This window comes from Salminus brasiliensis, chromosome 19 (assembly GCF_030463535.1).
Source record: "Salminus brasiliensis chromosome 19, fSalBra1.hap2, whole genome shotgun sequence".
Taxonomy (NCBI): Eukaryota; Metazoa; Chordata; class Actinopteri; order Characiformes; family Bryconidae; genus Salminus; species Salminus brasiliensis.
This window is the reverse complement of record NC_132896.1, coordinates 21601358-22137986: the sequence shown is the minus strand read 5'-3', so window position 1 is coordinate 22137986 and position 536629 is coordinate 21601358. Positions and strand designations below refer to the sequence as shown.

At 39.9% G+C, this 536629-nt stretch overlaps 5 protein-coding genes across 15 annotated transcripts; 3 read left to right on the top strand and 2 right to left on the bottom strand.

Moving 5' to 3' along the window:
• Positions 1–11522: 11522 nt before the first annotated feature.
• On the bottom strand, positions 11523–15324 carry uqcrq (ubiquinol-cytochrome c reductase, complex III subunit VII). Its single transcript, XM_072663343.1, has 3 exons — positions 15243–15324; positions 13140–13306; positions 11523–11687 (listed from the first exon to the last, which is right to left on the bottom strand). The coding sequence occupies exons 2-3, from the start codon at positions 13291–13293 to the stop codon at positions 11593–11595; spliced, it is 249 nt and encodes an 82-aa protein (XP_072519444.1). The 5' UTR covers positions 13294–13306; positions 15243–15324; the 3' UTR covers positions 11523–11592.
• Positions 15325–37200: 21876 nt separating this feature from the next.
• Positions 37201–57844, top strand: gsr (glutathione reductase). Of its 3 annotated transcripts, XM_072664110.1 has the most exons (14): positions 37250–37333; positions 37461–37555; positions 38252–38278; positions 38783–38871; positions 39863–39932; positions 40158–40305; positions 45276–45330; positions 45497–45596; positions 45689–45775; positions 46101–46268; positions 47335–47446; positions 51327–51458; positions 56664–56797; positions 56874–57844. In XM_072664110.1, the coding sequence occupies exons 4-14, from the start codon at positions 38786–38788 to the stop codon at positions 57021–57023; spliced, it is 1242 nt and encodes a 413-aa protein (XP_072520211.1). In that variant the 5' UTR covers positions 37250–37333; positions 37461–37555; positions 38252–38278; positions 38783–38785; the 3' UTR covers positions 57024–57844. The 3 variants fall into 3 exon arrangements, with proteins under 3 accessions (XP_072520209.1, XP_072520211.1, XP_072520210.1); XM_072664108.1 differs by having other exon boundaries at positions 37201–37555; XM_072664109.1 differs by lacking the exon at positions 37250–37333 and having other exon boundaries at positions 37471–37547.
• A 7560-nt stretch (positions 57845–65404) lies between these two features.
• LOC140540537 (heterogeneous nuclear ribonucleoprotein A0-like) lies at positions 65405–68312 on the bottom strand. Its single transcript, XM_072662871.1, has one exon. The coding sequence runs from the start codon at positions 68260–68262 to the stop codon at positions 67339–67341; it is 924 nt and encodes a 307-aa protein (XP_072518972.1). The 5' UTR covers positions 68263–68312; the 3' UTR covers positions 65405–67338.
• Positions 68313–72755: 4443 nt separating this feature from the next.
• spdl1 (spindle apparatus coiled-coil protein 1) lies at positions 72756–98739 on the top strand. 2 transcript variants are annotated; one of them, XM_072662869.1, is made up of 12 exons: positions 72756–72810; positions 73335–73499; positions 78199–78375; positions 79334–79528; positions 81206–81355; positions 83794–83892; positions 83986–84096; positions 84178–84318; positions 84410–84510; positions 88327–88514; positions 91754–92000; positions 95724–98739. In XM_072662869.1, the coding sequence occupies exons 2-12, from the start codon at positions 73335–73337 to the stop codon at positions 95872–95874; spliced, it is 1725 nt and encodes a 574-aa protein (XP_072518970.1). In that variant the 5' UTR covers positions 72756–72810; the 3' UTR covers positions 95875–98739. The 2 variants fall into 2 exon arrangements, with proteins under 2 accessions (XP_072518970.1, XP_072518971.1); XM_072662870.1 differs by lacking the exons at positions 91754–92000; positions 95724–98739 and adding an exon at positions 89496–90029.
• Positions 98740–114968: 16229 nt separating this feature from the next.
• diaph2 (diaphanous-related formin 2) lies at positions 114969–510928 on the top strand. Of its 8 annotated transcripts, XM_072664155.1 has the most exons (32): positions 114969–115053; positions 115672–115803; positions 115923–116025; positions 122930–122962; positions 123825–124001; positions 128661–128765; positions 132198–132218; positions 203777–203916; positions 217522–217596; positions 217690–217759; positions 218395–218531; positions 220648–220756; positions 223649–223759; positions 224883–224995; positions 228563–228679; positions 233318–233436; positions 234355–234419; positions 235064–235168; positions 241225–241287; positions 246052–246414; positions 250505–250619; positions 310738–310836; positions 315327–315421; positions 328547–328648; positions 331484–331723; positions 350271–350400; positions 389180–389304; positions 420347–420511; positions 426948–427083; positions 440370–440462; positions 441990–442040; positions 477296–477441. In XM_072664155.1, the coding sequence occupies exons 3-32, from the start codon at positions 115939–115941 to the stop codon at positions 477358–477360; spliced, it is 3426 nt and encodes a 1141-aa protein (XP_072520256.1). In that variant the 5' UTR covers positions 114969–115053; positions 115672–115803; positions 115923–115938; the 3' UTR covers positions 477361–477441. The 8 variants fall into 8 exon arrangements, with proteins under 8 accessions (XP_072520256.1, XP_072520257.1, XP_072520254.1 ...); XM_072664156.1 differs by having other exon boundaries at positions 115672–116025; positions 441990–442028; XM_072664153.1 differs by having other exon boundaries at positions 115672–116025.
• The last annotated feature ends 25701 nt before the right edge of the window (positions 510929–536629 follow it).

Sequence of the window (536629 nt, the reverse complement as noted above, 5' to 3'; positions counted from 1 at the left end):
TATGTGGTTCACCTGGCTTTCTAACCAGTCCTTCATTCAAGTCTACATACACGGCTGCAAACTGATTGCCATAGTACACATAAAATAATGATATTAAATTAATTACATTATTTCCGCTGGTTGACACTTTTCTGATGTGCACTCCCTTGCAAAATGACCTGATTTCCCACAATTAAAACAAACACGTTCTCTCCTACCTTCAATCCCACCTCTTTTTGTGCATCAAATTTCCCTGCCTTAGCTCCAGTCTAGTGTCTCCAGTCTCCCCTCTGTGTCTGTTTCTGTGCCTGTCTTCCCCAGTGAAACTTACTCCCCCAATTGACTTGACTCAGTGTCAGACAGCCCAATTCCGCTAGGCACTGCTCCAAACTCAATCTCTTAAGTTCCTGGCTCAGCTTGATGACTTTGTCAGTCAGAAGAAGCTGGAATTCGAATCTGGCCCCCCTTCTGCTTCTTCGACCAGTTCAGGTGAAGAATCTGGCTGAGGCGCTCTATGAACACTGGGGTGTACTACTGGAGCTGCAGTGGGTGGACCAGGACGCACAGTCAGAAAACTCACACAAAAATCGTTATTCTGTTCGTAGTTTAAATACAACCCTTTTTCTTCCATCCCAACACAGCCTTCTCTAACCTCCTTTAGGCTTCCTCAGAAGCCTTGTCTGAGGGTGCAGGGATCAATGCCAAACTTCCTCAGCCATCTGAGGTTGATGTCTGTTGAAGACTGTTGTGTCTTCTTTACCACCAATCTGGTGTGGTCTATCCATGTAATTAACCTCCTCTCTGTAAGTGGCCTTGTCCTTGGTGGAGATCAGTTTGTTTTTGGTTTAACATATACAAGGAATACACTGTAAAAAAAATTACACAAATGAGAAAATGTGTTAATAATTCATATTTACAGGCTTCCAGAGCCCTATTCTGAATTATTCAAATAATTTAGTTCTTTTGTCACAGACTTAATAGTGTGCAGTGAAAAAGTAATAATAGCATTAACATTAATTAATTTTTAATTTAAAAAAGACAGATGATCCATTAATGAAGGTATTTACATCTATTTCAGATTCTGTCAGCATTACCCAATGTAACAGGGCCTAGACATTACTGTAATTGTACTCTAGATTCAGAAAGGCGCTTTTCAACTCACTTTCACTGCTGAACTAGAGAAAATTATCTCTACAACTTGCACACTCAATGCAATTCCTTTAAAACGTCTAAAAGAAGTATGGCCTGTTATAGTTAAACCTCTTTTACTAGTAGTAAACTCATCCTTTGGCCTGGGGCATGTACCCAAAGCTATTCAATTAGCAGTTAATAAACCTTTGATCAACAAAATCAAATCTTGATCCTAGTGTACTGTCTAATTACAGACCTATTTCTACCCTACCCTATATCCAAGATCAAGATGAAAAGTTCCAATCTGGAATCAGACATCATTAACGGCAGTTGTAAAAAGCACAATACAAATACATTAGATTTGATTTTGATCTTATTCTGGCCTCTGATCAAGGCTGTGTATGCTTGTTAGTACTACTCAACCTCAGTGCAGCTTTTGATGCAATAGACCACACTCCTAGAAAGATTAGAGAACAAGGTTGGAATCACTAGCAGCCCTATCATGGTTCACATCTAATTTAACTGAACTTTTTGTAAAGGTAAATGATGTATCTTCAAATTAAACAAAAGTGATATGGAGATATGGACTGTGTTGTTGCTATTGTATTCATGATGGTATTTATGGTGTTGCTAAATGGTTGCTAAAAGGTGCTATAGTGTTGAAAGGTGATTGATATCATATTTTAGGTGGCTGATATGGTGTTGCCAAGTGGTTGCTGTGGTAACCCATGTTGTTAATTGGGTGTTATCATTGAGATATTTGAGACATACAGTGAGAAGGCTGTGCAACCATTGTCCGACTAGAAACGTTTATATATAAAGTTTGAGTTATGGAGTCTTTAACAAAGCAAATATGAGAAAAGTAGCACCCAGCCCTGGGATCTGGGTCTGAACAGCTGTCTGTGCATCATCTTCCTGATGGGCTAATGGCAGGTAGTAAGGATGGGCTGTATCATATCCTCCTCACTGACCCTCAAGCCCCCCAGGGCTGTGTGCTCAGCCCACTCCTGTACTTACTGTAGATCTATGACTGCACAGCCAGACACAGCTCCAATTCCATCATAAAAATCGCTGATGACACAGCAATTGTGGGCCGGATCTCCACCAAGGACAAGGCCACTTACAGAGAGGAGGTTAATTACATGGATAGACCACACCAGATTGGTGGTAAAGAAGACACAACAGTCTTCAACAGACATCAACCTCAGATGGCTGAGGAAGTTTGGCATTGATCCCTGCACCCTCAGTACATTCTATACCTACACTGTAGAGAGTATTCTGAGGGGCTGTATCACCACCTGGTACGGCAGAAAACTCTGCAGAGGGTGGAGCACAGCCCACCACATCGTTGGTGTGGCGCAACAGATAACACCACTACCTGCCACTGAGCTACCACACCATGTGGGAGACTGGGGTTTGATTCCCAGTCGGGGTGACTATGCTGCGCTACACCAATAAGAGTCCTTGGGCAAGATTCCTAACACTACGTTGGCCCACCTCTGTAATACGAGTAACCTTGTAAGTCGCTCTGGATAAGAGCGTCAGCTAAATGCCCTAAAATGTAAAATGTAAATGTCATCAGGGTTCAGCCTCCAAACCTTCCAGACTTATATACCAGCTGCTGTCTGAGAAAGTCCAAAAGGATTATTAAGGACCCAAGCCACTGCCTATTTTCACAGCTGGAGGTACAGCAGCATAAAGACCATACCCAGTCAGCTCAAGACAGCTTCTTTCCCCAAGCAAGTAGGCTGCTGAATGGCCAGTAGAACGGTGTATCAGTCCAGTCCATCACAAAGCAATTTTACTGGTGTTATCACACTAGATATCTCATCACACCTCCACTCCAGTTATAGTGTAAGATAATGTGTATATATGCTACATTTCAATTGTGTTGTTACTGCCATAAGGGACTTTCTACTTTTTCAGGTAGGTTTTCACTCACCTGTGTAATGTGATGTGTCAATAAATGTGATTTGATTTGTTTGAGTAATTGACTAAAACTAAAATGAGATCAATCTTCCTACCAAAATGAATGAACACTGGAAAACATGTGTCTCTGAAGTTTATTTCAGTCTTCAAGCAGTTCTAGTAGAGTTTTTTTTTACAAATGTGTAAGAAAATGCACACATTTCAATACTTTACATTGGGTAGAGCTAATATAACCTAATGGCAAATATGTCTGTCAAGTGAGGACAATGTTTCTACCAAATTTTGTGATCAATGGACAAAGATTGTGGCAAACACAGTGATAACTTTAGGAGGTGCTATAGAGTCCACCCACGGCAAGTGACCAAAGAATTGTAAACCATTACCAAATATTAATGCTTGGGTCAAATTGGCTAAGATATCGAACATTCTAAGGGGTCAAATTTGCATTTAAATCATAGGTGGTGCAATAGAGCCACCTAGACATCTCTATTCTGAATTGTGATGTCAAAGGATGTCCTAGAAGACATGTGTGTGTAAAGGTGAGACGGTGATGAGTGGAGTCTTCATCACCCTGTCAGGCCATTATGAACATTTAAGTTCTACCTTTTGGGTTAATGAATGCGCTGGTTGTTTTCCAGTGCTTCGTCAACAAGGTCCTGAGAAAGGCACTTGGCCACTACATGTTGTTCTACCTGGATGACTTCCTCATTTACAGCAGAAAAAAACCTAGTTGAACACATCCGGCGTGTGGACGAAAGGCTGCCAGAAAACATTTTGAACACCAGTTATTTTTTCTGTGGGAGGTAGTAACTTTTGGGAGAAACCCATCCTCCTAGGGTTGACACCAGATAATAACAATAATAAGCAAAACAGGAACAAAAATGAAACAAAACTGAATTAAGAAAGAAATGGCAAATGTGCCATCAAGCCATACAAGATGAAAATGTGAGTGAGATGATAAAGTCCATGCAGATAAATAGTTAGAAGCATATTTATGCAGTGAGGTGAGGATGAATCAATGCAAAGCCCCAGAGCAGCACAGTGGGTAGAAGGGTAGTGGAGAGCCAGGTCAGGCTCTGGGCTTCTAAATACATGTGAAAGAGATTGTGGGACAGGATCCAATGGATAGGCAAGGGCAGTCGACCACAAAGGCCTTCATCAGCAAGCAGCAAGGGGAGAGAAAAGAAATGAAATAAGTAAAAAAGTGTTTAGAAGTTTGAATTGACTGATGTATGGCCAGTAAAGGAAGTATATTAGAGATATTGAAGTATAGTAAATATGTGTTAGTATTTATATAAGCTACATCAGCAAGGATAACAGTACATGCATTGATAGATTATATGAAAGCTTGAGCCAAAAGGTAGTTTTTTAATCTACATTTAAACACAGAGAGTGTGTCTGAGTCCCAAACACCAATAGGAAGTTTATTCCAGATTTGAGAATTTTCATAAGAGAAAGCTCTTCCCCCAGCGTTGATTCTTCTAAAATGAGGAACTGACAGAAGGCCAGCGCCCTGCGAACAAAGTGTACGTAATGGGTTGTATGGTTTAAGAAGTTCCTCAAGATATTGTGGGGCCAAACCATTTAGTGATTTATAAGTCAAAGGGCATATTTAATAATCAATGCGTAATTTAACTGGTAACCAGTGCAGGGACAAGAGAATAGGACTAATATGGTCACATTTTTCAGGTCTGGTGAGCACTCTAGCAGCTGCATTTTGAACTAGTTGGCACTTTTTTAATGATTTACATGAACTTTCAACCAGTAATCCAATCCTGAAGTTATGAATGCATGCACCAGCTTCTCTGCATTATATAAGTGTACATCAAACAAGCAGATAGAGTCAAAAGCAACTCCTTGTTTTTTTTTACAGTGCTACTGGGTATGACTGAAAATCCATCTAGATTTTCAGCAATATTTTTGGATTTATCCATATTTGGATCAATGTTTTTTTCTGGATTAAGCAAAAGAAAGTTGTGACTCATCCAGTTATTTATGTCTTTAAGACTGTTTGTTATTTTAGACAAATGTCATCATTTGGTTTGGCAGACATGTAAAGCTGGGTGTCATCAGCATAGCAATGAAAGTCAATGCCATGCTTCTGGATTATTTTGCCCAGCGGCAGCATAAACAGAATAAATAGTCACAGACCCTGGAGTTGATCCTTGAGGAACACCACACTTACTTTTGAGTAGTAAGAATATTCATTGTTTAAGTAAACAGGTGGTGATCTGTTAGATATGATCTAAAACCAAGTGAGGGCAGATCCTTTAATTCCTACAGTATTTTCAAGCCTGTCAAGCAAAATGGCATGATCTATGGTGTCACAAGCAGCCTAAGGTCAAGCAGCACCAGAATAATAATGCAGCCCCTATCAAATGAAACAAGTAGGTCATTTGTGACTCTTAGTAGAGCTGTTTCAGTGCTGTGGTTGGGTCTAAATCCAGACTGAAAGAAAATGCTACTGTTGTGTAGGTAGGTGCACAGTTGCTGAAACATTACTAGGACCTTGGCAATGAAGGGGAGATTTAATATTGGTCTATAATTTCCAAGCTCATTGGGGTCAAGGTTAGGTTTTTTGAGAATAGGCTTGACAATTTCTGATTTAAGCGATTTAGGTATGTAACCAACGCTGAGGGAAGATTTATCTATGGCCAGTACTGAGCTAATAATGCTAACCTTTTCAGTAACCAGATGGAAATACTCCAAGTGTGCATTAAAGCTGGTGCACCATTCATCAACATTAACTGCAGTGGTTAGGGACTGGCTATGAATTTTTCAAATGTTTTACATTTTAGCGTAAAAAAGGTAATGAGTTAGTTTGTTTGGTCGCAGTATTAAAAAGGGATCTGAGATTGTTTTTGTTGCCAATTAGTGATGTGATATATAATAATTTTGCTTTAATCAAGGTTTTTTTTGTATTCTGCATGACTATGATGCCATTCAAGCTGCAGAGATTTAGATTTTAACATTGTCAACATTAGAGCAGACCACAGACAGTACATCATCTGTTAAATGTTAAATGCTCAAGATCTATGATGAATACACTTATTATGATGCCATCCAATACACTTATTAATGAATACACTAGCTGTTAAGGTTGTTATGGTACGTTTGTTCATAAAGCGAGGCGGCAGGTGGATATCCTGGTTTAAGACTACGTTAAACATGATTAGGTAGTGGTCAGAGATGGAGTCAGGCTGAGAAATGCTGACTAAATTCTCTGTAACATTTTGAATTCCAGGGCATCTAAGATTTATTTTAACCCAGTTTTAAGTGGGCCCTGAGTCTTCTCAAAGTGAATTTTTAAATCTCCAACAACCAAAGCTTTATGAGTAGATATAGCTACTTCTGATAAGAAACACAAATCTATATCAGGTCCAGGAGAATGATAGACTGTATAAGCAGAAAAGAGTGTTGCTTTTTACAATCAAAACCATTGATTAAAATTCAAAACTTATTCTATCAACAAAATCTGCAATCCTCCCATTAAATATGAATAAAATTAATGCTGAAATGAAATCATCTTCTATCCTCCTGAACACTAACTTCATCACATATCTAGGCATAAGAACTTCCCCCAGCTGTCAGAGTTGGTAAAAATTATTTTCAATTCACTTATCAAAAGAATAAACAATGAGCCTAAACCGCATGGCAAACCTACCTCTCTCCCTTTTTGGTAGAATAGTTGCAATTAAAATTACAATACTGCCAAAAATAAACAATTTATATTCAATGATTTCCATGCAATCTCCAACTAACTGGTACAAATCCTTAGACACTATCATAACTGGATTTTACAGGAAAAATAAACCACTCAATAACCATCAAGAATCAAACTCATAACTTAAGTCCTATGGCTGTCTAGAAGCCCCATGCAGCTATCGCTGCTTAGTAAAAAGAAGATGCCTTCACGCCTGATGTTTGCAAAAGAGCACATTGACACTCCAAAATGTTTTGTGAACAGATGAAACGAAGATTGAACTACTAGGAAAGAACATGCAGCGCAACATCTGACCAAAAAAGCCTTCAATGCAGACTTTAATGGAAGAACACCTTGTTTTCTTAGGAGAGGAGTTCCATAACGGTTCACACTATCAACCAATACTCTGGTTGTTTTGCTTTCAAGTAGCTCCAAAGCTTTTTTATCCTGCTGTGATCTAATTGCTGCCAGTTGCCACAATCTCACCACATTTTTGAACAACTCTTCAGCAGGAAAACCGACTTTGGTGAACAAACATTGAGTAAAGCTTTGGATAAAATTACAACAGGGCCTTAAAGTGTCCATGCAAGACATGTTTTTACTGCAGCAGGTGCTCCAGCAGGTCATCATGACATCAGAGGTAGATCTTGTAAGTACTTGTACCTCTTCTGCAAGGTTGCTATTGAATATGAATATGCCATATGTTCTGCAGTAAAGCCATTATGAATGGTATAACAAGTCTCAGGTTGGTTTACTGGAGACAGCATTAAGTTAACGGAGGCTCCATGGAGGGTTTGTACCTCTTGTTGTACAGTTCTCAAAGTCAGGTCATCTGGTAAACCTTGCAGATGTTTGCGTTGTGTTACCTGTTGACAAGCAAAAAAACTGTTATACAGCCAAAGGTTGTCTGATTGTTACGAAAATCCTCATAGCAGTGCTCCAACATCTAGCAGAAAGCCTTCCCTGGACAGTAGACATAGTTACTCCAACAAAAGCATGTGTAGTTTGTGTACATGCAGCGTTTATGTGTACATTTAGTTAGTATGTCCGTACCGTGTGTGTGTGTGTGTGTGTGTGTGTACATTCCCACTGATCCATAAGCATGTGTGCATGCATATGTTTGTGTGTGTGTATCAAAATGATTAGGTCCAAAATGAAATGCCTGTGCATTTAAAACATTAACATGGTAAGTTTGAGCACCTGGGCCTTTATGTGCTCCTCATGTGTACACTCTTAAATAGAGACTAATTTGACTTAAATGCCAGTGAAGTGTTTGTACCCATGTCTGTACTCTACCCATGTCTGTCTGTGTGAATGACTGTGAGTGTGCACATCTGATCTTGTGTGTGTGTGGGTATTAGTGGAAAATGTTGAGTTTTTTTAATGTCACCACACCATTAGAAAGATTGTATTAGAACTATAGAAATGACACATTATACACATACATATGTTGTAATTTCTATTGCATATTGCTGTTTGAGGAGGGCTGTTCCTGCAAGAGAAACAGCTGATACTGACTGTGGTTTGAATTGATTGGTTGACAGAGATGTTGTATAATGTGTTAGCCTGACTCATGACTGTGTTCACTCTAATTGTGACATTGGTTATAGGCTTGTGCTCAGGTGTGTGTGCATTACTTTTGTATGTGTGTCACAGTGGAAACATTCTGTTTTTCTGTTTGTGTATGTGTGCATTTATGCTTTTCTCTGTGTGTATATGTTTATTGTGGTGTCCACCTACAGAATCCCCCTCCCAACATTTCTGCTGCCAAGTCCCCTGCAGTGGCTATGCTGGGACACTTAGCAATGGTAATATTCATGGTATAAATGAAGATGTGGGATTGTGTGAACATTTTTGGGAAATAGATAGAAATAGAAAACCTTGACAATCATCTACGGTCTCACTAGGGTATATGTCTGTAAAGTTTTGGAACAATCGGTTAAAGCGTTACTGAATTAAAGCTGTATATGCATGGTTTGTGTAATATGAGCTCCACTCATGTTTCTGGGTGGGGCCTGGATGCAACACAGAGTAGAAATTCCAATGTTTTTTGACTAAATATTAAAGTTGTAGTTCATGCTCATAAAATTTGTATTATGCTATGTATACCCCAAATCTAAACAGGCAGAGCTATATGATTTTTGAGGCTTTTTTGAGGACATGAAACAAATAATCAGGAGAAAAACATATTTTGTCTTTACATCATACAGGGTAAGAGTTATGGACCTCAAAGTTGTTAATATGTTAATAATTAGTAAATGACTTGCATATGCAAGAAAATGCAAGGCCTGTGATTCTATAAAAGGTAGCTAATTGTGCGCTGTAGAGCCTCCCGGTGGCCAATCTGGCTCAAGCTTGGCATCATACTGTCATTACATACATGTTTGTAAATTTGTGCTGATTAAGCACCCCTAAAGATAAAAAAATAAAATAAAATAATAAAAAAACATGGTGGGTATATGGTTGAACCAATCATTTTAACAACGAAAATCCAGCAGCCCCCTCCCCTTGCGTTGCAAAATGGTATGATCCAGCTTTTCTTCCTCTCAGTGAGCATCACGCACACACGGTGTGTCAGTGCATTATTTGCCTGGGGTCTAGTAAGTTTTGCAAAGGAGTATTTTTGTACTTTATCACTCTGAACCAACACATTGCAGTCACTATCAGCAGTCCATATTTCTGATGCACTCTTTATTCTGTTATTGTTAGCTAGGAGTGACTAGCTGACGTTTTTTTTATTTATATTCGATTTTCCCAAAAAAAGAGGCAGTTTCAGGCGAGAGTAAGGCCAACATGATCTTAATCATATGCTCAGAATCTGTTGATAATCGTAATAATATTGATAAATGATTAGAAGTGGTGTGTCTGATCTAAAGTACACACTCACCCAAAGAATTTCTCTCATCTAGTCACCCCATCCCACAGAAGCTCAAAATTCAATGACTCATTGTTTGTTGCATTTGACAATTGGAGGGAGGAATGAGAATAAGGGGGCAGGATAGAGAGCAAGAACCAGGTGAGTAAGCATTTGTTTTCTACTGCACTGACTGCAGTAGAGACCACAAAGAATTGAATACCTGTTTTCAAATGTGGATTATCACCATACCTTTCTGTCCAACACCTGGCTGAGGAGGACCACAGGGCAAAGCAAGAGATGCTAAAGAGAGTTGAACAACAGAAAGTCATTGACAGATTTGCCACCTTCAAGGTGAGGCGACACAGATTAATTACACTCTTAATTTCTCACAAGTTGCCTCTCTTAATGTTACTCTTTATTTAGAGTAACATTTTAGGTAGAAGTACAGTTGCCTCCCTTTATTTTTCTTTAAAAAAATCCCTCACAGGACCACCACAGAGCAAGTATTATTTGAATGGTGGATCATTCTCAGCACTGCAAAACTAAATTTTTAAAAATATTTGTTGGTGTTCTTCCAGTTTTTCCCCAACAATCATTTCAGATGGTCTAAAATGACTTTTTAAAATATAGTTTGTTTTTATGAGCTGTTGTCATTTTGGTGCTTAGCACCCCAAATTCGCTAAGCCTATGAGTCTGGTAATGCTAGTAAGCATCCTAGGGAAGATGTTACAAGCTGCTCCTCAGCTTCAGAAGCTAACACTGAAGAACAAATTTCCAAGAATGGATGCCTCCTCCGCATCCTCTTGCTTCGAGTCTGAAGAAGAGACTGTTTATTCCACAAAAACAATAGCATGACGAGGCATCCTACAGCATTTGTCAGTCATAACAAGGTCTAATACAATTTTGGGTTTCTGTACAGAGAAGAAAAAAATCCTGAAGGTTCCATGGGCTTCTTCTATTAACTCTAGTTCCTTCTATAGATTTTAAGTTGGATTCAGGCCAGGTGATTGGGCCATTCTAGCAGCTTTATTTTCTTGCTCTGAAACCTATAGATGTTCCTTAACTGTGGGTTTGGGATCATCGACTTGCTGAAATGCCCACCCTCACCTTTGATCTCCAAACATGGCATCCAAAGTGTTAACTCTGGTCTCATCTGACCAGGCTATATTCTCCCAGTATTTTACAGGACTGTCTTAAAGTTAGTTGAGCAAACATTAAGTGTGCTTAATGTGTGTGCCCCCCCCCCATCAATGGAGTATTGCATGATGAGCGTGCATACAGGCCATGGCTGCTGAGTGCATTACTTATCAGTTACCAGGTCTTTTTGTAGCTCTCCACAGGTGGTCCTTGGCTGTCAGACAACTTTCAAGAGTTCGATAGTATCAAATTCCAGTTTGTAACATCAGGTTTTATAAATATGATTGACTTAATATTATTAAATAAATAAACAGATAATATAGACACTTAGGTTTTTCAATCAAGTTGTCTTTATAGATTCAATTAGTCTGTTAAATTGACGCTTCACTCAGATTTTCAGCTCAATGTAAATACTGTTATTTAGCATTTACAACACCCACCTTTTGATATACCTGCATGACAATTGATTCAGCTACCTCAAAATAGAGTCATAAAGACATCTTTGAAGTATCAATTTTTACTTTTTTCAGATTTTTCCTTTTAGGTTGATTAGCATACGGCAGTCATATTGCATACAATTTTTTTTTTTGCAAAAGTAGATTTCACACATTATGCAAATGAGCAAAACACTGAAGTAAAAATCTCAACACACTGCATGCTTCAATCTTGATGAACACACCAAATACAACAGGGCCCAAATAAACACACCAAAACCTATAGTGCTTTGAACACACCTGTTACATTATAAAAAAAATGAAACCTCTTAAAATTAAGAAAACACAACAATTTCTTGAATATTTTCTTTATTGATAATTTAAATCACACATGATGTGTGGACAGAGGACACCAACTGGCTTTACTTTTCATTCTCAAAGTCTGCAATGTTTTTTCTCTTGCTCTGCTCATGAATATGATTGCCCCATGTGTAGGTGAGGTACATCAAAACCATAGCTGTGAAAGAGAAAAGGAGTAATTACTCACTAAAATATACCATTACAGTTTCTTTTACATTCACAAGTAACAAAATCATTTTAGACATCAAGCAGTTTAGGCTCTATGTAGATGTTAAGGGAAAACAAACAGATTTATTATATTTACATATTTTTATATATATATATATATATATATATATATATATATATATATATATATTATTTTTTTTTTTTTTTTTTAAATAAATGGTTTTAGCTTAATAATGAGAGAGCAAGAAATGGGGTTCTTTTTTTGTCCTAGGGTTTTTGTCCATCTCACTTTTGTGATTTATCTGGTAAAACACTTTAACACTAATTAACAGATGAGTTTAGTAGTTTAACAGTTTTTAAATCATACGTTCAAGTAGGGCTGGGCGATATATAGATATTTAAAATATTTTGGGATATAAACAGCGAAATATGGAGTGAGGCAATTTCATTTATATCGATTTGATTGGTCCAAATGAAGTCTAAATCTTGTACAGCGCCTTATTATGTTCCCTCATTATGGGTCTGTGCTCTGCTCAGCTTGTCTGCTTCGCTCTGCTCACAGCCCCGCCCCGCACGCTCACACACAGTGAAGAGGAGTTAGTGCTAGCCTGTAAAAAGTGGTTTGTTATATGGAAATGGTTCGGATGTTTGAGGCGCAGAAACGTATTAGCAGCAGGAAATGCCGAAAGGAGGTAGTATCTAAACGCGGGAGAACTACCAACCTATTTCACCGCTTACAAAAGCAGCGCACAGAGAGCTGTACAGAGAGCTGCTGCTACTGTTCTGAAGTATTCATGTCCCAGCACCCTTAAATCAGATCAGACAGCGTTGCAAGCCTCCTTTGCTAACGCTGTGCCTTCCAAAAAGAAAAGGATGAGGTGCAACATAGCAAAGGGTATGTTCCCCGTCTCAACAGTACAGCAAGAGGCTTCAAAAGGCTGATAAACTCTTGACCCATGACACCAATTGCCCAGTCACTATTTCTTTGCACTTTTTCTTTTTTCTTTCTTTTAATTACTTTTCCTTATTTACATTGCTGGAAATGTTCTATGTAAGAAGACACTGCCTTTGTCTATTTCAAAGCTCTGAAAATATGCACAATAATAAACTTTTCACACCACTCTGTCAGCCTTGTGATTGGTAAGGGTTAGCTTTAACTTTTTAGTGTCCAGTGTGTATTTACAAGGTACAGTTTGTATATTGTGTCCACATTAGAATAATCAAATCAATTAAAAAACAGATTTAGGTTCAACTATGACTTTAAGGAGATTGCAGGCACATGCAGACATATCTATTTTCTCCATCAATTTTTGTTTGTATGTTTGCAGCATATTTCATCGGACATTTTCCCTTACACAGAATTGGAACTTCGGTCAGTAACATTACATTTTTTGTTTATTCTGTATGCAAATTTGATTGTTATAATTGAAAAAGGACTTACGGGGTGCAACCCTGAAGACGGATGCTGTAAATCGTCTCCAAACATTGGGAATTCCTTTAGAAAAGTAGTTGGGGAAAGCCCTCTGCTCAAAGGGGGAGATGCTGTAAGTGATTATGTGTCTTATCTTGGCCAAATCCCCAAAGTGGCGACCCATTGTGTCACAAGACCTGATTTAGGAAAGGACAGATAAATTAGCTTTAAAAAAATATATACACACGTGGGCAAAATTGTTGGTACCCCTCGGTTAATGAAAGAAAAACCCACAATGGTCACAGAAATAACTTGAAACTGCAAAAGTAATAAATAAAAATTCTATGAAAATTGATTTTGAACTATGCTTCAAAATAATTAGTTTTAAAAATAAACTCATTAAACAGGCCTGGACAAAAATGATGGTACCCCTGATGGTAAAATAATGTGACCAAAGGGACAGGTTAAATCAAGGTGTGTCCATTAATTAGCATCACAGGTGTCAACAATCTTGTAATCAGTCAGTGGTCCTATATATTGGGCTACAGGTGGTCACTGTGCTGTTTGGTGACATGGTGTGTACCACACTCAACATGGACCAGAGGAAGCGAAGGAAAGAGTTGTCTCAAGAGATTAGAAAGAAAATTATAGAGAAGCATGTTAAAGGTAAAGCTTATAAGACCATCTCCAAGCAGCTTGATGTTCCTGTGACTACAGTTGCACATATTATTCAGAAATGTAAGATCCATGGGACTGTAGCCAACCTCCCTGGACGTGGCCGCAGGAGGAAAATTGATGACAAATCAAAAAGACTGATAATACAAATGGTATAAAAAAAGAGCCCAGAAAAACTTCGAGAGAATAAAGGTGAACTTCAAGCTCAAGGAACATCAGTGTCAGATAGAGAGGAAGACTGGTGAACATATTGATTTTGGAGCATTTCTATTGGTCAATTTAGCCATGTAGCCTATGCCAATAATATGCCTACCATCTTATTACTGCATTAACCATAAGAAATATTGTTGAAAATAAAAATATATCATTAAATAAAAAATTTAAAAGTATAAACTCGAGGAAGTAAATGGTATTTTGTTTTTTGTTTTTATTATTTATTTTTGAGAGGCTTTAAGTTTACATTTCAGTTCTGTGAAGCACTTTAAGCAACAACACTTTTTTTAAGTAAGTTACCTGTCTTGTAGAATTGTGCTTCAAATAAAGAACTTTACTTTGACCAGATTGTTAGTTTACAAGTCAATATTGCCTATATGGCCAGCGTTAAAAAAAAAAAAAAGAGAGAGAACCTGTAAAACTGTGTTGTTAAATGCGATGCAGTTGAAAAGGTGCTTCTAATAAAAAACGTGTGCAACCAATACAAAATGTTAGTCTAGAGCACCAGGGACACAATTTGAACTGTGGCGTTTGCTAGCTAATCTAAGCTAAACTAAAATGAGATGACCGGCAACAGGCTTAATTCTGTCGGTCACTGGATGTCAACACTTACGTCAGGAGCACAGCAGTTAGTCAGAAAAAAAGCAAAGTCAGTACAAATTTAATTGTCTTGAAAGGATTGATTGATTAGCTACGGCTACGGCCTACCTCCTGGAAGGTCACAGCTATTTCAAGAGGACTACACAAGACTGTGTAGAACCGACAACAATCTAACGGAATGTTCATGAAACGATATGATAATACAAGCAGGAGGCTACACAGTTACTGGAGAAAACAGTGCAAATTATTTACAATAAAATAATTCGTATACATCATGCAGGTAAACAGGACCTACATCCAGATACCGTTCTGCCTGGATGAAACACATTAGAAAACATGTTCCGTTCATATTATTACTATAAACCTCAAATAATTAATGTGAAAACCCGTGTTTAAGTTAGCTAGCAATCGCAGGTCATACATACGACACTGGCGCTTGCTAAACTGGATTAGCGCTAGCTAGCAAGCTAAATAGTCACTAGTCGAAGACCTTGCTTGACATTGGTTGGGTTCTTTTAATCAGTAAAAAAAAAACAGTAGTCTTGTCATATCACGGACCCCCTCCCTTCCAAACCCCGGTATATCCTGGCTAAATGATTAAAAGAACACGAAATAGGACACGTAACCAATATGTTATACACTTACCTCACTGCTAAACAACACCCTTTCTCACACGTTGCGATGTCTGTGTGAAGAATTGAGTATAGCCAGTAAGCTACCGGATGTAGCTATATTTTTCAAAATAAAAGCTTTCAGCGCTAATTGTTGTTATTGTTATTATTAATTTTATTATTATTTTATTATGATTATTATTATTAGCAGTAGTAATAGTTGTAATAACAATAACAATTCTGACAAACTGGTGTGAAACAGAGGCGCTTCTATGAATTGTTGTGTACGCACAACGAACATTTTATATACATTAATATTCTACTAATAATACGCTAAACTATTAATATACAATATACCATCAAGATACATGTATATATATTTTTTCCCATAAGCTATATTGTCAAGTAAGCATTAACAATGTCAAATAAATAGGACCTGTTTCTTAGCTTATTTACTAAATGTAATGGTCTTTATTAATGCCATGTGCTTTAAACAAGCCACTAAACCTTGAGTTTAAATTATTTTAAATGGCAATAATGTAACATACCATACTTTATACTGACATAATATCAATTAATTAGCCGGGTTGTTCTAGATTAAACAAATACATTAACATCATTTAAAAACAATTAAAAACATTAAAAAACTACTACTACTAAACTAAAACTATTTGATCTTACCTGACCCTCTTGTCAGTCGTCCTAAAACGAATGAACATACAACTATAGTGTTACAAAAAAGGTTGGGTATAATATTACTAGCTGCTATTATGTGGCTATATCAAGACAGAAGTAGTGCACTGAAGAAATAGCACTGTCTCATTAATATGATGTGAAATGTAAATGGCAGACACATTATATAGCCTATATAAAATTAATTGGTCGTCCTAAAATTCCATATCAGACTTGCTCTTGAGTCTTGTTTCTGAAATAAGAGCCTGGCCACTTCCTATTTCCCCGTTTAGTAAAAGAAAAATGGCTTCAAAACACCAGAGAGAGCCTGCGAGACGACTGCTCAATGGAGCTTAACGGCTAAAAACCACTTGTCCTGGATCGTCCTTTAATTTTAGAAACATACGTCACAAATATACACAAAGTAAGTATGTCTCATGCATGTCTTAATGTAGGAGCAATATACTAATTCATGCAGTAATTAAGGTACCGGTATCATCAAGTGATATTCATGATGTTCAAATAGGTCTTCATGGTAGTCATCAGGTAAACACTGACTGACCTGCCAACACCTCATATAACAAGAATGTTTAGCATTAATAAATCATTACTTCTTCAAGAATTCATATTGTTGTGGCCTTCAAAGTAAAGCAGTGAAACATTTAGCATTACTTCTTAAAGAGTTAATATTGTTGTGGCCCTCAAAGAAAAATGGTAAAATATCCCTTCTTTAATACTGTTGTGTTGATGATGATGACAGAGAAAGAAACAATAAAGTATGAAAAATGTCTTTATTACTCTGAATCTGTGTACTTGGAGGAACTGTTTCAGAATAAAACAAAAACTTTCAGAATGATAAAAGACAAATTCACAAGCCAGAGCACAGTTACATTACTTGTAATAGTAATATAAAATGAAAACTTAAACAAGAGAAGTAAGACCTCTTTAATCATTAGACAAAATTGGGCAATTTGATGACATTTGACTTTGAATGCCAACCATTATTATGTTATTATTCTTTAGGACGTGGTTGTGTGAGTGTGCATCCTATTGTAAGATCACCCATGTCTGTACCGTGTGTGTGTATGTGTGACTGTGTGTGGGGGTGGGGGGGTGGTATTAATGGAAAATGTTAATACCATGATAGCCTTTTGATGTTAACACACCATTAAAATTTTATTTTAGATATAGCTATTTAACTATAGAACCGATAAACATGCTGCAATTCCTGGTTGTTACAGATTTTGTATAATGTGTAGCTTGACTCATGACTATTTACTCTAACTGTGCTCAGATGTGTGTATTACTTGACTTGTGCATGTGTGTCACAGTGAAGACATTCTCTGTTCTTCTCTGTCTATATGTGTGCATTTATGCTTTTGTATTGAGGTTTCCACTGCAGAAATGTTAGACAACGGGTTCTGTAGCTGGCTATGCTGAAACACTGATATTCACTGTATAAATGCAAATGTAAGATTTTTGAGAAATAGATGTCCTGGAAATGCCATATGTTTGTTTTTAAATGGTAAACCACCATTAGGTGAACAACCTAATTTATGTATCTATTCTAACTGTAACACCTTCCAGAGGTGTATTTACACCAAAATTGGCGCCGTTTCATATACAAATGCAAGATTTGGTCCCAGTTGGATAAAGTATGGCTGAAGAAATGTCGAAGCTCCGCCCAGAAGGATTAATTGTTGTAGATACCCTGTGTCAACATTTTTGGGATAACTGTTTACCTAGATACTACATAAGATGTAAATGTACATTTACATTTACATTTAAGGTCATTTAGCAGATGCTCTTATCCAGAGCTTGGTGAGCTTATCCAGAGCTTATCCAGAGCTTGGTGATCTGCACCGCTAAGATAAGCACACACTCGCACACAACAAGACCTTGATGGCACCTCAACAAATTACTACTCAAAGACACAGACTTTGACAACAAAATCACCAGTATAAGCTGGACATAATCATTAATGAGAAAAAAAGGTCTTAGTCTTACTCTCATGGCTTAGGCATAATTTGATTTGTTTTGAATAATAAATATGGAAAATACCTTGCTAATTAATTCAAAAGAAATAAAGAAAAAAATAACATAGCTACAGTTCAGGAAGCATCAGGAAATATCACTTAAGATTCTAAATCAATAAATGAGACTTTTAAAATGTATTATAACAATCTATACTCTAATACCAAAAATGTAAAACAAGAAGAGATGCCTTCTTAAATAACCTATCACTACCCAAATTAAATAACCGCCAGAGAGCAGACATAGACATTCCATTAATAACTGAAGGAATAGAGAAAGCTTTTAGGAAAATGGCAAATAATAAAGCTCTGGGCCCAGATGGATACCTGAGTTCTACAAACACCAGGCAAGGATGTTCACACTCCATTATTATTTGCATTATTTATTGAACCATTAGGTGCTGCCATAAGACAGAATGACTCAATCATTGGTATCAGATCTAGTAGCACTATCCACAAAATAAGTCTATACACAGATAATATATTGCTTTTTCTTCAAAGATTTTCCCACAAAATTAATCAAAGTAGTCACTACCGTCATCAACACATACTCCCACATATCCGATAAATACATATCTGGCATAAATAAATTATTTTACCAATATGCAGAACAAAAATGCTGCTCTCCAAAACCTCTCCCTTTCATGTACTACAAATCACATTACATACCTTGGAACACACTAGGATATCTGATTTATTTCAGCTCAATTTCACTCCACTGTTAAAGTCACTAGAAGATTACTTAAATCGACGGATTAACTCAATTTTAGGGCACATTACAACAATCAAACTGACATGTTCTACCAAAGATCAACTACCTATTCTCTATGATTCCAATTGAACCAACCAAAAAGTGATTTGACACACTGAACACATTAATAACTTGGTTCTACTGGAAAAACAAAAAAAACTAAAATAAAACAACATTACAAAATAATAAAGCTCAAAAGCTCATAAAGTGGCCTTGATGCTCTGGACTTCCTTCAATACTACTTTGCAAACCAACCTTATTATTTAATTAAATGGAGAAAAGAAGACTACTATAACAATCAATGGCTAGACATAGAACAAACCTATTGCACTGACATACCACTGCATACACCAATATGAAATAACCCAGACTTATATAAACAAATCACCTTTTATCTTTAATAAATGCAAAGAATAAGGTATTAGACATCTACACCATCTTTTAAATAATATAACATTTATGAGTTTTAATGAACTATGCCTAAAATATAACATTGAAGCAAATCAATATTTTAAATATCACCAATTAAAGAGCTAAAATCAGTATTATCAATAACCCTATTAAACCACTCCCTCTTATAGAAAGTATAAACAAATTTACAAAAACTATATGCACTTCCCAGAGGAACACTAGCTATAGGGGGCTCAGAAGTACGAGGAAAACGCATAGACGCACATTATGCAAATCGTGATTTCATAATCAATAACGCTGACCATGCTGAATGTCGCCCCAGCCCTAGCATAGAACCGTCAGGAACTGGCATAATGCAACAAGTGGTTGAAGGTTTGCTAACATGCTTGCTTTACGTATTAGACCAAATTGTAAAAGTTAGGGATGCACCAAATATTCAGCAATTGTTCTGATGCAAACAGCAAAAATATGTGTGTTCGGCCAAATACATGAAAATGTAGAATAATTTATATAGAAGAATGACGCACACCCAGCCATAGACGTGAACCAGAGCAGATGTTTTACTCCTTAGCTCCGAAGGCTAAAACTAACTGCTCTAGTGTAATACACACATTAACACATTATTTTTACACAGTGGGTCTCACCGGAGCAGCCATAATTAACCAGATATTATTCAGCTTCAAGCATTTGAGCCAAACGTAACTAAAGAGTAAAGAAAACAGAAAAGAGCCGCAGTGTTAACAGTCATTACTTTATGCGCTATATCTTTCTCACTCTTTCCAAGTGCCTCATCCTTCTTAAAGAACCGCAAACCCCAATTTTACTACAACACGTTTGTGGTATCCTAATGTTTCAAGTATTCATATTGATTGCAATTCATATTGATTTAGCACTAAATGAAGCCACCCCCGCAGGTTATAAATTACACTAAATAAAATACAGGTTATAAGTAAGACACAGATTTCTGCAAGGCTCTATTCTAGGACAACTATTATTTACATTTTACATGTTATCACTGGGCTTAGTTATAAGCAGACATGGCGTTAAATTCCATTGGTATGCAGATGAGACATAGTTCTGTATATCGTCAGCCAAATCTGATGATAAATTTAGATTAAAGAAAATGGAACAATGTGTAAAGGATATAAAACTCTGGATGTCACACAACTTCCTTCTTCACAACTTCCTTCTTCACACAACTTCCTTCTGAGATGCTGGAGCTATGGTATCGCTGCTTGCACGCGATCACTCAGGTTTGTGGACGGGAAAGCAGATGGACGCTAGTGTTTCAGGGTGCTCCCATGTCTGTGTTACCTTCTGGCTCTCTCCTTTTAATTAGGCTGTTATAGTCTGACCTGCTGGAGTCATCAAACACACTCTGATACTGCACAACATTCTCTGCTCTCCATAAATCCTCTCAGTACTAACTCTCTCTCTTTACCTTGCAACAACGTAAAAATGGAGGGAAAATGCAGAGGGGAGAATAGAAAAAGAATGCTACCATTGCAGAGGGAAGAATAGAAAAAGAGTGCTACTGTTGCCACTGGAAGTATTACAGTACAGAAAAGTGTAAATTAAAAAAAATCAAGTGTTATTCCTGTGGGAAGGTAGGACACATTGCCAAGGCATAGAGAAATAAAAAATAAAGAGTGTACTAGTGTCCCAGTGAACCAAAAGCACATAGAGCAAAGCGGAATTGCGGATGCCTACGGCCACACAGGTCTCACAATGTGCAGAGACAAGATGATGATGACTGATCAGGTGGAGGAAACATTCACACTTGCATGCATGAAAACAGAAGTTTCAATACAGAGAGTTAAACCACTAAAAGTAAAAAATGGAAGTGAATAGTGAGAATATAACTTACACAGGATGCAGTGTAAGAATTATGAATGAAAAACAAAGGTAAGGGAAAGTTATGGAAGGGAAATAAATGGGATAGAAAATCTAAATAGTGGAAGTAGTTAAAGTAGAGGTGAACTATGAACAGCAAATAAAGACATTGCGGCAAGTGGTGGTGAAAGGCACTGGCTCTAGCTAGTTAGGATGGCTAGAGGCTTTAAAGCTGAAGTGGGATGAAATAAAACATGTCAGAACAGAGGCACAAGGATTACAGGACGTACTCTCATTCAAGCATCAGCTGAAGCTCACCCAAAGTTCTGTAGGCCCCGCTCAGTTCCGTATGCCATTAGGGCGAAGGTTGAGGAGGAGCTAGAGAGGCTCCTGAAACAGGGCATTATATCACCTGTCAAGTAAGCTGAGTGGGCGGCGCCTATTGTTCCTGTGTTGAAGCTGGATGGCTCCATCAGGATATGCGGACATTATAAACTAACAGAAAACTTTAATACACTTGCAGGAGGGACTCAAAAGCAGATATGGGGTTTGCAGGGAGCTTGGCTACTTTGTAGTGGCTTTGCACGGACTGGTCAGAGAGCAATGGAGGCGGGTAGGCGAACTGACACTCAAAAGGGGGCATTCCCAGAGAGTGTTGTGGACATCCTCAGCCCACAACAAGTGATCTTCCCAGGTGGCAGGGCTGGTGGACGCCAGACACCAGAAAAAAAACGTTCAAGGTCCCCAAAGAGGTACAGAAGGCCTTTTAGAAGCAATTAAAAAATTGAGGGCCCATATCCAAGATCAGGTCTAAAGGGATTAGACCGAGGCCTGTTGGAGTGTCTCAAAGGCTGTGGTCATCAAAGGCAAAGGGTAGCAATCCTTGACTGTGATTTTGTTGAGGCCTTTGATGTTGATGCATGGTCGTAGGTCCCCATCTTCACAATCAGAAATACTTTATTGATCCCAGGAGGGAAATTGCAGTTACAACCGTTTATGGAATACACACTATAAAATAAATACTCTATAAAATATTATAATTAATAATTAAATGATGAAATAATGAACATGATTGCACCCAAGTTATTGCAAATAAATTGAATTACAATAATATTATTATTGCACAGATAACCCAAAGTGTTATAGATTTTGAGGGCCACAAATAGGAATGACCTCCTGTGGTGCTCTGTGGTGCATTTCGATGGCATTCCTAGCCCCTCCTGTTCATTAGTGTTCCCACCTGTACCTCCTCTGTAGCCACTGATGGAAAGATTTACGTATGACAGTTATTTGCTTTTCATTGACTACGGAGCTGGATTTATTAATGCATCATTTTTTATGCATCTTTTTCTTTTTAATTTTCTGATTGGACAAACTAGAGATGAAAAATACCAACATTAATGGTGGCTCATTAGAGCACTATTAATTATAAAATATTAATTAATTGGGGCTAAAGCTTGTCTGATTAAGATGATTTGATTCTTATTAACCTGTCTGTGTAAGAAGGATAGTTTTAAACTGACAAACATCCTGTATGCTGTTCTGCACAATGAATACCTTTTTTATAAGCAATCTCTGCTTTTAAACTGTTGTGTGTTGAAATAACTGTTTTCAGCGAGCATAAGAAAAGATTCCATAGTTGTAATAGCAGAGTTTGAGGGAAGAATGTGGATTAGCAAGACCAGAATTTATTGCAGCACAGAAAGTGCCTGCGCAGCACTGAATATGTATGAGAGGGACTGACTGACCATCTAGGCCAGCATGGTCTATGTCTACTCACAACAGACAGAACTATGGTCATTTATCAACTATCAATGGTATACTCCAGTCATATGTTATATCCTAGATGAAAGGGATTTATTATACAAAATTTGGAGAGAAAATTGATGAAATCCATGGTTGGGTAAGGATTAGAATACAGCCTGTCATTACATGCCCATACATTAATTAAATAATAATGGGAAATTAATTGTTACATATGCCCTGTTTTAGCAGGATTTTGTCTCCAGTGATCCACAGGGAAGATAAAGACGAAACACCTAAGGAGAAAACTAAGGAGGGGACAAGAAAGAGACTCCTCCCATGGGCGGTGAATATTTAAGATCCTCAATTTACATCCACTGATCTCTCTGAACACTCACACTCAGTTGAAGTATATTGCTAATCTAGTACAACTCCTTTAAAGCATACTTTCATATATTTTTTTAAACATTTTCATACATGAACAAAACTTGTGATCTATTTTTATTGATAGTCATACTATCTGTACAAGCACACACACCAATGATGGGCAAAGTTTTTAAAAATGAAAATGGGAATTAAACCTCTTTACACTTGGTAGCTGCTACAGGGATAGCTTCAGAAGTGGTTTTAAAAAGATTAATTTGTAAATGGAACAAACTTACTAAAAACTACCTGCAGCAGTGGCCTGTAAAAAAATGCATTTGATGAAGAGCTGTGTCACTTGAAGCTGAAACACTAGTAGTTCCTGATTTACACACATTGCTCTCCAACATTTCACCTGACACCAAGTACAACACTGTAATAGAGCTATGCTCAGCGTTCTTTAGTGTACCACTGCATGAACGATCCAGGTATCAATTTGCATTCACGTCTGGAGGTAAACAAATGCTGTATAGTTACATACCGCAGTGAATCTCTTTCCGTGTTTAATAGGAAACTAGCTATTGATTTGAGCGACATCAAGTCAGAAGTACAATTTTGCGGTATTTTACTCTTATCCTTTAACAAGGAACAGTGTGAGGCAGACACAATAACTGTATTGACAGCTTTGGCAGAGAAAGGACATAAGGTAAACAAAAACAAACTGTAATTTTGCCAGGAAAAGGTAGAATACCTAAGCAGGAAGATAAAAGGGGGTTGAAAATCCATTACCACAGCTCACATTACGGCAGTAAAGAATGCACCTAGACCAACAACAGTATCTGAAATGTTAACTTTCCTAGATATGGCAGGATACAACAGACAGTGGCTATGCGATTTTGCAGGGAAAACATCTCCTTTGCAAAGGTTAATTTGTGGAGCAGGTCAGCAAAATTTAAAGGGAAAATTAGACTGGGACAAGGAAGATCTGTGTACAGCTCCAGTGTAAGAAAACTCCAACATTTCCAACGTTTTCCAACCAAAAATAAATATGCAAATGCCATTTTGACACAGGCATCTAATTGGGTATATCAACCAATTGCTAATTTTAGTTCCCAACTTGACAAAATCGAGCAGGGAATGCTACTATATTATAAAGGCTTGGCTGCAGCAGCCTTTGCATTTGAAAAAGCCACATCCATCACTATGGGTCACAAGGTAGATCTATAATGCACACATTGCTAACCTCTAACTCATATGTTTTAACCAATGCTAAACAGACAGGGTATCATATAATACTGTCAGCACTTGAAGTGACAATTTCTAAGTGTAACAGGGTAAATCCAGTCACAAAGAGTGCACTGTCAAAATCAATGGGATAGCCATAGTTACACACGTAGACACAATTGTTGGTCCCCCTCGGTTAAGGAAAAAAAAACCCCACAATGGTCACAGAAATAACTTGAATCTGACAAAAGTAAAATAAAATAAAAATGCTATGAAACTTAACCAATGAAAATCATGCTTCAACAGAATTATTTTAAAAAATAAACTTATGAAACAGGCCTGGACAAAAATTATGGTACCCTTAACTTACTATTTTGTTGCACAACCTTTTGAGGCAATCACTGCAATCAAACAATTCCTGTAACTGTCAATGAGACTTCTGCACCTCTCAGCAGATATTTTGGCCCACTCCTCATGAGCAAACTGCTCCAGTTGTCTCAGGTTTAAAGGGTGCCTTTTGCAGACCGCATGCTTCAGCTCCTTTCAAAGATGCTCAATATGATTAAGGTCAGAGCTCATAGACTGCCACTTCAGAATAGTCCAATGTTTTCCTCTTAGCCATTCTTGGGTGTTTTTAGTTGTGTGTTTTGGGTCATTAACCTGTTGCAAGACCCATGACCTGCAAATGAGATCAAGCTTTCTGACACTGGGCAGCAAATTTCTCTCTAAAATCCCTTGATAGTCTTGAGATTTCATTGTACCCTGCACAGATTCAAGACTCAGCAAAGCAGCCCCAGAACATAACAGAGCCTCCTTCATGTTTCACAGTAGGGACAGTGTTCTTTTCTTGATTTGCTTCATTTTGTGAATATAGAGCTGATGTGCCTTGGCAAAACATTACATTTTTGTCTCATCTGTCCATAGGACTGTGAGCAGGCAGCATGTACCGCCTGCCGCCAGCAGGGGGCCCGGCCAGCAAAGTAGGAAAGCTGGTGGGGTTGACCAGACCCACCTGTGTGGCACGGTATAAATACACCCAGCCAAACACACTTCCCCGTTGCACCTTTGTAGAGGGGCGAACGGTAACAGTGGGTTTAAGTTGCGAACAGAAAAGAGAAAAGTTGTGAACAGAAAAGTGAAAAGTTGTGAACAGAAAAGCGAAAAGTTGTGAACAGAAAAGAGAAACGTTTAAGTTGTGAACAGAAAAGAGAAAAGTTTAAGTTGTGAACAAAAAAGAGAAAAGCATTTGAGTTGCTGTCTTTAGTTTGAGTAAACATCACTCCTGGTTTTTCCCTTGTTTGTTTTCACGTCATTTTCTGTGTTGCTTATGATTAGTGTTTATACTGCCACCCCTCACAGCCATGGTGGCATTACTAGGGTTGGGAGTTCAAGCCCAACAGTCACCAAGCACACACCACAAGAGGAGTAGTTTCATTTACTCATAATAAAACTGCACTTGAGTCCAAACCCCACACCACACCGTAACAGAAAGGTGAGTTGGCGTCAATTAAGGAAGCTTTACAACATCAAGGCACGGCCATCGGCCGCCATGAGCAACTGCTATTGGCGATCACAGAGCAGATGAACCAGCTGGTTACAATTCAGGCTGAGGCCACACAGGCCCGCCCTGAGACTGCCGCACAGCCGGTCCAACCCCCTCCTCCTGAGGTAGCCACGGTTGGACATTTTTTTTTTTTTTTTTAAAGGTGCACGTATGACATGAGGCCCACTTGGTTACACCTGAACGTTACACTGGGGAATCAGACAAATGCAAAGGATTCCTGCAGCAATGCAGTCTCGCATTTGAGCAGCAACCTTCCCGGTTCCCCACAGAGCACTCCAAAGTGGCCTACATGGTGTCACTGCTCACGGACCGAGCTCTAGCGTGGGCTATGGCCCTGTGGGAGCATAACTTTCCTGACTGCCTTACTGCTCAGGTGTTCACTAAGGCGTTATGTCAGACATTTTACCAGCCATTAGAGGGCAGAGACGCTGTCCCACGGCTGCTAGACCTCAGGGTGCACGCTCTGTAGCAGAATATGCTATAGACTTTCGCACTCTGGCAGCGGAGAGTGCTTGGGGTGAAGAGGCCTTGAGGCCGATCTTTCTGCGAAGTCTTAATGGCAAGATGAAGGACGAGCTGGCCACTCGTGACCTACCCTCTACACTCTGCGATCTCTATGATGTGTGCATCCGCCTGGACAACCGCATACGTCAGAGGGCCAGAGAAAGAGCACGTAACCCTCGTGCTACAGGTTTTTGGCACCAGCAGCCAGTCAATCCCACTTGGGAACCCCCACCACGGGAGGCTCCTGAGCCTCATGACAGCCTTTGTGGATTCTGGGGCTGCAGGCAATTTTGTGAACAGCTCACTGGCTTCTAGTTTCGGCCTTCCCGTGGACCCCCTGGAACGCCCACTACCCGTCCATGCCATAGATGGGAGGATTGTGGGATCTGGTCCCATGACCCATCGCACCCAACCGATAACACTGCGGATTGGGGCGCACACTGAGCAGGTGGAATTGTACCTGACTCAGGCACCTCATCTGCAGTTGATGCTGGGCTACCCCTGGTTGGAACTCCACAACCCACGAATAGATTGGACAACCCACTCAGTCTATGCTTGGGGGCCACATTGTCTGGGGGCCTGTCTGGGTCACAAGGAAGGACCCCCTCAGAGAGACCCTAAGCCAGAGTCAGTCATTCCTCATCTGGACAGGGTTCCTGAGGTGTACTGGGATCTCTGTGCTGTGTTCCGTCAGGAGAAATGGCAAATCCTGCCCCCTCACAGGCCTTATGACTGTGCCATAGATCTCCTACCGGGGACTATTCCCCCGCGGGGGCGCCTGTTTGCAATTTCTCCTCCAGAACGTGCTGCCATGGACTCCTACATTAAGGAGGCATTGGAGTCCGGTTTCATACGTTTCTTCTTTGTGGGGAAGAAAGATGGCGAACTCCGCCCATGCATAGATTATCGAGGCCTAAACGTGATCACTGTAAAGGACCGCTATCCCCTTCCCCTCATGTCGACTGCTTTTGAAGCACTGCAGCAGGCATCAGTCTTTACCAAACTGGACCTACACAGTGCCTACAACCTGGTCTGCATACAACAGAGGGATGAGTGGAAAACCGCTTTCAACACACTTTGGCACTCGTCTCCCTTCGAGTGCCAATTTGGGTACTCTCCTCCCTTGTTCGAAGAACAAGAGATGGAGGTGGGGGTTCCCTCTGCTGTGCAGGCTGTCCGTCGATGTCGTAGGACCGAAGGCTCGGGCCACCCTACTGGCGACCTCGAGGGCCAGAAAGCGGATTGCGGATCGCAAGAGGCGTTGTGCTCCGTCTTTCCGTGTGAGTCAAAGGGTGTGGCTGTCCACCCGAGACCTCCCGCTGCAAGGTGTCTCGCACAAACTGTCCCCTAGGTACGTGGGGCCCTTCAAGATACTTCGGCGAGTGAACCCGGTCTCCTTCCAGCTGCAACCGCCCGCAAATATGAAGGTACATCCCACCTTACATGTGTCCCGCCTGCGTCCCTTTGTATGTGGGGCCCCTGCGCCTCAGGCCCAGCCCCCTCCCCCTCGCATGGTGGGGGGTGCCCTGCCTACACTGTCCGGCGTTTGCTGGACGGCCAGCAAAGTAGGAGAAAAGAACTCCAAGCCCCAGAATTCCCAGCGGTAATGTACTGCGGACCCACCTGTGTGGCACGGTATAAATACACCCAGCCAAACACACTTCCCCGTCGCACCTTTGTAGAGGGGCGAACGGTAACAGTGGGTTTAAGTTGCGAACAGAAAAGAGAAAAGAGAAAAGTTGTGAACAGAAAAGTGAAAAGTTGTGAACAGAAAAGCGAAAAGTTGTGAACAGAAAAGAGAAAAGTTTAAGTTGTGAACAAAAAAGAGAAAAGCATTTGAGTTGCTGTCTTTAGTTTGAGTAAACATCACTCCTGGTTTTTCCTTTGTTTGTTTTCCCGCCATTTTCTGTGTTGCTTATGATCAGTGTTTATACTGCCACCCCTCACAGCCGTGGTGGCACAGTGGAAATACACTGGGCTTCATTTTATCATAATAAAACTGCACTTGAGTCCAAACCCCACACCACACTGTAACAAGGACATTCTCCCAGAAGCTTTGGGGCTTGTCAACATGTAGTTTGGCAAATTCCAATCTGGCTTTTTTATGTTTTGTTTTCAACAATGGTGTCCTCCTTGGTCAAACCTTTACCTTTAACATGCTTGTCTATAATTTTCTTTCTAATCTCCTGAGACAACTCTTTCCTTCCTCTGGTCCATGCTGAGTGTGGTACACACCATGTCACCAAACAGCACAGTGACTACCTGTAGCCCTATATATAGGCCCACTGACTGATTACAAGATTGTAGACACCTGTGATGCTAACACACCTTGATTTAACATGTCCCTTTGGTCACATTATTTTCAGGGGTACCATTATTTTGTCCAGGCCTGTTTAATGAGTTTACTTTTTTAAATAATTCTGTTGAAGCATGGTTTAAAAGTCAATGTCGGATTTTCGTTTGTTCATTTTCATAATGATTTTTATTTATTATTACTTTTGTCAGATTCAAGTTATTTCTGTGACCATTGTAGGTTTTTCTTTCATTAATCGAGGGGTACCAACAATTTTGTCCATATGTGTAAATGTGCAGGTCATAAGACCATATGACTGTAGTCACCAGAGGGCACAACTATAAAGAACAACGAGTTAAGAAAGCAGCTTCATCTATCCTACCAGTGCCCCGTAAGTCCAATAGGAAAAGAGTATAGTATTCCTGATGACCAGCAAACTTATATAATATATAATAATAATATAATAACTAATATATTTTATAATAAAATAAAATATGTTTTAGAATACATAAAATCATGCAGACCTCACAATTCTGAAAGAAACACAGAAAAGTGCCAGTATATTGGTAAAGAATGCCTGGCAAAAAAGGGGGCCATGTGAATTCATTTGTTGCCTCATGCAAATTACTCACTATGCTACTTTCAGATGCCCATAAATAGAGAAAAGACATTTTGAAAGAAACTAAAAGGAACTGGTGGTCACCTTATTTAGTCTCCACAGTTGACCATTTTTATCCAATTGTGCATCATTTACTGACTCTTAAGGGCATATTCATAATCCGGATGGTCCATTTAGACCCCCAATGATAGATTATGTGGATATGGGATCAGAAATCAGAAATTGTAGGTATGTAATCAGGATCATTTTATAGCTGACATGATGAGGCAACCGCAACTCGACAGGTCTCATCTGCAGCCTGTGTCTATCATCCTCAGAGTCAAGGCCTTGGAGAGAAAAACAAAGAGGACAAGACAGCTGAAATCATCATGAATAGTGGAGAAACATTCTGACCAGCTAACCGGGTTATTGTTTGGGTTTGGTTGATGAGTTGGCTTATTCTATGAGTATGGAGTGCCTAGGGGAATATTATTTCCCTTTTTTCATTTTGTTTGTTTTCAAGAACATAACCTTTTATTAATCTTTTTATTTGTAGGGTTTTGTCAGCCAAGCTAAGAAATACCTTATCTCTACATGATGCAAAAAATTTTGTACATCCTTTTTAACCTCAAGGCGAGAATATTGCAACACACTCTTGTCAGGTTGTTCCACCTTACTAAACTTCCAGTAACATTTAGTAACTAGTTCAAAATGCTGCAGTCAGGGTCCTTACTAAAACTACAAAATTGGAACTTCAGTCTAGTTCTGCATTGGCTTCCAGTTAAATTCTGAATTGATTATAAAATTCTACTATTGACATACAAATCCCTACATCAACTCAGGAGGTTTTATTGTCATTTCAACTATATATGGAGTACACAGTGAAATAAAACAATGGTCCTCAAGGACCATGGTGCAACACATAACACAATGCAGACAGAAACAAATGCAACACAGAACAAGTGCATACAAACAGTACAACACAATGCAGACAGTACAGTTCAATACAGAGTGCAGACAAAAAGTGGCAGGATACAATAAATAAATCAGAAAGAGATTGTAGTGGGAAGTGGGTCAGGTTGTTAGAGCACCTATTTTTAAATAAATAATTAATTCTGCAATACTACAAAAAATACTATGTGCAATATATGTGCAAAAGAGTTCAGTGATGCACTGAGGTAGTTTTTAGTTCAGAATGCTTTCACATTGTCTGGGATTCACATCTTGGGTGAATGTGTGTGTGTGTGTATATGGAGGAGTCCATCTATTCAGCCTCTGGAGTTGAGAAGTCAGATGCGGGCAGTGTAAATGTTCATGATGGATGGGAGAGAGGCTCTGATGATCCTTTTGGCTGTCCTCACTATTCACTGGAGAGTATTGCGGTCAGGGACGTACCAAACCAGGCAGTGATGCAGCTGCTCAGGATTCTCTCTAAGGTGCCTCTGTAGAAGGTAGTGAGAATAGGTGGAGGGAGACAAGCATTTCTCAGCTTCCAGAAGAAGTAGAGACACTGCAGGGCTTTCTTGGCTGTAGAGCTGGTGTTCAGGGTCCAGCTGAGGTTCTCCACTAAATGGACACTAAGGAACTTCGTGCTCTTAACAATCTTCACAGAGGTTGATGTTCAGCGGAGAGTGGCTGTGTCATGCTCTCCTGATGTCAACAACTATTTCCTTGGTCTTGTCTGCATTCAGGTGAAGGTTGTTGACTTTACACCAGTCAGACACAGCACTGTTATATCATTGGCAAACCTTATGATGTGTTTAGAGCTGTGTTTTGCTATACAGTCATGAGTCAGCAGGGTGAACAGCAGCGGACTCAGAACACTGCCCTGGGGTGCCCCAGTGTTTAGTGTGATGGTGCTGGAGATGCTATTCCCAACCTGGACTGACTGGGGCCTCCCAGTAAAGAAGTCCAAGACCCAGTTACAAAGAGAGGTGCTGAGGCCAGTTACAAAGATTTGTGTCTTGATGTTCCTCATGTCTATCCTTTTAAAGCACTTAATGATGATGGGAGTTGATGATGATTGTTATGCAGATGACACACAGTTCTATATATCAGTCAAACCTGATGATAAATCTAGATTAAAGAAAATTGAGCACTGTGTAAAGGATATACAACTCTGGATGTCACATAGCTTCCTTCTTCTTAACAGTAACAAAACAGAGGTTCTCCTTTTAGGTCTAAAAGACACTAGAAAAAACTTAATGACCTGATGTTAGACTAGATTTTTCCATTATTCCTGGTCCAGCAGCTAAAAATCTTGGCGTCATTTTCGATTCAGATCTATAATTTGAGCAATATATAGCTAATATTACTAGAACATTGCCAACAAATTAACTAAGACATTTATTATCTCTACAGGATGCAGAAAAGCTAGTACACACTTTTATTACCTCAAGGCTAGATTACTGTAATGCACTATTGTTGGGGTGTTCCAGCAGGAACATCAATACTTCAACTAGTTCAAAATGCTGCAGCCAGGTTCCTTACTAAATAAATTGACCATATCAGTCCAGTTCTATCAGCACTGCATTGGCTCCCAGTTAAATTCATTATTGACTAAAAAATTCTTCTGTTAACATACAAAGCCCTAGATGGCCTCGCCCCTAAGTACCTGCGAGATCCTATTACATATTATGAACCATCAACATTACTTAGATCACAGGGCGCTAGCATCTTATTCCCAAATTCAGAATGCCTAAGCCCTAACTCTGGAATAACCTTCCAGATAATGTTGGGACAATCTTCAAATCTAGGCAAAAAACTCTGTTTAGTTTAGTAAAGGTTGTAGATTCAGGGGCTAATGGACACAGGGAATTGTAGTATACTGAGATGCTGGAGCTGTCATCTCACTGTATGCACACAATCACTCAGGTTTGTGGCTGGTGTAGCAGATGGATGACAGTGTTTCAGGGTGCTCCTGTGTCTGTGTTACCTTCTGGCTCTCTCCATTTAATTTGGCTGTTATAGTCAGAACTGCCGGAGTTGTCAGCCACACTCTGTTGTTGATACTGTTCAACATTCTCTGCTCTCTTTAAACTGATACTGCTCAACATTCTCTGCTCTCTATAAACCCATTCAGAACTAACTATATATCTTTGCTTTCTCTGAGTAAACAGTCGCCCACTCCTCCAGCCCGACCTGCTGGAGGACTGACTACTGAGGTCCCCTCTACCTGTGTCAGACCAGCTGCCACCCACCAGTCCTACCACCAGCCTCCCCCACTATCCATGCTAGACCAGCTGCACACCCTCCTACCACTGCTCTCTGCCTAATGACCATGTTATAACCTAAATGGTCTCTTAACTATCTAACCACTATTAATATTACCACTATTAACTATCATTAACAACAACAGTTGTAAAAAGCGCTATACAAATACATTTGATTTGATTGCCATACAAGCAGATGCATTCAAAGACTGCCTTAGGGCTTGCATTGTCCAAAACATAGCCTCACGAGCACTGTCTAGGGCTGAGCAGAATTATGCTGACATTGAAAAAAAGCTTCTGGTAATTGACTTTGATCTCTAAAAAAAAATTCCCCCAATGTGTGTGTAAGGCACCACTGTCAAGATACGGTCTGATCACAAGCTAACTAAGGCTATTATAGCCAAACCTGCAGCAGAGTGGTTTGCAAAGTGTTCAAACTTAAGTCAAAATTCTTTCAGTGAAGAAATAACAGCATAAGATGTTACAGGTATTGCTCTGGCAAAAACCTAGTGTTAGACAGTAATTAGTGATAGTATTTTTGAGCAATATCTGTATTGTGTCCCATTTGCTCTGTTGTCTTACATTACTTAAACAGTGGTATCAGTTTCTATCATCTAATTACTAATATTTGCAGAATCAACCATAAGATTGGAAGCAGGGCTGGTAGAGAAAAAAATCTCCTTTTCAGTCTCTCATTGCTGAATCTCTAAAACAGTCCAGTAATCTACTTTGTGACAGCAAAACTGTAATGTATGCCTAAACATGGATAACTGCTTCAATAAAATTGCACTTAGAAAATCACTCATTTACTAAATAGGACATGTGTGTAATTTAGTTTGTTTAATTTTAGTATATATTTTAGTATACTACAATTATAATTGACTATAATTGTGAAATTTGTGGTTGGTGTGGCACAACAGATAACACAGATAACAGATAACAGATAACCACTACCTGCCAGTGAGCTACCATGTGGGAGTTTGATTCCTGGCCTGGGTGACTATGCTGTGGTACACCAATAAGAATCTTTGGGCAAGACTTCTTAACACAACATTGGCCCACTTCTGCAATACCTTGTAAAAAACCTTGTAAATTGTTCTCGATTAAGAGTATTAGCTTAATAGTGTCAGCTAAATACCATAAAGTTAAACACTTACACTTACACTACACAGTTTCAGTCACTCACTCGCCTCAAAACTAAAAAAAGAAACAAAACAAAAAAGAAGGAACTCTGCTAAAGTGTCTCTTTGTTGGTCCCAGGCCCGGATAAAGGAGGAGGGTTAAATTAAGAGTAGTAGTTCCACCCCACACAACAGTCTTTTGATTAAATTTTATATGCTATCAATTAACAACACAGGACAAAATTCATTTATGTAAAGCATTAAACTCAAGTTATTTTGAGAAGTCCAAAAAAAGACCAAAAAAAAAAAGAATAAACTGTTCATTTATTCAGCGTTTATTTGTAGTTCTAACATATTTAGGGTTTTTAAACCACTTTTTTCTCTCCCACAACGTTAAGCAATTGGACGATAATGCAAATTAGGCAGTGACGTAATTTAGCGAATTCTAACGCCTTTTAGGACAGCCAATAGCTACTTTCCTTACTGAGGAGTTACCAACACTGACTGCCACACCCCGGGCTGATTTTCATGCATTGATATCTCTGAAGCTCTGGAGAAGAGGTAAATGTAGTTTGTTTCTAAACATGACAAAAATAGTAGCTGCAATCTTCTAGTGCCAGTGTAATACTTTATGTCCATAACAGTGTGTATGTAAATCATTGTTTTGAGTTGTTATTGTAGAAGTAAATGTACTTGTAATATGATTCCTAGTATTTACTAATCTCACATTTGTTTTGATTGGGAAACTTTTGATGTAACTTATTGTTACAGTGGAAATGAAGGGGAGAAGAGACTGAGAGTGGTTAAAACTGTAGGTCCTTTATCACTGATCATACAATTACACCTGATTATCATTAACCAATTACGACTGGAGGAATATTTTACACAGAGAAAGTATCATATGTTAGGTCTAATTTAATGTTGCACAAACACACCGATATTACAACATGACATACAGAGTGATCTAGAAGACGAAGCAGTAGGATACACTTGTTGCTTTGTAATAATAATTATACCCTCCTTCCATAGGGAAAAAGGTCTTTATAGTTACTTATTACAATTTATCAAGCATGAGCACAGTTCTGAATTCCAAACATAAGAGAATCTAAATAAAAAACTAAAATAAAAGGTGTTATATACAACCCCAGTTGTACACCATCATCACTTACCCTACACAGGCGGATCGGGGAGCCAATTCGATCCTGGCAAGAGATCAACTCCTACCGGGAAAAATACCGGGCAGTGTGCACTTATTCCACGGTTGAGCTCCTGCCAGGAAGAGGAGACCTCTACTCCTTATAAATTAGGTATTGCTGAATATAGTATGTGCATGTGGGTACTGGATGGCCAGTGCACACGTGTCATCACAGGAACAGATGATCAGGAAGAAAAGGATCGTCCAGATGAGAAATATGTTCCTTGTCTTTGTATACAGAATGTTATTCTGTAAGATCTGATTCTTACAGCTTCTGCTTCATGACTGGCTGGGGAATGTCCAGACTAGGGTCGCTTCACCCTGATGTCCCCAGAAGGTTTGGCCTGCTTCTACCTGTTCTGGCACCAAACACACAGGAACTTAAGCAAACCCAGGTCAAGAAAGGTGTTGGTAGGTGGAAAACACTTGTTTATGTTTCTCTTGGGCTAAATAAAATGCACACTTAAGGCTTGACCGTATGCTGCACAGCTGTTAACTGTCCTTTCTTTTCTACATCACACTATGCTATCAAAGTCCAAAGTTTAAATACACTAAGATTACTATGCAATTAAACAATTTGGGACAGCCCATAAGATGATGTCATGTCACAAAATAGATGGCATCATGAGGAAAGAACATTAAGGATATCCAAAACGTGAAGGATATCCAAAACGTGACCCAAGTCATACAGTTTAATGTAATTTAATTTAAACTTTTGACTTTGAAGAAGTCATAAAAAGTAAAAAGTCAGAAGTAATAAAAATTGCTTTTAAAATTCCCTCTCTCATTATTCTGGCATTTAGCAAATAGGTTTTTTATTTTGGTAATCCTAATTTACCTAAAACAGGAAAAATGTATTCTGATTTCATATAAAACATGTCACGACAGTATGATTACCATGGTCTTACTTTCTGTGTATGTAAACATTATAAGCCCTTATTACTCTGTAAATAGGAAATTCATAAGTGAAATAAGTGTTTTTTCATCTTGTGTTTTTCATCAATTCATTAGTCACCCTGATTGATTAATATATTTTAAAGTAACAATTGTTACATTATTGTACATTTGATAATTTTACTTTATTTTGACAACAATGTTAAATGTAAATCAGGGTACGTGCAATCTGGAAACCTTCTGTATTACAATAACTACATTAAATGGAGGTAGCTGGGTGAGGTTTCTAATGAAAACTCAAGATACTTGAAGCCATGATGATGTACCTGCAGCCAGAAGGTTTGTCGAGCTCTGTAAAATAGTAACTCCATTTTCAGGGTGTATTTTAGGAGCAGTGGGCTTTTGTTTTCAAAATAACAGGCTTGACTCTGGCTAACTCCGGCAGCGGGGCATCTAGCTAGCTAACATTTGACAGAGTTAAAATCCACACTAGATGGTTTATAATGTGCAAACAATAAACATTTTAAATGGATGCATCTGCTGATCATCTTACAGAGTATGACTGGTTGTCGTTGTAAAAGTTATTGAACTCGTATTGTGCTCAGTTCTGAGGTTCTCTGTCTTTAACCTGGCAACCCACTTGAGCTGCGGGTCTCCAGTGTTTTTAAATTGGACTACGATAGACATTTTAATCGTTTGGCGTCTTTTAGTATGTATTGCCCCTTTAATGAAGTCAACAAACTATTTCTTTGTTTTCTATATTAATTGCAACACCAACACAATGCAAATGCATTATCTGATATGTTACAGTGCTACAGAAAATAAGACTTGCCTTTTTTTACTTGACAGTCAGGATGACTGATAAATTTATTTAATTCTATTTATTCTATAATAATAATAATAATAATAATACCGTTACTCTATTAGGAAACATGCTAAATAACAATATTTCTTATAATAATAATTTATAAAAAAATAAAAATATATATTATTGTGTTATTTAGCACGTTTCCTAATAGAGTAAGGGTATTATTTGTTGAATTTGAAACAGTCAATTGAATTAGACAATTGAATAACTCATATTTATCAAGGTGACCTACCAATTACCAACACACAACTATTAGCAAACGTTGCTTCAACTTGTTCACAACCAGCTGACATCGTTACAAAGTTACGTTGCCGCAACGAATCGGGGACTTTCACTTTTCCGGTTGTCACAACGTATGTGGTTACGTCGCAACAACTAAACTTTAGTCATCAGGTTACGTTGCATGCACGTAACTACCACGTATTAGCTAGGTGACAAGCCAATCATTATAGAGCTTTACGATATGACTGCTTTATGTGTTTTTGTAAAGGAATTTTGCATATATAACGTTACATGTAGTTATGCTAAACTATGCTAAGGCCATTTTACCTGCAAGGAGATTTTTTAATTTTGTAATTTCTGTTACATAGATACATTTTGTCATTAAGTTGTATATGTTAAAGCATAAAAATTGGAACGTTTACTAGACGTTTATTTATGTGACGTATTTCGCATCTCGCGCCTCACAGTGGAGGGCGGTGTTACCTATACTGTAAATGTTTCTGGGATGTGCAGACCATTGTCGCAAATCACAATGACTAAGCGCTGGCTTTTATATCAGTCATGGGAAAGTCCCACCCTTACCAAAACTGCGTCCGGCGTTGTGCGGACTTCCTGGTCATGGAGGTACTGTTAAATCTAAGTCGCAGGCAGACGTGTTTTCTAACACTTTGTCTATCGATCTCACCCTTCAGAGTTCTGCGCCGAGGCATGGCGGCTGATTCTGTCACCCGTTTCGATTTTCTGGTAATAGGAGGTGGATCCGGGGGGTTAGCTGGTGCACGAAGGGCTGCCGAGCTTGGTGCCACCTCTGCTGTGATCGAAAGTTACAAACTTGGAGGTACCTGCGTGAGTAAAGATAATATTGGTTATGGAAAAGCTTACTCAAACAGCGGATTGTTCAGTTTCACTATAGTTTAGGCCTTAGAGCTTTGTGTCTTCTGTTTTTGTATTTTGTCTGCACATTGGTGAACGGTCACATGAACATTGCGAGGCCTCCAGATTCTACTTATTATGTTTAGTGTTTTGTGCGCTGTGCTAGGGCGTGTTTGTGGAAAAAAGCTTCGGTCTAGTGCTTGTGTTGTTTTTATAAAGGATATTTCTCTAAATATCTGTTTGACGATAAAAAATGGCTGGGCAGATATGTTTAGTGTGTAGGCTGTACCTGTTTGGTGATTGAACACAATACATTTCGTTAAGGGGTAATAGTAACACCACTTATTTAATCCGAAATATAGATGTGTCGTGGAGCATAATCGTTTATGAATGTGCGCGTAACATGTAAATTCGATTGTAGTACATTGTAGCCTGTCAGGTAAGCAATCTCTCATGAATTATGATTCCTGTCTGCTCTTATTCCCATTAGCTAATGTAATAATTACACGTCCAGTCCATTATTAGTCTCAACTAGTCCTAAATGCAGACAAATTAAATTAATCTTCTAACAAATCAGTAATTATGGCCTAGATGATGTTATTTCTGACCCAACAGTGACACACACACACACACACACACACAATGGACTTATTTACTTTTTTATTACAGGTAAATGTTGGCTGTGTTCCAAAGAAGGTAATTTTGTTTTGTATTGAAATTTCAAGTAATAATTTAATCTATTTTAGTTTTCATGCAGTGAACAAAGTTGTCATACCATCAGTGTATGCAGTGTGTGTACTGGTATACAGGCCTGTTGTTTTACTGGGCTAGAAATCACATCTAATGCTAATGTTTTCAGTGCATAATTACCTCTGTTTGTGTGTATACTCGACCAACTGACTTTTTTCAAACATTAAAAAATTAAAAAATCTTTTTTCTGATTATTTTGATTAGTTATTGCTATGCATATCAAACTTTCAGATCAAAACAGGCCACATAGATATATGAATTCATAACAAAATCATGAATTGTTCTCTTATGTTTTATGTTTACTTAGGAATTTGCATTATTACTTAATGTGTGGCTTGTCTTGCCTTCCAGTTGTTTGTCATGAATTGTGGTGGTCTGGTTGAAAAAATTGTTATGCCAATGGGGATAACGTATCTACTGAAAAAAGTAATTTTACTTGTTTGGTGGCAGGTTATGTGGAATGCATCAACCCATGCTGAATATCTTCATGATCATGCGGACTATGGCTTTGAGGGAGCACAAGTACACGTTAGCTGGGAGTGAGTAAAATGGTGCTCCAGATAGACAGGAGCACACAGAAAAACATATATTATATACTTTTATTTTCCGTCTTTATTCTTCCTGTCATAAGTGGTCATTCTACCTTTATAAGGTCCAAGGTCTGTATACCAAAACAAAATGTTTATTTAACAATCAAAAGTCAGCCAGAAAAAACACAGAGCTAGCTAGATAGGTGTTTAAATGTACTTACATTATAGCAAAGGTTAATACACTAAATAAAGGGGTTTATCATTAAATTGTGGGAAATACTTTTTAACATGCATTTTAAAGTTCTGTTACTGAAGGAAGATTTGCTTGGAAGCGGAAAGTTGCTAGCTATGTATATGTGTAGCTACTTTTTTTTCTGTGTTTGCTTAGATCACAGTGTAATCAAAAACACTATTTGCATTTTTATGTTGGTCACTTACTTTACTTGACTTTACCAGCTATTCCGGCAACCTGTTTAAATGCCTGCATTTGAATCAATTGGGCCATGTTTGCTAATTGCTGTGCTGTGCACAGTGCTGAACAAAGTGCTGTTTTGTTTTGTAAGTATACACAATATGTCCATTCAGTGCTGTTAGAACACAGGAAAAGCCATGCTTGTGAATCTTTAACTAGCAGTTCTTAACTCAGGAAGGGCCGCTATGCAAGGTTATTAATCAGATTCTAGTAACACCTGCTATGAGCCAAGTAGACTAATATGCAGATTATACCCAGCCAAAATGGTGGTACTAGACTTTCAGTGTCATTGTTAAAAAAAAAAAAAAAAAAACGTTTTTGTTCATGTGTTATATAGTGGCAGTTTAATCAGGTCAAATGCTTTTTTTTTCTCAATGGTGCTCCCAAATAAAAATTCTGCCATGGTTTAAAAACAGAGCAGAATCAACTGTAAACTTGTAATTGTAAAATAAAAATAATGCCAGAAACTTCTTGAGTAAAGTGGTATTCACAAAAATAACTCTCATGACTTTTTATCTATGCTTTCAGACTGATTAAAAACAAAAGGGATGCTTATGTTGGCCGTCTAAATGAGATTTACCGGAACAATCTTGACAAGGTAGGCATTTCTTTAAAGAGACTTTCTAAAAAAAAAATATATATTTTTACTTGTTGATGCATTTATGCTGAAGGCCAAATATGATTTTCTTTCTAACAGCGTTTAATACTGTGAACACCATGACTTTTCAATGATTAGTCTGTGGTAATTGGATATGTTTGTAATTGATAAATAATGCAGACAGCTCTTTTGGTTGATGGTATTGTTTTTCTTTAATGTACACAGGCCAAAATTCAGATCATTCAAGGCCATGCACGCTTCACTGATGACACAGAGCCTACTGTTGAAGTCAGTGGGAAGAAATACTCAGCACCACATATCCTTATTGCCACTGGTGGACATCCATCTACAGTTAGTGACGAGGATGTGCCAGGTGAGCTGAAATCTATATTTAGGTCATAGAAATTAAGCAAGAAGGCACAGCTCTTGTTGTTTACACATTGGCACAGCAGGTAGTAGCATTGTGCAGCCCCAAGGCCGGGGTTGTAGGTTTGGTCTTGTCTGTGAGGAGTTGGGTGTGTTCTTCGTGTCTGTGTGTGTATCCTCTGGGTACTTCACATTCTGTTAAGGCTTTGGACTCATCATGACCTTGATCAAGAGGATGTGGATAAGATGATAAATAATAAGTTATTCTCACTTATTCTACACTTTTAATTTTAGTCTTGGGCATTTCAAGTGTTTTTTTCACAAAGCTCTATGGCCTATACTATAGTGAAACTGAACAGTCTGCTGTTTGAGTTACTTGAATTTGCATTCTAATGCATAAAGTCACCCAACAGCAATGTGAAAGAGGAAAGCCTGCCAAGACATGAAAGCTGTAATTGGCTGCCAAGGTTATTTTATCATAGTGATTTTTTTTTAGTGCTCTCAAAGTTAAAATTTTAGTACTGTGTTTAATTTTGAGGAAGAACTTCTTTGCGTTATAATTATTATAATAATTTTAGCAGTTGTCATTTACACAAATAAATGCTCTATATAGCAATATTTTTATATGGAGTTTAGGGTCCATGGTTTATGAAATGTAATGGCAAATGTTATTTTCCCTAAACACATTACCTATAAATAGTAAAACTAGAAAAACAGATAATGTAGGGTGGTTTCTCAATTTTCTTCAGAGCTGTAAATACACATACTAAAAATATTTACTTCACATACTATAAATAAAACTTGTTTTAAGTTTTATTAATTCTGTTTTGTCATGTTAGACCTGCAGTTATGAATAGTGCGGATTCAATTATGTAAATGTACGGGGTGGGCCATTTATATGGATACACCTAAATAAAATGGGAATGGTTGGTGATATTAACTTCCTGTTTGTGGCACATTAGTATTAGTCGACATTAGTTAGCTTTAGTCTAATATTAGTTAGCATTAGTCGACCATTTTGGATCCAACTTTATTTTTTTCAATGGGAAGAGGGTCATGTGACACGTCACTTTATTCTTTCATGAGTTATTTACAAGTTTCTGACCACTTTTAAAATGTGTTCAAAGTGCTGCCCATTGTGTTGGATTGTCAATGCAACCCTTTTCTCCCCCTCTTCACACACTGATAGCAACACCACAGAAGAACCATTCACATAAAAGTTTGCCTCATCACTGAACAAAATGTAGCACAGCCACTGATGTTTCTTCATTAGTGACCGTTTTCATGCGTCCACATTTTGGCAAATCCAACACTGACCCAGTTTCACAAAACTTGGCAAGCAGTTTGCTAACTGTAGCATGGGAGATGGGTGGCCTCATAGGGTGTCTTGCATTGAAATCTGCTGCAATGACCCGGGTACTGCGTTCACCAGACATCAACACAATTTCTATTCGCTCCTGGACTTACAATACAGATCCTTTATTTGTAATTTTTGAAGAAGCACCGTTCATCTGGGCTGCCCGGCCACGTACACCCACCGGAGAAATGAGGCAGGAGCCCCAGAGTCCTCGTCAGATTGATGTTGCACTCTGTCAAACTGGCCACCATTGTCCCTGTTTCAAAGACAGCCAGCATGACTGGTTGCTCTAACCCCTATCTTAAGTAAGTGCTTTGAGAGACTGGTTAGAGACCTTAATTGCTCCTCACTACCTGCCACCCTGAACCCATTGCAGCTTGCACACAGGTGGAACAGATCCACTGATGATGGTATTGCCATGAGTCTGCATGCTGCGCTCTCCCACCTGGACAAGAACATGAATATGTAAATGCTGTTTGTGGACTACAGTTCAACATTTAACACAATTATTCCCTCAAGTCTTGACCTCAAGCTCCAGAATCTGGGTCTGAACAGCTCACTGTGCTACAGGATCCTGTTTGGTATGAATTTCTGCATCCTCAGGACATTTTGCACCTGCACTGTGGGGAGTATTCTGACTGGCTATATTGCTACCCATCACAAGCTCTCTTATCTCTGGACCCTCATCAGTTTACCTACCTTGCTAACAGATCTACTGATGTGGCCTCACTGGCAAGGCACACTGCACTCAACCACCTGGAGGGAATAAACACCTATCCTATATTGGCAAAAGGATTCATTCGCCTGCTTTCACACGCATATGAACTTGAGTGACCTCCCATTCGGAAGAATTGTGTTCATGGGAATTTTTGACCATTATTTCAGAAGTGCATTTGTGAGGTCAGACACTGATGTTGGACGAGAAGGCCTGGTTTGCAGTCTCTGCTCTAATTCATCCCAAAAGGTGTTAGGTTGAGGTCTGGACTTCTACACCAAACCCGCTCATCCTTTATGGACCTTGCTTATGCAATGGTACACAGTCCAGTTTGAACAGGAAGGGGCCATCCTGCCAACTGTTTCTGTAAAGTTGAGCTGATACTTCCAGTTCACTCATCATACCCACACTGAGCTCTGATAGGAAGTAAGGGTGGGTAAAAGGTATTTCCCCCCACTCTTCCTCAGCTAGAACTGTTATGTTATGTATGCTCAACACATAGGCGTGATGAGCATACCTATATGTAAAACAAGCCATCATTGTTTATGAAGCTGACCATGTTTCAAAGTGTGTCATTTGCAAACTTCAGAATCTTTGCAAATGGGTCTTTTGAAAAGGCTGTCATTTGTAAAGACTGAGGGTGAGGGCACACAACCCTGTAATACTCCAGTACTGATGGCCGGTTGTCAGAGTGTTCAAAAACCACACAGGTAAGGGCAACCGGCCTGTAGTAATTTAGTCAGGTAGTGATTTATTTATTTTTTTTGAGCTCTTGAATCATGTGGAAACAGAACAAAGTTTGTTAATTGCTGCCAGTTGATCACAACTGGGTTGTGGGTGGATGGTAAGAGAAAATCTAAGTCTGAAGTCATGTAACCTCCTGCTTTTTTATTGTAAGATGAGCAGGGGGTAGAGGTAAGAGAGCCAGGGGGAGGGAGAGTCGCCATCATTATTAGCATAGTGTTTCTAGAATTTGCTTGTATTTAATCCATTATTTGCCTCAAAACTTGAAATGTTCCCTGTGCCTATGGCAAACTGCGTAAAGGCCAAAAGTACGATTAATCTGCCTTCATTAAAGAGGTGTTCTTTTCATGAACTTCTGCACCCTTTTTTCTCCAAGCACACCTTTTGCTTATTTTGCGCAGTTGAACAGTGCCTCAACACTCCAGAGGGTGCGAAGTCTTTTGCAGCCAACCAGGGTTTTGATGTGGTTTTCTAGCAAAAGTGTTTTTCTCAAAGGTGACCACCTTTCACATTTCACATTTTTAATCATCACATTTGTGTAGCTGCACAACTCTTACCAGCTTCAGCCAGCATCTTCATAAGATCTTTTGCTTTTGTTTTTGGGTTGATATGCATGTTTCGGACCATCTCGGGGACCCAGAACCTGTCTCCTTCCCGAGCGGTATGATGACAGGCCATTCCTATCTTGTTTGCACCTTCAGGCATCTGGAAATTGCACCCTACCTGTGGCAGTATACATACACTATACAAGGACATTTCTATACAGTGTGCTTTACAATGTTTTTCACAGAATAGCAGTATGCAACAATATACAGCTGGGAGAGTTTGGAGGATAGAATGACTAGGACAATGGTATTGCACACCGGGCTGAAGTCAAGAAACAGAATTCTTGCATATGTCCCTGGGCAGTCAAGATATTGCATGACGTAATGCAGACCCATGTTTGCGTTCACTGACCTGTTTGCCCGATAGGCAAACTGCAGGTGTCCTGTGACCTCTATCAGGTGGGACGTTCAAGGGACTTCATGACCACAGACGTCAGAGTGACAGGCCGGTCATTCAGTCCTGTCATGGAGAATTTTTGGGGGACTGGGATGATAGTGGAGCGTTTGAAGCAGGAAGGAACTTCACACAGCTCCAGTGATCTGTTAAAAATGTTTGTGAAGATTGGAGCCAATTGGTCAGCACGACTGTTAAGGAGGGATGGTCAAACACTGTCTGGGTCTGGTGCTTTCCTGGTCTTTTGTCTCTGGAAGAGCTGGCTCACATCAGCTTCACATTAATTTAATCACCTAAATTGCAGCTTAAGTGTTAGGGGGAGGGTTGTTGATAGAGGTGCGATAACTAGAGAGCTCTGTGCCGAGTCTGCCACCAGTGGTGTCATCTTGATGATTGATTTTTGCCTCCATCCTTGCAATAGGGCAACTGCCACTGGCAACATTGATAGATATAGCTCCATGCTTCACAATTTGCAAGGATTAATTGAATAAAATGCAGTACCTTTTTCAACAGACTGCTTTGCTGATTGTGGCCAAAGAATTCTATTTTGCCCTCCCCAGCACTTCTAGAACTTTCCAGAACTTATCTGGCTTGTCTGTAGAGACTTCAGAAATATCTCTTCATTAATTATTTACATGTACTTTAAGGTCTGACATTTGCATGTACTGTAGAATATAGAATCTTATATATGAATGTTAATTATATGCATTTTGTCACAACAACTTGCAGTCAAAACGCTGTACATGGACTAAAAGCTTAAACTGACCTGCATGACTGACGTACAGATGTACGCACTTGTATTGTGTTGCACTTTTTGTTTTGTATGCATTGTCTATGTTGCACCATGGTCCTGGAGGAACGTTGTTTCGTTTCACTGCGTACTCTGTATGTAGTTGAAATGACAATAAAACCCAATTGACTTGATTTGAACCTTACCTTGATTAGCACAAAATGGGCATTTACTTTTTCTAAAAATGACCTTGTTACAGAATACAAAACATATGCTTTAAAAGTTCCCATTCAATTTACTTTCTAGAATAAACATTACATGTCCCACTTTAACTATTTTGCAGCAAGATGAAACTAACCTAAATGGAATAACCATGATGAAGTCCATCGCATTTTGTGTTTTTAATTCTGCAATCATTTTATGTTCTTGCAGGAGCTAGTCTTGGCATTACCAGCGATGGGTTTTTTGAACTTGAATCATGTCCCAAGTAAGTTGTACTGACCTAACAGTTTTACTGAATATTAACTTAAACATTAAATACATAGTAATTTATTATTGCCTGACATTAAATGTTGGCTATATTGCAAAAATGATCAAATACTTCACATCAAACAGTTTTGGTATTTATTTGAGGTCTTTTTCTTTTTCTATAGACGTAGTGTTATTGTGGGCGCAGGATATATTGCTGTGGAAATGGCAGGAATTCTCTCATCTTTAGGGTCCAAAACATCTCTCATCATTCGTCAGGGTGGTGTAAGAGGCCTGTTTCCTAAAACAGATAATTATGTGTCCAATAAACTGCACAAAATCACTTCGTAAAGTATTTTTAAATGTTTTTTCCCAAGGTACTGAGGAATTTTGATGCCTTGATAAGCACAAATTGTACCAAAGAATTGCAAAACAGTGGGATTGATTTGTGGAAAAACTCTCAGGTAAAGTTAAAAGCATAGTTTAATTTCACTTTAACTTGAAGTGAACTGTCTAGTGTGCAGGCTAACACAACTAATGGAGATGAATTTATAGAGATGAATTTGAATTAAAAGAGATGAATTTATATTAAATCTATGAAAATATCGAAAAATATATATATATTGTCTCTAACTCATTTACATATTTTTCTGCACAAAAACACCAACAAAACCTTTTTTGTTTAGTTTCTTTACATGGTTATTAAGTTTTATAACTTGTACAAGCCAAATGCTAAATATATTTATACCAATCCTTTATCACAGCACATATGAAACTGTGTCTTCATAGATAAGGTCGGTTCAGAAAACAGAAAAGGGTCTCAAAATCATTCTGGTGACAAAGGACCCAGAAGGCAAGGGCACAGAAGAGAAGACAGGCAGCATTCCGGAGGTGGATTGTCTGTTGTGGGCCATTGGGAGAGAGCCCAACACAGCTGGCCTCAACCTTGGTCAGATGGTAATGACTGCATGTTTACAATTCATAATTCAAGTCATGCAATTTAAGGCCCTAAAATTTTAGTTTTTCATAAAACTTTCTTTTTTTGGAAGGAAGTGCTATTAATGTTGTAATTGCTTTTAAATTGTCTTCTCGCCACAAACCAACAAAAAACTAAATGAAATGAATATCTACGAAAGAGTGGACATTTGGATCAGTTCACTTTACTTTGCCAATTCTTATGAAGGGCAGTGCATTTTAATCTTTCATAGGACTGCCCATGAAAACCTTGTCATATAGGCTTTTAATCTTTATATTAACAACATGAGAGATGTAATCAATGAAACTGAGAGGAAACGTATTAATAAAATGTCATAAATGCAATTAGGAAACCCCAATATTTATTCCTACTGAATGCCCAAAAATAGAATAGAATCCAGTTTGTAGCTGCTTTGCAGCCGCAAGGCCTAGCAAATGCTTCACTATGGGTGTGTGCTTAAGGAAGAAACTGAAGCTGTAGTTGAGGTTGATCATGCTTCATCACAATGACCCAAAATATTCTAGTAATTTTACCTAAGAATGACTTGAAAGAAAGGTAGAGTTCAAGGCCTGGATCCTAGTCATACTGAAGTGCTGTTGTGTAAAATTTTGAAATGGGCTGTGCATGCAAGAAACACCCTAAACATCAGACAACTGAAAGACTTTCTTTCAGATAATGTCAGAGAGTTACCAGCGAGTAGGCAGTTATATGAAAACATAGGATACTTATTGGGATTATTTCAGCCAAAAGTGGCTAAAATGCCAGCTATTTGGCATAGCATTTTAGGAATTGGCATCTTTGTTGTCATTTATTTAACAAAAGAAAAAGTCAAATGTTCATTGTTTTTACCCAAAGTGATGCGTTTACATTACTTTCATTTATAACCTTACCTTATTTCTAAAAGAACATCAAACATTATGTCAATATTTCTTGTGGTGTATGTGTATGTGTATATATATATATATATATATATATATATATATATATATATATATATATTCTGTGTTTCTGTGTTACTTACTTTGGCCTTTTTTTTTTATCTTGCAGGGTGTAGAACTTGATCCGAAGGGACACATTGTGGTTGATGAATTCCAAAACACTACTCGCAAGGGCATATATGCAGTTGGGGACGTTTGTGGGAAGGCTCTCCTGACTCCAGGTAGCATTTTAGTCTTTAAAATTCTCTGAAATTCCATAATGTAATTCCATTTTGCTGTTGAAATGCCACATACAGCCATGGCCAAAAATAGTGCCCCCCCCCGAACTTAGATCTGACATCTTAACTTATTGGCAACCTCAAAAATCAAACAAATATTTTGCATCACACCCTTTGGAAACAATAATCAATCGCTTTCTGTAATGAGTTTCTAACACCTCACTACAGGAACTCTTATGAAAGGCTGTTCAGGTCTTGAGAATTGAAGGAGGCCTTCTGGCAACTGCTGTTTTGAGATCTCTCCATAGGCATTCTGTAGCATTTATAGCCATCCACTAGACTCTGTGTGGTCCGTTTTTAGAACAGTTCAGCACTTTGATTTGACTTTGGCAGTTTTTCTGTGCTTTATGAAGTATGCTTTGGGTCATTGTCCTGCTGGAAGACTCATGACCTTTGACTAGGCCCTACACTGTGCTCCAAAATTCTTTGATAGTCTTCAGATTGCATTCCATGCACACAGTCAAGGCATCCTGTGCCAGAGGCAGCAAAGCATTTTTGAACCTCCAGCATGTTTCACCGTAGGGACTGTGTTCTTTACTTTAAAGGCCTCATTTCACTTTCTGTCAATGGAACAATGATGTGCTTTGCCAAAAGGTTCTGTTTTTGTTTCATATGTGAACATGACATTCTCTTAGGATTGTGGCTTCTCTAGTCTGTTGTTTTTTTTTTATTATTATTATTTTTTTTTTATTGGGTTCTCCTACCACAACATCCCATTTTATTTATATGAGAACTAATAGTGCGAGCTGACAACTGTACGTTGTATGTCTACAGGTCAGCTTTAATTTGTATACTTGATATTTTAATCAATCATTTCTTCAATTTCTGGACATGACAGAAAGAGGATGCAATTACTGGGTGCCACCAGAGTTCTGGGGAAGATGGTGGTCAGTTTTACCATGCCACCATGCTTAATGCCAGGCATGGGCTAGAAAAGTATAAAGCCCCCCTCATTGAGCTGTAGAACTGTGTTTTCTGGATATTTGTCTATCCAATGTTTTTGAGATGAGCTGGGGTGGTGATCATTAAACATCCCGACCTTACTAATGCTCGCCACTGAATGCAGTCAACACCACACAGCACTGCCCTAAAATTTAGCAGAGAGTTGGGACGGTAGATACAGATCCTTTAACGATAGCAAGATAAAATATTTTTAAATACCCCTAACTTCAAAAGAAACAATGAATGAGTACTTTAATCCATATAGTGTATCTTATATTTACAGCACCAATACATTCAAATCACACTGTCAGTGTCCGTTCACAACTCAAATGCTTTTCTCTTATAACTTCAGCTTTTCCTCACTGTTCACAACTTGAACTGTTTTCTGTTTTAACTTCAGCTTTTCTTCACTGTTCAAAACTTGAACTGTTTTCTCTTTTCAACTTCAGCTTTAGCTTTTCTTCACTGTTCACAACTTAAACCCACTGTTACCGTTCGCCTCTCTACAAAGGTGCGACGGGGAATTGTGTTTGGCTGGGTGTATTTATACCATGCCACACAGGTGGGTCTGGTCAGCGTTGATTACCACTGGGGATTCTGGGGCTTGGAGTTCTTTGCTCCAACTCCACCAACTTTCATACTTTGCTGACTGGGCCCCCAGCTGGTGGTTGACAGTAGATGCAGTCCGCTCACAGTAAACAACTTTTCAACAGAAAAGTTACCATGTCGCCTTTGGTGGTGAGAGGAGCAGCCAACACGTGGGGCCCCTCCGTAGCAAGAAAGTCTAATATTATTGGGCCTGGAACGGCCTTTCAAATCAGAGACTTTGTCTTGCAGCACTCGCTGGTTATCAAGCAGTTGAGTGAGAGCCTCCTTAATCCTCCTCCATCTCTCCCACGTGTGCCCCCATGCTTTTCATCTGGCCTGTGATGTCTTGTATATTCCCATGTAGTTCCGATTTGAATTTGTCTATCTGTTTTTTAATGTCCTCATGGAAAGGAAATCCGCAAGATCTCTTTTTAATTCGTCACGAAGCGCTTCTATCCCCGTGGTCAGAACCTAACTTACCACCCCTCTAATTGAGTCTAAGGTTTCGTTTTCTCCAGTGCCTCCATCTTGTCTTGTGGGAGTCATGCCATCCGAAGTTTTTTTCTCAGTGTCCCGTTCAGGATTGTGTTACAACCCATATCCCGTACCCGTATAACTATCAATGAGGCCCAGTCAGTATACCGGTAGGAGATATGTACCTTAAAGTTTTATGCTTCGCTATAGCACCACCATCAGGCCAGTTCGACCTTTCCTCTCCAGAGAAGCCACACGTGTTCAGTCTCTTGTCACTTCAGAACTTGATTATTGCAACTCCTTTCTGGCTGGTCTCCCTTTGCCCGCCATCAAGCCCCTGCAACTAATCCAGAATGTAGCGGCACAGGTTGTTTTCAACGTTTCTATGTTCAGCCATGTAACTCCACTGCTGCGTTTTCTTCTGGCTTCTTGTAGCTGCTTGCATCAGATTCAAAACCCTGTTGTTGGCCTACAAAGATTCTTATAAAGAATTTTTGAAAATTCAGCAGACCCAAACAGACCAAATGCTGTGTTGATGTGAAATAACATGGAATAAGCAGAGTGTTAGCTGGAAACCGAGGTTTTGAAGAAACTCTTATGTTGGGGAGATACTATCAGGCCAATTGAGGTTCCTCTACTTGTCTGCACTCAAACTACACCTACTCTGCAGTCACACTAATAAGAAGAATAATATATGTCTGATAATATAGTAGTGCTTTCTGAATAAAAACAAAATGGATGTTTTGGTGATTCACAGATTATTTGCTGTTGTACCAAAGTGTATTGAATCCATACTGATTTAATCTAACCCTGTATGGAATTAATTAACCTTTTAATCCGTATATGTGTAAAATTAGCCTTTTTAAACCTTTACAGAATGAACTAACTTGTAAAACCTGTCACAGAGGTGAAAACATAACCAAGAAAAACAAATCAGTAACAAGCAAGTCAAACTGAGTATAAATACTAAGTAGGCAACAGAAGGCCGGCAATATTTAGATTTAAATATAAAGATTTAAACATTGTGTGTGTGTGTGTGTCGTTTCAGTAGAGAACGCTCAGAAAATGCTGCAGTCTGCAACCATGGACCCTTTTTTCTTTTATAAAGAATGAGTAAATACTTCAGATAGGTTGCATACCATCACACATTTTTGTAGACACAAGATCTTTTATTTATCTTTCTTTCTTTTTTTTTTTTTTGAATGCCAGGGTTAACTACCCAACATCTGTGCCCAGCCTCACCACCAGTGGGGTTAAATAGAAGTGGATTCCTGGAGTCATGTTACATAAATGTAATATGAAGCACTGTAATGATTCACTGTATTTATGATCAATTCTGAATATATTTAGCATTTTAGGTTTTACGCAACATACAGCTGTATATAAAAACAGGACATTCTTTTGAAAACCTTTTGAAGGTCTTTTTAACAATTAAACATATTACCTGCTCAAATGACTGACACTCAGTTGCTCTAACCTCATTATTATAAGTACTGGTTAGAGAGGTTAGGTTGGTTGGTTAGGTTTTCCTCACTACCTGCCACCCTGAGTCCACTGCAGTTTGTATACAGACAGAAGAGATCTACTGATGATGCAGTAGCCCTGATTCTACAATGCCTCTCCCTTCGGGACAAGAAGGACATGTGTTTGCACATGTGTGTGAGAACATTTGCTAAAATCCAACTTGCTATATAGACAAAAGCCTTGCACACACACACACGGGCAGGAGTCCAGGAGAGGTGCAGTCAATCAGAGTATGGTGATTTCTTTGCTCAAAAACATTGATTTGACTTGTCTCTTTCTCTGTTTGTCTGAGAAGTTGCTATTGCTGCTGGCCGGAAACTTGCACATCGCCTGTTTGAGGGCAAAGCAGAATCTAAAGTCGACTATAGCAACATTCCTACTGTTGTCTTCAGTCACCCACCTATTGGCACTGTAGGACTAACTGAAGGTAAGTATTATGAGCACATCAGGTAAGGCATAAAGGATGACTAATAAAAGGGAAAGGAAACATAATGAAAAGGCCACAGTGTAAAAAATAGTTATTGAGTTCACATAACATATTTATTGTCAAGGAAGCAAAGATTGGTGACCAAAAAAATGGTATGTGTACACTTGTCTTGCACTGGAACAAGAAGGTGGCTCCACCTTTTTATTTATTTATTTATTTATTTATTTATTTATTTTTGCAGGATTTGTAGAAAGAATCTGAATGCAAATGTGTTGGTGATAGATACCACAAGACCCCTTTAGAGGTCTTGTAGTAGAGTAAGCTGTTTATTACACAAAGGTTGTACAATATCTATATTCATACAAAAAACTGTCCAATGAAATAGGGTGCTCTGTAGTAGCTGTAGTTGAACTCTGTGTGAATAGAGAGGGCTGTGTGAAAGTGGAATTGTGCTCTTAGTTAATGTAGTCTTACTGCAAAGTTGGCTTTTGATCACTAGGCAAAAATGCATCTATGCGTCTATGGTGCTAATTAGCATTAATATAACTTTGACTTGTTGTCAAACAGAATAGTATTTTGTTGATCAAAGACTACAGAGGAATACTGAACTATAAAACATCTGCAAATACAAATAATCTAATGGTAAGTCTGTTGGCTTGCAGATTTTGTGGTTATCCTGTTGTATTAAGAAGCATAGACCCTCCTGATGCCACAATCAGTGGCATTATACAAATGTTTAGCTGGAGCTTGAATTCTGGACTTAGTGTCACACCTACCAGGGATTACAGTCAGTTACACTAACTGTTCCCTTAACATCCAGTGACAACAAAATCCAGGACTGGGAACTGGATTCAAGATATGAAGACCTCTATTCTAGAGAATTGTTTTCTTTCAACATTGTAGTAACAGTTTTGCACTCTTTCCTATTTCAGCAGGCAGTATTCCAGAAATGGTTGCAGAGATCAATGAATCAACCTTTTTTTAAAGGAGCAATTTAAAAGCCTTTAGGTACTTTTTGTAAACTGTGATCTGTAAAAGTACTTTTTGTAAAGTTTTAGTGGTTTGCATATTGCTCTGTAGCCTCTGGATTTCTGTTCTTTAAGTGTTTTGCCAATATTAGTCTCTGGCAAATACACACCTGCCTCCTCAAAACCTGGCTGTTTTTGATCTGTTGAATCTGTTGATTCTTCTACCATCAGCTGTGGCCTACTAGTCCAACTGCCACAGATGTACAGTATCAAGTATTCAGTCAAATATTAGCTCACAGAATTGGAAATGTACCTTTACCTTAAATATATATTACACACACACACACACACAATGGGGCAAAAAAAAGTATTTAGTCAGCCACTGATTGTGCAAGTTCTCCTACTTAGAAAGATGAGAAAGATCTGTAATTTTTCATAATAGGTACACTTCAACTATGAGAGACAAAATGAGAAAAAAGGAAATCACATTGTAGGAGTTTTAAAGAATTTATTTGTAAGTTATGGTGGAAAAAAGTATATGGTCACCAACAAACAAGCAAGATTTATGGCTCTCACAGACCCGTAACTTCTTTTAAGAAGCTCTTCTGTCTTCTACTTGTTACCTGTATTAATGGTACCTGTTTGACCTTGTTACCTGTATAAAAGACACCTGTCCACAGCCTCAAACAGTCAGACTCCAAACTTAAACATGGCCAAGACCAAAGAGCTATCGAAGGACACCAGGAAGAAAATTGTACACCTGCACCAGGCTGGGAAGAGTGAATCTACAATAGGCAAGCTGGTTGGTGTGAATAAATCAACTGTGGAAGCAATTGTAAGAAAATGGAAGACATACAAGACCATTGATAATCTCCCTCGATCTGGGGCCCCACACAAGATCTCATTCCGTGGGGTCAAAATGATCATGAGAACGGTGAACAAAAATCCCAGAACTACACAGAGGGACCTGATGAATACCCTGCAGAGAGCTGGGACCAAAGTAACAAAGGCTACCATCAGTAACGCGCACCGCAGAGAGGGACTTAGATCCTGCATTGCAAGGTGTGTCCCCCTGCTTAAGCCAGTACATGTCCAGGCCCGTCTTAAGTTTGCCAGCGAGCATATGGGTGATCCAGGGGATTGGGAGAATATCATGTGGTCCGACTTTTTGGTAAAAACTGTTCGTGTTTGGAGGAAGAAGAATGCTGAGTTGCATCCCAAGAACACCATACTTACTGTGAAGCATGGGAGTGGAAACATCATGCTTTGGGGCTGTTTTTCTGCAAAGGGGATAAGATGACTGATCCGTGTTAAGGGAAGAATGAATGGGGCCATGTATCGTGAGATTTTAAGCCAAAACCTCCCATCAGTGAGAGCATTGAACACTTCAACGAAGGAGTGGCTCTGTAAAAAGCATTTCAAGGTCCTGGAGTGGCCTAGCCAGTCTCGAGACCTCAACCCCATAACAAAATTTGTGAAGGGGGTTGAAAGTCCTTGTTGCCCAGCGACAGCCCCAAATCATCACTGCTCTAGAGGAGATCTGCATGGAGAAATGGGCCAAAATACCAGCTATAAAGTGTGCAAACCTGATGAAGACTTGCAGGAAACGTTTGACCTCTGCCAACAAAGGTTCTGTTACAAAGTATTGAGTTGAACTTTTGTTATTGACCAAATACTTATTTTCCACCATATTTTACAAATAAATTCTTTAAAAATCCTTCAATGTGATTTCCTGGATTTTTCCCCTCATTTTGTCTCATAGTTGAAGTGTACCTATGATGAAAATTACAGACCTCTCTCATCTTTCTAAGTAGGACAATGTGCACAATCAGTGGCTGACTAAATACTTTTTTTGCCCCACTGTATTTAGCTTTACTTTTTTCCATTATGTGGAAAGATGTAGCATTCTTTATATGTGATGGATTTCAATAAAGGTCTACTGGCACTGAAATGTATAATAGATGTCCCTAACTGTAGATTTGTCACTCCTAGGTGTAGATTTTTTAAATTGCCATCAAACTATGGGACTTTTTACCACAATCTCTCAAAACACTTTTCACTTTTCTGTGGTTTTATTTTAAAGTCCAAATAATTTTAATTTAAATATTTTTTGGTTAATTTTATTTATTGGATGAAAAGTTCAAAAATCACCAACTGGCCCCGTGTGAGAAAAAGTAATTACCCCATTACTTAACTAATGCATTTAGTTGATTTAAAGTAAACAAGACCCATCCAACTTTGATTATGGTCAGTCCTGTTCAATCTAAACATTGCTTAAAAAGAACTTTTCCAGAAATGTGAAATGGGCTGAAAGATCTAAACAGGCAACTTTCAATAAATAAATTATTCATATAGCAATTGTTGCATGTTTTTCATGTTCTTTTTCTCGTATTATGGATTGTTCATAATAATCATTCAAATAGGCCAGGCGATTTATAAATACTTAAACTTAGTCCTAACACTCCACAGCCATCTTTAATCTTTAGGGCTTCTTAAAGCAGCTGCCCAGTAATAAAATGAAAATAATTTATGCTAACAAGTCAGGAGAAAGCTACAATAAGTAGCAGAAACAGAAACCAACGTGTGAATAATGGGAGTACCTGCATTTTTTTCATACATGTTTAAAAGTTTGTAGAAATCAAACCAGAAGAACTATGTAGCACTCAGATGTGTGGCACCAGAAAACATGAGCAGTGCACAGGGGGTTGGGAATGCATAAATGTGTAGCTGTTAAGAGGTTCATCATCATCATGTTTTCACAATATTATTAATTATTAATATTTTTTAATGTACATTTCCATTAGCACTGGAGTTCAGCTCAATTCATCTTTCATACAAACCAAAGGTTTATTTGAAAAACTACCTTACTCCAGAATTGTTTAGTTGGAATGCATGAAAATAAGTGTACAGATAAGTATCTAATGAACATTGTGTACAGATATCTGATTCATAGAATGTTTTAAACATTTCAAATATTGTCATTTATTATGACAAGTTACTATCAGTAAACTCTGAAAAGCTGTAAATGTATTTATTTTATTTTTTTTTAATAATCCTGGCTGCCCCTTTTTTATTTTTTCCCGCCTACCCCATCAACCCCATCCGCTTTTCCCATTCCGCATTCTCCATCTTCTCTTTCGTTCAAAGCATATCTCTGGACCTTTTTTTCTATGCCGATTTTCAACCCCAAGGACATTCCTATCTCATGGACGTGGCTCCATTCATAGTCATCGATGGCTACTACAGCGGCCGCTAGTTTGCTTCCCACTCTCGCCTTTGGCGACTCCATAGCCCTATGCAAGCTCAAGGTTCAAGTTTCAAGTTTATTTGTCATCTGCACAACATGTCAGGACATATATGCATTGAAATGCTTGTGGTGAGGCTCAGGTTTATGCTCTACAGGAGGACAAACTGTATACATACTAAACATATTAAAAACTAAAGTTATATAAAAAAAAAAGTATATTAAATAAATACAAAATATACACAAAATACAGAATATACAAAGACAGATCTACTGGAAGTTTCGTAGCTGGGGAGGTGTTGTTTGCCTCAAAACGAGCATAATGTGCATTTAGCTCATCTGCAAGCAAGGAGGACAACCCCATATCACCGATCCCACCACCTTTGTAGTCAGTGATAGCGCGGAGACCATTCCACATGCGTCTAAGATCAGACCCACGGTAGTTAGACTCCACTCTGTCCCTGTAGTTCCTTTTGGCCAGCCTGATGGTCCTCTGAAGGTCATATCTGGCCCAAGCTCTATCCCATTGTAATTATTCTCCCAAAAGAATGGCAAAAAAAAAACACACAATGTTTTCTTTTGTTTGTTTTTGTTTTGTTTAACAATGCTATAAGCAAAGCTATGTTATATGCTATAAAGCAACCAGCAGAGCTAATCATTTTCTCACAATCCCACCATAAAAGTAATTACTGTGTTTCTTTCTGAGACATAATATATGGGTAATAAATGCATCTTATGGTACCTTTTAATTTATTTGATAACATTCTCCATTCTCAAGCAGTTGAACAGTTTTTGAACAATTATTATAATCCATGAAGTTGCTCAATCCTATTCCAAATACAAAGAATGTTTATCTGGTGCACCATCCAGATAAATTGAAATGTGGCTTTCCATTATGTCTCCTTAAATTTACTCAGAATTCTAATAATGGCACATTTAAAGGTTTAAAATGAAGAGCAGAAAAAAGGTACATTGTATATATGTGTTTTTCAGATGAGGCAATCAAGAGTTGGGGAAAAGCAAGCGTGAAGACTTATGCAACTTCCTTTACTCCTATGTACCATGCCATTACAACACGAAAGACATTATGCATTATGAAGCTGGTTTGTGTAGGAAAAGAAGAAAAGGTTAGTTTAGACAATTTATAAATTTTTGTCTCTGTATTTCTTCTGAAATTTTACATGCTCTTTCTATATCCTCTAGGTCGTTGGGCTCCATATGCAGGGTCTTGGGTGTGACGAGATGCTTCAAGGTTTTGCTGTGGCCATCAAGATGGGTGCCACCAAAGCAGACTTTGACAAAACTATTGCCATTCACCCTACATCTTCAGAAGAGCTAGTGACAATGCGCTGACCAAAAATGTCTCTTTTATAGATATCTTGGAGGAAATGTAATGTGTAGAACTGCCTGCTAGATGAACAGACAGTCGGACATAGTTTGTATACTTTACAAAAATACATTGGTATGCTTGTAGTGCTTATGCTTTGTTGTTTAGAACTGGAAAATATTAAAGAAATAACTTAATTGGGTAAAATAAAAAAAATATAAAAAAAAAATTTAAAAAACCCACCCTCGTTTAAGATATATATGGGATGTCCCGGTGTGTGCGTGTGTGCATTTCTCTTCAGCAGTTGCACACACTGTGCATGGTGACGGTGTGCTTTTCAGAGTGAGAGACAGTAACTAGATTAAATTAAGGTTTGTTAATTTCCCATCACATTTTCAAATGTTTTTTTTTAAAGCTTAAGCAAGATATGTGTGCACTTGTCAACATGCATACCAGTTTTTCATTGACTTGTTCTTGCTGTACTCCCCCCATTTGAAATCGCTTGCACAAAGAATTCTGCTCCTACACTATGCCAAAACAATGGTCTGTTTGCAAAATGACTTTCCTGTCACCATTGGTTTTTGGTCAAGTTAAAAAAAACAAAAAAAAAAACACAAGACTTTCTGCAAAACTGTTGGCACCACAGGAAAAGACTAACTGCTGTTATCCAACCATATTCAATGAAGCCAGGGCTTAGAAACATTAAATTCTTCTCCTGACCCTGCTCCACTTTCAATGAGCCTAAACTGACTCTTACAGACGATCTTGATCAGTGTGGGCCCTCAATGAAGAGAAAAAAAATCGTCTTTAACACACTATGTGGTAAATAAATATGTTCAGAACCCTATACATTGTGTTCTGTGTACACTGTTCTCTTGTACATCACTGAATTATCTGAATTACAAGGTTGTTAAAGAGTCAAAATATGAATATTGCTATATGTAAGCTAGTGCTACTGTGCACTGAATTGGGGTGAGTGTGTCATCACAGAACAATTAGAATAAGTTAGATCAGACATGCTAAGTCTAATAATCAGTTATAAATATTATTACGATTATCAACAGGTTCTGAGCATATTATCAAGATCATGTTGGCTTACTCTTGGCTTACTCTTACTCTCTCGCATGAACCTGCTTTTTTCTGAAAAAAGAATCAAATATCCATGGCAGACTGGCTGACCACACACACACACAGTTATGTCATAGTATCATCTCTTTATCGTATCATTCTGTAACATTAATTAGCTAATACACATACAGACAGCACTACTCCAGCAAATTGGCTTTAATATCACCAACGGCACAGCAGCTATAGCCTCTCTCACTCCTTTTTAAACAGTAAACAGACCACCTGCACCATTGGCCTGCTAAAAAAAACGTCAGCTAGTCACTCCTAGCTAACAATAACAGAATGAAAAGTACATCAGATATATTGACTGCTGATAATGACTGCAATGTTTTGGTAATAAAGTATAAAAATACTCCTTTGCAAAACTTACTAGACACATGACAGCAGGCAAATAAAGCACTGACAAAACCGTGTGTGTCCGTGATGCTGCACTGAGAGAAAGATAAAATAATCCTTTATTATTCCCACAGTGGGGAAATTCTCTGTGTCACAGCAGAAAGGGATAGCAAGACGCTCAGTTACAAAAACGTAGATAAATTGCGCTATATACACAAAATAAATAAAATAAGTAAAAAAGCAATAACGATATTATTTACAGGTTATTTACAGGTAATTGCTAATGACTCTTAATTGCACATGTAGGGGGGTATTGCACATTGTAAAGAGAAGCTGTTTCATACCATTTTGCAAGGCAAGGGGGAGGGGTTGCTATATTTTCGTTGTTAAAATAATTGGTTTAGCCAATATATATACTTTATACTAAAATAAAATCTGTGGTTTTAACATTTCCAGCTTTTTAACGTTAATTAACGTTTTTTATACTATAACCTTTAGAGGGGCAGGGACTCAATTTAGGGGTTTTCAACTTAAGCACACACAACAAAGCCACGGGAGACAGAATTGTGACCAAATTACATTTACAAAGAAACAAAGATTTGTCAACGTAGGTTGGAGTCAGGGTGACGGTTTTCCAGCCGTTGCTATTGACTCTTTAGATGTTCATGTCTTTTGATTACATGCACCTTAAAATAAAATTCACGAGGGTGAACTATACAAAATATATTAAGTACATACGCAGTTATATATTAACAAAAGTTTGCCTAAATCTAATCTGAGTTGCAAATGGAATTCTGTAGCACTCAGGTTATAAACCAAACTTCAAATACGTGCCACAATTTAACAGCTTAGTATAATGAGCATTGCTAAAAACAATTTTAACTGTTACTTTTACTTTTTTCAAAATAGCCTGACAGCTTTTTTTATGTGTTAATGAGTCATTGCTGTTTACACTATAAGTAATTTATGTTGCCCATGTTAGTTTGTCTTTTTGGTTTCTGCTGCTTTGCAATATGTATCAGTCTCCGTAATAGAGCTGTTTTTAGGGCAAACTTGCATACCCACTGTCTATTATACTCTGCCACTCATACAATTGTTGGATCATGATAGATCTTAATGTCACTCAGTCCCTACCGCCCTTTCACAATATTATTAGTTTAATGATTTTTGAGTTTTGAGTCTTGGTTCTTCTCAAGGTGCCTTCCTCTTGATCTGTGGGAGTTTTTTCTTGTCACTGTCTCCATGACTTGCTCAAAAGAGGCTCGAACCAGATCTCTGTAAAGCTGCTTTGTTACAACATTAATTGTGAAAAGAGCTATATAAATAAATTTGATTTTGAATTAGTCCTACAGCAACCAGATGTGGCACAAGGAATTTTAATCACTTACTGCCAACTATACACACCACAAACCCATAGCCAAATGAAATCATCCGACCCTCCTCTATCAGAAAACAGACAAAAAACAAACAAAAAAACCCAGATACACTAGAAAATGCACTGAATTCAAATTAGATCCTCGTCTGCAATACAACTTCAATTGCATTGACCCCAAACCCTGTCTAAATAAATAACATAATTTGTTTATTTTCTGATTCTGCCTTGTAGACAATGAAATGATTTTTTAACCACACACTAAAATTTCTGTTTATTTTCAAAATCGAGGGTGTGGCTAGTTTTCAACATTTCAACAGTTTCTCTGTTATTTATGTTCCCTTTATTTCTTGAGCTTTTTTTTACTATCCTATTGCTGAACTGAAGGTCTCTAATGCCACATCTTTGAAGAAACCTGTGACGAAATTGCCTGCTCTGACTATTCTGTTAAGCGTATCATTCACTGTTTTGGTAGTATATATTCTATTTATTTGATAAGAAATGAAAATGTGAAACATTTATTTCTTTGTGTTAAAATTATTTTTTCACTCATATGTGTTTTTACTTATTCTTCAGTGTAGTATAGTTTTCCATTATAGAATAATCTGGAACCAGCTGGCGTTACAAAGCAAACGTGGCCTCGGTCAGCTGTAACTTATTAGACTTCATGAAGGACATTTAAATGATGAGTCATAACAGGTCATTGTATATACAGTCATGGCCGAAAGTGTTGACACATGCATTATACATATGTTTATTTTCTTTGTGTGTATTGGAACAACACAAAAAAAAACAGAAAAAAAAATGCAATGTTTACATAATTTCCCACAAAACTCCAAAATGGCCGGACAAAATTATTAGCACCTTCTTAAAATTGTGGGTGAAAAACTTTTAAAGCATGTAATGCTCATTAATGCTCACCAGTGGCAAATAACAGGTGTGGGCAATATAAAAATCACACTGGAAACCGGAAAAAAAGGAAAGAAGTTGACTCATTCTTTGCATTATGTCTGTGTGTGCCACACTAAGCATATACAACAGAATAGACCTGTCTGAGGACTTGAGAACCAAAATTGTGGAAAAATATTTATAATCTCAAGGTTACAAGTACGCAACATAATCAAGAAGTTTACAACCCATGGCACTGTAGCTAATCTCCTGTTGATGAAGAAAGATAAGAGAAATACGATAGCACTTTATTAATCTCTAAGGAAATTGTAGTGTCACAGTACTGTACATATTGCACACAGGAACAGATATACATAAAAATATTAAGCACAACATAAAGTTACAGAAGAGCTATTAACAACAAACAATAAATAAAAGTAAGCAGGGCAGATGTGGATACATGAAGTATGTACAAGAGAAGCATATGTATTACTGCACTATAGAGATATGAGGTAGGAAGACTATAGATAAAATGTAATTACCAGGAGCCACAGTGACAGAAGAGTGAAACTGTAGCAACAGCAGCAGGTCAGGTAGAAATCAAAGTGCAATGAGTGCATTAGGAAATAATAATAATAATAATAATAATAACAAAGATAATAATAAACTGACATGTAGTAGTAGGTTTAAATCAGCACAGTTCAAACAGTAGGAGATCAGTAGCGTCCCAGGAAATAGCGTCCAAAGAAATTTAAGCTATCCTGCAGGCTCAGGGTGCATCAGTGTCAGTGCAAACTATCCGTGGACATTTATATGAAATGAAATGCTATGGCAGGAGACCCAGGAGGAACCCACTGCTGACACAGAGATATAAAAAAGCTAGACTGCAGTTTGCCTACATTTACTTGAGTAAGCCATAATCCTTTTAGGAAAACGTCTTGTGGACAGATGAGACCAAGATAGAGATTTCTGGTAAAGCACATCATTCTATTGTTTACCGAAAATGGAATGAGGCCTACAAAGAAATGAACACAGTTCTTACAGTCAAATATGGTTGAGGTTTAAAGATGTTTTGGGGTTGTTTGGTTGCCTCTGGCACTGGGTGCCTTGACTGTGTGCAAGGCATCATGAAATCTGATTTTGGGCCGCAATGTAGGGCCCAGTGTCAGAAAGCTGGCTTTGCGTCCTATGTCACGGGTCTTCCAGCAGGAATGACCCTAAACATACTTCAAAAAGCACCCAGAAATGGATGAAAGTGCTGAAAAATTCTGAAGTGGCCAGCAATGAGTCTGGATCTAAATTCTATTGAACACCTGTGGAGAGATCGTAAAATTGCTTTTTGGAGAAAGCACCCTTCAATTATGTAGAGGCCTAGAGCAGTTCGCAAAAGAACAGTGGCCGGTTAGAGGGAGTGATTCATTTCATTTTTTTCCCTAAGGGTGTGCAACCAAATATTAAGCTGACGGTGCTAATAATTTTGTCTGGCCCATTTTTTGAATTTTGCATGGAATTATATAAATTTTAGCTTTTTTTCTCTGTTTTGTTGTTCTAGTACACTAAGAAATCCTGCAGGGGGGCAACACCTTCCGCAATGACTGTAATTGGACCTCAAGGGAAGAATTAAGAAAACTGTATGATATGGGGACCTTTAACATAAAGTATTGATTAGCCTGAATTGGTGTTGAATATTAACCACAGGTCATACATTCTGAGAGAGATTTGGAAATGGTTTTAGGTAGTTTTATTTACAGATACGTGAAACTAAGGCAAGACAGGATACAAAGAAACAAGAACAAGGGGACTTCTAAAACACTAACTAGACAAACCCAAGAACATAAACCAAACAAGGCAAGGACCAGACTGAGATTAGTAAAAACCCAAGGACATAAACAAACAAAGTGACAACTGGACTAACTAGGAAGAACTCAAGGACCTAAACCAAGTGAGGTAACACAGAGATGCTGACTAGACAAACAAACATAAACTGAGCGAGGTAACAGTGAGGCAATTATGACTAGATAAACAGACAAACTGAGCGAGGTAACAATTGAAACAACCAGACAATGACAAGATACACTTAGGAACATGAATGAACAAACCACTGACTGACAAGAACCCGTCAAGAACAAGGAAAACAAACACATGCACCATGTGCAAGGACAAACAAAGGCAAGCATGAAACACAGGGGTATATATACACAAGAAAGGACGAGAAACACCTGGAGGGAACGAGAGGGCGTAGCAAGGAATGGGGTACAGGTGTGAGCACAGGAGGGACTAGAACTGAGGAGATACAAAACAAAGCCATGTGAAGAAAGCACATGGCAGGGCCAAACAAGGGCATACTAGAACTAAACTACTAGAAATAAAACAGGCATGGTAAAATCAGAACATAAGAGACAAAAACGTCAAAACTAGGACAGGCGTGACAATATATAATAAAATATTCACATTTTATATTTTTACTGTACTAGCAGGGTTTTGCAGAGGTGCTACACTTAGTAGGAATGTACAAGTTAATAGGAATCTATCAACATAATTATTATTTACATTTAGGCAATGATTTGTCGTTTTAATATTACATAAAGTTAATCAAATGTTATAATCATGTTACATGTGTTAAGTTTGCTAAAGTGTCCCAGTGAGCAAACCTCTAATGTTTAATTATGCTAAACATGTCACTCCCTCACTGCTGACCCACCTGACACATCGTTTTCTGTGGGTGAGGCTGTGGTTGATTTCTTTTTAAAAATGTTCTCATATTCATAGTTAGCTACCTTAGCTAGCTACCCAACTTGAACAGGTGTTCCTGTCGAGTTGTGCCCATCGAACTGTCCTACCTCGCGACTGTGCGCATGCAAAATATTTTAATGTTTTTATATTCGTTTTTATATGATAATTATTTTTTTCTCGTGTGCTTCATACAATCTGATCTTACTGTTAACATTTGCTTGAGTGTTTCAAAAGTGTTTAAAAAATTGAAAAAACATTTGGGGCTTTTGGCCAATCCTCCGAGGCTTGAGCCCCATAAGCCCCCCCCTCCCCCCCTCCCACTCCGCCACTTTCCTCTTTATTTCTGTAATATTCAAAGTAACATTAGATGTGGTGGTCATGTGGTCCTGACCATGAAAATACAGGACAACAAATTATGCAGAAAAAAAAGATGGACTACAGTCTGTAATTGTAGAACTAAAAAGTGCTCCTATATGGTATGTGGGGCTGATAAAAAAAAAAACATAGGGACCCATAGGAGCGAAGGATGCTCATAGTGTTATGAAGTGAGGCAAGAACTGAGCTGCAAGGTGATAAGCCGACTATTTTGTGCTGTCATGAAATGGCCCCTTGCGAAAAAATATTGGACTAAGCATCATATCATTAGATGAGAAGTCTTTAAAATGTGCATGTGAATGATCCACACTATAGTCGCATGTGCTTATGTTGAATCCACTACAGATTCATCTTAAACAAATTCCCTGTTATTCTGCCCAATCTTGCTTGTGTTTTTTATGATTTAGGACTGGACTGTCTGGGGATTTGTACACAACGAAACCAGGAATCCGCTTGGTGACCTCAGGGACCACTGCAGCCTCTGGCCTTCACCAGGGGAACCCAAAACCTGTAGGCCAAGCAACGATCCCAGACGAGTGAGGCCTCTGAGCCCGGGCAAGTATAGCCCCAGGAAGGTGGGAGGACACTGCCCATTAATAGGGTCTGAGTGTTGGGCTGCACGAGAGATCACTGTACAAGCAACACAACAACAAGGTATGTGCATAGGGACCCACAGGGGTGAAGGATGCTCATAGTATTAGAGAAGAACTGAGTCGCAAGGTGATGAGCTGACGGACTACTTTGTGCAGTCCGCCTCTTACGAAAAACTAGAGGAGTAAGCATACATATAATTAAATAAGTATGTATATCTTATGTCAAAAAGAGCTCTTAAAAATATGCACGACATTTGATAATGTTCTGCGGTATAGTCGTTATTAAATAATGAAATGTATATACTTGTTTGGTCAACCTCATAGTGTAGATGTAAAATTATTAACTGCTAAACTGATATCATCCTTATTGTGTAAGGTTATGAATGAACTTTTTTGTGGGCAGGGGGGCGATACAATGAACCTTGCAGTTAGAAGGTAGTAAGCTACATTGAATATAAACTATTACCAATAACTGTGCAACTAAGATCAACATAGACCGCAGTGCACTATGGGTCAGGGAGGTAGTGATCCGTCCGCGGCTGAGCATCCAGTATGTTCTATTATTATAATTCTGAAGCAGTACAGGTCTATGGGAAACCTATGTGACAACAGCCTTAGTGCACAGTAAAATAGGTGTGGAAACGGTAAAATGTGGGCCTAGGATATTAGAGGTATCCTACAATTTTAGGAGAAGTCGCTCAAATACATTTCAATACTGAACTAATATGAACTCACTACTCTGAGTGTGTGTGATTATATATATATACATATATATATATATATATATATATATATATATATATATATATATATATATATATATATATATAGCATGCATATAAATGTCTCTTCAGAGTCTTGGGGGGGGGGGGGGTTGCTCTTAAAAATCCTGGTTATGAGGTCTCTTAAAACATACACACTCACACAGGCACAGGCTGTTTTCTCTTACTTCTTTGTTTAGCCTAATTCACACTGAAATGAATTTTATAAAGGCAGCACAGTAGCTTTAATTATTTTTTAACAAAATGTGATACTCTCTGCTTTGGGAATAATAGTGGAAACTGATCGTCTTAAAACATTGTAATGACATACACGAATGACAATATACAACTTGAAGACAATGTAGTGCCTGGCAATAAAAAAAAACAAAAAAAAAACACCACCATCTATCACTTTTGTGTCAGGCTATGACACAGGTGAGAGAATAGAGGCAATGGGAAAACTGGTGCTTTAGAAGATAAAAGACAAAAATGACACAAATTCGGGGGGGGGGAGAGATCCACGAACAAGTCAGCAACTGGCCTGCAAAGGGAAAAAAATGCAAAGGGGAAAATCTTGCCTATTAGAATTTTACTCTTGCTCTCCAAAAGATAACTTTTATAGTTTTTTGTTCAACTTTCTAGGGTGAGGTTCCCAAATGTCACCACTGGCCCCCAATGCCAAGCCAAAACTTTGTCAAATATGGAGAAGTAATCATGGTGATATTTAGAATGTACTTGGTGAAATACAACAGCAGACCAATTTAATTAAAATTCAGAATGTCAGTAAAAGTCTGCGAGAGACCCAGCGAATAACCACTATTAACATGAGGCTATACAATTAAATGAAGTATAAATACAGTTACAGCAACAGATTCAATCCATAACCATTACAGACTGCAAATTATGTCAATAACACCATTGAACAGACATTGATCATATTCGTGGCTCAATTCATTCAGAGCCATCAGCACTGTTAAGAATTAAGACTATTAAGGAGTCTTTCAAAGTTGACTGTACAGTTGAAGTTTGTACTGGAACACGTGACCCAGTCAGTTCTCAGACGTTGAGAATGAGGCAACACTGAAAACATAACCTTAGGCATGCAGTCCAAGTTAATTCAACAGACTTTACATTTACCCAAAACCATTAAACAAGTTTATTAAAAATGGAATCCATTTAAAAGGAGGGAAAGTATTTAAAACCTTATTTAAGAGGGTGTGTTATGAAACACTGAAAAGCTAAACAATATTGCATATTGATGTTTAAAGACTACTTGCTTAGCACATCTCACAAAAAAAGCAAAACATTTTATATTAAGCGTATAAGGTGCAACTTACTCAAGGTTTAACGAGTCATGTCCCCATTAAACCTTTTATTTTTGTAAGTTTGCTGTAAGCAGTTTAGCACTCTCAGTTACAAAACACCATGCTATCTACTATCTAATGTCCATCAGCATCAAGTTAAAATATAAAAAGTATAAAAGTTGAGAATTTTGCTAACTTAAGAGCAAATTATGGAAAGTGTACACGACATTGTTGTGAGCCAATAAAGTCTACACATCTAGAAACGTGGTCTAAATAAGCTGTTAAAGGTTTTATTTAAAAAAAAAAAATCAAACAAAAACACATTTATCAGCATTTTACAACGCATGTTCTGCAAACATTTACACAATTAAAATAAAGCAAGAAATGGCATCAAAGTGTAAACGAACTAAAGTGATGTAAAAATCTAAATGAAAATGCTTTTACAGAAACGCGGGGGGGGGGGGGGGGGGGGGGGGGGTTGGGGCACTAAAACGCCATGTAGCTAAACGTTGAAGCAGTGAAAAGTAAAACCCAAAGCATGGACCGCGGGTATACGAACAGCACGTAGTGTCCGAGCTTAAAAGTGGAGAGGAAGGGGGGCTATGCTGGAATTGTGCCTTTCAGCTTGAAACGTGCCTAGGCTAGAACTTGTTCAACAACAAAAGCTGGTCAAACAAGTCTTGGTTTCTTGTAGGCATTATTCCTACCTGTAAAGAATTGAGGTCCTTCAGGTAAAGTTTCACAGTGTCTGACATTTCTTAACGGTGAGACCGGAAAAATTACGCATTCTGTCCAATAACACATAAGCAAAATATGCGGACAGCGTGCCGAGTGCCTCATTCAAAAACTGGTTAATACGCGCCTCCGTACCCGCCCCTTCCATAGCCAGCTGAACCACCGCGAGGATAAGGGGCACCGCTCCGACCAGCGTAGGCGTTTCCGCCTTTCATCGGCCCGTAACCAGACGACTGTTGACCGTACCCACTGCCAAAGTCACTGTAGCCATTCCCGCCACCATAGCCCCCCATTTGGTCACTGTAGCCTCCTCCGTAGCCACCCCCATAACCGCCGCCATAGCCACCTCCATAACCGCCGCCATAGCCACTTTCGTTACCGCCATATCCTCCACTGTAGCCACCCCCGTAGCTGTTGTAGCCACCTCTTCCCCCACCGAAGCCATTTTGATTTCTTCCCATTCCTCTACCTCCTCTTCCTCTGCCACCCCGGGTTCCACCAGCAGCCTGTATCTCTTGTCTTGTAAGTGCCTTCTTCACCTCTACTTTGTGTCCTCTTATCGTGTGGAACTTAAGCACAACTGCCTTATCTGCAGAGTCATTGTCCTCAAAGTGAACAAAACCGAAGCCACGCTTCTTGCCAGTGTCTTTATCGGTAATGACTTCGGCTTTCTCGATTACACCAAACTGAGCAAAATACTCATTTAAGTCTTTTTCTTCAATGTCTTCTTTGAGGCCTCCAACAAATATTTTCTTTACTTTGGCAAGAGCCTCGGGCTTGCCGGCGTCTTCACGAGCCACTGCTCTTTTCAGCTCCACGTTTTTCCCGTCCACAACATGTGGCCTAGCGGCCATTGCTGCATCCGCCTCTTCAGCGCTTGAATATGTAACAAAGCCGAAGCAACGAGACCGCTGAAGTTGGTCATTTTGAACAACAACACAGTCAGTTAATTTTCCATACTGTTCAAAATGAGCACGAAGTCCTTCGTTTGTGGTTTGGACATTCAGTCCACCCACAAACAGTTTGCAAAGCTGGTCCATAACTGTGCCAACAACGTCTTCTTCAACTCCTCGGAAGTCTGCCTATTAAGTCAGAGAGAGGGGGGGGCGGGTAGCGTCCTTTAAACTGTTGACGTAATGGCGTCACTGACGTCCAGACGTTCACATGAACGCTCCCGGAAACAAGGAGCTCTGTGGCTCGAAAAAAAAAATATTTTACGTGTTGAATTGAGCTGGCTGTAACAACAAAGTTGTTCAAGCTTATAGCTAAATTATTTAATTAATTGAATTTGTAATAATACAACTTTTAGTAGTGTTGTTTCAGCTCAACAAAGGTAGATGATACGAGCCATTCATTTCAGCCAAATACCTATGAACTCATTTTAGAAATGCAGTTTTGTGGATCGTATGGCTGATATACCCTTTGTTAAGTATTTTTGTAAAAACACTCTAGATACAACTATTTGTCCATTTCATCAGCTCTGCTTATCATATAGGAGAACTTAGTCAGGTCTGTCTATAACTGACTATCACAGCCTAATTTAAAGGAGAGAGCCAGAAGGTAACACAGACACGGGAGCAGATGGAGGCTAGCAAAGGTAAAGAGACAGAGTTAGGTCTCAATGGATTTATAGAGAGCAGAGAATGTTGAGTAGTATCAGAGTCTGTCTGACGACTCCGACAGGTCTGACTATAACAGCCTATTTTAAAGGAGAGAGCCAGAAGGTAACACAGACACTGGAGCACCCTGAAATGCTAGCGTCCATTTGCTCCACTATCCACAAACCTGAGTGATACGACAGCACCAGCATCTCAGTATATTACAATTCCCTGTGTCAGTGAATCCCTGGACTTCCAACCTTTTATCTAAGGGGACTTCCAACCTTTATTAATTACCAAAAGCTAAACTAAACAGGTGAGTTTTCAGCCTAGATTTAAAGATTGAGACTGTGTTTGAGTCCCGAACATTATCTGGAAGGTTATTCCAGAATTGGGGGGCTTTATAAGAAAATGCTCTACCCCTTGCTGAGGTTTTCCGAATTTTAGGAACTACTAAGAAGCCAGCACCCTGAGATTGAAGTATTATTGATGGTTCATTATATTTAATAAGATCTCGCAGGTACTCAGGAGCAAGACCATGTAGTGCTTTGTATGTTAATAGAATAATTTTGTAGTCAATACAGAATTTAACTGGGAGCCAGTGCAGTGCTGATAGAACTGGACTGATATGGTCAAATATTCTAGTTTTAGTAAGGTTGAAATTTTCCAGATTGAAATTTCTCATACATTTCATTTTACTCAGGTATAAGCAAAGTTGTTGGGTCACTTTTTCTAATATCTTGGATATAAATGTTAAATTCTAGATGGGTCTGTAACTAGACAATACAGTAGGATCAAGATTTTGATCAAGGACTTTCACAAAAATGGGAACCTCTTCTCTGTGCACTACACAAAGATGCAGATGTATCTGATTTAAATAGTTACAGGCCAATCTCAAATATTATCTACTAGTCTGGTTTAAATTATTATATTACTTGCTTTTGACAGAAAGAAGCAGATGTGCTCTTTTTATTGAATTAATAAAATTTTGATCATCCACTACTAACATATGACACAACATTGGCTCTGACCACAATGCTAAGAAATGGTTTCAGAACTATCTGATGCCAGCGTGTTGCCCTGGATGCATTTTAACTATAAACACATACATATTCACATAATTAAATAAATAAATATTAAATAAATATTCACACAACATGCACAGTTGGATAGCATTGTACTTTCATGTATGCATGTATGAAGGTCTGTACATGTGACGTATAAGTTGGGCAAGTCACGCAAAACAGGTAGAGACATTCCCAGAGCCGGTATATTGAGATCCTAGACACTTTCTATTTCGCCTGTTGTATCAAAAAATACCAGAGGGAACCCACGAGCGAATCCTCAATGAATGGGGGTGAATTTAGCCAAACAGCAAAAAAACCCAGTTAAAATAGTGTGTAATCGTTTGTGCAGAATTTTTGGAAAGTAGAATTATTTATTTCAGTAGAAAGCAAAGAGCACATACCTGTACATTTCCATTTTTGGGTTTTGGGCAATAGACAGTGCTGTCTGGTTGTCAAATTGATGCTGGAGTTGTCAAGCTTAAAAAATATGTCTGTGGTGCTGAAACATTTGATGCTGTTCTGTTTCGAGTGCATTTTTTAAATATGAGAATGATCACTTGTCCCAAAGGATTATGAGAATGAACACTTGTCCCAAAGGATTATTTGGGATCTCACTGGGGACTCGGTAGCGCCTTCAAGTGTCTGACAAAATGTTTTTCATTTTCTTCTCTGACATGCCTTCTAAACAGGCCTGCAGCTTTTCCCTTTTAAAGTGTGCCACTGGAAGTTAACTGGTGAGGCATGAGAGAACCATGGATAAAAGCAACCACACCTCACTTCCTTGTCGTTTGAATGACCATGCCCCTTTTTGGGTGAAAACAAACCCCACAGTGTTGTAGCCTCCAAAATGGAAATAGTAATGTCATCATGCAATATACCCTCGTTCCCTCGACCCTAGTTTTTCGACCCTAATTTTTCTTTACTTCCCCAAAAAGCGAAGGATGGCAAAAGGAGAGATCTGTGGCTTTCGGCCATCCACAGAAAGCCAAGGAAATCCCAGTTTAACGTTAGCCTGTAACAAACAGTTTAATACAGCCATCTGGATATCCACTGATTTGTTGCAACATAGGTTTTAAAACTGTTCTGTCTGTCTGTTCCCTGAAGTGATTTGATCCAGTTCAATAATGTCTTCATAGCTTAAAATATGTTTTTCCACAACAATGCAAAAGATAAAACTGTGACCCAAAATACTGTGACCCAAACATACTGTGTATGTTTGAAAAAGCTCCTTATAGTCCAAAAGTACAGAGCCAATTTGCCTCAGTGCTGCGTAGAATGCTTTGACAGGCTAATGCTGCATTGAAATGCTCGGGATAATAGTAAATGCGAGTTCCCGACTTGGTAGTTGCATGTGAACACCCCTCAAGTCATAATTTCAAGGGTAAAACTCTGAGATCATTTTGATACTCAAATTCTTGAGTTGAGGTGACCTTATACCTGAGAGGGGGTTCAGTCCCTAATCGGCATCAGGCACCAGGAAATGGCATCTGCCACTGATGCACTAGCCACTAACTTTTCACTATTCACTATTTAGGGATTTCTACACATACAGTTTTCTATTATATAATGATTTTTAAAATCAATATTAATTTCCCCAACAATACAACACAAATCTTTGTGTTTTAATAGCCGATTACAAAGTATGATGAACCGCTAGATATCATAGCTGAGTAGCCAGTGTGCAAAGCCTCACAGGAGTTGTTGGAAAGTATATTTCCTAAGCAAACATGTATAATGTACTAGAGACCCACGCTTAAAAAGTAAAAGTACAAATGCTCTTTCAAAAAAGTGACTAAAGTAGAAGTGTTCTTTAAGCACCATACATAAGTGGAAGTACTAAAGTATTCAACATTTTTGTATTTAAGTGTTGCAAGTACTTGCCACTTACTACTTAAGTACTGAAAGTAAAAGTACAAGAATTGTGTTACATGGTTATTAAAGAAAGCAGTCAAAAGTTTAAATATCATTGTTTATATTAGTTCAAACCCTGGCTGTAGTACAAGGACAGGAATGTACAAGACAAAGAACATATACATGGAGTCTTCAATTATCTTTCTAAACAAACTTGCCTAAAAGAAAGGCTAAGCAGACTTGACAGCAACATCCCACATACAAGTGTTTCGTATGTAAAAACAAGTGAGGAGAGCACCTTAAAACACTGCGCTGAACTCTTTGTAAACAAAACTACAACTAAAAGATCTCAGGCCATTAGGCCACATACAACTATTTGAAGATTGTAAAAATTGTGTTTCTTCTGGTGGTTCTTCCATCTTGAAATAAACTAATAAAGCTCTAGCATTAGTGTTCCCAATGCAGCAGTGGACTAAAAGGAAGAACGGCAGCATTAGCGGTCCCAGCCTGATCGTTTGTTCTGCTCAATGTTGAGGCGGCTTCATCAAATCTGGTGACAGTGCCATCTACCGCTCTGACGGTGATAATGTGGGTTTGAAATTATTAGTACTATTTTTATATTTGTAACGAGTAACGATTCAGCTTATAGAAAAATAGCGGAGTATTAAGTATTAAACTCATACGAAATATGTAGTAAAGTAAAAGTGGAAGTAGAGTACAAATACAGCATTTTAGTACTTAAGTACAGTAGTGAAGTCGTTCTACTTCGTTACTCTAGCTACATCTCTGAAGGTGGAACGGAAAAATCGTAAAAGACGTTCACTAAATGCGACTAAGCTAACGCACAGTTAATAAAACAACAGACATGGTTAGCTAGTTTGGGTAGTTTAGCAGTTTTTGCAACCGGATGATATTAGGGTGGGGTACGCGGCACGCTTTGAAAGGCTTTCTACTTCCCAAAAGAGGGCGCTAACGCAAAACACTGATGCGACGTGCCTAAAAGCCGTAGAAGAATAACAAGAATTCAAACTGATTTCGCTCCAAACAGACAGCTTACAGATTGTAAGAAAAGGTAAGAAAACAGCTCACGTTATTTATATATTTGCTGCCTGCTAAATTAATTTGCAGCTACCTCGTAAAAACACCACACATTTATGTCGTTTTAGATATGTTTGTTTTTGCTCGGTAGCGCTGAACTGAGTTCGGTACGAACATTAAGAAAATTCAGCGCTTTTCAAATCTTGTTGGTTAGCTAGGTTAGCTAGCAACTTAGCGAATTTAGTGCTACGTTAGCTAGCTTACTCCTAGCCTAAGGGATTTCATGTGGCAAAATTTTCTTTTACATACACTAAACAAACTAAAGTAAACTCTTAAAAAGCTTTACTGACAGAATAACATAGCTAGCTATATCGAATAAAGGCTAAAAGACGTGTAGTGATTCAGGGCACTCATTAAGACTCACCAAGCGTGCTGCTTCTGTTGAATTTGATTTGTATACTTGATTGTATGGTGTAAGTGTAGTGTTTGACTGTACTCTCTGCTATCCAAATGACAGTTACTTAGTATGTATTAATTATTCTAAAACACTCTGCACAGATGTCACTTACAGATAGTGAGATTCAAACATTAAGACAGAAGGTGGAGGAGTCAGAACATGCTCTTCAGAAAGCAGCGCAGTATGGTCTTCAGCTCTTGGATGACAAAATGGATCTACAGAATAAGTTGGAAGAGCAACGAATAGAAATGACTGCTGTAATAGAGGTCAGTTGTAAGATTCAAAACGCATTTATATTGCATGCACTGTTTGTGTAAATATTTCTTGACTGCATTATTTTAAGTCTGTTAATAGATTGAACTTATTCAATCATGCATTTTAAATGTTACATAGGAGTACAGTATTCCACTCAGGCTGTTATGATGGTTAAGCTACAGAATAGCTGCCCAGCAATCAAAATGCATTTTGTTTTGGGTATTTTAGATCAATAGTTTTAAAGGATGCCGAAAATAAAACTATGCACAGTCTATTCGGATTTGGAATGTATTTTGAACACCTGCTCCCAGACCATTTCTAACCTACTGCGGGTGGTCATGTAGAAAGAAAAAAAGAATGACATTGATGACAAATCGGGTACCACAGCATAACTAAGATAAATCTATGTGAAAACGTCCAGTCCTAATGAATGACTGTTAAAATTTCAAAATGTGAAAAGATGAAAACGAGACAAAGTTTCATACAAGTTTTAATATGTAAATGTTAAAACTATGTTTCAGAGACATAAGAATAAGCAAACGTTAGAAGATAAAATAAGATAGAACAGTATTTATATACAGTATTTCAATAGGTCAACACATTCATGAGAGAGAGAGAGAAAGAAAGAAAGAAAGAAAAAGGACGGTAAGGGTGTGTGATCAGTCTTGGGCAACCTTATTCCTAATCAACACAAACTTTGTCAAAGTGTTTATACATTGATGTAAATCAATTCATTATCAAATACATGACTTCATGTTAAAATAAAAGATTTCTATGAATAGTCATTAAAATCTTAACTTAATGCTAATGATTAAACAAAAAAATATTGGATAGCATTTATCAATATAACCATGTCAGCGGTGTCCAATTAACATGTTGCTCAGCTCTGAAAACCATGATGATCTGAATGTTTTAATTTTGTTATTGGATTTTAAGGCTATTACAACTATTTTGACATATAATTGATTATTATGATTATGAATTTAAATAGAAATTATATTTAGCTAGATGTTGCCAAATAATTAGTGATGTCTGTGGATGTTGTAAAATAGACCTGGTTCAGTCTACTTACAGCTTTGACATGTAATTAGATGTTTGTTTGGGTACTTCATACTGTAATAATTTTGATTGTCATAATTAATAACTCGTTACCAGTATATTGCTCGATAGATAACTTTATTCATTCTCAGAATCAACATTAATAGCAACCAGGTATGTTTGCATACAATAAATAAAATACAATAAGAAGTGCTTGTGCAGTGCTTTCATCTGAATCTTCCTAAGGCAAACACTTTTAAATTAAAATTTTCTGAATTAAAAGTGGATGTGTAACACCTGTGCTGGAATATGCTCAATACTGTCGTTTTGTGACAGTATATCGTCTTTTATGCCAGGATCAGATCTCATTTTTGTCCTTTGAAATGCTTGCTATATAAGATTATACAGTTATTAGTATAAATTCTTGGTCTGTCTTGGAATACTGACAACACTATATATGTAACAGTGATCAATCCTTGTTCATATCCTTGTGTGTATTGGAAGGTTCTCTTGGAGAAGGGTCATGAGTGTTCCTTTTCCTGTGCCCAGCTGTGCCCCACATTTCCTGCACTGCAACTTTGAACCAACAATAATTGCAATAATTGAACCTACTTGTTAAATGAGTCACAGGCCAAGGTCTTGGGCCCTTCACATCTTAAAAGTGAATACCTTAAATATATTAATTGCATCTTAAGGCTCTGATGGCCAGGTTTAAGACCTTTTACCAGAGCGGCACATGAAACAAAATACGTCACATGTTATGCTACAGCGCCTTTTCCAAAATAAAGAGCATGTATTTTGGTTGCAAGCTCCTCAGTATTGAAATGCCATGCAGCCAGTGGAGTTATATATAAAGTGTGTGTGTGTGTGTGTGTGTGTGTGTGTGTGTGTGTAAAATCACACATCACAAGCTACTTTTTGTAAAACACTACACACTTTGTTGGTCCTACGCATAATAAAGTCTGCTGTTTAAAAAAGTGGAAATTATTTAAAATGTTTTTCCTTAGCTGCAGTTCCTAGTAATTACTTTAAAGTTTGCTCATAATTGGGTTTTTAGTAAAGTAGGGTAATGACACTAAGCATATGTAGCAAAGTTAATGGCTTTTGGCAAAACGCTTCTGCTCACTGCAGACAACACCGCTAGTTGTGTGGATGTTTTTTTGTTTGTTTGTTTTCCTCCTCTCTTTCTTTTCTTCTTTTTTTACACTGTGATTGTGTGCATGTGCTTTTACTCAAAACAAGATCTTGTTTGTTTTCCAAAGATTTTCTATAGGGCTTAGGTCTGGAGACTGGCTAGGCCACTCCAGAACCTTGATATGCTTCTTACCGAGCCACTCCATGGTTATGCTGGCTGTGTGCTTTGGGTCATTGTCATGTTGAAAGACCCAGCCACAACCCATCTTCAGTGCTCTAACTGAGGGAAGGAGATTGTTCCCCAAAATCTCGCAATACATGGCCCCTGTCATCCTCTCCTTAATACAGTGCAGTTGTCCTGTCCCATGTGCAGAAAAACACCCCCAAAGCATGATGCTTCCACCCCCATGCTTCACAGTAGGGATGGTGTTTTTGGGATGGTACTCATCATTCTTCTATATAGAAAAAGTTCTATTTTGGTCTCATTTGACCACAGAACTTTCTCCCATGACTCCTCTGGATCATCCAAATGGTCATGGGCAAACTTAAGACGGGCCTGGAAGTGTGCGGATTTAAGCAGGGGAACCTTCCGTGCCATGCATGACTTTAAACTATGACCGTCTTAGTGTATTACCCACAGTAACCTTGGAAACAGTGGTGCCAGCTCTATTCAGGTCATTGACCAGCTCCTCCCGTGTAGTTCTGGGCTGATTCCTCACCTTTCTTAGGATCATTGATACGCCACAAGGTGAGATCTTGCATGGAGCCCCAGTCTGAGGGAGATTGACAGTCATGTTTAGCTTCTTCCATTTTCTAATAATTGTTCCAACAGTTTATCTTTTTTCACCAAGCTGCTTGGAAATTGCCCCGTAGCCCTTTCCAGCCTTGTGGTGGTCTACAATTTTGTCTCTGGTGTCTTTGGACAGCTCTTTGGTCTTAGCCATGTTAGTAGTTGGAGTCTTACTGATTGTGTGGGGTGGACAGGTGTCTGTATGCAGCTAACGACCTCAAACAGGTGCTTCTAATTTAGAATAATAAGTCGAGTGGAGGTGGACTTTTTAGAGGGGGACTAACAGGTCTTTGAGGGCCAGATTTTTTGCGGATTGGCAGGTGTTCAAATACTCATTTGCAGCAGTAACACACAAATAAATTATTAAAAAATCATACATTGTGATTTCTGGATTTTATTTTTTTTTAGATTATGTCTCTCACAGTGGACATGCACCTAAGATGAAACTTTCAAACCCCTCCATGATTTCTAAGTGGGAGAACTTGACGCAGGGTGTTCAAATACTTATTTTCCTCACTGTATCTGAATCATAAATTGTAGCTACACTGACTTTGCAACAAGTTGTTTTTGTTTTTTTTGCATTAAGGAAATGTGATTTAATTGTCTGCTTTTGATAATTATATTTTTAGGATTGATAAGATTGTATATTTAACGGTTCTAGTTTAGTATGAGAGCTGTTAAATGTCTAAAAACCTGATTTAGTGTTGAGTATAGTTGGAAGGCTTGATTGGCTTTGTATCCGCTATTTTCAACCCAAATAGATCAGGGCAATTATTCAGCCAATCTGCAGAGCTGATCAGGTCATATGATTCAAATGTTGCCAAACTCAGTTTGTAAAACTAACTAATGACACTCTAATCTCCATAGTGCCATAGGGATGGCCTAATTAAGTTTTTTACCTGATTAAAACCAATCTTTGTGTTTTTATAAATAATAATGATGTGTTGCTGATTAATTTGGAAGTAATTTTTTACTTTTAGTAATAGTTTATATAGTGAGGTATTCTGGACTTATTTAGTTTAGTAGTGACATTTCGTTTAATTACTGTTTAATACCTTATTATGCAGTTTTACTGACTTGACCATTGTGTGTGTGTGTGTGTGTGTGTGTGTGGGGTGACACACTGATGTTAAATAACTTTTTATAGTGAGGTGAATGCATTATGATGTTTTTCATATAGGATGTGTGTATTAGCTTTTGCGTTAGCCTCCTCCTGGTTTTTCTCTGCTGATATGAACTTCGGATGCACCGATCCGATATAGATTTGGATATCGGCCCTGATGTTAACAAAATTAGCTGGATCAAATGTCGGATAATTAGGGCGGTCCATGGAACAGATCCTTTCACTTTAATTTGTTGGTGTGAGACTGCATACACTGATGCATGGCAAATTAGTACATTTATGTGTTAATTTGTTACATTATATAAAGTAATGATTAAGTGTGAATCATTAAGCATTTACCTGTCCACCATCCAAACTACTTAAAAGGAACAGAAAGGTTTTAAGATGATTTAGGTTTAAATGATGGCTGCACTACTGACATTTGTCATGTGGACCCTTTAATACTTATTGCAGAATGAATTGCAAGACCAAGTTTTGGATGCAAGTTGCAAAAGGGAATCTGTTATGAAATAAAATACTAAAAGTAAAACACTGTATACAAAGTACCTTGCAGGACAAAAAGAACCTTATATTAAAAAGAACTTTCTCTGCTTTGCCCAATAAAATGTATTTGTCTGTTTTACAGGCCCTCGAGCAAGGCAAATACTCCCTGCAGAAAGAAGTGGAGCTAAAGGCTAGAATGCTGGACAGCCTTCATTCCGAATTTGATTTTGTAAAAAACCAACAGAATCGCATGTTAGAAGAGCAGCAAACAGTGTTGGAGAGGAACCATGCAGGAGAACTCGCTGATGTTAAGAACAAGGTCATACCATTTAACTGTTTTTATTTTTCCATACCTTACAGGGCCCATATCTTATGTCTTGTTTGTTTTGTCTGTCTGAGGTCAACTTATTTCGGATTTATGTATCAACAACAGTCAACTTTTTATATTACCAATTTTCAACCTGTCTGTATCTTTTAGAATTAAACAGGTTAGTCTTTTTATTGTGCTATTATGGCTGATCTGTACAGTAACCTCTAATGTCTGATACAGATAAATTTTTCCTGGGTCAGTCTAAACCACAGTGTAAAATGAATTAAACCAATTGGATGTGATTAAAGCATACGTCCCAAGCTTAAATTTGCATAGATATTGGTTTCAGCTGATTACAACACTTTTACAGTACCCCTCATTTAAGGGCGTTGTAATGTTCTGGACCTAACAATGATGGGTACCTTTTAAAGCAGTCCTGCCCTCACCAGGTGCTGAGTGTCTATGATGATGCTTTGTCAAGCTTTCTAATGCAACAATCTTTAGCTCTTGCTTGTTTTGGGGCCTTGTTCCCTTATGTTTTCTTTTGAGTGTTTGGAATGTATGCTCAATTACGTCGGATGATGAGCCATCAATATGCAAACGGTTTCTTAGAGCATTCATGATGGAAAGAGGAAACAGTCCCTTTGTTTTCACAGATTTTTGCTGTGAGGTTGCTAGGTGGTTATGGTTTTCCAAGTGCCACTTTAATGTTAGTGTAGTTCCACCTTCAAATTGAGTGTCAGTGTAAACTCAGCACTACCTTAAAAGAAGTTCCAGCTCAAACCAGTCTGGCCATTCTCCGTTGACCTCTTTCATCAACAAAGCATTTCCGCCTGCCGAGCTGTTTTATTACTCAGCCCTGCATAAAATTAGGTTTACAGATATCATAAAGTAGCACTGCTATTACCTTCCTCGTTGACTGCTTACAATAAATTCAGTTTACTGTAAGCAGTCAATTATTCTTTAGGTGGAGAAAATGAAAGCTGACTTGGATGAAGCTCGACTCCTTGAGAAACAGATGAGGCACAAATTGGAGCTGCAATCTCAAACCCTTAGCAGCAAAACTGAAGAGCTCCGTAAACTGATGGAATGTTCCCATGAAATAACATCCTCCGAGGTCTTAGAGCTGCAAACAAAGAAGATGGACCTGGAATCCTCAATGGTAAGAGCTATTTGTATTAATTGTGTGTATATACAGCTTTCATTTTTAAGCTTTCAATTTTAACCTGTTTGTCTTGGGTAACATCTTCCTATCTACAGTCTTATGGAAAAGGTGATGTTGCTTGGCTTCTTTGACCAATTAACACCCCTAGTTATTATGCAAATTTGTCTCTGACAGTAAAATTTTTAAGTCATCAACCGTTATAAATGGAATACTGTAATATAAATAACATTTTATTGAACAAACCTTCCAATGATAACAGTATTTTGTACATAAAATACATAGTGAAACAAAACAATGTTCCTCCAGGACAGTGGTGCAACACAACACAGTGCAGACGGAAACACAAGTGCAACACAACAAGTGCATACAGACAGTACAATGCAGGCAGACAAGAGACAGAGTGCAAATGAGTGCAACGGGTAGGTTACAATAAATAAATCAGACAGACTGAGCATTGACTAAGATTTTAGTGGGGTAGTGCAAATAGAATGTGCATTCTATCAAACAGGCCAAGTTACATGTTAATATAGGACCACTTCTTTGATTTCACCTTCACAATTCTTGCGTCCACTGAGGTTTTGGAGAATTTCTGCTTGAAGTTCTATGCAGAATGTCAGCATAGCCTCCAAGAGCTGCTGTTTTCTCTTGCATGTTAGATTTCTATGCACCTTATACTCACTACCTACCTATTAAATATATGTATGCACCTTGTCAATACCGCTATTGAAAAATGAGTATTTATTGTATCTAAGCACGTCTTGAAGATCTGAAAACAAAAGTAATTGATATGCCGCACTTTTGCATTTGCCTTTGCCTTGTGGATGCTGTTAAATTATACAAAGAAAATTTTAAGCACTTGCTGGTATGACCTGATTTCATGTCATCTTCATGTGTCTTTAATTTAATAAGATGCAGTAAAATGTCTTTTTAATGGGCAAAGCACTTATAAACCTATATGGCCAATCTTCTCTTCTTAATTAAAACACCAAATTAGCTCTTGTTGAAGTTAGCTGTTTACCTGCTTGTTCTAGCATGGACTGTCGACATTTTAATGTGCTTAATCAAATATATGAACAGTACACCTTTGTGTGTAGATGGTGATTGTCCATAATTGTCACAATCAGACCACAGTTTTTTATATAATTAGTATTATTACTTGTAAAGAAGGCAGAAATTACAGTAATTCTAGAGGATTCACTTACTGTAGGTCACCGAACAGTAAGTCAGATGAGTTTTGGAAGCAAGTGCTGGGCACTGAAATATAACTCTGCTGATTGTGGCTGAACAGTTTTGTTTTAACAAAAAAGAAATCACATGTTATAGAAATGCCATCTTGTCATCTGTGATGCAATGAACTACTCATTTTATAAGGATTTTATTAAAACTCTAATGTTCAGAGTCTGGATTCTTCTGAACTACTTCTCTTAGAAGGTTCATTTTGGGATCATATATTACTATGTGGGAACAAAAGCAAAGTAGAAACTAAAAAAGACTATGTATAAGCTAGAAAGCAAATTATAGGCTAAACATAGAGACATTATACATCTGCTGACTCTACACCAGGTACTGGAGGACACTAAGCAAGAGCACTGAGCGTCTATCACGTCGGACGCTGTGGGGTGCCAAGACTTGGTCTTTTGGAGAAATAGTTTAATTGTCTTTCCCCTCCCCCAGGCTGCCTTAGAACAGGAGCTTCAAGAGTCACACTACAAAGAACAGCAGTTACAACTGACTAATACCATCATCCAAAGGCAACTAAAGGCACTTGCAGGTGCTAAAGAGGAAAAAGAGCAAGAGGTGGTGTCTCTTTACAATGCATTGGAGGTAAGCCTTGAAGTAAATGTTTAAATTTTCTAAATGCTACTATAGACCAGGCACTCTTCATCTTGCATCTTGTTGTCCTTATTGTCCTAACTTATTTGTCCTTGTAGTTTCACCTAAGTTACTTAGGTGACATTATTATTATTATTATTATTATTTTAGGGCTTATTTTTTTCCAATTTGGGGGTTGCTTTGAAACCACAGCCTGGCAGATTACAGACTGCTTCTGTAAATGCACTAATGACACTGTTTCAAAAATCACAGCAAATTCATTCCAATGTCAGGCAGTGCTCTCAAAAAGCTACAACTCTACGACTCTAAAGGCTACAGTTAGCATGTTAAATGTTTAACTTAACGCTACAATTAGAAAAAGACTGAACAGGTATAGCTTGTTTGGAATTGTTGCAAGGAGAAAGCTTCCACTTTCTAAAAAGAACATGGCAGCATGGTTAAGGTTGCATCTATACCAACCAAAATAATTCTGGAACAAGCCTGCAACTTCAGGCCAAAAGGCCAGTGGGGGGTGGGGGTGGGGGGGGGGAAAGCCTATGTTTCAGTATGTTAAATTTTTTTCTCTTGATTCCTAAGAGCACTAAATATAAATAGAATTTATTGCAATTATGCATTTAAAAAAAAGTAAATAAATTGAAAGCTCAATATTGTCATGACATCCATGTCAATAATGAATGTATATAAACGTATAGCCATAGCTGTAAACCTGTTATCCAAAGATCTTGTGCAGATTCCTTATAAAATGCCTAGATTTGTTTTTTTGGTCTTATTTAAATGCCTAATCTTTGCAAAAGTAGATCAGCTGGAATCTAGTAGCGCTGTACATTGTCATTAAAACAAATGTCTTAAGAGATTTTATTAACCGTTTTGGTTTTAGATTATTTTATGGTCATTTTATCTAGTTATCTATTTAATTCTACTTCATTATTATTATTATTATTTAGAATTATGATGATGATGATAATAATAAGAGCTACTATTTCATTTACCCTATTTAAAGCCCCTGGCAATTTCAATATATAATGAGGCATGTGGTGTTTGTTTGTTTGTTTGCTTTTGTTTGGTTTTTGGTAATACTTAATTTGAGTGTTTTGTGAAGCTTTCAGCTAAGTTTAAATAGAAAACACAAATAAAATCATAAAACAGTCCTCAAAAGCCCTTATCAGACATTTTTTTACCATCTCTGATTGTGTTGTCAAGTCAAATCACTTTAGACATACACTGATACATGTACGGCAGCAATTGTGCAACATTTATTTGGTAGTTGTTTAACTTGAGTCAATTGATTGTTTCTCAAGCCATCTAATACTTTCAGTACATTTGGTTTATTATTACTATTATTTATGATAGATACTATGTCATCTCAAACATCTTTGTTGTTTTTTTTCTTTCCCTTTTTAGGTTCAACTCTGATTGTGATCTTTGTGGTTTAATATTAGTAATGAAGTTACCAGTCTATATATAGAAACATAACATAATGGCTTGGACTTGACCTCACACTGTTGTAACATATTGGAACTACAGGAACTTTCCTTTTTTACAGGAGCTTCTACTCCTAATTTTACACAACTTGACCTCAGTAAAATGTTTACTACATAAGCTAGTTGTGTTGTAGATGGCGCCGCTGTGTCTATGACGCAACAAAAAAATCATCCAGTTTTTATGTGATGATGCGTTAAAGAATCCACTTCACTGTTTGATGGACATTCAGGGAATTCACACACATGGAATGCTGGCAAAACTGGGTGAATGATCCTCAGCACTACTGCAGATGTCAATTAAACTAGATTTCCCCTAATGGTCTGAGCTGGTAAAGCATGCAGTTTGTTAGCAATTTGGCTTATCAGTAACTAGTAATTATAATAAACAAAAACTCTACTGCCCTCTGCTGATTAAGATTGATGTAAAATGCTAATTATTGACCCTTCTGGCTTAGCTCAGCAATGGGTAAAATAGGTTAAATTGGGAGCTTTAAAGCTGATGTGCAGCCTAAGAAATATAAAGGCAAGGAAAATGTATGTAGGTATGTAAAATGCAACATTCAGGAGCACCCTTTTTTCTTTCTTTATGTAATTGTTTATACTTACCCTTTGGGGCTCCCATAGAAAATATACAGGATGATACAAAATTGATCTTTTTTTTCTTCTTTTCTCCAATAAATAGCTAAAAGTTCATGTTCTATGAGCGGAGGTAAAACATTGGTTAATAATGTATATCAAACTGCACTTTTTTAAAATTATTTTTGAATATGAATCATGCTCAAATTTAAGATCACTGCTTTCATTTAAGCTTGTTTTTGTAGTATATATAGTGTATATATATATATATAGCAGCAAAAAGTTAATGGTGTAGGTTTAGGTTTGGACCTTAATCTTATGATTATTTTACAAGCAGTGTGCATTACACATTGATCTCCTATTGCGCCCTAGAAATCCAGGGAAGTCAACAAAGACCTTCAGTTTCAATTGGAACAGGCATTGCAGCATGCACAGGATCCGGACAGCAAAGGCAATTCGTTATTCTCTGAGGTAAAAGGTGTTGTGTTTGTGTTTTTTTTTTTTTTTTTTTTTTTTTAAGTGTATTATGTAATGATTGGTGATTAAAAATGCATTTTTTATTAGGTAGAGGACAGGCGTGTAGAAATGGAGAGACATTTGATCAGCATTAAAGTGCAGTATCAATCTCTGCAAAAGCAACATACTTTCATGAAACAACAAATGCTTCGCATGAAGGTAATGGGACAAGCAAAACAAAATTACTTTCATTAAAGAGTTATAATCTTTTTCAAAATATATTTTACTTTCCTGCCACAGGTGCAAATATCTAATCTTATGCAGCTCCAGGGTGCTAGAGCTGACCCAGCCCAACTTGAGCGCCTACAGTTTATGTTGTCAGAGAAAAACAGTGAGATAGAAACCTTGATGAGAAAAGTGCAAAAACTAGAAAAGGTTGAGGTAAAGTTGTGTTTTAAGTACACTAAATTTTGATGTGCAGTATGTGAATATGTGGGGAATGAAACGGAAACTTGAGCTTGTTTATCAACAGACACTGGAAGACCAGTCTTCCACTGGCCTTTCCAAGCGAACTGAGTTTGTGGATGAGACCTACTACACAGACCTATTGAAAATGCAGCTCTCCAATTCAAAGTAAGTATTCACAAAATTGTTGACTGAATGCTCTATAGAATAAGGATGCAACAAAGAACTATTTTGATAGTATTTTGTTTCTCTTATTACTCAATGATTCTAAGGTTGACTTAAAGACTGGTCTTTTTTATACTCTGCCCTTGTCCATGTGAGACTCCCACGCCTAACACAAATGTACCTCTGTTCTCCACCAACACACCAGAGGGATGTTGCTGCAGATGTTTGGTCAGAAATTTTAGATGATTGGTCATTGCATCCCTACTATACAAACCTTTTGTGTAAAGTTATTCGTGACTGCCATTTTGCTTATGTGAAAATTCTATTGAATTTATCTGATTTTACCAGCCATTTGAACTTGTCTATGTTCCAGTCCAGGGTTATCTGTGTACGTTTTTTAGTATGTTGTAAAGAAGCTTTATGCCATAAAGAAGCTTTATGTGACTTGAAAAATGCTGTATTAGTTTAATAAATGAAAACAGATACTGCTTCCCTTAATATAAATTAAGAATAAATTTGGTATGTTAATGGAGACTAATGTTTGCGGCAATCAGTGTCACTCACAGTCTGAGGCACTGTCAAAGGCGCGGTCACTATGATCAGAGGATCGCTGGTTCGAGGCCCTGAGATAGCACAATTGGCCTTGCTCTCTCCAGGGTGGGTAGATGGCGCTTTCCCCCATTTTGTGTCTACAGGCTGGTGCGTTGGAGCTGGGTGTGCGGGGCTTCCCTCCAGGCTCGTTGGTTGCCTGGCAATGTTGCATTGCAGGTTCAAAAAATTAGCAGCTTGCTGCATGAGTCGAAGGTGGCATGTGCAAGTCTGCCCTTACTGGTGTCGGGACGTCTCGTGCGATGTGGGGGGAGGTTATTTACCAGTTTGGTAATTGGCGGTCCAAATTGGGGGGAAAACGGGTGTGATTTTATGTTGTCTTCTAAAGTGACGTTAAAGTGACGTTAAAGTTTTGCCCATGTGTTGTTTTGGATTAGCCATGCTAGTAAACGGACACCCAGGCAGGGTAGCAGACACTGGTTAATCTTTGTTTCAGGATTACTGACATCACAAATCAGCTTTACAGAAATCTGGGTCTTGTGCCCCAAATTGAGCAGGCACACATGGGGACAGTGGCAAGAAAAAACTCCCTTTGAGTGAGAAGAAACAACTTTGAAAGGAACCCAAACTGAAAAGGGGAGCCCATTATCTCGGTTAACTAGAAATCTCTGTCCATGAACCCCTAGATCTAATTACCAAAAGCTAAACATTGAAGTGTTTTAGCCTACACTTGAAGATTGTGTAGTCTTGACCAATGACCTGAAAACTATTCCAAAGATGGAGGTATTTGTACAAAAAAGGTCTTCCACCTGCTGTAGCTTTCATAATACTAAAGAGAGGCCAGACCCTTGTAACGTTTTTTTTTTGTTTGTTTGTTTTAAATTATTTTTATTTAATTAAAGTTGGCTCAAGGACACGTTATACTTAAGTAAAATTACAAATACTTCTATGTACATACAATGCAAAAACTTAAGAACTGCACTAACGGAGCAGTCGCATCTGGGTTCTTTTTAATCAAACAAAAGCTATAAGTATAAACACAAGAACCCAAGCTTTTATAAACTGAGATTAACTAACAGTAGCACATGCTAATAGCTGCCTGATTGGAAACTGTGGTGGAAATGTAGTAAGTAGGAGTGACAGAAATACTCAAGTAAGATACTTTTTAGAAAAAACACTCATAAAACTCATAAAAATGAAGGGAACACAAAAATAACACATTCTACATATCAATGAATTAAATATTCCTGTTGAAAATCTTTTTCTTTACTTAGTGGAATGCGTTGAGAACAAAACTGACACGAGGCCTAGCATTGTCATGCATCAGAGGATCTGAGGATCTCATACCTGTACCTAATGGCAGTCAGGGTACATCTGGCTAGCACATGGAGGGCTGTGCGTGAAGAGCACAGGGGGCCAATGGCGAATCTACCTATCTTCTGCCAAGTGTTCTCTGGCAAATCCCAGCACAGTGTTTGGCTGTAAGCCAAGCCCCACTTGTGGATGTCGGGCCCTCATGCCACCCTCATGGAGTCTGTTTCTGCCGGTTTAGCCGAAACATGGATATTAGTGGCCTGCTGTAGGTCATTTTGTATGTCTCTGGCACTGCTCCTTCTGTTCCTCCTTGCACATAGGAGGTAGCAGTCTTGCTGCTGGGTTGTTGCCCTCCTATGGCCCCTTCCACGTCTCCTGGTGTACTGGCCTGTCTCCTGGTATCTGCTCCATGCTCTGGATACTGTGCTGACCGACACAGCAAACCTTCTTGCCACAGCTCACATTGACTACCTGAGTCTGCTTGCCACCTGTGAAACCCACACTTCCCGTTTCATTGCCTTTTGCTATTTAACACCTTTTGCCAATTCACTCTGGGAAGTCATTAACACAGTCATGGGGAAAATGTACACCAGCTGATGTCTGTGGTTTTATGAACAAACCATACTGACAATATTGACAACATTCTGACAATGTTTTTTGGATAGACAAGACTAGTGGGGATGTTTGGCCATAATGCACAGTTCCACAGTGAGCACAAATACCTTATACCAACTGTTTAGTGGTAAATGATTTTGATTGGTGTGTTTTGCAGCTATGGGGCCTGGGCACCTTCCAGTCATTAAGTCAACCATGAACAACTCTGTATACAAAAGTAGTTTAGTCAAATGTAAGGCCATCCATCAACAGCCAAAACTTGGCCCAATGATCCCAAGCACACCAGCAAATCAGAATGACTGAAAAAAGAAAATCAAAGTGTTGCAGTGGCCCAATCAAAGTACTGTGCGTTAACAAATTCCCACATACCTCAATAAACAGAAACAATGCTGTACAGACGTTTGGGCAGAAATTCTTCCAGAATGATGTAAGAGACTGCTAAAGTCATACATAAAATGATTTCTTTTCCCCACACTTTTTTTTTTTTTTTTTTTTTTTCATTTTGGCCTAGTTTTTCTTAAATAATGACACTTTGGTGTGTTGTTTATCTGAGGTTACATTTAATTACCTGCTAAGGACCAGAGACCATACCAAAACCATAGATTTCAAACAGGGTCTACTTTCTTTTTCCCATGACTCTAGGTTGACCTTATTTTTCTAGACTGCATGTCTGTATGTACTCATTGTGATTAAAAAAAAAACTGAACAATACTGGTGTTTATTAGTTCAGTTAGTTTGTGTATGTTTGTAGTTGTTATATAAGAGTCAGAGTACTTGAAATTACAGTGAAATATAGGTAATTTCAAATAGCTTTTATAACTTTGCATACCAAGAGACAATAATGCATGTATTCACTGAAACAGTTTTGTAGTACTTAATGAATGAAATAATGTCAGTCTTAAGTTTAGTTATCAAAAAACTGTGGCTACTATCAGTCCCTTAGTGTTTCCCTAAACACTGTTCTACTGATATCACTGTTACACATTCCACAAAGGAACGTCAACAACAGGTCTTGGCTCTAGGTTTTATAGTTTGTTTGAGAAGAGCCAATTAGGAAGAACTACTCTAGTAGTGGGTGTTATTGCCTCATTTGTATTGTATAATTTTTTCAGTATATTTGTTATTAAAATTACTGTCTAGATTCTATTTGAGTTTGCAGAGGCCCATTTGACTTATTTTTATATGGTGGATTTGCAGTTCTGTTTATTAAATCGGATCAATAAATGAAATAGTCTTGAATAATATTTTCACTACATTTTAAATATATACTAAATTTAATTATTTAGGTAATTAGTGTTTGCTGGTTTAAAAGTGTGTTTTTTTTTGTGTTTTTTTTGATAGGAAAGTTGCAGAGACATTGAAGGACGAGTTGTCTATGGCAAGAATGAAAGCTCTTTCTGAGAGTCAAAGAGTTCTAGAGTTAGAGAGGAAACTCTTTGGAGCAGAAAATGCTTTGAAGCAAGGCCAAAGTGACCATATCAAGCTTCAGGTGAAACTTGAAGAACTCCGGATGAAGTATGAGCCTGATGGTAAGTGTATACATGAACAAACACATTCTAAAGCTCTTTCATTTTTTATTAGTACTTTGAATTACATATTTTTATTTGTATTATTACCATTAGTCTGTGGATGAAGTCATGTTTATTCACATAGTGCTGTTTTCAATGTTCATTGTCTGAAGGGACCATTCAAAAACAGACCTGCAGACAGTTGTTTAGACTTTTCTGGTATATCTTTGAAATTGTTGATAAATGATAAAATCACATTTGACCTGGTTTCCTGAAATAAAATTTGATGTTTAACCACAGTGAATCCGCTCTGGGCACCCATTAAAATCTTAAAAGGTCTTACATAAGCAGCATATGTCAATCAAGGTAGTATGTCAGTTTTAAGTACACTTATTTTGCTTTATCATGTTAATTAAAGGCACATAGTTTGCCTGAAAAAGATTGGGATTGAGTTCTGAAGCTATCCAAAATGGGGAGCTATTTTTACTGAAGTTATTTATGGCATATTAATAAGAAAAGCTAAAGACTTTGAGAGAGACCTGTTCCACAATTATTGGCATCCCTAACAAGTTCTAAAAAATAAATGTAATTTAAGCATTTCTGTTATTTCTACTGTAGTTTATGAAGTTGATGAGAGTATCTAGGAGCCTTTCATTAGTAATTCATCACTTCCTTTTTTCCTGGGGTATAAATGACCTGACACTGAGGCCTATTTCTCTTATCCACTCTTCAACACGGGAAAGACAAAAGAGAACACACTATTCAAATAAGTCAGATGTGTGTCGACCTTCATAAGTTATGCAATGGATACAAGAAAATAGCCCCTCGCCTGCACATGTCCATATCTACAGTCAGAGGAATCAAGAAGTTTAAAACAACTGGAACAGGGGCAAACAAAGGTCTGGCTTAACAAAAAAGATGAGTATGCAGAAAAGCACCTCATGCCCACTGTGAAGTATTGGGGAGGATCAGTAATGCTGTGGGTCTGTTTCTCTTCCAAAGGCCACAGGAACCTTGTTAGGGTACATGGCATCATGAACTCCAGGACATTTTTAATCAAAAGCTGAAGATGGATTTTCACTGGGTCTTTCGGCAAGATAATAACCCTAAACATGTGGACAAAGCTACACACAAATGGTTCACCAGACACAAAATCAAGTTTCTCGCATGGTCATTTCAGTCCCCAGACCTCAGCCCAATTAAAAACCTGTGGGGTGATCTGAAGAGGAAAGTGCACAGGAGAGGACCCAGGACAATTTAGAGATTGTGGAAAGAGTAATGGTTGAGATCCCTCTCTCTGTATTCTCCCTTTGTGAAACGTTTCTATGCCAGATCACATTCTTGTGAAATGATATAGAAAATTAAGTCTTGTTTGCAAAAGTGTTGTACAAAGTATTATCGGGGTGCCAATAATTGTGGCCCACATTTCATGTAAAATAAGTATTTTTTAATGTGGGATTTTTTCCCCCACTAAATAGATGCACTTGAATTATTGTTGTTACAATTATTGTATTATTGAATGTTTTCTTTTTTTGCATTGTCCTATATTATTTGATGTGAAATTAATTTGTTAGAAGCCTAAGAACACACTTTTAAACTGTTAAAATAATGCAAAGTAAATTTTGCATTTGCATTAAAATTTTATAAATATAATGCAAATAAATTTAAACAGTACTAATATTTGAATTTTTGAGAACATTCAAAAATCACTATGGTGAAATAACCATGACTGCCAATCATAGCTTTCGTGTCTTGGCAGGCTCTCCACTAGTCTTTCACATTGCTGTTGGGTGACTTAATGCCATTCATAGTATGCAAATTCCGGTAACTCAGCTTTGTTTGATAAAAGGCTTGGAATAAAATGGTACAGGTGGTGATACAGGTCACGGACCGCTGTCAGGCCGAGAAAGCTGTCCCATTGAGCTTTGTTATTCCTTGTGTTTGAGGACTGAGACATCCAATCAAAGATGACTGGGAACAAGATGTTTGTGTTCACCTTAGAAACCTCACTTAAGAGACGACTAGTAAAATTTGAGGAAATGGAATGCTTTCAGATGGCTGCAATGTTTGATTCAAGATTTAAACTATACTGGTGTATTGGTGAAGAACACCTCATGATCAAAAATCTCCTCACTACAAAAGTTGTCTCTGTCCGAAAGTCAATGCCATGTACTAATACATTAGTACTTAGGAAAAGCCCCTGACTTGTTTCCTACATGGAGACTTGAACAACTGCTGTCCCAATTGACACAGCCTCGCATGAGCTCCCAGTTTACTTGAGCACACCATGTTTCCCAAACCTAGCTGTACTTGCATGTAAATATCTGGCCATACCTGCTTCCTCTGCACCTGTTGAGAGGATATTTAGTGTTGCAGGCAAGATATTCAGACCAAAACGATGCTGCCTCAATGACAAAACATTTAAGAAACTGTTGACCATTAGCTGCAACATTACCCTGTAAACTACTTTAATAAATGATCATTGGACTCATTTGATTACTTAAGAAATGAAGAAATGGCTCATTCAGCATGAATAGATACATCATCTAAACATGCCAAAGAATTGAATACTAAATGAGATTTCAAGGGGAAAAAGGCAGACCTGGAACTCCCTGAGCATGCCCTAATCCATGATTCAATAAGGTGGGGGATCAACTTTTTAAATCATCTCCAGGTAACTGAAGCAACAACAGACAATCTGCACAGTACTGGCTAAAAACAGGAGTGTTTGACATCTCATGCTAAAAGACAGTGACATGGCCACCTCTGAGAAAAGGGTCACACTTATCTGATTTATTAAAAAAGAAAGGGCACCACCTATGGCAGGAAGCGCGTACCGATTCAGCACCATGGACAACAGGCACAGGTCATTTTAACAGGATGCATGTTCCCAGCTGAGGAAAAGCATTGCCATACCCTAAAGCTTAATTTTTCTCTTATCTGGCATACTACAAATCCTTTTCCCCACATTTAAGCGGTCACTCCTAATGTAGTTTCTTTACTAATAGCTTCATTCTAGCTACCCTTTCAAACATTAAAGTGTGCAGAGCTCTTGATTGTTTATTTTTGACTGATGGAATGAAAAGTATAAGCAATGGAAAATATGGCAACCTCCTAAAGCCCTTTGCAGATTGTATTAGTCATACTTTAGGCTGTTTTATAATAATAGTTTTACAAAATTAATCTACATCTAAAGTATAAATTAATCTAAAGTATCATTAATGCATGTATCAATAAAATTTGATACATTTCATTCTCAGAGGTGAACAAGGCACGGGCTCAGAAGCGCAAGCGAGAGAAATTTCCATTGAACTTTCCTGAGGAAGGACCTCCAGCCATGAAGAGTGAATCAAAAAAGACCTCAGACTTGATTGAAGAAAACACCCCTTTTTCAGCTAATTCACCAGAGATGGCACAAGCTCCATCCTGTCGCTCTGTCTTGCTTGAAGACAGCAAATGTGTTCGCATCTGTAAGGATGCCCCTATCTTTGTGCCTGATCCCCCACAGTGAGTACCTTGTCCTTTGTGCAAAGTCTTGTTTCTGCTATGCTAGTTTTATGCTATACTTTGTACTTATTTTGTGTTTGTGCAACATTTACAATCTGGACATTGATAGCTTGTTTTATTTATTTTAATATGTGGTCTCTTACTGTAATGTTGTCTGATAGTAAGATGATGTTTATTTAAAATAACACTAGGCATAGACCCCTTTCTCTAAGGGGAAAGCATGTGGCCCTAGACCATGCAAGCAAAATGCCTTCCCAAAGCATAACAGCTACTGGTCAAGCATTTAAGCTCGTATTGTTCCCTTGGTGTATACCAATATGTACTTTTTAACTTCCAAAAAAAACTTGCTGACTTGGATAACTAATAAGAATATAAGTTACACCAGTTTTGGTAATCTGAGGGTATTAATGTAACTTAATTATGCATTTTTATACCGTTTTAATATAACCACTCGTTTGCTTATTCGGTACTCCACCTGGGCTCCACCTGCCCTCTGCCTATGGCGTAACACTCAGGCACACAGCAGCAAAAATGGCAGAGAGAAGTGAGAACTTGTTTCCCATGTTCAATCCACATGGTAAGCACCAGCAAAATCGCTGGAAATCTTGTGAAATGCGTGTTGTGCCGGATGCACATGTCCCTGTTAAGGCCCTTTCACATCGACTTGGATTTTCAGTGTGAAAGATGCCATTAATTTATGTGCGTTCATTTTCAACATTTTTAAAATTCATCTGTTAAAATCAGGCTGGGTTTGAACCTTTTTATAAGAGTCTTTCCTTCTTACCTTAAAAGAAAATATATTTATATCCCATTATAATTGATTATATATAAATATAATTGATTTATTATTATTCTCTTATTATTCTCTGCTAAATGCCTTAAATGTCTGGGCCAGCAGATATGTGGGATGTTGACGCGCTTAAAGAATCTGCTTAAAGAATTAGCTTGTCTGGAAGCGCAGCACTGGTGTTTACCATGAAGCGAGAGCTCCACTTAAAGTTCGTGATAATGTTTAACATCTGCCACAAGCTTTGAACTGTGCTTAACTTTGGCTCTGTTTGGGTGCTTTTATGGTCTTACAGAAAGGATAGCTGGCTTTTTTTGATACTCCTCTGTATTCTCAGATCTAAAAGCATGGCCTCTGATTGGGGTAAACGCAAATTGTCTTTGCGGGCACATAATTTATACATGTCCATCTGGAGCTCTGATGAATGATGAAACTCCATGATGAAGTTCATTTCAATCTGCTCTTAAACAAAAACTGTCCAGTTGAGCCATCATAAAAAGAAACTACTAGATCCTCGATGCGTGCCAGCACTGAACAACTTTGATCACTGCTCAGTTTCTCAGAGGCATCACAGTGCTCCACTCAGTTATGTTAAATTAAAGTTTAGACCAAAGTAAATCATAGTACATGACATATGGCTGAAATTTGCACAGATTTAAACAGGCTAATGTTATTGCTCTGTTACCTCAACTAACTTTAGCTTTATTTCATGTTAAACACTGTAAGCTTCAAAAAGGTAATAACCTCATATCAAATGTGAGAAGTGTTGGCTTGAACCTGGTGTTTACTGGCACGCTAACTACATCATCAGCTTCTATATTTTCTATGTTATATGACATGATTGTGCAATGTGTTTGCTATCTGGTGTACAGTGGCTTTATTGGAGAAAGTATAGTTGAGCTGTTCAGCACGTTGATTGTAGACCCTTCATCATGAAAAACGATTACATAGTAATGCCTTTGATTAATACACCTAAAGTGAATTAAAACATGAAATTTAGATGTAAAGCATGAATTAGACTATACAGTTTGCAAGTTAGGTTTTAATCCCAGTCTAACAAGCACGCTCTTCCAAGTGAGTAGAATTTTAAATAGCTTAAACAAATGTACAAGTAGCTTATGATAATTGAGTGAGTAACAATGCTTTAAGATCGTCCAGTGTTTTCAATCCAGTGTAACAATGGGTGTAAACTGCACTCCAGGGTAAACTGTAGGCTTTCATTGCAGATTAAAAAGTATAGGAAAGTGAAAGTAAAAATACTGTGTGAGGACCCTTAATTTGTGTAGAATTATTTGCTGCAAGCCAATTTATGCAAAAGTGTTTAAAGCAATATTGTGGTCCCTCTCAAGGCAGAAATGATCAGTTATTGTGACGAGTTGCTGACTTTCCAATTCCTTTGTCTTTCATTCTAGTTTAGAAATGCATCTGTTTTTTTAAGCTTGATAAACCTGGAGGAGCAGGCTATGCATTTGGTATCTTCTCATAATATGTGGGTTGACATTGATGAGTGTTGATTTCCAAAAGAAAGTAAATTTTATTTCCGCGTTGTTCGGTTCTGAGAATTAACAGAATGGCAAGGCTCTAGTCACCTGCTTCATTCATAAATCCTGAAAGTTCTGTGGCTATTTTAGATGGTATGAGTGATTTTAGAATTTTACTTTTGTCTAAAACTGGATCCATCACACAGTTGTGTCTAAACCAAATATCATCCTAGTTATGGCAGTAGACATTGACATCACAGGAGTGTATCAAGTATAATCCAGATATTACAATGTTATGGCCTTGAAGGTCTTCTGACATTAGAAGCTGGGAACTGTACATCGTTATGTATCACTAGGGCAGTTCCTCTTGGTTTCCTGTCAAATTAGAGTGGAAAAACGGAATTACCCACTGTTTCTTTAATTAGCATTGTTGTGTTTCCTGGGGGACAGCTACATCTTACATACTTTTAAAGATGATTACAGTGTTTTCACATTCGTCTTGAATACACAAGTCTGCATCCAGGGCAGACTCTAGGCTTATTTGAGGAAGGGGGGGGGGGCATTCTCTTGTTTGCTTTCACACAGAAACATTTATTTTTTGTAAGATAGACGTTCAGATGATGAGTCCTTTTACATTACAATATTGTTACAAAGTTGTGCTCATACGTTTACATACCCTGGCAAACTTAGTTTTTTTTAAAATAATTTTTTTTTTTTCAGTGAATAGTAATGACAAGTTTTCTTTTATTCATGGTTTGTAGTGGGGTCAAGCCATTTATTATAAAACAATTGTTTTTGCCCTTTTTTAAATCATAATGACGACAGAAACTACCCATATGACCCTAATCAAATGTTTGCATACCCTAGTCCTTAATGCCATGTATTGCCTCCTTTAACATCAATGATGGCTTGAAGTCTTTTGTGGTGGTAGTTTTTCTTTCTTTTTCTTTTTTTTTCTCATTGTAAAGCTGCTAATTTTTTTGGCAAAATGCCTCCAGTTCCTGCAAATTCTTGGGCTGTCTTACATGAACTGGACATTTGAGATCTCCCTAAAATTATATTGAGGCCATGAGACTGGGATGACCACTCCAAAACCTTTTTTTTTTTTTTCTGCTGTAGCCAATGACTGTCTGACTTGGCCTTGTGTTGATTGTCATTATTGACATCCAAGTGCGTCCCATGCACAGCTTCCGGGCAGATGAGTGCAGTTTGTTTTCTGATAAAATGCTGTATTAATCCTGCCACCAGTTTTGACCAGGTTTCCTGTGTAGTTCACACATACTCAACATCAGTGATCCACCTCAGTTTACCTTCTTTAAAGTTACAGTTTACCTTCTCTAAAGTTAATGTGACCTTGCGACGTTGCATGCCACATTTAATGTATTTGGTGTTTTTGGTGGTACAAAGAAAATACCACATTGCGAATCACTGTTTGACCTGTTTATTTGCCTATAGGTCTTCAGTGGCAGACTGCAGTGGCATGGCTGAGAACCAAAATCCTAAATGTGATGGGGAGAATTGGAGAGCAGCTGAGCAAGAGAAGAACCATGTGCCTGTTCATGTTGATCCAGAGAATACCATGGAACGACAGTGTGCTCAGCAGTAGTATTAAATTCATCTTTATTTTGAAAAATATGATTTATAATGTCTGAATTTCGCATGTGTAATCTGCATATCTGCATAATAAATTATACATTTTATAATTACTGATAACCAAAGTAATATTTAGATAATCCAGACATAATTTGTGATTGTTTCACATTTGTAAATATAAAATGTTAATGTTAAATAATGTGTGTGTATTTAGTCCCCTTTTGATATTTGACAGTTATTTCAGCTCAAGATCTTTTTACAAGCAGTAACTGTAACTTGTAACAACAGTAACTTGTTTCTGTAAAGGCATGCCCAGAACCTCTCTCCCAGGTACTCATAAAGATCAAACAGACTTGTCAGTATTGTTTAGGGCACAGTCAATACTTGATGAATGCTTAATGAATACTTAATTTGGTGTTCTGATGAATTTTTTTTGTTTGTTTAAATGGCTTATTACAAACAGGAGGTTGATAATTGTGAGTGCAATTGTTTATGTAATAGGAATTCTTTACCCAGAACCTATGGGGGGAAAATAATGTTTCACAGTGACAATTAGTTTTTCCCTATATAACATTTATTCGTTTTGCAGCAAATCCAATTTTTTTGTATAGCTCTTTTTACAACTGGTGTTGTCACAAAGCAGACATGAAAACTTAAGACCCCCGGTGAGCAAGTTTATGGTTGAGCTGTTCCCTAAACATGTGCGTATGTGGTCTGCTAAAAGCTGAGTGCTGGTTGTGATGTCTGATGGCAGCAGGATGAGCTGTTCTCTAGTATGGATGCCAGCTTGGCTGTCATCCTCCTGTCTCCCACCACCTGCACTGGGTCTAAGAAGCTTCCTAGGACAGATCCGTACCTTTGAGTTTGATTAGGAAGATACTCTCAGCATTCTGGAGATGAGGAGGACAGTGTTATGGGTTTATGAAGTAGAAGCATGTGAATGCAACTAGGTTTAATTGCAGATACAGCTAAAGAAATAATACAAATAAATTTGACTATGCAGTTATTCAAATTTAAGCATTGTCAAATTAGCAACTACTTCATTATTACTAAAATGCCAGCCTATTAAAGTGATCCTGGTCTCCAAATTTATGTGTGCAAGGAATACATTAACATTCACTATTCACATTGACAACCTACAATGTTTTAGAAAAAATACATTTATGTTAAATTGGCCAATAAGAGTGTTCTCAATGTTTTTCTTCTACTGTAAATTTAGCTTGAATATACAAAGTAGTCTGTAATCATGTCATGCAGAGAACACAGAATTAAATGCACAGCTAAACATTAAAATGTTAAATGTACATTTACATTCGTTAGTAAAAATAGGTAAAGAAATGCTGGAGTGGGTCAGCAGCTTCAAGTTCCTTGATGTTCACATTACAGAGGAACTTACATGGACAGAACATCCCACACAGGTGGCAAAGAAAGCACATCAGTGCCTCTAAAACCTCAGACAGCTAAGGAGGTTTGGTATGAACACATTCTCAGGACATTGTACTCCTGCACTGTGGAGAGCCTCTTGAGCGGCTATCTCACCTATATCATTACACTTCCTCCCCATACAAACACTCACATGGCACATTACACACTATTGAGACCACATCCCCTGCATTCACTGTTCCTTCCTCCATTACATGTACAAAATATGTCCTCCTGATTTCTAGAAACCTGACACCACTAGCTTGTGGGGAAAATACCTTTATTTGATTTTATGTTAATAATCAATAATGACTTAATAAGTAGTAATTCTTGGTTACATAAACCCGTTGAGGCAAAAATGTAGGTAGCTACCCTATGCTAGCCTTGGTAACCTAACCTCTTGCTAACCTGCTGCTAGTAAAATTAAATTGCTTATTATTAACTTACCAGGTAGCAAGCAGATTTGAGATTCCACCATAATAGTTGCTTAAATGTTTAAATGCTATTACTGTCAATAAAAATATGAACCTAATTAAAACGTACCTGACTTTAGTTAGTCCTTTGGTCCAAATGTGTTTTTAGGAGTGGTGAGTGATCATATCTAATTATTTTAACCGAGATTATGGTAATAATTGGTTCCCAAAATTCCCATGGAAAGTTACCGGTAGTTTACTAGAAATTTTCACCCCTTTGCAACCCTACACTGCACCCACAAACACTTCTCCCCATCCAGTGTCCTTTGTAAATAAACATTTTAAACAGATTATATCAAACCTGTACATTTAAACTGCTTGCGTAGTGTGTGTATAATGTGTGCAGTATAAGTTAATGTGTAAATATTCAGTATTTGTATTTTGTAAATGTGTTCTTTTTTGTACTACTGTGAGGAACGATGCCATTTTTTATTCACCTTTACACCTGCGTATTGTGATGTGACACGTTAGCACATGTGTAATTGCGTAAAACATTACTGATAATGTAATGAAATGTGATGAACATGAGTTTACAACGGGGAAAAGCAGGCCAAAAAGCCCAAACAAGACTAACCCTGAATGCTTTTCATTTATTCAGAACAGAGACATGCAATTTACGGTTTGTTCAACCTAGTTTTGAATACTTCCTCCGTAGGTAGCTGCAAGTTAGCTAGTATGTTCGTTGTGTTTCCAAATGCCCCCATTTACGGTGGCCGAAAACGCGCTGCAAATACAAAAACGAACAACAACACTTTCATCAAAACGACAACATGGGCACTACATTTAACAAATGTGCCGCAGTTCACAAAACAAAATCACGTTCACGTGCAAAACCGCAACACAACGGAAGGATACTTAAAGGACGCGGGACCATATGCGGCGACGCCATATGTAAGCAGAACCTTGCCGAGCCGCAGCAACATTTCTAATAAGGAAATTTGGTTATATTTGCAAATTATAATTATCATCATTCACATTTATTATCAAGGCTATATATATATATATATATATATATATATATATATATATATATATATATATATATATAGAGAGAGAGAGAGAGAGAGAGAGAGATTTTCCTATAGGAATTGTTTAGCTAATGTTTCTAGGCTACACAAGCTTGCAGGCAAACTGTAGAACTCAGGTTATATCACAGTAGCTATATTTAGAGTATTTTGAAGTATATACATTACTAACATAATGTGTTACTGTAAAATTTGGAAGCGGTTGGCTAGTGTGCTGCATCTGACCTGATGACAGTAAATTTTTTATTACCTAACAATTATTGATTATACACTTTGTGCTTAAAAATCAACAACATAAGAAGATATAGTCAAAGGCGATAATAAAATGGCCATCAAGTACGTTATGCAGGTGTTTATGAGATATTTCAGAAGAGATGGATATAAGATAATCCAGGGCTCCTAACAATCGTGCAAGACCTGACAGACCATCAGAACAGTCACCAGTAGAGAAACAGCAATGTCACCAAGATGAGGATTTCTTCTTTGAGAGTAAACCAAGCCCTACTCTTGCTTCAGATCTGAAAGAAAACCTTAGGTGTTTCTGTCTATCCTTACTTTTTGAGAAGACAACTCGACATTATGGGTCTGAAAGGACATCAAACAAAGAAACTGCTGGTGCTCTCAGAACTGTCTATATGTCAACATAATTTAATATGGTTGGGACTGCTTGGATTGTGAAAAGCAGAGAATGCAACTGATTTGTAAGATTAAACTTTGGATGTGTGGAAAATCTCCCTGTATATTTCTTTCACCTTAAAATGTCAAAAGCTATAAAAGAGAGTGAATATATAAAATACTAAAGCTCTGATGTTATTTTCAGTGTTGAGGCTGTTCTTAATCCAAGTTTTCTGCATGTTTTATGAAGCTGAAAAAATTATATTTTGTACTCAATGGTCATTTTTACTGGAACACACAAAAGAGAATGTAGAAGGCAAAAAGTAATAAAGAAAATATTAATCAATAAAACAATAGTCATGCGTTAAGAATGAATGCAATAATAATCTGAGCTTTGGTTGCTTCACATGTATCTCATGAATGAGTTAAATGCCTTTTGCTTTGGGTTATCATGAAATAAATAAGCTGTGCACCTCAGCTTGTAATATTCACAACTGAATACGACTACATTATTCATTATACTTTTGAAACAATTACCTCAGCTTAAAAAAATATGATATTCAAGAGAAAACGTAGCAATGATCCACTGTAACTTAAAACTTTGTCCTCAAAATGGACAAAACATAACCTGGACATAAGAGATAAAGGGAAGCAGGGTAAATGATAGGAGTTATCAGAGTTAACTATAGCACTCTGAAGAGCTCTGGAGATTGACATCCTTACATCTGTTTATAAGCACAAAGTGTATATTCAATAATTGTTATCTTTAGGTAATAGAAAAATAAATAACTGTCTAGCCAATCGTTTCCAAATTTTACAGTAACACATTATGTTAGTAATGTATATACTTTAAAATACTCTAAATATAGCTACTGTGATATAACCTGAGTTCTACAGTTTGCCTGCAAGCTTGTGTAGCCTAGAAACATTAGCTAACATTAGCTAAACAAACAAATAAACAAAAGGAAAATCTTTATATTTTCTTTCTTAATCCTTGTTTTGTTTTACTGTAAAATTTGGAAACGATTGGCTAGTGTGCTGCATCTGACCTGATGGCTAGACAGTTAATTTTTTATTACCTAAAGATAACAATTATTGATTATACACTTTGTGCTTATAAACAGATGGAAGGATGTCAATCTCCAGAGCTCTTCAGGGTGCTATAGTTAACTCTGATAGTCAAGATTTGCCATATTAATAACTCCTATCATTTACCCTGCTTCCCTTTATCTCTTATATAGACAACTGTTAACACAGTAGTAGTATGTTTTGGATGATGTGTTGAAGATGAAGTTGATTCATCTGAAGTTTAGCAACGCTCTACACGCAAGTTGGTCCAAAAAGCATACTACTCAATGGGACCAAACTATATCTGGCACGTTGATGGCTATGACAAACTGAAACTATATGGCATGGCTATCAGTGGCTGTATTGACAGCTTTTCAAAAAGAGTAATGTGAAATGTGGAAGCTTTAACAATGATCCAGGAATCATTGCTCAAAATGATATGCAGTGTGTATCAGAGTTGGTAAAGGCATACTTCCAGTGTGCCTCAGACAATGGAGTAATGGCGCCAAGTCACTGCGCATTAAGGTCTGATCAAGTGGATGAATTTGCTGGATACCAAAGTCACATGTACGACACCTCGACTTCAAACCAACACATTGAAAGCTGGTGGTCCTATTTTAGAAAACAAAAGTAGCTTAAAAAAAAGTTACAATATTCAGTTCAGCAGACTTCACTTCATAGTGGATATTTGCCCATAACTCACAGTGCATTGTCATTCTTTGATCCTGACTGATAGTATGTTAATAATGTTCTGTGTAGGGTTTTCTCCAAGGCACTTTTTTCACTAAAAAATACAAAAAATAACATTATTTTTATTAGCTAATTTAATCAGATTACTGTTCAATACCCTTGTGCCAGCAAGGAATAAATAATGTATAATAAAAGTGCCAAGTGAATAAAAGTGCCAAGAAAAAGATATATAAGTAGGATAGTAAATATATATATGTATATTACTATGTATGTATATAAGTTTGGGTCTAAGTCAGTAAGAGTGATCTAAACACAAAATCTTCTGTGTAATCAACACAAAAGCTGTGTGTTGAAAAAAAAAGCTAAGGGGAAAGAGAAAACGACTGACAGACTTTCAAACCAATTAAAACACAGTAATGGTGGGTCAGTATCGGCCTGACTCCAACCCAATTGCTCGGTTTTACAGCAGGAGCGCTGTTCAGTGTTCGAAGGTGGTTTATGTCGTTATGAGCTTACTCCCATTAGTAACATTCACTGTTCGTATATTATTATTTACCAACCAAATTATTCATCTGCCTGCCCAACTAACCATGCTCTCAGCTAATACAAAGCAGAAAGAACTTTCAGTGTGAAAAAATATTCTGCAAGAAACATCAAATGAGAGCCCATTCGCCTAAATGGTACAGTAGTCTAAACTAGCCTGTCTAGACTAACCTGTCCATAGCTGTCTTATATTGATTGCTAATGCATTGACATACCCTAAATGTACAAATGTTTGTGGACACCCCTTCTAATGAATGCAGTGAGCTACTTTATGTTGCACTCATTGCTGACACGTACAGATGCAAACACACAGCTTGTTTAGTCCCTATAGAGAAGAATTGTGAATAGAAAAGGACTCTCTGGAGCAGATAAATATGAACATGTTGGCACCATGCATAATGCCAGTTGTTGGCATAGGGAGGTATAAAGCCCCCCAACATTGAGCTGTGGAACAGTGAAACTGTGTTTTCTAGAATGATGGTGCTCCATCCAGTGCTTTTGGAATGAGTTGGGGATGTTTACTGGTTTTTATTCAACATCCTGACCTCTTGTCATTAAAAGCAATCATATTCTCAAAGCAATGCTCCAAAATATCCTTGATATTGAAAAAAAAAACTTTTTTTGTGGCCACCTTTTTATATTTATTAGCTCCATAGGTAATGTTGATCCCTGGATGAATCAAATACAGGCTTGTAAAATTTGTAAAATGCCAGAAAGTCTAAGGAATAACCTGAATTGTTTTACAGCCACTGTCTCTAGTATTTTAACATGTGTGCATTATGTTAAAATACTTCCAAATACTCCCATTAAACAAAGACAAATCCTTTGCTCACATGCTCACAGGTCTGTATTTTTGGTTACACAATATTGGACACAGTTATTCAGCAGTAGTACACTGTGTTTAAACAGGTACAGTTATTGCTCTGCATCAGATTTTTACTATTTCCTGGAATGAGCAGAGCAGAACAATTGAGGTGATCAAGAAAGTGGCCAAAACGGAGGAGCTGTCACTGGAATATAATGTATGTATAACAATTATGCACTTTGTCTTTTTGCAAATTTCCTGTCTGTGTAAGAATTATGTAGTTTGTATTGAAAACAGCAATGAAAAGCTGACAGAATTTTTTTGTATTTTGTCACAGTGCAGTTTTATATCTCTCTGTTCCTTAGCCTGTAGATGAATATAAAAAATATTTAAATGAGACAAGCTCAGAAGGTCAGTCAGGTGATAAGAGTTTACCATTATAAAACAAAATGTTTGAAGTAAGCCAGTCAGGTATCAGTCTAGTATGTTTATTGGAATAAGCTTGTATGACCTGCAGCCTGTATAAAAGAACAAGTGAGCAAGTCATATTAGTCATATTATTAAGTCATATTAGATTTGAGCCTCATAAGAACTTGCACAGGTACATATACTGTGTGCTTCACCAAACTTTACCATAACCATAACATAGCTATATATATATATATATATATATATATATATATATATATATATATATATATAGATTTCACAGTCAATTACCAATATCACTGAAATTCTTCTTAATATCAATTTCAATACCAGGACAAAAATTAAAAACAATGAAGACATATAGATTTTATCATGAACTATTTTATTTGGGAAAACTTTTGCTTATTTCAGCAACAAGACTGGGATGTTTGATTTTATAGACCTGTGGCACTGAATGAAACACCTGAATAGTAAAGTCAAGTCAAGTCAGATTTATTTGTATAGCGCTTTTTACAACTGTTCATCACAAAGCAGCTTTACATAATTAGTAATTAATAGAAGACAGAGACAAAGAAGAAAGAAGAAAGAAGAAATAACGTAAGACATGATGGATCAAAGACCGCCAGTGAGCAAGCCAACAGCGACATTGGCAAGAAAAAACTCCCTCAGAGCTGGAGGAAGAAACCTTTGGAAGAACCAAGACTCACAAAGGGGACCCATCCTCCTCTGGTCAGAACTATTTAAACATTAATGATAAACATAAACATAAATTATCAAACCAGATACAACAGATTAATAATGGTGATATTAATAGTGGCAGATAGTTACAAGTCCATAGTACAAGTCAATTTTTTTTTAGGTTTTAACTTGGTAATTAAACAGGTAGCAGTGGTAGGTGGGTGAGCTGCTGGTCTGCTATGGGTGGTGGTGGGTGGGGGGCCTGCTGGTTGGACCGGTAGGTGGCATCTGGTTTGACGCAGGTAGAGGGGACTTCAGCGGGCAATCTTCCAGCAGGTCGGGCTGGGTGGCCATTTACTCGGAGAAGGTAAAAAGAGAGAGTTAGGTCTGAGAGGAATTTTATGGAGAGAATGTTGGGCAGTGTCAGAATGTGTCTGACGATAACAGCCTAATTAAAAGGAGAGAGCCGGAAGGTAACACAGACACGGGAGCACCCTGAAAACGGCAGCATCTATCTGCTCCACCGTCAACAAACCTGAGTGATTGCGTGTAAGCAGCGAGACGACAGCTCCAGCATCTCGCTATGTCTGCTTATAACTGAGCCCAGTGGTAACATGTATAATGTAAATAATAGTGGTCCTAAAACTGAGCCTTGCGGAACTCCATATCTTACTTCTGTGTAATTTGAAGATAAATCTTTTATCTTTACGAACTGATAGCGTCCCGTTAGATTTGATTTGAACCATAATAGGGCTGTGATAGGCCTGTGATTCCAACCATTTTCTCTAATCTTTCTAGTAATATAGTATGATCTATTGTATCAAAGGCTGCACTAAGGTCTAGTAGGGCTAATAAAGATAAATGGCCTTGATCAGAGGCAAGAAGGAGATCATTTGTAATCTTCACTAGGGCTGTCTCTGTCCTTTAATTGGGTCTAAATCCAGATTGCAATTTCTCATACATGTCATTCTTACTCGGGTATAAGCAGAGTTGTAGGGCCACAGCTTTTTCTAATATCTTAGTACGACGAATGTTAAGTTGGAGATGGGTCTGTAATTAGACAATACACTGGGGTCAAGATTTGGTTTCTTGATTAAAAGTTTTATGACTGCTAATTCAAGGTTTTGGGGTACATGCCCAAGGCTAAGGGATGAATTTACAATTGTTAAAAGAGGTCTGATTATAATTGGGAGTATTTCTTTTAGCAATTAAGAGGGAATTGGGTCGAGTGGACATGTTGTACAATTTGCTGTGGAAATAATTTTTTCTAGTTCTGGCTGTGGAAGTGGGTAGAAGGCTTCCAATTCTTGTTCTACACCAGGTGACGACCATTGTTGATTTAATAAGCAGGGTTGGATTTATCGTCATATATTTTCTATTTTATTATTAAAATAGTTCATAAAAACATGACTGGTTAAAGATGTTGATGATCTGGGGTTGAGTATCTGCCTGTCTTTTACTGATCGGAGGGTATTTTCTAGATCGTTTGTTAATTTAACTAGCTCCGTTTGGTCTGACGGAGTGTAAGCTAAGGTCGATAGGGGTGGGAGGTTTTTAGTAAAATGTACAGCTGTCATTACGGTTATTGTGCGCTTTAGACAGTGTTGGGGGGAGGAATTAACATTTTGCCTAAGATGTAGCTCAAAGGAGATTAGATAATGGTCTGATATTACTGAGCTTTGAAGTACAATATTTAGCTTATCAATGCTAACACCCAGGGTCAGGACTAAATCTAGGGTATGGTTACAGTAATGTGTGGGTCCAGTTATGTTTTTTTGTGATGCCGACAGAATCTAAAATTGATACAAACGCCTTTGTTAATGGATCGTCTGTTTTTTTCAAAATGAATATTAAAGTCTCCTACTATTATATCTTTGTCGCTGCACACTGCCAAGTCTGCAGCAAAATCACTAAATTTTTTTAAAAATTCAGAATAGGGCACTGGAGGCCTATAGATATTAATTAGTGTAAATGCATTTTTGTTTGTGGCTGGATTTGATATATTAATGTAGAGAATCTCAAAAGAAGTGAAGGTGTTACAGTGTTTTTAAATAATATCTAGTGTATTCTGGTAGATTATGCATACTCCACCTCCTCTGCCTGATAATCTAAGGCTATGTACATATTTATAACCTGCGGGGGTGGCTTCATTTAGTGCTATATATTGATCAGGTCTAATCCAGGTTTCAGTGAGGCAGAAAACATCTAGTTTCTGATCACATATAATTTCATTTACTATCACTGCTTTCGAGGTTAATGATCTAATATTAAGTAGACCGAGCTTTAGGTCTGAGGTGGTGATGTTATCGTTTGATTGCGAGAATTTAACACTGATTAAATTATTAAAACAAGCTGATCTAGATGTTCTATGTTTGGGTTTAATTCGGGGTACAGACACAGTCTCAATACGGTGAAACCTGGGTGATGCCTCAAAGCAACTCGCAGACAGTCGGTTTAGCCTGTCTGTCTGCGGCCTGGTCTCGGCAGCCTTTTACACTACTCTGCCGACTAACTAGCAGACTATACATGACAAATGTACTGGGACACACCTCATAATCAACGAATTAAGGTGTTTTAATCCATCCCTTTACCACAGGTGTATAAAATCAAACACCTAGCCATGCAGTCTGCAAATATTTGTATTTCTATCAAATACATTAAACTAATGTGCTATATGCTTTTTATTAGATGTTGTCATGCCTGGTTAGGCATGGCAGTGAACAACCAGAAAACACTGGCAGGGAATGGACGATGCAAGACTTTAATATACACAAGCAGGGTAACACAAGATGGGGATTTACAAAAAAGAGGGGAGAACTCAAGGCAGCAGCAACTAAGGGACAAAAGTAACTGTCAGGTCTGTGTCATCACGCCTGCCCCTGCAGGCTCCCTTAAGGACTTTTGTTTCTGTTGAAGTTTGATTCCCTGTATCGGTTCAGTGTTTTGTTCATACTCATGTGTTTGGTTCAGTTTGTTTGTGTTCACACGTGTTCCAAGTTTTTTAATAGCTTATCAAGCTTTGTTTCCCTTAATGTGTTTCACCTGAGGCTGGGGGTACTTAAGGAGCTGGGCTACTGAGCTCCTCGCCGAGAATTGTAAGTTTAGAGCCTCGAGGTAGCCCGAGAGGTTCAACACACGGATCACAGATTTGTTTAGGCCAGCTTTGGTTATTACTTCAGGTCCTCAAGCGGACCTTGCTTCGATCTTGGGGTTTAGTGAGGTGCTTTCGCTCGCTCCCTGCTTATATCCTCGACTCTCGCTCCAGCTAGGTGACCCTCTTCTACATTGCGTCTTCAAGTTTGGTCGGCCTAGCCGTTTATGGTTCAGCGGCTGTTTTCCCAGCTCTCTTCCCCCAGTTTTAAGTAGTCTCTGCGCGGTTCACGCGTGTCCTTAGTTTTCCCCTTAGTCTCCCCAGGCACTGCCTTGAAGGTTTGTTTGTATTTTCCCTATCCTGCCCACCCAGCTCAGCTCCCAGAGCCCCCCTGGTCTCAGGTGTCCTTTGTGTTCACCTGTTTGGTTGTCAAGTTTACGTTGCTTTCCTGTTTAAGCCCTTTAGTTGCTGCTTTACTTGCTTTCGTTTGTACTGTGTATTTCTCCCCTTTTATGTTATTATGATATATGAGATATGCTCTCTACACACTGTTCTTGAGCTAATCTGAAGGCCACAGTCTGAGCTAATCTGAAGGAGGTCTGTAGCAACTGACTCTGCAGAAAGTTGGCGACCTCTATGCACAATGCCACTTTGTGTCTGAGTTGCTGTCGTTCCCAAACGCTTCCATTTTGTTATAATATCACTGACAGTTGTTTAAAACAATATTATACTGTCACTGATATATCAAAGATATATCAAACCAGTTGTTCTTAGTTCTAAACGGTAGCACCGGATGATAATTCAGCCTCTTGGGTTTGTTAGAGCAGGACTGGGATACTATATTAGCAGTCTTAACGTGAAAAAGCTGAAAATGGCACAGCACACCGCACAGCAGTGATGTTACACACATAATGTTGTGTCCAAAATTGCTCACTACCTTCTCGGATTCCGTTCCCTATAACAATGCTCTATAGTGATTTCATTTTTTGCATATAGGGGATAGTGAATAAGGCAGAGTTTTGGACACAGTTCTGGACGACAGCCCCTCGACACTGTTGGATAAAAAAAACTTCTCTTCAACGTCTTCAAAATGGCAACAAAATGGCAACTTCTAGTTTCCTAGTTTCTAGTGGTTTATTTGTCACAATTTTTTAGATATTCGTCATACCTGATACCGATCCTGTAATCCAAATGAAATCCACTCATTCACACATTCCAGCACCCAGCCCCCCTGCTCCAACCTGTCCTTCACAACAACCCAGGTGAGAAATGAACTGAGGAAGATCAAGCCTAAGAAAGCTACAGGTCCTGATGGAATCAGTGCCAGGCTCCTCAAGTCCTGCGCTGATCAGCTGTGCAGGGTAGTTGAGCATATGTTCAACATGAGCCTGAAACTGGGAAGAGTACCACAGCTGTGGAAAACATCTTGTGTGGTACCTGTGCCCAAAACACAGCACCCAAAGGACCTAAACAGCTACAGGCCGGTGGCACTGACCTCCCATCTGATGAAGTCACTGGAGAGGCTGGTCCTCAACCACATCCGCCCTCTGGTGAGCCCATCCATGGACCCTCTTCAGTTCGCCTATCAGCCTGGTGTCGGGGTGGATGATGCTGTCATCTATCTTCTACACAGAGCTCTTTCCCACCTGGAGAAGCCCGGCAGCACTGTGAGGATCACCTTCTTCGATTTCTCCAGTGCTTTTAACACCATACAGCCAGGGCTTCTAAAGGACAAGTTGGGACACTGTGGAGTGGACAGTCACCTGTCAAACTGGATACTGGACTACCTCACCAACCGACCACAGTGTGTGAGGGCATGGGACTGTGTCTCTGACTTGGTGGTCAGCAGCACAGGAGCCCCTCAAGGAACGGTCTTGGCACCGTTCCTCTTCACCCTGTACACTGCTGACTTCATGTACAGCTCACCGACCTGTCACCTCCAGAAGTTCTCTGATGACTCAGCGATCGTCGGCCTCATATCTAATGAGGAGGACAGCGAGTACAGAGAGCACTCCTGAGGACGTTCTTCGACACAGTGGTCGCATCTGCCATCTTTTATGGAGTGGTCTGCTGGGGCAGTAGCATCTCGACGGCAGATAAGAAGAGACTGGACAAACTCATAAAGAGGGCCGGCTCTGTCCTGGGGTGCTTCTTAGACCCAGTGCAGGTGGTGGGAGACAGGAGGATGACAGCCAAGCTGGCATCCATGCTGGAGAACAGCTCCCACCCCATGCATGAGACTCTGGCAGCACTGGGCAGCTCCTTTAGCGACAGGCTGCTTCACCCCAAGTGTGTGAAGGAGCGGTATCGCAGGTCCTTCCTTCCTGCTGCCGTCAGACTGCACAACCAGCACTGCTCCCAGCGGACCACATACACACACACTTAACTACACACACATGTTCATGTTCAGGGAATACTATGTGCAATACCCCCCCCCTCCCCCATGTGCAATTACGAGTCTTTTGCTGTAAATAGTATTGTTATTGCTCTTTTAATTCTTATTTATATTGTGTATATAGTGTAAATCCAATTTTTTTGTAACTGAGTGTCTTGCTATCCCTTTCTGCTGTTACACTGGGAATTTCCCCACTGCGGGACTAATAAAGGACTATCTTATCTTATCTTATCTTATCTTATCTTATCTCACTTAATCAGTGTACAAGCGCCTGCCCAACATGCCAATCCATGGAATTCTAACTATTTTCACCCGTTTCATATTACTCCTTTTTAAGCCTGTTTTTTTGGAGTATGCTTTGCCAAGTATTGCAACTGTTATCTCGACATGGAGTGATTTTTCCCATGTTTAAACTATGTTTTTTGTTTTCACTCTGTCTCCTCTGGTTTTCCTGTTTGGATTGTGTTTCGCCGTATTACCTGTTCTATTTTTTTATTTTTAAATAAATGCCATGGTATGGTAAAAACCTAGTACACTGCTCAAAATCAACTTCTGTGAAATCAACGTGTCCAAGAAAACCACAGAAAACACTGATTGTGAATTAATTTCACCAGCTGTTGTGCAAATGGAACAGAAAACAGGAAGAAATGAGAGACAATTAGCAAGCATTTTGTCAGTGCTCTCACCCCTAGAGGTAGCATGAGGTGGTGTCTACAAACCACAAAAGTTGCTCAGGTGGTGCAGATCCAGAATGGCACATCAATGCAAACTTTGGCAAGAAAGTTTGCTGTGTCTGTCAGCACGGTGTCCAGAGCATGGAGCAGATACCAGGATGCAGGTCAGTACACCAGCAGACATGGAGGGGCCAGTAGGAGGGCAACAACCCAGCAGCAGGACTGCTATCTCCTCATTTGAGCAAAGAAAAACAGGAGGAGCAGTGCCGGAGCCCTGCAAAATGACCTCCAGTAAGCCACTAATATCCATGTTTCTCCTCAAACTGTCAGAAACAGACCCCGTGAGGATGGTATGAGGGCCCGATGTCCACAAGTGGGGCTTGTGGTGGTTCAGCAGGTTAGAGTTCTATTGCATCTTTACCTACCAACACGTGCAGGGCAATTGGCATCTGCCAGAGAACACCAAGATTGGCAAATTTGCCATTGGTGCTCTGTGCTCGTAATGGATGTGAGCAGGTTCATACTGAACACATGTGACAGACGCAGTGGAGAGCGTTCTGCTACCTGCAACATCCTTCAGCATGATCGGTTTGGAAAAGGGTCAGTAATGGTATGGGGAGCCATCTTTTTGGATGTGCTAGCCATTTTTTTCCATGTGCTAGCCAGAGGTTCCCTGACTGCCATTAGGTGCAGAGATGAGATTCCCAGACCCATTGTGAGATCATATGCTGGTGCAGTGGGCCCTGGGTTCATTCTGATGCATGACAATGCTAGGCCTCATGTGGCTGAAGTGTGTCAACAGTTTCTGTAATGCCAAAGCCACGTTTCACCATAGACTGTCCAGGAGTTGACTGTTGCTTTAATCCATGTCTGGGAGGAGATCCCTCAGGAGAACATCTGCTGCCTAAACAGGAGCATGCCCAGGCGTTGTAGGGAGGTTTTACAGGCATTTTACACTACTGAGCCTAATTTTAACTTTCTGAATCTTCTGAGTCTTTAGGAATTTCCACTGAAGTTGGAGCAGCCTGTAATTTTTCACTTTTATTTTTGTATGATTCTAAATCCAGACCTCCATGGGACAATTGATTGATTGAACATTGAACATTGATAATTTTTATGTTATTGTGTTCTCAACGCATTCCACTATATAATGAATAAAGATTTTCTATTAATTAATTCATTCATTTCATTAATTGAGATCTAGGGTGTGTTATTTTAGTGTTCCCTTTATTTTTTGTATAATTTTGTATATATTTGTGTATTTTAAAGGTAAATAATAAATACTAGTTATTGGCAATAGTAACTTATCTAAAAACTAGGTACGTACAGTGGTAATGGTAAATTTGCAGTACTTACAAATAACATGTACATACAGTTATCTGAACACTACTACACTAACTCAATTGTTGCCGTGAATTAGCTCTGTTGCAATCTTTGTACCACTGCGTTCTATAGTCTGCTCAAAGGGGAAGTATATTGATCTTGTCGTTGCTTGTCTGGTCTGTTACCCTCGTTGCCCTGTCTGTCCTAGTTATCTAGTTCTTTTTTGTTTTGTCACTGCCTTAGTCTTCCTGGTTTTCCCGAAACTTTGCTTCCTAGTTTTTGGTTCATTGTTTGTTTTATCGTTTTCTGAAGCCTTGCTTTGTATTTTTTTTGTTTATTGTTTGGTGTATTGTTTTCTGAAGCCTTGCTTCATAGTTTTGCATTCATTGTTTCGGTTTGTTTTTACCACCCTGTTCCAGCCCCGCCTAGAGTGTTAGTTTTGTTTATGTGTTTTGTGTTTACTAAATACTGCTCAGCTTCCTCCCAGTCCCAGGTGTGTTACTTTGCCCAGTTTGATTTGTCAAATTCTGTAAGTCTTGCATTGTCTATCCCTGCAAGTGTTTCCTTGTGTTCACTGCCACGCCTGACCAGGCATGACAATTGTGCAAGTACCCAATACTTACACAAAACTAACAGGTATGTACAGCAATACCTGGTACAAATAAATTATTTTCTGCCATTTTTAGCAGTCAAACAACAAAAGTCAAACAACAAAAAAATAGCTAAACGCTTCAAAAAGGGCAAACAAAACCACGAAGCAGAGCTTCAGACAGACAAAGGCAAAAACAAACAAAACCAACAGAATACCAAGAGGGAAAAACAAGGAATTAGGTACAAAGAACCTGACAGTTTCCCTTAGAGCAGACCATAGAACACACTTAACGTGACTTCACGACACCTACCACTCTGTGGTCTGGGCTTAAGAAGCCACAGTCCCAGGCGCCTTTGAATCCGGAAAAACAAGGGAAAGTCCTAATTTGATTGCCCCAGGGGAGAGTGTGGTGACGAGGTCCTGACAAGTTATTTTAGTGTTGTATGTAATGAATTTTAAAGTGTTTTTTAATTTTTAAAATTAATAAATAGTTAACTTTGCATTATATCCTAAATATAATGGGTATGCATGTTTCCTGTACTTTACATGGTCATATTTAGTGGTACTGAAATGCTATTGAATTGAATATTGAATCTCCGCCTTCTCACCACCACTATTGGCCTACATGTACCAAAAGTCAAACTGCCAATTGGCCACAGCCTATAAATACCTGAATGGAAATGTAAATAAAGGCAAATGTTGTTAATGTTTTTTTTTTTTCTAGCATGGAAATGAAAGGTAAAAAAGATGATAAAAATAAAACCTTGCTTTTTTTATTATTTTATTTGTCAGATGAACTGAAAGATGATTTGGCCATGTAGGCTATTAAGGCTATTCATAAGTTTTGACTAATTAGTAAATATTATATTATATATTCAATAATATAATCACATGATTTTAGAAATATAAATACATACACACTACATCATATACGTTCTACAGCTTGAGGCCCCTAACCACAACATCTTAACCACAATTTTGAAAAACAAAATATGGTCAGCCACTTTAATAGTGCTCTCTCAGTGATTTGGATTTTTGTATGTAAGGGACAGTGAGAATATCTTTTCTTTTTCTTTGATCTAACATTTCTTCTATTGGTAAGGACAACACATGGAAAAAGGTATTGTTAACATCAACAGCATTTTACACTGGAACTGTTATTGTGGAAATCAGAATATATTAACTAAAAAGTGGCAGTAATTGTGTAAAGTCATTCATGCAGCATCCAACAGTGGTCACTGGCATATTTAGTTGACGTTATTGTTTTCATATTCCATTATATTTGTTAGAAATTCCACATAAAGTCTCAGTAAAGTGTCAGTCATTGAAGCGATGCATGTGTAGAGAGAAGTAGCTTTAATTTAATAAGTAATTTATGATTAGGAGGATAATAATAACTAGGAGGATAATAATAACTTATTATTGGTGCAATTGCACATTCTCACCAGTTTCTAAAATCATAAAACTCTTTGACTAAGAGAACACTTTAAGCGGCAGGTTTGACAGACCAAGTGGCAGTAGGAAAGCTACTGCAAAGATGGCAAAATAGGACATAATTACTTTTATGGTGATGAAAACCCATTCACAAAATTAAATCCAGTCAAGAATACTCTTGAGGAAGTAGGTGTATCATAGTCAAGGACTTCAGTCAAGAGACTTTATTTTGTAAATACAGAAAACCTACCCCAAGATGCAAAACCACTGGTAACACCTAAAGCCAGATCAGACATTGCTAGAACATCTAAAAAAACCCAGCCAGTTCTATAACAAGATGAAACTAAGATTACTTAAGAAGATACATTTCCGAAGTATATCACATCATCTATCAATTATGGTGAAGGCACTGGGGCATGAGCATGTCCACTGGAACTAAGTCATTGTGTTTTTTAATGAAGTGACTGCTGATAAAAACAGCATGATGAATTCTGAGTATAGATGCTTGCTCACATTTAGTCAAACTGATATGATGGCACTTTACTGTACAGATGGACAATGGCTCTGAAAGCAACTCAAGAGCTTCTTAAGGCAAAAAAAAAAATAGTCAGTTAGAATAAGTTAGTCAGACCTCAACCCAAGTGAGCATGTTTTTAAAGTTCATTTTTGCTTTTTGAAGAAAAACTTGAAGGCAGAAAGACCTACAAGCAGGCAGTGACCGAAGGACAATGCAGTAAAGGTTTGGGATGATACCTTAGCATTTGGTAATGGGTTGATGGGTTCCAGACTTCAGGTGCTCATTAGCTGCAACGAATTAGCATCAAAGTATTACAATATTATGGCACTAAATGAATCTAGCTCCCTAGTGTAAATGTACAAATTCCCAAAGCCTAATAAATGTCTGCTCTTTTTCACCAGTATTGCTCTTGTCTCAAAGTGGAATGGGTGGTTCTAAAAGTGGGTCAGGTTTGCATCAGTATATCCATGACCAATCACAAGGCTAACATGTCTCCGCCCTATTTTTATGCAGAGCTAAAGCTAAAGCTAAACCTGGCAAGCTAAAGCTTGAGCCACAATTGCCTTGCGTGCCCAGTCATCTCCTCTGTATTTAGAGGCTGATTCAGTGATAAACAGGAGGTCCCCATAGCCAGATAGATCCGCTGCCTGACGCCCACCTGTACTCCACCATGCCAGGCAGAAAGAACGACGAGGGAAGCAGGGCAGCGCTTTCATCTATGTATGGACTGATAACTGGGATACAGATAGCAAAACCTCAGTAAACCCCAAAGAGCTGTGAAATCACAAAGGCAGTTCAAAGTAAAAAGCATACAACAAACATAAAGACAAACGGACTCACACAATGTAAAGAGCTTCTGTTTTCAAATTAAAATAAAATAAAACACTGATTATTTTTGGACAGTGACATTATGTTGAACAAGTAAAAATAAATAAATGTATGCTATAATGAATTTACTTAAGTTATAATAAATGTAGCTATATTAATTGTTCCCTTCATTTTCTATCTTCTACACACAAAACATTCTATAACAGAAAATCATTCCGATTTTTTTACTAAACAGTGCACATTTCTCTAGAGCAAATATATCGGCATATTGGCCTTTCTCGGCTTTCGATTGAAGAAGTAGTAGTAGTAACGCCCATATGCCCAACTTGGCCTAATGACAAGTATCGTCGTTGGCCTCTTCATCTCCACCGAATTGTCGTCAGACAATATCTCTTGCACATCCATTCCGGGGAACTGGCGCTAAGATGGACGCTTCTTTTGACCAATCGGTACGTTGAGTTACCACCCGTGCAACAAACTGCAGGGCAAATAGGAACCGTCGATAGGCGGACCTATAGTGGGCCTGGCGTTCAAGCTTGGTTGTGGTGGTAAACCTTGGATGAGATTTTGTGAGTTTTATTTAACCTTTTGTAAGTATTTTCTCTTTAAATGCTTGTTACATGTACATGTGTTAGCGGGCAAACATGGCCACACCTTTACACACGCCAAACGTCTTTTAGTTTGTGATTCGGTTTGAGAGGCATGTTGGTGGGATAATAGTTTCCTGTATTTAAAGCAACCGCTGGATAGCAACGGTGATTTCTTTTCCAAATAAATGTGGTCATATCTTTTTAAGAATACACCGTGGATCGCGCTCAGTTCATTAAGCCTGGTTATTTTATGCCGAGTTTGGAAAGAATCACATCCTGCTTTTCGGCTAGCAACCCATGTATTCTAGCTACATGGTTCACAATGGTATGACCAGTTACATTGCTTACTAACAAGTTTGTTTTGTGTACGCACCAACTGTCAAGAGACATAGAATGACAGCCATTGACCCACATAGGTTATATCTGAATGTATATTTGCAGCAGTATGCAGTATTTGTATGTTGGCGTTGCTGAACAAGTTAAACAACGTGGCTAATGTGTGCACAAAGCGGTAGACTGCTTACATATCCGCTTATTGAGCTAGTCTAATCACCATGTATCTAAAACACCTACTACTACTTTGGCGCATTCTGACTTAACTTCTTGATTCTCCAACAGATTTCACCACACTGAAAATCAGGAGCTGGTTTGGGATTAGGCAGCACCTGGAAACACACCACATCTTTCCGAAAACTTTATTAGGTTGCCGTTTCAAGACCTGTGTCCTTTTATAAAACCTCTACTTCAAGAGTAATACCCTAAATACGTATCTTCCTACAGATGGAATGGATTATGAAGAAACTTGATTTTTCCTGAAAAGTTAGGAAGAAAAACTTATAACTAATACAGGTTCTCGAAACTTTTCAAAGGCATCTTTTATTGAACATGGATCAACAAGCAAGTGGTGGCGAGGACCCCAATAAATCTTCCAAAAAGAAAACAAATGACGATGAGAGTAAGAACAAAAAGCTGGTACGTAATTGTCTCACACAGTTTTGAGTAATGTGGGGACTGGGAGGAGTCTCTGTAGTTTTTTTAGTTATGTATAGCCTATCTTAAACCAAGTGTTAGTTTCCTTGGATTTTGTTGTCTGCACTGATGGTGCAAGACTGCTTTGATGAGTGTTCAATATAGTTGCTGAATGCTTAACTGCCTTTTACTACTGGCATATGTAACTATTTTCACACCCTGCGTATGCTATGTGTTTATTGTTTAGAGATGTTCATGCTCTAAATAGAAGAGTAGCCAGTTCACACAGATATATTATTTTGTTCTTTTTTGAAGTTTTTTTACTTTACATCCCAATAGAAATGTGTGTTTTGTATGCTTTGTATTGTTTTTATGCTTCAATTACATTTTGTAAGGTGTTAGCTTCTGCTGCATGGCTTGAATGAACACTAGTGTTTTGGAGTCAATTGTACAATTTACAGGTGCATTTATACTCCCTTTAAATACAAGAATGAATAGTTATGTTTCATTCTTAGTATTTATACTTATATTAAAGATATAATTACTATATTATATTTATAATATGTTAATCAGATTTACATATGCTTTATATAGCTGAGAATACAGCAAATTAAAGAATGGAAGCAGTAGACTGCAGTAGGAATAGCAATGCCATCATCCTTCTTTCTTGTTTTGAGTATGGATGATGTGCCTAGGATTTTAGGCTGAGGCTTGTAGCAGTTGTAGCACCTAGTCTATAACCAAGCGAACACTGACTGAGGGCTTCTTGGCTTTACTCACTGGATTAATCACTGATGTCATCCAGATATTCTTTCCCACTACCTCAGCAGTGAGCTGACCGTTACATGTCTCGGGGCCAGGCATAGTCCCTCTTACTCAACTCTGTGGCACAGATCTCAGACAGTTTTGCTTAAGCTTTGCAAACATTTTGCAAAAGAGCAGAAGTCAGCATTTATCCCAAGAGTCTTCAGTATGTCTTTATTATGCTTCTTATAGGAAAGGTTGAGAAGCACTGGAGAGGCTTGTCTTGGTTTAACAGTGAATTGGTAATCTTGTTACAAAAAAGAAATTTAATTGATTACACAGCAAACTCTAGCACTACACAGTACTAGTTAAGCTAAACTGTTTAATAATTTTCATCATTACCATATTGCACTAGGGCACCAGAATCTCAGACCAAAACAACTGCTTTGTAATCAGCCATGCCTCCCTCCTCCTGTTCGTGTTCTCAGCACGGTGTTACAGCCCAGAGAAAGCAGCTGCTAAACACAGATGAGCACTACAGAGCAGTTAGATAGGTTGGCACCGTTTTCGCTGTTTTCAGTCCATGTTCTTCGAGTCTTTGCCGTCATCTCTGTTATGGCCACTTCTCATGTTTTGTGGTAATTCCTGTCTTTACCTGACTGCTGTGCTGCTATCCTGCTCCAGCTCTGCTGATTAATGCAGGATGACTGCAATGCTAACAGGCTAACAGCTGGGGTCTTCAGGATTTGACTGGGTTAACTGTAAAGCGTCTAACTGCTGTTGTGCCTGTCAGTATTGTGGCTCTCAATACTTCCAAACTTTCAAATGGTTTTACTTTACTACATCTTTATATAGAAATTAGTTGTTTGCTACTGTATTAATATTACAGTTTAGAGATGGAAGGATTGATCGGCTATGTATCGGTATTGGGTGTTTTTTTTCCCAAATATGCAATTGGCTGATAATTTAGCTGGTCAGATCATATTATCCATATTTTGCTGCAGTGTTGTGAGGGCACCGGACACTGCAGTTCCTCATTCATTTCGCTAGATGGCCATACAAAATTTGCTTTTGCAGAAACTGATTAAATCCAGGGTTGACATCCCTGTGTGCGGATAAATGTTTTTGGGCGACCCAAGCGTTTGTAAAACGTGCAAAAGTAACATGCTTCATAGGGGAACCAGATTGAAGACAACTGCTAGGACTATACAGGCACTAACTCATGATCTCCTTGGCCAGTAATCCTGAGCTTTAATGCTCAGAGAACTTTTAAGTGGTCAGAATTATGGATGTCCTGATCCAGTGTTTTTGCCCTTTAATGTGATCTAAGTACTAAGTACTAGTGTTGAATATTGTATGTTCTATTGATACTGAAATGAGTGTTTTCATGGATAGTATAGCCACCCCACCTCATTCCCACCTGGATATTGGATGGCGCACCAAATCAAATTTATTTGTGTAGCGCATTTTACAACTGGTGTTGTGACAAAGCAGCTTTACACAATCAGTAATTAGCAATTAGTAAAAAAACAAGAACAGCATAAGAAGACATGGAAACCTAACACCCCCAGTGAGCAAGCCAAAGGCGACAGTGGCAAGGAAAAACTCCCTTAGAACTGGCGGAATAAACCTTGGGGAAGACTCACAAGGGGGACCCGTCCTCCTCTGGTCAGAACTATGTATAAATTATTGATAAAAGTCACCAAACCACCTAAACTGTTGTACTGCTCAGATAATAATCATGGTGTAGTATAAATTAATATAGTCATAGCAGTGATGGTCAGTGTAATTAGAGTAACTATAGTTAATAGTGGTAATATTAATAGTGGCAGATAGTTATGAGTCCATATAGGTTATAACATGGTTATTAAGTAGGTAGGAGGGTGTGCAGCTGGTCTGACGCAGGTAGAGGACACCCCAGTGGTCGGTCTTCCAGCAGGTCGGGTTGGATGAGTGGGCGACCATTTACTCTGAGAGTACTCTGAGAGCCTTTTTTGCCTTGTCATTTTACATTTTAGCGAACACTTTGTCTAAGGTGTATTGAAGGGCATCTTTTTGACCATTTGTTAATCGATCTAGCTCCGTTTGGTCTTACTGAGTGTAAGATAAGATCGATAGGATCTAGGGTATGATTACAGTAATGTGTGGGTCCAGTTATGATGCCAACAGAATCTAAGATTGATAGTGTATTCTGGTAAATAATGCATACTCCACCTCCAATACCTGATAATCTAGGGCTATGTAGGTAATTGTGTAGATAGATGTAGATAAAAATATTGATCAGGTCTAATCAGGGTTTCAGTGAGGCAGAAAACATCTAATTTCTGGTCACTTAAAGTTTCATTTACATTGACTGCTTTCGAGGTTAATGATCGAATATTAAGTAGACGAACTTTAGGTCTGAGGTGGTGCTGTTGCAGTGTGAATGTGAAAGTGTAACACTAAATAAGTTATTAAAACGAGCTGATTTAGTTGTTCTATGTTTGTGTTTAATTCGAGGCACAGACACAGTTTCAATACGGTTAAACCTAGGTGACGCCTCAAAGCAGCTTGCAGAAGGTCGGTTTAGCCTGTCTGTCTGCGGCCTGGTCCCGGCTCTGGATTGTCCGTAGCCTTTTACATTACTCCCATCTTGTACGCTATGCACCATCATGCCAAAGTACACAGTTTCACAGCCCCACAGCTTGTTATATTCCTCTGGCCCATGTACCATGAACATGATGATGCACATTCTGAATATATTAGATTGATTTATTAATTTGTTTATTTATTAATTTACTTTATTCCAGTCATTGTTTGTCTTGACTTTGCACAGGTCATTTTCAGTTCTTGTTTGTGTTGAAGGCTTTCCCAATCATATATGTTTGATTTTGTATACAGTTAGGGTTTTCCACATATAAATAAAATATCTGTACTTTTGATGAATAGCATGATCGAACAAACTGTATATTATGGTACAGCTGAGAGCTGCTTTTTCATTATAATTGTTTTGTAGTTTTTGTTGAAGAAAAAAAAACTACAATTAATTGCTTTGTGTAGAATTAACTAGATGGTTTGGCTATGTACATTTAAGTGGATGTGTGAGCGTTTAATTTTTTTTTTTGCTTGTTTTTGTGCGAATTCCTACCTTTTCTCCACTAAATTACATCTAAAAAGGGGATTTGGTGACTTAACCAACTGTCCCCACTGTCTAGTGGGCTAACTATGTACCCCATTATTAAATGAATTTATTTATAGAATCTTAGATTTTGTCATCTTAAAGCTGTGAAAGTATTTTATTTTAATTAGTTTTTTTTAAAGAATCATTTAAAGTAACTGTGAGTAAATGTTTGAAATGTCTTGTTTATATTTGTTTATTTAAACAAGGCTATGAAGAAATGTTAAGTGTTTAGGAAATATTTAAATAAATGTTCAATATTTGGGAGCACAGTAAGCTAACTGGAACAGCAGCTAGTTTTGGATATATTATATAAAATATGAAGTGCAATATTATATTTACAAAATCTGGGTTGTACATCAAATTGTACACTGCGTTAAAATCACCAACGAATCTTAATATGTTACATTAAATTTTTTTTAGATTGATGTCTCACTGATAGTCTGAACTATTGACCATTAATATGAAAAAATACTGTAGTATAGTAGTTTTTTAAAATACAAGTCAGTGATAACTGTGATGTAAAATATTCTTATTTGACTAGTATGCTAACTGCTGAATGTAGCACCTGTGCTGTGTCTTCTGGCTTAACTCGCTACTATGTCCCACATTCAAGATCCAGGTTAAACTGTGCACAGTTTGAAATATCTGCATATCTCCGTGTGCAAACATCTAAACAATGTCAGGACATTGTCAGGATATGCCACATTTAGGTTGTACTCTGTATACAATGAATAGCACATTTGGGTTCATTTTTTGGATTCTGGGCCACTGATGAGAGAAAAACGAGGCAGGGAATCAGGATCTCTAAAGACCTGTTCAAATGCCAGGAAATGAAGCATATGTTAGTGCTTAAGGATACACAGGAAGTGGAGAGGGGAAGTGGTGCTAGATGCTTTGGCTGTACTGCCGGAAAACACAGCCTATCAACTCTGACATAATTCTTTCAAATGGATATTTTTGGTTCTTTGCCAGAAATTCAGCATAATTCTCACACTGTCCTAGTGGGAGCCTGTTTTTTTCTGGCTTTTGTGTCTTTCACTGATTTTGTTCATTATGTTTTTATCCAAGTTTCTGTTCCTGTTTCTTTCCAAGAAAACAACTTCATCTGTAGGGGACATTTGTCTGTAACCTTGTTCTGCAGTGTGAACAGCTTACTTAAATTCAAATGTGTGTGTATACAGTGCTTTTCACAACAAATGTTGTCACAAAGCAGCTTTATAGAGATCTGGGTTCGAGCCTTTTTTGAGGAAGCCAAAGGCGAGAATAGCAAGGAAAAAACCCTCACTCTTAGAGGAGGAAACCTTGAGAGGAGCCAAGGCTCAAAAGAGGAATCCATCCTCCTCTGGACAAAACGGCATTTTACCATTGTTGCTGAATTATTATAAAATCAGGAATTAACCACATAGAAAACGTACTTTGGATTATGGTCATTTTTAATTAAAGTAACTATTAAAGCACTATACTTGTGTTTGAGTTGAAGACTTTAGTTTAGTTGATGCTCAGGCCAGAGTGTTCAGTAGAAAGGTCATTTGGCAGTTGTGCCAAAACAGGAAACTGTTGCATACCTCTAGCCGTCCAACTAGTGGCAGTCTGAATCCGACAGAGATGACGGAGTTGGTTTTGAGAAAGACTAAAATATTTTAGTGCAACAGTAATGTGCACAAGGGCTCTATTTTTGGTCTGTCAAAGTTGGCGAAAGGCTTTAATTATGTTTATCTTTTACAATCTCACATGGTACTTGTGCCAAGACATTTTCTGCATTTATTTTACTTTAAAAATGAATGTAGAAAAGCAGTTGGGCAGTTATTGAAAGGGTGTTGTAAGGGTGTTGGCCTTTACTGTAATTAGATAAGCAACCATAGCTGTGAAATGTGAACTCTAAATGGGAATATTCAAATGGGAATATTCATAATGCAAGCATTATAGCAGCAAATAGCAAGGAATACAGACAAGTAGATTGCTAGTAGGCATGGCATAAGCCACAAGAAGCAACTGACTAAGGTGCACTCCTTAAGCATATGTAAGAAGTAGCAAGTGTTCCAGTAGTACATGTATGGATCACTACACCTTTTTAATCAAAGATAAGCAATGATTATGTCTGGCTGTAAATATCCTATCTTTACATATATACAGAATATGCAGAATATACAGAAAAGTCCAGATGTATTAAAGTGTTTGTTTTGAAAATTAACAGTGCTGATAAAAAGATTAACTTGTAAAATGTGTTTAGTGACACCTGCTAGCCCAATTGTGTGCCAAACCTAGCAAGGCTCTAAACGGTTTAATTATAAGTAAATGAACAAAAAGTAATATCGTTTTGCTCCAGAAAGTTTTTTTTTTTGTCAATGGTATTTTTAAATCATTGCCGCTTTCCAGTATGTGAGCAGGAAAAATCATAAGCAGATGACCTTCTCTTTTTAAATTGCAGTGATCCTATTTATGTGGATTTTTTTTTTAAGTTGTGTCTTATCAGTGGCAAGTTTGTGAATGTTGAAGTATTAAATGGGAATTGTTTGTTTAATGTAGTCAAACGATATGTATGTACAGCTTTACAGTTTTTGTAGATGCAAATGCCTCTTAAAGACAGTATATCTTGCTAGAGGGGTACATGCCCCATAAGGCAGTGTGCAGAGATGGCTGAATAGAAGCTTTTTTTGTAGTTTCCCAGCATAGTTGTGCTCTTTAGCACTCTTTTAGCAACACTCCTCCTCCTGTGTGCTCTGGCTTACAGATGACTGAGCTTTTGGCAGACATTGATACTGCAGAAGCTGAAAACATCTGGTCAAGTGCAGAATTATGTGGTTTTTTTTTTGTGTTTTTTTTTTTTTTTTTTTTTTTTTTTGGGGGGGGGGTTACCTTTTTAGTAGATGTATGTTAAAGCCATCTGCATGCTGTTCTATGACTTACTGTGTGTGTATGCATCTCCATTAAAGGAAGTACACCCACACACACAATGATGATTACATTGGCCTTCATGTTTGTGTTATCCCTTCCCTTCAACAGAACATACATATAAAAACATTGGCTGACGACATGGTAAGGTGTTTGTGTTTTTGTTTGTTTTGTTTTTTTTGTGAGCATTTCATTCTCAGACTTCTTCCATCTATTTGTGGACTGTACAGGCTTTGTGAAACTGAAACAATCAGTGGAGAGATCAAAGCCAAAACATGCGTAAAGTATATTTTATTATCTCATTGCCAAACCTGTTACTGTCAAATGTTTTTCCTGAGTCAATATGCTGTTCATATAAAATGCAGAATAATGCAGTCAGCACTCTTTATACCCGAGTGCCCTAGTCATTTTTATTTGTTTTGCTTTGCGCTCTCTCCAAACTGTTTCAATTTTATGACAAAGTGTACTTTCTTTTTTCATTTATTCCATACATGCATGCCCCTTCCTTAAGACCCACATTACAAATGACAAACTAACAGTGAACGGTGCATGGTCTGCTGTTCTTTTGAACTAGATAACTAAGACAGAAAAGCTGGCAGACACCTTATAACTCCTACTTCTACATATGAGTGAATGTTGCTGTCATGAGTAGTAATAATGTTGCTGTGCATATAGTGGTAAAAACCTGTATTTCACACATTTTGTCCTGCAAGTCTGAATGGCAGGTAAACTTAACGGTGCAGGTAAGTAAATATTGTGTATTCATTTGTGTTTAGATACATCTTGTGTTAAAAGGGCCTTCCAAAACCAAGCAGTTTTTACAGTGTCTCTCATATTAGGTAATTTTATCATGTAAGTGAAAATTTCCAAACTCCACTGAAGGCAGCAATATATGCAAGGTGGTAATATTGTTATAATGTTATGTTTGTTAAAATAGAACAACTACTCCAAAAATGATGCTCCTGCTTGCTTCTTTAAGCTTTAATGTAGCTCTTTGCCCCTACAGCGTGACCGGATCACAAGTTTCCGAAAACAAGGCATAAAGAAGGAGAAGCCTGTTATCCAGCACCCCACAGACCCTATCTCCACTCCATCTGAGCTCCCCGTGCCCCAGCCACTCTTTGACGAGCGCTCCATGAACCTCTCTGAAAAGGAGATTGTGGACCTGTTTGAGAAAATGATGGTGAGAGCTATTTTCAGTGTCATATTTCAAATAAAGACATAATGGTGCATGATCATGAGTAGGCTTAAGTTTTCACAAATAGTTTTCATTTGAAGAAGTTGAAAATGAGAATATTCATTATAATGAGTAATATTAGTAGTCAACCGATATGGGTTTTGGGACGGCATACGTATATGAAGAAAATACTTTGAGATATGCTGTAAATTTTAGAGTGACTGGTATTCAAGGGAGATCAGGGTACTGTATACAAAAGCAGTGTCATTCAACTGCATTATCCTTTGCTCTGAATACCTGCCAATGCGCAACCATAAATGGGCTATAGAGTCCAGTATTGCTTTCTAATGGCTTCGGACAATCATCTTAGGAGCCTCTAAACAAGGGAATGCTAAGCTATTTCAACAAAAAACAGTTTTTGGGTACATTTTGAATGTACACTTTGACGAGTCTAGGAGACCATTTTAATTTCAGTGGTAATGCAGACACTCATGTAATTTGATTTTGTTCAAATCCTCACTGATTTGACCTGTTTTTATTTACTGCTTTTTACATCACTACTTTTTTTTTTATAATATATATAGAAATTTCACCTTTCCCCTTTTCTCCAAATTTGGTACTGCCAATTAACCCACCCGTTCGTAGCCAATTTATGGCTAATATAAAACGATGTGACAATCATGTTGAGGTCTGGAAGACTTTGAAAACTTTGAAAGAACTGCTTGTTTGAAGTTTAAAAAGGTAAATCAAAACTTTCAGGAACATTTTAGCAGACTCTAATAATGAAGAAGATTTGTTAGAAGACAAGCATTTCTGCATCCTCACAATCACATTCAGTGGCAGACATTGAATAAATGATTGGGGATTTGAGCCTAATGATGGTTTCCTGCACTTGTTTTGTCAGCTCTTTGGACAGCCTATAGAGTCCCCATGAACATTTATCAAATGCAAACCTGACACTTGTCAACTCCTTGCAATTGTGAGGGAACAGGCCACAGCTTGTCATAAATTTCATATCAGTCTCTTTGTCAATTACTTTTAGAGGGACTTTCTAAAAAAAAAAAAAAAAAAGTGTCTGCTAACTGTTTAATGCATGTTGCTTTCCAAATACGTATGAACCTGGCTCTATTTTCCAAGCTTATACAGTGGGGGAAAAACGTGTTTAGTCAGTCACCAATTGTGCAAGTTCTCCTACTTAAAAAATAAGAGACCTGTAAATGACATCATAGGTAGACCTCAACGATGAGAGACAAAATGAGAAAAAAAATTCTGAAAATCACATTGTCTGATTTTTAAAGAATTTCTTTGCAAATAATGGTGGAAAATAACCATTGGGAGGAACCAAGACTAACAAGGGGGACACATCCTCCTCTGGTCAAAACTATTTATAAGTTAAAGAGGTCACGGATTCACCAAGACTTTATCTACTGCTCATGTGTGCAATATAATCATTATATCATAATATGATAATCACAATAATTATGGTACAGTATAACTAGTAATATTAGTAGTGGCATGATGGTTAAGAGTCCATTTAGATTTTAACATGGTCATTGGGCAGTTAGCAGTGGCAGGAGGGTGTGCTGCTGGTCTGGCATGGGTGGTGGGGGAGCCTGGTGGTCGGACTGGTGGGTGGCAACTGGTCTGACACAGGTAAAGGTGACTTCAGCGGCCAGTCTTCCAACTGGTTGGGCCGGATGAGTGGGCAGCCATTGACTCTGAGGTGTAAAGAGTGGATTCATGAAGAGCAGAGAATGTTAAACAGTATCAGTTTATGGAGAACAAAGAATGTTGAGCAGTATCGGAGTGTGGCTGACCACTCTGGCAGGTCTTGACTATAACAGCCTAATTAAAAGGACAGAGTCAGAGGGTAGCAGAGACACAGGCGCACCTTAAAACACTGGTGTCCATCTGCTTCACCATCCACAAACCTGAGTGATTATGTGTTCATCTAGCATCTCAGTACACTACAATTCTTTGTGTTCACAAGCTCCCTGGATCTGCAACCTCATATAGTTTTCAGCCTAAACTGTGTTTGAGACCCAAACATTATCTGAAAGGTTATTCCAGAGTTGGGAGGCGTTATAAAAAAAATGCTCTTCCCTCTGCTGAGGTTTTTTGAATTTTGGGAACTACTAAGAAGTCAGCACCCTGTGATCTAAGTAATCAGGATGGTTCATAATCTGCAATAAGATCTTGCAGGTACTCAGGAGCAAGGCCATGAAGGGCTTTGTACGTCAATAGTAGAATTTCATAATCAATACGGAATTTAGCTGGAAGCTAACGCAGTTCTAGTTTAGGTAAGGACCCTGGTTAACTAGTTGAAGTTTCATGCTGGAACAACCTGACAATAGTGTGTTACAATAATCTAGCCTTGAGGTAATAAAAGCATGTACTAATTTTATGCATCCTGTAGAGATAAGGGATTTCTTACTTTGTCAATGTCCCAAAGATGTAGAAAGGCTGTCCTAGTAATATTAGCTGTATGTTGGTCAAATGATGAATGAAAAATTATTGAAATAACAGCAAAAAAGTTCAAAGTTTTATCTGATGAATTTTATTTCTTGCAGCTTTTGGACCTAAAAGGAAAACCTTGGTTTTGTTACAGTTTAGAAGTTGTATGACATCCAGTGTTGTACACAGTCCTCAATTTTCTTTAATCTAAATTTATCATCAGGTTTAGATGATAATATAGAGCTGCGTATTATCTGCATAACAATGGAAGGTAAAATCATGTCCACTTATAATTGTGTAAAATAGAGCCTTGTGGAATTCCATATCGCACTTTTTTATAATTTGAAGATAAATGTTTCTGTGATTCAACCCCATTAACATTTAGACAGAGAAGGGGACGTGGACAGGTAAAAGGCCACAGGATATTGGAGGTCAGACAGTACCCTAAATAGATTTCCAATAACGCGGTCACCCCCTGATTTCTCTACATGTTGCTTTCAAACACTGACACTGTGTAGCCTAACTGCCTAACTGGCTGACACAACAGTACTGTTGTTTTCGGGTTTGTTTGGGTGAAGTCACCACCACCTACCATTGCGTTACAACAACACCATGTGGGAGACCAGGGTTCGATTCCCGGTCTGGGTGACTATGCTGCACTACACCAATAAGAGTCCTTGGGCAAGACTCCTAACACTACATTGGCCCACCTCTGTAATACGAGTAACCTTGTAAGTCGCTCTGGATAAGAGCGTCTGCTAAATGCCATAAATGTAAATGTAAGTCTCTTTGTAGGAGTGTGGTGCAATTAATTAATCCTCAGACATAACCTTGCATCCAAGTTTTGACTTTGCTTATCACTTATATTAGTGTGCTGAACATGTTGTGTTCTTTTTTTTTATTTGTTCAGTACTTCATCTAGTCATCTAAACCTAAACTTTAAGCTTTTATTTAGTTCTGCCTCTTGAATCCAACTTAAAAAAGGCAAAACCATTCAACCGATCAAAGATTAGGTATTATGCCTTTTACCTCTTATGAACCTGGTACCTCTCCAGCACCTCCTTCTGTCTGTCATGACAGAGTAAGAGAGAGGGCGAGAGCTTATGAGCTCTATTATCTATCCCTAGTATGTCAGAGCTCTAGTGCACTTTGATTCACACCCATAGAGTGTTAACAGAGACACTGAATCTTTCTTTCTGTTAATGGGTATTTGAGTATTGCATTGTTCTTTGACACTGATGTTTTTGATGTTCCTCCAGTATTAACATTAATAATGTGTGGACCATATTTCACCTAAAGACACAAGAATAAAATATCTGAATATATATATATTTTTAACCTACATACTATTACGCAATCTCTCATTCAAGTTCTTAATTTCAACAACCTTTATGTTAAATAATACTATTCTATGATGTCATAATAAAGTAAAGAAAATCATGCTAAATTGAGCGTTTTCCCCTGTAAGCCTTGGTTAGTGCTATGCTTTTTCATGTGCCATGTTCCAGTTAGCACATTCATTAACTAACTTAGGAGTCAAATTAGAGATACATAACTAAAGTTTTAGTTGAAAGATTAGAATAAAATGGATTAAACATTACTTTTTGTGAGGTCTTGTGCTCTAATGAAATGTTCTTTACTTTAAATGATTGTCCCTTTTACTCAGAATTGCTTAATAAAAACAAAAATTAATTGGTTATTCTTGGTGCCCTTTCACCATTGTCCAAACAAACCTTCTGCAGACAAATTGATATGCAGTTTTCTCTTGCCTCACAAGAGGGCAGCAAAGCTCTAAAGCAGTATTGCAGAGTTAGAGCCATATTAGTCTGTTATATCTGCACAATGTCTTTGTTGTGGCACTGCACTGGTAATACCTTAAAGATTTGTCATATTATGGTAATTGGATAGGACCATCACAAAGCAGAGAACTTCGAATGATGTATACATGTTGAAACTTTATAGCTCTGTTCAATAAAGGCTGTCATCTCTCTGATGGTAATGGGGCCATCACAGAGCTTTCTGTCCTTTATTGACAGGCCTCCTGCTACAGTGCTTTGTATATATTTTATGCATTCTTCCCACACTCCCAAAGCTCTTTCTGTTCTCTGATGGTTATTAGTCATTTCAGTTCCGTTGCTTGTGTTATTGCATGTTTTTGTTCATTTACTAAATGTCCTTACTGTGTGCGTGTGTGTGCATGTGTGTCTGCAGGAGGATATGAACCTGAATGAGGACCGCAAAGCCCCCCTGCGTGGAAAGGACCTGAGCACTAAGCGAGAGATGGTGGTCCAGTACATCTCCGCCACAGCCAAATCTGTAAGTGTTCTACATATCTTGGCCAGCTCATCTTGTATGAAGAGAGTGGGGATAAAACATATGACAGTATGAAATAATATGTTTAACCTGATCTTCTTTCCGCCTCTACTGCTAAAGCAACATCTTTGATTGCCTTCACCTTTATCTTTTCTAGCCATTTGCCCCCCCCCCCCCTTTTTTTTTTCTGGGTGTTTTTCAAATCACTTTTGATGTATTGCGCCGCTATCTAAACCTTTTATGTTGCACGGGGATCAACTTTTCATTAGAATTTGCTATGCATCACAGTGCCTGCCCAGAAATGTAGAACATGACACTTTCATCACCATAAACCTGTAAAAAATGAAAAGCCACAGCTTGACAGGGTAATCCCTGACTTTTGCGTTCTGCCATAAATCACTTTTCAGAAGAGCTTTGGCACACATTTTGGGCATTTGTGTATTATTGTTATGGTCACTAACGAAGTATTTATAATAATTGTGACAAATGATTGGTCTTATTAGCCATCCCATTACACGTGCAGTGTTGAAAGCTGCAAGATCTGTTTTTAGACGAGCAGAGCTTGGGAGTCTCTCTCTTTGCACCACATTTCCTCCCCAGCAGCACCAGAAGCACTCCCTAGCTACATGTCACTATGGAAGCTGTAGACAGCACTGTGACAAGGCAAGAGTATGCTGGAAACTAGCTTAACGTGTGCTCTGCATTCCAGGGGAAAGATTTGCTTTTATGTGATAAAAGCTGTTTATCATGGATGGAACACATTTTTGCCTGTAATGTGAATGCATCAGCAGTGGAAGCTTTCCTCTTCTCTCTTCTTTCCTCTTAAGAATTCAGCTCAGGCAGCTACCTAAAAGCAGAGTACAGGAATTCTTACAGGATTCCTGCAGGATGGGTAGTGTGGCTGAGCAGTCTAAGGATTTGTGCAGGATACAGCAAAACCCATGCAAAACCCCCTACAACCTATTCCCTATTAACCTTCTCTGAAGAGTCAACATTTTATCATAGGGCTGGGTAATACACTATATGGACAAAAGTATCGAGACACCTGCTCTATCATTCTTTCCTGAAATCAAAGATATTAAAGAGTTTATCCTGCTTTTATTGGAGTAACTGTCTCTACTGTCAATGGAAGGCTTTCTACTGGATCAGAATGCATTCCACAACAAGAGCATTAGTGAGGTCAGGATGTTGGAGGATTACCACTCAAAATCTCCTAGATCATGCGACAGGGTTCAGGGTACTCAAAATCAGTTACTAGGTGCTTTAGTTTTATACGTGGATATAACAAGCCTTGTAAAATGTGCAAGCATGTGTCTGTATTACATAATGAACAGTATCCTTATTGGGAGGTACTAGTAGCTAAATTAGCCAAGTTGCTAATCACAGGATTCCTGACTACGATGTGTTTATATCACTCAGGATCATTCAACAATTAAGGATAATTGGGGACTTGTTTTACCATTTCGTAATGAAAGTTCTGTTTCTGTTTGCTTTTTTGACTCCATTCTGGTTGCAGGATGTTGGTATAAAGTGCACACTGATGCATCCACAATCCCTCTCTTCTGTATGGCCAATCTCAGGCTACACTGGGTCAGTGTTGTCTCTTTGCTTGAACAGTAAAAGGAATTAAGAAATGTACTCAGTGTGCTTAATCTGGCTGAGAAAAAGGCTTTCACTGCAGGTGATATTTAGTAAGGGTTGGGGAGGCCATGATGCAACAATGCAAATATGTTCCCGTAACCAAACCAAAATCTGTCTGAATAAAAGAGTGTGTAATCCGCCACTTTCTAATTAATTGTATTATGTAATTGTAGATTCCAGATTCAAAACCTGTTTGCCAAATAGAAGCCGCTAATTTAAAAGCAGATTCTCATTTATTCATGCACATACACATACTGTTATTGCATCTCTGCAGAAGTATTTTCTTCCTTGTTTTTCTGCCTCTAACACTCAGCCTCTTCATCCATTCTCACACTACCAGTAGTAGTAGAAGGCTTTTAAATTACCTGCACTTCATATTATTTTCATTTTTTATGGTGTAAGATGCAGTGTTTTAGTGTTGCTTCACTCTTGTGGATTTCCTTGACTATTAACATACCATAAAATCTTTCTGATCACTTTTCTGGATACTGCCATTGACAAATGTTACTAAATGTGTCAAAGCATGCTTCACACTAGTGCAATCATCTTGTCTTTCCTGGCATGATGATAGTGCTGTACTTTCCTAGCACAGAATGATTATTCGAAATGTGATATGTTTCATGTGATTGACATTGCTGTATTAAAGCAGGTTGTCTTGTTGGGGAAGTAAAACATTGTTTTGCCCACTTTAGAATTAATCAAGCTAGACCAATCAGAGAAGAAAAAATGAAATTATGCTATCAAAGTTAGACAAATAAATAAATAAACTAATAAATACTGCCAGGTTAAAAACAGGAATTGAGAATGAAAATACTCATGCTCATGTTAAGGTGATGTTTTTATTTGCAGCATTTCTGAAGTTTTACACAAATTTGCATCGTGTCTGTGAATTTGAACGATTTCTTAAGTGCATAATGTCTGTAAATTTGCAGTATGTTTGAAAAATGTAGCGCATGTAATGTCGTATTGATGGATGCGTTTTGTGATTATGTAGCTTGTTGTTTTTTTTTTGCACAGCATTTGACTTTATCGGCCACCATAGTAGTCTGCTCTCTTATACCAATTGTATGTACCGACTTCAACAAATTCCATAAGTATTTGGGCGGTGACAATTTTGTATTTTTTCCATTTTTCATTAATTTCAGGAATTGCAGCCATTTTTACACAGTCCCTCTATCACAGGCTCAAAATTAGACAGTTGACTGATAAGCTGTTTCATGGCCAGTTGTGGCATGTTCTCTCATTTAGCACATGTAACACCCACACTTTCAATCTTATCCCCTGAAACACCTTTTTTCCATACTCCAGCTCTCTATTTCTTGTTTATTCACTGTGCCATGTGCTCAAAAACACAAACAGTTCAAATGTTGATAACTTAAATACTTGGGTAACAAGCACACTGTAACTGCCTTAAAAAAATTACTTTTACTTGCGACTATAAAGGGTCTGGAGTTTATTGTAAGTGTTACATTTCAATTTTGTAACTGTTTTTGGAAACTGTCAATATGCAGTTAATAATGTAAATCAAGTAGGCCATCATTAAGTCATATCAACAAATTTGGTACATGCTGAACCAGTCGTCAATATTGCAGACATTCTTACATTTGTCTGTGAGATCACAGATTTTGTTTTGTGGAATCCGTTTAACAGTCTGATATAGAGGGTCACTATTTAACTTTTGTATAGTGCACTAATACTTAAGCCTGCTAGTACAGACGATACACTGGCCTACTAATGATTGTGCTGTTTGTGTCTTTTTGCACATTAACCTCCTTCGCTGGCCACTGCATGCAGATAACTGGGAGCAAAGTTGTGGTAAGTAGCAGATTATTTATTTGCTTTTTATTTGTGATCATTTATCTCTTCCTTTTGTAACACCCTCCACTTCTCTGCTCATGTAGTCTACAGTAAAATGGTCATTTTATGCTCTAGATTTAATGTTTAGCATTTACACTGGGCTATAACTTGGATAAGGGAATACATTTTCCCACAATTCCTGCATGTAAATAAGATTTCTTTGCAATGGATAACAGTCTAACATATTAGCATTTTGATATTGTTACTCTGAAGATGAGCAATAGTTTTTTAGGAAAATAATCTCTTTATCCTAATGTTCTGCATTTGAATGACTTTCATTGTGTTGATTCTTTTCATCAGACAGAACATTGAAAACATATCACTTAACCCCCCCCCCCCTTAAAAATACTCTCTACTGATTGAACACCAAGAAAGATAGAAAGTGTGTTTTCCCTTGTCCTAAAATCACATTCTCACAACACAATGGTAAACACGTCTTTGTCCTAGCCATATTACAGAATGACACTGTTGTTTCTAAGATGTTCACTTGTGCTTAGGATGTTATTGTCACTTGCACACAAATGGCTGTAATAATCTTTATAAATATATACTGTTACGGGCACAGCAATATTTCCTAATTTCACAGTTCTGTAATCTGATAATTGCAGATTTGCTTTCCCTATGTTTACACACAGTGAAACCCCGTAGTCCGTATGAGGTTCCTTGTTATTTTGTTTTATTTTATTTATTTGGCAAGGCACAGTTATTGCTTTTCCAAGTGCCTCTTGTCATTAGAAATGTTTTTATTGTCTTGTGGAAAACGGAGAGTACATGTGTTGGCTTGGAAATGAAGAGGCATAGGTAAATGTATTATTTACAACAATATGCAACAGCATCTACACCTGAGACTGGCAGGTTTTGTATGTTCTTTTTTGTGCATCTGTAATCTTTTTTTAATTGTCTATTATCAGCTGTTTAATATTTGTGAATTGCACAGAACTTAGAATAATAGTTAATACTAATTAATTTTAGTATATTATATAACTATTATTCACCATTTGTGTTTAAAACAGATGAAATTTGACCCCTGCTTTTAATCCATTTATGCACTAAACACACTTGCGCGGATGGGGATAGTCTTCCATCCTCAATCCCATGCCTTAACTTTCCTCATGCACTTTCCTCCAGAGAGCATGAAAGCATGGCAGAGAGCTTGCAGAGCATGAGGTGAAATGGCTTTATCCGACACACCTCTGCATGCTTCTTATGATGCTGGATTTCGTCTGTCTTCACATTGGGAATGTCACAGGACTATGATGAAGGGATCATTTATAATGAAGACAATAGAGAGAGAGGGCAGCTATTGGCTAGAAACTGTGTCTGTACAAGACAATGGCTTTATGGGTCTGTATTGATGAAACTAATCTTAAGTGAGTAAAAGCTGGAAAGTTTCCCCTCTTAAACAGCTTATACGAGGGCCAAGTCAGTGTGTAGTTTTGATGTCTGTACTGCTGCAACCTGACAAGGTTGCATGACTTAACCTGCAAAAGCTCTCCGGACTACGAAAGGAAATCAATATTCACGTGGTCAGCGTGACCGCTAGGAGATTCCCTGTTTCCACGGAAACATGCAGGCAAGTTTTGAGTTGTCGATAAAAGAGGAGGGAAATGGAGAAACACTTGGGTCTGCAGCATCTGTGATATCCTAGACATTTTTTAGAAAGTCAGTAGTTCAGTCTGGAAAAACAATAGACAAATTGTACTTAAGCTGTACAATAATGTAAGCTACTGGCATGTATAATGATTATTAAATTATTACATTTCAGGGCATTGTTAGCAAGGGGATCGGAGAAGTGATTGTGGCTTTTTTTTAAAGCAATCAAAATTCCTGTACACTTTAAGTTTTCATGTGACAGAACTTGTCTAATACTTCTGTAATTATACTTCATATTAGGTGTCTCTCATTAGAAGGTTGTTGTGTTGTGATACTTAGGCATCAGTGGTCTTACAATACGTAAACTATCTTGGTTGTGATTCCATTGTTATACAATGAATCTATCTGATGTGCTTTTCACTTACTTGCCAGTAAACTTTTCTGGATGAACATTTGTTTTTACTGACTCTCCAGAACGTTTTGCCATGATCTGGGACAGGGCCTGGAACAGTTTTCATTGAAGCAGGGATGAATTCTCTCCTCCCCCACCCTCTCGCCCACACTTCTCACTTCTCCTTTACTCACTGTTTCTATATCCTCTTGGTTTCTGTGAACTCCATGTAAGCTGTATGAAATGAATAACCTTGGCATCATGTGTGTGGTGCTCTTGTTTCATTTGACTTTGTACTTGGCATACTCGTGTTCCAAGGCCCATTACCCTCTCAGGCTCATTGTGGCTACTTGTTTAAAGACTTGTTTCTGTGAGGATGTACTACCTCTTCTTTCACTGCTTAGCCCTTTGCTAGCAGAGCATGCAGTCTGTGGAGGACCTTTTAAAACAAGCTAAATCTAAATAAAACCAAGGCCAACCACATTCCTGCTTATATGCCTTGTTCTGAAAAGGCCTGTTTAATTTAACAAACAATACACAAGATGACGGTGTATTGAGCAGATTTGATATGGCACATGCCCTTGGTGTTTTTCTAAATGGCTGCCAGTGGGGAAAAAATCAATAGCAAGTACTTGCTGCACCTCTTAACTGTTCAATATGGATTCTAGTTTTAATTAGTTAGGAACTTAACTTTGAAAAGAGGTTTTCAGAGTGATGGTCCTTTGACACATGAAAGCTGCTTTTTGATTTTATTTCAGTGGTGTTACAAGGACAAGCATTTCTGTTTTGGGCATGTTTTTGCCATTATTGATCATGAGTTTACTTATTCTGAAATGGTACAGGCTGTTGTGATGCATTTCATGTTGTGGAATAGTGAGTCAGTTATACAAGTATTAGCACTATTAAAGTTGGCTCATGTCTGCCTTGTAGAAAACCATTTACTTGTGTTTTAGCAATTGCAATTCCATAATGTCAGTTATTAATCGTCCGTCAGTCCTTCCCTCCAAGCTCCCTGTCTGGAGCAGACTTGGCCTCTTTGGTATTTCTTTGATCTGATTTCCTTAAGATTGTTGATCTCATGTTTTTGTTTGGGGCTGTTAGAATAGACCCAATGAAATGTCTCAGGGTTGACTTGAGGACTGAGTGGGGGGGGGACATTAATTGTAATACATGCTAATGTGCCACTTGTTTTATGCATGTCTTTCTTGCATATGATTTTAATACATTTCAGTCAAACACTGAGTAAGGTGTAATCACCTTTGCAGTTTCCATATAATTTTGTAAAATTCACAACTGTCTCATGTGATTGAATATAGTATAATATATGAAAGAACATGTTTTAAAAAAAATTAATAAATAAATAAAAAAAATAAGAGCAGATTGTAAATGGCCTTTGTTCATATGCCAAAAAAAATACACTATTGCTGTTTTAAGTTTTTTTTTTTTTGCCACTTTAAGCTGAATGTCTAAAACTTACTTGCCCATGATGATCACTGTGGCTTATTAGTTTCCTCACAATCAGTAATGGCGACATATCATTAAGGTGATGAATATGAAATGAAGCAATCAAGATGCAAGTTTAGGAATTACAGCGTTTGTACACTGTCCCTTAATTTACACAGGCTCAAGAGTATGAACATAATAAAAGTAAGAACATTTTTATTTGTCCAGTTATGGCCTGTTCTTTTAACTTTTTCATTTGTCATGAAGAATCGAATTGTCTGAAGTTGATTGCAAGTGTTGAATTGTTTGGTAGCTGTTAATGGGAACTCTTAGTATGTTGTCTAAAGTGGTGCTGTTGCAATTGAAGAGTTTTATTTTTAGGCTAAAGTGGCAAAAGAAAGAGGGAACTGAAGTGTTAGGAGTGGGCAAATGATTAATAAAAAAAATCAAACAAAACAAAAGCATTGTCTCAAGCATTATGGAGGAATGTATAATTTGATTATAACAAGAAAAGAATGAGTGGCTGATTGATGATCTCAAACATGGTGTGGTATATAAAACTAGTATTATGTGTAAATACCTCCAACAACAGAATGTCCATGAAAGGTTCATATGTTGTATGAGTGACTGCTGCATTATGCCATGTGGTCTTCCTTTCAACAAGAAACAAACAATCAGCTCTACTGCCATCAAAAGGGAAGAGTATAGTCTTATTATAATGTAGAGAAGATGAAAGGGAACCCAGAGTGGATGTGGTGTACTCATACTGAAGAAAAAATATGTGGTCTCTTTCCTTTTTTTTTTTTGTGAGTGAGCGAGTGCATTTTCATGATTTGTAAGGTGGTGGTGGTGGGGGGTCTTTTTCAGCTGTGACCACTAGATTGAAATTATTTTACAGTTTTACTTGAGTGTACTGATTTTGTCTTGTAAAGTTTTAGGGTGAAAATGTAAATTAGCACCATCTATTTTTTTTTTTTTGCAAACATAACACCAAGTGTTAAAGTAAAGCTGGAGATAAAAAGTTGGTGTCATTTACAGCAAGATAATTAGTCAAAACACGCCTCAAAATCCATAGTGGACTACTTCATAGGGTGCAGGCTAAAGGTTTTGCAAAACCTGATTAATTAAAAAAAAAAAAAAAAAAAAAGACATTAAAGGAGCAATGCATGCAAGACAGACCAAGAATTTCACAGAACTCTAAGCTGTTTGCAGGGAGGAATGGGAAAAATTCCACCAAGCAAGAATTGTAAAAATTTAAAAAAAATATTTTTTTATTGTTAATTTGAAATTATAAAAGATGACAAACTGTGATCTTGCATAAAATATGAATGTCTTTATGAATAAAGAAAATCTTAATCTTTTACGATTTGTGATTTGATCTCATAACGTGTCTACCCTGTACTTTTCTCCAGGGGGCCCAGGCTACATATATTTGAAAAAGGGCCAATTTCAAAGTTTTTACTAGCTGTTGAATGAATCAATGAATGAATCAAGCTGAATGAATGAATTATTTCTCATTTCTTATGAATGCAAAATACACGCAGTATTTGCCCATTGCATCACATATTCGTAGGTTGAAATGTTCCATTCCTTTTAAGAAGAGCCTGCTGTGTCTGGATCTGTCTTTGATTTGTCTGAGGCCCACTAGATGGCACTAAATGTCTTAAAATCAAGTAAGGTGGAATTTTAAATGTGGGTGGGGGGCACCTTGTTTCCATAGAAGCCATTTGTAACAAGTCAGATTTTTCTTAAAGAGGAGAATACGTGTGAAACATCTCAACAGCATTCAGGTGGACCTCAGCCAGACTATTTATTTATTTTACCTTTAGTTTGCATGTGGGAGGGGAGAATGATTTCTCAGTCCTGTGTCAAGTCTCAGGAGCTGACAGGGCAGTGACACGGTGGGAAAGAGCCAACTCCCAATTCACTAATGATTTTTCACGTTCTTTCCACACAGTCCCAGAGACTGATGTTGGCGAGGCTGTATTGACAGGTTGCTTATTGACTGCAATCTCATCTGAATAATTTATGCTGGCACCACTGCACTGGTCTGGTCTTAAAACAAGCTGTTCAAAATACATTGTTATGCTTGGGCAGTATTGGCATTCTGCATTCCTTTGGCTGATATTTGGGTGTGTTTAAATTTGGATTGTGGTATGGCCAGATTATTCCTTCTTTTCTCTCTTCTCCGGTCTTCTCTTCTCCCCTCCCGTCCTTTCCATTCTGGCATTGGGCTAGTGGGGTGAATTATTTCTCATCTGTTGGTGGCAGAGTGGCAGAGGCATCTCCCTCCCCACATATGCTGTCCCTACACCTTGCCCTGCATGGTTCAGGTGCTTGCGTTAACACTGCACATAAATTTTTTAAATGCAGCCATATGCTATTCCTGTTTTCTTCAGATGGCTCTGCCAAATGGTTTCTAAAACCAGGCAGGAAAACAAAATCTTAATTTTTCTCCCTACAACCAAGCAGTGACTACTCAAGTTGATCTCAAAGTACATAAGGGTGTGTTACTGTTTGGGTTATTTGCACAACACGATCTTTTCTTAATTTTCAGTACATTTTGAGTTATATGAACAGTTGGTACTCATTTTACACCAGCAAGGTGTGTTATTTCATATATTATTTCATGTATTCTTTTTCCCATACACCTTTCTCTACACAGTTGCAATAGTTTTGCTCTAAAATCTGCCCTGCTTATAGAAGAAAAGGCAAGGCATAAGTGGATAAACACAGCAGTAAACATTGTTACATTTGCAACATCTATGACTGTCTGCTATAATGGGCTAAGAATTCTAAAATTATTTGAATTATGCCTTCCATCTCCCAATGGCTTTTATATAAGCAGATCAGTCCATGCCTCTGGTGAATGTTTTCTCCTCTGTTTCCATTTCAGAACATTGTGCACAACTGTAATGAATTCCATCATTTTAAATCCAATTACTATAGTTGAGTTGTTTGTATTTATTTATTTTTATTTATTTATTTATTTGTGCTCTGTCATGGTCTCTGTGGAACAGGGCTTCTGCAAGGTTGCATACAGAAGAGCTTGATCTTATTTACTGCTACTTCCCAAACTCTGCATGCTAATGCTTTTCTTGGGTACTACGATACCACCTTATTACAGGGACACCTTAAATCTGGAAAGATTTAATGAATGTGAGAAGTGTAGTGCGTTTGTTTGTAGTTAATTACAAAATTGAAAGGCTAGTGTTAATAAAAACGAAAGAGTACTTGGTGGAATAAGGGATGACAAAAAAAAAAAAAACACATGCTGCAACACATGAAATCAACTTTCTTCACATTTAGCTTCACACACATATCATGGGTATGCTATATAGGTTTGTTGTAAACACATCCTAAACTAAGCTAGTTATTAATATGGCATTAAGCAAATTAGCCAAATCCATGTTATTGGCTACAAATAACCCAAGCAACAACTTTGCAAACAAACATAAAAATGTATTGCTTGATGAGCAAAATTTAGGGAAGTTAGCTGCACGATTCCTGACAGTAAAGGGGAAAGCTGTTGCATAGGATACGTATGTACTCAAGTAGAGTCGTCAAAGCGGAGAATCACACCTATGGTATGAACAGAGACTTGTGTGTAAAAAAAGAGGACAATGGTAGACAGAAAAGAAAGAAAAAAAATTTTTTCTATGTTTTTTAATGTTTTCTAAAAGGTGATTGAGTGACTGATGAACTCCTCGGAACCGCTGGTTGTTCCTGGCCCCCCCCCCGGTTACAACTCAACCAGTTTGCATTGCTTTGCATGTAGTTACAGATTAGTAATCCTTAGGTTGTAGTAAGTCACAGAGCCTTACTTTTATTTTTTAACTGTAAGTAATGTAAGCGATCAAATTAAATGTACATTACAAAATTAATAGTATATGTAAAACATGCGTTTGTATTGTTTTGAGCTCTGCCTGAGATTGACTAAAAAGTTTAGTGCAGTAGAGTGTATAAACAGTTTTTCAGTTTCCAGAAGCATTCTTGTTCTGATGACATAGAGTATACTTGAAGAAACCATCAAAGAAAAAAATACTTGCAGCCCTTACTAAAAGAGAAAAAGTGAGCTAAACCAAAAATACAATACAATACTATATATATATATCCTCACAACAGAAGAGGGCTAAAATAACTTTGCTTTCTCTCGTATACACATGTCTATGTTTTAAAAGTTTGAGAATCAGTCCATTAGGGCTGCATCTAATGATAATTTTTTTTATCGATCAATCTAATGATTCTTTTTTTTTTCAGATTAGTCGATTAATCTAACAACTAATTAGTGCCCTTAAGTGCATTCTATGCGTTTAAGAAAAGACAATTAAAGAAAAAATTGCAATTATTTTGGAGAAACTATTTGAATTCCTAACACACTCACATTAATTACTCTAATGTGAGTGTGTTAAAATGATTCAATTATTAATAAAAAGTAATACAATTAAAATTATTTATCCAAAGTAATTGCAATATTTTCCTTAGTCATCTTTTCTTAAACACACAGAATGTCCTTATTTTAGTGACCCTGCGCTGTGGGGTGCTCAGAAGCACGACTTAATGTATTAAAGGGTACACATATTTGTATTAAATGCACGTGATATATAAAGGTTAAAAAGACTAAAAGACTACACTCTGACTAGACTTTTAGACGCACAAATGAAATAAAATTGTTGTTGCTACGCTGGCATATAAAGCTGATACCAACAGGTAGCTAAAGCTAACTATCGTGCACTTGCTATCCGCTATCGAGCTAGCGCTAGCTAGAGATTACGTTGACGTGTGGACCCAGCTCTACAGTCCATTGTTTGAGTCATGGCATCCGGGAATCCCACTTGGTTTTTCCTTGCAAAAACAAAACAAAAACCCCAAAACATTAGTAATTCAAGTATGCAGTATATAGAATAAAGGTCATTTTGGTTAGTCTGCGAGTTTCAGCGAGTGAGTATGGCTGAGTGTGTGAAAAACTGTTAACAGAAAATAGTTACTAAATCAAAAGCACTAATCTTGTCACATAATTCATGTGATTTTTCTACTCAATGGAGACATTGTATCCTATAAATTGGTATAGGTTTCAATCAATTCACATTCAAATGGAAGCAGAACAACTTGTCACACTTGTCACATTAAAACCTGATTGGGTGGTATGTGCCAGGGTGGGAAATTGCATCTTAAAAAGTCTATACTTCTCCATGTGGTGAGGTATCTGATCTAGTACACATGTTTATCAATTTGACATTATTTTCTTTGCATTAGAAGAAGTGTTTCCTCTCTAATTTGCATGATTACCTACTCAGCTACTTAGGGGCAACTGCACAGACTTATGTCAAACATAGAGAATACTACAGTTAGGGTTGTTAGTAAAATTACCCTGTAGAATTTTGCTTTTGTATTTCAAAGTGCTATTACAAAATGTCAGATGTTTGGCTGGACTGCCTCACTGACTGACTAATGATTTGTAATTCATTTATTTTCCTTGTTTTAAAGTCAAGCCCTGTCTGTGAGGTGCTGCTTGTGGAAGATGTTTTTTCATGCTAATGCTGCATGAGCAGCCACTGAGCCTTTTCAACATGTGGCACCACAACATTTTTGTTGACTGTGGTAGGAATGAGAATCAGTGTTTTAAAGTAGTGTTAATCAGCAAAAACATTCTTCCTTAAGTGTATACAGTGCCCTCCATAATGTTTTGGACAAGAACACACTTTTCTTGCTATGCCCCTCTTCTCTACAGTTATACATTTCAAATCAAACCAGTCAGACAAGTACACATTTCATTGAAGATGTAACTGCTTAAGGCAGTTGCACAATGATTCTGACAAGCATTTTAAGTTGTGTACATCTTATCAGCTCAATTTACAGTAAATACTTCTAAAATAAAAAAAATCAAATTCAACCGAGCATGTGATCCATATGCTGAAGAGAAAACTTAAGAGAACAAGTCCCTGATTGAGCAAGGGCAAAGCATAACCAGAGAAGACACTAAGCACCTGGTGATGTCTGTGAATCACAGACTTCAAGCAGTTATTGCAGTGCAAGAGACAAGCAAAAGTATCAAACTGGACTTTGATGTATGATCAATGCTATGTCCAAAACATTATGGTGCCCCGAGTGCCCATTGAACAGAGTTAATTTTTTTTATAGCTTATTGAATGCCATAGTTGCCATGTGTTGTATTTTGTAAATATTGTGCATTTTTTAAAGTCATTTTCTAGAAATTAATGTGTGAAATTAATGCAACAGTTTAGCAGCATTTTAGTAGTTTTTAGTGTGTTTTAAGTAATTGCCCCAATAAATCTTTCCCCTGACCATGAGCAAGAAAATATCAATTCAATTTAATTAAACTTTATTGGCATTATACTAATACAGGCTTGTACAGTACAACAAAACACTGTTAGGCCAAGTCCCTTGTGCAGAATAGTTAAGACATATAGTAGTATAAGACCATTAGACATGACATAAGACAGGGTGCATAGTACAAAGACAATAAATACAAAAAATATACAAATACAAATGTGTGATTAAGGTCCAAACTAAGTTACTATATTAATGGTAAAATGGAAAAAATATGTAGAGCAGCAATGTGCTGTGCGTGTAAATGAAGAGTGGGAGCTCAGGAGTGTATGCTGAGGTATACCAGTCTGGTTTTCTTAACAGCATCTTGTGCGTAAACAGAATGTACTGTGCAGGAATAACGAACAGCTAAAGTTCAGGTAGAGGGAACAGTACACAGCTTATGTCCAGAAAGGAGGTTAGTTAAAGTGCAAAGTGCATACAATCTCTGAGCTCAGTGTGCATATGGTGAATGAATTGGAAGGATCAGAGTGTTCAGGTTGGTTTTGCTGATGAGACGAGTTTAACAGCATGATGGGTTTTAATCACTTTAAGTGGGTAAAACCTATGGTTTAAAATGTTGGAGCAATTAGCATTGAGTTATATAGTAAGTGCTGGCACATGTGACACATTTCTTTTGTGGATTTACACAGATTTTCTGTATCAGTCTAGTGTACTGTATAGGGAATTGAATTGGCGTTTGAGAATTCTTACAACACTACAAAATGGCTGACACCCTAAATAGAACACTTTCTCAGTCTTGTGTTGTGCGAGAAAGTACCAGTTGAGGAGAAGTTATGTAAGAGAGGATAAAACCCTGCCTCAATATCCGTCCCTCTCCTTTTCTTTTCTCCCTTTCCCTCTGTTTCCTGTAGTGCAAAAAGTATCACAACTGTTCAGGTATGCTCCTGCTTATTTTGGGATGAAAAACATGCCCTGGTTTAAGTTGTTCATTTTAATGCTCATAAAGCTTATTGCTTTATTATGGGAGGGGGGGTGCTCCAACAAACCACTTTTCAAACTCTCCTCTCTCCACAAACAATTTTCTGGTTGATAAAGAAAAGACAAAGGGATTTGTGGGCTCATGTGAGCAAAGCATTTATTTATCGCTGGACCTTTGAGTGGGATCTTCATTTAAAACAGGTTAACTCCATTTAAGAGGGGGAGACTTAATCTTGACTGTGCGTGCCATAACTGTGCCTCTATCATGCTTGACAGGTTATGTGGTATGTTTTGGTTCATGAAACCTTGGTTTCCTCTGTTTTGATGAATCTTGTTTCAGAACTGCATAGGCTGTATTAGCTGGATTCAAGCAATCAAACCTTGGCATTCTGTAGAGTTTTACAAGTGTACATATACAATATGTCCAAACTGTATTTTAGTATCGTAACATAATAGCTTACAAATAATTACTTTGGTAGCTTAAGGGGGAGCTGGACAATTACAGCAGACTGCTTTCTTATTTATGCATTTAGGACCTCAGAGAAGACAAGAATATATGCTTTTTGGGGAAGAGTCAACAATCTAACTAACAAACAGAGGATCCAGGTCTGTCATACTTTGGCGTGACAGAGGAGCGAGGAAAGAGTTTTTCTGCTGACCCCTTGATTTTAAAAACTGCTGATGTTCTCTGCTCGTTTCATGCATTTTGAAAACTCTGCCATACTGATTGATGTACTTTGGAATAGCCTGGTTCATTTTCAGTTGAAAGAGTACACAAGTTTACCTGACACAGGAGACACAGTGAGCCATTACAGGGAGGAAAAGCATAGCATGGATCAAGATAGATAGAAGAGCTGTTTTTCTGCCTGTATTCTGCTGCATTACATTAATGAAAATGAACCTCTCTCTGCATTGGAAGAAAATAAATGAAATGTTATTATTTTTTGAACTGGCTGTAGGGGACATAAGTGAGCAAGATCTTAAAACTTGATAGCCTGATTAACTGTCAAATGTTTTGATGTTGGGTGCTGTGCTAGAACTACACTGTATCTAGCTGCTCTGTTAAGTCTTATTTTTAATGGGAACAAATGAATAGATTTCTTACTATATTACATCATAGATAACACAGATTAAATGTGTATTTTTGATTTTGAATAATGTTGTATATGTATTTTTTTTTGTTGTCTAGCTTTCCTTTTACTGTTGCCCTGACAGTATGCTATCACAGATCTGAAGGCATCTAGTGAACAGGCTTTCTGAACTGGTTGATGCAGTTCTGTCATTACAATTACTATATTTTGCCCAAGCCATGTGATCAAACCTAGGCACTTCAATTTTCTTTGCAGATGGCTGGCAAATATTTGTACCTGTATTTGTTCTATAAGCTGAAATACACAAAATATAGGTATTTGTCGTGTAATTAAAGTACAGGGTGGGCCATTTATATGGATACACCTAAATAAAATGGGAATGGTTGGTGATATTAACTTCCTGTTTGTGGCACATTAGTATATGGGAGGGGGAAAACTTTTCAGGATGGGTGGTGACCATGGCGGCCATTTTGAAGTCGGACATTTTGGATCCAACTTTAGTTTTTCCAATGGGAAGAGGGTCATGTGACACATCAAACTTATTGAGAATTTCACCAGAAAAACAATGGTGTACCAATTTAAACCGTTCAATTGTTTTTAACGTAACTTTATTCTTTCATGAGTTATTTACAAGCTTCTCTTTGTTTACAGCCATTGACATGTCGCAGAGGTTAACATGTGAGGAGCGGATAGAAATTGTCTTGATGTCTGGTGAACACAGTACCTGGGTCACTGCAGCAGATTTCAATGCAAGACACCTTACGAGACCACCCATCTCCCATGCTACAGTTAGCAAACTGCTTGCCAAGTTTCGTGAAATTGGTTCAGTGTTGGATTTGCCAAAATGTGGACGCATGAAAACTGTCACTAATGAAGATACATCAGTGGCTGTCCTAGCTTCATTCAGCAAGAGCCCACAGCGTAGCACTCGCCGCATGTCACTGGAGAGTGGCATCAGTTGAACATCCCTTCGGCGGATATTAGCTACTCACAAATGGCAACCTTACAAACTTAAGCTGCTGCAGCACCTCAACGAGGATGACCCAGATCGGTGCACTGAATTTGCAGAATGGGCAAAACAAAAATTCGAACAGGACCCTCAGTTTACACAGAAAATTTTGTTCAGTGATGAGGCAAACTTTTATGTGAATGGTGAACAAACAAAATCACCGCTATTGGTCTGACACTAACCCACATTGGATAGATCCCTCCAAGACTGTTGGAACACAAACATTTATGGTATGGTGTGGTATATGGGGTACAAAGATAGTGGGGCCATTCTTCATCAATGAAACCTCAAGGCCACAGGATATTTGAATTGCTACATGATGTGTTTCCCTCTTTATGCACTAAAGCTGGCACGTTCCCTGAGTTTTTCCAGCAAGATGGTGCACCACCACATTATGGGTGTCGGGTCCGAGCATTCCTAGATGAACAGTTTTCTGGAAAGTGGATTGGTCGTCGTGGGCCAGTTGGATGGCCCCCAAGGTCTCCCGATCTGACCCCCTTAGACTTTTATCTTTGGGGTCATCTGAAGGCAATTGTCTATGCTGTGAAGATACGAGATGTGCAGCACCTGAAACTGATACTGGAAGCCTGTGCTAGCATTTTTTCTGCGGTGTTGCTATCAGTGTGTGAAGAGTGGGAGAATAGGGTTGCATTGACAATCCAACACAATGGGCAGCACTTTGAACACATTTTATAAGTGGTCAGAAACTTGTAAATAAGTCATGAAAGAATAAAGTTACGTTAAAACCACACCGTTGTTTTTCTGGTGAAATTTGCAATAAGTTTGATGTCACATGACCCTCTTACCATTGAAAAAACTAAAACTGGATCCAAAATGGCCAACTTCAAAATGGCCACCATGGTCACCACCCATCTTAAAGTTTTCCCCCTCCCATATACTAATGTGCCATAAACAGGAAGTTAATATCACCAACCATTCCCGTTTTATTTAGGTGTATCCATATAAATGGTCCACCCTGTACCTGACATTGTTCTCATAATGTCAAACCAATAATTTATGGGGCAGTGCTGGCTTAGTGGTTAGAGCCCTGGCTATTGATCACAGGGTTGTGGGTTCGATACCTAGGCTTGGCAAGCTGCCACTGTTGGGCTCTTGAGCAAGGTCCTTCACCCTCTCTGCTCCGGCAATGGCTGCCCACTACTCCGGGCACATGTGCTCACTGTCCACTGTGTGTGTTTCACTGGGGGTGTGTGTGTGTGTGTGTGTGTGTGTGTGTGTGTGTGTGTGTGTGTGTGTGTGTGTGTGTGTGTGTGTGTGTACTGCACGGATGGGATATATGCGGAAGCCAAATTCCATCTGTCACAAATGGTCAATGTGGTTGTTTAATGTGGTTGTTTAATTTCCTAATCACAAAAATTTAAGTCATGTATGTCCAATAACATTCCTCTTTAAGCTGTTTGAACCCTTTTTCAAATGTGTTCACAACCTCTGCTGATGAAAGCAGAGCACTGATAATCACTGGCTTAAGTCTATATATGGTACAGATTGTGTACAGACCTCGAATAGGAGAAAATGGACAATGTGAGAATATCTTCCACATACCACCAATCTTGTAATTTATTGTTTGAAATGTTGCATTTTTTTTTTTTTAAATCACCATAAGGAATACAGGAACACCTGTAAATCCAGATGTGTGGTAAGCTGTGTTGCTGTATCTGCGAATACTAAGCCTCTGGTGGGAGACTGCAACGTAATGTCCTAATGATTATTTTTTGAAAGATTTCTTACTTGAGTAAATGATTTACATGATGACATTTTTTATGTTTGTGGAAGGAATACAAAAAGGCAATTAAATTCCAATTACTATTTGTGTCCCCTTAATCTCATCAGTCACACTTCAGCACCAATGGTAGTTGACAGCTCCCTGCAGTGGCAGTGCTATTGCTTTAGGAGATCACTCCTGTTTGCCCATTTTTCCCATTGTTATTTTGCCAGATTTACAAAGATCCAGACCCAATATCTTGTTTGTCAAGGTGAGTGGTATGAAAACTTGCTGAGATGAAATAAGAAACAAAAACGGAAAAGGTGAACATATTATTTCATGGGCAGCACAGAATAAAGAAGTTACAGGCCACAAAGGCATTGGTGAAATTGACAAACTTTATTATAAACGGAGACATTCACACCTATATTTGGCTGCGTATATGGTCGCTCTGTGTATTAGAATCAGACCTGGACACTGGTTAGATGTTTATGGGAATTGGAGAGTGAATAAAAACTCAAATATTGCAGTCAGCCAGTAGATGCATACAGCATCTTTAAAATAAATGTGTTAAAAGTCATTAAACGGCACTCAACTTGATCATTATTTTACTCTTCATAATTAGGACCCAAGGCTGCTGTCAGCTCCTGCACTGTTCACACATTTGGCTTTTGGCCACAAGTTGACTGGTGGTAAATTAGGCAGGAAGATTTCTTTATTAATGCTTCTGCAGTGGACCACTAAATGACAAACTCTGCATAGTATTTTCTGTCATGTTGACTTAAATTTGGCTGAAATTTTATTTGAAATTTCAGAAATACTTTGAGATGTTTCCTCAAGAATATGTTTGTAAAGTGCCTTAAATCTGCTTTAGAGTATTCTTTGTGCTTGAAGTAAATCTGTAGATTTTTATCTACAGTCCTTCAAAGATTTGCAGGAGATTTTGAATAAATTTAACTGAATTGAGGGCTATATTTGTGTGGTCGTTCACATCATTGGTCATTACTTGTACAATCTGTGGAAATAATGGAAATTTGTTAAAGGCTATTTTTTTGTTTGTGACTGCAGCAGTTGCTTAAAGTGTCTGTACTGTACTCTTTTTGTACACGATAAATGTCACTACCTGCTCACAGAGTAGCAGATGACAGAACAGTCTAGAACGTCTGTCTACAATTTTGGTGAAGTTAATTCTTACGTAAACAAACATGCATGTAAACACCATGGGCTATACTGAGCAGCAGAAATGATTGAGACCATGTCCATAAGATGCACTGTGACATATTAAATAGGTTGGTTGTTTGGTTATAACCATGTTAGATGTTTGATGTTTCTAGGCTGTGTGTGGTTCATTTATGTACCAAGATTTTATTTGTAGGTGAAGAGCAGAACTTGGGCTCTCATGAGTGTCTTCCCTGTCCATCCTCTATAAATACAGCCATCACTCCTAAGGGGCCTTTCTCATTTCCACATAATTCTCCATTCCAGCATAGCTCTATCTTGTCAGTCCATCTATCATTCCTGTATTCATCCCTCTGTCCAACTGTAACATTAGTGCTCAGGTCTAATGCACCCTGACGTGACTAACCCCCCAGCTGATTTTGTTCAGTGCGCCTATTCGGTGTCAGACGCCTGCTAGTCTAAACTCAGAGCACAATCATTCTACAGAACACTGTTTCGCTGATCCACAGCTCAATGCTATGTGGCTTTATACTCCTCTAGATCATGGCTGTCATTAGGCATGGTGCCAGTAAGTTCATGTTTATCTGCTCCAGATAAACATGTCCTATTCTAGTGGCAGTACTTCTCTACAGACACTGGACAAGCTGTTTATGTATGCATGTGCATGGGTGCAACTTAAAGTAGCTGAATGTATTCATTAAAAGGGGTATCCACAAAAATTTTAACATAAAGTGTAAGCACATTCACAGTGTAGTCTGTAAGTAATTGTTTAGCAACATTATCTTTTCACTTTAAACAACTGCAAATTAAATTAATAAAACTGCATAAGAGAAGTGCATAATGTCAGCTTTTTTTGAGAAAATACATCTATATTGCTGGACACGCATAAAAAATGATCTAGTGAAACGTTCACATTCAATTTATCATTTTATCATTGGTACCTTTAGAAAAAATGCAACTTCTAGCGGCGATAGACTACAGGCAACTCCCTTTTAGAGTCAACTTTTCAAACCCAACATTACTTTAACCAAGCAAAAAGTACAAAAATGTTGGCAACACAGTGCTAAGTGTTTACACTGTTGTTGATGCGTCTAAATTACTCTGCGCTGAATTTTGTTCTGCACTTTTTTTGTGATGTTAAAGGGGTCAGAAAGTATCAGCTAGTAAGTGACAAGTGCAAGACAAATGACTGCAAAACTACATCCCTTGAACCAAAAAAACTAACAAATGAGATGCAAAAAAACTACCTGGCAGGATGGGTATGATCATCTTATTTTGCTCATATTAATTGATGGAAATTACACCCAATCACCTGCCAATGATTCCATAAGCACACGCGTTATTTGGTAGAACAAAATATGCAGCTTTAGAAAATCTGGATATTTGGGCCTATTGTCAGAATACAGACATATTTCTAGGGAAAATACACACTAGTTTGACTTCCTGGTAACCTCTTTGAAAATGGGAATTCTCAGTCATGTTCATTAGAAATTGATATTTCTGCTCAATCTTATACTGATGTGTCTTCACATCACTGCAAGATTAGAATGTATTTAAATTCTATCAAGTGACTTTTTTTTTGTCCACAGATTTCTTCTGCATTCCTCTTCCCATAAACAACTAATCTGAATCAAGATAGAGCATATCTGTGTGAATGCACATGAAAACATAATTTAATAATCTTCATGTAAAATGATTTATTTTCTTGCTGAGTAGTGGAGGACTGAAAGATGGCTCAACTGCTAACGTAATTTGAAATAATGTGATTTGCCAAGGACAGCCTCAAAAATAATTGCCATCAAGCAGGATGTTTGAGTGAGAGGATAGGAGAGGCGATGAGCTGTGCATGCCAGAAAGGAGAGCTGTTTACTAGAAATGACAGAAGACAAGATGTACTCCTGCGGGTGTGTTTACCACATTTGGAGACCCTGTCTGCTGGTGATCCAGTAATTGAGACAATTAAAGCAAAGTTCCTACAATCTCTCTGAACAAAAATCTGTCTTTGATATTGTCACTGTTTTGCATTATCCTTTTTCAAATAAATGGACTAATTATCTTAAAGGGCTCAGAAACTGGGAATGTGCATTTTATGCTTATTATTCTTGGCTAATTCTTGGCTTAAACGAACAATCTTTTGAGGATGGTGCATTTTCGAAATAAATTTTTAAAGATTGCAACAGACTGAAGTTTTTTGTTCTCTTACAGCTTTCTTTTCTTCACTTTTCATTATTGAACTAATTGCTTGAACAATGATTTGTGATGAACAGTGACTTATGAGGGGAAGGTGAGAAGAAGAGTTTTTTTTCGGAGCTTGGAAAGACAATGGAGACAACAGCATCAATAAAGAATAAACGTCCCCCTTCCTTTCTGGAAAGTCTTTAATGGAGACCTTTGGTATTGGCAGAGATGAATGAGAGCTCATTGGTGCAGCGAGCTAGCCAAAGAGCAGGCAAATGTTTGCTTTCTGGAGCCTTTGAGATATTGGAGTATAAAGCCACATATAAAGCCACATAGCATTGAGCTGTGGATCAGCGAAACAGTGTTCTGTAGAATGATTGTGCTCCATCCAATACTTTTGGGATGTGTTGGGGAGTTTGGGAGTTACTCAAACAAAATCAGGATGAACTCTTTTTAATACCCTTGATTTCAGAAGAAACAATGAATGAGCAGGTGTCCCAACACTTTTGCCCATTTAGTACGAATGTATCTGATGCCATGCTGCATTAAAGGTGGTGTGGTTAAGGAATAAAGTTGATGGAAAACTGCCTTTTATTGACATGCCTTTTTCCTCAGTGCAGACTCCTGCTGTGCTGCACTGGAAGGAATAAAGGCTCTCCGGTGGATTCAGAAATCTCGAGGCAATTGATTGCTTTGCAGCTGTTTCTATTCTGGCCATCTTTCCATTGTGTGTTGCTGGTCAAGTTTGGTGAAGTCTTACATGTGTATTACTGTCAATCACTTAGCACTTTACCAAAATGCAAGCTGATTAAGTTGATGCTACATAATTCATTTCTCTGGCAGATGGTTTTTGATACACCCCTTATTCCACTCTCACCATACTTTTAACTCCTACTTTCCACTCCCACGTGGCATTGTTCAGAGTACATTCACATAAATAAGGTCTTAAATGCCACTGTTAGTCCCGTAATTGTAAATGCTATACATACTATATATGTGTGCATACCCTGCTGACCATTCACAGCTGAGTGGAAGCCTGAAAGAGGCTACACACGTGGACAAAATTGTTGGTACCCCTCGGTTAATAAAAGAAAAACCCACAATGGTCACAGAAATAACTTCGCCTCCTCTGGTCCATGTTGAGTGTGGTACACACCAATGTCACCAAACAGCACAATGACCACCTATAGCCCTATATATAGGCCCACTGACTGATTACAAGATTGTAGACACCTGTGATGCTAATTAGTGGACACACCTTGATTTAACATGTCCTTTTGGTCACATTATTTTCAGGGGTACCATCATTTTTGTCCAGGCCGTCCAGATGTTTTAAAATAATTCTGCTGAAGCATGGTTCAAAATCAATGTCGGATTTTCATTTGTTCATCATCTTAGAATGTTTTTGTATTATTATTACTTTTGTCAGATTCCAGTTATTTCTGTGACCATTGTGGGTTTTTCTTTCATTAACCTAGGGGTACCAACAATTTTGTCCACTTGTGTAATATAAATACAAATTGACAATGAATCACAATTTCAAGTTAATTTTTTTCTTTTCCTGATTAATACTTAATTAGGATTAGCACTATGATTAGTCATATATAATGATTGTATTTTGAAAATAAAATATGGCAGTGCTTTATAATTTGACCTGCTGAAATATTTTTTGCAGTACCTGCAGTGTTGTGCTATGGATCAAATATTTATGCAAGCATAAAACAGTGAATCAGTACTTGAAGACATTCTGTCATGCAAGGCGGTTGGTTTTATTGCATCATGTGCACAACAGCTGTAGTGTGACTGAGTGCTGTATGTGGGCTCAGCTGCCTGAGGCCTCTGTGTGAGCCTACTCCCACACACACATGCATGGTGTGGGGTAGCTTAGTGCTGGTTTAGAGGGATAGCACACACAACGCAGACCTTATGTGTGTGCGCATGCATCAGAGAAGCAAGAGGATAGACCAAGAAGAGCTGCATGTTTGCCTTATGTATAACAAAATTTGTCTGTTTATGTGGTCTTCATAAGGCTATGCTGTTGGTTACAATTGCCAGTATAAACAGGTTTGCGTGCATGTGTGTTAGTAAGTGGAGCATGAATTTGCTATGGCTTTAGTAAAGGCCTTTCGGAATGTGCTCTGTGCCAATGCTCTTATCTGAGCTTCTCCTCCACATCTGGCTGCCTGTCAGCTTGGCTGATTCAGCTGGGGAAACCTCAGTCTCCTGTGTCTATATTGTAATAAGGCAGTATGGTATTTACACAGACCTGTTTGTTTACCCTGGCAGCCAGAGACATAGCTCACTGTGGGAGAGAGAGGGGCTGGCTACAGCTCGGGATTCCACCAACACTGAAGTAGTGCACACTCTATTGCCAACACACACACACAGGAATGACTGTAATCAGTGTGTTCTGCCATGGTGTGTTATGGTATTTCACTGTGCCAGCACTGGCAGTGATGGCTGGATCAGAGGAGGAGTTTGTATATATGTTTTTATACATGGCAGTGTGCCTCTGTCAGGGGCATTTCTATGTTCATAGGTGATTCATTGTACAAGCCTATGAGCATGGAGCAAATAAGAGTGCCTATTGCAGCTGAGGTTTTGATACCAAAGAAAAAGCATTCATCAGTAAGACTGAACAATTGGGGAACTATTTACATTAAAATAATGTTCACTTTACCATAATATCTTAGTCAAACCAAAAGGGTTGAGGGCTGGAATTATGGCAGTTGTTCAGTATTCTGCTTAAGGCTGCATCAAAGATTTATAAAGCAAAAAGAAAATATTACAGTATCACAGCTATGATTGCAGTATGATGAATGATTTCCAATATTGTTCACACCACACACACGTGCACAAAAAAGTGTAATAGTTCATTAGAACCTATTGTGCATATTTGTACACTTCTGTGGTATCAGTGTTACAAAAGACAATGTTGTGATAATGACATATAACTTGCGCATTTCAGTTTACCAGCCTTCAGGATATGTGCACTGTGTAAAAGTCCTGCTGGTTGGGGAAAAATAAGGGGTTCTAATGTGGGGTTAAGCTTTGCTTACTTTAGCTTTATTTGCAGAAGCTGAATTCATTATCCCCAGCATTTGTTTATTCTAACAATAAATGAGACTTACAAAAAACATCAAAATACAAATGTTTGTCCTTTTAAGGTGCTTAAGTTTAGCTGCTGGTTATTTAAGTTGAGAAGGGTGAAATAGGAAGACTACATAACTTGAACAACGCAGTACGTACCACATTATATCATTAGTTAGGATGACTATGGAGTGGGAGAGGTAAGGTTTTATTAGAAAATGTTAATATTCCAACTGGACTAAAGAACACAAATTTGTTTTGGAAGCTATGGCTTATGTAGATAAACAACAAATGTTCTATGTGGGGTACTTTTAATGTCTATGTTTGAAGGTCAAACGCATCAAAAGCTGTTGAGCCAATACTGTACTAATCACAGGTCTGTGGTGTGACTTTGTGTGATAAGCAAGTTAGCTTCTGCGGAGTTAATTATGTCTTTATTTTGGCAGTTTGTTTAACAATGTCGCTCCAGGTCTGGTTCAGTATCACACCTCCTACTGCTTATGTACTGTAAACCCACTTTAATATTTTTAATTCATAATATTAAGTCAGTAATTTTTGGAATCTGATAATATTAGATGTTATTAATCTCCAAAGGGAAAGTAGTGTGTCAGCAGTGTACATGTAAGACAAACATACCTTAAACATCATAGTAAGATAAAATGAAATACAAATTGTGTGTCCATGTACAAAATACACCTTGTTTGAATTCAGTTTTTTTACGTTTCAGGATGTACTATAGAAACATCTGGTCCTTTCAACAGGTTTTACAATGAGAAAGTAAAAAGTAAAACCACAGATGAACAACACATGGCATATTACACCATGTCATTATTTATTTAACAAAAATAAAACCAAAATGGAAAAGCTCAGTTTGAAAAACTAATCAATCAATAATCCATATCCTGCAGAACCACCTTGAAGTGAATGTAAACTTTTAGAACTCTTTAGTTTTAGAGGTTTGTGGGCATTTGTTTATGCACAGCTCTCCTAAGGTCCCACCACAGCATTTTATTTGGGTTGAGGTCTGGACTTTGACCTGGCTGTTGCAGCACCTTGATTCTTTTCTTTTTTTTTAGCCGTTCTGTTGTATATTTGCTGGTGTGCTTGGGAACATTGTCCTGTTGCATGACCCAATTTTAGCCAAACTCGAACTGTTTAATAGGTGGCCTCACATTTGACTAGAATACATTGGTATACAGAGGAGTTCCTGGACAACTTGGTGACTGCAAGGTGCCTGGGTCCTGTGGCTGCAAAACAAGCCCAAATCACCATCTCTCTACCACCATTCTTTACAGCTGGTAAAAGGTATTTGTGCTTATATATCTATTTGATTTTTGCAAAACATTTAAATGTGTATTATGGCCAAACATCTCCACTTTGGTCTGGTCTGTCCAAAGCACATTGTTCCAGAAATGTTTGTTCCGATGCAAAGCGCTGCCATGTTGTTTTTTGAAAAAAGAGGTTTTCTCCTGGCAACCCTTTCAAGCAATGCTACAGTTCAGTATTTTGTTTGTTGATTGTACTGTAATGAACTATGTAGTTCAACTTAAGTTGGGAGATATAACAGTAATATTGTATATTATGGTATGTAAAATTTTAGATCAGGATGATATTTTAAAATTACAACGCATCTAGTACATGTTTAGTACATTGCCAAATAAGCTCATTCCACCATGTGCATGTAAGAGAGCCACAGGTTGGGGGTGCTGTGGGAGCTCACGGATTGGTGATGTCAGCCCCAGAAAACAGGTGCAAAAAACAAGTTCAAATGATGCTTGTTGCTTGTCTTTGTTTCTCAGACACAAGTCTTTTTTTTAGCAACACTTTTTGGTAGCTCAGCACTTAGTAGCAGCTGCGCTTAGCTGTCTGATCTTCTGTGTATCTGTAGCTGAGTTAGCTAGCTAAGCAAAGACTAGTTTTGCGAGTGGGCTACAGATCCAAAACTACCAAAAAAACTTTAAATTCAGCTTTCTGTCCTTTCAGTGCCAGTCACTGTTCGTTTTACTGCCAGTCAGTCATTCTTGTCTGAATGTTTATAAGTGGGCTTTCCGTCAGCCAGAATTGTATTTGTTCGTTGGTAAGCAGACTGTTATACTGCTATTAAGGCTAAGCCGTGTCTCTCTCCTCATTCAGAACAGTTTAACAGTAGTAATTCAGACTGACGGTTCAACATTTATTTAATGCTTAACATGCCACACATGATGTCACAATGGACCCTTTACTCACACACACAGACACACTAATGCACAGAGCCCAATGTCTCACATGCGCACAGCGTAATGCTCACCAGCATCAGGACACATACTGATTGGTGGAACTGCTTTTAAGGTGGAATTGAGCTTAAGGAGCACTGGATTTTAAGGTGAAACTTCTTTTAAGGTAGTGCTGAGTTTACACTGACACTGAAATTAAGGTGGCACAGAATTTAAGGTAAATAAACACACAAACTCCCCACACCACACATAATAAACACACCTTACCCCATACACAATAAACATTCTAATTGTTAAATAAAAACAGTTTTAATACCAAAAAGAGTTCAAAAGAAGCATATCCACACAATTTGTTGAAGTGTGTGTGTGTGTCAAGTCAAGTCAAGTCAAGTGGGTTTATTGTCATTTCAACTACATACAGAGTACACAGTGAAACGAAACAACGTTCCTCCAGGACCATGGTGCAACATAGACAGTGCATACAAGACACAAGTGCAACACAAACAAACAAGTGCGGACAGACAACACAACACAGTACAGACAGAGGATAATAAATGTGTGTGTGTGTATGTATGTATGTATATATATATATATATATATATATATATATATATATATATATATATATATATATGGCTACAGGTAGTCACTGTGCTGTTTGGTGACATGGTGTGTATCACACTCAACATGGACCAGAGGAGGCGAAGGAAAGATTAGAAAGAACATTATAGACAAGCATGTTAAATGTAAAGGTTATAAGACCATCTCCAAACAGCTTGATGTCCCTGTGACTACAGTTGCACATATTATTCAGATATTTAAGATCCATGGGACTGTAGCCAACCTCCCTGGACGTGGCCACAGGAGGAATGATTGCCTCAAAAGGTTGTGCAACAAAATACTAAGTTAAGGGTACCATCATTTCTGTCCAGGCCTGTTTCATGAGTTTATTTTTTTTAATAATTCTGTTAAAGCATGGTTGAAAAGCAGTGTCTGACTTTCATTGGTTAATTTTCATAGCATTTTATTTATTATTACTTTTGTCAGATTCAAGTTATTTCTGTGACCATTGTGGGTTTTTCTTTCATTAACTGAGGGGTGCCAACAATTTTGTCCATGTGTGTACATGTTAAATATAATATGCGTACTCCTATGTGTACTCAATCTCAGTTTGATAGATTATCGTTTGCCTTTTTTGGATGGTGCAAAAAACTATTTCCTCGCTCCATGTTTCAGTCACTTAAATACCCATCATTTCAGCTTGACAACTTAATGTTTTGTTTCCCTGTTTATGGGACATCATGTGGGCACAATGTGTAAATGATTGTCACTGCTGTCAGAGCCATTTAAGCTGCCCAAAGATCTGTGTTATTAGTGCTTGCCTAATACTGTCAGCTCCGAAACTGTCACCAATCCTCGATGTTGCCAGCCTTTGTTTATTGCAATGGTTTCCTGAATTGGAGCAAATTAAGATGCACATTATTTATTTTTGTCAGATGGGGACTTGTTAATGATCTTTCAACAAATTAAATAACCCTAGGCCATGCTAGGATTAATTAGATAATAAGAAGCACATCTCCTTTTATTTTTTCTTACTCTCTAAATGTGTTGCCTTGATAGCACTAATGTCTAAATGTATAAAAATTGGTTTTCATTTTAACAACCGATCCCAAGAAGCCAGGCAACTAAACTTAATGTCTTAAAAAAAAAACAATAAAGGGAGAGGATAAAAATTATGTTCTGTTTTCTATAAAGGGAAATATTGGTATCACATTTGCCAACAGTTTAACAGTTAACAGTCTCATGTGTTGTTTGCTCAATGCAGTACAATTTGAATCCCCTCAAAGAATATTGGAGCTTGGGACAAGAAATGCTGAAGTGAAGGCTATTCAGGCCATGAAACACATGTTAAGTGAGAGCCATAGCTCTTGTGTACTAAATGACATTCATTCAAGACATTAATTTGTCTGGACACAAATTTGACTTTTCAGGATAAAGCAGTTGCTGTCAGAGTCTTAGTGTACACTGGTCCACCTCTTAAAATATTATTTTATACTGCATATATGTAAAGGAATTCTTACTGTAGTTCATTTACTCAGATCATGCAGTCAAGTTGGAGGGACTGTTTTGTATTTTGTAGAGCCTCTGCTAGTGGCAGTACTTTAAAGGTGGGGGGGGTGAAAGAGGTTTACGTAGGGGGACCCAAAGATAAACAGGAGGATTAAAGAGCTTGGTGTGTGCCAATACAATTTACACAAGCTGCATTCAAATCTCATTAGAGAAGTGGAGAATAAATAGAAAAAGGAATATGAAAACTGTCTGACCTGTCTTTATTAGGTTCTGTCAGAGGGAACTAAGCAGATTTGCGGAGCATGTATCAATCACGGACAGTCTGCAGAAATAAACCTATTGTAAGTTATCAAAGCGCTACAGAAAATTACAACAGCTCCCTTTTGGTGCAGAGATTTTCTTCACATTGTTTGCAGATCCCCCCGAATACGGTCTTTGAAAGCTGATTAACAAAGATTCTAAAACAGGGAAAACTGCTTGTATTATTGAACGTAGTTCATTATTCTTCTAGTACTGTACTTACAATGTAGTAGTTATTTATTTTTCCGTTCCACACACCATCTCCCTTTACTCTCTTCTTTTCTGTTTCTTTTTTGTACTTCCTCTCCTTTGTCTGAGCTGGCATTGAAGGCCCGTTGCATCAATATTGTTTTTTGGTGTAAGATACCAGAATGAGGCCTGAGGGAGTTGCAAAAAGGGTTGTAAACTACAGGGACGTTGCCGCAGCAGACTCTAAATCACACCATTGCTCTTCTCTCTTTGAGTTGCTTGTCACCCCCATGGTGCAGCTGCTCATTACATGCTGCCACTTACACATCGATTACTGGGTCCCTTTAGGTCTTTACACTTTGTCCTTCACCCCTGGACATTCGCTCAGCCAACTGCTAAGGTCATGCTGTTTTTTAGGGTATGCTATATATAATATGATATAGCAAGGCAGCCAAATCCATGTTGCACAAGGATGATTGGGCTCTAGATTTAGATTCATAGATTAAGAAGGGGTGGTACAGTGCAGTGAATGTCTCGTTTGATGTGTGGAAAAAGTATCAAAAAGCAGATGTTAATCATTGGGCACACCCAATTGCAATAACCCCTTTTTGCCAATCAACTTGTCAAGTCAAGTCAAATTTATTTGTATAGCGCTTTTTACAACTGTTGTCGTCACAAAGCAGCTTTACATAATTAGTAATTAGTAAAAGACAGCGACAAAAAAGAAGTGACGTAAGACATGAAGGATCAAAGACCCCCAGTGAGCAAGCCAACGGCGACAGTGGCAAGGAAAAACTCCCTCAGAGCTGGAGGAAGAAACCTTGGGAGGAACCAAGACTCCCAAGGGGGGCCCATCCTCCTCTGGTCAGAGCTATTTGAACATTATTGATAAAAATTACCAAACCAGATACAACAGATAGTTAATGATGGTGATATTAATAGTGGCAGATAGTTACGAGTCCAGGTTAGGTTTTAACATGGTCATTAAACAGGTAGCAGCGGTAGGAGGGTGTGGCGCTGGTCTGGTATGGATGGTGGTGGGTGGGGGGCCTGATGGTCGGAATGGTAGGTGGCAGCTGGTCTGACGCAGGTAGAGGGGACATCAGCGGGCAATCTTCCAGCAGGTCGGGCTGGGTGGCCATTTACTCTGAGAAGGTAAAAAGAGAGGGTTAGTTCTGGGAGGATTTTATGGAGAGCAGAGAATGCTGAGAGGTATCATAGTGTTTCGTACAACTCTGGCAGGTCGGACTATAACAGCCTAATTAAAAGAAGAGAGCCAGAAGGTAACACAGACACAGGAGCACCCTGAAACGCTAGCGTCAATGTCCTCCACCGTCCACAAACCTGAGTGGTCGTGTGTAAGCAGCGAGACGACAGCTCGAGCATCTCAGTGTACTACAATTCCCTGTGCCTGCGAACCCCTGGACCTGCAACCTTTATCTAAGGGGAAACATTTCCAAAAGCTAAACTAAACCGATGAGCTTTTCAGCTTAGATTTAAAGATTGAGACTGTGTCTGGAAGGTTGGCAATGTTCCTAAGCTGCATAAAGGCTGTCCTACTAATATTAGCTATATGTTGCTCAAATGATAAATCTGAGTCGAATATGACGGCAAGATTTTTAGCTGCTAGACCAGGAATAATGGAAGCATCAGCCAAGTCAGAGTTTTATATCCTTTACATTTTCTGTAATCTAAATTATTGTCAGGTTTGGCTGATATATAGAGCTGTGTGTCATCTGTATAAAAATGGAAATTAACGCCATGTCTGCTTATAACTGAGCCCAGTGGTAACATGTATAATGTAAATAATAGCGGTCCTAAAATTGAGCCTTGCGGAACACCATATCTTACTTCTGTGTAATTTGAAGATAAATCTTTTATCTTTACAAACTGATAGCGTTTCGTTAGATATGATTTGAACCACGATAGGGCTGTTCCTGTGATTCCAACCATTTTCTCTAATCTTAGTAGTAGTATAGTATGATCTATTGTATGAAAGGCTGCACTAAGGTCTAGTAGGGCTAATAAAGATACATAGCCTTGATCAGAGGCAAGAAGGAGATCATTTGTAATCCTCACTAGGACTGTCTCTGCTGTGGTTGGGTCTGAATCCAGATTGGAATTTCTCATACATGTCATTTTTACTCCGGTATAAGCAGAGTTGTTGGGCCATAGCTTTTTCTAATATCTTGAATATAAATGTTAAGTTGGAGATGGGTCTGTAATTAGACAATACACTAGGATCAAGATTTGGTTTCTTGATTAAAGGTTTTATGACTGCTAATTTAAGGGTTTTGGGTACAAAATCAAATTTATTTGTATAGCACTTTTTACAACTGTCACAAAGCAGATTTACAGAATCAGTAATTAGTAAAATGACAAGAAATTAGCAACACAAAAAGACATGGAAACCTATGACCCCCAGTGAGCAAGCCAAAGGTGACGTGGCAAAGAAAAACTCCCTCAGAGCTGGAGGAAGAAACCTTGGGAGGAACTAATATAAATTATTGATAAATGTCACTGTACCACCAAGACTGTTGTACCGCTCAAGTGTGCAACATATTCTTAATTCTAATATAATAGTGTAGTATAACTTAATATGGCAGGTAGCAGTGATAGGAGGGTGTGCAACTGGCCTGGCATAGGTGGTGATGGAGCCTGGTGGTCGGACTGGTGGGTGGCAGCTCGTGTGACGCAGGGAGAGGGGACCCCAGTGGTCAGTCTTCTAACAGGTCGGACTGGATGAGTGGGCAGCCATTAACTCTGAGAAGGTAAAGAGACAGAGTTATTTTTGAATGGATTTATGGAGAGCTGGGAATGTTGAGAAGTATCCTTTTAAAGACCATAGTGTAAAGACAGTAGCTGAATTTGCAGGTGTATTGATGCAAATGGTCTTATGGGTCCACCAGCAGTGGCTAAAAATACTGTTCTACAGGGAATTCTCATCAGAATTGTGGCAAAAGACAAAACTGATGTTTCAACATCCTGCAGGGAACATGCCATAAACATATGGAGCAGAGTGACACGCAAAAGGCATTTGCTCACTTCTGCTTAAGAATGAGTGAGAATGATGAGCTACTTCAGCTACTTTGCATTATGGCCTTTGGCACACTCAAGGGCCGTCACTCCTTTTTGCCAATCATTAACATCTGCTTTGTGACCCATTTTCCACACATGGAACCAGACTTTCACTGCACTGTTCCACCTCTTCTCAATCTATGAATCCTGTCGCACATCCTACAATATTAATGATATATTCTTTCATAAAATATAATGATGCTAATAAAAATGTATTCAAGAGAAGAGTTGTTTATACTATAGAGACTTATAAAAGACTTGACCAAACCAAAGACATATGGCTGAAAGTGCTTTTGAAGATTCACTCTGTGTTTTGTACAGTTAAACACTCTCGCAGGGCCTTTTTCTACAGTATGTATCTTTTTATTTCCTAATTGAGGAATAGCTCAGCACAAGAATCTTAAAAAAAAAAACGTAGACAGCTCTCTGCTTGTACAGTGCTAAAACATTTTGCCTTTTGAGTTGAACTCTTAAGACAAAGATAGTAATGACACTGTGAAGCTGGCTGAATCTCACATTAGTGCCTCAGTTAAAAAATACTTCACATTTAATTGCAAAAGAGGGAAGAAGAGATGGGGCGGTTCATGTGGAAAATGGCTAGGTCTGGGGATGGGATCACTAAGGCAATCAGCTGGGAGATCGTGGTTGAGAAAAGTTGCTACTGTAGTTACAAGTGTGCCTGCAGTTGATAATTAAGAGTTCAGTGAAACAGTGTGTTCTTGCCTGATGCTTTGACAGGAAGAACCAGTCCAGCAACTCGTGTTAATGACCTCTTTGCTGAAAGTGTTATTTATTAATTGCATTAGGCCAGGAATTCTTGCTCATCTTCTGGCTGCTTTCTTTGTTTCTTTGGGTGCTCAACTGGTGTTAGTGCAGGGATACAATTTCTTGCTGCCCCTTACTGTAATGACAATGTATTTGGTTTCAGCATAGATTGTTAGAAGAACAAAGACATCTGTCTGGACCCTTTTAAATTTTTATTTTTATTTAAAATATGTCTTAGGTTTTTAATCAAATTGCGTTTCAAAACAATCATTTATGTCAGTAATTACTTTTATTAAGGATTTGACACATTTACCTTTTTGTGTTGAATGTTTCACCGGGGAACACTAAAATCATTACGTAAATTGCGTTGTTACACTTGCTTGCCAGCTCCAATTAGAAACATTTACATACACAACAAGCTTTTGGGTAGCGCTGCCAGGGTAGGGTAGGACCGCTGGCTATGGCTTGACATGTAATTCATTTTGGCTCTGAGGAGTCCTGTAGGCAAAAGTTAATTTCCTAAAATTAAACTTACCATATTAGCTGAAAGATGTATGCTAATCTGACAAGCGGGTCTCTGCGGCATCACATTTTTTAGAATGCTTGTGGCTGTGGAGAGGGTGCACAGAGAACAAGACAGACATCCAGTGAGAGAGAGTTTGTTTTTTTGCTTTTACTCTTTGCTGTCAGACTGTGTGACTGGTGGATTTATAGACTGCTTTTCTGACTGGCTGTTAGTGATAATATTTCAGATCATTGTTGATGTAATGGGAACAGCTCTGATGTTGCAGTCAGCTTTTAGAATTGTAGCTATTTTGTAACTATTTACAGTGGCTATAAAATTTTTTTTACCCCACTAGTTGTTTTCCCATTTTATTGCTTTAATAAATGGAATCATGGTCACAAAAATGTAAATATATAGTGTAAAATAAGTCATTGCCACTCTCCCATAAAACTTTGACTGGTAAAGAACCAGGGCAACAGTTGTCATATGCAGAGTCTCTCTCATCTCATCTCATTAGTCTTTCCCTGGTTCTTCACTGGTTCCTTGTGACAAGGTGGTAAGGCAGCTGTGCCTCACCTATCTCATGCTGCTAAAATAAGTCGCTGTATGTCAACTTTTTTTTCTTTCAGTTACAGTCGTGTTATGTTGATCTGCATGTCTTTGAAATAATCATCATCCTTTTGCTTGGAAGTTATGCTTTTGGAATTTTAAAAAGGCCCTTTCCTGTCCCTGCTAATTCGGCCCATTGTGTCAAGCAAAGCCCATTCTTTTAATATGCTCTTTTTATATGTATTGTAATAGTCTTTTCTAAGGGTGAGAAGTGTCCATTTTCATGTGTGTGACTCCACATCCTCCTTTGGTGAGAGTTGGTTGGTGGTTGATGTTTTGATCAGCAGACTGAGAGCACTCAGCTGCCAGAGTGGATTCTGGATGGAGCATGTTGAGTCGTTAGGTCTGTTTTTGTTTTTTTTTCTTGTTTGTGTAAGGTAAGGGAAGACCTTCACTGGTTGTTTGGCCCCACACAGTTTTCACAGTCCTTTTTTAAATGGCTCAAGGAAAGCATTTAACCCGCCTCTCTCTCTCTCTCTCTTACTCTCTTTCTCTCTCTCTCTCTCTCTTACTCTCTCTCTCTCTCTCTCTCTCTCTCTCTCTCTCTCTCTCTTACTCACTCTCTCTCTCTCTCTCTCTCTCTCTCTCTCTCTCTCTTACTCTCTCTTACTCTTTCTGTGTTTTGAGGTTGTGAAAGGGGTGGGTGGTGGAAACTGGTGTAGCTGCCCTGCAGATTTATTCATTCAGAGGGTCATTACAGTTGACCTTGAATTGCCAGGGAAAGTTTGTGTAAACCAGGCACAAATAAATCAACTTTAACAAGCCCACCCCCAGCCAAGCAACAATGCAACACCAACATGGCAGTATAGATTAATCCAGCTCCTTCCTGCGAGCATACCTGTAGATTTCATTTGCCTGATTGCATTCTATGAGATGTCAGTGTTTTTTTTTAATTGCTTCAGAGAATGCACTGCATCTTCTCTGTGCCAAATCTCTCCCTGACACCCACACACATGCCCACCTCATGATTTTTCTCATGAGGAAATGTCACCGTTGCTGCAGGTAGGGCTGTTGTGATTGTAGCAATGCATAATTAAAGAAATGTTTAGTACTTCAATTATATCAGAAACTTGATTAGATTTCAGAAAAAAGTACCTTGTTTATGCTGGATATAGATTGCCGTTAGATTGGAGTTTATATATATAATGTATAATATATACGTAAATTTGCCATTTTAGATTTTATGTCAGTAGTTCTAGAATTGTAATTGTTTCTCATTACAATAAACATTAAAATAAAGCCAAACAAAACTAAGATGGAAGAAAGGGAGAGCAATATTCTTGACTGTTTGCTTATTATTTTTTCTGTCCTTTGCTTGGCTTGGATATGAGTGACTGCCTGGATAATGTGGAATAGTAATTCTGAGTGGGGCGGCAGTGTTTAGAGTGATGTATTCGGACCTGGCATTGACGAGCAGTCACTCAGACACTAGTCTGCAGTTGACAGGTGGTCCGTAGAGGATTGGATGAGCTCACACTGCACCCATACATACTTCTTCACTCTTGCCATCTAGCATCGTAACCTACTCCAGCAAACTCACACGGTGACCAGCCTGGTGGACAGAGTTTTGTGTGCACACTAGTCTACATTTACACCTTGGTCAAGTAATGTAGGAGGGGGAGTATCTAGATGTCATACTGCCAGGTATGCACAGTGGAGCAGGGTGAATATCAATGTGTGGAGTGCCGGTGATGACGAGTGGCGCTGACACACTGTCACCGAATGATGAAAAGCAATGTAAAATGATGTGGCGGCATCGCTCCTGCCAGCCACATGCCAAAGGGGCCCAAAGGGGCACAGGGAGAGATGGGGAGAGTTGGTGCTACTGCAGGCCCCCTCGCCCAACATGTCCACTCAATGTTACACCAAAGAGAAAAAGTTGAGGGAGTTTCAGGATAAATGATTGTTAACAACAGAAAGGGGCCATACACAGGTACTATTCTCCCAATTACAGGTCAGTGTACTATCAAAATGATTTATAAGCTGTTATTTTAGGCAAAATGGATATCGAATGATCCTTTGAGAAGTAGTAAACACTGCCTTTGTAGTTTATCAAACGTAAGGCACAAGAAAATCCTAATAAACGTACTCTGTCTTTTATAGCATTAAAAATGTGTTTTGTGTTAAAGTTTGGACACACATTTCTTTTGGACAAGGTCTCAGATCTTGATTAGTAAATGTTATTTGAAGCATGTCACCAGTTATAATGGACTCTTTGAATCTTGTACTAACATTTATCAAACATGGGCTCCTCTAAGCAAAATCTAAAAAATAAAACAAAAATCTGCACTGCTCTACTGTGCAGCATTGCTTACACAAATGGTATAATGATCCAAAACATACCTCACAATAGACTACCTGAAGACACAAACTGATGCTTTTAGAGTGACTCTCACAGTCCCCTACTCTAAACATCAAATGTGTAAATGGAGCTTAAGACCTTCTGCAAAGACCTTCGAGAACTTAAAGACTTTTAGCCGGCTACAAAGAGCTGTGATTTGTGTCAGGTGAGGTGTTGCATACCTTTTTAGGTGCCTAAATGTTTGCACGTGCTACATTAGAAATTCATTAATTTATATTTGTGATTTAAGACATAGTAATTGTGCATTAGCATTTACTAAACATATGCTAAAAATATTGCATTTTTGTTTAATTAGCTGCAGAGGCTGTTTTTACTACTCCTTAAAATCCTGAGAATGTTTGTTTTTTCCCCCTAAGCCCAGATCAATAGCTTTTTAAATATAAGGTGCTCATGAACCAAACTAGCTAGAAAGTGCAGTTTGTCTAATGCTCAGAATCCTATTTTCTCTCTTGGAAAAAGAAAATAGTATATGAGCACTGCTGACTTTGCGTTTGGCATAGTTTGGCCATACAAGTGTGAGTTTGGTGCATAAGCACTGTGGGAAAACTGTTTAATCCAAGATGTCTATCTGCCTTAATTGTACAATGTGGTGTCTGCTTTTCTTTGGTTGTAACGTAAAGATGAAGAACAGTTCTTTTTAATACAATAGTCTTATTGAAGTCCTTTTCTCTATATGTTTTCTCAAAGAAAAAATCTTGTAACTGTGTAACTGAGTGCAATATGCAGAATTAATGCTTTTGGTCATAAAGGGATTTCTCCAAATGTTTCAGTCCTTTTGAAATTCAAAATGAGCCAACATCATATTGTACTTCCTCTCTCAAGTTTAGTGTGCTTTTTTTAAAACTCATGTTTTCCATTCCCTTTAACTGATTATAAGAATGCCAACATTGTTATTGTCGTGATTAGGAAGATGATAAAACAGTGCAGTTAATATACATTCTCTTCTACCGTATTTTAGTTTTAAATGCCACCCTTGCATTTCCATTTGGATTTCCTTACTTTGCATCAGCGTCTCTCAGCCCTTAATGAGGTCCGGTGCCGGGAAAGCGTCTGGCTTTAATTCTCAAATCATCGGATGCACCCCCACACTCGTTGTCATGTCTATTGATAATGAATACATTTTGCTCCTCTAGAAATTATATTAAATTATTAAATTATATTAAAGAGCCCAGATTATTATTGAACAATGAAATGGAAGGAACTATGGCAATATGAAATTCCAGCTGGCTGGTTATAATAACGCCTTGGCAGCTTATTTTTAATTATAGATTTTGCTTGAGTGATTAGATGAGGTGAGACCCTCTAAAAGTAAGACTTAATAATTTACAGATTGCATTACTGTGTAGATAATTGCACAGGCAAGATAGCTTCTATTGTTTGGAAAGGAAGAGCTGGGATGAGCACCGAAGTGGCTTATGGTAAACATTTCCCAGTCTCTTTAGGTCGTGACTACGGAGTAACAGACATTGGAACTTTTTAAACACATTGCAGCATAGTAATCCCTGAATACCATTTTAGACTAACCATATAGAGGGAACCGGGCAATCTTGTGCTTGTATATGTATTAATAATGTATTAAAGTTGTAATCACACATCTATGTAAGTCATGATCAGTTTCATCCTGTAACAGACACAATATAGACACAATAATGCTTTCATGGCTCTCTGGTGAAGGAAGAATGTGAAGGGCATGAAATCTTTCATGATTTGTTTTTTTTTTTGTATTTTCTGCAATTTTTTTTTTTAATTCGTTGAGGCCTTTCTTCATCTAAGCCCTTCAAATGTGGAGGTTTGGTTAGTGAGTGACAACAGGTCCCCATGGCAACAGCACTGAGTCTTTTGCCACACAATGGCGACCTTTGTTTTAATCAGATCATTGATGGGGGATGAAGCGGGTTGGAGGTGAACACTCTGTTTTGACCTGCTAATTCATGTTTTTACTCCAGGCTCCAGAACTAGAAGTGTGTGTTTGTGTTTGTGTTGCAATGCAAAAGAAACGTCTGAATGTGAGTATTAATGGGCTAGTTATCTAGTTGTTCTATTCTCAGATTAAGCTAATTTTCACTGAAAAAAACTGGAAAAAATGTATACGTTCATTTTCTGTTTAGGTGAAAGGAAGAGTTTTGTCATTTAGTCGTTCTAAAGTGAGCTCAATAAAATAACAAATATTACCTTAATGTTAATATTGGTATTATTATGTGTTTGGATTTATCCACAGGCTCTTTTGCATAGTGCTGGCAAGGTGGGGTTATTTACCTGGAAAGTATGCTTGGTGTCTTGTCCAAAATGTATTTACTCCACTGAACCCTTGCTTTGCAGTTTGTCTTTTAAATTCATTTTCATACAGTGATAAACTTTGGTCCTTATCCTCCAGCCTTTTTATTATCTGGACTCTATTCATAATGATTACAAGCCTAAAACAGTTGGGTCTGTGAAGCTGCTGCTGGGAAAGCTAGTAGGTATGGAGCTCAATTATGTCTGTCCATTTCATTAGCTTTTAAGTACTAGGCAGAAAATAAAATAACAAGGTAATGTCTTCCAGATGATAATAAGAGTATCTAAAAGAAGAGGGACCAGAAAGAGATCGTTGCTCCAAAGCCGGAGAATGAGCTGCCATCTAGGTTCAAAGGAGCTAATGGGAACATATCCAAAACTCAAGAGACTTTGAATTTTAATGTAGTCTTTTCACAACCATGTTTCAGAGTGAGCACATGTTCTTCTAATAACAGCAAAACCTTTTATGAGGCTGTAACCCCAAAACACAAGTAAGAGAATTATTGTAGAGCTACGTCCATTAACACATCTGGGGTCACAGTTAATGGCTTTTATTATTTAGCTACTCAAAAGCATTTTCCATAAGCTTGCACTTTTTGTTGTGATTCACAGTAATAAACACATTTCACCTTCTGTAACAAGTCCAAACACTGGTCACAGATATGTGAAGCTGTTAGGGCTTAACATTAATGGACAGTGAAGCCTAAACATGAAATTGCCTTAAGATTGCCTTAAGATAAAACCAGAGGACATGGTCAGTGAACAACAGGTTGGATGTCTTGGGTTGCTTAATTAGTTTAATGAGTTTAATGCTGGTTCTGCTTAGATTTTTTGCTTCATTTTGTTAGTTTGCCATATTGTGCCTTATGTCAAGTTCTTCTATGTTTAGTGAATTCTGTATCACAGATGTGGTTGAGTCAGTGCAATCACTAAAAGCCTGTAACTTCTCTCCCCAGCATGACGGACAGCTCTGTCCAGCTCTGGTCCACTTTTAATTAGGGCAGCCCATCTGAGATTAGAGGCAGGGACACCCAAGGGGTTCCTATTTCCATTCTATTTGAACTGCTCTCCCAGCAGTGAGTGAACAGCAATGCCAGACCCATATCTTTAGTTTCAGCACGTTCCAAGCGACACTGTGCTCTCTCTTAACACCTTACTTCCTTAAAATTACCCCGTGACTCTCCCAAGCAACACTTATTAATGGAAATCTGGGCTGGGCTGGGTGGCAATGGAGTCCAAGTCTGGTTCTGAGGTTTCACCACACTCCCAGTGTAGTGAAATTAAGAGAAGTGTCACTTGTAATTGGGCTGCCTCTGTGTATGTCCTCACACTCCTGAGAGGAGAGGGATCTTGAGCTTATAACTGGGCCAGACATTTTAAAATAGTCCTCTTTGGAGGATCCAATACAAGATCAAAACAGCCAACTAGCTGTGGGTAGAGATGTGGAGATCTATGATTTTTCCTTATTGGAGCGCCTCATGTTTTTAAGTTAAGACTACAGTATAAAGTGTAGTGCAAAACAGCTGCGCGGTTTTCCTGAATGACATGCAAAGCGTTATTTTTTCTGACAGACAATGTTTGCAGAAAGTGCAGTGTTCGGAGCAGGCTGGTATGGGTTAGGCCAGGAATGATCAACTAACTTCCTGTGGGACATGAGATTGGACCCAACCCTTCACAAAGAAATGACGTGAAACAGAGCTCACTGAGGTGTTCTGCTCTGTCTGTTTGGGAAAATTTCCTCTTTCACAGTCTTTTTCTAAGCTCTTGATCTTCCCTCTCTCTATAATCTAAAAAAAATAACGTAGTTATTACTTTATTTATACTCCTCTGGTGTACAGAGATGGAGTGTCTCTCTCTCTCTCTCTCTCTCTCTCTCCTAGGCAAGGTGAGGCTGGGCTGCTTATCTTCTTTTGTGGAAGTTATGTGGCACAGAGACAATTTCTGGTCATCACATGCATGGATGCAGACTTGAGAACTGCTGTTCACCTTCAGCTTACCAAATGGACATGCCTTGCATTACAGCTTTTGTAGGATGAAAGCCTCTGTCTTTATTATCCTTTCCTACCCACGCAACACACTTTTTTTTCCCTCCCTTCAGTCAAGTTGAAGTACTAGGAAATTTTGGGAAAGCAGTGTGGGGGTCATGGTCGAAATTGGATGTGTGCCATATTACATCTGTCATTACGTTGTAATGACAGAGTTTGGCTGGATTTTGTGTCCCTGTCCTATTCTTGTGGTGCTGATTAAGAAGAGAGGCGTGCTTTTTTTTTTTTTTTTTTTTTTTTTTTTTCTCGCTTTTTTTTCTTGAAAGATATGCACACAGCCTTGATGCTGTAACACTACAGACTCTACAATTCTCCACTTCACTAGAGCTGTAACATCTGCTATATAAAGATTTTTCACATTCCAGTGCACTCTGCTGGTAGATAGAGTTGTAGTCTGTAGAGTCACAATGGTTGACCTTGCACTGTGCTTCACTGTACAAATACTTTTTTTCTCCCCTGCAAACATTCTAAAAACCTAAAAACGTTTGTGTACACAAAATTAAATTAATTAAATTAAAAATTATGATGTGTTTGATGCGTCAGATTTCTGTTCTGTGTCTATCTAGTTTACATCCAAATTAGTTTATTCCCCCATATGCATTTAAAAAAGCCACAGGGTGGGAGTGCTGTGGGGGCTCACTGATTGGTGATATCACTCTTTGAAAACAGGTGGAAATAAAAATGCCCACTGTAGTTGTCAGTTTGAAAGGGAAAATTAAGCAAACCTGGATATCAAATGTGCCTGAAAACGGTTGGAAACACGAAGACCATTCCCTCTACTCTGCTCTCAGGTATGCTGCTTTATTCTCAAAACATGTGTAATTTGAGCCTCAGTTAGCTGGTACGCAGGCTGTGCTGTGGTGTTTAACTTATTTAAAAACAGCTCCAGGAAAAATTAAGAGACCCTACATTATCAGTTTCTCTGGTTTTACTATTTATAGGCAATGTGTTTAGCGAAATAAACATTTGTGTTGTGTTTCAAAAACTATGGACAACATTTCCCTATTAACATTTCCCTAATTAATCTTCCACTATTAATATCACCACTATTAACTATTATTACTCTGACAATCACTGCCATGACTATATTAAGTGCTACTACACCATGATTAATATATTATGATTATGAACAGAGCTGTTTGACAGTATAAATGGTTTGGTAACTTTTATCAATAATTTATAAATAGTTCTGACCAGAGGAGGATGGGTCCCCCTTGTGAGTCTTGGTTCCTCCCAAGGTTTCTTCCTCTAACTCTGAGGGAGTTTTTCTTTGCCACTGTTGCCGTTGGCTTGCTCACTGGGGGTCTTGGATGCTTCATGTGTCCTTACGTTATTTCTTTTTTTTTTGTCTTTTACTAATTACTAATTATGTAAAGCTGCTTTGTGACAACAACAGTTGTAAAAAGCGCTGTACAAATAAATTTGACTTGACTAAATTCCAAATACAAATATTGCTATTTAGAGCAACTGCTCAAAACCAACTGCTCAAATAATGCAAAGAAATTCTTATAATAATTATAATGCAAATGTTATTATTTAAAATTGAAACAACACAGGACTAATATTTGAACTCTGAGAGCATTCAGAAATCACTATGGTGAAATAACCTTGACTGCCAATAACAGCTTTCATGTCTTGGCAAGCTCTTCACTAGTCTTTCACTTTGCTGTTGAGTGACTTGATGCCATTCAGGTAACTCAGCTTTGTTTGATGAAATACCTGGATTAAAATGGCTGCTATACACATAGAGATGCAAAAAAAAAAAAAAAAAAGTAAAAAAAAAAAAAAGGGATCCATTAATTTTTTCCAGAGCTGTATATCTAGATGGTGCTGGCTGACCACAAGTCCAAACACGCCATTCCCAATTTGCCTTTCTTTTACTCCTTACACATTTACTCTTCGCTTAACTTCTTTCTTAGCTCTCAAACACAAGTGTTTATTCTCAACACTTGCAGTTAGTTAGCAGCAGCCGAACTGAGCTCGCTGATACTCGGTGGAGCTATAGCTGAGCTAGCTCAGCAAAGGCTAACTTTGCGAAGCTACAGATCCAGACCTATAAAGACAACAACCTTCACAATTGGATGTTTATAAGTGTGCTTTCTATCAGCCAGACTTGAATCTGTTCTGTAGTAGGCAGACAGTTGACAAGCAAAATAAACAAAGCGCAACTTAGAGATGAAGTGCAATATAAAATAGAACCTTTAAAAAACCATTTTAGTCACATTTAGTATTTTTGTTTGTGGATTATATAAGCCTTCCTACGTGTGGCACACTGGAATACACACTAGTGTACTTATGGCACTAGATACTGGTAATTTTACAGCTCTGTGCAGTTTCAGCCTCCTCACAACTTCTTTCTATCTCTGTAATTAGTGTATAGAGAGTAATATTCTCAGTGGATTGATGTCAAGGCCAGGGAATTCAGAGCCTAGCTCAATAATAAAGGTCCTGTAAAAGAATACAGTCCCAGTGGCATTTTTGAAGGTGCTGTTGTCTGTCTGAGAAACTGCTCTGATGTTTATTGATATCTCTTGCTCATTGATTTGTCTGGCCCCAGGACAATTACAGGTTTTTGTTTCCTCCCCAGTTAAAAAAGAACAGCACAGAAACCTGAGGACTGATCATTGTGGATGCCTTCCTCATTGTTAGACCAATTATACTTGTTGGGAACTGTTTGTGGAAGAAATAGAAACTTACCAGTGCATATGGATATCAAGTACATTGTGTTTTTAATGTCTGTTTTGTGGTTTGCTACATTCATTGTGATAGTGGAATATTTTGTAATTTAGTAATTCCTTTGTTATATGGCTCACCATGTCATCCTCTTCATAACAGACAAGCCCGACTTATCTGTTTATGCTGTTACAAATGTCACATGAACAGGCTTGTTTAAACAATCATGACCAACCTTTTTTTTTTTTTTTTTTTAATGAAAAACAATGGTGCACTGTTGTAGCAAAGGCCCACTACCCCCCCCCCCCTTACATGTCATCTTTTACACTGTCCCTGTAATAAGACAGATTGTGCAGTTTTGAAAGGTGTACTGTTCTTTAATGTTTGGGGTAGCTTCTGTTTATTATTTTTTTTTGTTGTTGTTGAAAAACAACAAATATCTACAGAAATATCTACAGATCAATTTACCAATATTGGTTATAAAACAATTATTTTGCAGCACAAATAACAAATATTGCCCTAAATGTAGTTTAAACATATGAAGGGTTGAAGGTAAACAGATTTGAAGGTTGACAAAGTATTTTGTGTATGGAATTATTCCCAAGAAAGTACCATCAGAAAGAGTGTCACATATATTTGCATTATATTGTTTCATTTTTGGCCTCATAAATCATGCTCCTTTGTATTAAAATATGAATAACAAATAAAGGACAGAATATGATCACAGTTTAATACATAATCTGAATGTTTTGTGTACAATATACTTACTGTTTGTAGTTTAGTCTACATGTATCTTTTAGTTCTTAATGTTATTTAAATGAATAAACCATGCATTAAGCACTTTGAGGCAAAAGGAAGGAAATCTTCTAAGAAAATTGGTTTTGTTTTTCAACACCATTTGACTCAAGGGACCATTTAATCTTAAGCTAAGTAGACAGAGGCATCTTTGCTTTTATCTTTCTTTGAGTGATTCTGCAACACAAATGCATAACCTGATGCTTGCTCTTAAGAAGGCGGATGTTCTGGGCCGACAATGCAACTATGCATTAGAAGATTAAAAGTAACGTCTCCGTGCGTCTGCTTCTGCTTAATTGATTTTTGGGCTCCTAGATGAGGTGCGTCTTTCTATCCACTCCGGCAATTTCGTGATTGCAAATGCTGATGTCAGAAAATCTGGCCATAATCATACACTTTATGGGATGATGGGAGTTGCTTCTAATCAAACGTTTCTCAGTGTGCCAGTAGTCATTGTGGCGAAGCAATCAGAAAAGAATGTGTTAAAAAGCATGCTCTGAATACAATAACACACTTGTGCTGCCTTGTGTTGTGTCCACCTTTTCTTTTGGTCTGCTGTATGTATATACTTTCTGCCTCACCTTTTAATCCACTATGGCCATCCAATTATAGACTTTAATTATGCCACTTCGTTGTACATTTATAAACTGTAAACTTCCTTCATCTAAATCATGGTTCTAGAGACAAAAGTTATACCAAGTGAAATGTGTTATGTCTATTTTAGCCAGTGTCAGAGAACCTGGTGGTATTAGTACAGTACTTTCATTAGGTGTGAAACTGTGTAATAAAAATCTGTCTAGCAGGGGGTGACCCTCCTCTGCAATGAGGCAAGTGTGTTCTTTAATTGTTGAGCAAGGAACTTCATTTCTGTGTTTATTGTGAACATGGGAGTGTGTGTTAATGACATGGAGTGTAAAGATGAAAAAACAGAAAAAAGGATCATGGGAAAGACAGTCTTTTCCAGGGCTGAATCTGTGGAATTGAGTACAACTAAAGGGGTAGGTCTTTTAATTAGCTTATTTTCCTCCTTCTTTTCAGAAAATTTAACCTCTTAGTGAGATTTTACTTCGGTAGGCTTTCCAAGGCAATAAAAGCCTGTCAATCACATCTGTAATGCAATCTAGAGGGTGTTGATGTTCATTGCTGCCCCTTTTTCTTCAACCTGTCAAGAGGAGTAAATAAGCCTGATAGTCTGGGAAACATAACATGACAAGAGTGCATGCCGCTTCACACCACCACTGCGGGGCTCAGGAAACTGTTCTGATTATGTTTTGCATATTAACTGGCAGTATGGGAAACAGCCAAATTGTTTGTCATTTAAGCTTATGAAACAAATTCAGTTCTCCCAAATGAAATAAACATCATTGGTATGGCAGCAACAAATTTCTTGTATTGATAGACCTACTCAATTTTGGTGTCAATGTTCAGTGTTCGTCATGTTAGTTATGAGACTCATATCACAAATGCCTGAAGGAAATGAATACATTTTATCATTATGCAGTGTTTTTTTTTTTGTATCTTCTTCTGCTTACTGAAACAGAATATTAAAAAAAAAAAAAATAGAGTCCACAATTGTTTATTGTGATTTGTTGTGCTATGTCTACATGCCTTTCAGTAATGTTCTCTGACGTGCAGGTGTCATGATGGTTTACACCGTCTTTAATGGATATGATATGCCACTAGCGTTTGTTCAGACAAACAGCTACTTCCGTACACATTTTATATAGCTCTAGAGAAAGCAGTTAGGGTCACCCATCCTGGTGGTGGCTGTGGTAGTGCTGACTTGCGGGTAGGTAGAGGTCTTGACTAATGAACTTTGTCACATTGATCATGCAGTGATGTCATACGACTGGAAATATCGTTGCCTAGCTGTGACTGTGAAACAGGCGTCGCAGAGGGTCATCCTCGTGACTATACTGACATTTGCAGCCTTCTACTCTGACCTTTTGCAGTTCTGGGACTAATCCAGTCCTTATACCCTGGGGAGTGCATGTGGATATGTATTTACTGCTAGTCCTCAGAGGCCTTATACTGGAGATACATCCATTGCTCTCTTATTGGCTATCCTTCTTGTAGTTTACATTTGTGTTCTGTAGAGGGCAGTGTGTGACTACGGTTAGACCTCTGCACACTTCAGTCTTAGACTCTGCTGAAGACTGAAGACCTATGTGCTTTAGAGTGGTGTATAAACTATGCTATATCTGATGGAGAAATAACAAGCTGTGGCAGCAATCAGATCCACATCCTTGTTGGGAGTCTGGAACTGCGCAAGTCTGTGCATCTATTGGTTGTTCCGTGATAAGGAAATGGTGGGTTGTAGAAAAACTCACATTAAATGATTTTTGTCTCATACTAATGGGATTTAATATAAACTGCTTGTCTGCACAGATGCACATTGATCCTATTTTTCACACCTCTGGGGAGGCTGCATGTTGACAGGGATGTTTTTGCTCAGAAAACACATGCTACTGCTCTGAAGGCCTGGTATCTAATATGATCTGGAAATGGGCCCTAAATAATGGATGCAAGGAGCAGGTGGAGGGGCATTGATTTATACCCGCAGGTTTTCCTGGGTTTTATAGGATTGGCTAAATGTCATTACTCTGCTGGTGGCAAGGTGATGAACTGTAATAAACTTTGATAGGCATGGGCATGTGTGTCAGGGTGCCATTCACTTGTTAAAGCTTAGGCATGTGATAGATTTTAGAATAACTATTCCCCCAAGCCTGCACCTAGTAAAACCACTGCACAGCAGTACAATATTGTTTCTTGCAGCTGTTTCTGGGGCCATCCATAGTCATGCATCCCCAAGGAGACAGTTGATGCAGAGACAAGTTCTTAGTGTGTTGCTGTATGTATGTGAAGACACAGCGCAATGATGTTACAGGTAAATCTGAAAGATACAGTGGTGAACTCGGGTGTTCTGATAATCATTACTTAATTGTTGCTTTCTGTATTGGGTATTGTAGCTTGTAATGTGTTATTGGTTTCCTTAAGTATTTCTTGTAGTTATCATTCAGTACATGGTTTGGCTAATCAGTGCTTCGCTAAGACCCTTTTTGCACCTGGTGACTTCAAGTGACTAGTATCTTGATTGTATCCTGTTAGGATTTTAGCCACATGTTCTTACACTTTGTAGTCAAATGCATCACTGGTTAGACTGAAACCCAATTGCTGTATGGGATGGAATTTACAAATTCATGCAATTCACAACAATTATTGCTGTTATATTGGTTCTAAACTTGGTTGGTTCTAAGCCTGTGCACTATGAAAATTATGATTTTTATGTTAATCCACTTGTGGTATTGTCTGAAGGGGCAATAAAAAGCAATTAAGGCAAGTGTGCTGTGATTGGTTGCAATTATAGACATTGTCGGATATAATTGCAGTCTTTCTAATTTCTTTTCCTTCCTTAGTAGGCATGTTATAAGAATTGACACTTCGGTACCAAGTTGATATAATTTCTGAAAATGTGACAGTACTTTGTGACAGTACGTTTTCTATGGAACTGAAGGTACTGAAACTTGTTTATTTAGAGAAGTGCAAAGAGAAGGACTGCTATGGGGGAATCACACACAAACAGACACAGCCAAACTGACTGTTTTGATTCCCAAACTTGTTCAAATTCAACAGATTACGTGCTTAGCATATCCGAATATTTCAGATTTAAATCCCGTTTAGCTGTTTCTGCCATTTTTAAACGATAGAGAGAGACAAGCTGAACTGCTCAGTACAAGGCTTCCATCTGTAAAGAACCGAGAAGGGAGGAGTGATGGCACCACTGTACAAGCTGGTCTGCCACATAAGGAAAAACGAGAAGGAAGGGGCTGCTCTGCCTCTTTGCTGACAAAGAGTGCCCACATAACACTAGTTAATACATCAAGAACAAATACATAATAAAGGATATTAAGGTTTTAATTTTATTAGTGGTATTATTATAAATATACTTTTCAATAAATCTTATCAGTGAAAAAAACAACAACCCTCAATTATTGCATTTGCATCTTAAAAACGAGATGATCAATTTCCAACCAGATGTGAATTGTTTTTCTGGTCTTTTTAGGCAACAAAAGCAATTGCAGTAGTACATTTAAAGTAAATTCAAAATTCAAAAATATCCATGCAAATACTTAAATTCGTAAAATATTAACACACATTTTGAGTAGCCTAGGATCTCCTAAAATGTGTTGTGTGACTGTCTCCTATAAATACTTAATAATAATTAATAATTTATTTATGTGATTAAAGGTTCGTCCAACTATCAAAACATCCTGTAAAATCCCCTGGGGTCCTAAGAGTCAAAAGTCTTTTTAGATAACTTTTTATTAACTAAAGGCTCCTCCCACACTTGTTGCTGAAGTGTGGAGATTTTTCAATAAGAATTTATTTTAAAAAATATATTTTTATTTTATTATTTTTATTTTGTTTTTTGTGCATTTTGGTAATCACTACCAGATTTCTAGTATCGTGACAGCCGTATTCCTTTGTCAGTAATTCAGTACGTCAAGTTGTACATTTCGTTCATCTTCAAAAAAAATTCTTATTGTGGTATTGTTTCTGAAACATTTTGTTTTGTTATGTTCTATAAACATAATTGATTACAACCAACTACCCCATTCCTGAGTTATTAAAGCCAGTTCCTCTGTTTTTGCAAAAGCAGTCTAACTGTTCCTGAAGACTTTCATTTATTATACTAAACTAAGTGGTTCTAACACTTGAAACTGCTTGACGTTCGGTAAGTAGAGAGAGGAGATTAATTGCCAAAATGTCAAACCACTCATTTAAGAGGCCATGGAAAGTCTTGCAGCTTTGCTGTCATACTTTTAAAAATGTATTCCTTAAACAGAATTTCTCTTGATCTGACTCTTAATCTTGTCATACTAAAAGGAAATGATGATCAATCCTTTTGTACAAGTCTCACATCAACTTGGTTATTCCTATCAACCAATTATGTATTTGTGTGGACCTTGAAGGTCAAGTATGTGCTTCTAATTAATCATCACACTTTTTGAAAATGTTTTCAAGATCTAGCTAAGCCATCATTTATTATTCAAGTAGGTTGTTTATTTGCTCCTACTAGTTTTGCTTTTTATTCTGCGCTTCTTTTTTTTTAAATGTGTTATTGTTTGCATCTCATTAAAATGGACCTTTTTTGGAAATCTCTGTAGAATAGTTGTCAGTTACTCCATTGTTTTTGAACTACAGTATCCATTTGGGAACCAAGACACATTTCAGTCTGGGGCAGGGGTTTTCTCTCACACACCCACCAGGGGAAATCTATAGTAATACTCCCTTAGATCAGTGAGATTGGAGGAAATCCTCATTAGAAATTCTTAGTGGCACCAATGAGGAGCTCGGGCTAAGAGAGATTTGTTGCAGAAGTGTGTCAGTAAAAAGTTCAAGAGGACTTAATTCTCTCCTTTACTCTTGCCAGATTTTAATTTTGTTAAAGCTTAAGTGCTTTGATGGTTTTGCTTGTCCTTACTCTTATTTCTCTGAACTCAATAGACAGTTGTGTGTATTTAAAATATTATACAACTCATTATGCCTGGAACAGTTTTTTTTTGGATCTGTGTGGCCTGGTTGACGACTCGTTTTTGGGAGAGAGAGTGATGCTTGTGGCTCAACTGAGCTAAATGTTCCTCCTTCTCTGAATGGATTCCTCAGCCACTCTTTGTATTCAGGTGATTAAACTAAAGGGAATTGATGTCCACAGTTGGTCGTCATTGCTGTCACTGGTCCATAGCAAGTAGACAGCCCTTTTTGCATGTTAATCGTGATGCCCTGGTCCCCAGTAGAAAGAGACAATACCACCACCACCACCACATACAAAATTCTGGCATAATTTTACTGTGTATGGGAGGAGCGAGGACGGGTAACAAAATTTGGTGGCAACACAAAGCCTTTGACTTTATTAGAGCAATCTGATGTCATACTTAGGGTGGTGTTCAGCTCAGTGTGGAATGTAAATTTGGTGTAGCTGCTGGCCAAATAGGCTTATTTACAGGTTGAAGCATCGGCCGCACAGCACAGTGGTCTGAAAAACAAATAACATTTATGGATTGGCTCTATGGTGTCTTGTAAAGCTTTAGATGTTTACAAGAGCTAATTAAAGCCTTGATCTTACTGATGTGATCGCAATATATGGACTTGATAATTATTTGGTAATTGTAAGCCCACTGACAGTTATTAGCAAATACATATTGTTATTGTTTTTAAGGGTGTGTGTTTTGCAGTTGACCACAGAAGGTCCACTGAGAGGCTGTTTGTTCTCAATTATGTCATTATAGGTCATCTCTATGCCGATGCAGTACGAATCAAAACAAAAAAGGTGCAGTAGCCTTTTATTTGTAGATGTGCAAGTAAAGAGACTGTGTGACTGTAGCATCTGTAACGAAACGTTAAAGCATGTCACACATGTCTTTGCTATGTAAAGCCTATGTATCTTTTTTTTTTTTTCCCCACACCAAGACCCTTACTGTCCATTCACACTGCATCACTGCAGCCCTTTGCTTTGTAACTGTCACAGTGGTGGGTAAGTACTGGGTGTCCAGCTCTCTTGCAATGCCTTCAGTTGTTGCTTCACCTATTTCAAACAAGTGAAGGTTATAGGAGTCAGCCTTGCCAGTCATTAGTCTTTATGGCTATACAGCATCGCACCTACTTTTTCGTATTCTGCTACTGTTGGCTCAGGATGTTTTCCCTGTGGGTGGGTGTGTGTTTTGCAAGCAGCTATGTGTGTGGGTGGGTGTGTTTGTGGTGATTAGAGAGTGAGGGACAGGGTTGTGGAGCTGAACAGACTGTCGGTATGGCAGTCCTCCAGACAGAGGGAAAGAGAAGGAGGGGTAGTCAGGCTTGCTTTAATAATTGTAGCTATTGATCGACATTGATGTGATTTCCTTATCTGGTTTCCTCTTATTAAATATTAGGGGTAAAAGGTGTTGTCTGCTGTTAATGTACTTTTTTTCTCCCAAATCTGCCCCCATCCTTTTCTACCCTGCTCTGCCACTAAGACTACAGCTGTGAGGAGAGCTTTTTTGGCTGCAAACAGGCACCTCCTCCATTATACTTTACCTTTGTCAGACTGTGGTGGGCTTAAACGTCTGTACAGAAGAATGCTGATTGATGACCTACAGAAAAATATGGAATTGGGTGAAATGCTGAGTTTGTTTGACATATCATATAATAATAATAATAATAATAATAATAATAATAATAATAATTAATTAATTATTATAATTAATAATTAAAATTATAATTATAATAGTAATAAGAAAAAAACTCTTAATATGTTAGATTAGTTTGGTACCTAGCACTCGCCAACTACATTTACCAAATATTATACTGCTAAAGCCCCGGTCACACTGGGGTTTTTGCATTTTACGTCACCTCCTGAAATGGGCATGGCTGCGATTGGAGCCGGAAATCAGTGGTCTAAACTGTCCTCCATTTTAGTTTCACAAACACGCTAAACTAATAAAAAGTACTGCTACTACTAAAACCCCAGGGTGCTGACAATTTAATTTCCCCCAAAATTATTCTTTTAAGTATCACAATAGAATTTTTGGCATTCCACTAACCCTACCCCTCAGCACTGCGATGTGGAACTTTGAAGCCTTATGTGTATCTTTTACCATGAGTTGGACTGATGATTTAGCTTTATTACCTCACTAATGCTCTTTTGGTTGAATGCAGTAAAACATCACAGCAGTGTTCCAACATTGCAAATTCTTCTCATAAACATAGAGACTTATTTCAGCACTGTGTGAGAGTCAGAGAATGTAAAACACTTTATTTATACCTTTAATTTGAGAAGAAATGTTGCATTAGCAGGTGTCTTTTGCAACATATAGAGTAGATATCTTAAAAAAAAAAGGCTGTTAAAAAATCTCTCATTCTTCTTTTTAATGTCTTGCACAGAAACAAGTGAAATGTTTTTTCCAATGGCTAATAAATGTCTGCTGTATTTTACCAGCATTGCTCTACTTTTGATGTAGAATGAGCGGTCCTAAAGTGGTCTGTCCTATGTCAGCATAACCCTCACAAATCACCAATCAAGGCTAACATAGCTCCTGCCTCTCTGAGTCTAACTAAAAACATGTAGCTAGCTAGCTATCCAGCTATCTTCAGATAGTTAATGGAGAGCTGGGGCTTAGTCAGGCTGCTCCACTGCATGGTAGCAGAGCTAGATCTGCATTGTACCATTATGTTGTGCATCTATATGTGGGCTATCAAAACCTCAGTAAACCTTACAGATCTCAGCTGTAGGTCAAAGTACAGTGGCAGAAGGCTGTCTGAAGGCTGTGTGCGTTGTCTTGTAATGTAAATAAAGTTTTGTTTGCCAGTGATGGAGGGCTGTCAGTCATGACAGATAGATTGTTAAGACCACACCCAGACTGCTCTTAGAGAGCTCATAGAGAGTGCATGTTTGTGATTTTTAAAGAGTGTGTTAACATATACTGCTTTGCGTTGGGTATTTAAACTTTGCTGATCAACATCCTAGTTTAGTATTATACAAAACAATTTGATATATTAAATTGTTTTCATGTGTTATGTCTAAGTCTGTGTTTTAAGTCTGTGATGCTTGACTATAACTGACCAACAGACTCTGTAAAAGCTCTGGTTTCTTAGGTGAGTGTGGTATTTCTGCTTAACTTTCACAGAAACAAGTGTGTGTGTGTGTGTGTGTGTGTGTGTGTGTGTGTGTGTGTGTGTGTGTGTGTAATGCATCATGCTTGTCTAAGTCACGTGCAGTCATAAGCATTTACCTGCTGCTGAAATCCTCAAACATCTGTTCTCACTTTATTACAGCCAAGCTTTTGTCATGCATATTTAGTGCCTCTTTTTTTCCAATTTCTCTGACGCTCTTTAGCTTTTTGCAGCTATGTTTGAGCACAGAAGGCAAAGAAGGAAAATAAAGATCACAAACAACACAACAACATGCCAGGCCTCATTTGCTTGTACAAACGAACATGCTTGTGTACTCCCATAGTCCCTGTGTTTTCTTTCTCTCCCACTGTATCCGAATATCGTCTGTGTCTCAAGGATCTAGAAGCCCAGTAGCCTATAATGCACAGCATCTTTCATCCTGCTGCAAAGACCATTGCTGCTGTGCAGGAGAAATCTGTGTTCGCCTCTGCTTTGAAGCCCTGTTTCAAGGCTGCCTGTGCGTAACTAAATCCTATTCTCAAAGCATTTACCACTCAAACACCCCCCCCCCCCCCCCCCCCAACCCCCTCTTTCGGGCTCCCAAACTCAAATGTGCAGACAAGAAGGCAGAGCCTGGCAATGTGTAGCGCTTCCGAAAATTGCATCTAACAGAAAGTCACACTATGCCTCGTTAATAGCACAATCCATTGTCCCACCGATTTTCCCCTTATTTTTTCCTGGTGTTTGTCCTGTTTTTTGTTGACGACAATGCACTTTCTTATTGTGGTACTTTAGTGTGGTACTATTTATTGTGGTACCTTTTTTTGTAGAGCAGTCTTTGTAAAGTCCAGATACCTCGAAGGTTGTGGAAAGAAGTAATAATAAAGGAAGAGGGAGGTTTTACTCTGGTACATCTGTGAAAGGGAAGCGAAAAAGTCCCAGAGGGCACCCGCAGCTTGTGATGCTGAGGAGTATGCCATGCTGATCTTGGATGCTTTCTCCTTTTTTTTTCGGCTGGTCCCCTATTGTTAGTTACATATAGCTCAAGCCTTACTGAGGAGGAAAAAAAGACAGAAAACGGAAAACAAAGCTTGTTGGAATCAGTAAAAAAAAAAGTAATATGCTGTTTGAGTCATTTTGTGTGGGGGCAATTAGAGCAGTCTAGGGTAAACATTTGAAGTTGTCGGAGTTTTGTTTATATTGTGTTTTCCACCCACTTTGTCTCAGTGAGCAGACAATCCTTGTTCTTGGACTCATTACCATGTATCCAAGCTCTGAACAAATCCCACCATAGCAAACCTTTAGGCTTCAATGTTTCTCCCAGTCTTCTTTTGAGTCATCCTCGCCACCATCATCTGCATTTGAATGAGAGAGGTGGCAGGAGGGAAGCAGATACACTTAGACGAATATGGTTGTAAAACATTTTTTTACATTGCGTCTGCATCCCTTGCTGTGTCACTGTGGCTAATTCCTCTGTGTCAGTGTGGGATCAGCAGTCAGAGTGGGTTCTATGACAGGAGACACATCATTACCCAGCATACCCCTGAGCGTTTGGTACCCACCGCTGAGGTTAACTGGTTTGGTTGCTCTGTGCCAGTTGGCATGGCTACTGTCTCCCAGGGTAGTGGCCTGCCTCTTGCTTTCAGTCCCCAGGGCCTAGACTGCTGTCTGTCAAAAGACCACCAGTGGTGATGCCAACTATACCACATGGAGAGAAACCCACAGGAGCATAAACACAACTGCTCCTGACTAACTCACTACCAGCCTAGTCATAAAAAAAACAAAAAACCTTGCACTCCAGATGTTTATATTTGTACTGAGTTACTAAGAGGGAACCTGTGCATATCCTGTGTTTAAGGGATTAATGGTACGGCAGTCTTTGGAACAAGCAACAGTGTCTTTCTTTGATGAATGTCTCTATCTGTAGGCATTAGGTGTTCTATTTTTCATATGGCTCCACTGGACATGCTGAGCAGCTAGGGGTCTTGTCGTGGCTCACTTGCTGGTATGTAGTTCTGTCTGAGTAGGCAGATGAGGGGATGGAAGGATGACTAACTTGTGGGACGTGCTGGAGGTCTGTCTGAGAGACACTGGCTGGCTCCTGAAAGGTCACACCTGTCACTTACGGAGAAGTCAGCAGGAGGAGCGGCCACTGTGATCTGTCTGCAAACCCACAACATCCTTGTCTCCCTAGTGTGCAGACATCCTGGCAAGTACACACACAGCTTTACTTGGAGCTTTTAAAAAAATATAATAATGATAAATAAACTGTATAAATGGTGCACACACACACATGTTTATGATGAACTATACCTAGACATACAGTGTGTGTATGCTTGTATTTTTTTAAAATCTGTATTGTGCATATAATCATTAGCTGTAATAAAATGGATGGCCCCTTAAATTATTTTTGTTTTATACATTAAGTCTGGTGTGTAAACTCGCACATTCACATCCCTTGCCACTCTTTATTAACAAATCACCTTGCATTTTAACAAAGACTGATTGTCTCACCTGCTGTCTGTTAGCCTGGATGTCTCTGCTGTTTAGGCTTTCCAAATGAACACCTCCATCTTATTTTAACATGTTCTACTTGAAGAGCCATGCTAAGCCTGGCTTAGTGCTGGACCCCCACTGGAGGTCCCCCAGCTTTGCGATGAATCTACGGGAGGTCCCAGAGCCCCATTGCACTGCCTGCAGGCCAGGCAAATTGCCACAGCTGAGACAAGTCTCTATTCAACAGGCTAATTAATCTTGCTTTGTAGGAGTAGTCATGCCAGACCTGCCCAGGGCTAGGCTGCTGATGCAGGCCTTCTGAAGTTCGAAGCTTTCATTTATGGGCAGTTAAAGATCTCCACGTCTGTTATTAGGTGGAAGCACAAGCAGCAGCAGTGATGAATAGGTATTTTTACTGGTATTGAGTGAACAGAATAAGATGGAAGTAATTTGATGGTGCGGATATGAGGAGGAACTGCTTTTGTTTTCCCAGTTTTCAGACTGAATATCTCCAATAAGATGTGATTAGGAGATCAGGGGAACATAGTTTTCATGTTCCCTGTAAAAACCAAGCACTACACAAGCACTACATGTCCTGTCAAACTTATCAGCTGCAGAGCTGTGAACAGAAGATAAATATCTGCTCTCTAATAGCTCTAGTATTTTTTTTTTTCCACCTTGACACCTTTGAACAATTTAAAACGATTCCTCTCCTTGGTAAAAAAACAGAATGATAAAACCAACATGACTCTGTCCAGGTTTGTGAACTAAATAATGCAGTGATGCAAAAAGACAAAACAAAACCTGCATTTCTGAATGTTGTTGGATATTCTTTCAGATCTTTTTTGTAATGTTTTTTCCAATTTTGTAGCGAGGAGAAGGTTTCCTGAGAGCATCAACCCTTATGTTTGTATGATTTGAGTATAATTATACTGAAAAAATAATATTTTTGTCACCTCTGTGTGTGTCTACATAGCAATCTCTCTAGTAAATGGCCAGGTAGCCATGGCTGGGTGATGTGGTCCCTCAGTAGAGAGACTGAAGCCTCATCTGCTCAGCTGTAGTGTCATTAATCATGGCAGCGCTCCACACCACGGCCCTGCAGCCCAAAGGCCCTCATCCAAATGCTTTCCAGTGCCGCATTACAGCCACACTGTTCCCCAGCAGAGATGTGACATTAGCTGCTAGTGATTAATTTACAATGCTGGCTACGTTAGTCATCGGCAAGCCATTTCTTTTCCTGCTTTCTTTCCTTGAGCCTGTGTTTTGTTTTGTCTTTTTTTTTCTTTTCTGTCTCAGTTACTCTGTTTCTCTCTCGCCATCACTCCAACTCTGTTGGTAAAACTCAGAGGCACTCTTGACTGTTCAGCTGTCAGTTTTCTATACAGGTCTGCAGACAGAATCTTCTGCTGCTCTGTTTATTTCTTTATATTGTTTATTTCTGTTGTGTCTGAAATCCAAAGCTATGGATCATTTGTAAACAACAGATGATGGAGAAGACATTGTTTACCATACCTATGGGAACGTGATTCAGTTAAATTAGTAGAGTGAAGGCAATGTGTGCTGAGTAGATTTCAGCCCAGCGAGTGCAAGTGTTGTGTTCGTAGGCTGGATATTTGGGTTATTCCTCCATTGAAGGAGAAATAAGACATGAGTGTAAAAGGAAGAAGAGAGCATCAGTTGTCCATGCAAAGAAAAAGAAAGAGATGAGAGTTTATTACACCCACATACTGCTATCAGTTTAACTAACAATCCATTTAGACCCAAATGAGATCCACTGGAATTTACCTTTATGTTGGGCCTCTTGTTTACTCATGTATGACATTGTGTGAATATTCTAAAAAGCAAAGCTCATTCAGATTAAACTTCTTTGCCCTTCAAGAAATGCTAGTTTCCCTTAAATGCATACTAAATGGGGAAGCCTGTGAGGTCTTTTTAAGCCTTTTAAGCCTTTTTAAGAGTTTTTAATTGACTCCCCTTGAATAAGGCTTGACTAAAGGATAAATGAAGTATACTTTGTCTTTATACAGTGGTCAACTGCAGTTCACCTTGAACCTTCCATGTACCTGTTCTTGTGTGGAAGTGGCTGGTGCTGCATTTAGGCAAGCCAGTTCCCTTAGCTGCAATATAAAGCTCGAAGCCAGGCACTATGTCATGCCTTGCATCTTGTGAATTGGCCTTTATTTTTCTATTTTCATCATGCATCATTGTATAAACATTGAACATTTAAGGTTGATTATCTGATCTTTTTTTTGTCTGTGTGATTGAGTTGAATGGTTGATGTTTCTGTTGCTTTAAGCTGCATGCATGCTCTATTGTCTGAAATGCATATTAAACATAATCAGACAGTGTTGAATTGCAAACATGGCTTCCCCTTGTCTCTTAATGTGTTACACATAAAGACCAGTCTTTGATGTGCAAATATTTTATTAATGCCTTAATTTGTCATCCGTATTGAGGCACCCCCATCCTGAATTTTATTTTATTTATCAGTAAGCACCCGCAAGATGTTTGGAACAGGTTAGATTTGTCCTCTCATCTTTCTGACAATTTCAGTTACACGGGAGAAATGTTTGGATGTATTAGGCTCAAGTAATTTATTGATAGTTTTATTGATCTTCATTTTTAAAATCTTTTTCATGCTCTTGAAGAGAGAAGCTGGAAATGGCCTAATTTTATCTGCAAGGTTGTATACACTTTCTTTCTAAAACTTGAACTTTAAACTGAGAATTCACAATATAGAGTATCTATTCAAATAGTGATGCTTTAACTGAAAACAAAGTATTCTGGTCCCAGTTTGCGTGCTACCTGCTTTAGACTTCTCTGCCTTACCTTGTGCATCTCCACTGTACAGTCAAATCTGAAACCAGCCAAAAAGACACCCATAAATACCATTTGTGCAGTCAGCACACACATACACACTAGTGAGCAAACGCATACAGTAAGCACACATGCCTGGAGAGGTGGGCAACCATCACTGCGACGTTTGGGGAGCAAAAAGGTAAGGGCCTTGCTCAAGGGCCCAACAGTGGCAGCTTCCCGAGCCTGAGTATTAAATGCACATCCCAGTGCTTTAACCGCTTAGCCACCACTGGCCCTGTGAGCTCCTCTGTGAGCTCATATAAGGCATGTGCACAGTGCATGTACAGTGGGGAGAACAAGTATTTGATACACTGCTGATTTTTCAGGTTTTCCCACTTGCAAAGCATGTAGAAGACTGTAATTTTTATCATAGGTACTCTTCAACTGTGAGTGATGGAATCTAAAACAAAAATCCAGAAAAATACATTGTATGATTTTTAAATAATTAATTTCCATTTTATTGTGGGAAATAAGTATTTGATCATCTATCAACCAGTAAGAATTTTGGCTCTCACAGACATGTTACTTCTTCTTTAAGAAGCCCTCCTGTTCTCCACTCATTACCTGTATTAACTGCACCTGTTTGAACTCGTTACCTGTATAAAAGACACCTGTCCACACACTCAATCAGTCAGACTCCAGCATCTCCACAATGCCCAAGACCAGAGAGCTTTGTAAGGATCAGGGATAAAATTGTAGACCTGCACAAGGCTGGGATGGGCTACAGGACAATAGGCAAGCAGCTTGGTGAGAAGGCAACAACTGTTGGTGCAATTATTAGAAAATGGAAGAAATGCAAAATAACGGATAATCTCCCTCGGTCTGGGGCGCCATGCAAGATCTCACCTCGTGGAGCATCAATGATCTTGAGGAAGGTGAGGAATGAGCCCAGAATTACACGGCAGGACCTGGTCAATGACCTGAATAGAGCTGGGACCACAGTCTCAAAGAAAACAATCAGTAACACTCTACGCCGTCAAGGATTAAAATCCTGCAGTGCACGCAAGGTGCCCTTCCTCAAGCCAACGCATGTCAAAGCCCGTCTAAAGTTTGCAAATGACCATCTGAATGATCCAGAGGAGGAATGGGAGAAGGTCATGTGGTCTGATGAGACAAAAATAGAACTTTTTGGTTTAAACTCCACTCGTCATGTTTGGAGGAAGAAGAATGATGAGTACAACCCCAAGAACACCATCCCAACCGTGAAGCATGGCGGTGGAAACATCATTCTTTGGGGATGCTTTTCTGCAAAGGGGACAGGACGACTGCACCGTATTGTGGGAAGGATGGATGGGGCCATGTATCGTGAGATTTTGGCCAACAACCTCCTTCCCTCAGTAAGAGCACTGAAGATGGGTCGTGGCTGGGTCTTCCAGCATGATAACGACCCAAAACACACAGCCAGGGCAACTAAAGAGTGGCTCCGTAGGAAACATCTTAAGGTCCTGGAGTGGCCTAGCCAGTCTCCAGACCTGAATCCAATAGAAAATCTTTGGAGGGAGCTTAAAGTCCGTGTGGCCCAGCGACAGCCACGAAACCTGAAGGCTCTGGAGGAGATCTGTATGGAGAAGTGGGCCAAAATCCCTGCTGCAGTGTGTGCAAACCTTGTCAAGAACTACAGGAAACGTCTCATCTCTGTAATTGCAAACAAAGGTTTCTGTACCAAATATTAAGTTTCTTTTTCTGGTGTATCAAATACTTATTTCCCACAATAAAATGGAAATTAATTATTTAAAAATCATACAATGTATTTTTCTGGATTTTTGTTTTAGATTCCATCACTCAGTTGAAGAGTACCTATGATAAAAATTACAGTCTTCTACATGCTTTGCAAGTGGGAAAACCTGAAAAATCAGCAGTGTATCAAATACTTGTTCTCCCCACTGTAAATAATCACTTTGTGTATATAATCACTTTTGTGAAAATGCCTATTGCTTCTGTGATGAGAGAGTGTCCGTTTTTGAACTGGCCTGACATTGCTGGACTTTTGCCAGTTGGCAGATGGGGTGAGGACTTGCTCTTCTTTAGGCGGCATCTGTGGTTTGCTTGCCTAGTTCCCTAAGTGGTCTTAGTTGTCTGAATCGTCTGTCAACAGTCCTGTAGATTAAATTGACTAACATTTAAAAATAATAATTTATTTGCAAAGCAGCAATATAAAAAAAAAAGAAAATGCCTAAGTCTAATAATTTTAAATGGCCTCCCCCTGTTATTAAGTAGCTGGATAAAAGCTATCCGGAAGTATTAATCAAAGAAGGAAATAATTCATAATTTGTACGTTTTAATGCAATATTGCTTGAGTTTGTAAAGTAACTTTGTCACATGTAAGGTCTTTAATTGTTGTTAGAACACCAAGTTTAATTCTCTCATCTCTTCAGAATTCTCTCATCTCTCCATTGCTCCTAATGTTCCTGAATGCCTTTTTGTAGGCACGGAGCAATCACTTTTGTTTGGCCTCCTCTTATGACTTGGCTTCTGGTCAAAGCCCTGTTTTCATCTGCAGCGTATATATATATATATATATATATATTCAAAATTCAAGAGTTTGTCATATGCACAGCCGAAACAGTTACACTGTAAAATGAAATTCTTACTTTGCAGCTCCATTTACCAAAAATCTTAAATATCAATATAAAAAGAAAGAAACAGAATAAGTATCAGAGTCTCTCCGAGTAAATGGCCATCCAGCCTGAACCTGCTGGAAGTTTGCCCGCTGATGTACCAGTCTGACCATCAGGCCCCCCACCCACCACCACCCATACCAGACCAGCGGCGCACCCTCCTACCGCTGCTACCTGTTTAATTACCATGTTAAAACCTAAATGGACTTGTAACTATCTGCCACTATTAATATCACCATTATTAACTATCTGTTGTATCTGGTTTGGTAATTTTTATCAATAATGTTCAAATAGCTCTGACCAGAGGAGGATGGGTCCCCCTTGTGAGTCTTGGTTCCTCCCAAGGTTTCTTCCTCCAGCTCTGAGGGAGTTTTTCCTTGCCACTGTCGCCGTTTGCTTGCTCACTGGGGGTCTTTGATCCTTCATGTCTTACATCACTTCTTTGTTGTCTCTGTCTTTTACTAATTATGTAAAGCTGCTTCGTGATGACAACAGTTGTAAAAAGCGCTATACAAATAAATTTGACTTGACTTGACAAGTATCCTAATGGCTTGTGGATAGAAACTGTTAGTTGGTCTGGCTGTCCTGGACTTCACACTCTTGTAGTGTCGGCCCGACGGTAGGCGTGTGAAAAGGTTGTATTGAGGGTGTGTACTGTCCGTGATAATGCTGTGGACCCTCCTGTTGACCCTAATCCTGTAGATGTCCTGCAGGATGTCCTGTCATCACACTAGCCCGCCAGCTCAGCCACCTCTTTCCTGTGTGCTGTCTCGTCCCCACCGCAGCAAACTTGATGATGCTGGTGTTGCTCTGGGAGGCCACGCAGTCATACAAGAAGCGTGTGTACAGCAGGGGATTCAGCACACAGCCCTGGGGACTCAGTGGGGAAAAAAAGTATTTAGTCATTCACCAATTGTGCAAGTTCTCCCACTTAAAAAGATGAGAGAGGCCTGTAATTGACATCATAGGTAGACCTCAACTATGAGAGACAAAATGAAAAAAAAAATCAGAAAATCACATTGATTTTTAAAGAATTTATTTGCAAATAATGGTGGAAAATTAGTATTTGGTCAATAACAAAAGTTCATCTCAATACTTTGTTATATATCTTTTGTTGGCAATGACAGAGGTCAAACATTTTTTGTAAGTCTTCACAAGGTTGGCACACACCGTTGCTGGTTTGTTGGCCCATTCCTCCATGCATATCTCCTCTAGAGCAGTGATGTTTTGGGGCTGTCGGCGGGCAACACAGACTTTTAATTCCCTCCAAAGGTTTTCTATGGGGTTGAGATCTGGAGACTGGCTAGGCCACTCCAGGACCTTAAAATGCTTCTTACAAAGCCACTCCTTTGTTGCCCTAGCAGTGTGCTTGGGATCATAGTCATGCCAAAAGAGCCAGCCACGTTTCATCTTCAGTGCACTTGCTGATGGAAGGAGATTTGCACTCAAAATCTCACAATACATGGCCCCACTCATTCTTTTATGTACACGGACCAGTCGTCCTAGTCCCTTTGCAGAGAAACAGCCCCAAAGCATGATGTTGCCACCCCCATGCTTCACAGTTGGTATGGTGTTCTTTGGATGCAACTCAGCATTCACTCTCCTCCAAACACAACAAGTTTGTTTGTACCAAACAGTTCTACTTTGGTTTCATCTGACCATAAGACATTCTCCCAATACTGCTTGTTTGTAGGTGACCAAATACTTATTTTCCACCATTATTTGCAAATAAATTCTTTTAAAATTTTGTCTCTCATAGTTGAGGTCTACCTATGTCAATTACAGGCCTCTCTCATTTTTTTAAGTGGGAGAACTTGCACAATTGGTGACTGACTAAATACTTTTTTCCCCGCTGTATATGATGATTTTATTTTTTTGTTGTAACAATGCTCTTTGGCAATAAATCTTATACTTTTGGAAAGCCTGTCAATTTCCCTTTAAATGGTGCCACATTTGTAAGGAACATGTATTTGTGGGATGAGCAGTAGAGCTGAGTATATGGGTTGCACCCATGAAAGTTTCTGTCCAAAATCTTCTTTGCCATTTCCAAACAGCTTATTTTGCTGTTGCTATTGACACTTGCTTTGAGCTTCTGGTACCCCCCTGGTTCTGTGAGCATGGGCCCTGCTACAGTAGTTAGTAGGTGTCCGCTCTAAGAATCGGCATGCCACATTAGGGCCTGTGCGATTGGGGAACTCCAAACTGGTGTTCCGCAAAACCAAATACCATCTCCAAATTGAAGGTCAAGTTTCATATAACGGGGGATGTAAGACAGGCCCATGAAGTAGGCATCCCAAGAAGACGACACTTCAAGAAGATTTTCTCACCCTGTCAGCATTTAGGTACCGTAGGCTGTCTTCAACAGCTTTGCAGGCCGGTGTCTCTCTGCCCAGACAATCTGGAACAGACTGCATGAGGCCAATCTTCGGCCTCATCGGGCTGCCAGGAAGTCTGCCATGAGGTTTGCCATGACTACCCTTCACCGTCAGGCCCGTTTGCACAGGAGTCGGCAACACGTGCACTAGAACCTTAACATGTGAAAGGAACGTTATGTTCAATGATGAGTCCAGATTCTGCCTATGGCAGTTGGATCATAGGGTCAAAGTGTGGAGAAGACTATGCTGATTGCTACACCGATAGAGTAGCATCTTTTGGTGGAAGCAGTGTCATGGTGTGGGACGTATCTTCCTCACTGGAATAAACAAGGGTTGTCATCATTGGGTGGCAATCTCAATGCAGAGAGAAATTAAGATTAAATTCTGCAACCAGTGGCAATCCCATATCTCCACGGTCTGGGACCGAACTCCATCCTTGAGATAACGCTTGCCCCCACAGAGTGGGGTTTATCAGAAAACCTCCAGAATTTGGGAGTGGAGAGGATGGAATGACCAGCCAGCAGTCCTGACCTCAACCCCATTGAACACTTGTGGCATCAGCTTGGGTGTACTGTTCATGCCAGAGTTACCAACAACGTTGGCTGCCTTGCGACAATTGCTGGTTGAAGAATGGGATGCTTTCCCACAGCAGTATGTAACCAGGCTGGTGACCAGCATGAGGAGGAGGTGCCATGCTCTTGTGGCTGTGTATGGTTCTTCCACACACTACTGAGGCTCCTGTTTGTTAAATGAATAAATTGTTCAATTGACAATATGTCTTCAATCATCTAGTCCACCAAACACCAAACGAGTCAATGGCAGATAGGATTTGGCAATTTTTTAATCGGCGCAACCCACATACTCAGCTCTGCTGCTCATCCCACAAATGCATATTCTTTACCAATGTGGCACCATTTCAAATGAACAGACTTTTCAACGGTATGGTCCTGTTCAGTAATTACCAGTGCTCTAGTGTGAAGGAGGAGTAATTTGAAGTTGGACAGGTGCCGTTTTTGACCGATGCAATGCCTTCGCAGTGTGTGATTGGAGAGGTTCTAAGGCTGAGATCAGCCCCAGTGGCTGCAGCTGTAATGAAAGGGAGTGCATTTAACCTCCTCAGCGTCTGATCATTACAGACAAAGCTACAAGCCATTCTATCACGCTGGCTGTTGGCACAGTGGGTCTCCTCCTTTAGCGGCAGAAACTGTGCTCCCTGTGGGATGCTGTGTGTTGAGAGAGAGAGAAAGAGCAGAGCTGCGTGTCCTGGTGCGAAATGGGCCAGCCAGCAGGAAGCTCCACTTCCTGGACTCATCAAATTGCTTATCAGCCACCAGCTGATACCCTCCGGGTCTCCCCATGGATGCTATTGTCCAGCCTTCTTAACTGATCCATGTTTTAGCTGACCTTTTTAGTCCTAAGACATGTACAACTTATATGCACACTTTTTTGGTTTTGTTTGTGTATTCACTGAAAAGATGTAAGCTCCCCTCAGCACAGCTGTCAGTCAAACTCTAATGAGAAATAAATTAAGAAGTAAAATAATTGCCACCAGTAAGCTTTGATACGGCTTGATGTGCACTAATTGCCAAGATTGTATCTGTATTATTTCTCAAAAGATCAGTGGGGCACTTTTGTAATTTTCATTAATCACATACATACAAAGCAGTGATAATTAAAACCCTACTTAGTCCTACGCTTTTCTGGGCATTTGTAGCAGGAAGAGAATATTAATAGGGGTGAATTCATTAAGGCATACAAATGGAATACAATACAATTTTTTTGTGTGTAACATTTACTGTAGGTTTGTGTTTTAAACATTTGCTTCTATATTTATATATACATGATTATTATAATTATTCATATTAATAATAATTTCTCTCTGTAGTCATTGAGGTGTTCTTTAAGGTCACAGTTGGTTGGGGTACTCTGGAGCAGCAGTAGCAGCAAGTACCTGATTAGTCCTATTACAATGGCACACATTGCAGACCATAATTTACCAGAATCATTCCAGTATGCCAGCTTCATACTGAGATAGATTACATCCACAATGTGTGCAGCGCTGTCATCATCAGCTTTCATGACCTTGTAATTACACCCTCTCAGTCCCAGCACCAACACCTGTCTATGCTGCAGACAGACAGAGAGGGGCCTGTCCAGCATTTTAAATCCACTATCAGATTTTCTGTAGAACCTCAGAAGTACAAGGCTAAATAATGTATTTGTAGATTTTATTACATCAGGTCTGATTTAAGTGCAGCATACTAGATTAGAGTTGTCTGATTGCACGGGCAGCTGCTGACTGCGTAACCTTCTACTTTTACCATCACTAGGGGTATGTCCTTGTTACAATGTGAAATTGACAGTGTATCTAAAGTAATTGCATGCTGTGCAATTGTCTTTGGCAGGAAATTGTTATTGACGTGAGGATTCAACAACAGTAGAGGATGAGGCATTTAGTTGTGGTCAGAGGTCTGTGATATGTATGTTGCTCTTAAATCCAAAAAAACTTTTACAATTCTTCTGTTCTCTCTCTTTCTGCTTTTCTGTCTGGGTCTTTTCCCCCACTCCCATCCCCTTTAGCTCCCATAGCCTCTCTGGTGAGTTTGGACTAACTAAGGGCAGAAACCCAATTACACATATCTAGTGTGTTTGGCTGTCCATGATTAGTGTAGCCTGGCATAATCTTGATATTATCTCATAGAATGGAATTGACCAGGGTCATTAAGCAGCATAGCTTTCCAGAAGTAAAGGTCAGTGAAACCAGAACGATAGCGTGTCTGGTTTGGAGTAGTTCCTTAGCCGTATGGGAAATTAGTCAGGAGGATCAGGAAAAAGGAGAGCAAAATACCACCTCCACTATTTGTTATTTAAGACATTGCGTAAAACATTTAGCAGCATACATGTTGACATATGGGGGGGGGGGGTTCATGCTACAATAATTAGCATGAATTCATTATTGAATAAATGAGAGTTTGAAATTTTAATTAAAAAATACAAAATAAAACAAAGCGAAATGCGAAGTCATTTTGTAACTCTGGAGGGAAATTGCTTGCAGTGTTGCAGGCAGCTAAGGTCTGCTAGTCCAGAAAGTGCCACAGGCTGCAAAAAGAAGACACAGTAATGAGCAAAGAGATAACCCCTCCCTCTCATGCACCCAATAAATTTTATCAGCCAGGTAAGAGCAGACCAATCGTGTCAGCATCCCACAGTAGCCACTCCGGAGAGTGGAAAAAAAGAGAGACTGAGATGGAGAGAGATGAATTGAGAGATCTTCAGTCAAAGCCTGATCAAGAGGAGTTAAAGCAGAGAGGAAGATGGGCATGCATTAGAGGAATGTGCAATATCGGCTTCAGACCACCCATCATTTCTCTCAAGTGTGCAAGGGGAAAAAGATTTTTAATAATATTCAATAGAGAGGGGTTTTTCTCACTGTTTTCCCATTTTAGGTCAGTTAGGATTACCAAAATTATTTCTATTTGCTAAATGCCAGAATAATGAGAGAGGGCATTTTTAAAGGCAATTGTTATTACTGTCTTCAAAGTTAAAAGTTTAAATACAATAAGATTACTATACCTATATACAATGATATGAAAACATTTGGGCTAATACTTTTTATGATTTTCCTTAATAAATCATTGGTTGTTCGGATCAGCAATTTCAGTTAAGTATATCATATAGCACACGAACACCGTGATATTTGAGAAGTAAATGAAGTTTATAGGATTTACAGAAAGTGTGCAATAATTATTTAAATTAAATTAGGCAGGTGCATAAATTTGGGCACCCCAACAGAAAGATTACATCAATATTTAGTAGATCCTCCTTTTGCAGAAATAACAGCTTCAAAACGCTTCCTATAGCTTCCAACGGGAGTCTGGATTCTGGTTGATTGTATTTTGGACCATTCTTCTTTACAAAACATCTCCAGTTCAGTCAGGTTTGATGGTTTCTGATTATGGACAGCTCGCTTTAAATCACACCGCAGATTTTCAATAATATTCAGGTCTGGGCACTGAGATGGCCATTCCAGACTGTTGTACTTGTTCCTCTGCATGACTGCCTTAGTAGATTTTAAGCAGTGTTTAGGGTCGTTTTCTTGTTGAAGTATCCAGCCCCGGCGCAACTTAAACTTTGTCACTGATTCTTGAACATTGTTCTCAAGAATCTGCTGATATTGACTGGAATCCATGCAACCCTTAATTTTAACAAGATTCCCAGTACCTGCACCGGCCACGCAGCCCCACAGCATGATGGAACCGCCACTGCATTTTACTGTGGGTAGCAAGTGTTTGTCTTGGAATGCTGTTCTTTTTCCACCATGCATACCGCCCCTTGTTATGTCCAAATAACTCAATATTCATTTCATTGGTCCACAGCACCTTATTCTAAAATAAATCTGGCTTGACCAAATGTTCTTTAGCATTTCTATCATAAACAGCGATTCTGTTTGTGGCGTGTGTGCAGAAAAGGCTTCTTCTGCATTACTCCATTATTCCATACAGCCTCTCCTTGTGCAAAGTGTGCTGAATAGTTAAACAACGCACAGTGACACCATCTGCAGCAAGATGATGTAGGTCTTTGGAGCTGGTCTGTGGGTTGACTATTACTGTTCTCATCATCCTTCGCCTCTTCCTATCTGAGATTTTTCTTGGCCTGCCACTTCGGGCCTTAACTAGAACTGTGCCTGTGGTGTTTAATTTCCTCCCTATGTTCCTCACAGTGGAAACTGACAGCTGAAATCTCTGAGATAGCTTTTTGTATCCTTCCCCTAAACTATGATGAACAATTTTTTTCAGATCATTTGTGAGTTGTTTTGAGGCTCCCATATTGCCACTCTTCAGTGAAGATGCAAAGAAAAAGAAAAACTTGCAATTGGCCACCTTAACCTCCTTTTCATAATTGGATTCACCTGTGTCAAGTCAAGTCAAGTGGGTTTTATTGTCATTTCAACTATATACAGAGTACACATTGAAACGAAACACCATTCCTACAGGACCATGGTGCAACATAGATACAGTGCATACAAAACACAAGAGCAACACAATACAAGTGCGGACAGACAGAGAGAGAGAGTGTGCATGTAACAGAAAAGACATCAGTTCAGAAGTTGAGTTGAGTTGAGAAGTCTGATGGCTTGGGGGAAGAAGCTATTGCAGAGTCCGGTCGTGCAACCAGCATTGTGGATGACTCCACACAGACTGTTCTCCCTCCTGCCATCAGGAAGAAGGTACCGCAGCATCCGGTTTGGATGACTCCACCCACCCTTCACATAGACTGTTCTCCCTCCTGCCATCAGGAAGAAGGTACCGCAGCTTCCGGTCCAAACCGGATGCTGCGGTACCTTCTTCCTGATGGCAGGAGGGAGAACAGTCCAAACCGGATGCTGCGGTACCTTCTTCCTGATGGCAGGAGGGAGAACAGTCTGTGTGAAGGGTGGGTGGAGTCATCCACAATGCTGGTTGCTTTGTGGATGCAGCGGGCAGTGTAAATGTCCATGACGGAGGGGAGAGAGACTCCGATGATCCTCTCAGCTGTCCTCACAATGCGTTGGAGGGTCTTGCGGTCAGAGGCTGTGCAGGTCCCAAACCAGGCAGTGATGCAGCTGCTCAGGATGCTCTCTATGGTCCCTATATAGAAGAGGGTAAGGATGGGTGGAGGGAGACGGGCCTTATATGTAGGTCAAGGGTCAATGATCTGCCTAATTTTATTTAAATAATTATTACACACTTGCTGTAAATCCTATGAACTTCATTTCACTTCTCAAATATCACTGTGTTCGTCTGCTATATGATATATTTGATTAATTGCTGATCTGAACAGCCAATGATTTATAAAGTAAAATCATCAAAATGATCAGGGGTGCCCAAACGTTTTCATACCACTGTACTATGCATATGGTGATGTCATGTCTTTAGAAGCTTCTGGTTTTTGGCAACAGCTGAGTTAGAGGTACAGTGGGGGAAAAAAGTATTTAGTCAGTCACCAATTGTGCAAGTTCTTCCACTTAAAAAGATGAGAGAGGCCTGTAATTGACATCATAGGTAGACCTCAACTATGAGAGACAAAATGAGAGAAAAAAATCAGAAAATCACATTGTCTGATTTTTAAAGAATTTATTTGCAAATAATGGTTGAGAATAAGTATTTGGTCACCTACAAACAAGCAAGATTTCTGGCTGTCACAGACCTGTAACTTCTTCTTTAAGAGGCTTCTCTGTCCTCCACTCGTTACCTGTATTAATGGCACCTGTTTGAACTCGTTAACAGTATAAAATGTAAAAGACACCTGCCCACAACCTCAAACAGTCACACTCCAAACTCCACTATGGTGAAGACCAAAGAGCTGTCGAAGGACACCAGAAACAAAATTGTAGACCTGCACCAGGCTGGGAAGACTGAATCTGCAATAGGCAAGCAGCTTGGTGTGAAGAAATCTACTGTGGGAGCAATAATCAGAAAATGGAAGACCTACAAGACCACTGCTAATCTCCCTCGATCAGGGGCTCCACGCAAGATCTCAGCCCGCGGGGTCAAAATGATCACAAGAACGGTGAGCAAAAATCCCAGAACCACACGGGGGGACCTAGTGAATGACCTGCAGAAAGCTGGGACCAACGTTACAAAGGCTATCGTCAGTAACACACTACGCCGGCCAAGGATCTTGCAGTGCCAGACGTGTTCCCCTGCTTAAGCCAGTACATATCCGGGCACGTCTTAAGTTTGCTAGAGAGCATTTGGATGTTCCGGAAGAGTATTGGGAGAATGTCTTATGGTCAGATGAAACCAAAGTAGAACTGTTTGGTACAAACACAACTTGTTGTGAGTGAATTCTAAGTTGCATCCAAAGAACACCATACCAACTGTGAAGCATGGGGGTGGCAACATCATGCTTTGGGGCTGTTTCTCTGCAAAGGGACTAGGACGACTGGTCCGTGTACATGAAAGAATGAATGGGGCCATGTGTTGTGAGATTTTGAGTGCAAACCTCCTTCCATCAGCAAGGGCATTGAAGATGAAACGTGGCTGGGTCTTTCAGCATGACAATGATCCCAAGCACACTGCCAGGGCAACAAAGGAGTGGCTTTGTAAGAAGCATTTCAAGGTCCTGGAGTGGCCTAGCCAGTCTTTAGATCTCAACCCCATAGAAAACCTTTGGAGGGAGTTGAAGGTCCGTGTTGCCTGCCGACAGCCCCAAAACATCACTGCTCTTGAAGAGATCTGCATGGAGGAATGGGCCAACATACCAGCAACGGTGTGTGCCAACCTTGTGAAGACTTGCAGAAAATGTTTGACCTCTGTCATTGCCAACAAAGGATATATAACAAAGTATTGAGATGAACTTTTGTTATTGACCAAATACTTATTTTCCACCATTATTTGCAAATAAATTCTTAAAAAATCAGACAATGTGATTTTCTGAATTTCTTTTTTCTCATTTTGTCTCTCATAGTTGAGGTCTACCTATGATGTCAATTACAGGCCTCTCTCATCTTTTTAAGTGGGAGAACTTGCACAATTGGTGACTAAGTAAATACTTTTTTTCCCCACTGTACATCTGGGGATGTATTTTAAGACACACCTGAAACACACTAATTCTTTGTGTAACATCATGGGAAAGTCAAAAGAAATCAGCCAATATATCAGGAAGAGAATTGTGGACTTACAAATCTGGCTCATCCTTGGGTACAATTTCCAGATGCCTAAAGGTGCCTCGTTCATCTGTACAAACAATTATAAGCAAGTACAAACAAGACAGGAATGTCCAGCCATCATACCGCTCAGGAAGGAGACGGGTTCTGTGTCCCAGAGATAAACGTGCTTTGGTCCGAAATGTGCCCAAATCAACCCAAGAAAAAAAAAGCAAAAGACATTGTTAAGATGCTGGCTGAAGCTGGTAAAAGTGTGTCATTATCCACAGTGAAACGTGTACTGTATCGGCATGGGCTGAAAGGCCACCCTGTCACAAAGAAGCTTTTACTCCAAAAGAAACATTAAAAAGCCAGTGTAATGTTTGCAAATGCGCAGAGGGACAAATACCTTAATACCTCATTTTTGGAAACATGTCACATTGTGTCCTGTTTGGCCATAATTACAACATAATGTGCAACATATTGCAAATACTCTCTTTTGAGTTTCCCCACTCAGATCCATTTAGCATTAACCTGTCTGCTGGAGTTGGAAGTAAGTATTTGCAGGACTTTGAAGACTTTGGCAGTGCACCTCATTGAATGGATCTCTGTCTGAGTGGCCAAGCACAGAGTTGGTTAACTCATCTGAATGTGTGGGGCACTGTTAACTAATGACCCTGATTAGCATATTTGGATTACACCCATGTCCAGGATATAAAACCAGACACCTGCTGCCCTGTACAGATCATTATTGGTTTTGTTTGCATGCATGTTTTTTCCACAATGAGCAAATTCTAGCTCATTGTCTAGCTGATAAGTATTTAGCTGTTAAGACTGCATGTGGGGCATGTGCTGATTGAATAAAGAAAGCCTGGAGGGGCGGGGTGTGGGTAATTATTAGGGATGTACAACTTCTTTCTTTGCGATAGTGACACCAGTTTTTCTATACCAGTTCTGACTTAAATACTCAATAGATGTCTATAATCTTTCCACATTTTTTAGGTTGTACTTTTTGAACATTTGAACATAGGTTGCACATTTGAAATGTTTCAGAGCCATGAATATAGTAAAAAATGGAAGATTGTGACGTTATGCATACCCCTGTTAGACTTTGTTGTATGTTTATAACACCATTCAGATATGTTGTATATGCTTTTCTCTCTCAGCATTCATAACTTGGCTAGGTAGCTAAATTAAGGATATTTGTTTTTTGGGGGGAAATTCACACTACAGTGATATTATTTAATGAAAGTGGGGCTTTTAAGTATAAGCATGCAGTGGTGATCTCTTCTCAAACAATTTATTGAAACAAAAGCCAACAGTGGTGGGTATACCCGCAATAATTTGTTATGTGCCTTTTAGCACCAATTACAGCTGAACAACAACGTCTCATGCTGTTCACAAGTGGTCTGGTGAGGCATGGCATCCCACTCTTTTTCAAGGTTGGCCCTCAGGCCAATGAGGTTCTGGGGTACAGAGCTATGAGCCGACTACGCTGCGACTCAGCTAATCCCATAGGTTTTCAATGGTCTGGGGAAAGTGCAGGCCACTCCACTTGCGGTACCCCAATCTCCAGCAGCTGTTCTAATGAAGCAGCCTCGATGAGCTGGAGCATTGTTTTCCATGAAGATGAAAGACAACTATGCATTGTGACCTATGCATAGTTCTCTCCTTGACGTTTCTAACATCGTTGGCGGTAGGCCTGTCACGATAACAAGATTTTCCGGACGATTAATCAGTCTCCTAAATTATCGCAATAAACGATAATATTGTCATTTTAAAGAGGTACTATAATTTTTTTCTTGCTTCTGGGCTCCCCCTACAGTACAACTTCTGTTTTGAACACCCACTAAAGAACACATTTTCTAATGAGCTGAAATATACAGAAACAAATATGCTAATTAATTCAGAAAAATATTACAGTTTTTCACTCTAATGACTAATGATTATGCAGCATTACACAGTGTTACACAATAGTGTTGGTTTGTGCCATGTGTCAGAACAATAATATAAAAGCAATACAATAACACCATTTTAACATGAAATACATATTTAATTAAGAATAAGAACATTCAAACGTTGAACTCCAAACATTCCAATATAAAATATTTAAATATCTTAAATAAATAAAACAAATAAAATACCACACTCTTAAATAAACTCTTCTGATTAATACTTGGCACTTGGACTGATTTATCTATATGCTATATATTACTGTGATATGAAATTAGCTCCATCAAAGTAACAGGTGCTTCGGCAAGCCATATCTCTTCCTACATGTGTATTTTAATTATCGGATAAGTTCCGAGCAAGGAACACCAACATGTTTACCTTGTTTGGCTTGAGACAGGATCTCTCTGGGGTAACAATATTTCCAGCTGTGCTAAACATTCTCTCTGAGCTGGTGCTTGTTGCGCAAATGCACATATATTTTTGTGCCAACTTCGCTATCAGAGGAAATCTTCTGTGATTATCACACCACCACATCAAGGGATCAGATGATGTATCCAAGACTTCTTCCTGGATGAACTTGGTTAGCTCTGCATCAGCCTGAACTCTTTTTGGCACTGACACAGCCTGGCCCTGAAGACTTGTGAGTTTATATCTTCTTTTCTGAAGAAGGTCACTTAGCCTTTTCTTCTTGGGTGCTGCAGGTTTAGATCCATCGTCATCGTTTTCAGCACTGGCACTTTCTTCACTTCTTTCTTCTTCTTTGAGTGTTGAGTAGCTCTTGCACAAGCTGATGTTTGACATCATCTAATACCTCTGCATCCTCCATGCTCCAAAGTCCATGAAACCAAGTCCATCTTGAATTACTTCTCCAAACTTTCTTTCTGGATCTGTGTAACTTTTTTTTTTGCAAATTCCTATTAGCCTTGAATATGTTCGCCAGCTAACACCCCTCCACCTGCGTCTGCCTTCACTGTGTGCAACGCACCCGTTTCCTAACCGATAGATGTCGCTGTCTGGCCCAGACATGTCTTCGCCTTAGATAGGGAGCCGGCGAGAGAGCAGCACCGTGCGCCTTGCAGAAATCTTGCTGCTTTTTTTTTTCTAATGTAAACAAACTCGCGCGAAAACCAATTGGCTATTATCGGCGTCTGCTAAACTTATCGTGGACACGTCCATTTATCGTACGATAAGTCGATAACGTAATTAACGCGGCAGGCCTAGTTGGCGGCCATAATTTCTGCTCAGTGTTAATCAAGTTTTGTCAGTGAACATCACTGAGGCCCACTGGTCCCTCGTCCTGTGTAAATGCTCCTTGGCCCATGCCCTGTGCCTGGTGGTGTGGTCAGGTACCCTTGTCTTCTAGGATGCAGACCATGTTAATGTAAACTATTTCGAATGGTCTGATGTGACCCTAGGGTGCCTCTCACCTCCCTTAAATGTGCCTTAAATGAGTTGTGTGGCATTCATCATCCAGTTCTGCAGGGCACTGTTCACAATGAAGCGGCCATCGGTGTGGGATGTGGCCATCGGACGTCCACTTCTATGCCTTTCTGTGACACTTCCAATCTCTCTGTATCTCTGTTGATCGATTGTTAGGTATTGTCTTGGTCTCATGATGTCAAAATGTGAACAGCCTGATGAGCACTGTTTAAGTTCCAATTCTAAGTGAACCAGGAAATGTATTGGTCGATTCATGGATCAAACACCTGTTGTGAATTTTGCTGTTAAGCTCCTTGTTAGAGAACAGCAAGTTGTGCAAAAAGTACTGAAACATTGAACAGTTAGACATGTGCATTGAAAAGTTTAGAGGTCACATTAAGTTTACTTATGAAGGTTAGAGTGCATGTTAGGTTCATCCTGAAATTTCCACCAAAAGCCAAATATCCCTAACCTATCTGAGTAGTGTATATATGTAAGATAAGATAAGATAGTCCTTTATTAGTCCCGCAGTGGGGAAATTCCCAAAAATTGAAATTGCTGACAGAGATCTAGCCTGACACAGATGTTATAATTAATGTATGGCTGATTTAATGGTCTGTTAATTGCAACACTGCACTGACTGATTCCTTAATGTGTCTTGTTACCGCAGGGTGGACTGAGGAACAGCAAGCACGAGTGTACGCTGTCGTCCCAAGAATATGTGCATGAGCTGCGCTCTGGCATTACTGAAGAGAAGCTGCTCAACTGTCTGGAGTCTCTGCGTGTGTCTCTAACCAGCAATCCTGTCAGGTCTGTAACTTCTATCATATCATGTAAAAATATGTTAATCAAGTAAAAAAAATCTTTGTGTTTCTTACCATTTGCACTTGTGTGCACTGTGCATTCCACTCTAAAAAAGAAAAAAAAAGGGTACAAAGTAACTACAATGAGACAGTTGTGCAGGAAAAGTCCCTTTTCTGCTACGAGACTTCCTTTCAGATCTTCTCAGTTTATCTGTGTTCTAATATCATACATTGTTTTGCATACATATATACCAGATTTCAGAGGGGAAGTCTTTCCTCTGGCATTCCTTAACATCCCTGGGAGAACCCAGAGGACCCTGTTTAACCCTGATTTAAATTAAAAAATTATTTGATGACCTGAATCATTAATGTAAATTTAGATAATTAGAAAACGGATTAGAAGACAACTGCAGAAAGGACAAGATAATATGAAAATATTCTCTCACCTTCTAGCACAAAAAAAAGTACCCAGGCTGTGCCTCATTTGCTTTATTCTGGGCTGCTTGAGCTTAGCATTCTTGGAGGGCCTGTTAAGATGCTAATTGGAAATGTGTCGATGTCTCTAGTAACGTGGGATCCTCAGACCTAGTTAAACAGCGCTGCCCATAGCATAGCTGTCCAATTTGGCATAGCCCCTAGTCACTTTAAGCCCAGCTCTGTCATTGCTCACAACTCTACCTATTAGACTCTATTCCTTATGGGAAGTTCAATTTTTGCACTTAAGAGAGTTCACTGTTCTGTAAGGCCTTAATAAGTACACCTCCCCCACCATCTCTTTCATGTCCTTTCATTAAAGTGCCTCCCCATATTTGCTGGACCACTTCTTTGTTGTTATTATTATTATTATTATTATTATACTTGGCACTTGGCAATAGTTTCATGTTTCATGTTTTGCTGTGTCTATTATGTGGCTGCTGTTATTGGCCCTTCCCATTCACCATTAACTAGTCTGCAGGATCCTAGTATGTCTCCCCACAAACTTGTCACCTTCCCCTTGTGGATGCAGTGGGATCTTCAAATTTAATTTGGTCCCAACAGCACAGAGGAACACTTTGTGACAGCAGACCCTCTCAATTATTTATTACCTCACTGTCTGAGAGATGGCTCTTAATGTGAATCAATGAGCGGTGCATATAAAGTGGTCATCACATGGGTGGCAAGTTGATGTTCCCTTTCAAATGACCCTGTGCTGAGGGAGGCCCCAGCTGGACAGTTCTTTGATCAGTGGATACATTATAGGCATACTTTGTATATACCACAGGCTCTCAGACTAATAGGCTTTGTTTGGTCTCTAGAGAGATCATCTACTTCTACCCACAACAGAGGTGTTCTCGGCTGAAAAGCAATTAATAGATTTTCGCCAACATTCCACCCATCTCGCCATATGGCAAAACTTTGCTTTTGAATTTTTTGTTAGGAAGTGCAAAACGTAAGTTTTAGTAAAAAGTATACCTGTATACCTGTAATCTCTTGCTATTGGTAATTAAACAAAAGGACTACTTCACATGATGCAGTCTTTATCTGTCATCACTTTCAATACTTAATGCACCCATTCATTTACTGTGTGCTCATTAATCTTGGATACTTTTTTCCAGCTTGTTGTTCTTTGAGGAACACACTCCATGTCTCTTTTTTAAAGACTGTGTTATAAAGTTTGGCCCTGCTGGCTAAATGGAGAAAAGAATGGTGTCAGCACATCTTCCCATTAAAAGGGCAGTGTGTGCCCAGGGGCAGTGGAGGCCAGGACCACCCTCTGGGTGTTTGGAAGGGGCTAAACTTGGGAACATATGGGGGGGGTGGGGGTGAACTATGGGAAAGTAAGCTCCATCTCGCCTGCCCACAGAAGGCCAAACCTTGGCGGGAGAAAGGCACCCTGGGGTGTGACACGATGCACGATGCTTGGGTCTCTTCACTACTGGGTCAATGTCTTTCTCCTTCTACCCCCTCCCCGTTAGAGCATTTTCCGAGCTTGCCAAGGTTATTCAATTATTATAAATAGAGTTAATTATCACGGATCACAACACACAGGAATATTGTGAGCCTGTGCCCTCTGCTCTGAAAACACTATGTTAATGTAACCTTTACAGTGTTCTGGCTTTATGTATCTAAAATAACCATGCAAAAAACAGCAGCAAAATGCACTGCCATTTTAATAGCCCTCCCTACTTTTGGACAGCATACTTTGTTACACGTGTACTTTGAGTTTGTTCACTTTGCTCCTCTTGTTAAAGCAATCTGCTCTCAAGAAAGTTTTGATGCGTCTCAAGAGGAGTTTGGGTGATCCAGCATGAGATGAAATTAGTCTTTTTAGGTCAGGGAACCAGCAACAAGTGCAAACATCAGTACTCGTAATCCCACACAGATAACACAGCTGCCAAAAAGTTATGTGTCTGCTTCGAGCTGAAGTCCTCAGGGACCAAAGTCTTCTCCATAAACCCTGGTCGTATTTCAAACTACACTGCCTACCAGTTTGAAATGTTTGGACGTAAAACCACAGTGCATGCTGAATGGAAATTAATTTGTGATGAAAATGACCCCAAGTTCCTTCGCCTTTCCTAGGTGCAATTACTCATGAGTCTTGTCAAACCTTATCTCCTCTCTCCTCTCCAACAAATATTTTAGTGTGAATAACTTTTAAATCATGGTTTCTGCAGTGTGCTCTATTCCATATTAATCAAAGCTGGAATTTGGCAGGTGGAAAAGGCCTAGTATGATGGGAAAAGCTCTGTATTTGAGTGCTGTTATCACTAGACTTGTTTGGCATAGAAAGATAAATGAATGGGATCTGCCATTTGCTATTGACAAATTTGTGTTAAACCTCTTGGTTAATTCTGTTTTGGTAAAACTGTTTTGCACTTTGAGGTTTTCTTCAGGGCTATTTACTGACATTCCATGATTTTACTTCGCATAATGTCAGGTCTCACAAAAAATTTCACAAAAAGTTGTAAGATATGACAATGACCTTTAGAAAGTAAATTCACTGTATTGGAGAAAAAACCTATGTTTACTTGCATATTTATTTTCATTGTTTGTCCATCAGGACCCATGCAGAATATTAAAGCGCTAATGAAAATGATTAAGATGTATTTGTTAAAGAGCATATTAAGAGCATAGCATATATTTGTCTTCTCTGTAAGACATGCTTTTTCCAGTCTAATCAGCAAAATACAAATTGAAAGGGGACTCTGTAAGGAGGTTGGTGCTACTGTTGCTTAGTGCTGATCTCCTCCTGTTGTTTGGCCTGTGTTTTCATAATAGTTTAATTGGCTGGACTGAGCACCTGGTGGGCTTCTCAGGTGGGTTGTGGGCCAGTGAGGATCCTCATTTCCCAGCAGTCCCTCACAGGTGTGGAGCTAAATGCGTCATACAACTACTCACAGATGGTGCTGCCTGAAGCACACACTGCCTCAATAATTGTCTCAATACTTTAGCTTTTCCTCCTGTCTGTGTATTTCTCATTTTTAAGTAAAAGTGTCAGTGCATTTAAAGTGTCTATAAAGCAGAATTCCGGCATGCGTGTAATCTTTAGGCTTTTATTTACCCTCTACTTTAAAAACAATGCCATAGGCTGTACTGTTGAAGCATAGAGAATTAGTTACACAATATGGGAAGGGATCCATAACTCCACAACTTCTTCACATCCACTCATGCTCAGTCCTCAACAGATTTGTCATCTTTCTGACATTTACACTCATATTCACCCTGTACTGTGGTGACGGCTCTAGAAAGTTGAATGCGCCGACTTCTCATCAGTCTCTGCGCAGTAATATACAAAAAAGCCTCAACTCCAAGGGGTGTTTTTATTTATTTATTTATTTATTTATTTATTTATTTATTTATTTTTTACTGTCAGTGTAGTGTCTTCCCCTTTTAAAATCCCTGCTGTGATTACAGGGCCAAATCTTAGAGCAGGAAATATGGCAAAGAAATATAACCCACTTCTCATTATGTTTGGATCGTCATGGAATGACTGCTATGTTCTTTCCTGCAATTTCTTCTGGATATGCTGCATGTGCAGCACTAATGGCTCAGGGGTTATGGCCGTAGGAATAGTGGAGAGAGATGCTATATTGAAAACACCAGCTCTCCTGCTGTGCTTATGTATCTATCAGGAGTGCCTGTAGCCACGAACACTGGAGGTAACAGGCTTATTTGTGTCTTTGAAGACTTGATTCTTCTTAAAGGGAGCAGTTCAGCAGCACATTCATTGCCTCCATAACTGCTCTCCAGACAATGTAAGAGAAAGAACAAAGTGCTGATAGTTCCTCACCAGGCATCTGTTTATTCTTTTAAACAAAACACTACAAAGAAAGATGGAGTATCTGTGCTTCTTTTGGTGAAAGCTGTTGTTTAGTTCTAAAAGCTGTCTTTCATTTATGTTTAATGAAATATTTGCTGATGGCCAAGTTCTGTCTTCTAAATTTCTTAGGAAAAAACCAGCTTTTACAGAATTTAATAATCACATTTCTTCTTACTTATCACTAATTCAGATTATTAGAATTCTTATATATGCCATGCATGTGCAAAATATTGGTATGTCAATGCCAGCAGGATTGCAGGCACCAGTAAGCAGTTTTGAGTGTTTCAAAACAATAAATTCATTTTTAAGTGATCGGATGAGTTGGTTTACTCTGATGCGAGCTGGATTAGAGTTAGGAGAGGATGTCAAGTAATGTAATATGCCAGTACTGTGAATTTGTATGTGGAAAAAAATATACCCATGTTCCCCATGTTGATTTGTGAAACACATTTGATGTAGACACACTAGTGTTTGAGAACAGCACATGGTGTTTTTATTAAGGTAGTCATGCCATAGATTCATCCGGCTGCTAATTACTCTCTTAAAGGAAGGAGGTGTGAAAAATCAGTAAGGTGAAAAAAAACAAAACAAATGCAGTCGATTAACCAAACATGTTTCATATCTGACATACACTTCTTAAATTTACAACTGAACATGCTAGAATGGAAATTATTTGGATGACTGTCTAGGCCCAGTGTTGAAGGATGATTGATGATGTGCATACTTTTGTCCTCTAATTGTGGTGCAAGTAAGCACTTCCTGCCCAAATAAATGTTATTTGGTACCCTAGACACAGTTAAAAAAATCTAGCCTTTTGGTAATAAACTATCACTCAGCCCTAGTCAGAATATTAGTCTCCTACTAGAGAGACTTGAGCCAAATATATAATGCTCGGTCACTGCCATTTCTTCACAAAATGCGAAGGGTATTGTATCTGCCATTAAGACCTGAGAGAGTTGCTTATGGGAAGTGTTCATTCGGTGCTGATAAATGTTAGCTACCCCTACTTGGTGGGAGACACAAAGGTGCCAGTTTGGTCTGGCAAACACGCTTTATAGTCGGGGTACAACACTTTAACTTTTATCATTTTTAATGCCCAGCTAGCTAGATACCTCTGTCCATCATTAATAATTGAAGTCCAACTGCATTGTCTGCAGCCTAATCATGCTTGATGCAGGTTGAAAATATCTGATATGTAATGTCATGAAATGCATCCAGAACTATTTGATTAAAGATTTTAAATTTACATGTTATTCTTATGAATACCAATAATTCTGACGTGATGAATAGGCAAACGCCTTCTTTGTATAGACTTTCTCTGACTGTGTGTGACTCAATTTAGAAGTAAGAGCCAGTTTTCACTACATCAAGGTCAGGAGAGAGGACATTTTAGACACACTTTATAGGTCAAGCACATTTCTCTCAAGTTGTAAAGGACGTTATCAGTTATCATATCTCATTTGATATGGGGCATATCTGTACTCTGTACATCTGTACTCTGTGGGGGATTAAGGAAAACAAAAAATCAGTTGTAATCAGTTAGGGAGTTGTCATATGTGGCCTGTGCAAATGTTTAGGCACCTTAAGCATTGCGGAGGCACAAATTGTTTTTTGACAACATGACCAGGACCATGATTAGTAATTGTAATTGTAGTTCTCAATTGTAATTGAGAACTGTCACCTGAATTAAATATCCAAGCTTTTTTAAATGCTCCTCAACTCCACAAGCCATGTACTAACACTCATCAGACATGGTCTATTGTAAGCCACTTTTAAAAGATCAGAGAACAAGCATAATATATTCCCACAAGGCAGTGGAAGGCTATAAGAAGATAGCTTAGAGTTTCGGCTTGCGGAGTGTTATTAGGAAATTATTGATTAGGGGAACAGTGGAGGTAAATATTCAATTGGGAAGACCAAAAAACTGAGAACTACACATATGCTGCTTCGACAGGCAGATCAAAAGCTCATATGACTGCCATGATGGCATGAGGGTGGTATCCAGTTCCAGTGTGCAATGTTGCATGTGTGAATGTAAATAGCTTTGTAGGCCAAATGATAGCAATCCTGCTCTCTCTGTTTTATTCGTTTTGACAGTATGTATGTATGTATATCTATTTATCTATCTTTCTTCACCTTTATGAAATTGTGATGCTCTACTTTGTTAGTTAGATATTCTGTGGTATTGGGGGTGTGAGAAAAAAGTCTGGACAATTTTATATGATTTTGATAAGAAAGGCTTCTGTAGTGGTGAGCACTTGCAGCCCTTGGTTTGTATGTGTGTGTGGGGTAGCACAGTCATCAGAATATGAAGTGATCACATATTTTACCCATATCACCAGCTACCTGCTTTTGGCATAAGGAATGAGTGAGGAAACAGCAGATATTGACACTTTTGGATGAAATATTCATAATTCCTGGTGTATTAGGTTAAAGACCTTTCTAGCTGCATGGTTCAGGTCAGCTTCCTTGTAAAGACTATATTATTTTACAGAGAGTGATACTGTGATTCATGGTTATCAACTTGAAAAGGAGCTGGAGTGCAGAGGAGGGATCCATAGATCCCTTTCCTGTTGTAATAAATTATCCTTTCTGAATTTACATCTGCTGTAGATGTTGCATACCTACTATGGCATTTTGTGCCATTTAACGTAGCAGTCATCCATCACTCTGAGGGGGTCCTAGCAGCTTCTTCATGACTTTCTCTACTGAGCCAAGGAGCCTTGGTGCTGTCTTTGAGAAAATAGAGGAAGTGTTTTGTGCTCTGTGGGGAGTCATTTGAGTGTGTCTAGGTAGTGTAGTGATTTGACACACTCAAATTGGCAAGGGCTAGAGTCCTTATCCTGCAGTCCTCTTGGTTTAATCCTGATTTTCTTTTTATGTTCCTGCATGTGCATGCACCTGTTTGCTGTGTTCAGCTATTTTTGACATTACAGCCTCCACCCCCTCAACCTCCAATTCCAAAAGAAAGCAGAGCTGGCATTGATGTGGTTTCATGTGCAATCATTGCAGTCACCTTCGGAATCCTACTGGAATCCAAATGTCATTAGAGGGAAATGGTGGCTGTTTGAATGGAGCACACTGCTTGTCTTTTGAGGAGAGCAGCAATCACATCATAGGCTGCTGACACCAGGAATATTGTCCTCAGAGCATGTCATAGGCTTTAGCCCCTGTCCAGCTCTCATAAATGCAATGTCATGGTTGCCTTTGTTGCTTTTCTGTGATCAGGGATAGTATGGCTTGCCTGTCAATCATGCACCCTGTTGCTGTTCAATTTGCAGTTAGCCATTTATTTTCATACTGCCTGAATGCCGTTACTAGCCTGCTTTCCATGTAATAAACATTGCTTTTGTTCCAGTTATTCATCTGGTGTGAGGAATTGTAGAAGGAGAAACATGATTGCCTTGTTATGAACATAACAGAAATCCGAGTCGAAAGGAAGCTAAATTACTTGATATCAAGACACATACTTGAAACATTAGTCACTTCATCCCCATGAAAACTGCTGAGAAAAGCCTCTCTTCTACTTCTTTTGGATTAAAGTGTGATGAATTAAATTCAATTGGTATGCATGTCACATTGTTTATTGTGGCCCCAACTTTGTTGATTTATAAATGATTATCTTATAAGTTTTAATCTAATTTTAATTACAAAACTACAGAAGGCTTACTCAGTAATAGGTTCACATAAAATGGCTCCCTTAACCACAGTTTGTGTCAGTCCTCATTTACATATTTACAAAAGTTAAAACTGGTGGTGGTTGTTCAGACATACTGTTGTATTGCAGACCTTCCTTAAGCATGTGTGAAAAGATTACGTGTGTCCTGATCAAGGTTTTATACCCCCCAATCTTGAGTCTCTTAATGGTGACTGTTGGCTGATACTGCAAATAAATACTGTATTATATACTTTTTCTTTAAATTACTGTATATAAATACTGCATGTACAGTATACTGTATAAATACTGTATACTGTTGGCCGATACTATAGATAAAACAGCCCCACAACTTGGGTAAGATGTTTAATACACAATAGTAGACACCAGTAAAATCACTATAAAAAAAAAAGTAAATAAATAAATATATCATGTCATGAGCATCAAAAGAGCTTCTGCTGCAATGTGTAGTCAGTGAATAAATGCTCTGATGCTCAGTTGTGGGTTGTAATGTTGAGAGCAATTTGTCGCTAAGAGCAGAGGGCCTCAAGTGGAATAGAGCAGCAGTGAATAGGCCACAGGCAGCCGAATGGGACAGTCCATGGCTTAGCCCTAATACAATTTGAAAGGCATTGCTCTCATTGAGTGCACTCAATGACACAACACTTCAGAGCTTGTCCAAATACAATAACAAAGTCTGCCTAAGTAGTCAGCGGTGGACGAGAGACAAGGTCAGAGTATTAGATCAGCAGGTAGTGTGAGAACCTTCGGTTAGAGAAAAAAAAACCCCAGAAAATCACATTGTCTGATTTTTAAAGAATTTATTTGCAAAAAATGGTGGAAAATAAGTATTTGGTCAATAACAAAAGTTCATCTCAATACTTTGTTATATATTCTTTGTTGGCAATGACAGAGGTCAAACTTTTTCTGTAAGTCTTCACAAGGTTGGCACACACCGTTGCTGGTATGTTGGCCCATTCCTCCATGCAGATCTTCTATAGAGCATGATGTTTTGGGGCTGTCGGCGGGCAACACTTTGAACTCCCTCCAAAGGTTTTCTATGGGGTTGAGATCTGGAGACTGGCTAGGCCACCCCAGGACCTTGAAATGCTTCTTACGAAGCCACTCCTTTGTTGCCCTGGCAGTGTGCTTGGGATCATTGTCATGCTGAAAGACCCAGCCACGTTTCATCTTCAATGCCCTTGCTGATGGAAGGAGGTATGCACTCAAAATCTCACAGTACATGGCCCCATTCATTCTTTCATGTACACGGACCAGTCATCCTAGTCCCTTTGTAGAGAAACAGCCCCAAAGCATGATGTTGCCACCCCCATGCTTCACAGTTGGTATGGTGTTCTTTGGATGCAACTCAGCATTCACTCTCCTCCAAACACAACGACACATCCAAATGCTCTCTAGCAAACTCTCTGCAAGATCTGAGTCCGTGGCGGCGTAGTGTGTTACTGAAGGTAGCCTTTGTAACGTTGGTCCTAGCTTTCTGCAGGTCATTCACTAGGTCCCCCCGTGTGGTTCTGGGATTTTTGCTCACCGTTCTTGTGATCATTTTGACCCCACAGGCTGAGATCTTGCGTGGAGCCCCTAATCGAGGGAGATTAGCAGTGGTCTTGTAGGTCTTCCATTTTCTGATTATTGCTCCCACAGTAGATTTCTTCACACCAAGCTGCTTGCCTATTGCAGATTCAGTCTTCCCAGCCTGGTGCAGGTCTACAATTTTGTTTTTGGTTTCCTTCGACAGCTCTTTGGTCTTCACCATAGTGGAGTGTGACTGTTTGAGGTTGTGGGCAGGTGTCTTTTATACTGTTAACGAGTTCAAACAGGTGCCATTAATACAGGTATGATGAGTGGAGGACAGAGAAGCCTCTTAAAGAAGTTGTTACAGGTCTGTGACAGCCAGAAATCTTGCTTGTTTGTAGGTGTCCAAATACTTATTTTCCACCATTATTTGCAAATAAATTCTTTAAAAATCAGACAATGTGATTTTCAGAATTTTTTCCCTCATTTTGTCTCTCATAGTTGAGGTCTACCTATGATGTCAATTACAGGCCTCTTTTATTTTTTAAATGGGAGAACTTGCACAATTGGTGACTGACTAAATACTTTTTTCCACACTATATATATATATATATATATATATATATATATATATATATATATATATATATATATATATATATATATATATATATATATATATACACACACACACTCTCATGTGGTTTTAACTTAGCAAATGGCCATCTTACTCCTTTGTCTCACCTTTTGTTACCCTTTGTCTGCCGGCTTGAAGTGGTCACTCTCACCTTTCAAATAATTAAATAGAAATAAATAATTTTTCAAATAACCCTCAAAAGGTGACAAGAGTGGTCATACCGATAATCATCTGTGGTGTGATAACCATTAACCCCCCCCTAATGTTGATACTCCAAGTGCCCTCACCTTCATCCCCCTTTTACCTCTCCTTAACTAACCTCCTCTTCATCAACCTTGAAAATCTCAAAGAGATGAAAATCTCAGTCTATAGATGCACAAAGCTGGTAGAGGCATACCGCAAAAGACTTGCAGCTGTAATTGCAGCCAAAGGTGCCATGTAAGACTTTACTAAATCGAAAAAAAGTAATGTGTTCAAGGGGTATGAATACTTTTTGTGTGTATATATATATATATATATATATATAGTGAATGCAATCTTTGTTCAGTATGAATCTGCATGTTTATTACACAACACTTTTGGCTGCTATGGTTGATTTGCTTGATAATGAGTTCATATCACTTCATTAGCTAAATGGTTGGGTGATCTTAATTGAAGCAACACTTTATCTCCTGTATGCTGTGCTGGGCTGTGATGCAGAAAATATACTGGAACGCTATTGTTTAGCAAAGACCAGGCCACCATGCATGAATCTGTTTTTATAGTGTTCTGCATAAATACAGTGTAAATGCTACAAACGTGCAGAATTACTGTACATTAAAAGACAATAAATAGATCATGAATATTGAATATATGATTATATATGATATAAATATATGATTATCTCCATCAATAAGTCTAAATAAAAACCATGGGTGCATGGCATGAGCTGATCTGGTGATGCATGAATTTTACTCCATTACAATGGGCAGAGAGAGAGAGATCGATGAAAAGGACTGAGGTGGCTGGCCTTTATTACTGTACACAGAAAGAGACATAGGCAGGCAGACCGACAAGCTGAATGGACACTTGTTAACCTGATGAGTCTGCAGCATGTGTCAGCTTTTGGCTCTAATCAAAACAAACTGATCTGTCCCATTTCTCAGCTGTGGAGCGATAGTCACACTTTGAGAGTGATAAAAGCCTGTGAAAAAAAACACCAGGAAGGTGTCTGTAGCTTTGTCAGATCCCTGTCGTCAGTTTTACCTACAACAAGGTTCTCCCCCTGTCGTTTTTCGTCTTGCCTAAGAATCGAGTGGAGACACATCTGCTTTCAGAATGGCAATTATGTCACCTTCAGGTGTAACTTCACAACACTTTAAAGCTAGGCTAAGGTCTCTGTCTCTTCTCCTCATGTTAAATGTCTTTTGGATGTGCCTGTGTCTATTGACGACCAGGCTGCGATGGTGCTGAGGTGAGATCAGCTTATCTAAAACTTCATCCAAGGTCCTTGTGTTGAAATTTTAGGCTCATCTCTCAACCAATACCTTTAGATCTGCAGTAGTCACTGAACGGAGCCTGATTTGCTGGATTTAGTCAATTATGTCTCCTCAGTCAATGCCCCCCACTCCTCCCTCTCTCCCTTTTTCTTCATCCTCTCTGTCAGTGTCACTCTCATGTTCTATCTTCCTCTCACTCAGCTGTCTAATATTGCTCATTTGCTCCTGCCACTTCCACACTCGCTTTGCAGTAGTATACATAACAGGCTGATTGCGCTGTGCAGAAAGAGATTGCTTTCGAAGATCTCATTTTAGTTATCAGCTAACTGTGTTTGCATGCAACGGGGCTGTGATGAGAGCAAAATACGAAACATTAAACTGTAAGCTTGTTGTAAACAGACAGTTATAAATTTTGAACACTTATGTTTTGTTTTATTAACAAAACGGGCCATTTTAATGTACTGTACAGCAAATAACCCTAATAAGTTACAAACTGGGTTTGGTTAGCTGGTAATACATTTTGAGTAATGGCACTGTGAGCCTTGGAGTGTTTATAATTCTGTGCTAATTTCATTGTAAAACTGTGAAAAAGCACACTTTACCCCCTTGCACAGCCCCAGGCATTCACATGCTGGCCCTAATTGAGGGTCTTCTGTGACTGAACTCGTCAGTACAAATGACTTTAATATGCATGTGATTATTGTGCACAATCATTGTTCGAGGAAAAGAATAAATCATTATAAGTCTTATGGGTCTATAATGCAACAAATTGGTCAATGTATTTTGCTTTATTGCCAGTGTAGCGCTAAGACAACGTGAAGTTAATGATATAATTTGAGTGCGATCACAGAGCTGGGCTCCTCCTCTTTTCTGACTCTCTCAATGCTCATTCTCTTAATGACGGATCATTTATCTTCTCCAGATACATGGTGGTTTGTAGGCAATTATTTAGGTTGTTATGGACCTTGCTTTAACTTCTTGCTAGAGTGTATGGCTTATACATGCTGCTTAAAGGGAGCTCACATGTCACACAAAACCAAAGATTGCTCTTAAATGTTCACATTGTCTGTACTTAATTTATGATACGGTATTCTGTAGAAGAGGATCAAGTTCCATGACTGTTAACTATTGAGGGACCATCAAACATTGAATCCTCTTTTGGACACTCATAACCGATTACTGATTGACAACTAGTTTCTGTTTTTGATTATTGAATTGAAGAGTGGTCACAAACACTCAAACCCTGTGTTCATTAGTAAAATATCCTCTCTGTTCAGCCCAGGAGGCATAATCAGGAGAAGCAACGAAGAGTACTGTGTGAAATGGAGGAATGCTGTGAGGAATCATTATACTAAAGGGTTGGGGGATCGTTGAGATCGTTGAGACTCTGCATAGAGGGGCATTTCTAAAACATATGTAAAGACTAACTATTGTTATTGCGTAAATGATGGTGAGGTTCTTCAGAGAGCTTAATTTAGGAACCCTTCAGGGCCCCCAAGGGAAAGGAGTGTGCCGTCTGAAAATACTAAATTTCTGGAGGTGAAAAAAATAGAATGCCCAAGATAACTTTTCTTTGCAGGGTCTGCCTGAAAGAATAATGTTGTTGTGATATTCAACTTTTCTCAAAGTTTCTGCGTCTTGTCCTCTCTGGCAGGTTTTCCATGTCGCTATATATATATATATATATATATATATATATATATATATATATATATATATATATATATATGGGAAAATTATTTTTGTGTTTATAACAAACATAATGGGATCAGATCATGAAAGATATCACTGTGGAAGGCCACATCACAGTTTATATTGCTGTATGTGTCTTCCAGAACTGTTCCACATGATCACTTGGGGTGGCTTTGATATAGAGAAACATGCCAAGCATCATTGTGTAACAAAAGCCAATGAAAATGTTTGTCTGATTCCTTCTGTTCAAGACATGTCCATTATTAAGTGTATTCTGATTGTATTCTTTGCTTTTTGTTCCTGTTACTGTTTTTCAGCTGGGTGAATAACTTTGGACATGAGGGTCTTGGACTGCTTTTGGATGCCTTGGAGAGGTTACTTGACAAAAAACAGTAAGTTTGTTGAGTCTCATATTCAGACTCTTAAGCAATTTCCATTGTGCAAAACAATTTCATTCACACACGTGTTTATCACTGTCTTTCCAGACAAGAGAACATCGACAAAAAGAACCAACACAAACTCATCCAGTGCCTCAAAGCCTTCATGAACAATAAGGTGTGTTAACGATTTGATGGTTCCAACTAAATTCATATTTAGCAGCCTCGCCCTTGTCAAAGTGTCAAACTATTTCTGTGCAGAAGTGTTGCGAGAGAAGAGACATGTTTAACCACTTAAAAAATCATTTCAGCTGCGCTTTACACATCTCTGAGAGTACAGAGCTCAGTGAGATTGAAACCCCCCCCCCCCCCCCCTTTACTAACACAGTCTTAAATGGTTCACTGGTGTCAGGTGCACACAAGCCCTTTAAGTTTATGGCCTAATTCATTATTTTACCTAACACTTTCCTCTGTGCTTGTGCAGAGTATAATTTTACAGCCTGGCTGGATTTCCACTGGTGAAAAATGGTATGCTTGCTGAACACATCGTGTTGTGAATCGCAGCACTTTACGGCTTGAAAGAAAGATAAAGATGCAAAGTTATGATTATTTGTCCCCACAGTCCTGTCCTCAATTGATTTAATTTGTCTTAAATCCTTTTTCTACTGGCCTAATTGGTTCTTCTTTAAGAGAACAAAGGCTAAATTTGTCCTTACACTAGGGGATCCCAGTATTTACTTAAAGCTAAAGTAAAAATTCCTTGCAAAATGTCCATTTTCTAATGATGTGATCAAATCTGTTGACAATTTTCAGTATGGCCTGCAAAGAATACTTGGGGATGAGAGAAGCCTGCTTCTTCTGGCAAGGGCTATTGATCCCAAACAACCAAATATGATGACGGAAATTGTGAAGATCCTGTCAGCTGTCTGTATCATTGGAGAGGAGAATATGTAAGTTTTTTTTCATTGAAGATGTTTGTCATACCATGTACATACCAATACCAATTTCTTACTTTTTTATACCTTTATGGTTTAGTGTATAATAATAGTATAGGAACAACCAGAAGAACTGTGAAATACTGTATACTATGATACTGTAAAGCCATGATATTTTCTGTAACTGTTATCATATGAAAATCCGATACAGTTGCAACCCTATACTGTCAATAATCCAAGGACATATTATAATCTAGCAACATTATCATGGTTACAGCAACAGATATTTGTTAATAATGTGGAAACTCAAATTTACTCAGTCTTGACCGTGAATTTTCCGAAATATTCCTAAATACTATTTTTTATTTATTTATTTTTTATAATACACATTGATATAATAGCCTAGCCATAACATCCCATTTTGCTGCAGTGAGTTTCTCTTGGCGAAAGAAAAAATAGTTTATAATCAGATTAAATAAATATATTTGTAGACAACCTGTCAGAAACCCTGCACAATGCATTTTGTGCTCTCATATTGCATTTGTGAGGGAGCTTTGAGATGTGTCTGAGTCTGTCAGTTAGCATGTTCTTATTTAGCTGTTTGGGTTGTGTAATGTATTTAAGTGCTCAGTGTTGTTGGCCATGAACACACAGCCAGGCTGACAGATTATAAATTGAATCCAAGGGAGCTCTTTTTTTATGGCGTCTGCCACAGTGCTGTTCTGGAATAACAATGGCAGTCAGAGCAGCACTTCAAAGAAAGTCTGCATTTAGTGATAGAAAAATAAACAAACCCACTGAATGTAAGGGAAGTAAAAGAACCAGAGTGTGCATAGCATATATGCCTAGCCAAATGCCAGCGACTGAACAAAGTGCTGCCCTATGGGCTAAATGAATGAAGTAATTCAGTCCTAAATATGAAAGATGAAAGCAAATAGCCACCAGTTAGCCCTATGTCATTTGCATAGTACTAATTACTTTGGTCAAATTATTTAATAAAAATTTGATGTTCCCATACAGACATGCATGCACAGCGTAAAATTGCAAGTTAAGCTAGTAAAATGCGTATGAGTAGATTTGTCTTGATTTATGTGATATGTGTTTTGTCTGGTGTTCAGTTCAGTGGCAGAACAGGAAAATGCTGATGCCTCAGTTTGCAGTGAACAACACCCCCCAAAACGCCATGTAACGGTGCTGGCTCATATTCAGCTCCGTGACATCAAAGACGAGCATGAGGAGTCAAGCAGGTGTAGCTTATTCTGAAGCGCTGTTTGAACTAGCATGAAAGACGTTGCGCAGCCTGCTCCTGACTACAACTTAATCACCCGGATCACAAAACAGGGGATCTTGCACTTAGCTGTTCGACAAAACTTCTTCTCCGCAGTTTTATCTGTGACAAGTCGAAGTGAAGTGAAGTGAGCTATGGGAGGATGCTTGCTTTGCTCAGTGATGTCTATAGAACATGTCTCTTTTGGCTCTGCATGTACACACACACACACACACAATGCCCGCATCTAGCCATTACAGCACTACCACAGCCTTTAGATACGCTGTCAATTATTTGTGTTGGTTTTCACCCAATGTAGGTCACGCTTATTTGATCAGGGCTTCACAGGCTGTCCGTTTTTTAGGGTTACAAGAAAGACATACTCAAAGTCAGTGTAGTAAGATGGCCAGCAGAAAAGTTTCTGATTGAGCCCTGTAGACTGTGTCAAACTTACTACCCTTTCTTGTGTCTCTGTTTAATGCATATAAAAGGATTGAAAAAAAAATTGTTTGTCGTCCCTTAAATGGGCAATTTTTATGTCGGGGCTGATTGTATCAGTGCTCCAGTAACTATATGGCTTAGAAGCAGTCATACATTCTCTGCTCCTCTCTTCACACTATAATCCTCCCATATCACTTTATACTTGTTTTAGAAAAATAAGGCCCATCAGAATTTCATTCAGTATTAGTGATTGTACTGACCATAAATGCATCAATTGTGCACCGAAGTACTGTGAAAACATTCTGAATGACCAGGGCTTAGACGAGCAGGTCAGCTTGGCTGAAAGCAAATGTCCTGCCCATGTCCTGACAAAAGAGGCTTGTTGACTTCAACACACTGTGATATCTTCTCCTTTTCTCTTAGTCTGGATAAGATCCTGGCAGCCATGACCATTGCAGCCGAGAGGAATAATAAAGAGAGATTTGCTTCGATAGTGGAGGGCCTGGAGAACCACGAGGCCCAGCAACTTCAGGTCAGCTCTTTGCTCTCTGCCATATTCCTGCATTATAAAAACACACCCTCATGCTTTTGGTGATGTTCTACATTTTTTTTTGTTTTGTTTTGCAAAACAATGCCATTGGGTTGTGCTGGTAATTCAGTAATTTTGTAGTTAAGAATATCACTAAAATGGCCAACCATAAACACAAGCCCTCTTTATCTTTGGATATGGTGCACAACACTCAGATATTTTGTGTTGTGTTTGAAAGCTAGCTAGATATGCTCCAAGTAGCTCTAAATAATGTTAAATAGCCTGTTGGAATGTTGGATTAGCATAGCTAGCTACTTTTAGACTACTTCAGACTGCATTCACTTTAAAAACAATACATCCATAAACCATTTGATAAATTTGTGGCCGGACATGCTGATGCTTATACTTAATTAGAGGCAGCTAAATCTATGAGAAAACTAAGCATCAGAACTCTAGGCAAAGAAAAGTGGAAGAGGAAAGAAAAACTTAGCGAGAGAGATGTTGACTTGATTTTTTTTAACCAGCTTTATCATTTTTTTTTTTCTGTGTACTCTGCCTCTGCAGTGTTCTCTCAGAGGAAAGGAAGTGAAAGGGCAATGATGCAGTTCTGCACCTGAATTTATCATTCCCCCCCTTCTCTCCTTTCTCCATTTTTTTTAATGCTCATGTTGATCTGTGACCAAACCTTAGCAAGCACGATGTGTGCATTTGTCGAACGAGCTCCTAATCTGAGAATTGCTGGTGTAGAGCACAGGAGGGAGAGATAAAAAGAAGGAGAACGAAGCACACCAGCCAGAGTGTGGGGAGGAGAAACCCTTTGATTGCATGCCTTGTTTTTCCTTCTCAGAAAAATGGCTTGTTAATGAAAAGAACCACTGCTAATTGTAAAGTATATTTAAATACCTTGCTGATGCAGGGGGTTTAGAGAAATTTAAGACTTTAAAACCTGCAATGGGCTGAGAAGCCTGGCATTTTTAATGTGATTAAAATGTGTTTTGGCATGGTTTAGGCTTTGCTTCTTCTCGGCGATGAGAGCGCACAAACTTTTAACTGTCCCGGCAGTGCCTTTTTTAATTACTTCACTGGAAGCATCCTCCAGTGCAGTGTTTTCAGATGATGCATGAGCAGCTCATCAGTGCACCCTCAGGTCAGAAAAGAACAAAAAAAAAACTCTTCTAACCCCACTCCTATCCATTCTTGCATGGAAAACAAACAGTGAGGGGTGTGTGTGTGTGTGTGCATTCATGCATCTGTGTGCCACTCATGATATGATGCGCATGCTCGCCTGCAGGAAGGCTTTGAGAAGAATCTACACTCGCTCAATGGGCCTCAAATCCTTCAAATGAAATAATGACTGCAAGTTGACAGCGAGGGAAGAGAAGGCAGAAAGTTTAGATAAATGCAGGGGGGGAAAGTTTTTTTTTTTTTTTTTTTTTTTTGGAGGGGGGGGCAAGCAGCATATCTCTCTGGTGGGCTCTGTTCAGGCTTCATTGCTCTTCTCTTGCCCCTGGGCTTGTGGGGCTTTGAGAGAGGGGGAGCGGGTGCCTGCTGCTGCTGGCTCATGAAGGTAACGGCAGCTCCTGTGCCTGCAAGTCCAGTTTTAGCACAGTGGTGTCCAACAGTCTGGTCGCATATGTCTGGTAAAGAGGGGCCATTAGCACTGACATGTCCCTTGGAAACAACAGCCTGCTCTTACTGGTGGAATCCAAAGACAAAGCCCTTTAGCCACATTGTTCAGGAGCAAAGAGTTAGAAAAAGAGAGTCCATGTATGAGTCAGTGAGATGAGTGACTTAGTCAGGATTGAAGATGCCGGAAAGTTCTTGAGGAAATGAGCAACTCACTGAGTGGGTGAGTGAGTGAATGACAGAGTAATAGAATGAGTCAATGATTTGAGTAATAAAGTCAATAAGTGAATGAGTGAATGATACTTTAATGATTCCTCCGTTTCTGTTTTTTCTTTTATTTAGCCTGATATGGTAGCCATCCACATACTAGTCAGCTCTGCACAAAAAGGATATTTAGTAAGGTTGTGGGCCACAGATTAGGCAATATTGAAGCATGTTTCCTTAAGCATGCTATTAAAATGCAGCCATAGAGTAGGTATAGAAGAAGGGAAGAAGCAGGGACAGACAAAGCAAACTAAAACAACAAAACTGAGTCCACAGAGATTGCTCTTTATCCAGATGGCTGTTATTCCCCACAGCAGTGTGAATCCCCTCTAGCAATGTCCAATCTCCATCCTGTTCTTCCCAGGGTGTTCTTGAATCGGCTTTCGTATGTGCCTGCTTTTTACCTTTTTACCGCAGTGATGATACAGAGACGAGATGAATGTTAGGGGCTGCAGAATTCCCCAGGGCTTGTCAATAAAATGTGTGACCCAACACAAATGACCCAGCACAGATTTATAACGACTACTTCTCACATGCCGATCAGCAATCTTTTGTTTTGTCATCGATTTACTCACATTAAGTGCATTCCAGCTCGTACTGACTGACTCCCTGGAGCCGCCTTACAGCCTGTTAAGACCCATCAGCACTTCTCCCTGCCCACTGCCCTGATCGGATAAATCAGTTAAAAATGCACATCTGTTCAGCCAGCCCTTATCCACCACCCCTTGCTGTACAAGCTCTGCAAGACACTTTTCCACTCACCTATGTATTCTTTCATCTCTTTCATGTCGTTTTTCTCTCCTCCACTTCTCCTTAATCCCTTCATATGCCTCACTAGCTTGGTGTTAAATTGTATCCTGTTTTATTTAAAGCATTGACTGTTTTATATGGTATGTAAACGTAGCGGTTTATTGTTCATCACCAGCAGTGTTTTAAACCCTAAATCAGTGTGTGTATTTGTTTAAATGTTTTTATATTTGTATGTGGCATTTGCTTTCAACACAGACGGCCTGCATGCAGCTGATCAATGCCCTGGTCACCTCCCCAGATGATTTGGACTTTAGGATACATTTACGAAATGAGTTTCTGCGCTGTGGCCTGAAAAAGATCTTACCGGTGAGTTATCTTGACATGTGATATGTGAAATGTCCTCCTGTTGTCTTACAACAGATTTTAAATGATTTCATCACAGACTGATAGAGCTTGTATTGTGATACCACCTCATATGTTTTTACACTGGCAAAAAGCTGTGTATGTGGCCTGAATTTCTGTCCCTACTCTTCAGCGTCCTATTTAGACACAGTGACAAATGACGCACACTGTTGCTCACAGCTCTTTGTCATAAAGAGTTGCTCACCTCTATCATTATAAATCAGAGCTGAGATCTGCATACTATTCTTCAGCACCACAGCCAGACCCCCACATCACCCACTATCTCATTTGTGTGGGCATTTCCTCATTGTTAATAAGTCATTTTGACTGCTCCCCTTATTATTGCTGCTATTATTATAATTATCTCTATCTCAGCCCCCACATATGATTGAGTTTATTGTAAATTATGAATAATGTATTTGAAAGTTTAATAGGACAATTAAATATGACATGGTTCTCTAATTGTGAATAATGAGTTTCCAGGTTCTAGTGTCCTTAAAATAGCAACAGGGAAGGGAAAAGAAAATGACACATTGAATTCTCAAAATTCAATGGAGAGAGGAGTCGAAATGAAAACACATTTTTTTAAGGGGTGTGTGTGTGTGTGTGCCCGAGTTAGGTCTGGCTCCCTGCTGTGGCATTGCACGCTTTGTCCCTCTCTGATTCGCCGTTTCCCTAAGACAGATGGCATGCCTAAAGTGCAGCCATGTGATTGATAGCTGCAGAAATTGGGTTACGTTTGGCTTTTCACAGTATGTAAACTCCACTAGCAATGATTCACACTGCAGGTGTAAAGTTAGTTTCTTTTTCTCTCCCTCTCTCTTCCTCTCACTAATATATAACACACATTAGTAAATAAGATGTGGTGTGGCATTATTAGTATTACAAACAAGTGATCATGTGTTTCCTCTTTAATCAGAAACCTGGCTTTTTTGGATTTCATTGTATTCACAATACAGCACTCAATTCTGATCCAAGTGACGACAAACAAGAAGGAGGCGTGTGAATACATGTATTAAGTATCGATAACCTCCTGTAGTAGTTTCTTGTCGCGTCTAACTGGAATATCTCTTTTCTGTAATGACAGGAGCTGAAGGAGACAGAGGAGTTGGATATTCAGCTGAAGGTGTTCAATGAGAATAAGGAGGAGGATTCTATTGAGCTGTCTCACCGGCTGGATGACATCCGTGCAGAAATGGAATATCCTTGATCACAGGCGCCTCTCTTGCAAGATCAGCCACAGTGAGCAGCTACAGAGTGTATCACACTAGTCTCAGCCAGCTTTACAGGTCTAAAGCCAGGACCCCCAGTTCATTTGAAGGGGATTTGAGAAGCTGTTTTTGCAATTCTGGGCCAGGTTCTTTCCATACCTCATGGCAAACAAACCATTCTCACCTCTACACGCTGATGTTTCAGATCATATTTGGCACATTTCAAAGCATTGCTCTATAGCTCATTTCTTTTCTGTCTCATTTCTGTATCAGTACATTTGGATGTTGGGTTATGAATTTTTACAGTGTTTAGTTATTTTGGGTATTTACAAATATTCACATACTAATAATAAATAAATTATCAGTATAGATAGCAAATGTAATTTTTTTATGTTTACTCGACTGTGGCACCCTCCACAACTATTGGCACCCATCCTTAAGATGTCCTCTTAGGCTATTAAATTACGTTATATTGGCCATGTTATCTTGCTGAAGGCCACCAGATTTTGATTTAAAATGTCCTGGAGTTCATGATGCCATGTATCTTAACAAGGTTTCCAGGGCCTTTGGAAGAGAAACCACAGCATTACTGATCCTCCCCATACTTCACAGTGGGCATGAGGTGCTTTTCAGCATACTCATCTTTTGTGTTATTTCAGACCCACTTAGAGTGTTTTTTGCCAAAAATCTTGGTGTCATCTGACCAAAGCACACACTCCCAGTTGACGTCCCAGTTCCGCCTAGCAAACTTTTTTATGCTTGTTAGTGAGAAAAGGCTTTTTCTGTGCATGCCTCTCAAACAGCTTGCTGGCTGCTAATATTTCATGCAATTCTCTAACAGTGAGCTTTGGAGAACTTTTTACTTCTCTTATCATTCTCCTCACACTGCGTGGTGACAAGATGAACTGGCGTCCTTGTCCAGGCTTGTTTGCCACTGTTTCAGTTGTTTTAAACTTCTTGATGATTCCTTTGACTGTAGATATGGGCAGGTGCAGACGAGTGGCTATTTTCTTGTAGCCATTTTCTGACTTATGAAGGTCGACACACATCTGCCTTACTTAAATGGTGTGTTCTCTTTCCCATGTTGAAGAGTGGATAAGAAAAATATGCCATATGTCATCATATTTATACACCAGGGAAAAAGGAAGTGATGAATTACTAATTAAAGGTTCCTAGATACACTGATAAACATTATAAACTACTGTAGGAATTACAGAAATGCTTCAATTACAATTTACATTCTTAGTCAGAGTTAAAGGTTACATTTTTTCGGTGTGAGATTATGCTTCTGCAATAAGAATTAATTTAAGACTTTTAACACATCTTAACCAGGGGTGCCAAAATGGTGGAGGGCACTATATGTATAGATCCATATAGAGAGTGAGAGTTATAGCAGATCTGTGTTTATTTATACAATATGGAAAACATACTAGGATTGCAGTTAGATTGCTACATAATTGAGATGCAACTAATATGTAAAAAAGTAGTGCAATGTCTGGGTTTGTGCATGTGGTTTTCTGATAGAACCTTTCCGTTTCATGCCTCTTGTGCTTTATTCTGAAGCAAGTTGGAATGATTCACCCTGGTCACATAATGGTGGAAATGGTGTTCTGAGGGTTCTTGTACTGTAATGTATTGGGCTAACAGAACATGCAGAGTTAATTGTGAATAGCTAATATCTTGTAAATTGAAAAATCTTTAATCAGCTTGAGAAGAATTTTTTTTGTTGTTGATTCAAACCGTGAGGTTGGAAGCTCTAGCTTGTCTAGGTATGCTTTAGGTATGTTTTTTCAGTCAGCAAGTGTTTGGAATAGCGTAGCGACCCTTGCACAGCAGACTGGGTGTTCAGGGAAGTGTTATTATAGCAACCATGCTATACTATTAAGTGTTCCATATAATGTTCTGAATGTTAGTTTTTGTAATAGTAATTTTTTGTTTGGGTCTATGCATTTGTATGAAAAGGTTATGGCAGGTCCCGTCTGGTCCCTTCTGGCTAAATTACGTACATACACACAACCTCTGTAGCAAACATATTTAAAAAGAAAAGGTCTTAAAACATCTAACGACCTTCATCGACTCTCCAGGCAAGGTAATTAAAATCAGGAATTGTTAGCTGGTGATACATTTTCTGACTCATCTTTACTTGTGTTAACACTCAACAACCATGGGCCTTCTAAAGCAGCTGCCTACAAATCTGAAAATGAATCTAACGGATATCTACAAAGCAGGGAAATGCTATGAAAAATATATCAAAGCACCTTCAGCTCACAGTTTTCACTGTCTGAATTGCCATTAATATATGACAGTTAAAAGAAGCTGTAGAAGTTGAGGCACAATTTGGAAATCCAAGAAAACTATCTGTATGGTGGCCAAGCAAGTTAAACCCCAATGTGACAGGAAAGATTTAGCTGAGATATGGATAATGTTGTACTGTGAAACATGATGTACACAAAAGAGCTACAAGAAGGAACACATTTGCGACATCTTCACAAAAGCCAACATTTGAAGTATGTGAAACAACATTTATTTAAGTTAGATGCATTTTGGGAGCAGGTGTTGTGGACTGATGAGGTTAAACTCTTTGGCAACAATCACCAAAAATATGTTTAGGAAAAAAACAGAAAGCAGCATTTAATAAAAAAAAACAAACCAAAAAACAAACAAAAAAAATGGTTGCCAGTTGCTTAGCATAGAGGTTTTTTTTGTAATGCATCTTTTATTATGCATCTAGGCTAAGAGATTTCCATGAAACATTGTACAGGTAGATCATGCAGTAACCATTTAGTGCTTTTAGGCCTGTTTTTTCAAATTGATATTTATTTATTTATTTTTTAACAAAAAAGAATATCCACAAGAGTCTTTTAAATTAAATAAGAAAGTATGTCCAAAATAAGAATGTCCAAAATACATTTTATTTTCTTCTTTTTTTCAAGTTGAAAGAAAAAGATCTATATTATTTTTCTTTACATATTGGTCAGAAATCCCATTTGAATTGTCTGAAGAGAAGCACTACAGGGCTTTGGGATTAGCTGCGTGACAGGAACATCACAGCAAACCACTGCTGTTCGTTTTTGTTAAGCGTCACGTTATCTGGCTTGTCACAGTATATTTTCACAATGAATTGCCAGGAATCTCAGTGAAATGGTTGTAATTGAAATAAAAAGAAAAGGTCTGTCTTATAGGAAAAGGGGAAAAAAGAAAGGAAGAAAACAAATGAAGAGAAGACCATCAACAGTACAATTGACAGTTGTTGACAGGTAGACCACAGGGTCTTTCCTCTTGTTCCTCCTTTTTTTCCCTTTTTTTGGTGATAGGATTAAGCTTCCATACATCATCTTATGTTCTCATATCTGCATGGTGACAGGCATTTCGGATGCCAAGCAGACTTTCTTATTTTCGTTCCGTACATCAGCTCAGTACTGACATATACAGTGCAGAACTGACAAATGTGACACTTTTACCCGCTTTACGTTTCTAACATCTGATGACTTGGCTGTATTATTCTGTTGGTGCATGACAAACAAACAAAGCCCTCATTCTTTAACCCTCTGTGCACTGATATGGGTGAAGTGTACCACCTTCTGTCCAACATGGTAAAAGACACAGGCTCTGAGTCCTACTTCCTGTCCATCCTCCAGCACCTGCTGCTCATCAGGAATGACTACTACATCAGGTGAGTCTAATTTTCTGTGGTAATATATTTTTACGTTAATAATAATAATAATAATAACATTTCAATATCTCCTGTTGCTCAACTAATGCCCAATATTGTCACTAATTACTCTGCTGTTTATGTAACAGATTTAATTAACAGGAAAATGCACAAAAAAATGTAGGATATAGGCCCTTCATGCACTGTGACTGTGTCTATTACTTAAATATATTACTGAACGAATGCTTGTTTTGACATAGGCTAATGGAATCTGAATCAGATTTTTCTTAACTCTTCATAAAGATGTATTTAATTATTAAGACATCGTTTTAAGACTGTGGTGCTTTGTGGGATAACTTGGCTGTATAAATGTGTCAGTCAGGGGCCCGAAGCAGCTCAGCTCCTCTAATGCCATTGATTGTGATCAATTCACTGCTGTGTCAGGCCTTTTGCGGAGATAAAAAATGTTGGAAAAGAGGCAGAGTGGGAGGATTGAAAGGTGCAAAAAAGAGGACTTTACCATAGACAAGTTACTGCTTACTTTGAGTTATGAGTAATATATACCATGGCTTGGAGATATTGAGAAATATAAAAACACATTTTAACAGCAGGTATAGCAACACTATAGTCTGTAGCTCTGACGCCAGACCCCTCTATTTGACAGCAAGCCAAGATCACTACAAATGCACATTAAAAATGAATGTGCTTATTAAAAATATATCTCCACTGCTTCCACTTAGAGATGGATGTGTAATTCCAAGCATTACTCATTGAGCCATATGCAGCCATGTCATAAGGTTGCCATATATATCTCCCTTCAATTCATCATCAATATGCCACCCGCCTGTGAACCTCAGAAATCTTTTAATGTAGTAGATTAAATTGGTTGGTTGGGAAATGGTATGGCTATAATTTTAGATTAAAGGGAACCCTTAAGATCATTGCAAGCTTTGATGACCAGGTCTCCACGGGAATGGGGGAGAAGGGACAGGACGGTGGCATCTCTCTGTCAATTCAGATCAGACAGCGGCAGTCCATAGGTGTTGGGGATGTGCTGATGATCAAAGCCAGCCAGAAGAGATCTGCTGTTTCAGGAAGCAGCATGGAGGAATGAGATGAGATGTTTCAAAGATATTTCTTTTAGTCTAGTTAAATTAAGGAATAAAAGCCAACCAACACCTTTTCTAAACGTTCAACTGACATTTGAAATTTGAAATTAGATCACTTTACCCATGTAGGTAAACATAAATTAAATGCTAATCTGCCTATCATACATTTTCGTTGTTCCTCTCCTTTTTTAGGAGACCGTCTTGGAGGACATGTAAAACAGGAATTAGATCAGAGCAAGAGAATATGGAGCACATCTCCTGCTTTTGGCTGTGACTGATGTGTGGATTAGATGGGTGATGTGGAGCAGGGGTTGGATAGAAGATGAGAGGCTGGCAAGAAGGTGCCAGAGAGAGAAAGAGAGCATGAGAGAGAGTGAGCTTTGGTGAGAGGGACATATGCCGTCTTCTCTGGTGGGGTCTGACAGTTCTGGGTCAGCCTTCTTCTTTTTCCTAGTTATCTCTGGCATGCGGCAGTTGTGCTCGCCAGGATGCAGAGAAAATAGAGCTGCTTATTGAGATAATAATATGGTGTACATCGGTGACATGCATAAGCTTGTACTGCCAAGCACATTGACATAATTCAGTCGCAGTCTAATCAGCTGATTGATGCCTCATGCCTCATCTTTTTTTGCATTTCTATTACATGGTGGATTGTAATATGATTATGATTGTTATGTGGAATGTTAAGGTAGAATTTGTAAAATATATATTTCTAGTTAACATAAGGCAAAACCCAAACAGAAAATCTCTCCTTAATCTCCTTTTAAACTTGCACTTACGATTCTAAAACTAAGTATTCATCTAAGTAAATGATGATGGAAAAAGAGTGCAGCATTTACTCTAGGTGTGTTTATTTAACACACATGTAGTGTGTCTCTGTCTCAGCACACTTTCTAGCTTCTTTATTTAGCTCCCAGTCCAGATTTCCATCTGGGTTCATGAAAATGTTAGTATACATAGAGACCAGTGGGTAACATTACAAAGTAAACACTGGCCATAACCAAACAAATGACCATGATATGCCCATAATATGTTGACTGAAACTTAAGATCTTCTTAGTAATTATATAATTGGAAGTTGGAAAACATACCTTTTACAGAAGTAAATCAAATATTCATGCCAAATATGAGAGTACATATGTGTTAAACAATGAAATGCTATATACAGTGGAGGAAATAAGTATTTGACCCCCCACTGACTTTAAAAGTTTTAATACAAAAAAAAAAATGAAACGTCTCATCATTTTATGCCAACTTTATTTTAACAGTGACACAAAAGAAAAACTGAGAAAATTACATGAAATGAGAAATAAAAAATTAACTTAAATTTCATTGCAGGAAATAAGTATTTGATCCCCTAGTAAAACATCATTTAATACTTTGTGGCAAAACCCTTGTTGGCAAGCACAGCAGTCAGACGTTTCTTGTTTCTTGTATAGATTTTCTATGGGATTGAGGTGAGGAGACTGGCTAGGCTATTCCCTGGCCTTAATATCCTTTTTTATGGAGCCACTCCTTTGTTTCCTTGGCTATATGTTTTGGGTCGTTGTCGTGCTGGAAGACCCATCCACGACCCATTTTCAGTGCCCTGGCAGAGGCAAGGATGTTGTCACCCAGGATTTTGCGATACATGGCCCCGTTCATCTTCCCGTCGATGCGGTGAAATTGGCCTGTGCCCTTAAAAGAAAAACACCCCCAAAACATAATACTTCCATCACCATGCTTGACCGTGGGGATGATGTTCTTAGGGTCATATTCTGTATTTGTCTTCCTCCAAACACATCGAGTTGAGTTGAGGCCAAAGAGCTCAATTTTGGTCTCATCTGACCACAGCACCTTCTCCCAGTCTTTATCTGAGTCATTAATATGTTCATTGGCGAACTTGAGGTGGGCCTGGACATGAGCCTTCTTGACAGAGGAACCTTGCGTGCACTGCAGAATTTAAGCCATTACGTCTCAGTGTATTACCAATGTTTTTTTTGGAGACTGTGGTCCCAGCTGCCTTGAGATCATTAACCAGCTCCTCCCATGTAGTTCTTGGCTGATTTTTAACCTTTCTCATAATCAGTGAGACTCCACGAGGTGATATCTGGCATGGAGCTCCAGGCCTAGGTCGATTGACAGTAATGTTGTACTCGCTTCCTCTTCCGAAAAATTGCACCAACAGTTGTCACCTTCTCATCCAGCTTCTTACTTATTGGCTTTTTTAGATTTTCTTTTTGATATTCCCTCACTGTTAAAATTAAGCTACCACAAAATCATAGACTGTTTATTTGTCAGAGTACAAACTTTCAAAATCAGTGAGGGATCAAATACTTATTTCCTCCACTGTATTAGTGTTAATGAAAAAATGCTACACATACTCAGTATTTCTATATTGTTAATAATAGTGAAATAGTGGTTCATCCTGAAGTACTACTTTGCCTACTTAGCCATTTTGCACCCATAACCATTTCATGTAAGTAGCCTTTAGAGGTTCAGGCTCTGGTTCAGATCACCACTTTTGTGAACAATTCTAGTAAAAAATATTCTCTAGAACTGAATTTGCTGTAATTCCTTTGACTTGTGTAAAATCGACACACTTTTCTACAAACTGATACACTATGGTACAACCTTGGTGTTGGGTGCTACAAAAAAAAATATTTCAAATATAACTCACCCACCCTACTGGCATGCATGTTTTTTGTTAGTTTTTGTCTTCTCATTCCTGGAGTAAATGGCTTTCTTGAAGAGTCACTCTATATCTTCGCTTAAGATGTGAAGAAAGGTGGCCCTCACCAGAATTAAAATAATTGAAATCCGGGCTCTGTTTTGCAGCGAGGAATAGAGAATGGAGATGAGACATCTCTGGTGACAAAATGGCATATCTCTCACAGACATTCAAAGTCATGCTTGGAACATAATTATTTCCCCCTTCTTACATCAGCTTAAGTTGACATTGTATTTGCTAAATGTCATTTGCAATTAAAGTTGATGATATAACTCAGAAAAAGGTCACATGCCAAGCGCCATGGTGGCATCTAGTCCCAGGGCCACTCACTCCCAGACACAGACCACCGCCACCTCCCCCCACAAGGCCATGTTTTCTCTGCCATTGTGCACCTAATTACACAGATTACACTGATTAGATTTGCGTCTCAGGTTTTATTGGTGCCCTTAATTGCCAAAGATGATTGCAAATTAGAGAGTAAGGCTTGAAAGCTCCAGCTCTGTTGTTGTCACCTTGAATGGACAAAGTCACAGAGGCAGTCTGTGGCTTCATGCTTAGTTTTTAGTGATTTCATTATGTGCTGAAGCAAGTCTTATTTCAGTGGCATGAAATATTATTAAAAGATAAGTCTTACAAAGTGATTTAGTTTTATTCCTTAGAGGGACTTGAGATATTGTATTTCATTGTAATTTGACAACTTTGTCACTTTTGCTTATGTATGTGTAAGTATATACATGTGCGTCTCTCTCTCTCTCTCTCTCTCTCTCTCTCTCTCTCTCTCTCTCTCTCTCTCTCTCTCTCTCTTTCTATCTCTCTCTCTCTCTTTCTCTTTCTCTCTCAGGCCTCAATACTACAAAGTGATTGAAGAGTGTGTGTCTCAGATTGTCCTTCACCGAAGTGGAATGGATCCTGACTTTGGCTACAGAGAAAGGCTGGATGTAGACTTCACTCACCTCATTGGTATGTCTTCAGTGATTTTAGCCATCACTCTGTTTATCTCTATCCTTTTTGACCTGTCCTGACTTTTTTATATTAACATGCAATTTAATAAGCAGTTAAAGGTCCTCTGATGAGTTAGCATCAATGTACTGGCCTTAAATAATGTTAGCGGCAAACACAAAGGCTTCTGACTTCTGTAAACCATATATATTCACATAAACAGAAAATGTCATAAACAGGGAAAAAGTGTGAAAAAAATAGATTACATAATTTTCAGTCTTGTTATGGCTTTAATTATACCCAAAAGCATGTTAAATCATATAGTGCACAGGGAAGCACAACTATATAGCTGTAATGTTGAAAACAGTATGGTTTCAGTAGTGGATCTCATTAGCATTTCCTTGTCCCTGTAGAGAACCCATTCACAAACACCTGCACTCACCTGACACCCAAGATAAGGTACACTCATTATGCATAAATAAAGCATTATCAATAAAACCATGTGCTCCAAACACAGTTTAGCCATGCTGGGTTCAATGCCATTGGTAGCTTTACACTAGATATTTATTGTTAGTCTTCATGATTGTATGTTGGAAAATGGTTTGTGCCATGTTAATGCTCATTTTCTAATTAATGGAATTAGAATGATATAAATTCAGTGATAAAAACAAATGTGGCCAGGCACTCTTTTTAAATGTACTTTTTGAACCTGTGGGATGGAATACAATTCTCTGTAGTGACGTGTGGGTGGTGGGGGGGACACGGACGGAAGGTTCACTTTTTTTGTTTGCCTTTTTTTCTTCTTCAACTTTTTAGCTTTTTCTGTTGTTGAATTTCAAATCTCAAACCTGTTGTTGAATCTCAAACAGGATGTTAACAATGCGTAATGTAATTTGAGGGAATAGCATGTGTCTGTGTGTGCGCGTGTGCGATTGACAGATCAGTGCGTGGATAAGGCCAAGGTAGAGGAAAGTGAACGACAAGCTGCGGAGTTCTCCAAAAAGGTGAGGCCATTTGTCATGTTGTGCCACTGTGCAGAAGCCATTGGTATGCTGTTTTCCCAACACCAAAGTTCCCCCGTGAACAGAGAGAACTCATTGATTGCTTTGCCCTAATCAATAATTGGCAGCTCTGCTACATGATCTGTATCAGTGTAAACAGAATCAATGTTGATTCCACTATCTTTCTGCTTGTGAGTGTCATATTGGTAGTGTGTGACAAATACACACAGATAAATGGTGTGCTTTTTAATTCTCTGCTTTTTGTGTATTTATTTATTTATTTATTTATTTATTTATTTATTCATTTATTCATTCATTCGACAAGTAGGACACACTGGACAAAGTAGACAAAGCAACACAATATTGAGAGAAAAAAATCTTTTAAACTAAGTGAACTTATGCTTCTTTAATGCTTTATTGAGAGCTGATGGTACATAGCTTGAAATCTCAAATCAATGTTCTCTAATCTATTAAGTTTTTTTCTTAATGACTGTCTGAAGGCCAGGTTTCATGTGTAATATAGGCAAAATATCAGTCTCTCCTCATGCTACATTACTGTGTAAGGTATGGTTAGGGTGTGGAATGATGTCCTGTGGTTGCTGGTCCCTGTGGAGACACTGTGTGGACAGTTGTGTGACTTTTTGCAGTTTGACGAGGAGTTTAGCGCACGACAGGAGGCGCAAGCTGAGATGCAGAAGCAGGAGGAGAAAATCAAAGAGCTGGAGGTGCAGATCAGCTCCCTACAGAGCCAGGTAAAACTACTACACCTACTACAGCTGGCCACACACAGTGTTCCTCTGTCATCACTTCTGGTCCTTTCAAAGATCTTTCTGACTTAAATTTACCAGCCCTAGGCAACCACATGCTGACTGTGACCCCTATCCAGAGCCCTCTATCCAGAGCCCTCTATCCAGAGCCCTTCCAACGTGATGCAGGCATAGTAGCATTGAGGACTTCCTTTCTGCACAATTATCCTGCAAACACCAGTCCGATAGAAAAAGGGAAAAAAATGCAGCACATTTAAAAAAAAAAAAAAAAAAAAAAAGTAGTGCCTTTTGGTTTATTCAGTTCAGGCACTATTGTAAAGTACCCAGAAAATGAGCTGTACAAGCACTTTAAGTTTAAGCACATGAATAGTTATTTCTCTGTGTTGTGAGGTCATATTGGGCAATTTTTCTGCTTCAAACGGTAATTGTAATTGGTAATGGAGTTTGCTAAAGGAAAGACTAATTTAGTCAAATTGAAACCTTTTTATCTTTTATCATGAATGCATGACTACTCCAAATGGTTATATTCCGACTTCGGGGATTGTTTGATTTAATAAAGAGTCAATCTCCTCTTTAAATGTACGATTTGATTCTTCTGAATTGCTCCACTGCAGCCTGTTCATGGTCATTGTATAATCGCAGTGAGGGATTGTATTTCCTCTCTGGCTCTCACATCATTGCTCCTTATCCAGACAAAACCTTCAAACCTTCTCACAGCACATGACTTCTATTTCCTTCTTAACCCAAATTAAAATACTTTAGGGCTGCCCCAAAAAAAAAAAAAAGTTTGCTTGGCTGCTAATGGAATTTTGAAAAAAGAAAGGAAAAAAACTGAGTGATAGTATAGTATTCATAGTTGGAATTATTTTCCAGGTACTGCATCTATTTCGGTTGCAAATGGCCACACTTTGTCTTTCTATGTCTGCATCTGCTTGGTTACCCATTGATGTTGCTAGGTCTTTTTTTTTTTTTGCTTTCTCCGGTTTTAGATGAGTTGCTATCATTAGGAACCCTGCCATCTGGGGTTCGCCATTCATTTTCCCTGATTCACCGAATGGGAGCATTAATGGAAAATGGGCGTTGGTGGAATAGACCGTTTCTTCTGGTGCGGCTGTGCACGTCTTTAAGCATGCCACTTCATTTGTGTGCAGTCCTCACCCTTGCACTTCTTCTGACCCAAAAGCAGTGTCACCAGGCGTTACCCATTTCCCTCGCTGCTGCTACATGCCTCATTCATCAATCGCTCAGCTCTTGCACATATTCATGAACTCAAGACTTCTCTGCTTCCTCTTGCATTTCTTGCCAATTGGCCCATCTCTTCTGCTTTTTTGTCCACCATGCTATGCTGCATGATTTTTGTCTTGCCATTTTTACATTTTAAATTGGCAACTTACCTGCTCTCTACCTGTATCCCTCGCTGGCTTCCTCTCACAATTCCCATTTGCTTTGAAGCCCAGTCATTTCCAGCACATTAATAGGTAAAGTAGCAGTATGGAGACCTGCAGATCAACTTGTTCTCAGATCAACTGATACCTTCCTCTGCTGGGAAACCTAAAAGGTGCTGGCTGAGAAAGGCCTGAGTGTTAGCTTGAGTGCTTTCTGCATATTCATGACTTCTAAAAAGGAATGTAAACATGTTTATTATACCATATGACATGATGCAGATGTGCTCATGTTGAGGTTCATATACAGTGGGTATAAAGTCTACACACCCCTGTTCAAATGCCAGGTTTTTGTGATGTAAAAAATGACAGCAAGACAAATAATTTCATGACTTTTTCCACCTTTAATGTGACCTATAACCTGTACAATGCAATTGAAAAACAAACAGAAATTTAAAAAGTAAAAATAAACAACTGAGATAATGTGGTTGCATAAGTGTGCACACACTTTTATAACTGGGGGTGTGGCTGTGTTCAGATTTAACCAATTACATTCAAACTCATGTTCAATTGGAGTCGGCACACACCTGTCACCAATTAAAGTGCCTCTGATCAACCCCAAATAAAGTTCAGCTGTTCTAGTAGGCTTGTCCTGACATTTTTGTAGCCAAATCTTCCAGCACAAGCCATGGTCCGCAAAGAGCTGCCAGCACATCAGAGGGATCCCATTATTCAAAGATATCAGTCAGGTGAAGGCTACAAAAGAATTTCCAAGTCATTAAATATACAATGGAACATGGAGAAAACATGGCACAACAGAGAAATTACCAAGAACAGGACGTCCGTCCAAATAATAAGACAAGAAGAAAACTGATCAGGGAGGCTGCCAAGAGGCCAACAGCAACACTGAAGGAGCTGCAAGAATTTCTGGCAAGTACTGGCTGTCCAGTACATGTGACAACAATCTCCCGTCTTCTTTATATGTCTGGGCTATAGGGTAGGGTGGCATAACGGAAGCCTTATCTTTCAAAGAAAAACATCCAAGCCCGGCTTAATTTTGCTTTTAACTTAATTTAACTTTCAAAAAGACATCGGAAATCTCCCAAACGCATGTGGGAAAATGTGTTATGGTCTGATGAAACCAAGGTTGAACTTTTTGAACATGATTCCAAAAGGTATATTTGGCGCAAAAACAACACTGCTCATCACCAAAAGAACACCATACCTACAGTGAAGCATGGTGGTGGTAGCATCATTCTTTGGGGCTGTTTTTCTTCAGCTGGAACTGGGGCCAGAATTATGAACTGTTCCAAATACCAGTCAGTGTTTGCACAAAACCTCTGGCCTTCTGTTAGGAAGATGAAGAGGAACTTCATCTTTCAGCACGACCCAAAGCACACATCTAAATCAACAAAAGAATGGCTTCACCAGAATAAGATTAAGGCTTTGGAATGGCCCAGCCAGAGTCCAGACCTGAATCCCATTGAACATCTGTGGGGTGATCTGAAGAGGGCTGTGCACAGGAGATGCCCTCGCAAGCTGTCAGATTTGGAGCGGTTTTGCAGAGAAGAGTGGGCAAATATTGCCACATCAAGATGTGCCACGCTGATAGGCTCCTACCCAAAGTGCTGTAATAAAAGCTAAAGGTGCTGCAACAAAGTATTAGTTTAAGGGTGTGCATATTTATGCAACCAGGTTATTTAAAGTTTTTATTTTATATTTTTTTGCTGTAAAGATTTCTGTTTGTTTTTCAAATGCATTGTACAGGTTGTAGGTCACATTAAAGGTGGAAAACGTTGTGAAATTATTTGTCGGAGGATGATTTCGTACTCCGTTGCCCTTCTGGTGGGATGATAAAACTGGGCTTGTAAAAAATAGAACATCTTAGAACAGACGTTCTGCTGCATCTTTGGTTTGGTTGAATTAGAAAGTTACATTTGGGGAAATCTCATCTGCTGATCAGACCACAAATAAGTTCGCCTCGGTTGTAATAAATAGTTTTTAAAATTTAATACATTAAATACATTTAGTACATTCACATTGGATGCCTTTTTGTGTTGCAGTGCACAAAATGTGATCTAGTTACTACAGCTTCCTCTCACCTGACTTAATTTAAAAGAGAGACAGAAAAGAGGAAATTTTCAGAGGTGGGAAATCGACTGCTGATACACTTAATATTTAAAAGCTTAAGTTTACTGAGAAGCAGTCTCTTTGCCATCAGTCTAAAAGATTAACAATATTTGCGGTCAGAGGGCAATGCGGTGAGTGCATCACCCTTGGCTGTTGGGATGGAATAAGCTGAAAGAGCCCACAATGGCAGCCCTGAGCTCAAAAGGGTAATAAATAAATAAAATATTTGCTCTCTTCCCTATTACTTCTATAAATATACATTTAAGATGATAGCATCAGTAAACACACAATGCAGCTTTTAAAAGATAATTCCATTTATTGAAGACAAAGAGTTATTCAAAACTTAGATCACCCATTTGAAAAAAGTAATTGCCCCCCTAAACTTAATAACTGGTTGATATTAAATGTTTATGGTAACTTGCATGGAGTCTTTTACATTGCTGTGGAGAAATTCTGGTCCATTCTTTTTTGCAGAATTGTTTAATTGGAGGATTTATGAGGATGAAATGCTATTTAACTGCCACTGCCATGAGTTTAATTGCCGTGAGATTCAGGTCAGGACTTTGGCTTGGCCACTCCAAAACCTTAATTTTGTCTCTGTTGAGCCATTAAGTGGTGGACTTGAGCTCATTGTCCTACTGCATAACCCAGCTGCACTTGAGCGTTTAATGGTTCCATCAGTAATGACCGGTTGTTCAGGTCCTGCAGACCATTACATTACCACCAACAGATTTCACTATTGGTTTGAATTTCTTATGATGTTGGCTTTATAACAGATTTAACAAAACCCATGTTTTTATTGTGAAACCATGTATATTAGCCTTAACTGAGGCAAGTGAGGATTTATTTATTATTGTTTGTATATGTATGTGTGTGTGTGTGTGTGTATATACATATATGTACATATATATGGTTATCACTGTAAAGTCCTAGTGTCCTAGTAGTGCCTTTGCAACTGTCCAGATGGGTATATTGCAATAACTTTGCTTCAAATCTGTATTTGAATCTCATTAGAACATTACATAATTTGCGGCTTTTTGAGACCTGCTTCACATTGTCAGGTAGGTTGATTGCTGCCAGACCTGTTGAATCTAAATGCAGGTGAATAAAACTTGTCTGGCAATGTGTAGCAGGCTAGAAAGTCTTAAAAATCAGCACATAATGCTACATTCTAAAAAGATTCAAATTCAGATGCAAAGCAAAGTCATTGAAACCTGCCTGTCTAGAAAGGATAGGCACATTATTGTCAAAGTTACAATCAAGAGATGCTTAAGTAAATAGAGATGGCTGACTTCAATAAACCATTAGTAATACAGAAATATCAAATTAGAGTAATGAAAAGCATCTGAAAATAGCCTGCCCAGTTCTGGAACAATGTTCAATGCAAAGATGATATGAAGATTAACTTAAGGATGTAGAAGGAAAGGACTGGGTCATTCAAGTGTCGTTGTCCAAATACTAATGGTTTTAGGTACATATAGACTTTCCTGTTTGTGTAAGATGTAAGACTTGGCCTATAAATGTTTTAAAATAAGCAGCATAAAAGAAAACACTGAACCACAGGAGACCACTCTTTTAGATTAAATATTTTGAATAGTCATCACTATGGTAGGACATTATCAGTCTTTGTTTTCCATTACAGGTTTTATTAATTGATGCCATATCAGCTATGTGGGTGAAAAGCTACATATATGTCTATTTTAAAAGTAGCTGAGTTAGTTCCTATTGTGGAGTAAAAGACTGTTAAGGTGTTCCTCTTTACCTGTAAACAGGCCTTTTAGAGGGGACACAAAGCCAAAACAGAACATTGCTGAAAAGTTCTTAGGCTAAAACCAATGACTGTGTTAGAACAAAGCGAACAAAAGATGAGAATGTGAAATGACATGAGAACACAAGGTTCCAAAAGCTCCTGTGTAGGAAACAGCTTAAAAGCATACAAAACCACATCAACTGTAGTGTGATCACACAGACAGGCAATTCACTTGATATTCTTTCAAGGTGTGCCATAACACTATACCACTGTTCTGTGAGGATCCTTTTTTTGTTTGAACATTTTAGAACTAAGTAGCTGCGTTGATCATACTGCAATTTTTTTTAAACCACCCTCTTATGCATTTTAAAATGTTGCACTTTCCTCGCCCCCATTCATAAGAACACAAACAACCTTAAAGCTCAATTTAAATTTATTTAAAAAGAGAGTATTTCCTGCTCAGCTGCCTTTATCTGATGTTCTGGTACACTATTTACCAAATAATTTTGTTTTTAATTGACATATTGTCCTAGACATTTTTGCACTTTTTTCTCTCCATTTTATCCATCCCTACTGAGGTATACATGGAAGTGCTTTAGTTACCACAGTAGGCTTCTACATTCTCTTCTTTTACCTGCTTCATCTTCTCCCTTCTCTCATGCTTCAGTGACTGAAACCATTCAGTGTTCTTTTTTCTGTCTAGCTAACCTGAATTGTATGTTTGCCTTTCTGCTGCCCGTCTGTGTATCTGTCTTTGTGTCTGTCCTTCACCTGTCCAGTTAACTAGTGAGCAAGACAAGCTCAGAGAGGCTGAGAAACGTGTCCGCGAAAGTGCCGGCAAGGTGGGTTCTCTACGTCTCGCAGGTCCTGTCTTTCACGCCGCATGCAGAGTGCATTTGTAGAAAACTGAGCAAAAAATTTAACCACGCAAATCAAAACCATTACCCCCCCAGATGTCCATCAACCTGGGGCCCTGATTTGTAGTGCTGGCTTAAATGATTTGCAGTCCTCAGTTTGCTTAACAAATATGCCATAATCAATTTTATATGCAGCACTTGTCGATGGTACTTTGATTTAATATGTCAAAGTGCAGTGTGCTTGCTGTGTGTTGGAGGTTTCAAAAGCACTTCACGAGGCAGGCACTGATGAACGGCAGTGTGTCTCTGTTCCAGCGCTGAATTTTAAACTCAGGACAGGCAGGAGACACAATCAGAATCAGCCTCACGTTCAAATGTAGTGTCATAACCCTCTGAAGTAAACAGCTCTAATTGAATTTGGCTGCAGCTCATCAGAGATGAGATTGGAAAGCTTTAATTGTGCATCTGCCCTAGTTAATTACCCAAACTGTATCTGCCTCTGCCCACCTAAAGCCCTTTCTTCGCTGAGCCTTAAAGACTGATACCACCACACAGACATGCACAGCCCTCACAGGACATGTTGTGTTTTACATATCCTGGCTCTTGCAATGATAATCATAGGTGCAGATGAAACAGGGGATAGGAGAGGGCCTACTACCAAAAAGACTTTACCAATCTGCTCAATTAAAGATCAATACACACACCTTTGTTGTTTCATAATATATGTATTTTTAAATATGTTGTTGTTTTTCACACTTTAGTTAGATGTGATTAATGACACGACAGCTTTGGTGGCAGACCCAATTATTAGGTTAGCCAGCATATTGGAAAGGATAGAAAAGTAAATAAAAAAAATTAATTTAATTAAAATAAATTATCATTAAGTATTTGGTAACATGTCCCTTATTTACAATATCTACATTAAGAGCACACTGACATTATTAAACATTTTTCTTTAGTGATGCTTTGTGAAATGTTTTCCACTATTTAACTTTGATGTGTCATGCCGGGTCAGGCGTGGCACTGAGAACACAGGGAAACACTTGCAGGGTTGAATGATGCAAGACTTCAACACAAGGAATCAAAGAAACGCAAACAGTCTAATCAGAGGTACAGCAATCTAAGGGTCAAAACGTGAAAATAACAAACAGAACTTGACAACACATGCTGGGCAACGCAAGACACCTTGGTCTGGAAGGGCTCTGAACGATATAACAGGAAATACATGAACTGAGCAAAAATGAACTAAGGGGCAGTAACAGGGGTACAATAAAAAGCAAAACTCATAAATGTAAACTACGAAGCAGGGCTTCAGAATCAAAACAAAACAGAACCTTGAACTGAGAACTACGAAGCAAAGCTTCGGATCAAAACAAAACAGAACCTTGAACTGAGAAATACGAAGCAAAGCTTCGGATCAAAACAAAACCTTGAACTGAGAACTACGAAACAAAGCTTTGAATCAAAACAGAGAACGCTAGAAACAGTGACAACAAAACAGGACCTAAGTGACAGGGCAAACAAGGAAACGTGAACAACAGTATTAAGACCAAATATGAAAGCTAAAGATCAGTGTACTTCCCCTTGAGCAGATTGTAGAACGCTGTGAAACATAGGTTGCAACAGAGCTAATTCATGGCAACGAGAGACTAAATCACCTTGGCTTATAAAGCCCCAGTCCCAGGTATTCGTTGTCAGTTTAACGAGGGAAGCGAGCCACAAAGCGCATTGTTGGAGTCCATTGCTTGTGCAGTGGCACTGCTTGATTTCCTCTTTTTTCAGCCTTGAAATGGTTTACCTTTCTCCCTTAGGTAACTCTCTGATCTTCATGTTGGTTTACCATTAATGAACAACCAATGCAGTTTTCATTCATGAAACCCTAGAGTATATTAAAAAAATTGGACTATTTAAAAGCAGTCAAACTAGCAGGGCACATCTAGCCACAAAACAAACCCCCTCTATCACATGTTCCAGTAGTTTTGCTCAAAATACATCAACTTGTAAAAATCAAGCTTAAATAAAAGAATTGTTCTTGCCATACCAGTGGCTGTATTAACAGCAAACATGATTAACAGCAAACAATGAAATATCAGTTAAAAACCTGGATAAAATGCAGGTACTATGGTAGAAGGTGATGCAAGATGTGTATGGGAGAAGATATAGAGTGATTGAGGTGATACAACGCAGTAGAGAATCATTAAGATTCCATCCTCGTGGCTGAAGGGCCTGGTGCTCGGCACACGGTGCCACAGAGGGCCAAGCTGATGCGGAAATGGCGACGCTCTAATTTAGCAGCTAATTTTCTGCTATTCTCCTGTATTAATCTTAAAAGAGAAAATGGGACACAGCGGGCTGGAGATTGACAGACACATAATGATGGAAAGGGGTGCACGTCAAGGGGTTTCAGCTTCCTGCACAATGCTCCTACACCTTTTTAATTTCCCCTCTAATAAACAATCCACCTGCGGCATTGTGTAATCAAACTCTCAGTAATGCAGATGAAAATGTGACTCTGCACATATTACTCCCCTCATCAGCAGAGCAGGGGGTGGGGCGCAGGAAGGAAAATTGCTTTGTAAATTTGGAAACTTTTTTTATTTAGCTCTTGTGAGAATAAAGCACAAAGCAATTTAGAAAAGAATGAAAAAAATAGAGAATTTGGTTTCTAATCATCCAAAGGTCAATTCATATCTGAGCTATGGAAAGGCTAATTAAAGCATTTGCATGCGTTTTGTCTCTGAAGAGTCTGACTGGCACTTTATCGATTATTCTAAATATCTGTTTATGCTGCGGAGTTTTAGAGCAGGCCAGACATGTCAAGATGTCGCAGCTCCGTTTCTTATCAGCAACTACATTAATTTCACTCCCTTTTTGTAATGGCTTCCCTTTTGTAAAGACCCACTCTTGAAGTTCAGCAATAGGGAAGACGGTTATTTTATCAAGGTGGTATGTCGGAAACTTGCCAAAGGCTTTGTTGAAAAGGCACATCATTGTGTTCGGACACAAACAATATAAACTGTCACCGAAGTGCAAGGCTTAACAAAAAAGGCAGAAGAGATAATTCTCCAGCACAGAGCCACTGGTTGAATCAGTGTTAAAGCCCGATTAGTCTTCTCATTACTGCAGCAGGTTCAGGTGGCTGCATCCTATTCATATGCTTAATCTATTAGCAAATTACAGAGGCAATTTACATGTTAATCAAGTCTAATGGTTTACCCTCATCTGTTACGCTTTATGATTAAATGAGATGAATCAAACCGCACACAGCACTCTCCATATTTCACATCCAAATAAATAACGATGCTGTCATTTTGTCAGTCAGCACAATCACTCCAACTATCTTTCTGACACACATTAAGGCATGTGTATTCTATGATGTGTTTGAAAAGTGATTGTTTCAAACTTTTCTTAAAACTCAGCTAATTTAATATCTTGCTGTCACACAGCTCTAGCATGATCTGAATAATGTGTGTGTCTGTTTCTGTATGTATGTTCATGTATGAGCAGTCTCCAAGGCCTGAGAAGTTTGTTTATAGGCTGTTTTCTCATCAGAGATGATATGGCTGAGTGTCACTCAGAGTTCAGCCTTTTCTCACCTCCTCCCTCTGTTCATTTCACTCTGCTTGTTCTACATAGACCCAACATCTTGTGCTAGACTGATACACACACACACACACACACTCCTGCAAATATACATGCAGGACAACAGCACCTTGTTTGGTCACCACGTCTGTGCAACCTAAAAAAGGTTTTTTTAAAAATGTATTTTAAATATAATAAGAAGTCTGTATTCAAGAAGCACTTCCACAAATATGTTTTTGTATTTGTCCATTTCTGTAAAGGATGACTGCTGGATGATACAAATCTCATCCGTAGCATTCTTTAATGTTTGGCAGATATTCTATTGACGTCTTACAGGCCTGTCTGGCTACTATGACTGCTGAGAGTGTCCAATAACATGCCTTTAAGACACTACAGATAATTTACACATGCTTTTAAGAGGCAGAGAAGGTTCTGTGGTAGTCATCAGTACTTAAACTTATCTTTTAACTTTAGGAAACTGACAAATATGCAATCCAGTATCTTTACCCAGTTTTTGTTTTAATTGATAATTATATGAGGACATGAAATATTTATTTTTTCCCGACACATGTATCCCTGTATTTTTTTTTCTTTTCCCCTAAGTGCATAATACATTTATTGTTATTTTATTGTTTAATGTCTCCTAGTTGTGCTTGTAGTCTGATGTAAAAACATAAGTACATCCGACCCGCTATGTGGCTATGCTGCTTTCAGAAGATGTCATTTTTTTCAGTTTTTCCAGGGAGGGACAGCCTGCTCCAGCTCCTTGGAGTAGTGGCCTTTGCTGGACTCTAGACACAGGCCAGGCTGATACTTACTGCTGCTGTGGGATTAGAACCCCAGGGAAAGCCATGCCAACCCTAATGCCTCCGTCTACTTTTATCAGCTCACACAGGAAAAAGTCACACACATGCGTGCACATGCTTTTAGACTCTTTCTGAGCAACCCCCCCCCCCCCCCCCTGTCCAGCCACTAGCAACACCGGCACTCTGCTCCAGCCTTGTCTTACCCATTAGCCCTGATGGTGTAATGCATTTAATGGTGATAAAAGCCCTAGCTTTTGAGTGTAGAGACTGAGAGACCGAATGGGAGTAAATGAAGGGAGCCACAGCAGTTCACAGAACCATTGGGTCTGTGGATATTTCTGATATTTCTCTTTTCTTCCAGATTTCAGCGGGTCCTGGTGCTCACAGTGCTGTTCTGAAAGCACCTTTGCCACCAGGAGGAGTTGCCCCTCCACCCCCCCCACCTCCTCCTCCCCCACCTCCATCTGGAGGAGGCCCATCTCCACCCCCTCCGCCTCCCCCCCTTGCAGCAGGTATGGGACTACCGCCGCCGCCACCGCCACCACCTGGCTGTGGTCCCCCACCTCCTCCCCCTCCACCCGGTGGTGGCCTTCTGCCTCCTCCTCCCTTCCCTGGTGTTCCAGGTATCCCCGCAGCCCCACCTGTCGTCAAGCTGCCTTACGGGCTGGAGCCCAAGAAAACCTACAAACCTGAAGCAGTCATGAAGAGGATCAACTGGTCCAAGGTAAGGGCGGTGAATGCTACAACATACAGAGTAGCACACGCACATCCCAAAAAAAATAACCAAAAATAAAATGGCACATAGACGCACAGCAACGTTTTGGCCTTGGATAATTTCTAAATTCTGCAAAGAGTTAGAGAAACCCACGCTGAGGTTAGTGTTGAATTGCAGCAGTAATTTAGTGTGAAATAGTCTGTGAGAAGTCAGAGAAAGTAGGGATGAAAAAGTAAAAGCATAAAAAAAGAGAGCATGTTTTGGAGCGAGTTGGCGGTCCAGAGTCCACGAGTACATGCAGCTTATTAAAGAGAGCATTGAGCCATGAGGCTCGCGACTCACTGCTCACTATCCCTTTCAAGAGATCATGCTGTAAACAATTTTGCTAGCTCAAGTGTCCTTGTATCCTTGCACTCTTAGCATAATTGAATACAAAACAATGCATTGCATAAGCCTCATTGCATTTAAATACCATTTCTATTGGCTAACCTCTCCGTGTCTCTCATTATTTTTTTTAACTCAACCTTCATTAATGTATTCATTGCCTCAGGAGTCTATTGAGTTTAAATCAGCAACTAAAGGGGCAGGGAGGAGAGTTTTAATGTTCAGAGGTAAATGTTATAAATCAACGTGATTGCGAGTCAGTAATAAACAATTGTCATAGTGACATTAAAAACAAAATTAGAAGTTGTTCTAAATAGTGTGCTAAACGTTGTGAAAATGCTATGTAAATAAATCAATGCGCTCATAAAAAATATAATAACAAGAAATACAACAAAATAAAATAAATGTCCAATAAGTATGTTTTCATGATATTTATTTAAAACATTTTTGGTTTGGTTTGGTTTGGTTTTGCACATTTATGTCAAAACTAAAAATCAGGTTCACTTTGTTTTTACACTTTGTTGCTAAAAATAGACGTTTTGGTCGGAATACTGGTTCTAGATTTGTGTTTTGTACATTTGTCTGGTGTTCTTTCTGACTTCCCTTTGGTTGGCCTAGTTACAGCGCCTGTTTTTTAAATAACCTAATTTGGCAGGCAGCAGGCCTTGAACCTGGTCTCTAGCTTCAGATAAGTTTACTTTGGAAAATCTTTCTTAGATATCAGGCTGTTGTGTTAAATAGATAGAACAGCTGTCCTGTGTTAGCAGAACCACATGAATGTGAATAGAGGAGTAAGATTGATTATAGCAGCATAGACAGGAAAGCAGAGTATGACACAATACTGAGTGCACTCCCTATCTAAACCTCATATGCATATTTATAAGGTACTCTGTAGGCAGAACGCAGGCAGTGGCTGTTGCATCCGTGAGTTAGGAACTTGTGTGTGCAAGTAACTATGAACATCAAAGCATATGTGGTGTGTATCAATTGCCTTATATGAATATATTTTAAGGTATGTCTACCTGTGCGTGTGTCAGTCTGTACTGTATGGCTTTGTCTCCTAACACAAACAAGTGTGTTTGTGGGAGAATTATCTCTTTTTTCCGGACAAGAGAGGAGAAATGCAAATAGAGTGGTCTTCCAAAGCATTCGGATGCACTGGAGGGAGAGTGGTGCGTGCCTCAAGCCAGAGTGACAATTACACAAAGCTATAGTCATCTCAATTAGGGTCTACTAGTCCTCAAAAAAAAAAAAAATAATAAAATAAATAAATAAATAAATATATATATATATATATATATATATATATATATATATATATATATATATATATTTTATTTTTTATTTTTTTTTTAAAGCACCCACTGGAGACTCCTCCATCTCTAACAACAGAGGCGAGAAAACAGTCAGATAGCAAAAGCAGCCAGGAGCAATAAAGTGAGAAAGCAGGGCTTTTTGTTTAGTTTTTTTATAGCATGTAACAGATTTTCAAGCAGCCACATTGAAGATTGTAGCCTGGAGGTGCTGTAATGTAATTTCTCCTACAGTTAGAACACCTACACAGGGGAACAGCACACGTTTATGGAAAAGTAAATGATTGCTCGGTCTGTGTCTAAGGCCATGCAGAGCGGCTCCATTTCTGCCCAGGAATGTTGTGTAGCCACCGAAGGCAATCGGAAGCTAGAGTGTTTTACACTGCAGCGTCAGCTCCAACAAGGTCATGCTGCCTGGCTGCCTGACCGTGTTAATTACTGTGTTCTGAGGAGCCGCACTCTTTGAAGAGAACACTTAAGAGGTTGCACTCTAACAAGCCATCACACATCAGTGATAGCATTAATGTTGCTTGTCCATTTCTCTCTCTATCTCTCTCTCTCTCTCTCTCTCTCTCTCTCTCTCTTTCCCTCTTTTTCCTTTTTCCTTTTTTTCCTCTCTCTGTCTCTCTGTCACGCACTGTGAGAGTCTCTTCGTCTCTCTCACCCTGGGTAAGACTGATTACAGTGGTGGCAGACTGCAAATGTGGTTTAATATTGTCCAGCGTTATGAGTAGGGTGGGGGTCGAGTAATTTTTGGAGATTTGTGGGTGGATGGAATGTGTGAGCATGTGTGTCTGGGTGCATGTATATAAAAAATTGTCCAAGCACACACACTCAAAGTAGAGAGGAAAATTAGGAAGACAAAAGGAAATGTTCACTATTTGACAGTAAACACCATGAAACTCCCATTGATTCACTCAGAGCTGTGGCTCTGAAGGCGATGACGATTCCTCTTGTCCATGTAGACTACAATTATGTTGAACAGAGATCTAGAAATGAATAGTTTATTTTTTAGGCTATGAATGAGTCTCCTCCCTCCCCAGACCCTGACAGGACTGTCATTATCTTAATTAGCACAACAATGCATCTATAGTTTAAGAAAAAGAAAATTAAGAATTCTTTCTAAAGGCATCTTTTCACTTCTTGACTTAACCTCTTATTTTCTTCTTACTTTTTGATGGCTGTTGGAGTGAGACATAATGGTTATGAAATTCGGTTTCAGCATGGGTGTGCCTGGGCACTTCTAGAGAATGGCACCTGGTTCATTCATTGTGAATTGCTGAGATAAGCTGCAATGAGATAAGCCAAAGTGATTACACCTTATCTTCATGTCACAGTGTTAATGATGGTAGATTGAAGTGGAGATTGCTGAATGAGCTTTGTGTTTGTCTTTTTTTGCTTCCATAGAGGGTGCTTTCGCCTCATTTTTTTCATATTGATGCTGCTCTCTAGAAACAGCCCAGTTTCTGTTATTGTGACCGATGCATGGCTGCTCTTCACCTCAGCAGTCTGAAGTAGCAGTGCGTTTGCAATGATATGCAGGTGAAGTGGAAGCCTCTCAAGTCCTTCACTGCTGGACCGCCTGCCTGCTCACACCTTAGGCTAATGATGCGGGTATAAAAGTGCTTGGCTGAAAGCCTGTCAGAACCATGATGGTCTTGACTGAGAGTCGTTTTAAGTGTCATGGCCGGCGCCACCCTCTTTATAAGCATTGTCTTCGTTTTCATTCTCAGAGCAGGGCCTTTGGGTAGATGACAGGAATGTGACCCCATATCACCGAGTTTTTCGTCCTAACAGTGCCTTTGGTGTGTCTTTATTATGTGTTAGATGTGCTCAAGAAGTTGCTGTAAATCCTTTGTCACTGGCCAGAATGCAGACTGTCGCCATAAGTGTTTTTTATCCTGTCGTGTGGAGGGCAGTTTCAGATTCAGTTTTCACAACGAAACCTTCCAAGTCATGGCTTCAGCTGGGCCTTCCAAGGCCTAATTATTGTGCAGAGTCATATCTGCTGAGATGGTGCCGGGCAACGCACTGAAGATTCTCTGTATTGCGCTGTAATGAACTGGAGGGAATGAGGCAGAGATGATGAGGGGGAGTAGGTCACTGTCTATGAAGCACAGAAGAAGAGAAGAATTACACACTTTAAAATCACACCGTTCCCTACGGCTTCTGCCTTTGACTTTGATCCTGTCTCTAATAACACACATGAATACAGGGGCTGTGTTTTTGCACTCATGCATGAGCACACACACTCACACATCTCACAACAGCAAATGGACCCTGCATTATTTTATCCACCATCTTTTTGATCTTGTATATGTGTGCAGAATCGTGTGTGTGCGCACACACTTTCATGTGTGTTTTGCAGTGTGCGTGTAATACATGCTTCTCTGTGCTTGCAGATAGTACCTCAGGAGATGGCGGAAAATTGCTTTTGGATCAAAGTCAAAGAGGAGAAGTTTGAGAACCCGGACCTGTTTGCCCAACTCTCACTCGCCTTCTCGTCCAAGTCCAGAGGTAAGCATGGCTGCCCTTTTCTCCAGTCTACTAATTACACACACACACAGGCACACACACACGCGCCTCATTTAGGCTACCCACTGCTGGGTGGCAACAGCTTTCATTTCTCAACTGTAGGAAACCAGTTGTCTATGTTAAATCTTAATTATCTTTATAAAACTGTCTTGTTCTCTTCCCTCCTCCTTTTCTCTTTCTTTTGACAATCAGGCTGAAGGAGCACTTTGGCAAAATCTATGTTTTCTCAAAATCTATATTAGCAGAACTCTAAAGCAGGAGTGTGTTTGCGTGACAAGTTCCACCCTTGTTCTGGACAGTTTGTTTTCTCAGATACACATGCAGTTTACCTAAACTTTGTTTCACGCAGCTGTGGAGTAGGAGACAGTGGATTTTTTTTCTCTGGCTCTAAATGGACAGTCAAACAAACTGATGAATGAACAGTAAACAGAAAAACAAAACATGAAAGGCCTAGAGCTGCTTAAGGGCTTTAGCTGATTGCAGAGCAGGCCATAAAGATTGAGAGTCAATGAGTAAACCGATGAGTGTTTATATTGGTCAACACTGGATTGCAAAACAAACAGCATTACTCTCCATTTACAGTAACCGAATATTTTAGCAGGGGTGCCTAAAACTTACTTAATTTTATACAGTATGGTTTGCAGTAATATACATGACAAGGTATATAGAAGGCTTCAGAGTATAGAGAGATGAAGTACAAAGACCGAAAACAAAAAATGTTGTGCAGTACTGTGCATAAATTGCTGCAGAAGCAATATTAAATTGCACCATTAAGCACAATGAAGAACAGATGGGAGCTGTTAAAGAGATCGACAATAGTAAAGGGAAGAGTAAAAAATAACTGCTGTAAAGTCCCTAGTAAATAAAAATGCCAAAGTTAAAACAAGACTCTAAACATTTAATTTCTCTTTTCTTAATTTGTCTGTAACCTCAGATGCCCTCAGATCCTTTGGGAGGTTTTCTGGAAAGTGTGCTTGTAATGGCTACAAGCTGCCTCACCATATGCTTTTGTCCTGGTTTTAGGAGCAACTGAAATATCTGAACCAGCAGATTTGGGGTTCAGATATGGGGTAAGTTTTAGGCACCCCTGCTAAAATATTCGGTTACTGTAAATGGAGAGTAATGCTGTTTGTTTTGCAATCCAGTGTTGACCAGAGGAGGATGGGTTCCTATTGTGAATCTTGGTTCCTGTCAAGGTAGTTTTCCCTCACTACTGTTGCCACTGGCCTGCTCACTTGGGGTGTGGACATGGACCTCTGGAAAGCTGCTTAGTGACAATGTCTTTTGTTAAAAGTGCTATATAAGTTTAATGATTTCCACAACTCATAAAGTTAAAGATGACACATGCAAGGTCATTTTTTTATTCCATCTTTAACAGTAAAAATATATACAACAGCAACAACAAAAAAAAACTAAACATGAAAGGCCTGGAGCAAACTCAGGCACACTCATTGGTTAGCACTTAGGTCCATCCCCTTTGGCAAGTATTAAAGCTTTTTTTAAATGCTTGTAGTTGATTAAAGTTTTCCATAAAAGTTCTCCATAAAGGTCATATTTGTGCAGGTGCACAGCAGAATAGTGCACAGCATTTCCTGAAAGTATCTGCAATCAAACAGGTGTATTGATTTTTCTTTCTAGCAATTAAGAATATTGTTTGAAAGCAGTTCTCTCAGAAAGTCTACACAATCAACTTGATTTCCACTCCCATTCACTCCTGTTTTCCAGTTACATTAGACACAGAGTAAACGGCTAACTGAAAATGCTTTGCTATCTCATGGTAACCTTTTCCTGCTTTGTGGGCATCAAATATTTTAATGGTGTTAAGATAGCTGCGTAGAGGAGCCTATGAGTGCCTACTGTTGGGGCAAGGTTTAAGGAGTATTTATAAAGCTTTGAAAGCTGACCTTTTGTAAACAAGCAATATTCTTTACATGTTTGAGACCTTTGTAGTTATCTTTTGAGGTGTCCAAACATTTTTTATTTTGAGGTGCTTTTCTATTTATTGTTTTGTTATACAACAAGTTAAGACTAATATGGCTTCTTATACCTTCTTTGGAGGTCTATTTGGAGATTACTTCATCTACTCACTTAACTATTCATAGTAACAGAAAGTCTGACAGTGGTTATAGAGACTAGTCAGCTATATGTGTGCTTGAAAGGCATTATGACTGGTGAATGTGGGCTGGGATGAGTCTTAATGTGTGTTCAGAGTCATTACTGGACGTTTATGTTTCCCATGTTCCTTGTAAATACAGCCGTTTTCTGTAAAATGGACATTTTTTACCTAAATTGCATTGAGTTGCTGCATCTGCTTGTCTTTTGTTATTGCTTTTGTTTTGCTGTTTGAAAGCTATGCCTTGTGTGGGTAGGCTCTGCAGGTAAAGCTTGTGTATGTATAAGAGGTGTTCCTTAGGGACCAACTTTTGGCTCCATTCCTATCAATTAAGCCTTAAGTAAACCCACTGATTCAGCGTTTTTCAGCAGTGCTGTTGAACCCTGACCGCACGTCCTCATGAATGAAATATGCTTTCAGTTTCTGATAGCAGAAACAAATTTTTTTAAACTGGAGTGAGAAGTTTGAGAACAGTAGGTTTGAAGTGGGCAGGATGTAATTTCAGAAGATGGACTCTGCACAAAAGATGCAGCCCACCATTTGATATTTCTTTGCTCCAAAGGAAATGAAATATTTCGTGAGAGCTTTCAGTTTCAGTGTATTGATTTGTGCCAACTGCAGCAGCCCCATTGTTCATACACAGTGTTTCTTCTGTTTTATTATTATTACTATTATTATTGTTTTTTTGTGGAGGTTAGCTGTTCTTAGTATAGTGCTTAGTGCCCTCAGTACACAAGGCTTTAGAAACTGGATGCAGCTGGTCGTTGTCTCTGAATCCGAATTGGTTCATAAGACCTCACAGACGCTGCGTATTACCGCACACTATAAATCCTCACTATGCAGCTGCCAAAACAGTCACTACTCCCACCTAGCCTCATTTGTCTGCAGAATTGCCCCTTTATTTATGTAGTGGTGAAGTTGGCCTACTGACTAGAAGTTGGTGAGAGCTTTCCTCTTTCCTTCTTTTCTTTCTGTTATCCATTCCTGGCTGGTATTTGTAAGTAAAGCTTGCGTCGAGGGATAGCTGGACTGTGAAAGATGAGCCAAGCAGGTGTAACTGTGTTCCCTGTAGAGCTCCCCTCTGAAAATGGTGCAAAAAGGGCTTTGTTAACTCTGCGTACCCCAGAGTCCCAGTTGTTACTAGTGTTGTTGAGAAACATCACTTAAGGCCTATCTTGCCATCTATCCGTCTACTCCTCCATCCACCCGTAGCACTTGCTCGCTTTCTCTTTTTCTCTCTCTCTCTGCTTTTTTTTTTTTTACTGCTTCCTAACATTATAGAGAAATACTCATTCTGTGCTGCTTCATCCTACTGTATTTCCAATTAGTCTACCTTGCTACAGTAGGGGCACTTTATCTTAGCTAAAGCCCAGTGGTATTGATAGCAGGCTTGTGAAAGCATGTTTAAATAAGATACAGTGCAGAGAGGCTTTGTTCATTTACTTATTAGACAAATTGTGTGCTCTGGGGTAGTGCTGCAGGGACACTGATCACAATATACTGGATTATAATCTCTACTAAAAGTGTAGGGAAAACGATGCATTGATCTTTGGCATGTCTTACTACTCATGTCTTACATGTGCTATACAGTGTGCCCCAAGGCTTAGTTAAAAACTGGGAAATAATACAAATAATAATATGACATCATCTTTTTATTCAAGCACACTTATTTTGATCTAATATTTTACATTAATGTTTGAATTCTTGTGTTTTTTTTGGATTGCCTTTTTTTACCCCCTTTTCTCCCAATGTAATAAGTGTTAAGGTAGGATTGTTAATTGCGTTGCGGGGCCAGTGTAATATCTTTACATTTTTTCATCCCTGGCAGCTCTCCTGGCCTTCACTCTTCTGTATTAAACATAACTGAGTCAAGGTCACATAATAATGTATACTTTTGTCGGTCACTGTAATGCCCAGTCCAGGTCAAGTGTCAAGTCTTTAGACCAGTTTTTCAAAACGTACTTTAATTACTAATTAAGTTAGTATCTTTATAGTCACTGAGTTCTGTCAGGTTGACAGCCCCTGCAATAGGCCTTACCCCATTACATAGAAACCACTACTAAAAGCTAGACCTATTTTGTACGTGCCAGAAAGAGCTATCTTTGAAAATAGAACTCCCCCTTGAGTTGTTTCCATTTGTTCAGCCCTATTTGAATTTGCTCTCCAATCCAACATCAAATTTCATTTTTATTGTGATGATGTTTCCTTGTAGCCTGTGTTGCTTGGTGTTTCCAGCATGCTTGCTTGCTCTTGCATTCTTTCTTTCTATCTCTTTCTCTCTTTTTCTTTCTTTTTCATCTCCTTCTTTCATTATCTCTCTTTCATTCTCTCCCTCTCTCATATTCTTTCTTTTTCCCTAGACTCCCTATACTTGGTGGTATCAATCAATGGTTCTGCCTGTATTTCGGCTCGGGGGATCAAATCAGATGCACTCGTGAATTGAGCGTGCGGCATGGCTTGTTGCATTCGAAAAACAACTCAGCGGCTCGGATTTTCTGTGCTGTTAAAACAAGATTGATGCTGGCAGAGTTTCCTCTCCTCTCGCCTTAATAGGTTTTCTTTACTATTGACAACTACTCTCAAACAGATAGGGCACATATGCTCCGGTGTAATGATGACATGTGGTGGTGTTTGTTGCTTTCAAAACTTAAAGCAAGTCAACAGGGCTGCTCTTTTTAAAGGAAGCAAGGTTTGCATTTTAACCATAAAGTCAACTGAGGGAGATATAGATTTTTTTGTCTATGCCGGAGTAAAAAGGTTCAATAATTTTGCATCCATTTCAAGTGCAAATTGATGTTGCATGAAGACATAAGAAGGCTTTGTGGTATTTGCATTGCTCAGAGTGTGGATTTTCAGCAGCTGAATGGAATGGGCTTGGGCTAGAACTGTGAGCGGCACTGTTGATGGATGACTCCAGCCTGTGTGTGTGTGTGTGTGTTGAGTGCAGTGTGGAGAGGGTGGTTCCTGGTTCCTCAACAGATGGAGCACTAAAGAGAGGCCTAATGAAGATGTATTCTAATAATTGGTCCGTCAGTGCAGAAGCAATTCACAGTGAGGGCGGAGCCCAGGGCAACACTCAACCCCTCAGTGCAAGGTCGCCATCACTTCCTGTTTTCTAATGGCCATCATACCTCTAATGAGGAAGGGAAAGGGAGGGAGAAAGAGAGTGAGCGCGAGTGAGTGAATGAGCAGGGGGCGTTCAGGTTGGGCTGGGCAATGCATCTTTTTAAGGTACAGTAGCATAGTGAGATGAACTCTTGATTTTGTGTGGTTATGCAGTCAATTTAACGTTTAGGGCAACACTCTGCTCAGACTGCTGTCTGACTTGGACATTGGGCTAGAGATGATGTGTGTGCCTCCCTGCTCCACTCAATCCTTTCTAGCTTTGCTTACCCTCTGTCTTACTGGTACGGGTGTGCCACAAAAGAACAAAAGTCTCTACGCATAGTGAATGACAAATTCCTTTTTGTTTTCACAGGGTTAAAGGTTACGATAATTGACATAAAAAGTGAATATGATTGCACAAACAAATTTTATGCCTCTTGTTTGTTTGTTTTTTTGGAAGAAATGTGGGGAAAAACACTGTTTCTTTCGAGCTGATTGGTGTTTGTCTTTGGATAATTTTAATGACTTGGTGTGAAAATATCTGCTTATGTGTATGAGTTTGAGAGTGTTAACAACCAATAGCACCCAGATGTACCATATGACCTTAAGCACACAGTCTATGTACTATGTATAGCTGAAAAATGCAACATGTTTCTTATCTTTTTACATATGCCTGTGAGTGAGGGCTGCGCAATATGTAGAATGATCACACAAGAAATGAATGGAGAGATATTGCGCATGTGGCTGTTTACGTAGTCATCCAATTTAATAAATACGGTCAGGTTCAGTTTTTCTATGACTCTTACAGTTCTGTAAAAATTAAAGTAGAGACTTCTTTTTACAGTGATGCAAGTACTAGAGACAGATCTTGAAGACATTCTGAAGGTGTGTTACCCTACAGAATGACGACTTTAAACTACACTACAGAATAGCACTGCTTTGGAGTTCACCTGGTCACTCTAATCTAATGTCTTTCTAATGTCTGAAAATAAGTAAACATGTAATGTTATAAAGTTTAAAATAAAAAATATATTATATAAAATAAAATAAAAAATATATTAACCAGATTTGTCATCAAACATAAATTAATTTATTAACACTTCCTCTCATCAATGAACTTGCACTTTGTCTTTTCATTTGAGCTTGTCAGGGGCTTTAATTTTCAATGCGCCCCTTACTCCCTGCATCTCACATTTGTTTCACAATTGTTTCAAAACTCAGCTGCATGACTTCAGCTCTAATGGAGCCACACAAAACCATGTCCTCCCATTTGTCAGCCAGGATCTGATCAGATCCTCCGCCACCTCCATTTGCCCACTCACAGCTTTCAACAACTGCCAGCATCACTGTAGCACCCAGATAGCCCTGCCGCTCTCCCACCTCTCAGCACCTGAACTGCTCCAGAGCTCTGAGACAGCGCTAATGACCCCAGTGCTACTGCCTGTAATGATGGAATCAGCAGGGGTTTAGCTGCCTCCATGGCTTCCTAATAAGTCTATAATAACTCTGTTAACACCAAAGCCTGACCCATTTGTGATCAAAAGCACTCATGCGTGCGAGTCCTTAGATGATCCGCAGCCCTTCCTGTGCTTCTTCCCCTGGGAAGTTCTAGCAGTGCTAAGCTGGGGTCTCTGCCTGTGCCTCTGCTCTCTGATCTTTACACACAATTAAAGATGTCCTCAAATCACTTTAAACAGTATTGACAGTACAGGTGTGTCATGTTGATGTTTATTTGTATTCTGTTTGGGGTTTCTCTTTTTTTGTATGTAGTTTGGTCCATATGTATTTGTGGACAGTGACACCGTTTTTTTATTTTTTATTTTTATAAATTTGCCTCTGTGCACCACCACAATGAATTTGATATGAATAATCTTACATCTTTAATTCAACCGAAGTATTGCATTAACCGTTTAGGAATTAAAGACATTTTTTAACATAGTTCCTCCATTTTCACAAGCTCCAAAGTAATTTGACAGGCTAACATTTGTAATTATAAGGAATATTAAGGAGTATTCTTAATGACTGTCTGAAGTCTGGAAAATAAATGGACGTCACCAAATACCATAAACAGAGTTTCCATCATTTACATGCTTTGCCAGACCTTTATGTAGCCACCTTCATTTGCTGCTTTTTAGGGGTTTTCTGCCTTCAGTTTGTCTTCAGTAAGTGAAACGCGTGCTTAGGTGAGTTCAAGTCCGTTGACTGACTCAGCCATTCTGTTTCTTTGCCTTAAAATACTATCAGGTTCTGAGCAAAATATCTAGCTCTACAGACTCTAAAATTCCCCCTGCTTCGGATCATGAGCCTCTCATTTTTTTCCTCTATACTCTTCTCATCATTCTGATGAAGTTAGCATTTCTTTTGTTTTTGCATATTACAGAGAGAGTGTGAGGGATAGTCCCTTGTGATCTCTTCTCCCTGGGATTATTCCAACTCTGGATTCTGTCATTTTATGTTGAAAAACCTACCCATACCCCTCTGAAGGACCAAAATAGTAACGTCCCTATTTGCAATCACTGACTATCGCCAAGCCTTGATAAGAACATCATCTAAGTTCTTTTGCCAAATGTAAAATTTTATTTAGAATAAGTCAAAAACACTACTATAGGTTCTTCACAAACATATCTCTTGTATAAATGTTCTTTTTTTTATCGTATCGCTCATTTTTAAGCATTATCCATCAGGAAATAAAAGTGAAATGACAATGTTGTGACCAATTTTTAAAAGGTAGAGGGGCAGTCTTTTTTTTGTCATACAGGAGTAATAACGATAATATTGCAGTGTCATTACATATAGCTGAATAGCCGCAGTACTTTTTTGTCCATATCATTCAGCCTTGGACCATTTGTAACCCATGAGTAACATACCAGAGGAACAGAACCTTATTGGAGTTATTTCAATCCAATCCCATAAAGCCCTGTGGCATATGAATGGAAGCTGCAGTGGAATTGTTCTCCAGCCTGGCTCATATTAACAGTTTGGTCTTAATGGCAGAGTAAAATAATAAAGCAGGCTTTTGATAAGCAGCGTGTTAAAGCGCTGTGAACAGGGGGTTTGATCATTCACCGGCTCCCCTAAGGACAGAGCTGTTTATTGCTGATGCTGTTTATTGCGAATGGAAGCACCTGCCAAAGCAACACTGTCTGCATGCCTCACAACACTGTCTGCATATTTCTCTTACTCCCTCTCTCTTACTCCCCCTCTGTCCGTCTGAAAGCGCTAATCCTTGGACCTCTTAATTTCCATCTGGACTTAAGGCTGCCCAGTTTCAAATAGACACACAGAGTGTGTCCTCACCATGGATCACAAGTGTATTTGGCATGCACACTTTGATAAAGCCATCCCATTTTCTATTTGCCTCCAAGTGAAGCACTGGTGTCCTTGCCAAAGCTTGTTTATAACCTTAGACACGCACCCATGGCTCTGTACTTTTTGGCCTGTGATAATCAGATTTAACATACTGCAGTGGATTTAATCAAATTCAGTTGTATTTATACAAAAACAGAGACTCAGAGGGCTTTGGGCTCCGTCTAATGGCATGTTTGTGAAAAGAAAACGATTGCTCTAATTGCACTCATATGTAGGCACAATTTGTCTGAACGAAGTGGATGCAGCTCGTGCTAATTTTTCTCTGTTTGGTGCAGCTTGCCCACTGTGCTCCTTCCAGGCCCAGGCCCAGTGCATCACTCATCTTTGCTGTGGTTTAATAAATCACATACAAGGGAAAATGAGAGAGTTAAATATTAATGGACTGTAATGAGTTTATTGTACATTATCAAGACTATGGGGGGGTGACCTGGACACAAAGCATCGGTGCCGGAGGTTGAAGTGTTCTAACATCCTACCCCACCCCCTTTGCAGCTCATATTGCTGTGCTGTGATGTCCCACTGACTGCTCCCACTGATCTTAACTCTGATGGGACCTATTTTGGCAACTGCTTTACTCAACACCCCCATCCAAAAATATAGCCTCCTTTTAAGACCCGTCTCATAGAAACTCTTAAAAACTTCCAGCCAGATCTCACCAGATCTCTTATATATCCTCTGCTACGGGTTGCACTAAGTTGAAACTAGGTCTTAGATCATCTTGTTTGATTGTGGCTAAGCTGATAGTTATGTTTCTATATTTCCAGTATTTTTGTGTAGTTGTAGATGAGGTCTTTTATCGCAGACTGCTCTTGATAGAATTTGTCTTATGTATCTGCATCTACTGTTTGACTGATGCTGACTTACCAAATTGCTTCTAACTGAAAATCTGGACTCTGGATGTGACAAAGCAACACCAAGAAAGCTCTTCAGAGTTAAATATGTAATTTTATTTAAGCAAGCAGTGCATGAAGAAAAATGTGTCTGCACTCCTCCTAAAAGAACAGTCTCATAGAAAGTTTCGTAATTACACTGATGCGCCACGTTTGGGATGACTGTATCTCCCAATGAGTGCTGGCAGCTTCAAACACTGTTCAGCTGTATTTAGATGAGACTGAAGTTCCAATATATGAATCATGAATAAACATGCGACCTCTTTCCTACCTTCTCCCCAAACGCTGAGGTAGTGAAATGCACCATCCTCATGATCATGCAGTCCTCAGAGAGTGTGAACAAGAGACAGGATGAGAAGAACAAAAGTCGAGAGAGAACAAACATAGAGGTGGCATGCTGTTCCCTTGGTAGAGGTGGTGAGAGAGAGGAGGGGTGGGATTTGACAGTGAATGACGAACAGTGGCTGTGGGCTGGAGACACACACTCAGGTGCTGCAGAGGCTCTTTATCAGGCCTCCGACTGCACAGCTTTCGATATTATACACACAAACACACACACGCGTCGCTGCAGACTAAGTTCACACAGGAGAGAAAGGATCTATCTCCCAGGGAGGACATTGTTCTTCTCGCAGCTGCCATGGCTGTGCAGTGTATTATTTGTTAATTGTTAACTCCCATATTAGCTTTTGTAAAACTGCAGGTAGTGACACTATGCAAATGTACCTTCTAATGAATTAATTACTAAATGTTATTTTGTTCGGTGAGCCTGCTGACCAGCCATGGAGGACTGAGATGAGAGGAGTAGGATGAATCAAGGCATGCACATAATCCAGATATTTTGCTAAAACATTTCACTTAAACTATTGTAAAAGTAGACCTGCCATTTAGAACATTTCCTTAGAACACAAAATGAGTTTTAACTTCTAGCTTGATGCAATGATGTGTTTAGAGTGCAGTCATGAGTACTATGCCTGTAATCAGTTAGAAGCTACTAAGTATGAATAGATTTAAAAGAATAGTTACTGTAGCGAATAGTGAAATTTGGTATTATAGTGTTTTACTTTAACAGCTGCAAACAGTGAGTACAAAATGTTAATTGTAATTAATAATTGGACTTATTTTGTAATCATGACAGGCCTAATAATAGGTAATATGATTACAATATGTACCAATATTACTGCAATATGGAGTTAGAATGGATTCTAACATTCTGTGGTAAAGTATGGATAGATAGCTTCACAGGTTTCAAATAGTTAGGATGCTGTACAAAAGAATGAATTAAAAAATATTAGAAATGTTTAGAATTAGGAACTGACCTAGTGACTTTTTTTTTTTTTTGCTTAGCATGAAGAATGGATAATAACATGAATATAGATAATGGTTCCTATTTGTCTATCTAATCAAAGCTGGATGACTTAACAAATTCTGTAAATAGAACATTCTAGTACATTATTTATCATTTTTAAAAAGTTGACAAGGGAGTGTATATTTTTGAATAAGAGGGTATATGCTTTAGAACTTAACAACCTATCAAAGAACTTCCACTTATCAAAACTGCCTTCTGATGTTTCTGAATTGAAAGGTAGTGCTGCTCTTTAAAGCTTTTTTGTCAGCAACTGATAGACTTGTGCTGGACCACTTCTAAGCATGGCTTAAAACTTCAATATCAACTGTCTAAGACAACAGAGACCATCAGTTTCAATTTGTTTTATGTGCTTTTCTCTGAGCAGTTGTGGAAGTTATCAGTGGTAATTGCCACCCCAGCCTCTTATCTAAATGATACATTTCCCAGATGGAAACATTATTGGTTATTTAAGCAGTTTGACTCCTAATTTCCATACAAATCAAAAAGTGTGCAGAGGCCATGTCTCGGTGCGATTCCTCTCTGCTTGTGCTGCGGCCTACTGTGGTGACATGTTGTCGTGTTTAATTTGTCCGCCAGGCACTGGGGTGAAATTGGTTCAGGGAGCTGGGTGTAGAGGAGGTCTATGAAGAAGGCAATCTGTGTGTAGAGTGGAGGAATTGAGGATGGACTGTAGACTTGCAGCCTTTTCTGCTTCCTCCACCAGCCAAGTAAACAATCATCGCCTGTTCAAGATGGGGCCTGGCAGAATAACAAAGATGACCATCCTGTCCTGTCTGGAGCCGCAGTGCGAAAAAACTCTCTCCTCTCTCTTTTCTTTCCTCCCTCCCTCTTTTACCCTCCCTCTCTCTCTGTAGCTTCTGGACTGATTGGAGACTAGTTTTACAAGACAGTTTAGGAAGAGGGAGATAGAGTACATTTGTGAAGGGATTGAAAGTAGTCATGCAGAGCAAAGGGGATAGGAGGCAGAGGAGTAGAGGCATTGGAAAAGAAAGAAAAGCAACCAATAGAGGGGAAAAAGTGATGGAGGAAGTGGTCTTGGAGAGACTGGAGGTTTGTGTATGAGGAGAGAGAGAGAGCAAGAGACAGAGAGAGGGATTTGAACCTGTTCGCTGTCTGTCCGGAAGACTGGGCAGCTTGCCATGGGATGTGCATGTTCTTTTAACAGGTTCCCTATGGGGCAGCTTCACTGATTGCTGTGATTCTCTCTCTCTCTCTCTCGCGCGCTCTCTCTCTCGCTCTCGCATGCGCTCTCTCTCTCGCTCTCGCTCTCGCTCTCTCCCCCTCTCTCTCACTCACTTTTTCACGTTCCTCATACACACTCTCTCTCTAACTCCATCCTCTTTATATTTCTCTCTATCTCTCTCCCCCTTTTTCCCACCTCCCTATCTCCCTCTCTTCCTTCTTCCCCATCTCCCTCCTTCTCTACCTCTCCTTTCCCCCCTCCTCCCCCCCCTCCCCTCCCTTTCACCATTTCAATCAGCTAGTATGAATGCTTGGGAGAGTTTGCTTCACTTCCACCTAATTCATCTCCTCTGAAATCCCTTGCTCTGCGGGGATAGACTCTCTCTCCCTCTTTCTCTCCTCAGCAAAGAGCAGCTTTTAAAGTCTTGCCTTTTCAACTTTTCCTTAAATAGGCCAGATATCCCTACAGGAGTGCCACACTGTCTGACAACCGCCTGCCCTCTCTCCCCTGCACTTTGTCTCTCTTATTTATTTCTGTTCTCTGCCTTGAACTCTGGCCACTTGTCTGTGGCTGACTCCATACAATGCATGGTTTAAAAAATAATAATAATAATAATAATAACATGCTTGAATAAAATTGTAAAAAAGGGTTGTACATTTTCAATACTGTCATGAGCTGCAGCCGTGAGGGACCATTCTGCATAAAATGCAACATTTGCTGATTTTGTTTCTTTTTCTTTCTTCCCCCTCGTCTCCTTTTTGGGCATGTTTTATTTAAGGAGGCCAGCGCATTACAGTGAATGGGTAGTTGAGGCCCCGAGCCGTTGAATGATGAATACTGTGTAGCCTAAATGTTTGCTTTGAAATGTACATCATTATTTTTGTTTGTACTCCACCCTTTATTTAGTTTTAAACAAACAAACAGGTATTGCTAAGCCCTAGGCAGCAGACCTGGTCTTAGTAAGATCATGCATGTGTGCAGCTAAGATGCTGATGCAAGGCTACAGCTGGCACACTTTTACTTTTCTGCCTTCCCCTCACACCCATTTTTACAAAATTCCTTTGCTATAGGGGGCAATTTAGAAAGCATTTCATCATTTGTGACTGGGGATGGGATTGAGTCCAAACTCAACTGACCCGATAGCTAATCATCAGCTTCACAGTGGAGGGAGGGATAGAGACAGGTAGGGAGGGATAGAGACAGAGAGCGAGGAGGAAGGTGGAGAGAACCAGAAAAGAATTGTGGAAATAAGTAAAGGAAGAGAGGACAACTGTGACTTGGCTGTGTGTGTACTGAAGATGAAGAGTGTCCGCAGAGGAAACCCTGGGTAGACGAACTGCGGCGCCCTCAGTCCTGCTCTTTTCAATTTGCATTAAAGCACTTTGCCTGCTCTCTTCTCTCCCTCGTCCTCCATTGGCTGGGTGGAGGTGAGACAGCTTATTAACCTTTCTGCAGCCATGGGCTACTCATGGATGGAAAACACACCTGTGACACGGCATGTTAATACAAATTAACCTTGCACGATTGATATGCTTTGATTTAATTTTAATCACACTTCACAGTATCAGTGTCAGGAAATTCCTGTACTTCAGCCAGCACTGGCTAGTACATTCTTTCATCAGCGCTCTTAGATATTTGATTAGGAAAACTAGTACCCATGCTCTAATTGGTGTGGAGTCGCTGGGTGGCATTGTGAACTCGTTTACTTCTCCTCAAAGAGTAGTAGTAGTAGTGTAGTAGTGAGCAGCAAGATGATATATTGATGTTGTGGCAATGGTTATAGTAAATGGGTATCACCAGTACCCAGAAGTGAGTAGTAATAAGTTCTATATATTCACTTACATGTACTCGAAGCCACACCATGCCTAAACATAGACCAGGACTTCTGGGCCACTGTACCTTGGACAGATGAATCTTGAGTTGCCCTGATTTATTTATTTATTTATTGACAGATATTATTACCTCCTTGCACATCTCCCCTGTGGTGACATTGGTGGAGAGATGATATTGTGTGGTGTGCTCTTGGGCTAAACTTGCTAGGACTGCTTGACCTGGCCATGTCGGCAGTTGTTTCACTTTACATAAATTATTTAAACAGTGAAACAGGTAATTTCTGAGTGTTCTGAAATCTGCCCCCTTTTCCCAGATTTTTATATATTTCTACAGAGAGAGCTCTGTGGATCTCACCATGGTGATACCACTCACTTTTAAGAGCAAACCATACTAAATGTTTCAAGTTTCAACAAGACAAGCTCCTCCAAAATCTTTTCTAACCATGTTCTAATTATCTGCAGGTGATATGCTGCATCATTTAGACATTTTAAGTAGTATGTAGGGATGAATGTAGGGGTGTCCTAACCGTTTCCTCACAGAAAAAAAAATCTATTTAATACAATGATTATTCTTAAAAGATATTTCTGTTTATGTGTACATTTACATTGCATCGCATGTCGAGTAGTTGTGGCAGTATGTGAACTGTAGTGGATCCAGGATATCAGGTGATTTGGTTTTATATATTTAAATGAATTTTGCACTAATAAGTACATAGCAAATTGATTCACCCTTGTTGCAATTTTTCTGTGTTGCTGTGTTTGCCATATTGATGGTGGTGTTGATAGTCATGTCAGAGTGGATGTTTAGATTTATCTCTTTTCTTCCTGAGGTGTGCTTAACTCTTCCATTATGCCACAGTCTGTTAGTAGGCCGATATGTAACCATCAAATACTCTAAGTACTCTGCGGTGATAGAAGGTCTAACACCCCACTTGGCTATTCTACTCCATGTCTCTATCCCTGCCCCACTCCCCAGGCTGGCTGGATCGGTAATTGACCAGCAGAGTGGGGGCTCCCTAGTGACACAATTAAAGCTACCGTGTCTGAGGCTGGCCGCAGCTGCTGGGGCAGAGGGTCACCTGCCATTCCATCACTCTAGCGTGGACTGCAGCCCAACCACAATGGCTGTGGAGGAAACTGAGCTGGCCGGTGCATTATGTGATTTGCTGATTTGTTGGGTCTTCCTGTTTGACTCGACCCAACCTGAGCAGTTGAGATTTAGAGAGGGAGAAACATGTGGCAATAGAAATATGCACAGGAAGTGTGTGTGTGTGTGTGTGTGTGTGTGTGTGTGTGTGTGTGTGTGTGTGTGTGTATGTAACTCTTTGTTGATGCAGTCATACATCAGTACATCACTCTTTCACTCGAATCACTCTTTTACTATCAGATTTCAATTATTCTCCACTATTGTTACATGCAGACCAAGAAATATGCATGTGAACTGTTGTTGAGTTTGTAAATGTCCACAAGAACATAGTCATATAATGGCTCTGCAACTGGAGCTGGAGGCTAATTAGCAAATGTAGCACATCTTGCTCAATATGTAGTTTACTAACCTTCTGATTTGATGTCCTTTTCCTTATCTTTAGAGGAAATAGCATACACATTGAACCTAATGCAAGTACAGTCTGTGAATAGTATTTTAAGTGATGCAGTAATTAACTGCTTAGGTGGTGAAGGGGGGGGACTACAGTTATGTGTGAATGCAGAATTAAATCTGTTGTTTTTTTTAATGGCTGAAACATTTAAAAATTGTGTTAATTTAAATAGCACATATAATTTGCCCCCAATTTAATTGCAGTCTTTACTTTTGCCATTTATCTTGTTGAGATGTGTTGAATTGCATGGGTGCCATTCCAAACTTGAAAGCATTCAGCGTTCTTAAAAAAAAAAAAAAGAAGAAATATGTGATTACATTTTAGCGTTTTGTCATGTGTTTTGAAAGTTCTGTTGTATGTGCAGAGAAGCTTTCCAACTTCATCATGAACCAGTGTGTCACGTTTATACTTCTGTTTTGTGCCATCCATTAGAGTTTAGTATTTATTGTCATACCTTTTTGCTGTTTTGTTGCTTTAAATACCTCACCCTGTCACATTATTTTCCACTCTGGTAGAGCAGGCTTGTCGAAAGCTGGGAGGAAGAGGCAACAAGAGAGTAGTGCTGGATCTCGGGGGTTAATTGTTTGCGGCTCACTCTGGCCACATTGGCAGAAGCTGATGGTGAGGCACTGGGGTTTCTGGAGTGTGGATGTGCCAAACTGGGCTGCCGTGGACTGTAGAGCATGACTGAGCACAGGCTGATCCGTAAGCAGTGCCAGCAGAGAGGTGCCACCTGTGTTTGTGTATATATTTATAAATGTGTGTGTGTATGTGTATGCCCAGATCATTAAGGAGGTAGGAAGTTTAGATGAGTTAACCTTGTGTGCATTTGTGTTTGTGTTTGCACACTCAAATGCACACACGTTCATTAAAAGAGTTGAGGAGGTTAGATGAGTTAACCTTGTATGTGGCAAAGCACTAATGACTTTCTGAGGCTATGCTTCATTTAACAGTGGTATCTTGTAGTCTCTTACTAATCTCTTTCCTCATTACAATTGACTTAAAAATGTTATGATACAGCATCTGTGATTGGCCCACAGTTGCTATTATGTGCCAATGAGTGTGAATGTGTCCATGTGACGCCATGCACGTGTCTTTGTGTGTACTGATTTATATTTCTGTGTGTGTTAGCTTGTGTCTGCGTGTTAATGAGGGCTCCTGGTGGTGTGTAATTAACACAACAGCAAATGTCCCCAAAGGGTGAGATTAACACTAAATGCATTGGATACAATGGCACTCAGGAGAGTGCTGGGTAATGGTGCCCAAGCTCCTGCCTCCTGCCCCAGCCTCGTTGCTGTCCCCCCGGATCACTCCACACCTCCAACAAGCTGGCAGCCTGGCTGCTCTGGCTGTCTCCACAATTCCTACACACACACATTCATACATATACACACGCTCCCACCATCATATCATGCTGCAACACATGCTGTTTAAATTATTAGAGCAGCACCGTGGGTCTGCAGTCGCAGTTGCCTCTGCAATATGTGGTCTATCACTGTGCAGAACTGGCCAAAGCCACAGCTGTACCCGTGCGCAGAGATGTGTAACACATGACATGAATGCCTTGTGCACTTTCATTAATATTAAGACACCAATCAAGTCTGGAAATTCAGCTCATGGACAGACCGACGTTTTCTGTTAGTTTTTTTAAACTGGAATGCAGTGTCTTCCTTTCTCTAAACACAACACTTTTCATTTAAACCTAAAAGATCAATTTTGGTCCCAAACTTTCTGGCTTGTCTGTGATATTTAGCAAGCTGCAGACAAGCAGTTTTTGAAGAGCAGCAACCTTCTACTGGCAATGCTGTCATGCACACTATTGTTGTTTACTGTTCTCCTGATGGTGAACTCATGCACATAAACATTAGCAAATGTGAGAAAGACCTTTAGTTGCTTAGAAGTTACCTTGGGTTCCTTTGTAACCTCACAGACTATTACACGCCTTGCTCTTCAGTCCTTTTTGTCTGTGGATTGGTAAGTCCAAACTCTTTAGATATGGTTTTTGATCTTTTCCTTGTCCATGCTATAATACACTTCCACAAGTCATTTTCCTCATTATTGATTCTTTCCCACAGTTTGATGTATGCACAAATTCTGGAATTCATATTGTACAGTGTGTGTAGAATTATTAGGCAAGTTGTATTTGAGATGATTCTTTTTATTATTGAACAACAACTATGTTCTAAATCAACCCAAAAGACTCATAAATATCAAAGCTTAATATTTTTGGAAGTTGGAGTGGGTTTTTTTTTTAGATTTGGCTATCTTAGAAGGATATCTGTTTGTGCAGGTAACTATTACTGTGCAGAATTATTAGGCAACTTAATAAAAACAAATATATACCCATCTCACTTGTTTATTTTCACCAGGTAAAACAATATAACAATACAAAATTTAGAAATAAACATTTCTGACATTCAAAAACAAAAACAAATCAGTGACCAATATAGCCACCTTTCTTTACGATGACACTCAAAAGCCTTCCATCCATAGATTCTGTCAGTTGCTTGATCTGTTTACAATCAACATTGCGTGCAGCAGACACCACAGCCTCCCAGACACTGTGCAGAGAGGTGTACTGTTTCCCCTCCCTGTAGATCATTTCATGAGGGACCACAGGTTCTCTATGGGGTTCAGATCAGGTGAACAAGGGGGCCATGTCATCATTTTTTCTATTTCTAGACCCTTACTGGCCAGCCACGCTGTGGAGTATTTGGATGCATGTGATGGAGCATTGTCCTGCATGAAAATCATGTTTTTCTTTCTGTGCCACTGCTTGAAGAAGCTGTCTTCCAGAAACTGGCAGTAGGTCTGGGAGTTGAGCTTCACTCCATCCTTAGCCTGAAAAGGTCCCACAAGTTTATCTTTGATGATACCAGCCCATACCAGTACCCCACCTCCCCCTGCTGGCGTCTGAGTGGAGCTCTCTGCCCTTTACTGATGCAGCCTCGGGCCCATCCATCTGGCCCATCAAGAGTCACTCGCATTTCATCAGTCCATAAAACCTTAGAAAAATCAGTCTTAAGATATTTCTTGGCCCAGTCTTGACGTTTTATCTTATGTTTATTGTTCAAAGGTGGTCGTTTTTCAGCCTTCTTTACTTTGGCCATGTCCCTGAGTATCGCACACCTTGTGCTTTTTGATACTCCAGTAATGTTGCAGCTCTGAAATATGGCAAAACTGGTGGCAAATGGCATCTTGGCAGCTTCACGCTTGATTTTCCTCAATTCATGGGCAGTAAATTTGCGCCTATTTTTTAACAAGTTTCTTGCAACCCTGTTGTCTATTTGCCATGAAACGCTTGATTGTTTGGTGATCACGCTTCAAAAGTTTGGCAATTTCAAGACTGCTGCATCCCTCCAAGACATCTCACAATTTTTGACTTTTCAGAGTCCGTCAAATCTCTCTTCTGACCCATTTTGCCAAAGGAAAGAAAGTTGCCTAATAATTAAGCACACCTTATATAGGGTGTTGATGTCATTAGACCACACCCCTTCTCATTGCAGAGATGCACATCACCTGATTTACTTGATTGGTAGTTGGCTTTCAAGCCTATAGAGCTTGGAGTAGAACAACATGTATAAAAAGGATGATGTGATCAAAATACTCATTTGCCTAATAATTCTGCACACAGTGTATTAGAATAACTGTAGGCCTATTTACAGTTGCACTTGCAAAAATAAGTGCAGTTATGGATAAATCCTAGGGATGATTCACTGCATCCCTACAACAGAGTTAAGGTGTAGCATTGCTGTTAAGGTTCAGAGTAACATGTCTATGAGGACATTTCAAAGCAGCAGTGCAGTGTGAGAGAATGCTGCTTGGCTAATAGAGATCCAGTGCCTCAGCTGCTTTTGACTGAATGAGTCACTCTGATTCTTCACCCACATAACACGCAGTCATGAGCGAGGAGGGAAGGGTCAAGACTTATTTTGTGTGCGTGTGCAAGAGGGAGATGACTGACTGAGACCCACAGACACATTCTCTCCTTTTAACTCTAGGACTGACCTTGATATGACCCTCTTGACTGAACAGTGTGTTCTGATTGGCCATGTGCACGCAGGTTCTCGCTCTCCACTCTGCCCAGAGATGCACATGTGCTTTGAATGGGGACGGGCTGACAAGCCTCACTCCAGCACACTTGTCGTGCATTCGCTTGTCCCCATGGCAACCGGCCTCTGCCGGAGCTTGTGAGCACGATACCTAGTGCCACAAGTGTGTGTGTATGCGTGCCACTACGGAGATGTGTAGGAGGCAATCGAGGGAAATGGAAGCTTGCCTACTGGGTACAGTGCATTGTTTGATGATGTTTTACTTGGAAAGTGAGCTGTGAGTAGGAGAGTATATTTGAGATGAGAGGAAGCATACATGAAAAGCTAAAGGAAAAGGAAAGGATAAAAAGGACCCAGAGCCAGTTCGACAATAATTCAGTGACTTGGTATCATTTAACTCTTGTCTGTGTGCTGAATGCACATACCTGCCTGTTCTTGGTTTGTCAGTTTTCTTAGTGTCCTTTCAGCATAGAATCAAGCCAGAATTCTGTGCTTATAGTTTATCCAGAGGGGGGAGCTCTAGGACAGGGGCAGAGAATTTATGTGATGCCTTTGATTGTATTGTCTGGGAAGAATGATATAAGCCATCCGTTCAGGAGACAACACAAGCACGTCATTTTAATCTGTTGACTTACACAGCTTTAGGGGTGTGGCTTAAAATCGACAGATGGTCAGTATTGCACAGTGCTGTCACTCAAGCATTTTTCAGCTGTGGGAGAGTTGCCCAATCAAATTCCACCTTACTGAATTCCAGTGATATTGCGTTGGTACCAGATGCCATTTTTTAACTATTGGAACCAAGATGGTGCTAATCGAGTTTGAGCTGTGTATGTGTGTGTCTTTATGTAAAACAATGCGCTGTGTGTACTGTTTGTGTATATGTGTGTGTATGTGTGTGTGTGTATGCATGTTTTACTTGGCCGTTGGCCAGTGTCTGGTGTCATTGTTCTGTCCATTATAATTATGAGAGGCCTGTGGCGTAGCTAACAGGCAGGCAGTAGAGATGGGGCAGTGCGGCTACAGCACGGATGGACTAAGCTGGGGTAATAATCGAACTAAGGCTCGATTTCAAGCTTGTGCAGCATGGGGAGATTCACTCCCTTGCAAATTGGGCCAAATTATTTTAACACATTATCAAAAATGTCTTGCCAGTAATTGCACAATTCGGCTGCGGTTGGTGAGGGTGCCAGATTGAGAGTGACAGGTTAAGTGAATGAGGATGGGCTCGCTTTGGGGACTTTTCGAACATGCTGCACTGCCTACTCCAGTCTTTACTCTACCGGATGATTTAGATGGTTGTTGATTTTGGCAGCCTATGAAGATATTGGAATAATCCCCTCCACCACAGTAAACACACAAACACACACACCTTCTCACCTAGTATGGTAAGGATTGTGTAGTAGGGGAAGGATGGTTACCTCTTACGTTTATCCATTGCCTTGGCAGTCACATTTTATCTGCACATTGCGTGCTGCAGTCCCTAATCTGCTGTGACACATTCCTGACGTTGTGTAGGTGACAGTTCAAATGGCTCCATTCTAATGCTCTAGTGACACAATGTGGTAGAGCGATTCCTTTTAGCACACATTGCTACATGGCCTTTGTTGCATTTGGTGTTTGTGAGTGGGGTGATGCAATGCGTGTGTGCGCGTCTGCTCATGCATGTGCAGTATGTTATTTGTAGTCATGTGACAGATCGTGATACCGCACATATGGCTTTTTATAATTGTTTTTTGCTCTCATGCATGCACACATTCATTTTTGATGTACTTGCTTGGATGTGTAGGTTGGGGTGTGTGTGGTAAGGGTTTATTTCTGTACACGCTATCTCTGTGTGTGCATGCGTGCGGGTGTATGTGTGTCTGTGTGTTCTAGTGGCAGAGTGTGATGGAATGACTCAACCTGCTTTGTACAGCTGGGCATTGTCATTCTGTGAATCAGTACTGCATTGGAGAAAGAAAGACTGGGTTATGGGGCAGTGATTGCGCATACCACTGTAATACTGCCACTGAACCTTTTTTTTTTTTTATTGAAATATATGTTATTATTATTTTGATCAATTATGTTAAGGCCCTTTTCTGAGTAAACAGTGGACATAACAGACAAAATAGTAAAAATAACTTTAGGTTAAAGAGAACATTTTTTAATCCGTTGCTTGTTTTTCCTCCTCATTCTTTTTTTTTTCAGACCAAAAAAAAGGTCATGTAAGTAAGACATATTAATCCAGTCTTTTAATAGTTTTGTACTTCATCTTCCAAGCAGATTACAACACTGGCACTCCCACATTCCAGGATGTCAATGGGAAATTATTCAGCAGACATGATGGAACACTTTGAAACTTTGATTGACTATCAATTCTCAATCTATAATAGCAGGTGAAATGGCAAAATAGGCATATACTAACTGTACTTGCTACAATGGGCACTTAGTTTGGGAGCTAAATCTCTGCTAGAGAAAAGGCTTTTTTGTATTGTTAAAAGTTATCTTGAAGTATGATAAGCAGAACAGTCCTGCCTTAATGAGGTTTCAGTACACTATCACGTTACAGTCCGTCTGATCAGAGACACTGCTGTAAACAAAGACAAGCCATTATCATGGCCACAGCATAGCAGAAGGTGGATTGATCTCAGAAAAGAGAAAAAATGACATTATGAATACATGTGCATTATGTTTGCACATTTATTATAATGAAAACAAACATGGGACATTCTCTGATTTTCTTCTATAAAAGTCTTATACTTAAAAGTATGTACTTAAAATGGACTCTTAAGAACATTCTTTATTGTTTTTTTATGTAGCTTTTTATAAGTAATTTTGCAGCTTATCATAAGTGATGCAATACATGTTTTAATTTGAATCTGTTGAATACAGAGTTTAGAGGCTGACTTTCTCCTGAACTCCTACACACTAGGACTAAGTGCAAGACTATTGTAACATAAAAAAAAAAAAAAAAATAAGACCATACTTTTAAAGAATTCTAGTTCATAAGAAGATATTTAAAGAAAAAATGTGCGTTGTTCTAAAGACACTTCAAAATGTTTGTGTGGTAATAGACGGTGGTTTTTGGGTAGGCAAAGGCTGCTAATAAAAGTCAAGGTTTTTACATTAATCACTGTTATATAATGAACGGTGCCATGTGTTTGTGATTATGTAATAAAATAAAACACAGGATATACTAGTTTACCCACAAGTTGGTACATTGCAGGTATTCATTTATGGTTCTAGATAGGTAAATCGTAATCTATTCTGTAAGGTTCTAAAATCAAGCACAAATAGTGAGCATAAGCACGGGGTATTTAAATTTTTGTTTATTTCAATTATTTCAAGTACCACTAGCCAATATTGAACATTTTCTCCTATTTTATTGCACAATTTACACACAGTTAGACACAGTTCCTATTTATTTCTATTTACATATTGGATTAAAAAATATATAATGTATTAAATGTGCAAGTACTTTTGCATACGCCGCATTCAAACCAGACTATATTCTTAACAGTACCCAAAAGTGTGTTCTCTGGATTTAAAATGATTTTCACTTACGAAATGGAAAACACATGGAACTGTGAAAGTGGATAAACTAGTATATCCTGTGCTTTATTTTATAATATAATCATGAACATGTGGCATATACCAGTATAGAACAGTAATTTGCCAAGCACATTGAATTTCCAAGTGTGAAGACAATACTTGGTGGTCTCATTCACTGCTCAAATTTCAACATACCTCTTCTCTCTTCTCTTTGAACTGCTTTCTCTTTTTCCATATGGGGCACATAAATGAAAGCAAGGGTGATGACCCTCCCCCCAATCCAGTGAAGTGGACCATCATACTGTGAGCATGCAGCATCACTGTCCTCTGTCAGTCACACACATCCATTCTGTTTCTATTCTTTCTCTCTTTGTGTTATTTGATATTTTACTTCACAGAGAATCACCTGTCGCTGCTGCTTGAAATATTAATGTCAGGGCTACAGGGTGCAGCGTGTTGTCTCTCAGTAGGCTTGCTGTTCTGGTCCCTTTCTCACTTTTCTCTCCACACATAGGTACAGCTTGAACAGCAGTGGAGCGGGTGATTTGTGATTGATTAATGGGGGTCATTATCATCATTATGAACTGAATGTTGCATTACTCCAGTTCTGTCAGCAGTTTATAGAGAGGCAATACATGTTCATAGCTCACTACATCCAGTTATGAGTTATCAGAGAGAGAGAGAGAGAGAGAGAGAGAGAGAGAGAGAGAGAGACAGAGACAGAGAGAGACAGAGAGAGAGTGCACACGATAGAGTACAAACTATTCTTAGACTGTGTATCCTCTGTCTGATCACCTAATGTGATAACTGTCAGTCAGAGAATGTGATGAGAGTGTGCTGATGGAACAACAGCCATCACACACAGCCTAGACAGCCGATTTGGCTCCTCTGTATCGATCCACTTCTGATAGCCATCTTTTCCTGCCGTCCTGTGTGTGTTTGTGTGGGTGTGTGTGGGTGTGTGTGGTCTTGCAGCTTTGCAGAAAGCATTCTTTATTGCTAGCGTGCAATAAAGAGGGTACATATTTCCTTTATGCTATATACATCGTGTCAGACAAACAACAATCATTTAGTCACTATTAATAGACACAAATAGAAATTGCAGTTGAACAATAAATTTTGTATGTATATATATATATATATATATATATATATATATATATATATATATATATATGGTATATATTTGGTTATAATTGACAAGAAGAATATTTGTTTCATTTTTAATACACAGGCGTGGCATGTCTGTAGCTTTGGCCAGTAGGGGGCACTCAGGTTTCAGCATTGACTCTAGCTCAAAGACTGCTTTGTAACAGTTGTGTTGGAGGGGGAAAACACTCGCATGCTTTGAGTCTCTTTATTGTGCCTTAGTCATAGAAGCTCAATATAATATCACCACCCCCATGTGAATATAAACATCACGTCTAGAGTGATTAATGTCTGACAGCCACAAATCTTTTAGAATGGCACTTGACCTGTTTAGGTTGAGAATCGATAAGGCTTCTTTAAAAAGTATTAATTTTCTCCTATCCAACATCCCCAGGGAATGTGTATGGGTTTCAGTGCCAGGGGCAGTCTAGTGTATTTCTGGTAATGGTTTCTGTCAGTACTGGTTTAACCTTTTCCCTGGGGGTACAGGTCGCTTCTGCTACATGTAATGCTAGATGTCATTGCCAAGATTAAATGTGTTTGACGATGGATTTTTTCCCCCTTACTTATACTCACAAACAAGCAGTTGTGGAAAGGTCAGCTGGGTATTTTCAAACTCCTGCATCTGAGCTTTCATTATGAGTTTGGTGGGAGAGGATAAAAGTGATCAAATTCACTCCAACAGCATGGAGTGATCCAGTAAACTGATACATTTCTAAAGTTCTTTCAACAGAGCACATCTGGACTGCTGTAACTCTAGAGCTTTTCCAGAGGTTCCCAGCCTGTTAATGTTAAGGTTAGAAGTGAATAGTAGATTCACCTGAAGAGTAGATATACTGCTTGCCATGTTACTACACTGTCAAGTGTATATATATTTATTTATTTGGTCACATCTGGAGCACTAGTGTCTAGAGTGTGTCCTGCTTTACTGAGCTTAGATAAAGGTTTAAAGCTTGTTGTCATCAAAGACTATAGTATATTCTTTATTGTCTATGGAGTTCACATGACCTGCAAAGCACACATCATGTAGAGAATAAATCTTTTGATTTAAATTTGATTAGTAATCTAAAGTATTATGTGCACAAATCACAGTACAAGAATTGTGACTGAAATAACTACACAGTAGTGAGTAAAATAGTGAGTTAAATAATGCAGAAAAAAAGTGTGTGTCTGTGTGTATGTATATATATATATATATATATATATATATATATATATATATATATATTCATTTTATTATTTTTTAAAAATAAAGCAATAGATTTAGAGAAAGTGTTATTCTGAAAGGAAGTAGACATTGTGTTGTAGTGCTTTGATCAAGCATACATTTATTACTAAATAAATAAATCGAGCTATTTAGATTTTCACTTCAAGAAATATTTATTAAATCCCATTAAACCCTACCAAAATCAGCAGGGGCTATAACATAAATAATATAACATAATAATATAACATAAAGTCAGCAAGTCAAAATACTTTTTTTAACTAAATGCATCAAGTAATAAAAATATGACATTGTTCTTACTGATGTTCTGGACAGTTATGAGTAGTATATAATTACATATTTTAATAATGTAATTTCTTTGTGGTCATCACCTTGGTGTGGCAGTATAGAAACACCCATTTATTATTTTATTATGGAGCCCTAAAGGAGCTTGCTTAAGTAGAACTACACAAGTCTGATAATACAGCCTAGTAGCTATGTAACAAGCCAGCTAAGCACTGTGGGTGGCTGAAGACCTAGCCTACAGAACACTGTCATAACATCCTCCTTCCAGCCTTTCAGCTCTTCACCCTTTCCTCTACACCTCCTCTCCCTCACACACACATTAACAGGATTTTTCTCTACTGGTGCTGTATGTGAACTGGACTTCTGGAGTGTACAAAGAGGCAGAAGGCGTACATATTAGGCCCTAGTCTTGACATTTGTATGGAAGCTCTGAAGTTAGTGATCATAGTGTCTGTGGAACGTCGGCTTCAGCAGTTTGGTAAAGTATGTGATGAAAAATGAAATCAACTCTGATAAATGCTGATTTCCTGCAATAGCTGAGGGTGGCTTCAGGCTGCATGTTGGAACACTTCTGAAGATTTGACTAAATTCAGCCACAAGAGTTGAATAAGGTCAGGTACTGATGGAGGATCAACTCTGGGACACAAACTATATTTTAATAGTGGTAAAAAGTTCTAATAGCTTTCTACAAGGGTGGCTAAGAACTGTGGGTGGTTGGTGACCTGGCTTTCAGCATTTTGTCATAACATCCTCCACCCAGGCTTTCACCCCAGGTTTGTTTGTGCTTAGATTAAAGGTATTTGATGGTGCTTCGTAACTCCACTGCTATACAGCCCACTGTTTGAGGATTGATACTTTTCTTTTGGACAGTGCTTGGCTTTATTAATGGTGATCTTAAATTCATTTGCAGCTCCTCCAAAGCATCCCATTGCGTTGGCAAGACTTTCTGTGGAGATTACACAAGTGTGTGTTCAGTTAAACACCTGTGTCAGTAATCAATGCAGTAGCTGGACTCAGAATTAGATGTCTTTTTAGGCATATAATGTATGTATGACTTTCAGTGCAGATTGTAACAAAGACATGCTTTTTTGCCAACATAGTCCTAAAAGCTTCAGGGTTGGCCAGATAATTAATGATTAATAAATTGGAGTTGGAATTAATATCAGATCCTGATCTAATGTGCCTCCAAATAAAAGAAAGACAGATAGCTGTAACTTGGCTGCAATATTGATTGTGTGACCCACTGGTGTTGCCATGCAGATGAGGAAGGCCTCTGTTACTGTGCTTTTTTTTCTTGTAAGATTAAGGTTCGCGTTAAGGTCGCACTAGATTAGTCTTCCTTTGATAATGAGGAATATGGTGGGTCTTTTTCTCCTCCTTAATAGAAGCATTTACCATAATACAAAGCCCTGCCTCCATGACCTTCATTACTACACAAACCCAATTATCCACTGGGAAGAGGGACAAGAGAAGGGTAAAAAAAGGCATTATGAGTAAGAACACAAGAGCTCCTTCTTATAATAGCGGTCACTGAAAACAGGGTTGAAAGACAGCTTATATAACCTTAGGCCAAAGTTACAAGTCATGGTAGGGCTGCTGAAATGGTACAGGAGAGGACCGTATTCTCTGGCCATTTCTCTTGTAAGGTAAAGCTCTCTTATGCTGGGGTTGGTTATAAAGTTCATATATGTGTTGTTGTGTGCCTCTCCTGGAGCAGGTGTGGTTACAGTGGCTGTGGAAGAAGATATAGTTGAGCTCCAAAGCTGCTGAGGGATGATAGGCATGCATACTAGCAGATAAAGACGGGAAGGCAGGACCTGCCATGGGGGATGATCACACAAAATCTACCCACTCTCCAAAAAAGATGCATGACTATTGTTTTGTTTCTTTCTTTGTGTTTGTCTATTGGAAAGCATGTATATGTAGTGATATAGATTAAGTGAAGGCACACTTTCACAATTTCAGAACATTGAGCGCTTTCTTTTAATAGACCCCCCTCTGTCCCTCTCCTATAAAATCGCTCCTATAATTTGACACAGTTTCGATTTTTTTTCAATTACACACACACACACACACACACACACACACACACACAAATGCGGTATTCAACACATCAAGCTCAGTTACCAGTTGACCACAATCACTGTTCACCTAAAGACATCCTTTAGTGTGTAATTGTTCAGATTGTAATTAGCAGAAGTGGGGAAGCTGCTCCAAAAAACTAGTTAATTAAGCTACCTGCTATTCTCTGCTGGAGGTTTTCCCTGTTGTAGAAAGGAAAGTAGTTTGCACTTTTAAAAAGTAGGAAACTACTTTGATGGTTCTTGTGAAACTAATTATCGGAATAAGATCTAGCTTAATGGTAATGACAATAGCCAGTCATAGGACTTCTTATCTAATGGATGCTGCACAGATAGTGCACTCCCAAACTAGAGAGCATGTTACTAATAGCTTTGATCAAGCCATTTTGCTGGTTCTCAGGAAATATAATTTGAACCTGTTTTGCTTGTGATAAAATTGGACGTGCCCTGAGGTGATATGACAAAAATAGCTTAATTTAAGCTTGTAGTTTTTATTGTAGGAACAACAATAAGAACCATTCAATCACTGTTTGACCCCCCCCCCCACACACACACACACACACACACTCTCTTGGAGATGTTGCAATGCTAGATTACCAGTCTGTCTGAGTAGCTTGATACCTTGCTGAAAGTAAAGAACCACCTTGTAAGTTGTGTGGTAGATAGGCACTGTTCTCATCTGTGGCTTGAGGCGCTGCTGCGCTACCACTGAGAACTATGTCCATACAACTTGCGGTCTGGTCCAGGTTGGCTGCTGGTGTTGAAGTACAGAGGGGAACATACTCTGACCCTCTCCTGCTGTCTTTGATGTCCCACTGTCTGCCAGACTGAGCCAGGTACGGCATGGCCCTGCGGCATGCCATCCATCTGAATTGTTTCCGCAACACCTCCATCGCAAGTCAGAGGACTTTGTTGAAATTTTAATGCGACTTTGACCTAGATTCAGCATCAGGATGCCACTCGCGCACATGCCTGTGTGTATGATGTGTGTCAGTCTTCCCACTGTCAACTGAGGAAACTGGGATGAAATTGATGAGGAGGTGGAGAAAAGATGCCGACTATGTGAACAATAGCTCATATCTTTGCGTTTTTTTGTTTTTTTTTTGATTCCTCATTCTTTTTACACGAAAGGAAATCGAGAGGAAACAAAGTCTACATTGATATATGTCAGGATTTCTCTAGTTTTTTTTTTTCACTAGGAAAAAAGCAAGATAAGTGAATTTTTGCATAATAATAAACACTGCACATTTTAGACGGCCAATCTTAAAGGAGCTGTTTTGTGCAGAAAGTGCTGGGTGGAAATTTTTAAGAGAAGGTATGGCTTCTCCCTGGTAGTTGTGTCACAGCTGGGCATGCATGCTGACAGGATAAAGACTGAATTATAGCTTTCTTGGTGTCATTCGACAGTTTTGTGCTCTTCCCATCCCTTTGTTGTTATTAGAGCGAGGGCCACTTAAGCAGGCAAGTCAAAGTGAATGCTTCTGGATGACTGAAACCCTAAAGCATGTGTAATCATAACAGCATGGAAAAGGAGGCAAAAACTGGGCAAGGTCTTACTTCTCAAACTGTCTGCAAGCACCTCCCTCTACAGACAGATGTTTTGTTTTATTTGTGTCTAGCTTTTTCTTGAAACATTGCTTTGCTCATCTCAGCTAAAGGCTACGTGCATAAAATGTGAAGTATTTTCATTATGGTAGTAAGGGCAGATTGTATTATGAACACAGTGTTGTGACACATGGATATGTAAATTGCAGTCTCATTAAAATGCACTGACTATAACCTTCCCAGATGCCACACACAGAGGGGTGGGAAGGTGGGTGGGGGTGTCCCAGACGAGATTAGCATCAGTATCCATAGCTGAGGTTTAAATTTATATAGCCCACATTGTTCGGTTCCTGACCACGGCCCTGGTTCTCAGTGTTGATCTATTGATCATCTCCAGCTCTAATTACTGTACACCCTTTCCACACTGCACCACACAGGGATCAAAGGCCAAGCCTGCACGTCTGCTACAAACAAACCAATGTGTAATTAATGAAGTTCCAGACAGTTGCCTCTCTCTCCCTCTTTTTCTTTCTCTCCTCTGAGTGCAGGCATAAAGGTTGCTGGGCGGAGGGCAGGGATCGGACCTAGGAAGAATAGGAGAAGGCTAAAAAGAATGAGCAGGGCAGGGATTCTTCATTGGTGATTAAAAATAACCTTTACTGCAACAGGGAAGCTGTTAGCGCTGCCCTTTCATTCTTGCAAATGCCATCTCTGGCTTGCCTCTAATGATGCTACAGTGCTTTCAAGGCAATTACACCAAACTCCAAATTGATCCCAAAGCATTGGTTGTAGGGAGACGCTGGTATGATGCAATGGGCAGACCGGTCCCGGCCCCTTCGCTTTTTGGGCTCATTAGTTCCCTGCACTTTTAGCCACTGAAGCTGTGGCATGCGAGACTGCTGGAAAGGATGGGGGTCCATTGTGAGAAGCAGGTTGTCTCACTGAGGGGGGTCTACAATGTCTATCGTAGTAGCTCTCGCTGCAGAAGGTCACTCCGTACCTCAACAAAGAAAACGGGCAACTTCGGCAGTGGTTGGCACTGGCCTCCTGCTTTGACACTGGTGTGTGTTTGTGGATGTTTGTGAGAGACAGCGCTGTGTATAAATCAAGTGGGCCAGCAGGGGAGGCCTGTTTTCCCCTGGCCATAGCCCCCAGTACAGCCCATGCTACGGGAAACGCTCCATCAGTGAGTGTCAATCACACCATTAAGAGCACATTCTCCAGCAATACCAGACAAACAGGGTGATGCTTCCCTTTCCCTCCAGAAGAAGGAGGAAAAAAAAAAAATCACCCTCCCTGTACACTGACAGTCATTTTCCACCAATTAGCACCAAGGAACCAGTAGCCTCGTCTGAATGTTTTTGTGTCCCCGCTGCTGCAAGTCACTGTAGCGGCTGATTCCATGAAAGCCTTAAGTACTGTTGTTTTCATCACGTGGAAGTGCGCGGATCATGAGTGCAGGATAATTTAGCCCTAAAAGAACACGGAGCGGCAGCAGCGGCGGCTGATCTACAGTGACAGAGCAAGAGCCGCTGTTTGTGTCTAGGTATCTGAGGCACTATATTAAAGAGCATGTTTTTGAAATACCTCCCTCAGATGTTGCTGCCACTATCTCTGAGGCGATGCTGCTCTGAATATCCTCTTTGGAGAAAAGTGCCGTAATTGAATTTAACATGAAGCGAGGTCAAAGTAAAGGGCCTTTTGAAAAACAGCACTCTGCTCAATTCTAATTTGTTGCCTGCAAAGCACTTGATTCTTTTTCTTCTTTTTTCCCCCTTCCTCTGCAATATTTCCTGAAAAGGTGTCTAAAGAAGGCGCTTCACTCCTCCCTTGCCGTTCCAGAAGTCTTACCGCCCCCTAAACTCCTGAGCTGCACAGAGTTGTGGGACTGTGCATGTGTATGTGAAAGCAGTGTCTGTATACACACACACACACACACACACACACACACACACACACACACAGCGATCGTTTGTGTGAAGTCAGACACTCTGAAGTTTGCTCCAGCAGTCAGTATGGAATGCTCAGAGAGTGCAGCCTTCATCTCCTCATCACTGTGCTTCCTCTGCTCTCAAACAGCGACAGCGTGGGCTGCTTCAATACTGTGCAAACTCGAATTACTCCAACATATAAACATTCGATACAGGCTGGATCTGGCATATATCAAACATTGTGTCCTAAAAGAGTACATATGGCAATGATAAGTCCATGTCAAATTTCTGCAAAATAAATGTCATTAATGGTTATTAAGTGATAATAAGTTAGCTGTGCACGTTGAAGCTGTGGGGGTTTTAGTTGATGCATAGTGAGATGTTGCCTGCCGGGTGGTGTGCTTGAGTGTGGTAAATAGAAACAGAATGTATTGCAGCAAGTCTCAGTTAAAGCTTTGTTTTTACGCGTGTGTGTGCGAGGCAGAGAGCGAGAGCGAGAGAGAGAGAAAAGAGAACAAACCAAACCTCTCCTCTTTGCTTTCTAGTCGTTTTCTCTCCTCTCTCACCCTCCCATCAGTGCTGTCATGACAGTCCAGCCTGCTGGGCAGATGGCATCTGAGATTCGCTCCCCCTCCACTCTTTAATCTGTCAAAAATTCATCTCTCATTTATTCATCACCTGATGCATTGCCTCATTTAGAAGAAGGAAGTGGCTGGGTTTCAGGGTGCAGAGACGGTCCGAGCTGAACTTAGGTGGCATGGAGCTGTGCTCTTACCCCGGGGCAGTTTCAAGGCCTCGTCTGCCCATCTGCCGTGGGGCTAAAGCCAGAGAGAGCTGCGGGGACAGCAGGGGACGGCCTGTGTGCACCCTGTATGTGACAGGACTTGAACATGCATGCAGGGAGTGGAGAGTGAAGGGGTCCCTGAAGAGCCAGTGTGCATGATGAAAAGGCCTGGGTTCTGAAGTGCCACGCTCTGTTTGATCCTTTACTTGTGATGTATGGTCATGTTTGTAATCAGCGGGATAATTACCAATCACAACTATGATTAAGGCCAGTATGTTATCTCCGTTTTTGAGAGGTTGTAGTAGAGGCATTTATGCTGAATTTAGAGAGTTCATGGCATCTGTATGCTGAGTGGAAGGGCAAAGGTGCAAACCTCTTGTCATCAGAAGTTGGGTTATGTGAACATGCACATTATTGTTACTTCCATGAAATGACGAGTAAAAAAAAAAGTCTTTCCAAGAAACAACTTGAGTAGAAGAAATAAAATGGCAGTTTTAAAAACACCCTCAGGTACTGGGTAACTTTGGGAGTTGCAGCAGAACTTTTTAATACATCAAGCACTTATCAGCATGGGAGCTGAAGTGTGTTAGAATGTATCCGTCCGTCTCATTGAATGTGCCGCTGTTTTTGGGGAAAAACTAAATATATTCTGTATCAGGTTAAGTTTGATGCAACGACTGCAATCAGAAAAACAGATCTTTTTGACCAAAAAAAAGAAGCTAACTTACAGGACAGCGCTTCAGTGCTTGATATATCACTACCGCTTAAATTGTTGTAACGTAAATGGTCATACGAACACACAATCCACACAGTTCACTATGGTTATGAAACTATGGTAACAACCTTTTGTATATATACAAACAAATCTGTTGCATTCACATTTTTTTCATTTTAAAATCTGGACAGCTTGTCCATCCAGCATTGAGAAAGCCTAGTTTGAATTATTTAGGCTTCCGCTGGAACACGGGCTTGGATTGTGTACTGAATACACATGATGTATGTTTGTAAACGTCACATTTACATTTTTATTCATGGGGACTTGAAATGGTAGATGAGCAAATGTGTTTTTTATTGGTTTGCTATATTGTATTTAAATTATGTGCCAACATTCTCCCATTAAGTGCAAAATATGACCACAGATATGGCTGTGGCAAGAAAAAAGGTAATTTGAATCAGGGCCTCAATTCACACACATTTTTTTTTGTTTGTTTTGGGGTTTTTTTTGTTTGTTTGTTTTAACTGTATGCTTTCTCTGCATTTTGGCCCCCTTTTCACAAAAAAGGGTAAGATTATTTTAAAAAGTGTGTTTTCAGTGTTTCATGTGGAATGGCAAAACGTTTGTGGAAAGGCAAAAGACGAACACTTGCATCTCACAGTTTTTCTTGTGCTGGGTTGTTGCTGACTAGTGACTGGGTTTACTTTTTCCACTGCATTGTGACATAATGTACTACACAATTTTTTGGAAAAAAGCTACAAAATAATAACTCTTGTTCCTGGTTCAGAACATGTTGGTGATTCAGGTACACTGCTGTAGCCTTAGCAAGAAATTAAAAAAGAAAAAAAAATAGCTTGTCTGTTAATTAAGGAGCTCTGCATGATCACACGGGGTTTGGGTCATTTTTTGCGTTCTCTTGTAGAAGGAAACATTTTCAGAAAGCAGGCTTTCAAAAATATTAAGATGGGCATGACATTTGGGCCCAAGAATATTGATCTTGGTCTAAACAGTCTACACTATGAAGTAAATCGTAAAATTATTTAACAAGTATAATATTCCAAACACAGCACAACAGTTAAAGCCAAGAATGAAATTATGGGGACAGAATGAGGTGCTAAAGTGGTAAAAAGTATCTCTGATTGTACCAGCACAGATCTGTCACCATTTTTTCCAGACTGGACGTAAAAGAGCTGATGCAGTGTCAAACTCTTATTATATTATATATTTATAATAATGTTTATAATAACTGTTATTATAATTTATATTATAATGTGTTTTTGAAAACTTTTGAGCTCTGTATGGAAAGCCACATGCTACTGAAGTAAAATGTGATCATTAAGCTTCCTGCACTGCTGTCAGTCTGTCTGCCTCACACTGTATCAAACTAGTGTACATTTCACTCTTTTGTTTGGAAAGCAGCAGGTGCTTTACAGACTGTTAATGTTTCAATGGCTTGCTATTACAAAAGAAATTTAAGTATGCTATTACTATACTTCTATTAAACTACAACAAGTGAGTTTGCTTTCAGTTTACTTTACTGAAATTTTTTGAGATACACCAACCAAAAGTATACTTTAGTATACTCTGCTTCTACTGCCGAGTATACAGAAAAAAACTATGTCAAGTGGGTTTTATTGTAATTTCAACTATATACAGAGTACACAGTGAAATGATACAACGTTCCTCCAGGACCATGGTGCAACATAGACACAGTGCATACAGAACACAAGTGCAGACAGACATACAACACAGAACAGACAGAGAATAATAAATAATTGGGGGTAGTGTGCAAATTATGCAGTGTGCAATAAATATTGAGTCCAGTGAGGTAAAGTTATTTGTGCAAAAATGCTTCCCATTTTATCTGGGGTAGAGTGAGAGAGTGAGAGAACATCAGTTCAGAAGTTGAGTTGAGAAGTCTGATGGCTTGGGGGAAGAAGCTATTGCAGAGTCTGGTCGTGTTGGACCGGATGCTGCGGTACCTTCTTCCTGATGGCAGGAGGGAGAACAGTCTGTGTGAAGGGTGGGTGGAGTCATCCACAATGCTGGTTGCTTTGCAGATCCAGCGGGCAGTGTAAATGTCCATGACGGAGGGGAGAGAGACTCCGATGATCCTCTCAGCTGACCTCACAATGCGGTGGAGGGTCTTGCGTTCAGAGGCTGTGCAGGTCCCAAACCAGGCAGTGATGCAGCTGCTCAGGATGCTCTATATGGTCCCTCTATAGAAGAGGGTGAGAATGGCTTGTGACAATTTGGCTCTTGCTTTCCTTAGGGCCACCTTGTCACCCACTCTGAAGGCCGAGTCGCGGGTCCTCAGTAGCGCATGCACCTCAGAAGTCATCCACGGCTTCTGGTTTGGGCTTGTGGTGATGGTCTTGGAGACAGTGACATCATCAATACACTTGCTGATGTAGCAAGTGACTGATGCTGCATACTCCTCCAAGTTAACAGAGTCGCCTTCAGTTGCAGCCTCCCTGAACATGTCCCATGCAGTGCACTCAAAACAGTCCTGAAAGGCAGAGATGGCTCCTGCCGGCCAGGTTTTCACCTGCTTCTGAACTGGTCTGGAGCGTCTAAGTATGTATATTTGGGCTATACTTGTGCTTAATATTTTTTCCTCTAGATAAGTACTATTGCCATGTGCATACATTTTAGTATACATGGATTGTGGGTGTGACAGATTTCAAAAAGGCTTCCTAACACAAATTATAATATAGCCTCTATTAAAGAGTGTATTTGTGATGTTTTGTTTAAATCTTAAATCTTATGCTCTTATTTTACGATATTTGTTTGAAAATTTTGGTTTATAAAGATTTATAAAGATGCTCTTAATCTGTAGTGTAGCTTAGGAAAGTTTTTAAAAGTGTTTTAAAAAAGCAAAACAAAACAAACAAACAAACAAAAACAAAACAAAAAAGAGATACAAAAAATAGATGTCTAGTTGGGATGGAACTGTGTTGCCACAAGTAGTGCATGTGTCACACAGCTTCAGAGGCCTGGGATTGTGTATTCAATCCCCACTCTGAACATTGTCTGTGAGGTGTTTGGGGTGTTCTCCCCATGTCAGTGAGGGTCTTCGCCGGGCACTCCGGTTTCCTCCCACCTTCAAAAAATTTAAAAATGGTAGGTAGCCATGCTAAAAGCCATGCTAATTCTGTCATACATACATCTTATATTATTGTTTTTCAAACCGGATGCATTAAGCTTTGTTTCAACACTCCCTCACTGAACATTTATTGCTGTGATTGATGCTCTTATGCCCAGGACTTTGGAGAGAGACTTTGTAAGGCTGATTGGAACACATGTGTAAAGGATTCACCCTTAGGGCCTGGGAGCCGCTACAGAAACAGGCCACATGCAATTCTATTAATCTTTCACTTTATTGAAGTTGGAGACTAAATAATATCCTCCAGCAGGGCACCTTTACAACCTGCTAAACGTCCAAGTGCAAATGATTAAGAATAGTGGTGCAATCATCATTTCCAGGTGTGTCTTATTTACTCAGCTAAATAACCCTTAAGCAAATTGAGAAAAAATGTAGTCATCGGTTGGTTATAAAAAAGAGAAACTTACTAAAACTGATTTGGTACACACACACACTTACACACACACTTACACACACACACACACACACACACACACATATATATATATATATATATATATATATATATATATATATATATATATATATATATATATAACACACACACACACACACACACACATATATATATATATATATATATATATATATATATATATATATATATATATTTATATATAACAATTTGTAAGACTTCAAGGCTGACTGGAAACTCAATTACTGTTTTCTCCCAGTCTCTGCTTGCTTGATCAATCAAAGATCTTATTCAGTTTCAGATTGTTAACAAACATATGGCTTAAGGGGGTGTGTAGAAAAAAAAAAACAGAAATATGAAGCATTTGTTTTGTAATCCAGAAAAAAACATGGTCTGCATCAACTGCATATTTACTGTGTCTAAAATATGCAGATCATACAAAAACATCAAAGTGGTTAATATTTATTAGCCACTACTGAATATCCCTTCAGGCCAGTCTGACTAAAACTGACACTATGCTTAGTGTTGACCCGTGTTTAATTGGCACTGCTAATCTGTTGCATTTGTCCTGTCGGTATGGTTTGTGGTGTTTAGGAGCAGTGGCAGATGAAGAGGAGGGTGGGAGTAATGCTATAATGCTTTAGGGCTTTAGTATGAGGGCTGTGGAGATGGTGCAGTGCCTTTATCCCTTGACTCTAGCTCCGAGGCCTCCCTGGCAGTTCTATTAAGAGAGCAGCAGCACATTACACGCCTGAGACAGCTGCAGTCTTATCCCCGCTGCCCCCACAACCAAGGGCCATGTTACAGCCTCACTCTCTCATCAGCAGTCTCTTAGATTTTTTTATTCCAAATCCTCCGTCCAGATTCTCTCTCTCTCTCTCTCTCTCTCTCTCTCACTCTCTCTTTGTGTTTGTGTGTCTGTTACCCCCAGTTGTGTCTTTTAATATCTTTTTTCCTGCCTTTGGAAGCCACAAAAATGTGTAAAATAATTTAGTTTTTATGCTTTTAGCCACTTAATGTCAAGGAAGTGAAGATGAGGCAGCTTGTTTCTGCAGTCTATCCTGATCCTTTTGCATATACACATACTTGCTTTACAACTCACAAAAAAAGTGAAGACATGTAATCCTTGTCCAAAAATGTGCCTCTTTTTAGCAACACCCTGGCCATCTAGCCATTAATAAGAAAGCACCAATTGATATACCAAGTGACATTGTTTTAATTCCTATGTTCATCCAGAAATACTGCAACTCTTACTTGCACCTATGATACTCCTAAACCAGTGCAGGGGAATAATCTGAGAGCATAGGCAAAAGTTTTTAGGGTTTAGCAACACCTTTGACTGCTCTTAATCCTTTGAATAGAAATGCCAAGGGTGTGCTTCTGTTGAGTGAGGGAGATTTGGGGAGGGGGGGGTATGATCTGAGTCTCACTGTACATATCAAACATAGCCTAAATCACCTCCTAAAGTGTGATCTAACTTGGTTCCCCCAAGTTACTTTTCCCATCAAAATCGTTTTACTGTTGTTTACATGCTAAGCATTGCTTGCTCACCAAAATAGCTACAGAAACGAGGTCTGGGCCAGCTGCTTAACATGTTTGAGGGGTATGAAGCAGAAACTCGCTTTTAGAGTTGAGATTAGGCATAGGCAATTAATTGGAAATGAATCAAGACCAACATCCAGAACCTCTAATCAACGTAACCTTGCCCATGTTGATTATTTATGTCAGACCAGGTTTTTTTTACAGAATACAGAGTAATTCACAGATGCTACATGTGATGCAGTGTTTGGCAAGTGATATCACTCACTTTACCAACTTTGTTGCAAAAGCTAAATAAAACTCATTAATACAATCTTCCCACAAGTCCACCCACTGTATAACTAAAACAATGCCAGAAGTTTTCCATTGTTGCTCTCCCATTTAGATTTTAATTAAAATGGCTGCTGCTAAAAGTAGGTAATTTGAATTAAACAGAATAATAGAATAAGACATAAGCACATGAGCTTAGGGTCATCTTGCCCAGTGCCAAACGTTGGCTAGATGGGTATGAAGTCTCTCAGCATGTGGAACAGTAAAATTGCACTCTCTGTAATAATGAAGCACCATTGGAATGTATGAGTGGTGTTCTTGAACTTATAGTTCAACATCATAACCTTTATAATGTTGATCCTCCCAGCAGTGTGGATGTGGTCTAGATTTGATTTAGTAGATTTGAACTAAAGTTAGATTAGCAGGTGTCCACAAACCTTTGGACATAGTGTATGTATCTAATTGTTGCTGTTTGGATTTCAAACTATGAAATATAATTAATATTTTGCCTCTGGTATGGGCAATATAAATTGTTATTATTAAGGGGTACATTTTATTAATGTGTCAGTGGGAAGAAAATATATCAAATTAGCCACAGCTCAACTCTCCTACAGGATCTGGGTGTATAACCTACTGTAGCTCTTGCTGTTTCACAGCATCCATCAGTGAAAGCAGTATGATACCAGCAAATATTCTGTGATTTCCTCAGGGGCTCACCTTCATTCATTATAGGTTGGTTAATTCTCTGCTGGAGAAACGTCTGTTGTATCACGGTCATCTGAAATAATCGACTCATTTCCCTGAAGTCAAATATAAGAATATGAGCACTTTTTAAATTCCTACTGTGATTTATAAGTCTTGAGTCATTTATTAACTGCATATCTGCAATGGTGTTCATTTTGTTTTCTTGATGATGGCTGTAAGGCCTTGACCTGCAAAGCTGCATCCCTGCCGACTAAATCTTCTTAAAGATCAGATGTGTGTGCGTGTGTGCATGCATGCGTGCGTGCGTGTGTGTGTGTGTTTCTTTTCCTTCCCTCCCCCTTTAGCCTTTGCACTACTTTCTCTGTCTTAGATAACTTTTCTAAGCCACGGGTGGGGGGTTGGGTGGCCACAGCATGCTGTCCTCCTTCGTTGCCTGAGGCACGAGCCAGGCAGTGGCTATACCTGTTGAGGGACAGTGCTGCAAAGAGAGGAGGCGGTGGTGAAACTGATTCTGTTGGCCACTGACTGGTTGGATCAGCTGTCCTGCTTTTGACTGGCAGCATGGAATGGAGATGTGTATGTCCCATGTCCCTTTCCCACTGTAAGAGAGACTGTATCGCCTCTGGACAGGGCTCATTGATCATGCTGGTTATTCTCTCCTAACACAGACCACTTTGTTCTCTGATCCAGTTTCAGTGTCTGGCATAGCCACAAATGTGCAAATTGTGTTAATATGTGTAGCACAACACGCTGATGCACTTAGCTGGGCAGCCAGATGCAGGAATACTATATATCTAACAGTCCATTAAAATGGTCTTGTCTTTGATCACTAGTACGTCCAGGCTCGGAAAGGATGGAACTCTATGCTTGAACATGCCAAAGTCTCTCTCGGAATTTGTAAGGAGGCTTAGGGTGAGTCAGGCCCAAAACGTCAAAACATGATTGGTCTTTTCTGAGAGCTCCAGTTAATCGCTATGCCAGTCAGGATGAAAGGTCATCCTCAACTGACCTGCTGATGATGGCTGTGTCACAGTCTTTCAGATTTCCATCTGGAATTCCACACAGTAATAGTCATAACTCCAATTCTCTGTGACATCATTTTTTGTTGTTGTTGGTTTTGGTAGGCTGTGCTACACATGTGCACATGGTGAAAATGCCTGCCTGCTCTCAAACATACTGGGGTGTAATTCTGTTACTGTTTAGAAAACCAATGAAAAGAGTTTCTGATGTATGACAAGATATTTGAAAGAGCATGTGGTTGTTTTATTGAAGAGATCAGTTTAATCCATTTGGAGTGAGTAGTGTTGACATGGCCAGGCTCTGGTTGTTTCAGACAGGCTTCTGACCCTGCTGACCTTGGCAGATTGGAGGAATCGACTCACCCCTCACTGATGAAAAAAGATGCTTTGTGATATTTTATTCATGTTTACAGTGGACTGTCATGGAAGTCCAAACCAATTGCTGGCTGTGTGCCACAGAGGAGCGATATTCATTACTGTCAGAGGAGGCAGTGATGGAACAACAAACTGCTGGCCTCCTGAAGGATCTGCATCGTCAGCATAATAATCCCCACACACAGACTGGGGCACTTGATAGATTTTCCATTTAAACGGATTAAGCTTTCATTTCTTATTTCCAACTTTAGACATGCGTAGGGGAGACGCACACCAAGAAAGAGTGAGAGACACCTATGCATACTCAAGCAATTAGTTACCCTCCCCCCAGTCTCTTCTGTCACAAACTTGTCAGACTCTCTTGATTTTTTATTTTTTTTTCTCCCCTCCTGGGCTTCTGCTGACACTTTTGCCATTGAAAACTCTCACCACTCTCCCATGCCTCTTTTCAACCCTCACATTCATTTGATCCCTTTTCACTCCCTAGATTATGCAGAGGTAAAAATAGCGAGAAGACAATATGGCTGTGAACAGATTTTATTCATGGATAACAACAACAAAAAAGGCATGTTTCTAAGACCTCCCAGTTTAGAGGAGCACTTGCCAAATCTGTAGTGAGAAGCATGACAGTGATGAGAATGGCAGGTTGTCAGGATCTGGCAGCAATTGTGTTTGCTTGAATTTTTGAAGCATTGGGTGCTATAAGAATCCATGTTAAAAGCTGGTGCCTCAGCCCGCGCAAGACACCATAGCCAAAGTTATTGACTTCAGTCTTTTGGTAGGCAGGTCTGCTTTCAAGGAAATTGCGAAAGGAGGTTGTTGGGTGAGACAGTAAATATGGGACACAGACTGGGTTATGTTAAAGAAGTGGGCGCTCTAGTCTGGGAACTCGACTGACAGAATCTTATCAATTAATCTGGCACTGATGCGTTTGTCTTGACAAGTAGTCTCCGTATCGCTGAAAGTTTTAGCCTCCTACTAGAATGTGAGAGAGAGTGAGATACTAAGAAACAGAAAGAGAGAGGGAGATCCCCATCACTGGGAGGTGCACTCCTGACCCCTGTAATGAAACATGTTGCCAGGATGCATGTTGGCAATTGTAAATCGTAAAAGGATTTCCTGAAAGGGGGAAGGAGGATGGAGGATAAATGTCATTCCTCTAGGATTTGTGTGTGAGTGCGGAGCAGCAATGAAAAACAGTTGCCCCCTTCTTGCTTTGTGGTTAGCGTGTATGTCGCCGGAGCCGCTGTGCAAATATTGGCTGTCCTCTAGCACCTGCTGCCCTCCTCCGATCTCCTCTTGCATCAATAGCATCTCCATTTTTCACCTCACAAAAGAGGAGTGAGCATACAATTGAGCCGCGTTCCAGCAGCGCTTAGCCCCATGTCGCAAGACCTGCTGCGGGTAAACACAGAAGAGGCTAACTGAACAGAGTGAGGGCTGCCAGCACTTACGGCTGGACCTGGGCTGCCCAAGCAAACTGGGATTGCCAGACAACGCAGAGACTTAGTCCAGGCCACAACAAGGAGCTAAACCCTCACCCTTGGGTCACCTCATCCACTCATTTCCATATTTATAGTTTGTTAAAGATAACGCTGTGCTGGAGAAGGCTGTAAATGAGATTTAGCGAAGCGTCCCTTTCATTCTCTGGTGTGTGCACAAACTTTCTCAGACTTGCTTGTCCCCCTGCTTCTACCAACTTTAAATCTGGTTAATTCTTAGTTTTCCATCTATATCCATTTTCCCTGCAGCTTTAGCTGTGTTCTGAGGAGAGTGTCCAGGTTTGGCCCACTGCTATACAAAGATGCCATGCATTACCAATCCAATTGGAAAAGCAACATTCAGTAAGGAAAGAAAAAAAGTCTGGGCTTGTTTTGTAGAGATTTAAAATGTTGTGATGGAAGTTCATTCTGCTAGAGATTAAGCTCTACCCATTATTGTCATCTTAATTGCAGAAGTAAACTTTGTCATTTAAAAACAGCTAAGTTCAGTAAACTAGGGATCTTGCGCTTAGTGTTGCTTATGCAGTTTATTTTATTTATTTGTTTAGAGAAGTACAGTCATACACAAGTCGAGTCATATTAAGTACAGCAGCTTGTGAAGATGAGAAGTAGTGCAGTTCAGGGTCAGTTCTTTTTTTTTTATATATATATATATATATATATATATATATATTTTTTTTTTTTTTTTTCTTTCGTCCCCATTCGCCCACTGTGCAAAGGCAGACGCTGCTAAGGAGATTGCAGACCTTTGTAGAGAAAACCTCTTTTGTCAGCCAATGTATTCTTGACTTTTTGAGAACATTTCTCCTCTAACCTGTGCTGATTGAAATTGCTGAGAGCTTGATGAAGAGGAAGAGGACCTTGTTATCAAAGCCTGATGCTGGGCTTTGTAGTAATTGTCTCAAAAAAAAAGTTTATTTTGGATTTGCACTGGATCTGCTGAGTCCAACATGCCTCTGTAACATAAAAAGGTGGTACAGGCATGTTTGAAAGGACAAGATCTGAGTAAAGAAAGGTTTTTATCTCTCTGCATTGAAACTGTTTCCTCAAAACTGCTAACAGGGTCATGGGATAGAGGATGGAAGCTGTAACAAGTGGCAGTGCGATCCCTGACGTTGTTGCAATTGGTTTTCTACCTGTGACTCTTGATTTTTCCACAGAGTAGAAGAAAGTGTGCCTTTGTGCTACTCTTCTAATGAATTAGCTTGTTTTGGATGTTCAGCAGTTTTATTGATTTCTGTGTAATCACATCAAAAACCTTAAAATTGCCTCATACTCATCAACTGGGCTGCCGCGAACAAGTGCTAAAATCAATTCATGAACAGATGTAATTTGTATTCTAATTTAGAACATAATGTATACGATCATGACATTTGTTATTATTCATTTGATTCTTCCAGTGTCTTAAAGCACTTTTCTCTCTGACAGATACAGCATGATGCTTAGTAGTGCAGGAGTTTACAGATTTACAGTCATTAACAAAATTGTTTAATTTGGACATCTTTTACCTTTTCATCCTGTACATTGGAGTCAAGTGACTGGAGTCAGTGAATCCTCTTTTCAACACTGATTTGAAGATTACTTCAAGTAGAAGTCTAAAAACACCCAGTGGTTTAATTCCGAAAGAGGAATCTTCATTCTCTGTGGGCCTTATTACCATGAATGAGAAATGTTGTGTCTAGACCTTTCTATCAACTCAATATATTACCTACATGCTCACAGTACAAACTATACTCTAATGGCTTTTATGCTTGTTCTTTCTCTCTCTCTCCCTCTCTCTCTCTCTCTCTCTCTCTCTCTCTCTCTCTCTCTTTTTTCTCTCTCTCTCTCTCTCTCTCTCTTTTGCCCTCTTGCTCTCTGGCTTCTTTTGTCTGCCTGTCTGTGTGTCTAGCAGTGTAGGAGAAGGCGCAGAGGAAGAGAGGCCCTCTGAGCGTTGCGAGGCAGTGTTTAGGTGAAATCTGTCAGGCATAATGAGTAATCAAGGACACAGAGACATGGAGTGGGCACTCGGGGGAGCCGTCTGTGAGGTCCGGGATTCATTAGCCTAAAACAGAGGTGCTTCGTGTCAGCCTTGCTTTTGCCCCTCTACCTCCCAGACTCAAGTGCAGAACTAAATCAGAGATTTAAAGCTGAGATAAGCTCACTCTGCTAGCTGAAATCAAAGTCCATTTCAGCTCTGTCATGTGTGCTCTTGGGTGTCTTGTGTTCGTTTTTGTTTCAGGACAAAAATGCTTGTAGTGTACCACTGCCGTGATTATTAAATTTGATTACCCAAAAAAAAGCTCCATTAAAATGGTATTTCTCAGTTAACATACATTTTCCATAATCATATTGCATATTTAAAATTCTCCTAATGGTCTTTCTTAACTAAGAAACAACCTGACGGACACTTTTTTTTAAGCTATTTTTCATTTTAGCCATCGTTATTTTATCATTATTTTAGTGCACACACTCCACATACCATTACCTCTTGCCTACATGCTCCACTAAACAAAAGAGCGCTTGTACTATAGCGCCATCAATTAATTGGCCACAAATCTTTTCCTAAAATAAGCCATTAAGGAGGCAAATTGCTTTAAGTTTATATAATTAATTAATAAAGTGTGTGATGAAATGGAGACTTATCAAACAAGCTAAGCTCCCATTAAAGAGGACTCTCACAAGGCAAGCTTATTAAATTCAGTCCCGAAACAGTGTTTACGGCTTCATGAAAAAAGCTGCAGAAATGCAGAGGCATCGAGAAAAAGAAATGAGTTTGTATAATTAGTGACTATTAGGAGCTTTTAATCCAGCGGAGAGCGAGTGTTGTGAGAGCATGTTGTGCATTGGGGTGAGTTTTAGAGGAACCAGTGCTGCGAGCTTGTTTATTCCTAAAGGGAAGTACGTTGCCCCCCAAAGCACACATCTAATAAAGATGGCAGCCACAAAATAGCAGAGAAATAAAAAAAGCCTGAATAAATGTTCCAGAATTGCTCTCTGTCCTCCCTGTTATCGTCCGCCCGGTCTTTAGCCTAAACTAACAAGCATTCTCTGTGTTCACTCTAACAAGTAATTTAGAGAGTCTATTGCCAGTGTGTAAATGCATGCCCTGTTATAAGGTAAACGTAAGATAAAAAGGGTATATGATATTGCCAGATTTTTTTAAGGATTTTGACCTTTAACCCATCCATGCAGTAAACGCGCGCTATTAAACACACACACACTAGTGAGGTGGGACAGTGGCTGCAGTGCCTGAGGAGGCAGCTAGGTTTAGGGTGTTAGGTGCCTTACTCTTCAGTCGTATCCTGTCGGTTCAGGGAATCAAACTGGTGACCTTCTGGTTATAAGTTAGTTTTTTTTTTCTCTATATTTTTTTCTTATATCTCTAGGCCGCAACTTCCTTTGTAAAGTACTACATATTATACAACATACTGTAAATATTGTCTTGAATTAGTGTAATTTTACCAGAAATTGGAAGACTAGTGCAAAAACATTTTTTTTGTTGCAGCAGTGTAGCAGCATGATTTATACCGGAGTAGATGGGAAAGGTTCAAGCTCAGCTTTTTAAAGACAGGAAGGCCTGGCTGTTACTATGTTGCCCACAGTCAGAAACCTGGCGATGCACCTTGAATACTGTCAGGACAGTACATCTCTAATAGTTAATTACACTGCGTCTCGGCCACACAGTTCCCCCATATGCCACCTCCACCGAGAGATGATAGACAGGGCCCTGATGAGAAACTGGAATGAGAGACAGTACCAGCAAACTCAGGGGCTTTATTTGCCCCACAGAGAAAAAAGATAAATAAATATCTAACATGCTAGAATGAGATGCATTGGGATGCACTGGCTACTGTATGTGCCTTGCCAGATCTACAGGAAAAATGTACAGAAAAGATCATGCATATGGGCAAAAGCTCATTATGTACCCATTGCTAATCTGGGCATTTCTATGCTGGAGGTGGATGCCACGCTTTGATATCAAGTGGATTAATTTTGGTGTCTGATAGCTAATTTTAGTGTTATGTCTCACAGTCACTGCAAACTCCCCCCCCCCCCCCCTCGTCTAATTGAAGCCTTCTAGTGAAGAATTTTACTTTCAGAAATAGTCTCATTGCCGCAGGGCTAAGAAAGCAGTTTAGACCTCCATCAGTAGAAAATCTCATAATTAGGGATACAAGTTTGTGGAGAGCAGGGCTAGGAAGCAATTTAGAGTCCATAATGGTGGGAGTAAATGTAGTTACCATGTATGTGTGTTTTCAGTGTCTAAAGTAGAATGGCTTTGTGTCTGGGTGAATACAGGGATATTTTTAGGAAGAGACTGATGTCTGCTGCTTTGGCAACCCCGAGGCCTCAACAGGGATCTGATGGAGTGAGGTCAGCGGTAGAGAGAGACTCATCCTATGTTGCTCTGGCCCCTGCTGTCTCTCTCTGTGCTGCAGTGCAAAACCCTCAGCATGTTTATCTCTTATTCTTCCATTCTGGAAGTGAAAGCCCTGGATTGTGCCTTTCTGTGTACCTTCTTCTTTTTTATATATTGTTTTGCTGGTGTAGTGCATCTCTCTCTAACACACTCACTCTGCCTCTCTCTGAGCACCTCTTCCTTGCCCCCTCCCCATTCCGAAGCTAGTTGGAAGACACCCTGTGGTTTGCGAAATGTTGTTCATGAGTCTGCGACTCTGATGACATTTCAGCTGAGCTGTTGAGCGTGCTCGGTTTCTTATTGCACACTCAAGAAAGGGCCCGCATATCGTGAAGGAATAAGGTTGTGATTTGTCGCCCCACATGAGGAGCATGCAGCCACTTCCATTTGTATGCAGCGGACTGATAGAAATGTGTGCAGATGCTCCGTAATCATTACATGGTCTTATTTCTATCCCATCAGAGGGTGGCATTTGGAGGCCTGTCCCTATATACAATTGACATCACTTATGCTGAAGTAGTGAAAAAAAAAACAAAAAAAAAAAAACATGTCCGAGTATTGGAGAGGAGGGGAAGAATGGGTGGAGAGAGGTTGAATGTCATGAAAATATACTATAAGCTATACTGGGTAGTTGCTATCTGCTGGAGAGATAGCACTGTCCATAGCGTGCTGCAATATCCTGAACCGAATCGACAGTAGAGAGAATGTGTTTGTTATATTGGTAATTTGTGATCATTGTTGAATGTGTCCTTATTGTTCAGGGTGAAAAACAATTTACCAGTCACTGCTGTGCAGTGTGTAGGATACTTGAGATTTGATGTCTTATTTCTGCTACCATAATGCTTCTTTCATTTGTTAGCAGATAGCAATATTAGCTGTCATTGTGTTGAGTGGGCCAAACAAATGAATTCATTCATCAGAGTAACATTAAGCTGCAATGGCATGGGGCTTATTCAGTCTGACTCGTGGGATTTGTGAGTCACACAGTTGTAAGGGTGTGTGCATGTGTATGTGGCATCGGGCAATACTGAAGCACTCTAACCCTCCCACCTGAGGGAGCAGACAGCAGCTGCAGACTGTGCTTTGTGTTTGTAATTACTGTGCTTGACCTGCGTAAGTTAAAGTGGACAGGACCAAAGCTGCGCCTGTATTCATTCCTATTAGCTCACCATTGCACAGCTATTAAATTGTGGCCCTCTCACACCATGCCTCACAGCCACAAACATATTGCAGTGCCAGACTAGAGACAGAACAAAAGAGTTCAAAATGAACTAGACTGATGCTGACTAATTCAGCTTTACCCACCACCCAGCAGAACTGGTTGTGGGCAAAGCTGCTTTATAAATTTGATTAACAAGCGCACACCGTGTGAAAGATATGCACAACACTGTTCCATTAGAAGCCTGGTTGCTGTGACATACCCAACTAACCTAGGCAGTGAATGCAGTGGCGATATATATATATATATATATATATATATATATATATATATATATATCCCACTGTTCCCTCTTAGATTGGGATCACATAATGTTACAGTGCTTGTGGTGTGGTGTTGCCCACTAGCTAGCTTACCTAAGACTAAGCCTAGCTGGCTGGCTACAAGCCCAAACACAACATAACTTTATAATAATCTTATCTCGCTTTTTTGTCACTCCAAAACAGTCACTCAAATTTGCTCTCTTAGGCACACGTTTCAGTATACTATTCATCTGTAGCCGAGCTAGTTAAGCAAACTCTGTGCGCATGGGCTACAGATCCAATGGCACATACATGTATACATAATTTATTTAAAGGTGTGCACTGTGTATACTTAGTCTGTGACCCTGTGAACTCAACTTTGTGTTTATTTATTTTTTGGTTTTAAAGTATAACCGGGTTAAGATTATACAGAAGCAACATAAACGTAGAACCATCTATTCTGCCCTTTGCTCAATATTGTATATTGTTGTAATATTTTAAGACGTTTTGGAAAAATAAGAAAGTGGATATTGTCCAACCCTATCTGTAGGTGAAGAATTTCCATTAGTACAGACACTCTGGACACAATCTATGGAGACTGAGTGAAACATTACTGTAACTCAACTAGGTTTACTAGACTTGCTAATATATTTTGTGGGTGGGTCTTGAGGCTAATTACGATAGAGATTGGTGCATAAACAGGACATGTCCTGGACTGATGCGTGTTTAAACCCCTCTCCCAGTGATGGAGCCCCCTACCTGAAACAGCGAGTTAAAAATCTGCCTCTGCTTATTCCCCATCAGATAGAAATTGGCAATGAGGAAAAGTGCTCTGTCCTTCAGTGATGGCCTACTTTGAAAGTGAAATACCAACTATTGGAAAATGGAATGCCAATGCAGTACTTAATATGCGTGCATATCTAGGTTGTGCAGTGCGGTGGACTGATGCTGGAGCGGAATGCTAACTGGGCGCCCAGGTGCCGAGATTTCAAAGAGACTGGTGGAGGCGGGGGAGTCTGTTTGAAGTCCCCAGTGGAACTCATGATTGTGGTCAGCAGAGAACGCACAAGCCCTTAACGGACACCTTCCCTGGGTGAACTCGAATAAATGTTGTGTGAAATTACTGACCTCGTGAAAATGAAGGCTGACTGCTCTCTCAGACTCTAAGCTTGATGTTTAAGCCACCTACATTAATGCATAATGTGGGAGACATTCAAATATTTTTGGACCATGTTTATTTTAAATGGGTGGTGTTTAATATACCTTTTTTCCCCAGCTAAAAAGTACAGAATGGTGTGAAGATGTTAGAATGCCCCATGATTTTACTGTTAACTTAATAATTTAGAGACTTCTTTGTGGTGTTATTGACTGTTCATCTTGATAGACTTGTTTTTCCCCATTGCTAAATGACTGTACATCACATAAATCCACAATAAAGTGGACAAATTTGGAAGAAAAAAAGAAATTGAATGCATCAACCTATTTATTTATTTTTCTTTTCCCTCTTTTTAATGAATAGTCAGGAGGAGTGGAGAACCATTACACCATTACGGTTTTGGCATAAACTCTATTTCAAGCCCCATGAAGTTCCCAGGCAAGCCAGTGTAATGATTTGTCAGAGCAGGGGAAAATTTGGGGTCTGTTTGTTGTTACCAGGGCAGATACTGTGCTGAATAATAGTAATAATGATTGCAATTTATTATTGGGTCTCAAATAAGACTCAAGACTGAGTGATTGAGACTTTGCTTGACTATGTTGATGCACAGCTGGACCACACTGGTTTACTCTCCGCTCAGTAATTTTTAATGGAGTATTATCGATAGTCAGCATCCCTTTCACCATTGGTTCTGTCTGTTTCGTGGTTAACCCCCGGTGCTGTAAAGTGTGTACTTTAAACCAGCACAGCTATAAATGCTTAAATCCTGTATCCTAAACAGATCAATTTGAATTCCATTATTACTCTTTGAGCTGCAGGATCTGCAGAGACCATCAGTGATAAAGATATTGCAAGGTGTGTGGTCTTGTACGCATAAAACACTTCTCTGACTTACCAAGTGACTTTCCACCACTTACTGTGACCACATTAGTGTATCATTTACTGTGATGGACAGGGTGTATTACCCTGTAACTGGCTATGTTCTCATGGGAAATGGTGTAGTTTTGTTTACTGACAGAACAGCTGCTTGGTTCTGTATTATTAGAATTCGTATGACAGTTTTTGTGAGCTTTAGTACCTTTGCACTGAGGAGCATGAGTTGAAACACTGCAAGGAGATCAAAGCTGATAGCAGTGCTTAGAGAGATGACAGCAGTAACCATTGAAGTGCTAAAGTGTTGGTACAGTTGCTGTACTTACATACATTCTAGAGCTCATAAATACACCCATTTCTTCTGTGTTTTAGCACAATTTAATATTGAAAACGCATTGTTTATTTTGGTATTTTGTGGAAAACGAATCACTTGTTGCTAGAGTACCATTTGCAACCTGCATTCAAATCATCTCCTCAGTAACACTGTTTGTGTAATCATATAAAGGGGCTTGACTAGACTGCAAAATACAAAGCACTTTGGATAAGATTGACTATGCTTAAATTGTTTCTGTAATTTGTACCATTTATTTATTTATGTAATTTTATTTCACCAACCCATCTGTCTTTGGGTCTAGCCATTTTGTACTTTCTTGCATGTGTTGCTGAGCAACCATGATGTATGCTGTACATGCCAGTTAGTGGTAAATTGTGCTTCTCTGAAGTAAAGAATCTACCACTTCTCCTACATATTTTACTGTAGCTCTGGGAAAAGCAGGACAAAGCAGGCAGCTACAAATGGTTGGGTGTGGATTTGTGAAGAAGAAGAGATGTGAAGGCTTGTTTGTGAAATGTAAGAGTAGGTGCAGACCAGGGGGTCAACCAAAACACCTCTGACAAAATCAAGACTGGACCAAGATCTGCAGCCTTCTGGAAAAATGTTAGACTTGGCCAGAGATTGTTGTCCCACTGGTGTGTATGTGGCGATGTTTTCTTATTTTAGTGGGAAACAAATGTGGGTTTTCCACTAGAATGTTTTTCTTTTAACTTTTGTGTCCTTATTGACAATCTTCAATGATTGTCCACCCAACAGTCCTCGTTTAGTTTTTACCTTAAACATGAAAGGCCTTTTTTGAACTCATTCATAGGTTAAGAATTGAACATGTACGATGGTTCATGATATAATTTATCCATTTAAGAAGTGTTTGATGAAAGCAGCTTTGGGCTTACCTCACACTGTGTGCTGCTAAAGCCAAGAGGGACAGTAAAAGATTACTGAATATCCACGTTCATGATAAATGCAGACCTTCCGGTGCCAGGACTTTCACCTCACTTATCCCACTTTCATTTAGCTTTTCTTTGATAGAGAGCAGCTCTCCAGGAAGATCACAGAGGCCTGGCTTGCAATGGCACTGCTTTTGCACGGCCACTCTTATCATCCATTGATCCTGGCTGTGTTCAAAGGATCCTGTGCTATTTCATGATCATATTACAGAGGCACTCAGAGCTCTGTGACGTCCCTCCCTCTGTACTGGAATATTGGAGAAGATCTAGAATACATAAAGTATCTGTTTGGGTTGACTCATTTCCTTTGCTGAGTTCTTGTCAATAGCTAACATTTCCTCTGCTAGAGCAAAGTGACCTAAAGGCTTGCTCGTAAAGGTCCAAGTGTAATTCGATGTTGTTTATAGATTTGTTTACTTCAGTATGTGCTCTACGCTTGGACCTACACAGCTACTAGACAGCCACTACAAAGGAATTTGTGTGCCTTTTGTCCACATAATACATGGACCTTGGAATAGTGCAACACAGGAAGACAACAAAGCCTCAGGACCTGCTTGTTGTTTTACTGATGGCCAAGGATTCTATGGGTGTGTGAGTGTGTCCCTGCTTGGAAATGTGGAGTTTGGCTAGGCACATCCATGAGCACATAGACTACTCTTTTTACTAGGCAAACTGGAGCACTAAGTGACAGGCTAAAAGCCCTGTAGCCACGTTTACTGCTGGGGTTAATACACAGTCCAATCCCACAGTAATCCAGACAGCGGGTAGCAGCGGGTCCCATAAACGGCTCATAATCCCGCCTGCCGGGGTAGCAGCAGAGCACGTAGTTCACGCTCAGCTAGCATGGATACACTAATTCCAGAGCAGAGTGGGTCAGAGCCCACTGTTTACAGTCCTGCCAGCCCTGTAATCACAGCCTGAGACCAGGCTGAAATAAAGCACAAAAACCATGCCTTACTGCCACTACTGTAATGCATGTTCACCAAGCACCAAGTCTGTCATTATAACTCATTAATCTTGACTAAAACAGTGGTAGCTCTGTAAAACTGTAATCAAGGTTGTGGCTTTAAAAAGAATTTAATGGAGGGGCGCTGATTTTTAGGAAGATGGATCAGAAATAATTGGCGGGTAAGGGAAAGCAATGTCACACTGCCATAATGAAGGATGCCTTAGCCTGTGAGCCTTTTTTGTATCTCTTTCTCCTCTCCCAGGTGCATACACTATTTGCTGTCATTCATGCACCATTTCCATACAAATCTCTGCTTCCGAATGGCGAGAAGTGGTTAATGTTGGGCCAGAGGGAAAGTTGTGCAAGTGTGTGGGTTTATGATGAGGTGCCCCAAGGGGTTGAAATGAGTAACACCAGCCAAATGGACTGGAGGTTGGGGGAGGGGTGTGCAATCCTGGATCTCTGGACCAGCTGGACCATGCTCATCCCACGCAGAGCAAGTCCCAGCCAAGTAAGGGCTTTCAAAAAACAACAAGCTGTTCTCCAGGATTCATGGAGCTGCAGTTTCTGGCTCTCTTTCATATATCTCACATAAAATGTTTTCAAAGTAGGGGGTCTGTTTCCCCCTGCCCTTGTCTTTTATTCTGCCTACCTAGATCACTACATAACTAGCCCAGTGCTTTCATACCATACCAACAACCTGAGGTATAACTGAGGTAAATGAGAATACAAGGGGTATATAGTTCTAGTAGATGCATTAGCAACATGGAACTGTGAGACTGTGTGTTTGTGTGTAATTCTGAATTGTACTTCTTTAATCATCATGTGTCTTCCGTCATACCGGTGTCATCAGTTCATGCTGAATGTGAGATGTTTGAAGAACGTAAGATGAGGGACTTTTTTTTAGCAGTCTCTCTCTGACACAAACACACACAGTGGCAGGCAGTACGTGCCTGTCACTCAATGCTTGTCAGAAATTGTTTGTCAGCGAGAAAATTCATAGTTCTGTGGAGAGTGGCAATGCATGAATTTGAACAGTGACTGCCTATGGAGGGATTGGAGAGCTTTTCAATTACATTGCACATATCTGCTGCTGGGTTTGATTCCAACAGATAAACCTGTCTCTCACTAACAAGTGTGACGCCAAGCTGCTTGAGAGGAAAGTCTGCGCTTTTTCTTTCCCACCGGTTCTTATCCTTCAGCAAACCTTGACATTTCCCTGCACACACACATGAAGTATTCCTTAAGACCTTTCACAACATAGTAGACAAATTGGATCAACCTATCAGTTAACCTTCGAGAGAGAGGATAACACTTAGCGACATTTCCGATGGTGGAAAAAAAGTACTTCAAGGATGCACTGTCCTCAACAGGTTTTTGTTCTGTGTTTTGTGAATTTAATTCCTTCTTTCTTCGGACTGATACAGTAGCTCTTGAAAGGTCCACAGTCCAGCCTTTCCTGGCTGACAACAGTGGATCAGCATGAGCTGTAAGGGGCTGCGGTGGGTCACACTTCTAGCCCACTGAGCCTGATCAGAACAGGTAAACAGGAAGGCACCATCCAGGTGACAGTCAGAGGATGGTTTGATGAAAGGCTTTGCTTTTCCTTCGGGGCAAGTTCGTGCAGCTGTCGCAGCAGTCATTGTTTAATTCATAAATACTAGCTGTGCAGCAGGAGGCCAGTGGACAGTGTTAGATATGGCCATGATCACAAGGTGGGATAGATAAAAGACCAGCAACTCAGATTTAACAAAACAAGCTGGATGGTGGAGAAATATACACATCTGTAGTAGTGATGTAAATAAAGGTGGCTGTCTCTGCATGTGGTTTCAGTTGAAGGCCAGTGCTATTCCATCACTAATGTCTCCCTGCTGGGCATAGGTTCCTGTAATTGGTTGCGAGGAATCTTTTCCCACATTTATGCTGCGAAATCTCAAAACATGACCTTCTGTTTATTTCATTATTTTTGTCCTAGCTGGCAAATACGCAACTCGACACATTTTTTTTAAGGGTGTGATTTTTTTTTCTTGGCATTGGAAAAAGCAGTGGGACTGTATGGTATAAATGGCATTGTTGCTATGTTGAGTCTGGTTGCACAGTTGGTACGTGCAATAGGTGCTATTGGGCTGAATTCCGCATGAGCCATTTTTTTTACTTTATGCCTCAGGGGTGGGCCTTTAGCAGTAGATCTTAGCTAATGGAAGCTGGTTTGAACGGCTGGTTCTTCCTGTCCTTAAATCTTATGGGTCACATCAGCCCTCCTGGCAAAGCCTCCACTTCTATTCATTGCCTGTGGAGCTTAATCTAGAGGCCAGCCTAAGGAGCTCTCTATGGCCAGTTAACAATTCTGAGAAGTGACCCTTCCCACACTCCCTGAGCTCAGGTATTAAAGCCTTGTATGAGTTTCCCCGAGTTCAATACCGCAGAATTTGGACTAAAAAGCAATAATGGTCTTTTCAATGGTCTTTTTCATGGGATTTCTCTTTTTTATTGTATCCCCATTTTACTGCCTCACACTAATGCCTTGAGAATGTCGTTGGATATTGTACTGTTCAGGATTCTTCTAAATGACTTACTTATAAAGGTAAATTTCAGCTTCCTATATTATTATTAACAACGCAGTTTTTATTTTCGCAAAAGTCACTGTGTAGTGTCTTAATGGAAAAGCACAGCTTTTAGCTACATTGTACTCAACTGAAATGTAGATGACTGAGCTATTAGTTATGCTCTAGCAGATCTCTGTGTGAACGAGGTAAACTTGAGTGAATGGGATCATGCATGAGGTAGTCTGTTTGACAGGGCCTCAGGTCCTGTAAGAATTACAGTGCATAGATATAGCTTTTTCTGTGATGAAATGCAAGTCACAAGATTGCACTGTCATTTCCGTTGGACTGACTCTATCATGTGATTTTTGAGAAGAGCCGTTTTTGCAGTTGTGTTTCCCACAACTCATATGTGCGCCTGTGGCTGTTAATAAAAAGCAGATCTCAGTCTGAATGTGGTTTCTGTTGTTAGGAGGAGGAATGCTTGGCTGTCCTCCTGGGCTCATGTCCAAGTACAGCTGGAAGTTTTGCCTGCATTGTCGACAAGTAAAGGTCCAGGGGTCAGAAGCTCAAGCTAAGACCATCACAACCCCCCATGACTGGGTGCGTTACCCAGACTACTAAACTCATCTGGGGATCAAGAGTGGGCTGTGATCACTTCTCTGATAGTTTTCTGGAAGTCTTAGTCTTAGTTATGCTCTGCTGTTGAAGAAATGAGCTTTACCCGCCATCACATCACAGTCATTACTAACACACACTTTCCTGTTTCTGTTATTATTAGTGGTGATTATAATTGCATGGCTGAAAGCACAGCTTCTTCCTCAGCTGCTGTTCCTTTCCTTTCACTTTGAGCTTCTTGAGGACTGAAGCAGCCAGTCTATGCGCCCTGGCAGTATGAAGGTCAAGATGGAGGAAAGGAGGAAGCCATAACAGGGAGACGCCTCCCAATAACCTGACATTAGAAAGTAATCAGAGGGAGACTGAACTGTACACATTCACCTGGATCTTGTTGTAATTATGAGCCAGGGTTGGATCTCAGCATTAACACAAACACAACACTTCCTGAGACCCTAGCATGAACACTTCAACTAACTAATCACTAATAATAGAAAAGCTCTGATGAGTAGCTTGCTAGTGCTAATTTGCAGACCTCCTAATCAAACTGTGCTCAGCTGACCCCGAACAAATTCCTGCCACAAATCTTTGATTGTACATTAAGCACTTATCTTGATCTCTGTCTTTGTTATGCTGTGCTCAGATTCAATTTGCACATGTTTTTTTTCTTTTTTTCTTTTTATTGACTACCCTTATTCAATCAATGGAGGTTTGGCTGGCTGAAAGAAAAAGTAACAATTTCAGGTCTGTGACTCAAAGAGAAAAGGATTGCCTTTTTGAGAGTGGGAGCACGCATGTGAGAGTCTAGATTGAGGGAGGATTGGAGAGTAGGGTTTATATCCAGACGATAAATTGGCTGTGGGGTTGAGAGAGAGACCTCTGTTTAGCCCTAGTCAATGGCAGAAATTGGTCACAGCTGGAATTCTCCGGTCAAATGGTGTTTTCAAAACTCAAGTGTGCTGTCTATTTTGGGAGGTCTCACATGTTGTAGGTGGGAGCAAACCTTGCAGACCAATATTCTATGCTGTATCTTCCAAAAGACAGTTCTGTACATGGACTCTAGACCAAGGTACCCAGTGACCTTCAGTCTGTGCCCCCCCCCCCCCCCCCCCACACACACACACACACTTTACCTTCAACTCCCATTCCATGTGCCAATAAACATCAGTTCATTCTTTAATATGTTTCATTTTATATATTGTTTTATTTTCGGTCTCATTTTTCATTTTAATGCTGAAGTTATTTTCTTAGGACAAAAAAAAACATTTATAACTGACGAGATAAAATATTCTGGTGACATATTTGAAGCACACTTGGTTTTCATTTTTCTTGATACAAATAACTTGTATTGTTTGGTCTTCACCGAATCCATCTCATATGGGCTGGGATTTGTAGAGGATCAGTTGCTGTCGTCTGTGAGATGGAGAAAGAGGCACATTTTTGCAGGCAGATTGCACATTTGGGGGATAAAGTGACCTGTGGACAGCCAGGCTCCACACAGTCTCCTCCACTCCATGTTGTGAGGGTATTTAATGCATTTTTAGATGACCAGTCATAGCGCTTTCCTTGTTCCGCTCATTGCGGCAGTTTTATTTCTATGTAGTGGCGTTCTGTGGATTCATCGCTGTCCGGAAGTGAACATGTGGTAGTGTTTAGTTTGCTAATGCTCGAGGCTTTTTTGGCTGCCTTGGGGGAGATATTACATGGAACGCTCCCAGCAGAAGGAATCTGGTCCAGCAAACAGCATCTATGCCCAAGTGTGGAGAACTTTGGAAATGAGAAGCTCCCATGGGCTACCATTTCTCCAAGAAACACAGGGAGGGCTTGCAAAGAAGCCAAGTGTTCTTCCCCTTGTAGTTTCTTTTATTACTATTAAATTTAATCTTATCCTGTGAACCTTTTGGTCCCCCAAGAGCTTATCCTTTCCCCCACTTACAGTGTTTGTGGATTCAACACATATGCATATGGTTGTGTTGGTGTGTTCGTACTGCTGTTGTTTTACTGAGATGGTGAAACCTACATTTTCTCCATTATCAGTTACGTTTGTATTTTTCTTTGCAGTGAAAAACTGCTATTTTCTGATAAGAAAGACTTGTATGGTCAACAATCTGGCTTCTCATTGTCCTTGTTTAGTTAAATTCAAAGAAGTTCTTTTTCAAATATTAAATGGCAGAAATGTTCCTATATCAGTGGGGTTTCTGTCCTACATGTGCACAGCATGTTTTTACTCAACATTAATTTCTTTGTATAGGTGGAGTTTTACATAAAATCCTAATGAGCCATCTGTATTAGTTGAATTGTGTGCAGACACAGTCAGCAGGACCCATGCTGCGAGACCCAGCTTGCTCTCTCACTCTGTTTACCACAAGCGTGGGATCAAAAAACAGTGCATCCCTCCCCTCTCATTTCCAACCAATAGATCAACCACCTGCTCTCCAATAAACCACAGAACACCCCAACTGCTAATTCTGTTTTCTAAGAAAAGCAATTAAATTGAATGTGAGTCTCTTGCTGATGTTAATTTGTGGTGAAAATTGCATTATTGCTCTATGCTAGCTTGTCAGGCAGTCAAGGAAATGGAACGAAGGAGCCCAGCTTTTATTGGCTATGACAGCCTAACCAAACATGACTGCTGCCAGTTTTTGTCCACCCCGGTTCTCTGAAATGACGCTTGGGAGAATGCGTACACAGCTAAAAGTTTGTGCAGAAGGAGCAGTGGAGTTGTATCAACAGCTTTTAGCCACTTGGACGGGTGATAAACACGTCTTGCTTTGTGAGTGATTTGCCTTTGTCAATAATCTGAGCATATTCTTGTGGTAGATCAAGTGCCTAAGCCTGCTTGGCCAGACTCAATTTGGCCCGGTTTCTTTAGAACAAACCTTGCTTGAATGCCAAGGTTTCCTCTGCCAGAACCAGAGAGCTTTCTGTCAGTGTTCGCATTAGACCATAGCTGTAACATGTCATGTAGCTATGATGTATACTTAAATAGGTCTAGATCCATATTTGCAGTCTCGACGTGTAGTTGCAATTTCCAGCATTTCTTATTCCAGACGCAGAGAGAAAGAATGTAGGCCAGTATGTGACAAAACCCTCCAGGAGTTGTACTCCGCAGACAGCTTGTGGTGTGTGGTGTAATTGAATATGTAAGCATGCCAGAGAGAGCGAACAACACCCCCCAGATTTTCTTGGCCACCTCTTCTAGCGAGAGTGGAAAGAGCGCAGGGGCCGCGCTGTGCTGTACAGTGCCTGTTTCACATTAATCAAACCCTGCCTTTTTCCAACAAGATGGCGGAGGCTTCCTGGATGCAGAGACAGCTGAGGAGCTGAAAGATGTGTTGAAAGCATCATGCTGAGAGCGTGGGCTTTCCAGGTGGGCTAGCCAGCTGGTGGAAGGGTGTGGCGATACGCCTGAGGGAGACACAGGGGGATCTAGAGAGCCTGCCTCCTCCCTAGTCTAGAATGGCAGAGCAATACTTTCTCACCCCCTTAAAAACAAGGATCTCCTGAGATCTCCCTTTCCTAGGCTTTTATTTATTTATTTAGTTGGTTTTTATTCCTCTGGTCTGAAGTTTCTTCTTTGAGGTTGTCTTTTTGTGTGTGCACTGCCACTCTAGATGCCTACTGCTCAGTGATGCTCAGAAAGAAGATGGTGAGCACTTCACTCATGGGCATCTTGAGAGAGCGGAAAAATGAAGATGAGCGAAAGGCGCAGTGGTTAAAATATTTGCAGTACTGTAAAGGGCCTTTCAAAATGATGTCCCCAATTACAGTATCACATTTGTTTTGTGCTGTTATCAAACACACAGTAAATAGTGACACAGTTAATATGTTTAGTCTAATAATAAGAAAAAAATAAATCATGAAATACACACTTTGTATATATTTGGTATTGCTCAGTAGTAAATAGCAAGTAAACGTGGTGTTAATTGTTAACTGCGCCAGAGGGCTTGCATGGTTTGAGCATATTGTTTTGTTCTTAATTTATCTAAGGAACCTAAAGAGACTGCAAGAAAGGCTCAGAATCTCATTCTGTGGTTTATAAAATGCTCATTTTTATTTTATATATAATTTTGATAGAAATTGTGTGTGTGTTTGGTTGTATATATAATGGCAGCAGTGCTGATGACAGGGCAGTGATTTGTTAGCATCTTAGGGGATTTTCTTGCTATGCTAACTCCTAAACATATGCATAGTTTCTTGGGAGAGAATTGTTTGTTCAAGATTTCCACCCGCCCACCTAGGGCTTAAATAAATAGCAAAGTTGTGATGATTAGCACCAAGGTACACTCTCGCTCCCACAAGTCTCTCTCTCTCTCTCTCTCTCTCTCTCTCTCTTTCTCTCTCTTAAAATCTGTTTTTCAAGCTTTACAGACTTTTTTTCTCTCGATTTAAGGAAATAATGTGGGCTGCACTGCTAGTGCTTTGATTTGGTTTGTGCTGTTTGACCGATAAGAAGGTTTCAGTGCCAGGTTGGTTCATACATGCCACCACTAGAGGAAAGGTTCTCACAAAGTCAGATTAATGTAAACGGAGACTCTTTCTGGAGTGCTAGTCACACATGTATGGCATTAATGCCTCTGTAGGGCTGTGCCAGGCAGCCGTGCCTGCTACTTCTCCGGATTATGGCACTAACACAATTATCTCCATGGCTTTGAGCTGCTGACAGACCGAGCTGGGTGTTTGTCAACAGCAGACTCTTCTCCCTGATCTACTGAGCTGAGCTGCAGTCACGCCCTACCAGTCTACATTGCACATTGTCTGTCTTTGTCATTCTTTTTTTTCCTCTACTTTCTTTCTCTGTTTTCTTTCTTGCCTTTTCCCTCTGGCTTTCTCTGACCTTTCCTCTCTTTTATTTCTACCTTCACTCTGCACTAGATGTTGATGCTAGCCATCTCAATTATTTTCATGAAATGTTAAAATGATCCTTCTACTTGAATTTGGACTTGGTACCAGTGGTTAAACATTTTACCCCTGAATGGGCTTTTTATTTCCCAGTACTTTACATAAAAGCATGACTCACACTGTAACAAATGCTTAAGACATTCACAATTATGATCTTTTTTTTTTTTTTGTAGTGAAAAAGGACGTGGAGGAAACTGATGACAGAATGACACAATTTAAGAAAAAAGCGAAAGAGCTGCGGATCCTGGATGCAAAAACGGCTCAGAATCTGTGTAAGTTTTTGCTATTCCTGTCTTCTATACATATATTTGACAACCAAGAGCTCTCAACATCCACTGTGCTCCTATTTGAGCCCCTTAAATCTTTTAAAAAGAATTTTCCTTTCAGCAAAACAGGTGTATAGACGTCTTTACTCTGCCCTGTCATGATGTAGCACTGGATGTCTCTTCACACAGGTTGCTTTAAGTAATGGAGGTTCAGCCTTGTGCAGTTGCATTGTTGTCTTTCTGCTAATGTAGCCGTAAAATGACATCTTCACTATTTTTGTTATCTCAAAAGCTGTTTGCACTTTAAAGGCCAATTTTTTTCAGTCCTGGGGAGGATAAGTGCTTTCTTGGCAATAGGCAGAGGTCATTGTTGTTACAAATGGATTCCTCCCCAACCCTCTGATATCATTTGTAAAATAAACACATAACAGGATAAAAGGACATGGCAGGCATGTGTGTTTGCAGTGTCCTAACAGCAGGTGTTGGCCATATGGTGTTCCACCACCAGCACTGTTTCAGACTCTACCTCTGACCCACAATACCGAGCCCAGCTCCTCCTTGTTGAACTACAGAACATATATGTCTATGCTTTAGAAGCCGCTGATCGCGTACTACCTCCTTATTTGCTATTGATCAGGAGCTTAACAGTCCCTGGCGGACCCACTGTTGCTCTGATGTAAACTGAGCTTTTTTCCACCCCCTCTTCCCTTTTCAGAATCTCTAGTCCCTGAGCTGAGATTGTGGTCAGGAATTCATTACATGTTCAAGAGAGAACCATAGGTCTTTTGCCCATGATTAATGAGAGGAGCATGAGAATGCAATTTTATTCCACTCTCCATGTGTTTGCTTTTTCACCTTTGAATACAGCACACCTCAGATATAAAATATAGGAGGATGTGAGTCTTGGTTCCTCCCAAGGTTTCTTCCTCCAGCTCCGAAGGAGTTTTTCCATGCCACTGTCGCCATTGGCTTGCTCACTGGGGGTCTTGGATCCGTCAAATCTTCTTACGTTATTTCTTTTTTTTCTGTCTTTTACCAATTACTAATTATGTAAAGCTGCATTGTGAAAACAACTGTTGTAGAAAGCGCTATACAAATAAATTTTACTTGATTTGACTTGACAAAATTGCAGATAACTGCTCATGAAATATTCAAATCCCTAAAATACCCAGTGGCTTAAATATATGCATATTGACCCCCATAACCACCATCTTCACTGGAAAAACACTTTTTTTGGGAAAGAGTGATGAAGGAACATGTTCTGCACTGATAATCATAAGAATGTTCAACTAATACACAGTCTTTTTAATACGCCAACCAGAAATAGTTATACAAATCTACCCGTTCCATCAGTGGGAAGGGACCAAAATAGGATTTTGGACTTTAACATGAATATGTTTTGAGCAGTTGTGTGACTGCTCAGTTGTGTGATAAACAAAGACAAAGAAGCAGCATACAGAGTGTTGAATTAAAACTCTATTGGGGTGATGGGCCATTCGGCAGCTCTGTGTAGAGTTACATTCTCTGAAACATTCTAATATCCACATACAGTCATATAATTGCTCTCCAGTCATCCCCTGCTGAGTGCTGAAGACTCAAGTGTAGGGGCATCATTTACTACTGTCCTCCTGAGGAAGTGACAAAGTCAGTGTGTTATCAGGGCGTAGCGGAGGGCAACAGGGCCAGCGGCGTCTTTGCCATGTTTGATTAGTGGCGCAACAGATGGAGGCAGTCCTAGCAGGAAATAACACAGTTGCAGTAGTTCTCTTACACTCTCTCTCTTTCTTGTACACTTTCCTTTTTTTCCATCTTCCTTTCTTGACACACTTGACTCTCTCTCTCTCACTCTCACTCACTCACTCACTCACTCACTCACTCACTCACTCACTCACTCACTCACTCACTCACTCACTCACACACACACACACACACACACACACACCTTCTTGGGTGCCAAGCTCTGTCTCTGACACTCCACACATGGCATTACAGTCCTGAGAACGCATATGCCAAAAGACAGTAGGAGTGCTGTTACACATTTGCTTAGCCACAGATATGCTATCTTACATGAAGGATAGACAGAGAGGGGAACCAAAAAAAAAAAAGTAAAGCATGGATGGAACTATTTTGAGAGTCCATGATTTCTAAAAGGTTTGCTCTGGGCTGAAGACAGATGGAAGAGAAGAAGAATTGTTGTCTTTTATTGCCTCTCTTGAAGCTGACGAGTGCACACTTTCAGACATCTATCAGTTACTCAGTTGCATGCTGTGACTACAGTCTGTGGGCTGACTGGAAAATTGCTATAATATGATGTTACACTCTGAATTGGCTGGTGCGGTAAATGCTAATCGAATCATCTTAAAGACCCATGTGTTGCGTTATGCTTTATTGTTCCATTTACAAAGGGTTGTTTCAGTCCTTTAAACTACAACCAGCCAACCAGCCAACTTACTTTGGAACTCACATGGTCACTTGCATATTTGGAAGGTTCACAATTCTTCACAAAAGATAAGGATAGCTTGTGTTTAAGGATAGTGATGTATATTAAATGGCAAAATGCATCATACAACCCTAGTGAGTGTTAATGAAATGTATTTTCCAAATATATCAAAATTGATTGCAGGCTTAAAGCTAAAAAGCTGACCCAAGACAAGCATTACACAAACATACACATGCCCCACCCACAAGCCATACCAACCATTTCTAAAATTTCCTGACAGCACTTTTATGTCCTTGTAAAGCAAGGCTACATATTTGTTCTAATACTCTGGATCCTAGGTTTGGGTGGAGTTCTATGTACAGATGAAACAGTAGCTGAGATGAGACAGGATCCATTGGATCCAGAGGCAGAAATGGCTATGGTTTAAGAGAAGCAGGTGAGCCAGACCTAGAGATGAAATCATTCTCTTCCATTAGAATTAAGCAAACTGGCTGTGTGATGCATTAGCATGTAGAAATATTCATAGGACACAGTAGTTCCTTCTAGAAAGCTCACTGCATTCAAGCAAATAAAATAAATGTTTATATTGTTGATACTGACCCAGCCCTCTAATGTATCCTGTTTGTTGACTAGAAAGTCCAGTTTCTTCATTTTAATTAAATCTCAGAGATGAAATTGCAATTCAGTGGTGATTAACTGTAGGTAATTCTTTTTAGCTTAGATGTACGCTTGACCTGGGTTTGGGAAACTGGTGCATAGTCTGTAAAATATTTAGGCATTTCTATTTATATATGAATTTATTACTTTTTATACTGGAAAAATACTACTCAACATGAGTGGGTAGTATGAGTTAAATTTAAGGAATGCATCTGTCAAAGAGAAGCTTGTTAAAAGGAGGGAAAAGGAGAGAAAAAAAATTGATAACTCACTCACTGTGAATGTGTAAATTATGCTAATGAACCACCAGATGAGGTGAAAGTTTTCTTCGTCCAATTAAAATTTTACAGCAAAGTTGGTGTTTGAGTTCTGCATCTCAAGGTCATTAAACTCACAACATTCTGAAACAAAACCTTTATTTATTTATAGATGTGAAAACCTATCCTATTGATAGTTGCTCGATTAGAATATTCCTGTATCCAGAATGAAGCTGCTATCATTTGTGGTAATGTTTTTTTTTTGTTTGTTTTTTGTTTTTTTAAATTGCTGCCATAGGTGCTTCCCCTGTCTCTGCCAAATGATCCTTGTACAGTAACCCCCATCCCTTACATTTCCTCCTGCATCTTCTGACTTTACACACAGCTCTGTGCTTCTGAAGGACTCGCCATATTGTTATATGACCTCTTAATGAAGTGCTGGAAAAAGAGCTTAGTTTCACAGCAGCTCAGAGAATGAGGCAGAGGGAATAGTTGTTTATTAAATTGCTGTTAATCAGAATTTGGATTGGATTTACCTACAGGCCACAGGGCTGCTGGAAGAATGAGATGCAAGACCTCTCTCCCTCAAACACTCTGTTAGAGGGAAACATTATTATAGTATTTAGGTCCAGGTACCAGTTTAATTGGGAAATAAAGTTTAAAGGCTGCATTTTCACTAAAGAGTAAATGTCATTACTAGTATATATTACCCAATGAAAGACTGAATGGGGTAAAGTGAATGTTGGAAGCTTATTGGCTATGGTTTATGTTGAATGGTCATCCCATGGCACAGATATGTCACTTGAAATGAGTTGATTTGATTTTTAGTGCTCATAGAATTACTCCCAGTTTCACCATTGATATTCTGTAAAGATGTTGTGTAGTGGTAGTTTAGAATGAAACCTGTTTTGGATACTTTCATTGTTAGCAGCAAATTGTTTATCCTACTCCAATCACCCTGAAATGGCCCAAACAACCTCATTGAAAGCTGACAGTGTTTTGCGTTCCAACTGTTGAGTTATAGACTGTGTTTGGTGGTCATTTTATCTGAAGAGCGTTGGATGGAGAATGTGTTTTTGAACACCAGCAGGCTAACAGAAGGGGGAATAAAATGACTCCTCTGTCCTTTTCTATCTCTACAGCAATTTTCCTTGGATCATTCCGGCTGCGTTATGAAGAGATCAGGGACATTGTGCTGGAGGTAGATGAGGGGAGGCTGAGCGAGGCATTAATCCAGGTATGTATGTGTGTGAGTATTTGCATGTACATATCTGTGTGTGTGTGTGTGTATTTTATTTACGTTACATGTATATTATCTGGAGAGCTTCATTTGATAGGCCTTTTAATGCCGGTTTTTGCCCGTCAGTTTGGCTTCATTCACTTAGACCAGCAGAGGCTCCATTCACTCTCTCATAGATACTGTGGGACAGGACTTGGCAAAGTCTAGCGGCACCACCCTCTCTTCTGCTGCCCTTTGTTTTGTGGGCAAGATTGATGAGCCTCCTGGAAGCTCTTAACACTGACTCTCTCTGTGTGTTTTTGTTCATCTTAAACGTGGTAATTGCAAATGGCTTGTGTCTCATGAGGTAAAGACGCCACTTCTATCTATGAAAGGTTTGATCTCATTTGCATCAGACCACCCCCTCCGCCCCCTCTAACCCTCAGCCTCTGGTGGCCCTTTTATGACTGTACGTAAGGTTTTGAGAGCGAGAGGGGGCTGTTCCTCCTCCCAGTTCACAGGCTGGTGTCCGCAGGCAGCTTTTGGTCAGAGCTGTATCGGTAACTGCTTATTATTGGTCACGCCTTTAGCAAGTCATGATGCATCTTTCATACTGCCCCGATGCTTAATCAATACTTGGAGAATTTTCTAGCCTTAATGTTAGTTTTTTCCAATAGTGGGTGGTCATAAACTTTGCATTCCTCTTAGAGCAGAAAAATGTCAGTGTCCCAAAAAGCAAAAGTGATAAAAAAAAAAAGTGATGTATGTAGACGGTTCCTATGATATAGTATTAGATAAATACTGTAAAAGTGTGACAAGTGGCACCTTTGCAAAAGGGCTACACAATATGGACAAACTTATCATATTGCAGTGACAGTGCTACATATCGTGATTAAAGTACACCTTGTAACATATTAAAAGCAAATTGATCTGTTATCACATAGTCTAAGATTAGTCTGCATTATTTATTAGGGTTACATAAACACTTTGATTAATAAAAATATACATTCATTTATCAGAAAAAAAACATTTATCAAAGTACTTGCAGAGCACAGTAAACAAAAAAGATATATTAAAGGATTCATTTACATATTGCAGCCTTCTGTGGTATCAGTATTGTAATTCCATTTCAGTTAAATTGCAGTTCAAATGACCGCTCTCTCTACAACAAACTGGCCTGCCTCAGGTGACTGCCAAACTGGAGCTAAACACACACCATAAGGGAAAGCGGCAGCTTTTCACCTTGTTTTCCAGTAAGATGTAAGCGTGAGGAAGTGAGTAGGAGCCAGGAAAAATGCTAACCCAGCTACAATCTCTTCAGCTAGCTAATGTGCCCCACACCAAGAAGACAGCAACACTATCTGGAAATAATTACAAAAACCTATTACAGCAGTTTTGCATGGGCCCAACCAAAGTCACATACTTACTGTTATTTGGCACCTTGCTTTTTAGGTGAGACCCACATCAGTGACCATTCTTTAAATATTTATTGCAAAATTGCAATGAGAACTTACGCCTCATTACACTGGTATCTCACAAAGAGCAATATGACTGGCTGCCAAATATTGTAGATGAAAATTTTCATTTGGATCTTTTTTATGGAATTAACCCCAATCATCAAATTTTGTGACCAACACCAAGCCCCCCCCCAAAAAAAAACATTGTGAGAAATACTTTTTTGAACAACCTTTGCATGCTGTGTGTTTCATGGGTGGTTGCCTTTCTTTTGTTTTAGAGAGGCTGCTCTGCATCTTCTCGTCGCACATTACACAGCTCATGTACTGCCCCAGAGCCATCTGTCTTTGGAATTCTAATAAGCTTCTGCACCCGCATCATATGGAGGATGGACACAACCTTTCTGGTCTTGTTTCTAACACAATCAAGAGCGAGGCATACACTGCCCTCTAATAGCCTCCATATGAAAATGACCCACTGCACATCTCATCAAAGCTTTCATTATACGAGGACTAATCCCAGCTCAGATAGCTCAATGCAGAGAGCCAGAGGCCCACTACTCTGAGAAAATAGCGACAGTGCTTTGATAGCATGGCCTTAAATTATCCCTGGTCTTTGCTGACTTCATGAAAGAAAATTCACATTCTTTATATGCAACACTATTTGCCAATTTGTTAAATGCCATATTTATGACGTTGGCAGATAAAGCGATTTTAATTACTCTTCAAGCCGGAGATCTAATTAGGATCATGGTAGTCTTTGTAACTGTTTAACTCCTAATTGGTGCACCTGTTTTTATAGCAAACATGGAAAATAATGGTGGGATGCATAAATCCTGATGCTTTATTTGACAACGTGAAATGCACCAGCTGCTTGGTGGGGGAAAGGGTCGTAGCCGTCTCATAAATAGCTTATTAGATTGTATCAGCTCTGCCAAATAAGAGGGAAAAAAATATTGGTCACTTTTAAATGTTGCAGTTATTTGATAATAATGTATAATTGAGCTTCAGAACTTGGCATTTACCAGATGGTATGGCAAGCCATTACTAAATGCTTCAGAATTTTTTCTCAGAATTTCTCATAAATGAAGATGATCTTATCACCATAGTGAGCTTTGATGCTATTAGTCTTCTTTCCACATCTTTCCTCAGCAATCCAATGCTTCTGTTTCTACTTAGTTATGCTATGTTGGGATATCAATATAACAGTTTTGAACCCCCCCTCCCTGTTCCATTCATCTCTCTCCCTCCTTCCTTGACTTTTTCAGTCATGCATATACACACACTCTTACCACTACCACAAGACACACTGGCTGATTCTGCCCTTGGGGTTTGTTTTGCTCAGTGTAAGAAGTGAAGTTTTTAATCTTTTATGTGCGCCTGTGTATTTAATATTACTCCATTCCCCTTCAAAAGGAAATAGGAATGACTACATGACTTTGCAGTTATTAATTTGTAATTAGTGTGCCCTTCGCGGGATGTTGAAAGGAAATGTCACAGAAGAAAGGGATAGATCAAGGATCTTTTGCATTACTCCATACCTTACGCAAAGCATGGACACGTTCTGCAGTTTACATAATACATCTTTGGAATGAGTGAAGTTCGTATAGGGTTTTGTGAATTCACCAGGTCATTTCCGCACAAGAAATGGGAGTTTGTAAAACTCAGCAGTGAGTTAACTAAGTTTATTCAGGGGGATACAGTTCAGGTTAGTAGACGTGCACTGATCCCAGTGGCCCTGGTCACATTACCTGAACGTGACTCTGCCAGTTCTGTCTGCCCTTTAAGCTTTAGCCGCTGCATATCAAGCAAGGTCTGGTCTATTTACTCTTGTACTGCCTATAACTTTTCCATTTCCTTGCCTGTCCTCTCTATTCTAATCCACTCTTCTCCTCATCTTTTCACTGTAATAAGTAATTCTGATTCCCTTTATTTAAGCCTTCATTTGTAGCACTTTTTCCCTGTACAATTTATGTACGTACACAAACAAGATGAATAATTGCATAAATTATTTTTTGTGAGGTCATGTGGCGTTTTAGTCTGACATACTGAATTTGTATCTAAGTAAACCACAGGAATAATTGCACTTTTTAAAGGTAGTTATATCATGTCACACTCTAGTGTCAGATGTTATCGTGGTGTTTTTCGTATGCTATACTCAGATTTTGTTTTAGAAAGGAATGTTGAAATGTGTGATATGACATTTTCAGTGGCAAAAAAAACATGTACTAAAATGAATGTCCTTTACAGGACAGCTGTGCTGGAGGCTATTATTAGTCACAATTACAAAGCACAAGCAGCCTTTTATATCCCCTGCCATGTTTGATTCACACAGCGTACTATGAATAAACTATAGGAAACCATTTTTTTGCAGAAGATGCATTGTGTAACACCTCTCTGACAGAAAGTGGAGACAGTCTTTTAGTGAGCTTAACCTCCATCATCATCCAGCATCCAGCATCATTCCGAGCCCCAGACATTACAGTGTTTGTTTCAGATGTCTCTCTCTGGAGTCTCGATGCCATCTGTGGCAGCGTCACTTTATTGACTGGACCACCGACTGTTGGCTCAAGATCACCTAATGGCAGTGTAATTGTGTGCATTCATGTGTGTCTCACAGCCACTTTGTTCTTGTGTTGAACTTTCCACCAGACGGAGTGTTTGAGTGAAACCCTATGACACATTATTATACCTTGAATGTAAGCTCCTCGCTGTTATGAATAATGCTGTTCATACTTTAGGATTGACCCCCCCCCCCACACTGTTTTACCTTAAAATAGGAAATATATTAATATGATATGCACCCCAGTGCAGTGTGAGGAAAAGAAGAACTATGTACTGGCAAATTTCTCCTTTTATCACTTAATGTATTGTAGTGATGTATTTCTTTCTCCACTGCCTACATGAGAGGAGTTCCTTATGAATTCCCATTCTGAGACTACTGTAAGCATAACTGATGTTCTTTTGTTGTTTCTTGAGTACCTAAGCATTTGCTAAGTGTGAACATGTTCAGTTTTAAGCTGGGGTTTAGTGGAGTTTTGTGCAACTTTATTGCACTGTTACTAATTGCCGAGTAACAATCTCTGCTATTGTTGTAAGTAGTGCAGCATCGAAGAACTCCTTAAAACTGTGCTAGATAAGATAAGATAATCCTTCATTAGTCCCACAGTGGGGAAATTCTTAGTGTCACAGCAGCAAAGGAATAACAAGACACTCAGATGCAAAAATGTAGATAAATTACCACTATATACACAATATAAATAATAGAAGTAAAAAAAAAAAAACAATAACAATATTATTTACAGATTACCGTTTCAGAATATAACACATGTACCTACGACTAACTGCTTCCAGTCTATTAAAGACAGCTTCGTATTTTTAGGACATTATCAAATCTAAAAGTGACAGTACTACACATCTCTTAGTTACACATCCTCTGACCCACCACACTGTGCGCCCGTCAGCTCTTCCCTGTGCTCCTTCACGGCATCTGCCTTCTCCCTTCGCTCTTGATTGGCTGGGCCTGTGAGGGCTTTTGTTTTTACCCTTGCTTGTTATTATTGTTTATCTTGTTTGTCAATCACCTGGCTTGCCTGCCATCTCCAGCACTGGCCCTCATACATATTCATGCGGCCTCATTACCTGGCTTGCTGGTTGGCTGTAGGGCCTGGCGGCAGCACCAGCCTTTGTTTATGGGACTAACAACAGGTGACTGGAGCAGCCTGCCTTATTGTTGTCCATCATTTGCATGGTGTAAAGTGCCCGTGTGGGACAAGGCGATAAGTATGGAAGTGGGTAGGGCCTCCAGATTACTACTTAAGCAAAGGAGACTGCTTGTCCCCTTGAGCTTAATAGAGGCTTGATTCTGGCACTGTGCTCATAGCTACTTTTGCATCATATGTTAATTCGACAGGCCAGTGTGAACCATCCTTGGTAAAAAGCAAAATATGAGGTGTGTTAACAAAAAACAACACAGAGCTGGGCATTGCATAGTTTAAATTTAAAATTTAGCTCTGCAAATAATTAGACACACGATCAGGGTACAATACATACAAACACACACTTGTGAATTAAAAAAAGAACCTGCAATTTGCAGGTAGTAAAGAGCTATGAGCTGCAAAAGATGCCCACTATGGGTTTGGCTTTCACCTAGGCTGCCATTCAGCTTGTACCCTTTATGGAGGATATCCAGAGAATATGTCTCAGCCTTGCTGTTCTTCGGCTGAATGAATTTAGTCATTACTCTCCTCCTTTCTCCTCTTCCTTTAGCAGATAGACAGGTAGCACTAGCTCAGACAGATCCATGACATGATGATGATGCCACTCAAATTAAATGATTAATTCCAACTTCACGTAGAACTGCCCTCCCGCTTCGCTCTCATCTTGCCTCACCCCCTGTCTCATCTTCACATTTCTGTGTGTAGGTCTTGCAGCATTTTCTATATTTTCATCTCTCTTCTGGTTAACATCCTCTAATCCCTCCCTACAAACCTGAGAGAAAATTTCACAGACCACACAGGTGCCTTCACTCTCTACCTTATAAAAAGAATGTCTTCAGAAAGACAAAATTAATGTCACGGCAGGTCTGTCAGCTTTACTAGGTCTATCCTGTACAGCACCAAATATAATCCTTTTTTTTGCTTTTTTTCCTCATTTAATTTAATGCGATTTTGAAATCTGTCATCCCTGGTTTGTCGCCTGTCAGTCGCTGGTTGTGGCAAGTGACTCTCTGAGGTGTTGGTTCTGATTCTATGGAGTTTTTTTGGGGGGGGATTTGTCACATTGCTCCCTAGATTAGTCTAATGCCAACAGTACAGCCCACTAAGGTGTCACCTGTTGTGGCCATCAAGACAAATTTGCCTCCTATATGGAAGTTGATGTTTTGCTGTAAAAGTCTTTAAACCTCACAAATGAACCACGTGTGTGTTCAACTTTCCCAACTTCACTTGTGTGTGCTTCAGGGTTTTAGTAGTGTATGTTGCATAAATGAACGGACATAATTAACCTGATGCTTGGATGTTGTTTTGCTGCATAAAACAAGATGCAGCTACTTCGAAAGTGTTACTTTTCATCTAATGTGATAGACACTGTTTGCATTGGTGAGGTTGTGTTAGTCAGCACAACATTTCATGAATATACAATTTAAAGAGCATCTGCAGTAAGTTTCTCTGAAATAGACTGACTCATCTAGTCCTCATCATGTGTAGATTTTTTTTTTGTGTGTGACTAACCGAATGCATCAAATGGACTCCATGGACCTCTATTAGTGTTCACATTCCGATTTAAACCATAAGTCTCTAATTGCAAACATTTATCTAGCTTGGATTCATGTGCTGGGTTGGGTAAGTTTCCGGGTTTTCTCTGGTATCGATTTAAACTGAGGTCTCTCAGATGGTTTACCGAAAGCCGTACTGGAGGCCTGCTGAGAAGTCACGGCTGGAAGATGACAGTCTAACGTTTCACATCAGCATTAGGCAGAGACAGTGACTGAGCAGCATGCAGCGCAGAGTTCCAAAATCGAGGACAAAATCAATTAAAAATGGGGAGAAAAATTGGCAATCACATCTGTCAGACCTTTACAAAACAGATGTGGCTACTCCTTCCAGACTAAAAGGCCAGTGTTTAGTGTTGGGAAGCAGTGGGGTAGACGGAGGAGGAAAGAGAGTTACAGCCCTCCTGTGTCCACTCACTCATCTCTCCTGTTGTCTGAATTCTTTGAGTTTAATAAAGAGTTTATTGCAGGGAGAACATTTTTATTGATTGTGCTGTCCCTGTGACTGTAATTTGAGATGTGTTGATCTTCCCTCTTTTCTGACTTTACTGTAAGGATGATTCACTGCTGTATGGAGATGGAAAGGTTGTTGGGCTTGTTATTTTCAGCATGAGTCTTGTTGACTGTATGGGAGCACCTGGTTATATTGGTACTAAGATAGAAAGCTAAATTACACACTGAAATAAACAAAATACACATTAGCCTATTATATAATTAAATGTAAAGACAACAAACAAAGGCAAACATTAAAATACAAAAAGAGTCAATACAAACTGGCGATAGAAATAGGAAGGAATAGGATCTGCACTCGCTCAAGAGAGACACTGATAATTACTTCCATCTTTCATTTTCCAAGTACGAATACATTAGAGGCAATTGATTTAGCAGAACAATTTATTCAGAACTGCCATTAACCCAAGAAAAAGCATAACACATTTCATCAATATTTCTAATTCCAGATATTAAGATGCACTTCTTAATTATTCATATTTACCTGTTGTTTAAATGTTAAATATAGATATTACCATATTTATTCCTCTAATTTTATAGCTTTGTTCTGATTTTGTCCTTATTTTGTCCTTATTCTATTGTTTGTACTTATTTTAATAATAAATGTTATGCCAATAAAGCACATTTGATTTATTTTTATTATTTTAGTACATTTATGACAGTATTTTTAGGTTTGCCATTTTAGAACCGTCTTTTCAAATCTTTAAAGACAAGATGTACCTGTTGCTGCAGGTAAAAGTGACCTTAAAATTTCCCTTCAAGTAGATTTGTTCTTCGTATGGCAGTGTGAACAACAAATACACAAACTGAATATGGAGTTTAAGTCTGATTTGGGCCACTTTCATTGATGATGCTGAAATCCAACACGTGTCCGATACACAGCAATGCAATCACTGTCTAAACAGCTAGATCAGAATCCATGCAGCATTAGTCTAACATCAGTCTTTATCATAATTCTGTTTACGTGAGAATTGACCTATTGTGACAGTCATCTAAATGCCCCTTACTATGGATACACTACATGTCTTCTACTACTGTTCAGGAGGATGAATAAGAGTTTACCTGTGCTAAATCTAAATCAAGTGTATATCATATGTGCATATATAACCTTTGTCTGCAATGTAAACATTAAAGGACTTGCACGTATTTGTCAGTGTACACTGTACAGCGAAATGTGTCCTCCGCATTTAACCCATCTGTGGTAGTGATAACACACACACACACTAGTGAACTAGGGGCACACACACCCAGAGCGGTCGGCAGCCAACTTCAGCGCCTGTGGAGCAGAGAGGGTAAAGGGCTTGGCTCAAGGGCCCAACAGTGGCAACTTGCCGAGCCCGGGAATTGAACCCACAACCCTGTTATCGATAGCCCGGTGCTCTAACCGCTGAGCCACCACTGCCCACCTTTGTGAGGTTCATCACCCTCGTTTTTATGTTGAGCAGATAATGCCAGTTTGCAATCCAGGATTTGCTTGGAGTATATGAAACCCCTAAATGAACAATTACAAATATGCTGTCACAATTGTGCAACATTTACAGATCTGCCTTTACCATATATTTCCCTCTGCTAGAATCCAGGGTGTGCTCCTCCTCCTCCTTCTTCATCATTTTCTCCCCTTTTGCTTTTTTGAGATGTTTTAGTTTTTTTTGGGGTTTTTTTTGTGCTCAGGTTGTTGATTGACAGGCAATCAAGCCAAGAGTAAGAGTAACAAGTGACAGTGTGCATGTGTCTTTCCCTGCTGCGAGAACCCAAATGGCTGAGTGATTATCCTGGCAGGGCCGTCGACTCAGGGGCTGCTCCGCTCTGTGCTGCACTCCCCCAGATGCAGATTGTGTCTGGAGGCCTGGAGAGAGCAGACTGACTCATCCTGGTGCAGGATGCACAGCTCACGAAACCCACCCATATGCCTCTGCCTTTGTGTCATTTACTCAGTACGTGGGGTTCTGATAATTAAGAAAGCTGCAGACAAATGCAATAACAATCAACAGTAGCGCTTCTCCCTCCCTGCTCTATCTGCCATCATCTCTTCGACCCTCTCTCCCCGCCCTCCCATCCATGTCTTCTGCAGCGATTCACCATGTGCTGCTGAAAAAAGGGCCAGAAGAGGCGACAACAAACCCTAATTGCTTGTCTCTTCTCTGCAAGTGGTGGCAGAGAAAAACAACTCCAATAATCGGATTCAGGGGAGCATTAGAAATGATGATTTCTGTGGCTGAATGGTTTGCTGCTGCGTGGTTGTGTTTCATTCAAAATCAATGATACATTGTGTAGGGATGCTTTGTTCCTCTGCCAAACTGCCAAGCTAATGTTTCTCCGACTCAAATGAGAAAAAGACCACTTTGCCACCGTAATCCCACCCGCACTTCCCAACGTAGCAGATCTTTGCTGTTCGATTGCAGACCCTTTTGCCATAGTGCCTCAAAGCCCTCTCAATACAGTTATTCAACATCTGAGACAATAGACACAGCCTTCCGTTTCACCCAACCTTCTTTCAACAGGTTCCCACCCACCAGAAAAAAATCTTCCCATGGAATTACAGTGTTTTGCCATTTTTCAAGTTAAATCAGCATGTGATTTCTGTTTTCCTACTGGTTGTCAATGCCGTAATTGTTGTAGACAATCCTGTTTTCTGAAGAACGTTTTTGTATCCTATCAAAAGAACAAAGTAAAGGGTTTAATCAAAAGTAAACTTTTTTCTTTTTACTTGAGATTTTCTCTTCACACATCTGTCAACGTGTTTACTATACATGAGACTACTGAGCTCACTGGAGCAAGAAATTATTTATTAAACAGATACTATTATTATTTAGTAACAGAGTTTTTGGTACTGTTTCCTCTTGGCCTGTGTGTATATATAATCACCAAATGAAATATGCATTTGTGTTTGTTGGTGTGTAAACATACAGCAATTAACCAACATGAAGTTAATAACATCGTGTTACATTGGCACCTGTCCAGGGGCAGAGTAAAAGCCTTAGTCAGCAAGTCAGAACATCTTCAAGACGTCAGGTCTTGTGGGGTGTTCCTGGTTCCTGGAAGTGGTAACCAACCAAAAGTGTTCCAAGGAAGGACAACCGGTGAACCAGTGACAGGGTAATGGGTGCCCAAGGGGAGTGAGAGTTAGCCTATCTGATCTGAGCATACAGAACAGCTACTGCAGCTCAAATTGAAAAGGTTAATGCTGGCTATGTCTTGCGGAGGCCATGCCTTGATGGAAGCTATTTTGGCGCACACCTACCTCGCAATTGACACTACAGATTTTGTTCCTTTATTGGGGTCTTTTATGTTCCCTTAGATGATTCAGCCAGTAGAAGTAATGTACTTTACACTTTACCAGACATTTGGCAATCCCAGCTGGGACATGCTATGAATTAAAATGTGAGCTTTCTTGGCTTACTAATGACTGTGTTCAGACCAGCTATATATGCAGTGGCACTTCCAGCATCTCCTCAGTCAACAGTGCCCTTGCAGAAGTCACCAAGCCACTCTTAGCTGCGTTCCTTTTAGGATACTTGCTCATGCCGGCCAAATTAGGTTAGTTAATGAGGGAGGAAGCTTCTAGAAGCCCAAGAAAAGGTTGCCTTTGCTCCGGTAAAAAAAAAAACCCTCCATTCTCCTTCATTCATTCATTTACTCTACTGACCTTTGCGTGTACAATTAACATTTAAGGAAAAGGAGGGTTCTCTCACTTTACTTCATCATCCTCAGAGTATTTTAACACAATTAAAATTACACAATTATAACAACCTCTCAATGAAATAAATCCCACACAAGACAGGACACATCCGCTGTTAGTGCAGTGTGAAGAGCTCAGTGTACTTTATGGTGAAGAGCTTGCCATGGTTTCTCTCCATGAACACATTAAAACTATGACTAAAAGAACACGCAGTTTGTGGCAGGCATAAATATTTTTCTTTGAGTTCAGCTGTGAGAGTTTTTTAAAGACAAATCAGTCTGTAGCCTGTTGAGGAAATGCTGTTTTATTAACTGTCTCTTCATTCATTGTACTCAATCTACTCAGGGGCTGCAATGTCTCATGTTGCTTGTTGTATATACTGTGTGCAGAATTATTAGGCAAATGAGTATTTTGATCACATCATCCTTTTTATACATGTTGTCCTACTCCAAGCTCTATAGGCTTGAAAGCCAACTACCAATCAAGTAAATCAGGTAATGTGCATCTCTGTAATGAGAAGGGGTGTGGTCTAATGACATCAACACCCTATATAAGGTGTGCTTAATTATTAGGCGACTTCCTTTCCTTTGGCAAAATGGGTCAGAAGAGAGATTTGACCGACTCTGAAAAGTCAAAAATTGTGAGATGTCTTGCAGAGGGATGCAGCAGTCTTGAAATTGCCAAACTTTTGAAGCGTGATCACCGAACAATCAAGCGTTTCATGGCAAGCTGCCAAGATGCCATTTGCCACCAGTTTTGCCATATTTCAGAGCTGCAATGTTACTGGAGTATCAAAAAGCACAAGGTGTGCGATACTCAGGGACATGGCCAAGGTAAGGAAGGCTGAAAAACGACCACCTTTGAACAATAAACATAAGATAAAACGTCAAGACTGGGCCAAGAAATATCTTAGGACTGATTTTTCTAAGGTTTTATAGACTGATGAAATGCGAGTGACTCTTGATGGGCCAGATGGATGGACCCGAGGCTGGATCAGTAAAGGGCAGAGAGCTCCACTCCGACTCAGCAAGGTGGAGGTGGGGTACTGGTATGGGTTGGTATCATCAAAGATGAACTTGTGGGATCTTTTCGGGTTGAGGATGGAGTGAAGCTCAACTCCCAGACCTACTGCCAGTTTCTGGAAGACACCTTCTTCAAGCAGTGGTACAGAAAGAAGTCGGTATCGTTCAAGAAAAACATGATTTTCATGCAGGACAATGCTCCATCACATGCATCCAAATACTCCACAGCGTGGCTGGCCAGTAAGGGTCTAAAAGAAGAAAAAATGATGACATGGCCCCCTTGTTCACCTGATCTGAACCCCATAGAGAACATGTGGCCCCTAATGAAATGTGAGATCTACAGGGAGGGAAAACAGTACACCTCTCTGAACAGTGTCTGGGAGGCTGTGGTGTCTGCTGCACGCAATGTTGATTGTAAAAAGATCAAGCAACTGACAGAATCTATGGCTGGAAGGCTTTTGAGTGTCATTGTTTACTTTAGAAAGGTGGCTGTGTTGGCCACTGATTTGTTTTTGTTTTTGTTTTTTAATGTCAGAAATGTTTATTTCTAAATTTTGTGGTGTTATATTGGTTTACCTGGTGAAAATAAACAAGTGAGATGGGTATATATTTGTTTTTTATTAAGTTGCCTAATAATTCTGCACAGTAATAGTTACCTGCACAAACAGATATCCTCCTAAGATAACCAAATATAAAAAAAAAACCACTCCAAACAACTTCCAAAAATATCAAGCGTTGATATTTATGAGTCTTTTGGGTTGATTGAGAACATAGTTGTTGTTCAATAATAAAAAGAATCCTCTCAAATACAACTTGCCTAATAATTCTGCACACACTGTAAATACATTCTCAGTAGATCAGTTAAACTAATGTGATGGAACTTCATGTTGTTCTAGTGTACTATTTTTGTCTGAACCTTATTAAATTGATTTCCATTAAAAGTCAAAAAGAATGCTACGATCTACTACAAAATGTCCTGAACAACATTGTATATAAACAGTGAGATTCCAGTAATCTGTTCTAGTACACCTTTTCACTTTTACATACAGGCAACCATCCCTGTATGGGGGGCTGAGATGGGTCCCACAGACCCCTCTCTGGTATGTGCTTTGTGGTGAAAACAGTACGTCTCTACAGTATGATTTTGCATCTGACCCTCACTGATGGGAGCTTTCTGTGTGTGTATGTTCATGTGTGCTTTTGCAGAACCTGATCAAGAATCTGCCTGAACAAAAGGAGCTGAGTGCTCTGGCTGAGCTGAAGAGCGAGTATGAAGAGCTGTGCGAGTCTGAGCAGTTTGCCATTGTGGTGAGTTCTGATTGATACCCCAGCAGAAGTGCTCAGGTCCCATGAGACAGGCAGCTGTCACTGACATGCAGTGAGAAGAGGCATTTCAATTGCTTATTGATTATGTCCTTCTGTTTTCCTAAGGCATTTTCTCCTCCTGGCCCTTGCCTTTTTTCTCTCCTATGATTTAACTCTCTGCCTGTTATTACCCTATTTTTCGATCTCATTCCAGTGCACATCCCCTCACACACCTCTTTTCCTCGCCCTCTTTCTCTCCTTTTCTATCTTGTTTTCTCTTGCTCTCTCTTACTCTCTCTGTCTGTGAGCCCTCTTCCCTTCCATTCCTGTTGTTGTTCACATGAGTAGCTCTCCACGTCCGTGTGAAGGATTTGGAGCTGAGACGCGGATGGGGAAAGGACCGGGAAATTAAGAATAGAGCTGTTAAGAGAGATCGAGCGAGCGAGAGTGAGTGAGTGAGTGAAAGTGAGGGAGTGCACAGGAGAGAGAAGAGTGCCTTCAGGCTCTGTGCAGGATCAGTGCTATTCAATATATAAAGAGACGCAGTAATGTATAATTAAAAGGCCAAGAATATAAAGGGCATTTTTTATGACAAGTCAAATCTGGTAGCCTGGTTGTGACTGACAGAAGCTGTGATTTTGATGAATAATAAAGAGCAAGGCAGGGCTTGATTTTAATACAGAGTATGATTAAGTCTCCAAGTTTTTAAAGTGGCAGAGTCACTTTAGGCGGCACTTGCGTGCTCCATTGTTACTTCTGCTCACTGTATTTATTGGTACAGTGCAAAGCAACCTGCATATTTTTTTGGCCTTAGAATATTTATATCCATGTTATTCTGCTGCATGCCCTTTACTTTCTACTTTTACGCTAAACACACGCTGTTGGTGTGGTCTACGCTGTCCATGTGATGTGCTCTAAATTTCAAGATAACTTAAGCTTCAGTTGTGCCTTACACCATTCACTACCTGTGTCTTCTGAGGCCATAATGAAGCAAAGCGAGCAATATAAGAAGCTGAGGAGGCACCTCATCAACACCACCTCACAAAGCTCCTTGGGGAAATAAGTCACTTTCAGCTTTCTTCCCGGTAGAGCTGTCACCAGCTCGCACCGACTCCTTTATTGTGATTTCCTTTTTTTTTTTTTAATATACGGGGAAAAAATCAAATCAAGAGCGGTAGGGTGAGGATGAGGAGTTTTGTGTGTGTGTGTGTGTGTGTGTGTGTGTGTGTGAGTGAGCGAGAGGAGGAGGAGCAGATGACTTTGGGTTTTGATAGACAGCTTGCACATAAAGATGAATAAATGTGGGAAGTAATGAAACATCCCGGCTGCGTCTCGGAGCTGCCTGCAAGCGTTAGATTATGCGAAGATCTGGAGCGCAAGTGTCTTAGGTCGACCTGTTCTGCATGCGGCTGTTGCAGCATTCAACTCATTGCTGTTGTATTTTTCTTTAGTTGTTTCTTTTCCTCTTTCTCCTCCTCCTCCTCCTCCTCTTCTTCATTTTCTTCCTCCTCCTCCTCCTCTCTCCTCCTCCTCTTCTTCATTTTCTTCCTCCTCCTCCTCCTCTCTCCTTCTCCTCTTCTTCCTTTTCTTCTTCCTCATTTTGCTCTTCCACCTTCTCCTCCTCTTCTTCTTCTTAGCTTCTTCTTTTTGCTCCTCCTTCCTCTTCTTCGTCCTCCTCCTCTTCTCTTTCTTCATTCTGTTCTTTTTTCTTCCTCCTCATTCCTCCTCTGTTTCTTCTATTTGCTCCTCCTTCCTCTGCTTCTTCTTTTTCCTCCTTCTCCTCTTCCTCCTCTTCTTCCCCCACTTCTTCTTCCTCCTCGACTTCTTACTCTTTGTCTTCTTCCTTCTTTTTCCTCCTCCTCTTCTTCCTCCTTCTCTGTCCTCTTTTTTCTTTTTCTTCCTTCTCCCCCTCTTCCTCTTCTTTTTCACTTCTTCTACCTCCTTCTTCTTTTTCTTCTTGCTCCTCCTTCCTCTTTATTCTGTTTTTCTTTTTCTTCTTCCTTCTTCTTCCTCCTCGTTTTCTTTTTGCTCCTCTTTCCTCTGCTTCTTTTTCCTCCTTGTGCTCCTTTTCTTCCTCCTCCTCCTCTTCTCCTCTTCTTCTTACTCCTCCTCTTTGTACGTCTACTCTCTCCTTTTCTTTTTTCTTCTTATTCCTTCTCCTCCTCTTCTTTTTCTTCCTCTTCGTCTACCTCCTTCTCATCATCTTCTTCTACCTCTTTTTCCTCCTCCTTATCTCTTTCTCTCCTCCTCTTCTTTTTCTCTCTTCGTCTACGTTCCTCTCCTGATCTTCTTTTTTTTCCTTCTGTTCTTCTATTTTTTCTTACTTCTTCCTTTGCTTTTTTTGCTCCTGCTTCCTCCTCCTTCTTCTTTTCTCATTCATATTGTGACACACCCCCCCCCCCCCCCACCCCCCCGGCCCACACACACACCCTTTCTGTTTACTCAAACGACATTTCATTTTTCTCGCCTCACAGACCTGGAATAAAAAATATTGATTGGTCTTATATTACTTTCACACAAATCCATCTCATATCCAGTGGTGTCTGCTGTCTGATGGTGCTTAATCGCACAGATAACTGTAATTGCAGGTGAAGTGCCCAATTAGTTGGAACTTTTTTTTGTTGTTGTTGCCTCCCATCTTGTTGCCAGAGGTATATTAAATTTGATCATACAGGTTCAATTGGTGTGTTTACTTTTTTAATTGTAGACCATGCTAAAGTTGTCTTTATCCGTCATTTAAATTGATGAACATGTACTGAGAAACTGTGTGGACACATGTGTTAGGAAAGGGTGTGTGATATGTAGTAGCCTTGAACTGACATTTTTTGCCTTTTGTAGATGAGCTCCGTGAAGCTGTTGCGCCCTCGTCTAAATGGAATCCTATTTAAGATGACGTTTGAGGAACAGGTGAACAACATCCGACCGGACATCATGAATGTCACTTTCGCGTGCGAAGAGGTCAAGAAGAGTGAGGGTTTCAGTAAGCTCCTGGAGATGATACTGCTGGTGGGGAACTACATGAACTCCGGCTCCAGAAATGCTCAGACCTTTGGCTTCAACATCAGCTTCCTCTGCAAGGTACCGTACTACAAGCTAGCTCTTGCACGCTCCACACTCATGAGCCCAAAGCTGAATTTACATTTAAGGCATTTAGCAGACGCCCTTATCCAGAGCGACTTACAAAAGTGCTTTGCTATTTACCCAAGAAAAACCTCAGATAGTTTAAATAGACTAATAATTTAAAGATACCTCTAAGTTTAGACATTACTAAACACAAGTCAATAAAGAGAGTCAATATTCGCCCCAATAAAATGTTTAATTAAAATTAAAATTAATTAAAATGAATTAAAATGTTTGCAGCTGCAAAGAGGCATTCTGAAGACTTGTCCTAAAAAAAGACTTTTTTTCAAACAGTCTGAAAGTGATGTTTAGTCTGGTGATGATCTGGTCTTTTGAAACAGTGTGTGGTGATCATATGTTGGAGTATTACTTTATATCTCTTCCTAATGGTGTGAGAGCATTACCTCTGAAACAGCAGTGGCATGTCACTAGCAATATTATCATTCGCTCTCCAAATATATACTAGATATAACCAAAGTTCCTTTTGATATAAAAGCATTTATGCATTTTTAGCATGATTTGTTCTAATTGTCCAAAAACAAGAAGGCAGTAGAAGTGCACCAACTTGGAATTTCTTGTATGATAATGATGGCTGATAACTAACACCTACTTGTGTATGATTGCAGCAACTGATAACATATGCTAGTTTGTTCAGATCATAAAGGATCGGTTATATGAAATGTGAACATGAAATATGAAATGTTTGACAGTAAATCATACTTGAAAGTCACTGTCAACATACCATACAAAGTGGATGGTAGTGTTCCCGTCTGAATGGGGAATCAAACTTTTGATCTTTATGTGCAGTTCTGGTACCTTTGCATTTGTGGCATGCATGGTTGAGCGGTTTATTCCCCCTTTTTCTTTTTTCTAAAATAAAGTGCCAGTTTTGTCATGTCTGTGGAAGATGGACACTTGGATGTATCTTTTATAGGGCGATTTGCATGATTCCATTTGGTGCTGCTGCAAACGCCAGAAACCCCAATCATGTTTGTCGTCTCTGGCAGCTAGAGCAGCACTGCCATTCTTGGTTAGATTTTTCTGTTGGCCTCGTCATCTGCTCAGAGGTGTCCTACCTGCCACTGGGAGACAGGTGTTTTAGCTGCAGGGGTTTAAACTAGAGCCAGTTGTGGTGTAGTCAGGTCTACTCTTTTCTTGCTTCGTCTTTTGTTCCCATTTCCATTTTTGCACTTTTCATTTATTTATTTAGGTGCTGATGAACCTGTTCTGAGGGTTATTACATTGCTTACATCACCAGTTACTGTGTGACTTGGAAAGTAATTTAGAAATCTGAGATTTCTAAATCTATCTATTTTGTGGCGTGATGTTTAATCAATGATGTTTTTAAAATGTCTCAGTAAAACATCCAGGACTGTGAAGTTTTATTAATTCATGCATGTTGTGAATGTCTCTCTGTCTGTTCCGAGACTGCATACTAATCACACTGGACTGGGATAAATAAATTATACATTAGATAGATGAATAGAGTTAGAGATAGAGATTATATAGGGGCAAAAATTTCAATTTTACTTCAGCACCAGAATATTAGAATACATGTCTATACTGTGTGCTGAAGTACAGTACTGATGCATATGTATTTTGTTTTATAAGATTCCTGAATAGTCCTAAGATCGTATAATGTACGGTTTACAGTGTGCTATTCAAATGGCAGACTTTGCAGGCAGGCAGCATTTTTCCCCTTTATTTTTTCTTTTTCTTGCCTCTTCACTGATTCTTTTCCATGCTGTTATAGCTCAAAAGAAGTTTCACCCTTTGCCTCATGACCCTGCCCTGGCAAGCCATTCCGAGTGGGAAGGCGAGCCAAGAGACTGCTGTGGCCGCTTCCACACATTGCTTGTGTGTGTTTTCTCTGACCTCTCTGTCTAAAAGCAGTCCCTCATTCTCACTGCTGCACTTCAGCACTCCCTTCCCTTGTGACTGCGCTTATGTGCCAGCAGGCCAGCCATTTTCATGTACCCCATAAGCCACTCCACACTGGTTGTAGGTGTTCAAGACCTCAAAGCAGTGCTCTAATGCAAAGCAAACCTTTGGCCTGAGCATGCTTTTTTCCCCCTGATTCTTTTAGAGACATGCATGTATGAAAGTGCAGAATTACATTGAGATTTGTCCAGCCCAAAATTGGTTAAATTCTTGTGGAGTGCTTACAGAAGAGCCCATTCATCCCCAAGGGGTTGATTGGGTCATTATTGTTAGAGAAAGGAAAATGCCCACATTCTTACCCGGGTCAATCAAGTAAATGGACTCCTGAGTGGCGGGTCTCAGCTAATGAGCTCATCAGGGAGGGCCGGCCGAGGGTTGACCCAGCGTCTCGCTAGTCACAGCTCAGTGGCCAGACTGTGGCCCTCAGAGGGCTACAGAGTCTATTTGGCCCAATCAAATAGACATTACTAATGTTGTGTTCTGTATATGACCTTTTTCTTTTTTTTCCCCCAGATGGATATCTTCTTTATGTTCTTGTTTTTGGAGTGGTGGGGGTATATAATATCCCAGCATTTTTTTTTATATATATATATATATATAGGCCTGTCACTATTATTCAATTAAATGTGATTGCTACAGGGAAATAAATAAATACATGAAAAATCGATTAACTTCTTGATTACTATGATTAGTAGCAACTGGCTTGATGATAATACATAGGAGAGATGAGACCCCAATCAAACGTAGGATGTGCAATACACTATCTGTCCAGATGTTTGTGGACACCCCTTCTAATGAACATTTACTTTCAGCAACTTGAGGTTGCACCCGTTGCTGACACAGATGTGCAAATGCACACACAAAACTTGTCTATCCCCTGTAGAGAAGTATTGCCATTAGAATATGACCCTCTGGAGCAGGTGAACATACAGTGGGGAAAAAAGTATTTAGTCAGTCACCAATTGTGCAAGTTCTCCTACGTAAAAAAAAATGAGAGGCCTGTAATTGACATCATAGGTAGACCTCAACTATGAGAGACAAAATGAGAAAAAAATTCTGAAAATCACATTGTCTGATTTTTAAAGAATTTATTTGCAAATAATGGTGGAAAATAAGTATTTGGTCACCTACAAACAAGAAAGATTTCTGGCTGTCACAGACCTGTAACTTCTTCTTTAAGAGGCTTCTCTGTCCTCCACTCATTATTATTATTAGTATTAATGGCACCTGTTTGAACTCCTCAACAGTATAAAAGACATCTGCCCAGAACCTCAAACAGTCACACTCCAAACTCCACTATGGTGAAGACCTAAGAGCTGTCGAAGGACACCAGAAACAAAATTGTAGACCTGCACCAGGCTGGGAAGACTGAATCTGCAATAGGCAAGCAGCTTGGTGTGAAGAAATCTACTGTGGGAGCAAAACAGGGTTGTGGGTTCGATTCCCGGGCTCGGCAAGCTGCCACTGTTGGGCCCTTGAGCAAGGCCCTTTACCCTCTCTGCTCCCCGGGCGCTGGAGTTGGCTGCCCACCGCTCTGGGTGTGTGTGTGTACTCACTGCCCCTAACACATGTGTGTGTGTGAGTGTGTGTTCACTACCAGATGGGTTAAATGCGGAGGACACATTTCGCTGTACAGTGTACAGTGACAAATACGTGCACCTTTACCCCCCTTACCCCTTTAAATTCAGAAAATGGGAGACCTACAAGACCACTGCTAATCTCCCTCGATCAGGGGCTCCACGCAAGATCTCAGCCCGTGGGGTCAAAATGACCACAAGAACGGTGAGCAAAAATCCCAGAACCACACCAACCAACGTTACAAAGTCAGTAACACACTACTCCGCCAGGGACTCCGATCTTGCAGTGCCAGACGTGTTCCCCTGCTTAAGCCAGTACATATCCGGGCGCGTCTGAAGTTTGCTAGAGAGCATTTGGATGTTCCGGAAGAGTATTTGGAGAATGTCTTATGGTCAGATGAAACCAAAGTAGAACTGTTTGGTACAAACACAATTCGTTGTGTTTGGAAGAGAGTGAATGCTGAGTTGCATCCAAAGAACACCATACCAACTGTGAAGCATGGGGGTGGCAACATCATGATTTGGGGCTGTTTCTCTGCAAAGGGACTAGGACGGTCCGTGTACATGAAAGAATGAACGGGGCCATGTATTGTGAGATTTTGAGTGCAAACCTCCTTCCATCAGCAAGGGCATTGAAGATGAAACGTGGCTGGGTCTTTCAGCATGACAATGATCCCAAGCACACTGCCAGGGCAACAAAGGAGTGGCTTCGTAAGAAGCATTTCAAGGTCCTGGAGTGGCCTAGCCAGTCTCCAGATCTCAACCCCATAGAAAACCTTTGGAGGGAGTTGGAAGTCCGTGTTGCCTGCCGACAGCCCCAAAACATCACTGCTCTAGAGGAGATCTGCATGGAGGAATGGGCCAACATACCAGCAATGGTGTGTGCCAACCTTGTGAAGACTTACAGAAAACGTTTGACCTCTGTCATTGCCAACAAAGGATATATAACAAGTATTGAGATGAACTTTTGTTATTGACCAAATACTTATTTTCCACCATTATTTGCAAATAAATTTTTAAAAAATTAGACAATGTGATTTTCTGATTTTTTTTTCTCATTTTATCTCTCATAGTTGAGGTCTACCTATGATGTCAATTACAGGCCTCTCTCATCTTTTTAAGTGGGAGAACTTGCACAATTGATGACTGACTAAATACTTTTCCCCACTGTATAATCTGTTTGCATCATGCCTCTGATTTGGGTAGCAGGTGAGCCCAGCGGTTAACATTCCATCTGTCATTAACTCAGAGCAGAGTTAGAGATTTTAGAATTAGTTTGAATTCATGGAGTATGGAGAATGTGAACATTTTCAGACTCTGACATGTCTGACTATAACAGCTTAATTAAAAGGGGAGAGCCAGAAGTAGCACCCTGAAACACTGGCATTCATTCACTCCACCATCCACAAACCTCAGTGATCAAGCGGTGAAGTGACAGCACAAGCATCTCAGTTTACCACAATTCCCTATGTGAACCACTAGATCTGCAACCTTTATCTGAAGGGAAATGTGAATTACCAAAAGCAAAACTCAGCCTAGACTTCAAGATTGAGATTATGTCAAGTCAAGTCAAGTGGGTTTTATTGTCATTTCAACTACATACAGGGTACACAGTGAAACGAAACAACGTAAACAGGACCATGGTGCAACATAGACAGTGCATACAAAACACAAGTGCAACACAAACAAGTGCGGACAGACAACACAACACAGTACAGACAGAGAATAATAAATAATTGCCGGTAAGGTGCAAATTCTGCTGTGTGTAATAAATATTGAGTCCAGTGAGGTAGTAAAGTTATTAGTGCAAATGCTTTGTGCAAAAAAAAAAAAAAAAAGCTTCCCATTTTATCTGGGGTAAATGGTTGGAGAGAGAGAGAGAGAGTGTGCATGTTGCAGAAAAGACATCAGGTCAGAAGTTGAGTTGAGTTTAGAAGTCTGATGGCTTGGGGGAAGAAGCTATTGCAGAGTCTGGTCGTGTTGGACCGGATGCTGCGGTACCTTCTTCCTGATGGCAGGAGGGAGAACAGTCTGTGTGAAGGGTGGGTGGAGTCATCCACAATGCTGGTTGCTTTGCGGATGCAGCGGGCAGTGTAAATGTCCATAACGGAGGGGAGAGAGACTCTGATGATCCTCTCAGCTGTCCTCACAATGCGTTGGAGGGTCTTGCGGTCAGAGGCTGTGCAGGTCCCAAACCAGGCAGTGATGCAGCTGCTTATTATGCTCTCTATGGTCCCCCTATAGAAGAGGGTGAGGATGGGTGGAGGGAGACGGGCCTTTCTATGTCTTGAGTCACAAACATTATCTGGAAGATTATTTCAGAGTTAGGGCGCTTTACAAGAAAAGGCTCTTCTGCCTGCTGAACACTTCTTTATTCTGGAAAATAGTAACAAGCCAGCACCCTGTGATCTAAGCAATCGTGATAGTTCGTAATAGGAAATGAGATCTCACGGGTACTCAGGCGTGAGGCTGTGTAGGGCTTTATATGTCAATAGAAGACTTCTATAATCAATACAGAATTTAACTGGAAGTCAGTTCAGCGCTAATAGAAAGTAAGGACCCTGACTGCAGCATTTTTAACGAGTTGAAGTTTACTGAGGTTCCTGCTGGATCGGGCTGACAATAGTGCATTGCAATATTCTAGCCTTGAGGTAATAAAAGCATGTCCTTTTTCTGCATCATGTAAGGATATGGTATTTCATAGCTTGCCAATGTTCTGAAGATGCTATGAAATACAAGGTAACTGCATTAGTATTTACTAAAATGATACTGTGTTTATGTGTATTAGCCACAGAGCCTGTGTTTACTACTCATAAAATAAATAAAAAATGTGTAATTTATCCAAGGATGCCCAAACTTTATTTGATCCATGGACATAAAACATGTTCATAAAATAACTGTATGCTGTTTTCATACAAACTAATGATTTATAAATGATTTTGGAATCTGTGGCAGGTTATACATTGTTGTTGTTTAGTGAAGTATATTTCTATCTGGTAAAGTCTGTTTAGTCTTATTGATTTACTTCATTTACCATCAAAGTAAAATATTACATTTAATAGTTATAATAATAATAATAATAATAATAATCAATAGTGACCGCCTTAGTTGGCCTAATGTCTGTTCAGAGAGTGATCAGTGATCATATTTGTCATGGAACAATTGCTTTAGGATTATGGGGGCAATGTACAGGTACTGTTAAGTATGGAGGGATACACTGTTTGTTAATTAACTTATTGTTTTTATATATGTTATAATAGATATGTATATGTATACAATAAATGTTATATTGTGTGTACACTCCAGCATATGGTTATCATACACTGTAACAAAATACAGGATATATGCCCATAGTCAAGTAAAGAAGATGTTTTATTTTATCGATTATAAGAAGTCAATTTTAACCTGACATGAAAGCTACCTTGTCTTTAAAGTTGACTTCCATTGCAGGCTTTTGCAGTGCAATGTGTTCAGTATGTGTTTACCTTTTTGCTTATTATATGTGATATAGGAGCAATAGTTTGTTCATGCAGAGGCAGAGTTGAGGCCCGATTTGTGCATATAGTGTCCTTGAATGCAGAGTCGATGCTAAGAGCACTGGCCTTTTTTTTTCTTTTCTTTTCTTTTCTTTTTTTTTTTTTTTTTTTTTTTGCAAGATTGTGCTGTGGGAGGTTGTAGAACCTGTTGAATTATAATAACCTTGGTCATTGTTCTAACCACTGTGTGTAATTGCATGTGTTTGTTTTCACAAGATTGGTCTTGGCGCTAGTGCTTCCATCTGTTTACACATCATGTGAAGATGTTGCGTCAAGCGGAGCACGATTCACCTCTTGATCTTGACAGGCCCACTTTTCACACTGCTCTTGACTGAAAGACTGTTTTTCATTTATGAAAATTCTGCAATGTTCTTCTCTGGTCATCATCTCCCAGGGACAACAAAGGGCATTGAAGCTTCTTTAAAGCTTTGGTTAACTTTAATCTTGGAGAAGGTGGGAGGGAGAAAAAGTGATAGAAAAAAAGGAGAGAAATAGAAAGTGTAGAGAGGAACTTTAGCCCTGTACTGTGAATTTGTGCCTCCTTGTCAAAGTAACTTCTGTGGAGGAGATTTGACATCTTTCAGGAAGGTAGACTCAGAGGAATGCACACAAAGATTACAGCAACTTCAAATAAAATGAAAACAGCCATGTTGGGAAAGACTTACTTCTTAGCCAGGCCCTGTTCAAAGCCAGAAGCATGAAAAAAGCTTTAATTTACAGATAATGTTCATTAAATCTGGATTTCACCTTCGTCCTTTGGGTACTTCGCTTATACATGATTCATCCTCTTCAGCATGGCCCAAAAGGAACATAGAGCATTGCCCTAAGAAGTTGTTGTCTCTTCTGCTCTTGTGTTTCATTTTATTAACTGAGCTATTGCATTTTTATTATAAAGGCTAGACATATTTTAATTATGGATGAAGTTTAGCAGGTCTAATTTGAGAGCCTGTGTAACTGTGGGGAAGAAGTAAAGGCAACAAGACTGATATCAGTCATACTCCTCATATTGCTAGCCATTTTCCCCACAGCGTTAGCTACTACAGCTTGAAGATTTTTCCAGCTCAGGCACACCTGGTTCAACTCCTGTGTAAAGAAAATCCAAACTGTGCTAGACAGTGGCCCTAAAGCCCCGAAATTAAAGATGCTTTGCTTAGTACATCAGAATAACGGATGGATGGAATTGGAATAATATGAATAGGTTTCTCAACTGTAAAGTTTCTGGCATGTTGCATGATGTTACACCACAGCTTCATACCCTGTGATGTATTCTCTTGGCCACAGTAAACTATCTCACGGATGGTGTGGAAGGTGCGCTCGTGAACTGATCAACTTCTTTCTACACCCCAGTAGTGCCCACTGCCAGGGGTGTAGCCTGCGGCTCTATGGTTTTCACTTGTCATTTGCAGTAAGCAAATGATCTTCATAATAAGCCTATCAACTTTGAGATTAGCCAACTGACTACTGGACTTCTCTAGGCTCTACTTTTCTCTGCCATGGCTGACCATGATGCGTTTTTTCTGCTGCTCATCACTGTCTGCCTGCTTGAGTGGGAGTGTGCCTGACATGGCCTCTTAGACTGTTAATGCAAAAATCAAAACCTCGAAGAATCATAAAATCAGTGGCTGAAAATAGGAAGTCCATAAGAAAAAAAAAAGAAAAACAGAAAATAACGTTTAATTGAGAAATCAGAAATGACAGTCCTTTAGATGGTATGAGATTTGCTTCCTCCCATAGCCACTTATGTCTCTTATTAGCTAATTGTTTTGGAGGATTTATAGCTATATTTCAGATATCTCTGTGGAGACAGTTTGTTATTCTGCGTGAAGCTTCTGCGTTCCTCCACCAATACAAAATGAGATAAAATTACTTGAAGTATATTAAGCTTTTTTTCTTCCTTCCATCCTCCTCCGCAATCTAATTTGAAAGCAATTTTAGTATTTTCAAATTGAGCACAATCCCCGAAGATGTACATATGTTTATATGGTAACACAATGCAGAAAGCCAATTTCACACGTTTGCTTGATGATATCCGCATAAAGAGGTTCTTGTGAAATATTGGACTTGCAAAGAATCAGTAAGGAAATCCCTGTGTCAGTACTAAACCCTTTTTCCAGCATTCAACAGGAGTGTCATAGCATTAGTGCAATAAAGTTAGGAGCTGCTTGATTCACTGTTCTGCTGAGAACCAAATGGACAGTGGGTGTTGGCGATACATGAATGAGACAGTTAGCCTGCTATACAGCAGGGATCTAAGGTTAAGTTGCTGGCTTTAGTCCTGCCAAGGAAAGGTTGCCTGTGTGCATGGGAATTGCCATGTGTGCTTCGTTGGTGGCACTTTTGGTGCAACAATCTCAGTCAGAGCTCATTGGGGAAAGAAGAGCAGCTCCGTGCGAAGCACAGCTGCGACGAGCAAGGAGGGGATCTGCGCCTGGGGGGACGAAATCAAAGTGCCTCGACTGGAAAATTAGTGGAACATCATAACTTAAGGCAAATTAGATCATTCAATTCCTAACAAGATTACTGGTGAGGCTGACATGACTGATATGGATTGTGCTGAGAATGTGCTCAACTAATTTGATAGAAATCTCTGCCTTTCTGTGCGGAGTTGAGGAGGATGTGTCGGGAACAGAACAGGGGCATTTATTGCATTTATCTCCACACTCTCTCTTTATGGAGTTTAGTTCTAAACATTATGAAAAGACGGTGAGGTTTTTAGATGAGATCTGTCCTCTTGCTCTTTTGTTCTCTGCTGGATCAGCAGCAGCATAGCTGTCTGCCCTGCAACATGTTGAGCTTTGATGTCAGTGATGTTCACCTCTCTGTGCTAACAAGCAAGTACTGTCAGATAAACGTAATGACTGACTAATCACCAGGGTTGCACAATGTACACAGGCAGGTGTCTCAATTGTACTCAACTATATTCAATAAATGTCAGTTTTAAACTACTTTTCTACTACTAGAGTAGATAGGCTGGAGATTTCCTCATTCAGCGCGCATCATCAGCACATTAAGGCAGAATTCTTCACCTAGAGCACCAGTAAAACTGACTTGTTGCAAAATTACCAACTGACATATGCAGATGTCTCCCATGCTGCTAACTATGCAATGTAGTCTAATGGAAAGAGGAAGGAATGAAGCTTCTCATTTTAGATAAGACACTCTATGTTTAGGTGGCAGTTCCTTGGCATGAAAGAAGGTGTCTGGATTCAGTGATTACAGTCAGATTTTGGTGCCCTGTCTTTCTCGTCTGCTGGCATAGTGTTGATCTTACATAGCAGATGAAAACAACTCTGAACAGAAGCGCCTTAGCATGCGATAATGACAGTTTGGGGTATAACAATAAACAAATTAAAATTTGAAATGCATGAAATTAAATTGTGATTACCCAAAGTGAGCAGATGATTGATCCCCATCTAATGAAAGAGTGAGCAACTGTACAGTGTGTGTTTGTGCGTGCGAGCACAGTGTGTGTCTGAGGGGTGCAGTGTGTTTGTGGTTGGTAGTGTGTGAGTGTGTATGTGTGTGTGGAGCTTGGCTGTGGGGTTTTATAACAGGAATATTGCAGGGATGGGCACACTGAGGTGGGCTGTGCTAATTAGCTCTCTCAGCATGCAGCTCGAGCAGCAGTGCAATCACAGTGGGGAATGAATATGGAACAAGTTACCGATGCACTGGAGTGAAGACGCTGGCAGACACACGCACGCACGGTCCCTCCGGCTGGCACGCGCTCTCCTCCCTTCCTCCCCGTCACTCTTTTCTTCTTCCTCCTCTTTCTCTTTCCTCAGATTACTCTTCACGTGAGACTGCTTTAACTTATTTTTTCCTTTCACTACTCATAGAGACTGGAGATCAAGATGCAAGTGGGTCAGCAAGAATTTTTTCCCTTTCTGTTCCTTCATTGACAGGCTTTAATTCATGTACACATGCCACTGGTGTGATGTGGCCTGACAAGATATATTTCATTTTTATCCAGTAGCATTTTAACACTCTGCATGGACTGGTGACTGGCTTTAGAGAAAGCCAAAGTGAATGTATGGAATGAGTTACTGGCACCTTTCCTGGGCAATTGTGATCTTCTCTATGCTCTTCATGGTATAGTGAGTGTTGGAACTGCCATCAAGTGTAATATAGTAGTTTTTCCTTCGATGCAATAAAATCTTTTCATTCTGGGCTATTTCTAAAGATCCAGAAGGTATAATATATATATATATATATATATATATATGTATTTTTTAAGTAACCCTTAAAAAACATTGTGTAACCCTTGCATATTCCACCAGGCTGGATGTTTTTTATCCTCTCGTAAAAGAGAAGTGCATCAGCTATGGGGCATGCTTGCTTAGATTGCTGGCAGTTCTTGGGACCTGAAGAAGTGTCTGTGATCATACAGACTGCTGTAAAACACACATTACCATTATATGTACCAGACAAAAATAAGACACTTATTATGTCCCATGCATGTTCGTGTCAGTTATCGCAGGCAGCTGTCAGGTTGTGCCTTGGTCATTACATATTCACTCTCATTTTGAATTCACTTCAGTGACCATTAGGCGTGAGTGATTATCTCTGGAAGTCTGGCAATAACTACCACTTAAATATTTCAACATCACTGAAGCACTACACGATTCCACATGGTTTCAAGGTGCAAAGAAGTTTTTCCCCTTCTTTCAGTTCCAGTCAGTCAGTGGATGTTCATTCACTTTAATGTCCTGAGCTATAAATAACTAACATAATTTCAGAATTAATTTCTTTGGAGATTTTGCTGATAAGCTTCTAAAATGTCTTCTGATTATTCCTCAAGTACACATAAAACAATAACTCCTCCATAAACCACAACTGCACATTTAGAGGTTTGATACTTGTGTGTCTTTGTCGTTCAGTGTTAGAGAAAAAATCCTTTTCTCTTGACACATTTTGGAAACCTGATTTTTATGTTTGCAGAATTGTCATACAAATTTCTGTGTTTGCTTCTTTACAGTACTAACATAAAAATGTTAAAGAAACAAACATTTATCAGGTTTCTAGTGCAGAAATTAAGTCAACCCTCATTCTGTTAACAGAAACAGTGAAACTCATTTCTTCCATTTGCATGTAGAAGAAACCTTTACTTTTTAAAGTAATCGCCCACATAAAGCCTATGTTTTCAGTGATAACTGTAAAAATCGGAGAGGGCAGACGTGAAGTAGAAGCAGTGAGGTCGTCAGCAGCGGATGGCGAAGCTTTTAAAGTGCATTATCTTCCTGCCTGCTCCGCTGCTGCTTCACCCTGCTGATTGGTAAACATCCTGTGGCTAAGCGGGTGCAGAACTTAATTCTGTTTATATAAAGAAAACAACACTAGGTTTTTTGTTTGTTTGTTTGTTTGTTTGTTTGTTTGTTTGCGGCATCACTGCAAAAGCGTCCGGCTTTATTTTGTATGTTTTATATGTCTGCTCTGGAGCGTCTGTGATTGCTTCCATATTAACTATTGTACATGTTTTTGCCTCAGATAAGAGTCAGCTGTGGTAGATATCCAACTGCAGATAATTTCCAGAGGTGCTGAGTTGAGAATCTTTCCTCTATTGACTTTTGCAAGCGGCTGTGCAGCTAGAAAAGCATGAATAATGTGCAATACAAAATTTCCCTGAAAAAATGTAAATGAAACACAGACAGGCTTTATGAGCTGTGAGTGTACTATAGCAGAGGGAGAAATACAAACCCTTTACAGTTTTTGCAGTGTCGTCTTGTTTCTTTCTACACCATTTCTGTGTAGCGATATTGAGCCAGCTGTCCAGATGAAAGGGTCACTAGAAAAAAAACTATCCAGTATTTATGGTTTGATTAGTATTGTGTGTGTCTGTGTGGTTTCCTTTTTCTTTACTTTTTTTTTATTTTATTTGTGGTGACACTTTGTCATTTTGGAAACAGCAGCTGAAACATGACTCTGTGCCTGGTCTACTTTATGGCCAATCTCTGAGGGAAAAATGGGAAGTGATTTATATAATGGTTGCTGGAACACGGTGGCATTTTCAAATGAAAACACTCCACAGGAAATTCCGATAATAATTCACAGATTATTTGCCGGACCGTTTGCTGGGGTTCCTCTGATGTGGCCGAGCTGGCTTTGCGTAAGTGTATAATCATGCTTGCTGATAAATAGATAAATACTGCAGAACATGCTGTAAAGCAACAGCTGAATTATGCTTTCTTAATGGATTAATCAATCCCCACTCCTCTAGTCAGAGCTTGCAGCCATTCATCCTACCTGGAACAATTGCTTTATAATCTTAGGGAGGCTTTCTCACTTTGAAAAGGATACAAAGGCCTCTCTGGGCTAAAAGCTTTATTGATCTTAGAGACCCCTTTGAAAAGGTAATTATGTGTCACAATGAGCTTGGATTAATATATTGCCTTTGTTTGCATATCAGCATGATGGATGAATCTTCGCACACGCATATCATTTCAAGTAATCCTGGATCATTAGGAAGGATGGACAAATGCATGGAATCATGGACAATGGCGTCCAGAAGGATAGAGATGCTAGTCATCTACTGATTAAAAACGGCTTATCTCATTGACACTTTCTGTTGCACTTTAAGCATCTCTATTCTCAACCCCACTAGTGAGCAGATAAATTTTATGCCCAGCGTGTATTTAATGTAGTGTTATGTGGTCTAAATTTTAACCAATTTAAAAAAGTTGACTTTGTATGGGAGAAACTATAATATTTAATATGAAAAACTATAATCTTTTTGTAATAACCTCTGGTTTGTAGCATTAACTTGCACATTTAAAACTGGCTAATGTAAAACAATTAGTCAGATACTGATTTCAAGGGCCTAATAATTCTGTTAACGGACAGTTTTAGTTAAACATGTTTTAACGATATGACATTTAATTATCCACTAAATAAATAACATTTTTTTTTTGTTTTCTTTTGTTTGCATGTGTTTTTACTAGTTTCTAGTTCTGTGATATTTTACCCTAATAAAGGATAAGGCTACAGGCCAACAAGTTTACCGATTCAGCCTTTATAGCAGAATTAAGGTGAGCAGATGGTGAATGCTAATTTAATGGTCTCTGTGAAGAATGGCAGAAGAACATAAACACATTAGTTCACAGAAGTGCTGTTTTTTCATGATACAGCTGTGTGTTTGTTATAAAGCAGGAAAGTTAATTTAATAAGTACTTTTACTGATGCTGACAAACAGATTTGTTAGGGTTATTTTAAAAATGTATTTCAGTTAGGGTTGGGCAGTATACACTTTTTTTTCATATCGCTATACCATCTCAAAATAACACAATTTCTGGTACTTATCCTGCCTTATTTTAAAACGTATTTAAAAAAAAAAGTGAACAATGCGCAGTTTAAAAAATATATATATATATCAATAAATAATTAAATAATTAAATGTTAAACTGCTCAAAGAGAAGTTGGTTAGTATTAGCTTTTTTTTTTTAGCAAGATAACAGTCTGCTCACCACAGAACAAATTCTGGCTGACTGAAAGCCCATTTAAAAACGTAAAGACGATAATCACTCGTTAATGACAAAGCTGACTTTAAAGTTTCCTTTCCCTTGGTTTTAAATCTGTAGCTCGCTCTCTAATCTAGCCTTTGCATAACTAGCTCGACTGCAGTCCCTTATCCGAGACTATAAAGAGTGAATGAAAGTGAATGGCCTCAGGAATATTTTAGACTTATTTTAGAATATTTTAGATTTTCTGGCACATTGGGTAGACTGGTTTATCCAGGTCTGTCTTTCAGTCAAACTCAGCATCGCTAAACTAGCAGCGGTTGTGGGCTTGTTTTGTCCCCCGCTTTCAGAGCATGACATCGCCGATCAGTGAGCACCCACTGTGCTCCCAAATGTCAAAAGATACGTGGTGTGGTGTTACCGGTAATACTGGCCAAGCCTAATTCCAAATGACTGATTACATGGTAACGGTCTGTCCTTTAATTATAATAAAGTACTGCAATCTGTTACTTTTGGATTAAAAAATAATAAATAAGAGATGGGCATGAATGCCACTGCATTTTTAGCAAAAAAACATCTTTGTTGTGCAAGAGTGGATTTAAAGGGATTCCGTCTAGTAATCACCCAATTTTATTATGAATCTGATTGCTGCCTTTCTTTTATGTAAATTTTATGTGTATTCAGTTACTACCCAACACTGCCAGTAAATATCTAGAACCTTAGTGTTGCCCAATCTCATTGTCTGGGAGCTAAATTCTCTCTATTCTCTTGTTGCTGGCCTTTCTTTTTTCCTCTGAAAGGGGTAAAAATAAATGGAAGAAATTTTGTGCAATGAGGAAGAGAGCCAGGATGTGTATGTGCTTGCCACTGGTTTGTGAAAAGGTTAATATCACATCTGCTGTGCAATGCAGCTTGAGGATTCACTCTGCCTTCGCCGGCCCTGCTGAGGGACTCAACCGCCATCTTCTTCTCAAAGTAGCCTTCCTGGAGCTGTGGTCTGACAGCAAACAATCTGTTTGAGCTCATGAGAGTGAAGAGGTCACACAGCCCCAGTGCACTCCTTAATGCAGGCCTGCAGCCACAGCCCTCCAAATAGAGAGAAAAAAAGACATAGGCAGGGGAGCAGGGAGGGAGGAGAAGAGAGGAGAAAGAAGTCCTACATGAGCTGTGCTGTCCTTGAATTTATTAAAGGCTCTGTTTTCACCAGGAACAGAAAGAAGCCCTTTTTATTGCAATAAAACAATGAAATTTCATTAAGTGCAGCCAGTTTGTTTTTTTGTCATACATGTACCTCTTTGTGAAAGAAAGTCATAGATTAGACTGCTTTGCTAAAGCAAAATTGTCCTTAAAAAAAACAAACAAAAAAACAAACTTGGTTTCAAAGGTGGTGTGTGTTTTCTCCCACTTGTTTAGTTCAACTCAGTGCTTCTAATATTCTGGTGCATTGAGTTTACACTCTTTTCACACTCAACAATCGTGTTGGTATATCTGGTATATCTGGCAATATGGTTTAAAAAATGTTAGGTACAATAAAAGCACACCGCACAATGAAGAGCTGTATGTTGATTGTATTTCATTACGCGATACTTGGATCTCGTACAATAACATGGATATAATTCGAAAGGTGAAAGCAGGCCCCAGTTTGCCTTGCTCCAGTCTGTAGACACACATATTTATCACTTGCCTGTGCAACTGCTATAAAGTGCTCTGCAGTTACTTAAATGTATGATGTGTTGCTTCTTAGATCCCGCTGAACAGATGTTGTACAGTGGGTAGGCTTCACCCAACCTTAGTAAATATTTATATGATACCAAATCTGTGCAAAACAATGTACTGCAAACCCTAAATGTGCTCTGTTCAAAATCAATGTATTTTGTCTTTGGCTATATATTAGATATAACTAATATATATATATAACCAGATTCAATAACATTAGTACAATTAATTCAGCAAGCGTTCATGGTGTAACTTGGTGTAACTCACCTAATAAAACCCTGCTATCAAGCACAAGAAGAGCAAATTCACTAAACTTTACCTCTGCACAACCAAGAAAATGGAGTAGAAATGCACAGTATAAGAATCACTGAAATGAGCCAGTATGAGCTCGAGTTGGAGGATTTGGATCGCCTCTGATCCTCATCCCGGACCTCTCATCGAAAGGTCACACACAATATGAGAGACGCTCCACTGCTTTCTAATGCACATCAACAGACCTCATATTTGGCAGCTAATGTGAAACATGCCATATTGCAGATTTGGCAGTTTAATTATACTGGGAAAAGATGTGGTGAATCACTCTGCCTCAAGGTTTTCAAGCACTTGGTAACACACTGTAGAAACTGCTCATTAAAGACCCCCTCTGGTCAATATTCTGACTTCTTTTGGTTTTGTATGACATTTGCATTTTAGGAAACTGAATATGTCAAAAGCATAGACTGTGCTACCTAGCAAAGATTTGAAAACATGTTATTTCCTATGACTTTCGGGGGGGGGGGGGGGGGGTTACATTTAAGAGCAAATGATATAGCAAATATTGAGACAAGTATGCACTTGATTACTTTTTTTGTTAAATTATTTAGAGCATCATGTTTCTTACAAAGCTTATGTTTTACTTACACTTGTCTGGAAGGAAGTATGCATACACACATGTAAAAGCCTGTGGGCTCTATTTTTAATAAAAAAGAAAGCTATAGTGCTTCGTAATCATATTGGTAAAATCTTGGAATAGTACATGTAATGGAATAGCAAGACAGGCTCAATAAGTATATTATTAACACAATTGCTATTGTTACTTGATATGAGTGATGATTGGTATGTTCTTATACAGTTCAGTTAAAAAAACTGTTTGGTTGCAGACAGATCTATAGAATTTAGTCAATGAATTAAATCAATGATCAGCTGTGAATACATTTATTCATAGTAAATACATTCAGTATATTATCAAGACTTTAATTTACTTTATTATTAAAAATAGTTTATAATCTGCTGAATTCAGTGTTTCAGAGAGTCCAGGTTCTGAAAAGGTTTACCTGAGAGATCACTGATCGTAGTATCTCAACATCCTCAACCAGCTGTTATAGACCTGCTGCTGACACCAGTCTGGAACTGGATTAAGAGGGCAGTATTAGGATTAGGTTTTGGTTTAAGGTTAAGATTAGGTTTTGGGTTAAGGTTATGGTTAGGGCCATAATGAATGGTCAGGATTAGGTTTTCACTTGAGATTAAGGTTAGGACTAGGGCCAGGATGTGGGTTAGGGTTAGGATTTGGGTTGAGGTTAGAATTAGGTAAGACTGTGTTGGGTTGAGTTACTTTTTACTTAATGGAAGTAACATATTCCATATTCCATAACATAAATATAAGTCTACCTGATGTAAAATATCTACTACTGTATGTAAACTATCTACTTAATGTAAGCAATGCATCAACAGAACATCAAGATATTTACCTCAGTGTATTTAGATGCTTCACTGCTGCTACTGTACAGCTATGTTGTTGATGTATTACTGATAAGAGTTAGTCATTTACAAAAGACCACTCAAAATTAAGTGTTGTCATGAATGTAAATATACCATTACAGAATGTTATTTTATTTTATTTGCTTTTCAAAAAATGTAATTGAAATTAATGATACTTTCACATTTTTCTTGTTTGATAAGGATCAATCAATTTCTTTTACAGGAGTGAACCAGTACTTTGGGTCACGCCCAACTGAATTGTGTTTCAAAAATCACAGTTCTCTGTCTGCCAATTTCCTGACCAATCTAAGAACACTTGTGTATTAAAGTTTTTGCAATGTGAAACTATCAAAAGACATGGATGTATTAACACAAAAGCCAAAATTCTGGTTCAGACTTTAGCAAATGAATTGAAAGCCTAAAATATACTGTATCTGGAACATACAAACAAGCAATAGCAGTGTTTTTATTAGTTTTTCCACTGTTGATGTCTCAAAATAAGCGTTTTCTTTTCCTTTTATCTTTTTGTCTTTTCTTATAGCTACGGGACACAAAGTCGATTGACCAGAATACGACTCTTCTGCATTTTTTAGCTGAGAAGTGTGAGGAGAAGTTTTTGGAAATCCTCAAGTTCCCTGATGAGCTGGAACATGTGGAGAATGCCAGCAAAGGTGAGGTTCTCCCTTTATGTGGGTTTATGTGGTAAGGATAAGGCTGCATTGAAGTAACTAAAATATATAGTGTGACACATTTTTAAAGGGCTTTAAACACATGTTTAGTTATTCCTCTATTTGAGAATTAATTAAAGGTATATTTACTTTAATGCCAAACAAAAACAAGTGTTTGCAAACTAAGCAGCATGATTACCTTTAAATGCAAAAGTGTGATCTTGTTAAACACCAGTGTTTAATATCAAGACATCATGGTTCCACTTGTTTGGAAGTATACCAAACAAACATCCAGTCATTGATTTATACAACAGCTATTTATCAGACAAACTCATCTCAGTGTTGCAGTATAGCTGTGCTTACAGCTGTGAGCCAAGGTGCTTTCTGTTGATGTACTTCTTTCCAGTTGCTATTTGATCTAATTGAAAACAGTCCCTTTTAAATTGTGTAAGAAGTGCTGAAATAGTCATTAGTTGGTTACTTATTGAGCCTGCCTTGTGTTTGCTTTGTGCTGGCATAATTCAGTCCTGGAGGGCTGTGGCAGCACACAGTTTTGTTTACTCCAACACACCTGATTCAGCTCATAAAGGACTTAAAATTTGCTGATGATTTGAATCAAGTGTGTTAGACCATGGGAAACTAATCTGCACTCCATTATTGCTGTAATCTAAAGACAAGCTTGAAACGGATGCTGAGGTTGAGGAACCTTTTGATATTTACTTTTATTTCATCCATCAACTTCCAATGATGTATGGGCTCTTGGTAGGCATTTACCAGACCCTTTATTGATTTTCTGAAATAAGAAACCTCTGAGACATTCTAACTCTAAATTCTGACAAATATATGTTGTATAGACTAACACAAGAGATTAAAGGCAACCATGTGTGGAGTCTGTAATTAGAGCTTATGTATCGATTGAAGTAAAACTTGTTAATAGACATTTTTAATCCAGAGTTATATATGAATTCTAATTCAGTAAGAATGGTATTAAATGGTTTCTTGGGTCAATAAGATAACTTCAATGAAGCACAAGAGAGCTGAATGCATTTCAGTATGGCCATCAGGAAAGGTCAGCCGTCCAAATGGGAAGGCAGCTTTGTGTGGATGATGACTACATTTAGTATTACAACATGTCTTTGACAGTGGAATGGTTTCCCATCATGAAGAGCTTTGCTATGTTAAGGGAAAAGCCTTTTTTCCCCTCTTGAATTCTGTTTAATTATTGCAGACATTAAAATGTAAAATGAGAGAGAACAATAGTCCATTATGCATTAGTCTTATAAAGTCAGTGCCTTTTCTGTTATTAGTGACAGTATGCTTGTATCTCTGGCTATACTGTAATTTTGCCTGTCAATAAACTAATGCCTTCCTAATTCGATCCAATGAATTGTTTGGTCAACCCCCTTGAGGGTTATTTAGTTTGTTAGTTACTTAATTGGTTACCTAATCTAATTTAACCAATTATGTGCTCGGCTGAAGGAGCCTATCACTGTTGAAGTGGACCGATGGATGGGAGTATGCTCAGAGTGTCAATGCTTTGAAAAGAGTCATTTCAGGGACAATCAATTCTTTGTTCATGGTCACCATTTAATTAATTGTGACAGATAAGCAGTTGATACTAGAGTCTACTATAGGGTCCCGAAACTAATGATTTTTCTAATTATTTTTAAAAGAACTAATACAAGTGAGTCCCTAAAAAGCTTTTGATTAATTTTTGTTTTATCAATTTATATATTTTGATATCACTGGCTATGAGTCTGTCCATTCATCATCAGGTCAGTTGTGCTGAACTCTTTTGAAAATTCCCAAATATTTTTATAGGATTTTGCAGACTCAGTATTGAATATTTTTCAGGCAGATGTAGATGCCAGTACACAAACATTCGTAAAATGTTGTAAATCAGTATGAATTTGTGTTATTTAGAAATGGAACATTTATGGTCTTTTGGAGGATAAAAATAGCATTACAAATTGGTTTAATATGATTCTAATAAATCTAATAGATCATACTAACAATTTTTTGCGTAGCAAACAGCAAGACATACCCTATCTAACCAGCATGATTCATCACCAGCGAGTAATTCCAGCATGAAAAAAATTGCTTAAATCTACACACATCACTTTCAGCAGCATTCTCTGTTTGCTCAAGAGCAGCATAGGTAGAAGGGACGAGTTGTGGAACACACACTGTTTTGCATCCCAGAAGTGTAAAAAATCAGCACATTAAATATACTTGTTGTTGTTGTGTTTTTTTTTTTTTTACTAAATATTAGTATATTCCAGATATAAACCCCTTCACCATTTTTAAAAGCACAGCTGTGCTGAATCTGCCATTTTTCAGCAATAGAGAGAAAGACCAGAGCTGAATTGTTCAGTTAGAGACTACCTCCTGTAATGAAGGACATCCAAGCGTGTGGGGGAGGGGCTAATGATCTCACTGCCACGGCTGGTTTCGCATATAAGGAGAACCAAGAAGGGAGGAGCTACTTGCTCCTGTTTGGTCTCACAATTTTAGAATAAGAGTCTTTAAAGTTCAAAGTTATTAAAGTATAAAGTATTAATGTATTAAAGTCAGTCCTGATACCTTAAGTCTTTCAACAATGGCATTGGAGTGTTGGATCAGGTATCTGCCGTTACGCAAATAATACCTGATATATGGTGGTCCTTAGGGACCTGACCATTGAAGATCAGAGTGAAAGGAGGCTAACAAAGTATGCAGAGAAACAGATGAACTACAGTCTGTAAAACTTCTTTATGATAAGTGGAGCTGATAAACTGGGCAATGAGTGTAGAAAAACAGAGGTGGTATTAATATTATGTTTTTTTCATGAATAAAACACTCAAATTCACACCTCTGTTCTGTGGGTCTTACGATGTGTCTTGAACAGTACTCGGCAAGAGTGCAGATACTTTTACTGCATTACAGTAGCCCAAAATGAATAATGAAGCTCTGGCCTGTGATTTTTTTTTTTTTACTAGCATTTATGCTCCTGTCAGATACACACGTGGGCAAAATTGTTGGTACCCCTCGGTTAATGAAAGAAAAACCCACAATGGTCACAGAAATAACTTGAATCTTACAAAAGTAATAATAAATACAAATTCTATGAAGATGATTAAAATGAAAATCCGACATTGATTTTGAACTATGCTTCAAAAGAATTATAAAAAAAATAAACTCATAAAACAGGCCTGGACAAAAATGATGGTACCCCTGAAAATAATGTGACCAAAAGGACATGTTAAATCAAGGTGTGTCCACTAACTAGCATCACAGGTATCTACAATCTTGTAATCAGTCAGTGGGCCTATATATAGGGCTACAGGTAGTCACTGTGCTGTTTGGTGACATGGTGTGTACCACACTCAACATGGACCAGAGGAAGTGAAAGAAAGAGTTGTCTCAGGAGATTAGAAAGAAAATTATAGACAAGCATGTTAAAGGTAAAGTTTATAAGACCATCTCCAAGCAGCTTGATGTTCCTCTGACTACAGTTGCACATATTATTCAGAAATGTAAGATCCAAAGGACTGTAGCCAACCTCCAACGTGGCTGCAGGAGGAAAATTGATGACAAATCAAAGAGACGGAGAATATGAATGGTAACAAAAGAGCCCAGAAAAACTTCTAAAGAGATTAAAGGTGAACTTCAAGCTCAAGGAACGTCAGTGTCAGATCGCCCCATCTGTCGTTGTTTGAGCCAAAGTGGACTTCATGGGAGACGACCAAGGAGGACACAATTGTTGAAAACAAATCATAAAAAAGCTAGACTGAAATTTACCAAACTACATGTTGACAAGCCCCAAAGCTTCTGGGAGAATGTCCTATGGACTGATGGAACTTTTTGCCAAGGCACATCAGCTCTATGTTCACAGACGGAGAAATGAAACATATCAAGAAAAGAACTCTGTACCTACTGTGAAACATGGAGGAGGGTCTGTTATGTTCTGGGGCAGCTTTGCTGCATATGGCACAGGGTGTCTTGAATCTGTGCAGGGTACAATGAAATCTCAAGACAATCAAGGGATTCTAGAGAGAAATGTGCTGCCCAGTGTCTGAAAGCTTGGTCTCAGTCAGAGGTCATGGGTCTTACAACAGGATAATGACCCAAAACACAGCTAAAAACACCTAAGAATGGCTAAGAGGAAAACATTGGACTATTCTGAAGTGGCCTTCTATAAGCCCTGATCTAAATTCTATTGAGCATCTTTGAAAGGAGCTGAAACATGCCATCTCAAAAGGCACTCTTCAAACCTGAGACAACTGGAGCAGTTTGCTCATGGGGAGTGGGCCAAAATACCTGCTGAGAGGTGCAGAAGTCTCATTGATAGTTACAGGAATCGTTTGATTGCAGTGATTGCCTCAAAAGTTAGGGGTACCATCATTTTTGTCCAGGCCTGTTTCATGAGTTTATTTTTTAAAATAATTCTGTTGAAGCATGGTTCAAAATCAATGTGGATTTTCATTTGTTCATTTTCTATTTATTATTACTTTTGTCAGATTTAAGTTATTTCTGTAACCAATCTTTCATTTACCGAGGAGTACCAACAATTTTGTCCGAATGTGTAAATCCTTGAGAGATCTTAAGTGTGCTTATAGTGTGCAGCCTACTTTAACTCAGACACATGTAACCACTACCTTTAATTGTCTGCTTCTTTTCCCTAACCGTTATTAAATTCCTCCTCCATCTCTTTCACTGTTCTAAGGTAACTTCCCTTTTCACTACACAGAGATAGCTTTCTTTTGTCTTTGCCTTTTTTCCTCCCTACATTGTACTTGCCTGTCTGCAGGAGGAATCAAAGTGCATTTTGTCCCTTAAGAATGGCACTTCCTCCACTTCATCCCCGTCTCTCCATCAAAGCAGTGCTTTAGCCCTGTGGGGTAATGCAGCAGAACGCAGGAGCAGCGGTGCACCACTAACCCTGTCCTGTCCTGTCCTGCCCAACTTACAGCTCACAAAGCTCCAGCTCTTGCAGCAGAAGCTCCATTTTGAACTGCTCTCTGATGTGCAAGTCATTGTGAAAAGCCTGGATACCCTGATCATGCAACCAGATTGTCCTCATATCCCTGTGAATGTAGATACCTCAGCTAAGCTTTGTATTACAAGGCCCTCAAGGACCTTTTGCAGTCAAGGTAGCGTCCCTGGCTCACGGCCCACAGCAGCCGCTGCAGCTGGAGGGCTAGATTAGCAGATTTCTGCTTGTTGCATCAAGGACTGGTGGAGGTAAACGGGTTGGAGGGGTAAGGAAAGGAGGAAGTGGCATGGTATTGCATTGTGTTTGAAGTGCAAGTTCATGTTGAATAATCTCACCTACAAAGGCTGGGGCTGGCACTCTTAATATACCTGATTGAAAACTGCAATCAGTTCTGCTTGATTTCCCTGTAAAAGTCCTCCCTTGATTAGCCACTACAGAATGGCTATCACTCAGCCTCTGACCTCTGAAGCTTCACAGAGAGAAAAAAGGAGAGTGAGAGAGCGAGTGAGAGAGCGAAACAGATGAAGGGAGGCAAGGTTTGCTTTTGTCTCTTTTATTACAGACTGACCTCTCCTTTTATTGCATTACACTGTACTTCACCCCCTGTTAGCCTTATTTTAATTGCCCTGTATTACGTCCATGCAATGCTAATGCCCTAGAACTATCATGACAGTCCAAATTGAAAAAAGTGCTAATTGCTAATCAATGATAACTTAATTATTGCGTTGTCCTCTGACACACTTTGGCATTTGCTTGAATTTGTTAATGTGATTCACTAAGATGTCATAGTAACCCCGTAAAGTTGATTCCATTGCTTTTATGTGCACTGTATTACGGTATGTAATCCATTTAGAGATCCGATGAATAAAAGTGTTCATGTCAGATTTGATTTGTGTCTGACATTTCCCTTTAAACAGAGTGATGTGAGGATTTTGTTTACGACACACCGGGCTACTGAATGTTTAATGTAACTCAACAGAGTAATCTACATACTGTAGGTTGGTCAGCTCTCACTATAGGCTGCTTTCGAGATGTCATAGCAGTCCCTTGTTGACTTGTTACCTCTTTCGGACACGCACTATTGCTTCCCTTAATACCTCTGTGCCGGGAGGACTGCAGAGGATGCGGCAAGTTGCCCAGGTAGAGGTCAGAGGCGGCCATGGCCCACTTCCCTTGGCTGAGATGCTCCCAGCTGGGCTTAGAAACCCTCTCCACTCCCCTCTCAACTATTAACATCCAGCTCCATCAAGGTCAATGCTAATTAGAATGTGTGTGGATCATCCAGAGAAACCTGCCAGGAATGCGCTGAGTCTCAAGGAGGAGCAGACACATTGGGAGTGACCATGAAATCGGTGTGGCATTGTACTTTCTTCTTTATTAATTCATGCACTCTTTCCTCCCTCAGACCAAAATCCTTGGCCTCAACCAAGTGGTGTTGGCTGTGGTTGTGTTCATTAGTTTCAACATAAAGAATCCAATAATTTATCTGTTTTCTTTGAGGTCTCCGCCCATATACTTCCTTGACTTCTCTCTACCAGTGTGTTTCACAACACGACACTGTTGTATTGGTATTAGTTAGCTTATAACAACATAGCTTATATTATAGCTTATAACTTATTACAACAACAAAATCAATCTAGTGCATGCCCCCCACACAGAAAATGAATCAATTTAATTGTTCAGGTGGGTGTCACACCCCATTGTCTTTGACATTTTTTTAATGCAAATGACCATGGTCATGTTTGTTCAATGTATACAGAACTCATTTGTGACGACTGGGGTGAAGAGGCTAGCACAGAAGGCCTTCTGGCTTTTGGCAACTGAATAAGTGAGGTACAGTGTTCATTGACTGTATTTCCTACTGTAGAGTACTTGAGCAAAGAGGTTATAAACTATATGTCATAGTGATTGTTGGAGAGACCTCTTGTGTAGTGCACTGGCTTTATTTCAAGAAATATGCAAGGCACAGACTTATTGAAAGCCTAAAGCAGTATCGCAGTCACCATCAAACCTTCTGTGTATGTTTGTGTGCTCATTGATGCAATAGAGGATGTTTGGATCTTTGGAAGATCTTTGTTGCCATTGTGAACTCTAGCATTTCTTCACGCATTTATTATATTTATTTTCCTTTTTGTGGAAAAGGAATTCATGAAGCTTCACTCTACTAATTTCTCCGCAACAGCAGCTGCCACTGTTCACTAAAAGAACTTGCTGACACATTGCTTTAGTGCAGAACAATAGGAAACTCATTTATTTCACAGAGACATTCTTCAACAGTGATTCCACTTCTTTTGTGGTCATGCTTAATCTGAAACATTGTACCCTTCTGTCTAAGTAATTTTATATCTCCTGTATTATGGGTACAAAGGAGATCGCTTCGAAGCACCTGTCATCTCAGATTTTAACTCCCATGTTCTCGTTCTTTTATTTGTAGTTGCCTGCCCATTGAACAGGTTCATTTCAGGGATTAATTCTGACCTCTAAACAATGAACAGTGTTAATAATATAATGGTGACAAGATAAACAAATGCACATACATGGTTTATCTAGTTTCTGTGGGAAAGTATTGCCAGTAGAATAGGACTCTCTGGAACAGATAAACATGAACCTATTGGCACCATGCCTAATGCCTTAGTGGAATAATGGTGCTCCATCCAATACTTTTGGATTGAGGGATAAGGTTGGGTGGTAACCATGCAACATCCTGACTTTACTAACACTTTTGTCACTGATTGCATTCAAATCCTCAAACCAATGCCTTCCCCGGAGAGTAGAGACAGTTACTCCAACAAATGCAGGACAAACTTGTTTTAGTAGTCTTGATTTCAAGAGAAACAATGAATGAGCAGGTGTCCCAATAATTTTGTCTTTACAGTGCACATGGTATGATGTCACACACTTTAATGCTTAGATGTAAATTGATCAAGTAGCATTCTGTACTCTCTACATTGTAATACACCTATTGTCCATTTTGTATGAGTTGAACCTTCCTACAGGTATACCGTTACTGCTTTACTGAGAATAGCTCACCACCCACATAATATCTGGTCATTGGTCATCCAGTGATTATCCATTTCTATTGACAGATGAGGTGGAAGATTGCTAAGACATTGTGCAGCAACAGATGGTCTCCTGTCACCAGTTGTGTGCCTACAGTATGAAGTGCATTTGCATGGTAGAAGTTATAAAGATAGAAAGGGGACACAAATAGCTAGATGGTGCACTTGGCAATCCAACAACTAATACAACTGGCAACTCTATTCCACAGATTGCAATATATCGTACTCTCATATGGAATAGTTTATGAAATAATCTCAAACGCCCCACTTTGTGCAAGTTTCTTTCTCAAGGACACTATTTCAAGGAGCATAGAATTAAAAGCAGAGTTGGGGCTGCCTTTTGGTGCTGAGTAGTTTCTTTTTGGAACTGTCCCTGCCACCCAGGTTCCCTCCCTCGCTAGGCTGCTTAGAGCCGGATAATTAAAGATTGATAATTTCCCTGGAGAAAGACAGGAACAGCGAGGGATCAGGAGTTCACGAGTTCTGTCTCGGTGAAGCGAACACACCAAAAATATATATGGTGTTAGTTAAGCATTAAATGGGGTCAGGTTGAACATAGCTTGGGGAACTGATGTGGGATGAGTGAGTCTCAGTGAGAGCTGCACTTACCCCTTCGCTCTGCTGCTGTATGATAGCTCTCATTACCTGACTGACACACATAAGAGTGGCCTTGATTTATCCTGCCATCTCCCAGAACAGTGCTGTTAAATTGCGTTTGTGTCAATAAAGCTGGCTCTTGTCTATAGATGGAAAAGATGTAATATTGAGGATGGACTGAGGTAGCTGCATCAACACCATCTGCGGCAGAGATATTGCTGCACAATTTCCGGCCTAATGTAGTCTTTTTCACTAACGGACAGTTGGCAGTGGTCATTCGGCAGTCATTGAGAATGTGTTCTTTGTGTCAGTATTTTTGCACCCTTAAACCTTTCTAATAGAGTTAGACCTAGACCTTGTTAGGGCGTCATTGGCCAATTGGCCTTGTTAAATCTTCCCCCAGGACAAATGTGTGGATGCTTGAGAAGGAGCCCCAGCACTGTGCACCGATTCCACATTGTCAAAGCAGCGCTGACTATCCATTCTGACAATAAAGGAATAAAGGAAATATGACAATGTCCTTATGAATCTATTAATATAAGGCATAGCCATAGGCAAAGCAGTTTGGAGCCTCTGTGAGGGGATAAATGAGTGTGAATAAAACAAAAAAGTTGAACTGGTGGGATATTTATACTGTCATGAATGTTTCTATTATCCCCATTCATTTTCCAGGCACTGCAGAATAATAAAGTACTGGCCATTTCTGGCTGAAAAGCTAAATACTGTTTGGTTCATAGCTACATTTCATGGAAAAAAAATCTCTGCACAGGCCTAGAAACAAAAGAGACATTTTTCTGTCGTTTTAAATGAATCTTTAGGGAATCTTCGACTCCCTAACTTTGATCCATTGTGTTTGGCGCGGCTCTGTTTGTTGTTGATCCTGTGTATTTTAGGTTTTCCAGCATTTCGTACACAGCAGAACTTGAAGTTCAAGTAATCACGGAACGTAAATTGAGGAATAGTTTGATTCTAATAATGTTAACCACTAATTGTTACTGTAAAAATACTATACCTGTTTTTGTTATGTAGATGTTATATGTCAAAGCATCTACACATTTTTTTATGCAGCAAGGTAATTTTCATTCTCTCTCTCTCTCTCTCGCTCTCTCTCTTTTTCTCTCTCTCTCTCCCTCTCTCGTGCGCGCTAGCTCCCCCCCTTCCTCCCCCCTCTCTCAAATGAATTTAAAGTGTGTTCTACTTCCCCAGAATATATATTTTTTTCCTCCTCCTGCAGTCACACCTGAAGAATACACTCCCCCTGCAGATCAATCCATAGAGATGTGCCCTACATTCCTCTCCAATCTTTCAGTTTCCTAAAAGAAGGGGGGGGGAAGCCAGCCTTATCTTTGCCTCACATACATGCATGCCAAACACGTCTGGATTAAGACGCTGAGGGCAGCACTCTCCAACGTCTAAACACACCCTGTACAGACCGATTTAGGACTTTAAATCAGAGGCAGGCAGCAAGTTTGTTTTGGAAATCACATCTGCTCCTTCCAACCACGTAGTCAGGGAACTACCTATGGGTTATTTTAATGTTAGTATGACCGAATGGAGGGATCTGTGATGGCCCCTGGTGACAGTGGTTTGGGACTGTTGGGTGTGTTGGATGTGTTGCTACACTCTCAAAGAATTATCCTGTACTCTTGAAAGGCCTCTGAAGATCATAGGACTAGCAGCGTGGGTTTGAAAAACAGACATTTTGGGGACATGCCATAGGATTTTTTTTTTTCCTCCCAAAAAACTTTTTGACATGATGCACTTTTGGCTTTGTCAAGTTTTTCTGTCTCACTTCTCTAGAATGTCTGAAAAAATGTGTACCTTGTAGATAAGAACTGATAGAATGTAGGAACCATCAAGAAAATAAATCTAATAATGGCATGGTAGCTTTTTTGATATATAGTTTTTTGAGAATTATTTATAGAATTAATGCTGTTGGTTTGGGGTTGCTATTAAGTCAAGTCAAGTCAAATTTATTTGTATAGCGCTTTTTACAACTGTTGTCGTCACAAAGCAGCTTTACATAATTATTACTTAATAAAGAACAGAGACAGAGAAGAAAGAAGAAATAACATGAAGCGTCAAAGACCCCCGTGAGCAAGCCAACGGCGACAGTGGCAAGGAAAAACTCCCTCAGAGCTGGAGGAAGAAACCTTGGGAGGAACCAAGACTCACAAGGGGGACCCATCCTCCTCTGGCCAGACTGTTTTAAACATTAATGATAAAAATTACCAAACCAGGTACAACAGAAAGTTAATAGTTGTGATATTAATAGTGTCAGACAGGCACGAGTCCATCTAGGTTTCAGCACGGCCACCAAACAGGCAGCAGCGGCTGGCGGGTGAGCCATGGGTGGTGGCGGGTTGGGGGGGGGGGCCCGCTGGCTGGACTGGTAGGTGGCAGCTGGTTAGATGCAGGTAGAGGGGACCTCAGCGGGCAATCTTCCTGCAGATCTGGCTGGGTGGCCATTTACTCGGGGAAGGTAAAGAGAGAGAAGTTAGTTCTAAGAGGAATTTTATGGAGTGCAGAGAATGTTGATCATCAGCATCTGGGTATGTCTGATGACTCCGGCAAGTCTGATTATCACAGCATAATTAAAAGGAGAGAGCCAGAAGGTAACACAGGCGTACCCTGAGAACACCAGCATCTATCTGCTCCACCGTCAACAAACCTGAGTGATCGCGTGTAAGCAGCGAGACGACAGCTCCAGCATCTCAGAGTACTACAATTCCCTGGGTCCGTGAACCCCTGGACCTGCAGCCCTTATCTAAGAAACATTAATTACCAAAAGCTAAACTAAACATATAAGTTTTCAGTTTAGATTTAAAGATTGAGACTGTGTCTGAGTCCCGAACATTATCTGGAAGGTTATTCCAGAGCTGGGGGGCTTTATAGGAAAAGGCTCTTCCCCCTGCTGAGGTTTTCTGAATTTTGGGAACGCGTAAGAGGCCAGCACCCTGAGATCTAAGTAGTCTTGATGGTTCGTAATATACTATAAGATCCTGCAGGTACTCAGGAGCGAGGCCATGTAGGGCTTTATATGTTAATAAAAGAATTTTGTATTCAATACGGAATTTAACTGGGAGCCAATGAAGTGCTGATAGAACTGGACTGATATGGTCAAATTTTCTAGTTTTAGTAAGGACCCTGGCTGCAGCATTTTGCACCAGCTGAAGTTTATTGAGGTTCCTGCTGGAACAACCTGACAGTAATGCATTAGTAATCTAGCCTTGAGGTAATAAAAGCATGTACTAGCTTTTCTGCGTCTTGTAGTGATAAGGAGTTTCTTAGTTTGGAGATTTTCCTAAGCTGCGTAAAGGCTGTTCTACTAATATTAGCTATATGTTGCTCAAATGATAAATCTGAGTCGAATGTGACGCCAAGATTTTTAGCTGCTAAACCAGGAATGATGGGAGAATCTGCCAAGTCTAACATTAAGTCTGATAGTTTATTTCTAGAGTCTTTTGGACCTAAAAGGAGAACTTCGGTTTTGTCACTGTTAAGGAGAAGGAAGTTATGTGACATCCAGAGTTTTATATCCTTTACACAGTCCTCCATTTTCTGTAATCTAAATTTATCGTCAGTTTTGGCTGATATATAGAGCTGTGTGTCATCTGCATGGAAGTGGAAATTAACGCCATGTCTGCTTATAACTGAGCCCAGTGGTAACATGTATAATGTAAATAATAGTGGTCCTAAAATTGAGCCTTGCGGAACTCCATATCTTACTTCTGCGTAGTTTGAAGATAAATCATTTATCTTTACAAATTGGAAGCGTCCCGTTAGATATGATTGGAACCATGATAGGGCTGTCCCTGTGATTCCAACCATTTTCTCTAATCTTTCTAGTAATATAGAATGATCTATTGTATCAAAGGCTGCACTAAGGTCTAGTAGGACTAATAAAGATACGTAGCCTTGATCAGAGGCAAGAAGGAGATCATTCGTAATCTTCACTAGGGCTGTCTCTGTGCTGTGATTGAGTCTAAATCCAGACTGGAATTGTCATTTTTACTCAGGTATAAGCAGAGTTGTTGGGCCACAGCTTTTTCTAATATCTTAGATACGAATGTTAAGTTTGAGATGGGTCTATAATTAGATAATACGCTAGGATCAAGATTTGTTTTTTTGATTAAAGGTTTTATAACTGCTATTTTAAAGGTTTGGGGTACATGCCCAAGGCTAAGGGATGAATTTACAATTGTTAAAAGAGGTCCGATTATAATTGGGAGAATTTCTTTTAGCAATTTAGAGGGAATCGGGTCGAGTGTACATGTTGTACAATTAGCTGAGGATATAATTTTTTCTAGTTCTGGCTGTGGAAGTGGGTAGAAGGCTTCCAGCCTTTGTTCTACAACTAAGTTTTGTTCTAAAGCAACTACATCGGGTGACGGCCATGTTTGATTTAATAAGCAGGGTTGGATTTGTTGTCTAATATTTTCTATTTTATTATTAAAATAGTCCATAAAAACATGACTAGTTAAAGATGTTGGGATCTGGGGTTGAGTATTTTAGTAAGTTTAGAGATCTCATTAAAAAGAACTCTGGGATTGTTTTTGTTTTTCTCGATCAGCGAGGCCAGATACGCTGAGCGAGCTTTAATGAGTGCCTTTCTATATTGACTAAGGCTGTCCTTCCACACAGAGTGGAACACCTCTAGTTTGGTCGTCCGCCATTTACGCTCTAGTTTCCGCACTGTTTGTTTTAAGGTATGAGTTTGATCACTGTACCACGGTGCAAGCCTTTTTTGCCTCATCATTTTATTTTTGAACGGTGCTACTTTGTCTAAGGTTGATCGGAGGGTATTCTCTAGATCGTTTGTTAATTTGACGAGCTCCGTTTGGTCTGACGCTCCGTTTGGTCTGACTCCTCAGGACTCCTCAGTTGCACTCTGTGTCTTTTTAAAAGTTTGATTTGCAAAAGAAATGTCCAACATGCTTTGGACAACAAAGGTAAGTAAAGAAATTATTTTTATCAGTAAGATGTTAAGATGAAAAGACAAATGAGGCAGAGTAAGAAATGTAATTTATGTTGATTAGTTAGAGGGAAACGAGAACAAATACAAACAGTGACCCAAACTGTTATTTGACCTAGTAATCAAAGTGACTAATACAGGGTACTAATACAGGGTAGATGGTGGAAGAAAATAGTTCAATCTCAAAATACAACTTATGTAACTTTTGGGGCTAATGTAAGCAGCTGAACAGTGACATCAGATACAGTGCACAGAAACATCTGCCCATTCTCAAGAAAATGTCCACCTTCTAAATGTTGCCACTAAATAAAGGTAATTAGCACCAGGTTTACTTATATATTGCTGTAAGTAATCAAACTGCAGTGACTACTGACTACTGCTCTGTATATTCTCATTGTTTTAGCAGCGCAGCCATGATGTGATGAGTGCTTAATGGTTCGTGATGGGGGCCACTCTGCTCTTATATAAGTATGTCTTTGTGATGCAGGTGAGTTTGATTCTCTAGAGCAGGATGTCCTAACTCTAACACACACGCAGGCTGAGAGAGTGGACAGTCTGTCAGGGGGCATATCAGAAGCAGGAAGCAGGCCTGTCTGCTCTTGCAAGTCACCGAATGAGTGATGGCTTTTATGAAGGGCTCTTTTCTTCTCCTCCCTGTTTGCCTGGTAGATAAGAGAACTGAATGACACGGTGGCTCCTCTCCCTTGCTGTCTCTGGGACAGCAGCCGCACAGGTATGGATAGAGACAGAGACGGACACATGCAGAGAGGCTGGCTGCCCTGGTTAGCACCATGCTCTGCTAGCTGACAGCAGATCCAGATGAGAGTTGACAATTGGGCTAGAAATGAGAATAATGCTGTTTGCCAGGCAAGAAATATGCCCTGTCACTCTCAACCCCCTCAGCATGCTGGGACTGCTGGACAGATCGTAGCTGGCCAGGTCCCCTTCTTTAGAAACTCTTTATTGTCGCTGCACTCACACGTAGCATCTCCCAGGGGTCTGCTGAAACATGGCATTCATTCCTAACTTAAACAAAAGCGAGGTTTCATTTGAATCTTAAAAGATTAATAGTGCTGAGAGACATGCTCACAATGTGCAGTCACCCTTTGGTAGACATTCATTGTCTGTACTGTCAGATGTCTCTGTACTATTTTCAAATCACAATTTTTGACGTTCTGCTCGGTAGGTTGGGAAAGTATTTGAGTCATTGCAGTCATAAGCTGTCATGATCCTGCTGCAAAATCTGACTTTCGTTTTTAGAATGCTTCCGAATGGCACAGTGAGCAAACAAGTTGTCAAAATTAGTGTTTACTACACGTCAAATCTCAAGGAGACGTCGTGGTGACATCTGGAGGCAAACATAAAAAAAGAAATAAAAATGAACCTATAAATAAATACAATAATGTTGCAGATCTTCAAATATCCTTACTAAACATGTTTTTGTGGTTAAAGGGGTGGGGCATATATATTAGGAAGTCAAGAAAACATGAGTAACAGTCAAAACACAAATGTAGCTTATATCGTTTATGACACACACACACACACACACACACACACCATATAGTGTGTGTGTGTGATCCTGCCTCTCCTGAACTGCTCAGCACATCTTTTCTGCCTACAGGAATTCCCAAAGCAGTTGATCATGAAAGTGGTGATAATATGATTTTGTCCATCACTGGCTCTAAACATCTGCAGATCTGCTTTCTTGGTGCAACACTTAGTCAAGCATATCAATGGTACATTTTGTACTGCCATTATTTGCTCTGCATTGCAGATTTGAAACTCATTCTTTTTTTCTGTTCAGAACTGATGTAACTTACATATAATTATGATTGAGCATTTGAGCACTTGCAGTTCCCACACCTGCCCAGTTGAGGGCAGTGCGCTGTAAGGCGCATCAGCAACTTGACACCTCCTTTTTACATTAGCAAGACCTGTCAGTCTAACAGTTCTTATGTATCACATATAGCTCTCATTAGCCCTTAATCATGCTAAATACATGATTGGATTGGCCCAAACATCTAGTCACCTTGCCATTTTTTGTTTACATGACCACATATGTTTGTTTTTTTGGGTGTTTTTTTTTTTTTGGAGATCTTACCTTTGTGTCAACATACATCAAATATTTTTTTTTAAATAGATTGGAGACATTGCACACGTGCCCTAATTTAAACTTCTTGTAGATGACTTGACCTCTTTTAATTCAGACAGTCAAAAATGTGATGTGCATTTCCATGAGAATGACGTGGGTAATTTGAAAGCCTGTTGTTTGCTGGAGGTGAGAGACAGCTCCTCATACAGAAGATGACCTGGATTCGAGCCGAACTGTGAAAGAAAACCGAATTACAGCTCGTCTGTACTTGAGTGCTTTCTCTTGCCGACTAACAAAAGGCTTTACAGGGCCAATTCTCCCTTATTTTCTTTACCCCTGCCCTTTTTTGTTTTGATAATTTCAAGGTGTGTGTCTGTATTTTTTTTTCTCTTTCAAACTACCTATGTTCAATGTTCCCGAGCTGTACAGTGCTTCTGCCTGACTTGTATTTTAATGGTTTTACATGCAACAATCCATGATTTATCCCCCCCCCCTCCTTTAATGAGCTATATCATTTTGGTGTTATTTGTTGTGTGCTCGTTAAATGTCAGTGATAAACATGGTGTCTAACCACCTGCAGTGTCTTATCTCCCAGCAATATCTGTTTGCGCATTGGCAGAGTTATTAAAATCTCTCTCAGTGTGTGGGAAAGAACATTAGATGCTTTCTATTTGGTACTGTATTGTTCTTATGGTCCTCCATGTTGCACTATTTACTTATAATGGGGATTGAGCATTGTTGTGTTGTTTTAACTTGATTAAGATGTGATTAGTTCCAAAAGAAGAGAAACTTCTTTACGGACAATTAAGTAAAAGAAAAGACTTGAGGATGATGTCCAGTGGTGCATTTTAGATCGGGTCTCCATAGCAGCTAAGACTTTAGACTTGCTGCTTTTTTTTCACTGAAACAGTAGGTGTTCATAATAAAAGCCTGTTTTTAGGATTATGAACACTAAATTGGATCAGTGTGGTGAAAAATACTTTTCCACAGCTTTCTTTAGGATAACATCTGTAATGTTGTCACAGAACAGAAAACTAATGCTGGGTAGTCAGACTGAAGTGCTTGTGTGCAGAATGTTTGAAAGTTGGAATGTTTAGACATGAGGAAGTGGTAACATGGCAACCAGAGAACCTGATAGGCAAGATAATGAGGATGTGTATTGTACAAATGAACTGTGAACGGGGTTTTCCAAAGCATGATAGCTGTACTCTGCAGATAAGGCCCTATTGTTCCACTGTTGCACTGATGTGCAGGCAGCTTCTGGGATGTACAATGAACAAAGGTGCACGTGTTTGTATATTCTCAAAAGCTTGGCAGAACATCTTCGTGCTTGTTGAATGGAATTTCAACAGTATAAGTCTCCTTTTTTGTCCTATTTTCCTCCCAAATAAAGCATTTTGAAGAAAGCTGGCACTTGGCTCTGACAGTGTGTGTGAAAGCTATTAATTTTCTGTCATTGAAACATCGTTTATAATTGAGTTGCTGCTAAATCATTGTTCACTGGATTGAGGCCAGTTCATCTGCATAACAGCCTTTAAGATAAGAAATACAAAAAAGGTAGGCTGCCTTGGAGTCAGGGACCACAGCAGTAAGGTGACCTAAGAGATGTTTGTCAGGCAGGTTCCGTATACCTGCTGCTTCCTCCGGTCATTGCTCATGCTTGGAGATGATGAACCCCCCTTTCTAGTCGTATCAGTCTACATCAGCTCTTTCTCTCTTTCTCTCTCTCTCTCTCAACCCAACCCCCTCAGCCTAGACACCCCCGCAGGTCAGCTGGCCCTGCTAAGGGATCAGACCCTCCATGAAGTGTAATTGGCTTTTTGATGCAAGTAACGAGTTGCGCTAGTTAAAACAGATGGTGGATCATTTCAAATCTCATTTTTCACGTTTGCGACGGATATCAATAAAGGAGCAGTCCCCAAACCTGCTTTGACCTTTGTGGCTGGTGATGCATGTCGTCTGAAAAATTGAGATCAGGCATTGTGACATTTTTCAAATCACAGGATAGGGAGAAAGTGCTTATCAAGGCTGTCAATCATGACTCTGAGTATTCCCAACACCATGCGTGCACAAATCAAGTAAACTCCTGGTAGGAATGACACAATGCATGAAGATTGCTGCTGATCCTGTATGATCATGTATCAGTTTCCTACTTCAGAGAGACACCAGGAAGAGCAGTGAGCACTGCAGGATTGTTTTGTCACTCTTTGCTATTCACAGTTTGCCTTTTATTGACCAGTGGCAAGAAAACGTGTTTGAGACTGAACTGCCATAATAAGAGTCTCAGCCTGCGCTCTTATATCAACAGGTCTTAACATTGATTACTCTGAAGGTATCCATATGCAATTCAGAAGCCTACTATTAGCTGCAGATTGGTTTGTATAGGACTCTTGGGACAGGCTTGGCCAATGCCGGTCAGTGGAGCCAGAGATAAAACCTTTCTGATTAATGACTCTGAGAAATAGAGTGAAGCCTCAACAGACCATGATCTTAGTCTTCACCTCATATTTCTGTGAGGTGAAAAGCTTAAAATGGCCTGTCCTGGGAGACGGTGAAAAGAATGTGCACTGATCAAAAGCATACTCTCAGGAATTTGCTACTACTTCAGCTCTAAAACATAGCATCTATAAAACCTATTCGTGCTCATGACTCCTTTAGTGTGTTTGCAGCAAACCTCTAAACAATTCATACCCATAAAATGCTATCTTGAGCTTGCTATTAAAAGCTGACACATCTATATGAGTTCATGTTTCATGTTTCTCATTTCCGGGCTTTTTAAAAACATTCCTAATAGGCCACAGAAATGACCTGTCCTTTACATCTGGGTGATTTACATTTCTCCCCCTTCTTGTTTTGTCCTGTGGTATAAACCAGCACAGTGTGATCCATATTCAAATGTATTCAAATTATTTGCAGCACATTTGCATGTGAAATTGAGGAACAGAATTGGGATTTGGAGCCAGGTCTTGTGCATGCTGATCAGTGGAAGGAGGGCCAGGCTCAGCGGGAGCTGTGTTCCATATTGCAGATGAGGGGGCAGGGACATTAAAAAGCAGTCACCGGGGGGAGATTTTATATTGCTGCCTTCCAGACAATGCAATATTTCACTTAATGACTTTGGTATGTATCTCCAAGCATCAGGTGCCAAAAAATACATTACTCATTGTCTGTGTGTTTTTGAAGTAAAGTTGATAAATAGCAAGCTGTTCACATTGTCTGTAAACCTGATCTTGCGCTCATTAAACATGGCAAACATGGTAAAAGTCGCACGTTCTGTCCCAGCAGTGCAGTATCAAAGAGCTTGTTTTCACCTAAAGTTGGTCGTCCATGTCATTGTTCTTTCTTTTTCCATTTTAATTATGTTCTATTGTTAAATGCCACTGTTGTTGAAGGCCTTGTGTGTTTTCATGGAGCACTAAGAGAGCAGAGGAGGCAGTTCACTTGTTACCTGACTGACTGAGGAGCTTTGCTGTGTTTTTATTTAGGTGAGGGGGGTTGGGGAGGGGGGCAGACGGCAAGGGACACAATCGATTGTTGCTGGCCAAATTGAGGCAGTGTGGAGCTGCAGGCTCACGGCAGATAGAGCGCCAGCTGCTGTGTTTGTCTTCAGGTGGCCTTTTCTGCGTGTGCCACACTGCCATTTTGATGTGTTAAGTCATAATGGGGAGCCGCCATTCTCTAGAAGGGCTGCCAATAAAATCTCAGACGGAGGGAAATAGGGGCTGCCGGTGTCATTACTGGACACCCCTCCTGCTTCTTCTACAGACAGTCTTCCTCCTGTTCTTTCTTGCCCTCTTCTAGTGTACTTATTCAATGTGCACATGCAGAGTAATGCATTAGAGCCGAGACTCTGCTTGTAGTTTCTTTTGGAGAGGTCAGTTCTGTGTATATTTATTTAAATACTTATTTAAATTCTTAAACTTTTATGAACCACTTAATGGAAACTGGGCAAAAACAGTGTTTTATAGTTTGACATTTGTTCTGTGAAAATATCAACATTAATGGTTCTCAACACTGGTCCTGTTCATTAGCATATTTGGTTACTCTGTTCCCAACACACGTTAGCTAGTCACTAAGTTTAAAAAGAACAGAACCCCTGGCCTAGATCGATCCTGATACTGATCAGAGCTTCTTGACTCTAGTCCTCAACTACAGGTAGCTCTTGCCACAGTTGGTCTCAAAGGACATAATCTACTATTAGAAAGAGACCAAAGAAGGTTGTTTTTTGGGAGGTGTGCAAGGAGGAAACTCTTGCTGTTGAAAAATAAAAAAAGAAATAAAAAACATCAGAGCAAAACCAAGGTTTGTCAGAGAACACAAATCTCAGCACTTGTGCTTTGCACAGATAATTCCAAAAGAAAATGTCTGACCAGCTGTCCCAAATATTATGGCAAATACACTTGTGAAATCCACCAATGAAGTCCAAAATGGGCTGTGCATCAAAGAAACCCTGCAACGGTTATAGGAAACGTTGAATTTAGGTTAATTCAGCCAAATACCTACTATTAGGACATAGTGTGTAACTTTTAGAACTAAATGATAGTCAAATTTCTATTGTTTCATTGCAAGGATGTACTAATCTATGCATAATCATTATCTACAGTCAATAGAAGATTAAATATTGATATATTTAACTACATAATATTATTTAATGGGGTATCCTAATTTTTTAACATGAAATGTCATGTCTTGGTAGCATTATCTGCCATCATTGATTAATGTTTCATATGTATGCAAATCATTTTTAAGTCAATGTTAGAACTACATGTGCTCCCTACCACTAGACCTACATAAGACATATGATAACAGATGTCCCCTAATATTCTGAAATAAACTATGAGAAGATTGAGGTCATAGTTGTAGCTTTCAAAGATGCCCTTTGCCATTTTGCCTGTGAAAATCTCACTTTTTCTATACCCTGGTGTAATTCCTGATCAATCTGTGTTTTTTTTTTTTGTGTGTTTTTTTTAACCACACATAAATTCATTAACTATAACAGCCTTTACCATCTTTGCATCATTGCTCATCCTCGCTCTAATCTCAGTCTTGCTGCTAAGATTGCTGTTGAAACCTTCATAACTACTTCAACACAATTTTTATTGGTTTATTGCTTCTATCTCAAACTCTGTAGCAGACTTAAAATATCCATGCCTGTAATAGCCTTTCCTTGTTCAAAGCCAAAGTTAAAACTCTTAACAACACTAAAGTATAAATGAACTATCATTTAGTGATTTTTGCATGTCCATGTGTGTTGTAAAGTGGTCTTGGATATGAGAAAGATGTTATATAAATAAAAGGTATTACCGTTACATATGCAAAATGTGCCTCACATTTAAAGTATTTGTAAGGCAGACAGTCTTCTGTTCAGTGTATAGAATTCATATTGATTGTCATCTACTCAGATAAGTCCAGCCAGCAAGTGCAACCATCATTTCATGGCCTATTAAGCCATAGAGAGGCATGGGAGCTAATAATGTAATACTAGGCACTCTTATCTTCTGTAGTTTTGCTCAGCACTGGAACGGCATTTGGCTTACAGGAAGGTGCCTGAAAGAAAAATGCCTCATGGGCAGGAGGCCTGTGGCTGTTAGTTATCCCAATGTGCTCAGAGCCACGGAGGTCCTGAGGTAATTGACGATAGAATGGAAAGAGGCACGGAAGCTGCCTAGAGACAGAAGGGGGTTTAGGATGGCAAACAATACGCTGTCCTGCAGCCATTCAGCTCCCAGGGCCTGGGGTTAGAGAGGCAGGCAGTGCCTTTCAGCTCAGAGCTAGTGTCCGCTCTGTGCTAACTGTTAGTTATTTATTCTCAGTGGGTTGCATTCTGTGCATTTTTGTCTCAATTTAGTTACAGTAAATATGTATCCATGCCATGGCAGGCAATGTGTCTCCATGGTATTTTTCCCCTCTACTGTCATTTAATCATTGTTTTTTTGTTTTTTGTTTTTTGTTTTTTCTCTGCAGTCAACCCCCTTCCCCCGTTTAGGTCACTAATAATTAGATAAGATTGTTTCCCGAAATACTCAAAATGTTATGCTAGTCGTACCGAAAGCAATAAAAATTACCTTGCCATGTTACATAGTGGTTACAGAGACTGAGGTCAGTGGCATCCATGCTGCCATTGCTCTGCGCAAGTGTTACATTCGTATAGTGCATTTTCTTTATTTTATAATAACACTTTGCAATGGTACAAAATATGTATGGTTCCTCATGTATAGTTCATCTGGTCTGGGCACATCATAAATCCTGAAGAAACTAGAAATAATACATATTTATGTTTATGCAAAATGTGAAAGCTATGCTACAATTATTATTTTATTATGTTTTATCTACTTTTATACATTGTTTTACTTCATACATTCAGGCTGGTTGCTTTAGTATGGGGGACTTGGAAAAAGACATACAGTGCCTAAAAGATATAAACAAGATAAAAAATTTATTATAAAAATAAATATTTTTAATAAAATAATTATACAAAATTATTATAGTATATAAACAGGGAAAAGTATTGAAAAACTATTGCTTACTGAAATGTATTTAATACTTCGTACAAAAGCCTTTGTTGGTCATGACACCTACTGTATGGAGAAACTAGTCGCATGCACTGCTGAGGTGTGATTTTGACCCTTTCTTCCACACAAACATCCTGAAGGTTCCATCTGCTCCTGCTATGAACTCTGAGCTTTAGTTCCTTCCATAGATTTTCAAATGGATTCAGGTCAGATGATTGGCTGAGCTTTTGTTCAGTGTTCAAAAATGTCTCATTTTTGTCCATTTGTACATTTTTGTACATTTGTCCATTCATCCTACCTTTAATTACATTAAGCGTGACAGTGCCTTGTGCAAAAAAGCCCCACACCATGATTTCCCACTTTTTCACTGTTGGTGTGGTGTTTTTCGAGTGATATGCAGTGCCTTTTGACCTCCAAAATGGTGTGTATCATGGCATCCAATAAGTTAAATTTTGGTCTCATCTGACCAGACTATTCTCTCAGGATTTTACAGGCATGTCTAAATGTTGTTGAGCGTTAAACTTTAAACACACTTCAACATGCTTTTCCTTCAGCAATGGATTTTTGCATGGTGAGCGTGCATACAGGCCATATTGGTTGAGTGCATTACTTACTTTTGTCTTTGAAACAATTGTACTGACTGATGTACCCCTCCTTAAAAGCTGCACACCTGTTATCAGCCATTTCCAGTAAACATAAATCCATCTGCCTTTAAGGTGTAACTTAAACAAAATAAAAAGAAAAAAACACACTTGCACACATGAAATAACACACTGGTACACCAAATGCACCAAATCTTGGTTGTCATAGAGTACATATCTGACACACCGTGATCTAGAGCTCAGTCTGTCAACTCTCCTTTTATATGCTCAGGAAAAGAACAAAAAAGAAACAGGCAGTTAATTTGTCTCCCTGCTAGAAAGTCTCATTAAAACGTTGATGAGTTTAAGGATTGCCTGAGGTAGAGAGAGCCCTGTTTATAGCGTTGCAATCTAATGCTCAAGTCTCTGTGTCTCCACTGGATGCAAAACAAAAGGCAAATGGGCAATCCAATCTCCAATCAATACCAAGCACTTTCCCTTTTAAACACATCGCGAATGCGCACTTACTTAGACATGTTTGCGCTGCCGACATTACGTTCCTTGACGCCACAAAATACCCTCCTCCCACCACCAACACCGCAGTCGCCGCCATACTAAATGAAGACAGAGTTTGCAGGTGCAGAAATTGATTTGACCTTTTTTATTGCAGGGAGGATATAAATCTCTTTGGATGGACTTTATTACTCAGTTAAGGGGAGACACGGGGTATCCTAATTTAAGTAGTTATGTTGGGCCTCAGTACCAACACAAGCAGAAGGTCACACACTGTGAGAACAATCTGTTTTAATAGACGATGAAGTTGGCAGCCGAGCCTGTAACAGTGTATGTCCCTTTTCCCTCTTGTGCATGAGATTTAAACACACATAGGTTCACATTGGAGAATGTCTGGAGGAGAGAGTGGCTCAACTTTCTTCGATCTTACTGTACAGTACCACATAAAGCAAAAAATGTATAGCCATGAACCGAATATGCTACACAAGGATGATGATGGCACACTCTACAGCAAAGATCATTTGTATTTAACATGTCTCCTATGTCTCTTGAAGGACAGCCATAATCTACTAAATTTTCCAACTCACCATAATTCCACAAAGAGGCTACTCCGTGCTGGGTATAGCTCCCGTAGAAAGACATTAATCTGCTTCTCGCAATGTTTCCATTAAGCTTTAAGATGATAAGACTGTAAGTGAATATACTAGCTGTGTGTGGTTTATCATTAGAGTTGCTGGTGGGGGTGAAAAGCAGTGGCGTGTCAAAAAGTAGTTGCCCTCAGCTGGCACAATAAATGCTTATGTCAAGGCAATGACACAAAAAGAGAGATGACTACAGTCCCTTCTTTAATTTCAGGTTCAGGCGAAAATGCAAGCAAAAACTAAAATGCCTCAGTATCCTGTCACAGTTTGTCATTTTTCTGAGGACAGAAAGAAAGAACTTTGTCAAAGTAAGTTTAGTATACTTTCCAGACAATGCGAAGAAATTTACTTTCAGACTATCTGATCTGATTTTGTGTTGTGAGATGATACAAGCCTCGTCACCTGGCTTGTCTGAAAACAGATACTATTGACTGCTTCCTTTCACTACCTGAAAAGGAGCATTCTCTATTTTAAGAATTATGTAGAAGTTTGCAATGTTGTTTCTTTCATCATTTCATTGGCAAACAGCCGTGTCAAATAAATAAGAAATAAGATGCTTGACTGGAATTTTACTTTTAAGCTGTTTCTCCTCCCTGACTGGCATTGACCCATGGAGAAGGCCGCCTCAGACTGGACGCTGTTGATCTTGAAGCTTGAAGCCTCTAAAGCCTCAAATTACACTCCTATTCTGGGTCTGTTGCTTTTGTCTGGTTGCCATTTTTCTCATGGCCTGCTTGGCCTGCCCTCTGGAGCAGTGCTTTTGAGGACTCTGACCTTCTAATGGTTGACACCTCTCCTTCGTTGCTCTTCAACTTGTGCTATCAGCCAATCAAAAGAAAAGGGCTGCTTCACACATCATTGAATAGAGCACTTTCACTTCAAAGCCACCATTAATCAGGATGCAGTCACAGCAATCAGCAAGCTTGAGAGCAGCATGTTTCTGAATGCACAGAGATGCATGGTGCAATAAAGGAGGAGGGAGGGGTGACTACTGCGCAACAGGAAAATCATGCCTGCAGTTTCTTTCTCCCTCACCTGTAGGCCGGTGGGTCTCACAGCTCTAAGGATTAATGGTCAAAAACAGTGGATGGCTTTGTTATATGAAGATGAACAGCTATGAGCCCAGGAAAGTGATCTATCCCCGAAGTCTTACAACTTAGCATCCAGCTGTTTGGCTGCAATTTAATTTATCATTTACAGTACCTGCAGGGGTAAACATTCTGCTCATAATTTTTATCACATCTGCCTAGACACACATTTCTCACTGCCCTGAGCCTGCAGTAATGTACATTGTGATAGAGGCACATGGATACTGCACCAAAATAAAAAATGCCCTGGCAAAGCACTTTCTCTTAGCATCTAAGATAACAAAGGAGCTTAATACACACGCCTGCTGTTAGTCCAATATTTCACATACAGGTATCCAGAGCCCTATTAAATTGCCCTTATTGTTTGGTGAACACTACAACACGTGCTGCCCATAGGCAGAAGTCCCCACATGCAATTCTTAGTGAAAGGAAACATAGGTTGAGAATTTCCCATGTTGACTCTTTCTCAGTTTCTGAAGATTCTGGGACCTCAGATGGAAGCTGATATACTCAGAACTGTCTATCAGAAACTGATAGACAGTTTCGTATCTGAATTTTTCTCAGTCCTGCAATCTTTTAATTTGCATAGGGTCGGTTCTGGTCTGTAAAATAAATAGGCTGATGGTTCTAGTATATATTGACCAGATTGTGCCATAGTGTAAATGCACATGTTTTTCTAAGCTCACTTGTGCAGACTTGCATGTGCATCTTAAGCATTAAATGAACGATCACTGAGAGTAATACAGTATTCCTTATTATTTACAGACATGTAGGTGCATTGTTTAATGACAATATGTAATACATAAAAATATGTAGATAGAAACCTAGATAATCTTGGTAGTGTAACATACCTTATTTTGGTAACACTGCACAGCTTTCACAACAGTAGGATAAAAAAAAAAACAGATCTCTCCAGTAGAGATCTTTAGTCTACAGTGGCTTACACATCAGCTTTCCGTTAGGTTGATATCTAAATGGAAATTGGTAACTTTAAATTTCAGGATTTTGTATGCATCCTAACTAAGATTTTTTTTGTCTTTGGGGCAATGGGCAGGTGATGTAATACATTGCTGTCATGTAGAACTACACCACTTGACACTGGAGGTCTGCATATTTTCAATGCATCTTATTTATTTGGATCACCTGTGTTTTTATTAAGCCTTTGCAAAACGAGAAATAGTTAGTTTGGGCTTATCTTGACACTTTTACAAGGATTGGACAAATGATTGAAATGCGATAAGAATTAGCAGTCCATGAGCAGTTCAGTCTCTTCAGACTCTTCAAGGCACCTTATATACCTTGCTCATGTTTCTTGTCGCTTAGATGACTGACAAGAAACTCACTCCCTCCAACGTCCTCAACCCCACCACTATTCTCCTTTAGACTCACCCTAGTATTGGATGAATTTGTAATGCTCTGTGAGCTTTATTAAGTTAGCTTGTGAAGCAAAACAAAATCTTATAATACAGTTGTATACAGTACTGTCCACCTGAAAAGGCAATGTCTAAAGCTATTTAACTACCAATAAACACTATATTGTGATTTAAATTGTACGAGTTACAATACAGTGTCTAGTTTATCTAATCAGTCCTCAATAAATAAATCAGATTAGCTGCCAGTGGAATTGAACAAATCCATACAGATGCTTGTGTGCACAGAGAAGACAGGAATCAAACATGTGTTAAAGTAACTGGAACCTGTGTTCTTCTAACCGGCATATCAGTAACTACTGATAACATAAATTTTATGTTCCTTTCTAATGTATTTATTTGTGTTCATTCTAATGTTATATAATATTTTATAGCCAAACATGGACTGCTGAGATACTCTTGTAATGTACTATGCAGTACCTTTCATTCTAATGCACCTGTGAAAACGATCTGGGGAAAAACAACTTATCTGGGCAGTAAAAAAATTATTATAGAACAAATAGAAATAGTAGAAAAGGCAGGAGTTTAACTTAGCTGTATGAGTTCTCCTTGTGGGAGCCTAGTATCAGTTATAGTTATCACAGTCATACAAGAAAACAGCAACAGGATCAGTGTGTGCATGTCTCATGTACTACTGACTTGTAGAGGTTCTTTGTTGCAGTGTACAAGGTTAGTCATTTGCCTCCAGAGTGCCTGCAGTTAATTTAAACACAAAAAGGAAAACCCTTCCTTTCTCTAATCATGCATGGTCCACGTAGAGGGAGCTGTTGAGCTAAGATTAAGTCCCTATCACAGTTATACATGAGGGGAAAATATGCATTGAAACATCTAAACTTTGGTGGTTGGTGACAAGGAGGTTTGTGACAGGCTGTACAGCCATGATGAAAGTTGTTTCTTTGGCAGTACTAAATAGTAAATCCCTAAGACAGTATAGTTTAGTAAACATCAGTACAGACGTAGTTTATGTGATCTTCATTACACAGAGCTTATGTGTGCTGGTGCATTTTACAGTCGAAAAGGGACTAATGTTTAGGGCTGTTTGTATTCATAATGTCCTTTCTCTCCTTCTCTCTGCATTCATATCAAAGTCCAATCCTTTTTCTGTATTAGTTCATCACACTAGCATGTCATTTCCTTGCAAGTGAGTTGTGATGTGCTTATCGTAGCACTCTCACAAACAGAGAGGAAGGAAGCGAACTTTCCTCACCACCAAAATGTCAGGCGACTATGGAAGTGTCCCTGTGAGGTGAAATAGGCTGCAGCATGTGATAACGTGTGACTTTGAAGTTGTGAATAAGTGTGAAGACATGAGTCAACCTGCCCACCACTCCCATCAGCCACTGCCATTTCAGTTAGCCTCCAGAGCCCAGTGCATTCACTCTAGCTCCTCGCCTCTCAAGAGGACTCTGAAATCTACTGTTCTCACCCAGACCTTTTATGTGGGAAAAAGTTATCCCATCACAGCCGTAGTTTTATTATTTTATCTGTATTTGTAAGTTTATTAACAGTTAATTTACAACAGTCTGTTGTTTTGTAATACTTACTTCAACACCTCCCTTCTGTCATTTTTAGACTTTGAGCTGTGATGTATAGTTTCCATTAAGCAGGCTAATCTCTGAAGTCAAGCAGAGCAATAAATGAGTAACTCCCACCGTCCAAGCCCCGTATTGCTCCCTGAGGCTCTCTGGTATTTTATAGTGTGAACTTGTTTAAGATTACAATCGGAGAAGTTATTTCCCTTGTAGGTCAGAAATCCAAACAAGACACAGTTGTTCTTAATAAAATTGGTCTTTGTTGTGTAAAAGTGATGCATTATTATTATTATTATTGTAGTATTTTATAAAAAATGTGTGCCTTGGCCTATTTATTGAGGAAAATTATCTAGTATAGAGTTGCTAAAGTATGTGAACCTTTGCTTTCAGTATCTAGTGTGACCCCCTTGTTCATGGTTTTCCTCCCATGCTTGCTTCAGGTCCTTTCACAACATTTCTGTTGGATTAAGTTCAGGATTTTGACTTGGTTATTACAAAACATTAACTTAATTCTTCTTAACCATGACTTGTATGCTTATGGTTGTCGGCTTGCTGCTTGACGTGCACCTCAGGGCCTTTACAAATCCTACGTTACACTTACTACAACGTGAAGATCAAACTGATGAACTTCTTGCTTTTGTACTACTTTTGTCTTCCCCTTGATTGAAAGCTCCTCACTCAAATTTCACCATCAAAATATCTGCTGATCCTAAAGATTCATATACACTATATTGCCAAAAGTGTTCACTCACCCATCCAAATCATTGAATTCAGGTGTTCCATGTTCCATGACCACATGTGTATTAAACCAAGCATCTAGGCATGCAGACTGCTTCTACAAACATTTGTGAAAGAATGGGTTGCTCTCAGAAGCACAGTGAATTCCAGCATGGTACTGTGATAGAATGCTGCCTCAAGTCAAGTTGTGAATTTTCCTCGCTCCTAAATATTCCACAGTCAACTGTCAATGGTATTATAAAAGTGGAGGCGATGGGGAATGACAGCAACTCAGCCAGGAAGTGGTAGGTCACATAAAATGACAGAGCAGGGTCAGCGGATGCTGAGGCGCATTTTGCTTAGAGGTCGCCAGCTTTCTGTAGAGTCAGTTGCTATAGACCTCCAAACTTTCATCAGATTAGCTCAAGAACAGTGCAGAAATAGCTTTATAGAATGGGTGTTCATGGCTAAGCAGCTGCATTCAAAATCAAATCAATTATTTGTATAGCATTGGTAGGTGGTAGCACAAGTAGAGGGGACCCCCAGCAGTCAGTCTTCCTGCAGGTTTGACTGGATGAGTGGGCGACCATTTACTCTGAGAAGATAAAGAGACAGAGTTAGTTTTGAATGGATTTATAGAGAGCAGAGAATGTTGAGCAGTATCAGAGTGTGTCTGACAACTCCAGCAGGTCTGACTATAAAAGCCTAACTAAAAGGAAAGAGAGAGAAGGTAACACAGACATGAGAGCACCCTAAAACACTATCGTCCATCGACTCCACCGTCCACAAACCTGAGTGATTGCGTACAAGCAGCGAGACGACAGCTTCAGAATCTCAGTATACTACAATTCCCTGTGTACATGAACCCTAGGACCTACAACCTTTATCTAAGGGGAAACATTAATTACCAAAAGCTAAAATAAACAGATGAGTTTTCAGCCTAGATTTGAAGATGTCTGAGTCCTGAACATTATCTGGAAGGTTATTCCAGAGTTGGGAGGCTTTATAAGAAAAGGCTTTACCCCCTGCATAGGTTTTCTGAGGTACTCAGGAGCGAGGCCATGTAGGGCTTTATTTGTAAATAGAAGATTTTTATAATCAATACAGAATTTGATAGAACTGGACTGATATGGTAAAATTTTCTAGTTTTCGGAATAACCCTGGCTGCACCATTTTTAACCTAGTTGAAGTTTATTGAGTTTCCTGCTGGTCCTAAGGTTCAAGCCTTACATCACCAAGCGCAATGCAAAGCGTCAAATGCAGTAGTGTAAAACACACCGTCACTGGACTCTGGAGCAGGTGTGTTTGGCGGTTGCCAGGAGAACGGTACCTGTCTGACTGTATTGTAAGTGTAATGTTTCGGGGGGATTATTATGGTGTGCGGTTGTTTCTTAGGAGTTGGGTTTGGCCCCTTAATTCTAGTGAAAGGAACTCTTAATGCTTCCACATACCAAGAAATTTTTATATGTTTCAGTTTGGTGTAGAAGAACTCGACAGGTCTGCACAAAGTCCTGACCTCAACCCATAGAACACATTTGATAATTTGAATGGATTTGATGATTTTGGATGAATTAGAGTGGAGACTGAAATTCCCTTACCTTGTGGAAAGCATTTCCAGAAGAGCTGAAGCTGTTATAGCTGCAAAGGGTGGCCCGACATCATATTAAATCTCATTCTTCTTGTCTACTTTTAGCACTGGTGTAAAAATCTGATGAAGTTTTAGGTCAAGTGTATGCAGAAATATAGAACATTGTAAAGGGTTCACATACTTTCAAACTCCTGTGTGTGTGTATGTACAAAAATAGGATTTTGGGGAAAATAACATGGATTCTAGATTTACTGTAGTCGATCGTTCAATGTGCATTTGGAACATATAGTTGTTTGTTGCTTGTAAAATGCATTAGCTTGCACCCTGTAACCTCAATTTAGGAATAAAAGTGAGACTCCAATGCCAATGAGAGCTCCTCATGTGCATAGTCAATGATAGGAGAAGACTGGAGAGCAAGATCTCACAATGGGGCACCTGAGTAATGAATCAGCTGAGAATAAAGGTGTATGTTTACTTGTAAATATCCCCCTAGCACTGCCATCTGTTTCAGTGGCACTCTTCGCACATTGACTTGGCCCACCCAGACCAACTACACCTGCAGCTGTAGCCAGCGCTCCCCTGGGGCCTCCAGCTGGCAGACCCTGATCAGATTTTTGGCCTTTTTCTTCTCTCAGGTGGTTCATCGTCTCCTTCTACTTTTTAACCTTTATTTATTTATCATGAGCCATTGTGCAGCCACCCCTGCATCATACGCTATAGCAGTTGTAGCTGCTGATTGTTGACACATACTTGCACATCTCTAAGCATCAAAAGTGGCCTTACATCTAGAATGACCCCTTGAGCCACTTGAGCATAGCAGAGTTTCAAGGAATGACATGTTTTGTAACACCAGGAGTCACGTTTTGTGCAACTTGAAAGGCTTTTTTTCTTCTTTTCTTTTCTTTTCTTTTCTAGAAGGCATGAGCTTACACGCCCAGCTTGGCTGCCCTCTTTATGTCTTTCCCTTTCTCGCTCAGTGCATTTGATTTTTTCTCAACTGCTGGATTTGCAATCACCTCGGGTCAACGTCTAAAACTCCTCATATATCAAAATACATCATAATTGACTCCATTTGTGAGGCCTCCTGAGGTGTCTGCTGCCTGCCGTTCTTGATGGCTGCCAAAAGCAAAACAATTTCCAAAAGTACATGACTTGAATTCTAGACATGCTCCTTTCTTCTTGCATAGATAGCTTTCGCTTTCTTATTTGCCAGCTTGTCCGCTCGCTCTCAGGTCACTATAACAGGTTTGTCTCTCATTTCCAACCACAGGATTTCTTCTAGCAACAATTTCACCTCTATTTTATCACCATTCTATCTGTAGCATTAAATAAATAATTGTGCCAAATCCTTGGCCTAATAGAGGCTTCGGTGGTAGAAGGGCATCACTGAAGCAAGGAGTGACTCACAATGGAGGTGCGTTATCGTTCGGCCAACACTGTTTACAGGATCTAGAGGAAGAGATGCACTTTTATTTCTAGCCTCGCTGCACTTCTATAGCAAATCCTACCTTCCAGAATGAATGCCTGTCACAGGCAGAGAGAGACAGACAGGCAGACAGACATTTATAGAGACAGAGCGCAAGAAGGCAGAGGCTGACAATTACAAATCACACGCTTGATAGCTGGCGGGTGGTATAGACAGGGCTCACTGGTGTTTGTGTTGTGTGAGATGCACTGCTGATGTGGCATGAATGTGAATAGGTAATCCAGAATTCATCTCACTTTGACATGCATTGAGGTTGTTGTTTTTTATTTTGGTTTTGTTTTTTTCCCCTGTGGAGGGTGGTCTCTCACAGAAATCTGGACAAATCACTGTCTGCCAAGTTCATTGCAGAAGATGCTGGTAATGATGCAGTGCAATATAGTCAGTCCACAATTGGAGCAAGCTTGTATTCTGCATTGTTGGATTATCTCTCCAATATCCTCTTCATCTACCTCCCACCTCTTTTTTTCAGTCATTGTTCTTTTTGTTTATCCATTTGTATTCTTTATGATTACTGCATAATGGCATCGCATCAGTAAGGATTTAGAGCTTCTCTCGTGGATGACACCTCATTTTGAAGCAAATTGTATTCTTAAGGTTCCCATCCACTTAATCCATCAAATGATCAAATGGGTAAATAAATCCTTAATTATGATAAAGCTTTGTGAAGTGAGGGATTTTAGAAAAATAGAAATTAAAAGAATAAATGGAGCGAACTTAAAAGGATTTATTCCTTTTATTTCCATCCGATTAACACACCATAGATGGGCACCAGTAATTATGCTCAGTCTGTATGTGTTATGAATTTGCATCCTTTCCACATGGAAATTAATTGAATTGTGTTTTTTTCTTTCTTTTTTTTTTTTTCTTTTTTTTTTTTTTTTTTTTTGGCTAATACTGTTTCCACAGTTCCTAATGACTTGTTACCGAAGTCCATGCATTGCCGTATTTGACATTGAATTCAGTTTTGAAAGAATTATGTTGGAAACTTTTCTAAATCCACCCCTCCCCATCTCACACACATAAACACACACACACACACAGGCACAAATGTATCACATATACAGGGTGGGCCATTTATATGGATACACCTAAATAAAATGGGAATGGTTGGTGATATTAACTTCCTGTTTGTGGCACATTAGTATATGGGAGGGGGAAAACCTTTCAAGATGGGTGGTGACCATGGTGGCCATTTTGAAGTCTGCCATTTTGGATCCAACTTTAGTTTTTTCAATGGGAAGAGGGTCATGTGACACATCAAACTTATTGAGAATTTCACAAGTAAAACAATGGTGTGCATAACTTTATTCTTTCATGAGTTATTTACAAGTTTCTGACCACTTATAAAATGTGTTCAAAGTGCAGCCCATTGTGTTGGATTGTCAATGCACCTTCTTCTCCCACTCTTCACACACTGATAGCAACACCACAGAAGAAATGCTAGCACAGGCTTCCAGTATCCGTAGTTTCAGGTGCTGCACATCTCGTATCTTCACAGCATAGGCAATTGCCTTCAGATAGTGGGGCCATTCTTCATCAATGGAAACCTCAAGGCCACTGGATATTTGAAATTGCTACATGATGATGTTCCCTCTTTATGAAGCTGGCACGTTCCCTGAGTTTTTGCAGCAAGATGGTGCACCACCACATTATGAGTGTCAGGTCCGAGCATTCCTAGATGAACAGTTTCCTGGAAAGTGGATTGGTCGTCGTGGGCCGGTTGAATGGCCCCCAAGGTCTCCCGATATGACACCCTTAGACTTTTATCTTTGGGGTCATCTGAAGGCAATTGCCTATGCTGTGAAGATACGAGATGTGCAGCACCTGAAACTACGGATGCTGGAAGCCTGTGCTAGCATTTCATCTGCGGTGTGTTATCAGTGTGTGAAGAGTGGGAGAAGAAGGTGCATTGACAATCCAACACAATAGGCAGCACTTTGAACACATTTTATAAGTGGTCAGAAACACCGCTGTTTTTCTTGTAAAATTCTCAATAAGTTTAATATGTCACATGACCCTCTTCCCATTAAAAAAAAAACTAAACTAAAGTTGGATCCAAAATGGCCACCATGGTCACCACCCATTTTGAAAAGTTTTCCCCCTCCCATATACTAATGTGCCACAAACAGGAAGTTAATAGCACCAACCATTCCCATTTTATTTAGGTGTATCCATATAAATGGCCCACCCTGTAGAATTCAAGTATGGATATCAAACATGTCTTACATTAATAACATAGGAAACACATTCTTTTTTTCTTGTACATGCAAATTGTTTGTTCACCATTCTTCCCATTCTTTTTATGAAACACCTTTTCAGTTGCAAGAGTGTTACAAGATCCCTGCTAATCACAGCAAACAATTTGCCTGCTTTGTCACTGCAAGCATATGACTTTTACCTTTTGCGACTCACTTGCTTTGATACCTCCTGAAAGCAGAACATGCTGAGCTGGAGTTACGCCTTTTGTCTTTTGTTCTCCTGAAGTATACCATTACTTTGTTGTTTACATCTTATTGCTTTTTATTTGATCTCAGGTGCAAACACACACGCTTTCTAAACCACGATGAGCCAGTCAAATGAACCTAACTGAAATCGGAATATAAGAAGAGAAAAAGACAGCACGCTGTCAGTGCATAGGCCTACTTGTTAGTGTCTTGATTTATTGTGCTGTGTTTGGATTGAAAGTCAATGGCTATAATTTGCTGCAAGTAGAGTATTGGATTCCGAATTTGAGAAACACCATTTTAAGGTTGTCCTTTCTGTTTTTTGTTTTAAATGAGGATCATCTTGGAATTAGAATGACATGAAATGTAGCCTAACCATAGTAAGGCAGAATGTCTTCTGATTCCTTGAAAGGTTATTAATTTTAAGTTCTCATTATTAAGTAAACAATCTGACCTGGCTGCATTGTGCACTCTAACACTCATGTGGGTGGGATGAATGTGGTGAACCCTTTCTAATGATATTGGGTGTATGGCATTCAGATTTTTCACTTTTTTCTTCCCCCACCCCCCTCTCACAGATGTTTCTCCTCTTCTGAACTGAAACATCTCAATTTGTCAAGTGATTAGTCATAGCTTTACATCATGGAGACATTTCTTTATTTATTTCTTCACTTTATTCATCATCATGTTCACTTCTACATCTCACCCACTTTTGCCAGACACATACACATACTCTGTAGCACTCTTGAGTACTATGCACTTCTGTATACTATACAGTTTATTCATGCAAGAAAACTCTCAAATTCCTATTCCTACCCTAAAGCAGATAAGAAATGAAGAGGTGCCTTGTGTTGCTTGGCGTTTAATAGATGCTTTTGGGTGACCTTCCTTTTCCTTTAATGTTTAATTTGCCTTTGTTTGCCCAAGTATAAAGATTATTTAACACTGATATCACTCAGGGGGGGCTTGTTAAAAAATAAATCTCCATTGCCACTGTAACCTTTGAAAGCACTGCAAGCCTGAGCATTGAAATATTGATACAACATATCCATAAATCGGAATTGAAAATGGCCTCATCCAGCAAATGGCTGAATATAATACTGACATCCTCACATTAGAGCAGATGATTTGGTATTTTGTGTGGCGCATCTCCTCTCTCTTTATGACGCGTGGTATTCCTTCTAGGCAGTTTATAGGGAGGGGAAATGGGACAGGGCTTAATGGAATAGTTCTCCCCTGTCCTCCGGCCCTGAGTATAAATTCTCTGTGCTGGAACCTGGATCAGAGTACCAGAGCCCACAGGCACATTGCTGCTGCTGTAAATCTGCAGCTGTGCTTGTTGTGTATCTTAGTCATTTACACATTGGGGCCTAGCACCTTCTTTTTCAGATTTGTACTGCATTCAGACAGATACTGCAGTGAGGCAGAGCCAAGTTGTTTACGTCCGCCTAAGCATATTCTTGAGTATGCAGAAACCTTAATTGTAAGTAATGTATAAATATTTTCTAACCTGAGAAAATGATAAATGCCTTAGTGCATGCTATTGGAGAATATATGGAATCATCCTGACAGCAATCATTAGTATAATTTTCCATGTCCCAGAAACAGTTTGTATGAGCAGGACAGGAAGCTGAATGGGTTTTCTTTTACTTCTGCTTCGTCTTCATCATGTCTACACTAGAAGCATTTGAAAGATATTAATGTGGCTGTACTAGTCCCCAGAAAACTTTTTTTTTATTATTTAATTTTGCTATTAATGTTGCTAATGATACCCCAAAGGGATGCCTCCTTTATTTTGGCTCAGCCTCTAACCGAGTGCTCCATTAATAAGGAGAAGAGCAGCTGTTGAGACAAACATATTTATTGCTGAAATAGGAGAAAGTGACCGATAACGAGCCTGTATGTTTAGAACAACATCAAAAGGGGCATTAACATATTTCTCTGATTAAGGGTTTTGTTCGGTACACTGCAGTACACATGCTACCATGCTGCCACTGCCCATAGCTGCTGTAGCGTGTCATGAGTGGGTTTTGTTTTGATTTATCGATTGACTAACATTGTTACCCATCACTGTCTGTAGCAAATAATGGTACACATTGACTTGTACCTACTGTACGGAAGTTTAGGGTGAAAAAAAAACGAACAAAAAGATTGATGCAAAACTGTCTCCTGATTAAAAAAAAACAAAACAAAAAAAAAAAAACGAGTGAACAGGCAGCAACTCATCACTGTCGAGAAACCCATCACATTCAGAGAACTCTAAGAACTCTTAAGCTACATGACTAAGCTAAACAGATGGCATATCACCTTGTTGGTTTCACAAGCCACAGAGGAAGTTTGTCTTGACTGGGACTTAAACTAAAAATTCTCTTTGGTAGAATTCTTTTTTCTGTGTTACAGATGGTGGGCAGGCCCACCTTAAACCTAGAGAGCCGTTGTTTGTGCTAGATGAGCCACTTGGACCAGGTGGTAAACAATGTGGAAATGTAATACACAAAATTATCTTTACTTGTTTCAGTCTTTATAGTCATAAGGTTTCTGTTTTTATTTTAAATTGTTTTAATATAAATTGTTTTTATGTTTATATAAAAAGTAATGTATTAAATATATGTTATGTTTATACATGTTATAATGGTGGTGTATTTGGTGGTGTGGTTTAAATAATGTACAGTATTTATGTATATATACATATATAAATACATAGATAGACACACACACACACACACACACACACACATATATATATATATATATATATATATATATATATATATATATATCTCTTACTATTCCATCATGAGTTCATCTGTGTAGTGACTTTTGTGGTTTCAGACTGAGTCTCCTCGACTCTGCTGGGGAATGCAGTGGTAGCGCCAAGGCTACCCTGAGAGCATTAACCCCAGCTTTGTGAGGCTTGATTAGAGGACAGTAAATCCCTGGTTGTGGTCTTCCTCCAGCATGCTTTTAATGACATAGCTTCTACTTTCCACATTGTCCAAGTTGATTTGTGTCCAATGTGTGTTTTGTCCTCTCTGCGTGGGTTTATTGCTGTGGAAGAGAAGGAAAACCATGTGTAAGTCACCATGAAGTCCACTCGTTTTATCTTTAGACTTTTTTCTAATCCACTATCACAGCACCAGTTCCGAAGAAACAATGGCCCCTATTATTGGAACATTTTTAGACTATTCATTAATTGTGTAATTGACATATGAACTCAGAATAATAGTCACAGCCGAAGAGAGAATTAGAACAAGGACTGAAGTCACTGAAGAACATCTGAGCTGCCAAATGAATTTGTATCGTCTTTTGACACTTATGCTATCCCCCTGGCCAGATGGTGTCCACTCAGATGCCGCAAAAACTGGGCCTTGTTTGTAGTAAGTGAGCATTTTGACCCTCTGAGGTGAAATAAAGCCTCTCTTTAGTGCAGTGATCGTTTGGAATGTGTATCAATAATACTAAAGCCGTACAGCAATCACAACATAGTGCCATGGCTGCGTCCACATCTCTCCTGATCCCCCCCTAAGACAGTGCGAGTGCTTTGAAGTCGGGACTTAAAAGCACCAACATGAGTACGGCGAGAGCCAAAGTGAGAAGGAGAGCGGTAAACAGTGATTATTTGCAGATTAATGAAACCGACTGCCTCCTGAGGGCCCATCTCTCCATGTGCTCAGCCTTTATGCTGAGGCTTATCGGACTCAGACCTGATCACACATGCACTTTGGGGTGCTAAAATGTTTACAGTCATCACTGTGCCATAGCAGTTGCAGAGAGCTTATGAAGACAATGACAGTAAAGCTTTACTCTCCCACTATTAACAGGACCCAGCATTAATTAATTGTCTTAATAGTTTTTGTTTGTTTAAAAATATTTGTTTCATGGTTGGGTTTCTCATTGCCTGTCTGTTATCTTTACTTCTTTACGAATTTACTTTTTCTTATTCTAACTCCCTGTATTTATTAGACCTAGCTTAAACCGTTTCATTGGAACATTGCTGATTAAGTCAATCAGGGTCCACAAGATCAGCATGAGAATGCATTAGCTTATGTAAAGTCTGTCCAGACCTTATAAATCTTTCAGGATGTTGTTTAAAGGCATTGATTGGTGAATAAATTCATTATTGCCGTTGAAACACATTTTCATTTGCAAAATTAGCATCTTTTTTATTATTATTATTTTTATTGATCCTATAATGGCTCGAAAACAACATTTTCAAGCACTGTTATAAGAAATGTTGAGGGTTTTTTTTCGTCCTCTGTTTGGTGGTAGTCAGATTCATGTCCAGTTTAGAGCTGTGGGAAAACTGTTAATGTCACTCTTCCAATGTAATGCATTACATTTCCAAGAATTCTATATGTGAACATCAGTAACCGTCTTAACATAGTTCAAGCAAGACCAACTGCTGTCAAAGCACATTTAACTCTGCAAAAACCGGTATACTGTATCTCTAGTAACCATACTACACTTAGCTTTGTATCGAAGTGTGGAAGAATACTTTTCCTGGCAGATGTTTGTAACTTTTTGCTAAACATCTCTTGTCCTAATTTCACAGTGTCTGCTCAGATCCTCAAGGCCAGTTTGGACACAATGGAGCGCCACATCCAGAGGCTGGAGAACGATATCCAGAACTTCCCCAAGACGGACGACAAGCAGGATAAGTTTGTGGAAAAAATGTCTATATCCTTCATGTGCTTTTTTTTTTACTCTGAAAAAGGCTACATTAGTGATCGCATGAATTTTACCACTAAAGGGACATGGTGTTAAAGTCTCCATGTCCCTGTGGGCTGTGGATTAGGTAGGATTGCTCCTTTGTGAGAACTTTATCTGATGGGTCCACCCCACAGTGGGAAGCAGTCCTGAAAGCTATTTATACAGTGTGCCCCCTCCCTGGACGTTAATAGAGCACATCTCAGACATGTTATACTAATCACCACACTGATTTTATCTGCTGGCCTGACACAGGCCGTTTTCTCCAGAACTTTCAGTGTGCTATCGGCTCTCAAGCCTTCTCTCCCGTTTTAATAACAGAATACTTTTACTCCACTGGAAGGATATTCAACCTGCTAATTTAATTAGTTATGCCCCAGCATTTCCAAGAGTCTATTTTAAAAAGTAGGGGGATCTGACAACATAGATATGGCTTTTCCTTACTGACATGCAAATGTTTATTTATTTTTTTAGAAACCTGGCATAGGAGTGTATTGTCTGAAGAAGTTAGCTATTCTTGCTCGTTTTCGTCTCTGAGTGACAGGCTGACTTCATCTTTCCCCAGTGATTCCGGCTGGGCCTCACCGCTTTTATTAGCTGCAAGTAAGAATCATTAATCAGTGATTTATCAAGTCAGAAAGACTTTCCATATGTTCCCTGAGAGCAGGAGAGACAGCAGTTAACCTTATTTTAGCTCTTTGTTCATGAGCTCAAAGTGGAGATTTATGAAGGCTTACACTGCACTTTAGGTGGCATAAGAATAATAGCATCTGCACACATTAACAATCTGCTCCAAGTCAAAGAGGGCCGCTTAGAGTTGTGTAATTAAAGAACGCAGGGCCCCTAACGTGCAGGCCTGGGCACATCCAAGGCAGAATTTCGTCCACGCTCTGAGTGTCAGTATTGATTAGCCAAGTCTTGGGAGGATTTGGACCCGAGTGAGGGGAAATGGTAGACATACTGCAGCAGTGTCTGGGCTGGCCACTTCTCAGGAGCATCATAAAAGGTGTCTCGGCCTGAAGAGTGAACTCGATGGTGGCTTCTTGACGCAGTCTAACCTTAACTTTCATTAGAGGCACACTGGCTTGCCAGAATGTTGCCTTTGTTGTACTCCATATAGAGGTTTCCCAACTTTTTGTTTTGAGACTTGAGTGCTACAAGGACACTCACTGAAAGCGCTTTCAGATACAGCCACACTTGCCTTTTTGTGGATGGACATTGTCACCTAGCTAAAGGGGGGCATACGCTGCTTCACTCAGCCATGCCATGTGAAGCCGGTTAGATGAGATAGGGTGATTGAATTTGTGGAAGGGGTGCATGGGGGTAGTTGCTGCACTGAGCGGTTCACCATAGCAACAGCCTTTATAGTCTATTGGTTTATGAATTTGACCTGAACATGACCCTTTAACAGACAACCAAGAGAAAATAAAATGGGGCAAATGACAGTCAATGACTGTTCATGTGAAGGGGTGCTAATGTTTTGTTTTTGGTATATTTGCATGGTCACAGTCAGGTTGTTTGCCTGTAGACATTTTACCAAAACACTCTCCTCCAGGTGTCTCAGTCTGAACCGTTTCTGCTTTATCCATGTTTTCTTTTAAATGATCTAGAGCACAGCACTGTGTAATTTAATTTAGCCTGAAATCACGCTCCTCCTTGTCTTTTTCCCCCACTCTTCTGCTTCAGGGAAACCAACACAATGCGGTTGTGGAAAAACAGGTTTCATATGCAGAGCATTTGTTTCTTTTCAGTTTTTATGACAGCACAAACATCAGATTTAGAGTCCTGCCTAGAAGGTAGCACAAACGAATGAAGTAATATCCAGCAGATTTTATGAGATAAAGGCATTAGTTAAAAAAAGCCTGTGTTGGCTCAGCATGGTTTGTGTAAGCTGTATCTCCCTTGCTTATTTAGATATAATCTTCAAAATAACACTCATTTTATACTCTGAGTAGTGACATTTTGTTATATTAAAAATCTTACCAAATTTGTTAAATAACTTATTAGATTCATATACAGATATCAGAGCCAAAAGAACAAATATACATTTGTTATCTTTCAAAGCAATATACAGGTGAAACACCAGCCCTTTAAATAGAAGCAAAAGCAACAGCATGTCAACAGGAGCGGTGTGTGGGATGGTGCTGTACACACTTGTGATGGATAAGTGAACTATACTTCAGGGTATGACTGAAATACAGTTATGCTTTCCCCTTATTACTGTTTGGCGCTGCAGTATTCACTGTCATTCTTCTGTGTGTGTGGTTGAGATTACTTGTCATGTTAATAATTGTTATTTATACAAGAATTGTTCAAATTTCATGATTTATGATTATAACAGGAATGTATTACATGATAAATGAAAAATGCAGGAATTATCTATTTTATTACGTTAATTGTCAGGTGGCCTGAGATTTTGTCACTTCTCAACAGTGAGGATTTGTGGATGTTAAATTCATTCTTAATGTCACACAGATTTCTCTGTATGTTACAGAATTATCTACATCTCTGTTCAACTCTGGACAGTTGTAAAACACTAAAATGATCATGTTAATGCATGGTGCAGGCATACATGCTGGTATTATAGGTTTTATAACTCAGGATTAGTATAGTAGTCTATTTGTCTATTAGTAACTAATAGACAAATACACATTATAATAAGCAAAATGTAAAGGTAAAGGTGCACGTATTTGTCACTGTACAGTGTACACTGTACAGCGAAATGTGTCCTCCGCATTTAACCCATCTGGTAGTGAACACACACTCTCACACACACACATGTGTTAGGGGCAGTGAGTACACACACACACCCAGAGCGGTGGGCAGCCAACTCCAGTGCCCGGGGAGCAGAGAGGGTAAAGGGCCTTGCTCAAGGGCCCAACAGTGGCAGCTTGCCGAGCCCGGGAATCGAACCCACAACCCCAACCTCTGGTTATAAATTTAGATCTCAAAGAAATCTATTTGTACATACATATATAATAATGGTGATCAATCCAATAATTTTTGGAAGAGTTGGGTTCCTGGTTGTTAATTAAGTTAAATAAAACCTCAGAACTCATCCTCTTAACTGGTCATGCAGGCAAATCTGCAACATTTATTGATATCAGTGCTTTATTTTCCCCTCCATTACTATAATATATGCAAATGACTGAGTGGGGTGTTTGTTCAGCAGTTTAGTGATATCTATCAGATGTAATGGGGCCCACAAAGGCTTTTAGATTAACCCAGGGGCCCCAGGAGGACTGTAACTTAGTGCAGGGACTGTGCTGGTGATGTTGCTGAAAGGGATACATGGGGGTGGCCTGCCCGCCTGGGGAACGGACTTACAGGAAACTTAGAGAGTGGAGGGGTCGCACTGCATTCTGCAACCATGCTGAACTCTGATGTATGAGCAGGCGCTGCTGTGCTCTATGCTGTAATTCACAATACTGATATTTAGCTTAACCTTTCTGCTCTTCCGGGCTGTGTTACATGCATCCCCTACCTTTTTTTTTTTCTTTAATTGTATTCTTGCAGAGCAGTGGTTCACAAGCCTGCTTTAGTGCCTTTGCACAGCACAGGCAGCATGTATAAAAAGCAAGCTCTAAAGAAAAACTAATGTTATAACTAACTAATATTACTCTAAAAATGATCCGATTATGCTTTACTCTAATGTTTCTCTTATTCACAATCTTATAAATAGGCAATTCTCATAAAATCTATAGTTTTCCCCTCTTACATAAAAAGGACAATTGATATGAGAGAGGCTAGTTTCTGGAAAGGGTCCCAGAAGTGGTCTGCTTTGTGTTTCTCTTTAAAATCACCATTAAAACACTTCTTGTTTGGATCTGCAGAATTGAATGCATTGTAAGGCTGAAAATCTGCTTGCTTAGACGAAGCAGTGGCTGCTTCGGTTGATAGTACTATAGGAAATGTGTGATTTAGTGGTTTCCCTAACCCCAGGGTCAAGGAACACTCATTCTGCTGGCCTGCACACCCCTGAAACTCACTAATGGCCAGACACAGTGAAATATTGGGGGGGACCTGGAGGATTGGACTGTTGTTTTGTGTGAGTCGTCTGCTTTGCAACTGGCCAGAACTTGTAGAGCAGCGCACAGCAGGCCAGTGCACTCATGAACATTGCAGTACAACACAATACACTGCTGGCGAGTTTTAGCACCTGCTGAGGAAATGTGGTCTCTGTTGCTTCAGGCAGCATTGCTCGATGGCTTGAGACAAGTTGAAAAACACACTAGTACTGCACAAACATGCTATCTGTCAAACATAAGTCTCTGTTCATGAGTGTTTAGAAAGCTTTTTCTTCCAGCCGTGTGATCACCTTACTCAAAATGGTGGACCTGTGCTAAAAACCAAAATGCATATGTATAGAGTTGTAAAAATAAAATTGGCTGTGTACATGCCTCATCAGATGCACAAAAGAGGATATTTTATAGGCTGTGTGGAAATTCTACTCATCACGCTTATGCTTTCACTTAGTTTTAAGACTCTGCTAATTATGGAATTAGGTCACCTGGATGTTGTGGTGGCATTCTAATGCTCCTAATGTTTATATCAGCAAAGCTCTCTTTGCAAACATTGTCCTCATTGCTCTGGAAATTTGCTAGAAAATCATATGGAAAATTAATTCAAATTTGTTGCACATGCAAAGCCCCCAAGCCTTTCAATTAAACAGAAATGAAGCAAAGTAAATAAGAGAGAACTCAAGTGACTTGTGTGGCTCATATCTTTGGTTGCCAAGCTGTGTTCTGATGTCTATCCTGCCTGTTGTCCCTTTATTTTTTTTAATGGTGGTGGTGGTGGGGGATGGTGGGGGGTGGGGGGGTTGTGTCACTGCATTATGTCTACAGAGGAGCGGCATTGTTCAGGAACAATGGGCAACTTTAATTCACCATGTGTCACAGGAGACATTAAGATTTTAATTAACAAATTTTAATAGGTGCTGAGCTGTATAAACAATATCAGGCCCAAATAATCATTGTATTTCCAGTAATGTTCATCATAAAGAATGGAGAGAGGGGGGGAAAGAACAGAAAACAGACTTGGCGCTTGTGTCTGTGATTATGTTGCTGTCTCGCGGAGATTCATGTTTATTGGGAAATGGCATCCGAGCCATGTGTTTTGTGTGATATGATTTTGCATATGCTAATGCACTTGATTGCCTTGATGTGTGGCTTGGTGGAGGAGTGTCAGTACGAATGAGAACGAGGCTCAATGACTGCCTCTTCAAATCCCTGCTCTGAACCTCAGACAATTCAGTGCAGCCCCCTGCTCTTTTTGGAAAGGGAGGCAGCATTTGTAAGTTCATGATTGAACGTGTGTTTAATGCATCAGTTCAATTGATGTAGAATAATGCTGATTGTTTAAGGGCTGCTTTGGTTCCCTGTATTATGACTTGTTTCAGTAAATTGATTAAATTGACATTTGAGAATACCTTTTAAAAAAAACAAGCGGGTGCTGGAGCAATAAAAATGACCAGTAATGTTTATTCGCTTTGTGCTATTTTTAAAACCATAAATGAATTTATAGATTTCAGTCTCATCCAGATATCCTGGAGTATCAGAAAAAAACAATATCAACAGATTTTTTTTTTTGTATTTGTATTTTATTTAGATTACTTAACCTTTGTTAACAGTAAACATATATATTTACCTCTATATAGAGGTATAAACCAGTAAAAGAGAATCTGGTAACAGTGAATACTGATGTCATCATCTAGGTGGATTTCATAGCCATGTTTTTCAACAGTGGGGTTTTTCGAACAGTGATTACATACTTTCTTGAGATGTTTGTACTATTATACTAAAGCAGACATTCTAAACTGATTTTCTTAGTTTGGTAGCAACTTTTTAAACAAGTGTTTTAAACTGTGTGTGTGTGTGTGTGTGTGTATATATATATATATATATATATATATATATATATATATATGTATCCACTGAGAGGATAGTTTATAAAGTGGCTCTATTTATCCTGCTCCAGTAGCGGGCTGGCCAGTGTTGTGATTTTATTTCTCCTCTCATGTGTTCGTTCATCAGACTTCCTCACGTTACAGTCCCTACAGCTAGACCACACAGATCACATCGTTCTGCGCCCTGCTTTTTGCTCCAGTCATGCTTCAGTGTTTCACTGGTCCAAGCTGGAATCCCCAGAGATACATATCAATTCTGCTCTCAGCACAAATGAAAATGACACTTTTAGACGTAGTTTGCATAATTCACTAATCATGTTTCATAAATCATGTTTTTGTCATTGCTGTGTTTGAATTTCACTTGTATTTATTTATTTTTTTTGCTCCTTATTCGTGCTGTGATGGCCAGATGTAGAAATGTCTCAGTGTGAGATATCATTGTGTGTGAACTCCCTGGAAATTCCACAATCAGTGTCTCGTTAGGAAGGTAAAAAGTGGGACTGATTTGGCAGGTCCATTAATTTAGAGTGGAGGACTGACATAGGCAGTAAGGCTGAGGCTGACAAGCACACTGCCCATGGGCTGGTAAAAGGCCTTCAACTGACTTTTTTCTCTCTCTCTTTCTCTCTCTCTCTCTCTCTGTCTCCCCCCTCTTCACTGTGTGTGTCTCCCCCTCACTCGTTCTCTCTCGTCTCTTCGATCCTGTGATCAGCCCTCATGCTCTTCTAATCTGTCATATTTGTAATCATCTCTAGAGAACGTAGCTGTGAGATTTTGGAACCGTTGCTGTTTTGAATAGGTGCTGTTTTACCTCCTCTCTGCTGTGTGAAGTGTGTCTGTGCCCACTGGCCATTCTGCACATTCTGACAGTCACTCTGCGACACGCTTGCCCTGTGCTCAAGAGATACATATTTTGAAGGCACACAAAAATGACAGCACACTAACCTGTACTTTCTCTTACTTTCTGAATTGCACATTTTTTTCGTGTGTTTTTTGTGACTTATGTAATCCCACTACACAGACTGCTCAAATCGATTACATGCTCTGTAATCTGTTCAGAGCTATCCTGTGTTTGTCATATTTGTCCTGGTAATCGTATCACTGCCGCATCTTGTGTCTGTTCGAATGCAGGGCTGGCATTTTATGAGAAAAGTTTTACCCAAAACAATTAAACTTACAGTGCAGTATATTGCATCTCCAGCTAGTAAGCATTAAACTTAATTTTCAAAAGGTAATGGTACTGTGTAGAATCAGAGAGCACCGGATCACACCAAGCTGGTGTCTCCATTTTTCACTTTACGCTTGAATATGAATCTGGCAGATGTTCTATACATTATATCAGATTTTCACGATAAGTGAACTAATAGAAGATGACAGGGATTAAAATCTTTTACATTGACCTCCATTACAAATTCAGAAGATTTTTATCGTCTCCTGTAAGGTTGCCAAAAGAAGCAAGGTTTTTGCGCGGCAGTGGTGATGTATTTAATTTCCAGTGACAACAGCCATGAAAGTTATCCATGTTTCAGCATGCTTTCAGATTTTCCCATATGTATTCCCCATCATGTCCATACTGTTTGTTTGTTACAGTTTCTGTTTTTGAGAGACTTGATTTTAGTTTTTCAAACTAAACAGCAATTGTTGTGGCACACAGAGAGCAAAGAGGTTTAAGACAATGGCAACTTTCCAAACCTCTGACTTGCACCCACAACCCTGTCACCAATAAGCCAGTGATCTAACAACTGAGCTACCACTGCTTACAAACTCATGATGTTCCCTCGACCATACCTTACGTTTGGGATGACATTTCCATGGTAATGTGCCTTTTTTATGCCAGATGTAGCTCTGGGTGTTCTTTCTAAGTCCATAGACAGCCTGCTTGTTCAAGGTTTTACGGACTGTAGACTCATGAACACAGACTGTACCAATGACGTCTTCAAAAATTTGGCTCTCACTCAGGGTTGTTTTACCTCATTAATAAGTGTCCATTGTGCTCTTGGGGTCATTTTAACTGGACACCCACTTCTTGACATAGTAGCCACAGCTCCAAATTGTCTCCATTTGTAGATTGTGAGTCTTAGTGTAGACTGGTGAATTAACAAAGTCTTGGAAATCACTTTGTAACCCTTTATGTAACATTTTTTTGATCATAGATTATCTGAAAGCACTTTTTTGCAAGGCATGGCTCAGATAGGCATATCAAAAAAGGTTTGAGTGTTTTTTTTTTTTTATCTGTCAAAGTACCTCTAGTCCACACCTCCCAACTTATTTTCTTAAAAAGAATCTAGGTATGCCAACACTTGACTCCAATTAGTTATTTTTTGAGATCATTAACTCAAGGGTTCAAAAACTTTATCCACTAGCACTATAGAGTTTATGGTTGTTTTCAATGAAAACATGAATGATCAGAATTTTGTTTGTGTTATTATTTTTTACATTATATTAGTCAATATGCTTGACTAGAATGAGGATCAGATCTAATGCAGAAAACCCTAACATTCCAAAGGGTTCACATACTTTTTCTTGCCACTGTATATTATTTGTGCATTGGCACATTCTGATTGTGACTGGCAAAATTCTCATTATCTGTACTTGCAACAGATATTTTGACATTTAGAAACTTAATGAACATATGCGTCCCCAATGTGGTACTACAGATGCGAAAACACGATGCTGGGATGTGAAGTCGCTTGTCCTTGGCCTTATCTCTGAGTGCCGGGTGCTTTAACCTTCACTTTATTCCACCCCCCCCACCCCAAAAGACTTGGACTTAAAACTGCTTATTAGACGTGGCGCTATGGCGTTCATTTGTCATGGGCCCATGTGTTTGATGCAAAGCCCTGAGCGCTTGTTGCGGCACACTAATCCCGTCGTCGACACCAGCTCGTTCTCCCACGCCTTCCTGCAGCTCTGCCGTCATGGCTCATGATTTCACTTTCATTTGATGTTTTAATGGAAAGCATGGACTCCTCTGAATTGCACTATTGTCGGTAAATTACATTAGCAAGTGCAAATGGATGAGTGTGCAAAGGGGGGGGGCATCAGTGGTATTTTCTTCAGAAAGGATGTGCATGTTTTTGTGTTTGCATTTTGTTGTTTTTTTTTTTTTTGTTTTTGTTTTTTGGCGTGACCCAGCACTCAAATATTGGAGCTCTGAATTGAACATTGTTGTATAGGGGCCATTGTGTTGGTGTAAGGAGTGTGGACAGATAGGCACATCTCTGCTATTTGGCACATTTTACAGGCAGGAAGGGCAATAAGCAGCTACATTGCCTTGCAAAAGTATTCGGCCCCCTTGAACCTTTTGCTACATTTCAGGCTTCAAACATAAAGATATGAAATTTAATTTTTTTGTGAAGAATCAACAACAAGTGAGACACAATCGTGAAGTGGAACGAAATTTATTGGATATTTTAAACTTTTTTTAGAAATAAAAAACTGAAAAGGGGTGTGCAATATTATTCTGCCCCTTTACTTTCAGTGCAGCAAACTCACTCTAGAAGTTCAGTGAGGATGATCCCATGTTGACCTAAATGACTGATGATGACAAATAGAATCCACCTGTGTTTAATCAAGTCTCCGTATAAATGCACCTGCTCTGTGATAGTCTTAGAGTTCTGTTTAAAGCGCAGAGAGCATCATGAAGACCAAGGAACACACCAGGCAGGTCCGAGAGACTGTTGTGGAGAAGTTTAAAGCCGGATTTGGATACAAAAAGATTTCCCAAGCTTTAAACATCTCAAGGAGTACTGTGCAAGCGATCATATTGAAAAGGAAAGAGTATCAGACCACTGCAAATCTACCAAGACCCGGCCGTCCCTCTAAACTTTCAGCTCAAACAAGGAGAAGACTGATCAGAGATGCAGCCAAGAGACCCATGATCACTCTGGATGAACTACAGCTGAGGTGGGAGACTCAAGAATGGTAAGAAGAAAGCCATTTCTCAAAGATATCCATTAAAAGTCTCATTTAAAGTTTGCCACAAGCCACCTGGGAGACAAACCAAACATGTGGAAGAAGGTGCTCTGGTCAGATGAAACCAAAATTTGGCCACTTTTTGGCCACAATGCAAAGCGTTATGTTTGGCGTAAAAGCAACACAGCTCACACCATCCCCACTGTCAAACATGGTGGTGGCAGCATCATGATTTGGGCCTGCTTTTCTTCAGCAGGGACAGGGAAGATGGTTAAAATTGATGGGAAGATGGGTGGAGCCAAATACAGGACCATTCTGGAAGAAAACCTGTTGGAGTCCGCAAAAGAACTGAGACTGGGACGGAGATTTATCTTCCAACAAGACAATGATCCAAAACATTAAGCAAAATCTACAATGGAATGGTTCACAAATAAACGTATCCAGGTGTTAGAATGGCCAAGTCAAAGTCCAGACCTGAATCCAATCAAGAATCTGTGGAAAGAGCTGAAAACTGCTGTTCACAAACGCTCTCCATCCAACCTCACTGAGCTCGAGCTGTTTTGCAAGGAAGAATGGGCAAAACTGATAGACATGCCCCAAGCGACTTGCAGCTGTAATCGCAGCAAAAGATGGTGCTACAAAGTATTAACGCAAGGGGGCCGAATAATATTGCACACCCCACTTTTCAGTTTTTTATTTATTTAAAAAGTTTAAAATATCCAATAAATTTCATTCCACTTCGCGATTGTGTCCCACTTGTTCCACCCATTTTTTTCTTCACAAAAAATTACAATTTCATATCTTTATGTTTGAAGCCTGAAATGTGGCAAAAGGTTGAAAAGTTCAAAGTTCCGAATACTTTTGCAAGGCACTGTAATTGCACTGCTGATGCCTTCATGAGTTGTTAAATGGAACAAGGGATTGTGTATGACATTTGACTTGTTGGGCTGCACTGCACATTGGGAACAGTTTGTGTAAAAGTTTGTGTAATTAGTAAAGTTGCTTTCACACCAAATCAGAGCCTGCCTGGAATGTAATGTAATTTTTTGTTATTATTATTGCAGATTATTGCTCTCCAGAGTGCTCAATGCATCTCTGTCTGCCTCCCAGCCCATCCATGTATGTACTCAGACATGCCATTAACCGGATATATTGACTTCACTTACCTCTTATGAACCAATTAGCATGTCCATTATGCAAATAAAGCTCACTAATTATCGCTTGCGTGCAAATTAATTGTGATGTATAATGTCAGCATTGGACCACACTAGCTGGGAGTCCAGCCCAGACGTCTGCTCTTAAAGCTCAGTGAACATGAGGCACAGTGTTTCGTCAGCGGTGCTGCTATTCCTGGCCACGTCCTTAGATGAGGATCAGCAAACTTGGCACACATTAGCAAAGTGAGTTGCAAAACACGCCCTAATTAAAATGAATTTCGGATCGTCAGGAACACTAACAGTTACAAACTGCAATCTGATGTTAATCAGCCGGGGTTTCTTCATTAATTGACAAAATTAGCCTCATCAATCATGCCGAGGAGGGAGCTGAGCTGCTTAGAGCTGCTGTATCCTGTCTTTGCAGGCCTCTGCAGGATGAGCAGCATGGTGCCACCCGAGGAGAATGCTCCCAATCCTCACATACGCAAATACACACTTTTCAGAAGTTCCAGGAGATCTCTGAAAGTGGACTTTTTTTTTTTTTTTAGGAACAACAATTTTGAAACCATATAGATGTTTCACTGCATATTCTGATAAGTGGAAAACAAAAACATATTATATGTTTTTATCTATTTATTGGCTGTTTACACCCAAGAATGTGTGAAGGTTTTTTTTTTTCTTTGGCCTCATTAGGGGGAGAAAAAAAGGAAAGACTGAGAATTGCCCTTGGTGAAAATTGGAAGCAAGATAAGGAACACACAGAGACCTCCCTTTGCGTTAGTAAACTTGTTTGTATATTTTTCAGACAGCCTAAAATTATTTAGCTTGCTATTTTTAGTTTAGGCCCTGTAGATTTACTAAGACGCAAAAACACTGCTTTAAGTTCTGCTTTAAGCGATTCTATGGACCATTAGAAAAATAATCAGTGCTGTATGCTAGTGCTTTTATGTGGTTATTATTAGCTGCTTATTTGACGTATATCAGGAAGAGTAAACAGGCATATGCTTTTTGCTAGCCTCGATCTGTAGACAGAAGTACTGCATTTCAGAAAATAGAATGTTTTGAATGTTGCGTTCTTGACTGTAGTGTTTTAGGGCCTTTTTAACATTTATGTTTATAAATATGTGTGTTTTTAAGCAAACTCTATTTTAATTCGTTCAGTTTTTTGTTTTTTTTGGTAGCACAGTTTAGGATGTCTAGAATAACCAATAATAGGTATGCGTATAGAAATGTTGCTGTGTAACATATTTATTAGCTGTTTCATTGTTCTGTGTTTTCACATTAACAGTCACAACTAAGCTTAGCTAATGCAATAGGTTTAAAGTCATGAAAAATAGTCTAATCTATTACTGCCTTAGCACATCAAGGTTTGTGCAACCAGCCCTTGTTAATGATGGTGAGATCTAAGTGTCCAGTGTGAATTCTCCAAGAAATATTTTGTGCTGTGTTTAGTGTGTGTAACCACCCCCCCCCTCCCCCAATCATTCCGTGACTACTCATCCTTAGGATGCATAATGGAATTGATATTGATATTGTCAAAGAAAAGTCTTAAAATTTAATTTCACAGAAAATTCCTGGCTAAATTGCCTAACACAGAAACCACACCTGTTTGAAACAGCTGATTTTATATTATTTATATTTTAAAAAGGCAAGTGTTTCCATAATTGTAGCCATTGTCCTGCAGCCATAGCTGCTGTCCCTCTGCTGCTCTCTGCTGCTCTGACAGGCACCTTAACTACTGTAGATGATCACTTATCACTTAGCTATCGCTCCCTGTGCTCTAACGAGACAAAGAATTGATGCTACCTACAGCGTTATAGCTCCATTTGTATGTTCATGTTGTATATTGGCTTTAGCGTGTGTGAAGATGAGCATGCAAATGTGTACCACTTTAACAGCATTGCATTAATGGCTTCGCATTAGTGCAAATTTGATCTTCTCTGGTTGCTAAAGGGATGAATATACGTCAAAACAAGAGTGTAATCCCCTTACATATTCAACCTCTCCTTGATAACAGCATTGTAATTATAGCCATAGGACTTGTGGGCAGTGTTTGGAGACTTCCCCATATGCATGGTTCCATTAGCGACAGTTATGTGTGGTGGTGTTTTAGCGCTTGCTGGGCTGCACAGCCGGCCGTCCTCCGTTGGCACAGCTGCACAGGCCTAATCCCTGTCATCTAACCATCAGTGGAAAGACAGGGATGCCGCAGCTGCCGGAACCAAGCCTGTCCTCGGATTGACTCTTGCTGATGAAGACTTAGGGTTGATCTCCTGGATTTCTGAATCTGTTCCTGGCCAAAGCAGAGGTAACAGGCTGGTGATCTTGGAGCCTGTCCGATTTCAGTAGGATATAAAAAGTGAAAAGAGAAGCATGTTACACCTGTGATCTGTTACAAATTGCCTCTTGTCTTCTCCGATGTGCAAAAGCTCTGTCTCTCTCATTCTCTCCCTCTTTCTGTCTCCCCTATCTCTCTCATATGCACATGCTCTGTTCCCATTTCTTTCTTTATTTTTTTTAAATAATGCAGTACAAAAGTAGCTCTTTTGTACCATATTAAAGATTAATTAAATGAAAGAAAGCACTGCACCCGTGTCTCAGGTGGCTGTGCTGTTAGCCTGTGCTTGCATCATGCTGGAGTGGCTGCTAGCACTCAGCCCAGCCCCTCCAACCTCCTTGTGCAACAGAAACACACACGGGGTCTGCATTCTCAAACTAAGCCTAAAAAAGGACAGATGAGTCAAAATTAAGAGTTCCTCCCAATCATCTGCCGTCTGATATCTGTGTCTCACCTATCTGTGTGTGTGTGTGTGTGTGTGTGTATGTGTGTGTGTTCGTGCGCGCCTGTCACACACAGGGTAAGGGAGAATTGCCACAAGGCAGTCCAAAAAATGATAGCCGTGAATGAGGCATTTTCCAATGTAGTGATTAAAATGATGGAGGACAGGGGAGATTTCATTCATCTTAGAGCAAGGTGATGGGGGACAGTGCTGTGTGTGTGTGTGGTGCAGATCTGGAGCGAGCTGTGAAATGGGACTGGCATGTGGAGCAAGAGAACGAGAGAAAGAAAGAGGGCGCTGCCTGCAGGGCATGATGATCTTTTGACTGTGTCAGGAATGGACAGCAAACTTTTCCGGCCCTTTTCCCAGAGACCCTGGCTGACCTTCTACGCTGCAGCGGCCTTGACTTGCCTCTCTCTTTTCTACCTGTTCACGAATAATTACTATGTCTTTTGTGTCCGCTGGTCTTGCGGAAAAAGCCTGAACTTTAATCATTTTAATTGTGTCCCATGCTGAAAGCTTTCTCTATAATTACTTGTGTGCTACAGTGCCAGGGTGGGGAGAGGACTGTGTATGTATTTGTGAATGTGTCTGTGTCCATGACATGGGCATCAGCCCCTGTCCCCCCATTATGCTGGAGTTTCTTTATTATTGTTCTTGAGTCATCTCAAGTCACTCAGGAAATCTCTGTTCCCGACAGCAGTCAGGTCTCTCTTTGATTTAATTAAAAAGTGAGAAGGAGAAGATAACTGCCATGCCTGTCCCTTTAGACACACAGTAGTGTGGGTTATGCTCGGCCAGAGATGTGGTTTTGGGTCTTTTAATAAGCCTTCTACATCTGTGGTTCTCAACCTAGCATCACAAGATATTGGAAGGTGGTCCAATATGTTGGTTGTCTAAATAGAATTAAAAAACCTAACATGCCTAGGGGTTAGTAAGTGGTTCTTGGTTTAAATAAACTTTCATTTACTGATTCAGAACTAGTCCTAATATTTAATAGACAGATTATTGTTCTTGTGAACACTTCAGAGTCAAACAAGATGCTGTTTTATCAAAGCTTTCAGGTACGCAGTGCATCTTTTTTCTAATTTTACCCCCAAACTGCCACTACTCCACATCACCCTTCCACAAGTGAAATGGGAAGAAGGTAGAGGTAGTGTGTTACATGAGAAATGTAAAAATAAAGGTAACTGTAGTGTGTGTTACATGAGAAATGGGAAGACAGTTTCTGTAGTGATTTTCCAGAACATTGTAATGGCTCAAAAAGATTGAAAAGCATGCTTCTACACATCCATAGAGAATCATGTTCATTGACTAACAAGACCAGCATGCCATATTGCCTCCTTTGGCTGTGTAGAGGCTCATCTGGACAGTAGATTGTTTGTAAAACCTCTCCAGATTGAGGGTTTCACTCGTCACTCAGTTTCAATTAACGACAGCACATTTCTCCTCTCCATGTCTGCTCACACATCCCACTGACTAATCTCTTTAATTCTTGCCATCCGCTTAACCATAGGACATATCATCCGTCTCGCCTCAGAGGTCTCCCATGCATTGATTTCTGCCCTAATCACCCTTATATTCTGGCAATTAACCTCCAGTCATGACCTATAATCTCTGAAGCCCAAACCTTCAGCACCCACTTATTTGTTGCTCGTTAACACAGCCTGCTAGCCATCATCACTTAAAAAAATGCATTTTTAATGAAGTTGTGTGTGCTTAGGTGGTCTTATGAATGCTTACATCCTCATTGCAAATTAGTGATGTAGGGTGTAATTACCCTACTCTAGCCATCACCAGATTTTTAGGAACATCTGGATCTAATGACATTTCACTGCGGGATTAGCTTTAGTGGACTCATTGGTTCTCATCACATGTGAGCATTAAATGCCTGTCAACATCTGGACACTGGTGTCTATCAAGTGCTTATTTTTATTAGGAAATGCCAAGTTGCTATTTAAAGTGTAAAATTCCTGTAATGCCTTTAATGGTCAGAAGGGATGAGTTCCCTTAAAGAATTTCCAAGATTCCTTAATTGCTAATATGGCTATTTATTACACAATACAGTGCTTTGCATTGTGCTCCATACTGTGAATTGTCCAGCAATCATGCACTGAGGTTTGTACTGTGTTGTAAGTTCATATCATGCTGTATTGTATGTGCTGCTATATCTATGTCCTGCATGGTGCAATCAAAGGAAAATAAGAAATAAATCAGGAATGACAGTAATCGCATTAGATCATGAACATTCAGCTTGTAATGGAATCTGTGGAGGGTACGCTTCTGTTAGTAATCTCTAGTCTGCTGCGGCCTCAACCACCACTGTGTTGTAATTGGCCCACATGTTGCTCTGTCAGACTCTATTTACCTCTGACACACTAGTGAGACATTTGTTATTGTTCTTTTGTGTCGTTTCTCACACTCAAAATTACATTAGCTTGCATCTGTTTCAACCTTGTTCATTCTGGTGATTCACCAAGGTTGAATCCAAAGGACTGCAGCATCCATATCACCAGCTGGACCCACCACGGTGCCTGTTATTTAGCCAAGCAGTTTGGTGTGCTTGTGTGCGGAGTGCAATGCGCTTTGATAGCAGGCTTGCACATTTCTTGTGAGATGTTTTCATAGTTCATAGTTACTGATCCTTGAGGAGAGTTTAATCTGAACATAATATCTCCTTGTCTCATATTAGCATCTAGTGTATCTACATCACTATGTAAGACAGGGTTTTGGTTTTTCCTTCTGTAAGTATTTTGGATGCATTTATTGTTTCACGTTTAAGGGTATGACACAAACGCTCCCATGTAGTACAAAGCCTTTATCTAATTCCTTGTTAATACATCTATTTTGAGAGGTTTATGAAAGCATATTTTAATTCATAAGCATCGCTTCAAAAGAAAAGTCTAATTGGAAATACGCAACAAAACATACAATGGCATTATGCTACGTTTAGTTTTAATACACTTTGCCATTCATAACCATTAAAAGAGATCACAAGAAGAAGCTTGTCAGTATCCAGTTAAACTTAGATTTACTTTAAAGGATCGGCTCAGAGATTTTCTCTAATAACCATCTCTGTCACTTACCCAGGTTTTTTATTGAGATCGAGAAGTAGTGCAAAGATGAGGACGTTTTTCCCTTCTGATTCTTCAGTCATTCATATTGGCTAAGTCTTAAATTGGGTTATTACCTCTTTCCTAAACCTCTGAGAGAGAGAGAGAGAGAGAGAGAGAGAGAGAGAGAGAGAGAGAGAGAGAGAGAGGTAAGGAGGGAGGTATTCCCACAGGAATTCTTCTGTCTGTTGCTGTGCTGCCAGAGGTTCAGCTGGCATTCTCATGGGACGCCCAACAACACTTTCATTCTCCAAAATCACTACATGAAATACTGAAGCAATTAGTACTGTGGCTCTGCTTTGCCAGCTGATGATAGAAGACACAATGGTAAGTGTTAGAATTTGCATAAGAATATGAAATGCAAAGAACAGAACCACCAGGAAAGTTCCTGGCCAGCTTTATTGTACAGCATTTTAAATTGTGGATGGTAGCTGCGCATTCTCAAGAAGAGTTTTGGAATTGGTTATGTTGAACACGATTGCACACATAAAAGCACACATAAAAGACATTTTTGATCATTGTGTGCACTATTATGCACTGTGTATATTTATAGGTGTCTGTAAGTCAAGTGCATAAATCACAACAGGTGGAAATATACTAGACAAGGGCAGTGGAGTGCTGCCTCAGCTAGTGAAATGTCTGCCAAATGTTTATTTAAAGCATTAACTGGAAAATAATGGAAATGTGTTGTCTTTTGTTTTAGCATGGTTGTATTTTTGACTCAAGTCAAGATGGGTTCAAAGCTCTGCACGCCTGTTTGTAGTTTGTTGGAGACAGCTGAGAGAATGTCATGCAGCAATACTCTGGTATGTTTAGACTTTGAATATTTTATCCTTGCATAATTCTTAGTTTGTACTTGTTTTTTCCCTGATCCAAGCAGCCTGTTTTGCTAAGTTACTCTCAGTGGTGAAGAGAATGTTAGAATAAGCTAATTCTGCATTTCCTTTATAATGACTGATTTTTCCCTGAATCAGGACACTTTTCTATCCCCATGTTTGCCAGCCACAGTCAGGAGGATGCATGTGATGTAGACAATTAAACACATAATGACAATTATCTAAAGAGTGAGCCTTTTTCCTCAATGCATATCCTCCCTTTTCCTCCCTTATTCTCCTATTATAACTTTAATAGGCGGGATGAATGAATTGTTTGGCATTCACAAGGAGCTTACTGGAGAGATGGATTTCTAGCATGTGATCGGTTTGGCTCTGTGTGTGTATGTATGTGTGTATGTGGTGCTGGAGTGGGCAGTGGGGCAGAAAGCCTTATCACCACTCTCCCAACGGAAATGTGTCCGCCAGGCTGGCGTGGGATTAACAGCCTGGCCACGTTACCCCCAGAGAAGAGGAAAAAATGGACAGAATTGCCATGTAAACAGCCTGTTATCCTGTTATAGCATCAAATGAAGAAGAGAAAGCAGAGGAGGAGAGAAATTATAGACATAAAATAAAATAAAACCCAGTAGAAGCATGGCTAGCTCTGGAATGGCCAACCAGTAGGCCTTTATCTTCGTTAATATGCTCATCACATTGTTGTACCCACATTGTCTACAACGCAGTTCTTCACAGTGTTATTTAACCAAGCCGCCAGTGAACCTATATATTTCTTCTAAGCTTTATATACAGTATCTCACAAAAGTAAGTACACCCCTTACATTTCTGCAAATATTTTAATATATCTTTTAATGGGACACACTATAGAAATGAAACTTCAAGTTTCAAGTCAAGTTTATTTGTATAGCGCTTTTTACAACTGTTGTCGTCACAAAGCAGCTTTACATAATTAGTAATTAATAAAAGACAGAGATAAAGAAGAAATAACGTAAGACATGATGGATCAAAGACCCCTAGTGAGCAAGCCAACGGCGACAGTGGCAAGGAAAAACTCCCTCAGAGATGGAGAAAGAAACCTTGGGAGGAACCAAGACTCACAAGGGGGACCCATCCTGCTCTGGTCAGAACTATTTAAACATTAATGATAAAAATTACCACCAACTGAGTACACCTCACAGTAAACATGTCCAATTTGTGCCCAATTGTGACGTTGCCCCTCCCTGGTGTCATGTGACCTTGTTAGAGTTACAAGGTTCCAGGTGTGAATGGGGAGCAGTGGTATAATTCTCTCATATTGGATACTCTCTGAGGATGTGAGAAATAGAATTGTTGCTCTTCACAAAGATGGCCTAGGCTATAAGGAGATTGCTAACACCCTGAAACTGATTACGGTGGCCAAGGTCGTACAGTGAATTTCCAGGGTCGACTAAAGAAGTTAAGACCAGATGTTCTGCGTCATATCCAGAGGTTGGCTTCAAAAAAGAGCCAGTCATTGCTCAGAGCACACGCCGCACACTGCATCTCTGCAACTCTGTCTGCATAGCCATTGTTTTAGAAGGGAGCCTCTTCTGAAGCTGATAATCGAAAAGCTAAAAAGAGGTAATCATGAAAGTAAGTGGGTTAATGCACTCAGGCTTCGAACGGCGCCAGTTAACATTAATGAGAAGACCTGCCAATGCTGGGAGATCCCTCGTTGCGCAAATGAGTGTCACCAAGTGCATGAGATAACTGGCGCCAAATGGAAATGGAGTTTGCATGAAAGCCATTTCCCCCCGCTTGCCGCTCTCGCTCTCTCTCTCGCTCTCTCTCTCTCTCTCTCTCTCTCTCTCTCTCTCTCTCTCTCTCTCTCTCTCTCGCTCGCTCTCTCTCTCGCTCGCTCTCTCTCTCTCTCGCTCTCTCTCGCTCTCTCTCTCTCTTTCTCTCTCTCTCTCTCTCTCTCTCTCTCTCCCCCCTCCACATGCAGAAGGTGATTTCCTTTAGATGAACACAGCTTACACACTGGTGGCATCTGTAGCAGATAATTTGCGTCCACGCTGCTCAGCCTATGTCCACAGCGCACATCGATGCTGCAGTCAGTACGTATAATCGGTTGCCTTTATTTCTTCCCAACAATGGATCAATGTCCGCTCGCAGTCTGCAGATGGAGAGCTTCAGGTTTCATATCTCGCCGCTTCTCTTCTTTTGAAAGTTCGGCATTCATGCCATGATCGCGGAGGCTTCGGGTAGTTATATAAATAAATCGAGTGAAAGTCCTGGTCTTTGTGGACTATCATTTTCGATCCTTTGGAAGTGCTTGAAGTAGCTCTCTGAGACGTGTGCTCGGAGAATAGATTTGAGAGCTCTTTTCTGCAGGTTGAAGACAGGACTTTTCAAATGTCTGTTTACCGGCATCAGGCTTGCAAGTGAGCACTGCACGGCTCCCCCGCTCTCCTCCAGGATGCGTGATGATATATTTATGGATTTCTCTCACTTTTCCCCGGCCTTAATCAAAGTGCAGACATTGAACATGTCAAAGTATTGTTGAACCCTTGCACCACTAAAAAGCCGCCCCATCAGAGGGAGGTTTTAGCTGGGCCACGGCACTCACGGCTCTGACTGAGAGTAATTGGAGTGGATTGGCCAGATAAGGCACGGAGTACATGTCTGCACGAAGAGATCTTTCTTTCTTCAAGTTCTCTTCAGATTTCTTTTTTTTTTTTTAAGCAATTTTTATGTTTTGAGCTTGAACACTGTGAGTGAATTGGAAGTTTGCATCAAATCTTTAGCGTAAAACAATGAGATGCATATTGGAATTCGGTTTTGTATCGTTGATGCCTGTAGACATGTAGAAGACTACAGTTATGTTTGGTTTAGTAGTGATTTATCTGTTTGTGGTGTTATTCTCTGCTCTGTGGGTGGCTGCTATGGTTGGGAGGAAAGCTACGTTTAGCTGCTGCATTGATTTTCTAAAAGGTTGCGCAGTGGGAGGTAGCTGGCCTGTCAACTTAGTCTCATGCTGCATGCATTGCAAAAGCCAAGCTAATTGTGCATCCCAGACATCCAGCCCGCTGAAAAGGACGGTGTATGCAAACACAACAGTCAAGTGTGTCCAACAAGTTATGCCTCTATCATAATTATAATTATTTTTTGCAACAAAAGGGGCACTATTTTTTCCCTGCCTATCCTGTTTAAGAGGAGTTACGTGTGTGTGTGTGTGTGTGTGTGTGTGTGTGCGTGAACTGTTTGGTATGTGAAAGCCTTTTTTTTTTATATTGAAAACAGCTGTCAGATGCATGATGCAGTTGCAATCCACATTTCCATTTGTTCTCCTACTTCTCTCTGGGATGTACAGTGTTTTGAAAATGGATATCAGCCGCTGTAGCGACAGAGAAGAAATGTGGGGGAGTGGGGTGGGGACTGAAAAAAATTGAGTGACAGTGAGATAGAAGGATTGACAGATTGATATACTTAGCCTGACAGATGGTTCTACATGAATTTGCTGGTGAAACAATGTTTAAATAGGGGGGAGGAGAGGGTGGGAAAAGGAGGGGAGAAGAAGGGGCATGCAGGTAGAAGCTGGAGAGAAGCAGAGGGGAACGGTAGCAAGCAAGACACTTTGATTTTCACAAGCCAGAGCACAAACACACATTGCTTGGGGCAATTCATCAACTGTCAGCACTCCTTCCCTCCTCCTCCCACTCTATAGGAGGCATCTTCTCGGGGGTTGGAGTGGATCTATCTGGGCCAGAAACGCTTTGCCTTACCCTCTCCTCCCCTCACTTCAACTCTAAACACAACAGGCAAGGCAAACACTAACTTTCACCAGCCTCAGCCAGACTAGGAATAGCCAGGTGGTTATCACAACATATCACAGTCTTTCTACTTGAATATATATATATATAAAAAAGTGAAGCATTTATGATGGGTAAGAAAAAGCAATGCTGTGACTATGATCATCATATTTGTGCTTACTGTAATAACGAATGCTTTACATTCTTGATATAGTTATGTAGTCACATATGTTTCATGTCACAAAGAAAAAAAGTCTTAAAGTACTAGAAGGGACTGCCTTGGTCAGAATGATGTTCCTGATTTATCCAAGAGCTGTTAGATGTGTAGCTAAAGTGACCCTGTTGATGTATAGTTCTCCCAACACTAGACAGAAAAAGTCCAGGCTTCAGTTGAACTAAGCTTAAAAGTTAGCCACTTAGGCAAGGATTCCTGCTTTGTCAAACAGGCCTCTAGATTGGCCTTGGTTAGTTTTACAAACCCAGGGAACCATTTTTTTTTATAACTTCCTCAATAGATAGGGTTGCAGCTGGAATGACATTACAACTTCTTTTTTTTTCTCCTTTTTGCCATCGGAATACTTTAGTACAGATTAGCCTATGGGAGATGTGGTTACTGTGTGACGTGTATTATTTGGATTAGTCTTGGTAATTGTTATTTTAGGGCCTAATTCCAATACACAAAAAAATAAAAGTTATAAAGTAACATTGCAAGATTAGCATTGCTTTTGGTAATTTACCTCGATCAACCCAAAATGCACTTACTGATAGCGTTCCACAATTTCTTTGTATCTGCCACAGGGGTATTTGTACGATGGGAAACTGTTTGCGTGAGTGTAGGAAGCCGTTGCATTGGAACGCCCCAAACCCCCCCCCACACAGGTTTGGAGAAGTCTAGGTTTTGACATCTTCCCTGTTATGTCACAAACAAACATCCTGTGAGTGCCAGATTCCTGCCACCCATTAGACATTAATGATTCACAAATCCACTTTGCCTTCAGGATATGCATCTCATTCCCCCTGTCAATTAGTTTTGCTGCAATATCACTGCTTTAGACTAGAGACCTACATCCCTGATAAAGCTCTTCAGCCTCGCTGGAGAAATTCAGGGAGATCATTTTATCTTAGAGTTGATTGCCAGATAATTATCAGTTAATTATTTAGAGCCTTAAATTAATTTGCTAAAAATAGTCTCTGTTCCTTCTTGTCTCCACTGGAGATGGTTTCATTATTTCAGCATGTTCTCCTCCCCCGGTTTTGACATGGAATCCATGCTAGATGTATGACCGTGTACCGTAAATATGATTTTCATTTGTATCATGTCTGCACTTAATCTAATCAGAGTTCAGAGCATGACAAATGCTCCATCAGAAGCAGACATATGCTTTCTGAGCTTCATTTTTTCTTGTGTTTGTGCACAGTATAAAGTGCTGTATTAGAAATGGCGTGACACCACTTTTTCTTGTCCTGTACAAATGCAGAAATATTAGATATCGACCAATACTGATACAGATCTGATATGTGATATTTTTGATAAACTGGAGCATTTTTTAAACTGCAGCCCTTTTTGTTTGTTCTTTCTTTAATGTTACAATATGGCTGGTCGGTATCACTTTGTGACACATTTTGGCAGTTTCACAGTACATATGCAGTACTTATTTATTTATTTGTCTATTTTTGAGTACATGGATCATAAAACACTAATGGTGTAAAAGCGATATTACGATACGTAAGAAACTCAGACCTTAAAACAAATTTTAAATGGCATAAAGAAAACCACACTATGTTCCAAAAACAAACATAATTCCTTTTCCAGCTTCTCTTTATTGCTTAAAATTAGGACTGATATATGTAAATAAGCTATGTTTTTATAATAAGCTATTTTTGTTTTCCATTAACATGCAGAATCAAAATCACTTTACTTCATGATTTTATAATTTCATCGTACTATTTAACATTGCAGTCTTGTGTACACGATAACAGCCAGTCAAAACCAACATGTTAATGGAGTAATACATGTTAAGTTATGACACATGTTTGTTGAACATCAAAATAGAATGGAAGTCTATTTCTAATCCGAGCTATGGATTCTATAACAAAAGCAGAAGAGGGATTTTGGGTGGCATTGAAGCCCTCTAAGCATTGACCTTCAAAACAGAAAATCACAGGTTTGCTCTCCAGTGATGCCACGACAGTCTGTGCCCAGGAGTCCAAGAGAGCGTAAGTGGCCTCATTCTCAGTGCAGTGCGTGTTCTAAACATGTTCAGCAATTATGGTAGCACAGACCTGTAAAGGAACAGTTGGCGGACTTCTTGTGACTAGGGAAAGCACATTAAAATCTTTTAATTGTGACAAAGACAGCAGGATAATCTGGCTAACCTAAAACGTAGCATCTAAGAAAATTTTAGTGTCTATTTCTGGCAGTGTATGTTTGTCATGATGCTCAATCCAAACAAATCAATATGATTTCATATGTGAGTTGATCAGTTGAGTCTGTGTGAGATCATTCATGTTTGTAAACTGATTCATGAATCTGTAACAGCACGTTTGCAAGTGTTGTAGTGTCCCATTTAATGGAAACTGTGAAACTGTCTGTAAAATTCCTTAATGGATGAGCAGATTCATAACTCATAACAGAAAATCTGCAGGTGTGCTTTATAAATTTGGTCCAATGTGAACTAGATGTTGGATCTATAGTTTTCTGCTGATATTGGCCCAATACAATATTCTGTCTATACTAATATACCAACTTTGCTATGTATTTTCATAACTGTTGACAAACATTAAAATGCTTACATTCACAAGCCATTTATTGTACAAGCTAAATGTATGTGTATTTTTAAGTGTGTTGTACTCTCAATTTAATTACAGAATACGAAATAACCTAGATAAAGGTACCTCTGTAAGGAGATATCTTCTCTCTGGACAGTTCATTAAGCTGAACTTCCTCTGAACAAAGAAATGTGCTAATGGGATTCATTGGTTTAAAGAATCGAAAATGATCTCTCAAGCTTGCAGTACTGGTTTGACCCGCTGCTAGGCCGAGCCTGGGATAACGATAATGCTATTGAATGGAGTTGTTGCTTGTCACAGCATTCTACTAGACCTACACCAGGATCAATACTCCACAGTTCTTACATGCAGGTCTACTCCTCCCTCTACCTTCTTTTTCTCTCTGTATTTCTTTTAGTCTGAAAACTTTTTAGCACTCTTTGACCGGCTATAAACTTTGAACAAGTTGGCAACCTGATCAAATTAGCTGATCTTTAAAAGCTTCAAAAAGCTGAGGGCATGTCCTCATTAGAATAATACCCATGGTAGAAAAATAAGAGCAATAGTTCATTTAGCAACACATGTGCTTGGTATTGATGCAGTTTGTTTAGCATTTAAGTGCTTAGCCTGGCTCTTTCATTTATATATATATATATATATATATATATATATATATATAGTGCAACAAAAAAGCATATTCTCTATTGACATCTAAAATGTTTAGTTTGTCTGAAAGGCAGACTTTAAAGCAAGCTCGTCAGATGCATGTTAAACTATAAACCACCTTCCCAAAGGGCATTGCATCCTGAACCCAGATGACTTTTAAGGATGATAAATCATTGTGATTTCCCATTACAACACTGCCTGAAAACCCAAATAGATAAACTGGTGTTCCCTTATAACATCTGTATGCCACAATCTTCTGTTGTTCTTTTCCTTTCTGTTGCTGTGTACTCCTCCATATAGTTAGCGCCTTTCATCTCTCTGAGCCAGTTGCCGTATGCCACCATGGTTTTCAATTAAAATGAAAAACCCTGCAATTGTTCTCATTTCAGCAGCTGTAAGATACAATCACTGGATCCATTTGTGTAATTTGTTTAATCACAGTGCAGTTTGTTAGCTGTGATAAACTTAATTGCTATCAGGTGAAGGCATGCTGTGCAAGGAGTGTGAGAGAGACATACAGTATACCTATGGAGCTGCTTAAAAATTGATGCAGGCATTATGGTATTAACTGCAGCACAGCACATGAATATTTATCCTTATGTGTTCTTATTCATAGTGTACATTGTCTGTGTCTGTTACACACCTCATATATATATATATATATATATATATATATATATATATATATATATATATATATATATATATATATGCCAATCACACCGCCTTTTCAGCATACCAAATTATACATAACTCCTTGGACACATATTTTTGTCTCCCTCAGTCGCGGATGTATCTACTGGAAATGGATAGACACTTAAGACATTATTGAGTGATTTGATGCAGTCTCAGTACAGTAAGCACATAGTGTGGGCATGAGCTGGTTGTTCTGAAATTGAGCTAAATGTGTGTGTTGATGCACCACTGACATCAGATGAGCTGACGGCAAGATGACCTTTACTGAAGCATCCTCCGACACGCTCAAGAGATTGTAAACACCCTTCTTTGTCGTGCTATTGCCAGTGAGACATTCCACCAGGTCTTTAAAAAGCAAGGCTTTTCTGTGACTCTCTGTTTTCATGACAGTAGCAGCATCATTTTTTTGTTCAGCTGTAGCCAAAGGGTGCTCAAAACAATGCACTGTTGAATTGTTTGAGATGTGTATTGTCAATTAAGTGGGTCCTTAACATGATGTTTTGCTGTTCCAGGCTGACTTTCAATGCTTGCTTGCTTGTTTGGGCGGCTCTCAGTTGAGTTTCTGCTTTGCAGCCTCTGGGCACTGGGGAAGAGAGGCTATGGGAAGCGCATGGCGCTGCGATCTTCCTTTATGCATAAATATTTCATTTGCAGGGTTGCAGAATAAATTGACAGTGAAATTGACTCTGAATCCGGCTTTTAATTTTTCAAATGAAGAGGAGACTAGCGTAGCTCGCTGATGTGATGGAGCTTGTGGTGTGACAAGGGGTCGCAACCTCATGCCTGGAGGATGGTGGAGGAATTCACTTATCTGCCATTTTGCCGTTACCGTCGACACATCACAGTGCAGACGAGGCTGAAGGCCCGGGCTTTAATTATTAGCCTGTATACAGAGGTGAAATGGCACCTCCAGCAGTGTGGGCTACAACAGAGCTGTGGAAGTCAGCATGCTGTGGAAGACCAACGTTGACATAACACAGCTGATCTGCATGCAACACTCACTCGCAGCTGTCAGCTTCACTCACTGATAAGAGACCTGTGAGAATCACATGCCTGTTGAAGGCCACAGCACAAAAAAACCTCATTGCTATGTAATTGTTGTTCTATGTGGGTTCTTGTGTGTTCTCACTCAGAAGGGCTCATGAATTTGTGAGTTTTAAGATTGATCACAGATGCCTTTGCCCAAAATATTCAGTTTAAAGAGATACACAGCTCAAAAAAGCCCTCCTGCCTTCATGCTGTACTTACAAAAGGCCAGAAGGCTGCATGTACCGCATGTGCTTTGCCATTTTTTTTTTTTAATGCCAGACCACCAATGCCTCTTTTTCATTTCAGTCTCCCAGGAACTAATCAATGTGCAGCCTGTTCTTGTCCCAGTCCAATTCAGAACGTGTGAATCAGCACAAATGTGTATCCATTCTTTTCCTTTTCATGTGCTCAAATGGCTCACCATGCTACAAAATGAGTAATTGGAGTCTTAGCCCTCATCAACTTCATTGCTGCACTCACGTGCCCATTCTTCTGTTTCTTGCATTGATTTCAGCCATCGCTTTTTATAATTAATGTTCAAATCATCGCATACTAGGCTTAAATTTCAGTCAATAATGGGCCATTAATCAGTAGATTGCTCTCAGAAATTTCACCACTCTCCTAACGAGGTCTGAGGCAAAGTTTGATTTGTTCAGCCGCTGATTGCTTATGCAGCTGCACAATAAGGCATAATTACACATGGAGGAGTCGTGGGAGATACTATCTGACAATCATGGCTGCGCTGACAGCTTTCAGCAGCCGACAGGAGTGCGACAGCAGCATGCAGGAAGCAGGAGTGGCACAGAGTCTGTCACTGGCATGCAGTTGATCTCCATCCAAGGTGTTGTGTTAATTACTTTGGATCCCATCCAGAAATCCTCAAAGAGTTCTGCGGTGCCGTGACATTCAATTTGGTACAATTTTAATTATTTTCACCGTGTGAAATGAACCAGACTTTTTGTTCCTGTTTTCCCCCGCCACAGTCACATCAAGACTGTTGTTCAGTTGGAAGGATTGTGAGCTTAGACCAATGGCTCTATTATTCACATTCATGTGCCTGAAGGTCAGTATAATTATTTGGGTGTATGGTTTGTAAGAATTTCACTCCAAGTGCAAGTGTTTTGCAGTGTTCATTTCTACATTTGAAGTTTTACCTACAAGTATTCTTATAGTGGATAGTTCTGTCTTGTAACTTATATGCTGCTAGTGATGGTTGTATCCTGGTGACAGAGGTTCTTTTCTCAAAAAGAAAATGATTAGCAGTGTAAATCTTTGACCTTTCTGATTGGATTACAATTCTTTATTTCCCCCATCATCACAGTATATGATATAGTTTCTTGATTTTTCCCTGAACCTAACCTTAAACTTAATTCTAAATATAGTACTGGAACTCTCAAGTGATGTAGCTGTCTCTGCGCCCTATCATCACCAAGTCAACTTTTGGAATCATGGTCAATACAATTAGTCTTTTTTATAATATAAATAATATATAAGTAATAACAATGTTTAATTATGCAATTAATTAAGCCACGTATAAACAGATTTCTTTAAATCAATGTTAATTAAATTAATTTATCTAAAATAAAATAAGTGATTGCATAAATATGCCTAATTGACCTAATTCAAGTGTAGTAGAAGGACACCTGTTAATTAGTCTTCTTGGCTGCAAGCACATACACATAACATATGTATATGTGTCTATGTGTGTGTGTGTGTGTATATATATAATGTTCTGAATGTTATGAATTATATATATATATAATTTTCCAGTTGCTGATGATAAAGATAAACAACAGGAGAAGATAAACATGAATCCATTCTCACCATTCCTAATGCCATTTGTGGGCTAGAGGGTGAAGAAGCATTGAGGTCTGAAGCAGTGGAACTGTGTTCTCTGGAATGATGATGCTTTATCTAATCTAATCTAATACTTGAGTTGTGGATGAGCTGGCATGGTGATCATCCAACAACCTGACTGAATATAAGTATTCTATGTGTGTCTGTGTGTCTTAAACTAACCTAATGCCCAAACAACAGAATTTTTATTAATTTAAAATCAATAAGTAATTTACACAGTTTGCAGCAGAATATCCAAATAAAGTGAAACCATAAATTATAACTGATTAGAACTGATTAGATCATCAGATAAATGCATCCATGCATGTTTGCACATTTAGAAATGAGCAGTCTCCAACAGCAAAGCAACAGCCTCATCTAATGAAAATACAGACTATGCCACAATCATAAACATTGCCCTTCCAGACTCCCCTATGCCCAGTCTACTCAGTGGTCATACAGCTGAACCAAACCAGCAGACCAGCTCAGTGATTAGGAGAGCTCCCTTCCCCGGTCTCGCTCTCTCTCGCTTGCTCTTTCTCTCTCCCTCTCTCCCTCGCTCCCTCTCTTTCTCGCTCTCTCTGTAGTTTCACACCAGCCATTACCATCTGTCCCTATACCCCCCCTTCTGCAAGCCATTTGTGCACCAAATCCACCCTAAAAATGTTTTGCCTTCCCTTCTTGCTAGAGCCCACAGCTATAAAATGAGTGGTCCTGACTACTAGGCTGTTTTGGGTGCAGACCAGGGACTGTGTAACCTTCTGGCTATAGTATGCCTTCCAGTGGCTAGACCGGCCATACGTAGACAGGTGAGAAGGCTGTGGCAGTGTGTTGAGAGGACAAAGCCGATCCTCACTAAAAGCGACCTCACCACCTAGCCCCCAGCATAGAGCCAAGAGGAACACGGGAAAGCTTTAGATAAACATTAATGGAAGTGTGTTGGGAAAGATTTATTAAGGAGGCTTTTTGGCCTTGCCTGAGGGACCTGTGCACCATTTTATTAACTCCCACATACACAAAGGTAAACGGAACAGGTAATTTATAGCAGCCCTTACAGGTGGTTGTGGTGGAATTCCACTCTTAGGAAAGGGAAAGCCTTTATTATTTTCAGCTTCAGATGAGAATTAAAATTACCGTTCTTACCTAAACTATTGAATTAGTTTTGGAATAGTTCTGAAATATGCAGTGGGGAAAGTGATTAGGCAGTTACTTTACACTGCTGTGTTAGAGGGAATGTGGTACATCCTGTAATAATTTGTTTATAATTGTGTGTGTGAGTATGCATGTAGAAGAGAGAGAAAATGGGTGAGAGAGAGAGAGAAATAGTGATTAGTAGGGCGAGCATGTATTTCTTTAACCTTTTGAGGACAAGTGAAATATGGTGAGGGTTAGGTTGGTAAACGGTGCAAGCTTCAGGAAAGAAGCTACATGTTTTATTTAAATTCTTCCATCGCCTGCATGTACAGGTGTGAGAGGAAGAGAGAGGGACAAAGACATAGCAAATGGAGAGGTTGTTGTATAATACTGCTTGTCTGCATCAGTCAGTGCAGCAGTCATTTTAAGTGGAAACAAGGCTTAAAGATTAGCTCATCCAGTACAGTACAGACATACGGTTGTAGTTGTAGTGGACAAGAATCAAGATAATCAGTTTTAACAGACACAATACTGTGTCCAAATATTTGTGGACAAGCCTAATGAATGCATTCACTTGTCACCGATTGCTGACACAGATGTTTGACTCTGGAGCAGATGCACAGCAACCTATTGGCTCCATGCCTAATGCCAGGCGTGGGCTAGAGGGCCATAAAGGTCCCGCAGTATTGAGCTGTGGAGCTGTAGAACTGTTCTCTGGACATCCTGACCTTACTAACACTCTTGTGGCTGAATGCAATTAAATCCTCACAACAATGCTCCAGAATCTTTTAGAAAGCCTTCTGGCACTTCAAGGAGGAATCTGGAACCACATTTTTGTATTTCAGATTTGCTCAAAAAATATCAAATACCTTGGTTATGTGTTTGTATACCTATGTGTTTGTGCACGTGAGGATGCGGGTGCTGTGGCCAGTTAATGTGTAGCCAGTGAATTGTGAGATAACACATTAGGGACAGGAGCTATCTATAACTGTTCAGTGAAAAAAAAAAAAGCCTTAATCTGCTCAGTAAATTACAGGCCGTGCCGTTTGCTGGGGTTCAGCGTGTGCTGACCCTGCTCTTGTAGTGAGAAGCAACGAAACAATAACGGCAATCAGGTATTCCCTCTGCTTTCTGTGTTTGCCCTGAGACTATTAAATGCTTTTCTGTCACTCTTCAACCATAGCTATTAGTGCAGTGTGACTCCACAGTGAAATGAAAAGGGTACTGAAAGACTTTAATGCTTTCTTTTGACCTCTTCGCATGCTTAAAGCACAGGCTTTGTCCTATTTTATGATGAGACACTGTAAAGATGCTGTGTTTTTTTTAATGCATGTTTATCTTTGCAACAACTCCAGCAAGTTTTTTTTTCTGTATTATATTATTTTCCTTAATGAACTTCTTTTCACGGCTTCAGCAAATATTCTCGAGAACAATATGAGAAGCTCTCCACCATGCATAAGAATATGCAAAAGCTGTATGAGAGTTTGGGGAGCTACTTTGCTTTTGACCCACATGCCGTCAGTGTTGAGGACTTTTTTGGAGACCTTGCTAACTTCCGGACGCTCTTCATGGTAAGTGCCTTTCTCTGTTTACTACTAATTAAACACTAATTAGTTTGTATTTCTGTAGTTGTTTTAGACTATGTAGTTTATGTACATTATATTTCGTCATTACTCTCTGAAGCAATATTTATCATTTTTACCTTTTCATTATTTTATATCATTTAATGTTCTTTCTTAATGACCGCACCAATCCTGCTAGATAATGATTACACCAGTCGCTTGTCAAAACATCCATTATCCAACAGGATTGACATTTTAACCAAGTAAGGGGAAGTGTTACCTGTCCAGAGAACTTTGTATATCTTCTATCTATGTCTGTATTTAAGTCTTTCTGTCTGTTCTCTTCTTTCTTCCCTCTGTTCTCTGGATCTGTCCCTCTCTTGCCATCTCTTCTTCTTTGCAAGTCTAAGAATCTCTCATAAGAGAATTATCGTTCTCTATGCAAGAAGGTGCAGGTCAATACAGCTGTATAAATATGGAATATATTCTCCCCTAAGTTTAATTTGAACTTGAATTTGCCCCCTCCGGCATTCCACCACTCTACATGTGTCTGTTTTAAAAATCATAGTTGCAAGTGACATTTCTTTCTTTAATTTTCGTTTCTTATTTTTCATATCAGTACATAATCCTAAGCAGGAGCTACCTGAGCTGGCCTATCTTAAGAGTAGGTGGTAAATTAACTTATTTTATCACCCTTGATAAAGAAATAATTTCCCTGACAGCCTGGTTAGCACATGGAAGGACAGGCTTATATGGCAGATTAAAGCATACATAAAGCACTGCACTGAGATTGGAATATATAATGTATCACTGAGTGAGAGTGTAGCTTCCATGCTGATAAAAGAGTCTTCAAAATCTTCTTATCCTTTAAACATATTAGCTTGGAGCTGTATGTGCCTGAAATCTAGAAAACGCCTCCTCGATCTCTCTTTAAAGCTGTGGCTGAGGTTTAGGTAGGGCTGGGTTCACTTAGTAGGGATTGGGATTAAATGGAGTCTAAACCTAGATAGAGGTGAACTTGTTTAACTTGAGGAATCTTTTTACACCTGTTCCACATTCATGCTTTGTCCGTATTTCATTCACCTCTCATGCATTCTGAAGGGACTTTTTAAAATTGATTAAAAATTCTAGCAGATCACATCAGCTGATTTTGTTATGGCTTTTATCTTATGTCTGAACAGTACTTATTTTATTTTATTAATTCATCCACCTATTCTAATTGTGATGTCTCGCCTGCTTTGGTTTACAATGCAATTATGCTCTGGGACTTTTATTACACCCTAGGGATTACTAATCGGTAACTACATGCTAAGCAATGCAAATTGCTGAGCTGTTCCCCATTTACAATAAGGGGGCAGGAGGGGTTCCAGGAACCAACGGTGGTTCCATGAAGATTAAAATGTTAGGTTAAAAGTGTTCCTATGTATACCAAAATGTCTGGGGTGGTGTTTGAATTAGTTTATTTGAATTGAATATTAAATATATTATTGTATAATTGCATTTTAACTGTTGTTTGGTGTTATGGAGTTTATATATATAAATCCTAGTCCAGTCATTATTACACACAATGTCTTTTAGCTAAACTGATGAAAATATACAATGAATTTGTCTTAATACTTAATACCACACAAATGCAAAGTCTTGGTCTTGGGGGAAAAAAAAAACCCTTAGACATTTGTTTCTGTGCTTTCCCACTCCATGTATCCATGTAGGAGTGTATACCAGGGGAAAAGTAGGTAAGTAAGTAAATAAATAAATAAATAAAATGTGTCCAGGAAATAGGACACAATGTCCAGAAAGTATGCTCAAAATCCATTACTGTGAATGGCAGGGTCTGACCCCTCCAGCTTTCATTTCTTCTGATCAAAGTCAAACAACACAAGATTAGACACACCCTCAAGGATTCCACATTGCATGCCTATAAAAGATGAATCTATAAAAATTAGTTTTTCAGGCAAATAGCTACTTTTGAATGATGAAAGCAAACACAGTCCATCAGAACTCACTCCACTTCTGTATCTTCTCTGAGTTTACCTGACTGTTCAGTGTTTAAATAGTTTACCATCTCTCCCCTTAAGCATCAGTTCTGACAGAACTTGGATAGCTTTGGTGGCCTATGCCGCTGTCCCTGTTCTAAAGCAATTTAATTTGAGTGAGCTGTACTTCTATGCATTGAGAATATGTCAGGCACATATTCGTTTCATTCATCATAATCATCATCAGTTACTTTGGCTTCATATGCCAGACTGCTGACCCAGGTACACAGGCAAATGGATATTGTCACTCTTTGGCAGGGAGGTTATTAAGAAAATTTGTATTCATGATAGACACCTCATTAAATTCCCCAATTGATTTTTCTTTGACACAAGTTTTGGCCCTAGCATATTTATGGTGCATCATAGTTTTTAGTCATTTAAGCATAAACATTTATCCTCAGATATGACCGATATTGGTGAATGTTAAATTGGCTGAGTGACATATCCATTTGGGAGAAAAAATGCAGCCTACCAGCTCTCATGAAGCACACAGATGCAAACACACACACACACACACACACATACACACACACACACAGATAAGAAAAAACATTAGCCGCATTTCTTTTCAGTGTCAATAAGAATTAAATTTTGGCACATGAAGTTAGTTTTGGGTGTCTCGTCAATTTCTTCTTTTGATGTCCCGCCATGTTTGAAGTGCTAAAGAGAAGAGATGGAGTGGGGAGAGTGAGAGAAAGACCCACTGCTGCTCCACTATGTAATCCTTACCAGAGGCTGTGGATGAATATCACTATATTAATGACTTATCAAAGAGCAGCAGATGGGGGATGAACTAGCAGACTCGCTCGTTAATTGAGTGTGCCACTGATTAGCCCAATAAAGCCGGGAGAGGTTAGGGATGGTGTGATGGAGCATCGTAACCATGACTCAGCCATTCAGCCGTGTATGTTGATTTCAAAGCTGTTGGCCGAGATTCATAAACAAACTAATATGCAGGCGGAGAGCAATGATGCTAATGGGGTGAAAATGAAAATTCTGATCCAGCATGATGTCACCTCTGTAACGGGTGCATGCCAGTGCTGCTCATCCTGCCCCTAAATTGCTTTTGAAGCAAGCGCATTCAGACTAATCATAGAATTATCAGTCATCATCTTCCTCTATCTTTCTCGATCAGTCTAATGTACAAATCATCACCCAAATGACATCACTAGGCGCGTTGCAATTTTGGCAGTATCCATTTTATTGGCCTTTCGTGCTCTGCTCGCTAATGGAAATGGGAGAATCCAAAAAGCGGCTGAAATATGGCCGAAGAAAATGTCCTCCATATAGGCTAGAACATTTTCCCTTCCCTTTTAAAATAATTACATGGGCAATTATTGCTCAGCATTACTTGGGCTAAAATGTTGGTGCTAGCAGCATGAATGCAACAAAAGCAGCACCTAGAATCTTTTCTGCCTGAGTGTCATCTATGTATGTATGTGTGTGGTCGCCAGCTACTTGAAATGCATTGAGAGAGAGAGGGAACATGTAAAAGAAATATATGTGCGTAGGCACCAGATTACCAGGACCAGCCAAACAGCATTCATGAATTATTGAGCTGGCAGCCAAGAGGAGAGGAATCCTGCACCTCTGGGCACAGGCCATGGGCTGGACCTTTAGAAATTCTATCCTGCAGCCAGGCAAACAGACAAGAGGATCAAAAAAGGCCATCTCTGCAGCACAGGGCTGCAGTGGGAAGTCCCCTCTGTGTCACTGTTGCACAAGTACAAAGGCATCCAGTTCTTCTGCTGCTGGCATGGATTCACAAACTCTGAAAACATGGAATTCATACTGATAATTTTTTTCTGTTGAAGTTGTGTTGCTTTAGAAAATAAACAGTGAACAGACAAACAGAAGGTTTGTACCAAACACAGCTTTCACTAATCTGTGTTATATCCTGTTACATCAAGTGTATTCTTTTCTAATCTTGCACAACTCTGTTAAATTAAAATTAAATTAAAATCAAAATTTGAACATTTTGGAATGTGCAAAATCCTTGTATACTGTGCCTTTAGAATGATGGGTAACCAGAAAAAAGCTAATGTGCTTTAATAAGTGTTAACAGAAGTCTAAAACTAGATCTGGCAGAGGTCCAATTCTAAAGCTTTCTCCACTAAAGGCAGATAGACAGTGGGATATCTTTATCAACAAGAGGCTGTTTTTAAATAACCCTCCCTGAGTATACTAATTAAGCAAAAGAGTTTTAAGGGAAGCCCCCCCCCCATAATCAGGTTTCTTAATGAGTTTGGATTATTTAGTGAGCAAACACAATTATCCAACCTAATTTGCCTTAACGTATTGATTAGTGGCCACCACTGACAACCTGAGGACTTCCTGCGGTGTTTGCTTTGTCCTGACAAACTGTCTTTTCCTTATCAGATTTGTGTACTGATAAAGTGAAAAGTCAGCATTCAGGGTTACAGAAGATCAATCAAGCAGTGATATCATCCTTTTACTGCATGTCATTACTGTTTGTCCAAAACTGCAGCAGCTTTGAAAATATTTGTGCAGATGTCTAGAATTTGTTTCTCTGGTGTACATGGAACTCAATTAAGAAAAAAGTCATAAATACTGCCCGGGGCAACACAGCATATTTGGAAGCATATTTGTTGCCATAGCAATTACAGATTTTGCATGTTCTATCAGGGTAGGATAATGATTTGGTGTGTAATCGTGTTTGCAGTTAGAATCACTTGTTTATAGAAAAAAAAAAAGAAAATCACCCTATAAATAAATTATTTTTCAAATAAGAAGATAACAATGCATGAGGGCAAGTCTGAAAGGTATGGATTATTATGTGATATTGAAAATCCAGTGACCCAGTACATTAAGACCAAATATGCTGATGGTCATGTGTGTGCCACCATTACAGCTCACTAAGAGCTCTGCCTGACCTTGGAATTTGCCCTGTTGTGCCATAATAGCCCTTCTGTCTTCTCTGCCTTTGTCAGTCTTGTTGCCGATTTTGTAATTTTAAAAGGAACCGCTGTCTGTAGTATACATTATGTATATACAATATATTCCCTTTCCTTATATCCATTTTCAGACCCCTTGATGTGATTTCGCTTGGATATAATTTTTTATGCATCAGCCATTACCCTAATATGATTATTGCCAGAATTCAGGCCCTTCATTACTTTGCAGAAGTTGGCAGCAGTTACAGTTGCAAATTTTATTAGATATGTTTCCACAAGCTTTTTAAACCTGGATTTGGGCAAATTTATCTCTCTCTTTATGGCAGATAGGATGGCAAGAACCTGTAAATTACCACTGTAACTGTGTGTGATTAGGTTGACAATTAAAAATAACAATTATGTCCATTCAAAAGGGATACACTCCCATTTTTTAGAAGCCCCACTATTGACTGCTTGGACTAGCAGATTTTCCTATGCTTTCTGTATCTTCCCCTCTAATCCTTCTATTTTAGCACTGAACACTGCTTGTACTCTAGAAAAGCCCAGGAGAGCCGGATGGGGGTCGACTGTCGACACTCATTATATTGAATCGCTAAGGAACGTACTTCCATAAAGGAGCCTGCCATCCTCCCCTTTAAACAGCTCGTGTGTGGCGGGGCCTGGAGTGAGAGGACCTTTGCAAAGTTGCAAAGGTTACACAGCGCTGGCTTCTTCTTTCTCTTGCCCTGCATCCATGTGCCCTGTGCGTGTCTCTGACCATCTTTCTCTCTCTTCCTTTGCTCTTGTTCCTCATGCAGTCTGACACCTCCGTGACATTTAAGGCGGTGCAGGGCGGGAGAGTGATATCTCGTCCCCCTCCTACAGCTTTTCAGAATATGAGCTTTTCTCCTCCCCACAGGTCCCACACTACCTTTGGCAGTGGATTCAGCTTTGTGTGTGTTGTGCTGTCCCTGCTCATAGTGGAGTCCTACTCCAGATCAGTGCTCTTAATATATGCGTAAATAAACACAGTTTCTTTGTGCTCATGAAATGTGCAGAAAAAATCTGTAATAGACTCCCTATTTATCATCTATAGAGCTTAAGAATATACAATGTCATCTGTTTTGTTGTCCAGTTACACACCGTCTCTCTATCTTCTCTTCTCACCCTGATGTGTCTCTCTCTCATCAACAGTGTAGTACTAGTTCAACTGGGACAATTTCACTCTTTCCCTTCTTTAGAGAATAAAAGCTTCAGTTCCTATAATAAACTCTACATGGCAGCTTGCTGCTCTTGTGTTGCTTCTGTGCGAGTGTGTTCACCATGGTGTTCTTTCATCAATCTGTGGCGCTTTTGTTATTTTCAGAATGCAGAGGAAGAGTGGTGTCTCACTTGTATAGCATGAGCCGTTCTCTGGTGGACGTAACTAAACAGCCGCACAACTTGTGTCTGTCTTTGTCTCTTTCTCTTTCCTTGGGTCTTTTGCAAACTCACTCTCTGCCTCTCCCTCTTCAGGAGGCTGTGAAGGAGAACCACAAGAAGAGGGAGATGGAGGAGAAGATCAAGAGGGCCAAGCTGGCGAAGGAGAAAGCTGAGAGGGAGAAGCAGGAGCGCCAGCAGAAGAAGAAGCAACTGATTGACATGAACAAAGGTACAGCGCTTTTGCCCTGCTGGAGCTGGCTGCAGCCTCAAATACTATTTCACACAGTGCTGAGCACTGTAGGAGGGGGACAGGTCTGCACTTCAACTGTGAAAAATCACACACTTTTCCCCCTGCTCTCACACACTAAATACACCGGCAGATTAGCCTACACTGAGTTTATAATAGCGTTAGGAGCTGTCACAGTTGAAGACAGCTGTGTCAGAGATGTGAATTAGGGATGTGCGCATGATGCTGCTAATGATGGCCACAAGACACTTGTGAGAAGTCAATCTAACTTAGTTGAGTCTTACAGAAAGAGGTTGGTTACATCACACTGTGTAACCACTGTGTGATACTATATGTGTACATCTATGATTCAGTTGTAAGTGCCAAGACACTTCGTCTAATTAATGGTTTTCAATGGTCTTTAAATTAATTATGTTAAGTGTTTTATAGTAATTGCAGCAGTATGCAAGTAACCATCAAAGTTAAAATGATTAACTTTGAATGATTAAATGATAGGTATGGATGTAAAATAACCACCCTATTAATAGAATTGCTGCAATACCATTTGTTTTTCTATACTCTGACCAGAGAATTATACACACACACACACACATTTTAGGTCAGTTAGGATTTCCAAAATTATTTCTATTTGCTAAATGCCAGAATTTTAAGTCAATTTTTATTACTTTCCTCAAGGTCAAAAGTTTAAATACATTTCATTAGTATTTGGTACCATTGCCCTGAAACTGTATGACTTGGGTCAAATGTTTTGGATATCCTTCCACAAGCTTCTCCCAATTGTTGGCAGGAATTTTGGCCCATTTCTCCTGACAGAACTGCTGTAACTGAGACATTTTTGTAGGCCGCTTTGCTCGCACATGCCATTTCAGCTTTGCCCATACATTTTCAATAGGATTGGCATCAGGGCTTTGTGATGGCCACTCACAAACATTGACTTTGTTATCCTTAAACCAGTTTGAAACCAGTTTGACAGTATTGTACATTTGGAAGATCCATTTGCGCCCAGGCTTTAACTTACTGGCTGATGTCAAACTGGTTTTGGGATGTTGCTTCAGTATTTCCACATAATGTTCTTTCCTCATGATGCCATCTATTTTGTGAAGTGCACCAGTCCCTCCTGCAGCAAAACAACCCCAGAACATGATGCTGCCACCTCTGTGTTTCACAGTTGGGACGGTGTTCCCAGGCTTGCAAGCTTCCCTTTTTCCTCCAAACGTAACAATGGTCAATATGGCCAAACAGTTAAATTTATGTTTCTGCCAAGGTCTGAATGAGCCAGACTTGTGCAAGTCCACAATTCTCTTCTTGATATCTTGCCTGATTTCTTTCGACTTTCCCATGTTGTTACACAAGGAAGCAGTGTGTTTCAGGTGTGTCTCTAATTAACTCACAATGTTGCCAGTAATCAGAAGCTTCCAAAGACATGGCATCATCCTATGGCCATCATCCCGAATTGTTAAGGCATAGTAAATCTTGTTGTATTTAAACTTTTGACTTTGAAGAAAGTAATAAAAATTGTGTTAAAAAGCCCCTTTCTCATTATTCTGGCATTTAGCAAATAGAAATATTTTGGTAATCTTAATTGACATAAAACGGGAAAAGGTTTTTCTGATTTCATGTTAGACAGTGAGACAGTCTTTTTATGAAGCGTATGTACACTTCTGGTTTCAACTGTGTGTGTGTGTGTGTGTATATATATATATATATATATATATATATATATATATATATATATATATATATATATTACATAGATTGAGCATCAGGATATGTTTCAGCCTTGGTGCGGTTTTAGCGAGGATGGTGCAGGGGATAGAGCCTTTATTCCAGAACTGTACTTTAGCTCTCCAATCTCTATTTTCCTTTGGTGCTGCAGATATTGTGTGCACTCTATCTCATGCAGCTACAAAATGTGCTATTAGAGATTCAGAGGACTCTCTGCACTGCGCTATTCTGAGCCTTACAATGAGGCAGAAATTTCTGCCTCTGGCCAGAAGCAGCCAGTGAGGTCTTTTTGTTCTTTCTGACATCTACAGCGTCTTTTTTCACAAGCTACCAGCCTCAGATGTGACAGTGAGCACAGTATTTTTTTTTTGTGGGGAGTGACATGTCACTCTTCAGCTTGCTGCATCTCTTTCTAGATAATTGATGCATGCAAGTTTCTTAAGACGACAGAAGTGACCTCTCTGAGTGCTCAGCTTATAATGATGCAGAAAGACATGGTGGCTAATGAGACTGGCTAAATAGACGTGATCCTATGTGCAGTTTCTATTTTGATTCTATCTCATGTAGAGGATTAAACTTTATATATATATATATATATATATATATATATATATATATATATATATATATATATATATATATTATAGCCCATTGGCTTGTCCTGATGTATTTTGTGAGTCATGAGTCTCGAGTCATGAGTCATGCTTAAAGTATGATTTTTCTTGAAATTCCAGTCCTGTAGCCAAACAGGATATTGAAAATCCATAGAAAGATTTCCATTGTGCTAGACTGGGCCTAACAATGTGATTTGTCAGTGTTTGTCAGATTTGAAAGGGGGATTTTTGCCTATGTCAGGATTTTCTTTTCCAGCTCTTTGTTTAGAAGAGAGTTGTCAATGTGCCTATTATGGTTTTTCTACTTTGCTAGTGGCTGCCTTTTTCTTTTCAAATGTCTGATATACAAATCCACTTTTTTTTGATCACCTGCAGGGGGACTGCTTAAGCATTATATTGCTTTCAGATGTGGCCTGCAATTTTACAAAAAGGAAGAAAAACAAAGCAACAATTTGCATGCCTTTTTTTCAAAAGATATGGTGGCAACATATTTCATTTGTAGTACATAGCTACCCTTTTTTCACCTTTTTCATGTGTAAGGGGTGCTTGATTCATCATTTTTGCATTTAACATTTTCAAAGTCTATTTCTGTAAAGATATTAAGTCATTTTCCAAATTGATAACTAATCCTCTTTACATGTCAATGATTAACAGTGGAATGCATATTTAATAAGAGCTTAATTCATTTAGGGGTTAAGAGGATGTGTTGGGCAGGGGAAGGAAACTGGACAAATGAATATGGTGAGATGTATTTTAAAAGTGTCCTTAAATAGTCAAAGAGGTGAATGTTGAAAGAGGTGAATCTTTTTAACATCGCCTTGCCCCCTTTCTAGTTCTATATGATTGATTTAAATGACAATTGGGGACTAAATCTGTTTTTTCTTGTGAAGTATTAAAAATACTAATATAGAAAATTGCTTATGGAATCATTACGCAGCCCTCCATTTGTTTTAATTTGCTCTAAGTGGGTTTCCATATTCTCTTAGACTGACCAGATGTTCAGCATTTGCCAAATTGCTTTACTGCTGAAAGTAAATGGGGAATGCTGTAAAATAGGCCTAAATCCACGTAATCCTTCTGTCTCTAATAGGAAAAGATGTTTCATCCCAGCAGGGTAGTCATTATGCCGGCAGATATGAAACAATGTCACACAGAGCGTGCCTTGCCCATAGAGAGAGAGAGAGAGATATGGCTGAGGAGTGATTTGACTTCCTCCCTGGGCATCCACAAAAGCCATGGACATGACTGGACCATAGACACGCCCTCCCTGCCTCCCATGCGCCTGTATGCCTAACCGTGTGGCCGTTCAGTTGCTTGGCAGCGCCAGGGTCACAGCCGAGGTCCCCGCAAGTGTCTGTTCCCACACGTTTGACACCGGCCCCAGTCAAATCCACTCCCATTTGAACAGGCCCGCAAAGCATGCAGGCTGCTTTGAGCTAAATGTGACATGGCACAAGGGATGCACTGGCACAAATAAACACAGAGCAAATGTCCTTTGACCATGTGTAGTGCATTGGCCATGGACATGTCCTACAGGTGCAGCCGATGTGGAAAATCACACAAATCAACAAGTTAGAAAAAGAATTGCAGCATTGTTATAGAAATCCAACTGGTATGTGTAACCTTTCTTGTAATGACAAACACATTTTCAACCTTGATTTCTCCTTTACAGTTACTCTTAAGAGTTGTCTTGTTGGGACTCAGAGTAGGTTTTTATGAGAAAAGGTTCCTTGAAGGTTCCACAAAGCACCCACAAAGAGGTTCCTCCAAAAGTTCTGTAAGGATTTTATACTGTTTATAATAATTAGGCTGTTAATGAAGGGTCGTTCACTTTGCAACCACCTTCTATGACGTAGCGGCTGAGAAAAGCAGGATACCTTGGCTGCAGCCTAGGCTTTGAAACACAGCTTATATGTCCTTATTTCTGATTGGCGTACCTGGATTGTGCCTGTTTGAAAATCAGGTGGTTGCAATGAGCAGAACAAACTTCTGTTCCACTCCTGCGATAATACAGCATGATGTACAACATACAAACATATTTCTGATTTCTTCCTACTGCTGCAATATTTTTGGTCAAAAACAATCAAAATCTTCATATTACTGACTGTGGTTACTGTTATTGTATAATAATAACCTCTCTGTGTTTGTGTCACCATGACAAAGCAGAAAATTTTTTTACTCTCTTCATTCTACTTTTTCTTTTATCATCTGTTTATCCAATCTGATTTCCAAGCTGAAAAACTGAAATAGAAATAGAATTTTATAGAAAGAATAATTTGGTCCAAGACAGCTTCTTACCAGATATTTACTGTCAGACTGTCTAATGAATTGCTTACTAACTTGCCAAAAATTAGGAAAACATGCCAGTAATCCTCATTTATGCATGAGGGAATGGGTCCCTGCAATACTATTTGCTCTTAATGTCACAGTAAATGTTGTCTATTGTATATCACTTTATCATTGTTTTCCAAAGTGGCAACTTCGACAAATCTGTAAAGTAATTAAGGGCCAAAATTGTGATTTCAGTTAGTTAGTTAGTTAATCCATTTTTGAATCATCAGTTTTGAAGCTGTAGGCCATGAGACAACATCATGGTAAAGACAGAGAAATAATTATTCTAAATGTAAGCACATGACAAAATGCACCCCCCCCCTATTTTACTGTTTTTAATTAAGATCTAAAATATTTCTGTGATAAGCCCAGAGATATGTACAGCTTTTCCAACTGTTGCTGATCAGACATAAGTGATCCAGACAAGTAATTTTTAATACTGTTAAGTCGCACTGATATGTCTACGATTATTTCATTATCACAAATTTTTCAATTATCTTAATGCTGATAGTGTGGTCAGAGCTGAGTGTGTGTGTATGTGTGTATATATATGTGTATGTGTGTGTGTGTGTGTATCTGTCTTAGCGTTGATGTGAAGATCCATTGCTTTTTATGCATGTCAGCGTTCTGTTATTCAGGAATCTTATTTACGCTGGCTGTCAGCAAGCTGCATCATTTTCTTTTTTACTTTTCAAATAACACTACATTACACCCCAAAGTCTACAGGCTGTGGAAGCCTAGCCATGAGTAAATTCGGCTCAGCAAGCTGCAAGAGCTTGTGAATGGCATAGTGAATTTTTGTCATTACCTTGAAAGATGGCAACAAGGGCACCAGGCTTATCTATTATAGTGCATCAATTCTAATAAATAACCACGTTTTAGATTGGGGACCTATCAGCAGGAGAATCGTTGTCTGCCTTTAGGCCATGATAGCGTGCCGGATTTCACCCTTGCACTGGCTTGAAACTAGTTAGCTGCTCCTAAATAACTTGCATTCAAAGATCTTCCTTATTGATTTATTGGAAAACACATCCGTGTCAGCCAAGCTGACATCTGTGAGCCTTATTTTCTTGAATGCCGCACTTGGGTGGAGTGATTTCCTAAACTTTGAAAGACAAAGAGTTATAGAAGATCTTTGATTATGCTTTGATAATTGTGTCAATACCAATTCATGTTACTTCAGGGGATGTTCATCTCATTGGAGTTTGGGTATTTGCTTGCACATGTACATTAAATAACCTTTCTAATTTTATTATTATTATTATTATTATATTTTTTAAAAGAAACTTTCTTTTTTGGATTACTGTTTTGTGTAGCCAGCCCTAATTATTGTGGCACTAAGAGCTCTAATCACTTTAAGCCTGTTTAACTTAATTTAGCTGCCTCTCCCTCAGGTCAGAGTATAAATGAGACGCTCCATCTGAGAGCCCCCACCCCACTTCAACAGCACACACACACACCCCGCCTTGGCATATCTCAGTGTGCACTATTGAATGTCATTAACTCCCAGCTATGGGTGGTTCTACATTCTGATAATTCCTTGTCATGTGCTCGGACCTGGAGAGCCACTCGGTAGTCACTCTGGCATAATTAAGCTCACTACAAAGCATGTGCAAATTCTGTCAAAGCCCATTTCCTCACAGGAGAGAATTTAGACGAAGAGCCACAACAAGAGCATTGATGCAGTTTGAGTTGCAGACAGGTGTGTCATTCAGTGGGCAGGAGGAGAGCAGAGCAACTCAAAAGAGAGGAAGATCTGAGAGCTTTTATGTACTGTACGGGGCCAGCGGAGGGTCAGTTGAGTGTTGTTGGTTTGTTTGTTTTGTTTTGTTTTTTTTTCTCCCTGGGATACACTGCTGACAGGCAAAATATGTTATATACACTCACTGTGAATGTGTGTGTGTGTGTGAGAATGTGAATTTTGTCCCCTTTCTGCTACATGCTGTCATTCTGATTGACACTAAGGTCTTAAACGAAGATGCTAATGTGACATATGATTGAAGCTACAGTATTAATGTGATACAGTTAGCATAATGCTAGATTAGATATACATATTCATTTACTGTTAGCTAAGTGTTACCTAAACATGTTTGAGTGACCTATTCCTTTAACATAATTTTAACCTAACATTTTTTTTCTGCCTTTCTTATGTTAGTTTAGCTTCTTGGTTACAAAGTCCATCTTGTAATTCTTTAGACATTTCATATGCATTTACACTGTATACTAGTCTGTGTTCCTTCTGAGAGCTCCTTTGCAGCATTGCTGTCTCAGCTTGACTGATTCATGTGTTAAGGACTTTATTCTCAGATAAGCCTGGCTCAAGCTGGGATCTGATGAGGCAGATGGCAAAGGGAGCAAGGGAAGAAGTGACTAGCATCTACAACCTGATAAACCACAGAGGAGCATCATTAGCATATGGAGAGATATCATAATATATGCTGTGTATGTTGCCCGTTGAGTTTTTACTAGTATCCCTCTTCATGACTACTGTAAACAAAACCTTGAAATTGTTGGGGGCATTTATAGCCAAACAGGCTGTGTACTTGGATGTGGTTCCACATATTGAGGCAGCCTCAGATCAGACATTACCACTCTATCTAATACTGGCCTAAGAGAGTGTGAGAGGGGAACGAGAGAGACAAACGGGGAAGGGAGGCATAGAAACAAGGCAGAGCTGCTACTGGAGCTCAAGCTGCTCTCTTTCCTCTCATCCTCGCATGGGGCCTCGCAGCATCCGTCCAGATGGAAGCTTTATTTTTGTTTTTGTTTGTTTACTTATTCATGCATCCAGCTATTCGGGGCAGCACAGACAGACTTTTTTGTATTTATATTTTTGACAGTGCCACGACTGCAAATAGCCATGCAGGCTAATCCACTTCCATCCACTCCCAGGAAAACACGCCAACCAAGTGCATGTGCGGAGAGAGGGGGGCTAACCAGGATGGTGTAGCTTGCTGCTCAGGCCAGCGCCGGCTAATCAGCCCATCTTAATGCCCATGTCAGTCCCTCACTTCACCCCCCTCTAAACCCCATCCCCTTATCCTCCAATGAGGTCCAGACCCCCTGGCGCCTCTCTTAACTTGGAGAGGGAGTGCCCTGCTGCAGGACGGGTCTCCGCAAGCTTCCCTAATTAAATTACGCACAGGCATAAGTGGGTTTTCACATCAAGCTGTTCCAGCAAAACGGTCCAAAATGTCTGTCTGGTGCCACATCCATCTTCTTCATTATTTCCCGGGCCTCTGTATGTGCACTCACTCGCTCATGGATCACAGTGCTTTCTATTACAGTGGAGTGACGCTCTCTCATTCTTTATTTTTCTCTCTCTCACTCACTGACTCTGTGTCTCTCTCTCCTACTCACACACCGCTGCCACAGAACTGGCAGGTCACAGTGTCAGCCTTCATGTCAGCCTTTCCTCAGAGACAGCAAGCTCATAACAGGTGCGAAGCTGACCCCTGTGCAGTTGCGCCCTTTCTGCTGTTAATGCACTATCAGTGATTGTACTGAAAGGGACTCTCAGACAGGTAGGCAGACAGACAGAGGGACAGACAGGAGATGCCTCATCTTGTGGAATGAAAAACAAAAAAAAGACACAACAGGCAAACAATAAAGCAAGTGGAGGAGCTCTCAGCACGCCTGGCTCCTAAATGCAGTGCCACTTTTGCTTTGTTCACAGTTAATGCACGAGGTTAATTGCACAGGTGACTTTCCGCAGGGCAACAGATGGGGTAAAATGTGCTCAAAAACAATCCGGAGGTAGGAAAGGGAAAAAAATGTGTAGACCTTCAGAGGTGTCTATTTTTTTTTACTGCCTACCACCCACCCTCTTTTTTGCTAGTGGAATGTGATGCAGAAAGCAGAGAGAAAGGCAGGGAGTTTCAGCTCATCAGGCGAATAGCTGCAAGCCACCATTAGATCTCATTACAGCACAAATGAGTGCAGCGGATCTGCTGCTGTAGGCATGCTATGTAGATCTCCTTGTTGGATGGATCTGGAGAGGTTACCCATGGAGGAGTTCTACCAGTAGTAAATTGAGCAGCCTACTATACATTCACCCTTACTTGTACAATTCTTCTGCGCATGTATAATTTCTTCATTATCATTTAGGCTCATACGAGTTTCATACACTCATTTGCTTGATTAGGAGTATTTGTGTAGGATACCTTGGGTAAAAGATTTTGGCTTGGAGACGTTTTTTATTACTAACTTACGATAGAGCACTAAAGGACATTTATAAAAAAAAATGAAAAAGGAAATTTATACATTGAAATTCATTTTTTTTTTTTTTTTTTTTTTTTTTTTTGCTTAATTTAAAAGAGAACAGACTTTGTACATTCAGCTCAGAAGTGATGTCTTTTGTACCTGCAGGAATTTAGTTCTCAATCGATCTTGTGTGTTCTTGCCTGGCATTTTGAAGACATGACAGATAGCAAATTGAATTTATGAACAGACCATGTTGACCCTCCTGCATAATTATTGCGATTGCACAAGTGTTTAAAAAGGACGCGTGCCTCAGAATACAGAGAGACAATGCTGTGTTCTGTGTGGAGGATTTTGGAAAATAGATTTTTAGTTTTTAGTAATTTCCTTCCCTTAGAATGCTTTCCATTTTTCTCAACGACACTATGTTATGATTCTCGTATACTGTACATCTACATATTGATGTAAACACGAGTGAGTGTATACTTGACGTAGGTCCCAATCATGCAAGATTTAGCTTTTCATTGCCTTAATGATCTTTTTTAACAGACAGAACCTAAAGCATGCTGTTCTGATACAGTAGAGTGGTACCAGTCTATCTCCAATTAACACCGCAAGACTGAGAAGCACTGTCTAAAGTATTTCATGCCCTACCTCACCAACCCTCTCCTTATAATCCTGTTGATTTGGCTTCATTTTGGAAAAGTCGTGATCATGCAGTCGATCACACATACAGTAGCAGAGAGGCATTAATAAAGGTCCCTGCACTGATTCTGGTTGTGCAAGAGGAGAAGTAAGCTGTACGTGTATGCGCATATGTTGTAGAAATAATTAAATGTCAGCCAGCCTGCTCTGTGGAGTGTCTCGCTGGGAATCTTGCAACTAATGCTGTCTCACTGCAACTCAGCCTCTCCACGACCCTGTCCTGTGGATGTACCGACACCTCAAACACTTCCACGGTCCTATACCGGTTGCTAACCTCACTATCTTTCGCTGCTTGTCTGCTCTGCCCCTCCATGGCACTTGACCATGTTTTCTTACTCTCTCTCCCTGCATTAGAAGCGATAAGCTTTCAGCCCTCTGCACAAGGGTACTTGTTCAGGGAGCTAATCTGATGGATGCAGTTCATGAATCCAGCGCTGGGTCATGCTTGTTATCCCCTAATTAATAAACGTGACACCTATATATATATATATATATATATATATATATATATATATATATATATATATATATATATATATATATATATATACTGGCAAGCTAAGGCAGTGCAAGGGGCCCAGACTGACTTGTGCACTTGGCAAAATCTTATGGAATAAGGCACCACCACATAGATAGATGAAGAAAGATGATTCAAATACAGGTACAGCATTGATTCTAAAGAGCTGTCTACGTCTCTTGGTTTTAAAACTATTAAGACCAAATCAAAACCACCATCATGCTCCTTCTTCCTCAGTCTAGTCATTAACGGGACAAGCACTGTTTCCACTGCTTGCCAGAAGGTCCATTGCATGTGTTTTGTTTTGTTTTTTTGTCAGTTTTGCAGATTTTAGACCATCTTAACACAATCCAATGGTAATTTCCTGAAAACAGCGTTTTCAGTCTTGACTGAGAAAGTCTTGACTGAGCTGAAGGAAAGAGGTGAGCATTTCTGTAATACCAAGACATGAAATCTCGAACATGCTAATTTGGAAATGCAGAAATGTTTGCCCTGGATTTTATCCATCTCAGAATAAGACAGAGAATCTTAGAAACAGGGCGAAATAGAATTTGAGAAGCCAATGCCATGTCATCAGAAAAGTTTTCCATGGTATTATAATGCATGTGTTCTTAAGTAACACCACATCAGACTTTCCCAGTGCAATCTTTAAACTCCAGTTCCTCTCCTCTCTAGCTTGGAGATGCCAGTTTGTCCTAGACTAATGGGTCTAGAGTAGTTAATTGTTGATGGCATTTTCTCTCCATTCCACATAGTGAGAGTTCTTGTAAAAAGGTCTGGATAATTCTTGTGGAAGCATAGCCCAACAGGACATTGTTAATGGAACGGTTTCAGGTCACTTGGGAGCATGTTTCCCATTTTAGTAATTTTGCCTCCATATGTCTGAGAGAATTCCTCTGAACCCGGACTACCAGGGCTCTCAAGTCCTGCTCATTACAGATGATGAATTGGGCTACAGTTAAGCAAGAAGTAGGACAAATTGATCAAAGTGTCAGGTGCCCCCTGTGATGCCTAGGTCTCCAAGAAGAAGGAAATGAAGAAGGAGCTGTCTGACGTTTCCAGAGCCTTGTTGCCTCTAATAAATGTTTACCTGCCCCTAAACACCCAGCGTGTGTGTCAGGTGTCCTGGTGGGTGGGAATGTGTTTTTGGGGATGCTTGCTAAAACCTGAAAAAGTATTGTCCTAATTCTGGAGTCGACAATGGTTCCAAAGGACTTTGACGAGCTCAGTGGACACGGCAAGTAAAAAACGTGCCCTGGTTTAAACTAGCAAGTGAGGCTATCAGTGGGGGTGTTGAGGAACTATTTGAGATAAGCCCTACTTGCACTGTTCTGTTTTGTTCTGGAACAGCTAGTTTAATTAGCTTGATTTAATCTGGGTTTCTTTTAGTAGCACCCAGCAAGAAGCAGTGCTTTGATTTTGAGGTAGCCTCTGGGAAAGGGCCTCAAGAATAAAGCGAGTGTGGGATGATGTCAAGAGAAAAATTATTGTGAGAGCAGCTGATTTTTTTTTTCTAGTTTTGTTTTCTTTTATTTGCATTTTCTAATGTTTTTCTGTCTTGATTTTCGTCTTGGTTTATATTCCTTCTTTCACATGGAGGGCGGATGTGCTGCTTCATGAGAAAACAAAACGCGCACTCTTGCAGTTCCACCACAGTGTACAAAGTGTGTGGCATTTTTTCAAATTAATTATGTAGCCGTGTCAACTTTTTCCCCCCCACCCTCTTTATAAATTCAATTTGCTGACTGTCATCTGCTTTGAATGCGTAAGAAAACAAAAGATTGATTACCATGCCTGAATCTGCTGCCTAAAGCAACCATCATCTCTGGCTGTAGTCTTCTTCTCTGTGACAAAGCAGGCGCCGAAATTTCAGTCTGTGTGCGCAACGTTTTACAAAGCAGCTCGACCGCATATGCAGTCAAAGAATTGATGACACTGGGCTTTACTCTACAATAAGTCACCCTAATAATGCCAGTTTAAAATAATGTCTCTGCAGGACCTCTATGATAAAGCGGGGACACTGTAACTCATTAGTTAGCCTATAGGGTAAGGATAGATGACCCAGATAAGGGACTGAAAGTGTATTTTTGAACCTCATCACTGACAGATGTTATATGTCCTGTTCATATGGGGGGAAGAATCTTAATACTACTTTGAAGTAAAAAAAAAACATCATTAATTTTATTATAATAAGCAAAACACAATACAAAAACAGTGCTCTGTTTTTGATTCATCTTCCGGTGATGGTACAGTATTAAACCACTGTTGCACAATACACAGACCAGGGAAAAGAATAAAGTAGTAATTTAACAGTTTTGTCCTGGCCCATTCAGTGGCCTCCATGCCTTTATGATATCTAAACCTCTTTTCCTGCAGCACAGTTTGCCCAGGAGACACTTAGCAGTTTGGTGGCCTGAATGTTTTCAAGACACATCCCACTGTCATCGACAGAACAATGATAGAAAGCCTCTGTATTGACCGGCTCCACACTAAATCTTGGTAAAGGGCACTTAGCTCCCCTGTGCAAGCCGCAGAAAGAATATCTGTCAGTGGCCATCAGTGAATGCTTTCATCCTCCAGCTCCTCTCCATGCGTTAGCCGGCGCCACTAAGCATGCCGCTTTTTAGCAAGCTGGGCTGTTCGCTTTGCCCTCCACCTTACCTTATTCCACTGTGTGTTTTTTCAGAGTCACACTTTCACCAGGCTTCCCTCCACAGTGTTTAACCCGAACTCTTGGTATTTTATATAATGACGATTTATTGTAGTCTGTTGGATAGACCAAATTTAGCGATGCTTAGTGGCGCTAGAAGTGGCTTCTTGGGGATGCTTGCTGACCTGTGTAGACACTCTGTCTGTACCTTTGTGCAATCTTTTTTTGATAACAAATCAGGACAATTCATATGCAAACAATAACATGAAAAAGCATTATTTAAATTGTCAGCAGCATAATATGTATGCTTTACATATTTACATAATTTTCTCACATAAGGTCTACCCCTATTGAGTAGAAAAAGGCATTAAGCTGAGACTATCCATTTTCAGAGTGCCTTACATTTGAAACATTACCTCAAATGTGGTTTAGTGGAAAATATAAACATGGATACATGTCTGTGTGTTGTATATCAGCTTTAACATGCACACCTAAACTCCTTCTCTCTGTCCTTTTTCTCATACAGAAGGAGATGAGACAGGTGTGATGGACAGCCTGATGGAGGCCCTACAGTCTGGTGCAGCGTTCCGTGATCGCAGGAAGCGAACCCCACGCACTGGTAAGTGTTCAGCCTCCAGATTTTCCTTAAAGAGCAATCAGACACACGCACACCTTCTTATTCTTAGTAAACACTAAGCAGCCATCACTGAACCTCATTTCTTGCATCAATTTCACCAAATGCCTTTTTAATTTTTTTTTATTTATTTTATTTTTATTTATTTATTTATTTATTTTTACAAATCAGTGGTGCCATTCCTTTGCACTCTAACACTCGCATGCACACACACTCCTCTATTGGCTTACTTTATGGCCCTTCTGTAGTCAGGCATTGTAGAACTCTTCATTATGTTTTACAATATGTCTCGGATGCACTTCATAACAGATTCATTTCTACACAGTCATTCATAAGCCACTGATTACAATAAAATTGGGTTGTAGGGATTGGGTCCGCTGAGAACGGTTTAACATAATCTTAATGTTAACATATTCTGTCTTGCCATGATGAATCTGCTAGACACAGGGGGAAGCAAAACAGGCCACCTGGTGGAGGTGCCATGTTGAATTGAAATGCCAAGGACAGGGAGACAAGTGTCTATACCCACTCCAGCTTTTTTTCTGCTATAGTTGCGGTGGCCCCAAAACGTCATTCTAATTCCAAAGTCCTTGTCCATGCAGATTTACTGCTTGTGAACTCACCTGTGTCATCAGAAATTCCCAGAGGTAGGCTGCACGGCATGTTTGTGTACAGAGCGATAGAACAAAAGCCTATACATATCATTAAGAGCTTTAGGAACGGAAAAAATATGCCAAAGTCTTTATTTATTTATCAGCCATCCTTAAAGGGGAAGATCCTAGCTGAGCACAACAAAATAAACCAGTCCAGCTTGTATTGGAAATGTTGTTGCACACTGATATATCCCTGCATTGTGTCGCTTACCTGTGCTTCTTCTCAGCTAACCAAAAACTTTCCTCCATGATCCCTCATGCCAGCATGGAGGTCTAATAAGAGGGCATGAATAAGTAAGGTGTCATGCCATATCAAACCTGTCTTCCACTCAGTGAGGCTGTGAGGCCCTCTGCGCTGCCCCCCCTGACAGAGCCTGCCAGGCTGCCGCCACTGGGGAGAAAAGGCTGCTCTCGGCTCACCTCCCATCCCCTGTTCGGGCCCTCTCCGTCTGACATCTGTTTGACTAAGACTGACAACAGGGAGCGAGAAGAGGCAGGGGAAAGAGTTTGGACCAGACTTTCTCCCTTGCACTGTCTCTGTTCTTTCGCATTCCTTTTCTTCTTTCTTTCTCTCTCTCTCACTCTTTTTTCGGTCACCCTCGTGTGTGGGCTGAAGTCTGACAACACTGAGAGTTTTCGAAGTGGGTAATTGGTTACGAACTCCTGAAATACCTCATGTTTGACGTGTCTTTCTCTCTCTCTCTCTCTCTCTCTCTCTCTCTCTCTCTCTCTCTCTCTCTCTCTCTCTCTCTCTCTCTCTCTCTCTCTCTCTCTCTCTCTCCCTCCCTCCTTTCTCCCTCTGTCGCCTTCTCTCTCTATCTCTGTTTCTCTTTCTATGTCCACTTCATCAATATTGCAGGTGATCAAAGCCCAACCAGTCCAGCCCCTCGGTGGCCAGGTGCTAATCATGGTAACATAATAAGGCTGTGTTTGCAGTTAAATTCACCAAAGGTGTATGTATGTGTTGTCCATTTGAGGATTCGTTTCTCAAAAAAAAAAAAAAAACAGTCTATTGATCTGATGTATAAAACTGGAACACTGGGAAAGCAACTACTGTCTGATTTATGTACACAAAGTACTTGAAAGCAGTTTTGCACCAACAAAGATGCCCCCAAATGATTTGGAATATACATATGTCATCTGTTTGCCTCACTGTTCTTTGCAATCTTCTTGACTTGCAATTTGTTTAGCACAGTGCCCCTTAATGTAGTAAAGAAAGTAGTAATGGCAGCATTTCCTTTTTTTCCCTCCTTTTTTTTGATTTGTTTTATGTTTTTATTATGCTTAAATAGGTTATTGCTTAAGACAATAACGCTATATTATTTGTTATTAGTAGTTATTCATTGTTATTAGAGATTGTGCGATTGTGCTACAGATTCGCACATACAAAACCCATTGCAACCTGACGTTACTTTGCATGCATGGCATTGTTGGGTTCAGCAGAAGAGATATAAATTTTTTCATTTGCACTGTTGATCCTTGAGGAACTTTTGGAGGTTCTTCAGTTTGAAAATGGAGGCACCTTCAGAGAACCTTTTTTGTTTAGTTTTTTTGTAAAGGTTCCGTAAAGCATCTTATGAGATTTCTCCACAGTTGAAGAAGAAGTGTCTCAAGGATCTTATACTTTTAACAGTGTAGCATGTAAAAGCATTGGTGTCGAGAACTGAAATCAGACAGCAGATTGTTTCCTTATTTTCTAAATGTGTACATCTAAAATAATTTTATTTCCAATTCCATAGATCAATTCATAAATCAAATGTCATCTTGTTGATGTCTTGTTTTCCATTTTCCTGTTGTGAAACAAAAACAGAATGGCTAACATATACATGCTACCCCTGCTTTCCTGGCTGTAACATTTCCCCCAGAACTAACCAGAGCTGGTCCACATTTAAAGAAATCTAGCTGTGCTTTTAAAACTGGGAAGGAGGAACAGTTTGTGCACTACTTAAAGCTTTGAGATTTGCTGTGATTTACTACTTACTTTACCATCCTACTTTAGTCTTGCATAGTGAATTGGTTGACTAAGCAATTGGTCAATCATTTGTACAATGCTGTGCAGTACTTTGCAGTACAGTATGCACTCCTGTTATCATAGCAGTCAATATTATCCTTGTTAACAGGGATTGGTTATAAATGTCTCGCATCTGATTCATAGTAATTTTGTTTGTTGCTCCACATTGGTGGTGATTCACCAAGCACACCTATGAATCAGCCTTCGATCACAGTGAGAGTCGTATCTTTGAAGCCTAAAGGCTCAGGCATGTGCTCTACAGAGGCATCAGCTCAGCATGGTTTCTCCGGTGTGTGACCAGCAACCGCACAGTAGGTGTCCAACTGGCACTTCTCCACAGATATGGAGCATGGCAGCATGTCCCCCCCTGTGGAAAGTTCTGAGAAGTGTTTGCTCTTAAGGGCTGCTGTCTTCACCCGTCCACGGATTGTTATTCATTTATTTTTTTATTTTCCCTGTGTTCCTTATTCTTCCTCTGTGGGTTGGCATTATGCTAGAGAATGTCAACCGATGCACAGAACCCAAAAATACTTGCTTTTAATGGATTCTAGCCTTTCTGTGCCCTGGCCTACTTTGGAACAACTGTGACAGTGCTCCTCTCTCTGTGAGGGCCTTTTTTTTAAATATTGCATATGCCTGAAATGACTTGTTAGTGTACTAAATCTGCGCACCCCCTTATCCTGCAATCCTCTCACAGCCATGCTGCACGCCTGCATCAGTGACACCAGTCGAATGCCTGTGAAAAAATAGCATTGGAAACACCCAAACCTGTATTAGAAATCTATTCAATATGCATGTGCATACACAGTCACTGCTCATGTGTTTGCATTGTTTCTGTTTGAGTTTTAGGAATATTACATTTCTGTGCAGAATCCTTGACAGAAAGCTCAGTTTCTGAGCTGGAGCTTAAATGAATGTTGCCTTTGTGGTCTCTGATTGTTTAACATGCCTTCAAGGACTGTATATGCAGAGTGGATGCTGCTGGTCACTAGAGGACCATCCTATCTGAAATACAAATGAACATGAAATATTACCTAACCATAAAATAAAACAAAATCACCACCAGCACCAAAAATGTCTTAAGATAACGACACTGTGTAGCAGAGGGAGCAATCTTCTCCTTTAAGCCTCTTTAAATGGTATTTATTTCCTTTTTTCTGTTTTTTTTCCCCTGCCTCCTTTGTTCTAACGTTTAAAGCAGCAAACCACATATTTTGTGTTATTCACTTCAACTGAAAGTTTTGCCACCAAGTACTACAGCTGCAGTTCCCTACCCTAAAATCTGACTTTCTGGCATTTTTGTATTTGATCAGAATTGAATACAGAGCTTTTCATCACAGCTGAAATGATCTGTTTAACAGTTTGTGTGAACCACAGAATATTTCAGAATATTTAAGGACCAGTATCTGTCTCTTTTGCTTGAATGACAGCAAGTCAGCATGGACTTAACAAGTTGTTCTGAAGCCTCTGATGAGTAATTCCGTCAAGTACTTCAAATGAAAAGATAAGACTCCAAAAAATGTCTTTAAATGAGAAAGAAATTCCCAGATTTTCAATGTGGTCTCACATGTTTGGACCCCACTGTACACAAAACCCAAACTCTCCATTCCAGACACAGTTAACAATAAACTACTGGTTTGTTATTCCAGTATGTTCTGTCACCATGTTACCATTACATGGCTGCATGCCATCCTCAGCTACACACCACAGTGAGATACAGAATAGCTTTTGTCTCCTTTATCAAAATGTAAATGCAGCTAAAATTTCGCTGAACGTCTTTTCTCGACTTTGTATCGATCGTCTTGTAGGACAGAATTATTCTGTACATCCAGTAACAGAGCAATGTTAAGTTACATACTGAAAGTTATGTAGAGCTTGCAAATGTTGAACTTGCATTTCTCTGTACAGTTAAGTAATTGTAAAGCACTATAAACACTGAATGACCCACACTTGAGGGTCCATTGTTGAGGCCTCATAGATGCTCACCTGACATTAAACTAACATTCGTCTGAATATGTATTGCATGCAACTGAACTCTGAGCTAAATGTAAATGACTGTCAGTTGAGTGTAACCCTACACCTAACCCTAACATTGATCTTACCATTTTAGTGTCGTAGTTTTAATGTTAGGGTTGAGATATAGGTTTGATTCAAGGGTAAAGTTACATTAGAGTTAGGGTTACATTCAATAGACTTGGACTTCAGCTTAGAGTTCAGTTGCATTTTAATATAAATGTTATTTTTAAGTCAGATGAGCAATTTTCATATTATTTTTCATGATTATTATTTTAATTATTATTTATAGAATGTAGCTTTATAATAATTTATCCCGTCTACAAACATTTAAATGTTTTTTTTTACCATGAGTTGATTAGATAATGCAAGCTACCTCAGTGTGATCTGATAGGATGTCAGCCTCTTTGAAAGACTCCTTGAGGAGAGGAGCTATTCTAGCAATTTAGGTAACAGCTTGAACAGGCTGATGTCCTTCTGTAGTGAAGATGACAACTATTCTGTTTTGGGCCTCACTTGTGCCCAGCAGTCCTCTTTGAGTGTGCACTCAAATGTGTATTCTTTTTTTTAGCATTTTAAAATTATTAATAAACACTATGTTGGCTAAAGGTTCTTCTTAGTTACATTTGTGGTGAAGTCTCAGCATGCACATATTCCAGTGGATCCAGGGGTGTGCCCTCTTAGAAACAAAGACTCGGAGACATGATTGAATCCTAGGCATCGATTTTTGATATCAGATAAAAGCCAGTAGCTCCCTCATATCCCTTTGTTCGGTCAGCTCTGTAGACACATCAAGCTCGTTTCAAAAGAAGTATCTGACCTTTCCAACTTGCAGAGTCATTAAGATCCATCAGCCTTACTGTCCTGGGCTTTCACCTTCATGACTTTGTCCATCTAAAATTCCCCTATGTTCAAAGACCTGGTTTGACATTGAGCGGAGAGGATCATCATGCTTCCATTAGAACAAGAGATGCAGTGATATAATGCTTGTCAGAGTTATGGGATTTGAGCCCAACTGTCTAATCTACCCGAGTATAGCAGTTAATTCATCCATGCAAAGGGGAAAGTGAGCCCTGTATGTTTAATGAAGATTAAATTACCTATTTTCAGTCATGAAATTTTAAAGGGAGAAAGGGAATGAATCTATGAAGTAGCAAATGAGAGAGAGAACGAGCGTGAAGAGTACTATGGCAGAGGGTGAAGTGTTCTGGACATAGATTAGGTTTTTTCTTCTTCTTCTTCTTCTTCGTCTTCCCCCCCTCTTTCTCTCTCTCTCTCTCTCTCTCTCTCTCTCTCTCTCTCGATTTAAATCTATTTCTTGTCATGTTGTAAATAGCCTCTCTATAATTTGTTTTGTACCTCTTCCATATCCTAATGCCTCTTGATGAGACTAGCAGTTTTCATTGGCTTTTTTGTTTTAACCCTCTTTGACGGTGCACCATTAAATCAACAGACCGATCCAGTAGTTGTTTCCTTAATTAATCTGTGTTTTTGTATAAACATGAGATTATGATCAGGTCCCATAGCAATTAGCCCCTTATCATATATATACATCTTTTTCTCTGTTCTATTATTTCACTTGCAGACACAAATGCCACACATACATCTGATAGGAGAGTTGCTGTGTAGCTCTTTTACTTGACAGCTAAACCCCCCACCTCCCAAACCTGAAGCACTCCACTTCAGGGTGTTGATAGATGTTATTCATGTGGCGCGCCCCAGGGGCACTCCTAAAGGAAGTGGGGCTAACGTGATTTGCTCAGGGCCGAGGGGACTGAGGGGCCACAGCGCTTGCCATTGGCTTGGATGGCTTAGTAGATCCCAGATATCAATAGAAGGAAGTGCCTCACTCTGTGGAGATGATTGCTTGAAACCTATCACCTGCTTGTGATAGATAAGGATATTTTTTAACTCTGGGGAGAAGGCAGAGGCAGATAGGGAGAGACGGAGAAACCAGGCCTGACAGAAGTAGTAGTTTGATATCCCAAAGTAGAGATGCTTCTTTTTGTGGTTCTTTTGTGGACGCACAGGGCTGGAGAAACCAGTGAGGGTCATCTGTCAGGATGCTCAGGGAGCCCAGACAGGCGTCAGGATTTTATGTAGCGTTTGAATGCTCTTAGTGCATATATTTGATGTGTGGACTTTAAAGGCAGCAAGCAGTTAAACAGGCCGTGTGTGACCCACATTTATTCTTGGAGGATAAATCACAACGCTAAAACTTGGTGGCCCCTAGGTAGGTCCTGGCTCCTCTCCGTGCTTGTCGATGAGCGTCTCGGCCCATGCTATTTGATTTCCAACCAGAGCCTTTCAAACTCAAAAGTTTGCTGAAAGAAGACAGACAGCGGCTTGTTACCCTCACACTGAGCTGCTGGAGCTGACCGCGACTGCATGCCGTCTGTGCTCTGTGTGTGTGCTGAGAAGGCCAGGTTGACTCCAGCGACAAACCCTTTTCGGGAGAAGTCAATTGCACAGCGCCATAGAAGACCTCAGACTCAGCTGCTTTTGTCCATGGCTATCTCCCCCAGTGTGATTGATGTGAGTGCAGGCCAGCACGCTGAGAGGAGGGCCACCTAACTAACTGTTCTCTCTCTCTTTCCCTCTCTGTTTCTTGACAAAACAGAGACAACATTCCAGCTATGTTTACTGAGATAGTTGCCTGCCATGGCTTTGTAACACTGAAACCATTTTTTTTCCTTCATTTTTTGGTAATCTTTCTCTTTTCTCTTTCTTGCGTTTTTTTTTTTAGCCAAGTCATTCAGTCGTGTTAAGCAGTGGCACTCTCAGAGCGCATAGGCTCGTACAAAAGGTCATCCTAAGTGCTAAGCAAATATTTCAGCAGTACATAATTGAGAGTCTGATCTGATTTTGCTCTGGCACATTTTCACGACTGAATTGATTTCACTCCTGGCGTGAGGCATTCCTAATATAGCCATAATTCACTTTGAAAAAGCCAGAGCCATGACTCTGAATTTAGGGCCGAGGAACTTATGGACACCCCATTTCTAAAATATAGGCTTCATAATATTCCAGTGGAATAACCATAGCCGCCGTACTCAGCTTAAAGAGATGGAAAGTTCTACAGAGTGCATTAGAGCATATTCACAGGCTATTATCTAGAGAGGCTTCTAAAAGTGGTAATCGGAATAAATACAGCTTTACGGAGAAAGCTCATAGTTCTTTTGAACACTGGCTGATGATGGCTCTGAGTTTAATTTCCCCTCTCTTTTCCCAAACGCGCAGTGTCTATTACGAAAGACAAATAGTGGCTGAACAGTGTTTGCATTGGTGTGTCCTCAGCTATGTGAGATCTGTCAGGTGCTGCTAAGGGAATTCATATTTTAGGTTTGCTATTTGTGGGGAAGGGTGCAGGCAATAAAGAGGCTTTTAGGGTTATAAGGGCAAAATGTGAGAGAGTACTCATTATATGATATACATAGAACTGGAGAAGACTGAGCAGTTTGACTGAGCAGCAAGTTAACAGAACAAATTCACTCTTGTTTGATGAATTCTGAAGCCCGTAGATTCATAGACTCTTGTGCTGACTATAAAAATAAAAAAAAACCCAAAAACTCAACATGCATTAGAATATTCTGAACCATGTTGTCAAAAACAAGAAAACAAAAAATATTTAGTTTCATTATTATAATAAAAATGTAATTCCCAGACATTTATACAGCTGTCATCTAATCATCTACAGCCATGTTTATGATTCTGGATGTATCTAAAAAGTAGCAAAATATTTAAAACCTATGGAATTCCAGATCATTAGCATCATATTTTATACATGTGTCTGCAACAAAATGGTTTATATTATGTTTATATTATAACACTTATTTCACACTTTGCACAATATGAGTTGAAGAAAAAAATGAAAAAAATTTAAGCTCTATATTCGGACATTACATTTATATTCATCTTAAATTTTGCTTTTATAATTATAAAAACTTAGAAACAAAACTTTTTTTTACTGAATGTGAAACTCTGTTTGGTCTGGCTAGCACATGTTTGTATGAACTGCTGAGGAAAATGGAGAATGACCAGACTAAGCATCATACTGCCCCTGCTGGAGTAAGATATGCATTACTTTATTATTCTCTGTTGGGGTGAATGTCATCATGTGTTATGATAGCAAACAGCAAGTTCCTTATGACTAAAAGCTGTAGTTTTAAATGTTGGGATTACTTAGGTTCTAGCATTAGCTTCAACATTACTTAGAATGTTTTTTGTGGATTAAATGTGAGATGCAGGGCAGCAGTGGGGCACAGTAAGTGTGCATGACATGCTGATAACTACGCGCAACTAGAGGCACACTAGTGTCAGTGCATGTGTGCTTGTATAAAAGGTCATGCTAGGTGTTAATTGTCAATAGCAGATCAATTTACCCAAGGAAATATTTGAGCAGTATATAATTGAGAGTCTGATCTGATTTTGCTCTGGCACATTTTCACGACTGAATTGATTTTGCTCCCGGCATGAGGTATTCATAATATAGCCATAATTCACTTTGGAAAAAGCCAAAGCTATGACTCTGAATTTAGGACCAAATACCTTACAGACTTCCCAGTCCTTTCATTCTCTTTTATGGTGAATTTGTCACCAAGTAGTTTGCCTTTTGAAAGGTGGAATTGCATTGGTACTAGCATTAGCTTTTCCGATTAAGTGTGTAAGTCTGGATATGAGGAGTGAACCTTAGATTTAGGACTGCAGCGGAGCACGTGAGTTGCGCATGACAGATGCTGATGGCGGCACAAAACTAGGAGGCAGACTGGACTCCTGTCAAAGCCATGAATTCCGCAGTGGTGACAACAGCACAAGCACAGAGAGAGGTGGAGAGGGGAGGAAAAGGATAGAGAGAGATTGATTGATTACAGGTATTTCCTTACAATAGCCAAATATGTAAACAGTAAAAGACAAATGGGAAGGCATCAAAATAAGAATACATCTTAAGGTATGGTGAGTAGGCAGAGATGGAGGAAGTGCATTTTTAGATAGGCAGAAACACAGGGAGGGACTTGAATAAAAGAGAAAAATGTGTTTAGTGGACTGTAGACTCTGCTCTTAGAAGAAAATGTTTGCGTGTGTGTGTGCATGCAACTGTGTGATTGTGGGCATGCGTTTAGCAGGAATCATCCCCCGCTCAGGCACTCCCCCACAACTGAGGCTTGATCCTGGCTGACATCACTCCATCATGAAGGCTGCCCATTTGCAGCTCGTCCCATGTTTACTTATTTATTTGTTTTATTTGTGGCAAGTTTATTTATTGATGGGCCTCTCAGATTTGTTGACAAATTTCCATTTGCTAAAAAGGGAAAGAAGAAAAAAAGAAAAAAGGTGGGCTGGAGAGTGTACAACATTTACCCATGCCCACATGGTGCATGGGTTCTCCACTTTTTCATTTAAATTTTTGCAGTCCAAATATCTATTCCGCTCTGGTAATGGAAAAGTGATATGGCCCATTTAGTTACTTAGTACTAATCCCACTGGTTTAGAGGCTCTGCTCCCCCTATCTTGCTTCTGCCACTCTCTTTTACTTGATTTTGCTTTGTTAATATAAGCAGCAATGTCTCCCTGTGAAAATAATGTGTTCTTCTTGGCACACTTTTACTAAATCTTACCACAGACCGAGCATATCAAATCTTCAGGCAAGTCCATAATCATGCTATTAAGACATTCAGTCTGGCCCGTTCTTAGGACACCCATTTCTTTTTCTCCTTTTTAAATCCCTTTCTGGACCTTTAGGATACTAAAGGTCCATTTATATTTATGTCCTCCACATTCAGGCCCCTCCCTATGATAATGCAATTAGTCTGATACTTGTCACTGTAATTGTTGTTTATTTCACCAACAGCATATTTACTGTCCTTGGAAGCGGAGAGATCAGCAATGCTTAATTACCCACAAGTGTGCTCTTGGAGGTCATTAGCTTTCATTCAGTGCTATTGGACCACCCAAGGAGCAAATAGAACCCAATGCCTATGCGCTTGTGCTATCTTCAGCCTTGCAGCGCCTGCCAGGCCCCGGGACATCTCTCACCCCAATGCTAAAAGCACTACACTTGAAGCACTATGGAAACCACTTGAGATCAATCTCTTCTGTATGGCCTCTGCACGTGAACCTGAAGTCACTTGGTTAGGCTCCCATTCGCAATTACATAGTAATAGCTATAATAATTCTTGATTCTTCTCTCTGAGCTTTAAGTGTAAACCAAGACGCTGTAAAACCATCTAAACCTCAAAGCCACAGAAGTAAGATGTATAATGACTGCCACAAACCTCACAGAGAGAGCTCTTGATATTCATGAATTTCATAAATTGCTATGTGCTGAGGCTGCCTCTGTATGGGATGACTAATACTTAAGTTTAAAAATAGATTGAGGTGTTGAACAAACCCTATCTCCATAAACAGCAAATTAAGAACAGGGAAGTTGTAATGCAAGGAGTTAATCTACAAGCAGCCACTGTGTGGAAATCAGTAGGGCCAAAGAACAATATTCTGTTTGGGGTCCATGAGTAGCGAATCTGCAGGAGTCTGCAAAAGTCTGCTGGGCTGCGTAACCTGTGTGCCCTGGAAAGAAGAATAACTACTGGATTAGGTGGTACAATACTCTTACTGGACTAGAGGGCAGACCCCACCTTCCCAGATGTGCCTCCTCCAGTGGGTCAGGTCAGAATTGCACGGCATTGCATGATGACAGCAGCATGCAGAAATCCTGTTTTTTTTTTCTTTTTGTGTGTGTGCATAATTTTGTGTGCAACTGTGTGATAGATTGTGCAAGACTCTTAGGCAGTTACTAAATAGTTTCAAAATACATTAGTTTGTGTGTGTGTTCTGTGTGTTTCCTTAAGAACTTGACATACAATGTAGTCTGTGTGTCAACACAATTCCAAGGCTTAGACATGTCTGACAAAAAAGGACAGTGTTGAGGACCGGGGGTCTGTACACACCCTCTTGACATCATACATGCATACATATATACAAGCAGTTAGGTCAATAAGCACTTGGACAGTGATACAGTTCTTGTAGTTTTGCCTCTGTACACCACCACAGTGGATTTGGATTTAAAATGAAGCAATTAAGATGTGATTTAATTAAAAGAAGGTTAAACATATATTGCATGAACTGTTAAGATATCAACGTCCAATGTTTTTCATAGTACTTCAGTTTTCACATACTCAAAAGTGATTGGACAGTTCACTGATAAACAGTTTCATGACCAGGTGTGATCTGTTAACTTATTTCATGACAGATTAAGGAGACAAAATGACTGGATTTTATTCCAAGTGTTGGTAGCTGTTCACGGGAACTCTGTGTGAGGTGACGATCATATAAAGCCCCAGTCACTGGATTTCTGCAGTTTGTGTTACCTAGCTAAATGGGCGTGGCTGCCAGCAGGCCAGAAATCAGTAGGGTAAATAATTCTCTGTTTTGCTTCAGCAGTTTCACATACCACCTAACGTGCTATCAAAACTACAAAAAAAAAAAAAACTGAAAAAAAGATAATTACCATCTAATCCCACCTTGTAACTGGCTGTGTGCCATGTGGCGTCTTGCTTGTGTTGTATTTTATAATCCGCTTGAAATTACTTGTGTAATTTCTCCTGTTGAACCCGCAACAATCAACACTTTCTCCATGTTGGCTCAGACAAAGCAAAGAAAGTACAGACAGCGTCATAGGTTACATAGTCGGAGCAGAAGCGATATATGTTTGGGAAAGTGAATTTGTGTGTCAGAGTTAAACGTGGCGAGTAAGGTTGCAGGTAAAATGTTTTCACCTGGAAGTCGTGTATGCGAAATTAATGAATGAATCTCATTAAAATGCATTGATATTTTCACACAAATATTCATGGATATTTTGCACACAAATATTCAGTAATTTAACAAATTTATAAAAGGAAGAAATGCTCTTGGGTGCTCAGCAACACCAAAAGGCCTGGAAGACACAGAACCAAAAGCAACATTTTTTAACTTGACAAGGAAAAGCCCTTTTGCAACATCTAGTGAAGTCAGGAACAAGAGTATGAATGGAAAACTAAAGTGTTTCACATCTGAAGAATACCATCTTTTCTGTCAAATGTTGTAGATGGTATAGGCATGGATGGCTGGCGGTGGAATTGGGTGACTGATGTTTATTGATTATTTTACTTTAATCATTATTTAATCACTTTAATCATGTCTTGATTATGTATTCATTTGAAGTATGTTGTGGTAGTGTAAAAAAATTGGGACACTGCCCAAATACTTATGTTTTCCCCTACACAGATTTCAGATCCCCTACACAGCATGTTTACTGTGGTGCTAACTGGCTGTCTAAGAGATGGATTTTTCTTCTACTTCATGTAAAATTTTAATGATTGCCAATAAGGCTGATGGAGCAGTTTTCTTTCTTTTTTTTTACTCGATCCATTGGTAACAGAATAGATGGTTCCTTCTTATAAATCCTGAATAATAGAGGAGAGGAATCAGTAACTTCAAGAGAACTGAGAAGCTTTTATGGCACTGCACAGGAATGGTATTGGAGCAATAAGCCGTGAGAGTTATTAGTTGGCATGCCATGTCTTTCAAACCAGTGCCCCCTCTTCTCCTCTACCCGGCTTTGCCTTCTCCTCTCTCACACTAAATCACTGCCTGTCTGTCTTTCACTCTGTGTCTGCTCCCATATTAATGACTGTACATCATCCAGAGGGGTGGACGCCTGTCTTTGGTCATTTGAGGAGAGAGCATTTTTGCATTGTCTCATAGCTGCCGTGGTATGCTTGGCCTACCAATGTAAATCTCATTCATTGCAGCCTTGTGCTTTTTTGAGCTGCTGCATAAATGCCTCTCATTAGAGATGAGCCCCCATTCTCTTGTCCATTACATTAATTACATAACACCACAGCATGACCATTTGACCCTTGAGTTAAACAGGCCCTTTGTCCTGACCTACTTAAGTGACCTGCTCAAACACACAAGCTGGTCAAGAGAGCAAATTACTCTTATTGTAACAAAGTAGTTGTAGTTGTACTTTTTTTTTTCATTGCACATTTTGTTTACGTATCACTATTTGAGCAGTTCCCAGTGAGGGAAAAGCTTTCAGATCTAATAAATTGGAGCCAAGTGCCCTCAACCATCAACCATCCGGCTGTTGTCAGTCATCTCCCCTCATAATAGGAAAGCAGGGCCCTACAATAATTGCTTTGATGGTCCAGCCTGAACAAATCACTTCTGGGCATAGAAAGAAGCCTCAGAGATGGCAACCAGAGAGAAAAGGTGGGAATGAATTAAAGCACTTTGTGTTCCTTGGGGGCATGTGTCCTAGATTTTTTCAAGGGAAAAAATATAGAAAAGGGAGGGGCGGGGGTAATACCTCTTTCTTTGCTTAGAAATAAATGTAGCTATAAATGCAGCAATACACAGTCACTGCCCATCATGTTGAAATGGGTTATTCAGTGGGAGACAAAAGGAGCTACATAGTTAAATGACAGGTAGAGAAAGGGTGATTTCAGTGGAAGTAATCTGATTTTGAACGGGGTCCCACTGTATAGGAGTACCTCTGGTCGGCCTTTTGTGAGGGAACAAAAGTTGGACTCTCTAAAAGGAAAGCTTTGAATGTTTTAAGAACTGAGAATGGGGCCTAGTAAATGCCCCATGGCCTACTCTGCCAAAGGGCCCTGCTGTGCAGGCCTTTGCCTAGGATTAGGATTAGGCCAGTTCCATGGAGCTGCCTCTGGTCTTGTATATGAGCGGATTGAAGCTGCTATTCCTTATGTGTTCTCAATTCATCACTGATCAGAGGAAATGTAAAAGTGATATTCCATTCCTGTATTAAATCAGCAGCACCAACAGGTATTTAAGTTTATAAGCTGTTGTTTTGTGTTGTTTGGATACTTTCTTTCTCTTAATTAACCACTGTCCTCAGATATGTCAGGAAATCATGCCCTTATTCAAATCCATATTCTTAATTTAAGAACTAATATCTCATTTGTGATTAAAGAGAAATTGTGTCTGGCTATTAGAAATACTCATCTCATAGAGAATTTAGCACAAATGAAGGTCATAGGTGAAGAACATGCTGCCCTCATACCTGGGCAGCTTTTTCATACCTGGTCTTTTTCAAATAGCAGTCCTCAAAGTAATTGGTTTAGTGTGTGCAAGTAGTACCTCACTTCTGAGTCAGCAGCTGTTTGCCTGCTGTCTTTTGTAGCAGTGATAGGCTGGTGGTGGATTAAAAAGTGTTACATTGTTGGAGAGGGGTGGTGGTGTTTTCTGGCTGTAGAGAGGTACTGGGGTGTGGGGCAGACTCTATAAAAGTCCTGCACATGACCTCTTAATTACAGCTGCAGGCTCTACTGTGCGCGCTGTCATCAATCCACGACACTATACAAAGCAGCCTCCTTCAGGCCTGGGGCCTTGCGTTTGAATGTCACCCAGCACCACTCGCCTTCCCAGGGGCAGGATTGTTTCCCAAGCTCTGGAGGCACGCCTCTCTATAGTTCCAGCACTTCCCATACCACTTTCCCCCACTCTTTTAAAACTGGGAACTGACACTCTATTGTTTGGAGTTTTTTCTCTTTCTGAGTGAGATTGACAGTCCATTACAGTTCTTGGACATGCAGGTGCTAACTGCTTGCAGCTTTTTTTCTAGAGGGAAATGGAGTCAGTGGGCCATATAAATGTAAAAAGTCCATTTATTGAGATCAGGAAGATGACAAATTATTACTTTGTTCAGGGATGCAGGCAATAGGTGGTCCTTTTAGGAATAACAATATCGTCCATTGATTAGTTATGAAATCTTTCTCAAATTTCTAAAATAATGGACAAGTGAAGTATTTCATGAGCTCAAGACTGATTGGGCCTGTAAGTGCTAGGCTCATTTCTTGTTTTAATTAAGCTGTTCAGTGTCTGTTTTGCATGTCAAATACACATTTGCTGAGCAGGTTTAGTTGTGATCTTTGTTTTCTTTTAGTCATCATTTTTCTTCTAAGTAACTACAGAGTTTGCCTGCATCTCAGTGTGTGCAGCACCAGCACTAAGTTCATTTTGTGCTAAAAAAGACTGGAATCAGATTAAGCCACCTAATTAAAGACGTTCTGCACCTTGTGGCTTGCAGTGTCTACCCACAAAAAGTCTATGTCTCAGGTAGGTGTCTGAGACGTTGCTTCTTTCCATCCATAATTAACTCCCTGCTTCATAATTTAGCCCTTTCCTCACTATTCTGTGTTACAACATCACTCCTCGCTAGTTAGCTCAAAAGATGTGTGTGCCCTATCCCCATGACATTCGACTGACACACTTCTCTGGCTTTTCTGCCAGAACTGCAAATGGCAAAGAAAGGGGAGGGCAGAAGAAAACCTGCTGTGCTGTCATTTCACATGGTCTGTATTACACAACGGTGTAAGTAGTGGTCTTCGATGTTCTAGAACTATGTGATACAAGTAGTTTCAGCTGAGGGAATTCTTATGAACTGTACTGAGTTGCACAATAGGTTTGGGGTGTAAGTGGGATGGGGACTAACAGGACTGTAAGGAAATGCAGAACATAACACTTTTCTGATAGACATGCAGGCAGGTCAATGAGTATTTGGACAGTTATTTATACACCACTGCAAAGTAAAATATCCAATTGTACAATCTCCAAATGACAAGTAAAACATGATTGATTGGCTGCTAAAATAATTGCAGGTGTGTAGGTGTACAGATCTTCCCAATAAAGTGATTGGTATGTGTAATTAGAGGTTTCTAATCGGAAACTACTGTACTTCAAAATGATCTTGCCATCTCCTTTGAGAACTCACTGGTCACTCCATCTACAGAAGCTCGAATCCTTGGTGTAGTCATGGATGATCAGTTATCGTTCTCAAGCCATGTTGCAAACGTAACTCGGTCATGCAGATTTCTCCTGTACAACATCCGGAGAATTCAACCCGTTCTCTCTAGAGAGGCCACCCAGGTGCTCGTTCAGTCTCTCGTCACTTCAAGACTTGACTACTGCAACTCTCTTCTTGCTGGTCTCCCTTTGTGCACCATCAGGCCCCTGCAACTTATCCAGAATTTAGCGGCACGGGTCGTCTTCAATGTTTCTTGCTTGACCCGCCATGCTTGACCCGCCATCTCCTAAGATCCACAGAAAACAAACATCCAGGCTTTTTCCTGTCCTGGCACCAAAGTGGTGGAACGAACTTCCCCTGGGTGTCCAAACGGCAGAGTCGTGTTGTGTTTAGTAGTGTCTAAACTTAGAGGTATCTTTGATTTTTTAGCCTATTCAAACTAGCTTAGGTTATTCTTGAGTAAACAGTGAAGCACTTTTGTAAGTCGCTCTGGACAACACATGCCTTAATACAATACATGCCTTAATACAATAAATGCCTTAATTGTAAATGCAATCTAAATGTATAAAAATATCAAATATCAAATGTATAATCAAACTATCAGCAAGACAGTTAAAGCTTGGTTAAAGATGGTTAAATACTGTTAAAACAGGAAAAGGAAGGTGAATGTAGAATGGATGAAACAGACAGACATTAAGCTTTTGGAATGGCCTTCAAATACCCAACCTTAATTCATCATTAATAAATGTTGTTGGTTACCTAATGTGTCTGTACAGCTTTTATTTGTGCATAAAGATGTACACCCTTGTATGCATGCATATATGTGTACATGTCAGGATAAGCAGTTCCGGGGTCAGGGCTGCCTTAAGCTCAGGGCATGGAGTTGATGCTTGATAGAGCGGCGTTGAAAGAGGCCACATATTGTATTTGTTCATGTTTGGAAAAGGACATTAATCAACACCCTAGGCACATTAAAGCATGCTAAACCTAGTCTTTAATACAGGCTGTTGCCTATGCTGACTAAAGAGAGAGAAAAAAATTAGGTAGAGTGGGTAAAAACAGCATGGCTACAACAGAATTGCAGTGGAGTTTTGGTCCCATTCATCATTGTCATCATACCTTCGCTCTCCACTGCCAGCTTATTTACTGGCCAGGGTTCAAGTGTGAGAAACAGAGCTTTTTTTTCCCCTCCACCCTTACCCGTCTTCCCTCCCTGTCTGCACTGCTGGTTTGGGGGTTAATTCATGCCACATTCCCTGTGAGCAGTCACCTCACCCAGATTCTTTGTGTCACCTCCACTGAGGATTTCACACATGCTTGTCTTATGTGTTAGAGGGCTACACACACAATCACTCAGGCCTGTGGACCATACTTCATCCAGCCAGAGGGGGGACCTTCATACTATTTTTTTTTTTTGTCTTCTGTGTTTGGCTTACTTTTAGTCAGTGTTGTCCTTCCCTCACTGTGTCTTTTTGATTTATGATAAGTAATTTGTATTCTCTTCCATAGGGACTGTGCTAAAGTGTTTTTTTAGAGCGATCTGAACAAGACCAAAGTCATCTAACAGATGAAACAAATATCATTGATTATCTAGTATCAAATGCATACGGTAAGGTCTGGAACCGAACAGTAGTGGCAGGGGCTACGTAGCTGCAAACTGCTTAAAATGTCTATGCTAACCCCTGTCTACCATTGAAAGCATCTACAGGCATTGTACACCCCAGCATTTAATAGCACACAGCATGCAGATTAAGCAAGTAGTCTTACAAAACATAGTAGCACTAGCCTCAAGCTACATGCTAGTCACAATACATACATTCCATGTCTTTAATCATTAGTTTTGTAAAATTACATTTTCAAGGCATATTGCAAACTTCTCACTGTGTAGTGTCTTTACATATCATGCATCACTAATAAGCATAAATGTAATGGTCACACTGAGATCACAAGAATATTGGACTTATGCCTAAATGTCCCTGATAATCCCACCTTTTCTTCATTGATGGAGAGATACTTAGCTCTATTAGAAAATATTTCTAGCTAAATAAATTATATATAAAAATAAATTAGGGTGTATTTTCCTTAATATGCCTTCAGCTTGTCATTCAGCTGGAAATCTTTATTGTAGAACTTAGAACTTTATTGTACACTTAGCCCACTTTATTATGTTTTCATGGAAGATCTACTTATTGATACACTTCTTTTGTCATGGGCAGCAGTCTGTTTTTCTTGTCACTCTGAAATTGACCCTCACTCTGTACCATCCCATGTACTGGTGCGCTTGATGCTTTTGGTGCACCATGAAACTTTGCGGCCGTAATTCAAGACACTGGTCCTTTTCTGGGTCAGGTCATTTGCATAGGCAGTGTTTAGAGCAGGTTATGAAGCATTTTTGATTCAGATGCAAATTTGGCTGTTATCAGCTGAGGGAGCTGATGAATAATGGGATGTACAAAACACACGGTCCACAAGAGGAAATGAAAGAGCGCCTCTTTTCTGCTCTGCTGATTTCATTATAGACACTATTATTGGCTCAGAATGGCGACATCTATTATCTGAAGCCAGAATATGATCATTTTATTGGACAGGGATAGACCTTTATTAATGTGAAAGCTCATCAAAGAAGCACAACTGGCCCCGAAAGCACAGCTCTGTCCACAATGCCCTCCCATCTCTCTCCTCTTTTCTAGGCAGACAGCTTTGACAGCATGGGGTCTCTCCTTTCTGTCATTTTATTTGTCCTTACATGTCACTTCCTCTAACCTTAACCTAAAGCTGTGCACCAGTGATGAGGTGGGGTTGTTTTTCAGGAGTAAACAGGAAGTGATCTCAGTAGAGGGACAGAGCTTTTGACTCATCACACAATAGGCGTGTTTACTCCCAGTCCTGCTCAATTGCTACCTCATTAAAAGCGCAATTATGAACCTCAAGTGAACAACCTTTAAAAGATCCCAAGGTTCTCAACTTGTTCATGTTCTTGGCATTGCAACACCAGTTAACTTCAGCTGCATGTCTGCAGTATAATTTGAGAAAGTTCAAAGGGTAGCACATCAATTTTAGCTCAATAAACACAACATTTCATGGGGACGTTTTTGCTACTAACAGCAAGGATACAAATTGGTATAGTGGATACCAGTCCTTTTTATCTTCTTTACCACATTTAACTTTGCACTAGCTCACATCCAGGGCTGTTTACCAGCATGAGTACAAATTGTCTTTTTAACTGTGACCTGTACCTGTAAAAGCCTAAGTGGGAAGTAGCCACAGTGATATCGCTGTGCCCCCATAATGAATGAAGACCGTCAGTTAATGACATTTTAGTATTTTGTGCTCCACAAACCTCAGGAAGTCTAAGTGGTTTAAAATATCATTTGTCACAGTGCTTTAAAAATCATCAGGAAGCATAGTCAGAAAATAGGTTGACAAACGATCAGTTTATTAATTAAAACAGCAACAAACAAAAAAATGCTATTTGTTCTTGCCACATTTTATATGTTATCCCTCTCTATCTCTAGCACACAATAAGTTTGTCAAGTTTGCATTGTGTGAGTCTGTTGTTTTTTAAATAATTAATTAATTTATTGTTTTTATGATGAGCTAAAAATAGAGAATGCTTGTATCAGAGAGCAGTGGAATGTGAAGAGAGGAAAGGCTGTATTTGTAAGATGCCTTGTCAATTAAATGTTAATAGAAAACTCTAGGGAGATGTGTTTTGCCTGTTATAGTCCCTTGTGGTTACTGAGTCTTTTTCATCAAGAATGTTTTATTTATTTAAGGGTTTGTGGTGTGCTGTTGACCAGAGGCTCACTTTCCAATTTAGCTCAGCGTGTGCTTCCACAAATATAGATAAGCTGAACATGACACAACCTCGGAATATTTTACAATGCTATAATGTTTAATGTTCTTCTCCTCAAGCTACTTCTGATAATGTTTCTGTGTATTTGTGCCTCTGTTTTTCCCATGTTTAACAGCCCCTACATAACACATGAATAAATATATCTACCCAATCTGCTGACTAAATATGGCATTTTCACCGCTTAGAGGAAACATCCTCTTTTCTGTCACTGAAAGATAGCATCTAAAAAATGATTAAGGATATTATCTCCTTTCTTTAGTCTGAGTGCAGGGTTTAAAGAAAGTTGACACACGTATACACATTTCCACAGCTCTGGCTCAAAATACCATCAATAACATCTAGGGATCGCTCAGAGTGCGAACAAAGCTTGTCCAAAGTGATGGTCTGACTTCGTTATATTTGATATCTCATCTTAGTATTTATATTATCTTACAGTAATTAGGATCTTTCTGGCAACAGCCAAGCAAAAGTTCCCTTTTGCACTTGTGTAGCTTCTTTTGCAGACAGCAGTCGACTCTCTAGCACTTATCAGTGTGGGTTGCTAAAGTTAAGCTAATTGGTTCTGCCCTCAACCCAGTGCACCAGGCTTTGGAGAGCTCATAAAGGGTTTACAGTGCTTCATGGCAGACAACTTGACATGTTCTTTTCTCCTGGAAAATATGGCTTTGGTGAGATTATGTCTATTTCCATGCAATGTTCTATTTGCATGGGCTCAATTCGCCAGGCCCTTCACCTCAGCGGCTTAGCCCTAATCTGCATTTAACCAAAGCCCAAAAAAAGACAGGCTGATAATCACCATTTTTAGACTCTCAAGCCTTTATTTAATAATTTGTTTTAATGTGTTTTTGCCCTTTTAATGTGTCATATGGAGAAAAGAAGCAAATGGTTAGCTGCCTATAATAAATGAGGAATAAATATAATAATGACAGCTCAAGAGTGACAAAAATAACCATTTTAAAATCTTTGTCAGAAATGTGCCCCCTCCCACCACCACCACCTTCACACATAGCTCTACAGTGTGAAGAGGATTTCCGGTGCCGTGGGGCGGCTGTGCTCCAACTGGTCCCTCCCCTGTCATTCCCAGTGACACTGCATAAACCTTGTGAGTCCTCTTTTACTGCAGGCCCATATGTAGGCCTGTGATTGTATGAATAATCTCCAGATCCCATATGGCTGTGTGTCCTGCTGAATTTGATCCTAGCAGTGATGATGGGGGCCAGGCGTCACAGTGTGTTTGTTCTGCTGTGCTTGCCGCGCTCCTCTCTCGTCAGCATTGCCTGCACCAGGCGAACCGCCCGCAATATTAGCTTGTTAGGAGTGCGCGAGTGCGCCACTGCGGGGTCACTGGCGTGCCTGCACATAAACAGCTGCGAGCACAGGGGCACCGAATAAACCACTGCTGCACAAGCCCTTCCCAGGCAATCATGGCTCAACCCCACTGTCATTTATAAACTTTTAATATCTGCTCCTGCGGGTAATGCCTAATTTCTCCCTGCACATGGCTCTTCATTAAAAGTTGATTTTCTGTCAGAGAGGATCCCTATCAAATTAGCCACAGCCACTTGGACAGCTGCAGGTTTTTCTTCATTTATTTATTGTAGTTATTTATTCCGCTGTGCGATTTCTATTTTTAATCGTGTCACAGCCCTTGTCTTGGCTGAGAGAACAATACTGCAGAGTTTCTCTCCTGATTCACGGTTCTCTACTTCTACTTTTGCTCTGTTCCTAGGGCATTTCTCTTTACCTCTATAGTGCTCACTCTGCCTATCACTCTGCCTCTCTCTCCATCTGCCTTTGTCTCGCGTTCATGGCTATGCTAATAGCGCTATTCTGAGTTCTGTTGCAGGGAGGAAATGTTGCTAAAGTGAGGACAAAGTGTAAACAACGACCACGAAGATGTATCAGTTGAAGCTAGAGAGCAGTTGTGTGATGGCTAAAAGTTTCAAACAGGTTCCTCTTGGACACTGTCTGAATGTGAACACAACAGAATAACATGTTCTTTATTCTTTCCCTAGCACTGTTTTCCCAGTTCTACAATAACACAAAAGACTTGCCATGTTTACCTGCTTCTCTCCTTGTATATCTGTAGACACCTGCTCTTATTCGTGTTCCATCACTAAAATTCATCTGAAAAGGAGGGTCGATCACTATTTTCTACCTCCCCCCCACCCCCCCCCCCCCACCTGTTCCTGTTTGTTTTTATTTTTTATTTTTTTAGTGTTCAGGCTGCTCTGGCGTCAGTGATGTCAGCAGCAGGGTCATATGGAGATCTTTTCTCATTAACTCAGAGCAGAGCTTTCAGTACCTCTATCATTACTAACCATGAAGGAGGAGGATGCTGGAGATGTTTAATGTTACTAGGGCCAGGCTCTCTTACAGCGTGCAGGGGTCAAGATGGGTCGACAGCAAAGATCAGTCTTTGCCGGATTCCTCAGAAAAGTTTGTGTGTATGTGAATGTATGCATGTGCATAAGTATGTAGTTGTGCAGGGCAGGCTTATTGCAAAGGGCGCTGACCCTACCAACCATATAGCCTATCTCTCAGCTTCTTGCTCCTTCTTCCCTCGCTCTCCGCCCTGAGTGCTTTTCTCTGGCAAAAAAAATTGACACTAATAAACCACTCTGTTCTCCTATGAGAAGCTGTCCCTGGTCTGGCATTGCATGATTGCGTGTGTGTGTGTGTGTGTGTGTGTGTGTGTGTGTGTGTGTGTGTATGTGAAGATATATGCGCTCGCTTGTGTTTGTGTGTGTGTGTGTAAAATGAGAGATCTGTGTCTTGTCCTTTATCACATGTAATGGGCATACAAGGTGCGAACGAGCAGCCTTGACACAGTGAAAAATTACCTTCATGTTGACAAGATAAGCTCAGCTCACATTCTTTACTACAATTCATTAGAGTTGTGAGGGAATCAGCCCCCCTTTCTCTCTTTCTCTCTCGATCTCTTTCGCTCTCTCTATTCTTCTTCTTCTCTAGAGCAGATGACAGGGAGGATATGGGAATTAGCCAGTGTAAATCCACCAGAGGCTGGAGGAGGCTGAGGGGAAGCCTCTGTGCCAACAATGACATTTTCCTCAGTAATAATACCCAGCATTATCTGTGCTTACAGCATCTGCCTCTGCTTGGGACACTGTTATATCTTAATGTGGTTTCGTATATGAAAATTCTAAATGAAAGTAACACCTGCATTATAATTAATGGTTTTGATGTGTGAAAAAAAACAAAACAAAACATGACCAATACTATAAAGCACATTGCCTTGCAGGACTGTGCTCCCCTCTGTAGCTGTGAATGAGAGCGTGTGCGTATGCACAAGTGAGACCTTAAGGACTCTTGAGGTAACATGTTAACCAGAGGAGCAGCCGGTTTACCAGATGTTCCTCCCCCCAGTGGAGTTGTCACAAGAGGACCTTTAGTCTCCTACCTGCTCTCCTCGCCAACCTGCAGTATTGTCCTTACAGTGCCTAAAGGCCCGCCCTAATTCATTTACCTTCCAGTCTAGCTTCACATTATGGTCCACATATGCGACAAAACAAATCGCATTTAAAACACTTACTTACAGATTTTACATATGCATCGTTTATTAATCTACTTCACATACATATAATTTTACATGCAATTGTTTTTCCCACGCCGCATGTATTGGTGACAGTATGTTCTGGTAGTGAATAGAAGTTCTGCTAATCAGAAATGTAATTAAGTTAGGCAGCATCTCTGATTGGTTGTATGATATATGACATGAAGAACAGGGTGTATGATGCTAAAATTATAGAAAAATGTAGTAACTCTATGCCTATAGGTAGCTTTTGTTTTTTAGAGAATGTACTAGTTACCCATACACAGTACCTACCTTCAGTTTTTTGTATTTTAGAAAAATGAACTTTTTAGTGCATTTAGTTACGGTGAAAAGTCACAAATTACCAGCAAATTATTTCCTGCTCTTGGGGATAATAGGGTACCTTGTATGGCCTTTGATTTTCTCTCTTTTTATGCCCCCTCCCCCATGTTTATCCAGCCGTCTGCCTGCGGCTCTGTTGGAATCCCTATTGATAGCTGTCAGGCGGTGTTGCTGGGCAGCAGGCATTGGGGTGGTTGAGGAGGGGGATGTTGTACACAGGGCACATCTGTCAGATCTCATGGCCAGAGCCACAGTGTGATGTGAAGGGTGCCATCAGGAGATACAGGGAGCCAGCGCAGGTATACCCAATTGGGCCCCCATCCTCAGGCTGAAACTGGCTGTGACACCCTGGTGAGACAGTGTGGGGGAGAAATGGGCACTGAGAGGGGGGGGGGGCAGGCAACAAATGGAAGTCTCACACATGGTAGAAGCAGGATATTCACACGGGAAACATCTATCCCCTTCAGACTTTACAGGTACATCCTGTACAGAGGAGATGTACAAAACCTTCTGGAGCTTTTTCTTCTCAATCAGCATTCTACTACTTGTTCCGGAGCTTTAGCTTATTAGCACACAGTCCATTACTACCTCTGTAGCTCTTTCTTCTTGAAATTCCACTACTTTCTGTCTTTCTGGAGCACTGGCTTCCTAATCAGCATTTATGAACCTTTTCTGGAGCTCAGCAGACATGACTTGAGGTAATGCTTAAGGAAGGATGAAGTTTACTGCCAATTTTGTTATGCTGAACTGTACCACCTTTCTTGCTCATCTACCTTCACCTGGAATCAAATTGGAATCCGCAGTGCATTGTTCTTTGGAGGTGCCCTTTGTGGTCGGAGACACAGAGCTTGCGGACAGAGGGCCAGCTCTGGGTAAAACTTTAATGCTAATTGATCCCTGGGAAGGCGCATAGACACAGGTGTGTTGCCGCAGGGCAGGAACATCATGGGAAAGTCGAGAACAGCAGGACCGGCGACTCCATAGCGAAAGTGACACTGGTAGGGAAGCTGACCTAGTTTTAAATCAGCAAAACCATAATGGAAAGGGGTCTTCTGGACATTCCTGTTGGTTTTGACCATTAATGGGCATGCAGGGCAGACAGATGTGTTAGAAAGTTTGAACCTGTGAAAATGTAGCTGATTTTCTTTTTTTTTTTTTTCTTTTTTTTTTATTTATTTTTTTTTTTTTTAAAGCTATAGACAAGACTGTGGGCTGTGTTCTGGCAGCGTAGTGACCACCTATATTACCCTCATTTTGTGGTACGTCATGTATCAACTTTAGAGTCACAAGAACTAATCAACTCACTAACAACAGCTTACACTGACATACAACACCAACAGCACACAAGTACATTTTTAATCATTTCTAAGCTTCCTGACAACCCTGTCCTGCAGCTTGTTCAGAAATGTAGTCACTTTGGGGAACTGAAAAAAATACATTTAAGGTGGTTCGGCTATAGACATTAAAATTGCAGCTCTCCAAATAGGAGTGATGCGCTATAGGTGAGGCTAGTAACATTCTTAATTTTTTAGTGGTAGGGATGATATTGCAGTACAAAGTAGTTGAGCAGTGATGAGGTGTTGTTGTGTCCTGTGCGTTGTTGTCTCTTCTTTCCTAAGCTTTGGCAGTTCTTATCCTCCTGTTCAGAGATGCTTGGGTCCGTGCAGCACTATAAAAGAGTGATGAGGAACCTGGGAGAGGCCCTGTGTACAGCACTTTATTCAGGAATGCTGACTTATTTATAGGTGTTGGAATCATGTTGTTTGCTTGTTTTATTGAAAACCTTGTGGGTAAAGTGGCGACAGCATGCCATGTGAGTGTGAGTGTGAGTCTCTGAAGGGCTCCCCTGCAGAAATCTTCCTCCCAAATAAATAAATTAGTACAAATGAATTTTTCACTCCTGTGAACTCTGTCACTTGGACGTTTGCAGTTCATCTGCTGGGATGTGTTGTTGCCCCATGCACATGGCAAAAAAAATAGTTTCCCCTCAGGTTGGCCAGCCCTCAGGTGCTGGCACACTCATTGAAAAGATTCCACAGTTAGGCTTTGCCCCACTCTTGAGATTGACAATTAGCAATCTTTAGACAATGTAGGATTCTTCGTATTTTATAACTGCTAAATGTGAGTAGAACCAGGTCCGATTACGTGCCATACTGTCAATTCTTGTATGCTGTAACTTAAACTAAGCGTAAAGAGAAAGAAAGCATGAAAAGTTTAAACCTTCCATACGGTTGTTAAAAAAAAAAAAATAATAATAAAAAAAAAAGGTTATGAGTTCTGAAGCCTGACAGAGCAGAAGAGAAAAGAACAAGAAGGTGAGTGAGTGAGTGTTGTGATGAAGAAGCGAGAAAAAGAGATGGCGAGGGAGAGCAGTCGATGGCAGGGTCAAGAAAGGTAGAGGTGGAGACAGGTGAGCAGAATGGTAGAGCCAGACAGCATGAGAGAAAGAGAGTAAGAAAGTGAAGCAGTAACTCTGAGCATTTAAGGATGTAATGTAGAGATGGGTTTGATAGGGCTAAGAGGTGAAAGGTTGGAAGTATATGGCCCATCAGTGGATGAGTGTGCTGTACGTTAGGGACTTCTTTGACATGAATGATTCAAAAACTAAACTCACTCTCTCAGGCCGGCGTGCTCAGCAAATGGCCCTAGGGTTCTTGGGATAGCAGGCCCTCCATGATCTCTATGCTCTTTTTTCCAAGAGAAAACATCAAAAGACAGATAGGTAAATAAATAAATAAGAGACATCATGTTTTATTTAGCCATATGTCTGCTTAACGCATCCTCAGAGTGAGCGAGGGAGGCAGAGGCCTGGATGCAGTGTATGGGCTTTTTTATTTTGTTCCTCAGGAATGGACCTGCCGTTAATGGACACCATGTAAGCTTTTGACTTCTCTTTAGGGAGACCGGGCACCTTTGAAAGTTGAAACTCTGAAGTACTTTCAAGTTCTCATTCATTTTTGCTGGTTCAGAGCAGTGTAGAAGAAGACCAGTGGACAGTCAAAGTAGGAATGGCCTACTGAATGTGTGAGCTTTATCTTCTGAGAATGAGAATAACTGTTCTCTCCTTATTTGTTTTGTTCATATTGTGCTAGTAAAATGCATGACTAGTATCCACTAGTAGCCTAATATGCATCATGCACTGTGTGTCTCAGCTGGATTTATTGAGCCCCAAGCCTTATACTGATGGCATCTGTAATGATACAATACTGTGACATCAGATTTAATGGAGTAGGAGATAGAGACATGTCTGTTCACTCATGTCTACTCCAGTCCCTCTGATGTCTCTCACTTGTTATTTATGATATGTCTAACATACAATCTCATTTTAAGAAGAAATAGAATAAAACAATCTATCAATCTACACCGTATCAGCACTATCCATCTGTGTTTATCTTTCTATCTGGCTTCCCTATCGTGAGTTTTACTTTTTTCTTTCTCCCACACGATGCATTTTCCTCCTCTATTTGTTTAGTGATCCATCAGTCTATTTACCTTATCATGCTGCCAAACCATCCATTTACACTTCCATCTGTCTGTCAGGCTATATCGTAGTATCCATTTGTCTAACTATCTCTCTGTCTACTTATCCTTCTGTCAATCAAAGCTCCTTTCCAGCTATGCCATTTTCTTTGGCTGTTGTATAGTCCTCTTAAAGCAGAGCAGTCTGCAGGCCTGTCCTGCCTCCAGCTCCCTAATAATTCTTGCTTAAATAAGATTTTGCGATTGTTTTTTTCACCATGCTGTCAGCACATCTAAAGCATCCAATTTAGACATTTCTCGTATTGTAGCTAAATCACAGACACATTTTTCTGTATATTTTATATCTGACTTTCCTCTCAGACAAAACAGTTCGAAGAGGCTGGCCTGCTTAATCACAGCCAATAGGCTTCTGTTACCATAATTCTTTGTCTTGAGGATAAGTGCTGTCACCATTGGCTATTTCAAGGCTGCATACAGAGATCTGGGCTATGCATTAGGGCATTAGGGCCCTGGCAAGGCAGGCTGGCACCAGACTGAGCTGAAACAGGTCACCGCCTTCTAGGTTTCAACCCAGCCCTATCTGGCACTGGTGCAGGACCAACCCTCATGCTGGCACAGATAGCAGTCCGACTTCCAGCCGAGCCACAATCAGTCTTGGATGATCAGCAAGGAGCCCTCGAGGCCTGGAGCATGGTAGCCTGATGGATTAACCACTCTCCTCTCCAGAGTTTGGCTGGAGGGCCGGAGATACCTCCAGAACCCCCATCTGCCCCTCACTGACACAGACCTGCCTCCCAGCAAGATCCCTATCCCGCTGTTCAAACCTCTCCACCCAAAGCTGCTAGTGTCCACAGTGGCCAGAGCACATTATAGTTTACTGCACTGCCACTCCAGGTGATAGTAAACCTTGTTGTACAGCCAAGTAATCCATGCAGTACATCACTTGTCATGCTAACAATATTTCCAGCTGGAGTCATATTTCCAAACCACTGTCATGCTCTCCCTCTATGTGATATTCTGCTTCTGAGCTGAGAAGAAAAAAACTTAAGTAATGAGCAATGGCAAAGCAAAACCATGGGGTGGTAAGCTGTTTGAATATTTTGGCACATAAAAAAAACTCATCACCAACTTCTCACTTCCCTTCTTGTTAACCTTTGGTACTTTAAACAAACTGGTAGAATTGGATCTTAAAAGACAACCTGGAACCATATAAGTCCATATAATGCCGTAAAATCAGTTCTAGTTTCTTCAAATCTACCCTAAAGAAACTGGAATTCTGTTTAGTAATAATGGAATGTTGGTGTTGGTGTCCTTGTCATACTTTTACCAATTGGCAGCTTTTATCAGTAGAACAGAAGACCAAGAATGAGCTCTTATGGAACACCATAAAGAATGTCATAGTATTTAGAAATGTTATACTATAGTGCTTTTGCGTGCTAATTATTTTTCCATAGTTCTAATTATTCTATTTTTCTAACCCTAATGAATAAGTCCTAATCCTATAATTATTTTAACAATAATCGACAACAGCAATCGTCAGTGGTTCTAGGAAACTACTGGTTTCTGAACTGCAGAGGCTATCAAAAATTTTTTTTATGTATAATATGTATACGTGTGTGTTTGCGTGTGTGCGGACAAAAGTATTAGGACGCTTATCCAATGTTTCTTCCAAATATATCCTGCTTTTGATGGAGTTGATTTGTAAATAGTCTTTCAATTTGATGTCAGTTACTTTATCTCAGTCACAACCTACCCGGTGACTTGTCTCCTCGCGGGGTTCGACGAAGCATCGTCACAATTACTGAAGCGGTTATGCCGCAGTTATCTTAACATCAGTAGAAATACATGATAAATGATCCAAAATGACCTGACCATCCTTGACTTAAATTGTCCTGATAATGATTGATTAGTTATACATTGCTTTTTGGGGATTACAAACAAAAATGGGGAACAACAAAAATGTTTTCTTTACTTCTCTCTCACAGATACGTAGTACATTGAGTACAACTCACTAGTCAATTCAGAATTTTAATGTCATACACTTTATCACTAACTAAATTGTCCTCAGCTAAATGGAGCATTGAAGCATGTTTTTGTTCAGTCTAGTGGTGCAGCCCATTAATTTCTGGAAACAATCACATGAAGTGCTCTTGTTTTACAGCACCTTAAAGAGGAAAGCAAATCCAGATGTACTGTGAAGAGGTGTTGCTCAATGAAGCAATTCAGTTTGTGCAGTAAAGTTAAACACAGCTCTGCCGCAGTCTGTAAACTTGTCTGGAATGCTTTGTTTAGAAAGCACGTAATGAGAACATCAATTGTTGATGTTATATCTCAATAATGATTTTCTTCTTCCTTCTAATTCTCGATGTTTATAAATGAGCTACAGAAAATATTCTAAAAACATTTCAAGAAGAACAGCTGCATACTGACCTGTATCACCAAGGAGAAAACGGCCTGTTTTATGAGACACCCCGCCCCTCTTATAACCACATACACAGCTTGAGCTCACTTTCTCACAGAACCATTGAGTTGACGATCAGCAGTGTGGATTAGCCTTGGGCTACGATCGATTTTAAAGTGTGTCTCATCTGACTGTTTGGTGTATTCATGTGTGCATGGGCTTTCTCTACTCTTTTCTTTTGGACGGCTTTTGGTCCAAAGTGTCAAGAAGCATCCCAAAATCTGCCATTCTTTTGGCTCTTTATGATACTGAGCTGGTCTGCAGCTCAGAAACCATCTCGTTTGTCCATAGGAGCCCAATGAGAAATCACTGCGGCTGCAAGTCTGTCAAGCTTTTCATTTCTAATCACACAGGGGCCTGCTGCTGTGTCTGTAGGCGGGGAAAAGAGTGGGCCCGTCTGACTTCAGTGGATGCCAGACACAGTTTCTCTTCCTTCCCCTGTTTGTCCCTGCTACAGAGCTGTCAGTGCCTTCCCACCGCAGAGATAAACTAGTGCCTCTCTCTCTCCTCTAAAAATAAGCATTTGTTTATCGACATGTGTAGTGATTTCCAGCTCTCCTGCACCGTATTGTGTGCCGAGCTGTCAGGAGACATTACTCTCAGGCCTAGCTCCCCTTTCAGGCCTGACCAGCGAAGAGAGCGAGCGAGCGTGCAGCTGAGCAGGACAATGCTCAGAGCAGCGAGGGGGGGCATCAGGCGAGCAAGCCTGTAGCAAAATCTGTTAAGATGCTGCATTTTAACTAAGGCTACAGATTCCACTCTTCAATCACAAACTGAAACTTTAATGCACTCCTCAAGGTAGAGATTGTGAGAGGAGAAAGCGTTGGACGTATTAAATATCTGGGTCGCTCACCCGGGGAGGTGCTTGAGCACGTCTAAGGAGAGGCTTTGATTGAAATCTATGATAGAAATGTAAGGGAGAAGCACTGTTTTAGCTACAATTTGGACTCTGTCTGACTTTTTTACGGAATGCTTCAGTTTGCATGATTTTACATCTGTTGTCAGAATAGATGTAATATGCTTCCCTCGTTTGTGTGCAAAGCACTCAGAAAAGTACTCTGGTGAGTGCATGACCCCAGCCTCAAGCTTATCTGGTCTTTCATTGGGTCTTTAGGTGGAAGTTATGCTGTGAAGGTTTTTTGTTCGCATTCTCCACTGGTGCTCCTCAAACATCCATAATTCCAGCCACACAACCTTTACTGAAAGCAGGATTACACCATCTTGCCTCACCATTATTCTCCAGGTTTGCTCACTTTCTTGAGTTACAGTAGAGAGTGCACTTAAGAGCTTGTGTCTCGACCTCAGGATAAACAACATCAGCCAGTAAGAAGGTTGCTGTTCTGCTCTGTTTAATGCCTGACAAGTATGTAAGCATGAATATTTTTCTAGTCCATGTTTGAAATTGCTTAGCTTCTAGAAAACCACAACTTATCAGGCTTTTGCTTTTTTCCCTCTCATGTAGGGATCTGTGGTTTATGAAGCCTGGTTTATGCAGTTGTAGTTTGATTCTATGAAGTATAGCCAAGTATAGTTTTAGTTGTTATAACTATTATTATTATTATTACTGTTATTATTACCTATTACCTGTTATCTTTGCTATATGATTATATACAAATGCAAAGGTACTCCTGATTCTTTTATTCATGGGTCTTTTTTTTTATTTTTTTAATTCATTTCAGACTGCACTTGATAATAGTAACTTTTCTGTTCAGGCATCTCAAGCATCTACAGTGTTTACATTTCTTCTCATTGCAGTGCCCTTAGACTGGCAAGGCTTTAGGCTATGTATTGCCTCTGGTGTGCGTAGGTGTATGTTTGACGTTCTTGAGGACAAGACGCCATCTTCGTTCTTTGACCATCAGTTTTCTCCTGGTTGGAGCAGAAACTGGACCTTCTTGTCTGAATCTACTCTCTCTCTTCAAAACACTCGAGCTAAGCTTTGAATAAATTCTACTTTGTGCAGCTTTTGCTCTCCTAGCTCCATAACTTAAGCTCAGGAAACAACATTTTGCCTTATATGCTATGTTTCAGCTTTGTGCAGCCAGGACTATGTTTTGAAGCAGTGTGGGCCTGAGAAGTGATGGCTATCGTTTTTACGCTTTCTCTTTCTCTCTATTAGGCACTCTTGCAGTAAACATTTTGTGTATTGTGTATTTGTCCCCGAAATATAACTATATATATACTCAGTTCTTTTATGAATGATATTGTTTGTTTTGTTGTGAAAATATTTTATATAATTTATTATTCATGCATGACGTCAACCATACTGATGTCTTTACCACTGAAACAATTACCTGTGTTTGCATTGTTGAATCCTTGTGAAAGTGGAAGCCTTGATTAAACCTTGTTTGTTATTCACACAGCCAGCCTCATTTGAGAGGGACTCCTGATGATGTAACTTCATGTAATTACGAGAGGATGACAGTCATGCAAAATCCATTATGACATTTAATCTCTTTAGAAGAATGCACCAAGGGACATGATCAACTTATCACTCAATCACTCAATGAAAATGTGTCTGCCAGTTTTTTCGAATCAATCCCAAGAGTCCTCCTGTCCTAACTTTCTGTGTGTGTGTGTGTGCGCGCGTGTGCCTGTGTATTAGTTGTTTAGTACTTCTCCGCTCTTTTAGCGCCTGTAACCCCAGGCCCATCCCCGACTCTCCTTGCGCTGTGGATAATTATGACACACCCTCAGTCTGCTCTCGTGTCACTTTTGACTCATCCCCCTCGACGCAGTGCTAAACACTTGAAAAACAAAGCCGTCGATCACATTAATTAACTTCAGGAGTGTAGACATTTCCCCGCTGTAACGTAGTGTGGTGTTCTTCTTTTCTTGATTTCCCCATCTCTCCTGCGCCTCTGCTCATCCACACTCTCGAAGACATCGCTTCTGGGAGAAGCAGGTAAAGAGGGAAAAAAATAGCATAAGACAGCTGTGATTAGGGCCTACCTTTTCCTGAAGAACTTGTGTTGTGGTTCATTTTCATGGATGTGTTTTCATCCCTGTAGAGGAATAGCTGTAATGTTTAGTCCCCAATAGCAATAGCTGCTCTTTGAGCAATTGTTCCTGTAGGTGGCTGTTTTGGCCAGATAGGCCAGTGTCTAACATCAGAAAATAGGAAGGCTTTTAAGCTCAAGTGAAGAGACAGAAGGAGAGCTGTTCAGAATGATCTTCCATTGAAGAGTTTTGTCTTTATTTTATTTATTTTTTAGATCATTTGTTTTAACAATAGATTTGTTCAGTATGCCGAGCTTGAGGCAATCATCTCAAAGTATTGCTTTTCACGTTATTTTCCCACACTTACCAGATGCACCGAGTCTTCCGATTTTCCATGACGAAACGAGCCTTCCTCCATTTTCAATTCAGAGCAAACACAAGGAACTGTTGTTAGGCCTCCCAAAACGCACCAAACAACATAGGCTGTGCACTGGTCCTCAATATACCTACGAAAATAGGCATCTTTGAAGCAATTGAAAAGCAATAGCTCTGTTTAGACACAGCTTTTGTGTTTACTGCCTCTCGCCTCTCATCCTTTCTCTCGTTCTCTGCGCATGGTCCCTCTTCTCTTTAATCTTCCCTCCTCTCTCCCTCCCACGTAGATGGAGCTGAGCTGACCCCGTAGTTAGAAGTGAAAGATGGTATTCTCTAAAAGGAATCTGTGAATGCCGACTAGGTCTAAGGCTAAGAGGAATAGGCTGAGGGAGAAATGAGGGCGTGTTTATTGGAATTGCAAATAAAAAAACTTGGAAGTCTGATGAGTGTTTTCTCGAACCAGTTCTAAAGTTCACTTTTGTTTTGTTTGCTGCCGTCTACATGTAATTGCCAGTGTGCGTTTGGAGAAGAGTAAGAATCTAGGCCTAAGGGCAAACCTAAGCCCCCTCAGTCACTTTTTTTAAGCTGAAGTGCATACAAAAAAATTTGGGTTTTTTTTGTGGCTGCAAATGGAAATGCATGAAGTTCAAGGTTCAAAATCCTAAACATTGGCTAATACAACCAGAAATTGTCCTGCAAAGCAGTTTGGGCTGCCTTACCCTCCTTTTCCCTCTTTTGGTCCTTTCTTCCCACTCTTCCTGCTTCTACTATTTTTTTCTTGCTTGTTCTGTCTCTCCTTCTCCCTGCCATCTCTCTGCTGTTTCTCTGTTCGACCATCTGTAGTACTGACTCTTGTGCTTTGCAGGAGCTGTGTTATTAGCGGCGTCCTCGCTCCTGCAGCACCCTCACTTCTGGCTCGGTCACTCACTCTCTCTCAGCTCATTACCTGATATGATGGATGAGGCCTGTTCCCTTAAACAATACCTAGCCCCATTTCGCCGCTGTTATCATCTCAGTGTGGTTTGGTGGCATGAAGGCCCAGCGCTCAGTAACGGTCACTGATCGGCCAGGACTGCCAGCATGCTTGCTTGCGAGAGTGTGGTGACTCGGGCACGGTGTTGCCGTTTTAATCCACTGGGCAACAAAGGACCGTCTGCTCCTCTTGCAAAATGGGCCCAGTCCAGCTTCTCACCCAGCTTTATGTGACCTCAGAAACGGACAAAAGGTTTCAAAATGAGGCCTGCATTCATTCAATAAATCCAAAATGTATTATACACAACTTTAGCAAATGTATAGCCAAGATATGTGGTGTCTAGAGTTTGCATTGTGAGCAGCTTTACATAGATCTTGGTCCAATTCTCTAACTGAGTAGTCCAGTGACAACAGCAAGGAAAAAACCTTGAAGGAAACCAAGACAAAAGGAAAACCCATCCATCTAGAGAACAGGCAGCAGGTACATCCAGTCAACATCGATCAAACACGGTATAGAGTTTCTCATTTCTGTATCATCTACTCAGTTACCAGGACTGGTGAAGCTTAAATGCATAAAGAAAAGTATTGATTTAATCATATTATATTTATTTTTTTGAATAACTACAAAAATGCATATTAAAAGACCAAACCTGACTACCAAGAGGTTGACTGACGTGGTCATAATTTGTAGTTCTTGTAAGGACTCTATGCTGCATCCTGGACTACCTGGAGCTTGTTTAGGCTATAAGCAGAGCAAGGCATTACAGTAATCTAACTTGTAATAAAGACATGACCCAGCTTTTCAGCATCCGGTAAGAAAAGTGCTTTTTTTTTTCTTACGATTAAAGGTTTTATAATTTTTAAATGGGATTGAAATAGGTTTTATAATTTGATAGCTCATATGGACCAAGGTTTGTTTTCTTTTTCAGTTGTCTTATCACCGCTACTGAGTTTTTGGTATATAGCCAAGATTGGAAAAATGTATTGTTGTTTAAAGAGGCTTAATTTTTTCTGGTAACCTTTCTTTGAGTAAACTTTGAGTAGGAACTAGATAAAAACACAGGTGGAAACACACTTACTGAAATAAGTGTAATAAGCTCCATCTGTTATAGTGGGGAAACAGATTTCAACCTTTCTGCTTTAGTTACATTACACTACATCAGATCTGTAAGGCAGCAGGTTTGATGTGTGGTTTGAATCTTCTGTCTAATGCAGTCAATTTAAAGGAAAAGGTGTAAAAGGTAGACTAGGATTATTCTTATTGCACCTGATCAGAGAGACATAGATAGGTTGAACATGCCTTAGTCAGCACTTCTGTATTCTGTAATTCAAAATGGACTGGAATTAGTCAGCAGCAACCATTTGTGTCTATCTTTCAGTCTGACTGTTTCGAAAAATTAATATGATCATAATTGTGTGGTGTGAGTTTAGAGGTCCCACATTATCTAAAGTAGAGCAAAACATACTCTATAATGATATCCAGTTACAGAGGATTCAATGGAAAAATGTGATAAATGTGATACATTTAGGAGGCCATCAGTAAAACTACAATACAAGGAGCAGATGAACACATACAGTATGCCAAATTAAGTTTATAGGAGATAAGATTCAAGTGGTCTGGGGAAGAACAATATTGTCTTTGCTGACACCAAATGTCAAAATTAAGTTGAGTGTGGATGTGGCCCCATATAATTTGAGTAAAGCCTGCTGTTTTAAATGCTGTTCTTAGTGGATCCTATGCTTTACTGAAAACTTTACTTAAAAATAGAATTTGCAAAGATATGATTTAACCAATAGAAAATACTAAGTTGGTGAAATGTTGTATTACCATATTTAAAATTCAAATGCTATGCCGTATTACATTGTGGAAGCAGGTACAGGCTCATTGTCAATGTTTAGAAAGCACAGCAGCTTCCTTTTAAATGTGCTTGAATCCTGGGCTTGGTCTTTGCATTCAGGTACTTCTCTCCACAGCCCTAAGCCTCCCATGAGTGTTTAAATGAGTGTGAGCAGCTGCTTTGTGTGCATTATTGCCCTGTGCCTTTGCCGCTCAGGGCTGTGTATGCATGCACATTAAGTGTGTGCTCTTCTGGCTGTTTTATGAGGTAGGTGGAGGTGCTCTTGAGCATGGGGCTGGATAACTTTAATAGGGTTTCTATGACACAAGACAATCTAGATCTGCTTCTTAATCGCTCCCTGCTGCTCATCTTACTCACTTTGCTTTTGTCAGTGTTTCTGTTATTCCCCTTTTTTCCCTTTCTCTTTTCTCTATTTATGCCCCCCACCTTTTTGCCTTTTTTATAGAATCTAACTCTTCTTTATTATGTCTTCCATTCTTTTTTTTTTCTGCATGCAGACAACCGTCGCACTGGTTTGGAAAGATCACGTTCGCGCCACAATGCAAACCCTATGGCCCGATGATCCCTGGCCGGCTGTGGACGTTAGCCAAGTGCCAAAGATCCAGGAGTGGGGACACTGAAGAGGCCTGAGCAGGAACGTTGCCGAGCTGTGAAGCTTTATGTGCGCACGCCCTCTGACATGGCCTGATCCCCACCCGCACATACATGCATATATATATATATATATATATATATATATATATATATATATATATATATATAAAACACAAAAAGAGTACCTCAGAGATGAAGATTACAGGTCCAGACACACTGCTTCACAAGATAGTTACTATTACACTGCCTTACATACAAAAAATATATGTATTCCCTCTCACTTGCTCTTTATAAAGGGCCTGTTTAACATTTTATTTAGTTTTGTTTGTTTTTTTTAAACCCTTTTCATGATTGTACTGTGTTTTTCATCTTTATACTTCTCATAATGCTATCCACACGTCTGTCTGTGAATGTTCAAATATGTTTGATTAGATGCAGTTTGAGTCAACGTTATTGAATTTTTGACAAACGTGGGTGTCTTCTTGACAAAAGGCCTGATATGCCAGAGAGGGCTGCATAGCTGTATATGCATATCAGCCAAATTATTTTGTTTGCTGCCCTTGATTGAACAAAAGCTTGATTTGATTAATTTGCATCAGGATTTTTTTTTATTATTTCTACATATACTCTCTGAGTAACTACCTGTTTTCCCACCTGTATAACACTTTCATGGCTCATATGTAGCAGGAAACATGGTATTGTATTAGCATTGTTGCTGTATGTGTGTGCTGTGTAAGATGACAATGGTACCTGGTGTGGTGTGGTTGAGAGATGAAAGTGCTACATCTAATCAGAACATTTAAAGCGGGTCCTTCACATGCTTCAGAAGGTTGCTAAATGTTGTTGTTGCAACACATAAGATTCAAAGACACATGCTCAAATAGAAGCAATGTCTTTATCCTATAAACCCCATCACTACTCTTTTCATGAACTGTCTGTTCGTTCCCATGTTGTGCAACTCATTCTCAAGAACACCTACAGTGCAGACTTGTGTGACCTAGCTGCTTTTAAAGTTGTTGTCAGTTTTTACCTTAACTACTAAGGTACTGCTATTTTGGAGTGTTATGTTGAGGTGTAATGAACAAATTTTTCAGCATTTAAAAGCTCCATTTCCCTTAAAGTATTTATGTACAGGTCAGTGACAGGAGGTTTTGTCCAGTGAAAAGGGTGGAGAGCAGTAATAACAAAGATACACACAGTTACGTGATGATTTCTCTGTTCTTTCTCCGTTATTAGAATCCAGCTTCCAGCTCCTTGATTTTTTTTTTTGTTGTTATGTGAGTGTGATCATCCATCATAGCGTGTTATTCTCATTTTGCCTCAAATGCTTCTGTAGGCAAATGTATGGTAAACTCACTTTTAATTTAGTCAAATGTCCTGGATCTACAAGAGCCAGTCTGTTTTCTTGTAGATGAAAGACCTAACTCTGTAGATGAAGGACCTAACTGCCCATGCATGATGTGTAAGAAAATCTATAGATCATATAAAATAATTTAAAGGCAAGGATCCTCTTTTATGCTGCGACTACCCTCGGGCTTGAAAGTGCACTGTCTCCAGCAAACCTGCATATATTTTAGTTGATACACAAGCCCCACAAAGGTCAGTAAGGCGCCAGAAGCAGCACCAACCAAGCCTTTCCCCTTGAATGCTATGCGATCTTCAGAAGAAACTGAGCTAAGGGAGGTGCCGTTCAGCTCAAGGCATTGATTTGCTTTTCTAATTAAAACTGCCCTTTGACTGTTTTCCAGCGTCACACAAAAGAAACCTGTTCTCTGCACTCAAAGCTTGCAGTGACTGCTATTTAAAACTAATGTTAATGGTAATTACAGCATCCACCCTGTCAGTTGTGTGACTCCAACATACATTTTCACACTCTGCTCTTATACTCCAGCTGCATACTCCATTTGTCAGAATTCAGTGCATAGATACATAGGTCACTTCCAGGTTTTCTTTTAAGGTGCATACACTATTTTGTCAAAATTCTTACTACCCAGAAATACCCTTTTGGTTATATACAGTATATTTTGATAAATGTGCCAAATCTTTGTTACAGAAGACTATGACATTTTGTGTATTTGCATTTTATTATCTTTGAATAATTGTGTTTTTATTAAAGGAATATGCAGTAATTGAGTGGATTTCATCTGAAACTGACTGGTTAAAATCACACTAATATGCCCTGTATGAAGAAAACAGACGGGATTATTGCTCATTGTAAGTCATGTTAATGTAAAAAGATGTCAAAACACCATTGCAATGCAACTAGACATGTTTTTTACAAATCAGAACTTAAAACTGTCAAATATCTATTAAACAATAGAAAAATCATCTTCTAGCAAACATATTCTAAAAATTGTTTTGTAAATCTACCCATCCATAGTAATTGTTGTTGCTGTTGTACACGTGATGTGCATAGAATTAGAGTATGTTAGTGGTCATTTTGTTTTACAGGCTTAGACCTGTATAAATCTGGCTAAATCATTCAGTGGTCCTACTGAGCCCCTCATTAAGTTCTCTCATTTTTTTAGTTGTTTAACAGTAAAATGATGGATAAAGATATACTCTAAAAATCTAGGAGGCAGGGGTATGCATGGAGTTTATTTGTTTTGTTTTTACCAGTCTTGTCCCTGCTGTCTATATTCAACTTGCCCATTTTGTTTTTTAACAATCCACACACAAACCTGGTCTCATTGTAACCTTTCACATATTTTATTGCCAATGTGAAAAGCTTGTGCATGCAGCAACTGCTCCCGACAAGTATTTCACAGCCTCTACACCAACCAAATTGCCCCCTAATTTCTCTCATTTATTCTCATTACAATCGATGGAAGGAACTAGACCAGCGTTGCCCAATCCTATCATCACAGGTTTTCATCCTAACCTAGCAAGAGCACACCCGACTCTACTTGTTTAATCAAGGGGTCTCAGTCTTCAAACAGTCGATTAGGTGTTCTCCTGCTTGGTTGGTACCAAAACACACCAACCCTTTATGGATAAGACTGAGCAGCGCTGACCTAGATGAAAATAAATGGCCAAGAAGAACCTCAACTGGCTCAGGATGCTGTACTATTGTACTAAGCTGCCATAACCCTGCCTACCTTTTATCAGTGTTAAATGTGTCATTGTGTTGAAAACACTTTATGTTTGTAATATCTTAAGGTTTATTTGTTATTTTGTGTGATTATAAAAAGTGGTTATGTACACTATTCTTGGGTAGGTAAGAGAATGTCATCCTAAATAAGTAACCACTTTTTTATGAACACTTACTGCTCCAGTGTGTGTCCATGTTCTTAATGAATTCATTAAGTTGAATTATATCTCTTCTCTTTAATAAATCATGATATATAAAGCTTCATAAATAAATTGAGAAAAAAAAAAACAAATTGCTGTTTTCATCTTTGTTATTTCTTGCATAGAAATTGAGTCTTTGTCAAAAATGAATTTTTTTTCCGCCCTTTTATGCTGGTCAACAAGAGCTATTGAGGGGCTTTTATTTGATAACAAATTACATTGTACATGCCTGTAAAGCCATACGCCGCTAGTTTAACCTTTCCTGCTTTTATACACCCTCCATTTTATGATAACTTTCCTGTGCTTTAGAGTGCATTGTATTTGCTGTGGAGAGATGGGAACTGTTCTCCCCCCCAACTGTACTTTATGCTACATGAATTGCATCCATTTTAGGACTGATGATTTCGTATAGCTAGTCAGCCAAAGATAATACCAATGTATTTCTACTTGAAGGGCATCCTGCTATTTCCTTTCTCTCTCACGCTTGTGTACTTCACCTGACAGTAAGACTGGCTATTATTTTGTGGGAAACAGGTTTACAGCAGGCACAATCTTCATTTATCTCTGAATCATCATGTATAATGGTAAATATAAAGAATGTTCTACACTAGACTACTTTGTGCTTTAATGACAATACATTTGATTTCAGTGTAATCACAAGTAAATATGAAAATTCTTACTGTAATTGGTTCCCTGAAGCATGAGCTTTGTGTGTTGTGTGTGAGTATAGCTGTGTATTTTTACATATGTACATATGCAGTCCTTTGCAAATGTCCTAGGCTCCTGAGGAAATTATAAAAAGCTATTTATATAGGAAGCATGTTTATTTTTTCTGAAGAATACTAATTTTGAAACAAAACACTGATTTCACTTTTTAAACATTTTGTATTTATATAATTCAACCATCATTTTAAAAGTGACCAATTCATTGTAAGGACACACTCATTCCCCTTTTGGCTGAAATAACCTCTTGTTTCTGTGTCTCTGACACTGACTGGGAGAAAGTTTATTAAATAAGTTTTTCCCCCCCAATCCCATGCAGAATCTTTAGGTGTGTGCTGTTTTATCTTGCATGCACAGCTAATTTTAAATCACCCCACAGTATCTTAATAGCATTAAGATCCAGACTTTGACTTTGTCATTACAAAACTCAATATTTTTATTCTGTTCTTTTCTGTTTTTAGATAGTAGCTTCAGATAGAATAAAGAATACTGGATTCTATGATAGATCATTTTCTAGGCCCTGCTGCAGCCAATCACCCCCTAACCATGGCATTTCCACCTCAATACTTCACGGTTGGTATGAGGTTCTTAATTGTTTGGTTTGCGCCGACCATGTCTTCTATTACGGTGCCCAAACAATTAATCTTTGGATTTATCTGTTCATTTGATTCATCTGTTTTGAGATCTTTTTAATTCCCTTCCTAGGCACCCTTCCTGGATCTCATTGTGATGATTCCACTCACTTCAAAAATCAAGAGCAAACCAATCTAAATAGTTTAAATCCTCCAAAATCCTTTCTAACAATGTCCTAATCATTTGCAGCTCACTTTAAGTTTAAGTAGTATGTACAAGTATGTAAGAGTAGGATTGTCCTTCCTCACAACAAAATTATATTTCTATTAAAAATTATAAGTAGTTTTCAGTTTTATGAGCCTCCATCTCTCAGTATTGTTAAAATGAAGATTAACTATACATATATTGAAATATATTTAAAAAAGGTTTAATGCCAATTATGTTTTGTGTGAGTGTGAGTGAGAGAGAGAGAGAGATGCACTGAACTGTACTGAACTGTGAACAGTATTGTCACTCCTTAGCACATGTGACTGCAATTTGGGAGCTGTCCCCAGAGTGGTTCTGAAATAGAATGAGCAAGATGTTTCTGTCCCTGTCTCTTAATGTTCCTGTTTCTCCCTGCCTGCAGTGGATGTATGTGTAGAGAAAATAAATCAAGCTACAACCCTTTGCCACATACCCCTCCATGACTGTATGCACGCATGTCTGGGTATCTGTCTGTCTGCGAACGATCATGGCTGTTATTCCTTTCTGCCTTCTGTCAGAGCAGTCACACAGATGGAGGCTTTTTAAAAAACCAAAGACAAGCTGCTGTGACCAATGAGAAGTCTGCTACTGTAATTGCTCTTTTCATTCCCATTGTAGGCCCAACTGCATTCACAGAGAGCTATTCGGACCAGTGTAATTTCACAAGGCTGAGCTGCTCTGGTTTGCTCAGGCTTAAGGCTCATGCAGTAATAAGGTCTTCTGTACTTCTCGATCCCTGTTTGGATAGCTCATTAGATATGAGGAGGATGGATTACCAGCTCTTGCACTGCCTCCATCTTCTTGTTGCTATTTTCTGACCTGAATATGTATTAACTAATTGCTCTGAAGGTAAAGGATGGAAATCCCACCCAAAGCAGTTGGGTTTGTGTGTGTGTGTGTGTGTGTGTGTGTGTGTGTGTGTGTGTGTGTGTGAGAGAGAGTGAGTGTGTGAGAGAGTGAGTGTGTGAGAGAGAGAGAGAGAGAGAGAGAGAGAGAGAGATAAAGAATGGAAATAAGATTAAAGATGATATATATCTGTGTATATTATATTATTATTATTATTATTATTATTATTATTATTTTTGCACTCTGGTAAGTGGCCCTGTCAGAGTCTGAAAGATGAGTTTGGCCACACACTCTCTCCCTCTCCATCTTTGTAAACCCATAAAATATCACACATACCTATTCTTTCACACACACAGGGGGTAACATGCTCACACAGCCCAACTCCTAATGCTCTGACCGATCAGCTGTCAACCGGAATACAACATAATTCTGATGTGTTTAGCATTCTACCTACTTAGATATGCAGCGTGGAAACTAGGATGAAGCAGAACCACAGACGTGTGCTCATTCTGTCTTTTCTCAACTGTGTTAAATTGTTTGTGTGTGTGCAAACGTGTGAGAGGAGTGTTATGTCAAGGCCATATAAAGTAACAATGCACAGTTAGACAAACTCTAATACTACAGCTAGAAAGGACTACAAACAAAACCAACCACTTAAATGTTCAGGTGCTGGGAAGTCTACAGTGGTGTTTCCCCAGTTTGTTTCAGGTTAGGCTTTGGCAAGATTTCTTCTACTCTAGTACACATATTATTCACCACTTTGCAACAAAAGGTCCATGGAGGGCCAGTAAAGTTGATTCAATTAGAAATCAGTATTATTAAAAAGAAAATATGGATGCAAAAATATCAAGTGAAAATAGTTTAATTTTAATCGTTATTAAAAGAAACAGCAAGTCTAATACATACATGTAGAAAACAACAGTGCTTCTGGTTTTCTGGTTGCTGTAGCATCCCTGCATGCTTAAAGGTCCTGCTGTTTTCAAACTGTTATTTGCCATTTTACAATGGTGGCTGTTTTTACACTATACTGTTCTGTGCAGTTTCACTATTATGACTTATTCTCAGGTTTTACACTAAAAACAGGAAGCCAATGACCCAGTACCCTCTGTAGCTGGCACCTATGTGCATAAGTACATTTCATAATGAATATGATTAACTACTATATTTCTATATTTCATATATGTGTGAAATAGAGAAAGAGAATAATGAAAGAGAAGAGGAGGTAATCTGGTACATGGCACATGAACCTGAAACATGTACCTGATTCTGTGTCTGCCACTCTTTTGGTTGAACTGAACTCATTAATCCATCCCAAAACAACCACTTGAACTTCTTGCCCTGCAATGATAAAAAAAGGCCTGTGATGTAAAGCTGATTACATATGCAACAAATCATTAAAGATTCGGTGGGCAGTTTTGCAAGAATAGTATCTGTGTCTGATAGTTTTTTTGGGGAGATTTTCTTTCAAGACATACCAGCTAAATGGAGGCACAGGTGTTGTGGAAGTGCTTAAAGAATATTTACCATTAGACATTTGAACACTTTCACCTTTCAGAACTACTCTAATAACTATTTTGGCCTTTATTTATTTATATATTTATTTTTGCCAAACCTCACAGAACATTTAGATGATCAACTAAACTAATAACTATTAACTATGAACTATTAAAAACAGCTAATTAAAATAGTACAATGTTCCTTTCATGGAACAAGGCTATATCCACAATCAATTGCTTTATTAAAATTTAGAATACATTTCGTAAAAAATATTTTATATATATATATATATATATATATATATATATATATATATATATATATATATATATATATATACACACACACATTATCATGTACTTATCATGTACTCCTATATAAACCTACTCATTGTTTCAAGAGTAATTTGTTGTTGGAGTACCTGTCTACACTGTCTACAAGATTTGAAAGAATTCCTGTGAAGATTTGATTGCGTTCAGAGAAGAATTAGTGAGGTCAGCATGTTGAATGATCATCACCCCACCTCATCCCAGAAGTATTGACAGAAAAACCATCATTCCAACTTGTGCTCATAAAACAGGCATATTAATTCTTTATGGTATGGATTTCACCAGATATTTGAAACATTCCTTTAAGATTTTGGTCAATGTTGACATGATTGCATCAGATAATTTCTGACGATTTTTAGAGTACTTTCATGCTGCAAGTGTCCTGTTCTACTAAGTTTTCTATTGAATTCATCTCTGACTAGTAAGACAACTGAAGACACTAAACTTAGTCATGTTCATAAAACATGTGTGAGATGACTTTTGCTTTGTGACATGCTGTGCTGGAAGTAGCCATTAGAAGATGGGAGATTTGGTCTGCAACAATACTTAAATAGGCTGTGGCATTCAAGCGATGCCTGATTGGTATTAACAGACCAAAAAACTTCCCATGACCATTACACCACCTCCACCACTTTGGTGCATCCCTGAATTTGCGTGGTTAGTGGCAAATTTTGACTCTGATTACTCTGACAATTTACATTTTTCCAGTCTTCAACAGTCTGGTTTTGGTAAACCTGTGCCCACTGCAGCTTCAGAGTTCTGTTCTTGACTGACAGAGATGGAACCCGACATGATCTTCTGCTGTTGTAGCCCATCCACCTCAAAGTTGGACATGTTGTACATTCTAAGATGCTTTCTGCTCTTCACAATTGTACACAGTGGTTATCCGAGTTACTGTAGCCTTTATGTCAGTTCAAACTAGTCTGGGAAGTCTCTGCTGACCTCTCTCATTAACAAGATGTTTTTGTCTACAGAACTGATGCTCACTGGATGTTTTATTCCCTTTGAAACCTTTCTGAGACACTGTTGTACATGGAAATCCCAGCAATTATCCCAGAAATGTCCCATGGACATCAGTAAATATAGAAACAATATGGCACCAACAATCATACCACGCACAAAATCACTCCGAGCACTTCCCCCCCCCCCCACATTCTAATGACTGAAAGGAACAATATCTGAAGCTATATATATATATATATATATATATATATATATATATATACACACACATACACACACACACACACACACACACTCACACACACACACAGTGGGGCAAAAAAGTTTAGTTTAGTCAGCCACTGATTGTCCACAGGTTCTCCTACTTAGAAAGATGAGAGAGGTCTAATAAATAGGTACACTTCAACTTTGAGACAAAATGAGGGGAAAAAATCCAGGAAATCACATCAAACATTGTAGGATTTTTAAAGAATGTATTTGTAAATTATGGTGGAAAATAAGTATTTGGTCAATAACAAAAATTCAACTCAATACTTTGTAACATAACCTTTGTTGGCAATGACCAAGGTCAAACGTTTCCTATCTTCAACAGGTTTGCACACGCTGCAGCTGGTATTTTGGCCCATGCAGATCTCCTCTAGAGCAGTGATGTTTTGGATCGTTGCTGGGCAACACAGACTTTCAACTCCCTCTGCAAATTGTCTATGGGGTTAAGGTCCGGAGACTGGCTAGGCCATTCCAGGACCTTGAAATGCTTTTTACAGAGCCACTCCTTCGTTGCCCGAGTGGTGTGTTTGGGATCATTGTCATGCTGGAAGACCCAGCCATGTTCCATCTTCAATGCTCTCACTGATAGAAGAAGGTTTTGGCTTAAAATCTCACGATACATGGACCCATTCATTCTTCCCTTAACACGGATCAGTCGTCCCCTTTGCAGAAAAACAGCCCCAAAGCATGATGTTTCCACCCCCATGCTTCACAGTAGGAATATGGTGTTCATGGGATGCAGCATTCCTCCAAACATGACGAGTTGAGGTTTTACCAAAAACTATTTTGGTTTCATCTGACCACATGATATTCTCCCAATCCTCTTCTGGGTCATCCACTAGCTTAAGCAGGGGGACACGCCTGGCACTGCAGGATTTGAGTCCCTCTCTGTGTAGTGTGTTACTGATTGTAGCCTTTGTTACTTTGGTCCCAGCTTTCTGCAGGTCCCTCTGTGTAGTTCTGGAATTTTTGTTCACCGTTCTCATGATCATTTTGACCCCATGGGATGAGATCTTGCATGGGGCCCCAGATCGAGGGAGATTATCAATGGTCTTGTATGTCTTCCATTTTCTTACAATTGCTTCCACAGTTGATTTATTCACACCAACCTGCTTGCCTATTGTAGATTCACTCTTCCCAGCCTGGTGTCGACAGCTTTTTGGTCTTGGCCATGGTTAAGTTTGGAGTCTGACTGTTTGAGGCTGTGGATAAGTGTCTTTTATACAGGTAACAAGGTCAAACAGGTGCCATTAATACAGGTAACGAGTGGAGGACAGAAGAGCTTCTTAAAGAAGTTGTTACACGTCTATGAGAGCCATAATCTTGCTTTTTGCGGGTGACCAAATACTTATTTTCCACCACAATTTACAAATAAATTCTTTAAAAAAACTACAATGTGGTTTTCTGGATTTAGTTTAGTTGAAGTGTACCTATGATGAAAATTACAGACCTCTCTCATCTTTCTAAGTAGAAGGACAATTAATGGCTGACTAAATACTTTTTTACCCCACTGTATGTAAGTATATATATAAATGTACATACATATGTATGTGTATTATAATATAGTATATTCAGAAATTGAGATTAATCAGATGTGTTTTTCTGCTGCCGCATATATCAGTAACAAGAAATTCTAATTTTGAAGAAAGTTGATATTTTGTGAGCTGAAAAAAAAAACTTTTTGGTTGTAGATTTCTTCTGGACACCCACAGCTAGTGTGGGAATTTGTTTAATTAATCCCTAGTAGACCTATTTTGACATAATTAGGCTTTGATTTACCTGTATTGGATTACTTGAAATAATACTAGACCTCTATAAGCAAAGCTTTGGAAATATTAAAATTTACATTAGGTCATACGCAAAACCACATTTTTAGTATTTTTTCAGATATAAAATGTTTTACTGATCAAATACACTTGCCAAGCATGTTGCCAAGATAAGGAGCTTTTCAGTTCCATTTTTTTTTTTTGCAGGTGCATAAAAGTTTTACTACATATAACAGCCAACTAAGAGTCACAGTAAGTTTTTTTTTGTCCTTTAGTTTTGAGGAGTGATGAACACAGCTTTGGCATATGTTCATAATGTGTTCCTAAAATGGAGTTATGTAATAAATACAATTTAGGGAGAAGGACCACTTTTATAAAAGCTTATAAAAAAGCTCCTATCCCCTCTCCTCCTGATGTTTCACAAGATAAAAACAAGATGGCTTTAACAGCAGGAAAATTATCCAAACTGAATATTCTGCAACAGTCCTGCAACCTAAACATAATCGAAAACCTGTGGATAAACCTCAAAAGAAAAGTGCATGCAAGATGGCATAAAAAACAAAGAACTAGCAGCTATAAAAAGCTTTTACAAGCTGTGAGCTGTGCTTGCCAAAGGGGTGTTAAGTACTGGTCAGGTAGCTTTAGCTTGAAGCGTTTTTCTTTTGTTGGTATTTTGAAAATGCAAGATAGAAAATAAAAATTCTTTTTTATATGTAATGATATGATGATATGATGATGGAAATCAGGTCTTTTACGTAATTACTTAATCACAGTAATAGATATTTTAACCAGGGTGCCAAAACATCAACTGTATATAGCAGATTGAAAGTATAGCAGACTGTGTATAGGGATAAGCAACAATAGCAGTTTTATATCTGCTGCTGTATCACAGGATAGCATGGTTTTATCATGTTTCTGTGTACATTTACAACATTTACAGATGTTAGGCAGAGGTTGTATATACCTCAAATGAATCACAGTATTCGTAACACATTATTCGTTCTGTTCTAAGCCTTTGTTTCAGGTGAGCTATTATAATGTCTGTTTGTGTCTGGTCAGCCATTATAATGTCTTTCAGTGTGTGTGTACTTGCACATGTGTGCGTTATGAAGTTGCCTGTACTCTGAAGCCAAATGCTGCTAGTGCTTCAGGCCATTCTACTGCACACACTGACCTCTATCCCGCAATTCACCCCAACCAGGCAAATGCACTTAGTCCATGGTGCTACTGATGTTAGCTGCCCTGATACGGGCAGAGAAGAGAGAAGAGGAGGGAGGAAAAGCATCATAATTGAGTAAGAGCCCCCCTGGAAGTGTATTCCAGAATAAAATGAGTTTTTATGAAAGGCTTTCTGTGGATCGTTTCACTCAGAAGTGCATAAAAGCTTTGCCAAAGTTTCTCTCTTTTCTTGCTCTCAGCTGAAGTACTCCCCACGGGATGTGTGCGCACTTATAAACACACACAACACTAGCCCACCAGGATAAAAGGGTTGACCACAGGAGCAGGGACGCACTCGCTCTGCAAGCTTACGCACACATGCACATTCATGAAAAAATAAAGCAGGTGCTCCATTCAGGGCTGAATGCTATCACTCCAGAACCCCTCACCTTAACCTGAGGTCATTAATAATGCTCCAGCTGAAAGGAAACAAGACTTAGTTTGTATGAACAGGCCTCAAGTATGCACGCAAGCTAACAAACAACCTCCGCAAAGGCATACTTTGTCTCAATCAGCTGCAGTACCAACAGGCAGCCAGTGGCCCAGATAAGCTGTTGATATTTTTTGTCATATTATTAACAGGAAAACACAACCTCCTAACATCTGCTCTCTATGTGGGAATCCAGTCAGAATTAAAACATGCAAAATGAATTTACTTTACATATCTTATCAATGAGCACTGCCTTAGCATAGTGATTCATAGGTCCAGTGTTATTTGTCCCATTTTCCAGATGGTCAATGGTTTTAGGAGTGCGAGGATGGACAGAAGAATAGATTCTGGACATTGTTAATGTGAAGGGGATTATGAATGTTGGCTCTTAATCGTTGATGTGTATCAAGCTGACTCAGTCATTGAGGCGTAGGGCCCAATGACTCACAGACTGTCTTATTGACTCACCATGATACTGCCGCTGCTTGGCAAATATGCACTCAGCATGTCAACATTACTGGTGAAAATGCCAAGCTTGATCCCTTTCCATAGAGTCAATGTGTGGTGACAAGGCTTTCCACTGCTCTCTGCGTTTGTGTGCTAGGGAACAGAGAGACATAATGCACAGTGCAACATGCCTTATCATAAGAGATGCTTTAAACATTGAAATGTGACATAAACAGTGCCTTCATAATGTTGAGCGCCATTTGCAATTTAAAAAATTTTGACCAAGAGCAAACAGTCTTTAATTCACCACATGAAACATATGTTAATGCATAAAGATTTAATTTGTCCATTTAAGGCAGTGCCTTGTATAAAATCCTTTAAAATTAAAATGATCCTTTATATTTAGACATGGCAGTTTTACTACTACCACACCATAATGTGGTGGTAGAAGAACTGCCTTGTCTAAATATAAAGGATCATTTTAATTTTAAAGGACTGTATACCTAAATGGCCAAATCAAATCTTTATTCATACACTATTTGAGCAGTAATACATTAAATAGAAAGTATGTGTCCTAAAAGAAGAAAAGTATGTGGCCTAGCCCGTCATGACAGTATGTAATTATTCTTTTTTTTTATTCCTAATCTTAAAATGTGAAATGACCTTATTTAATATATATATACCAAATGACCCTGTGATGGGGTGGTAACCAATGTGGTGGGGCGGTGCCTTCTAATGGGGCAGTACATAAAAACTCTAATGTAGAAGTCTTTCTGTATGATCTGACTGTTTTAGACTTTTAGACATAAATATCAATGTACCTCCTGATTAAAAGCTATTTAGCAGCATTCGCAAAAATTACTTGAACATGTGGGTCCATAAACTGGCAACAATAGCAATGGGCTTCCTTCACCAACCATCCTTAAAACCCACTTTTGCAGTTTTCATAAAGGTTCTGACATTGAACAATGTTTTCTTATTTGAGATTTGTCAATGACATTGGGATCTATCATTATAAGAGCACAGCTGGAACAATTCTGAGGTTTAGCAACATCAAGAACAAATTCAAGAAATATTTTAGGAAAATATTAGGATATTTTAATATACATAAATTTTTTTCTCTACAAAACGCAGATGATAGAAATATCATTTCTATGATTTTGCAGGCAATGCCTGCAGTTTTTTCATAAACCATAATTTATGCTCAAGGTGAGGATTGTGTATATCTATCACTCAACAAATCCAGTTTCGAAAAAGTAATTAGAAGCCCTTTTAAATAAACTTGTTAAACATTTTCAAGAATTGTGCAGGCAAGTGCTGTAATTTTTGAATAATTAAACTGTGTACTGTGTAAAATACAATTTTTAAATCTATGCTAGTAATGGTAGTAATGTAGCAGACCTGGGTCTATCTGTTAAATGTGAAGAAAAAAGGCTTTCTGCAACCCACTATAAAAGTTTTGAGCTAAATTTGTAGATGGGTCAGTGTCAGAGTAGGATGTTAATAGGATCTCATAACTTGCAAAAAAACAAGTTGTTGTTTTTTTTAATCTTTCTACAGGTAGCCAACTTGCAAAACAAATCACAAGATATAGCCACCCCATGAACAAATGCAAAACAAATTGGGGATACTTCCATTTCACTGTGGGGATAACAATTAACATTTTCAAAAACACATTTAAGCATTTCCTCCATCAACAACATTTTTAGTTCATGTTCAAATATTTTTCCATTATGTATACTTGTAGACCTTTACTGTGTATACAACAATTGATATTAACATCTTCAAACAACATGGTGATTTTAAATACTTGGTTCTAGTAATTCTTTCATGTCCCTCAGTGCTTCTGTGCTGTAGAACAGTGGTCAAATCTAACACCTCTCATTCAGTGATTTTAAAACATCTGATGACAGTAATTAGACAAAATCTTTGGGGTTGATTAAGGTGACAGTACAAGTCTGCTGCAAAGTAGATCTTCAAGGGCAGGGTCAGTGGGCACTGGTGCAGAACAAGTGAATTTCGAAAAAAAAATAATTGTATTTCTTATCACAGTAGTAGTTCATTGTCTAGCCCAGGGGTTGGTAATTCCTGCAGTGTTGTGTTTTTCCTGCTCAAACACCTGAACTATATTACCTGTTAATTGCCAGATTTAGATTTGTCTTTTGGAGCAGGGAAATCAGCAGACTGTGTTGGACTCCAGCCCCCATTGCCATCCTCTGGTCTACACAAAATAAAAAAAGAAAATGAGTTCTGCAAAAGGACATCAGAAAGTAAGCATGGGGTATGAAAAAGTACTACATGACATGCATTGACCAGACAGCTCTGGACTGCAAAACTCTTGCCATAAATACTCATAATATATATCAGTTTTGAGTTATTTTTTTTCCTCTGTCAATGTCAAGGAGAAGACTTCATTTTAACTGCTTTCAGGAATCCATAAAAATGGCTTTTTGAGAGTTAACTCAACTGCAGACAGAGACAGCAGTTGCTCTTAGCTCTGTAAAAGAATATATATCTGTAGTGGAACAGACTGCAAACCTATCATATTAATGGGAAAAAAGATACATTTGAAGATGACTTATTTGTGTGTTAAAAATGCATAAACAGACATTATATGGACTGTCTGACATGAGCAATGAATAAAGTTGTATTCATTAATTTATTAGAGAATAGAATAATAGTCCAACTTTGACATATGCAGTGCTGTGAAAATCATTTATGTTTGTCACATTTAAATGTTACAAATCACCCAGCTAATTTTAATAAGATAAAATGATCAAAAATGGCACAAATCACTGCTGACTAAAAATATCACAATGCTCATCTCAAAAAACATCTAGGTGACCCTGTTGAGATCATATGTGTGAACTGAGGTGAAACTTTCTGGGTGACATGAGTCCCATTACATCTGGCATATAACACCTCATTCCAACATAAAAAAAAAACACCAAACCAACAGTCAAACATGGTGGTGGTTAGTGTGATGGGGTTGCTTTGCATATCGCTCTGCTTCTGCAGGGCATGGTGTATTACACAACCTATTTGCCAATTATTTATTTATTTATCATGTAAATGTCTTATAAATTCATCATTACATAACAAAGGAAGTAGTCTAACTTAATCATATGAATGATGTCTTGTGCTAGGGCTTCAACAAACGATTTGAATAATAATAATAATTGATGAATCTGTCGATTATTATTTTTGATTAGTCGATGAATCAAATTAAAAATACCTTTCCATGTCTTTATTTAAAAACAGAACATTTAATAACAGAGCAAATAAGTGTGTACAATAATTAAATAATAATACATTAAAATATTAAATTAAATCAAATGTATTCATACATTAAAAATAAAATACATTAAATAATAAAGAAAAATAAGGGCATTGCTGATGCAAACACTGCACTGTATTGGAGTGAGGAGTGCGACAGGATGAATTGCCTTTAATTTGTATGTAGTGTCTTCACTCATACTTAAAACTGGAAGCATAATCGTTAATTACCACCATTGTGTACAAGTTACATGTTTTTATAAAGCACATTTAAAGACTGCTTAAGCAAATTAAATTGATAACAAAAAAGAAACACACTGTCACGCCCACGCCGCCGTGCCCGCCCCAGGGGGGGTCTCGGGCCGTGGCTCACAGGCGATCAAGAACTCCCCCTTCAAAGTCTTGTCATGTTCATGTCATGTTTAGTTATGTTCTGGACTTTTATGTTGAAAAGGACTCTTGTGTTGGCACCCATCGTCGCCATCTTAATTTTAGGTTGTGTTTGACATGTGCCTGTTCATCGTTTGGTTTACCTGTGGGCTGGTGCATTTAAGGAGGGCTAGAGCAAGCAGCCAGTGCTGAGAGTTGACTTTTGTTGACATCTGTCAACTTCTGTCAACTCTTAGTAGCTCTGGTTATCTCAGGTCTGGTGTCTCGTAGTGCTGGCATTATCCGTTGGGCTCTCCAACGGCCTCTGCTAATGTCAGCTAAACCTCCTCTGTCTAGGGACTCAGGTGCAGAACCGCAACTGCCTGCTCACCTTCGGTCATAGAGCACCGTAAGGAGTATCAGGGGCTAGTTCATGGGAGTGCGCTGAACTCTCCTCGCTTCGGTTGTGAAGCTCTCGTCAAGGAAGTCAGCTCTGGTGCGCGCTCTAGTTATCGCCTGTGTTCTGGTAAGCTAGCCCCGTCATTGTATCAGTTCTGTTGTTTGGGTTCGGCAGCGGATCCCTCAGCTCCGGAGGTCCAGTAAGTCTCAGAAGCGCCTGACCCGCGCTGTCTTTCTGTTTCACGGTTTTCCCCAGGCACTGCCTGTAGGTTTAGGTTTTCTGTATCGTTCTGGCTCAGCCCTGGCATGCTAGCCTAGCCCTCGTCCCTCACCAGCCACAGGTGTACTCTTTTGTTTGCCCAGTTTGGTTGTCACGTTTGTCTTTTGTTTATCATTAACCCTGTTAGTCTGTTGCTGCTTTTTCATTGTTTTCTTCCCTGTTTGAGTTAATAAACTCTCTCGCATTGGTCCATCCCCTGCAGGTGTTCTCCCTCATTGTCTGACCCAGTGGATCATGACACACACACACACACACACACCTAAAAACTCCCACATTTTTGAGGACTTAAGCCTTCTTTCTGCATTGGTCATGTTTAATTTTTTGGAATGTATTTACTTCTTGATGTTAAACTTATTTTAAAGATTATGCCTCCGCTCTGGCTCGCTTTGTTCAACTTGCTCTTATTTATTTATTTTTTCCAGCGTAGAAGGCAATTTTTAAAAACACTTTTCTAAACTTCTCTAAACTCAAAAGAGGCTGACTAGTAAACCTTGGAAATGATGATCACTTGACATCTAGTTCACAGCACATAGCATGTAAACAAGACAAAACACCTGCACTCTGCTCACAGTCTTCCTTTTTGTTTCTGCCTCTTCGCCGCTGGCCTCATCATCACCTGTAGACTGCTTAAATAAATCCATTGTCTGAGAACACTTTTCGGCACAAGTCGCCACAAGCTCTCTGTATCGCAGGCTGTGGGTCTTCTGTGTTTATCCATGTTTTAACAAAGAGTGCTAACTAGATTTTAACTGCCGGGGGCTCCATTTGCATGTAAACGTTTGGACACTCCTGCTCAAAAGTACTGTTACATTTTGATAATCGCCAACCAGCTCCATATATTCCCTGCTACAAAAACTAGCACAGAGCTTGGCAGCAGCAATTCCAGCACATAAAACATTAAACATGTCTGTCCGTTTAAAACGAGACAGATAATGACTTTTACAACTCTCTCACATCGCCCATGCGTTATAGACCTAGGTAGCTAGCAAGCTAATGAAATAAACATTTTAAACGCAGTCCTCATCCACACACTGAGTTTGCTCGTTAGCAAAATGTCTTGACTACCAAGCTAATTACCCCAGTCATCAGCCGTGAAAGCGCTAGCTAATTATATTTAAACCATGCCCACGTCAAATACCTTGACATTTAACATTAGCTTGTATGAAGTAACCAATATTCGTACCATTACCTTGCACATTGCTACAGACTTTGTTCACTGCTATCCACATTTTAGAATAGTTAAAGTTAGCTAAGTTATGTGTTAATAATTAGCTTGACTACGACAGCCTGTGCCTAGAGAGGACAACCAACGTCTTGGTTAAACTTGGTTAAAAATGTACTGCAACATATCAAACATGAATCTTACCTTCAGACCAGCAGCTCCACACTCTCAAGAACAAACGTGGGAAGGGACCAGTGACTTTTAGTATATGTTACAATCTTTTTTTTGTTGCATTTGCAGCTTTTGTTACCATTAAGTAGTGTTGGTAGATTTTCCCCATTTTTATTTATTTCACTTGATGACTTATTATACTTAAATAACTTTTGCAAATGATTTGCATGGTGTCATGCTGGCTAGGCGAGACAAGGGGGGGGGGGCTAGAACGCAACAGAACCAACGAAACTAACAAACAAAAACCGCACCCCAAAACCGCGCTCGTCAGGCGCCGATGAACTTACTCGACTCAGGTGCAAGGGAACCGGACGCCAAATCACCCTGGCGACCAACCGGTGAACCAGACAGCAAACTCCTGAACGTGAAACCGCTCCGATAGAGCATATACTACTTGAACTTGTAGACCTCCCTAGAAGTCTCCAGAACATGAAGCCAACCTTACAGCTTGGCATCGCAAGAGTAATTCTCGGCGCTGAGGCATCTGCGTTTGCTCCCTTTGTACCCCAGCACTCAGGTGAAACAAATCGGACATAAACAGAAAACATGGCGCCTTACTGCGACCGCTGTCAACATAAAAGTCCTTAGTGAGAAAACCAACGGGAGGAACAGAAAGTACGTGAACATTGAAATCAACCCAACATTGACTGAAAAGTCCCAAGGAGCCTGTGGACCGCGGCCCGAAGCCGCCCCTGGGGGGGGCGCGGCGCCGCAGGGCTGACAGTACCCCCCCCGAGGCGGCCGGTTGGGTCCCCCGACGGGAACGCCCCGGTCGCCGGCCAGATGCCTGAGAACCCAGAACGTCCGGGAGCGGGCCCACTCGGTCCGACAAGACGGGCCGTGGCACCTGCCGACTGGAGAGCCCTCCACGGGCGGGGGCCCACGACTTCTTGGGGCGACCGCGAGGCCTGGGAGCCGGACAGCGTTCATGGAACTCCTGGACCAATGCCGGGTCCAGGACGTTACTAGCCAGTTCCCAGGAGCATCCATGCATCGACTGCTGGTACCTGGGTCTCCGCAGCAGTCCAAGGGGCCAACGGGGGTTGGTAGCCTAACATACACTGATAGGGGGTGAGGCCAGTGGTCGCGCACCTCAGCGAGTTCTGGGCCATCTCGGCCCAAACCAGATACCGCGACCAGTCGCTGGGGTAGTCGTGACAGTAGATCCGCAGAAACTTCCCCAGCTCCTGGTTAGTGCGCTCGCACTGGCCATTGGTCTGAGGGTGGTATCCTGAGGAAAGACTTACACTCACCCCCAGGTGCTCGCAAAATGCACCCCACACCCGGGATGTGAACTGGGCCCCTCGGTCTGATACTATGTCCTCCGGGATTCCGAAATTCCGGAGGACGTGGTCTACCAGGGCTTGGGCTGCCTGCATGGCTGTGGGCAACGTAGGGAACGGGATGAACTTAACCCCCCTCGAGAAACGATCCACCACCGTCATCACCACCGTGTAACCCCCGGATTCGGGCAGATCCGTGACAAAGTCTACCACCAGGTGAGACCACGGGCGGTCGGGGACAGGCAGAGGCATGAGCTTCCCAGAAGGGAGCGTCTTGGGGGTTTTGCACAGGGCGCAGGTGCTACATGAAGCAATTATACGGTGAATGTCTGCCCGCATCCCTTCCCACCAGTACTTGGCTGCCAGTAGGTGGAAAGTACGGGTCTCACCTGGGTGGCCGGCTGTTGGAGAGGCGTGGGCCCAGCCAATGAGCCTCTCCCGGAACGTGCTCGGTACGTAGACCTTGTCTGGGGGGCACACCGTGGGAACGACGGTGCGGGAAAGCGCCTCGGCTATCTCCGTATCTAGGTCCCATTGAATCGCCGCAACTGAGACCGAAGGTGGTAACAAGGGTACCGGGTCGACCTCCCCCCCCTCCGCCGTTTGGTGGATGCGGGAGAGGGCATCCGCCTTAGTGTTACGGGAGCCCGGCCTGTACGTGATGTGAAACTGGAACCTGGCGAAAAACAGGGACCACCTGGCTTGCCTGGGGTTCAGACACTTAGCTTGCCGGAGATACTCGAGGTTCTTATGGTCAGTAAGGACTAGGAATGGGTGGGCAGCTCCCTCCAACCAATGACGCCATTCGGACAGTGCCATCTTAACCGCCAGGAGCTCCCGATCCCCTACCCCGTAGTTCCTCTCTGCTCCTGTGATCTTCTTAGAATAGAACGCAACGGGGTGTAAGCGGTCACTTACCTCCTGTCTCTGTGACAGGACGGCCCCCACCCCTGTACCGGAGGCATCCACCTCCACCACGAACGGCCTACGGGGATCGGGGTGTCGCAACAATGGGGCCGACGTGAAAGCACGCTTGAGTGCTTGGAACGAGTCCTCCGTGGCCGGCGTCCAAGTGATGCGCCGCGGGGCTCCCTTAAGCAATGACGTGATGGGCGCTGCCAAACTACTGAAGTCTCTAATGAACCTCCTGTAGAAGTTTGCAAACCCTAGAAAACTCTGTACTTCCTTGACCGAGCCTGGTGTCGGCCAATCCAGGACCGCCTGAACCTTTGCCTGATCCATAAGAACCCCCCGCTCGCTGATAATGTAACCCAGAAAAGGTATCTCCGGCACGTGGAACACACACTTTTCTAGTTTAACAAACAGCAGGTGGGACCTGAGTCTCGCCAGGACCAGGCGTACGTGGCGCACATGGGTGACCAGGTCGGGGGAGTACACCAGTATGTCGTCCAGAAAGACCACCACGAATCATCCGAGGTAGTCCTTCAGGACATCATTAATGAATGACTGGAAGACGGAGGGGGCGTTGGCTAGGCCATACGGCATGACCCGATACTGGTAATGCCCCCTGGTGGTCATAAACGCCGTCTTCCACTCGTCCCCCTCCCTGATCCGCACGAGATTATACGCACTGCGCAAATCCAGCTTGCTAAACACTCGGGACCCACGCAACTGTTCGAGTGCAGACGGGACCAACGGCATGGGATAGGGGAAGCGCCTGGTAATAGCGTTAAGTGCCCGGTAGTCTATACACGGCCTCAACCCCTCCCCCCTTTCTTCTGAATGAAGAAAAACCCTGACGCTACAGGAGACTTAGACGGCGTGATGTACCCCTGTGCTAAGGCTTCGTCTATATAATCCTCCATCGCCCGTTCCTCCTCCCTAGTGGGGGGGTAAACTCGTGCTTTAGGTAAGACCGCTCCCTCTACTAGGTCGATGGCGCAGTCGTACGGGCGGTGGGGGGGGAGCTTAGCAGCACCGGACTTAGAGAAGACCTCTACAAGGTCCTCATACTCGGATGGCAAGACGACTAGGGATTCTGGTTCAGGGCTCTCCACCGAGGTGGACCCGACGCTAAGGGGGGCGAGATTGAGGCAGTGTGTGCGGCAATATGAGGACCAAGATACTATCTCCCTGTCTGGCCAGGAGATGTGAGGGTTGTGTTTACTAAGCCATGGCAGACCTAGTATCAGAGCATGCTCGGAGGCCGGGAGTACCAGCAGTGAGGCCTCCTCCTGGTGTAGGAAACTCACGGCTAGGTGGGCCCCAGTGGTCACGTGGGTAATGGGGCGAGGACCCATGGGCTGCCCGTCCAGGGTGGTGATGCGGAGAGGTCTCTGGAGTTCCTCCACCGGGATTCTCAGACGCTCCACGATGTTGGCCCTCAGGAAGCTCCCCTCCGCACCGCAGTCGATCAGCGCTGCAACACACACACACTGGGACCGGTAGGTCACTAATACTGGCAACGTGATCGACCTAGACACTAGCCCCGGAACGGGCAGACTCACCGCATTAGCGCGAGGAGTCCCCTCCCCGCGCCCATCGGTGTTTGGGCGAGAAGCCATCAGGATCCTCCTCCGGCAGTCTCTGCGACGATGCCCCGCATCCCCGCAGTAGAAGCACAGCCCCTCCCTGGTCCTACGACTGCGTTCCTCCGGTGCCAAGCGGCCAATACCCACCTCCATGGGCTCACTCTCCGGTGTACTTGGTGAGGCGGGGGCCGCCGTACCCGCTGAACTGGAGAGTCCTATACTCCCTGGCGCACCTTGGCTGGCCTGCTTCTTGGGGCAGGCGACCGATCCCCCAGCTCCGTGGGGTCTGAGGTGAGTAGGGCGACCTAGGAGCTGGTCCAGCCGGATCGCGAGTGCGATGAAGTCGTCCAGCTCCAACGTCTCGCCCCGACAGGCCAGCTCCCGCTGCAGAAGGGGGTTCAACCCGTTACGAAACAGGGCCAAGAGGGCCGGCTGATTCCATCCGCTCCCTGCCACCAGAGTACGGAACTCCAGGGAGTATTGAGCCGCCGACCGGGAGCCCTGCTCCATGCGCAGCAGCAGGTCGCCCTTGGTGAGTCCCTCTCGGGGGTGTAGAAACACCGCCTTAAAATGTTTAAGGTATTCCGAGAGGGATCCTTCGCTAAGCTCCGTCCAGGTGGCAGTGGCCCAATCCAGAGCCTTCCCTGCGAGCCGGGATACTATAAAGGTGATCTTCGCCTGGTCAGTGCCGGTCGGGGAGTTTGCCAACCGGATACGCGCTATGGGGTGTGTAGACGGGACTGGGAGAGCTAGCAGGCTCCAACGAAGTCTTTACTAGATTCGTGAGCCCCTGAACGTCACCCACTAGTTGGGTGACTTGGTGCTGCTGGCCCACCTGTTGCTGCGGCAGGTGGCCAACAGTCTCTGACACGCTCAACAGAGTGTGTTGCTGCTGCCCCAAGAACTGACCTTGGGCGCGAACAGCATGATCCAAGGCATCCATCCCCGCTGTTCGGAGGGTGTCGGTCGAGAATTCTGTCATGCTGGCTAGGCGAGACAAGGGAACACTCGCAGGGACAGAGCAATGCAGAGAAACAGTCTTTAATGACAAAACCAAAATGACCAAACACAAACAAAATGAGGCAGCAAAGTACAGGGTCCAATAAACAGAAACAGAAAACAAACAGGTGACAACTGAAACGGGGATAAACCTGGCAAACCACCTGAGGCTGGAAAGCAGTCCGGGAGCAAAGGGAGAGGGGACAAATCAAACGGGGGGGAGGAAGGCTAGAACGCAACAGAACCAACGAAACTAACAAACAAAAACCTCACCCCAAAACCGCGCTCGTCAGGCGCCGATGAACTTACTCGACTCAGGTGCAAGGGAACCGGACGCCAAATCACCCTGGCGACCAACCGGTGAACCAGACAGCGAACTCCTGAACGTGAAACCGCTCCGATAGAGCATATACTACTTGAACTTGTAGACCTCCCTAGAAGTCTCCAGAACATGAAGCCAACCTTACAGCTTGGCATCGCAAGAGTAATTCTCGGCGCCCCCTTTGTACCCCAGCACTCAGGTGAAACAAATCGGACATAAACAGAAAACATGGCGCCTTACTGCGACCGCTGTCAACATAAAAGTCCTTAGTGAGAAAACCAACGGGAGGAACAGAAAGTACGTGAACATTGAAATCAACCCAACATTGACTGAAAAGTCCCAAGGAGCCTGTGGACCGCGGCCCGAAGCCGCCCCTGGCACATGGGTTATGTACACCACTCTCCAAAACCTTTTTACAGTTTACTATAGTGATATAGAAACACAGACAAACATTTTTCTTTCTTTATCATAATTTTTAAAAAAAAATTCTTTTAACATTTTAACCTTTTTGTTTTTGTTTGTTTCCAGGTTTGTATGCACTCTAAGACTCTGGGATCCCAATGTAGTTCTTCTCACATCCCTCATGTTTAATTTCCTCTTTTTTTTTCTACAAATAATTAGTGATTTTATAAATCCATAACTACAACATAACTACAGCTACAAACTACAACAGTTATATGTCCTTTACATTCAACTGTTTCTTGGGACAATAGGGATCCTCCAGAAGTTCTTTAAAGAAAATTACTTTATATTAGCTTCCTTTACAAATTAAGAACATTGTTGACATTGAAATGCACTAGTAAGGTCATATCATATTTACAAAAATGGTTCTGTCCAAAACTTTGGTCTTCTATAACACTGCTCTAAAAAACTCTTTCTGGCACAGTTATTGAAAGTGAAAAAACTGTAATTATTTGGTTGGATTATTAAGTATTTCTGTCATTATTAAGCTCACTGAAGTTGCTGAATGAATGGAGTGTGTGGAGTATTGACTCTCTCTTCCTCTTATTTTCTCCCGCTTTTCATTGTCCTTCGTGTAAAGTTTAGCACAGCACAAGGTGACTGGTGATGTGAAGAGCAGCTCAGCCATGGCAACTCCCTGATTGCTATTTTATGTACAGAAGCTCTGCTTTTGTCACAATTCATAAACACTCTTATTATTCAGCAGTCCACAGTGAGCCATCCATATCATTTCCAATGGAGAGACGGACTGAACTGGTCCCTCCTGCAGACCACTAGAACACACACTAGAACACACACTAGAACATACACCTGACAAGCTCAAACATTTATGTACAAATGACTCAATGGCAGTTCATTCATTGCGACACGTAATCTACAGTTTACAATGTAAAAGCTGCAAATAGAACAATAAAACAATAAAGAAAAAAATCTGCAGCTACTCTATGTAATCAACAGAAAGGTCCTGGAGACCTCAATCACCTCATTCCTAGGTGTAAACCCACATTTTAAAATCTGATTTCTGGAGGAAATAACAAACTCACAAACAAACAGGACTTTTTGGGCTGGAGTTTGGAGTGGGAGGAGTTTGGGGCATGGCTAACCCAAAATTAAGTTTTGTCATAACTCAACTAAAAAGAAATATTTTTATGACACATGTAGTGCACTACATATAAACATTTGAGCTATTTCAGATTGCAAAGGTACGCAATATTGGGATTTCTCTGTGGTTTTCTCAAAGGTATTTTGCCAGTGCTGTACTTGATACTAGGAACCAGGTCAGTGCTCTTATTTTTATCATCAAGTTTACCTGTTTGTTTGTTTGTTATGTCCAGGCTGGCATGCTGTTCCATAACTCTTTGCATTATGTTCCCTATTTCAGGCAGTTGGGCACTGCAGCAGAAATGCTATGCCACCATGAAGTTGTTTAGTTTTGCATGTTGTTTTGTTTGAAACATTACTTGAAGAGAAGATAATACTTTATTAACCAAAGGATGTGCTGCCCTCTCTGAACAGTGCGGTCACTACAATGTGCTTCAAGACCTCCATCTTCATCCCTTTGCCAAAGACGTCTGCAGTGTCCTGTCTCAGATACTATCAACTGGTTGCACTCACACCTGTTGTCATTAAGTGCTTTAAGATGGGGCTTGGGGCTGCCCCTTTCATTGGACCCACTGTGGTTTGCATATCATCCCAAGTTTCCAGATGTTCAATGGATGGTGCTGCCATCTACCACACTCCACACTATTTATTATACTAGTTCTTTTTGTTCTATATTTGCACACTTGCACTTTGTGTAGTCTATTGTAGGATTGTGTATTTTTATGTTGCACCATGGTCCTGCAGGAACATAATTTTACTTCATTCTGTACTTGGTTATAGTTGAAGTACAAAGCATTTTACACTTAATTCATGAACATCTAATAATTACCTTAAGGAAAATTCCCCTTACTGTTGCCAGCCCTCACCATCCTCGATGAGTCTGTCATGTTCCTCCTAGACCTGAAATGGAACAAAGGATGTACATCCTGTACAAAAGGAAGAAGTTCTCACAGTTTGCTGCAGCTCTGACACCAAATTAGACACTCACAAACTGCAGTGCATTGTCAAATCTAAGGAAAATACACAATGCCTGAGTGTTTAAATACTTGACCCCTGCAGTGTGGGGGTTGGTTCATTTTGTTCTTTAGACTAGGGAGCAGAGGCTGTGCAGAAATGCAGAAATCCAGCCCTCCAGGACCAAAGTTCCCCACCGTTGCCTTAGAGGAAAGGGTCACTGCAAATCAATACAAGTTATTCTGACTAATCCCCTTTATCCTGATGATGAAACATTTAAATCCTGATGGGAGTGGTCTCTTTAAGAATGACAATGTGTCCATCCTTAAGGCACAAGGTGTTACGAAATTGATTGATGGCCCTTTGTTATTTCTTACTTTTAATTTGATCCCACATCCTGACATTCTAAAAAAATAAACCTGTGTTTGAGGGAGAGAACACTAAGCACTGTAATCAGCCTGGGTGTCCCAGAGGTTAGGCAAACAGAGATGTCAAGAGATGATGCCGGCCCATTATGGAGGGAAGTGAGGGGGAAAGGCACACTGGCGAAGGAAAATCCATCAGTGGCTACATGAACCAAACACAGGCCCTCTCCCTAGTGCTTTGCCACTGCAAAAAAACAAAAAAACAAAAAAAAAACAAGGATCCGTTTGAGGCAGATGAATAGCCTGTAAGGGAAATGTGTGTTTTTGTGAGAGTGTGTGTGTGTGTGTGTGTGTGTGTGCGTGCGCACAATGGGACGCCTACATGCAGCTTTGTCCACATGTCTCTGTACATCTTCTCTCACAGTACAGCAGTGAGTCTATAAAAGAAGCAAGCCACTGGCCTTTATACCGAACAGGTGGCCAAGTCGCTAAGGCCAAAAAAAAGGGCCTAGAAAAAAAGCCTCTCCACCCTTCCCACCAGCTGTGCTGTAATAAAACACATTTATATCATGATGTCTGTGCTGTCCCTGAAGTGTGATTCAGACGTGCTGTATTCAGGACAGCGGCTGCTGGCTGTATGCTAGACTGAGCAGAATCAAGGCTGAAAACCTGAGGCCCGTGGATTCCATAGTTGGTCACCCGTTGTTGGCTTTATTGTCGCACTCAGCCTGCACTGTAAAGGACAAAAACTTGCCTTTGTGACAAAAGCTTGCCTTTGTGACACAGGCTTTCATACAGAACAAGAAACATAGTCATTCTGTAATGTGTGACCTGCCAAAAGTTCTGCAAAGGTATCTCGTTTACTGTGCTTTTCCAGCCCATTTCTTTTTTTCTTTTATTCTACATCTCTCTGCTTTGGTATTCATTCTCTTTCAATTATTTCCCCCTTATTCTTTTTCTTTGTGTGTGACCTTATTTTCTTCCCTTAACCCGAATTCTCCTACCTCTGTGTGCGTTTGTGTGTTTCAGCGGTTGTCCAGCCCATACAGTGCTTCCACTGGAGCGGTAAGTGTGCCACAGGCCAGAGTGGTACATTAATGGGCACTGGTGAAGGGTGATCTTGCCCCCTGCGTAAATCCCATCTCTCCGTCCCGGCTCTCTCCTTTGCCGTCAGCCCGCGGCTCAGGGGAACCGTTAATGGAATGTCAAATCAGGCGTGGGCCGAACGGGTGACAGAGTAGTCAATAAGACCAGGGATGTTCCGTCTGGTTAAGGTCGCGACCGCCTTCTCTCTGCCCTTGTTCCGTCTAACAACAAACACAGAATAATTCAGTTTTTTTTCCTGGCTTGCGGCCGTGGTCAGGGTTTCTGATAAAGCAGCCATGTTGGCAGTGACATTGAGCGCCACCTCTTTTACTTGCCTTGACTACAAGCTGAAGATTGTTACTGGGTTCATGTCCAAACCCATTTGTTTTGAAGGCAAGCCAATTCCTTTGAAATGTGCCTTTCGTCAAGATAAAGATGTCAAACATGTCATCAAAGTTTATGCTTTGAATTAATGGATTTGCCCCTTCTGCTGCAGTACAGTGCTAACATATTAAGCTAGCTATTTTTCTAACCCTTTTTCCGAGGCTTGCGGAAAAAGACTTGCTAAAATTCAAATGAATGTAGAAAGCTTGCCTGTTGATTTATTTTTGCAACTCTAATGATCTCTTTGTTTTTTCTGACACCGTTTTTTTTTTTTTTCTGGGAACAGCGATCTGTCATTTACTGAGATAATATATTCATACTCAGTAGCACTGTATTATCTTACATTACAGTAATCTAAGTCTGGTGACTTTTATTGAATTATAGATTATAACTTCTAGGATACTAAAGGAACTCTGTAAATGTTTACAAAATATCACAGTGATTTATAGGCAGTCCTTGCCTTTTTATTGCTCTCATCTCCACAGCCTACAAAGGCAGAGCTGAAGGTTAAAAGCAAAATATGAGTATGTGCACGTGTGTCCATGCCCATCACTCAAAGTCAACTGCTTATATTTATTCTTTTTGCCAAGGAGTCTTGGGTCACTGCAGTGTGTGTGGTGTTTTAGTTCCTGTGTCCATGTTATGGAAGCTCACTGCAGAATGTGTTTAAATAATGCATTAGGAGGGGTCAGAGGCTTGTATGTTTTGTCAGCATATGGACATGATCTCTGCCTTCAACAGTCAGAGCATAGCTGTTGCAGAATGAAAACAGCAAGGCTGCTTTTGAATGAATTATTAAAGCCAAAATTGTTTTGCCAACAAAATTTGTTAACACAGAATTTGAAAGGAAAAATAGAGCTATTAAAGTTTAACTTCTGTTCTCTTTAAAAGGGACTGCATAAGTAATGCCTGTTTAGCTGTCCAAATGGGATCACTAGAGAACATTTGTTTGTGAAATGATGTTTTTGTTAATGATGTACTTCTTATATCATGTGAAGTTTCTCTGTGTTTCACATTTATAGGATACCAGTATCATCCTTTGCATTGTAATTCTGTAGATTATTTATTTGTTACTCCGGTATGAAAGTTCTGTGGAATATCAAACACTTGTGGTTAAGGTCATAGCATGGTCCAGACATCAGTGTGGACAGGCAAGGTGTTGTCTCTCTTTCTTTTCCTACTGTGCTGTCTGTCACTCACTGCTGTCTTTGTCTCGATTCATCTCTGTCAGGGCCCTGCTGATGCTGCCGTTTGATGGCTCCTCCGGTGTCATGTCACACAGCCCCCAGGGCCTGAAAGCGGATTCATTATTTCAGAATTTACTCCAGGGGGCCACACTGACAATGGTGGTCCTTCTGTGCAGTGCCCATGCTGCCAATTCACAACTAGCTCTGTGGGCTGCATCACCTCTTTTAACTCATGAGATGGAGCTGGTCGATAAATTAGTGGATGCAAAGGTGAATTGAGAGGATGCTTTTTTGTTTGGCTGAACTTGGTTTAAATGCTTTAAAAACACAGTAGGACTGAAGGTCATCCTGCTATTCATAACTATCTCTTTAATGAAGGTTTGCATTGTAGTTTTTTTCAATAGGTTCTTTTTGGCCTAGTCTAAACATTAAAATTTTAAAACTGAATTCTAGTACAGGTCACTGAGAGCACTGAGACCTTGGAGAGCATTCTTTTTAAAGGCAGTGGTTTTGTTTCTGGCCACTCAAGGCACTGAACAGAGGCCTGTCATCATTGGACTGCTGTTGCCATGAGGATGCAGGCGAAATGGCACATCTGTGCTGCTGCATGCAGGACAGGGGGTCAGGAGTGGGTTGGGGGGGTTGTTGGGTAGTGGAGGGGCAAACATAAGAGAAATAGAGGTAGGGGAAGATAGGTAGGTGCACGGAGGCAGCCAGTGAAGCAAAGCAACATCTGCCTGCTGAAAGCATGGCCCTTCTGCCTTAACATGCGGCGCCTGCCGAGCAGCGCTTTGCGGCCTAGCAGGCTGTGACCTCCCGCAGGCTCCAGGGGAGTGCTTCCTCTTAAAAGCCAGCTGTGCCTTCTCTCTCTGCCAGCCAAACACTCCACAGTCCAGCTGTTCACCTGAGCTGCTTTAAAAGATGGCTGCCCAGCTATTTCTATGTTTTTCTACAACCTTTTTTGTCATCCTGCATGTTTTAGAGGTGTGTGCTGATGACTGGAGTGTTTAAGCCAGAACTACAGTCAAGTCACAGGAGTTTACTAGGCTAAGGTCTAAATATTAGTTCTTCAGTGATCCTGTGTGGTTTTACATTGAAAAGTAGTTGAATGAAATCCGATTCATAATGGCTAACCTGCATACAAAGTAAAGATGTTATTAAAACATTGTCAAAATGATTTGCACCTCTGCACTTCTTTTGGAAAATAAAATGTGTTGCAGTTACAAATGCTTATACAAACGTTTATTTATTTTGTTTCCATTGAAACAACACAAAACAAGCAAAAAAAGAGTTAAATATAGTATCATTCCACATAGAACTCCAAAAATGGACTGGACTTTTTTTAAGATTGTAAGATTCTAGTTATGTGATGCTTCTGTAATTTGAAAGTATGGCATGTAAAATGTGCTGGCAATATTAAAAACACATCAACCAGTTTAATCGGAGAAAAGTTGACTTAGTCTTTGTGTCTGTGTACCACATTGAAAATGGAGAAAGTTTACAGCCCATTGCATAGTTAACTTTTCTAATCAAAATGATTCCAGAATATTAGCTATGTTAAGATATTTAAATTTAAACTGGAAAAAGCTAAACATTTGTAACTGCTTATGAACCTAATGTGCTAAATAATTTTGATTGCAACCATGTGTTATATTATGCTTTTGAGACAACTCTGACAACTCTTTTGTGTAGCAAGATACAACTATAGTAATATTTCCACGTTCTCAAACATTCAAAAACATGAAAAAAGACGAACATATAAGGTTGCTCAGAAATGCCCAACCCAGCAAAAGAAATAGAAATATTTAGGTTTACTTATCAGAGTGATGGGAGAGCCCCCTCCCGGGCAGCAATGGTGATGCTGTTATTGTTCTAGCGCGTGTTCCCTCTGAGCCAGAAGAACTTTGAGCCACTAGTCAACTCAAGACACTAAGTGTTAACAATGTCTATTTGCAAAAAGCGAAAATTTGCTTATTCATCCAACACAACAATCTATCCAAGTAATGTAGAGAGTGAAACAGAGAGTATAGAATAGGCTAGCACGCATGTAAATAAAATGCAAATAAGCCATACTGGCTAAGTTCAAGTCAAGTCAAGTGGGTTTTATTGTCATTTCAACTACATACAGAATACACAGTGAAATGAAACAACGTTCCTCCTGGACCATGGTGCAACATAGACACAGTGCATACAGAACACAAGTGCAACACAATACAAGTGCAGACAGACAATACAACACAATACAGACAGAGAATAATAAATAATTGGGGCAAGTGTGCAATAATGTGCAATAAATATTGAGTCCAGTGAGGTAGTAAAGTTATTTGTGCAAAAATTTTTTTTTACCATTATCTGGGGTAAATGTTTGGAGAGAGAGGGAGAGAGAGGGAGAGAGAGCGAGAGTGTGTGTGTGCATGTAACAGAAAAAAACATCAGTTCAGAAGTTGAGTTGAGTTGAGAAGTCTGATGGCTTGGGGGAAGAAGCTATTGCAGCCATTGTCTGGTCGTGTTGGACCGGATGCTGCAGTACCTTCTTCCTGATGGCAGGAGGGAGAACAGTCTGTGTGAAGGGTGGGTGGAGTCATCCACAATGCTGGTTGCTTTGCCGATGCGGTGGGCAGTGTCAGGATATAAGTCATAAGCAAATGCACAAACACTCTTATCGGTATAAAGGTTTCACTCTGATCACAGGTTTGGCAATCAGTGCTTTGTCTGAACCTTTGAAGGTTTTGTTTACAGAGCTAAAACTTTTAGCTCTACTGATTTTTCTTCTGCACACACTGTCATCTTTCGCACCTTTTTCCTTTCAATTTTTCCAACTTATCCCCCTTACTTGCCCACTTCAGCTTGCATATGTCCCTAAATTGATTTTAAGCTATTACTATGAATAATACTAAAATATATAAAATATTTTTTATGTACACTATATACATAATATGTATGTTTTATGTATACTAGATTGTACTATTTATCACAGATTAACTCTTTATCATAGAGTTTAAAATAAATAACGTTATGGATTTAAATGTTTCTGTGTTGTTTCTTGACTGTCTGCATGGCATTATTTACGATGACTACCAAAGAATTGTATAGCGCAACAACAAAAAGCTCAGTGTCATAAAGCTGGGTCTCCATCGAAGATTATGAGTCTTCCAGTGGACAGTGACCAAAAACATACTTAAAAAGCACTCAGAAATAGTTAACAAAAACATATAGGACACAATTGATTTTGGTTATACATTTCAAAGAGTGTGCTGCCACATATTAAATTAGGAGTGCCAATAAAATCAGCCAAGATTCAGAGTTTCGTTTGGAATGATATCAGATTTTACCTTTTTTCCTCAGCTGTTTTGTGTTGTGCCAATGCATGCAGAAAAATAAGCATGTGAATACCAGGTCATGCCACATCATTTAGATAAGGTTAATGTCAGAACTGTAATTTGGCCATGTCAAAATACAAATATTATTTGCTACTACTACTACTACTACTACTACTGTTTGTGTGCTTTGGGTCATTGTTGTATAGCATCACCCAACATCCATTGGGCTTGAGGTTGTTAGGTCCATGTCGCCGAGCCCGCCCCGGGGGCGGTCCCAAGCCGCGGTCCCCAGGCTTCAATTCAAGGACTCTGTTTGTTTGAGTTACGTTATTGATTCGGTTCACCTGAGGCTGGGGTACTTAGGGAGCTGACACAAACTCCTTGTTGCCGAGAATTCCGGTTGCTAAGCCGACCCAGAGTGTTGGCGTTTGTTTGCTATATCCTAGCTTGAATTAGGTCTTCACGAGGACGTCTGAGAGAGTCCGCCACGTTCATGAGCATATTGCTACTCTGGTTGCTACTGAGTCGCCTCGAGGGTTCGGCGACTGATCCCTAGGCTCCTATCTACGTCGAGTAAGTTTAGTTGCGCTTGACGAGTGCGGGTTTTTCTTTTGTTTCATTTACTGGCACTGCAAGCGTTAGTAGTTCTAGCTTATCTCCCTGTTTTGTTTTTCCCATCGCGCCTAGCTCCCTGGCTATTGTTGGGATCATAGCTCTTAGTCTATGCCCAGCATGCTCGTGAATGAGGGAAAGATCACACAGAGAGCTGTCCGCCTTGAGTAGAAGAGTTTTATTGCGTTGGTCTGCAGAGAACGGAGACTACATAACATACAGAGATGTCAGGTGTAGTCTGAAAGACACTTCAGGCTGCGTTGCTTATATTCACAACGCAGGGCGTTGTCTAGTCCTATCTTGGCTAGTTTCACTTCTGGCTCCTGTGTTTTGCGTGTTCTGATTGGTGCCGTTGTTGGCTGCATTTTATGTCTGCATTTTATATTTTCACAAGTACTTCTGCTAATCTAATCACTTTGAACTACATGTATGCCCTGGGCGGTGGGTCCTCTTTTCGTGAGCAAGTTTCAACTGCCATGTGCTGATCCAGTTACACCCAACATGTACATTTTGTTATCTTCCTTATATGGCATTTCTTAGAATATACAATAATACGCTGTTCTGCTTGTCTGGTTTCAGGGTTATATTGAGCAAGCAAGTTCCCTCTAGTCTCATGATTCAAACCCATAACTATAATTATAATCTCACAATTCCCCCTTTTGATCTCTTCACAGAGATCAACCATATAAAAGACATGGCACAGACTAGCGTAGAGGTGTGTGAGCGAAAACCCCTCAGGCAGATCCTTTCCGGCCTACAGCCTTATCAATCAAGAGAGGAAATTCTCACACGGCCATCCTGCCCCGATCAGCCACCTCTAAGGCACCTCTAGCGGGCTGTGCTATGCATAAACAACTTCCTCCGCTCCCGAGTTGTCAGGGTCCAGAGTCCCCGATATCAGTGGCATCATGTAAGGCGGTGGTTGTTTGTTTTCAATTGTTGTGGTGATCAATCGAAGCACCAAAGCTAGCTAATTGACAGGTTGTCATCCGTGCTCTTTGTTTTTGACCTGCGACGTCAGGGTTCAGGTAGACTGCCTTCCCCCTTTTGCCACCTGGGGATTTTTCTGCCCCTTGTTGTTTGGTGGACTTATTTTGTCTTCAGATCCTTTTGGATGTCTTGCAGCTTGTGCATCAGAGGGTCTGCTGCGGCACACTGGGTCCAGTGGTACCACGTGTCACCTTTGCCTTGAAGACGGACCGCGTGGGTTGTTCTCTCCGTTACTCGATATGGCCCGGTCCACCGTGGTTCTGACCACTTTCGCTTGAAAACCCTCAGTCTCACCCACTCGGCTGTTGGTTCCGCCGGTGATCCTGTCCTGGACTCCGACTGCTTCGTTCATTCGCCTGCCTGTTGAGAAAAAACTGCAACAAGGTTGCTCAAGGCTTCAAAATACGCTCTGTGTGCTAGGGGTGAACATTCAGTCACTCCTACCAGCTTTGTTCCGGGTCCCGGAAATGCCCTCCCCGTTTGCAGCTCGTGAGGCGAGTGGCCTGTGGTTTGGCTTACAGCCAACCTAACTGCCATGAGGGCAAGAGGTAATGCATCTACCCAGGTCAATTTTTGTCTGTGCACAGATTTTTGCCAATTTGTTTTTTAGGGTCTGATTCATCCTTTCAACCTTACCTTGGGATTGTGGATGATACACAGTGCCAAATTTATGTCTTAGTCCAAGTGAGGCTTCTACAAACTGGAGGTCTTTGTTTTTGAAATGAGTTCCATTGTCACTGCGAACTATTTCTGGAAAACCATGGCGAGGTATATACTGGTTGATCAAAAACTTTACGACCAAAGCGCCTTTCTTGTGGGGACTGCTTCCACCCATCCTGAATAAGCATCTACCCCTACCAACAGGTATTTGTGTCCTCTGACACAGTCAATCATGTCTGTGTAATCAATGATCACCTCTTTGCCTGGGCCACTGGGACGGGGATATCGTCCCATTTCTGGTCTAACTGTTGGTTTGGCATTAAAAGCCTGACATTGAGTACATTCACTCACATGTAGTCTAACCATCTCTTTCAGATACGGATGCCACCATTGTTCCAACTCTCGTATCATTGAGGCAACGCCCAAATGCCCCATCCCATGTGCTTGAGTCAACACAGACTGCCTCAATCCTGGAGGTATTACCAACCGCCCATCCGGGCCCCTCCAGATCTTGTCTACATTTGTGCAACCCCTTGACTGTAACAGCGTTTTTTCCTGAGGAGAAAATTTGTTTTGTTCTTCCTCTATTAGTCCCATGTCTAATTCAGTCATCAATTGTTCGTGCTCCGAGCACCTGATCAAATACTGACTGTGGTAGTTGACCACCTTTTTTGCTGCTACGTCGGCTGCATCATTACCTTGTTTAGTGGCTGAATTGGTTTTCTTATGGCCCTTGCATTTCACTACTGCAACCTGTGCTGGCAAAGCCAGAGCGTCTGTTAAATCTCTCATGTCGTGTATGTGTTTAATTGGCTCTCCCCCAGCCGTCAGAAATCCTGCCCTCAACCATTGAGGTAGATCCACGTGTACTGCCCCTACTACATAGGCGGAATCAGTATATATGTTGACCCTTTGTCCTTTCCCTTCCTGTAGAGCCGCTATCACTCCCCTTAGTTCGGCCCTTTGTGCTGATTGCGGCCCTGTCAGTCGTTCTGCTTTTACAGTCATGTGTCCTTGTGGTGTCTGTTCTACGACTGCGTAGCCTGCTTTCAGTCCTTCTGTGTCATGTCTGAAGCAACATCCATCTGTGTACAGATTGCGTGCTTCCTCTAATGGTTCAGTCATTAAGTCTGGTCTTACTTTCTCGTCTCTTTGCACTCGCTCCGCACACACATGTGGCTCCCCGTCACCCCACTGCTCTGCCATATTGATATCGTCGTGTGAGAAGGTGATGTTAGGTGCCAAAAGTACTTTACTAATTTTCTTTTGGCGGAGTGATGTCAGTGTGAATGCATGCGAGTTGATATACGCCACTACGCCGTGTGTAGTCAGTATTTTTAGCGGATGTCCCATTACAATGTGTGCTGTTTTCGTCACTAATTTTGCTAGACCTGACGCGTGTTGTGTACACTGAGGGTGACGTTTTTCCATACTATCCAGCAGAACACTGACATACCTGAGTATTCTCCTTTCTCCCCCTTTTTTCTGGAACAGGACACCGTTGATAGAGGTGTCTGTTCCAGAAACATCCAAAAAGAAATCACTGGAGTAATCGGGGGTGGCCAAGGCGGCCGCCGTGGCCAATCCCTGTTTAAGGGCGACAAAACGTTCGTCTGCATCCGTGGTCCAATTAAGTTGTGCCGTTAGGTTTCTCATACCCTGTTCCCGGACCATGGCTCGAAAAGGGGCCGTCAAATCGGAATACCCAGGTATAAAGTACCTGCTATACCCCGTGAGACCCAGAAATGACAGCATGTCCTTAACGGTTTGTGGTTTACTGTGGTGCAGAATGGCTGATTTGTGGTTTGCCGAGATCCCTGAACCCGAATGAGAAATGACGCAGCCTAGAAAAGTAACTACCGGCCTACACAATTGGAGTTTGTCCTTTGCCACTCGGAGCCCCTTGTCCGCCAGATGCCGTAACAGGCTTTCCGTCGCGGTCAAGCATAAATCGGACGTGGGTGCGGCTAAAAGTAAATCGTCCACGTACTGAATCAACGTAACGCGATCAGGCAACGGGCAACTGGCTAGCAGATCCCTCAACACATGGTTAAAAATGCCAGGTGATAAGGCAAAACCTTGAGGCAACCTGGTGTAACGGAGTTGCACACCCTGGAAAGTAAAGGAAAATATGTCACGGCAGGACTCATGTAAGGGCAGACAGAAAAAGGCATTAGCTAAATCAATGCATGTGAACCACCTATCATCCGGTGAAAGGCTGGTTAACGCTACGTGAGGATTAGGAACAGGAACTGTGGGTGTAGCGAGGACGCTATTGATTGCCCTAAGGTCGTGTGCTATTCTATATTTACCCGTGCCCCGTTTTTCCACTGGTAGGATCGGGGTATTCCATTTAGAAGAGGATGCTTCAAGAATACCCTTTTTCCACAGTCCTGCGATGGTGTCACGAATGCCCGCCTCAGCTTCGGGCTTGTGTTGATATTGATGTCGCCAGATTGGCGTCTGATCTAGTAAATGAAAGGAAATAGGATCACATGGAACTAGACCTACATCCGTTGGGCCAGTGGACCAGAGACTATCCGGTAGCGAGGCTAACAATCGAGCCGCGCTAGGGTGGTCCATATGTTCTCGCCCATGATGTCTAGAAATTTGGTCACATTTCAAGAGAACTTGATCTTGTGCGGCAACTGAGATACGATACACCCCAGCCTCCTGTGAGAACGAAATATACGGGATTTGCGTAGTCTGCCAATCGGTTAACGTTAGGGCATGTTTGATCATAGGACCTAAGTCCTTAGCCTGATGTTTGGGATTAACCGCTAATAAGATGTGGGGGGGCGCTGAATCGGCCATCTCATACCACTCTAGCTGTTCTGGTTTAAACTGGACTGCTGCTGCTACCCCTTGGGGTCCTACATATATGTCCTTCGTGGTTACCTGCCAGATTTTACCTGCCAATGTGGCCTGAAAATTCTCCTCATACCACTCGGTTTGAGCTGGGTCATAAAATAGTGTGACATGGTACGGGTCAATGGGTGATGAGTAGGGATGCACCTGATAGATCCAGGGCTTCCACTGATAGAAACGAGACAGAATACCTGAGTGTGCCGGGGTCTCTGGCTGCAGCAGACCCCAATAAATGGATGCCTCTGGGTCCGCGACTGTTTGGACGAGGTACTGGCCTTGTCTTTGCGCCTGAGGTGTGCAGGGCAGCAGGGTCCCATTCGGCAGCTGCACGTCCAGGCCATCCGCAGAGCACAAGATCGTGGCTTGCAGTTTGATCAACAGGTCTCTACCTAGAAGATTAACTGGTACAACAGGTGAGACAACAAATGGATGCAACACAGTCTGTTTTCCTACGCATGTTGTCAATGGTTTGGTGAACGGCAGAGTGTTCGTTTCCCCAGAGAACCCCATCAGTTGGATAGTTTTGTGTGAGAGACAAGTGGCTGGTGCATTCTGTATGGTGGACACCGTTGCACCGGTATCCACCAAGAAAGGCAGTGTTTGTCCGTTGACCGTCATGGACACCACTGGTTCTGCCGTGGTAGTGGTGTCAAAGTCGCTCTCTGGGTCCCGTCAGTCTTCCAGCTGGCCCCCCGCCTGTTCCCAGACTGGACAGCTCATCCCTAGCATTCTAGGGTGTCCTCGGCCTCGGTGTTGCCCATAGCCGCCCCTTGGTTGTCCCCCGGCTTCTCCGCCCTGGTGCACTATGCCCTGGCCGTACCATGGACAATCACGGGCCCAGTGGTTTGGATCATTACAAATAAAACAACATCCAGCATTATTCTGCGGCGCTCCACCATATCCGCCCCTATAAAATCCTCTACCACGTCCCCCTCTCCCCCCAAGGGCACCGCCCCGCCGGCCACGCCCCCCGTGTGGCTGTGGCGCCCAAGGTGGTATGGGATTTAAATCAGGAGCTGGCAAAATCAGGGCTTTTTCTACCGACTGGGGTGCTACCGGACCTGCCGCTGCCGCATACATAATTTTCTTGTTCACTTTATCTTTATCTTTTTTATCATTAGCCTTCTGTCTGGCCTCACTGAGTTGCAGTTTGAGGAGTTGAGATTGTAACTGGGACATCTCTTTCTCCTCCTCTTCAGACTTAACCTGAGCGGCTGTCATGTGGTGTACCAAATGCTTTTCCCAGGTGCTAGAATCACACCCCTGTAGGTCAGGGTTATCTTTTATTTTAGTTTGTATGTCTGTCGGCAAACCACCCAGCACTGCTGCCCGAAACCATTCAGTTTGAGCCCCAGCGGCTCCGGGATTACACCCTGTGTGGTGTATCCATGAATCCTTAGCCTCGCTAATGAACTGTCTAGGATTAATTTTAAGTTCCCATTTAAAGCGTGGTACTGCTCCGTAGTTGCTAGCTGGAAATGTTTGGCGCATGGCTACACCCATGTTGGTACAGTGCGTACAATGGCTCGTTATCAGCGCATATAGATGTGAGAGCAGTTTCCTCTATTTCCCGTAAGTCTGCTGCAGTCATACATCTAGCGGCTACTGCCCGAAAGTCTCCCATAGCTAGAGTCTGTCCAGCCGTCAATTTGTCCAATGCTCCTAACCATTTCCAACCCCCTTCTCCCGCAGGTGGCAGTTTATCAGTTAGTGCCTGTAAGTCGCCCAACCCAAAAGGTTTATAACGCATAGGCTGCCCTGCCACCTGAATAAGAGGTGCTTGCATTGGGGCCTTCGTTGCCATTTGCGAAGTGCTTGCTACGTTACTCATTTCTCCCAATGTGTTCTTCCCCATAGATACTGCATTCTCTAATTCGCGTCTGGCTGTGGCCAATGCGCGTCTATCTGCGGCAAGTTCCTGACTCTTCAGGTTTTGGGGAGGGGGTGCATATGGGGGCGGTAGTTTCTCTTCCGCCTTCATCTTAGTTTCTGGTTCACTCTTGTTACTCGGGTCCTTGTTCTGGACCGGTTCCCTATGTAAGTGCCTACAGGCATGCCATGCTAAATCTAAAGCACACCAAATTCCTGCTTCCTTATCATACTTCTCTATTTCTGGAATAGATCTGACTTTTTTTCTAACACCCTTTATCTGCTGCCTCCTTTTGTACTGCGTCGCGTTTCTTTAGACAACGCACGCGTTCCTGTCTTAGTAAAGGGCTCAATGATCTACGATCGTTCAGGCCCTGTTTTTCACGTTTTAACATTTCCACAACCATATTACTCCATTTACCCTTTCTTTTACTTTTCTTTTTCACTTCTGGTTTTGAACAATGATACTCCAGTGTATTTTCCAACTGCAAACTCAACATTGTCCATTCTCTTCTATCACCCTCATTTCTTCCCCAACCATCATCATATATTTCGCGATCAAATTCGCCGTCCATTTTGGTTCGAGTTCCAACCACGTGGTTTTTTATTCACTTAAGGTGATTTCGTTGATTCACGGAATGTGGTTTTGTTATCACATAAAATATACCTTAGATAGGTCTTATGACCTAACAGATTTTAGGGAAGCTTGTTCCCAGGGCCTCCAACCCACTTATGTAGGAAGGTCTTATGACCTAACAGATTTTAGGGAACCTTGTTCCCAGGGCCTCCAACCCACTTATTTAGGAAGGTCTTATGACCTAACAGATTTTAGGGAACCCTGTTCCCAGGGCCTCCAACCCACTTATGTAGGAAGGTCTTATGACCTAACAGATTTTAGGGAACCTTGTTCCCAGGGCCTCCAACCCACTTATGTAGGAAGGTCTTATGACCTAACAGATTTTAGGGAACCTTGTTCCCAGGGCCTCCAACCCACTTATTTAGGAAGGTCTTATGACCTAACAGATTTTAGGGAACCCTGTTCCCAGGGCCTCCAACCCACTTATGTAGGAAGGTCTTATGACCTAACAGATTTTAGGGAACCTTGTTCCCAGGGACTCCAACCCAACTTAGATAGGTCTCCCCCTGACCTAACAGCATTTAGGGGACCTCACCCCCAGGGACTCCAACCCGGTTTACCGTCACGCCGGACGCACTGACACCTCGTCAGGTGTTCAGGGGGGCCAACCACGAACCCAAGAACCACACTCTTTGTGGCTTTTCTTTTCCTTATTCTTATTATACTCTTTCTTTTACAAAATTTGGAAGACCCCCTTTGGTTAATCAACAGAGACGGATCTAATTTGGATTTTGTAGTCAAATGTGCAGATTCTATTAAAAAGGTTCTGCTTACCTTTTAATCGGGGCCCCGTCCGTCCCTAGGGATCAACCTGGAAGTCTGTTCGCCAATTCTCAGGTCTCTGTCGTCCTTCTCCTCATCACGTCGGGGTCACCAAATTGTTGGGATCATAGCTCTTAGTCTATGCCCAGCATGCTCGTGAATGAGGGAAAGATCACACAGAGAGCTGTCCGCCTTGAGTAGAAGAGTTTTATTGCGTTGGTCTGCAGAGAACGGAGACTACATAACATACAGAGATGTCAGGTGTAGTCTGAAAGACACTTCAGGCTGCGTTGCTTATATTCACAACGCAGGGCGTTGTCTAGTCCTATCTTGGCTAGTTTCACTTCTGGCTCCTGTGTTTTGCGTGTTCTGATTGGTGCCGTTGTTGTCTGCATTTTATATTTTCACAAGTACTTCTGCTAATCTAATCACTTTGAACTACATGTATGCCCTGGGCGGTGGGTCCTCTTTTCGTGAGCAAGTTTCAACTGCCATGTGCTGATCCAGTTACACCCAACATGTACATTTTGTTATCTTCCTTATATGGCATTTCTTAGAATATACGCTGTTCTGCTTGTCTGGTTTCAGGGTTATATTGAGCAAGCAAGTTCCCTCTAGTCTCATGATTCAAACCCATAACTATAATTATAATCTCACACTATCCAACACCTGCAACAGCGCCGCCCGCCTCTCGAGCCACATCGGCGGCCCCACCTGCCTCTTGTGCCATGTCGGTGGCCCCGCCCGCCTCTCAAGCTTTGCTGACCTGGAGTGTTGGCGTTTGTTTGCTATATCCTAGATCGAGTTAGGTCTTTACTAGGACATCTGAGAGAGTCCGTTACGTTCATGAGCATACTGCTACTCTGGTTGCTCATTGCCCTGCGACGGCTACAGCACCTGCAACAGCGCCGCCCGCCTCTCGAGCCACATCGGCGGCCCCACCTGCCTCTTGTGCCACGTCGGCGGCCTCGCCCGCCTCTCAAGCCACATCGTGCCGACTGCCCAAGTTTTGGCCATGGTGGTGCTTGCTGCCTGGTATGTACGGCTACGGCGCCCCCAGCGACGGCCCCTGCGACGGCTACGGCACCTGCGACGGCCCCAGCCGCCTCTCGAGCCACGTTGGCAGCCCCGCCCGCTTCTCGAGCCACGTCGGCGGCCCCGCCCGCCTCTCAAGCCACGTCGGCGGCCCTGCCCGCCTCTGTTCATGTTTTGGCAGTGGCATCTGCACCTTTTATCAGGCAAGCGGTGCCAGCTGTCCCAGTTTCAAGGTCCAGTCAGGCGGAGGTATTCGTGACTGCCCCAAGGCAAGTGGTGCCGACTGCCCAAGTTTCGGCCATGGTGGTGCTTGCTGCCCTGGTATATACGGCTACGGTGCCCCCAGCGCTGGCCCATGCGATGGCTATGGCGCCCCCAGTGTCGACTCCTGCTATGTGGACGGCGCCCTCCGCAACGGTTCCTACGACGGCTACGACGCCCTCCGCGTCTTTGCCCACGATTACAATGCCCACCGCGTTGGTTCCAGAGTCTGCGGCCCCTAGGATGGCGCCTGCCTGGGTACTGACCATCATCGGCCCCCGGATAGGCCACAGTGGCCTCAAGCTGTGGACGCCTAGAGTCTATATCAGTTAAGTTGTTTTGGTTCTAGTCTGGTTTCTTGTTTTCATGTCACATTCTTGTTCATGTTTTCACCCCAGTCTTGTCTTGCTTTCATGTTTTCCAGATCAGCCTGTGGAGCCCGGGCCCCGGGACGTAGCCACCCCGGCTGACTTGCCGCCGGAGCCTGCGGAGGCGAGGGGACCCCCATGCGTGCAATCGGGCGGGGGCTGGGTTCCCATAGGCGTGGGGGCCGGACGCAGCACTTCATGGTCCGGGAAGGGTGTGGTCCCGAGATGCGCTCCTGGGTGCCGGCCGATCAGGATGTTTTAGTATAATGACAAGAAAGTTGAATTGGATTTAACTGAATAACATTGTTCCCTCAAAGATCGCAGGGCAACCAGACTTTTCTTCAAAAATGAATATCGTCCTTGTTCTGTGTTTTTTGTAGTAGTGGACACTACTGGTGAACATATAAGTTTGCAGGTTGGAGAATATTCTTTTTTTTTTTTTTTGCTGCTACCAATCTTCACAGGACACAGAGAGTAGCAACCGTCCAATATTTTTCTTTTTTCCCATTTGTGGACAATTTGTTTAACTGTATCTGCTTACAAGAAACAATAATGTAGGGATATATGGTACAATATGTAAAATAAGATTGTGTCAATTATAAATAATTGTATTTATACAAATATGAATAGTGTCAAATATAAATATGTATTAGTAACTAGGCTTTTATTTATTATGCAAATAACCTGTGAAACTCACACCTTTCCAGTGCAGTCAGGGCCCCCCGAATGTAAATTGTCATTATCCTGTAGTGTAAGATGGACGCAGAATTTCTTTTGTAAAATGTACATCATGACCTTCAACCAATGAGAGCCAAACTAAACTGAATTTTTAAATACACCTTATTTTGTCTATTTTAACAAAAGCAGATAGAATGATAATCTACAAGCAATACAGAGATGACTGGAGATAGATAACACTTCAGTATACATAAAAAAGTTCTTTGTGGCTTTATTAATCACTGCTTGCATTTATTGTAACATGTTTTTTGAGAAAATGTATTTTCACTGCTCAGATAAACAGCTTTTAAATACACACGGTGATTCTTTTCATCCTCTTGAATTCCATTTTTCTGGGCAATGTAGCAGTTTGCAAAAACTACTACAGAGTTGTACTTCCAGAAGAGTTTGGGTTCAAAGCCATCGGGACTCTTGTGTATTCATGTGTATAATCCTAAAGTGCATGGTGTTTCATTCAGGGCAGATTGTGTAGTGTGGGGACATTTTATTTTGTTTAGATAGACTGAACACTTAACAGATACAAAAATGTATATACAGGTACAAATGGTGACATTGCATTATGCCCCTGAAATGCAAGAGTGCATCTGAATGAAACTTTATGTTTGATTGACAGCTCTATACTGTGATGTGCTTCCATAGTGTTTTAAGTTACATTTGCATAGTTATATAAGAGAAATTACTTTCAATTACTTTTATCTAATGCAAATGATTCAGGATTGCTGGCATAGTTCAGAAAATTGTCTGATCTCACTCTATTAGGCAGTATTTGAACTGATTACAATTTTGCCTGAACTGTGTTTTTGTTAGAGGAGAAAACAGCTCAAATTGATATGGAATAGATGTTCTTTTTGTAGATCTACTGTATTATCTTTTCAATTTGCTACCACAAATATGTTCTACCACACTAGAATTATTTGTTCTTTTTAAAACTTCTTTCAAATTTGTTTCAAACATTTAAATCATCCCATCATGATCACTGATCTAGCCAGGTGGTTCAAATTGTGGAGAACTGTAAATTATTTGTCTTCTATTTTTAATTCCCCCCTAAAATTCCATGAGAGAGACAGACAGACAGACAGACAGACATACACATCTTTTTGGTGATTGCTCACATATGAACATCTAACTGAGAGCACCATTTAACTGAGTGTTACAACTTTCTGACATTCTCTCTCTTGACAGCACACAGAGGTTGTTGTGAAAGAGAATTTCTGAAAACTGATAGTCACTGAGAGAATATGCTTTGCAGTGCAATGCTGGCATACAGTCATCTGTTTAAAACTACCACTCTTTAATGCTGTAGGTTCAGGACCTTGGGATTCCTCTGTAGGGAACTTACTTAAAGGAGCTGCCCCAGGCAGAAAGACTGAACTTCTGGCCACTTTGAACTTGAGATTTCATTCAGGCTTACATCTTGCAAAGGCACAATGCAGGTCCATAAGATTTCTTACTCATGCTCATGTTCAAGGCAGAAGGAGTGGGCGATGCTTACTCAAAGATGACCTTCTATAAACTTGACTTAAGATAGATATCTTAATCTTAAGACAAGCATATGAATTCTGCGTTATCTTTTAATATTTGATAGGTTATAGGCTAAATTGGTTAAATTGCAACAATAATGGTCCATATATATATATATATATATATATATATATATATATATATATATATATATATATATATACAGTATGTGATTGTTTTTGTGGTCCAGACACAGTGTATGTCTATTATAAATTATTATTTTTTTTATTTTAATTCAAGAGAGGTTTATGAAAAGTTTTTAATATTTTTTTCTCTTTCCCTCATATGCACACATATGCACACACACACTCTCACAATCTTGCTCACTCCTCATAGAAATATAAAAAGAAAGCATACAGTGGTGCTTTAGTGAGGGTAAAAGGTCTGATGTCCTGTTTCAGAGCTGTTGTAAGATGTTGAACTGAGCGAACATGTCATTTTTCTCATTATAGGCAGAAAGCAGAGAAGCGCCAGAACTCCCACGCATGTAATGTGCCAATCAAACTGAGCTTAAGCTATGTGAAGTGGAGGAAGGGACTGTGCACTCGATCTGATGCCTTCTCTCATTCACTTTCTCACACACATATCATGGACAAGCAGTAGTCACAGTTCATTCATTTATACCATCCCATTAACACACCATGGGCAAAAAAAACTCACACACAAATATGTTAACGCCAAAATATTCTTAAATTCTATATTCTTAAATAGAGCACACAGATGTCATTCTTTTGCAGATAAGAAAACATGTTTTAAAAAAAACAGCTTTCATAGCTGCAAAATATAATGTAAAGCATATTAATATCTAACATTGTGTGCATGTAGAAATTATACAAACTATCTTGATAACTGAAGTACTGAAGTGATGTGGTATACACCGGTTCACCAGTTGTCCCTTTGTGGGCTCATTTTGGTACTAACCACTTTAGTAGAGAAGTTATGATTCAGTCATTTAGGAATTACTGTTTGGCCTTTATCAAATATTTTCAGAAAAGTTGAGACACACCTCTTAATTTCATTAAATTCAGACATTTCATTCAGTTCAATTGTCACAGATATTCCACAATCAACTGTGAGTGGTATTGTTAAAATGTGTAAGCGTTTAGAAACCATGTAAAGTGCTGAGTCACATAGTGAATAAAAGTCGCCAGCGCTCTGCTGACTCAATAACTGCAGAGTTCCAGAATAGGATGTCAGAAAATCTTCTGTAGGTCTAATGTGTAGCTGTCCCAATATTTTGTCCATACAGTGTATATACAGTACACTTTGACAAAGACTTCATGACATCAGTTTCATGAAACACCACATCAAGACACTGATAATGCATCATGTTGAACTATACATATATATATATATATATATATATATATATATATATAATATATACACATAAAACTTAATCTATAACAAATAGTATACATCATTTTAAACATTGTTTATTTATAGCTTTAAATATCCAACCTATATACCACTGATTATTACTGTTTAATACAGTAAAACCACAAGTGTTACTTGGATGTGCTACACTCCATCCCATGACTGTCCCTAGGTACTACGTAACATAAATTTAAGTCAAACTCTTACTGAGGAGGTAAGGGAAAAATAATGTCTTGTTTTCATTGCGAGCAGAGTTGATCATGAAGCGCCATGTTGGAGCTCTTCAGGTGTCTTTCGAATGTGAAATGCTCGTGTTGGTGATTGATGACTAATGTGGGCTTGATTTATGGCATCAGCCCTCATAATGGAAGGCAGAGCTCATTTTAAGTGTCTGTAGTTTAACTCTGCATGGTGTGCATGAATCATGTGGGCTTGATGATGGGATCTGGCTTCAGATTCCATGTGTGAGCGGCCCATGCACGTCCTTTGGCTCCGACAGCCTCAATGTCATCTGCTCCATCTACATAAGCAGACAATTAAGCTAATAAGCCAAAATAGCGCAGTGCCAATCTTGGTTTAATAACGAAGAAGCCCTCCCTTACTGCAGAGATGGAGATGGTAAGTGCTGGCCCAGGGATGTGTAAGGCAAGTTTGGGTAGGAAACAGGGGGCCAATGCAACATTAGAACGGCCAATTCCACTACCACAAAGGATTGTTAAGGGTAAATTTGCTAAAAAGGATGAATGCAGATATTTTAATAAAATATGCAATGGTTCTATAAAGGGGTTATTAATTTGACTGCAAATACTATAACTCTGTTATAGTAAAAAAAAATATGCATTTTTAAATATCAACTGAACCTCCCTTGGAATGAATCTCAAGACTTTGGGCATTTCACAGTTCTGATCAGTTAGTGGCCCGCAACATAAATCACCACAAAGTAGTAATCTTTGTCGTTTCTTTTAAGCTTTTATTTTTATTAAGTACTGATCTCCTTGGACTATGGAGTGGTTTGATGGACTAACTTTAGGTGTCTACAATGTTCAGTACCGTGCAAGGGTTATAGACAATTGTGAAATACAATTAAAGCTTCTTGTGAGCAGGCAGCATGTACCGCCTGCCACCAGCAGGGGGCCCGGCCAGCTAAGTAGGAAAGCTGGTGGGGTTGGAGCAAAGAACTCCAAGCCCCAGAATTCCCAGCGATAATCAACGCTGACCAGACCCACCTGTGTGGCACGGTATAAATACACCCAGCCAAACTTCCCCGTCACGCCTTTGTAGAGGGGCAAACGGTAACAGTGGGTTTAAGTTGCGAACAGAAAAGTGAAAAGTTGTGAACAGAAAAGTGAAAAGAGAAAAGTTTAAATTGTGAACAGAAAAGAGAAAAGTTTAAGTTGTTAACAGAAAAGAGAAAAGCATTTGAGTTGCTGTCTTTAGTTTGAGTAAACATGGTGTCACTGCTCACGGACCGAGCTCTAGCGTGGGCTACAACCCTGTGGGAGCAGAACTCTCCTGACTGCCTCACTGCTCAGGTGTTCACTAAGGCATTACGTCAGACATTTTACCAGCCATTAGAGGGCAGAGACGCTGGCCCACGGCTGCTAGACCTCACCCAGGGTGCACGCTCTGTAGCAGAATATGCTATAGACTTTCGCACTCTGGCAGCGGAGAGTGCTTGGGGTGAAGAGGCCTTGAGGCCGATCTTTCTGCGAAGTCTTAATGGCAAGATGAAGGACGAGCTGGCCACTCGTGACCTACCCTCTACACTCTGCGACCTCTATGATGTGTGCATCTGCCTGGACAACCGCATACGTCAGAGGGCCAGGTTTTTTGCACCAGCAGCCAGTCAATCCCACTTGGGAACCCCCACCACGGGAGGCTCCTGAGCCCATGCAACTGGGAGGTGCCCGGTTACCTGACCATCTACCACCACGACCCGTCCCTGGGGACAGGTCTAAGACAGTCCTTTGTAAGTCGGGAAACGAGAGGGTCTAACCCGAGCGGGGGGCCTTAGACCATGTGGCATCCCCCATCTCAGGACTTCACCTCCCGGTTACTCTAGCCTGGCCCTCCCAACATAAATCGCCGACAGCCTTTGTGGATTCTGGGGCTGCAGGCAATTTTGTGGACAGCTCACTGGCTGCTAGTCTCTGGAACCCCCTGGAACGCCCACTACCCGTCCATGCCATAGATGGGAGGATTGTGGGATCTGGTCCTGTGACCCATCGCACCCAACCGATAACACTGCGGATTAGGGCGCACACTGAGCAGGTGGAATTGTACCTGAATCAGGCACCTCATCTGCAGTTGGTGCTGGGCTACCCCTGGTTGGAACTCCACAACCCACGAATAGATTGGACAACCCGCTCAGTCTATGCTTGGGGGCCACATTGTCAGGGGGCCTGTCTGGGTCACAAGGAAGGACCCCCTCAGAGAGACCCTAAGCCAGAGTCAAGCATTCCTCATCTGGACAGGGTTCCTGAGGTGTACTGGGATCTCTGCGCTGTGTTCCGTAAGGAGGAATCGCAAATCCTGCCCCCTCACAGGCCTTACGACTGTGCCATAGATCTTCTACGTCTGTTTGCAATTTCTCCTCCGGAACGTGCTGCCATGGACTCCTACATTAAGGAGGCATTGGAGTCCGGTTTCATACGTCCATCCTCATCCCCGGCTGGGGCTGGTTTCTTCTTTGTGGGGAAGAAAGATGGCGGACTCCGCCAATGCATAGATTATCGAGGCCTAAACGCGATCACTGTAAAGGACCGCTATCCCCTCCCCCTCATGTCGACTGCTTTTGAGGCACTGCAGCAGGCGTCAGTCTTTACCAAACTGGACCTACGCAGTGCCTACAACCTGGTCTGCATACAACAGGGGGATGAGTGGAAAACCGCTTTCATCACCCCTACAGGGCATTATGAGTATTGAGTCATGCCTTTCGGCCTTATGAATGCCCCAGAGGTTTTCCAGTGTCTTATCAACGACGTGTTACGGGAGGCCTTGGACCGCTTCGTATATGTCTACCTCGATGACATATTAATATACAGCCAGTCCCTGGAGGAACACGTGGGACACGTCAGGCGAGTCCTCCAACTGGAGAACCGTCTCTTCATCAAGTTGGAGAAGTCTGTGTTCCACACAGAGACTGTGTCGTTCCTGGGGTTCATAATCTCCAAAGGCACCCTTTAAATGGAAATGAATCCAACCAAGATTCAGGCCGTCAAGGACTGGCCACGTCCTTCTTCTCTCAGGCCAGTCCAGTCCTTCCTGGGGTTCGCTAACTTACATTTACATTTACATTTATGGCATTTAGCAGACGCTCTTATCCAGAGCGACTTACATGGTAACTCGTATTACAGAAGTGGGTCAGTGTAGTGTTAGGAGTCTTGCCCAAGGACTCTTATTGGTGTAGAGCAGCACAGTCACCCAGACTGGGAATCGAACCCTGGTCTCCCACATGGTGTGGAAACTCAGTGGCAGGTAGTGGTGTTATCTGTTGCGCCACACCAACCACTAACTTCTTTTGCCATTTTTTGCAGAACTTCAGTGCAGTGGTGGCTCCCCTCACTGCCCTGACTCGAAAGACCCCAGGCCCCTTTCGTTGGTCCATGGAGGCTTAAAGGGCCTTTGTAGAGATTAAAGTGAGGTTGACCTCACCCCCGGTTTTACAGCTACCGGACCCCAGTGAGCCATTTGTCGTCGAGGTAAACGCCTCTGATGTGGGTGTAGGTGCGGTCCTATCCCAACGCCTGGGGCCAGGTAAAAAGCTCCAACCCTGTGCGTTCTACTCCCACAGGCTAACCCCGGCGGAACGCAACTATCCCATTGGGGACAGGGAGCTCCTTGCGGTGAAGTTGGCTCTGGAGGAATGAAGGCACTGGCTTGAGGGGGCCAAACACCCATTTATTGTTTGGACAGACCACAAAAATTTGGCTTACATACAGCAGGCCAAACGACTGAACCCTCGGCAGGCACGATGGGCACTGTATTTTGGCTGCTTCCATTTTACACTTTCCTATAGGCTGGGTTCAAAAAACACCAAGCCAGATGCCTTATCCCGGCGGTGGGAACACCGGGGATCCAATCCAGAGCCAGAACCAATCATCCCTGCCTCTCAAAGAGTTGCTCCCCTCCGCTGGAGCATTAAGCAGGACATAGTGCAAGCCCTCCGATGGGAGCCTGACCCCGGGGGTGGTCCTCCTGGTTGGCAATATGTGCCCTCCGCAGTTCGCCAGGCGCTTCGGCAATGGGGACATTCCTCCCCATTTTCTGGCCACCCAGGTGCGGTCTGGACATTGGAGTTCCTCCGGAGACGCTTCTGGTGGCCAGGAATGGACAAGGACACACATGCCTGTGTTGCCTCTTGTAAAGTGTGTACCAAAAACAAGGCACTCCGGTCCCGACCACCTGGCCTTTTACATCCATTGCCGACTCCGGCTCGTCCGTGGTCCCATGGACCCGTGTCCCTGGACTTCGTGACAGGTCTTCCACCATCCAAAGGCAACACGGTTATAATGGTGGTCGTGGACCGTTTCTCCAAGGCATGCAAGTTGGTGGCATTGCCCAAACTCCCCTTGGCCCAAGAGACAGCAGAATTGCTGCTGCAGCATGTGGTGAGGGTGCACGGAATGCCTTGCGACCTAGTGTCTGATCGGGGACCCCAATTCGCCAGCCGGTTTTGGATTGCTTTCTGCCAGTTGATGGGAGCCACAGTCAGCCTTACTTCAGGTTTCCACCCTGAATTGAATGGACAGGCTGAACGAACCAACCAAGACCTTGGCCAGCTGCTCCGCTGCTTGATGGCAGGGAACCCAGCCTCTTGGGTGGACCAACTGCCCTGGGCGGAGTATACTCACAACACGCTTTGGCACTCGTCCCTGGGTATGTCTCCCTTTGAGTGTCAATTTGGGTACTCTCCTCCCTTGTTCGAAGAACAAGAGATGGAGGTGGGGGCTCCCTCTGCTGTGCAGCTTGTCCGTCTATGTCGTAGGACCTGGCAGAAGGCTCGGGCCACCCTACTGGCGACCTCAAGGGCCAGAAAGCGGATTGCAGATTGCAAGAGGCGTTGTGCTTCGTCTTTCCGTGTGGGTCAAAGGGTGTGGCTGTCCACCCGAGACCTCCCGCTGCAAGGTGTCTCGCACAAACTGTCCCCTAGGTACGTGGGGCCCTTCAAGATACTTCGGTGAGTGAACCTGGTCTCCTTCCGGCTGCAACTGCCCGCAAATATGAAGGTGCATCCCACCTACCATGTGTCCCGCCTGCGTCCGTTCGTATGTGGTACTGTGAGCAGGCAGCATGTACCACCTGCCACCAGCAGGGGGCCCGGCCAGCAAAGAACTCCAAGCCCCAGAATTTCCAGCGGTAATCAACACTGACCAGACCCACCTGTGTGGCATGGTATAAATACACCCAGCCAAACACACTTCCCCGTCGCACCTTTGTAGAGGGGCGAACGGTAACAGTGGGTTTAAGTTGTGAACAGAAAAGTGAAAAGTGAAAAGAGAAAAGAGAAAAGTGAAAAGTTTAAGTTGTAAACAGAAAAGAGAAATGTTTAAATTGTGAACAGAAAAGAGTAAAGAATTTGAGTTGCTGTCTTTAGTTTGAGTAAACATCACTCCTGGTTTTTCCTTTGTTTGTTTTCCCGCCGTTTTCTGTGTTGCTCCCAGGGTTGGGAGTTCAAGCCCAACAGTCACCAAGCACACACCACAAGAGGAGTAGTTCCATTTGATCATAATAAAACAAACTTTAACTGCACTTGAGTCCAAACCCCACACCACACCGTAACACTTCTTATCTATGCAGTAAGTGTCTAGTTACTCCTTTCATTACTGTGTTCTTTAAAACATTTCCTCCGTGTCCTCCAGTCACTGACACTCGCCATCAATGCATTGTCATTTCCCCAGGGCTACTCCCTTCACATAAGTGTGCCTGTATGTTTTTTTAAGGGTTGATTGTCTGGCCTCAGTGTGTTATTCTAAATTATTTTGTCAGTTTTTTACCGATGGTTAATTTTCTTTCAGAACTTTTAGCACTGTATCTTTATTGAAGGGGTTTGCCTTGGTGTACTTAATTGTATTTACAAAATACTGAGATTTGTTGTATATGATATGATATTGTGTAGTTATACTATTACTATTTGAATGTATTCATATGTAATATGAATGTATTTTAACATTTTAAGTAAGCACATATAGTGCTTACTTAAAATGTTAAAATATTAACAGGCCCATATAAGGTCTTTCTGGGTTTTTTTTTTTTGTGTTGATTCATGTTCTGTTGAGTTTGTTTGTTGTTCATGAGTTGCACCTAGTAGTGGGAGCATTCAAGGAGCTCCACAACGGCCACTCCTGGCCATGAATTTAATCTTATTGTATCCCTGGATCCAATGAATTGTATTGTATCCCTGGATCTCCGGGGATCTCCTTTACTTCCCATGCATTGGTGGCGCGTTCAGGATGGCAAGTGATCCGTTCTTAGTCAAGCGATACCACAGTCTGGTTTGAGAGGCAAGCATGTTATGTTCGCTTTCTGCTCATGCTCCTAGGCGTCCCCGGCTCGAGGCTGTCGCTGCTTACTCAGGTTTGGCTTGCCTCATTTTCTAGTCAGTCAACTGGCTCTCCAGCTACCTCCGTATGTTCAAAGAGCATGGCTCTGGATCTAGTGTAAGTGTCATAATTACACAAATAAAAAATATATTTTATAAATACATTACTATGAAGTATACTTTTAGTTCAAATCAAGGACATGTTATTGTAATATTCTTCTGAAATTCTTGATTGTAAATTTGTAAACGTTTGTACAAGTTTACCACTATAGTAAAATATGTAAAGCATAATAAAAATGTTACATATAATTATGTTACATATATTATCTTATTACTGTAATCCCAAATGAATTAAATATGTCATATGTAAAACTGCATATATCTCCCAGTTCTATCAATTTATAATAATTGAGTTTGGTTGTCATTGGCAAATGGACAGTGATTGGCCCATATAAGCTTAAAAATTGCACACACACACACACACACACACACACACAAACTGCACTGATGTTGGATTTAATCATATTTCCCATATTGATGTTTCACAACAAGTCCAGTAACTAAGTCAGTTCTGGAACCACCTTTTTGTGTCTTTCCCCCCTTTACCTACCATCAGTGTAAAGTCAGTCCCCCCCAGGTTACATTCCCCTATGTGTTTGCTGGTAGCTTATACAGTGTGGTAAGTTGTAGTTGCCTGTTTTTTACTGTTATAGACAGTGTTTTCTGTTACTGAGTGCACTTGCACTTGCAGGTTGACCATTACAGGGATTGTTCATATGTTAATGCAGGCAACCTTTGTGAAAATGAGATTAATATTAAACTGAGTAATATAAATAAATAAATAAATAAATAAACATTGGTGCATTGTCTTTTTTGTATGGTAAAAGATAAAAATAGAAAGTAAACTTGTTTAAAATATTAAAGAATTTAAAGAACTTTTCTAAATATTTTACAGAAAGACCATTTTTTTCTGCCACAATACAAACATTAGAATGTGTGGACAATCCATATCTGACCATGTCTTTTTATGTATATTTTATATTTAATTTGTTTGTATATTTTATAACATAGCCTATTTTGTGCTATACATGTTTGATTTCCATTATACAACTGTTCTGTTTAGACAGGTATTATGTTATTATATCAAAGAGATTGTTGCTACTGCTTAAAGCAATCTTTGCCTTTCCAAAGTGAAGTGAAAGCATTGCACTGTATTTGTTTTGCACAGATTCACATACTGTGTTTTTCATTATTGACCCTGCTCTGAGATTGTTAGCTCACACTGTAAAATGTATAAATGTGGTGTTTTTAAACTTAAATAAAATAGTAATTATGTTGCAATAACATTTATATTGCATTGAAGTTCATTGTGGCCCCACTGTCTTCTGTATGTAAAGTCTCCCTAATAGACCCCTATGGGGCATAATTTCTATTCTGTTCATGATGAAGACATTTCCTCTCTCTGCTTTTCTCTCCTTCCCTCTCTTAGACTATGGGGTTGTCCCAGTGGATGCCATTAGAAAACCTTTATGAATACATGCTGAAAAGCCTGTTCTTTGGACAGACCCATATGCCCCTGAGCTTAATAACCAAAATTTGGGCTCATTATGTAGTTCACATGTGTCCTTGCTGTCAACAGAATAGTGTGGCCAGCACACAGATTAAAGGGTAAATGTAGAACCAACTCTGTCTTAATTGCACCATGTCATAACTTGTTACAGCTGTGCATAAGGCTGTTATTATGAGGTTAACCTTTCTTTAACTCCTCGCCTTTTGGAGTCTTTCAGCTTTCTAGAGAGCGAAAGGTAAAGCACAGCTGGAGAGCACAAACAGCTAAAGTGCATTGTGTTTGTAAGTGCCACTTAGTTTAAGTGCACTAGTGAAATGGAAGGGAATGCAACAGGCTTGCAGCTTTTGGGGGTTTTAATGCATTCTGTACCCATGAAATAAAGATCACACGTTTAAAAGCCTGCACGCAAAACTAAGCCACACTGAAATATTCAGCATGTTCTGAGAGTTGTGGTGGTCTGCGTGTATGGAGTTCAGGCATCTCTCCACTTGGTGTGAATGCTGGCTCTAAATCCTGTTTGGTTAGGCTGCACTGTCTTATTGTATGCCTACAGCGATTTGTGTCCAGACATGAGTGGCAGGCATTTAGGTAAATCAACAGCAGCGTTTCCAACTCTGCCACTGTGGATGTGTGTCTATTTCAACCTTAAAAGGTTGGGTGAGCGCACCTTGCATGTTTCGGAAGAAAAAGGAGCTTTAGAGGGAAGATAGGGGTACAGTGTGAGATGAATCTGGAAAGAGAGATAGGGGCCTATATGAGAGGGGAGAGAGAGAGAGCACTAGATCTGCACGCTGTCCTCCGTTAGCTCATTAATCTTGAAGTGTGCAACTGTTTTGAGTTGTACCTGATGGTTTGTGCTGCAGGGCTGTTGAGGTCAGGGGAAAAGCAGCAGTCTCATGAATCATGCTGCTGGCTACCCAGGTGAGAAGTGAAAGTGAAGGAAGAGAGAGAGAGAGGTCTGTGAGAGACCCCACTCCTACGCAGGGAGGTGCCCACAGCATCATACAAGCTTTGTGCCATCAGTCAGGCTTTTTGACTCATTTAGCCCTCCATCACTCTCTCCGCTGCCCATCTGCCTAGTCACCATTTACCCATCATTCTGATTTCCCTTACATCTTCTTCCTCTCTCTGCGTGACTACCTCACCAACCCCTTACCTCTTGCAGCGTGCAGTGTGGTGGTGGTGTGTGTGTGGGGGGGAGGGGGTTAACCGTGTGTGGATAAAGTAATGATTTCTCCTTCACACTTCCCCTGCTAATTAGTGCAGCCAGCCTGCCGGCTTGCAGGGGGTGGTGTCTGGGGAGTCATGCTATTTGTCTTGAAGAATTACCGACAAGGACTATATGTGCTGGTCTAATCCTGGAGATGCTGGGCAGAATTCAGCCGCTGCCTCTCACTGTGGCCTCCTGTCAATTCACTTTAATGATCACAATGATCATTTTTAGCTCTCTGCTGAAGGCCTGGGATGGCCGCCACCCATCCCTGCAGACTCTTTAAAACTGCCTGTTTGTGTGCCCTGCGCTACACAATCAGCCAGACGCAGATGTGTCTGCCACATCACATCATGCTCCCCACACATACACACACTCATGCGCACACACATGTGCACAGAGCACATTGCATTTGGAGGGTTGTCACCACAGCAGTGACAATGCTATTTAGCCCTTTGTCAAATGCAGGCTAGATAGCCACGGCCTGCAAATATAATATACTTTTCATTTTGTCCAATTCGCTATCTATTAACCTAAGCTTTATCGCTTGCCACCAGTCTGAGCCCAGCTGGACTGAAGTCTACCAGCTGTTTCTCTCTGATGCCTTTCTTTTTTCTCCTCTTTTTATCTAAACCAGCTCTGCGGAAGTGAAAACAGACTGGAAAGCTGGACTACGAGATGATGAAAATACAGGGCTGTCTAAACGTGTATGTGTGTGTGGCGCTTGTGTCTGACAGAGTGTGTAATGTAGCTGTTGGATTCAAATGAATGAGTATTAGAGGCAATCTCTTAATCAGCTGTTTTGATTAAAGTCTGGAAATTCTGTGTCAGTTTTCTGGATAGCAGATATGCAGCCCCTGTGAAGCTAAAACTCATTGTTTTTGCTGTTGGACAGAGATACAGCTTTACATGAAACTATTTTTTAAACAATACAGCCCTGCAAGACACGAATAAAAGAAACCTCCTCTGAGTGAATAGTCATTTGTTCCTAAAAATGCATAATGTAAATCACAGTGTGCAGGTCTGCCGTTTTTTGTTCCAGGCAGCAGTGTGGCAATGAGATAATTGCCCTCTCTCTTCTCCAAACCAACACTTAGTGGGCTGTAATGACATAACCTGGCTCTGGGCCTGCTTCACCTTGGCATGGCAGGGTTGTGGTGTGCTGGGTTAGCCATGGGCCTTCTCTGTAATGCAGATGCAGTGTGCTGTGTAAATACTCTGGAACCTGCGGTGCTCTGAATGCACACTCCGCTAAGAGGCTTTGCTAAAGCTGCAGCCTACCAGGTGTTAATGTCTGTCCTGTCTGTCTGCCTGCCGGCTGTGCAGGAAAATCTAGGCTCAGGCTTCCACTCCTACTCTATCCCATATGTCTTTTTATTATCTCCATTTCTCCTCCGTGCACTGCTCAACCTGAGGGATCTACATGACTTGTCTCTTACCCATCTATTCCTTTCAGTATAGTTACTATTTATGAATGCAAAAAACAACATAAAATACTTCACAAATGCTTTTTGTCACCTTTAATAATACAGAGCCAGCAATACCAAAAATAAAACACAATAACAACATTATAATGTCAGCAGATACTAAAAAAATATGTTTTGACTAGATTTGAAATTATTTTTACCTGCCAAGATTTTTAAAAAGATTTTTTAAGATATTATTTTTCAGGATCTATTTTTTAAGATATCATTTTTCAATATCTAATTTTTCAAGATATAACTTTTCAATGTTTGCACTAAGCGAAGGCAACAATGTATATCTCTATTGTCTGTAGAATAATTTATAATTATCATGTGATAAACAACATTATTAAGAATCACTTGATGTGAATGTTATAGCGCGTTTCAGATATTTGTCCTTTTACCTGCATGTGCCCACTGCCTGTTTTGCTGCTTTCTAGTAGTAAAACGATTAAGAATTGTTGCCAAAAGAACCCATTTTAATGAAAGTGGAAAAACTACTTAACAACCATCAAAACTCACAATGAATATGAATTTCTAAACGCATTGTTGACAGCCATATGTGTATAGTTAGTGTACAATCCATGCCTTTGTTTTGATAAATGGCTAAACATCACAATGTAGCTACTGGGTGTGATGCTTTGATGCTGGTTGGGCAAATGGTAAGAATTTAAAGAGGAATTCTTTAGAACACAGCACAACATTTCAGAATGAAGGCAGAAATTATAAAAACAAAACACATACATGCATCAAAGTTATTGTCAAAATGTTTAATGATCATGACATTTGATAATGTCAGTTACCATCCTAAGGTATCTGCACACTAGGCTGCATAGTGGGAATGAGCTGTGGAGCTGGGATAGAGATTAGGCCAGCCGTAGAACAGCAGTAGGTACAGTGCCTCTGGTAACATATGACTGGGCTGAGCAGGCTTTGGTCTTCCCATGGTGAGTTAGTGCCTAGTTATCTTTGATGTCTGCATTACATCCTTCACAAAAACTCATGTCTCACTGTTCAAACAGCATCTACACAGCGCATTCAGTGCAGTAGGTATGAAGCACTGCCATGAATTCTTCTGCACAAGATGCTTTTTCCTTTGCTCTCACTCTTTTCAGGACTAGAGTCAAAACTCATCCCCTAACATCAGCTCTGTCTCACATAGCTTCTCCATATCTGATCGCTTCGCACTTGCTTTATCACACTTATTTTACTCTGTCTTTCTCTGTTCTTCTGGTATAAGACTTGAGAATCTTCTCTACTCAGAGAGACCTGCATGTAAACACTTCTCAAAATGCAGCCTCTGATCAGCTAGCTTCTCCTCAGTGCAGCATTGGGTGTTATGAGAGCTGGCAGTAGCTTGTGAGGAGCACTTGGAGAAAGCACAGGGATATTCTGCACACAAGTTCACATACTGGATGTTCCTATTTCTTGGCTCTTTCCTCCTTTGGATTTTTTTTTGGTCAAAATAGGGACAGAGGAGTTGTAGGAGACTACTAGCAGACTCTGTAGCAGAAACATTGGCAATGAGAAAATGGTGCAAATAACAAGTCTAAGCAATTTATTTAAAAGCATTTTTAAAATATTACAAGCATGTTTTTTATGTGTAAAAACTTGCAATTGCATCACATGCAATAACGTATTTTATAGAAAATAGTTAATATCTTGTGAGCTTGTTTCTATATTTATCCAGGACAGCCTCCAGCCAGATCATGGATGTGTCCAATTCCATCATTAGCTCACCTAATTTAACATCATTAAGCACTGATTTACCAAAAACAGGTGTTGATACCTGTAAGACACACTGTAAATAATGTTTGTATCATTTGTAACATATTTTATACATATTTTACATTTACATCACATTAAGGCATTTAGCAGATGCAGAGTGACTTAAAAAACTCCTTCACTGTTTACTCAGAAAAATACCCTTAGCTTGTTTATATACAAAAAATACCTCTAAGCTAAAGATCCTACTAAATACAAATGACACAATACTCTTCAGTCTTCAGTCTGCATTTGAAAACAGCTAGCAACTCTGCTCTTCAGACACCAAAGGGAAGTTCATTCCACCACTTCAGTGCCAAGACACGAAAAATGCCTGGATGCTTGTCTTCCGTGAATTTTAAGGGATGGCGGGTCAAGCTGAGCCATACCTGAAGCTCAAAGGGCTCTTGGTACTGATCGGCTTGGACCATTGCCATCAAGTTTACAGGGGCTAGTCGATTCTTGGCTTTGTAGGCCAGCGTCAGGGGGTTCAATCTGATGCGGGCAGCTACAGGAAGCTAGTGTAGAGAATGCAGCAGAGGAGTTACATGACTGAACATAGAAACGTTGAAGACCACTGCATTCTGGATTAATTGCAGGGGATGGATTGTGCTCAGAGGAAGACCAGCTAGAGGGGAGTTGCAGTAATCAAGTCTTGAATTGAGACTGAAAAAGCACATGGGTGGCTTCTCAAAAGAGGAAGGATCAAATTCTCCAGATGTT

What these genes read in the sequence shown, in the direction of transcription:
- uqcrq (XM_072663343.1), bottom strand. Translation starts at nt 13,293, where the DNA reads ATGGGTCGCCACTTTGGGGATTTGGCCAAGATAAGACACATAATCACT. An exon ending in CGTCTTCAGGGTTGCACCCC is followed by an intron (nt 11,688 to 13,139) that starts GTAAGTCCTTTT and finishes TCTCTTTCACAG; the next exon opens with CTATGGTTTTGATGTACCTC.
- gsr (XM_072664108.1), top strand. Translation starts at nt 37,271, where the DNA reads ATGGGAAAGTCCCACCCTTACCAAAACTGCGTCCGGCGTTGTGCGGAC. An exon ending in ACCGGAACAATCTTGACAAG is followed by an intron (nt 39,933 to 40,157) that starts GTAGGCATTTCT and finishes TAATGTACACAG; the next exon opens with GCCAAAATTCAGATCATTCA. An exon ending in GCCTCAACCTTGGTCAGATG is followed by an intron (nt 46,269 to 47,334) that starts GTAATGACTGCA and finishes TTTATCTTGCAG; the next exon opens with GGTGTAGAACTTGATCCGAA.
- LOC140540537 (XM_072662871.1), bottom strand. Translation starts at nt 68,262, where the DNA reads ATGGACCAGCTTTGCAAACTGTTTGTGGGTGGACTGAATGTCCAAACC.
- spdl1 (XM_072662869.1), top strand. Translation starts at nt 73,335, where the DNA reads ATGTCACTTACAGATAGTGAGATTCAAACATTAAGACAGAAGGTGGAG. An exon ending in AAATGACTGCTGTAATAGAG is followed by an intron (nt 73,500 to 78,198) that starts GTCAGTTGTAAG and finishes TCTGTTTTACAG; the next exon opens with GCCCTCGAGCAAGGCAAATA. An exon ending in AAAAACTAGAAAAGGTTGAG is followed by an intron (nt 84,319 to 84,409) that starts GTAAAGTTGTGT and finishes GTTTATCAACAG; the next exon opens with ACACTGGAAGACCAGTCTTC.
- diaph2 (XM_072664155.1), top strand. Translation starts at nt 115,939, where the DNA reads ATGGATCAACAAGCAAGTGGTGGCGAGGACCCCAATAAATCTTCCAAA. An exon ending in ATCATTGGAGAGGAGAATAT is followed by an intron (nt 218,532 to 220,647) that starts GTAAGTTTTTTT and finishes CTTTTCTCTTAG; the next exon opens with TCTGGATAAGATCCTGGCAG. An exon ending in AGACTTCACTCACCTCATTG is followed by an intron (nt 233,437 to 234,354) that starts GTATGTCTTCAG and finishes TGCGATTGACAG; the next exon opens with ATCAGTGCGTGGATAAGGCC.